This window comes from Anomaloglossus baeobatrachus, chromosome 5 (genome assembly GCF_048569485.1).
Source record: "Anomaloglossus baeobatrachus isolate aAnoBae1 chromosome 5, aAnoBae1.hap1, whole genome shotgun sequence".
Classification (NCBI taxonomy): Eukaryota; Metazoa; Chordata; class Amphibia; order Anura; family Aromobatidae; genus Anomaloglossus; species Anomaloglossus baeobatrachus.
Window position 1 is genome coordinate 144,793,270 of NC_134357.1, and position 576,716 is coordinate 145,369,985.

Genomic DNA, 576,716 nt, shown 5'->3' on the forward strand with positions numbered 1-576,716 from the left:
TCTTTTGGATGGAATGGGACAATTAGAGTATAGAGCGAGGAGAAGATGGAGAACAAAATTTTTCCATCTTCTCCATTCTGGGAGTGCGGAAATGACACTGCATTTGGATGTCATCTGAGCGCAGACCAATGATTTCCATGCCCCCATAGACTTGAATAGGTGAGTGGCATCCGACTTCAGAGTGATATCGCATTATGCTGTTATTTTTTTCTCTCTGACAGATTCAGTGAAAGAAATCAGACATCAGCACTGCCCAATTGAATAAAATTGTCCTACCCTATAAATGATCATATAGCACTCGTCTGATTTAAATGGTGGTGTGAACGAACTCTTAGTTTTCCACTTTGAATTTTGGGTGGATCCACAGTCAATCCTCCCCAGGAGATGTGGAGTGATCAGACCATGTCCCTGTACGGTCAGACACGGCCATTACACAGTACACAGCATGGACACATATATAAGACTAGAAGGTGGCCCGATTCTACGCATCGGGTATTCTAGAAATTACGTATTGTGTAGTTCATGTATGATTTTTGTTATATATATATATAGATGTTGTTGTGTGTAGTTACCAAGTGTTTGTGTAGGGCGCTGTACATGTTCTGGGTGTTGCCTGGGTGTGATGGGGGGTGAGAGCGGTGTTGTTTGTGTGTTGCGTTGTTTGTGGAGCGCTGTGTGTGTGTTGCGCGGTTTGTGTGTGTGTGGTGTGTTTTGGGGGGAGGTATGTTTTGTGCAATGTGTGTGTTGTGCGGTATGTGCGTATATTTGTGTGTGCAGCGTTGTCTGTGTGTGGGTGTCTGTGTAGGGCAGTTGTTTGTGGTTCCCAGTGTGTGTGTGTGGTGTGTTGTGCAGTGCGCGCGCGTGTGTGTGTGTTGGGGGGAGGTGTGCACTTCCCATCGTGTTCCATCCCCCATGCAGCGCACTCCCCATCGTGCTCCATCCCCCATGCATCGCACTCCCTATCGTGCTCCATCTCCTATGCTGCGCACCCCCCATTGTGCTCCATCTCCCATCCTGCGCACTCCCAAACGTGCTCCATCCGCCATGCTGCGCACTCCCAAACGTGCTCCATCCGCCATGCTGCGCACTCCCAAACGTGCTCCATCCGCCATGCTGCGCACTCCCCATCGTGCTCCATCCCCCATGCTGCGCACTCCCAAATGTGCTCCATCCGCCATGCTGCGCACTCCCCATCGTGCTCCATCTCCCATGCTGCGCACTCCCAAACGTGCTCCATCCGCCATGCTGCGCACTCCCAAACGTGCTCCATCCCCTATGCTGCGCACCCCCCATCGTGCTCCATCTCCCATCCTGCGCACTCCGAAACGTGCTCCATCCGCCATGCTGCGCACTCCCAAACGTGCTCCATCCGCCATGCTGCGCACTCCGAAACGTGCTCCATCCGCCATGCTGCGCACTCCCAAACGTGCTCCATCCACCATGCTGCGCACTCCCAAACGTGCTCCATCCGCCATACTCCGCACTCCCCATCGTGCTCCATCCCCCATGCAGCGCACTCCCCATCGTGCTCCATCCCCCATGCAGCGCACTCCCCATCGTGCTCCATCCCCTATGCTGCGCACTCCCCATCGTGCTCCATCTCCCATGCTGCGCACTCCCAAACGTGCTCCATCCGCCATGCTGCGCACTCCCAAACGTGCTCCATCCCCTATGCTGCGCACCCCCCATCGTGCTCCATCTCCCATCCTGCGCACTCCGAAACGTGCTCCATCCGCCATGCTGCGCACTCCCAAACGTGCTCCATTCGCCATGCTGCGCACTCCCAAACGTGCTCCATCCGCCATGCTGCGCACTCCCAAACGTGCTCTATCCGCCATGCTGCGCACTCCCAAACGTGCTCCATCCGCCATACTCCGCACTCCCCATCGTGCTCCATCCCTCATGCAGCGCACTCCCCATCGTGCTCCATCCCCTATGCTGCGCACTCCCCATCGTGCTCCATCTCCCATGCTGCGCACTCCCAAACGTGCTCCATCCGCCATGCTGCGCACTCCCAAACGTGGTCCATCCGCCATGCTGCGCACTCCCAAACGTGCTCCATCCGCCATACTCCGCACTCCCCATCGTGCTCCATCCCCCATGCAGTGCACTCCCCATCATGCTCCATCCCCTATGCTGCGCACTCCCCATCGTGCTCCATCTCCCATGCTGCGCACTCCCAAACGTGCTCCATCCGCCATGCTGCGCACTCCCAAACGTGCTCCATCCCCTATGCTGCGCACCCCCCATCGTGCTCCATCTCCCATCCTGCGCACTCCGAAACGTGCTCCATCCGCCATGCTGCGCACTCCCAAACGTGCTCCATCCGCCATGCTGCGCACTCCCAAACGTGCTCCATCCGCCATGCTGCGCACTCCCAAACGTGCTCCATCCGCCATGCTGCGCACTCCCAAACGTGCTCCATCCGCCATACTCCGCACTCCCCATCGTGCTCCATCCCCCATACAGCGCACTCCCCATCGTGCTCCATCCCCTATGCTGCGCACCCCCCATCGTGCTCCATCCGCCATGCTGCGCACTCCCAAACGTGGTCCATCCGCCATGCTGCGCACTCCCAAACGTGCTCCATCCGCCATACTCCGCACTCCCCATCGTGCTGCATCCCCCATGCTGCGCACTCCCAAACGTGCTCCATCCGCCATGCTGCGCACTCCCAAACGTGCTCCATCCGCTATGCTGCGCACTCCCAAACGTGCTCCATCCGCCATGCTGCGCACTCCCAAACGTGCTCCATCCGCCATGCTGCGCACTCCCAAATGTGCTCCATCCGCCATGCTGCGCACTCCCAAACGTGCTCCATCCACCATGCTGCGCACTCCCAAACGTGCTCCATCCGCCATGCTGCGCACTTCCAAACGTGCTCCATCCGCCATGCTGCGCACTCCCAAACGTGCTCCATCCGCCATGCTGCGCCAGCATCAGCCTCTCTACCCGCAGCATCAGCCTCTCTGCCCGCAGCATCAGCCTCTCTCCCCGCAGCATCAGTCTCTCTGTCCCCAGCATCAGCCTCTCTGTCCCCAGCATCAGCCTCTCTGTCCCCAGCATCAGCCTCTCTGTCCCCAGCATCAGCCTCTCTGTCCCCAGCATCAGCCTCTCTTATCCCAGCATCAGCCTCTCTTATCCCAGCATCAGCCTCTCTCATCCCAGCATCAGCCTCTCTGTCCTCAGCATCAGCCTCTCCATCCCAGCCTTCCCCAGGATCAGCCTCTCTCATCCCAGCATCAGCCTCTCTGTCCCCAGCATCAGCCTCTCTGTCCCCAGCATCAGCCTCTCTGTCCCCAGCATCAGCCTCTCTGTGCCCAGCATCAGCCTCTCTGTCCCCAGCATCAGCCTCTCTGTCCCCAGCATCAGCCTCTCTCATCCCAGCATCAGCCTCTCTGTCCCCAGCATCAGCCTCTCTGTCCCCAGCATCAGCCTCTCTGTCCCAAGCATCAGCCTCTCTGTCCCCAGCATCAGCCTCCCCATCCCAGCCTTCCCCAGGATCAGCCTCTCTCCTCCCAGCCTCCTCCAGCACGCCATGCTCCTCTGCCGACACTCACAGATCCGATCGCATACACTCACACACCGACACACACCCGATCGCATACACTCACACACACCCGATCGCATATACTCACGTACACACACATTGACGATATTGCACATAGCGCTCATACTCACAACATCCGGAGATACCACATGCTTCTGGCCATGTGATCCTCCGGCAGGTCCTGGAAGGTCACAACAGCACAGTATCGAGGCCGAGAAGCAAGCGATATCGCCGGATGCTGTGAGTGTGTGGATGCGATGTGATGTATGTGTGAGGTGTGTGTGAGAGTGAGTGTGAGCCGGTGTCCACTGGTAACTATGATACACATCGGGTAACCAAGGGACCTTAGTTACCCGATGTGTATAATGTTTACCAGCGTTCACGGCCTCCGTCAAGATCCCAGCATCGCAAGGTTATGTCTGGCGCTGCTGGGATCCTGACGGAGCCGGTGTAGAAGCAAGCGATATCCCTGGATGTTGTGAGTGTGTGGATGTGATGTGTGAGGTGTGTGTGAGAGTGAGTGTGATCTGATGTGTGTGTGTGTACTCACCTGGGAATCGGAGCTCCGTGTCAGTTGGGCCAGAGCGAGCGTGCATTGCGTGAGGGGGCCGGGGCCTGCAGAGAGCCGGGGCGAGAGGCCAATCCGTGTGGGGGGGGCGGGGCCATGGCGAGCCCAGCGGCCAATCAGCTTTGTGTCACCGTAAGGACACAATTTTCGAGCATGACAGACAGACAGACAGACAGACAGAATAAGGCAATTATATATATAGATTATCTCAGAACAGGAACATTTTTTTAAACACATCTAAATGTGGAAAGATTAAAATCAACTTTAAAATTAATTTTGTTGTAAAAACCCTTAAGAAATAACTGTGTTGGCCATGTGTTAGGGACATGATTTGTGACACTGTAGCTTTCCTTACAGATTGCACAGAACTCCAGTCCATAAACTGGCTGTTAGTGGAGGAGCATATGAGCAGACTTAGCCATCTGTTTAACCCCTTCACAGCCGGACGATCTTGCGCTTTTCGGGGTTTTTTTTGCCTTTTGAGAAACGTAACTTTTTATTTTTCAGTCAGTCTAGTCATGTGAGGGCTCGTTTTTTGCGGAACAAGCTGTACTTTTAAATCAAATCATGACTTTTACCATATAGTGTTCTGGAAAACGTCAAAAAATTCCAAAAAAAATGTGATTGCACTATTGTTTTTGAGATATTTTATTCACTGTGTTCACTATTTGATAAAACTGATGTGTCGGAGTGATGCCTCCAGTTAGTACCAGATGGTAGACACCAAAAATGAATAAGTTTACTTTTATCTAAGGGGTTAAAAAAAATCAGACGTTTATCCAAAAAAAGTGGAGTATGTTTTGCGCCATTTTCCGCGACCCGTAGCGTTCTCATTTTTCGGGATCTATGGCTCATTGATGGCTTATTTTTTGCGTCTCGGGCTGATGTTTTTAACTGTAGCATTTTTGCGCTGATGCTACGTTTTGATCACCTGTTAAGAAAAAACAAAAAGCAGCACCAAATGTGCACTACAGCACTAAACATTCCAAACTGTACTTATTTTAAAAATTTTTGAGATTTTTGGCAAAAAATTGCAATTTCTTGAGCTGCTTCGCCACGTCACGGCAAATCTCATTTGAAGCAGTCCTACACTAAAATATTTTTATAAAATGTGCCATACGGCCTCACATATGAATAGTAGAACTGCTCTAAGCAGCACTCACCTGGTCTATTTCAATCCCGTACCCATGACTGAGTCATGGCTGTGGGCGGGACAGGTCCAAGCAAATGCTGCATGAAGTAAATAGCCTGTGGACAAAGCCTGATGACTTAATGTGAACAGTCACCAACCGCCAAAATCTAGACAGATGGAATACATCCCAAATTGGGGTGCAAAGCAAGGTGGAGGTCAACCACCGACCAATTCAATGAAGAAAAAACAAAAAGCAGCACCAAATGTGCACTACAGCACTAAACATTTTGATCACCTGTTGTTGCATTTTGCGCAAAATTTGTGGCGACCAAAAAACGTAATTTTGGCGTTTGGAATTTTTTTGCCGCTACGCTGTTTACTGATCATATTGATTATATATTTGATAGATCAGGCATTTCTGAACGGGGCGATACCAAATGTGTGCATATTTTTCTTTTTTCTTTAATTTTCAATGGGTCGAAAGGGGGGTGATTTGAACTTTTAAGTTTTTAATTTTTCAAACCTTTTTTTTATTTTTATTTTACTAGTCCCCCTAGGGGGCTATAAGGATCAGCAGTCTGATCGCTCATTCTTTTCTACAGATCAAAGCAGCACCGCTCAGACTGGGAGAAATTATCATGTCTTGTAACCTGCAGTACTCAGCTGCTAGTTACAAGACCTGAGTCATGTGAGCTCCAGGAGTTATCAAATGAAACTGTGCTATCATGACAACCATCGGCTCCACGTGATCACGTCATGTGACTTCTGTTGGCGGCCTGTGAGTATGCGATTACCGCGATCACTGTTAAAATAATAATAATTATCTTGACAGCGCCATTTAAGGGGTTAACAGGTACAGATGGATAGCAATTCCACTCGTACCCGCGAGGCACACATGTCAGCTGTACAAATCAGCTGACATGTGCGTGGATCCCCGCCTGCAGCCCGCAGTAGCAGGAGGGGATTAACACTATGACCGCTAGGACGTACGATTACTGCCCGCAGTCGTTAAGGGGTGAATGGACAGATCTGCTCATATGCTCCTCCACTAACAGCCATTTTATGGACTGGAGATCTGTGCAATCTGTGGGGAAAGCTACAGGAACAAGTGCAGGAGGAGAATCTGTCATGCCAATAGAATAGTAAGTGCCAATAAATTACGTCCCCAACATATTTGCGAAAATAGAGGTAATATGGCCAACCCCATTAACTCATTCTGCAGCCAGCAATAGACAGTTGAATACAGAGGCTAGAGGAGGCAAAGGGTGCAAACGTTTTCATGAAAACCAATTACAAAAAAGATTTTTAGCATAAAATGCATGCATTTAAGAAAGAAAAAAATGGCCACAAACATGAACCCCTTTCCGACATTGAACATACCGCTACGTAATATATTGTAATGCATTCCCGAAAATGTATGTAGCAGTATGTCCTGGCAATCATGCGTACACAAAAGCTGTGCACATTAACAAACATACAAAAAAATCCTAAAATATCAATGTTTATTAGATATGCATTAAAACACTACTGTCCAGAAATGTGCAAAAAAACTCCCTTAAAATGATATCACACAATGGAAATAGGCCGGGAAATAAAGGCAGGTAAGCAGTTCTACAAAATGCAATCAAATTTTACCTGTGATGCCCTGCTGTTGCCCCTAATAAAGTGCCCTACCTGGCCGTGGAGGTTGGCACCATAAATGGCGCAAATGGCGCCCCCGCTCACTGTCGACTTTCCCTGAAGAATCACATTGTGGATACCAATACACCAAACAATCTACACAATAAAACAAACAAAACAAGCTTAATCATCTATAGATAGCCAATGTTAACAACCCGGTACCCAATTTGCAAAAAAACATGACTAAAGCAATGATATCAATACACCAATCCGCTGCTCACAATTATAAATAATGTTTCACACAAGGTTCCAGAAAATACTTATACACGGTATATCAGAGATGTTTAATCAAAGAAAAAATTACTTCCCTTGAGAAGTCAGATGCCATAACGTGGCCTTGACGCGTTCTCCTGCCTCAGAGGTTCAACAGGAGGCTGTAATGCTGCCACCAGGGGGAGCCAGAGCTCTGCAGCAGACAACACTACACAGAGCAATGAGATCCAGGAAGGAAATGCACAGCGTTCTCATGCACTGCCTAATCAGCACAGCTGAGAAGCAGAGCTGCAGAGCATGCAAGGAATAGTCACACAGGCTGGGTCAAACACCGTACGGGCAGAAGCAGGACCGGAGGGACGAGCAAAAGCGGAGTCAAAGTCAGGCCAAGGTCAGTACCGTAGGAAGCAACCGAGTGGGGAAATAGGAGAGGGGACAGAGGACAGGAGGGACGACCAGGGGATGGAACACAGACAAGGGCACGGGGGCACAGGAACAGACAGATCAGGATATCACTCACAGGACCAGCAATCACAGGCAAAGCAGAGCTAAGCTTATAGCCCCGCTGGTTCACTGGAAGTGTCAGCTTTTAAGGCATCCAGGGGCCGGAAGTGAGGCCTGAGAGAAGGCTCCACCCCCTAGCCATGGATAGGGAGGCGAATCATGACAGTACCCGCTCCTCAAGGGGGGGCCACCGGACCCCCAGGCTTCCCAGGATACTTCCGGTGGAAAGCCGCAATTAACCGATCGGCCCGCACAGAGCGAGCCGGCACCCAGGACCGGTCCTCCGGACCGTAACCCTTCCAATGAATCAGATACTGGAGAGAACTACGAACCCAACGAGAGTCGATAATACGCTGAACTTCGTACTCCTCCTCACCGTCCACCAGTATCGGAGTCGGAGGGGTCTGAGAATCCACCACCGAAGGGACAAATGGCTTAAGCAAGGAGGTATGAAATACATTGGGAATACGCAAGGTCTGGGGCAGTTGCAACCGAAAGGCCACCGGGTTGATCACTTCGATGATCTCATAGGGCCCTATAAACTTAGGACCCAACTTAGCAGACGGAACCCTGAGCCTGATATTCCGAGTGGGCAGCCACACTTTGTCCCCCACCTGAAAGGGGGGTCCCAGAGAACGGCGTTTATCCGCTTGGCGTTTCTGGGACTGTTGAGCCGTCACGATGCACCGCCGTACCTCCTTCCACACCTCCCCCAGATGCTGAACGATGGAGTCGGCCCCTGGACACCCCGAATCCACTCTAGAGAAGGTCCCGAAGTGAGGGTGAAACCCGTAATTACAGAAGAAGGGAGAAGTTCCCGTAGACTGATGGACTCTGCTATTGAATGCAAACTCCGCAAGGGGCAAAAACGTACACCAATCCTCCTGCTGAGCAGAAACCAAGCACCGCAGGATTTGCTCAAGGGTCTGATTCGTCCTTTCCGTCTGCCCATTGGACTCGGGATGATAGGCGGACGAGAAGGACAACTCAATTCCCAACTGCCTGCACAAGGCCCTCCAAAACCGAGAAATGAATTGTACCCCCCTGTCAGACACAATATTCATGGGCAACCCATGTAACCGAACCACCTGGTCAATAAAGTGGTTGGCAAGGGTCGCAGCAGAAGGTAGACCAGAGAGGGGAACAAAATGTGCCTGTTTACTAAAACGATCCACCACCACCCAGATCACAGTCATACCATTTGAGACAGGGAGGTCCGTAATGAAATCCATGGACAAGTGGGTCCATGGTCTTTCAGGAACAGGTAATGGAACCAATTCCCCGGCCGGCCGGTTACGACATACCTTAGCACGGGCACATGTAGCACAGTCAGACACAAACCGAGCAACATCTGAGTGAAGAGACGGCCACCAAAACAGTCGAGAAACAGCCCTGCGAGTGGCTGTAACTTCAGGATGGCCACTAAGTACGGACTCATGGAACTCTTGAAGTACTCATAACCGGAGGTGCAAAGGGAAAAACAGTTTAGTGTCTGGAGCGGAAGATGGCGCTGAGGACTGGGCCTCCCTGACCTCAGCCTCTAACTCGGACGACAAGGCAGCGACCACCACCCCTCGTGGAAGAATGGAGGAAGGAGGCTCTGGAGGTGACACCGGGTCCAAACTACGAGACAGTGCATCTGCCCTCACGTTTTTAGACCCCGGCCGAAAAGTAATACAAAAATGAAATCTAGAAAAGAAAAGAGCCCACCTCGCTTGTCGAGGCGTCAATCTCTTGGCGCACTCGATATACGCAAGGTTTTTATGATCAGTGATGACAGTAATACGGTGAACAGCACCCTCCAAAAAATGCCTCCATTCTTCGAATGCCAACTTTACCGCCAATAATTCACGGTTACCCACATCATAGTTCCTCTCAGCTGGAGTGAATTTCTTGGAGAAGAACGCACATGGTCGCAGATTAGTCAGAGTAGCAGGGCCCTGAGAGAGAACAGCTCCCACCCCCACCTCTGAGGCGTCCACCTCAACAACAAACGGCGCCTCGAGGTCAGGCTGTACCAGGACTGGGGCAGACATGAACCGGTCCTTTAGATCAAGAAAGGCCTGGACAGCCGTTTGCGACCAGTTCTGCAGATCTGCCCCTTTCCGTGTAAGGTCAGTCAATGGCTTGGCAATTTGAGAAAACCCCTTAATGAACCTTCGATAATAATTAGCGAAACCCAAAAAGCGTTGTAGCGCCTTGATATCCCTGGGTTGCACCCAATCCACGATAGCCTGCACCTTTCCTGGGTCCATTTTAAACCCATCACGAGAAAGGAGTAACCCAAGAAAGGCTATTTCCTGAACAGAGAAAACACATTTTTCAAGCTTGGCAAACAGATGGTTATCACGTAATCTCTGTAATACTGAGCGAACATGCATAATATGCGTATCTCTATCGGCAGAATAAATCAAAATGTCATCGAGATAGATGACCACAAAACGACCAAGAAAATCAGAGAAGATATCGTTGATGAAATTTTGAAACACCGCAGGGGCATTTGTTAGACCAAAAGGCATCACCAAATGCTCGAATAACCCCTCTGACGTCGGAAAGGCCGTTTTCCACTCATCCTCTTCTCTAATACGGATAAGATTATAGGCCCCCCTGAGATCTAGTTTGGTAAACCACCGGGCTTTAGAGAGTTGGTTGTAGAGATCAGGGATGAGTGGAAGCGGATACGTGTTTTTCACAGTAATTTTGTTTAATTTTCGGAAATCGAGACATGGCCTTAAACCTCCGTCCTTCTTCTTTACAAAAAAGAACCCAGCAGCCACAGGGGAAGAAGAAGGACGGATATGCCCTTTACGTATACTATCAGATATGTATGATTTCATAGCAGCCCTTTCTGGACCCGAGAGGTGATATAAACGGGCCTTGGGCAATTTGGTATTGGGAAGTAAATCAATGACACAGTCACATGGGCGATGAGGCGGCAAAACCTCGGCCTCTGTTTCCGAGAATACGTCTCCGAAGTCCCTCAGGTATTCCGGAAGACCCTCAGGACTTACGGAGAACACAGGTACAGATTGTAAACACCTTTTATGACAAGCAGGACTCCAATTGACTATGGTACGACACTCCCAATCAATAACGGGATTATGTAACCTTAACCATGGATACCCCAACACTAATCCAGCAGGGAGATTGGCCATTACAAAACAAGATATAGTTTCAGAATGCAGAGACCCGATCACAAGAGTAAATTTTTCTGTAGCAAACCGAATGAGGTTTTGAGGCAGCGGTGTTTTATCAATTACCAGGAGTTGAATGGGTCCTTCTAACCTCACTGTCCCTAACTCTAATCTTTGGACCAACTCAGAGTCAATGAAGTTCATAGCGGACCCACAGTCAACAAAGGCAGTAGCAGACCAGACCGACTCCTTGACCCGGAGGTCGACATTCAGAAGTATCTTATTGGAGGAGAGGAAAGGTACCTGATAGTCTGGGCAACCTCCTCGACCATTACCCAGACTTAGAAGTTTCCCGACGACTGTTTAGCAGAGGGGCAAGCCGGGCAGTCTTTCCTCCAGTGTCCATGGTGTCCACAATAGAAGCACAGCTTGAGATCCCGGCGTCTTCTCCTCTCCTTCTCATCTGGACTGATGGCTCCAACTTCCATCTGTTCCATAGCTGGCAAAGAAGGTGCCCTAGGTAGAGGGGGCAGAATCCCACGCATGGTTCCCCTTCTTTCCCGTAATCTGCGGTCCATACGAACTGCCTCCGTCATCGCATCATCCAAGGTGCTGGGAGGAGGGTGCAGAGCCAAAGCGTCTTTCAGGGAGTCCGAAAGACCTCTCCGGAATTGGCACCTGAGTGCAGAATCATTCCATCGTACCTCAGTGGACCACTGCCGAAACTCAGAACAATATAGCTCAGCAGTGTGGTTTCCCTGAGTGAGACACATGATCCTGTCCTCAGCCACCCGTACACGGTCTGGTTCATCATATATCACCCCGAGGGAGTCAAAGAAGAGGTCAACCGAATGCCGTTCCGGGGCCAAAGGGGGTAGGGAAAACGCCCAGGTCTGGGGACCCCCTCTAAGTAACGACATGATGATCCCCACCTGCTGGGTCTCATTCCCCGAAGACCGAGGCCGGAGAGTGAAGAGAAGCCTGCAACTCTCCCTAAATGTCCGAAATAGGTTTTTCTACCCCGAGAATTTATCGGGGAGCATCACCGTGGGTTCGGGGGGAGGTCAGTTGGACATCAGTGGGACTATGCTGTCCTACGGTTTGTGAGGTAACTGCCACCGAGGTGACCCTCGCAGAAGCAGAAACCTCACTCTGCAGAATGTTGTGTGAAGCTACCAGGGTGCGATGCTCTGCAGCCAAATCCTGCACCAGCTGCGTAAGGTTGGCTACTTGAGTACTGAGTGGATCCATTTCAGTCGGTTATCCTGCAAAGTTGGATCCCACTACCAAGAATTAAATGGCTTTTTTTTTTTTTTCCCCCCTATGGGAGATAAAGCCTATTGAGGCCGGCTATACTGTAATGCTGCCACCAGGGGGAGCCAGAGCTCTGCAACAGACAACACTACACAGAGCAATGAGATCCAGGAAGGAAATGCACAGCGTTCTCATGCACTGCCTAATCAGCACAGCTGAGAAGCAGAGCTGCAGAGCATGCAAGGAATAGTCACACAGGCTGGGTCAAACACCGTACGGGCATAAGCAGGACCGGAGGGACGAGCAAAAGCAGAGTCAAAGTCAGGCCAAGGTCAGTACCGTAAGAAGCAACCGAGTGGGGAAATAGGAGAGGGGACAGAGGACAGGAGGGACGACCAGGGGATGGAACACAGACAAGGGCACGGTGGCACAGGAACAGACAGATCAGGATATCACTCACAGGACCAGCAATCACAGGCAAAGCAGAGCTAAGCTTATAGCCGGCGCTGGTTCACTGGAAGTGTCAGCTTTTAAGGCATCCAGGGGCCGGAAGTGAGGCCTGAGAGAAGGCTCCGCCCCCTAGCCATGTGGATAGGGAGGCGAATCATGACAGAGGCCTTGAGTACAGGGGATAGATGTCTCAGGATGTGGTGGATGCTGCAATGAAATACAGCGGATCGATTTATATATTCTGGCCCAGAGAAAATTATAGGTGTAAAGACTCCCCATGATCTCAATGCTAGGAGTTCTCCTCCACTTACAAATGCGCATGTTCAATTAAACCATACCTGAATGTGCTCCTGCTGATGGTTTACTTTACACAAGCCAGGGTGCCACTGAAGGATGCTCCATGTGTCTGGGTTATATAAGACCATGCCCATATGAGTGCACATACTGAGTGAGATGTCCAACTCGCCAATCAGCAGGATCCCCCAATGGCAGGCCCCCACCATGTGGGTCACAGCGTGCTAAAGCAGCCGATCGGAGGAAAGGGACATGACTCGCCCCCAGCTGCTGATGCGCTTGCTGCAGGGGCACACACGATTGCTGCCGAGAGCTCGGCTTAAGTGGTAGCCCAGCTCAGGCTGTCATAGCCAGGACGGGTGCCCACAATGCCTATGGCTGTGTAACTCTCTATGCCACACATTCAATAGCTATTGCAGCATTTAGATGCTTGAGAGAGGGAGAGGGCTCCGTTTCTCACCCAATGAGGACCCCTGCAACAGGGCTCCACTTTTGCAATGGCAGTCAAATAATGGCCTCCTGATTTGTCAGCTACAGTGGCTTGTTAGACCATGCCAGGAACATGGTAACAGGTATTCTTTCAGTGTCACACTGATAAATGTACAATATTGCAATATGTGTACATTGCAAAGAATTACACCAGCGATCAGACTAATAAAAGTTAAAGTCCCATACAAGGAGTAAGTAAAAAAGTAAAGAAAAATGGTATATATAAAGAAAACAAGTTCATAATCATTTAGAAACAACAAAACTAATAATGTTTTAACTCAGGAAGAGTTCAGAAATCTTGGCATGCTTTCCACCAGTCTTTCACACTGCATATGGGTGACCTTTTGCCACTCCTGGCGAAAAAATGTAGGCAGTTCTTCTTTGTCTGATGGCTTGTGACTATCCATCTTCCTCTTGATTACATTCCAGAGGTTTTCAATGAGGTTCAGGTCTGGAGATTGGGCTGGCCATGACAGGGTTTTGATGTGGTGGTCCTTCATCCACACATTGATTGACCTAGCTGTGTGACATGGCGCATTGTCCTGCTGGAAAAAAAACAGTTCTCAGAGTTGGGGAACATTGCCTGAGCAGAAGGAAGCAACTGTTTTTCCAGGATAACCTTGTATGCAGCTTGATTCATACGTCCTTCGCAAAGATGTTTGTTGAATTTTCTTTACCTAATTTTCAGCTTTGCCCAACACCTGGTCGTCTAATGGTTAGACGGAGACCTGGAGAGGCGTACAAGTCACAGTGTATTGCACCCACTGTGAAATTTGGTGGAGGATCAGTGATGATCTGGGGATGCTTCAGCAAGGCTGGAATTGTGCAGATTAAGCTTTGAGAAGGACGTATGAATCAAGCCACATACAAGGTTATCCTGGAAAAACAGTTGCTTCCTTCTGCTCAGGCAATGTTCTCAAATCTGATTACTGTTTTTTTCCAGCAAGACAATGTGCTATGCCACACTGCCAGGTCGATCAATGTGTGGATGAAGGACCACCACATCAAAACCATGTCATTACCAGCCCAATATGCAGACCAAAACCTCATTGAAAACCTCTGGAATGTAATGAAAAGGAAGATGGATAATCACAAGCCATCAAACAAAGAAGAACTGCTTACATTTTTGCACCAGGAGTGGCATAAGGTTACCCATATGCAGTGTGAAAGACTGGTGGAAATTTGGAGACACGTTGTCAGCAGTTTATAGATTAAAAGAACAATTTACATTTTACTCAAAAATATACCTATAAAGAGAAAAATCAGAAATACTAAACATTTGGAAGTATATACATATACACATATATATATATTTGGATATATATATATATATATATATATATATATACAGTACAGACCAAAGGTTTGGAGACACTTTCTCCTTCAAAGAGTTTTCTTTATTCTCATGACTCTGAAAATTGTAGATTTACATTGAAGTCATCAGAACTATGAATTAACCCATGTGGAATGAAATACTTAACAAAAAATAGTGAAACTGAAAATATGTCTTATATTCTAGGTTCTTCAAAGTAGACACCTTTTGCTTTGATTACTGCTTTGCACACTCTTGGCATTCTCTTGATGAGCTTCAAGAGGTAGTCACCGGAAATGGTTTTCGCTATACAGGTGTGCCTTGTCAGGTTTAATAAGTGGGATTTCTTGCCTTACAAATGGGGTTGGGACCATCAGTTGTGTTGTCTGGTGGATACACACCTGATAGTCTTTCTGAATAGACTGTTAGAATTTGTATTATGGCATGAAAAAAGCAGCTAAGTAAAGAAAAACGAATGGCCATCATTACTTTAAGAAATGAAGGTCAGTCAGTCCAAAAAAATTGGGAAAACTTTGAAAGTGTCCCCAAGTGCAGTGGCAAAAACCATCAAACACTACAAAGAAACTGGCTCACATGAAGACTGCCCCAGGAACGGAAGACCAAGAGTCACCTCTGCTGCGGAGGATAAGTTTATCCGAGTCACCAGCTTCAGAAATTGCAGGTTAACAGCAGCTCAGATTAGAGACCAGGTCAATGCCACACAGAATTCTAGCAACAGACACATCTCTAGAACAACTGTTAAGAGGAGACTTTGTGCAGCAGGCCTTCATGGTAAAATAGCTGCTAGGAAACCACTGCTAAGGACAGGGAACAAGCAGAAAATACTTGTTTGGGCTAAAGAACACAAGGAATGGACATTAGACCAGTGGAAATCTGTGCTTTGGTCTGATGAGTCCAAATTTGAGATCTTTGGATCCAACCACCGTGTCTTTGTGCGACACAGAAAAGGTGAACGGATGGACTCTACATGCCTGGTTCCCACCGTGAAGCATTGAGGAGGAGGTGTGATGGTGTAGGGGTGCTTTTCTGGTGACACTGTTGGGGATTTATTCAAAATTGAAGGCATACTGAACCAGCATGGGTACCACAGCATCTTGCAGCGGCATGCTCTCTGGGAACTCCTTCAAGACTGTTGGAAGACCGTTTCCGGTGACTACCTCTTGGAGCTCATCAAGAGAATGCCAAGAGTGTGCAAAGCAGTAATGAAAGTAAAAGGTGGCTACTTTGAAGAACCTAGAATATAAGACATACTTTCAGTTGTTTCCCACTTTTTTTATTAAATATTTCATTCCACATGTGTTAATTGATAGTTTTTCAATGTGAATCTACAATTTTCAGAGTCATGAAAAAAAAGAAGACTCTTTGAATGAGAAGGTGTGTCCAAGGTTTTGGTCTGTACTGTATATATATATATATATATATATATATATATATTAGCTGTAGTTGCCCAGGATAGTAACTGTCTCTCTGTCTCTCTCCCAGTCTCTGTCTGTGTGTCTCTGTCTGTCTGTTTCTATCTCTCTCTCTGTATTAGTATTGTCTGTCTGTCTCTTTCCCCGTCTGTCTCTTTCCCCGTCTGTCTCTTTCCAGGTCTGTTTCTTTGCCCATCTGTCTCTTTGCCCGTTTGTGTCTTTCCAGGGCTTTCTCTTTCCAGGGCTGTCTCTTTGCCCGGCTGTCTCTTTGCCCGTTTGTGTCTTTCCAGGGCTATCTCTTTCCAGGGCTGTCTCTTTGCCCAGCTGTCTCTTTGCCCGGCTGTCTCTTTCCCCGTCTGTCTCTTTCCCCATCTGTCTCTTTCCAGGGCTGTCTCTTTCCAGGGCTCTATCTTTCCAGGTCTATCTCTTTCCCCATCCGTCTCTTTCCCCGTTTGTCTCTTTCTAGGTCTGTCTCTTTGCCCGTCTGTCTCTTTGCTCGTCTGTCTCTTTGCCAGTCTATCTCTTTCCAGGGCTGTCTCTTTGCCTGTCTGTCTCTTTGCCCATCTGTCTCTTTGCCCGTCTGTCTCTTTGCCAGTCTGTCTCTTTCCAGGGCTGTCTCTTTCCAGGGCTGTCTCTTGCCAGGGCTGTGTTTTACCAGGGCTATCTCTTTGCCCGTCTGTCTCTTTCCCCAGCTGTCTCTTTGCCCGACTGTCTCTTTGCCCGTCTGCCTCTTTCCAGGTCTGCTTCTTTCCAGGGCTGTCTCTTTCCAGGGCTGTCTCTTTTCAGGGCTGTCTGTTTCCAGGGCTGTCTCTTTGCCCATCTGTCTCTTTGCCCATCTGTCTCTTTGCCCGTCTGTCTCTTTGCCCGTCTGTCTGTTTCCCTGTCTGTTTCTGTCTGTCTCTTTCCATGTCTGTCTCTGTCTGTCTCTCTGTCTCTATCTCTCTTTCCTCATCTGTCTGTCTCTCTCTGTCTCTCTCTCTCTATTAGTCTCCCCACTGACATCTTATTACCTCACACATAAGCTGCTTATACTAACAGTTTATTTTGTTCCTATAGCAACCACTGACAGTTGCTAGTAATAGCCTGTAGCTCCCACCTCCATTCAGTTTAATGGAGGCAGGATTTTGGAGAGTAACTGTAAAGCGCGGGGTTAAATTTTCCTGTCAAAACATAGTCTACGACGTTCCCTGGGTCACATGAGGTATCTGTGCAAAATTTCGTGATTGTAAATGCGATGGTGCAGATTCCTTTAGCGGACATACATACATACATGCATACACAAATACATACACTCAGCTTTATATATTAGATATACTATATATATATATATATATATATATATATATATATATAACAAAATAAAGACCAAAAAGAAGAAATATTACAGAATAATCACAAATATTTATGCATTACCAAAAATGAGCAAAAGAATGCACATAATTAGTATCACCTTCTCCGGAAACACTCTTTATATAAATAAATTACACTAGTTATCCTCTTCAGTGACCACACCCAAAAATAGACAAAAAAAGTGCAACAATTCGGCTTTTTCATCAAACCGCCAGAAGAAAACAGGAATAAAATGCAATCAAAAAGTTATGGTATCCTAAAAAGGTCATATCACTTTGCAAAAAACTAATCACCATACAGCTCCGTCGGTGGAAAAATAAAAAAGCCCCTCAATTTTTAAATTGCTGTTTTTTGTTAATTTTGACCCCCAAAAATGGGAATGAAAAGTAATAAAAGAAATGGAATGTGCCCAAAAATGGTACCAATAAAAACTTGAACTGATCCCACAAAATACAAGTCCTCGCTTGACTGTTTTCAGAAAAATGAAAACACTATAGCTCTCAAAATATGATGATGCATAAATGTTTTTGGAATGCTGTTTTAGTGCGTGATAGTAGCCAAACATAGGCTAGAATGAGTCCAGAGGAACTATGCTATATATATATATATATATATATATATATATATATATATACAGTTAGGTCCAGAAATATTTGGACAGTGACACAATTTTCGCGAGTTGGGCTCTGCATGCCACCACATTGGATTTGAAATGAAACCTCTACAACAGAATTCAAGTGCAGATTGTAACGTTTAATTTGAAGGTTTGAACAAAAATATCTGATAGAAATTGTAGGAATTGTACACATTTCTTTACAAACACTCCACATTTTAGGAGGTCAAAAGTAATTGGACAAATAAACCAAACCCAAAAAAAATTTTTTTATTTTCAATATTTTGTTGCGAATCCTTTGGAGGCAATCACTGCCTTAAGTCTGGAACCCATGGACATCACCAAACGCTGGGTTTCCTCCTTCTTAATGCTTTGCCAGGCCTTTACAGCCGCAGCCTTCAGGTCTTGCTTGTTTGTGGGTCTTTCCGTCTTAAGTCTGGATTTGAGCAAGTGAAATGCATGCTCAATTGGGTTAATATCTGGTGATTGACTTGGCCATTGCAGAATGTTCCACTTTTTTGCACTCATGAACTCCTGGGTAGCTTTGGCTGTATGCTTGGGGTCATTGTCCATCTGTACTATGAAGCGCCGTCCGATCAACTTTGCGGCATTTGGCTGAATCTGGGCTGAAAGTATATCCCGGTACACTTCAGAATTCATCCGGCTACTCTTGTCTGCTGTTATGTCATCAATAAACACAAGTGACCCAGTGCCATTGAAAGCCATGCATGCCCATGCCATCACGTTGCCTCCACCATGTTTTACAGAGGATGTGGTGTGCCTTGGATCATGTGCCGTTCCCTTTCTTCTCCAAACTTTTTTCTTCCCATCATTCTGGTACAGGTTGATCTTGGTCTCTTCTGTCCATAGAATACTTTTCCAGAACTGAGCTGGCTTCATGAGGTGTTTTTCAGCAAATTTAACTCTGACCTGTCTATTTTTGGAATTGATGAATGGTTTGCATCTAGATGTGAACCCTTTGTATTTACTTTCATGGAGTCTTCTCTTTACTGTTGACTTAGAGACAGATACACCTACTTCACTGAGAGTGTTCTGGACTTCAGTTGATGTTGTGAACGGGTTCTTCTTCACCAAAGAAAGTATGCGGCGATCATCCACCACTGTTGTCATCCGTGGACGCCCAGGCCTTTTTGAGTTCCCAAGCTCACCAGTCAATTCCTTTTTTCTCAGAATGTACCCAACTGTTGATTTTGCTACTCCAAGCATGTCTGCTATCTCTCTGATGGATTTTTTCTTTTTTTTCAGCCTCAGGATGTTCTGCTTCACCTCAATTGAGAGTTCCTTAGACCGCATGTTGTCTGGTCACAGCAACAGCTTCCAAATGAAAAACCACACACCTGTAATCAACCCCAGACCTTTTAACTACTTCATTGATTACAGGTTAACGAGGGAGACGCCTTCAGAGTTAATTGCAGCCCTTAGAGTCCCTTGTCCAATTACTTTTGGTCCCTTGAAAAAGAGGAGGCTATGCATTACAGAGCTATGATTCCTAAACCCTTTCTCCGATTTGGATGTGAAAACTTTCATATTGCAGCTGGGAGTGTGCACTTTCAGTCCATATTATATATATAATTGTATTTCTGAACATGTTTTTGTAAACAGCTAAAATAACAAAACTTGTGTCACTGTCCAAATATTTCTGGACCTAACTGTATATATATATATATATATATAGTAAACTAGCTATTAAACCTATTCTACACCCGGTGTTATGCATTTTTGTTGGCACATTTTTATTTTATTGAAGGATTAGCTGAAAACAAAATGTATTTATTGTGCAAAAGCTTCTCTGTAAACCACATTTTTGGTGTAAACTCTGTGGTCTTTCTTTAAGTTGCCTTGTTGGTTCGGGACTTTGTGGGTTGGGTCTTCTTTATCTATTACTCCCTTGGCTGATTTCCTCCCCTTCATTTAAATTTTGTGCCGCAGCCACCACCATTATCCTTATGGCCGGCACGTGCACAGTGCTATGTTTATATTGTAGTTGAATCATTCAATAAAATGCCGCTGGAGTCAGTGCGTGCACATACGACGATCTCCAGCGCCATTTAATTGAAGACACTCTGCGAGTACCATCTGACACAAACTAGTGACTGGTGATATTCACAGAGACAGGGTCTTCAATATAATGGCGCCGGAGTTTATGGTATACGCATGATCTGACTCTGGTGCCATTTTAATGAAGAATTTAAGAATTTACCTATAACATGAACTTAGCACTGTGCATGCACTAGCCATCCCGACTTCGGACAGAAGGATGTGTTCAGCATTATTGGTTACGCTTGATAAGGGTCTAGTTGTTCATAACAACCAATCAGAGCTCATCTTCACTTTACCTCAGCAGCTTCAAAGTTGAAAGTTGCACTCTGGTTGCTATAGGCAACCAGAACAATCTTACTGGGAGACAATTCTCATAAATGAGGCCCCAGTTACTTTTGCAGTAGCTAAACTTTTCTTTTAACAAAAAATAAGCCCTTTGGCCAATCAAACAGTTTGATCCTGGCTTCAGACAGAAGGATGTGTTTAGTGTTATATAGTGAAAGGGTCTGTGAGGAAAATCCTGGGATATGAAGAGGAATTATGATGTACAGTCATAATCACTCTCATCACTCCCTGGGAGTGCCCCCTCCCTTCTTGTTCTCAATGTCCAACATCTGGGAAGGTGTCACATCCCAGCAACACATCCCATGGCCATCTCCTGTGATATGGAGATTAGATGATCTGGGAACAGTGGACACAGGATGACTCCCTGCCGTGACCCTGTAGTAGGGGCTGCTATCTACTTAGCAAGCTTGGAAGTACCCAGACAGAACGACTCCAGTAAAATATGGTTAATATCTCGTGAGCCATATTTCCGATAAATATGGCAACCATAAAAATGGTGTTTCCGCATGCGGACGATGCTGGCACACCCTTTTTACGGGAGTTCGACCTGGGGAAATACCCCAGGCGTGATATCAGCCAATGGGGAACTGGCAGACAGGTCATGAGTCCTCTCGTTTTGCAGCTAAATTCATAACTGTCACAATGAGAGCGTTGGCGTCTGCCTACGACGCTCCCAGGCAAAGTTATGGCCAATATCCCCTTTCTGGATAATTCTGACTCAAAGCGGGGGGAGTGGCAGTGCTTCCCTGTGAGGTCACTAAGGTAGGAGGGGACCTGGATTTGCCCAGGTTGATAACCCCACTTCGGCCATTTTCCAGTGTTCTTTTGCTCGGGGGTCTGGTCAGGGAAGACCTGTGAGGGAGATCCTGGAAACCTGGTCCACGGCACCCCCCTGTGGCCAGACGCACAAGGTAACTGCTGGAACTGTGTATGCCTGTTTGTAAACCATGCTTTGATTGTAATTGTACTCTGACCTATGTATATTCTGTAGATCTCATATTGTATATATTGTAGATTCTAGTGTGGCTTCGGCCGATTAAATTATATAATTAATCTTGGGTTGTTCTGTTATCTCGATCTTGAATCCCACGTCTGTGTGTTCGGCTAATAGTTACCGTGAAGCGGTTGGTGGCAGCGAGTTGTGCCAAGGAGTATTGTGGGGAGGCCAGTGAGATTCGGGGAGATTTTATATATTCCGCCCGCGGAGGTCGGGGGAATATCTACCCTACTCTCACCGGGGACCCTTCAATAATCGGCATAAGTAGTATAGCGGCCTCCTTGCTTATTGTCGGGCAATTCCATAATTGGCCTGACTATAAGAGGGGTGCTAGAGAGCGCGTCACGTGCTCTGTCTGTCGGTCGGGAGGTATAAAGGAGGGGTAGCCCCCACTTGTTACCCCCCGATCGTAACATTGGTGGCCAGCACGGGGGATTTCTGAGTGACCCTCCATGGTGGTTCGTGACAGGGTCCCTTGGAGGTTTCATCTGAATCATGTCATTCGAAGATTTAGATGTACACACCAAAGTAAGTAGTCATCATAGAGCACAGGATAAATGTGATCCAAAATGTGAAGTGAAATGTTCCCAATAAAAAGCTTCAACTCATTCTGCAAAAAAAAAAAAAAAAGCCTCTAATCATCTCCGTTATCTGTCAATGGAAATCTAGCTGGTATCCACATTACTGGTAGCCCACAGGCTCTGGAAAAGCACCATGTACCCCAAACAGAAATCCAGCAAAATCTACACTCACCCATCTAAATGCCCTCTCCCTTCTGAGCCCCAATCTAGTACCCATAGGTTTTACATTTCTGTAATTGAGAGAGCCCGCTTAACTTACGAGGTGCGTGTCTCCAGCTGGGCACAAGCTATGAGCACTACAATGGCAGAGTTTCAAAGTTCCCCCAGATACATTGAGAGGTGTAGTTTGTAAAATGAGGTAAGTTATGCGGGCGTTCCAGTAAACCCATTCCAGTAAAAACAGAATTATAATATGGCTCTCCTTCCTTCTCAGATGTGCACTGTGCCTGAAAAGTAGTTTCCGCTTACATGTAGGGTATTGGTGCACTCAGGAGAAATTGCACTGTGTGGTCTATTTTTTCCCATTAGGTATTAGAAAAAATAAAAACTTGGGGAAACATTTTCATGATAAAAATTTAATTATTCTTTTTGACACCCAATGCTATTAAATTCTGTGAGGCATGTGGTGTCAATGTGTCGCCCGGGAATAAGGGGTACTCAGATCCGGGCCACGGGGTCACTTCTGTGGGTATCACGGTGGTGTGACCCCGTCTGTGATCCCAGGCTCCACAGTAAGAAGGGGATTAGGTAAGGGAGATTGTCCGTGATGCCACCTGTGGTGTGCGGTGAAGTAACGGAGCACTGCCGCTGCCGGTTAATGGATCCCGGGGATGATGGTGGTGGGCAGCAAGGTGGTGATTTCCCTCCACGGGTAGGGTGTTGGTGTCCTGGGACCCCGGTGAGGTGGTGCAGGGAGGAGATGGAAACCATCTGAGAGCTGTGCGCCCGGTTGGACCGGGGAATGTTGTTACTCAGAGTTCGCTTTGCAAGGAAATTCACACAGAGTAAGGAATTAACCAGAAATTGCCGATGTCCGTAGCCTTCGGTACGGAGGGTGTGGAAGTCCCACACACGGTGCAGCAGACCCCTGTTCTTTCCCTGCAGCCAGGTGCCTCTTTCTCCACTCTTTCTCTTTCTTTCCTCCTCAGTCGGGAAAGGGGAGTCCACTCCCCTGCAGTGATCCGGGATCTCTTTCGATACCGGTGGGCCACTACCCTGCCCCAGTCACCTCAAGTCCCTTCCTCACTAACAGCCTGTCCTGGCCCTTTTGGAGCACGCTTCTGTAGCAGCCCGGGAGCTACAACTCCAGGCTCCTCTCTTCTCCCCCTCCCCTGCTGCTCTGTTTTGCTCTTACACTGGGGAAGTGGGGTGTGTCTCCTGCTGCACTGGTGTGGGATCAGGTTACCAAGGAGGAGAATGACCTGCTCTTTGCTGCATTTCTGCAGGTCTGTGACTCCCTGGTTTTGCCAGGGCGTCACACACCCCCTTGGTAAAACACAGCCCGTCCTCGGGCTGTCTGTGTACCAACATTTATTATAACAGGAAAAAGAAAAAAGTGTACACATTACAACTATACATCTTCCCACATCGGGAGGTATGTTTTCTTAAACTCTAATTATCCTGCCACCCCCCCACCTGCTGTGCAGATGGCCTCCTCCGGGAACTTGAGGACGCTCAACAGGGGTGACAGTCCATAAAACAGTCAACTTTAAACTTGCAGGTAGCCGTCCATGTTCCGCTACCGTCGCTGCTGCTGCCGCCACTCCCAGTACGGGGCACGGGTCCCGTGCTCTGCCTCCTGCTCAGGAGCCAGGCCCACTCGGATGCCCTCGGCGCTGGCTACAACCGGCCTCGCTAACTGCCGAGGGCCCCATCGCTCAGTGGCCTGCTCCTCCTCCCTGCAGGTCCACTCCGGCCGCTCCACAGCCGGAACAGGGTACCTGGGAGCGGCTGGCGCCACATCTGGGGCGGACTTCCGGTCGGGTGTCGCCTCTGCTGTGGCCGGGCGGACTGCCGGGGCCGGCGCCATCATCGTTGCAGCTGGGCGGACTGCCGGAGCCGGTGTCATCACCGTTGCGGCCGGGCGGACTGCTGGAGCCGACGTCATCACCGTTGCGGCCGGGCAGACTGCCGGAGCCGGCTGACGTCATCACCGTTGCGGCCGGGCGGACTGCCGGAGGCGGGTGAGATATCATCGGGGTTGCGGCTACTGCTTCCAGGAATCAGACGTGTAGCAGAGTCCTGGTGTCCCTGCTCTTTATGCCCTTGGCTACATTAGGCAGGCTCTCACCCGCCCCCCCTTGGTTCTTTCTAGCACTTCCTTTTTGGGGCGGGGCTTCGCTTTCACGCCTTCCCTGCTCGGGGAAGACGCTCGAGCGGGAAATCTTTGCGCCAAAGATGGCGGCGCTTCAAATTTTTCGGCCGGACGCCGCAGGCGGGGACTGCAAGGCGCACTTCTATCGGTAGATAGATGGGTTCGATCCTGTTCGTGACGCCAAAATGTGTCGCCCGCGGATAAGGGGTACTCAGATCCGGGCTACGGGGTCACTTCTGTGGGTATCACGGTGGCGTAACCCGGTCTGTGATCCCAGGCTCCACAGTAAGAAGGGGATTAGGTAAGGGAGATTGTCCGTGACGCCACCCGTGGTGTGCGGTGAAGTAACGGAGCACTGCCGCTGCCGGTTAATGGATCCCGGGGATGGTGGTGGGCAGCAAGGTGGTGATTTCCCTCCACGGGTAGGGTATTGGTGTCCCGGGACCCCGGTGAGGTGGTGCAGAGAGGAGATGGAGACCATCTGAGAGCTGTGCTCCCGGTTGGACCGGGAGATGTTGTTACTCACAGTTCGCTTTGCAAGGAAATTCACACAGAGTCAGGAATTAATCAGAAATTGCCGATGTCCATAGCCTTTGGTACGGAGGGTGTGGAAGTCCCACACACGGTGCAGCAGACCCCTGTTCTTTCCCTGCAGCCAGGTGCCTCTTTCTCCACTCTTTCTCTTTCTTTCCTCCTCAGCCGGGAATGGGGAGTCCACTCCCCTGCAGTGATCCGGGATCTCTTTCGATACCGGCGGGCCACTACCCTGCCCCGGTCACCTCAAGTCCCTTCCTCACTAACAGCCTGTCCCGGCCCTTTTGGAGCACGCTTCTGTAGCAGCCTGGGAGCTACAACTCCAGGCTCCTCTCTTCACCCCCTCTCCTGCTGCTCTGTTTTGCTCTTACACTGGGGAAGGGGGGTGTGTCTCCTGCTGCACTGGTGTGGGATCAGGTTACCAAGGAGGAGAATGACCTGCTCTTTGCTGGATTTCTGCAGGTCTGTGACTCCCTGGTTTTGCCAGGGCGTCATATCAACATGCTCACTGCATCTTTAGATTAATTTATTGAGGGGTGTAGTTTGTAAAATGGGGTCACTTATAGGGGGTTCTGCTTTTGCAGCACCTCAGGGGCTCTGCCAATGTGACATGGCATCTCAAACCATTCCAGCAAAATCAGCACTGCAATATGGCGTTCCTTCCCTTCTTCACTTTGCACTGTGCCTCAGAAGTAGTTTTCAACTGGATATGGGGTATTGGCAAACGCTTGGAGAAATTGCACAACAAATAGAACCATTCGTTTTCTCCTATTACCCTTTTGACTATTTTAAACTGTTGTCCAAAGCAACATTGTATTGGAAAAAATGGTAAATTTTAAGTTACTGAGCTTAATGTTATACAATTCTGTGAATCGCCTGAGGGTGAAAAATGCTCACTACACCCCTAGATAAATTCCATGTGAGGTCCAGTTTCCAAAATAGAGTCATTTGTGACCTGAAGTAAAGCGCTGAAGACAACAGTGGCGGCCCTCCTGCACCAGCTGCGATCACCGAGGGGTGCCTGCGGTCTACAAAAAGCATGTAAGATGTTCTGCCTTATGGCAGCCTGATAATAGTCATTCATTGCAATTCCTGTTACAACCCCTAGAGGTCACTGTTATTCTATGACTTAACCCCTTCACGACCTTTGACGGATCTAGCCGTCATGGTGCCCTGGTACTTAAAGACCCATGACGGCTAGATCCGTCATGGCGAAATCGCGGCCCCGGAGCACCAAGCACCGCGATCGGTTTTAAAAAACTGTAGATTCGGGAAGGAGAGGACTTGTACCTGACCTCAGGAGGGGTGGTGTCGCCTTCCCGGACCTATGGAGGCTGTGATTGGCTGAACGGCGTTCATCAGCCAATCACAGCCAGTGTTATGTTTCAGCCATTGAAAATGGCTGAAGCATTGAGATCCAGCTATGTCAGTGCAGCTGCAGCACTGGCCATTGGCTGGAGCTCAGTGAGCTTTACTGCACCCGCCCCCAGCTCTGATTGGAGAGATCGGCCTTGTGACCGATTTCTCCAAGCAGCACCGTGCCTCTGGAACCGGGTGAGCTCGCTGTAGGAGATCGCTCTCCTTAGCTTCTCCCACCGTGGAATCTGAGGAGAGCGATCCCTGCAGGCGCCCATCTGTGAGTCACAGCCCCCGATCCACCGCTGCCCTGCTCCATGTGCTTCGCCCCTGCTCTCCCACTGCGCCCCTGCATCTGACGCCGCTACTGTCTCCCTGCATGTGACGCCGCTACTCAGCAGTAAGAGCAAGCGGCGTCAGATGCAGGGGGTGGTGCAGCGGGAGGAGAGCGTCACGGCGGCCGCTGCACTCTCCCCATCAGCCGCTCCACCGCCCCAGCATCTGCCGCTCCCCTCTCCCCATCAGTCACTGCTCTCGCCCCATCTGCCGCTCCACCGCCCCAGCATCTGCCGCTCCCCTCTCCCCATCAGTCACTGCTCTCGCCCCATCTGCTGCTCCACCGCCCCAGCATCTGCCGCTCCCCTCTCCCCATCAGTCACTGCTCTCGCCCCATCTGCCGCTCCACCACCCCAGCATCTGCCGCTCCCCTCTCCCCATCAGTCACTGCTCTCGCCCCATCTGCCGCTCCACCGCCCCAGCATCTGCCGCTCCCCTCTCGCCATCAGTCACTGCTCTCGCCCCATCTGCCGCTCCACCACCCCAGCATCTGCCTCTCCCCTCTCCCCATCAGTCACTGCTCTCGCCCCATCTGCCGCTCCACCGCCCCAGCATCTGCCGCTCCACCGCCCCAGCATCTGCCGCTCCACCGCCCCAGCATCTGCCGCTCCCCTCTCCCCATCAGTCACTGCTCTCGCCCCATCTGCCGCTCCACCGCCCCAGCATCTGCCGCTTCACCGCCCCAGCATCTGCCGCTCCCCTCTCCTCATCAGTCACTGCTCTCTCCCCATCTGCCGCTCCACCGCCCCAGCATCTGCCGCTCCCCTCTCCCCATCAGTCACTGCTCTCTCCCCATCTGCCGCTCCACCGCCCCAGCATCTGCCGCTCCACTGCCCCAGCATCTGCCGCTCCCCTCTCCCCATCAGCCACTGCTCTCTCCCCATCTGCCGCTCCACCGCCCCAGCATCTGCCGCTCCACCCTCCCCTGCATCTGCTGCTCCACTCTCCCTTGCATCTGCCGCTGCACTCCCCAGCATCTGCCGCTGCACTCCCCAGCATCTGCCGCTGCACTCCCCTGCATCTGCCGCTGCACTCCCCAGCATCTGCCGCTGCGCACTCCCCAGCATCTGCCGCTGCGCACTCCCCAGCATCTGCCGCTCCACTCTCCCCAACATCTGCCGCTCCACTCTCCCCATCAGCCGCTCCACCGCCCCTGCATCAGCCGCCACACTCTCCCCATCAGCCGCTCCACCGCTCCTGCATCTGCCGCTCCACCGCCCCTGCATCTGCCGCTCCACCGCCCCTGCATCTGCCGCTCCACTCTCCCCTGCACCTGCCGCTCCACTCTCCCCTGCATCTGCCGCTCCACTCTCCCCTGCATCTGCCGCTCCACTCTCCCCTGCATCTGCCGCTGCACTCCCCAGCATCTGCCGCTGCACTCCCCAGCATCTGCCGCTGCACTCCCCAGCATCTGCCGCTGCACTCCCCAGCATCTGCCGCTGCGCACTCCCCAGCATCTGCCGCTCCACTCTCCCCATCAGCCGCTCCACCGCCCCTGCATCAGCCGCCACACTCTCCCCATCAGCCGCTCCACCGCCCCTGCATCAGCCGCCACACTCTCCCCATCAGCCGCTCCACCGCCCCTGCATAAGCCGCCACACTCTCCCCATCTGCCGCCGCACTCTCCCAATCAGCCACAGTTCTCTCCCCATCTGCCGCTGCGCCCCTGCATCAGCCACCTCACTCCCCCATCAGCCTCTGCGCCCCTGCATCTGCCCCCTCACTCCCCCATCAGCCTCTGCGCCCCTGCATCTGCCACCTCACTCCCCAATCAGCCTCTGCGCCCCTGCATCTGCCACCTCACTCCCCAATCAGCCTCTGCGCCCTTGCATCTGCCACCTCACTCCCCCATCAGCCTCTGCCCCCTCCCTGATCTGCTGCCTGCTCTCTCTCATCCCCTTAATCCTCTGCCCCTTCCCCCCCTCCCGGATCTGCTGTAATCCTGCTGCCTAGATCCATTCTGTAAGGTAGCTATCCCCAATCTCACCTCCCACTCCCCTTCCACCCTTCCCCTCGCCCCCCCTTCCTCCGCCACTCCTGCATCCGTTGTGCCCTCACCCATCCTCCACCGCTCCTCCATCCGCCGTGCCCCCTCACCCATCCTCCGCCGTGCCCCCTCACCCATCCTCCGCCGCTCCTGCATCCGTTGCGCCCTCTTCTATCCTCCATCCATCTTTTTTCCATCCCACCTAGTCCCCCCCCTTTTTGCAGTACATCTGTGCGTTCGTCCTAATTTTTTTTTCTGTAAACTAAGAAAGAAATACAAATAAACTTAGTTTAGGGCCAGTAAAATTATACTGTAGTAATCATCAACTACAGTATTTTTTACTGAATATTGTAAGGGTCAGCCCAGTGCCACACATGAGAGCGATGCTCGAGTCTCACTCCGCATCATCCGGCATGGTCGCTCTCTTCCAGACAGGAGTGTGCGGCTGTGTCGGGTGATGCGATGCGAGATTTGTGCATTGCTCTCACGTGTGGCACTTGCCTTAGTGTCAGTTGCAGGTGCATATATTTTTTTTTTTTTTACTGACGTCTGTATTTTTTATTATGCCAAACTAATATTTCTTTGTATTGGGGGGGGTCTAGTTTCCAACATGGGGTCACATGTGGGGGAGCTCCACTGTTTGGGCATATCAGGGGGATCTCCAAACACGACATGGTGCGGCTAACGATTCCAGCTAATTTTCCATTTAAAAAGTCAAATGATGCTCCTTCCCTCTGGAGCTCTGCCGTGCGCCCAAACAGTGTTTTTCTGCCACATATGAGGTATCAGCGTACTCAGAACAAATTGCCCAACAAATTTTGCGGTCCACTTTATCCTGTTACCCCTGTACAAATTAAAAAATGGAGCCTAAAATAACATTTTGTGGAAAAAAAAGTACTTTTTTGTTTTTATGCCTCAATGTATGAAGCACGTGAGGGTTCAAAGTGCTCATTACCCATGTAGATTTATGCCATGGGGGTTTAGTTTCCAAAATGAGGTCACTTGTGGGGGAGCTCCATTGTTTAGGCACCTCAGGGGGTCTCCAAACGCAACATGGCGTACGCTAATAATTCCAACCAATTTTGCTGTGAAATGGCGCTCCTTCTCTTCTGAGCCCCGCTGTGTGCCCAGACAATTACTTTCCACCACATATGAGGTATCTGTGTACTCAGGAGAAATTGCACAATACATTGTATGGTGCATTTTTTCCTGATACCCTTGTGGAAAAAAAAGCTACCTGGTTGAAATAACAATTTCATGGTAAAAAAAAATATATATATATTTTCACGGCTGAACGTTCTTAACTTTTGTGAAGCCTCCAGGGGTTCAAAGTGTTCAGTAAACATGTAGATAAATTCAATGAGGGGTCTAGTTTCCAAAATGGGGTCACTTGTGGGGGAGCTCCATTGTTTAGGCACCTCAGGGGGTCTCCAAACACAACATGGCATCCACTAACGATTCCAGACAATTTTGCGTTTGAAAAGTCAATTGTCGCACCTTGCCTTCCGAGCCCTGCTGTGCGCCCAAACATTTGATTTCCACCACATATGAGGTATCTGTGTACTCAGGAGAAAATGCACAATACATTTTATGTTGCAATTTTTCCTGATACCCTTGTGAAAAAAAAAGCTACCTGGTTGAAGTAACAATTTTGTGGTCATTTTTTTTTTTTTTATTTTCATTGCTCAAAGTTATTAACTTTTGTGAAGCCCCCAGAGGTTCAAAGTGCTCAATAAACATCTAGATAAATTCCATGAGGGGTCTAGTTTCCAAAATGGGGTCACTTGTGGGGGAGCTCCATTGTTTAGGAACCTCAGGGGGTCTCCAAACGCAACATCACATCTGCTAATTATTCCAGACAATTTTGCTTTCAAAAATTCAAATGATGCTCCTTCTCTTCCGAGCCTTGCCGTGCGCCAAAACAATTGATTTCCCCCACATATGAGATATCGGTGTACTCAGGAGAAATTGCACAATTAATTTTATGGTGCATTTTTCCTGATACCCTTGTGAAAATGCTAAATTTTATGGCTAAAGTAACATTTTTGTGTAAAAAAGTAAAATTTTCATTTTTTCCTTCCACATTGCTTTGGTTGCTGTAAAGCTCCTAAAGGGTTAATAAACTTCTTGGATGTAGTTTTGAGCAGTGTGAGGGGTGCAGATTTTAGAATGGGGTCACTTTTGGGTATTTTCTGTCACCTAGGCCTCTCAAAGTCACTCCAAATGTGATGTGGTACCTAAAAAATTTTTTTTGTAAATTTTCTTGGAAAAATGAAAAATTGCTGATGAACTTTGAACCCTTCTAACTTCCTAACGGAAAAAAATTTTGTTTCGAAAATTGCGCTGGTGTAAAGTAGACAAGTGGGAAATGTTACATAGTAACTATTTTGTGTGACATATCTCACAGATTTATGGGCATAAAATTTCAAATTTTGAAAATTGCGAAATTTTCAAAATGTTCGCCAAATTTCCAAACTTTTCACACATAAACGCAAAAAATATCGGCCTAAATTTACCATTGACATGAAGTACAATATGTCACGAAAAAACAATCTCAGAATCGCCAGGATCCGTTGAAGCGTTCCAGAGTTATAACCTGTCAAAGTGACACTGGTCAGAAATGTAAAAAATTGCCGGGTCTTTAAGGTGAAAACAGGCTGGGGGCTGAAGGGGTTAATGAGTTTCTCTTTAAGTTAAATGTATTCTGGGTAAGAAACGCCCCTCTGAGCACTCTGAAGAAGCCTGCAGCCATTTTCTCCTTGGATTTGTTAGGAAAGGACCTGCTGATTCACCTCTCTGTACATTCCCCCCTGCCTAGTGTAATCCGATGAGCAAAGCAAATTACATGTGTTAGGCTGGGGCCACACGGGGACTACTGCGATCCACTTGCATGACACTCGGCTCGTGCTGGCAGTACAGCAGAGCCGAGTGTCATGCGTGTGTCCTTGCAACTGAGGTCCGTTCGTGCGAGCAGACCTCAGCTGCCGGGGGCGGGCCGGCACTCAGGAGGAGAGGGAGGGATTTCTCTCCCTCTCTCCTGCGTAGCCAGCTATTGCCATTCTCGCACTGCACTAGCGGTACACCGGTGTACCGCTAGTGCAGTGCAATTTTTCTCTCGCCCCATTCACTTAAATGGGTGCGAGAGAAAGAGTCTCGGATTACAATCGCAGCATGCTGCGATTGTTTTCTCAGTCCGATTAGGACTGAGAAAATAATCGCTCATGTGCGCTGACACACAGGCTAGAATTGGTCCGAGGGGAATGCGATGTTTTATCGCACTCCACTCGCACTGTTTTTCTCGCCGTGTGGCTTAGGCCTTAGTGATAGAATCTTAGATGGTAGATTGTGTAGTAAATGCATTGAACCTTAGTGTCGTCCCTGCCTTGCTTATATAGATAAGATTGTCTATGTATTGCAGCTGCAGTGACCTTTCACCTACATTCTCATAACTGTATCTCATATACTGTTATGCTATGTTAAATCTGTATTAACACTGTGCTGACTGTAATCATTTTCTTGTTATAGTTTTTACCCGTATTCAACTGTATCTTGGATATACCGTATTCCATATTCATCTGTACCTGTACCTTGGATATTCCTATATTCACTGTATATTCCACATATACTGCAATCAAGTTCACGTTACCAGCCAATTGTCACGGCCAGGTGTACGGGCAAGCCCAGGAGGTGGATCCACTGGACCGAACTCCTAGATGGTAGGAAAGAGTCCGGCAGCTGGAACACTAGAAACAGCAGAACAGTCCTTGCACACGGGAATAGCGGAGAAGTCCCTGGGACCACGGAGTTATGGGTGGTGGTCCGGGTGACGCAGCTCAGGTTCGGAAGCCGAGATGATGTCAGGCGGGGTCCGGAACCTTGGGAGCAAGATGACGGGTCACCGCAGGGATCCGAGATGGTGCGGACTGTCAGGATGGCAGAAAGACAGCGTTCGGGGTTCAGGATGCGGCAGACTGGATGGCGAGGCAAGCACGGCTCTACAAAGAGAGATAGGTGAGTACATGCACTGAAACACCAGGAGACCTGACTCCTAGCTTAGGGAACACGAAGATCAGGCCCCGCCCCCTTGGACAATACACCCCTTTATACCCTGTACCTGATTAGCCTCATTACCTGTTAATGGACGCTGGCCCTTTAAGAAAGGGTCAGTGACCGCGCGCGCGCCCTAATGCGCATGCGCGCAGCCCGGGTGCCAGAAGCCAGGGAAGGAGGCTGAGAAGAGGACGCAGGGGAGCCGGCCAGGGCCTGGGAAGCCGTCGGGCGCCGCGATCGGGGACCAGGGGGCCTGGGAAGGACGGGGACCGGAGGCTGGAGAGCGGGGAGCGTGGCAGGTGAGCCGGGGAGCGGGGCTGAGGACCCGGGGAGCGGAGCAGAGGACCCGGGGAGGGAAGCCAAGGACCCGGGGAGCGTGACAGTACCCCCTCCCCCACGCCCCCCTCCCCGCAACCGGGACATGAAGGCACGGATCAGAGGAGTGCCCACGTTCTCCCTGGGCTCCCAGGACCTATCCTCAGGACCATACCCCTCCCAGTCCACCAGGAAGAACTGACGACCTCGAACGGTCTTCATGGCCACGATATCCCTTACCGCATAGATGTCGTCATCGGCAATAGGTGGAGGAGCCGGACAGGCAGCAGCGGAGAAGGGACCAAGGACGACCGGCTTGAGCAGGGAGACGTGGAAAGAGTTGGGAATCCTCATCGTGGCCGGGAGCTGTAGCTTGTAGGAGACCTCATTGATCTTGCTGAGGACCTTAAACGGCCCGATGTAGCGAGGACCCAGCTTGTAGGAAGGTATCTTCAATTGGATGTACTGGGAAGCAAGCCAGACCAGGTCACCAGGAGAGAAACACGGAGGGTCCAGACGCCTCTTGTCAGCGTGTTTCTTCATCCGCTGGGAAGCGCGTCCAAGGGACGCCTTGACAGAGTCCCAAATGGTAGCGAAGTCACGGGCTACAGTATCAGCCGCAGGGACATCCGAAGAAGGGGATATAGGCAATGGAACGGAGGGCTGAAGTCCGTAAACGACATGGAAGGGAGATTTGGAGGACGACTCACTGATATGGTGGTTATGTGAGAATTCAGCCCAAGGCAGAAGCGTGGACCAGTCGTCGTGATGGGCGTTGACATAGTGACGTAAGAAGGATGTCAAGATTTGATTGACCCTCTCCACTTGGCCATTAGACTGAGGATGGTAAGCAGAAGAAAAGTCCAGAGTCACTCCCAGATGCTTGCAGAGCGCCCTCCAGAAGCGGGAGGTGAACTGAGTTCCTCTGTCGGACACGATGTGGGATGGAAAGCCATGCAAGCGGAAGATGTGATGTATATAGGCTTCCGCGAGTTCCTGAGCAGAGGGCAGTCCGGCCATAGGGACGAAGTGAGCCATTTTGGAGAACCGGTCCACCACGACCCATATGACTGTGTGTCCGGAGGATAATGGCAAGTCCGTAATAAAATCCATCGCTATGTGTTGCCACGGAACTGAGGGTATAGGCAGAGGCAGAAGACGGCCATAGGGCAGGTGTTTGGGCGTCTTGTTCCTGGCACAAGAGGAGCAGGCAGAGACATAAGCAGCGACGTCCGTGCGAAGGGATGGCCACCAGTAATGGCGTACAATCGCACCCCATGTTCTCTTCTGGCCTGCATGACCGGCTGTTTTGGAGGCATGACCCCAGTGTAACACTTTTTGCCTGTCAGTCTCAGAGACATAGGTCTTCCCGGGCGGTATCTGGGCCAGAGTGACAGGGGCCACCGGAATAATCTTGCTAGGAGGGATGATAGGTTGGGTAGTCTCTCCCTCCTGCTCCATGGGCACGAAAGACCTAGACAAGGCATCAGCGCGTACATTCTTGTCCGCGGGTCTGAAATGGAGCTGGAAGTCAAACCTGGCAAAGAATAAGGACCACCTGGCTTGCCGTGGGTTCAGTCGCTGAGCGGACCGCAGGTATTCCAGGTTCTTGTGGTCCGTGTAGATAATCACGGGGTACACTGCTCCTTCCAGGAGGTAACGCCACTCCTCCAGAGCCAGTTTGACCGCCAATAGTTCTCGGTCACCGATGGTGTAATTACGTTCCGGCGCGGAGAAGCTCTTGGAGAAGAAACCGCAAGTCACCATCTTGCCGGAGGAGGATTTCTGCATGAGCACTGCTCCAGCCCCCGAGGAGGAGGCATCCACTTCCAAGGTGAACTGGCGGTTTAACTCCGGACGGTGGAGTACAGGAGCGGAGGCAAATGCTCGCTTCAGGGAGCAAAACGCGGCGTCGGCCGCAGGTGACCAGTCCTTTGGATTAGCCTCCTTTTTGGTCAAAGCGGAGAGAGGAGCAGTCAGGGCAGAGAAGTGAGGGATAAACTGGCGGTAGTAGTTGGCGAATCCCAGGAACCGTTGGATTGCCTTCAGTCCAGAAGGAGGAGGCCAGTTGAGTATGGAGGAGACCTTCTTTGGATCCATCTGCAGTCCAGTGCCCGAGATGATGTATCCCAGGAAAGGGAGAGAAGACTGCTCAAAGACGCACTTCTCATATTTGGCGTAAAGACGATTCTCCCTCAGTCTTTGCAGAACCAGCTGTACGTTCTCTCTATGGGTCTGGAGGTCCGGAGAGAAGATAAGGATGTCATCCAGATAAACTACGACACAGACGTAGAGGAGGTCCCGGAATATGTCGTTCACCAATTCTTGGAAGACTGCTGGTGCGTTACACAGGCCGAAGGGCATCACGCAGTATTCATAGTGCCCATCGCGAGTATTAAACGCGGTCTTCCATTCGTCCCCAGAGCGGATACGAACTAGGTTGTAGGCACCACGAAGATCCAGCTTGGTGAACACACGGGCTCCTCTGAGCCGGTCGAACAATTCGGGGATGAGCGGCAGAGGGTACTTGTTTTTGACGGTGATCTGATTTAGACCCCGGTAGTCGATGCATGGGCGTAGGTCACCCTCTTTCTTCTTCACGAAGAAGAAGCCTGCTCCCGCAGGAGAGGAGGATCTCCGGATGAATCCCTTTGCCAGGCTTTCCGTGATGTAGGTGGACATGGCCCTGGTTTCGGCCGGAGACAACGGATATATCCGTCCTCGAGGTGGTGTTGTTCCTGGGAGCAGGTCGATGGCACAATCGTAGGGACGGTGTGGCGGAAGTACCTCAGACTCCTTCTTGTCAAAAACGTCTGCGAAGGACCAATAGGCCGAGGGCAGTTCCGGTAGGTTCTCTGGAACCGGAGGTCGTCGGATAGGTTGTATGGACTTCAGACACTTCTCATGACAAGCAGAACCCCATCGGGTGATTTCGCCAGTACCCCAGCTAACTGATGGTTCGTGTGTCCGCAACCAGGGAAGTCCCAGCAGGATCTGGTGGGACATGTGTGGAAGGACGTAGAGAGTGATGTTCTCGGTGTGCAGGGCACCGATACGCAGTTCGACCGGTCTGGTGACCCAGGAGATGGTATCAGAGAGGGGTCTCCCATCCACAGAGGCAATCACTAGGGGCTTCTCGAGTAGAGTAACAGGCAGCTGGTACTTGTCCACCGTGGCCTGCTGGATGAAATTGCCTGCTGCTCCAGAGTCGAGGTATGCCTCAGCCGTGAAGCGCGTCTCTCCCGTTGACACTTGCACAGTCCACATAACCGGGTCTGAGAGAGTCCCAGCACCTAGGGTGGCCTCTCCTACCAACCCTAGGCTTTGGAGTTTCCCGGCCTTTCCGGACAGGAGCGTAGGAGGTGAGTGTCCTCTCCGCAGTAAAAGCAGAGGCCCTTGGCGAGCCGCTCTGCTCGACGTTGTTCAGATTGCCGTACTCGGTCGATCTGCATGGGCTCGTGGACGGGAATCCCAGCTGTTGATGACTGCGATACGGAGGGCTTCTGTGGAGGAGGGGAATGTCGTACCGGACGTCTCTCCCGAGACAGCTCTTTGGAGCGCTCCTGAAAACGAATGTCCACACGAGTTGCTAGGGCAATCAGGGCATCTAGGGTGGAGGGCACGTCACGACCCGCCAACTCATCTTTGATGCGACTCGAAAGTCCTTCCCAGAAGGCGGCTGTCAGGGCCTCATTATTCCACCCGAGTTCAGAAGCCAAAGTGCGGAAACGGATGGCGTATTGGCCCACCGTCAGTGTTCCTTGACGTAGGCGGAGAAGTGATGAAGCAGACGCAGAGGCGCGTCCCGGCTCGTCAAAGGTACTGCGAAAGGCCTGCAGGAACTCTTGAAGATCCTTGGTCATGGGGTCCTCCTTCTCCCACAAGGGGTTCATCCACGCCAGTGCCTCGCCCTCCAGGTGAGACATTATAAAGGCGACCTTGGCTTGGTCGGAGGCGAACAGATGTGGCAGCTGCGTGAAATGAAGGGAACATTGGTTTATGAAGCCCCTGCAGGTCTTGGGATCTCCAGCATAACGAGGTGGTGACGCCAAACGGAGTCGGGAGGCATCCGACGCGGCTGCCACTGGTGCGGGAGCCGTGGATTGCCTAGTGGGGGACCTGGTTGCCGCAGGCGTCATTGATGCTTGTAACGTGTACAGGCGGGTGTCCACGGAGGTCATAAATTGCAGCATGCGGGTCTGGACTTCACGCTGGCGTTGGAGTTCCTCTTGCAGGGCCAATAGTGCTGCAGCGGGATCCATGGCCTGATCTTACTGTCACGGCCAGGTGTACGGGCAAGCCCAGGAGGTGGATCCACTGGACCGAACTCCTAGATGGTAGGAAAGAGTCCGGCAGCTGGAACACTAGAAACAGCAGAACAGTCCTTGCACACGGGAATAGCGGAGAAGTCCCTGGGACCACGGAGTTATGGGTGGTGGTCCGGGTGACGCAGCTCAGGTTCGGAAGCCGAGATGATGTCAGGCGGGGTCCGGAACCTTGGGAGCAAGATGACGGGTCACCGCAGGGATCCGAGATGGTGCGGACTGTCAGGATGGCAGAAGGACAGCGTTCGGGGTTCAGGATGCGGCAGACTGGATGGCGAGGCAAGCACGGCTCTACAAAGAGAGATAGGTGAGTACATGCACTGAAACACCAGGAGACCTGACTCCTAGCTTAGGGAACACGAAGATCAGGCCCCGCCCCCTTGGACAATACACCCCTTTATACCCTGTACCTGATTAGCCTCATTACCTGTTAATGGACGCTGGCCCTTTAAGAAAGGGTCAGTGACCGCGCGCGCGCCCTAATGCGCATGCGCGCAGCCCGGGTGCCAGAAGCCAGGGAAGGAGGCTGAGAAGAGGACGCAGGGGAGCCGGCCAGGGCCTGGGAAGCCGTCGGGCGCCGCGATCGGGGACCAGGGGGCCTGGGAAGGACGGGGACCGGAGGCTGGAGAGCGGGGAGCGTGGCAGGTGAGCCGGGGAGCGGGGCTGAGGACCCGGGGAGCGGAGCAGAGGACCCGGGGAGGGAAGCCAAGGACCCGGGGAGCGTGACACCAATAAATGAAAGCTACTGAATTCCACAGTCTGTTTTTTTGAAATGTGAGCGAGGGTTTAGCTGTATGCTGGAGATTCACAGTGTTAAGTGAAAGAAGGCAGAACAGTAAAAACGGACACTGACCGCAGGCAGTAGTTGAATAGACTGCATGGGACCGCTATGACCCACACTGCACCGCATACGGGTACTACAGCAGCTGCCATACAGCTGCAGGGATCAAGAGTGCAGCCCTTCCCAGCAAGTAAAACACCTGTCCCGCCACGCGTGAACCTGTTCACGTATAGACTCAGCCTTCCGGCCCAAGTTCTCAGCAATCCACAGCCGAGTGCACAATGTCTGCGTCCCGAGCATGCTCAGTCAGGACAAGGTCCCGAGCAAGCTGCTCTAACAAGTCTTCAGTGAAAGAGTTCGCTGCTCTCACTCGTGCAGAAGCTGAGGCCGCAAAAGTAAAATCCATCTTCGCTGCACAAGAGATGCAACTAAAACTAAGACAAGCAGACCAAGATGCAGAAAGTGCACGCCTGCAAGCAGACAGTGCATGTCTGCAAGCAGAAAGAACACGCTTACTAGCTGCACAAGAAGCAGAAAGTGCACACCTGCAAGCAGACAGAACACGCTTGCTAGCTGAACAGAAGCTGAAAAAGCGCGCCTGCAGGCCTCTCTGGACACACTTATTGCAGAAAAGGAGGCAGCAGCGGCAATAGCCAAAGCAGAGTTCCTGGAGGCCGTGGAGTATTCTGAATCCGAGGAACGCAGCAACGTACTTGGACCAGACATAGAGCAACAGGATCCAACCCAACGCGTCTCAGAGTATATCCACCAGCATCCCGGAACGGACGACAAAACTGATCCACAACACCGATCAGCCCATATCGACTACCAGAGACTCCATCCTGAACTGCAGTACTGTAAGCAAGAAAGTATGCAGCAGGTCGACGTCGACTACAACTACAGTTCTATAGAACAGAAGGTATCACCTCCATCCCGAATTAGAGGGACACCCTTTCCTTCAGAACGGTATTATACAGACTACCCTGAGACTGAAGCCCCTAAAAGGTATGGTTATACACCACACAATAGACATAAGTATAACACACCGACCAAGCTACCATGGACTTTGCAAAGTTCTTTGCTCGCCGAGAACTGGTTACTAAGGGACTTGTAAAGTTCACTGACAAAGCTGAGAACTATAGGTCATGGCGAGCCTCGTTCCAGAACACCATTCAGGGTCTGGACCTTTCTTGTAACGAGGAGTTAGATCTCCTAGTAAAGTGGCTTGGGAATGAGTCGGCTAAGTGACTCGCCCACCCCAGGGCTATGGGACACCCGGTGCCGGACCGGACTAGTCCGGTGGTAGTCAGTGGTGGCTGGGCCCGGCTCCGTGGCCCTGGTGGGTGTCAGTTGATTATGTGGCTTGAATTAAAGTTTGTGTTCGTGACGCCACCTGTGGTATGCGGCTACTAAGCCGCCGCTGCTGTGTGAGGCCTCCGGGATGATGTTATGGCAGCAATGGTAGTACTGCTCCCCACAGGTGGAGCAATGCCCGGGGCACGGTTGGTGTTTGTGGAAGTCTATGGTGCTGCATGACTAACACGGTGCAGGGCCGACCAGCAATGAAAGAAACAGGCACAAACATTAGTCTCTTTACCTTTTCCTCTTTTACTCGGCAGAAACTTAGTCCAGGGAGACCGTCACAGATGGTAAAGATGATCCGGCCGGCCTGGAAGTGCCTGGGGTGATCTTTGGCCAGTTGAGTATGAGGCCTACTCCTTAATCTTTCTCTGCTGTGTTAGGACACTGCACTTTGGGTTTGCAATTGCCCTCTTGCTGCTGGGACTTGTTGTTCGTCCCCTTTTCTGTGGGGTAGACTGCGCAGGCCCTCTCTGGTGCTTCTCTGCTGGAGTCCACACCGGGCCCTTGGGATGCAGCTGTACCTTCAGATTGCTTCTGGGACAGGGGGCTTACAGCTCTCCTGCCCTCCGGATTCAGCTACCAGGGATGGATTTTATGCCCTGGCAACTACAGACTCCGATGTCCGAGTTCCTGCTGTGCCTCTCTGCTCCCCTTGCTTCACTGGGCCAAGCTATCCCAGCTCTAGGCCCCAGTTTACAAGGCAGCACTACTCTGCGTCTGCACTCTTTCACTCCTGTCTCCAGACTAACCACCACTTCCTCCTTCCAGCCAGACTTAAGGAATGCTCCCTGAAGTTCCAGGTTCAGAGCTCCCCCTGCTGGCCGGAGGGAGAACTGTGTTGAGTGTTAACTTACTGGCCAATAGATCTCCCAATTACCTCCAGGCTCAGCATTAACCCTTTTGGGAGGGCAATGCTGTTGTGGCGACCAGGTCCTGGGGCGCCACACTCCCCCTTAGTTAAATTCAGTACTCCCGGACTGTAGAAACAAACATGACATGTTAGAACATTTCATCCCATTATGGGAGGCGCAAATACTTTAACGTTACAACCTTAAACATTACTATAAGAGTCCAGTGTGGCTCCCTGCCGGGTGTCCATTACACTGCTCCATGGGGGACCCGCCGCGTTCAAACCCCCAACGTAGGCTCTGGGCGTGCGTCAGAGCATTGATGACCCCACTCTATGCACGCCGGACGGGTTTTTCTTCAGGGGTGTTGAGCACACTGGTGCTAACTATGAACAATTTAGGTGTTGGCCACCCATAGTCCAGTGGCCCAATTGTCCATTTTCGCAATCAAAGAAAAAGAAAACATTTTGTACACAACATGACAGACATTTTGCATAACTATTTACATTCTAATAAGTACTCTTTCCCTTATACAGTTGACTCCCTATACCTTAGAGGGGGTTGTCCCCGAGTGCTGCGCTGGGACCTACGTAGCTCTGGTGTTTGCCCCTGACTACGTGGTGCGTCTTCTATCTCAGCACTACAGGTGGGCCTAACCCCCATAGGTAAGCGTGATGGTTGCCTTTGTGATCTAAGAGTCGCCAAGGGTATGACAGGTTCACCACTGACAGGGGGTTGATCCTCCTGTTCCACTGCTGGCGTGTCATCTCGTGCTGGAGCGGACGATTCTTTAGGTGGATCCGGAACCTTTTCCGTTTCTGGCTCGACCAACTGCGGAAACGTCAAAACTGGTACCACTATGGCATTGTTTATTCGGGTCCAAGTTTTGGGGAACTTTCCAAGGATGGTTTGAATCATCTCCCCTTCTTTCTCTTGACTTTGGGGACTTCCTTGTACTCCTTCCATTTCTCTTTGGATTCTGCACCGTTCAGGGCACGCTTTCAGGCGGTCTCGGGAAATTGCTTGATAGGTCTTGCCTTCATCTTTGCTTATGAGGCATACCTTACTATTGTCAAAGTTGGAGGGGATAATGGTGTAGGGCTCGCTTTCCCACTGATCATCCAATTTATGCGCCTTCCGCTTCTTCTTGAGGACTTGTTCTCCAGGTGCTAAGGGAGTTGCTGGGGCTGTTTGATTGTAATGCTGTTCTTGTCTCGTTCTTGCTTGAGACAGGCTCCTCTCTACGCACTCCTGGACCTTACGGTACCGCTGCTGCCGTTCTGTATCCCAATCCTCTATTTCTTGAACCGCCTCAGGCGACACAGTCCCCATCTCAAAGTCTACAGGCAACTTGCCTGGTCTGGCTCGCATCAGGTAAGCGGGGCTGCAGTTGGTCGAATTCACTGGGATGTGGTTGTACAGGTCTACCAGATCTGGCAACTTTTCTGGCCATTGGTTCCTTTCCTCCAGCGGTAGGGTCTTCAGCATATCAATGACCACATGGTTCATTTTCTCGCACAGTCCATTGGTTTGGGGGTGGTACGGTGTGGTTCGGATTTTCTTACAACCGTACATGTTACAGAACTCTTGGAACACTTCAGCCTCGAATGCAGGACCCTGATCAGTCAGTACCCTTTCCGGATAGCCGTGAGGTCGGCAAAAGGATGCCTGGAACGCTCTAGCTGCTGTCCTGGCTGTCTGGTCCTTCACAGGCACTACTACCAGGAAACGAGAGTAATGGTCCACAATGGTGAGGGCGTACACATAGCCTGACCGGCTTGGTGTTAACTTCACGTGGTCCAGGGCCACCAACTCCAGGGGCTGCTTTGTGACAATTGGCTGCAAGGGAGACCTTTGGCTGGCATCGTCTTTCCGCCTCAGGTTACACGGGCCACAGTCTCGGCACCACTTCTCGATCATCTTTCTCATGTGCACCCAATAGAACCGATCACGGAGTAGGGCCTCCAACTTCTTCCACCCGAAGTGTCCTGCGTTATCATGATACGCTGCTAGGACCATTGGAGCATCTCTCTGCGGAACCACTATCTGCCAGACAAGTTCATTTGTTCGATAGTTGACATATCTCTTGCAGAGCTTGCCTTGGTAGGTGAACAGTCGTCCCCTCTCCTTCCACAGCTGCTGGGCTTCCTCTGGAGCGTCTGGGCCAAGATGGGTCTCAGCTTGCGCTAGCTTCTCTTTGACCAATCGCACGGCCGGGTCACCGTTCTGTGTTTCTTCCCAATTATGGTGGAGTAAGGGGTTGACCGAGACCCCGTGCTGGCTTGAGCGCTTCACTCCCACAGCATGCTCACACTGGGACACACCTTGGTGATGGAAAGCCGGTAACTCTATCTCTTCGAGTTCATCCATGTCTTCTCCAGACTCGGGCAAGTGAGGCATTCTGGACAGCGCATCAGCATTGTTATTCTTCTTGCCAGCCCGATACTTGATGGTAAAGTCAAAGTTAGACAGCCGGGCCATCCATCGCTGTTCCATCGCACCTAACTTGGCTGTTGCCAGGTGTGTCAACGGATTGTTGTCCGTGAAGATGGTGAACTTGGCCGATGCCAGATAGTGCTTGAAGCGTTCAGTCACTGCCCAAACAATAGCGAGGAACTCCAGCTTGAAGGAACTGTAGTTTTCTGGATTCCTTTCTGTGGGCCGAAGCTTCCTACTGGCGTACGCTATCACCCTCTCTCTGCCTCCCTGTACCTGGGACAGAACTGCTCCCAGTCCCACGTTGCTGGCGTCTGTATACAGTACAAACGGTTGGCTGTAGTCAGGGTAGGCCAGAATTTCTTCTCCCGTGAGAGCCCCTTTCAGCCGGACAAAGGATGTTTCCAGTTGGCTGCTCCATTCAAATGGAGGGCTCTGCTTCTTAGCCTGCTTTGGCTGGCCCACCAGGAGATCTTGAAGGGGCGCTGCTATCTTGGTGAAACCATCAATGAACCTTCGGTAGTAGCCCACCAGTCCAAGGAACTGCCGCACCTCCTTCACTGTGGTGGGTCTTGGCCAGTCCTTGATTACAGTGACTTTCTCCGGATCAGGTGCCACACCTTCTGCGCTGACCACATGACCCAGGTACTGTACCTTTGGCTTCAAGAGGTGACATTTGGACGGCTTGATCTTCAGGCCATATTTCGACAAGGATTCAAACACTTCTGCTAAGTGCTTCAGGTGGTCCTCATAAGTCTTGGAGTAGACTATTACGTCATCCAGGTACAACAGCACGGTTTCAAAGTTGTGGTGGCCCAAGCAGCACTCCATCAACCTTTGGAATGTCCCTGGGGCGTTGCAGAGCCCGAATGGCATACAATTGAACTCACAGAGGCCCATTGGTGTCGTGAATGCAGTCTTCTCCTTGTCCGCCTCTGCCACGGGAACCTGCCAATACCCACTGGTGAGATCCAAGGTGGAGAAATAGTTAGCTGACTTTAAGGCTGTTAGTGACTCCTCTATTCTGGGCAGTGGATAAGCATCTTTATGTGTAATGCGGTTAATTTGCCTGTAATCTACACACATTCTCATTGTACCATCTTTTTTCTTTACGAGCACTAGTGGAGCTGCCCAGGGGCTACAACTATCTCTGATAACCCCAGCCTCCTTCATTTCCCGTAACATTTCCTTGGCACACTGATACTGTGCGGGGGGTACAGGGCGGTATCTCTCTTTAATGGGATGATGATCACCCGTTGGGATTTGATGTTTAACCCCTTTCACCTGCCCAAAATCTAGGGGGTGTTTGCTGAAGACCCGCTCGTACTCCTGTACCACCCGGTAAACCCCATGCTTTTGGTGCGAGGGGGTGGAGTCGGTGCCTACATGTAATTTTTGGCACCAGTCTTCCGGCTGCCCCTTGGAGCCATTGTCTTCCGCCTGGTCGGACGGGATCAAGGGTTCCACTGCTTTAATGGTATTGTTACTGACAGTGTACAGTTTTGCTACAGTGGCGTACCGGGGCAATTTGGCCTCCTCCTCCCCACAATTCAGGACACGGACGGGCACTCTCCCCTTGCGGACGTCCGCTACCCCTCTGGCTATCAGGACTCCAGGCCTACTGTCTGAATACACTGGTTCTACCAAGGCATGGTAATCCTGACCCTTGAGGCCTATTGCTGCCCGACACCATATCAACATTTCACTTCTTGGGGGTATTACAATGGGGAGGGGGTCACTTACCCTCACACTGCCAATTTCTCCTCCGGCTAGCTCTACTTGCTGCCTCCTCATCAGGGCTCTGATCTCCCTCTGTAGGACACGCTGCTGCCCGGAGCTGGCAGTTTCAGACGCCTGTTGCAACAAAATTATCACTTCGGCAATACAATTTTCTATCACATTTGTACCAAGGGTTAGCAGTGGGTCAGATTCTTTGCGATCTATATCTACAATTATCATCCCCTGACATGGCAATTCCACCCGCCCCACTTTAATGGTTACTTCTTTGTACCCAATTTGAGGTAAGGGCTGACCATTACTGGCTACAATCGTTAAATCATCATCTGGGCCATGGTCAATGTCTGAATCAGCCCAATATCTTTTGTACAGTTTGTGGGGGATGGTTGTTACCTGGGACCCCGTATCCAGGAGGGCATTCAAAGGGATCCCATCCAGCACAATGGGAAGGACCGGGCGTCCTCCCACATACTTGCTGCGGCTGGGGTTTGAGCCGGGCTTCCTCACACCTGGGGGTTGGCTCCTGGCCCCAGGCTCGGCCCGTTTAAAGGACAGCGTCGTGCAATGTGGCCCGCCTGGTTGCAGTGGCGGCAGATCGGTTGTCCTGTTGAATCATACCGGTCTGTGTCTCTGCCTCGGGTCGGCGGAATCCTCCTCTGTCGCATCCATGGGACGTCTTCTGGGCTGGAGGCCAACTCGATTTTTGCAGGCGAGGGGGTCATTTGTAGAGACTGCACGGTCTTGGCAAGGGCAGCCACAGTCTTGGTCAGCTCCTGGAACTGCTGTCTGAGCTCTGCAGTGGGATCTTTATCCAGGGACTGCGCCTCAGCCCCTGCAGTGGCTCGTGTTGCAGGCACCACCCCGGGGTACGTGATAGCAAGAGGCCGGAGGGGTACTGGGTCATTCGGTGTAGATTCTCTCAGTACCCTGATGGCCTGGTCCTTAAACTTGGCAAAGTCCAGAGCAGGGTTCTGCAGGACCAGGATACGCAGCTGGGTCCTGTGGGCGTCTGACAGGAGCCCCTCTATGAACTGCTCAGTTAGGAGCTTGTCTTCTTCACGTACACTCTCTGGGTCCACCTGTTTAACTGCTTTCAGGGCCTCCTGCAAGTTTAAGGCATAGTCCCTTATGCTGTCCGTGGCCCGTTGCTTGCACCCAAAGAATCTCATCTTTATCTCTGCTGCGGTGCGGGTGTCAAAAGTACTCATTAGCTTGGCCAGTATCTGGGCTGCTGTCCCTTTATCTGTATCAGGCCAGGACTTCACTTCACGCCGGGCCGCGCCGGCTAGCTGTCCCATTACTATGCCCACCTTCTGGCTCTCAGTCAGAGGATACACCCGGAACAAGCCGTGCAGGCTTTCTCTGAAGTCACTCAAGGTATGGGACTCCCCGGAGTACTGCGGCAGCCATTCTGCTCCTGGTATGTACGGCATGGTGATCGGCATTACCGGCGCTACAGTGGGGGCTGGGGCGACGGCGACTGGGACTACTTCGGCCGGTGCTGCGGCGCCCTGGGCGATGGCAGCCACCTGCTCTCCCTCGGAGTCGGACATCTTCCTCCCCCTTAGTGAACCTTACCAGGCTCCGTTCACTTTTCAAATTTTCTTCCGGGTCGCGCGGGGTTAACAGCGCTCTGCTCTGATGGCGCGCTCCCTTCGCGCTCTTTGTCAGGCACGCCCCCTTTCTTCCTGCGCTCGGCGCGGCTAATGGCGGCGGCAATTTACAACCAGTACACAGTCTTTTACACAGTTCTTCAGGCGCACAGTACCCGGTGTGACCGGGCACGAAATCCTGTTCGTGACGCCAAAATTGACTCGCCCACCCCAGGGCTATGGGACACCCGGTGCCGGACCGGACTAGTCCGGTGGTAGTCAGTGGTGGCTGGGCCCGGCTCCGTGGCCCTGGTGGGTGTCAGTTGATTATGTGGCTTGAATTAAAGTTTGTGTTCGTGACGCCACCTGTGGTATGCGGCTACTAAGCCGCCGCTGCTGTGTGAGGCCTCCGGGATGATGTTATGGCAGCAATGGTAGTACTGCTCCCCACAGGTGGAGCAATGCCCGGGGCACGGTTGGTGTTGGTGGAAGTCTATGGTGCTGCATGACTAACACGGTGCAGGGCCGACCAGCAATGAAAGAAACAGGCACAAACATTAGTCTCTTTACCTTTTCCTCTTTTACTCGGCAGAAACTTAGTCCAGGGAGACCGTCACAGATGGTAAAGATGATCCGGCCGGCCTGGAAGTGCCTGGGGTGATCTTTGGCCAGTTGAGTATGAGGCCTACTCCTTAATCTTTCTCTGCTGTGTTAGGACACTGCACTTTGGGTTTGCAATTGCCCTCTTGCTGCTGGGACTTGTTGTTCGTCCCCTTTTCTGTGGGGTAGACTGCGCAGGCCCTCTCTGGTGCTTCTCTGCTGGAGTCCACACCGGGCCCTTGGGATGCAGCTGTACCTTCAGATTGCTTCTGGGACAGGGGGCTTACAGCTCTCCTGCCCTCCGGATTCAGCTACCAGGGATGGATTTTATGCCCTGGCAACTACAGACTCCGATGTCCGAGTTCCTGCTGTGCCTCTCTGCTCCCCTTGCTTCACTGGGCCAAGCTATCCCAGCTCTAGGCCCCAGTTTACAAGGCAGCACTACTCTGCGTCTGCACTCTTTCACTCCTGTCTCCAGACTAACCACCACTTCCTCCTTCCAGCCAGACTTAAGGAATGCTCCCTGAAGTTCCAGGTTCAGAGCTCCCCCTGCTGGCCGGAGGGAGAACTGTGTTGAGTGTTAACTTACTGGCCAATAGATCTCCCAATTACCTCCAGGCTCAGCATTAACCCTTTTGGGAGGGCAATGCTGTTGTGGCGACCAGGTCCTGGGGCGCCACATAAGCACGCCAAACGAGTAAGAGACATTAATATAAAGCATCCAGCCACAGGCCTACGTAAGGTTTGGGAAAGACTTGATGAATGCTATGGGTCCATAGAAGCCATTGAAAATGCTTTATATCAAAGAATTGATGGTTTTCCTAAGATAGGGCTTAAAGGTTATCAAAAACTTAAAGAACTGAGTGATTTGTTGATAGAGTTACAGGTTGCCCAGGAGGAAGGAAATTTGCCCGGATTGGCTTTCCTGGACACTGCCAGGGGAGTTAATCCGATCGTGCAGAAACTTCCTTACAACCTACAAGAAAAGTGGGTCACATGTGGTTCACGGTACAAGTAAATTCATAATGTGCCTTTTCCTCCTTTCACTGTATTTGTAAATTTTGTTGTTCAACAAGCTAAAGTTAGAAATGACCCCAGTTTTGACTTCACCCTGTCGTGTCCCACTACCCCCGGTGTCAAACTCAGTAGGACACCCGTGGCAGTCCATAAAACTAACATTGTTTCCACAGGACCTTCTCAACATGTTAGTAAGCCACCTCCAGAAGAGAACAGACCTCAAGATGTCAATAAGCAGTGTCCCCTACTCAAGAAACCACATCCTCTACTAAAATGCAGATCCTTCAGAGAGAAGTCTTTAGAGGATCGCAAAGGTTTCCTCAAGGAAAACAACATCTGCTTCAAATGCTGTGCTACAACATCACATCTCACCAGGAATTGTGAAGCTATCGTGAAATGTGCAGAATGCAGCAGCACGGATCACAATACAGCCTTACACCCTGGACCACCCCCACGAATGTTGTCACAAGCAGAGGAGCACAATGACAAGCAGAAGGATACTGACGTGGACTCCCCTGAGGTCACCTCTCAATGAACCGAGATCTGCGGAGGACTCGTAGGAGGAAGATCCTGTTCAAAAATCTGCCTTGTCCGAGTCTACCCAGCAGGCCATAGGGACAAAGCGATCAAGATATATGCAATCCTGGATGACCAGAATAACAGGTCTCTAGGCACGTCCATCTTCTTCAACAACTTCAGCATTGTAGGCCCCGGTTCTCCCTACTCCTTGAAGAAGTGTGCAGGTACTGTTGAGACGGCGGGAAGGAAAGCAACCGGATACAAAGTGGAGTCTGTAGATGGCCAGATCTGGCTATCATTACCGACTATACTGGAGTGCAATCAGATTCCCGACAACGGGTCTGAGATACTTTCACCGGAGGTAGCTACTCATCACCCCCATCTGAAGCGTATAGCTCACCTGATACCTGAGTTGGACCCAGAAGCCCCAATAGCTTTACTCTTGGGAAGAGATATACTACGAGTTCACAAGACTAGAGAATACATCAACGGCTTCCAAAACGCTCCATACGCAGAGAAGCTCGATCTTGGATGGGTCATTATAAAAGACATCTGTCTAGGAGGAGCACACAAGCCGACCTCAGTCAACTGTATGCTCACCAATACATTAGAAAATGGATGCCCGTCTCTCTTCCAGCCATGTCAGAATAGTCTGCTGGTAAAGGAGTTACCGTGCAGCACCCCTCTGCCTTGCCCTTTCTCAGTTCCTTCCAACGAAGACCACGCTTGTGAAGGGGAACAAATCCACATAGGGTGTGCAGTCTTCGACAAGACAAAGGAAGACAACAAGACAGTGATGTCCATAGAAGACAGGATGTTCTTGGACACCATGGATCGGGAAATAGTCAAAGACAAATCAAATAGTTGGGTCACACCACTACCATTTCGACCTCGGAGATGATGCCTACCAAACAACAGGGAAATGGTCTACAATCACTTCATCTCCCTCAAGCACAAACTTCAGAGGTCACATGAGACAAAAGAACACTTCTTTACCTTCATGGAGAAGATCTTACAGAACAACCACACGGAGGTTGCACCCGCACTTCAAGACTTCGAGGAGTGTTGGTACTTACCTATCTTCGGTGTGTACCATCCCAAAAAGCCAGGCCAGATAAGAGTGGTATTCGACTCGAGTGCCAAATGTGAAGACGTCTCGTTGAATGATGTCCTATTATCGGGCCCAGACCTCAAAACAGACTCCTAGAAGTACTAATCTGTTTCCGCAAGGATTCAGTGGCATTCATGGCTGACATACAACAGATGTTCCACTGTTTTCTCGTCATAGAGGAACACAGAAACTATTTGAGGTTCTTCTGGTATCGCGACAACGACCCCGATAAAGACACTGCAGAGTACAGGATGAGGGTACACATCTTCGGGAACAGTCCTTCCCCAGCAGTCGCTATCTACGGCCTCAGAAATTCCGCCAAAGAGGGTGAAGAAAAGTATGGGTCAGATGTCAGATCCTTCGTAGAAAAAGACTTCTATGTAGACGACTGCCTGAAGTCCACACCAACAACTGAGGCTGCAATCAGTCTCCTAAAAAGGGCTCAAGAAATGCTTGCTCTGTCTAATCTGAGGTTGCATAAAATTGCCTCCAACAGCCGAGAATTGATGGAAGGCTTTCCCTCTCAAGACTATTCCAACGATCTAAAGGACTTAGACCTAAGCATTGACTCCCTTCCCATGCAGCAGAGCCTAGGATTGCTTTGGGATTTGAAGACGGATGCCTTCACCTTTCAGATCAACAAAGACGAGAAACCCTTCAGGCGCAGTGGAGTTCTTTCTTTTGTGAATAGCTTGTACGACCCATTGGGGTTCGTGGCTCCAGTAACCATCCAAGGCAAGATGATGCTAAGGGACTTCACCCAAGAGACATCTGATTGGGATGACCCACTTCCAGCAGAAAAAGCAGATCTGTGGACTGAGTGGAGGAAGTCTCTTGAAGCCTTGACCGACCTTGGTGTAAAACCACCGTATGCTCCTGTGCCATCCACGGAAGTCAAAACAAAAAAACTTTGTGTCTTCTGTGACGCATCAGTCAAAGCGATCGCAGCAGTAGCATACCTCAAAACCACAGATGCGAATGAACAGAGCCACATCGGGTTCGTTATGAGCCGGACAAAACTGGCGCCACTCCGTGAACATACGATACCCAGACTTGAGCTCTGAGCTGCCGTTCTCGCGGTTAAATTGGCCGAACTTATCTCAGATGGGATGAGTCTGGAGATCAAAGACATCAAATTTTATACAGACAGCAAAGTGGTACTTGGGTATATCTGCAATGAATTGCGACGCTTCTATGTCTACGTCAGCAACCGGGTACTAAGGATAAGAAGATCCACTTGCTCTAGTCAATGGCACTACGTGTCTACCCATCACAATCCTGCAGACCACGCGACTAGATCCATTGCACCAAGTCATCTGAGAGACACTACATGGTTCACAGGTCTTGTCTTTTTGCACCGTTCGATGCCTGACATCAGAGAGTCTGATACATTCGAATTAGTGGACCCAGATGACGATGAAGAGCTTCGTCCTCAAGTGTCTGTTCTACATCTCAAGTAATCACCTCAAATCTCATCAATTCAGCAGGTTCTCGACTTGGAAGTCACTCGTTCAAGCCATCGCTTTTCTACTTCATGTACTTCAGTCCTATAAGATAACACTACCTACAAGTCAGAGACCTTGTAGAGGATGGCATCACTGCAAGCATGCATTCACCGCTTCTAATCTGGAAAGAGCTAAGATCGCAATACTGCACGTTATACAAAATGTAGCCAATGTCTTTTGGGACAGATGGAAAAGGCAGTACCTCTCCATTCTGCGAACCAGGACGAAGTGGCAGAAAGACCACTCAAACTTCAAAACTGGCGATGATGTACTTGTTAAAGACAGTAGAGCACATCGGAATGAGTGGCTACTCAGCCTAGTCACCAAACCTTTTCCCAGCAAGGATGGGAAAGTACGTAAGATAGAGGTCAGAGTGTGCTAGCTTGGGGAGAACAAACTGTTCCTCAGGCCTGCAACCGAACTTGTGTTACTGATTTCCCCAAAAGAACCAAATAGTGGCATCCGTTGATGCCAAGCGGGGAGTGTTCTGCCTTATGGCAGCCTGATAATAGTTATTCATTGCAATTCCTGTTACAACCCCTAGAGGTCGCTGTTATTGTATGAATTAATGAGTTTCTCTTTAACCCCTTCACGACCTTGGAGGGATCTATCCCTCATGGAGCGTGTCACGTTAAGCTGTTTTCAACAGCTGACATGTGTGCATGCATGTTGCGAGTGGAATCGCTTCCACTCGCAACATTTAACCCCTTAAATCTCGCTGCCAAAGTCTGGCAGCGAGATCTATATGCGCGCGGCCATGATTTTTACTTACCGCCGCCCCCACCGGAAGTCACGTGCATGATCACGTGACTTTCGGTGGTTGCCATGGTAGCACAGGGTCATGTGATGACGCCTGCAGCTATGACGTTTCACTTTCATTTTCACCCGGCCCGGAGCCGAATGAAACAGGAAGTGACCGTATCTGCTGTTTACAGCTGTGTAGCTGTGATCAGCAGATAGATCAGAGCGACCGGATTGCGGATCGCTATAGCCCCCTAGGGGGACTAGTAAAATAAAAAAAAAAGTAAAAAAAAAGTTTTAAAAAATAAAAAACAAAACAAAAAAACCTAAAAGTTCAAATCACCCCCCTTTCACCACATTGAAAATTAAAGGGTTAAAAGATAAATAAATATACACATATTTAGTATCGCCGCGTTCAGAAATGCCCGATCTATCAAAATATAAAATCAATTAATCTGATTGGTAAACGGCGTAGTGGCGAAAAAATTCCAAACGCCAAAATTACGTTTTTTGGTCGCCGCATGTTTTATGCAAAATGCAATAACAGGCGATCAAAACGTAGCATCTGTGCAAAAATGGTATCATTAAAAATGTCAGCTCAAGATGCAAAAAATAAGCTGTCACTGAGCCATAGATCCCGAAAAATGAGGACGCTACGTGTTTCGGAAAATGGCGCAAAACGTGCGCCACTTTTATTGGACAAATTTGTGAATTTTTTTTAACCCCTTAGATACAAGTAAACCTATACATGTTTGATGTCTACAAACTCGCACCGACCTGAGGCATCACATAGATACATAAGTTTTACCATATAGTGAACATGGTGAATAAAACATCCCAAAAACTATTGTGTGATCACACTTTTTTTGCAGTTTTTCCAAACTTGGAATTTTTTTGCTGTTTTCCAGTACACTATATGGTAAAACCTATGGTTTCATTTAAAAGTACAACTTGTCCCGCAAAAAACAAGCCCTCATATCGCAAGATTGACATAAAAATAAAAAAGTTACGGCTCTCGGAAGAAAAGGAGCAAAAAACAAAAACGGAAAGTGCTCGGGGGCTGAAGGGGTTAAGCTAAATGTATTCTGGGTAAGAAACGCCCCTCTGAGCACTCTGAAGATGCCTGCAGCCATTTTCTCCTTGGATTTGTTAGGAAAGGACCTGCTGATTCACCTCTCTATACATTCCCCCCTGCCTAGTGTAATCCGGTGAGCAAAGCAAATTACATTTGTTAGTGATAGAATCTTAGATGGTAGGTAGTGTAGTAAATGCATTGTACCTTAGTGTCGTCCCTGCCTTGCTTATATAGATAAGATTTTCTATGTATTGCAGCTGCAGTGACCTTTCACCTACATTCTCATAAGAACTGTATCTCATATACTGTTATGCTATGTTAAGTCTGTATTAACACTGTACTGACTGTAATCATTTTCTTGTTATAGTTTTTACCCGTATTCAACTGTATCTTGGATATACCGTATTCCATATTCATCTGTACCTGTACCTTGGATATTCCTATATTCACTGTATATTCCACGTATACTGCAATCAAGTTCACGTTACCAGCCAATAAATCAAGGCTACTGTATTCCACAGTCTGTTTATTTGAAATGTGAGCGAGGGTTTAGCTGTATGCCGGAGATTCACAGCGTTACGTGAAAGAAGGCTGAACATAAGAGGACACCGCGAGAATGGAGAACAGGTGAGAATAATTTTTTGTGGGACCCTCACTCAAGTATAAGCCAAGGGGGGCATTTATATCATTAAAAAATGGGCTGAAAAACTCGGCTTATACTCGAGTATATATGGTAATACAGTGGCACCTCGGTTTTCATTGATCTCAGTTATCGTTGGTTTCGGTTTTTGTTGATGTTTTTCACTAAAAATTTCCCTCGATTTTCGTTGATTGCCTCGGTTTTCGTCTTTTTTTTGTCTGCATGCTCATGTGACTACGCCGCTATTTTTGCAGCAACAAAGGATGATCCATGCATTTTCCTGCTCTGTGTGGCATTATGTGAGTGTCACCCTGCTTGTCAGTTGCAAAATGTATGTAAGAAATGTAAGATAAAATGTATTTATTCTTTACATTATTATTTTATATTCATTTCTTATTGTTTTTAGTATTAATCACTATCTTTATTCCCTATAAAATGTGTTTTTTGTATGTATCTTAGAGTGTCTAAGGCCTGAAACACACATCCGTGAAAATGTGTCTGTGTGGCTTCTGTGTGACCGGCGTATGCTAGCCGTGTGTGCGTTTGTAATGCCCGTGTGTGCGTGAGATTTGTAACTGATGTGTGAGTGTGTTTCCCGTGTGAAATGTCCATGTGTGTGATGTAAAATGTCGTTGATGCATACCCGCAGACAGCAGACAGAGTCGCGCGCTGAGAATGAACTCGGGTAAACTTCACCCGACTTCATTGTCATACCGCAGCTCTGTCTGTGTCGCGTACTGATTAGCGGTCACCCGTGCAGGACTCACCGGTGACCGCCAATCCCCTGAGTCACTGAAGTGAGCAGCGTGATTAGCGCTGCTGTCACTTAGGTTACCCGCGGCTAGCTGCATCCTCCACCCGAGTTCGCAACTCACCTGTGACTTCATCGCTGTCACTCGGGCGACTTGCAGTTGGAGGATCCAGCGGTGGCCGTGAGTAACCTGAGTGACGGTACAGCTGATAGCGCGGCTCACCTCAGTTGCTGCGTGGATCTGGCAGGAGCGGCGGTGTTTTTCTGCAGCTCCTGTCACCTTCATGTAGCAGAGCTGGAAGCGACGCGGGAACTCCGTGGATTACGCCGGACATGGATGGGTATTTGGGGCTTAATAAATTTGTGAACGAGGGTTTTTTTTAGTGTTTATTATTTCAAATAAAGGATTTTTCGTTGTGTGTGTTTATTTACTGTAACTTACAAATTAATCATGGAAGATGGATTATCAACAAAAACTGAGGTCTCACTATATATATTATACCAGCCCCATTGACATCCCTGTTATATTACGCCTTTGGCTGCTAATGTTTACTTCTATAGTTTTGTGATTTTCCTGAAGAAGACAACTGTGTTCTCCAAAACGCATTGAATAAATCATGATCAAGCCATCCCAGTTCCACTGTGTATGTCAACGGCAGTGCAGTCGTTTAACCCTTTCATCTCTTACCTGTTTCATGTTTACCTCTATGGAAAATAAGGTGTATGTGTACTGCATGTTCTGTAGAGTTAATGGAGTTGCGGCAGTCATTTTTGCCTCTACCACTATAGATATACTCGACAATACTATCACCCTGGAGAGTAGGGATGGAGACCCTCTCACTGGTTATCCTAGGCTAACAATTGGACTCCATTGATAAATGATCGGTGATGAATGGCATTGATGCTGACAAGTTTAGTATTGATAACGTGGCTGCAGTTTTTTAGGTCTACTCAGCCCTGCAAATATTAGAAACAGGTATGTAAACCACTCTCAAGGGGGAGATAGAATATGTAGTAAACATTAAAGCTTAATGGAGCTTGACTTAAAACAGAAGAGAAAAATTGTGGGATTTGAAGATGATATTTTGATTCCCCAATATGCAGCATAAAAATTACATATGGTTGAAAGCCCCCTTTTAATTATGGAAACAGGACGTTTTGTAAAACCTATGAGCAGAGACCATGATAATAAGGTCATTCATTTTATTAAAGATTTATGTTTCTTAGTTCCTGCAGGATATTTAAAGGTCTGCCAAGTTTATTTTCTGTAGCTTGACATTTACTCAGATATGACACGATGGCTGGCGTGAATATGTATTTAGATGGTGTGTGTTTCATTTGCATTGAAATCTGTGGCATTCATTTCTTTAGCCCAAGAGAAAAAGAGCAGATAGTAGTTACTAGTAAACATGAGACTACGGTTGTCTTCATGGGAAATTTTTGTAGTTTGCTAAAGACCTAGATTACTGTAAGGCTCATATTAGTTTAGTTTTCAGGGAATATCCTGCAGGAAATATGCTGAAAAGATTCAACCTTCAACAAGCATCAGTATGTGTGGCAGCAATAAGGTTGTGAAGGGCTCGAGGAAGCTCACTGGTTTTACCCATCATACTATGTTTCTTGTGTGGCACCTTGGTAATGAGACATCTATTCATAGGTACCACCAGTTGAACTAGCTGAAATTATTTTTCACTAAAAGTGGCAGGATTGCTTTCTAAATACTGATAGATTTCAATTGGTGTCATGACTTTCCATGCCTTTTTGCACTTCTCTTTCTTCATGTGTTCAAAACTTGTTGGTACAGATGGACAAGGTGGTTCTGGCAGTCAGGCTGGTACAAACTGGCTGACTGGCAATGTCAGTGGCAGGTACAGATACACTGTAGACGTACTGTAACACAGGTACAGGTTAGCAGGCACAGGATATGAGCACAGGATACGGGACCTGACAACTAGCTAACATGCATCTAACTGAAAAACATGTTGCTCTGGAACTTCCCCAAAGTGGGAGGGTGCGCTAAGCACTCAGTGTCTCACAACCATGGGCTGAGAGGTACTTCCAAGTCAGGGGTGGTGGCCCTTCAAGAGTCGGGAGTTCACTCTTAGTGTGCTGACAGGAGACCTGTGCAACGTGTGCAGGCCCTGGGAGCAGAGAGACATGGCGGGGACTAGAGCAGAAGCAGCTGAGCGATGAGGGCAATGAGTGTGTCTGTGCCCTTGCAACATGGATGGTTACAGTTACAGATGGTTATGAGTCGTAAAATCAGATATTATGGTCATGGTAATTAAAAAAAACATGTACACAGGATTGATCATGTAAGTTGTTTAGCAAATTGGTCTGCAGCTTTTTTTGAAAACTTTATAATAATACTTGGATACTTTGTCCGATTCTGGATTTTTTCTGACATAAACTTAAAGAGGACCTCTCTCCAAAGTTTTCATGTTGAGCTGGACAAACAATGTGATAGTGGAGCAGAGCTGCATAAAATGTTTTGTTTTTTTTCACCTCTCCTTTGAGAGGAAATTAGCATTTTAAAAATTACTTTTTATTGCATTTTTTTTGCAGTGTCGAAAAAATGCCTACTGATTGGGTTAATTATTTTTATATTTTGATAGATCTGACTATGACGGATGTGGAGATACCACAGATATCTTTATTTATTATAATAGTTGAAAAAAATGGAGATTTAATTTTTTTTTTTTAAACTTGATCTTGCCTTAGGCCAGTCTCTTGTACTATACACAGCAGTACCACAGTGTTGCTGTATATATTAAAAATCATGGTTGTCACAAACCACCGGGGGGGTCACTCAGAAATCCCCCGCGCTGGCTACCAGTACGTCACAATCGGGGGGTAACAAGTGGGGGTCACCCCTCCTTTATACCTCCCGACCGACAGAGCACGTGATGCGCTCTCTAGCGCCCCTCTTATAGTCAGGCCAATTATGGAATTGCCCGACAATAAGCAAGGAGGCCGCTATACTACTTATGCCGATTATTGAAGGGTCCCCGGTGAGAGTAGGGTATATATTCCCCCGACCTCCGCGGGCGGAATATATAAAATCTCCCCGAATCTCACTGGCCTCCCCACAATAATCCTTGGCACAAACTCGCTGCCACCAACCGATTTACGGTAACTATTAGCCGAACACACAGACGTGGGATTCAAGATCGAGATAACAGAACAGCCCAAGATTAATTATATAATTTAATCAGCCTAAAGCACACTAGAACTACAATATATACAATAGGGAATCTACAGAATATACATATGTCAGAGTACAGTTACAATCAAAGCATGGGTTACAAACAGGCATACACAGTTCCAGCAGTTACCTTGTTGCGTCTGGCCACAGGGGGGCGCTGTAGACCAGGTTTCCAGGAACTCCCTCACAGGTCTTTCCCAACCAGGCCCCCGAGCAGAAGAACACTGGAAAATGGCCGAAGTAGGGTTATCAACCTGGGCAATCCAGGTCCCCTCCTACCTTAGTGACCTCAGAGGGAGCACTGCTCCACCCCTGGCTGGAGTTATGGACAAAATCCACAACATGGAATATGGCCATAACTTGGCCTGGGAGCGTCGTAGGCGGACGCCAATGCTCTCATTGTGACAGTTATGAATTTAGCTACAGAACGAGGGGACTCATGACCTGTCTGCCAGTTCCCCATTGGCTGATATCACGCCTGGGGCATTTCCCAATGTCCTGCTCCCATAAAAAGGGGGTGCCGGCATCGTCCACATGCGGAGACACCATTTTTATGGTTGCCATATTTATCGGAAATATGGCTTGCGAGATATGAACCATTTTTTACTGGAGTCGTTCTGTCTGGCTATTTCCATAGCCTTGCTAACTAGCTAGCAGCTCCTACTACAGGGTGACGGCAGGGAGTCATCCTGTGTCCATTGTTCCCACACCACCTCATCTCCATATCACAGGACATGGCCATGGGATTTGTTGCTAAACCAGTTGTGTGAAGGAAAGGGGGGGGTGACACCAGGAGAGGGCTTCCTGACATACTTGAATATCATGATTTATCGTCATATCTCCGGATTTACCTCACAATGGTCTTCTATAAACACCAGCCACGGGCATGGCAATCCATCAGCACCTCACGATTGCATCACAAGGGTGGCTTATATGAGGATAGAACAGCGCCCCTCGCTCCACTCACAGCTTTTAGATACAGAGGAGCTCAGTAACTGACTGCAGTTTTAATGTGCTCTGTTTAAGAGGTTGTCCACTACTGGCTTACCCTTAGGATAGGTTATCACTGTCTGATCAGCTGGAGTCTGACACTACGCACCTTCTTTTATCAGCTATTCTCGACCGCTGCAGCAGGCAGCTGGAAATTCTCAGTTCCGGAGCTTTCCTGTCAACTGATAGTGGCCAAGTACTGCACATCCATCCCGTTTCCCACTCAAATCATTAGGGGGCGTATGTGCAGTACCAGGCTGGGGCCACTCTCAGAAGACGGGGCAGCTCCACAACCGAGCATTTCTGGCTGCTTGCTGCCGTGGTCGAGAACAACTGATCGGCAGAGGTGCCGGATGTTGGACCTCGGCCGATCTGACAATGATGAGTTATCGTAAGGATAAGCCATCAATGTTAAAGTAGTGGCCAACCTCTTTAATGTGATATCAGCACTGCAGCCAATACACATAGATGGGAGCAGCAGTAGGGAACCAGCACTGGATTTATTTTTAACTAGGATCTGATCATTTGAGAACCATTTTTCTAAAAGTGGAAAATCCCTTTAACAATAGATTTCTATTATTAAAGAGATCCACTACTTAACAATTCCTTATTAACTATCTAAGGCTACATTGCCACAATAAGTTTTGGTGAATTTTGATGTTGCAGAATTCCTGCACCTATTATGTAAATTAAGTTATTTCAATTTTTCATTGCCTTTTTGTGTGCGTTCTTCTACGTGCATTTTCATCATATTTTTGACGCTGATATTTGGCTTGGACAAAACTTTATTGATATACGTATGTCCAGATTACATGCGTTTTTGATGCTTTTCCACAGGGGAAACACAATAAAAACAACTGTGTTTTTTACGTGCATTTTCCCAGTATTTAACACAAGTCTATATGGAAAATCTGCACATAAAACTCAGCGCACTCGCAAGAAAAAGTGACATCTTGTGGATTTAAACCGCGCACTGATGGTAGTATATGGTGAGCAATAAAGAAGCACAGTGGGCAGGAGATTTCTATAAATCCCATCCACCTTGTTGGAGCTGTAACACACAGCGTTTTTGACATAATGAAAATGCACAGCGTCACAATCTCGCTAAATACTCATCATGAGCACACAGCCTAAGTTCCCCCATGACATAAAAAACATTTGCTTGTCTCCATTACCAGCACAAAGTAGGAAATGCAATTCCCAGTGGTCAAGTGACATTGTTAGGTCACCACAGCAGCTGCTGAGTGGCCGCTGATTGTCTGCAGCGCTCACAATTCAATCAACCAGAACAGTTCTGATACATGTGTGGTGTCGTGTGACTTAAGCGGGCTTTACACGCTACGGTATCATTGCCGATATCGCTAGCGTGCGTACCCGCCCCTATCTTTTGTGTGACACGGGCATATCGCTGCCCGTCGCGCACAAAATCGCGCACCCCCGTCACACAGACTTACCTACTCTGCGACGTCGCGTTGGCCGGCAAACCGCCTCCTTTCTAATGGGGCGGGTAGTGCGGCGTCACAGCGACGTCACACGGCAGGCGTCCAATAGAAGTGGAGGGGTGGAGATGAGCGGGACGTAAACATCCCGCCCACCTTCTTCCTTCCGCATAGCCGGTGGACGCAGGTAAGGAGATGTTCCTTGCTCCTGCGGTGTCACACACAGCGATATGTGCTGCCGCAGGAACGAGGAACAACATCGTGAATGAGCGTTAAACTATTTTTGGTTTTAGGGCGACCTCTCCACAGCAAACGATTTTGACCGCTTTTGCGATCGTTTTAGGTCGCACAAAAGTGTCACACACTGCGATATAGTTAATGACGCCGGATGTGCGTCACTAACGGCGTGACCCGACGATAAAACATTAACGATATCGTAATGTGTAAAGCCCCCTTTAGTAATGTTACTTGGCGCCCTGGAATTGCAGTGCTGACAGTACAGGTCCCTTTCTGGTAGGTAACTACGGTAATTCTTTTTTTTGTTTTGCAGGACACGTCTGGGGCAGTAGTTGAAAATCCCTTTAACTGTTAGCCCTTGTTGATTAATTGTCTTGTGTTGTCCTATTAATATGTATAGATATGTCCATTGAGACAAACTTTTTTGCAGAGGCTTGTAGTGTTGTTCTTAAAGGGGTTGATGCCTTATCCGTTGATGCCTTATCTGTATTATACATAATCAATATGAGAACGATGGAAGTCTGACAATTGGTATCCTCCCCGATCCGTTGGATTCCTCTTCGGTGTTTGCAGGACATAAGTAATGAGACAGAACACAGCAGCCCACTACATTGTTTAGTGACCACTGATGGGCCTTGTAGCTTATCTCTTATTTACTAGACAGTCTAGGGGGCTGCAGTATTCTGCTCACTCTGTACATTGTTTAAATCTACCAACCGCCCGGGCAAATTTGATATGATCAATGGGGGAGAGTGTTGGACTCCTCTTAACTCATATAAATGACTTATATCATATAGATGACATATATCATATTGATGCCCTATTTCTCATATTGATCACCAATCTCGTAGAATTTTAGTCCTAGACAACCACTTTAGGCTTCTGCCACACTCACGTGAAATTCACGCACGTGCTGAGAGACACGTATTTTCCCTGCGTGTTGCGTGCAGGTAAGTACGTGTCTCTGGTACGTGCAGGCCACATGTGTTCTACGTGTGTTATCCGCGATAGCACACGTAGAACCGGTAATTATCATACTCACCTGGTCCTTCCTGCTGTCCGCGCTGCTGTCCGTGGTGCTGATCCTCGGTCTCCAGCCCTCCCGTCTCCCCGCTGCTGCTGCTGCCAGGCAGTGAAGTGAATATTCAATGAGAATAATGAGCGGCGGTCGGCAGCAAGAGGCAGCAGCGGCAGAGACAGGAGGGCTGGAGAAGGTGAGTTAATGTTTTGTTTTTTTTTCAATGACATGTGTGTTTTCTCCGGCGCGTGTCACACGGGACCGCATCCACACTACACCCGTGTGGTGCGGGTGCGGGCCGTGTGACACCCGTGCTGCCGGTGAAAAAACGGACATGTCAGCGCTTTCAAAAACGCACACACGTACAAACGCACACGGACACACGTTCCGTGTGGTTTTACGTGTGTGTGCCTGCTACAATAGGGTAGCATTGCTGTACGTGTCTCCGTGCCGCCGGTACGTGTAAAAAATGACAAACACGTGCCGGCGGCACGGATGTGTGGCGCTAGCCTTAAAGGCAGTATGGCATAAACTGAAAGAATATACTTTTCTTTTATCTGTAATAAGTCAATAAAGCATACCTCATAATGACTATATTAGTAACACAACGATAACACGCTCAAGAATGAGAAATTATTTTAAAACGATATATTTTTTGACTTGCAAAACTTATTGCACCACTAGATGGCAGTAAAGGAACATGTAATCAACATTCTTGTTTTCTCTTTTCCTTTTTTATTAGACTGCAGAAGCAAATCAAGGCCTGTCTTATATTGGATGGTGCCATGTGCGAGGCTCAATATTACTGTACTCCTTACAGTGTTCAAATGTGCAATTTTTTTTTCACACCTTTGTAGCTTTTTTTTTATAGTGATTATTAATACTTTTGGAAAATTTGTTAACAAAAATTATGACAAAAACCACAAAGTTGACGTGAATAAACCACAACTTTAATGTAAATAATATATTGATAAGGTTTATACAAGCTAGCTTAAAAAACATTGATCTTACTCAGGCCCTAATTCATCAAAGGAATTATGCTAGAATTGTACTAGTGTATAACACTTTTGAAAAGTCACCAAATTTTTGCGTAACGTGGTGTTGTGCAAAAATGTTATGATTTTGGTATTTTTACACTAGTTTTGGCCAGCTCAGTAAAAATTGTGAAAACTGGGGCGGGACAGGGGTACAACAGGGTGTGGTGACACCTGGTGATGTAATTCATGATGAGCTGTGGTGTGCCTACTGGAGGAAGATTTTTAGTGAAGCGCACGGAAGCAGATACCACTTTTTAGATGTGCTCTATTCATTAAAACGCGTGCAGCTATTAAGGAATCGGGCAATACCTCCTCATCAATTTTGTGTGAATAACATCGGTCATGATGAATTGGGCCTTAATATTTGAAATTAAACTATACAGTCATGGAACCTTAGAAGCGCTAATTCTGGGGTGGCTGCGGGTTGATATTTTTTGGCTGGGAAGGGGCCAATATCCATGGACCTTCCCAGCCTGATATGAGCCCAAGGCTCTCTGCATTACCTTGGCTCTTTATCAGAAATAAGGGGGACCCCACTCAATTTTTTTCATTTATTTATTAACAAGTACAGTAAACTACACACGCAAGGCACTAGTTATATAGCTGATGGATAAATGTGCCTTGCATGTATAGTTTACTGTACTTGTTAATAAATAAATAAATGAAAAAAAATAAGGCAGGGTTTCCCCTATTTTTGATAACCAGCCAAGGTAAAGCAGACAGCTGTGAGCTTTTATTAGAGAAGGTATATGGTTATTTGGCGTTTCCCAGTCAAAAAATAGGACCCCACAGCTTCCCCCAGAATTGGCGCAACCATTAGATGAGACAATTCTGGCACTTTGCTTGGCTCTTCCTGACTACCATGCTGCAGTGCCAATAGGAGTAATATTTTTGAGGGTTGATGTCAGCTGTGTAATGTCAGCTGGCATCAAGCCCTGTGGTTAGTAATGGAGCGGTGTCTATCAGACACCCCCATTACTTGTTCATCAAGGTAAAAGAAAAAAAGCCCCACTAACTCTTGCCTTGGTTCACCAATCCGAAGTAGTTCACCCAATCCGACGTAGTCCACAAATGAGAAGGTGAAAGACATAAAAAGAGAGAAATAAAAACAACATACTTTCCCTCGTTCACCAATTTATTATTAAAAAAATCCCTGAACCTTCGACATCCTTCACGGCGTTACAATGACGTACACTGATTCTGTAGTACAACCTATGGAGCCTTATCCTAAGAACGACACTTCATAGGTCACTCCCGGTAAGGCTGTGATCTGTAATACCTGGTGACTGTGACTAGCGGTAATGATGTCAGTAATGTTACTGCTCATCACCACTTTCACAGAGGGCAGTGCGAGACCCAAAATGTGTCATGGGTGGTGACCTCACTAACTCAGTAACATCACCATTCGTTAGACATTCTGGTTCTCATGCTGCCCTCTGTGTGACGCGGTGAGAGTGGTAACATTACTGATGTCATCACCGCTCTTCACAATTGCTGGGTATTGCAGAGCACAGGTTGACTGTAAGTTACCTGTGAATTATTGTTCTCACAACAAAGCTCCATAGGTTGTACTCAGAATCGGGAAATGTCATGTAAATGCCATGGATTATGTTGAAGCTGTGGGTTTATTTGTTTTTTAATAATAAATTGGTGAATGATTTAGTCACTTGTTTTGATTTATTTACCTCGCTTTATGTCTTTCAAGTTTGCATTTATGGACTACGTCAGAATTGGTGGAATACTTTGGAACTGCATGGCCTTTTTTTTAATAAATTGGTGAACCAGGGCAAGAGTAGGGGAGTGCTTTTTAAAAAAAAATGTATTTTTATGTGTGTTTTATTATCTTTATAACTACTGGGTTAGTAATGTTTTTGATAGCTATTACTAACCCCTGGTCTTGATGCCAGCATACATTACACAACTGACATCAACTCCTAAAAATATTACCCTGGTTGACACCGCTCCAAGGCAATCGGGAAGACCTGAGGTGCCAATTCTGGGGCAGCTGTGGGCTGGTATTTTTAGGCTGGAGGGGGGGGAATAACTTTAGGCCTTCCGAGCCTTATAATACCAGCCCACAGCTATCTGCTTTAATCTTGGCTGGTTATCAAAAATAGGCTGGATCCTATGTCTTTTTTTAATTATTCATTTATTATGTTAAACAAGGCTAAAACACCCTTTAGTGCCAAATAAAAGACACAAAAGGTGCAAGTGTACAATATGTAGGGTTGTGGGACATTGCTTTGGTCAACTTCCTGTTTCTTCTGCTTGCTGTCTTTCCACCAACGTTTGGGCTCATTCACATGACCGTTCCGTTTGTCCTGGTCAGTTCCTGTTTTTTTGCGGACCCACGGACAGGACCATCTTTTCAATGTCTTTTGTGTAGGATCGGATGGTACACGGAAGAACTTCCATCCATCGGATGCCGTATGTCCGTTCCGTTATATAGAACATGTCCTATTCTGTTCCGAAATAACGGACCGTGACTCAATACAAGTCAATTGGTCCGCAAAATCCCCGGAAGCCACACGGAAGCACTTCCGTGTGACTTCTGTCGGGTGCCCGTGCAGTCTGTGTCCCGCTCCAGCCCCAGCCCCACGGCTGCCCGCACTGCAGTGTCAGCAGCTGCCCACACTGTAGTGTGTCCGCAGCTGCCCGCACAGCAGTGTCAGCAGCCGCGGGGATGACAAGCGCTGTTGTCAGGAGGTTAGTAAAGTTCATTACCTGCGGTGATGAAGTCTTGCACTCCTGACGTCAGCGCTCGTCACTTTCTTCCATGCCCACCGCTTGTCACATCACCTCTCGCTGTCGAGCCGAGACTGTGACTAGCGGTGACGTCACGGGCCGCTCGCGATACTTGGTTTTTGAAGGCGGTGGTCATTGAACTCAGTTACAGCGCTGCTGTCAGGAGTTCAGCGATTACCGCAGGTAATGTACCTCGCTAACCTCCTGACAGCAGCACTCGTCATCCCCTGCAGTGACCTGGGATGACCTATTGATGTTAGCTCAGGTCACTGCACGGCTCTTCCAGCCAATGGGGAACATTCTGTTCTTCATTCTTCATTGACTGGGACATTGACTATGGTATGGATCGTCGTGGGACCCCCTTGGATTAACCAGACCTGGATTTATTTTTCTTTCTAATAAATTAGTGAAAGAGGGAATGTGTTGGGGAGTGCTTTTTCAAATAAAAATGTGTTTGTTGTTTATATCTTTTTTATTACTGACTGAGTTAGGGATGTCGGGTATCTGATAGACGCCTGACATCACTAACCCCAGGGCTTGATGCCAGGTGACATTACACATCTGGCATCAACCCCATATATTACCCTGTTTGCCACCGCACCAGGGCAATGGGATGAGATGGGACGAAGCACCAGGATTGGCGCATCAAATGGATGTGCCACTTCTGGGGCGCTGTAGTCTGCTATTTTTAGGCTGGGGAGTGTCCAATAACAGTGGACCTCCCTAGTCTGAGAATACCAGACCACAGCTGTCCGCTTTACCTTGGCTGGTGATCCAATTTGGGGGCGGACCCTGTGTTTTTTGTTTTAAATTATTTATTTAATTTAAAATAGTGTGGAGTGCCCTCTGTTTTGGATTACCAGCCAAGATAAAGCTGCCAGCTGTGGTCTGCAGCTGTTTGCTTTACCCTAGCTGGCTACAAAAAATAGGGGGATCCCATGTCATTATTTTTTTATTTTTTGGCTAAATACAAGGCTAAGCACCCTTTAGTGCCACATGAACGTCACAAAAGGGTGCCAGCTTAGAATATGCAGGGAGGTGGGACATTACATATGTCTTTCTCATCTATCTATCTATCTATCTATCTATCTATCTATCCCTCTATTCATTCATTCATTCATCCCTCTATCTCTCTGTCTCTATATCTATCTATCCATCTCTATATCTGCTCATCTATTTATCTTTCATGCTGCTTCCGTTTTTTGCGGTCCGCAAAAAAAACGGAAGGCACACGGATGACACACGGACCGTATACGGAATGGAACGGATGTCACACGAGTTCCACATGGATGAATCCGTGAAAAAAACTGACCGTTTTTGTGGCCCGCAAAAACGGAACGGTCATGTGAATGTAGCCATAGACTATGTCCACACTTTGCACTTTTTATGCAGCCAAAACCTGCTCTCTTGGCAGTAACAAAGCTGCTTCTAAGGCCGGCTTCACACTTGCGATTAACTCGCACGAGTGCAATGCGAGAAAATCTCGCATTGCACTCGGACCCTTGTTAATCAATGAGGCAGCTCCTATCTGCTCTTTGTTTCTCAGTCCAAATCGGACTGAGAAAAAAATCACAGCATGCTGCGTTTTGGTGAATTTCTCGCATGAGTCTCTTCAATGCAAGTCTAATGGTGCGTGAAAATAAAAGGATGTCACACGGACTGCAAATGGACCATCAAAGTAACATCTGTTTTTCTCAATACATTTCACACATGTAGCAGAGAACACTGTAAATGCTCCTGTACATAACAGTACATGAATAGCAGCTGCTGAGGGTAAAAACTGATTGCACACTGACAGCACACTGACAGCACTCTGATGAAATGTGAGAAGAAATCATCCAACTTTCTAGCATGAGAATCGGACCGATTTTACACTCGCAAGTGTGATTCCAGCCTAAAAAGCAGGTTTTCCTGTGTTTTTGCTGCGTTTATTTGGCTGCATTGTGGTGTGTCATTTGGCTACAGTACATGTTTAAATAAAGTTAGTTGCGTTCACCACAAAAACAACAAGAAGCCAGCTGTTGCAGCGGTTTTGCACTTTCTCATTTGGGGGAAAAATGCTGCAAAAATGAGAGAATTAACATGCTGCTTATTTCAAGAACGCAGCAGTTTATCATTTCAGTAAGGGGAAAAAAGCAATTGTATGCATGAGATTTCTGGAATCTCACAGGCTTTGCTGGAACTGTAAAAAGCATAAAACTCATGAAAAAACACTGTAAAAAAATGCTGACATAGCCTTATTAAGCCATAAATGCATGGGTCAAAAACACAGCAAAAATTCACGTAGCAGAACCGCAGCAAAACTGCTTCAAAAACGCATGTGCGCAGAGATGCAAGATTCATGTGGAATTTTAACTGTGTGAAAGTCTGGACAAATACTAATTGTGTGCACATACCCTCTTTTTATGTCTTTCAGGTTCCTACTATATTTGTGGACTTTGTCAAATTTGGTGGACTACTTCAGAGCTGCATGGCTTTTTTTTTTTAAAGAAATTGGTGAATCAGGCCAAGAGTTAGATAGTATTTTCTAAAATAAAATATTTTTCTGTGTGTTTTATTATGTATATATTTACTGAGTTAGTAATGCGGGTTTCTGATAGACACCACTCCATTACTAACCCCTAGGCTTGATGCCAGCTAACGCTAAACAGCTGACATCGGCCTCATAAAACATTACCCCGCTTGCCATCGCACCAGGGCAATCAGTAAGAGCCGGGCAAAGCGCCAGAATGGGCGCATCTAATATGATGTGCCAATTCTGGGGAGGCTGGGGGCTGGTACTTTTAAGCTGCCAAATGTCAAAAAACCATGGACCTTTCCAGCCTGATAATAAAAGCCTGCAGTTGTCTTCTTTACCTTGGCTAGTTATCAAAAATAGGGCGGACGCTATATAATGTTTTAAAATTATTTATTAGGTTAAACGAGGCTAAAAATGCCCTTTAGTGCCACATGAAAAGCACTAAAGGGTGCAAGTGTAGAAACCTTACTCTTATCTAAGCTCTCCTTCCTACATCAACTCTCCTTGAACTGCTTTCATGGAGAGTGTGCCGAGCATCACACCCTGGGTTTCATAAAAGACCTGATGACACAATGCAGCCGGCCAATCCAAGTAATGCCAGTAGCTAACATGGCTCCGTCATTACCTTCTGTGGCTGAAAATCCCCTCCTATATATTGGCTGTTTAGCAGCCGCAAAACTTTTGGGGCAGGGACTCAAGCATGGTGCTCAAGTATCCGCGATACTCGGTCTAGTCACGAGAGTATCCGAGCACCTCTATGCTCGATTGAGTATTGGGCAGCATGGTCTGCTAACAAGTAATAGACATTTCACTTAGTGACATCAAAGTCTTAGCAACAAGAGATTTGGGCATTAAAGTATGAAAGAAGTAGGAAGTAGGAAACACTCGCAGACTGTCTGCCACAAAAGGGAATTCATAGTAGAGACAGCTAACATGAAATGTAGCAAAAGGGGCATTATCATTTTGCTCGTCTCTTTTTGTATGTGTAAACCCTGGTATTAAAAAGGTGTCAAGCAAAATTAATATTTGTAATCATTCATTATGTTCAGCAAACGTCTGAGAAAATGTACTGTACTATGATGTAACTAAAGCCTGCTTTACACTTTACAATTAATCGTGCGATCGCATTTGCGATCGCACCCGCCCCCATCGCTTGTGCGGCACGGGCAATTTGTTGCCCGTGTCGCACAATGCTGTAACCCCCCGTCACACGTACTTACCTTCCAAACGACGTTGCTGTGGGCGGCGAACATCCACTTCCTGAAGGGGGAAAGACGTTCGGCGTCACAGCGACGTCACACAGCGGCCGGCCAATAGAAGCGGAGGGGCGGAGATGAGCGGGACGTAAACATACCGCCCACCTCCTTCCTTCCGCATTGCCGGTGGGATGCAGGTAAGCTGCAGTTCATCGTTCCCGGGGTGTCACACGGAGCGATGTGTGCTGCCTCGGGTACGATGAACAACAGGACATACGATTTTTAGAAAATGAGCGATGTGTCAGCGATGAAGAGAAGGTGAGAATTTCTGCTCGTTCATAGCTGTCCCACGCTACGATATTACTAACGATGTCGGATGTGCGTCACTTACGTCGTGACCCCGCCGAAATATATCGTAGCGTGTAAAGCCCGCTTAAGAAAAATTCCCTTAGCTGAACATTGAGCAGTGAATATTTTGCGGTAGATAAATTTGGGTTTTTGACACTTGTTTTGAAAAGTGAAAAAGCTGGATCACCTTTTTTTTATTTGTTTTTTTATTCCCTGTATGTAGTCTTGTTAGTAGTGATGGGCAGACCCGGACTGTAAAAGTCCAGGTCCGCGCGGGTTCAAAAGAACCCGAGCACCAACCCTAGGCCTGCAGTTCTCAGGGAACTCTGAGTAATGATCCAGGTCTGGCCAACCAGGTAATCAAGAAAAAAAAAAAAATCCAAGAAAAAAGAAAGAAAATAAGAATAAACAAGCGCTTTATACTTACTGGTCTCTGCCGGCTGTACACTGCTTCCAGGTCGCTCACTCTACTTCTGTGGCCGCTCATTATCTACAGGCATATGCGTTGCTTCCCTCACCCACTGGCAGTCCCAGCATCTTTGATTGATTGCAGTCAGACAGCGCCCCCAGCCTGTGTGACAGTGTGTAACTGCAACCAATCAGAGACGCTGTCTTTGCATCTAGATTGGTGTAAAAATAAATAAATAAAAACATTTGTGTAGGATCCCCCCATATTATGATATCCTGCCATGATATAGCATATGGCCACAGGCTGCAGCCCCCAGCCGTGTGCTTATTATCCTGGCTGGGTATGAAAATAAGAAGAAGCATGCAGCTTTTTTTTTTTTTTTTTTACTGCGTGACAAGTACCTACCGTGTTTCACCAAAAATAAGACCTACCCCAAAAATAAGACCTACCCCAAAAATAAGCCGTATCATTATTTTACAAGCTTTTTAGAATATGCTTGAAATATAAGCCCTGCTCCAAAAATAAACCCTAGTTACAGTCAGGACTGGCTTTGGGGGGGGGGGGGAATTTATGAATTGCCTAGGGCCCCCACTCTCTTGAAGGTTCCACCATTTCCATTCTGAGTCTAAAACTGGTTACGAACCTTTGTTGACATCATGGTCATGTGACCATGATGTCACCAAAGGTCTTTTAACTGCAGGAGTCTAGAAGAACTGAAGAGTAGACAGACTGGTATGTACCACATGTGCAGTGTGTATATTTACATGTGTATGTGTGATGACATGCTTAGATTTGAATATATAAACCAGTTTTTATATGCTATTATTTGTTGGACAGAGTGTTATTGACCTCACATAGTTTCTGCTTTATATTAAATTTAAGGCACGTATGACATGGTACTACACTGACCGTAGTGTGTCAGGACTTAAAATATTTTACTCTTTCATATAAACTGGCAATCTATGTTATATATGTGTCCATATATATTTTGCAAAATAATTGCACTTACATCTCCAATTTCTTGTGTGTTTTCTGGGCTTGTCCTTGGTTTATCCTTGAAATACCTTGTCTCAATGTATTTTTATTACATAATGGGATTTCATGTTGTAATTGTATCAATGAAGGATTTTGTATTTTTAATATAAAAATACTGTACGCCAATTTGTGGTCACACACAGGCTTATTTACTGTATGAGTTTATTACCAGACTTTTTTTGCCCATAATTATCCTGTTTCCCTGAAAATAAGACCTACTCCGAAAATAAGCCCTAGCAGGATATTTCAGCCTCTTTGGAGTAGGCTAGAAATATAAGCCCCACTCTATAAATAAGCCCTGGTTGCATTACTCAAACTAACAATGTCCTTAAATACTGCTTGTGCAGCTTTATTTCAGGATATGTAACTTTTATCGTCCCCTTGTGTTGATCTAAGCCCCGGCTAATTAAATTAATGAATATTCACCCTCTTCCCGCCCACAACTCTGAACCTTGCATGTGCAATCACACTCTATACCTGATGTACTGTATCAGTATCCAAGGTACGCACCACAATCCTCGGTGTCTCTCCTGGGCTGACAGTGACAGCTGCATAGAAATACACGCTGTCCCTCTCAGATCAGGAGTGCCGCCGAGGAGTGCAGTGAGAATGCGCCGGCTAATTAAGTGAATGAATGAATGAATATTCAGCCTCATCCCCCCGTAATCCCGCCCACCGCTCTGAGTCCTGAACGGTGACCCGCTCTCTGCCTGCTGTATTACCGGTACTGCCAGCCCTAGGATCGCATCGCTATCCTCAGCTGAGTGTAACAGCGTGTATGTCTATGCAGCTGTTACACTCAGCTGAGGAGAGTCACCGAATAGTGAGATGCGATCCTCGGGCCTGCAGTACAAGTAATACAAAAAGAAAGGAATAATGCACTCCTCTAATTATGTGCACTGAAGAAAATGAATATATCCATTGAAAGATAATCTTCGACACAAATATGATGAGACAGAATAGTCCAAGCTAAATTTGGATTTTATTAACATTGAGAGGCAAAACAGAAAAAAACATCTCCACGTTTCGGCACGGAGGTCTTTATCAACGGTAATCTGCGTAAAGGATACATGTATAAATCAAATAAGTATAAAGGAGGTACTCTTCAAATGATACAAAATCAATTACAGCCACATCGATCACAATGGAAAATCAGAATTTTTAGTCGATTCATCATAAATTCTATACATATATTATATAATTAGAGAGGAAAATAAATGACGGATCAGGGTTTTGTTGGAAGACATTAATCCTCTGAGTGGCGCTGATATGACAGTCACAGACAGTCTTCTATGCCATCCATGATCATGCTGAACTCAATGTTCCTGCCCTCGTCAAATCGCAGATGTTGCACAGTTTGAGGCCTATCAAGTACCAGCATGGGAGACTGGCCGGAAATCCCCGATTTGGTAATATAATAGGCATAGATTGCCAGGTGCCCATGCAGGGCTCAGAGCAGTGGGTGTGATTATGGCGGGATGAGGTTGAATATTCATTCACTTAATTACAATCCGTATATCCAGAAGAAAAAATATGAAGGATGGCACTCACCATAGCATAAAAACTTGTCTTTAATATATTTAAAGCATTAAAACACAGCAGGTGGGGATCTGGATGCGGGCCACAGGAAGGAGTTTTTATGCTAGGGTGAGTGCCATCTTTCATATTTTTTCTTCTGGATCTATACGGATTGTCATAAATCTTGCAATCTGAGGCTGTGCATCACTATATAGCAATGAACACTCATGTTTTTCCTATACCTCCAATTTACCTCCTCATTATAGGTGGGCTAGATTCAGTGGTGCAGAACCTCTCTTCAATTCATTCACTTAACCCCTTCATGACTGGCCGATTTTGTGCTTTCCGTTTTTTTTTATCGCCATTCTTCTTCTAACGACGTAACTTTTTATTTTTCAGTCAATCTTGCCATATCAGGGCTTGTTGTTTGCGGAACGATCCTTAATTTTAAATGAAACCATGAATTTTACCATATAGTGTACTTGGAAATGGCAAAAAATTCTAAATGCACAAAAATTGCAAAAAAAAGTGCAATTGCACTATTTTGTTTTAGATATTTTATTCACAGTGTCCACTATATGGTAAAACTGATATGTTGCTCTGATGCCTCAGGTTGGTGCGAGTTCGTAGACACCAAACATGAATAGGTTTACTTTTATCTAAGGAATTAAAAAAATTAGATATTTGTCCGAAAAAAGTAGCGTACATTTTGTGCCATTTTCCGCAACCCATAGCGTTCTCATTTTTCGAGATCTATGGCTCAGTGACAGCTTATTTTTTGCATCTAGAGCTGAAGTTTGTCTGTTTGTTTTAATGTTTTGTTTATTGAAGCAAAAGAAGATAATAATTCACATACATCAGAAATCACAGTCTTAGCTAATACAATAACATTCGCATCAGCTGCTTCCCGTATTAACTCTATGACTCAAATTACTCATGTAAAAGACTGAACCATCGGGTACTGGGGAAGCCCGAATTAATTTAGTAGCCTGGTTTCTGTATTAAGCTGCAACATTTTTAACAACAAGTTCAAAGGAACAAGAAGTAGGGGGGGAGCTAGAATCTAGTTGAGCGAATTTTATCGCCTGAAATTCAGTTCCATAATTAGAGTTAGAGGGTTTAAGAGACAATAGGAAAGGGGGGAGAGAAGGAAAGGAAAGAAGAAAGGAGAGGATTTTGGTCCTAGATCCGATCAGTCCGTGATAAGAATTATTAGACAGCTGTCACTCATCTCAATGGAGGGGGGTGAGGGGTGGCTCGTAAACCCCTATGCTGCCTTCTGCGAAGTCACTACTGAAAATTAAATTGAAAAAGTTCAGTACTCTTAGTGCGTTATCCTTCCCCTCTCTTCCTCTGACAAAACCTGATTGTTCTGGGGAGATGAGATCCGGGAGAATATCTGCCACACGGTTGGCGATTAAACTAGCATATATCTTTAGGTCCACATTCAAAAGTGAGATGGGCCTATAGTTTCCACAGCACTCTGGGTCCTTCCCATCTTTATGTATTAATGATATATGTGCCTCTAGTGCTTGTTTGGGTATAGGGTCGCCAAGTAGAAGAGCGTTGCATGAAGCTAAGAGATGATCAAAATCAAATCAAAATCTTTTATTTTTATATAGCGCTAACATATTCCGCAGCGCTTTACATACATCAGGAACACTGTCCCCATTGGGGCTCACAATCTAAAGTCCCTATCTGTATGTCTTTCGAGCCCCCAAAATATCAAAGAATTTCTTGTAATAGATAATGGGAAGGCCATCTGGACCTGGAGCCTTTCCCACGGGGCTCTTGGACAGGATGGACTGAACCTCCGCCCGGGAGAACGGTTTTTCTAAGGACGCCTGTTGTGTTTTAGAGAGTTTCGAAAGATTTAATTTAGTTAAGTAGTTTTGTATATCACATTTCCCCTTATCTCTCTCTACTGCCGACTCTTCCGGTCGAATTTGGTATAAATTTTTATAAAAGCGAAGGAATTCTTCCGATATTTGAGAATAGTACCCCTGTCCCTCGCGCAGCGCCAGCATTGATCTGAGTTGAAGGAGCTCCAAGTACTAGACGAGGTGGGAACAATGTACCACCTCGTAATCACTTTAAATGAATTCTCTTGAACTCTCACACAACATGACGGACCGTGTGAGGCATTGTAAATTTGGTTTGTTTGTAAATCAGTAAATGTAGAACTCAGGTCCCTTTCCCATCTTAGTATATATGCTCTCTTTACCACCAGTTTTTTTGTAAGCAGGGTATGGTATAAGTTAGAAAGAATTTTCCTGGAAGCCCGGGTTCGCATGCAATAAGATTCGAATGCAGTTAAAGGTCTGTCGAGATGAGTATGAGGTAATAATGGCTGAATCACATGTTTTAACTTTGTATGATGAAGAAACGTGAGCTTAGAGAGGCCTGGGTTCATACCCATCTCCCGTTCAGATATCAGAGAGCCGTCCACCAGAAGATCAGCTAACGGAGCATTCACCTTGGTCAGAAATGGGGATTTCGTGGACGCGGCCTGGTTTACATCGGCATCTAAGATGTCGGAAACTTGGGTTAAAGGGGAGAGTGGCGGAGCCAATATCTCACTATTTTCCTTCCATTTGTGCAAGAGAGTTCTCGTAAGCTCATTTGTGAAGGATCTTTTATCCCTCTGATTAGCAGGGGAAAGTAGCATAGCTCGCAGAGATGTGGGGGCTAGGTATTCTTCTATAGAAATCCATAATTTAGTCGGTGGGCGTCTAATCCAGTCTATCGTTCTAGAGAGGACCGCGGCATGATAATAAAGTGTTATATTGGGTAATCCCATGCCCCCCCTGTCCCTTGGTAAACTCAGTGTTTGAAAGTTGATTCTCGGTTTATGTTTGTGCCAGACATAGTTGGATATTAAAGAGTTACACTTAGAAAGAAAAGATGTTGGAATTGGTATGGGTAGCATTTGAAAAAGGTAAATAAACTTAGGAAGTATAATGCTTTTAATTAAATTTTTCCGACCTATCCACGAGAGGAAGGGAGCCTTCCATGAGGCTATATGTGCAGAAAGTGTAGGAAGAAGGGGCTTGTAATTGAGATCAAATAGGGATTTGAAGGTTTTCCCCAACTTAATGCCTAAATATGTTATGTGACTATTTGGCCACCTAAAGGGGAACGAATTTTGGAGAGATTTAGTGACTTTGCTGGCGAGGTTAATACTTAATGCTTCTGATTTTGATAGGTTAATTTTGAAGTTAGACCATCGGCCATACTCCTCTAATATTCCCTGTAAATTGAACCCCTCAATGTCCCGGTCCTGTTGAATGGAGGCTAGCAAAGGCTCCATGACCAGGACAAAGAGTAAGGGGGACAAGGGGCAACCCTGCCTTGTACCATTTTTAATATCAAAAGGGTCGGTGAGGGTATTATTTATTTTAATCCTGGCCGTGGGTGATGTGTACATCTGAAGTATTGCGCTTATGGTATCTGGTGGGAAATGAAAGGCCTCCAACGTTCCCCGCAAGAATTTCCAGTACACCCTGTCAAACGCCTTCTCGGCATCCGTTCCCAGCAGCACTAGAGGCAGCTTATGGATCCTGGCGTATTGCATCAAGTTCAGTACTCTTAGTGCGTTATCCTTCCCCTCTCTTCCTCTGACAAAACCTGATTGTTCTGGGGAGATGAGATCCGGGAGAATATCTGCCACACGGTTGGCGATTAAACTAGCATATATCTTTAGGTCCACATTCAAAAGTGAGATGGGCCTATAGTTTCCACAGCACTCTGGGTCCTTCCCATCTTTATGTATTAATGATATATGTGCCTCTAGTGCTTGTTTGGGTATAGGGTCGCCAAGTAGAAGAGCGTTGCATGAAGCTAAGAGATGATCCCCCAAAATATCAAAGAATTTCTTGTAATAGATAATGGGAAGGCCATCTGGACCTGGAGCCTTTCCCACGGGGCTCTTGGACAGGATGGACTGAACCTCCGCCCGGGAGAACGGTTTTTCTAAGGACGCCTGTTGTGTTTTAGAGAGTTTCGAAAGATTTAATTTAGTTAAGTAGTTTTGTATATCACATTTCCCCTTATCTCTCTCTACTGCCGACTCTTCCGGTCGAATTTGGTATAAATTTTTATAAAAGCGAAGGAATTCTTCCGATATTTGAGAATAGTCTTGCGTACGGTGGCCCTGTGAGGTTTTAATTGCATGTATGAACGTGCGAGCCTGTCTTTTTTTTATCATGGACATCATAAGTTTAGAGGCCTTATCCCCATGTAGGAACATACGATTCCTCCAACTGAGATAGAACTTAGCCGACTGTTTATTGAGTATATCTCTCAGTTCAATCCGCTTCGCAGTCAATTGTTCTAATGTCTGTTGGGAAAGAGACTTCTTATGCTGAGCCTCCAACGTCGCTATCTCAGCATACAGAGTCTGCAAGAACAAATTCCTCTGCTTGTTGAGATGTGAGGAGATGGAGATCAGTTCTCCCCTAATGACCGTCTTATGTGCTTCCCACAACAACGGGGCCGCAATATCTGGTGCCTTGTTCTCTGCAAAGTAATTACGGAGACATTCAGATATGCGTTTCTTATTTTCTTCCGAGGAGAGAATTGACTCATTCAATCTCCACGTACGATGTAGCCAATACGGCCTCAGGAGTGAGAAACTAGCTGCAACATAAGCATGGTCAGAGTAGGGCGTTGATTGGATCTCTGAATCGTTTACATTGGGTAATAGGTGTCTAGGTAGAAAAATGTAGTCTAGTCTGTGGTATGATTTATGAGGATTCGAGAAGAATGTGAAATCTTTTACTGTGGGGTGTTGGTAGCGCCAGATGTCTATTAGAGAGAGGGATTGGAGAGAGCATTTAATCCGAGATAGGTCCTTTAAAGAGAGGTGACTTCTCCTTGCAGTGGAGTCTAATTTGGGCTCCATAGCCACATTAAAGTCACCGCACAATATTGGAGTACCTTCTGAGAAATTGCCGAATTTTTTGAGCGTGGACAACAACCATCGAATCTGTTTGACATTTGGGGCATATACATTCCCTAAGGTTACCATAGAGCCCGCCAACATACCCTTGACGAAAATATATCGACCCTCAGGGTCAGTAGCGATATCTTGAGCTAGAAAGGGTATATCCTTAGCGAGCGCTATGGAAACTCCTCTAGAGCCTTTGCTTGTGGAGGGGGCGTGAAACCAAGTGTTGTAGTGTGCTTTGGTAAAGCTTGGGATTTTGCTTTCACGAAAATGCGTTTCTTGGAAGAATATCATATCAGCATGCCTCTTTTTTAGGCTATGCAAGGTCTGTGACCTTTGTACAGGGGAGTTCAGGCCATGTGCATTAAGGCTTATTACCGTAAATACCTTATGATGTGACGCCATGTTGGTGTAAACGGAAGGACAATCTGTTCTTTTCACGTCGGGGTGATTGGACCGGACCTATGACCAATGAGAGAGTGAAGAAGACAGAGAGACTGGGGAGTAGAAAAAGGTTTAAAGAAGAACAAGGTATTAGTATCAACATTTTCAACTATTTGAAATTCAAACAAAAAAGAGTGTGCCTTAAGAGGGAGCAAAAAGTGCAAAACCCCTGTAATAACTTCATATTTTAGGCTAGCATAATCAGTTAGAGATATCAGAAGACCCAATCAGGAAACCCCTTCAAGGGGGCTCGCCTCCAGAGTTCATCTGCAGTTTCTTCGCCGCTTTGCGCCGTGATCTGTGGGTCTTCGGGGTAAGACTATGCCATGGGGCTGGATCAGGAAGCAATTGCAGTGTAGCCGCCGAACGATGAATTTCCAGCTCCGGATATTTATCCAAAGTGATCCCCAAATCTTCACAAATCCTTCTTATCTCCGCCGAGGTTTTGGCTTGGTAGTGTTTTCCATTGGCAGTTATGGCGATGCCGAACGGATATAACCAGCGGTACGGAAACTGGCGTTGGCGTAGCACCGTTGTGAAGGGTTGTAAGATCCTTCTTTTGGTCAGGGTGGTGGAAGCGAGGTCCTGAAAAATCATAATATTAGAGCCTTCATGACTTATAGAATCCGCTTCTCTGGCTTTTTTCAGAGTAAGTTCTTTAACTCGATAATCCAGGAAGCGGCATATAACATCCCTTGGTGGTTCTCCTTGTTTAGGTCTGGGTCTCAGCGATCTATGAGCTCTTATCAGTTCCAGTGTTGGAGCAGGGTCAGTATCTATCAAATCAGAAAAGATGCCCTGTAGGGTCGGGATCAAAGCCTCATTCGCTACCGATTCTGGAAGGCCCTTTACTCTGAGGTTGTTTCGCCTTTCTCTATTTTCATGGTCTTCCAGAATGGCATGTATTTGATTGATGTTATCCTCCTGGTGACGAAGACAGGAGATGACAGAATTGGAGGTGGAGGTTATAGTGGCTTGGGCCGCTTCGAGGGATTCCACCCTGTGTCCAATTTGGCCAATTTCTTTTTTGATATCTGAGAGCTCCTTTGCCACCGGCTCCAACGCATTTTTAAGGATCCGTTTTATAAAAGATCTTGAGATGGGGAGACTCTTGCTATTATCCGCACCTTCAGTGTCACTTTCATCATCTTCCATATCCTGTATGTCATTAGTAGACGTACTTTGAGGGCTGCCTGTTTTAGCGTCAGCTGGATGAAGGTGTTTTTTAAGAAATTTATCGACATCAGCCTGGGTAGTAGATTTGACTGGTCTGGGCAAAGAGCTGGCCCGTGCGTTGCCGATTTTGACCATGTTAAAGTCAGACATAAGTGGTTTTATGCTTGAGAGAATGTATAGTATGGGTTAGGCCACTCCGCTCCCTCCAAATGGCACCGGTTTTAGAACATTATATTCCCTCAAAGAGGTGGAAAGAGGCGAAAGGAGAGAGTCTTTATGTTGGCAGTATGACTGCGTAGCCTCTCTCTATGTCATCTTCCTCCAGGGGCCGCTCCTGTAACCTCAGTGCCCGTGCAGGTGTATGGGGCCGGTATTTGGGAGATTTCCCTATCTCCAGTTAACCCGTCACTCTACGGAAGTCCAGATCTGGGCTGGCAGGGTTCCCTGCTGTGTGTGGAGTGGGGGGAGGGTTGGGGAGCAAGGTAACCCCCAATGTCTCCTGGTGCCTACTTGCAGGTTAGAATGGATGTCCACTTCAGCCGGATCCCTTCCTCTATCTTCACCCTCCACTCAACTGACCCCCAGCACAGGGGAATGCTTCCCGGCGACTCGTCCTCAGAACTAGTCTCCGGACTCTGAGTTCCCTTGTCAGCAACCCTCAGCGGCGTGTCCTAGCACTGAGCCGCGAGGGCAATCTGTGTAGGTGGACGCAGGTGGGCGCAGAACGCCGGCTGCACGTGGCTGGGCCCTAACTGAACCACAGGCTCAGGGCTTCGGTGCGGGGGAGCAGCGGGCGCGCTGACAGACAGCGGGAGAGGACTCACTAACCTCCCGGTCTTCTTCCTGTGCCCTGCCGATACTCCCGAGACTCCACACCCGGCCGTCGCGAGATCTCCCGCTGCGTCTCCGTGACTCCACGCGGCCTCTCCAGGAACCCGGCAGCCCGCAGTGTCGTCAGCCTGATCTCGTCGTCCACCCGGCTGGTAAGTAACGAGTGTCAGGAGTCCGGAGCCCAGCTGATCTCCCGATGAGTCCCGAGAGCTTCGGGGCCGCGACGCCGCCTGCAGTCTTCAGGGCCGGACAGGAGCTCACTCAAGATGGCGGCCGCTCTCCACCCGCGGTCCTCCGGGACGTCAGGGAGGACGGATCTGTGCCGATGGGGAGGGTGAGAGACGCCGTATCTCCTCTTCTCAATCCTCGCCCCCTGAGCCCCCGATTATCTCCCGGCGTCTTCTATCGGGTGTCCGCAGCTCTCAGGGTTCACACCACTCAGGCCTCGCCACCCCCCGTTGTCCTCACTGGCCACCACGTTGGAGGATCCCCAGACTATGTCCCGTAGGGTGTAGCAGCCAAATGGGGGTCTCTCCTCTCTCGGGATGTCCCTAGGACCTGGAAGAGGGGGCTAGACGTAGATATTGTCCGCCAGGGAGCTGGATGTTTGTAGATTTTTAGGAGCTCCCACATCCACGTCAGCCTCTGACAGCGGCCATCTTGGACCGAGCTGAAGTTTGTCTGATCGCTCATTCATTTCTCTTGATCAGAGGAGCACCGCTCAGACCGTGAAATGATTATTACTTGTAATACCCAGTACTCAGCTGTTTTTTACAGGACCTGAGTCATGTAAGCTACAGGAGTTATCACATGAGCCTGTGCTATCATGACAACCACCGGATCCACGTGATCACGTCACGTGTCTTCTGGTGGAGGCCTGTGAGTAAAGATATAGCGCGATCGCTACTATAATGGCGCTGTCAAATATTGATTGTGCCATTTAAGGGGTTAAAAGGCACGGGCTGATAGCGTTTCCGCTCGTGCCTGGCAGGTACACATGTCAGCTGTATAAATCAGCTGAGATGTGCGCTGATCTTCCCCGGCTGCCAGTAGCAGCCGGGGGAGATTAACACTATGACCGCTATGACGTGATTTTACTGCCTGCATCGTTAAGGGGTTGATTAGCCGACGCAATCCTTGGTGGCAATCCTGATCTAAGAGTGACAGTGTATTTCTGTGCAGCTGTCACTGTCAGCTCAGGAGAGATACCGAGGATTGTGGTGCAATCCTTGGGCATTGATGCAGTACAGCAGACATAGAGTGTGGGTGCAGGACTCAGAGCGGTGGGCAGGATTACGGGGAAATGAGGCTGAATATTCATTCACTTAATTAGCCGGCGCGTTCACAATACAATCCTTGGTGGCACTCCTGATATGAGAGTGGCAGCGTGTATTTCTATGCAACTGTCAGCTCAGAAGAGACACCGAAAATTGTGGAGCAATCCTCGGGCATTAATTCAGCAGGCATTTGGTGCTCAAATATAAGACACCCCCTGAAAATAAGCCCTAGCACATTTTTCAAATTTTTCAGAAAAGATTATAAGCGTTTGTCTTATTTTCAGGTTAACATGATATTATGGGGGACCATGCAGCCATTTTAACTTAACAACATTCTCCCAAACAGATTATATTGTTTATATGTAGAGAATATTGTTATATTTGAATAAATGTTGATTTTTTTTAGTTCAAGAATAAATGTAGATTGTTGTTCATGGAAAACAATAAGACATTCCCTAAAATTAGGCCCTAGCCCATCCTTTGGCGAACAATAAGACCCTGTCTTATATTTGGAGAAACATGGCTTGCAGCCATAACTCCACATTCACACTTAAAAACATTCTGACACGTGGGGATTTCTATCGGATAGGAATTGGAGACTGACAATATATTTTACTTTAATTTTTTTATTCAAAGTTTAAATCAGCATATAAAACAATAGAAGATACAATATGGGATTCTCTTCTCTGCCTGTATGTTCTGAAGTAGCAACTAGTTGGTGCCTCGTATAGGCAGAAATTGATTCCATAAAACGTTATATCATGCGATGTCATGAAGAGATACTTTTTGTCAGTCACCTGTATATGCTTTATTTTGTGTATAACTAATAACCTGCTATCTATTCTAGTACCATTGTTAGTTGTATATCACTAATGTAAGGTATATGACAAGGTTTATTCTTTATAGCACTACAGACATATTACTACAAATTTACTGTTTCTATCTAACCATCTATGTTTCTAATGTACAAAGCCAAATTTAATCCAACAGATGCAGCAGAGCTCATTATTTCATTTAGCACAGTGTGGCCTGATATCACAGTGTCTTGGTATTTTGTTGTCTATGATTTTTTGAGAAATTAAATTTTCTTGAAAGGAATCTGTTGGCAGGATTTCAGCCCCAAACAATTTACTGTACATATATGTACTTGTAGGTCTTTCAAAGACAAGTCCAGCAATACCTTTACATGGCTGAAGAGCTATGGTAGATCTGAAGCCTTTGCCGCTCCAGCTCTATTCCCTGCCTAGCTACACACCTTTATTATTTATTTATTTATTTATTTATTTATTTATTTATTTATTTATTATCACTTCCTCCTGTTTGACAGTATAGAGGCTGTCAGTCAAGCAGGAGGAGCTATTGCTGTGCAGGGAACAGAGCTGGAGTGACAGAGGCTTTAGATCTGCAGCCTCATTTGCATATCAATTCAAATGTTGATTTCTCAGCAATGGAGGAACAGACTGGTCACGTAAAGATATTGCTGGACTTGTCTTTGGAAGAGCTTCATGTGGATATAAAAATAGTTTAGGCCTAGCTCCCCCTTTCTTATCTTACTCTCTCACGTATTATACCCCTATATTCTTCCTCATAATTCCCCCCCATCCCCTTCCACCTTCTTCTTAGATCCACTTTTCTTTATTCCTGAAACCACCTGACAGTGTTATAAGTTGTTAATATACTTAATGTTTTTTCTGAATCCACATTGTCATAACTTGTAAGAAAGTGTCATGATGGTTCCCTACCTATCTATGTTGTATTCTAAAATATTAAAGAATTATAAAAAAAAAAAAAAAATAGTTTGGGGGTGAATTTTTCCTGACAGATTCTCTTTACCTGAGATATCTGTATAGCATAAAACAAGAATGTAGTTTCCTGCATGAAATATAAGTACTGCAATAAAATGAAACTTTTAGCACTTTGTTACAGACAACAAAGGGTCCTCATCACACATTCATATGTGATCTTGTAGATCCACCAAGTAGCTTCAGTAAACTTATACAGCAACACTGTTCGGGATCTTGTCTGGAGACATATAATAATACGGCAGCTTTTTATTCTTATTGCGATCAAGGATGAGACTGGTGATCTCTTCAAGGTTTTTCCTGAATTTGGCCATGGCTTGTTTTATAGATTTTTCAACAAAATGTTCATCAGGATACATGCCTAGAAACAACTAGATGACAACATGATATAAGGTGAAAAAAAATTCTAAACCATCATTTACGTTTGTGTTTTACAGAATGGAGATATAGAGAGATAACAAAGACAATTATCATTGCCATTATGTGAAAGAATTAGTAATATAACATTGACTTGAATTAATACATTTTGGAATAAAATGATTTTTTTATGCTAAAAATACCTGCAGCTTTTAAAGGCAAATCTGTCAGTAAGATCAACACAACCAAACCATATATATTGCCATGCAGGATTTTGAAAGCTATATCCATCGACACCTTTTTATCGACTATCTGTTGCTGCCTTCCTTAGACATCAGACTTTAACTCATATGCAAATTAAGAATAGTAAGTGCCTTGACGTAATGTTTCACCAGCCTCTGCTTCCTGAAATCTCCCCGCCCAGCACAGCATCTTTATCTTAATTGAAAGACCACTTTCTGTGTGATGCCAGGAGCAAAGCAAGGAAATCAGAGCATGAGCTATCAATTTAAAGAGGATGGTGCTGGGTGGGCAAACGACTTCAGAAGACAAAGGCTCGGGAAGTGCTCTATCACACCTATAGCACTTAATTTGCATATGCAAGAAAAGTCCAATTTCTCACAACTGCAGCAGCATATAGAACATATAAAGGTGTTGATGGATTTAGAATTCAAAGACCGGCAGGCCCATATATGCGATTTGGGGGAGGGAGGTTGACCTTAATGACAGATTACCTTTAAACGCTGTCAAAGGTAGAAAACTTTAAATAAATCAAATAGATACATGCAGGACATATGGTTCATCTGGTTACTAACTTGCTTACCTCATTGTCTTGAAACTGACTCAAAGCCCATACAGCTCCAAGATGCCAGCATGATCGACCTCTGTCAGGCAAGCTTTCAATGATATATTGTATTGTTACTTCATCTTTCGTTGTTGGTGGAGGGCAGCGCATGGTTGGAGGAGCATTTGGGATCCATGAACACCAATCGTACTACAGGGCACAAAGTTTTAATAGATTAGGTATGCAAGGAGAAGACATTTCTTGTGCTTAATAGGTTGTATAAATGTATTACCGTATTTTTCAGACTATAAGACGCATCTTATAACACGCACCCTAGATTTAGACAGCAGACAATAGTAAAAACATTTTTCCTATTAATTAAAACTTCCCTTGTGGTGTAAAGTGGTAAGTGCTACCTTTCTTTTATCCTCTATCTACATCACCATTCAAAAGTTTGGGACACCTTTTCATGGAATGGATTTCCTTGTTCCTATTGCAATGTGCACATTGCAGACTCAGACTGAAGACGGTAAAACCCCAAAGGTGCATACAGAATATGGAAACAAGGAGTAAAGAAACCTGTGAAACAAACTAGAATATGTATTAAACTTTAGATTCCACAAAGTCCCCCTTTTATTTTGATAACAAATTTACGCCACCTTAACATTCCTTCAAGCAGCTTCATCAGGTGTGACTTGGAATGACTTCCAACAGTCTTGAACGAGTTCCTAGAAGTGCAGAGCGCTTTTTGGATACCTTACTTTAAATAATCCTAAGCCATCTCAATTGGGCTAAGGCTGGGTGATTGTGGACGACATATGATCTGAAGCAGTCTCCATACCTCTCCATGGCCACAGACCTTACACAGCCTTGGAGGTATAATTATCATAGTGCAACACAAATGATGGTCCCACTGAGTGCAAACCAGATGGGATGGAATGAAGTTGCAGAATGCTATGGTAAGTATGGCTTCAATTTAAAATAAATCTCCCACAGTGTCACCAGTAAAGCACCCACACACCATCACACCTTCCCATCAATATGTCGTAATGGGCACCACACATGTAGAAACAATCTGCTCACCATTTCTTTGTCTCAGGCCCCCTTCACACGTCCGTGAAAATTACGCACGTGTTTAACGGAGGTGTCAAAGGTGCGTTTTCCCCTCCATGTGCCGTGTTTATGGCACTACGTGTGTTCTCCGTGTGTTATCCGTGATAACACACGGAGAACAAGAACTTTCAACTCACCTGTCCCTGGCGTCGCTGTCCGTGGTGCTGAACTTCGGTCTCCAGCCCTGCCGACTCCCCGCTGCTGCCGCTTCCGCCGCAGTGAAGTGAATATTAAATGAGCATAATGAGTGGCGGTCGGCAGCAAGTGACAGCAACGGCAGAGACACGAGGGCTGGAGAAGGTGAGTAAAGATTTATTATTTTCTCTGACACGTGTGTTTCTCCGGCGCTTGTCACATGGGACCACATCCACACTACATCCGTGTGGTACGGGTGCGGGCCGCGTGACACCCGTGCTGCCGGAGAAAAACAGACATGCATCTGTGTGGAGCTCGCTACGGGCTCACGTCTGCTCCACACAGAGGCACGGGCCAATGGCTGCACATGTGCGTGCACAAACCCATTGATTTTAATGGGTTTACGTGTGCCCGTGTCTCCGGTACATGCGGGCACGGACCTAGCACGTACCGGAGACACGTGCGTGTGAAGGGGGCCTCACAAAGACATGACAAAACTTATATTTATCAGTCCACAATACAGATTTTCACTTCTCTAATATTCAGTCCTTGTGTTGCTTAACCCAAGCCATTCTTCTCCTTGTTTGCGGTATTCAGTAGCAGCCTCTTTGCAGAAATTTAACCAAAAAGGCCTGTTTCTTGCAGTCTCCAAGTTGATGTTGAGATGTGTCTGCTACTTATTGCCTGTGCATCATTTATGAGAACTGTTATCTGAGGTGCTCTCAATTTGTAGTTTCTGAGGCCTGGAACTGATGAACTTGTCATGTGCAGGTATTTCTTTCAGGAGGACAATGTTATCATGGCGTTTGATGGTTTTCATGACTGCACTTGAGCATTCCCTCAAGGTTCTTGCAATTTTCTGGATTGACTGACTTTCATATCTTAAAGTGATTGACTGTCGTTTCCTGATGAAGCTGCTTGAGATAATGCCAAAGTTGTGTAAAGCTGTTATCATAGTTAAAGCAGGGTACTTTGAGAAATCTAAGGTTTAACACATTTTCTGGCTTGTTTCATGTGTATTTTTTTACTTGCTGTTTCCATATATGTTTGTTCGTGATTTTGCTGCCTTCAGTCTGAAACTACAATGTGCACATTGCAATAAGAACAAGGAAAACCATTGCATGAACGGCATTATAATGAACAGGTGTGTTGAAACTTTGGCCTGACTGTACTGTCATGTATACTTGCTGAGTTATTTTTTTTACTACTTGCGAATAAAAATATATAACATAAAAATCCAGATATTATAGGCAACAACTCGAAGATACATATTAAACACAAAGCGCAAGAGTCTTTAAATTTACCAAAATATAGAAATACCCCATAGACACCGTGATACAAATGTATAAAACATTTTATTTTATAGTGCACAGGGTATTACAGTACATATAAATTAACAATCATGAAAAACCAGATTGAGTAGGTGAAGGAAGAGGGGAGACCCCCACGTGACCCAGGAATTATATCAAAGTTGTGTCGGACCTGCTGAACCAGATGATTACAACACTTAATGTGGCAACCTGATGACCATAAGGATAATCCTATGTAGGGACAAAACCATCCACTGGGCAGCTAGTACCAGAACCCATGGCCTGGGCCTATGGCCTTAAATTAGGTCATAACTCAAAGGGCCTATATGTGGAGCTGCACAATGGACGGAAAAACCTACTAAGGCACTGTTATCACTCAATACCAATTTACAAGGAAAAAAGGTAAAAAGTGCCTAAGCAGTATCATGTAAGTCAATCATTATTGACCGACGTCGGTCCCCACGTGCCCTCCAGGATTCTCGGACGCTTTAACTGTTTGTGGTAAGCCTGTATGCCTCATTAATGATTGACTTACATGATACTGCTTGGGCACTTTTTACCTTTTTTCCTTGTAAATTGGTATTGAGTGATAACAGTGCCTTAGTAGGTTTTTCCGTCCATTGTGCAGCTCCACATATAGGCCCTTTGAGTTATGACCTAATTTAAGGCCATAGGCCCAGGCCATGGGTTCTGGTACTAGCTGCCCAGTGGATGGTTTTGTCCCTACATAGGATTATCCTTATGGTCATCAGGTTGCCACATTAAGTGTTGTAATCATCTGGTTCAGCAGGTCCGACACAACTTTGATATAATTCCTGGGTCACGTGGGGGTCTCCCCTCTTCCTTCACCTACTCAATCTGGTTTTTCATGATTGTTAATTTATATGTACTGTAATACCCTGTGCACTATAAAATAAAATGTTTTATACATTTGTATCACGGTGTCTATGGGGTATTTCTATATTTTGGTAAATTTAAAGACTCTTGCGCTTTGTGTTTAATTGCGAATAAAAATAGTTTGAAAATTTTTAAGATGTTCATAAAATGTGGAACTGTTTTCTTTTCTTCATATTAACGTGAATTCCATCATTAACAAGTGCCATGTTTTTCCCAATAGAACCCTGTTCACCAATCCTACCATAAATACCACCTCCTGCCTGTTTGTTACCCTACTGACCACCCCACTGTACTTATTTTATCATATTTATTACCAACTGACCTGACCAAAGTTTACAGCGGCATGCTGTCCGGACGCCGTGAAGATGACAAGGGTGAGGTATTCCACTAATTTTTCTTTGGTTTTGAGAGTTTTGGGAAAACCTATAAAAACAATATGTTAAGAATCTGTTTATCTAGTCTACCTCTTCTACTTCATTTATACGTTTTAATATTTTTATCTATACCAATACACAGTGTCTTAATCAAGGTCATATTAGAGGAGGGTGAGGGACAGGAGGAAGAGGTGCAGTTGTCCAGGGTTCTCAACCTCTTATAGACATTTACTACTCAGATAAAAAAAATCTGTTAACTTTTGTGTGGCACAGTAAATTGGGAGTGGTCCCTTGTTCTTTGTCATGCTTAAAGAGGTGGTTCACTACTCAGCATTAGTTTCCACATCGATGTATAGCTCATAAAAAAGGCTGTTCTCAAATATCTTGTTTAGTTAATTCTGCCTCTGAGTGGCGCTATTGCGGTCCGCTCATCTCCATCACGTGACCCCGGGCTCCTTGATCTCTGAGATCTGGTGATGTGACATCACCTGAGTGACTGGGCTGTGGGTGAAGTTTTACCGCTCGTCACAGCCCAGCATCGCTCCTGCTTGTGGCGCTCTGCAGCAAAGGAGAGAGTGCGCGAGATGCTGGGCTGTGATGAGCAGTGAAACACCGCCTACAGCCCAGTTACACTGGAAGACTGGGGCCGGGCTCGGTGATGTCGGGTCAACTCGAAGTTGACGTGACATCACCGGACCTCAGAGATCATGGAACCTGGGGGTCACGTGATGGGGACGAGCAGACCACAATAACACCGCTCAGAGGCAGAATTGACTATACAAGGTATTTGAGAAAAGCTTTCTTTATGAGCTTTACATTGATGTGTGGCCACTATGCTGAGGAGTGAACCACTAGTTAAAGGGGTTGATCTAAAACCAAAGTTATAACATATCAACACCTATCTCATCATTGGGAATATGCTTTGCTGTTACATGATCACTGCTACATGATTTCTTTGTCAACTGAATGATATGAATACACATTACAAATAAGTCTGGTGTTTTCCCAAAACAGCACCACAGCCTGTTCACAAGTTGTGTGTGGTTCTGCAGCTTCGTGCTATTAAAATGAAAGATGCTGGACTACAATATGAGATAAAACCAGAGGACGGGTGTGAAGCTGTTTCTGGTAGACAATGGCCACTCTTATAATTATCCTGAACCCTTTTAAAAAAATAGTGGGTACAATAGGTAAAGGTATCAGGCTGTGTGCCCACAATGAGTTTTTAGATAAATCGCATAAGAAGGGGTCAAATGCCGTGCTGCCAAAGTAAGGAACAATCCAGAAGATTCTTTTCGGAGACTTTGTACGCGTTTCGGAGAAAACATTCTCCTTCTTCAGGAAAAAAAAATCACTTATAGATTTATCCGAAACACGTAGAAATAAAGTCACTGAAAAGAATCCTCTTTATTGATCCTTACTTCGGCAGCACAGCATTTGACCCCATCTTATACAATTTATTTGGTTCCATGTGGGGCTGCAGCAGCCGGTTTGACATGTGCATTTAGTGGTTGTGAGTCTCACAACCTCTCAGTGTTGTTCTTCCATAACACCCCTCGATAAGACCATATTTGCCTGTTTTGTCTTCCAGTTTATTTACACAATAGGTTTTTAGTGAGTTTTTGACACTATATTTTTACTGTGTCAAAAAAGAAAAGTGTTACAGTTCCAGAAAGATGGATAGGATATATAGAAATCTCATGCACACTGGACTTCTTTTTTAACTGACCTACAGTGCATGTTTCATATCAATTTCTGTTGTGGGTACGCTGAGTTTTATGTGCAGATTTTTCCCATAAAATTGAATTAGATGCAGAAAATTTGCAGGTAAAAACGCACACCCGTTTTCACTGAGGGAACACATCAAAAACGTATGTAGTCTGCACATAAGTATAGCAAGGTTTTGTCAAAGCATGTAATGCATGTAATAAACTGCAAGTAACCTAATTTACATAACAGGTGCAGAAATGCTGCAACATCAAAAAGTCACCAAAAATTCATGATGGGAACATAGCCTTAGGGGTACTTTGCACACTACGACATCGCAAGCCGATGGTGGCGATGCCGAACGCGATAGTCTCCGCCCACGTCGCAGCTGCGATATCTTGTGATAGCTGCCGTAGCGAAAATTATCGCTACGGCAGCTTCACATGCACTTACCTGCCCTGCGACGTCGATCTGGCCGGCGAACTGCCTCCTTCCTAAGGGGGCGGGTTGTGTGGCGTCACAGCGACGTCACATGGCAGGCGGCCAATAGAAGCAGGGGGGCGGAGATGAGCGGGACATAAACATTCCGCCCCCCCTCTTCCTTCCTCATTGCAGGCGGGACGCAGGTAGGAGATGTTCCTCGCTCCTGTGGCTTCATACACAGCGATGTGTGCTGCCGCAGGAACGAGGAACAACATCGTAACATCAGTCCTTCCGAAATTATGGAAATGACCGACGCTACACCGATCATACGATTTCGACGTTTTTGTGCTCGTTAAACGTAGTAAAAAGGATTCACATACTCCGATGTTGACAGGCGACGCCGGATGTGCGTCACTTTCGATTTGACCCCACCTCAAAGTACAAAGTGTTCAAAGTACCCCTTAGAGGGCAGAAAAAAAAACAACATGCTACAAGGCTGGTTACATGGGCTGGCTATAGCATGGCATTAATGACACCAAAGTTGTAAATTCAATCCCTGTATGGACCTCCATTCTTTCTGCAGAAGTTATGATGCAAATTAAGGGAAGTTTCTTGGTATTTTTAAGTTCTTATGGAGAAGTGTTTGCACGTAGAAATGCCAGCATGGGTAGTGATAAAAAGGTAAAAAAAAATGAGTTTTTGGTGAGTTTATGATGTTTCAGGATTTCTGTAGCATTTCTGCACCGATTAACTAAATTAGGTTATATGCGGGTTTTTTCATTGCATTTATTAACATATTATCTGCTGCGGATCTTATCTCTTGTTCATATATCTAGAATGATAAGTCTATAGTCACTCCTTATCACTCAATGTATCAGACTATGTAACTGGAGACTTATAAATCCTCCCAGTGCACACACTGTGTGCTGCGAGGATTGCCGGTTTCTGAGATGGGAACGTTGGTCACGTGGCCGCAATTGTGCAATATGCATATTACCGGCCAGAATCTGACTAGTTGGCATGGCCTAGCATAATACAAGCGTGTGTGGTCTCATTCAATGCAAGAATATGTAGAGGGTACGTCCAGCTAGTAGGTGGGACCATCTAGTGGACGCGACCTTGCTCAATACACTTGTATTGCACTAGACCATGCCCACTAGTCGGGTTCTGGCCAGGAACATGCATATCATGCAATTGCGGTCACATGACCACCGTTCCCGGCTTATAAACTGGCAAATCCTCTCAGCGCACACACTGTGCGCTGAGAGGAATCATAAGTCTCAGGCAGGGCCGGCTCCAGGTGTTTGTGGGCCCCGGGCGAAAAAGTCTCAGTGGGCCCCATCCACACGCACATACAGATACATACACATACAGGCATACGTACTGTGAGACTATGACCGGGGTTATCTATGACGGCCGGTATGTCTCGCCCAGGTTGTGCTCACTCCATGATAGAAAGTAAATCCACTCTAGGGTTAATGCTGTTTCCCTACAGGCTGAAGGAAGGGTTAAATAGAATCAGGAACAAGGGCAGGTGTGCCGGGTGTGGGGGAAGTGAACACAACTCCCTGAGCTCTCTGCTGGAGAGGCACATGTATATTGTTGTGGACTTTTGTTTGGACATTAAAACCCGTGTGCTGTGAACCTTAATGCCTGGATCCCGTGTCTTCTGCTGCGCAGCCGACCACGCTACCTCACATATGGTGGAGAATGCGGGCATGACAGCCGGTGAGGTGTAGCATCCATCCCTGGTGACCCAGCAGCACATGTCCTGGATTCGAGCGGCTATACTACAGCCCAAACCCGGCGACGCCATGGAGGACATACTAAGGCAGCAGCAACAGACTAATGCACAGCTACAAGAGGCTAATGCACAGCAGCAACAGGCTAATGCACAGCAGCAACAGACCAATGCACACCTGCTCCGGGCGTTGGAACGTCAGCAGCAATCCTTACAAGCGCAGGAAAAAAGGCACCAAGAACAGATGGTTCTCCTGGCCAAGTCGATCCGTGCCGGACCGGCAGCAACAACCCCGGGACCGGGTGACGACGGCAGCGTCCGGAAAGCGGTGAGACAAGCGTTGCAAAAGATGACCCCGGGGGATGATGTGGAAGCGTTCCTGGCGGTGTTTGAGCGGGTGGCCGAGCGGGAAAAGCTGCCGACCCCCCAGTGGGCTGAGGTATTGTCGCCCTATCTGACGGGGGAACCCCAAAAAGCGTACCTGGACCTCTGTACCGAGGACACCATTGACTATGTGACCCTGAAAGCCGAAATACTGGCTCGGTTGGGGGTGAATACCTATGTACGGGCTCAGCGGGTAAATCAGTGGTTCTATGAGGAAGCCAAACCAACCCGTACGCTCCCAGGCCTATGACTTGTTACATCTTGTAAAAAAGTGGTTGCAGCCTGACACTCTGAGCCCGGCGCAAATGGTGGAAAGGGTAGTAGTGGATCATTTTGTGCGCACTTTACCCGTCACCGTTCAACGGTGGGTAGGACAGGGTGACCCGAGTACCCTGGACCAATTAGTGTCCCTGGTAGAGCGGCATGTGGCTACGCAGGACTTGATACGGGACACTGAGACTTTGCGTACCGCCCGTCGGTCCGGCCCCTCCAAGCCTAGGGCCAAGGACCCACCGCTGACAACGGTGCAGGAGTCCCCTACTGTCCCGTCTGAGGCCGCGGCCGCCATTCCTGAGGTCCGGAAGGTTCTGTACCCTAAACGACAACCTGTAAAGGGGGTTTCCGTCCCCATTAGATGTTGGCGGTGCCAGCGGGTGGGACATATGGAAGCCCAGTGTCCACTCACCACGGAGCCCATGGATTGTGGGGTTACCCGGCGGGGTTCAATGTATGCTCAGGTGGTGTGTACCGCTGACCTGGTCTCCCCAGAGACGGAGCCCCACTTGTACCAAATACAGGTGAATGGATGTCCGGTTACAGGATTGTTGGATTCCGGAAGCTTAGTGACCCTTGTGCGTTCCACCTTGAGGGCTAAAGTAAAGGCCACAGGACGTACCGTGGGGGTGGTTTGCATACATGGGGACCGCCGAGACTATCCCACAGGGATTGTCACCATCACAGCACCTTGCGGTCAGGTGCAACATGAGGTGGGACTTCTTAACACTCTTCCCTATGACGTGATCCTAGGAAGGGATCTGCCCTATTTTTGGACTTTATGGAAGGGACCCCCTAAGTCTCCTCAGATATTGGTCAGTCCGGGACCTGAGCCCTACAATCCTGAATCCGGGACACCTGCCGTAGGGGTCCCCATGATAGGGACAGAATGTGAACCCGATAGGTCACCCCTAGAGGTATTGGCAGGAGAGGCTGAGACGGTCGAACCCATCCCGGAGTTGGAGGCGTCCCCGGATACGTTTGGGACTGCCCAACTCCAGGACCCTACATTAATACATGCCCGGAGTCGGGTGACAGTAATTGACGGGGTGGCACAGCTGCCCGGTGCCCAGGTAAGGTACCCCCATTTCGCTCTTAAGCAGGATTTACTCTACCGGGTAGATGAAATACGGGGCGTGGGGGTAGAGCAGTTGGTGGTGCCCCAGCCGCATCGCCGGCGGGTCCTCGACTTGGCTCATAAACACCTGATGAGTGGCCACCTAGGGGTCAAGAAAATGCAGGAGCGAATATTGCAAAGGTTCTATTGGCCCGGAGTCTTTGGGGAGGTAAAACGGTTCTGCGAAACCTGCCCGGAGTGTCAGCTTACCGCACCCCTGACCCATTTTCGCAGTCCGTTGGTACCGTTACCCATTATAGAAGTCCCTTTTGAACGGATAGGGATGGATCTGGTGGGGCCCCTCGTAAAGTCCGCTCGAGGGCACCAACACATCCTAGTGATCGTTGACTATGCCACCCGGTATCCCGAGGCGATACCTCTCAGACATACTGCAGCAAAGCTTATAGCTCGGGAGTTGTTTGCTGTGTTCTGCCGGGTAGGGTTGCCCAAGGAGATCCTTACGGATCAGGGGACCCCATTCATGTCTAAAGTGACCAAAGAGCTATGCCGGCTACTCCAGATCAAGCAGTTGCGTACGTCTGTGTATCATCCTCAAACGGACGGTTTAGTCGAGCGTTTCAATAAAACCCTGAAAACCATGCTAAAAAGGGTGATTTCAAAAGACGGGAAAGACTGGGATATGATGCTTCCCTATTTGATGTTTGCCATCCGTGAGGTGCCACAGGCATCCACGGGGTTTTCGCCTTTTGAATTGTTATACGGGCGACATCCCCGGGGATTGTTGGACCTGGCAAAGGAAACATGGGAGCAAGAACCCACCCCCCATAAAAGTGTGATTGAACACATTTTGGGTATGCAGAACCGCATAAGCGCGGTCATGCCAATTGTGAAGGAGCATTTAAAGGAAGCTCAGGCCGCGCAAAGCGGCCGCTACAATAGACAAGCCACCGTGCGGACCTTTAAACCCGGGGATCGGGTGTTGGTATTAATACCCACGGCGGAGAGTAAATTCCTGGCTCAGTGGCAAGGCCCCTACGAGATAAAGGAAAGAGTCGGGGTGGTTAACTATAAAGTATTGCAGCCCGGTAGGCGGAAACCTGAACAAATATACCATGTCAACCTATTAAAACCTTGGCAGGAACGGGAAAGCCTGATGGCTGTTTTTTCCCCATCTCCCTCCTCTTCGGGTCGTTCACATCCGGCTCCAGCGACCTCCGGAGAGGACGAACCGGAAGTAAGGATTGGAGAAGCCCTCACCAAGACTCAGAGGCGAGAAGCCAGACGGTTGGTTCAGCAGAACCCCGATGTCTTCTCCGAGCTGCCCGGTAGGACCAGTCTGATACGACATGATATTGTCACTGAGCCCCACCTGAAGGTACACCTGAAGTCATACCGGGTACCGGAGGCTCGACGACAAGCCATATCGGAGGAAGTAAAGACAATGTTACGCCTGGGGGTCATCGAAAAATCCCGGAGTGAATGGGCTAGTCCGATTGTCCTAATACCAAAACCCGATGGCTCCTTAAGGTTCTGCAATGACTTTAGGAGATTGAACGAAATATCCAAGTTCGATCTCTACCCCATGCCCCGGGTGGATGAGCTGATTGATAGGCTGGGACAAGCGCGATATTTTACCACGCTCGACCTGACCAAGGGGTACTGGCAGGTGCCACTGACGGAGTCCGCCAAGGAGAAAACCGCTTTTGTTACGCCGGAGGGTCTCTTCCACTATGTTGTCTTGCCTTTTGGGTTACATGGCGCTCCGGCCACGTTCCAGAGGTTGATGGACTTAGTGCTGGAACCCCACCAGGCGTATGCATCAGCGTACCTTGATGACATCATTATTTACAGCTCCGATTGGCAGACCCACTTGGAACAGGTACAGGCGGTGGTAGACGCGCTTCGAACAGCCGGATTGACAGCCAATCCCAAGAAATGTGCGTTGGGACTCACGGAAGCCCGCTACTTGGGCTACGTGATAGGCCAAGGAGTGATTAAGCCCCAAATTAACAAGGTTGAGGCGATCCGGAAGTGGCCTAGACCCCTGACCACGAAGCAGGTTAGGGCCTTCCTGGGTATCGTGGGATACTACAGGAGGTTTATAAAGGATTTTGCGGGACTATCAGCCCCCTTGACGGACCTTCTCCGCAGGCCGAGGACTCCTTCCGGGCCCTGAAGGGGGTCCTGTGCGGACAGCCCGTTCTTGTACACCCTGATTTCCGGAAGGAGTTCATAGTGCAGACTGACGCCTCAGAGGTCGGCCTGGGGGCAGTGCTGTCTCAGGTGGTTCAGGGGGAGGAACACCCCGTCACCTTCTTAAGTAGGAAGCTCACCCCTCCCGAGCGGAATTATAGCGTAGTGGAGAAGGAGTGCCTGGCGATCAAGTGGGCCTTGGAGTCCCTACGCTTTTACCTGCTGGGACGACAGTTTCGCTTGGTGACGGATCACTCTCCACTGGTCTGGATGAGGTCCGCCAAGGAACGGAATGCCCGGGTTACCCGGTGGTTCCTTTCTCTGCAGAACTTCCGGTTTACGGTTGAACACCGGGCCGGTAGGTTGCAGGGCAACGCCGATGCCTTGTCCCGCGGCCTGTGTTTGATGGCGGGAGTTCAACCCCGCACGCTTGAACTGAGGGGGGGGTATGTGAGACTATGACCGGGGTTATCTATGACGGCCGGTATGTCTCGCCCCGGTTGTGCTCACTCCATGATAAAAAGTAAATCCACTCTAGGGTTAATGCTGTTTCCCTACAGGCTGAAGGAAGGGTTAAATAGAATCAGGAACAAGGGCAGGTGTGCCGGGTGTGGGGGAAGTGAACACAACTCCCTGAGCTCTCTGCTGGAGAGGCACATGTATATTGTTGTGGACTTTTGTTTGGACATTAAAACCCGTGTGCTGTGAACCTTAATGCCTGGATCCCGTGTCTTCTGCTGCGCAGCCGACCACGCTATCTCACAGTACATATACGTATTTAAAGAGAAATTCAGAAAAACACATATAAACAGACATAAATCTCTGCACAGTTATATACACTGACTCACATAGACACACATCATACATGCACACACATTAGAGGTATTATTAATATGGGGAAGATGGCAGCAGCCTCACTCACATCTCCCGCTTGTCTACCGTCCAGCTACTCCAGGACATTTGGCTGTGCTGCACCGATTGGTGGCCGTCACTAACAGACATGGCCACACACAAACACTGCTGTATATACATCACAGGAGAGGCTGGGGACATACACATTACTGGGGGGCATACACATTACTGAGGAGGGGGGCAAACAGCAATGGGGGGGCATACAGCTCCAGAGGGAGTTATACAGCTCTGAGGGGTATACAGCACTGGGGTGGAAGGGACATAGAGCTCTGGGGGTATACAGCACTGGGGTGGAATGGACATAGAGCTCTGAGGGGTATACAGCACTGGAGTGGAAGGGTCTTAGACTTATGGGGGTATACAGCACTGGGGTGGAGGGGACATACAGCTCTGGGGGGTATAGAAGTATACAGCTCCCCCATTTCTCCAGAAAACATAATGCATTCATATTGCTCCACATAATTTAATGCAGCCTCATATTACTCCATATAATGCACCTGCATATCCCTCCATAGTATTATTCATCCCCCATAGGCCTCCATAATGCACCAAATATTCATCCATATAAAATAATGCACCAAATATTGATCCATATAAAATAATGCACCAAATATTCATCCATATAATATAATGCACCAAATATTCATCCATATAAAATAATGCACCAAATATTCATCCATATAATATAATGCACCCCAGATTGCTCCACATAATATAATGCAGCTCCCATGTAGCAGCACCATGCAGCAGCCCCCTTGTTGCAGCACCATGCAGCAGCCCCCATGCAGCAACACCATGCACCCCCCATGTAGCAGCACTATGCAGTCCCCATGTAGCAGCACTATGCAGCCCCCCATGTAGCAGCACTATGCAGCCCCCCATGTAGAAGCACTATGCTGCCCCTCATGTAGCAGCACTATGCAGCCCCTCATGTAGCAGCACTATGCAGACCCATGTAGCAGCACTATGCAGCAGCACTATGCAGCCCCACAGTCATCTGGCCACCGTGATCAATACATACTTCCTCCTCGTTCCCCCGCTGCTCCGGTCTCCTCAGCGCGTCCTCTGTTCTGCCGCTCTGACAGCTCAAGACACAGGCGTGCACAGTAATGACGTCATCACACTCCTATGTACTGAGCTCTCAGAGGAAGAGCGCAGACACAGATAGACGCTACAGGATAATGATGAGAGAGGAAGCGCGCCGCTCCCTCTTTAATCATTGCTTTCAATTGTATCAGCGATGCCGATACAATTCAAAGTGCGATCCTCAGCGGCGGAGGGAGGCCGCAGGAGGTGAGGGAGCCCTGTGCAGCGCTGGCATTGGGCCTCTCTTCTGACTCACGGGCTCCAAAGCAGATACGTGGCCTGCTGCCGCCATTGGCGGTACGCCACCCTGCAGTCTGCAAGAAGGCCCGTTTGGCGGTCCAGGGCCCAGGTGTACTGATGACGCCGGCCCTGGTCTTCGGTCACATAGACTGATACGTAGAGTGACTGCAGACTTATTTTTAGACCGGACAACCCCTTTAATCTGCTTAGTGTTGTGATTGAGGAAAGGACAGAGCAGTGATACCTGCATCCTAATGTCACTGCACAGTAATTCTATAGGGGTGAGTTATACTAAGTGAGCATAAAACTTTGTTTTGATAAAACAAAATCCCTTTTTCAGTGGTTACAATTCTCCAACACACTTTGTGGCAGATTCATTGAGGTGTTTGTCAATCAGTAATGTGGCATAAAACATCTTAATAAGTTGTAATATTTTTGCGCAACTCTGAATGCAACTATTGGCGTTATTAGTAGTGATGAGTGAACACACCATGCTCAGGTGCTCAGTACTCATAAGGAGCAGTTGAACGCTCGGATGGGCGTGACTCGAACACCCGAGTAAAATGGAAGTCAATGGGGAACTGGAGTATTTTTCCATTAAATCTTGCGGACAAATGCTTGAGTCCACCATTGACTACCATTATACTTAGGTTGCTTGAGTCGCACCCATCCGAGCGTCCAACTGCTCCTTATGAGTACTGAGCACCCGAGCATGGTAGTGCTCACTCATCACTATTAATAAGGTCATGTAGGTGCCCAGACGCAGTACTGAACGTGTTTGCACTAAGAAGAAAGTAACTTTATTTCTCATGGGATCTTACAGCTTTCGGTCATTCTGGCGTGCCCGGAGCAATTACAGTCACCGCTCACAGCACTGTAAACAGCGGCTGTACATCGCGGGACTGACTGACAGCTGGCTCTGAGACAGTCACTGGACCCAATGGTCTTGTGCCATCTTTCATTGGCATCATAGGGGTCATGTTCTGTAATGATGGCACTACAGTATTTTGTTAATTAAGACTGGCACAGTGGTGGAGAGGCATTGTGCATTTTCTTATTTTTTAACCCCGACAATCCTAGGAACTAAACTAAAAAAGTTAATCATGGAAAGCATGTAAAATAGAAAAGAATAACCATATTCAACTTTCTGTCTGTCACATTGATGAGATATCATAAGAGACTTAAGCGTGTTAAAATAGCAGCATAATGCTGGACGGATTGAGTCCTCTGCAGATTTTTTCTTATTCACGTGAAAGGGAGATAAACTGTAGTACTCATCTGAATAATATACGGCCCACACCGATCTCATATTGATGACTTATCCTATGGCTAAATCATCAATGCTTAAGTCCTGGAAACCCCCTTAAGCCTCTGTGAAAAGCCTTTCTACTATAAAAGCTGAATTATTAGGAAATCACCATATTTTTCGTTTTATAAGATGCACCGGATTATAATACGCACCGCAAATTCAGAAGAAAAAAAGGTGAAAAAAAATGGAGTCTGTCTTGTAATCCGGTGGTGTCTTACCGGAGGGGGCAGTAGTGGTGGTGGAGGAGTCACAGGAGGGAGGGGCAGTGGGTGTCCCAGAAACTGAAGGCTGTACTCGTGCAGAGACTGGGGCTGCGGTGAAGGCTCGGGCTGCCGTACTGGGGCAGCTGCTGCGGTGGCAGCAGGCGGTGAGGGCTTCAATGAAATGACGCCCAGAGTCCGCGCAGATTGAGGTCTAGGCTCAATACCCCACACAGCAGCCCGAGCCCCAGACACCGGAGACCCCGCTCAGACACCGTACAGCCGCCGGCGACCTTGTACAGCCGCTGTAGACACCACACAGCCGCCCCAGCAACAGCCACCGGAGACCCCGCACAGCGGCTGCAGGCACCGCACAACCGCCCCACCACCATCCGCGTAGACCCCGCACCAGCCGCCGCAGCCTCTGCACAGCCGCCGCATCATTCACCCGGCCTCTTACGACCATGCTCCACCACCCCGGTATGCTACATTCAGATTATAAGATGCACCCCTCACTTTCCTCCCAAATTTTTGGGAGGAAAAGTGCGTCTTATAATCCGAAAAATATGGTATGTATCACAATTTTGATGTTACATTTTAAAAGGTTTGTAAAGTTGTCATAATCATAATAATTAATGATCTTACCACAAAATTCATTGTCTCGAAGGCCAAAGACAAATACATCTTTTACAAAAGATTGGAGCTCACTGTCGTCACAAACTGTTTTGTCACTTTCATAATAAATGTCCACAATGTCTTCCACAAAGCTGTACAAGGACATAAAGTCATGTTTATTACATACAATATACATGTCCAAAGTCATTTATTACTTTAATTTTAAGCCAAATATTCATCAGTTTGAATTCATATAATGTGTCCACTTTTTCCTCCATTGATGGAATCAGGGCTCCTTTTTAAGAACTACTTGCATAAGTAATGACCCTTAAAGAGGCGCTGCCATCAAAATACGTATCCTCTTAACCCTAGAACGCATACCTGGGGCTTCGCAGGCCTGCTAGGTTACTTGTTTTCTATGGTAGATTTCTATGGTTGCGCGTTCTAGGGTTAATATATATTGCAGTCGTCATATTATATAGCACTGTGCACTTAAAATTGCTCATTTTGCCTTTGTACCCAGTTAATTCTTCTGGTTTCTCTTTTCTCAGCACTATGTGGAAACAGGAAGTCACTTTTCCTTGCATGAGTCATCTCCCTCTTCAACTCCTGACCCAGCTACACTGCTCCTCCCATCTGTCATTGAGTTTTTTTAGTGAAAACACCTGGAGGGTAAAGAGACTTTCTGTTACTACATAGACCTTAGAAGGATTCTGCTAATCTATTTTTAATCACATAATGTCAAAGATCTAATGGAAAAGAGAAGAATTAAGTGGGTAGAAGGGAAAAACAAGCAGTTGTATGTACACATTGTTATTTAATATGATGGCTGCAATATATTAAGAGGATAACATTTTTGATGGGAGTGCCATAACCTCCACTGTTGCTTTGCAGCGCTGGGATTTTGAGTTCAAATCCCAACAAGGACAACATCTGCAAGGGGTTTACATGTTCTATTCATATTTGTGTGGGCTTTCCTCACTTTGTATGTTCTCCCCATAATTGTGTTGGTTTCCTCTGGGTTCTCCAGTTTCCTCCCACACTCCAAAGTCATTCTGAAAGGAAATTTAGGTTGTAAATAAAAAGGGACCCTGTAATGTTGGAAGTGGTAACTGATTTACAGGAAGGATATAATAGAGCAGGAGGAGCTGATCAGATTGTTATACATTTTTGTGGGAAATTTGCATTTTATTCATTGAAATCCTCGGTGTTTGTATATTAGTTCAATGGACAGTCCTAGTCAGTGATTGATAGTGTTCCCTATGACTGTGCATGCAGAGGCAGATAGACCACTGGACTTATTCATACAAACATCGGGGATTTCAATTAATAAAATACAAGTTGTACTAAAGATTTTCCACCAAACTACGGCATATATCATTCTGCTCAGCTTCTCCTTCAGACTGCATGCACAATGTAAAGATTCCATTCATAGTCCCTTTAAAGCGTACTGTGATAACACGCTCCGGGATCGCCTTTGCTGGGTTCAAAGGGCACGTATTCACCTCAGGCAGACAGCCGAATTCAAGGTGTAACTGACGCTTGGTCAGGTTTATTGCAGTGAAGCATAAACAAAAAGAAAAAAAAACACCAACAAAATAAATCCTTGCCTGTCCGGCACTAACTATACAGGGTGTTATCCTAACTACCAACTGGAGGGCTTCTCCCTTCCAGCTAAACCATACAAACATCAGGCACTGCTCCTCACAAGTGTCTCCTACACAGACAGGCTTACTGTGTTCCCAGATGGAGACCCTCCCCCAACTTCCCAGATTCCTTTTACCTCCGTCCTTCACCTCCCATTAATCCATTAGTAGCCAGGTGATCCTGGCCAGGCTAAGTCACATAGGACCGATACCGGGGTGAGATATACCTGCCCTCATCCACTAATCCCACATGAGTCTCACATATCCCCCCCCTCTGCTCAGACCACTGCAGCTGAGCAACAGCACCCACAAAACAGTGCACACGAGACAGGGCATCAGCATTCCCCATCCGCACCCCCGGGCGGTGCTCCACTGTAAAACGGTAGGCCTGAAGTGCAAGGAACCACCGGGTCACTCGGCCATTCCGTTCCCTATTCAAGTGCATCCACTTGAGAGGGGCATGGTCAGTGATCAGCCGGAACTTCCTTCCAATCAAGTAATATTTAAGGGACTCTAGAGCCCACTTAATGGCTAAGCATTCTTTTTCCACTATGGCATAGTTGCGTTCATGCTTATTAAGTTTCCGACTAAGATAAAGGACCGGATGTGACGGGGTGTACATCAGAGCAAAGAGAGACAACAGGCCGAGGATGATCCAACAGGTTTACTAACAGGAATACAGGAACAGCACACGACAAGTCCAAATAAAACAGATTCGGGGGCACCTCCCGATAATCCAAAGTGCCAGATCACGACGTAATAGTCCTTTTCAGAGTCCCAGAAATCCCACACAATCCACTGGACGGCGAGGTCTGTCCGCAGATTCAGATCTCGCTCCCTTCCTCTTCAAAAACTCAACTCCCAACTGCATTTAGAAACAGGAGTGAATTGTTTGAGCTCGTGGGCCCGCCCCTCAAGGGTAGGGGTCTATGCAATGGTTGGGCCCACTAGAAGATTCTAGAAGGTTGGCTCCGAGAGGTCTACAGGTTTGTGTAGTTGGCGTTATCCACTGCTTACGAAACAATGAGAAGTTCCCCTGGCTGTGTGGACAGGAGATAATTGCATTATGGGCCCAGAGACACAGGAGATGGGGGGAAGGTATGGTTACTTACATCCCAAGACATTTCAAAGTGTTCAGTAAGTACAACCAAAGGAAAGTGACATCACATCCTGACATAGTATTACAGCAAATACAGTCAGAAGGTAAAATACATCATGACAATTCCTTCCCCTCCCAACTTGTGTACGTACTAGGGACCTCTACAGGTCGCTGGTTAAGTACACGCAGGCATGGCTGACAGGACTCAAGGCTCCTCTTGCCTGGACAGTCCATCTGCATTTTGGTGTTGGCTGCCCCTTCTATATTGTATGGTAAAGTTATAGGGCTGCAGAGCCAGGCTCCATCGCAGTAAGCGTCCATTGTCCCCAGAGACTCTGTTCAGCCAGGTGAGGGGATTGTGATCAGTAACCACAGTGAATTCCCGTCCATACAGATACGGCCGTAGTTTCTTAAGGGCCCACACTACAGCCAGACATTCCTTCTCAACAGTTGCATAGGCCACTTCTCGGTCCAGCAGTTTCCGGCTGAGATAGGCGATGGGGTGCTCGTCCCCAGCTGCATTCACCTGGCTGAGGACAGCTCCCAGTCCATAAGCAGAGGCATCCGTTTGCACAATGAATCTCCTCTTGTAGTCTGGAGCAGCCAGGACAGGATCGCAGATCAAAGCATCCTTCAGCCGGTTAAAAGCCTCATCACAGGCTGGAGTCCAGATCACCAGCCGGGGCATTGTTTTCTTGGTCAGGTCGGTAAGAGGCTTGGCCACAGTACTGAAATGAGAAACAAATTTTCGGTAATAACTGGCAGTGCCCAGAAAAGCCATAACTTGTTTCTTAGTTTGGGGTACAGGCCAGTCTCTAATAGCCTGGATTTTGGCAGGCTCAGGTCGGAGCTTCCCTCCTCCCACTCTATGTCCTAGGTACTGGACTTCCCCCATCCCCAATTGGCATTTATCGGGTCGAATAGTTAGGCCGGCTGCAAGAATCAGGTCCAAAATAATGGCTACTTGATTCAGATGTTCCTCCCATGTGTGGCTGAAGACGGCGATATCATCCAAGTAGGCACAAGCAAAGTCATCACATCCCCAGAGGATCTGATCCACCATTCTCTGGAAGGTGGCCGGGGCATTTTTCATTCCAAAAGGCATGCTTAGAAATTCATACAGACCAAAGGGGGTTATAAAAGCGGACCGTTCTCTCCCTTCATCCGTTAGAGGGATCTGCCAGTATCCCTTACTGAGATCCAAGGTAGTGACATATCGGGACCCAGCCAGTCGGTCTAGAAGTTCGTCAATACGAGGCATTGGGTAAGGATCGCTGACGGTATGGTCGTTTAGTCGCCGATAGTCCACACAAAATCGAGTACTCCCATCCTTCTTGGGTACTAACACCACAGGGGAGGCCCAAGGGCTATGGGAGGCCTGGATTACCCCAAGCTGTAACATCTCCTCCAGTTCGTGCTGCATGGTGTTTCGAACTGATTCAGGTACCCGGTAAGGAGCCAGTTGTATGGGACGGATGCCCTGAGTGTCCACATGATGTTGGGTGACGGTGGTTCGACCTGGTTGGGATGAGAAAGCAGCCCGTCTCTGTTGAAGCACTTCCAGCATCTGGATTTTCTGTAAGGAGTCCAGGTAATCTCCCAGGGGAACCTGTTCCACAGTGGATGGGGCTCTCGCTGCTTCCACGAGATCAGGTAGAGAGTCCTCATCCTCTTGACCATCTTCTGAAGCCAACCGACAGCTTGCTATCATTGGAATGTTCCGGTTATGGTACTCCTTAATCATATTCACATGGACAGTCTTTTGCCTTAGCCCCTGATCATCTAAAGCAAGAAGGTAATTGGTATCATTCAGTTTTCTGAGAACCCGGAAGGGACCCTCCCATGTGGTCTGCAGTTTATTCTGCCGATGGGGAACAATCATTAAGACTTGTTGTCCTTCTACAAACTCCCGATAGCGTGCGTTACGGTCATACCATGTCTTCTGTCTGGTTTGAGCCATACGCAAATGACTCTGTGCAAAACTAGCAAGTTGGGCCAAGGTTTCTCGCAGCTTTAGGACATAAGGGACAACAGGGGTTCCTGTATCTTCAACTTGCCCCTCCCAGTATTCCTTGAGCAGGGTTAAGGGTCCTCGGACCTTTCTTCCATAGAGTAGTTCAAAGGGGGAGAACCCAGTGGACTCCTGGGGAACTTCCCGATAGGCAAACAAGAGATGGGGTAGGTACTTCTCCCAGTCTGAATCTCGGTCCGTGAAGGCCCTCAGCATATTCTTCAGAGTGCCGTTGAATCGTTCACAAAGTCCATTTGTTTGGGGATGATACGGGGTCGTTCGGATCGCTCGTACTCCACAGGTGCGCCACAGACACTGGACCAACTCTGACATAAACTGGGAGCCTTGGTCCGACAAGATCTCACTGGGGAATCCTACTCTGGTAAAAATAATAACCAAGGCCTCGGCCACCTTGGCTGCAGAGATACTTGACAAGGCCACGGCTTCTGGATATCGGGTGGCGTAGTCCACAACAGTGAGAATGTACTGCTTTCCAGATTTACTTGGTTTAGCCAGAGGTCCAATGATATCAACAGCTACTCTTTGAAAGGGTTCTTCTATTATAGGGAGCGGTTGCAGGGGTGCCTTTGGGTGATCTCCGGGTCGCCCTCTACGCTGACATATGTCACAAGTTCGGCAGAAATGCGCCACTGCTTGGGAAATCCCCGGCCAATAAAAAGTTTGAGTCAATCGTCTCTCGGTGCGGGTTTTGCCTTGATGGCCAGCCGTAGGAATGTCATGAGCCAGGTGTAATAGGGGAATTCTGTACTTCTGAGGAACAATCAGCTGTTTGCTATAAGTCCAGGGCTTATCTAGGGAGTCGGCATTGGCAACCCGATACAGAAGTCCATTTTCTCTGATAATTCTTTCTCCGTTTTCCCCTAGCTGCCCTATTTCAGCCCGAGTTCTAAAACTAGCAAGGGTGGGGTCAGTCTCTACTTCTTGTCTAAACTGAACTTTATCCCAAGTAACATTCATATTATCCCCACAAGAAGAATCACTCACCGGCTGTAATGGCAGTTCTGGTGGCCTCAGTTCCATGGATGGGTCGTACACGTCCACATGGGCTGCTCTCTTGGCTTGACTTCTGGTTACCGCACCGACAAAGTGGCAATGAAGATTCCCCACATCATTTCCTAGAAGAACGTCTGCAGGGAGGCCGCTCATCACACCGACCACACATTGTTTTGCCCCAAAGCCATAATCCAGGGTCACACTCGCTCTTGGAATATATCTCTGGGTACCTCCTGCCAGTTCAATGGCAATTCCTGGTCCCTTTTGAATTGCTTGTGGTTGAATTACTCGGGGATCGGCTATGGTGAGGAAAGCCCCAGTGTCACGGAAGCCAACAACTTTTTGGCCATCCAGCACGACCTCCTGTAGATGTTTGTCCTGAAGATCAGAAGAACAGGTGGCTGGAGCTCGCACCCCATAGACTCCGGGTAGGGGAGCCAGGATATCTGAGTCACTTGGCAAGTCATCAGGCACAGAATCCAGCTCTTCTCCTGGTGAAGGTGTCTGTAGGTAATGAACAGGCAAAGGCGGTCTGTAGCTGTTCTGTCTACGAACACCTGGACATTGGAATTGCATGTGCCCAGGCTGCCCACATCCATAACATCTGCGCTCTGGGATTCTTCCTCCGCGTCGTATTCCCAAAGGTGGAGCATGAGTAATGCGAGGCACAGTCACACGAAGGTCCCCATGAGTTGACGGTTTAGGGTGATGGTGAACATTGGGGCCAGAAGGACCAGGGGCCGCCAGCGTTGGGGGGTTGGTGTTTTTTTTCTCACTGGGTAGTAGTTTTTTCCACTGAGGCTTGATGGTGAGAGCCTCATCAGCTAGAGCTGCAGCTTCCTCCACAGTGGCTGGTCTCCTTTCACGCACCCATTCCCGGATCTCAGCGGGGCACTTGAAGTAAAACTGCTCTTTTAGGAGGACCTGGAGGACGGTCTCCAAGGTTAAGGCCTCCTCTGCCTCCAACCAACGATGCCACAGATGTTTGAGTTTGTGGGCATACATCTTGAAGGACACTTCCTCATCACATGCTAGAGTACGGAACTGAGTCCTGTAAGTGTCTGGCGTTACAGCATAATGTTCTAGAATAGTCTGTTTAATATCCGCATACTCACAGTTCCACCGAGGGTCCATAGCTCTATAGGCTGCAGCAGCTCCACCCTCTAAGAGCCCAACCAGATGCCGGACGCGCTCCCTTTCTGGGACTTCCATTAATCGACACTGATGCTCAAAGTCCTGGAAGAAGCCCTCAATGTCACCAGCAGCCTCATTAAACTGCTTGAAGTCTTTGCGGGACACTCTGGGAAGTTCCCTCATGATGGGTGCTGGGGTTACAGTCTGTCTGGAACCTCTCGCGGCTTCCACAGCGAGCTGCTTATCCAGCAATGCCATCTCCTCCATCCTGCGCTCCTTCTCTTCAGCTCCACGCATGGCCTCCCTCTTATCTTCTATGGTGGCCTCATCTCCAAGCAGTGCCATCTTTTCCTTGTACCACACAACCCATTGACTTTTTTGGGTATTCACCTCCGGCTCCCGTCTTTGCTCCCCTTGCTGTGGAAATTGTTCCTCGGTGCCATCTTGCAGGCAAGCGTGTTCCAATGCCTCAATTAGTTGCTCCTTAGAGAGTCCTTTGTAGCCGACACCTAATTCACGGGCCTTTGTTTGTAGACTCGCCACAGTCCAGTTCCTGTATCCTGAGGTTCTGGTTTCAGACGTCGATTGGCTGTTGTCCTCCATTTCTTCTGCTCTGATCCCGCCGCTGCCACCAGTTTGTGACGGGGTGTACATCAGAGCAAAGAGAGACAACAGGCCGAGGATGATCCAACAGGTTTACTAACAGGAATACAGGAACAGCACACGACAAGTCCAAATAAAACAGATTCGGGGGCACCTCCCGATAATCCAAAGTGCCAGATCACGACGTAATAGTCCTTTTCAGAGTCCCAGAAATCCCACACAATCCACTGGACGGCGAGGTCTGTCCGCAGATTCAGATCTCGCTCCCTTCCTCTTCAAAAACTCAACTCCCAACTGCATTTAGAAACAGGAGTGAATTGTTTGAGCTCGTGGGCCCGCCCCTCAAGGGTAGGGGTCTATGCAATGGTTGGGCCCACTAGAAGATTCTAGAAGGTTGGCTCCGAGAGGTCTACAGGTTTGTGTAGTTGGCGTTATCCACTGCTCACGAAACAATGAGAAGTTCCCCTGGCTGTGTGGACAGGAGATAATTGCATTATGGGCCCAGAGACACAGGAGATGGGGGGAAGGTATGGTTACTTACATCCCAAGACATTTCAAAGTGTTCAGTAAGTACAACCAAAGGAAAGTGACATCACATCCTGACATAGTATTACAGCAAATACAGTGAGAAGGTAAAATACATCATGACACCGGATGTTCCTCTCCGTCCTTCAGTTGTGACAATACAGCCCCTATACCGGCATCAGAAGCGTCCGTTTGGACCACGAACTCGCTGCGGAAGTCAGGAGTCATTAGCACAGGTTGAGAGCAAAGAGCTAGTTTTAAGTTATGGAAGGCTTCTTCGGCTGCCGTGGTCCATTTGATCATGACAGAGTCTTTCCCTTTGGTAAGGTCCGTCAGGGGAACAGCGGTAGCCGCAAAATTGGGAATGAACCGTCGGTAGTAGCCGGCTATTCCCAAAAACGCTCTCACCTGCTTCTTGTTGACTGGTTGCGGCCATTTCTGAATGGCTTGTATCTTGTCAATCTGGGGTTTAACAATTCCCCTCCCAATTACGTATCCCAAATACCGGGCTTCTTCCAGCCCGATATGACATTTCTTGGGGTTTGCTGTTAGACCCGCCTCCCGCAGGTCCTCAATCACAGCCTCTAGTTTCTGGAGGTGCGTCTCCCAGTCCAGGCTGTAAATGACTATGTCATCCAAATACGCAGAAGCATACTGCCTATGGGGCCTCAGGACTCGGTCCATCAACCTTTGAAAGGTTGCCGGTGCCCCGTGTAGTCCAAACGGCATATACACATACTGGTATAAACCTTCCGGTGTAGAAAACGCGGTTTTCTCTTTAGCGGCCTCTGTTAGCGGGATCTGCCAATAGCCCTTCGTTAAGTCTAGGGTCGTGATATACCGGGCTTTTCCAAGCCGATCTATTAATTCATCGACCCGTGGCATAGGGTATGCATCAAATTTGGAGACCGCATTTAATCTCCTGAAGTCATTGCAGAATCTAATGGAGCCGTCTGGTTTCGGTATTAACACAATCGGACTCGACCAGGCGCTATGCGATTCCTCGATTACACCTAACTCCAACATGGTCTTCACTTCTCGGGAGACAGCTTCCCGCCGAGCCTCCGGTATTCGGTAGGGCTTTACCTGAACTGTTACCCCAGGCTCTTTTATGATGTCATGTTTAATGAGAGTGGTCTGCCCGGGCTTTTCCGAGAAAAACTCGCGATTGTTGATTACAAACTGCTTGACGTCGGTCTTTTGCCGCTCCGACAGAGTCTCCGCCGTCCCGACATCCGGTATGGTCTGCTTGCAGACCGGAAGGGCCAGACCTGCTGACAGAGCTGGACGGTCCTTCCAGGGTTTTATCAGATTCACGTGATAAATCTGTTCAGGCTTCCTTTTACCAGCCTGGTACACTTTGTAGTTTACCTCACCCACCCGTTCCTTAATTTCAAAGGGGCCTTGCCACTTTGCCAGAAATTTGCTTTCTGCCGTGGGGACCAGGATCAACACCCTATCTCCGGGTGCAAAAGTACGGATCTTGGCCCCCCTATCATAAATCCTTTTCTGTGCTCCTTGAGCCTGTATCATATGCTCTTTAACGATGGGCATCACCGCCGCAATACGGTCCTGCATTTGGGTTACATGGTCTATTACGCTTTTGAACGGGGTGATCTGTCCCTCCCAGGTTTCTTTAGCGACATCTAACAGTCCACGGGGACGTCGGGCGTACAGAAGCTCGAAAGGAGAGAACCCGGTGGAAGACTGGGGCACCTCCCGGATGGCAAAAAGCAAATACGGGAGTAAGTAGTCCCAGTTCTTCCCGTCCTTGTCTATCGCCTTACGGAGCATCTGTTTCAAAGTTTTGTTAAACCGTTCGACCAGTCCGTCCGTTTGAGGGTGATACACGGAGGTGCGTAACTGTGCTATTTGTAACAGCCTGCAGAGTTCTTTCATTACTTTAGACATAAAGGGGGTTCCTTGGTCTGTGAGTATTTGTTTTGGGACACCAACCCGACTAAACACATGGACCAGCTCCTTGGCAATGGTCTTGGTGGCCGTGTTACGCAAAGGGATGGCCTCGGGGTAACGAGTGGCATAATCCAAGATGACAAGGATGTGCTGGTGTCCTCGTGCAGACTTGGGGAGGGGTCCAACTAAATCCATCCCAATTCTCTCAAATGGGATCTCGATGATAGGCAGAGGTACTAAGGGGCTACAGAAACGGGGCCAAGGCGCAGAGATTTGGCAGTCAGGACAAGACTCGCAATAGGTGCGAATATCGTGATGCATGCCGGGCCAAACAAAACAGTGTAATATCCTTTCGGTAGTTTTCTGGACCCCCAGGTGTCCCCCCATCATGTGTCCGTGTGCCAGGTCCAGCACTCTCCGCCTGTAGGCTCTCGGCACAACCAATCGTTGTACTGTGTCATCCCCCTTCTTCTCTATCTGATAGAGAAAGTCATTCTCCAGTGCCATGTAGGGGTAAGACAGCCTAGTACCTGCATCCACCTGCACCCCGTTTATCATTTTAACATTTTTTATAGCCTGAGAAAGGGTAGGATCTCTCATTTGCTCACTTTGGAAGTCATCTTTCTGGACTTCCAAATTCAGCCAAGAGGAAGGGGGACAGCCACCCGTGTCCGCCTCTGCCCCGTGTTCATCGGAATCACCCGCCAGAACTGAAAAGGGGAACTGGGGGTTGTTTTCAGCGGATTCCTCCTCTGAACCCTCTTGTGGGGCATCCTCTAGTGGCTCCGGGCCCACACAAGGTGTGGGAGAAGGATCATCCGTGCGGCTACCCTGGGGTACTAATTGGTTCTCCCACAACTGCCAGAAGTGGGGAAAATCCCTGCCCAAAATGATATCATGCAATAGTGCTGGTACTAGTCCCACCTTATGATGCACAGACCCATAGGGCGTAGTAATGCAGGAGACCGTTGTGAGGTACGAGCAGGTGTCTCCATGCACACATGTCACAGAAAATTTATCTGACGGTCCCATCGGGACTGCCACCAGACTGGCCTTTACCAGAGTCACCACACTTCCCGAGTCTAATAGTGCAACAACAGTATTGCCATCAATGGACACTTCACACAGGTGTTTTTTCATATCGCCTTGACATGCAGCAACACACACTACCCGTGCAACCATAGCCCTGCGTTTTTCAAAGTCCGTGACATCACACTGCATCGGTTCTGCAGTTACTGGACAGTTTGCAGCAATGTGGCCCGCCTCCTGGCAGCGGAAACACCTCACGGGCCCCTTGCTAAGACCATAGTTTGGCACCTTAGCCCTCACAGGGCCAGCAGTCCTGTTTTCCTCCTCCACTGCCTTAGGATATTTTCCTCCTCCCCATGACCCTGGAACAGTCTTACCAGATCCTCGTCGAGAAGGGGAAGAGCGAGGATGTGTAGCATCGTCCATAAGTCCTTCTGCCAAGGAATAACGCTCCACTAGATCCACTAGCTGATCCGCTGTCGTGGGGTTTCCATGGCTTACCCACCTCTTCAGAGATGGCGGTAGAGCTCTTAGGTATTTATCAAGAACGATTCTTTGTACCATCTCTGGCGCCGTCAGAACCTCGGGCTGTAGCCATTTCTTGGTCAAGTGAATGAGGTCAAACATCTGTGACCGCGGTGGTTTATCGGGCTGATAAGTCCATTGATGAACTCTCTGTGCTCGCACGGCCGTCGTCACTCCCAGCCGGGCAAGGATCTCGGCTTTTAGTTTATCAAAGTCATGCGCTGCTTCAGGCTCAAGATCAAAGTAGGCTTTTTGTGCCTCACCTGCCAGAAACGGTGCAAGCAAGTCGGCCCATCGCTCCTTTGGCCACTTTTCCCGCTCCGCCGTCCGTTCAAACGTGGTCAGGTAAGCTTCCACATCGTCCTCTGTGGTTAATTTCTGCCAGCACCGACTCACATGAATCACCCTCTGGTCAGCCTCCGCATTACTCTCCGGTACGGTCGCCAGACGCTGCTCCACCTGCTGCAAAAGTTGGCGGTCTTTAACCGTCGATTCCACCAGTTCCTTCAACTGTGCCGACATCAAGCGATTAGCCTCTTGCTGCACAGCTGCGGATTGTACCAGCGCTTTCACCACGTCATCCATTATGATGCGCTGTAACGTGCTGCCTGCATTCTCCACCACAATGTGATAACACGCTCCGGGATCGCCTTTGCTGGGTTCAAAGGGCACGTATTCACCTCAGGCAGACAGCCGAATTCAAGGTGTAACTGACGCTTGGTCAGGTTTACTGCAGTGAAGCATAAACAAAAAGAAAAAAAAACACCAACAAAATAAATCCTTGCCTGTCCGGCACTAACTATACAGGGTGTTATCCTAACTACCAACTGGAGGGCTTCTCCCTTCCAGCTAAACCATACAAACATCAGGCACTGCTCCTCACAAGTGTCTCCTACACAGACAGGCTTACTTTGTTCCCAGATGGAGACCCTCCCCCAACTTCCCAGATTCCCTTTACCTCCGTCCTTCACCTCCCATTAATCCATTAGTAGCCAGGTGATCCTGGCCAGGCTAAGTCACATAGGACCGATACCGGGGTGAGATATACCTGCCCTCATCCACTAATCCCACATGAGTCTCACAGTACCAATTTATTTTGTTCACATTACACTAGTTCGATGAAATACCACTGCAATTTTTAGGTTAGTCTCAGAAGCTTTCTTCATTTCTACAAAGATCACAGAGAGCAAAAGAGAGAGGTGTTCAATTGCTGCGCCAAAAGATCACTTCAGTGGATGTTCAGATTAATGCCACTTTATTTGTCATATAGGTCGACGCGTTTCTGGAGCATCTGCCCCCTTCATCAGGACCATCAAGAACAAGAATAACATCAAATCTTGTTCTTGATGGTCCTGATGAAGGGGGCAGATGCTCCAGAAACGCGTCGACCTATATGACAAATAAAGTGGCATTAATCTGAACATCCACTGAAGTGATCTTTTGGCGCAGCAATTGAACACCTCTCTCTTTTGCTCTCTGTGATCTGCTGTCTACTGGTGGCTGCAGCCTTGGATCCACATCACATGCGTTCATAGTAGTTGTGACTCTCACAACTACATTTGGTGAGTATTCATACTCCCCCCTCCTTACCCCGTACATATTGGGGTAAAACCCTATTTGCGCTTGTTGTTTCCACAGTCCTTATCCACGTGGTTCATTTCTACAAACGAATGGCAATTATTTGGATAAACATCAGATGAGTCTGGGTTTGGCTCTCGACCCACCTGACGATCATCCCTGTCCATGTTAACGGGACTGTATCGTCTATTTTTTTTTTTTTTTTGTAGGCCAAATCTGCAAACAATATTATTAGAATTGTGTTACAACTGTTTTCTTAATGTAATTCAACTTTTAAATATGTAAAAAACATTTTTTTTATTAAAAATACTTATAATTGCCAGTAGGGGGAGCATCTTCCTGTGTACACATCCAAAAGCTATAGTAATCCTTAGTAGAATTACGATAGCTGCAAATTTGGGCAGTCACTAGATGACATGCCTATTCTCCTCCCCTTTTGGGTGTTACACTGCACCCAAAAGGGGAGGAGATGTATTTCATAGTAATGTGTCACCATTTTTTGGGTGACTGTATATGAATTGTACAGCTCCACCCGGAAGTAAAGTGGAAACACATTTTAGTCAGACAGGAGCAGCAGCATCGTACGGTGCCCTGGAGAAAGAGCAGCCTTACTGCAGCAGGTCCCTGAAGATCAGCGTACACAGGAACGTGGAGATGACTCAACCATTAGTAAGTATATACACACACGTACTATTCCACATATATACACTGACTGTTACACATATATACACTGACTGTTACACATACGCTATATACACTGACTGTTATCAGCCCACACATATATATCCACTGACTTTTCTCAGCCCACACACATATATATATATACACACACACACACACATATACACTGACTGTTTATTATATATAATATACACACTGCGGTAATGGAATCCTCCTGGTACCGCCACACTGCTCGTTCAATCTCCCGTGCGGTGGCAGGCCCGCTCCCGCGCGTGAGATGGAAGTAGCTGTGAAAACGAAAGTAAACAATAGAAAGAAAAAAAAACATACTCACGTGCCTGCAGACTCCCGGTGCCATGCCCGCTCCCAGCTCCTCATCCGGTAACGCTGCACTGGCTGTGTGCTCTCAGTCACGTAGGATGGCGGCAGGACCTGGAGGTGGATCACCTGATGTGGTCACCTGACCCATCAGCTGATCGCAAGTCTCTTTTTGCCGCCCGGCTATCATCTGATGCGTCCGGAGACTTCTTCAGCTGATCACCGGCAGCTCCTGCAGCGGTCGGACAGGAGTCAGCAGGGACGTGTGTAGGTTTTTTTTTTTTTTCTTCACAGATTCATCAGCTGATTGTATAAACGGCATTTATACAATCAGCTGATGTGTGATGTGATTCAGGCACTTCATCCTGACACATCATCTGATCACTTTGCCTTCCAGCAAACCGATCAGATGATATTGGATCCGGATTGGACGGCGCGGGACCCTTGACCCAGGATTACTGTGGAGGGGGGTTCTTAATTTCAATAAAGATGGAGTCACTAATTGTGTTGTGTTTTATTTCTAATAAAACAATTTTTCTGTGTTGTGTTTTTTTTTTTTTATGTTTACTAGAAATTCATGGTGGCCATGTCTAATATTGGCATGACACCATGAATTTCGGGCTTAGGGCCAGCTGATAATATAAAGCTAGCCCTAACCCCATTATTACCCAGTGAGCCAACCGTCACCAGGGCAGCTGGAAGAGTTGGATACAGCGCCAGAAGATGGCTCTTCTATGAAAGCGCCATTTTCTGACGTGGCTGCGGACTGCAATACGCAGCATGGGTGCCCAGAAACCTTGGGAACTCTGCACTGCATATTCCAATCCCCAGCTGCCTAGTTGTACCTGGCTGGCCTCAACAATTGGGCAAAGCCCAAGTTTTTTTTTTAATTTAATTATTTCATGAAAGTCATGAAATAATTAAAAAAAGGGCTTCGCTATATTTTTGGTTAACAACCGGGTACAAATAGGCAGCTGGGAGTTGGGGGCAGCCCGTACCTGCCTGCTGTACCTGGCTAGCATACAAAAATATGGCGAAGCCCACGTCATTTTTTTTGGGTTGATAAAAAATCCTGTATACAGTCCTGGATGGATCATGCTGAGCCTTGTAATTATGTAGCTGCTGTCTGCTCTCCTGCATACACTATTGGATGTAGGATGCTGAGCCTTGTAGTTCTGCAGCTGCTGTCTGCTCTCCTGCATACACTAGTGGATGTAGGATGCTGAGCCTTGTTGTTCTGCAGCTGCTGTCTGCTCTCCTGCATACACTATTAGATGTAATATGCAGAGCCTTGTAGTTGTGCTCCCCCTGCCTCTCCCTCCAGCATACAGTCCTGGATGGAGCATGCTGAGCCTTGTAGTTCTGCAGCTGTCTGCTCTCCTGCATACACTAGTGGAGAATGAAGAATATTGAAGAAGGAAATGACATCAGACCTTTTTTCTTTTTTTAATTTTTTAAACCATCTTCAATGACATTGTTCAATGATAAAACCGCATAAAAAACCAGTGAGACAAAAAATACTCTTGGTACAGTAGTTGGCACTTTAAGGTGGCTCAGTAGTTAGCACTGTACTGTGGCTCTGTAGATGGCACTGTATGGTGGCTCAGTAGTTGGCACTGTACGGTGGCTCTGTACTTGGTACAGTACGGTGGCTCAGTAGTTGGCACTTTACGGTGGCTCAGTAGTTAGCACTGTACTGTGGCTCTGTAGATGGCACTGTACGGTGGCTCAGTAGTTGGCACTGTACTGTGGCTCAGTAGTTGGCACTGTATGGTGGCTCAGTAGTTAGCACTGTACGGTGGCTCAGTAGTTGGCACTGTACAGTGGCTCAGTAGTTGGCACTGTACGGTGGCTCAGTAGTTGGCACTGTACGGTAGCTCAGTACTTGGCACAGAATGGTGGCTCAGTAGTTGGCACTGTACGGTGGCTCTGTACTTGGTACAGTACGGTGGCTCAGTAGTTGGCACTTTACGGTGGCTCAGTAGTTAGCACTGTACTGTGGCTCTGTAGATGGCACTGTACGGTGGCTCAGTAGTTGGCACTGTACTGTGGCTCAGTAGTTGGCACTGTATGGTGGCTCAGTAGTTAGCACTGTACGGTGGCTCAGTAGTTGGCACTGTACTGTGGCTCAGTAGTTGGCACTGTACGGTGGCTCAGTAGTTGGCACTGTACGGTGCCTCAGTACTTGGCACAGAATGGTGGCTCAGTAGTTGGCACTGTACGGTGGCTCTGTACTTGGTACAGTACGGTGGCTCAGTAGTTGGCACTTTACGGTGGCTCAGTAGTTAGCACTGTACTGTGGCTCTGTAGATGGCACTGTACGGTGGCTCTGTAGATGGCACTTTATGGTGGCTCAGTAGTTGGCACTGTACGGTGGCTCTGTACTTGGCACAGTATGGTGGCTCAGTAGTTGGCACTTTACGGTGGCTCAATAGTTAGCACTGTACTGTGGCTCTGTAGATGGCACTGTACGGTGGCTCAGTAGTTGGCACTGTACTGTGGCTCAGTAGTTGGCACTGTATGGTGGCTCAGTAGTTAGCACTGTACGGTGGCTCAGTAGTTGGCACTGTACTGTGGCTCAGTAGTTGGCACTGTACGGTGGCTCAGTAGTTGGCACTGTACGGTGGCTCAGTAGTTGGCACTGTACGGTGGCTCAGTACTTGGCACAGAATGGTGGCTCAGTAGTTGGCACTGTACGGTGGCTCTGTACTTGGTACAGTACGGTGGCTCAGTAGTTGGCACTTTACGGTGGCTCAGTAGTTAGCACTGTACTGTGGCTCTGTAGATGGCACTGTACGGTGGCTCTGTAGATGGCACTATACGGTGGCTCAGTAGTTGGCACTGTACGGTGGCTCAGTAGTTGGCACTGTACGGTGGCTCAGTACTTGGCACAGAATGGTGGCTCAGTAGTTGGCACTGTACGGTGGCTCTGTACTTGGCACAGTATGGTGGCTCAGTAGTTGGCACTTTACGGTGGCTCAGTAGTTAGCACTGTACTGTGGCTCTGTAGATGGCACTGTACGGTGGCTCTGTAGATGGCACTGTACGGTGGCTCAGTAGTTGGCACAGTATGGTGGCTCAGTAGTTGGCACTGTATGGTGGCTCAGTAGTTGGCACTGTACGGTGGCTCAGTAGTTGGCACTGTACGGTGACTCTGTACTTGGCACAGTACGGTGGCTCTGTAGATGGCACTGTACGGTGGCTCAGTAGTTGGCACTGTACGGTGGCTCTGTACTTGGCACAGTATGGTGGCTCAGTAGTTGGCACTTTACGGTGGCTCAGTAGTTAGCACTGTACGGTGGCTCTGTAGATGGCACTGTACGGTGGCTCTGTAGATGGCACTGTACGGTGGCTCAGTAGTTGGCACAGTATGGTGGCTCAGTAGTTGGCACTGTATGGTAGCTCAGTAGTTGGCACTGTACGGTGGCTCAGTAGTTGGCACTGTACGGTGACTCTGTACTTGGCACAGTACGGTGGCTCTGTAGATGGCACTGTACGGTGGCTCAGTAGTTGGCACTGTACGGTGGCTCAGTAGTTGGCACAGTATGGTGGCTCAGTAGTTGGCACTGTACGGTGGCTCAGTAGTTCGCACTGTACTGTGGCTCTGTAGATGGCACTGTACGGTGGCTCAGTAGTTGGCACAGAATGGTGGCTCAGTAGTTGGCACTGTACGGTGGCTCTGTACTTGGTACAGTACGGTGGCTCAGTAGTTAGCACTGTACTGTGGCTCTGTAGATGGCACTGTGCGGTGGCTCAGTAGTTGGCACTGTACTGTGGCTCTGTAGATGGCACTGTACGGTGGCTCAGTAGATGGCACTGTACGGTGGCTCAGTAGTTGGCACTGTACGGTGGCTCAGTAGTTGGCACTGTACTGTGGCTCAGTAGTTGGCACTATATGGTGGCTCAGTAGTTGGCACTATATGATGGATAAGGGTACGTTTAGATACACAGCTGTGCAGACAGTATCACACAGGAGAGAAATACACAACTCAGCACACAGTATCACACATGAGGATTAGATACACAGCTCAGCACACAGTATCACACAGGGGAGGATTAGATACACAGCTCAGCAGACAGTATCACACAGGGGAGGATTAGATACACAGCTCAGCACACAGTATCACACAGGGGAGGATTAGATACACAGCTCAGCAGACAGTATCACACAGGATAGTATTAGATACACAGCTCAGCACACAGTATCACACAGGAGAGGATTAGATACACAGCTCAGCACACAGTATCACACAGGGGAGGATTAGATACACAGCTCAGCAGACAGTATCACACAGGAGAGGATTAGATACACAGGTCAGCAGACAGTATCACACAGGGGAGGATTAGATACACAGCTCAGCACACAGTATCACACAGGAGAGGATAAGATACACAGCTCAGCACACAGTATCACACAGGAGAGGATTAGATACACGGCTCAGCAGACAGTATCACAGGAGAGGATTAGATGCACAGCTCAGCAGACAGTATCACACAGGAGAGGATTAGCTACACAGCTCAGCACACAGTATCACACAGGAGAGGATTAGATACACAGCTCAGCACACAGTATCACACAGGGGAGGATTAGATAAACAACCATGCAGACAGTATCACACAGGAGAGGATTAGATACACAGCTCAGCACACAGTATCACACAGAAGAGGATTGGATACACAGCTCAGCACACAGTATCACACAGGGGAGGATTAGATACACAGCTCAGCAGACAGTATCACACAGGAGAGGATTAGATACACAGCTCAGCACACAGTATCACACAGGGGAGGATTAGATACACAGCTCAGCACAGTATCACACAGGATAGTATTAGATACACAGCTCAGCACACAGTATCACACAGGGGAGGATTAGATACACAGCTCAGCACACAGTATCACACAGGATAGGATTAGATACACAGCTCAGCACACAGTATCACACAGGGGAGGATTAGATACACAGCTCAGCACACAGTATCACACAGGAGAGGATTAGATACACGGCTCAGCACACAGTATCACACAGGGGAGGATTAGATACACAGCTCAGCACACAGTATCACACAGGGGAGAATTAGATACACAGCTCAGCAGACAGTATCACACAGGAGAGTATTAGATACACAGCTCAGCACACAGTATCACACAGGATAGTATTAGATACACAGCTCAGCACACAGTATCACACATGAGGATTGGATACATGGCTCAGCAGACAGTATCACAGGAGAGGATTAGATGCACAGCTCAGCAGACAGTATCACACAGGAGAGGATTAGATACACAGCTCAGCACACAGTATCACACAGGAGAGGATTAGATACACAGCTCAGCACACAGTATCACACAGGAGAGGATTAGATACACGGCTTAGCAGACAGTATCACAGGAGAGGATTAGATGCACAGCTCAGCAGACAGTATCACACAGGGGAGGATTAGATACACAGCTCAGCAGACAGTATCACACAGGAGAGGATTACATACACAGCTCAGCACACAGTATCACACAGGATAGTATTAGATACACAGCTCTGCACACAGTATCACACATGAGGATTAGATACACAGCTCAGCAGACAGTATCACAGGAGATGATTAGATGCACAGCTCTGCAGACAGTATCACACAGGGGAGGATTAGATACACAGCTCAGCACACAGTATCACACAGGGGAGGATTAGATACACAGCTCAGCAGACAGTATCACACAGGATAGGATTAGATACACAGCTCAGCACACAGTATCACACAGGATAGTATTAGATATACAGCTCAGCACACAGTATCACACATGAGGATTAGATACACGGCTCAGCAGACAGTATCACAGGAGAGGATTAGATGCACAGCTCAGCAGACAGTATCACACAGGAGAGGATTAGATACACAGCTCAGCACACAGTATCACACAGGAGAGGATTAGAAACACAGCTCAGCACACAGTATCACACAGGAGAGGATTAGATACACAGCTCAGCAGACAGTATCACACAGGGGAGTATTAGATACACAGCTCAGCACACAGTATCACACAGGGGAGGATTAGATACACAGCTCAGCACACAGTATCACACAGGGGAGGATTAGATACACAGCTCAGCAGACAGTATCACACAGGATAGGATTAGATACACAGCTCAGCACACAGTATCACACAGGTAGTATTAGATACACAGCTCAGCACACAGTATCACACATGAGGATTAGATACACGGCTCAGCAGACAGTATCACAGGAGAGGATTAGATGCACAGCTCAGCAGACAGTATCACACAGGAGAGGATTAGATACACAGCTCAGCACACAGTATCACACAGGAGAGGATTAGAAACACAGCTCAGCACACAGTATCACACAGGGGAGGATTAGATACACAGCTCAGCAGACAGTATCACACAGGGGAGTATTAGATACACAGCTCAGCACACAGTATCACACAGGGGAGGATTAGATACACAGCTCAGCACACAGTATCACACAGGGGAGGATTAGATAAACAACCATGCAGACAGTATCACCAGTACACACAGGGTAGCAAGCGGAAGGGTTAACACACACACACACACACACACACACACGAATGTGGACGGGGCTAAGGACAGCTGGGGGAGGGAGGGGGTTTCATTACAGACGGTAACGGCAGGGGGCTGCTGAGAGCACAGGGAGGACACACACACCGGCGGCCGCCAGAACGGGGCTGGGGACAGCGGAGGGACGTGATTTCATAACATACGGTAACGGCAGGGGGTGGGGGCTGGTGAGAACGGAGGGAGGGAGGGTTGTGTGATCGGTAACGGGGGGAGGGGAGGCGTCCCGGACTTACATCCCGGCGGTTGACAGGTGTAAAGTGGCGCAAAGAGCATGGATTGAATCTCCACAAAAATGGCGCTGAAATCTGCCCTTTGCTGTGATATGGACAGCCCAGGGGGCACGTCCAGATCACAGCACACACCCACTGTAACGTTACACATAGGGTCGGATGGCGACCACTGTTCTCTATGTACAGGGGCTGCCATAAAGGAGTGTGTAACTGGTGTTAAACACACAGCTAATCCAACATGGCCCCCAATGCATACAGTAAAATTAGAATAACATAAAAACTAAATAAGCTACAAATTTCATTTTGAATTAGACATACTACATTTCAGAATCCCTTATTTTAATAAAAAATTAAAAAAACGCGATACAGTCCCTTTAATGTTTACCACCAGACACAGTGGCATAGCTTTACTAGTGGCTGTGCATGATGTTATAGCTCAGGTCAGTAAAATGTGAATGGGACTGAGCTGTGATACCAGACACAGCCACAGCCACAGCCAAAAGAATGGTGCTGTGCCAGGTAAGGAGGGTAAATGTTATCCTCCCCTTATGCAAAATATGTCTTTAAAAATATTGTTCATTAACATGTTGCTGCAATTCTTATATGTATATACCTTTGTCATGTTAATATCATCATAACTTAGGCCTGACTGGAGTTACACCTCTGGCAGGAGTACATGGCAGTTGAAAAATGCACCAAATTCATTAAAAGGAGTACACCTTTAATATAATGTGGTGCATCTTACCCCAGTGTACAGTTCGTCAAGACTGGCATCGAAAATGCTAGTTTTTCTTCATCAAACTCATAGTATATACACTCCTGCACTGCCCGCTTCTTTCCTGGCTACTAGCTTGCAGGAAGATTCTCCAGGATAAGTGTAGGCCGATGAAGAGCCTGATGGAGATGGAGGTCTGAGTGTTGCAGCTCTAGGACACTGTACTAATGAGGGACGTTCACAGTAGTTAGCTGTCAGTCAAAATATCGTCCAAATGTTCTTGCGTTCTCTACAAGAGAGACAGAATTATCTGGCAGCGGCTTATCTCCCAATACGAAAAGGATCAACCATTGAAATTCCAACCATTGGATCTTTTTCTTCCCCAACATCATTTGTTGGTGCTGAGTCAAGAGGTCTCCATCATGCATACTAGATGGGGTTTTTCCATTGTTTTTATTTAGTTGCACACTACATCCGATTACGCTGTTATTACCCCAGTGTGAGCCGATCAAACACTGCAAGTGGCTCGCACTGGACTGAGCACCGAACGTACCCGAGCACAGCAATGCTCGCTCTAGTGGTTTGCATACGTAAAGCACTCGAATTCTGAACCCAAACTCTGTTTTCTTGTAAAGTCTGTGCTCGGTATGAACACCAAACTTTAGGTTCGCTCATCTCTACCTATGAGACTATAAAGTTTGGGATAGAAAACCTGTAACCAGTCCTTGTATTGCAGTGCATACTCTGCAAAACACTAATGAATGATTTCAGCCCTAATTTGCAATTGACCATAAGCTGGTGGAAGCAGACTAGCTGCTATGACTTCTCTTATATACTGCAGAGCGCCCAGCAATAGATCTTTGTTCCTCTATTCTTAGTTAGCACACAGAAAGAAGTAGCAGTGTTATGGAGGAAATTATACAGCAGTACTGAGCAGTTTTCATGTGCAACAAGCTCTGATGTGAGGTAAAAGACTTGTTAGAAAGCTCTCACATAATCTTTCTGTATCTCCCTCTGCTTGTTTCTTTGGTAAGATGTATTAAGCTTTTTATATGCGTCTGTACCATTGAACGATGCAAAGTTTCTTGAAATACAGTTCTCATTTAAGCTGGTCTTGTTGGTGTGTCTTAAGGAAGGATATACACAGGATGCAACAAAAACAGGAAGAAATGCTATTGTGGTTAATTGACTTAGTAAAAATACAGGTACGTCAGCAATTCTCATTGTATATGTCTTCCAAAGAAGACTTTACTTGGCAAAAAAACCCAAAGTCAAACATTTTAACAGTTAAACTATTTTTTTTTATTACATTAGAAATGCAGTTGTGTTGCCCTGGGCAAGCCAGGGGACACGGGTCACAACACCACCACACCCCACACTCCAGGTAGGCACACCATGCTAACCAAAAATCCTTGTTGCCTTCCTCCAGGAGTCTGATGATGCACACCAGGGGGTGGGCCAGGCGGTTGGCTCCGTCCACCGAGGAGCTCACAACTCTGGAGGCAGGAAGTAACCAGGCAGATAGCTCAGGGAGGAGCAGGAGTGAGGAGCTAAGTGGAAAGTAAACAGCTAAGTGGAAGTAGTGAAAGTAGAGAAGTGTAAAGGAGAAAAGGAAGTAAAGTGGAAAAAGAAAAGAAAGCCTGGAAGGTCCAGCTCTGTGTAGGGCCAGAACAGCAAGGTCAGCGACGGCGGTGACTGTCTGGAGGGGGACCGTTTGGAAGTTCCTGGAAGGACCCCGTTGGCTGTGTGCCCGGTGGTCTGGAGCAGTGTTCCGAAGGACAGTCAGCACCAGGGCAGGGGCCTCTCGGACCCCGGCAAGGCTAGGAGTCGCCAAATTTGCCGAATCCGTCAGTGAAGGGGACGTAGATCCCCCAACAACCAAGTCCCGATTGACGGCAACAGCCCAACCATTACAGGGGAGACACCGCCACCGCCAGGGCACCAGTTTCCCCAGGGCCAGCGCCTGCGGGCAAAGTGTAGAGCTCCTCCGGCCCAGATTGCAGTCGGGGAGCGGGTAACCGGAGGGAATCCACCGCTACCATCAGACAACACAGGTGCAAGGAAGAGAGACGTCACCGTCACCTACCGGGAGTGCAGGTGCAGCCGTCTGTGGGACCGTCCTACCAGCCGTTGGTTTACCGTACAAACTGTGTCCGTGTCTCAGGCTGAGTGAGTACCACAGTGCCGCAAGGCACAGCGCTGCCCCCGCGTCCCTGCGCCCACCAGGCCCCGCACCTCCTTCTCCATCACCGGGCCCCGGGATCACCAACCCCTACCCACGGAGGGGCAACACAACACCTGGCTGCTCCGCATCACCATCCCCGGGATCCCCGAATTGAGCAGCGGTGATGAAATCACCACAACCGTGGGTGGCGTCACGAACTATAACAATCCCCCAACCACAAACAAACCCCCCCTTTCACTCACGGGCGAGGAGTGTCGCTCGAGACACCCCGGGATCCGGCCCCCAGCTCGAGCCACCAGGAGCAACTGCCGGACCCGAGCAGAAGGGGTGAGCGCGGTGTGCTGACACCCTCCTCCCCGCCCGCGACACTGTCATTATTGGATGTCAGACTACTTGCTAAAGGAATTTATATTTATATGGTAGGTTAAAAAGCAAAACCTTGGGAGTCCTAGGTAGTTTTAATAGTTTGCTGTTTGTCATCACCTTTTTTTGTTGGCCAGTAAAAAGTACCAGCTACTGAGGACTTCACATTCCTACCTTATTGGACAATGTACATTTTCAAGAACAATAAACCATCATAGAGGAACATCCAAATGAAGTTGCCATACTCAAACTTTACTTCCGCTATAGGAATTAGAATGCCTTGTTCATAAATAGAAAAACATTGTAACTGTAAAATGCAAAATAGCCCTACAGTAGAAAAAAAAACCCTATAATGACACCCATAGTTCACTACTCTGTTACAAAAATGCTGAAAAATACCAACATTTCTAAGTAAATCCCAATTTCCAACGTATTCTTAATCTATGGGTTTTTCTAAGAAATAGTATGACCAATTCTACATTTGTGGTTAAAGGGGTTGTCCAGAACAATTTTTTTTTTTACACTATGGGCCAAAAGACTAAAAGTCAACTACCTGCCTGTTCAACTACCTGCCGATTCAGGGCAGTCACTAACTGCTTCTGCTGGCTATTAAGCTGCTCCACACCAACAAAGCAACTCTTTCTCTTCCTGGCTGCTTTGTCATCGGGGAGTGACTGCCATCATCATGCTGATTTACAGCTGGTTCCTCACAGTTAGACATTAGCATGATATTAACAGTCACACCCCATCAACAGAGCAGAGGGGAATAGAAGCCGCTGCTCTGTCGATGCTACATCAGCGGGAGCTGCTGAATGGCTGGCAGGTGTGATCTGTGACCGCTCTGTGCCGACAGTTACCAACTACCTGCCTGTCAGTTCATAGGCCCATAGTAAAATAATTAGATAGCCCTGGATAACCCTTTTAGGATTTTATTTAATGCCCTTGCTTTCTTTTTGCTAAGTCCTCACATCAGAAATTTTGAGGAAAAATCTTGTATCTACTTATAAATAATATAAACTATAATCTAAACTTTTGTCTTATATCACATGGTGTCTGTTAAGACTTAGCGATTGCAGGACCTGGTAAGCGATGATCAGTAGAGGTGACCTGTCACCATTCAGATATTGATGCCATACACTATGGGTCCCCAACTCCAGTCCTCAAGGCCTCCAACAGTACATGTGTTGCGGGCTGAGGAGGGGACGCTGCGCTCTCCCACTGCTCGGGTCCGGCTGCTGCTCGGTGGTGGCTCGAGTGGTGGGCCGGATCCCGGGGACTCGAGCGGCGTTCCTCGCCCGTGTGTGAAAAGGGGGATTTGATTGTGGGGGTTTGGTATTGTCCGTGACGCCACCCACGGTTGTGGTGAGATTGGTGACACCACCACTGCTCTGGACGGGGGATCCCAGGAGCGATGACAGGGAGCAGCCTGGATGTTAGTTCTCCCCTCCGTGGGTAGGGGGTTGGTTGTCCCGGGGCCCGGTGATGGGGTAGGGATGGATGGCAGGCGGGTTACGGGGCCTGGCGAGGTGCAGGGTCGCGGGGGCAGCGCTGTGGCGTACGGCACGGTGGTACTCACTCAGCCAATGATGTACACAGAGTCTTCGGTAAAACAAACGGCTGGATGGATGGGTCCCACAGACGGCTGCGGTGTTTCTCCTCCCGGCAGGTTGATGGTGACTGCCTTTCCCTGCACCTGTGTAGTGTGTACGGTTCCGATGGGTTCCCACCAGTAACCCGCTCCCCAGCTTGGATGGGTGCTGAAGGAGCCCCTTTTGCCCGCAGGCTCTGGCCCTGGGAACTTTAGCCTTGGCGGTGACTGTGTTTCCCTCTCTCGGTTGGACTGTTGCCTTCTGTCGGGACTTGGCTGCTGGGAAACCCAGGAGGTTTCCTTCGCTAATGGATTTGGCAAATTCACAGCGACTCCTAGCCTTGCTAGGGTCCGTAAGCCCCTGCCGGATGGTGCTGGCTTCTCTTTGCGTACCGGTCCGGTACCGCCGGGCCACCGCCCGTCCACGGTCCTTACGGCAAGCTCCAATTGGCCACTCCTGCAGACGGTCACCATCGTCTGCCAACCTTGCTGATCCGTCCAGGCCACACACCTGGACCACTTTCTGTCTGCTCAACTGCTACTTCCCTCCTTCCACTTTCACTTCCAAAACTCAACTCCTCTACTTTTCCCGCCTCCAGGACTGTGCACTCCTCGGTAGGCGGGACCAACCACCTGGCCCACCCCCTGGTGTGAACATCAGCCCCTGGAGGGAGGCAACAAGGGTTTTTGTCTGACTTTGGTGTGCCTGACCGGGAGTGTGGGGTGTGTTAGTGTTGTTCTGTGACGACCTGGCTTGTCCAGGGCGCCACACATGTTTTCAGGATTTCCTTAGCATTGCATGGGTGTTGGAATCATCACCTGTGCAGGTGATTAAATTATCATCTGTGCAATACTAAGGAGACCCTGAAAACATGCACTGTTGGTGGCCCTTGAAGACTGGAGTTGGGGACCCCTGCCATACACTATGGATAGGTCATCAAAATGTAAGTCCTGGGCAGCCACTTCAAAGTCCTTGGAACCCAATATGTAGTAAGGTAGGTATCTGTCTCAAATCAAGCACCGTGCCTTGCTTCCATCTTGTATGGCAGGCCCTCTATTTGTTAGTACACACCAGGTTAATGAGGTAATTTGGGAAACATATCTGACATCATCACTAACGGCCTTTTAAGGCCACCTCAGGCAGCCATGTTCTTTCAGAGTATCGAGAAAGCATTGCACTCAGTTACCATGTGTTTGTCAGGAGTTACTTCACCTTCTACTTGACTCACCTTCAGCCAGGTGTCTAATTATCTTCACCTACTCTTGACTTCCAGTCAACTACCAGTGTTTTTTTTTCCAAGCTTACCAGCTTACCCATGTGCAGCCCACACCTATCATTCTACAATCAAGATTCCAGATTGCAAATTTCCTGTCACTTCGGTGTGAACAGCACCAAAAATTGTCTGCTATAAAGGTAATGCATCTCTTTTAGCAAGTTTTCAGTTTGAACAGCATCTCAGCAATCAAGTTCTACAATACTTCGATACTGTCCTGCAGTTATTTCCTTGTTTAAGCTCCTGTTTGCATATATCTCTACCATTAACAACATCTCTGCAAGCACTAGTTTGCCTATTCATTTATTACTCCTTATGCTTATAAATAATGTATTTTTAAATATGTTTTCTTACTATTTGTGTTACCAACATTTTAGTAACATTTTGGAAATTCTGTATAGTGAAATATGCTGTTCTTGTAGTCTATTGTGGTTGGGTTATCTTGTAAATGCTTCTATTGGTTATCAGTGTGTCCAAGCTATGGGAATATACCTAAACCCCATCAACATGCTTTGGCACAATGATGGAAAAACAAATGGACAGTTAGACTGTAAAATAATGAGTTTATGGAGATTTGATTCATAGACTGGATTACATGCATTCATATAATGTATGTATATTTCGCCCATCCCTTTAAGGAGAGTCTGTAAGTTGGAAAATGTTAACCAAGAGTTTGAGATGGTAAAACCAAAGTCATCTGCTAGTTGTTCATCAAAGCCATCTGACATTGTTTGTCAAAGTTGTCAGCATATTGCTATATTCTGTTTGGAATGTTGGGCTAAGAGCTGAAATAGCTATGAGAACCTTCTTACTGTTACTTTAAGGTCAAAGTTCAGCGAGCCTCAAAGGGTTTATTTATAAATTGAAGTAGGTTTTGTTACAAGACTCTAGTGCGCAAGTACACTTATTTCGCGGGTAAAACGTACCACGTGACATGATGTAATGCTCAACTAAATTAGGATAGTTAGTTTTTGTGTTACCATGAAAAGAGATAAGGACAATCAGGAGGAGGGGTTTGGGTTATAAAAGAAGCCCACACTTCAAAGGTTGAGGAGAAGGAGGGAGAAGGAGGGAGGAGAAAGACGGACTCATCCGACCAGACCATCTACAGATCATCCCGAGACGGCTTACACACTACAGCGATGTAAGATATATGAACTGTTATTTTTTCTATCTGTCTATCCATCTATTAACTCAAGCCAAGACAGTTATTTTTCTCTAATGACTGTAACCCTCCAATTCTTATCTGAATAAATCCATAATATGTTTTTGACCTATCTTCGCTCCAATCATTTATATACTGGCTGTGCAGTTGTCGCCCCTAAACCCATTATTTAACATTTGGCGAGCACCAGCCTGAATGATTGTGAAACACAGCTGTTTTCTGTGCGAGGTGATTTTTTTCACGCTGCCTATTCACAGCGATAAGGACTCTTTTTTCTCTCACGTCATTCCCTGCCCTTTGTCCAAGAAGGGGGGTCTGTGAGTTTGTGAGTAATTTCTGTCCAAGCTGCAGGCAAAAGACGATACACTGTGTCCACATCAGAACCTAAGAGAGGTTTAATGTGACAAAGCTGCACGGAGGTCGTATGTGTCAAGCCTTGACGGTTGGAGCCATCTCAGGACCATCCATCCAAAAGACGGTTGGAGCCATCTCAGGACCATCCATCCATAAGACGGTTGAAGCCATTCCAGGACCATCCATCCATAAGACGGTTGAAGCCATTCAAGGACAAGCATCACATATTGGTGAGAAATGGATTTTATTCATGATTATTTTAGTAACTGTCATGTAGAGTATTCATTTGATCATACACATATTGACGCACAGTTATGGTCAAATCTGTACCGGCAATGTGAACTTGAGAATACTAAGTTAGATAAGAAGTTTTTTACTGTAAATCGGTTACAGAAAAAGATACAGAATGTATTGGGTATGGTATACACTTACAACTCCATGGTGGGTGGGGCACAGCCATATGCACACACTATCTGCATGGTGACTGACACACCCATAACAACAGACACGCCCAATACAACAGACACACACGTCACAGATGTAGAGACAACAGATTGTCCAAATTGTTCGATATTAGCAGAACATATCGAACATCTGGAGGATCAGTTGGATACAAGAGCAGATTTAATATCAAAACTACGGAAAGATATTAAATATGTATCTGTTAATACGAGACAGAACAAGACAGATCCTTCCCAGTCACCTGCATCAGGTTTAGGTTCAGACGTACCGGACGGGCTGGATACGGCCGAGGACGGGACTCTGAATGAGGAGGAACTTCGGAAAAAGAAGTTACATGATAAGGCCGCCCGTCTTAACATTAAAATCCATGACCAATTAATGAAAATCATTAAAGACATACCCAAATATGATGATAAAATGGACGCCTTCCATAATGCGGACATTTTTGAGTCACATTCGGATAAATATAATCTAACAAATGAACAGAGAAACAAGATTTTCAGGGTATGGCTTCCCTCCCACATGGCAAAAAGGTTACAAGCAACACCTAGGACTGACGAACACAATGACCTGATCCATGACACAAAGGAAGATAGGCTGAGACAGTTGATTCTCTTTACCACAGGAGAGTCTACCCCAACAGTCGAATTGTTAGAAAACCTTAAGACACACATACAGGAGGATCCATTTGTCTTCTTAGTCAAATTCGAACAAAGGTGACTAGCGCAGGATGTTTCTTTGGAAATACCTGGTTTTTTGAAAACGAAAATGGATATTTGGTGTTGTCAGGATACTGAGAATATAATTGGCACTGATTTTATGGAAAAGCATGGCTGGATTATTGATTTGGGTAACAAAACAGTTTGGAAAGATTCTAACGGTTGTAAGGCGGTAGTTATTGATCCAGATGAATATAGTCATGTCGGGACCATTTGTTTGACCGATGTAGTGTCAGCAGATCATTTGTGGCCTGAAACTGGTGGTGATGAAGTATTGACTGAGTTAGTACAGCGGTTTCCTTCTTTATGGGCTCAGTACAGGAATGAGGTTGGAACAATGAAGGATGTTGTTGTCAAAATTGAAGGCCGAGACCCGCCTCCACAGCGTCAGTATAAGTTGCCTCCGGAGTCAGTTGCTCCGATGTCTAAGATTATACAGGAATTGTTGGCTCAAGGTGTGATACGTAAGGCAAATTCTGTTTGTAACAATCCATTGTGGTGTGTTCTGAAAAGCGATGGTAGCTATAGGATGTTGTTGGACTTGAGGATGTTCAATAAGTTTACTCCCAATGTAGCACCGATTGTAGCTGATACACATGACATGATGTCGAGATTGGATGCTAAGGCAAGGTATTTCTCAGTATTGGATATCAGTAATGGTTTTTTCAGTATACCGATTGAGCAAAGTTGTCAATATAAGCTTGCATTCAACCACCTCGATCAGCAATTTGTATGCTGTCGTCTTCCTCAGGGGGCAAGTATGTCGCCAAGCATTTTTCATCAGGCGCTAGCGAACGTTTTGTCGAAATTTTCTCGTCCGGAATGTTTATTGCAATATGTGGACGATATCTTGTTGAGTACGGAGGACAAGGAGATGCACGTGATCTTGCTTGCAGAATTGTTTGAGCTGCTGCATGATGCAGGTTTAAAACTGAATACCAAAAAGGTCAAGCTGATGCAGACTGAGGTCAGGTTTTTAGGAGTTCTGCTAAGTCCAGGTACACGGCGACCCCTACAGGACAGAATAGAGGCAATTGCATCTCTTCCAATTCCAACATCACACAAGGCACTAAGACATTTTTTAGGGCTTGTAAATTACTCAAGGGATTTCATTGAAAATTTTGCTGACAAAGCCAGACCTTTGTATGATCTTTTAAAAGGTGACAATGATGATTATTTTGGTCCCTGGAGTGTTGAACAGGAAAAAGCCTTCACACAATTGAAACATGATCTACAACACGCACCTGCGTTAAGTATGGTGGAAAAGAACGCACCTTTTGCGCTTCAAGCACACACTTCAGAGACAAGTATCTCTGTGGTTTTGCTGCAGCTGCAAGGGGGGGAATGGAGAATCTTGGGGTACTTCTCTAAGCTTCTCTCACCTGTTGAGAGGGGGTTTGAGGTGTGCGCAAGACACCTGGTGGGAGTGTATTTTGCGATAAAAATCACTCAACACATCATCGGGTTCCAAAAGGTTATTCTCCAAACGCCACATTCCACACTGAAACTTCTCTTTGAGAAAAACATCCCAGGTGTGTCACATCAGAGATTTGCCCATTGGTTGCTCTCATTGTCTCCAAATCAAATTGAGGTAGATTACAAGGCCAAGTATGTTCTTCCTCAATTGATGCAGTATGAAGGACAAACCCATGATTGCATAGAAACGTTCCATGAACCAAGTCCATCTCTCTTCAGACGACAGTCGGAAGACGCAGATGAACCTGTGTTTGTAGACGGTTCTAGATTTTTTCTGGAAGGACACTATCACACAGGATATGGAATTTTCTATTCCAAGCGAGGACAAGTGGTAAAACACAAGTTACCAAGTCATTTCTCAGCTCAAAGGGCAGAGATAGAAGCGGTAAGAATGGTCCTACAGCTGAATGAAGCTGATGATCAAACGCCAATGGTAATCTACAGTGATAGCTCCTATGTTGTCAGATCCCTAACCGATTACCTGCCTGTTTGGGAAAGGAGAGGCTACGTGGACTCATCCAACAAAGCCTTGTTGCACCGCGAAACGCTAGAATCAATTTTTGAGATGGCATCTAGGGCCCCAAATAGATTTGCTATAGTGAAAGTCGCTGCACATCAAAGATCTGATGATGAGTTATCTGTAGGAAATGCAACCGCAGATGCTCTAGCCAAAGAAGCTGCCCTGACAGGAGAGGAAGTGTTTGACTCTGAACCTTCTGAGATTTCAGCGGTTCAAAGAACAGACACGTACATACCTTCATTTGCAGAAGAACAGAGAAAAGATCCTTCTCTTGTTATTTTTCTGGATGATCCAAAGCCTCCTTTCATCTGTGAAAATGGGGTTTTGTGTCACAATTCAAATGAAGAATTGCGTCCAGTTGTACCAAAACATCTACAGGTAGAATTCACTCGATACAACCATGAGAGTTTAGGTCACTTGGGACAACAGAAATTGTTAGTCATTCTCAAGGAGAAATTTTATTGGGAAAAAATGGACGAAACAGTTCAAAGTGTTGTACTATCATGTCTCATTTGTGCCCAAATAAATCCAAGACCTAAAGGACAGAAGCCACCACTTCTACGGATCGCACCTGCAGATGGTCCATGGTCTACACTGCAGATAGACTATATTGGTCCTTTACCCTCAGGTAAACATGGTCTCAGGTATGCATTGATTGTGGTAGATGTGTTCTCAAAATGGGTAGAAATATTACCTGTTAGGAAAGATGATGCTTTGTCCACAGCAAGGGAATTGGTACAACATGTCTTTTGTACTTGGGGGATCCCAAGGATGATTACCTCCGATCGAGGTAGCCACTTCACAGGTAAAATCATGCAAACTGCTTGTGCTATTCTAGGGGCGCGACAGCAATTTCATGTCCCCTATCATCCACAATCTGCGGGAATTGTGGAAAGAATGAATAGGACAATCAAGTCCAGAATTGCAAAGATGCTTTTGGACAAAGGTAACACTTGGGTTGACAAGGTTCCTTTCATACTGATGAGTATAAGAGGTTCAATCTCTTCTACAACTCAATTCACTCCGTTTGAGTTGATGACGGGAAGAAAAATGCCATTGTGGTTCCCACATGAGCCATTTTTATCCACTCCACAAAAAGATGCTATCTCAAGGTCCCAATGGTTGAGATCGCTACAGGAGAACCTGAAAGCGATTCTGCCATATGCGGCATCGAGAATGCAGAAAATGGAGCCACCCTATGAGTCCAAATTCAAGAAAGGTGCTCTAGTGATGATCAAAACCTTTCGCAAGAGTGGTCCATGGGAGTGTAATTGGGAAGGTCCTTTTGAAGTCCTTGAGACTATGGGACAAGTCATGATTCTTGTGCACCGAGTGTCAAATGTGGTAAAAAAAGACCCGGAAAACACAAAAGTGTGGGTTCACGTTGACCAGTGCAAAATATTTGTGACAAAATAATGATACTGCATTTCTTTCCAGGAAGAAATGGATTCCTATACGAACTGGAATAAAGAACCTAAAGACTGTGAAGGAAAGATGACATCAAGCCTTCTGGAGAAAGAACATCTTCCCAAGCTCAAGACAAGCTTCTACGTGATGGGATCTACGTTCCTGCTGCTTTGCTTTATTTTCGTCATTGTTTACATGTTACATCAAGGAACAATCGCCAATGATGTGAATGAACAGACTAGAGAGATTCAACATTCTCGAAGACCAAGAGGATCAGATACACGGAACTTACTGACAGAGAACATCACGGACGATTCTGTGGAGAGAACAGGAAATATCTGCATGGGATATGGAACAAAATGTTGCATTGAATTACATTTCATACACGACACAGACATAATATTACATGCGATTGCAGGACCTAAAACTAGATTCACACAATTACAAGGAGAATATGTACACAATAATAAAACTGGTACATGGGAATGTTCTCCTACAGATGTACTATACTGGAACATAGAGATCAGAGGTGATGAACCTGCTGTATGGTCCGGTGATATTACAAATGACATGATTGCAAGGGGAAAGTTTGGAAGATCCAAAACAGAAATTTTGTTAAAAACTCAGGTTTTTGGGAAAATTCTGGATCCTTCTTTACTCTCCATCACAGAAGGAGATAAAGATTGGGTCAAAACATGGAATTTCCAGATAACACGGGAACCTGTGCAAGTTCAGGTATCTGTAGTGTTTACCGTTACTAACACTATAGTTCCAGAAATAAGGGTTTCACCACAGACAGTACATAATAAAGTAAATACATTACCCATAATGTTAAAATGTAACACAAGGTTGAAATTGCCTTCTGAGTCTTTGTTGACATGGACCAAAAATTCATCATTTTTGGGAAGTTTTTTAAACAGTCCAACTAATGTCATTCACAGAGGTCAGATTGGTAATATCAGGTGGATGGATGATACTTTCATTTTTTCCATAGAGAATCCATCTTCCAGGGACTCTGGAATTTACCAGTGTTGCGTTGAAACAAAGACACATTACAGACATTGTAAAGACGTTAGTGTGAATATTTGGTCAGCAGCGGATAGTGCATGCACAAACACGAGGTTCATGCCGTCTACTCCTTTCCAAATTAATCAATTTCAGTCCAAGTCCTTATTAAGGGATGGAGAATTTATGACAATGGTGTGGACTTTCAATATGTCTCATTGGAAGATCTCTACCAGGTTTCCTCAGTGTCAATCACATCTCATAAACATGGAGATGGGGATAGAACAATGGTTTGGGAAAAGAACTACTCAGACTAGGAGTAAGAGAGGAGTGTTAGAAGGAATTCTGGGAGGAATTGGGACAGTGGGAAGTCTGACTAATGCCATGAATATACAGACACTTAAGTCAGATTTGGATAATATTGGTTTTATTGGAGGAAAAGGTGTAAAGGTTCAGAAGAGTCTGAATCAACTTCTTGAAAAGATGGTAATGAATACAGCTGCTGTACTAGGCTCTTCCGTGTCACATCTACAGGATGCTACATTAGCTCTCGTGGAAAGCACACACGAAACACAAGTAGCTAAAGCGTGCCTGGAGATACAGGTAGAGTACTCTTCTAATTTAAAGTTGATTGCACAAGCTTTACAGAGTGGAATTACTCCACTGGGAATACTGCGAAATTTACCTGTAGAGTATGATTTTGCATTGAATCATACGGATTTGTGGGTAAATAAGTGGTTAGGATGTGAACGAAACATTTGTGTTGGCACATCACTAATCCCGGTGATTGGAAGAGAGGGGACTATTGTTCCTGTTACAGTTTTGGGTATACCTGTGAGCAACACACAACAAGTGTTCTATCAACTGCAGTACACAGATTTTGCATTTGATGGAGTGAACACTGAACAAGTAGACATTTCTTCATGTTTGCATTTTGTTTCTAAGGTGATGTGTTTACCTGGACAGGATAAGGTGATTTATCATTCATGTTTTCATAATCATTCTTCTTGTCATGCGAGAATAGAGACTGTACAGACACTACATGATCTGGTGACTCCAGTAAGTCCAACTAAGATATGTTTCCAGGTCATGTCTGAGACAGAGAAGGTCTCTGTTTTCTATTCTGCTTGTGTACATAAGGAAAACCTACCTATGGGTTTGTATTGTATAGAAGGAAATGTGAGATCTCTTTCAAAGAAGGAAGGAAGTTTCAATATCACTTCTATAGGAAAGAGAAACTTAACGGCATTTCCCATACAATTCAATTTATCACAGATAAATGATTTTCCTTGGGATATGTGGACAAGTGAAATAAAGAAAGACAAGGGTTTGTTAGATTTATTAACGAAACAGTTAAAGGAAGCAGAAATTATATTCAGGCATGAACAAGGTGAATTAAGTGATATTGAACACGAATGGAATGGAATGTCAGGTAGAACTTGGTGGAAGAGTTTTAGTAAATCTGTACATTCCTGGTCTCAGTCATCTTTTCAGTCAGCGGTTGGTAATGTTTTATTTAATCCCATCATAATCATATTTTTATTAGTTTTGATGTGTATTATATATCAAGTTTTTGTGATGTGTAGAATTCAGAAGATATATAGGAACATAAAAATAGAAATGAAAAAGGAAGATAACATTCTTAGAGGAATGTTAAATCGCAAGATGACTTTTTGACAGAAAGTTGCAGATTGGTTTATCAAGTCAAATATTGGTCTAGCATTTCCAACAAGAATGTATGTGATACGAATGATGACACGATTGAGTTAGGGTTTCCCGGGGTTCATCAAACTTCCATATAAGGGGGGACTGTAAAATAGTGAGTTTATGGAGATTTGATTCATAGACTGGATTACATGCATTCATATAATGTATGTATATTTCGCCCATCCCTTTAAGGAGAGTCTGTAAGTTGGAAAATGTTAACCAAGAGTTTGAGATGGTAAAACCAAAGTCATCTGCTAGTTGTTCATCAAAGCCATCTGACATTGTTTGTCAAAGTTGTCAGCATATTGCTATATTCTGTTTGGAATGTTGGGCTAAGAGCTGAAATAGCTATGAGAACCTTCTTACTGTTACTTTAAGGTCAAAGTTCAGCGAGCCTCAAAGGGTTTATTTATAAATTGAAGTAGGTTTTGTTACAAGACTCTAGTGCGCAAGTACACTTATTTCGCGGGTAAAACGTACCACGTGACATGATGTAATGCTCAACTAAATTAGGATAGTTAGTTTTTGTGTTACCATGTAAAGAGATAAGGACAATCAGGAGGAGGGGTTTGGGTTATAAAAGAAGCCCACACTTCAAAGGTTGAGGAGAAGGAGGGAGAAGGAGGGAGGAGAAAGACGGACTCATCCGACCAGACCATCTACAGATCATCCCGAGACGGCTTACACACTACAGCGATGTAAGATATATGAACTGTTATTTTTTCTATCTGTCTATCCATCTATTAACTCAAGCCAAGACAGTTATTTTTCTCTAATGACTGTAACCCTCCAATTCTTATCTGAATAAATCCATAATATGTTTTTGACCTATCTTCGCTCCAATCATTTATATACTGGCTGTGCAGTTGTCGCCCCTAAACCCATTATTTAACATAGACAAATGCAATTTTCTTACGCAAGTGTGGCTCCCCAGATTTTCATTCCATCATCTCTGTAGAAATAATAGGGAATTTCCTCTTTGTTATCCATGCCCCGCAACTTGATTGCTTCTGGAAAGCAAAGACTCTCGTATGTAAACTCCTTCATGGCTCTTAGCACCAGCTCCACGTGCCCTCCTCCTCCAGTGGCATTGGCCTACAACATAATGTACAATGCAATAAAATCAACCTCGCTCTTTACCATTGCTGGGTGTTAGGTTCCCAAGCAAATTATGATAACTTCTATTTGGCCTTTACAGCAGCATAAAGAAGATGACCACAATGGATCTCTAAAACTGCCGACACTAGGTAAGGAAAAAGCTGCTGTATTGGCACTTAGACCTGCGGATTTTATTGTTTCTTTGAGATACATGGCTGCATATGTAAATCTCAATTGCACCCATAAAATAAAATGCCCAAATTGGCACATCTTTTACTTAGAGGTATTCCCATCTCCAAGATGCTATCTCAATATGTAGTGGGTGTAATAATAGTAATATTAGAATATGCCACCAATTAAAAATGTAGTATAGTTCTGATTAACTATGCCTCTTACCTCATGTTCAGGGCACTGCAGGAGCTTAGGTATCCATGTTTATGACCATGAGCAACTAACTAATTGTGACTATATGCGTGGTCTTAACCATAGATAACAAAGGTCCCAAAATGCCCTGCACATGAGGTAAGTGTCATGCAGTGTGCGCACCAGATGTCATGGCGACTTCAGACCCTGTTCACACTGCAGAGTCTAACACGCCACCTAGTGCTTCTGTGTTGTTAGTCAGAGCCAGATGTCGACCAGTTTTGTGCTCGCTGAAGCTCAATCTGGTAGGAGTTAATTCCTGCTGGCCTGTGAGTTGCTGCTGGGGTCACAGGTTACTGATGACTTAGCAGAGCCGCCTCTTCCCTTTAAAAGATGATGGATTCTGTCCTCCATGCCGAATATAGTGTAAGCGACACCGATCTTGGTGCATGGTGATTCAGCTGCTGGAGCACTGCTGTATGCCTTTGTGGTGTGTTGTGGAGACACCCTTGTCATTGTGTAATTTCCTTCCATTTCTATATTTCCACCCTGTACATATATTGTCTTTACTTCTGTGAGTGACTGCTGTGAGATAGCGTTTTAGTTTCTTCCTGTCTGTCTATTTGTGTGGGGATTTATCCCTCCACAGTGGGGGTGAGGGGATATAAGACCACAGCTTCTCAAGAGTTAGGGTTACCCTGGGAGTCCAGACCTCGGCACCATCAGGCATACCTCTGCAATGAAGGACAGTTAAGAGTTCCCCTAGCCTGGGGTTAGTTTAGGAGTCCTAATTCCCAGTCACTTCATTTCTATCGTGACAGTAAGTGACATAGTGAATCAGGAGAACTATACATAATTTATAATTGGAGGTATCTGCTCATATTATTACAAATTACTACAAATTAAATAGGATCTTGAAGATTGGAATACCCCTTTAAATTAGAAATAATAGTTTTCTCATGGTGACAGTGATGTTTTATCTATGATCATCTATATTGTTGCATTATTGGGTTTATAAACTTATATATTGATTTTTTCTATATCACTATATCGTTAAAGAGGCTATTCATCATGTTTCTGTGGTTTTCCTAACAAAACATTTACATTATCAGCTCAAGTGGGGACAGAAACGGCTGTGTGATGACATCTCTGTACAGCATTGCAGAATGTTATAGCAGGGTTTAAAGAGGTTGGCCGCTACTTTTACATTGATGGCCTGTTCTTAGGATAGGTAATTAATGTCTGATCGGCTGGGTTGGACACCTCACCCCCCTGCCAATCAGCTGTTTTTGGTGCCGGTGTCGGCAGATATGCTCAGTTCCGGAGCTTCCCTCTCTTCTTCTGCAGCCAGGTACTGCACATCCACCTCCTATTGATTTGAATGGGAGATGAATGTGCAGTACCCAACTGCGGCCGCTATCAGTTGATGGGGCAGCTCTGGAACCGAGCATTTCCGTCTGCCTGCTGCTGCCGCCTGCACTGAACACAGTCTAAGGATAGGCCATCAATGTAAAACAAGTGGAGGACCCCTTTAACTTATTTAAGAAAAACATACTTAAAAACATATACCCCTAATAGTACAATAACCATAGTAGTACTAAATAATATTACTACATCATTTCCAAGTAAGAAAAGCTGCAGAATAAAATTCATATGAATCAAACCTTATCGAAGAGGCCACATTCACAAATTAGTTGCTCTCGTGCTTTCGTGTTGATTGCGATAGTAAATCTTACATGTGGTACCAGCAGCTGAAACATAAAATGAGGAGCACATCGAAGCATTTAAGGGGAGACTTATTAAAATAGATGAAAAGAGAAGGAAGATTTGCCAACAATAACCACATTCCAGCTCTGAGAAGCCCTTTTTAGAAATAAAAAAGTATCGGTAATCAATAGGCAATTGTTAAATATTTCTATTCCCCTACTTTTGATAAATCTTCCCTGTTAGGATGTTTGTCTATATACAGTACAAACCAAAAGTTTGGACACACCTCATTCAAAGAGTTTTCTGTATTTTCATGACTCTGAAAATTGTAGATTCACATTGAAGGCATCAAAACTATGAATTAACACATGTGGAATGAAATACTTAACAAAAAAGTGTGAAACAACTGAAAATATGTCTTATATTCTAGGTACTTCAAAGTAGCCACCTTTTGCTTTGATTGCTGCTTTGCACACTCTTGGCATTCTCTTGATGAGCTTCAAGAGGTAGTCACCGGAAATGGTCTTCTAAGGCCAGCATCACACGGTACGATCTATCGTGCGATCGCACGAGCGATTGTACCTGCCCACCCCCGTCGTTTGTGCGTCACGGACAATTAGTTGCCCGTGGCGCACAAAGTCGTTAAACCCCCGTCACACGCACTTACCTCCCTGACGACGTCGCTGTGGGCGGCGGACATCCTCTTCCTGAAGGGGGAGGGATGTTTGGCGTCACAGCGACGTCACACAGCGGCCGCCCAATGGAAGCGGAGGGGCGGAGATGAGCGGGACGTAACATCCCGCCCACCTCCTTCCTTCCGCATTGCCGGTGGGACACAGGTAAGCTGTGTTCGTCATTCCCGGGTTGTCACACGGAGCGATGTGTGCTGCCACAGGAACGACGAACAACCGGAGCACAGAAGGAGGACCGACATTTTGAAAATGAATGACGTGTCAACGAGCAACGATAAGGTGAGTGTTTTTACTCGTTCACAGTCGTTCGGAGGTGTCACACGGTACGACATCTCTAATGATGCCGGATGTGCGTCACGAATTCCGTGACCTCGCCGACATACCGCACAATATATCGTACCGTGTGACGCCGGCATAACAGTCTTGAAGGAGTTCCCAGAGATGCTGAGCACTTGTTGGCCCTTTTGCCTTAACTCTGCGGTCCAACTCACCCCAAAACATCTCAATTGGGTTCTGGTCTGGTGACTGTGGAGGCCAGGTCATCTGGCGTAGTACCCCATCACTCTCCTTCTTAGTCAAATAGCCCTTACACAACCTGGAGGTGTGTTTGGGGCCATTGTCCTGTTGAAAAATAAATGATGGTCCAACTAAACGCAAACTGGATAGAATAGCATGCCGCTGCAAGATGCTATGGTAGCCATGCTGGTTCAGTATGCCTTTAATTTTGAATAAATCCCCAACAGTGTCACCAGCAAAGCACCTCCACACCTCCTCCTCCATGCTTCACGATGGGTACCATTCATATAGAGTCCATCCGTTCACCTTTTCTGTGTTGCACAAAGACACGGTGGTTGGATCCAAAGATCTCAAATTTGGACTCATCAGACTAAAGCACAGATGTCCACTGGTCTAATGTCCATTCCTTGTGTTCTTTAGCCCAAACAAATCTCTTCTGCTTGTTGCCTGTCCTTAGCAGTTTTTTCCTAGCAGGTATTTTACCATGAAGGCCGGCTGCACAAAGTCTCCTCTTAACAGTTGTTCTAGAGATGTGTCTGCTGCTAGAACTCTGTGTTGCAATTACCTGGTCTCTAATCTGAGCTGCTGTTAACCTGCGATTTCTGAGGCTAGTGACTCGAATAAACTTATCCTCCGCAGCAGAGGTGACTCTTGGTCTTCCTTTCCTGGGGCGGTCCTCATGTGAGCCAGTTTCTGTGTAGCGTTTAATGGTTTTTGCCACTGCACTTGGGGAAACTTTCAAAGTTTTCCCAATTTTTCGGACTGATTGACCTTCATTTCTTAAAGTAATGATGGCCACTCATTTTTCTTTACTAGAATTTGTATTATGGCAAGAAAAAAAGCAGCTAACAGTCTATTCAGTAGGACTATCAGCTGTGTATCCACCAGACTTCGGCACAACAGAACTGATGGTCCCAAGGCATGAAATCCAACTTATTAAACCTGACAGGGCACACCTGTGAAGTGAGAACCATTTCCGGTGACTACCTCTTGAAGCTCATCAAGAGAATGCCAAGAGTGTGCAAAGCAGTAATCAAAGCAAAAGGTGGCTACTTTGAAGAACCTAGAATATAAGACATATTTTCAGTTGTTTCACACTTTTTTGTCAAGTATTTTATTCCACATGTTTTAATTCATAGTTTTGATGCCTTCAATGTGAATCTACAATTTTCAGTCATGAAAATAAAGAAAACTCTTTGAATGAGAAGGTGTGTTCAAACTTTTGGTCTGTACTGTATAATACGATTTATTGATTGATTGGTTATGTTTCAGCTGTTATTAATGCTTTTCATTCTTGTCTAGAGTGAAAAGAATGTAGCTGAATTGTTTTAATGTCACAATTTTATACTGACATGGATTAGTCAAAGTAAATACAAAAGTCTCATCAGATCTAAAAATAATCTATTTGAAGAGAATCTGTCATTGGGTTTTTGCTATGTAGTATGAGAGCAGCGTCATGTAGGTGATGAAAGCCTGATTACAATGATGTGTCACTTACTAAACTGTGTGTTGTTGTTTCAATAAAATCTGTGTTTTATCAGCAGGAGATTATCACTATAGTACTAGGTGTCCTCCTGCTCTGTGTAACCCTACTCCCACCACAGATCAGCAGTTTTTTTGCTTATGCAGTGTACACAAAAAGCTGCCAATCAGTGGTGTGGGTGGGGATAAATAGAGCTCAGCATTCTGTGCACTGCTACATCTGTATCAGAAAAATCAGTGATTGTTTTAAAATGAGATGTAAGGGTGCTTTACATGCTGCGACATCGCTAACGATATATCGACGGGGTCACGTGGTTAGTGACGCACATCCGGCGCCGTTAGCGACATCGCAGCGTGTGACACCAAGGAGCGACGATCAACGATCGCAAAAGCGTCAAAAATCGTTGATCGTTGACACGTCGCTCCTTTTCATAATATCGTTGGTGGTGCATGCCGCTGGTTGTTCGTCATTCCTGCTGCATCACACATCGCTATGTGTGACACCGCAGGAACGACGAACATCTCCTTACCTGCATCCACCGGCAATAAGGAAGGAAGGAGGTGGGCGGCATGTTCCGGCCGCTCATCTCCGCCCCTCCGCTTCTATTGGACGGCCGCTTAGTGACGACGCAGTGACGTCGCTATGATGCCAAACGCACCTCCCCCTTGAAGGAGGGATTGTTCGGCGGTCACAGCAATGTCGCTGAAAAGGTATGTGCGTGTGACGCTGCCGTAGCGATAATGTTCGCTACGGCAGCGATCACTAAATGTCGCACAAATGACGGGGGCGGGTGCTATCACTCGCGACATTGCTAGCAATCGCTAGCGATGTCGCAGCGTGTAAAGCACCCTTTAGACTAGAAAGTGACATACCACTGGGATCAATTTCTCTGTCCTGGCACCATGCTGCTCTCAGATTACATAGTAAAAACCTGGTGCCAAATTCACTTTCATAAAGTAAGCAGTTTGTTTTATAACATTTGGTAAAAGTCTGCATGCAATAGAACCATATACTCCACAAAACTTCATAGCACATGAAACAGTCCACCCATAGAGTATATATTGTAACAGAGTATGGTACACATATGGAATATGCAGTGGGTACGGAAAATATTCAGACCTCTTTAAATTTTTCACTTTTTGTTTCATTGCAGCCATTTTGTAAATTCAAAAAAGTTAATTTTTTTTCTCATTAATGTACACTCTGCACCCCATCTTGATAGAAAAAAAGAAATATAAAAATTATTGCAAATTTATTAAATAAAAAAAACTGAAATATCACATGGTCATAAGTATCCAGACCAGTGGATGGTCAGGAAGAATGATTGGCACTTTTGTACCGGGCTGCCAATAAATATTGGTCGACTAAAGGCCCCGTCACACGTAACGACGTATGTAACGATATATCGCCGGGGTCACGGATTCCGTGACGCACATCCGGCATCGTTAGCGACTCCGTTGCGTGTGACACCAACGAACGTCCGTTAACGATCAAAAATACTCACCTTATTGTAGATCTAGACATTCTAACAGCGGATAAAATCAACTACAAGGGGCGCTATAACAAATATGTTTCAGCACTATCCATACACATGAGCATGATTATGTTTGAAGAAATATTTAATTGTGGGACATATTACAAACAGCTGGAAGACAACCCCTGTGAAACATTCGCTATATATTTTGGTACTAAGGCTACTTTCACACATCAGGTTTTTTCCATCAGGCATAATCCGGAAAAAAACGGGTAAAACGGATCCGGTACCGCATCCATTTTATCCCCATAGATTTGCATTGTTACCGGATTGTGCCTGATGGCTTTGCGTTGCATCCGTTTTTTTCCGGATGCGGCAAAATTAATTAAAGCAGCGGCCGGAGGCAACGTATCTTGCAATGTTTTTTTGTCCGGCAAAAAAAACGCATCACGCCGGATCCGGCGTGTTTTACAATGGAGGCCTATTGACGCCGGATCCGGCGCAATGCGGCAAAAAACGGATCCGGTGGATACGGTTTTCACTATTTTTTACGGATCCGTTGGAGCCGGAAAAAAAAGGACTGTGCCTGAATACAGAAAACTGATGTGTGAAAGTAGCCTTAGCCTGCACGTGGACTTCTATATGCGTCATACAACATAGAGATCTTTGTTCTCCTAAAATGTGTAAAACTTCAGAATGAGAATGAGGTGGGTATGCAAATACTGATACTCAGTTCCAAGGTGCTAGTGGGAAGCGGAAAAGTGAAGTTTGCATTTTTCGTGATGCTGTGAGATACGGCCCTAACAGTACACTGTTTACTGAAGTATATTTTGTGTATTTATCTGAAGCGTGAAATTTACTTTACAGCTTGCAAAACACTACTGATTATATTTCTGACTTTGTACCCAAACATGCAAAAAAAAAAACCTGGCATCGAACAAACTGCTGGCCAATACATGTGAAAATGTATTCCAGAGGAAAAAAGGAAGAGTGTTACACAATAATATCCTCCCCTGATTTTTTCAGATATCTTTTAGTCTTTAATTGGGAGTGAACAAATTTTTACTCTATAAAAATCTTACAGTATCATTTTTTTGATGATTAGATTTTGTAAACTATTAAGTAAGGGCAGATTAACTTTTTTAAGTATTTGGGCAGAGTCTAATAGTGAGCCAGAGAAAAGTGGCCCAAATCCAGCATTTATTAAAGGGAACCTCTCATTTTTAAGATGGAGATTGTCACAGAATAGATTAATAAATATACATTGTTCAAAAATATGAAGTAACAACTGGATGTATTAATTTATGTTCATTTTGAGCTTAAAGGGAATCTGTCAGTAGGTGTGCATTCCAAAAGAACATGGGTCCTACTCAATGATTAGTCATTTCCTTGTATGAGAGTATTTAGAGACATGTGTCAGTCATTCAATAGGACCACCCACAAGACTCTTAGGGGTACTTTGCACACTACGAGATCGCGATGTCGGTGGGGTCAAATCGAAAGTGACGCACATCCGGCGTCGCTGTCGACATCGCAGTATGTGAATCCTTTTACATACGATTAACGAGCGCAAAAGCGTCGTTATCTTATGATTGATGTAGGGTCCGACATTTCCATAATTTCACATCAGCAACGGTACGATGTTGTTCCTCGTTCCAGCAGGCAGCACACATCGCTGTGTGTGAAGCCGTAGGAGCGAGGAACATCACCTTACCTGCATCCACCAGCTATGCGGAAGAAGGAGGTGGGCGGGATGTTTACGTCCCGCTCATCTCCGCCCCTCCGCTCCTATTGGCCGCCTGCCGTGTGACATCGCAGGGCAGGTAAGTGGATGTGAAGCTGCCATAGCGATAATGTTCGCTACGACAGCAATCATAAGATATCGCTGCTGCGACGGGGGCGGGGACTATCGCGCTCGGCATCGCAGCATCGGCTTGCGATGTCGTAGTGTGCAAAGTACCCCTTAGGCTATGTGTGCACTAAAAATGGACTTTTCTTAAGAAAAATCCGCACCCTCTGGCAGAATACCGTACCCGCGGCAAAATTCGCACCCTCGTTTTTGCCGCAGTTTGCCATGTTTTTGCACAGTTTTGCCGAGGTTTTTCCGCGGGTTGGTCCCTGAGTTTTCTATTACCATTATCTATGGCAAAAACCGCAGGGACCTGCAGAAAAGAAGTGACATGCACATTCTTTTTGCTGCAGAAATTCTGACAAAATAAAAACACAAAACGCAGTGTGCGCACCATTTTTTCTTTACCATAGGTTTTGCTGGGGAATGACTGCAGAAAGGTTATGAACATTTTCTGCAGCTAAGTAGCCATGCGCTACACAATGAAACCACCTATAGCGCCACCTGGTGTAAAACAACCAGTTAGCATTTTTATCTAAAAAACGGAACGAGATAGAGAAAAAAAGTGAATTAAAAAATTGTAGGGCATCATCAATTCAATACGAATCGACACCTTGCATACAGAAATGCTATGATAGGAAACCCATGACCCCCCAAAACATTGAATGCTGATCACGCATATGGCGCCCATTTAACTTTGATGCTCAAAGTGGCCACCGTCAGCTGCAATGCACATCTGGACTCTGGACAGCATACTGTATCTTGCTGCACGTTGTGCAATATGGTAGGTGACACGTTTGCACAAGCATCTGTGATACGTCGTCGTAGGTCCTGCAATGTTGATGGAGGGGTCGCATACACCTGCTGTTTTTGATGTGACCTCACAGAAAGAAGTCCAATGGGGTCAGGTCAGGTGAGCGTGGAGGCCACTCCACCAGCCACCATACCCAATGACTTGTAGGAAGGTCTCCATGAGGTATCGCTTCACGTCCGCAGCCTTGTGAGTTTTACCCGTACTAATCATAGCATTTCTGTATGTAAAGTTTTGATTTGTATTGAATTGATGATGCCCTACAACTTTGTAATTCACTTTTTTTCTCTATCTCGTTCCGTTTGAGATAAAAATGCTAACTCCGTTGTTTTCCACCAGTTGGCGCTATAGGTGGTTTCAATGCGTAGCGCATGGCTACTTTACTATACCTAGACACCGCTTCTAGGCCTATAGCTGCCACCGTTCTCAAGTTAATGGCAGAGGACAGGATATAATAATAATAATAATAATAATAATAATAATAATAATAATAATTAATAATAATAATAATAATAATAATAATAATTTTATTCATTTATACAGCGCTATTAATTCCACAGCGCTTTACATACATTTGCAACATACATTTGCAGGATATGGGAGGACACACTGTATAGAGTGCCTTGCGAAAATATTCGGCTCCCTTGAATTTTTCAACCTTTCCCCACATTTCAGGCTTCAAACATAAAGATAAAAAGTGAAATGTTATGGTGAAGAATCAAGAACAAGTGGGACACAATTGTGAAGTTGAACGAAATTTATTGCTTATTTTAAACTTTTGTAACTGAGAATAAACTGAAAATTGAGGCGTGCAATATTATTCGGCCCCTTTACTTTCAGTGCAGCAAACTCACTCCAGAAGTTCATTGAGTATCTCTGAATGATCCAATGTTGTCCTAAATGACTGATGATGATAAATATAAGCCACCTGTGTGTAATCTTGTCTCCTTATAAATGCACCTGCTCTGTGATGTGATAGTCTCAGTGTTCTGTTTAAAACACAGAGAGCATCATGAAGACCAAGGAACAAAACAGGCAGGTCCATGATACTGTTGTGGAGACGTTTAAAAACGGATTTGGTTACAAAAAGATTTCCAAAACTTTAAACATCCCAAGGAGCACTGTGCAAGTGATCATATTGAAATGGAAGGAGTATCATACCACTGCAAATCTGCCAAGACCCGGCCGTCCCTCAAAAATTTCATCTCAAACAAGGAGAAGACTGATCAGAGATGTAGCCAAGAGGCCCATGATCACTCTGGATGAACTGCAGAGATCTACAGCTGAGGTGGGAGAGTCTGTCCACAGGACAACAATCAGTCGTACACTGCACAAATCTGGCCTTTATGGAAGAGTGACAAGAAGAAAGCCATTTCTCCAAGATATCCATAAAAAGTGTTGTTTAAAGCTTGCCTGAGCCACCTGAGAGACACAACAAACATGTGGAAGAAGATGCTCTGGTCATATGAAACCAAAATCAAACTTTTTGGGCACAATGCCAAACGATGTTTGGAGTAAAAGCAACACAACTCATCACCCTAAACACAATATCCCCACTGTCAAACGCCCATGTCACTCTCAGTGTACAATCTCAATTGAGAGTCTGGTGCGGGCGGGACAGTTCTCTCAGCTCTGTTACATGGCTAAGGCTCCTTAAAGATTGCGTTTTTCCCTACGTTCACAGGTCCCGTCGGAGCATCTGTCCCTCCCCCACTCTGCAAAGCGTGTTTCGCATGCATGCGCCAGCAGGGCCATTCACTGTAATGGAGCACACTGCGTTAGCGTGTGCTCTGTTTTGTGCTATTTTTGCACATATACATTTTCTGCAGACGGACACCCGAACGTAGTCGATTACATTCGGGTGTCCGTCTGCAGAAAACGTATATGTTCAAAAATGGCACAAAACAGAGCACACGCTAATGCAGTGTGCTCCATTACAGTGAATGGCCCTGCCGGCGCATGCGTCCGGAACACGCTTTGCAGAGTGGGGGAGGGGCGGTTCGGACGGATGCTCCGCCAGGACCTGTGGACGTAGGGAAAAATGCAATCTGAAAGGAGCCTTATTCTAAAAATTCTGATTGTGTTAGAATTATTGTTGGATTCAGAATCTCTGTCTCTACATTATGCTGCTCTCAGATGAGGCAGCAAAAACCTGCTGACAGATTCCTTTTAAATCAGGGGTTGTTTTTCCATGTATTTTTTAAACATTTTTTTCAATTTTTTTTTCATATCACAATAATGACTCCTTTTTCTTGCGCTTTCAGGAAGTTTTCAGCAAGCACAGTGTAGTCAGAGACATGTTTACAGTAACAGGTAATACCCAAAATAACCCATGATCCACCAATCACAACAGATCATGTCACTGCTGACCCTGCTCCACCTCCATTAACAATGGCCTTTGCACATGCTCATTAGATGCTTGACTACACAAAGTATGAGTCAGTCTTTTCCTCTTTATGAACATGTGGATTTCTTAAAAGAACATGAAGTCTGAGTCTAAGATAGCCCCAGTGACCAGTGTTAAGATTTCTATTTTTTTTACTTTTAATACGGTTTGTGATATGGCAAAAGGAAATGAAGATTTAAAAAAAAAAAAAGCATTTGACACAAAAACCTAATTTAAGCAACAGGTCATTTTTTAGGAAACATGCCCTCTAATAACTAGATATGGTAATATTAATATGTCATACCTGAATCTTGTTCATATTTTAGCTTTTGTACAGTTAGGTCCAGAAATATTTGGACAGTGACACAAGTTTTGTTATTTTAGCTGTTTACAAAAACATGTTCAGAAATACAATTATATATATAATATGGGCTGAAAGTGCACACTCCCAGCTGCAATATGAGAGTTTTCACATCCAAATCGGAGAAAGGGTTTAGGAATCATAGCTCTGTAATGCATAACCTCCTCTTTTTCAAGGGACCAAAAGTAATTGGACAAGGGACTCTAAGGGCTGCAATTAACTCTGAAGGCGTCTCCCTCGTTAACCTGTAATCAATGAAGTAGTTAAAAGGTCTGGGGTTGATTACAGGTGTGTGGTTTTGCATTTGGAAGCTGTTGCTGTGACCAGACAACATGCGGTCTAAGGAACTCTCAATTGAGGTGAAGCAGAACATCCTGAGGCTGAAAAAAAGAAAAAATCCATCAGAGAGATAGCAGACATGCTTGGAGTAGCAAAATCAACAGTCGGGTACATTCTGAGAAAAAAGAAATTGACTGGTGAGCTTGGGAACTCAAAAAGGCCTGGGCGTCCACGGATGACAACAGTCGTGGATGATCGCCGCATACTTTCTTTGGTGAAGAAGAACCCGTTCAAAACATCAACTGAAGTCCAGAACACTCTCAGTGAAGTAGGTGTATCTGTCTCTAAGTCAACAGTAAAGAGAAGACTCCATGAAAGTAAATACAAAGGGTTCACATCTAGATGCAAACCATTCATCAATTCCAAAAATACACAGGCCAGAGTTAAATTTGCTGAAAAACACCTCATGAAGCCAGCACAGTTCTGGAAAAGTATTCTATGGACAGATGAGACAAAGATCAACCTGTACCAGAATGATGGGAAGAAAAAAGTTTGGAGAAGAAAGGGAACGGCACATGATCCAAGGCACACCACATCCTCTGTAAAACATGGTGGAGGCAACGTGATGGCATGGGCATGCATGGCTTTCAATGGCACTGGGTCACTTGTGTTTATTCATGACATAACAGCAGACAAGAGTAGCCGGATGAATTCTGAAGTGTACCGGGATATACTTTCAGCCCAGATTCAGCCAAATGCCGCAAAGTTGATCGGACGGCGCTTCATAGTACAGATGGACAATGACCCCAAGCATACAGCCAAAGCTACCCAGGAGTTCATGAGTGCAAAAAAGTGGAACATTCTGCAATGGCCAAGTCAATCACCAGATCTTAACCCAATTGAGCATGCATTTCACTTGCTCAAATCCAGACTTAAGACGGAAAGACCCACAAACAAGCAAGACCTGAAGGCTGCGGCTGTAAAGGCCTGGCAAAGCATTAAGAAGGAGGAAACCCAGCGTTTGGTGATATCCATGGGTTCCAGACTTAAGGCAGTGATTGCCTCCAAAGTATTCGCAACAAAATATTGAAAATAAAAATATTTTGTTTGGGTTTGGTTTATTTGTCCAATTACTTTTGACCCCCTAAAATGTGGAGTGTTTGTAAAAAAATGTGTACAATTCCTACAATTTCTATCAGATATTTTTGTTCAAACCTTCAAATTAAACGTTACAATCTGCACTTGAATTCTGTTGTAGAGGTTTCATTTCAAATCCAATGTGGTGGCATGCAGAGCCCAACTCGCGAAAATTGTGTCACTGTCCAAATATTTCTGGACCTACCTGTTTATGTAGTATAGTATTAGATATTTGAACAATGTCTAAAATGTGTTGCTATTTCTTAATTTTAATATTTCTGTGACAGAAAATGTGCAATTTACCACAAAATAGAATTACATCAGACTTAAAGAGGTGTCCTCAAGGTTTTACATTTCTTTAGACAGCATGAAAAAAATTGCATTTGCTTTTGACTTGCTTTTTCTACCTGCTGTTATTCTCCTGTGATGAAAGCTTTTGTTTTTTATAGTGCAGAGCTCATTTTCATGGAGCCCAGCCGAGTGTGTTTGGTAGCTTCATTTAAGGGAAGGGGTTAACATTTAAAGGGGTGGTCCAAAGACAAATAGCGGTTTCAGAATACCCGGCATGCAGCAGACTTGCGTTGCCTTGTAGGTGATGTTACTGGTCTCTGCTGGGTATTCTGAAACCGCTTTGTTACCGGCTCATTAATGTTTATCTAAGCTGACAATAGAGCATGCATTGTGCACATCACATACGGTAGTTCACAGCATGTAGGGACATTCCAGGGATGAACCCTTGAAATGAGCGTCACTGATGATGCTTCGTTTCAGGAAGGGGGCAGAGGATTCAGCAGTAACCACAGACTCTGCCCCCTTGATGACGCTTTGTTTGAACATCCCAGCATACATTGGAAATTTTCAAATATAGCTTTATCAGACTGGTAAAAATGTATTTTTTCAAATTTTCACAGCTTAAGGTTATAAAATTCTGTAAAGCTCTCGGGGTTCAAGGTGCTCACCACACCTCTAGATAAATTCCTTGAGGGGCGTTGTTTCCAAAACGGGATCGCTTTTGTGGGGAGCGCCGCAATTTAAGCACATCAGAAGCTCCCCAAATGTGACATGGTGTCCGGTAACAATTCCAGACAATTTTGTGTTCAAAAAGTCAAATGGCGCTCTTTCCCTTCCAAGCCTTGCCGTGTTTCCAAACAGTACTTTTCCGCCACATACATTACAGTTCAAACGTTTAGGGTCACTTATATATTTCCTTATTTTTGAAAGGAAAGCATATTTTTTTTCAACTAAGCTAACATTAACCCCTTCAGCCCCCGGGCACTTTCCGTTTTTGCGTTTTGCTCCCCTTCTTCCGAGTGGCGTAACTTTTTTATTTTTCCATCAATCTTGCCATATGAGGGCTTGTTTTTTGCGGGACGAGTTGTACGTTTAAATGAAACCATACGTTTTACCATATAGTGTACTGGAAAACGGCAAAAAAATTCCAAGTGCGGAAAAATTGCAAAAAAAGTGTGATCGTACAATAGTTTTTGGGATATTTTATTCACTGTGTTCACTATATGGTAAAACTGAGATATCTATGTGATGCCTCAGGTCAGTGCGAGTTTGTAGACACCAAACATGTATAGGTTGTTCTTGTATCTAAGGGGTTAAATAAAATTCACAAGCTTGTCCAAAAAACGTGGCGCACGTTTTGCGCCATTTTCCAAAACCCGTAGCGTTCTCATTTTTCAGGATCTGAGGCTCAGTGATGGCTTATTTTTTGCGTCTCGACCTGACGTTTTTAACGGTACCATTTTTGCGCAGATGCTACGTTTTGATCGCCTGTTATTGCATTTTGTGCAAAATTTGCGGCGACCAAAAAACGTAATTTTGGCGTTTGGAATTTTTTTGCCGCTATGCCGTTTACTGATCAGATTCATTAATTTTATATTTTGATAGATCGGGCATTTCTGAACGTGGCGATACTAAATATGTGTGTATTTTGTATTTTTTTAACCCTTTAATTTTCAATGGGGTGAAAGGGGGTGATTTGAACTTTTAGGTTTTTTTATTTTTTTTTATTTTTTAAAACTTTTTTTTTTACTTTTTTTTTTTATTTTACTAGTCCCCCTAGGGGGCTATAGCGATCAGCAATCCGATCGCTCTGCACTATCTGCAGATCTCAGCTACAGAGCTGAAAACTGCAGATTTGCTGCTTTACTTTCAATGCCGGCTGTATTCCGGCATTGAGAGGAAGTGAGTCATGTTAGCTACAGGCGTCATCACATGACCCTTTGCTACCATGGCAACCACCGAAAGACACGTGATCATGTCATGTGACTTCCGGTGGGGGCGGAGTAAGTGACTGTCTTGGCGGCGCCCATATACATATCGCTGCCAGATTTTGGCAGCGAAATGTAAGGGGTTAAAGGCCTTAATAACAGCTGATATGTGCGCGGATCGCGTCCGCCTGCCGGCGGCAGGGGGCGGGGATTACCGGCACACGATCCATGACGTACCTAGTACGTCATGGGTCGTAAGGGGTTAAATTAAACAGAAATACACTTTATACATTGTTAATGTGGTAAATGACTTCTAGCGGCAAACGTCTGGTTTTTAATTTAATATCTACATAGGTGTATAGAGGCCAATTTCCAACAACCATCACTTCAGTGTTCTAATAGTACATTGTGTTTGCCAACTGTGTTAGAAGGCTAATAGATGTTTAGAAATCCCTTGAAAACCCTTGTGGAAGTATGTTAACACATCTGAAAACAGTTTTGCTGATTAGAGAAGCTATAAAACTGACCTTCGTTTGAGCTAGTTGAGAATCTGGACCATTACATTTGATGGTTCAATTAAACTCTCAAAATGGCCACAAAAAGACAGTCTATTCTTGTTCTTAAGGTCCAGTCACACTAAACAACTTATCAGCGATCCCAACAACGATAGGGATCGCTGGTAAGTTGCTAGGAGGTTGCTGGTGAGATGTCACACTGCGACGCTCCAGCGATCCCACCAGCAACCTGACCTGGCAGGGATCGCTGGAGCGTCGCTACACGAGTTGCTGGTGAGCTCACCAGCAACCAGTGACCAACCCCCAGCGCCGCATGGAAGATGCTGCGCTTGGTAACTAAGGTAAATATCGGGTAACCAACCCGATATTTACCTTGGTTACCAGCGCACGCAGCTACACGTGCAGAGAGCAGGGAGTAGCGCACACCGCTTAGCGCTGGCTCCCTGCTCTCCTAGTTACAGCACACATCGGGTTAATTACCCGATGTGTGCTGCAGCTACATGTGCACAGAGCAGGGAGCAGCGCACAATGCTTAGCGCTGGCTCCCTGCTCTCCTAGTTACAGCACACATGGGGTTAATTACCCAATGTGTGCTGCAGCTACATGTGCAAGGAGCAGGAGCTGGCACTGGCAGCGAGGGCGGAGGCTGGTAACGAAGGTAAATATCGGGTAACCAAGGACAGGGCTTCTTGGTTACCCGATGTTTACTGTGGTTACCAGCCTCCGCAGAAGCCGGCTCCTGCTGCCTGTACATTTAGTTGTTTCTGTCTTGCTGTCACACACAGCGATCTGTGCTTCACAGCAGGACAGCAACAACTAAAAAATGGCCCAGGACATTCAGCAACAACCAACGACCTCACAGCAGGGGCCAGGTTGTTGCTGGATGTCACACACAGCAACATCGCTAGCAACATCGCTGTTACGTCACAAAAGTTGTTCGTTAGCAGCGATGTTGCTAGCGATGTTGCTTAGTGTGACGGGGCCTTTAGAAATGAAGGATATTCCATGCGAGAAATTGCCAAGAAACTGAAGATTTCCTACAACGGTGTGTACTACTCTCTTCAGAGGAGAGCACAAACAGGATCTAACCAGAGTAGAAAGAGAAGTGGGAGGCTGCGCTGCACAACTGAGCAACAAGATAAGTATATTACAGTCTCTAGTTTGAGAAATCGACGCCTCACAGGTCCTTAAGTGGCAGCTTCTTTAAATACTACCCGCAAACTGCCAGTGTCAACGTCTACAGTTAAGAGGCGACTCCGGGATGCTGGCCTTCAGGGCAGAGTGGCAAAGAAAAAGCCATATCTGAGACTGGCTAATAAAAGGAAAAGATTAATATGGGCAAAAGAACACAGACATTGGACAGAGGAAGATTGGAAAAAAAGTGTTATGGACAGATTAATCGAAATTTGAGGTGTTTGGATCATACAGAAGAACATTTGTGAAATGCAGAACTACTGAAAAGATGCTGGAAGAGTGCCAGACACCATTTGTCAAGCATGGTGGAGGTAATGTGATGGTCTGGGGTTGCTTTGGTGCTGGTAAAGTGCGAGATTTGTACAAAGTAAAAGGGATTTTAAATAAAGAAGGCTATGACTCCATTTGCAACGCCATGCCATACCCTGTGGATAGCGCTTGAGTGGAGCCAATTTCATCCTACAACAGGACAATGACCAAAAGCACACCTCCAAATTATGCATGAACTATTTAGGGAAGAAGCAGGCAGCTGGTATTCTATCTGTAATGGAGTGGCCAGCCCAGTAACCAGATTCAACTCTATTGAGCTGTTGTGGGAGCAGCTTGACCGTATGGTACACAACAAGTGCCCATCAAGACAATCCAACTTGTGGGAGGCGCTTCTGGAAGCATGGGGTGAAATATCTCCAGATTACCTCTGCAAATTAACAGCTAGAATTCCAAAGGTCTGCAAAGCTGGAATTACTGCAAAGGAGCATTCTGTGACGAAAGCAAAGTTGAAGGAGAAAATTATTATTTCTTAAAAATCATTATTTCTAACCTCGTCAATGTCTGGACGATATTTTCTATTCATTATGCAACTCACTTATAAATTTTATAAATAAAAGTAGGATTTTTCATGGAAAAGACAAAACTGTCTGGGTGTCCCCAAACTTTTGAACTGTTGTGTATGGGGTAACTGAACTCAGAAAAAATGGCCTTTATATTTTGTTGTGCAATTTATCCTGTTACCTTTGTGAAAATACAAAATTTGGGGCTAAAGTAACATTTGCGAAAAAGTTCATTTTTCATTGTTTTCCTTTAACATTGCTTTATTTCCTGTGAAGAGTTAATAGACTTCTTGGATGTGGGTTTGAGCTCTTTGAGGTTCAGTTTTTAGAATGGTGTCACTTTTGGGTATTTTCTGACACCTAGGCTTCTCAAAGTCACTTTAAATGTGATGTGGTTCCCCCCCAAAAATGATTTTGTAAGATTTGTTGGAAAAATTGGAAATTGATGATAAACCTTTAACCCTACTAACTTTGTTACAAAAAATATGTTTCAAAGCTGGTGCTGATGTGAAGTAGACATGTGGGAAATGTTTTTAATTAATTACTTTGTGTGACATAACACTGATTTAAGGGCATACAAATTTGAAAATGGCAAAATTTACCAAAGTTTTGCCAAATTTCTGATTTTATTCACAAAGAAACACAAAACAATATCGGCCTAAAACTACCATTAACATGAAGTACAATATGTCACAAAAAACATTCTCAGAATCACTGGGATCCCTTGAAGCGTTCCAGAGTTATTACCTCGTAAAGTGACACTGGTCAGAATTGAAAAAATTGTCCTGGTCATGAGGGTGAAAACAGGTTGGGGGGGAAGGGATTAACATGGATTTTCCCTTCCCTCTCTCTCTTGCAGACCAGCAGTGACTATTTCTCCAGCAGACTCGAGTTATCCATGTACCGTATTACACAGATGACCATTCACTTGAATAGGTGCCTAAACTACATTTCCCAGCAGCCAGCCACATCATAAACTGCTAAACTGAGGGTCTTTGAACAGCCGATTTAAAGAGGTGATTCTCTATTCAGCAATAGTGATCACATCTCTGTAAAACTGATAGGGAAGGCTTTTTCTAAATACCTTGTTCAGCCAATTCTGCCTGTGAGCGGCACTATTGCGGTCAGCTCATCCCCATCACGTAATCCCAGGGGCTTCGTGACCTCTGAAATTCGGTGATGTCACATCAACGTCCAATTGACTTGATATGACAGAGGCCGGCCCCAGTCTTACTGAGTGACTGGGCTGTGGTCAGCGTTCCACCTCTCATCACAGCCCAGCATCGCTCCAGCTTGCTGCGCTCTACAGTGAAAGAGAACGCGTGCCAGATGCTGCTCTGTGACGCTGGGCTGTGATGAGCGGTGAAACGCTGCCCACAGCCCAGTCAATCAGGGAGACCTGGGCTGGCCTTGGTGATGTCAGGTCAACTGGAAGTTGATGTGACATTACCGAATCTCAGAGGTCACGGAGCCTGTGGGTCACTTTATGGGGATAAGCAGACTGCAATAGCGCCACTCACAGGCAGAATTTGCTGAACAAGGTATTTGAAAAAAGCCTTCTCTATCAGTTTAACAGAGATGTGGCCACTATTGCAGAGTAGTGAACCACCCCTTTAAGGATACATAGTCTGTGAGACAACCTCTTGAATTTGCAATTTCAAAATAACTCATAGCATAATAGTAATCTTATTACCTTGAAAATAGGGTGAACAGCAGGTAATTGACGATACATTGCAATCGCAAAGACTTCCGTAAGGAGATGGGTCCTCAGAAGGTGGGTAACTGTCTGATGAATATGGAAATCAGACGATCTGGCCCATATCTTAGCTAATAGCCAATCATACTTCGCATCAGATGGAAGAAATATTGGATTTTCTGGTCCTGGAGTTTGGTTTAACTGTACAATATAAAGCAAAAGAATTGTGTTATGTACATACTAATTAATAATTCTATTCTTTGGATTTTACAGAATGCTCCAACATTCAGCAGAGATATTCAGGGAATGAAATTGTCCATACAAGTAACATCTATGGTTAACATAATCAGAGGGAAGTTCCTCATGTAAGTCTATGTGCACCTCCACAATGTGATTACAAGTTGTCAATGGGTAAAAATAACAAATGGGGGCCTTATAACAGCCCCCAGGTCAGCAATGGCAAGTACCTTTAAGACGATGCCTAAGACAAGGGAGATGCTTTTGCTGGAAAAGAAAAAAACAAATCCTATTTTTAACCAGTAACATCCCCTTTAACTTAAGTCTGTTTGGTATATGGCTATGTTGGGGCTATTATACTATTTTGAGAGCTATGGGTGGCCCATTATACTATTTGGAGTGCTATGTGGGGGCAATTCTACAGTTTGCAGGGCAATGGGGGGGCTAATATACTGTTTGGAGGGCTTTGCAAAGGCATTCATATGGTTTGGAAGACTATCTGGGTACATTATACTATTTGGAAGGCTGGATGGTGGCCATTTTACCATTTAGAGGGCTATGTGGTGCCAGTATACTGTTTCGAGGGCTATGTAGGGGGTCATTATACTCATTCTGGGCAATATGGGGCCCTTTATACTATGGCTACTATACTGTTCGGAGCACAGAGGGCTATGTTAGGGCCATTATACTGTTTGGACGGCAACGTAGGGTTATTATACTGTTTGGATGGATGTGGGGGCCAATTATATTATTTGGAGAGCTGAGTGGGGGCCATTATACTGTTTAGAGGGCTTTGAGAGGCCAGTATACTTTGTGGAGAGTGATATGCGGGTCATTATACTGTTTGGAGGGCTGTGTGTGGCCCAATTATACTGTTTGGAGGGTTGGGTGGGGGCCATTATACTGTTTGAAGGGTTATGTGGGGGGCCATTATACTGCTTAGAGGGCTATACCGTGGATATGTGGATAGATATGGGGGCTATTATACTTCATGATGGGCATTATACTGGATGGAGGGCCATTATACTGTACGGAGGGTGTCAGGGCCATCATATGGTGTTGGGGTCACACCATATGTTGTACTTTGTGGTGGAGGAGGGTCATCAAACTGTGTGTATAGGTGCTGTGGAGCAATTCACTGTTGGAGTATCTGTGTTTGGTGGGCACTCTTGATGACATCATACTTTATTGTGCTACAAACGTGGTATCTTAATGCGTGAGAACACTAAGTGATTTCAATAGAGGAAAATTGCTTTGTAAAGACTGCAAACGTTATTTGTGGGAATCCAATTACGACTTCTGCTATTGGACCTCGTAATTTCTATGTATTTCCCTGACTATAAGATTTACATGGAGGAATATGTGATGGAATTTAGTCACCAAAATGTTGCAAAGGAACCAAGAAATGGTGTAAAGACAGAAGCAGAACATTTCCATTGTCCAAATATAGAACAGGATTGGTATAAGATTAATCACTGTCTGGCTGTAAACTGTTGTTGGCCTCCTGCATTCCTACAACTCAATAACCATATATCATTTTGACATTATTTTGCAATTTTACAGCCAACTTCAAACAGTGATCTTCATAAATCACATGATTGCCCCAGATTTAAACCTACTGGTTGTTTGAAATAGACGTCACACTGACAGTACCTGAATGGCAATTGGTACAATTTTGTTTTCAAGATTTTTGTACAATAAGCAGATGGGTGCAGCAATGAACTGAATGGTGCATGGATCAGTTTTGTTTGCAGAGATGCCATCCAGAAGATGAAAATCAACAATGAAAATGTTATCTTGCTGTAAAAAAAGAGATAAAGCACAAATTCTGTTATACACACAAATTATTATTTATTATTATTATAGCACCATTTATTCCATGGCACTTTACATGTGATAAGGGGCATACATAGACAAAGTACAGTAACCATGAACAATACAAGAGGCATACAGGAATAGGAGGTGAGAGGGCTCACAGTCTACATTTGGTTACTATTTTCTCTTAGAGTCAAATTGATTTACTCTGGTGCTTTAAATCTAAGTTTTCAATGGGCCGCTGAACAATATACTGTAGGTCCCTAACATTATAGGAAATAAAAACTATTCTTGCATATAATTGGGATGTGCAGCACATATTGCTAAAGCAATGCCCATTAGTTATGATAATAGAAATTTTGGCATAAACTGTAGTCTGTCCGACTCATTTAGGCAATTTCTCCTGTATCGCTGAATACCATGCAGCATTAAAAAGTTCTAAGTACTTCTATTTTATTAAAGGGGTTGCCCACTACTTAACCTCTTCTTAATCGCTTCAGTGCTCTAATGCCCTTTGTCCTCGCGGGCCATGTAACATTGTTACATTGATAGACACCGATCAATTGCAGTCCTTCTGTATTCGGTCAGATTGGACATCTGCTCTGACAAACTAGTACAGGCTGCAGCCAATCAATAGCTACTGATTGGTAGCAACTATCATGTGAAATAATGTCACATGACCCGCCAAGGGAGATTGCACCAACATTGTAGCAATGGTGCTGCTCTGAAAGGTCAATATCTTTTCCCACAAAAAATGTTATCAATCTGATCAGCTGCTCCTGCTCCGTGACACCATGCCTGCAGATTAAATAACATCTTCAAGAAGTGGACAAACCCTTTCATTATGATATTTGCTTTTTACTTTAAGATGACAATTCATTTGTATTTACCTCCATTTCTTTCTCCAGTGTAATGTTCCTTTCAAGGCTGCATTCTACCATTTCTTGGGTTACTGGGAAATTCTCTGGTAATTTCTTGCATTTTTTGATTAGAACTGGATTGCAGCCATTGAGAAACTGATATCCAAACATAAAGTCTTCCTGCCAGTGCTGCATTACATACTCTACAAGATAAACGATGGAGGATTAAATACTTGAGTAAAATGATCATTTGACCCTTCTTCTCTGTTGTTTAAAGAGGTTGTCTACTACTTTAACATTGATGGCCTATCCTTAGCCGGGGTCTGACACCCTGCACTCCCGACAATCAGCTGTTCTCGGAGCCGATGGTGGCAGCAGGCGGTCGGAAATGCTCAGTTCCGGAGCTGCCATGTCAACTGTTAGCAGATTCAGCTGGAGACTCCATATGCACCTTTCACTCAAATCAATAGGAGGCAGATGTGCAATACTCGGCCGCAGCCGCTATCAGAAGATGGAGCAGCTCCACAACTGAGTATTTCCAGCTGCCTCTGCTGTCACCAAGAACAGCTGATCAGTGGGGGTGCAGGGTGTCAGACCCCGGGCAATCAGACATTGATAACCTATCCTAAGGATAGGCCATCAATGTAAATGTAATTGCTAACGTCTTTAAACCCTGACAATACAGTCTGCAATGCTGTACAGAGATGCCATCACACTGCTGTTTCTGTCCCCAATTGAGCTGATAATGTAAATGTTTGGTAGGAAAATCACAGAAACATGAAAAGATTTTGCAAATGTCCTGTTTGTGCGATCCTTGGCTAGATTTAAATGCAGGAACCTTGTTGAGTAAAGCATCAATACTGACTGCTGAGTCACCAATCTGCCAAACTACACTGTGCGCACAATTATTAGACAGATGAGAATGTTGACCCTATGATCAATTTTATGCAGATTTTTAGCTATATAATTCTAAGCTATATATGTGACTCCGATTAACTAGTCAGGTCGTCACAGGGTACTGCACGCTCTTTCTCTCTAGTGCAGCACTCAACCCCTCTTGGTTCTGGGTTCCCAACTTGCAGTACTGCCTCCATCAGCATCCAAAATCCCAATCACACCACGCACCACACCCTGTCAGGCACACCAGTGGGCTGCTAAGCTGGAATAGGGCCAGCCACCTAGGGGTCAGGCAGGGAAATGGGAGGTGACAAGTGAGTTGAGTGTTAGCCTTCGAGCTGTAAGGACTTCGGAGGAAGCTGGGAGTTGGAGTTCCCAGGGAATAAGAAGATTGGGTTGCAGACGGTGGTCTGGATCCGGAGGAGTCGGAGACCCGGTCGCGGGATATTGGGACTGGGTGCCGGGTTTAGTCCAGGAGGACAGTCGGCAGCTGCAGTCCAATAGCCGGTCTGGGGCCTTAAGCACATCGGGTTACTGGACCCTAGGTCGGGGAGAGGCTTCAAGCAACCCGGCAATTAAGCTGCGGAGTATAGGTCCTTTATAGACTGTTCCCACAAAGCTCAGAGATCGGGGGCACTAGTGCAACGAGGGGGATAGGGCTATCCAAACAAAGCAGCCCATTGAAATCCAAAGCGTGAGCTCCTGAGAGCAAGCTCCTTTACTACCCATAGTAGGGAGCGGGGCTCGGACAGCTTTAAGCTTACTAGCCACTTGGACACCTCTACAATTCTGTGCACAGAGGCAAGCTCCGGACCATCAGGCAGTGCTGCAGGAGACGGAACCCGGACGAGCTCCCCCAAGAGGGCAGCGGCACCCAGAGACTTGGTTTACCACATTGTCAGCATCTGCTTTCCTTCTGAGTGAGTACCTGATCAGCATCTGCTACCAGCGAGCCTGCACTCTCCCTGCAATCCATCCCACCATTCAGAGTCCCGGGGCCTTCCCCTACCCGTGGAGGGTAACGTCATCTGGCTGCCCCACTCCATCACCCAGGGTAATCCCAACGGCAGAGGCGGTAATCCCTATTACTGCACGCCACAGGTGGCGTCACAAACTATCTAATTCCCCTTTAAATAAGCCCCCATCACGTTTTAGAGTGACCCCGAGTCCCTGGGTCCGGAAACCCTCGCACCACGAGTAGCAACACCCGGATCCTAGCGGTTCGACCGCTGCTGGGGTGGAACACCTCTAAAACATATAAACTTGTACTCTTATTGGATGAAGCTGATCAGTTGATTTGTAATTGTGTAATGATGGTGGGTGACACCTAAGTATATCAGCACTCTTTATCAGGGTGTGCAGAATTATTAGGCAGCTTGTTTTTCCTCAGGTAAAATAGGCCAAAAATAGAAATTTAACAGACTCTGAAAAGTAAAAAATAGTGAAAAGTCTTACAGAAGGACGCAGCACTTCTGAAATTGATTAAATATTGGGATGTGATCACAGAACCATCAAAAGTTTTGTTGTAAATAGTCATCAGTTTTGCAAATAACGTGTTGAGACTAAAAGACACACATTATTGGCCAAAGATTTAATGTCTGGCTAGGATAAAAGTGAACAATAGGGCAATACTGGAAGAGAAATGAGACAGGGTGCAAGGGATGGTATTGCTCACTTGGAGTGTTTGTGGACACAACACCCATAAGAGCCTTAGAATCTACAGCTTCAGTCCCGTGGCTGGAGGAAAAGTTCTTCTGTATAACAATACACTTTAGTGGAGAGATCACAGTATTTGGGGCTGTGCTTGCATAAATGAAGAAACCTTGATAATGTGCCGCCCCGTGGAAGCAGCCGAGCTGCTCGGATCCGGGTTCACTGTGGCTCGAGGGTCTCCAGACCCGGGGTAGTGCGACAACTCAAAATGAAAGGGGAGTATGTACAGGGGAATGTAGATATAGTTTGTGATGCCACCCGTGGTGTACGATAATTGGGAGTACCACCGCTGCCATTGGGAGTACCCGGGGTGGGGCAGCAAGGTGTCGTAGCCCTCCACGGGTAGGTGGATGCCCCGGGATACCGTGGGATGCAGGGGTCACTCTCGTACTCACTCAGTCCATAAGCAGATGCTGACAACCGGGTAAACCAATTCTCTGGGTACCGCTGCCGCTGAGGGGAGCTCGTTCGAGTCCCGTCCCCTATAGTGTTGCCTGGTGATCCGTGACCTGCCTCCTGGCACTAAGTTTAACTTCAACGTGGTGGCCCGGTAGTCCGAAACTTACCGGGCCCCGCTCCCCACTGTGGCTAAGTGTAGGAACTTGCTCTCAGGGCTCACGCTTGGGATTTTTTGAACTGTTTTGGATTGGAAAGTCCTATCCCCCTCATTGCGCTAATGCCCTGATTCTGGAGTGGGTGGGAACAGATCATAAAGGCTCCGTTCTCAGGTGAATTGTCGGGTTGCCTAAAGCTACTCCCCGACTTAGGGTCCATGTACCCCGTCGTGCCTTCGATCCCGACAGGTGACAGTGCTAGGCTGCCAGCTGTCTTCCTCGACAGGTCCAGGCCCCTTGCCACAATCCCCTGCAACCGGTGGTCCGACTCCTCTAGATCCAGACAACCGTCTGCAACCTAGACAGCTTCTCTTGGGAGCCACCGCTCCCGACCTCCTCTCACCCTCTTCACTCTCTGACTGACTACTCTTCACTGACTACACTCCTCACCTCCCCTCCCTGACCCCCCCAGGTGGGCGACTCTATTCCACTCAAGCCTTCCACTGGTGTGCCTGGTGGGTGTGGTGCAGGGTGTATTTAGAATTTGATTTGCTTTTGGAGGCAACACTATTTAGATAGGGACCCAGAACCATGAGGGACTTGGAATACTGCACGGACGGGCAGTTTGTGCATGACCACTGAGGAAGGATTCTCCGGTCGTGATGGTTAGTATACCCAACTTAACCTAATAAATAACACACCGACTGCATGTGACTTGGTTAAACAAATTGGCCACAGCAGCCTTTATTACCTATTATTAACATTCTAACACAAGGGGGCGCCGTCCAACGGGCGACCCCAAACAAATAATAGGTAACACATAAATAATAACAGTACATGTAACCCCATGTAGGCCCGGTCCAGAAACCACTTCCTCCACCAATATCCCTGGCCGCAACACTCCGACCCAGAGATGAAGTATTAATCACCCCGTGGATTAATACCCCCCAAACCTTGCAGAACCCCGTACCTGCAATTTACCGGAACCCGGAGACACCATACCAAGACAGTGCCTCTCAGTCCAGCCACCAATCCCTTACAACCGCCTCTGGACCAGACCTACCCCCGCTGCTGCGACAGAACATACGACTCTTTTTAACCTGTATTCCCTTTTTTTTTTTTTTTTTTTTTAAAACTGCATCATTCCATTTTCTCATTTTGTTTTCACTTTTTTTTTTTTTAAAAAAACCCAAAACATAGCCAAAACGAACTCGCAAAACACAAGGGCGGGTGGGCGGGAATCCTTTGCTGTCCGGAGTCACAAGGAAGGTAAGACCCCTCCCCTATAGTTTATATACTAGCCCCCTCCCCACCCTACAGTGACCCTATTCCACCAATCCCCTATAAGGGCCCATAATGCCCTTTAATTCACTTTATTAACCCCTCACTCCCTCCCTTCCCACTGGTCATGTCGCCCCTCCCCCCTATGGGGTCCATGGCTTTCTTGACCACTGAGGAAGGATTCTCCGATCGTGATGGTTAGTATACCCAACTTAACCTAATAAATAACACACCGACTGCATGTGACTTGGTTAAACAAATTGGCCACAGCAGCCTTTATTACCTATTATTAACATTCTAACACAAGGGGGCGCCGTCCAACGGGCGACCCCAAACAAATAATAGGTAACACATAAATAATAACAGTACATGTAACCCCATGTAGGCCCGGTCCAGAAACCACTTCCTCCACCAATATCCCTGGCCGCAACACTCCGACCCAGAGATGAGGTATTAATCACCCCGTGGATTAATACCCCCCAAACCTTGCAGAACCCCGTGCCTGCAATTTACCGGAACCCGGAGACACCATACCAAGACAGTGCCTCTCAGTCCAGCCACCAATCCCTTACAACCGCCTCTGGACCAGACCTACCCCCGCCACAGGACAGGACACGTGACACCTTACGTGGCCTGGACCCGCCACACACCCAAGGCTTGCTCCACCATCACGCAAACCCAAGGCCCATAGATCAGAACCAATCACAGTAAGGTGAACCCCATCACCCCTTCGAAACTGCCACTTTGGCGACTCCAGATCCGCACGTTGCACTACAATACCGCCGTTTCTCCGCACGAAACGCGCAACCACCCTGTTCACATGAGCCCGGGCGCGATTCAGCTTCTCAACGGCCGTGCCCCCCTCCACACCAATGTGGCCACAGTCCGACCATACCACTATCAAACCCGGATACCTGGTCCATAAATGCAATAGATCCATCTTGATGTCCCGGATCAAATCACGTGATGCCTGCGCTCCCAAGTCATTTCCCCCCCCCACGTGCAAAAAACCAACACGTTCGGAGGTCTATCCACCCTGCAATAGCATTCAAACTCCGTCACGACCCTGCTCCATTCCATGCCCCGCACACCGCACCACTTGACCAACGCAAGCGATCTGTCCCCACCAAACTGCCGACCATTCAGGCGAGCGTCGGCCCGACGGGCCCCCCAGAACACGAAGGAGTGCCCCAGAATCCATATCAGGCAGATTCCTACAACCACAGAAACTTTAACAAACACACCCCACCAACACCAATTTGCAGCAAGGAACCCCGACAAAGCCACAACCAACTACTCCATAAAGCCCTCACTGGGACAACAACTGTGGGCGTACATAACCCCGAAAACGATAAGACTCCCACCAACCGATTCGTCTCACCATGTCATCACCCACAACGCGAAGCCTCCGCAGCCGCCCCGATCCTGAAGGAATGAGGCCCGTAATCTCCCGGGCATTCCCCCGCACAGCGCAAACAACTCCTCAGTACGGCCACAAACTGGTACCGAGACAACCAAGACCCATCCACGTGTCGTAACAGCGGGCCCAGAAGACCACCTTCCTCACCATCTGCACCGGGCACAACGCATCCATCACAACCAACCTGCCTCGACCCATCTGGTCCGTTTTTGGACCGCTTAAGCCGACACTCTACTCTCCGTCCCACCACTGCCACAACCTCGGACATCAGACCACCCCCCCCCGAACCTGGAAGGGCTCACCAACGCCCCAAAAAAGGCTAACACAAAAGCCGTTTCAAAAGCACCCTCTCATAAACTGAGACACAAATTTCCCGCAAACCATCCACCAATCGCCGTAACAAAACCAAAGAAACGGGCCGCCTAGTGTCCCGCTCCTTCGCCCCTTTACGAAAACCCTTCAAGGCCTGCCGCACCCAAAATTCCGCGGCACGCCCCACTCACCCCTGACCTTCAACCAAAAAAGGCCACAGCCGCCACCCTAAGTATCATTGCTGATGCTGACTTCCCAGCCCTGAAATCCTCGCTCACCAGTGCCAGTAGCGCCAACAAGTAATTTGCTCGCCCGTCACCAAACATAACTCCCAGCATCTCCTGCCACTCACCGAATTCCTAATTAAACCCGCAATCAATGCCTCACCAGGCTCCACAAGTCCTCTGGACACACTGCTCCGATCTCGTCTGCCCCCCGGCATTAACTCCCACAACCTGCGGACTGAAAATGAGATAAAGCGTCCGCCACCCCGTTATCACCCCCACCACATGTTTCGCAACTACATGAACGTTCCACAGTAAACACTTGAGCACCAAATGCCGCAGATAAGCCACTACCGGTCCGGACTCTGCTGACAAGCTGTTTATCGCATGCACCATCGCCCGATTATCGCAGTGATAGCACACTTTACGTCCTGAAAATTGCGACCCCCCCACAATTCCATCCTCACCACGATCGTAAATAACCAAAGCAAGGCCAGATTCCTTACCAGACCAACCTGCCGCCATTCCTCAGGCCACCTCCCAACGTACCAATGTCCCTGAAAAAGGGGTGACGAAACCCGCCGACCCGGCCGCGTCCCTGTACAGTTCGAGCACACCATTGGGCACCACCGTCTTCAACCACAAGGCTCGGCCGTTAAAACATTGCAAGAAAAACATCCCAAACCAGAAAATCCTCCTTGATCTCCCGCGTGACCCGCACAAAGTGCGCCGGGGGGCCGTACGCCTGCCATAGCTGCCGCCAAAATCCTGGCGAACACCCGCCCCATTGGCATAAGCCTGCACGTTAAGTTCAACTTCCCGAGCAAAGACTGCACCACCTTCAGCCGCCCTTTCCGTGCTGCCAGCAGCGCTGCTACCACTCACCACAAGTCCACCGTCTTCCCCTCCGGCAGCCTGCATTCCATAGCCAAAGAGGCAATCTCAATCCCCAAAAAACCGCATAACCATCGCCGGCCCCTCCGATTTATCCTGTGCCAAAAGGAATCCCAAAGCTATCCGCCACTCTCTGTAAGGTGAACAACGAGCCAGCGCAAACCATGGATCCCGCCGGACCGACACCAAGAAAATCATCTAGATAGTGGATAATGGAGGACAAGCCAGACACGGCCCGCACCACCCACTCAGCAAAGGAACTAAACGCCTCAAAATACCACAAGAAATTGAAACAGCCCATAGGCAAACAACGATCAACATAAACCCATCACCCCACCAGCAACCCAGAAGGTGCTGGCTCTCCGGATGCACCGGCAGCAAACGAAACGCCGATTCTACATCCACCTTTGCCATCAATGCACCGCGTCCCGCCGCCCGCACCAAGTCCAGCGCCTTGTCAAACGAGACGTAGTACACTGCCGACAATTCTGGCGCGATGCCATCATTCACTGACGACCCCCCCGGAAATGAAAGATGATGGATGAGCCAAAATTTATCCGGCTCCGTCTCTGGCACCACCCCCAACCGGGACACCACCAGATTACTGCACGGCGGGCTCTCAAATGGACCCCCCATCCTGCCCAACTCAACCTCTGTCCCCAACTTCCCACCCACAACCATAGGGTGGTCCCTCGCCGTCCGTAAAGTACGACAAAACCGGAGGCAATGCCTCCACCGCTGACGGAATCTGAAAACCGTATAAAACCAAACCGCAAAATTGACGCCGCTGCCCCGTCCGGATACCTATGTAAAAATGGCGCCATTGCCCCTATGTTCACTGGCGTCCTCCCTTTTACCAAACCCGTCCCCCCGCAGCCGGAGCACTCATGCTTGAACCTGCATGCTGCCCCAAATTTGCACCGGCCGTCGTGAACTTGCCAGCACACTCCCTTTTTCTGGGTACCCGAGGGCCCGGCTCCCGTTCCCCCCGGCGCCGCCATGAAAGGGCTGGCTCGGGGCCGCCATTAAACGCATCCATAAGGAAATGTCCTCATGGTCCCACCGCATGCCGGGCCGCAACGCCTTCCGCTGCCTAAACTGCTCATCATACCGCAGCCATGGCAAGCCCCTGTCCGTGCGATACGCCTCCCCCATTGCATCCAGATAACCAAACAGAGCCGAGCAGTGCTCCGGCTCCTTTTCCCCTATTACACTTGCCAAAATTGCGAACGCCTGCAGCCAATTGGAAAAGGAACGAGGAATGAGCCCATAACGGCGTTTTTCTTCCTCTTCCCTTTCCTTCTTGGAGTCGTTCGGCTTCACCTTGTCCAGATTAAATTTTTTTTTTTTTTTTCTTCAGGGGTAGCAGGGAAAATATCTTCACATACTCCCCCTTCCAAATCTTGTCCCTCACCTCCCTCTTGAGGTGAGCCCCTAACGGTCCCTCAAAGCACACGTAAACTTGGCCCCATCATCCAAACGCACCACCTCATCCCCATTTACCTTTTCTACCGCTGTTTACCCCGCGGGCTCCACTACTCCACCAACCGCACCCGTCCCTATTGGCGCCGCCTCGCTGCTGACCGACGCTGCGCCATCCACCGCCGACCCGTCCATGCCGCTGCTGCCGCCGGCGCGCGCGCGCTAAACCCCGCACCAAGCCCAGCAACTGACTAAACAATGCTGACCCCCCCCTCTGGCGCTGCCGTGCCCGCAGCCACCTCCCCAAAACTAGCAACCCGCGCCGCAAGCAATGTCGAATCCACGGCTAGCTCACCCGACCGTGGCGCAGAAATGGAAATTGGTACCGCGACGTCCTCCGCCATCCACTCGTCAGATTCGTCCCCCGACCTGAGGGCTCCCTCTTCTTCCTCGCTGTAGGCGTCCTCCACCATTCCAGCTCCAGAGGACGCAGCCGATGCGTCCCCTCCACCACGGCCGCCCTCCTGGGCCGCTGCGTGGGCACTGGTGGTCGACATCCGTCGCTTGCTGTGCGGCGACAGCCCACGAGACCGTCCTGTCCCCTGGGCCGCCGCTGACCGAGGCCTCTTCCTGGAGGAGCCGCTCCCCGGACTCAGGGGGCTCCCCACCGTCGTCCCTCGCCCTCCAGGGCCTCCGACCAGAACCTCCCGCTGGTCCTCCCCCGCCCGGGGGAGACCGCGGCCGCCGGGCGCAGTGCAGCTGCTATGAGGGACCTGGCAGTCACCGCCGGGCTCCCGCCGTCCCCCCTACTCTCCCCAGCCTTGCAGGTATCCGGGTGGCGCCTGCCCACACCAGTCCCCCTGCTGGCTGCCTGCGCTCGGCTCCCCCACGGTCCTTGGAGGGTACTGCCGGCCTCATTCCTCTGCCGGGCACGCTCCTGTGTGGTAGCTGCCGCCGGGACGTGCCCCACCGCCGGGGGCCTGGCGTCCAGAGCGGGCCCCAGGCTGGACACGCCCCCTCCCCGGGCCTCCGTCCCGCGCCGGGCACGCCCCCGATCCCGGGCTGCCGCCGGCCTGGAAAATTGAGCCCGAGGCCTAGGATTGGAAGTAGGCCCCAGGCCGGGCCCGCCCCCATCCAGGCCACCGCTGGCCTCACATCATCGCCGGGCTCGCTCCCGGCCGGGAGACGCCGCAGGGGTTCGGACTCCAGCCCGAGGCCGGAGACCGGAAGAAGGCCCCCGGACTGGCCACGCCCCCTTCTCGGCCACCGCGGCCTCGCCGGAGATTCCTCCCGGCGGCCGGGGCAGACGCAGGGAGCTGCCGCTGCCCGCCCCGCCGCGGAGGGTCCCGAGGGGGGCTCTCGCTGTGCCTCCTCGCCCCCCCTGCGCCTGGGGAATATCGGATGGGGGGGGGCCTGGAACGCCGCCCGCATCTATGGGGGGGTGCAAGGGGCAGGCGCCGACGGGGAAGCCCAGGCAGCCCTGACGTGGGACTGCACTGCCTGGGCCCCGTGCACCGCCATCGCCGCTCTGAGGAGCCTATCTAGCTCCTGGAGGTCCCTGGGTCTGAATCCTTTGCTGTCCGGAGTCACAAGGAAGGTAAGACCCCTCCCCTATAGTTTATATACTAGCCCCCTCCCCACCCTACAGTGACCCTATTCCACCAATCCCCTATAAGGGCCCATAATGCCCTTTAATTCACTTTATTAACCCCTCACTACCTCCCTTCCCACTGGTCATGTCGCCCCTCCCCCCTATGGGGTCCATGGCTTTCTGTACCCTGTGACGACCTGATAGTCCAGGGGTGTCACAATCATATAATATAACTTTTTTAAACTACTTTTAAATTTCGTTTTCAATATGCAAAAAAGTTTCAGACAACACGAGGGGGCTATGGTTCCCCAACAAGTCGTCTTTCTCATCATGTTATCACACCCCAGTTGGCATGATTTGCAAAAGCTTTTTTTGTACATGTCAGCAGGAGTGTGATAACAGGATGAAGACAACTTGTCTGGAGAACCATCGCCTCCTCATCTTGTCTGAAACTGATTTGCATATTGGATTAAGTTAGACGAAGGGCACCACCCATTGGGATCTTCCAGTATACATATAAGCACATGAAACAAAAAGAAAAAGAGTATACTCAACAGGGCTCACCAATGAGTCATTATATAGAAAAATACAAAAAACCTTTATTGTGATGACATATCAAGAACACACATTTCTCTGGCTCAGAGAGCAATCAAGTGTGTCTTAATTGCTCTCTGAGCCAGAGAAATGTGTGTTCTTGATATATCATCACAATAAAGTTTTTTTTGTATTTTTCTATATAATGACTCATTGGCGATCCCAGTTGAGTATACTCTTTTTCTTTTTGTTTCATGTGATTTGCATATTGAAAACGGAAATTTAAAAGTAGTTTTTTGACACACATGTTAATCTGTTATCCAGTATAAAGGTGCTTGTTAGGCAGGGTATTTATACATTAATGTTCACATGCTGGTGGTTTGGAGCAGTGTCCCCCAACTCCAGTCCTCAAGGGCCACTAATGGTGCATGTTTTTAGGACTTCCTTAGTATTGCACAAGTCATAATTTAATCACATGCACAACTGATTATTCCAACACTTGTGCAATACTAAGCAAACCCTGTAAACATGCACTGTTGGTGGGGCTCGAGGGCTGGAGTTGGGGAACACTGATTTGGAGGGCATGTGGGCCTGTCAGATTCCCTTTAAATACTAAAATTAATCATCAAAAAATATTGCTTGTAGTCAAGAAATGCCTACTTAAGAATTGGCTGATAAGACAGACACCGAGAAATACAGAAATAGTTGATACCCTAAAAACAATAATGATGTACGACAAACTGGATTCGGAGAAACATAAGGAGAAGTCCACTAAAAGATTCTTCAAAAAGTGGAGAACAAATTGAACAAATATGTTAGTTTGTTAAGTTAAAGTAAATTATTGTTAAGATAATTCTACGGAGATGAAATTGTTGTGACAATGAAAAAGAAAATGATGTAACAGAAGCATTGTACGATCCGGAGAAATTTTATGGAATGTAACAACATGTTCTCTTGTTGATGGTATGTGCTTGCTGACATCAAATAAAATATGTTTAAAAAAAAAAAAAATACAAATTGTCTAATAATTATGCACACAGTATATATCACAACAGAGCTAAAAAATTAAGAGATCTAGTCATGAGCGAGCATGCCCACCACTGCCCATTACTTGATCGAGCATCGGGGTGCTTGGGTGCGACTTGAGTGCTGAGTATAATGGAAGTCAATGGGAAAGCGTTTTTAAACTCGAGCATACCCGAGCACCCCAATGCTCGATTGAGTAACGAGCAGTGGCGAGCACGCTTGCTCATTACACATCACAGTATAACCACAAGTCAATTGAAGTTTGGGGATATTAATTTATACAGTTAAAAAGCATAAGTGATTTTGAATTGATTTAACTTGCTTTGATGAAAATGAGCGTGATAACCAATGCACTGGAGAGGCAACTGAAAGACAGACCGCAAAAAGGAATGGTTTTGCTGGTGGTGTCCACAGGTATTTACGCTCTTCTTATTCTTACTGACTGATTCTTGTCTATTTTTCCACAAGGTAGTGTTCTTGTGAGCATGAGGCAGCACCTGCAGTCCATTCAGGTTGCACAGTTAAAGGGGTGGTTCACCCACTTTTTTTATTTTCCCAATGAGTGTCACTTACCATTATATGCATTTTCTCCATTGGCTTGTATTTCCAGTTCTGGCACTGAGCGGCGCTATCCTGCACGCTCAGTGCCTGTCACATGACCCCCTGGAGCTGTGGCCGCCAGCATCCTCTGACGTCCCGGCATTTCCGGGCTCTCAAACTAGACGGGTACGTCAGAGGATGCCGGCGCCACTCACACTGATTGACTGGGCTGTGGGCGGTGACTACCGCACGTCACAGCCCAGCATCGAGGGGAGGATCAGGAGGACGTCAGTGTGGAGCGATGAAGGCAGAGCGCGCGCTTACCATCCGTCAGCTGTGGGAGGTACGGGCACCAGTGTGGAGTACAGGGGGGGTTTCCTCCACTGAAATCCCCCCTGTCACGAAAGTATGTGATCACACTGTCCACCCGCCCGCTGTGCTCAGCTGTCAGGAGAGCGGGCGGTGTCGGCAGTGTGATCATATAATCCTACCAGCAGCACAGGTGACCGGACGCTGCATGGGACCAATCTGCTCCACTCTGTCACCTGCACAACAAGTCCCAGAGTGGAGACAGTGACATGCTCTGCTCTGACACATAGTGTGCTATATGTCACTATCGGTCTCCACTCTGGGACCTGTTGCGCAGGTGACCGGATGATACATGTCAATAACTGCCCCACTCTGAGACTTGTTCAGGTGAGAGTGTATACAGTTGGAACAATGCAGCAGAAGTCACAGAGTGGAGCAAGTTAGTGACATGCATCATCCGGTCACCTGCACAACAAGTCCCAGAGTGGATACAGTGACATGCAGCACACTATGTGTCAGAGCAGAGCATGTCACCAACTTGCTCTGCTCTGTCACCTGCGGTGCTGCATGTCACCAACTAAGGGTAAGTTCACACAGTGCGTTTTTTGTGGCGTTTTTGCGCGTTTTTCGGGTGCGTTTTTGCTCAGAAAACTGCATGACTTTTCTTCCCCAGCAAAGTCTATGAGTTTTCATTTTTGCTGTCTGCACACAGCATTTTTTTCAGCTGCGTTTTTGTGGTGCCCACAAAAACGCAGCATGTCAATTATTTTTGTGTTTTTTCACTGCGTTTTACACCCATTGAGTTGAATGAGATGTTCAAAAACGCAATGAAAAACAGAATTTGCAAATATAGCTGCGTTTTAGTGCGTTTCTGTGACTAAAAACGCAGCTATAAACGCAAGGGGTGGGTAGTAAAGTGACGTGTACAGGAAGAGGATTCCTTCTGACATTAAACACAGAAGCGTGAATCCTCCCGGTACCGTCACCACCGCTTCCATCTCCCGTCCGGTGCCATGTCAGCTCCCGTGCGGCGCAATGTACGGGCGGGAGATGGAGGCATCTGCTAAATGAAAAGTGAACAATAGAAAAAAAAATGTCATACTCACCTGTCTGCAGACTCCCGGTACCAAGTCCGCTCCCAGCTCCTCTCCTAGGACCGCTGCTCCAGCTGTGTGCAGACTCTCCGGGCATGTCCGATGCCTGCAGGACCTGGCGCTGATCACCTGATGCGGTTACCTGACGCATCAGCTGATCGAAGTCTCGCGGTGACGCCATCTTTTTAGCGCCCGGCTGGCTATCAGCTGATGCCGTCAGGAGACTTCATCAGCTGATTACCGGCAGCGATCTGACGGGATCAGACTCCCGTCCGATCGCTCCAGGAGCTGACGGTAATCAGCACATAAGTGAGTATTTTTTTTTTTTCACTGATGCATCAGCTGATTGTATAACCGGCTTTTATACAATCAGCTGCTGTGTCGTGTGATTCATGTCCTTTAACCTGACATCATCTGATCGCTTTGCCTTCCAGCAAACCGATCAGATGATATTGGATCCGGATTGGACGGCGCGGGACCCTTGACCCAGGATTACTGCGGAGGGGGGTTCTTTATTTCAATAAAGATGGAGTCACTAATTGTGTTGTGTTTTATTTCTAATAAAAATATTTTTCTGTGTTTTTTTAATCTTTACTAGAAATTCATGGTGGCCATGTCTAATATTGGCGTGACCCCATGAATTTTGGGCTTAGGGCCAGCTTATAATTTACAGCTATCCCTAACCCCATTATTACCCAGCGAGCCACCAGTCACCAGGGCAGCTGGAAGAGTTGGATACAGCGCCAGAAGATGGCGCTTCTATGAAAGCGCCATTTTCTGGGGTGGCTGCGGACTGCAATTCGCAGAGGGGGTGCCCAGAAAGCTTGGGCACCCTGCACTGCGGATTCCAATCCCCAGCTGCCTAGTTGTACCTGGCTGGACTCAAAAATTCGGCGAAGCCCATGTCTTTTTTTTTTTTAACAGAGAGTGATAGAAGAAGGGTCTTAATTCCGCGCCAAGGACTCAATGGATCCAGGAAGAGATTAATGCTTCTTTAATAACATGCACAAGTCTACGCGTTTCTGGAGACACAGCTCCCTTCATCAGGACATTGGCAAGAGAACATCAAATCGAGATTTGATTCATGAAATTCATGAAATAAAAAAAAAAGGGCTTCTCTATATTTTTGGTTCCCAGCTGGGTACAATTAGGCAGCTGGGGGTTGGGGGCAGCCCGTAGCTGCCTGCTGTACCTGGCTCGCATACAAAAATATGGCGAAGCCCATGTCATTTTTTTAAAAAAGTTTTCAGGCAAAAACCTTTATAATAATAATAATAAAACAAAAAAAATGCTTCCCTGGATTTCTATTGCCAGTGAAAGTAACACCAAGCAGCGGGGGTTAGCAGCCAGTAGCTGCTTGGGTTAACCTTAGCAATAGAAAATGCAGCGGGAGCCCACAAACAATGTGATTTTTTTTTTTTTTATTTTTAATGAATTTTTAAAAAAAAATCGACATGAGCTTCGCCCATCGAGCACCAGAGCATTTTATTGCTCAATTCATCCCAAGTAATCAGATGACTCCAGTGTCGGCCGATTACTTGTTCTGTGTCCCCCTGCATCCATTGCAGCGTGTACGGGCTGTGAGGTCAGCGGAGTTCAGTCCAGCACTGGAGTCAGCTGATCTGAACTCAGCTGAACTCCAGCCTGCACATGCTGCGATAGATGCAGGGGGACATAGAACAAGTAAGGTCTAAGCCACACGGCGAGAAACACAGTGCGAGTGGAGTGCGATAAAACATCGCATTCCACTCGGGCCAATATTAGCCTGTGTGTCAGCGCACATGAGCGATTATTTTCTCCGCCCTAATTGGACCGAGAAAACAATCGCAGCATGCTACAACTGTAATGCAAGACTCTCTCTTTTTCCCATTCAAGTGTATGTGGTGAGAAAAAAATCGCACTGCACTTGCGGTACATTGGTGGACTACGAAGGAGAGAGGGAGAGAAATCCCTCCCACCCCTCCTCAGTGCTGGCCCACCCCTCGAGTGGCGGACCGCCCCCCACAGCTGAGGTCTGCTCGCACAGTCGGACCTCAGTCGCAGGGACACACGCATGACACTCAGCTCTGCTGTACTGAGCGTGGGCCGAGTGTAATGCGAGGGAATCGCAGTAATCCCCGTGTGGCCCCAGCCTGATCGGCCGACACTTGAGTCAGCTGATCTGAACTCAGCTGAACTCCTTTACACACAGCCCGCACACACAGCCCGCACACGGTCACATGTGATCGGCAGCAGGCAGCGACTGCTGTTAAGGCTACATTCACATGACCATTCCGTTTTTGCGGGCCACAAAAAACGGTCCTTTTTTTCACGGATGCATCCTAGTGGCATCCGTGTGACATCTGCGTGCCTTCCGGTTTTTTTTGCGGACCGCAAAAAACGGAAGCAGCAAGAAAGATAAATAGATGAGTAGATAAAGAGATGGATAGATAGATATAGAGACAGAGGGATAGAGGGATGAATGAATGAATGAATAGAGGGCTGGATAGATAGATAGATAGATAGATAGATAGATAGATAAGAAAGACATATATAATGTCCTACCCCCCTGCATATTCTAAGCTGGCACCCTTTTGTGACTGTCATGTGGCACTAAGGTGCTTAGTCTTGTATTTAGCCAAAAATTAATAAATAAAAAAAAATGACATGCGGTCCCCCTATCTTTTGTAGCCAGCTAGGGTAAAGCAAACGGCTGCAGCCTGCAAACCACAGCTGGCAGCTTCACCTTGGCTGGTAATCCAAAACAGAGGCCCCCCCACACTGTTATTTTAAATTAACTATATAATTTAAAACAAAAATCACGGGGTCCCCCGAAATTGGATCACCAGCCAAGGTAAAGCAGACAGCTGTGGCCTGGTATTCTCAGACTAGGGAGGTTCACCGTTATTGGACACTTCCCAGCCTAAAAATAGCAGGCTGCAGCCGCCCCAGAAGTAGCGCATCCATTAGATGTGCCAGTCCTGGTGCTTCGCGCCAGCTCATCCCGTTGCCCTGGTGCGGTGGCAAACGGGGTAATATATGGGGTTAATACCAGATGGTTAATGTCACCTGGCATCAAGCCCTGGAGTTAGTGATGTCAGGCGTGTATCAGATACCCGATATCACAACCCAGGCAGTAATAAAAAAAAAAAATAGACAACAAACACATTTTTATTTGAAAAAACACTCCCCAACACATTCCCGCTTTCACCAATTTATTAGAAAGAAAAACAAATCCAGGTCTGGTGTAATACAAGGGGGTCCCACGATGATCCATACCATAGTCAATGTTCCAGTCAATGAAGAACAGAATGTTCCCTATTTGCTGGGAGAGCCGTGCAGTGACCTGAGCTAACATCAATAGGTCAGCCCAGGTCACTGCAGGGCATGACGAGTGCTGCTATCAGGAGGCTAGCGAGGTATATTACCTGCGATGATCGCTGAACTCCTGACAGCAGCACTGTCACCGAGTTCAATGACCGCCTCCTTCACAAACAAAGTATCGCGAGCGGCCCGTGACGTTACCACTAGTCACAGTCTCGGGTCGACAGCGAGAGGTGATGTGACAAGCGGCGGGCATAGAAGGCAGTGACGACAGCTGACGTCAGGAGGGCAGGACTTCATCACCGTATGTAATGAACTTACTAACCTCCTGACGGTAGTGCTTGTCATCCCCGCGGCTGCTGACACTGCAGTGCGGGCCGCTGCTGACACTGGTGAGCGGGCAGCCGCGGGGCTGGGGCTGGAGCGGGACACTGACTGCACGGGCACCCAACGGAAGTCACATGGAAGTGCTTCCGTGTTGCTTCCGGGAAGTTTGCGGACCCATTGACTTGTATTGAGTCACGGTTCGTTATTACGGAACAGAATAGGACATGTTCCATAATAACGGAGCGGACATACGGCATCCGATGTGTTTTTTTTTTGTAGGATCGGATGCACATGGAAGTGCTACCGTGTACCATCCGATCCTACACAAAAGACATTGAACAGATGGTCCTGTCTGTGGGGCCTCAAAAAAACAGGAACTGACCAGGACAAATGGAACGGTCATGTGAATGAGCCCACCTGCAGCCATTGCAGCGTGTGCGGGCTGTGAGATCAGGAGTCAGCTGACTCCAGCGCCGGCCGATAAATTTTGTGTCCCGCTGCAGAAGCATCCGGTAAAATAACGGTTGCATGCACTGCACATTTAATCCACAGGATCCGGTCATATGCGGTTTGCGGATGATACGGACGACACACAGACTAGGCAAGAGGGAAAAAAGCATTCTCATCACCCCGTCACTTTTTTTCCCCCAATTATTTTTTTCACATGTTGCGCCGGCTAATAATCAGAATTTCTGTACACACACACACACACACACACTCACACACTCACACACAAACACTCACAAACACACACACACACACACTTTCTTCCCCTGGTTGTGTGCAGAGCTGGCAGCTTCGGATGTCTCTGTGTGATTTCTCTCAGTGCATCCACACAGGGGAAGAGGGGAGGCAGGGAGGAGGCTTTGGGTGGAGAGCTGAGGGGGGTGTGTTAGATAAGCTAGACACCGCCCTAGAGCCACAACATCAAATCCCCACGGGTGATCATCATCCCATTAAAGAGAGATACCGCCCTGTACCCCCCGCACAGTATCAGCGTGCCAAAGAGATGTGACGGGAAATGAATGAGGCTGGGGTTATCATGACCAGCTGAGGGAGGATTCTCCGGTCATGATGTCTGTGTAACCAAACCCCCTTATCCTCTAAAATTAAACACACGGACTGCATGCGACTTGGTTCAAATGGCCACAGCAGCCTTTTTATTGCCTATTGTTTTACAGACTAGTACCTTAGGGACGCCGTCCAACGGGCGACCCAAAACAACCACATAACGGTAACAATAGACAATAACATTTACAATACCCCCCGGGGTAGGCCCAGTCCACTACTACTACTCCCCCTGTCCCCGGCCGCAACACACCGACCCAGAGACGAGGTGCCAATCACCCACGGATTGACCCCCACACTTTGGCAGAACCCCGTGCCTGCCACATCCCGGAAACCGAGAGCCACCATACCAAGACAATGACTCCCGGTCCAGCCACCAATCACTTCCAAACCTCTGGACCAGACCTACCCCCACCGCTACTGTGACAAAAGGTATCCCAACTACCCAAAAACATCTCCCACATGACAACACAAAGGGAGGGTGGGCGGGGATCGTTCGGCGTCCGGAAACAGAAGAGGAGGTAACTCCTTCCTCTCCCAGCTAACCCTTTCCCTGCTCCTCCTCTTCCTCCCCGGCTAAAACCATCCCCCAAAGCCATATTAGGCATATACCACTGTCCCTATTAACCCATCACTCCCTACCTCCCCCTTGGTCATGTCGCCCCTCCCCCCAAGTGGGTCCGTGGCTTTCTTGACCAGCTGAGGGAGGATTCTCCGGTCATGATGTCTGTGTAACCAAACCCCCTTATCCTCTAAAATTAAACACACGGACTGCATGCGACTTGGTTCAAATGGCCACAGCAGCCTTTTTATTGCCTATTGTTTTACAGACTAGTACCTTAGGGACGCCGTCCAACGGGCGACCCAAAACAACCACATAACGGTAACAATAGACAATAACATTTACAATACCCCCCGGGGTAGGCCCAGTCCACTACTACTACTCCCCCTGTCCCCGGCCGCAACACACCGACCCAGAGACGAGGTGCCAATCACCCACGGATTGACCCCCACACTTTGGCAGAACCCCGTGCCTGCCACATCCCGGAAACCGAGAGCCACCATACCAAGACAATGACTCCCGGTCCAGCCACCAATCACTTCCAAACCTCTGGACCAGACCTACCCCCACCGCCACAGGACAGACCACGTGACACCTTACGTGGCCTGGACCCGCCACACACCAAAAGCACGCTCCACCATCCTGCAGACCCAACGCCCATAAATCCAGACCGACCTCGTTGAGGTGCACACCATCACCCCTCCGAAATCGCCAATCAGCCGGCTCCAAATCCCTGTGCCGTACCACAATCCCACCATTCCTGGTCACAAACCTAGCCACTACCCTATTCACCTGGGCCCTGGCCTTATTAACCTTCTCCACCGACCGAGCCCCTCTCCATGCCAACCTGGTCACTATGTCAGACCATACGACCAGCAAACCAGGATACCGCTTCCACAACTGCAGTAAATCAATCTTTATGTCTCGGATCAAATCCCGCGACGCCCTGGCACCAAGATCATTACCCCCCACATGCAATACCAGCACATCCGGGGGCCGCTCAACTTTACAATGGAAACGAAATTCCGGGACCACCCTGCCCCACTCCATGCCCCGAACTCCGATCCATCGAACAGTCGCCTGCGCACGATCCAAACCCAGCTGTCGACCATTCGGGCGGACCTCCGCCCGACGGGCACCCCAAAATACGAAGGAGTGCCCCAAGATCCAGATCAGGCACTTCCCTATAACAAATAAAACAAAACGAAAATATCAAAACCAATAACAGCACAACCACCAACACATCAAAAAACACCCCTTTCCTCAAACCTTCCGCACGTAACCAAAGTCCCATGATGCTACAACAACTGCGGTCTCACATACCGCCGAAAACAAGAAGATTCCCATCTACCAATACGCTTTACCACCTCATCTCCAAGCCCCCAACGGGCTGCCTCCGTTGCTGCACCAATTCGGAATGAATGCGACCCGAATTCCTCCGGTCGCTCCCCCGCGTTACGTAGACTTAGCCGCAGCACCGCCACAAACTGAAACCTCGACAAAAACGACCCATTCAAATGCCGCAACAACGGGCCAGGTAAGCCTCCCCTCACGGCCATAAATCTCTCGACTAAACGCACAGGGCACAATTCCTCTCCTGGAACCGCATATAACACCACCAATCTACCACGGCCCAGCTGATCCATTTTTGACCGGCGAATCCGGCACTCCACCTGACTACTGCTCACTTGCACGTCCTCAAACATCAAACCACCACCCGTCACCCTGGACGGGCTCACCAGCTCGCCTATCCGGAACGCCCCATAAAAAGCGAGACCGAAAGCCGTTGTAAATAGAACCGTCTCGTACACAGACTCACAAATGCCGCTCAGGCCACCCACCATCCGTCTCAACAAACCAAACGATACAGGGCGCCTCTTGTCCCTCTCCCGTACGCCACGGCGAAAGCCCCGCAAAGCCTGACGAACCCGAAAATCCTGTGAAACATCACGCTCCCCTCTCATTTTTAACCAAAATGCCACTGCCGACACCCGATGTGCCACAGCCGATGCCGATCGCCCGGCTGAAAAATCCGTACTCACCAATGACAACAAAGCCACCAAGTAATCCACGCTTTCCCCACCAAACATCAGACGCAACAACTCCTCCCATTCAGCCCACACCTTAGCATACCGGCACCAAGTCACCTCGGTCACCGAGTTCCGAATCAAGTCTGAGATCACCGCCTCACCAGATGCCACAAATCCTCGGGGCACTCCACTCCAACTTCGTCCGCCCACGGCAACAGCGCCCGAAACCTGCTGAACTGAAAACGAGACAAAGCATCAGCCACCTCGTTGTCAACACCCGGAACGTGCCTTGCCACTACCTGCACATTCAACTGCAGACATCTCAACACTAAATGCCGCAAATACACCACCACCGGCTCCGACTTAGCAGACAAGTTGTTAATCGCGTGCACCACCGCCTGGTTATCACAAGGAAAACACACTTTCCTTCCGGCAAAGTGCGACCCCCATAGCTCCACTGCCACTACAATGGGGAATAGCTCTAACAGAGCCAAATTCCTAACCAAGCCGCTCTCCCGCCACGCCTGTGGCCACTGCCCGACACACCAATGACCTCTGAAGACAGCCCCAAACCCGGCCGACCCCGCCGCATCCGTAAACAGCTGCAACGCCCCGTTAGACGCCACCCTCTCCATCACCAGCGTCCGGCCGTTGAAATGCTGCAAAAATTGATCCCATACTTCCAAATCGTCCCTGATCGCCTTTGTGATCCGCACAAAATGCGCCGGCAACCGTACCCCGGCCGTCGCCGTCGCCAAACGCCTCGCAAACACTCTCCCCATTGGCACAATTCTGCAAGCAAAATTCAATTTTCCAAGCAAAGACTGCACCGCCTTAAGCCGCACCTTCTTCGCCGCTTTTACCCCTGACACTGCGGACCTCAAATCACGGACCTTCTCCGCCGGCAACCTGCATTCCATAGCAATGGTGTCAATTTCAATTCCCAGAAAACACATCACCGGCGCCGGGCCTTCCGTCTTATCCGGCGCCAAAGGAATCCCGAAACTGGCCGCAACTTTTTGCAACGCAAATAGCAAACCCGCACAAACCATCGAACCCGCCGGCCCGACACACAGGAAATCATCCAAGTAATGAATGATGGACGTAAGCCCGGACACGTCCCGAACCACCCACTCAACAAACGAACTAAATGCCTCAAAGTACGAACACGAAATGGAACAGCCCATTGGCAAACAACGATCAACATAATAACTGCCATCCCACCAGCAACCCAACAAATGCTGACTATCTGGATGAACCGGTAACAACCGAAACGCTGCTTCCACATCCGCCTTTGCCATCAATGCACCCCGCCCCGCCGCCCTAACCAGGTCCAACGCCTTATCGAACGACACATAATATACCGCCGACAACTCCGGCGCAATGCCATCATTCACCGATAACCCTTCCGGGTAAGACAAATGATGAATCAGCCGAAATTTATTCCGCTCCTTCTTTGGTACCACCCCCAACGGTGACACCACCAAATTCCCGCACGGCGGGGCGACATAAGGGCCGCCCATCCTGCCCAAAGCCACCTCCCTTTCCAGCTTCTCATCCACCACTTCCGGGTGATCCCGAGCGGAACGCAAATTACGATACGGCGGAACCGATGCATTAACAACCGACGGAATATGAAAACCATCCGAAAAACCAGAACGTAACAACGCCGCCGCCTCCTTGTCCGGATACCTATTTAAAAACGGAACCATCACTTCTACCTTCACCGGCGTCGTCCCTCTTACCATCCCCATCACCAGCCTTTCCTTTTCCTTTTTTAAAACATTTGGACAAGCTATGTCCCCCCCCACATCCGGAGCATTCATGCTTAAAACGGCACGCCGCTCCAAACCTGCACTGCCCTTCATTGTACTGCCAACACAAACCTTTCTTGAAACTTGCCGGGGACCCGGCCCCCCCCGAACCCCCGGCGCCCCCCCGAAAGGGCTGAGCCGGTGCCGACATCAATCGCATCCATAAGGAAATATCCTTATGGTCCCAACGCATATCTGGCCGCAATGCCTTCCGCTGCCTAAATTGCTCGTCGTAGCGCAGCCACGCCAGTCCGCCATAAACTCGATAAGCCTCCCCTATCGCATCCATGTAGCCGAACAAAGCCGAACAATGCTCCGGCTCCTTCTCCCCGACCACGCTCGCCAAAATCGCAAATGCCTGTAGCCAGTTGGCAAAAGTCCGAGGAATAAGCCTATAACGGCGCTTTTCCTCCTCGTCCTTCTCCTTTTTGGAATCACTCGGCTTAACCCTATCCAAATTAAATTTCTCCAGGGGAAGCAGAGAAAATATCTCCACATATTCCCCTTTCCAAATTTTTTCCCGCACCTCCTTCTTTAAATGGGCCCCCAGCGGGCCCTCAAAACAAACATAAACTTCGCTTTTAGCCCTATCATCTAAGCGCACCACCTCATCCTCCTTCTCCTTTTCCTTCTCCTTTTCCTTCTCCTTTTCCTTCTCCTTTCCCCCCCCCGTCTCACTCCCCCCTTCGCCCCCCCCTCTACTCGCACCCGCTCCGTCACCCCCCGTCGCCGCCGAGGCCCCTAAACCGGCTGCACCCACCCACGCCGCCACCGGCGCCTGGGCCCCCTCCCCCCCCGCTCCCGAAGCCGCCGCCAGCCCCTGCAACAGCCCCAACAATTGACTCCACACCGCGAAACCAGCGGGCGCTGCCGTAGCCGCAGCCGCCCCCCCCCCCGAAGCCCCCCGCCAGCGCAGCCCCTGCCGCCTCCGCGGCCGTCTCACCCGACCGCCGCTCGGCGTCTCCCGAGACCGCCGCCTCGCTGTCCTCCGTCCGTCGTCCATCCGACTCCTCCGAACCGAAAGCCTCTTCCCCCTCCTCGCCGCTGGCCTCATCTTCCATCCGACATCCGGGGGGCGCCGCCGCAGCACCCCCCCCACCACGGCCGCCAGACAGGGCCGCCGCGTGGGCAGAGTCATCCCCGCTCCATCTCTTGCCCCGGGGTGACAACCCAGGAGACCGTCCTGTCCCCCGCGCCGGCACCCCGGGCCTCGACCTCTTGCGCCCGCCCCCCTGCCGACTGCAAGGGGCCTCTGGGCGCGGACGACCAGACGCCCGGCTCCGGATCTCAGCCGTCGTCGCCTCTGGCCCTCCTGGGCTATTGCAGGCCTCCATCCGCCGAGTCCTCCCGCTCCCACGGGAGACTGCCACATCCGGGGGCTGCACAGCGGTACTGAGTGACCCGGCGGTTGCCGCAGGGCTCCCGCCGTCACTCCTTCTCTCAGCCGCACCGGGGTCAGGCACCGCAGACCCCCCCCCGGCGCCGGACCTACCGCCACGTGCAGCCCCGCGGTCCCCCCGCCGACTGCAGGGGGATCTGCTGGCCTCTCTCCTGCGCCGAGCGCGCTCCCGGCCTGGAGCCGCTGCAGTCTCAGTAACTCCAGCCCGGAGGCCGGGACCGGAAGCAGGCCCCGTGCTGGCCACTCCCACCTCCCGACCGCCGCGGCTGGAACGAAGATTCCTCCCGCCGGCCTCTGCAGCAGCCAGACGCTGCTGCTGCGCTGCACTCTGCGGAGGGTCCCTGGAGGGGCTCTTACATCTCCTCCTCGCCCCCCCCGCGCCCGGGGAATACCTGCGGGGGGGCCGCGACTGGCGCCCGCCGCTGCTGGGGGGACGAGGGGGCAAGCGCCGACGGGTTAACCCCGGCAGCCCTGATGTGGGTCTGCACTGCCAGGGGCCCGTGCGCTGCGACCGCTGCCTGAATCAGACGCTGGAGCTCCTGAAGATCTGCCATGGAGGTGCACGTGCAGATCGTTCGGCGTCCGGAAACAGAAGAGGAGGTAACTCCTTCCTCTCCCAGCTAACCCTTTCCCTGCTCCTCCTCTTCCTCCCCGGCTAAAACCATCCCCCAAAGCCATATTAGGCATATACCACTGTCCCTATTAACCCATCACTCCCTACCTCCCCCTTGGTCATGTCGCCCCTCCCCCCAAGTGGGTCCGTGGCTTTCTGAGATAGTTGTAGCCCCTGGGCAGCTCCACTAGTGCTCGTAAAGAAAAAAGATGGTACAATGAGAATGTGCGTAGATTACAGGCAAATTAACCGCATTACACATAAAGATGCTTATCCACTACCCAGAATAGAGGAGTCACTAACAGCCTTAAAGTCAGCTAACTATTTCTCCACCTTGGATCTCACCAGTGGGTATTGGCAGGTTCCCGTGGCAGAGGCGGACAAGGAGAAGACTGCATTCACGACACCAATGGGCCTCTGCGAGTTCAACTCTATGCCATTCGGGCTCTGCAACGCCCCAGGGACATTCCAAAGGTTGATGGAGTGCTGCTTGGGCCACCACAACTTTGAAACCGTGCTGTTGTACCTGGATGACGTCATAGTCTACTCCAAGACTTATGAAGACCACCTGAGGCACTTAGCAGAAGTGTTTGAGTCCTTGTCGAAATATGGCCTGAAGATAAAGCCGTCCAAATGTCACCTCTTGAAGCCAAAGGTACAGTACCTGGGTCATGTGGTCAGCGCAGAAGGTGTGGCACCTGATCCGGAGAAAGTCACCGTAATCAAGGACTGGCCAAGACCCACCACGGTAAAGGAGGTGCGGCAGTTCCTTGGGCTGGTGGGCTACTACCGAAGGTTCATTGATGGTTTCACAAAGATAGCAGCGCCCCTTCAAGATCTCCTGGTGGGCCAGCCAAAGCAGGCTAAGAAGCAGAGCCCTCCGTTTGAATGGAGCAGCCAAATAGAAACATCCTTTGTCCGGCTGAAAGGGGCTCTCACGGGAGAAGAAATTCTGGCCTACCCTGACTACAGCCAGCCATTTGTACTGTATACAGATGCCAGCAACGTAGGACTGGGAGCAGTTCTGTCCCAGGTGCAGGGAAGCAGAGAGAAGGTGATAGCTTACGCCAGTAGGAAGCTTCGGCCCACAGAAAGGAATCCAGAAAACTACAGTTCCTTCAAGCTGGAGTTCCTCGCTATTGTTTGGGCAGTGACTGAACGCTTCAAGCACTATCTGGCATCGGCCAAGTTCACCATCTTCACGGACAACAATCCGTTAACACATCTGGCAACAGCCAAGTTAGGTGCGTTGGAACAGCGATGGATGGCCCGGCTGTCTAACTTTGACTTTACCATCAAGTACCGGGCTGGCAAGAAGAATAACAATGCTGATGCGCTGTCCAGAATGCCTCACTTACCCAAGTCTGGAGAAGACCTGGATGAACTCGAAGAGATAGAGTTACCGGCTTTCCATCATCAGGGTGTTTCCCAGTGTGAGCATGCTGTGGGAGTGAAGCGCTCGAGCCAGCACGAGGTCTCGGTCAACCCATTACTCCACCATAATTGGGAAGAGACACAGAACGGTGACCCGGCCGTGCGATTGGTCAAAGAAAAGCTAGCACAAGCTGAGACCCATCTTGGCCCAGATGCTCCAGAAGAAGCCCAGCAGCTGTGGAAGGAGAGGGGACGACTGTTCACCTACCAAGGCAAGCTCTGCAAGAGATATGTCAACTGGCGAACGAATGAACTCGTCTGGCAGATAGTGGTCCTGCAGAGGGATGCTCCAATGGTCCTAGCAGCTTATCATGATAACGCAGGACACTTCGGGTGGAAGAAGTTGGAGACCCTACTCCGTGATCGGTTCTACTGGGTGCACATGAGAAAGACAGTCGAGAAGTGGTGCCGAGACTGTGGTCCGTGTAACTTGAGGCGGAAGGATGATGCCGGCCAGAGGTCTTCCCTACAGCCAATTGTCACGAAGCAGCCCCTGGAGTTGGTGGCCCTGGACCATGTGAAGTTAACACCAAGCCGGTCAGGCTATGTGTACGCCCTCACCATTGTGGACCATTACTCTCGTTTCCTGGTAGTAGTGCCTGTGAAGGACCAGACAGCCAGAACAGCAGCTAGAGCATTTCAGGCATACTTTTGCCGACCTCACGGTTACCCTGAAAGGGTACTGACTGATCAGGGTCCTGCATTCGAGGCAGAAGTGTTCCAAGAGTTCTGTAACATGTACGGTTGTAAGAAAATCAGAACCACACCGTACCACCCTCAAACCAATGGATTGTGCGAGAAGATGAACCATGTGGTTATTGATATGCTCAAGACTCTACCTTTGGAAGAAAGGAACCAATGGCCAGAGAAGTTACCAGATCTGGTAGACTTGTACAACCATATCCCGGTAAATTCGACCAACTGCAGCCCTGCTTACCTGATGCGAGCCAGACCTGGCAAGTTACCTGTAGACTTTGAGATGGGGACTGTGTCACCTGAGGCGGTTCAGGAAATAGAGGATTGGGATACCGAACGGCAGCAGCAGTACCGTAAGATCCAGGAATGCGTAGAAAGGAGCCTGTCTCAAGCAGGAACGAGACAAGAGCAGCATTACAATCAAACAGCGCAAGCAACTCCCTTAGCACCTGGAGAACAAGTCCTCAAGAGGAAGCGGAGGGCGCATAAATTGGATGATCAGTGGGAGAAGGAACCCTACACCATTATCCCCTCCAACTTTGATAACAGTAAGGTATGCCTCATAAGCAAGGATGAAGACAAGACCTATCAAGCAGTTTCTCGCCTGAAAGCGTGCCCTGAACGGTGCAGGATCCAAAGGGAAGTGGAAGAAGTACAGGAAAGTCCCCAAAGTCAAGAAAAAGAGGAGGAGATGATCCAAACAATCCTTGGAAAATTCCCCAAAACTTGGACCCGAATAAACAATGCCATAGTGGTACCAGTTTTGACGTTCCCGCAGTTGGTCGAGCCAGAAACAGAAGAGGTTCCAGATCCACCTAAAGAACCGTCCGCTCCAACACAAGATGACACGCCAGCAGTGGAACCGGAGGTTCAACACCCTGCCAGTGGCGAACCTGCCGTACCCTTGGCGAATCTGAGATCCTGTAGGCAACCAACGTGCATCCCTGTCAGGGTTAGGCCTACCAATAACACGGGGGGGCAGACACTCCAAGCAGTCAGGGACAAACCCCAGAGCTACGCCGGTCCCAACGTAGCACTCGGGGACAGCCCCCTCCAAGGTATAGAACATAGAAAATAAAATACCTAACAGAATGTAAATAGTTATGTGAAATGTCTGTAATGTTGTGTATAAAAATGCTTTTTGTCTTAGGTGATTAAGTAAATGGACAACTGGGCCACTGGACTATGGGTGGCCAACACCTAAATTGTTCATAGTTAGCACCTGTGTGCTCAATACCCCTGAAGAAAAACCCGTCCGGCGTGCATAGAGTGGGGTCATCAATGCTCTGACGCACGCCCAGAGCCTACGTTGGGGGTTTGATCGCGGCGGGTCCCCCATGGAGCAGTGTAATGGACACCCGGCAGGGAGCCACACTGGACTCTTATAGTAGTGTTTAAGTTTGTAACGTTTAAGTAATGCGCCTCCCATAATGGGATGAAATGTTGTAACCTGTTTTGTTTTGTCTCTACAGTCCGGGAGTACTGAATTTAACTAAGGGGGAGTGTGGCGCCCCAGGACCTGGTCGCCACAACAGCATTGCCCTCCCAAAAGGGTTAATGCTGAGCCTGGAGGTAATTGGGAGGTCCATTGGCCAGCAAGTTTAACATCCAACGCAGTTCTCCCTCCGGCCAGCAGGGGGGCTCTGAACCTGGAATTCCAGGGAGCCTTCCTCAAGTCTGACCAGAGGGAGGAAGTAGTGGTCAGTCTGTAGAGAGAGGTGCTAGTGAGCAGACGCAGAGTGAGTTGTCCTGTGGATCTGGGGCCTAGAGCTAGAGTAGCTTGGCCCAGGGAAGCAGGAGCAGCAGAGAGGCACAGAAGAGACTCGGACATCGGAGTCTGTGGCCACCAGGGCTTAAAATACCCCTGGTAGCCGAATCCGAAGGGCAGGAGAGCTGCAAGCACCTGGCCCATATACATCCCGAACATACAGCTGCAGCATCAGGGCCCGGTGTGGACTCCAGCAGAGAAGCACCAGTGAGGGCCTGCGCAGCCTGCTACAGAGGGAGAGGGACGTACCATCGGTCCCAGCAGCAAAGAGGGCCATTGCTGGATTCAGAGAAGCAGGGTCCTATCATAACAAAGAAAAGCACAGGAGTAGGCCTCATACTCAGCTGGTCAGAAAGATCACCCCAAATACTTCCAGGCCGACCGGATCCCCATCACCACCTGTAACGGTCTCCCAGGACTGGACTGTTCCCAAAGTAAAAGAGGAAAAGGTAAAGAGACTATTGTTTGTGCCTGGTTCTTTCATTGCCTGTCGGCCCTGCACCGTGTTAGCCACCCAACACCATAGACTTTCACGAGCACTAACAGTGTCCCCGGGGCTCCGCTCCACCTGTGGGGAGCAGTACCACCATTGCTGCTATATCATCACCACGGAGGCCTCACACAGCAGCGGCGGCTTAATAGCCGCAGACCACAGGTGGCGTCACGAACACAAACTTTACTCATCAAGCCACATACTCTACTGACACCCACCAGGGCCACAGAGCCGGGCCCAGCCACCACTGACTACCACCGGACTAGTCCGGCCCGGCACCGGGTGTCGCATAGCCCTGGGGTGGGCGAGTCACATCCATACATGCCATTTGAAGAAGGTTTGTACTGTCTCGCAGCACAGTCTTAAGAGCATAGAGCAAATACCAGGCCACAGGCCACACGAGGATAGCCTCACAGAGCTGGAAATAGGCATCAACCCAGCAGGTGGTCCAGTATCTGCTTATACTGTATCTGTGCAAGGAGGAACAAGGGGAGCACTACTAGAATTCTACAACCTATTTGAAATAGACTCCACGAGGGTGGCATGAGAGCCTGACATCCTATAGTGGGACCTTTTTCTTACAGCCCAGCACCATGCAGCTACTTTAGCATTAACCAGAGAACACCAGAGTTGACCAGTCCACCATTGATGCCCCTTTATTACACATCTGTTTCACTGAGGAATTATGACAGATGTGAAAGAGTCTGGAGCTACTGTGGTGGATATTATGCAGCCTGCAGCATCTTCCAGATGATTTGACAGTGAATCAGTGATGGTTTAGAGAGGAATATCCATGGAGGGTCACACAAACCATCATGTGACAGCCACTGATTGCTGAATGAGACCAGGATGAAATTCTCAGAGCCATTGTCAGACCTTTCACAGTGCAGTAGGCCTTGCTTCCTACTAGTACAAGGTAAATCCTGGCCTCATATGACTAGATTGTGTAGGCAGTTTCTGTGAGACAAAGGCCATTATGTATCCATCATGATCCCATGAGCTGTATCCAACTGAGAACTTCTGGGACAGTAATATTATATCCAAGCTGCTCAGTAGTGCCACACACTTTTCAGTTGCTCATTGTTGCCCTCATCCAGGTCTGGGAACAGTTTCCTCAGAACACCACACGTCTTCTTATCAGGAGCACGCCCAGTCATATTACGAGCTGCCATGATGAAAATCCACTTGTGATTACATTTTTTTTCATTTGGATCTCAGGATGATTTGGAATTTAGTCTTCATTCGGTTGATGGTTATGGTTTCCGTTGACCATTCAAGTTTTCGCTGAATTACACAATTTATGCAAGATTTCCAACTTGAATCTTGTGTTCATGGACAAACAATGTGTGATTTTAGTTGTACTGTTAGTATTTTGGGTCAGTGTAGTTGTATACGGCTGTAATTGTGATGACATTTATTTAGAAAATATTTCAATTCTAACTCATCACATTTTTTTAATCTATAACATTGTATAACATGTTTTCTACGATCCTAGAGCAACAGCCGTACTAATCTGGCAATCTGTCCTTAGGAAATGAAGCTTTTGAAGTTATTTGAATCATCTGAGACTCACCTGAAATGGTATTACTAATCCTGACAAAAATACGTTCAAAGTCGGCAAAATCACTCCATGAGGACTGGAACATGTGCATAAAACTGTTCACAAAGAGGTTTTCCATCCTGTAAAATATGAAATCGAACATTATATTAATATACAGTACATTTTGACATTTACTAAATATTATTTGAATTTTTAGGTAATTTTCTTTTTTCTAAAAAACTAGCAGGATAACTTCTAAAAGTAGCTGTGGCACAGACGATGTCAGGGGAGAGAATGATTGGTGCGGTTTTCAAGGTTGATATTTCTGTTGGGACATCTGATTACTACAAAGCCGGTAGAATTTCAATTGTTGTTTTATGGTGTGGCGCCCTGGACTAGCCAGGTCGTCACAGGGACTACAACACAACACATCCCACCCCGAGATAGGCACATCAGCCAGACACAAATCCTTGTTGCCTCCCTCCAGGGGCTGATGTCCACACCAGGTGGGGTGGAGCCAGGCGGTTGGCCCCACCCACTGAGGAGTTCAAAGTCCTGGAGGCGGGAAAAGGAAGCAGTTGTTAGGGAAGTGGTAGTAGAGGAGCAAAACTGACCGTGTCCGGGTACGTGGCCCGGGCACCGAGAGCAAGGTTGGCAGACGGTGGTGGCCATCTGCAGGAGAGGCAGATCGACGCGGAACCGTAGGACCGGGGTCGGGCGGTGGCCCGCCAGTACCGAACCGGGGAGCGAAGTGAAGCCAGCACAAACCGGCAGGGCCTGTGGACCCCGACCAGGCTTGGAGTCGCCGTTAAACAGGTCAAATCCGTTAGTGACTGGAACCCCAGGGGTTTCCTAGCAGCCAAGACCCGATTGAAGGCAACCGTCCAAACAGCAAAAGGGAAATACAGCTACCGCCACAGCTAGAGTTCCCAGGGCCAGAGCCTGCGGGCAAAAGGGCTCCTCCGGCACATATCCACGCTGGTGAGCGGGTTACCGGTGGGAAGCCATCGGGACCGAACACACAAAAGGTGCAGGGAAAGGCAGCCACCACCAACCGTCCGGGAGAAGCCACAGCAGCCGGCAGCGAGACCCGTCCATCCAGCCGTTTGTTTTACCAGAGACTTTGCATCCATTTGTGGCTGAGTGAGTACTACCGTGCCGACCGGCACCGCGCTGCGCAGTCCAAGCGACCCTGCACCTTGCCGACCCTGCCTCCCCTTCACCTCACCGGGCCCCGGGACAACCACCCCTACCCACGGAGGGGAAAACAACATCCCAGCTGCTCCCTGCCATCGCTCCCGGGATCCCCGTCACCAGCAGCGGTGGTGCCCCAACATCACCACAAACCGTGGGTGGCGTCATGGACCAAATCCCCAAACCAAACTACCCCTTTCACTCACGGGCGAGGAGCGCGACTCGAGTCCCCGGATCCGGCCCACCGCTCGAGCCACCGAGCAGCAGCAGCAGCGCCGGACCCGAGCGTGGTGAGCGCAGCGCCCTCCCCGCCCGCGACAATGGCATATCCAGCCATGTTTGTAGGTTTATTAGAAAAATTGTCCTTACAGATATACTTTAAAAAGGTTTCCCTGTAATGCTGGTGTGGCGCCCCTGAGGCTTCCGTCGCCACAGGACATTGCACCCCATCCAGCGGTGTGATGCCCCATTCTGGGTGAGGAAAGGAGTGAATGCCGGTCCCCTGGTAAATCTACACAACACCCATTGTTAGGTACATACTGGGACCAGGGACAGTGGCAGTAACCCTCTCATGCTGCATGCTGGGAGGGGCCGTAAGACATATCCCTGCTCCTATAGGGTACAGCTTAGCAACTGGGGAGGTGGGAGGAGCCACCAGAGAGCAGACAGAGAAAGTAAGGTCAAGTTTGAGTAGTCTGAGAAAGAGTAGGGAAGGAGGAGGAGGTCTGCAGGAGGCAGACGAGAAGGAGAGAAGGAAAGACAGCTCTAGTCAGTCAGGAGCTAAGAAGAAGAAAGAGACGCTTCCTGGTGAAGATCCTGGAACTCAGAGGGTCCAGGTGACACCAAGCAGAGAGAAGAAGGGATTCGAGGGCCACGAATAGCTGTTGAGCTGTGGTGGCCTGCTCCACAGGAACATCGGTGGAGGGATCAAGCTGCAACAGGGGACGGTCCCTAGAAACCGGAGGAGTGCAAAATCATCTCCAAACAGTAAAAACCGAGGCCCAGGGAAAGTTGTACACTCCCCGGGCCGCAGCCCACAGCAGAACCTCTAGAAAGGGGAGAATCATCCGACAGGTGACCCCCCCCAGCCTGGAGGCTGTAGTGGAGGCCGAGCAGGTTCATCCTAAAAGAGCTAGGCTTAGGAAGACAGCTGAAGACAGAGACACCTTAGAGAGAAGGGTACCGGTTTTCATTCCTGGAACCACCCAGAAACGGCGGAGGTCCCTGACAGTGGGTTCCAGTCGTCTGAGGGCACCAGTGAGCTCCTACCAGGATGTGTGAGTAAAGAACTTGAAACTGCACCCTTGGTGTTGCCTCTGTTATTCCGTCTGCCTAGACTTTCACTACACCATAGACTCTCACGAGCACCAACTGTGCCCCGAGGTACCGCTCCACCTGTGGGGAGCAGTACCACCATTGCTGCCATATCATCACCCCGGAGGCCTCACACAGCAGCGGCGGCTTTATAGCCGCATACCACAGGTGGCGTCACGAACACAAACTTTATTTACTCCCAAGTCATCAGCCATATTTAAACTGACACCCACCAGGGCCACGGAGTCGGGCCCCGCCACCACTGACAACCCTCGGACTAGTCCGGCCCGGCACCGGGTGTCCCATAGCCCTGGGGTGGGCGAGTCAACTTTTGGCGTCACGAACAGGATTTCGTGCCCGGCGCCCACCGGGTACTGTGCGCCTTTGAAAAGACTGTGTGTTTCACTGTGAATACTGCCGCCATTAGCGCTGCTGAGAGCGGGAAGAAGGGGGGCGTGCCAGAAGAAAGGGCGCGAAAAGCAGCCCCGCCCCCTTGTCTAGAGAAAGAGCGCGAAGCAGTGCCCGCTATGGAGAGCGGAGGAAGAAGATATGGCGCGCTAAGAAACTGACTGGCAGTTAAAGCTGCTGTTTGGAGGAAGAGAGAAAATGGCTCCTGTAAGCGGAGGCCAGGGGGAGCTCACCTGGATCAGGCCTGTGACTGCCGCTGAGCTGAAGGCTGAGGTCGGGAGGATGGCTGACAGGATGAAGGAGCGGGAAGTTACCAGCCTGCTGCTGAGCAACATTAAAAGTCTGCTACAAGAAGAAGCGACGAGCCTGCTGCTGGGAGATCGTGCAGAAGGAGACGCAGAGAGAATGGCGTCCACACGCAGTGATCCAGAGCTAGACTCCACTGACTGGTGGGGCTGGGAGATGGACCAGTGGTGTGAAAGGCTGCAGGCGAAGGTGATGCAGCAGATCCGGCAAGCGACGCGCGGAACAGCGACCGCCAGAACACCGGAGATGCTACTGAGGGGTGAGTTATCTAATGCCCCCGCCGGTGCGAGAGCCCCAACCCCCGCTGCCATGCCCACGGTCCCTGGAAAGATGCCCGGCACGGCGACGCTGATCCAGGCCGCAGCCACGCCAGGTGCGGCCCGCCAAGATTTCGCCGCCGGAGCGACGCCCATCCAAACCGCAGCAGCGACGCCAAGCCCGGCCCGTGCAGCTCAGGCCCCAGCAGCGATACCCCGCTCGGCCAAGCAAGATCCCGCCGCAGCGGCAACGTTAATCCACGCCGCAGGTGCGGCCCGCCAAGCCCAGGCCGCAGCCACGCCAGGTGCGGCCCGTCAAGAACCGGTCACAGCAGCAACTCCAATCTGGGCCGCCGCTATGCCAGGCGCGGCCCGCCAAGACAGGGACGCAGCTCTGATACCGTCATCTCGCAGCAGCCCCACAACGGCTGGAGAACAGGACCAAGGGACTCAGACCAGTCTGAGCACGGCCTGCATGCTGTCCTGGGCCCTGCCGTAGCAGGACCACAGCCATTGAAGTAAAGAAAAGAAAAAGGAAGAACTGAACTGTAAATAGACCCTGTCTGCCCCTCATCCTTGGTGAAGATGTTCCCTTTTGTTTTGCCCTCATGTTCTTTTTGAACATGACACCCTTTCCTGCCTTACTGCCCCGTGTACTTTTTGAAGATGTCACCCCCCTTTGTTTATATGTACCGGGCCACGGAACTGGAATGTGGTCCCCGGTGAATGTATATGTGTCCTGTGTTACCAGGCCACTGGACTTAGTGGCTGGTTCGTTTTCTTTGCAACGTTAAAGTACCTGTGCCTCCCATAAAGGGATGAAAAGTTTTAAAAATGTTTTTGTTACTTGCATGTAAAAATTTTTTTTGCAGTTTCTTTCCACATTTTCTGTTGTTTTTCAGCCCAAAGACGTGCTGGGATTCGCTGTGGGGGAGTGTGGCGCCCCTGAGGCTTCCGTCGCCACAGGACATTGCACCCCATCCAGCGGTGTGATGCCCCATTCTGGGTGAGGAAAGGAGTGAATGCCGGTCCCCTGGTAAATCTACACAACACCCATTGTTAGGTACATACTGGGACCAGGGACAGTGGCAGTAACCCTCCCATGCTGCATGCTGGGAGGGGCCGTAAGACCCATCCCTGCTCCTATAGGGTACAGCTTAGCAACTGGGGAGGTGGGAGGAGCCACCAGAGAGCAGACAGAGAAAGGAAGGTCAAGTTTGAGTAGTCTGAGAGAGAGTGGGGAAGGAGGAGGAGGTCTGCAGGAGGCAGACGAGAAGGAGAGAAGGAAAGACAGCTCTAGTCAGTTAGGAGCTAAGAAGAAGAAAGAGACGCTTCCTGGTGAAGATCCTGGGACTCAGAGGGTCCAGGTGACACCAAGCAGAGAGAAGAAGGGATTCGAGGGCCACGGATAGCTGTTGTTCCTGTGGAGCAGGCCACCACAGCTCATCGGTGGAGGGATCAAGCTGCAACAGGGGACGGTCCCTAGAAACTGGAGGAGTGCAAAATCATCTCCAAACAGTAAAAACCGAGGCCCAGGGAAAGTTGTACACTCCCCGGGCCGCAGCCCACAGCAGAACCTCTAGAAAGGGGAGAATCATCCGACAGGTGACCCCCCCCAGCCTGGAGGCTGTAGTGGAGGCCGAGCAGGTTCATCCTAAAAGAGCTAGGCTTAGGAAGACAGCTGAAGACAGAGACACCTTAGAGAGAAGGGTACCGGTTTTCATTCCTGGAACCACCCAGAAACGGCGGAAGTCCCTGACAGTGGGTTCCAGTCGTCTGAGGGCACCAGTGAGCTCCTACCAGGATGTGTGAGTAAAGAACTTGAAACTGCACCCTTGGTGTTGCCTCTGTTATTCCGTCTGCCTAGACTTTCACTACACCATAGACTCTCACGAGCACCAACTGTGCCCTGGGGTACCGCTCCACCTGTGGGGAGCAGTACCACCATTGCTGCCATATCATCACCCCGGAGGCCTCACACAGCAGCGGCGGCTTTATAGCCACATACCACAGGTGGCGTCACGAACACAAACTTTATTTACTCCCAAGTCATCAGCCATATTTAAACTGACACCCACCAGGGCCACGGAGTCGGGCCCCGCCACCACTGACAACCCTCGGACTAGTCCGGCCCGGCACCGAGTGTCCCATAGCCCTGGGGTGGGTGAGTCACCGGGTTCACATATAGCGACAGCGACAACGACCTTGTAAGTCGGTGTTATGATCGCTGCTTAGCTGTCAAACACAGCAGAAGCAGCAGCGATCATAACGACATAACGACACGCTGTGCTATATGTGCAGAGAGCAGGGAGCCGCGCACACTGCTTAGCGCTGGCTCCGTGCACTCCTAGCTACAGTACACATCTGGTTAATTACCCGATGTGTACTGCAGCTACATGGGCAGAGAGCAGGGAGCCGGCACTGTTAGCGAGAGCGGCGGACGCTGGTAACGAAGGTAAATATCGGGTAACCAGGGAAAGGTCTTCCCTTGGTTACCCGATGTTTACCGTGGTTACAGCTTACCGCAGCTGCCAGATGCCGACTCCTGCTCCCTGCTCGCTTAATTTCGTCGCTCTCTCGCTGTCACACACGGCGATGTGTGCGTCACAGCGGGAGAGCGACGACCAAAAAATGAAGCTGGACATTCAGCAACGACCGGAGACCTCACAGCAGGGGCCAGGTCATTGCTGGATGTCACACACAGCGACAGCGATGGGACGTCGCTGCAACGTCACAGAAAATGGTGATGTAACAGCGACGTTGTTGTCGCTGTCGCTATGTGTGAACCCAGCATTAGTCATTGACATGTCACTGTTTCCTGATTTTAGCAATTAATTACTTGATTCTAAGGGGTACTTTGCACACTACGACATCGCAAGCTGATGCTGCGATGCCGAGCGCGATAGTCCCCGCCCCCGTCGCAGATGCGATATCATGTTGATAGCTGGCATAGCGAACATTATCGCTACGGTAGTTTAACATGCACTCACCTGTCCTGCGACGTCGCTCTGGCCGGCGATCCGCCTCCTTATTAAGGGGGCGGGTCGTGCGGCGTCATAGTGACGTCACACGACAGGCGGCCAATAGCAGCGGAGGGGCGGAGATGAGCGGGACGTAAACATCCTGCCCACCTCCTTCCTTCCGCATTGGTGGCCGGAACGTAGGTAGCAGATGTTCCTCGCTCCTGCGACTTCACACACAGCGATGTGTGCTGCCGCAGGAACGAGGAACAACTTTGGACCATCGCAGCAAGGTAATTATGGTTTACGCCGACGCTATACCGATGATACGATTACAACGCTTTTGCGCTCGCTAATCGTATCATCTAGGCTTTACACACTACGATGTCGAGAGCGACGCCGGAAGTGCGTCACTTTCAATTTGACCCCACCGACATCGCAGCTGCAATGTCGTAGTGTGCAAAGTACCCCTTAGGGTGGTGTCACACACAGCGATGACGACAACGACGTCGCTGCTACGTCACCATTTTCTGTGACGTTGCAGCGACGTCCCGTCGCTGTCGCTGTGTGTGACATCCAGCAACGACCTGGCCCCCGCTGTGAGGTCGCTGGTCGTTGCTGAATGTCCAGCTTCATTTTTTGGTCGTCGCTCTCCCGCTGTGACGCACACATCGCTGTGTGACAGCGAGAGAACGACGAAATGAAGCGAGCAGGGAGCAGGAGCCGGCATCTGGCAGCTGCGGTAAGCTGTAGCCACGGTAAACATCGGGTAACCAAGGGAAGACCTTTCCCTGGTTACCCGATATTTACCTTCGTTACCAGCGTCCGCCGCTCTCACTGCCAGTGCCGGCTCCTGCTCTGTGCACATGTAGCTGCAGTACTGTAGCTAGGAGTGCAGGGAGCCAGCGCTAAGCGCGGCTCTTTGCTCTCTGCACATGTAGCACAGAGACGCTTGTCGTTATGATCGCTGCTGCTTCTGCTGTGTTTGACAGCTAAGCAGCGATCATAACAGCGACTTACAAGGTCTCTGTTACGTCACAGAAAATGGTGACGTAACAGCGACGTCGTTGTCGCTGTCGCTATGTGTGAACCCAGCTTAACAATTAGGCCTCGCTCACACCACCGTATAAATCGGATCAGTGCTGCTAGCCAATATTTTTTTAGCAATGAATACCAATGAGGCAGTACTGATGATTGACTTTTTTTTACTGACAAAATCTGTCAGTGAAAAGAAAATCACAGCATGTTGCAATTTCACTTCAAAATCGGATGGGTGCGAGAATAAAATTAGGATGACAAACAGAGCCACAAAATAGAATTCAATTGTTATGGATGCATCACAATTCTCACAGAAAAAACGTAAATGATCCTGTAAATCATTAATAGCTGTTGTTTAAAAAACAGATGGCATACAGACAACACACAGATGACAAGTGAGAAAAAAAAGTCCTACTTTTCTGGATGAAAATCAAACTGATTTTTTATACGCTCGTATGACCCTAGAATAATTAGCACATTGTATGTATAACTAAGTTGACATGTCCTGTAATCATCCGTGTGAAATGGATCCAGCAAACAAAAAAAAATAAAAGACCCCAAAAATGTTGCAGTGCATGTTTTTAGCTGGACAGAACACTTGTGTCTGCACAACTTTTTTTTTTGTTCTGCTAAGATAACTAATTGCTGCTGGATCAGTTTGAAAGAGAAATAGATGATTACAGGACATATGGACTTAAGCGGGCTTTACACGCTACGAGATCGCTACAGCGATCTCGTTGGGGTCATGGATTTTGTGACGCACATCCGGCCGCTGTAGCGATGCCGTTGCGTCTGTCACCTATGAGCGATTTTGCATCGTCGCAAAAACGTGCAAAATCGCTCATCGGCGACATGGGGGTCCTTTCTCAAATATCGTTACTGCAGCAGTAACGAAGTTGTTCCTCGTTTCTGCGGCAGCACACATCGCTCCATGTGACACCGCAGGAACGAGGAAGCTCTCCTTACCTGCCTCCCGGCCACAATGCGGAAGGAAGGAGGTGGGCGGGATGTTCGTCCCGCTCATCTCCGCCCTATTGGGCGGCGGTTCAGTGACGCTGCAGTGACGTTGCTGTGACGCTGAACGAACCGCCCCCTTAGAAAGGAGGCGGTTCGCCGGTCACAGCGACGCTGCAGGGAAGCTAAGTACGTGTGACGGGTCCGGTTGATGTTGTGCGACACGGGCAGCGATTTGCCCGTGTCGCACAACAGATGGGGGCGGGTACGCACGATGGCGATATCGGTACCGATATCGCAGTGTCTAAAGCGGCCTTAAAATGTGAAACTAGGAGACAGATCCTTACAACAGTTCTTCAATTATTCTAAACTTCAATTAGCTATATCAGAACAGGATCCACCAGCAAATCACTTCCAAGTTACTGACTGCGGGGCTATAGAATCATACTACTAATATAAGAATTCTTCTGACCCTCCAATGTCATAGATTTGTTACAAATTCATTATTCTGCCCTTACACCTTAAAGGGAACCTGTCATGTCCCCAATGCCCTCCAACTCAACAGAATTCGTATATGTATTACTAAATTCCCTGCCTTAGAAGCCCTTTATAATGTTAGTTACTTAAATCCATGACTTAAAAAATGTATTTAGAAGCTTCTTTTCCTTATGCTTATTAGAGCTTTGACTAATTTGATGACCGGCATCATCGCCAGCTCCCTGTAAATCTCACGCATGCATGTTGTTCTATTTGGCAGTGTCATTACACCTCTGAAGCCGGGCGTAATTGTCGCGGGCGGAGGAGGGGACGCCGCGCTCTCCCACTGCTCGGGTCCGGCTGCCGCTGCTGCGGCGGCCTGCTGCTACTCGGTGGCTCGAGCGATGGGCCGGATCCCGGGGACTTGAGCGGCGCTCCTCGCCCGTGAGTGAAAAGGGATTGGTTTTTGGGATTGTTTATTGTCCGTGACGCCACCCACGGTTGTGGTGATTGTGTGGACACCACCGCTGCTCTGTATGGGGATCCCGGGAGCGGTGACAGGGAGCAGCTGAGTTGTTAGTTCTCCCCTCCGTGGGTAGGGGTTAGTTGTCCCGGGGCCCAGTGATGAGTTGGGGAATGAGGGATGGCGGGCCGGTGCAGGGCTTGGTGGGGTGCAGGGACGCGGGGGGCAGCGCTGTGCCTCACGGCACTGTGGTACTCACTCATCCTGAGACGGGGACACAGTTCTCGGTAAAACACACGGCTGGAAAGACGGTTCCCACGGACGGCTGCTGTTGCTTATCCCCAGTAGTTGACGGTGACGGTCCCTTTTCCTGCACCTAAGTCTATGTTGGTAGCGATGGGTTCCCACCAGTAACCCGCTCCCCAGCTTGGATATGGGCCGGAGGAGCCCCTCTTTGCCCGCAGGCGCTGGCCCTGAGAAACTGGTGCCTTGGCGGTGGCGGTGTCTCTCTCTAACGGTTGGACTGTTGCCTTCAATCGGGACTTGGTTGTTGGGAGACCCAGAGGTCCCCTTCACTGACGGATTTGGCAAATTCACGGCGACTCCTAGCTTTGCCGGGATCCGAAAGGCCCCTGCCAATGGTGCTGGCTTCTCTTCGTATACCGCTCCGGTACCGCCGGACCACCACCCATCCACGGTCCTTTCGGCAACCTCCAAGCAGCCTCTCCTGCAGACGGTCACCGCCGTCTGCTAACCTTGCTGTTCTCAGTCCGGGGCACACACCCGGACCAACTTCAGGCTTCCTCAACTGTCACTTTCTCTTCCACTTTTACTCCTCTCCTCTGCTCCATTACCACTTCCTTCTCCTTCACTAACTGTTCTCTATATCTCTGGTTTTCCCGCCTCCAGGGCTGTGAACTCCTCGGTGGGCGGAGCCAACCGCCTGGCCCACCCCCTGGTGTGGACATCAGTCCCTGGAGGAAGGCAACAAGGATTTTCTAGTGTAGCTTTGGTGTACCTATCTGGGGTGTAGGGTGTGGTGGTGTCATGACCTGTGACCCCTGGCTTGCCCAGGGCGTCACATTCCCCCTTAGCAAAATGCAGACCGTCCGCGGGCTGCCCGTCCAACACCGGTTTTATTTTTCTGAAAAGATATAAAAGGTAAACATAATACAAATAAAATAACTTCATCCCACATCGGGAGGTGCTTTGCTTAAATGTTGCAAACGGTTTTAAACGGTTGCGGCTGCCGCTCTCTCCCACCCAAGTAACCTGGCCCTGATGCTGCCCCTAAAACCCAGGCAGCACCCCTTGACCCCAGTCCTGCACCAAGTTACCCGAGCGGGATCTGTCCTTCCCCTCCAGAGGGTAGCCACCGGTTCCTGTGGTGGCTGAGCCGCAGCCTGCTCCACTGCGGGCCCTCCCTCCAACCTGCCTCTCCGGAGGCGGTAACGGTAGCTGCAACAAACATATTTTATTTACAAGCCACTAATGTTTGTGGTTGCCCTGCAAGTTCTCGGGCTTGTCCATAGAGAGTTCCCTATGCAACTTTTCAAAGGGTCCCCACGGGGACAACAATGCCGGCAATGGCCGGTTCCCAAATCACGGTGCAATCAGGTGACTGTTCGGTAATCATTTTTCCATTTTTCATCATTTCAAAAACTTTCAACACTTTTAAACACACACAGACTGGTGGTCCCAACGGGGACGGTGCAACGGTGCTCCGCTGCCCTACTCAGATTCTTCTGCATCTGTTGGGGGAGAGGGTGCGGCGAACACCCGGGCCTCCTGGCTGCCCCTCAGCTTTGCGTCCAGCGCAAACCACCCCCTCTCCCTGCAGTGTCGGGTGTACTGGACCAAATCGCCCGGCATCAGATTTCGACCGGGGTGCTCCTCTGGCAGGTGAGCATTTCCATCCCGCCGGGCTATAAACACTTCGGCCTCCAGGCCCGGTTCATATATGAATCCATAGCCCCGGCGGACATCAAACCGCCTCACCTGCCCTTCATACAACGGGCCCCGGACACGGAAAGTTGCCTGACGGAGGTTCTCTTTTTCCCGGATTGCACGGGCCACCAACTCCGCCTTCCTTCTTTCCCTCTCTTCAATCTCCAGGCCCAACGGTACCGGCTCCCTTTCCCAGTATGGCGCTGCTGCGAGCTCCGGCGCATGGGTCGGGCCCAACGAGACCTGTTGGACATTGCCCACTGCTGGGGATCTGGGCGGCAGGTCCCGCGGTGACTTGGCCTTAGACGCTGCCTTGCATCGGCAACCCGGCGCAACCTCAGCCGAGGTGTGGGGGATGGGCACAGGGACTTTCCGCTGCTGGGCCTTCGGCACGGAGCGGGCTATCGGCTCCGGCTCGGGGGACTTCTCGGGGGACGCCTCTGGTTCGGTTTTCGGGGCTTTCCATGGCAGCACCTCCGGTCGACTACGGGCTCCGGCTACAGGTCGGCCCGCCTGGGCGGGCATGCTGGGTATCGCTACCGGTTGCGGTGGTAGCGGGCCTAGTGGTGGGGTCACGGCTTCCGAGACGGGTGGCGAGGGAGGCAGCAGGGCGAGAGGGTTTAGACCGGGTCCCGCAGCCGCGATGACCGGCCCTTCAAGGGCATCGGGGCGTGGGTCACTCACCCTCCCTTCCTCAGCTTCCTCCTCGCGTCTCCACACGGCCGCTATAACCTCCGCCATGTCGGTCTCCCACTCCTCCATGAGGAGCTGCATTTTGACCTGCCGCCTCTGGTAGAGCTGCGCGGTCCGGATTTCCACCCACGCCGCGGTTCCAGGCGCGGGGGCTACGGTACTGCGGGACAGCATCCACATGTTGCTGGCGGCTTCTCCCAGGAACAAGATGGCTGCAGAGTCCTGGCGTCCCTGCCTTTATAGCCGCGGCTACATGCGACCAGTCGCCATTTCGTCCCTTTTAGCCTTTTTCCGGCCCCTCCTCTATCGGGGCGGGGTTTTGGCCTTCGCGCCTCTACTACTCGAGAAGACGCTCGAGCGGGAACTTTTCGCGCCAAAGATGGCGACTTCCGAAATTTTTCGGCCGGACACCTCCGGCGGTCACAAGGTGCACATCTACCCAACGGCAGAGCGGTAAGATTCTGTTCGTGACGCCAAGTTGTCGCGGGCGGAGGAGGGGACGCCGCGCTCTCCCACTGCTCGGGTCCGGCTGCCGCTGCTGCGGCGGCCTGCTGCTGCTCGGTGGCTTGAGCGATGGGCCGGATCCCGGGGACTCGAGCGGCGCTCCTCGCCCGTGAGTGAAAAGGGATTGGTTTTTGGGATTGTTTATTGTCCGTGACGCCACCCACGGTTGTGGTGATTGTGTGGACACCACCGCTGCTCTGTATGGGGATCCCGGGAGCGGTGACGGAGCAGCTGAGTTGTTAGTTCTCCCCTCCGTGGGTAGGGGTTAGTTGTCCCGGGGTCCAGTGATGAGTTGGGGAATGAGGGATGGCGGGCCGGTGCAGGGCTTGGTGGGGTGCAGGGATGCGGGGGGCAGCGCTGTGCCTCACGGCACTGTGGTACTCACTCATCCTGAGACGGGGACACAGTTCTCGGTAAAACACACGGCTGGAAAGACGGTTCCCACGGACGGCTGCTGTTGCTTTTCCCCAGTAGTTGACGGTGACGGTCCCTTTTCCTGCACCTAAGTCTATGTTGGTAGCGATGGGTTCCCACCGGTAACCCGCTCCCCGGCTTGGATATGGGCCGGAGGAGCCCCTCTTTGCCCGCAAGCGCTGGCCCTGAGAAACTGGTGCCTTGGCGGTGGCGGTGTCTCTCTCTAACGGTTGGACTGTTGCCTTCAATCGGGACTTGGTTGTTGGGAGACCCAGAGGTCCCCTTCACTGACGGATTTGGCAAATTCACGGCGACTCCTAGCCTTGCCGGGATCCGAAAGGCCCCTGCCAATGGTGCTGGCTTCTCTTCGTATACCGCTCCGGTACCGCCGGGCCACCACCCGTCCACGGTCCTTTCGGCAACCTCCAAGCAGCCTCTCCTGCAGACGGTCACCGCCGTCTGCTAACCTTGCTGCTCTCAGTCCGGGGCACACACCCGGACCAACTTCAGGCTTCCTCAACTGTCACTTTCTCTTCCACTTTTACTCCTCTCCTCTGCTCCTTTACCACTTCCTTCTCCTTCACTAACTGTTCTCTATATCTCTGGTTTTCCCGCCTCCAGGGCTGTGAACTCCTCGGTGGGCGGAGCCAACCGCCTTGCCCACCCCCTGGTGTGGACATCAGCCCCTGGAGGAAGGCAACAAGGATTTTCTAGTGTAGCTTTGGTGTACCTATCTGGGGTGTAGGGTGTGGTGGTGTCATGACCTGTGACCCCTGGCTTGCCCAGGGCTTCACATAATCTTCTCGGATTCAGAGGGGCACTGTACATGACAAGAAGTGCTGAAGATGGCTCATGTACACAATGGAGCCGAAGAACAGCCATCTTCTGCACTTCTGGTCATGCGAAATGATGCTGCCGACTACAGCTGCACGCATGTGTAAGACTTGCATGGAGCTGACGATGACGCCAAACCCTTGCAAATCATACTCACAAGGGTATGATATCATACAGAAAGGGCTGATTAGTCTGGGGAAACTAGCACCCCATTGACTAGTCAAAAGCTTAATTAGCATAAGAATAATGTGGCATGGTGGCCTCTAGTTCTTGGACTGCAGAGAAGCAGCTATTATCCAAGGGTTGGCTTTTATCAATGGCATTGAGCAGGTCCCCTGGTGTGTGATGTAATGTCCCAGGGAGGGTAGCCGAAAAGATCAGCTCCAGAGTTACACTGAATTACAGGTACAGGAACAGCACTGTGCATCTCATCTTTATAGTTTATGAGGGAGGGGACAGTAGAAGAATTTTTTATCTCTCTGCAGTACCCTTTAATTTAATGTCAATTTATTTGGCCAAATACAGCTGGATAATGTGACAATATAATATCTCCTCGTGACCTCTGGCAATAGATGCCGAAAGGAGCACATATGCTGAATCCTTTGGTTCTGTAAGTAGATAAACTGCTGGCAATGGCTTGTCCCCATCTTTGCAGGATCAATTTGTCTGTAATTTTTGTTCTATCTGGAGATAAACCGCTGCATTGAATGTTTAAAGCTATTGTCAACTACTTGGACAACCTATTGTCAATTGCTATAATTTCCTTTATGAAATAAAAACTGCCTATACTGTTCCAACGATGATGGCTCTGGGGCTCACTTGGCGTTATGTCCTGTGACTCTGCTGCCAATTACCGGCCACTTTACTCTCACTTCCTTCAAACTAAATTGGCACATGGAATAAGTGAGCTGCTGCTCTCTGACTTCCTCTACATGTCAGCTACACCCGAAGGAAGGGAGTGAAGCGGTCACTGATTCAATGCATGGTTCACGTTACAACGCCATGTGAGTCCTGGGAGACCCAGAGCAGTCATCGCTGGAGCAGTGCCAAAACCGGAGGAGAGTACAGGCTGTGTTTTTTTTATATGGGGAATATATAATCGAGAAGGGTTTGTCAGAGTAATAGGCAACCTCTATAAGAGTCTAGAACAAGTTTTTGAGTTTTTATGAATGGTGATATCGCCAAACTTCACGTGTCTGGTATGTAATGCAATGTACATGTTAACTTTTTTGCTTTTCTACTTACGCTTTTGTGTAGTTCAAGATGAAGTCAACTCCCTTTTCACTGTCAAACTGAATGTCATGGGGCAAATCACTATGGCAGTGAGCGTCAATACTCAATGGGAAGCCAGGATGCCACTCCTTCCATCTGTGGAACATAAGATTACTGTCAAAATTAGAACATACTGTATACCACTAACCTAGGTGGTTTTAGCAAGTGGTGAGTTAAAAACTTCACTAATAAAAGTCCAAATGTTATAAACCAAAACATAAAAGCTACACTGATATGTGCCAGAAACTTTTTAATAATATCATGTTACCAAATTATCTCCATACATGTTCTGGCTTTGTTGAGTCTAGCAGAGACCTAGCTGCTTGGTGGGACTCGAAGTGTCTGTCACCTTTTCAAGCTAAATAATGTGTTACTGAAAGCATTGTGCAAGCACTGGGGCACAACAAAGTTCATTAGTTCGGGACTATGGGTTCATCAAGAACCACAAACACAATAAACCTACATTTTTGTGCAATTGTAAAGTGAAAGTTTAAATATTCTATTTCATTTCTAAACAGCCATTATGAAAAAAAGACAAAATTTGTCACAAACTCGCTAGACCCTTCGTGCTCCGAAATAATTTGCCTCCACCCTGGCATCCATGTCACTGGTGGAGGGTGCACAGCTGACTTAATAAATGAAAGGTCTGTTCTGCTAGACAGCCTCATGAATGCTGGTGAGCTTAATTAAATATTTTTATTTATGTAAATCAGATCTTGTTGACCAGCCAAAATATCTAGGGACGATGTTTGGTGGTCAAAGGCAGAGCATGACGTCCAATTTACACCTCACCCTTGACATCCTCATCATGCCTTCTGACAGTTTTAAGCTGGTTATATTATATTAGATGTTCTATACACTGTGTGCAGAATTATTAGGCAAGTTGTATTTTAGAGGATTTTTTTTATTATTGGTCAACAACTATGTTCTCAATCAACCCAAACCTTAATATTTTTGGAAGTTAGAGTGGGTTTTTTTTTAGATTTGGCTATCTTACGAGGATATCTGTGCAGGAAGCTATTACTGTGCAGAATTATTAGGCAACTTAATAAAAAACAAATATATTCCCATCTCACTTGTTTATTTTCACCAGGTAAACCAATATAACTGCACAGAATTTAGAAATAAACATTTCTGCCATGCAAATACAAAACCCAAAAAAATGAGTGACCAATACAGCCACCTTTCTTTATGAAGACACTCAACAGCCTACCATCCATAGATCCTGTCAGTTGCTTGATCTGTTTACGATCCACATTGCGTGCAGAGCCACCACAGCCTCTCAGACACTGTTCCGAGAGGTGTACTGTTTTCCCTCCCTGTAGATCTTACATTTGAGGGACCACAAGTACTCTATGGGGTTCAGATCAGGTGAACAAGGGGGCCATGTCATTATTTTTTCATATTTTAGACCTTTACTGGCCAGCCACGCTGTGGAGTAGTTGAATGCATGTGATGGAGCATTGTCCTCCATGAAAATCATGTTTTTCTTGAACGATACCGACTTCTTTCTGTACCACTGCTTGAAGAAGTTGTCTTCCAGAAACTACCACTAGGTCCGGGAGTTGAGCTTCACTCCATCCTCAACCCGAAAAGGTCCCACAAGTTCATCTTTGATGATACCAGCCCATACCAGTACCCGACCTCCACCTTGCTAGCGTCTGAGTCGGAGTGGAGCTCTCTGCATTTTACTGATCCAGCCTCTGGCCCATCCATCTGGCCCATCAAGAGTCACTCTCATTTTATCAGTCCATAAAACCTTTGAAAAATCAGTCTTAAGATATTTCTTGGCCCAATCTTGACATTTTATCAAAGGTTTCTTGTTCAAAGGTGGTCGTTTTTCAGCCTTCCTTATCTTGGCCATATCCATGAGTATGGCACACCTTTTGCTTTTTGATACTCCAGTAACATTGCAGCTTTGAAATATGGCCAAACTGGTGGCAAATGGCATCTTGGCAACTTCACGCTTGATTTTCCTCAATTCATGGGCAGTTATTTTGCGCCTTTTATGCCCAACACGCTTCTTGCAAACGTTGTGGCTATTTGCCATGAAACACTTGATTGTTCGGTGATCACGCTTCAAAAGTTTGGCAATTTCAAGACTTCTGCATCGCTCTGCAAGACATCTCACAATTTTGGACTTTTCAGAGCCCGTCAAATCTCTTTTCTGACCCATTTTGCCAAAGGAAAGGAAGTTGCCTAATAATTAAGCCTTCTTATATAGGGTGTTGAAGTCATTACACCACACCCTTCCTCATTACAGAGATGCACATCACCTGATTTACTTAATTGGTAGTTGGCTCTCAAGCCTATACAGCTTGGAGTAGGACAACATATATAAATATTATCATGTGATCAAAATGCCTATTTGCCTAATAATTCTGCACACAGTGATATTCTGGTCCTGCTAGAATCTTGACTGTTTATTCTGTTTTTTGACCCAGCTCCTTAGCTATCACACTGCTACATCGCTTATATTGATGGACCTAACTGTGGACTGCCTTAACCCCTTGTTTGCATGTTTTTGTCTTTGATTACAGCATTCTGGCGTCACTCATGGTCTTGCTACTGATCTCATCTCTGCATCTGATTTGTCATCGGTACCCTTTCTCAGGTTTTCACTAGCTTATTGACCACCCTGCTGCCAAGGTGCTCCATGGGTCAGCAGCTCCTCGTTTGCAGAGGCGACCAGATCACTATACCGGGGTGAAAGGATGAACAGCTTTTCCTGGGACATGGAGTGAATACAAGGACTGTCCATAGAAGCCCTCTTAAGAGTTGCAAAATTCCACAAATAGTCCCTATCTACTTTATAAGTCAATAGTCCTTTATATGTCATTTATATGTCAATAGTCCCTATCTACTTTATATGTCAACAAAATTTGCATACAGCTCAATATCTGGAACATTGCAATCCAAATAATCACCATCAAACTTATGTATGCCCTCATACCAATGTTTGGCCAAGCTGTTGTCGCGGGCGGGGAGGAGGGTGTCAGCACACCGCGCTCACCCCTTCTGCTCGGGTCCGGCGGCTGCCGCTGCTCAGTGGTGGCTCAAGCTGTGGGCCGGATCCCGGGGGTTTCTCGAGCGGCGCTCCTCGCCCGTGAGTGAAAGGGGGGATTTGGGGTGTTGGGATAATGTCCGTGACGCCACCCACGGTTGTGGTGATTTGTAGCACCACCGCTGCTCAATATGGGGCTCCCGGGGATGGTGATGCGGAGCAGCCAGGTGTTGTGTTGCCCCTCCGTGGGTAGGGGTTGGTGATCCCGGGGCCCGGTGATGGAGCGCAGGGTGCAGGGCCTGGTGGGCGCTGTGCCTTGCGGCACTGTGGTACTCACTCAGCCTGAGACAGTGACACAGTTCTTGGTAAACAAACGGCCGGTTGGTCGCGATGGGTTCCCACCGGTAACCCGCTCCCCGGCTTCAAGCTGGGCCGGAGGAGCTCTACCCTTTGCCCGCAGGCGCTGGCCCTCAGAAACTGGTGCCCTGGCGGTGGCGGTGTCTCTGTTGTACAGGTTGGGCTGTTGCCTTCAATCGGGACTTGGTTGTTGGGGGATCTACGTCCCCTTCACTGACGGATTTGGCAAATTTGGCGACTCCTAGCCTTGCCGGGGTCCGAGAGGCCCCTGCCCTGGTGCTGACTGTCCTTTGGTACGCTGCTCCAGACCGCCGGGTCACTACCCGTCCGCGGCCCTTCCAGGAACTTCCAAACGGTCATCCCTTCAGACAATCACCACTGTTGCTGACCTTGCTGACTCCGTCCTGCACACAGCTGGACTCACTTTAAGCTTTCCTTCTGCTTCTCTTACTCCTCCTTTACTACCTCCACTTCACTTCACTACTTTCACTTCCTTAGCTCATCTTAGCTATTTACTCTTCTCCCTCCCTAGCTGGACTCCCTACTCAAGCTCTTCCCTGAGCTGAACTCCTGGTTTTTCCCGCCTCCAGAGCTGTGTCCTCCTCGGTGGGCGGAGCCAACCGCCTGGCCCACCCCCCCTGGTGTGAACCCCAGCCTCTGGAGGAAGGCAACAAGGATTTTGTTTAGCTTTGGTGTTCCTAACTGGGATGTAGGGTGTGATGGTGCATGACCTGTGACCCCTGGCTTGCCCAGGGCGTCACATTCGCCCTTAGCAAAATGCAGACCGTCCGCGGGCTGCCGTTCCAACACCGGTTTTATTTTTCTGTAAAAAGGGGTAACAAGGTTAATAAACATAAATACATTTTTAATAACTCTTCCCTTACGGGAGGCACATTTCTTAAACGTTGCAACGGTTTACGGTTACGGTTTCCGCTCTCTCCCACCCAAGTAACCTGGCCCTGATGCTGCCCCTAAAACCCAGGCAGCACCCCTTGACCCACAGTCCAGCACACGGTACCCGAGCGGGATCTGTCCTTCCCCTCCAGAGGGTAACCACCGGTTCCTTTGGTGGCTGGGCCCCAGCCAGCTCTGCTGCGGGCCCTCCCTCCAATCTGCCTCTCCGGAGGCGGCCTGCGGAAAACGGTAACGGTAAACAACATATTTACAAGCCACTAACGTCTGTGGTTGCCCTGCAAGTTCACGGGCTTGTCCATGATAGTTCCCATGCAAAAACAATTTGTAAACGGTCCCCACGGGGACAACGGTGCCGCCTCCGGCCGGTTGCAAATCACACAGACAATCAGGTGAAACTTCGGTAATCATTTTCTTCTTATCATTTTTCAACTTTCAAACACAAACTTAAACTCAGTCTTACTGACCCCTCTTACTCACAGGACGGTCTCCCTGTACCTAAGTGGGGGTCTACCTAGGTTGGGACGGGTGGACCTCCGGGGCCCGGTGTCAGTGGGGCTAGACAATGGGGTAGAGGGAACAATCGGTTCCTCCTCCCTGCTAGAGTGTGGAGCAGGCGGAGGTATAGGGGAGCTGGGTACAGGTTCATCCCTGGGCACTGGTTCTGGCTCACAGTTGACCGCTTCCACCACTTCTTCATCCACGGGTTGTGGGAACAGTATCACTGGAAGAATCACCGCGCCGTTCTGTGTAGGCCAGTCTGCTGGGAAGTCACCCATTACAGTGTGGATTACCTCTGCTGCCTTCTCTGCTGGTGGAGGAACCGGTACTTCAGCCATGGCCCTCAATGCTGGTGGGCACCTTTTTAGATGGTCCCGGGAAACTGTAGCTAGAGTGCCTCCATGGTCACGACTGATCTGGTAGGCTTTTCCATCTTCCCATTCTGTGGGTTGTATGACGTATGGGGTTTGTTCCCACTGATCATCCAGCTTGTGGGTCTTCCTCTTCCGCTTTAACACCACATCTCCTGGCTGGAAAGGACCCGCAGACGCCTTCTGGTTGAACCGGTGCTCCTGCTGTTCACGGCTTCGACTGAGGTTTTTCTCCACGTACTCCTGAATTTGCCGGTATTGTGCTCTCCTCCGACTTTCCCACTCAGCCGTCGAGGGGAGCGCTTCAGGGGCTTCCAACCCCATCTCCAGGTCCACCGGCAGACGGCCGGGCCGAGCCCTCATCAGATACGCCGGGGTGCACTTCGTCGAGCTAGACGGAATATTATTGTACATGTCGACCAAGTCGGGTAGCTTTTCCGGCCACAGGTTCCGTTCCTCCAGCGGTAGCGTCTTGAGGAGTCCCAGGACCAAATGGTTCATTTTCTCACACATGCCGTTGGTCTGGGCGTGGTAAGGAGTGGTCCGGATCTTCTTGCAGCCGTACAACTGGCAGAACTCGTGGAACACCTCTGCTTCAAAGGCCGGGCCTTGGTCAGTTAGCACCTTTTCTGGGTATCCATGGGGTCGGCAGAAATAAGCCTGGAACGCTCGAGCAGCAGTTCGACCAGTTAGGTCCTTAACGGGGACTACCACCATAAATCTTGAGTAGTGGTCTACAATGGTCAATGGGTAGGTGTACCCACTTCGGCTGGGGCTGAGCTTGACATGGTCTAGGGCGACCAGCTCCAGCGGTTGATGGGTGACTATTGGGTGCAGGGGCGCCCTCTGGCTGGTCTCGTCCTTTCTCCTCAGCGTACAGGGACCACACTCTCGGCACCAGGCTTCCACCGATTCACGCATCCCACTCCAGTAGAACCGCTCCCTCAACAGCATCTCAAGCTTTTTCCACCCGAAGTGTCCAGCACCGTCATGGTATGCCCGCAGGACAGTAGCCACATCAGCTTGAGGAACAATCAACTGGCAAATCTTCTCATGGGTCTTCGGGTTGATCAGCTCACGGTACAGCCTCCCTTGGTGTAGGTAAAGCCGTTTCCGTTCCTTCCACAAGCGCTGAGCTTCGGCTGGAGCGGCAGGGTCTATTCCCATAGCACCCTGTTCCACCAGAGTCTTGACGAGGCGAACAGCCGGCGCCCGGTCCTGAGCTTCCTGCCACTCTTGACTGGGCCGTGGGTCCAGATCCACCCGTTGCTGATGTACTTGTACCTTCTCAGTAGGTGGCTGGTGAAATGCAGGCAACTCGATCTCCTCGAGGTCGTCATCCTCGTACCCTTCTTCTGACAAATGGGGCATTCGGGAGAGTGCATCAGCATTTATGTTGACACGACCGGCTCGGTACTTTATGGTGAAATCATAGTTGGCTAGCCGGGCTACCCACCGCTGCTCCAACGCGCCCAACTTGGCCGTGTCCAGGTGAGTCAACGGATTGTTGTCCGTGAACGCGGTGAATTTTGCTGCAGCCAAGTAGTGGCGGAACCGCTCCGTGATAGCCCATACCAACGCCAGGAGCTCGAGCTTGAAGGAGCTATAGTTCTCCGGGTTCCTCTCCGTCGGCCGGAGCTTTCGGCTAGCGTAGGCAATCACCTTCTCCTTTCTATCCTGGACCTGAGACAGGACTGCTCCTAGTCCCACGTTACTGGCGTCGGTGTAGAGGATGAACGGGCGGCCATAATCAGGGTACGCCAGGACCTCTTCTCCGGTCAAAGCCGCCTTCAGCTGGCAGAAGGATTCTTCATGCTTTTCCTCCCACACCAGTGGAGCTCCAATGGGTCTACCACCTTTGGTCTGTCCCACGAGGAGATCTTGCATGGGGGCAGCCATCTTCGTGTATCCCTTGATAAAGCGCCGGTAGTACCCCACCAGGCCCAGGAACTGCCTTACTTCCCTCACCGTGGTTGGCCTCGGCCAGCTCTGGATGGCAGTAATCTTCTCACGGTCAGGGGCAACACCATCTGCACTCACCACGTGCCCCAGGTACTGCACTATGGGTTTCAGCAGGTGACACTTAGAGGGCTTCAATTTCATCCCATACTTGGCAAGGGACGCGAACACCTCGGCCAGGTGCTCCAGATGGGCTTCGTACGTCTGGGAATAAACAATCACATCATCCAAGTACAACAGGACGGTCTCGAAGTTTAGATGTCCCAGACAGCACTCCATCAGCCGTTGGAAGGTTCCTGGGGCGTTGCACAGCCCGAACGGCATACTATTGAATTCGCAGAGCCCCATCGGGGTGGTGAAGGCGGTTTTCTCCCGATCTTCTGGTGCCACAGCCACCTGCCAGTACCCGCTGGTGAGATCAAGGGTAGAGAAGTAGTTTGCAGTTCTTAGTGCGGTCAAAGACTCTTCGATACGAGGCAGTGGGTAGGCATCTTTATGGGTTATCTGATTGATCTTCCGGTAGTCCACACACATCCGCATGGTACCATCCTTCTTCTTAACCAGTACCAACGGAGCGGCCCAGGGACTACAGCTGTCCCGAATAACCCCTGCCTCCTTTATATTCCTCAACATATCTTTGGCACACTGGTAGTGTGCAGGGGGAATAGGTCTGTACCTCTCTTTGATAGGGGGGTGTTCACCGGTGGGGATGTGGTGTTGGACCCCTTTGATCTGCCCAAAGTCTAGTGGATGTTTACTGAAAACCTGTTCATACTCCTGCACCACCCTGTGTACCCCTGCCCGGTGATGCGTAGGGGTGTCATCAGTGCCTACATGTAGCTGTTGGTGCCACTCCTTGGCCTCCCCTTTGGGCGGGGGAGTGCTAGTGGTAGGTGGGAGTACTGAGGGACTGGCCTCATGGATAGTGTGAGGGTCTAGGGTGAGCAGCTTGGCAATGGTGGCATACCGGGGAAGCCTGACTTCCTCCTCTCCACAGTTCAACACCCTCACAGGCACTCTCCCTTTCTTCACATCCACCACCCCTCGGGCAGCCATTACAGTGGGCCAGTGCTCAGAGGGTATGGGCTCCATCATGGCCGGGTAATCACGTCCCTGAGGCCCTACAGCTGCCCTACACCAAATCATCATCTCACTCCTAGGGGGCACAGTCAAAGGAGCTACATCCATTACTCTCACTCCACCAATCTCCCCTCCTGTTGAGCTTACATGCTGGCGGTACATCAAGGCTCGGATCTCACGCTGCACAGCTCTCTGCCGGCTCCTTGCCGCAGTGGCGGCCAGCTGTTGCAATAGGGCCAACACATCAGTCATACAGTGCTCCATCACATTGGTTCCTAGCACTATCTTCGGGTTATGATCACTGGGTTCATTCATGCTCACAATCATACCCTGATGTTGTAGTTCTGCTTGCCCCACTGTCATGGCCACTTGTTTATACCCCACTTGGGTCAGTGGGAGTCCATTGGCAGCAATTAGTGTTATACTATTATCTGGGGGTGCCAGTTCGTCTGCTCCCCAATACCGCTGGTACAACGTGTAGGGTATGGTGGTTACCTGTGATCCAGTGTCCAGGAGAGCCATCACCGGTATGCCGTCCACAGCCACGGGGATGATGGGTCGGGCCCCGATATATCGGTCTCGCCAGTCTGGGGGGCCACGATGTTCTACTCCTGAGGATTGGCCCGGGGCCCCAGGGGTTGCTCGTTTAACGGGCACTGTCGGTAGTAGTGACCAGGCTTACGGCACTTGTAGCAGATTGGGGGTCTGCTCCGCGGGATATTAGGGCTTCTCCGTTGCATCCATGGGACGTCTTCGGGGCTGTCAGCAAGCTGAATTTGTGCGGGAGGCTGGGATCGGGTCAGAGGTTGAAGCGCAGCAAGGATCTTGGCGAGGTCCCCGTCCATGCGACGGACCCGAGCTGCCAGCTCCTCCACTGTGTTGCTTGGGGCTGCAGGTATTGAAGGGGTCGGTGGAGTGGGAGCCACCACAACGGGGGCCGTCTCGATGGGCCACGGGGCTGGCTCCAGGACTTCAGAAGCTGGGGGCTGTAATGCCTTAATAGCCCGTTCCTTTAACACAGCAAAGTCCACATCGGGGTGTTCTAGGGCCCACAGCCGGAGTTGTTTGCGATCCTCAGGGGACTTCATTCCCTGCACAAATTGCTCCACTAACATCTTATTGCTATCCGCCTCATTGATGGGGTTCACCCGCTTTAGCGTGCGGAGGGCGGTTTGCAGACGTAAAGCATAGTCCCGAATGCTATCCACAGTCCGTTGCCGGCACTGATAAAACTGCATCCTCAGCTCAGCTTCAGTCCGGGTCTCAAAGGCAGTCTGTAGCTTCTCAAAGATGGCGGCTACAGAGAGTCAGTCCCCCTCGGCCCAGGTCTCCGCCTCCTGCTCCGCCGCGCCGGTTAACTGGCCTAGCACTACCGCCGCACGTTGCTTATTGGTCAGGGGGTACAATTCTAGCAACGGGTTAAGCTTTTTCCGGAAGACCTGTAAAGCGTCAGGTTTCCCGTCATATTGCGGTAGCCAGGTAGCTCCGGGCGCATAGGGCAAGGAGAACGGCATCACCTGAGCGAGTGCGGGGGCCACGGCACCTCCTGCGAGCGCAACCGGGGCCTGGGCAGGCCCATTCCCATCCGCGGGTGCCGCTGCGGCTGCAACCGCCGCTCCTCCAGCGGCTCCGTCGGGCGCAGACATCTTGTTTCCGTCCCCCTTAGCTCTTTCCGGCCCCTCCTCACTCGGGGCGGGGTCTTGGCCTTCGCGCCTCTGCTACTCGAGAAGACGCTCGAGCGGGAACTTTTCGCGCCAAAGATGGCGGCTTTTGAAATTTTTCAGCCGGATACCTCCGGCGGTCACAAGGCGCACCTCTACCAGACGGCAGAGCGGTAGGATCCTGTTCGTGACGCCAAGTTGTCGCGGGCGGGGAGGAGGGTGTCAGCACACCGCGCTCACCCCTTCTGCTCGGGTCCGGCGGCTGCCGCTGCTCAGTGGTGGCTCGAGCTGTGGGCCGGATCCCGGGGGTTTCTCGAGCGGCGCTCCTCGCCCGTGAGTGAAAGGGGGGATTTGGGGTGTTGAGATAATGTCCGTGACGCCACCCACGGTTGTGGTGATTTGTAGCACCACCGCTGCTCAATATGGGGCTCCCGGGGATGGTGATGCTGAGCAGCCAGGTGTTGTGTTGCCCCTCCGTGGGTAGGGGTTGGTGATCCCGGGGCCCGGTGATGGAGCGCAGGGTGCAGGGCCTGGTGGGCGCAGGGACACGGGGGCAGCGCTGTGCCTTGCGGCACTGTGGTACTCACTCAGCCTGAGACAGTGACACAGTTCTTGGTAAACAAACGGCCGGTTGGTCGCGATGGGTTCCCACCGGTAACCCGCTCCCTGGCTTCAAGCTGGGCCGGAGGAGCTCTACCCTTTGCCCGCAGGCGCTGGCCCTCAGAAACTGGTGCCCTGGCGGTGGCGGTGTCTCTGTTGTACAGGTTGGGCTGTTGCCTTCAATCGGGACTTGGTTGTTGGGGGATCTACGTCCCCTTCACTGACGGATTTGGCAAATTTGGCGACTCCTAGCCTTGCCGGGGTCCGAGAGGCCCCTGCCCTGGTGCTGACTGTCCTTTGGTACGCTGCTCCAGACCGCCGGGTCACTACCCGTCCACGGCCCTTCCAGGAACTTCCAAACGGTCACCCCTTCAGACAATCACCACTGTTGCTGACCTTGCTGACTCCGTCCTGCACACAGCTGGACTCACTTTAAGCTTTCCTTCTGCTTCTCTTACTCCTCCTTTACCACCTCCACTTCACTTCACTACTTTCACTTCCTTAGCTCATCTTAGCTGTTTACTCTTCTCCCTCCCTAGCTGGACTCCCTACTCAAGCTCTTCCCTGAGCTGAACTCCTGGTTTTTCCCGCCTCCAGAGCTGTGTCCTACTCGGTGGGCGGAGCCAACCGCCTGGCCCACCCCCCCTGGTGTGAACCCCAGCCTCTGGAGGAAGGCAACAAGGATTTTGTTTAGCTTTGGTGTTCCTAACTGGGATGTAGGGTGTGATGGTGCATGACCTGTGACCCCTGGCTTGCCCAGGGCGTCACACTGTAATGGAGAAGCATAAGAAATAACTTCTCTCTCAGACAAATAATGAGCGCATTATGCTGAATTATTGGATGCAAAGGACCCACATGAATTTCCAGGATATGGGCCTTCTGTCTGTGTTCGCCCCTGCTGTCACTGCTTCGGAGCATTGCGATTAAGACATGCCCTGGACTTCATAGGCTTATTGGCCAAAACGAGGTATTAGGAGGAAATGTCACCTTTAGCTTACCTGTACTGTTTTTGTCTGTCTTCCAACTCTTTTCTTCTGTGTTGCTTGTGAATTTGTGTTACATCTTGTGTAACCAGTTTTGCTGTTTAATATAGGAAGATAAAATGTTCTTGTTAAGGATACTTATAGTACGTATAGTAGTAGGTGCTAGGGATAAAGATTGAGTTTGATCAAATTATACCCTGTAAACAACACACACAGCATTCAAAAAATGGGATTAATTTGCAGTAGTGACAAGTACAAAGAGAAGACAGCGTAAAGTAAATGACAGGTTCCCTTTAAAGGGAACCAATCACCAGGATTTTCGTATATAACCTAAAGCCAGTGCTATACTGGCACTATTAGGCAGATTCTCTACATACCATTAGTGGTCAGCTAGGATGTATAGGTTTTGAAATCCAAGAAAGTAAAGTTTATAAAATCGGCAGCTGCTTGAGTGACAGCAGCTGGGGATCAGATAATATCTGGGGGAAATAGTGATATTTATCCCCTCCCTGTTAGAATTAGCATAACTATTATACAATTGATTTAACTTTTCACTACCAGGACCTGTGTGAGGCCATTCCCATGAGGACTTACAATAGAAAAATGAGAACTCCAGGTAGAGTATAATATGACCAATTTACAATTAACCTCAACCCCTATTAAAAATATACGTTTTATTAATAATTGGTTAAAATTCCAAGGACACACAAACACAAAAATACCAGAAGCAGGTAACCCCTATATGGGAGTCGGTAAAGTATATATATATCTCGTGGAAGGGGGGGGACAAACCCTAGTAACCCTCAGGGGACTAGATGTCCCTACCTGTCAACTGAGGGTATGACACCTTGAGTTTCCGGGCGCCCCTGTTCCACGACGGCTTTCCCTCTTTCTCCTTACCCTAAAACCAGGGACAGTGCTCAAATGAAGGTAAATAGGGGGAAGTAAGATTGCCGCTCCCAAAATTTAAGTGGGGTTTGGTACACCAATATGTATTCAAGGCCTGATTACTGGCAATATGATATACAACCATAGGAAGTGATATTTAAGAAAACAAAAAACCTGCAAACATTAGCCCATGTAATAATGCCTTATACCAAAAACATTCCAAAAGGGAGCTATCATGGTCCCTCCACAATCAGACCAAGACCATATGTTTTGCAGAGTTTACAGTACCACACATGAATGGTGCCTTACTGGGATACAATCAGTCCCAAGTAAATATAAAAGACACTAAAGGGAATATAAGGATAGTTTTACTTCCCTGAAAAAAGCAGGTCCTCATCCCTGCCTTGCCTCTACGCGTTTCTCCTTTCCCATTAAAGGTTCCTCAGGAGGCTTGGGGAGACAGCGGCAGATCCTGTATGGTGGTAGTCCATGGCTATAGGATAGGGGTTGAGGTTAATTGTAAATTGGTCATACCCATGAGACCTGAAAGGGTGGGGCCTCAATCAACAAAGCTGGATACCAGGTCACATGGGTATGACGTCTCAGGTATAGGTAGTGAAAAGTTAAATCAATTGTATAATACTATGCTAATGGAGCCGACTAGCCATGGGAACTAACGCCCAGGGAACTAGTCCCCTCTCATATTAGCATACGATAGAAGATCTTTAGAAATACTTTTTCTAAAGATCTCTTTATCTGTGGTAGTGTATACAGGGACTGTTAGGCAGGGATTAGCAATATGCACCCAGAACTGCTCGTGGTTCTGGGTGCATATTGGACCTTACAGGTTCCCTTTAAAAGGCAGAAGCCTTTTAATTATTCAGGAGCATTTTACAAGTGGCATATACTTCACCACAAATCTTACTCTGGTCAGATGTAAGGCATACCTTCGCTCTTCATGAATGTCATGCCACGCCCCGTTGCGCTCCCGTCCCTTAGCTCCGCCCATATTGGTGGAACAACAAAATGTTGCGACTTTTCAAAGCATTTTCTGGCATAATCGAGTTGATGAAGCAGGCCAAAATTTGGATTTGCTAGCTTCACTGAGTTTTACTAGTAAATTATACTTTACATGAATCTAAACTACTTCAAAGTTTCTAATTGCCCTGAAGACATGTATGGTACTCTTAGGACTGTATCCAAACTCTTTTAAGCTCTTTAAAACAAACACAGCCCTGGCAATATAAATGTTATTTCAGCATATATGTAGGTAAATAGATGGTGCCCAGTGATAAAGAAACCACCCTGTTTAATAACGTACTGCGCTGTCAAACACTTTAAAAAGTTCCAAAGTAATCCTTTTTGGGTAAAGATGCCTGCTTTGCCAGTGTAACATATCATGGCTTTTAAACAACCAGTGTGCCAAAATGTATGCCTTTTTGGGAAGTAGTAACAGGATTGCTATTTGGAAAGTGAAGAAGCAATGGCTAGACTTCGTTAAGCTATCAAAAATAAACACTTTTGCAGAGTAGCAACAGGTTTGATTAACTAGACTAACTAGAATCTGATGGGCCACAATGCAAAATATGGACCTGGGCTCCTACCTGCATCTTAGTCAGATGTATGGGCCTTTGTTTCATTGTAAATCCTATAAAGACATGTGTTGCTCCCCTCATAATGTAATACTGTCCCCTATCCTGTACTAATGTCACTCATTCTGAGCTCCTTCCTGGTATCATGTTCCTCATTCTGGGCCCTTTCAGTAAAGCGGGCTTTACACGCTATGATATCGTTAATGAATTATCGTCGGGGTCACGGTGTTTGTGACGCACATCCGGCTTCATTAACGAGATCGCAGTGTGTGACAATTATGAGCGACCTTAAACGATCGCAAAAGCGGTCAAAATCATTTGCCGCGGAGAGGTCGTCCTGAAAAAAAAAATCATTTTCTGCTTAATAGCGATGTTCCTTGTTCCTGCAGCACCACACATCGTTGTGTGTGACACCGCAGGAGCGACGAACATCTCCTTACCTGTCTCCACCGGCAATGCGGAAGGAAGGAGGTAGGCGGGATGTTACGTCCCGCTCATCTCCGCCCCTCCGCTTCTATTGGACGTCTGCCGTGTGACGTCGCTGTGATGCTGCACGAACCGCGCCCTTAGAAAGGAGGCGGTTCGCCGGCCAGAGCGACGTCGCAGAGCTGGTATGTGTGTGTGACGCTGTTGCAGCGATAATGTTCGCTACGGCAGCGATCACCACATATTGGCCGTATGACGGGGCGGGTACTATCGCGCTCGACATCACCAGCAAATGCTAGCGATGTCGCAGCATGTAAAGCCCGCTTAATAATATCCAATATCATGTGCTTAATATCATGTGCTTGTTAACATAAGAATGAGACCCTTCCAGTAATGTCCTCCATCCTGTGCCACTGCATGGTAAAATGTCCCCCATTGTGGCCTCCTTACAGTAATAATGTCCCCATCATGGGCCCTTGCAGCAATAATAACCAACTTCTTGTGCTCCTTCCCGTAAAAATGTTCTCTATCCTGAGCCCCATCCAGCAATATTGTCCAATATCTTTGGCCCCTTCCTGGTATAATGCTCCCAATCTTGGGTCCCTTCCAATAATAATGTTCCCCATCCTGGTGAAATGTCCCCATCCGGGCCCCTTCCAGTAATTTATGTCCCACATTCTTGGCCCTTCCTGACATAGTGTCCCCCATCTTGGGCCTTTTCCAGTAATAATGTCCCAATTCCTGGTATAATGTCCACTATTCTGGTCCGTTCCTGGTATAAAGTCCCTCATCCTGGTCCCCTTCCAGTAATGTTCCCCATACTGGTATAATATCCCATCCTGGGCACTTCCATTAATAATGTCCAACATATTGGGCCCCTTCTTCGAATAATGTACCCTCATCCTGGCCCCTTCCAGTAATAATGTTACCCATTGTGGTGTAATGTCCCCATCCTGGCCCCTTCCAGTAATTAATGTCCCCCATCCTTAATCCTTCCTGGTATAATGTCCCTCATCCTGAGCCCCTATCAGTAATAATTTGCAACAACATCCTGGACCCTTCCAGTAATTAATGTCCCCCATCCTTAGTCTTTCCTGGTATAATGTCCCTCATCCTGGGTCCCTTCCTGTAATGTACCTCATTCTGGTATAATGTCCTATTCTGGTCCCTTCCAGTAATAATGTCTAACATTTTAGGCCCCTTCCTAGTATAATGTCCCCCATCCTGGGTCTCTTCCAGTAATAATGTTCCCCATTCTGTTATACAATCCTCCATTCTTGGCTCCTTCTAGGTATAATGTTCCCCCTCCTGTAATAATGTTCCCCGTTCTGCCGCTCTTCTTTAACACATTAAAAAAAACAATACAAAACGATTCTTCTCATCTTCCTCTGCTGCCACAACCGGTGTCATCCTCTTCTGTAGCTAGGGCAGAGGCTTGCAGCTGACTCTCATGCCTGCTGAGATCTACGCATGACATCACTGCTATACACAGTCTGCGACTGGCACACCAATGTCAGCTTCTGGCCTCTGATTAGCTGGCTATGTGTATTGCAGAGATGGAATAAAAAAAGGACAGTTTCACTCTGAAATGCTAAAGGATGCAAACATTGAATGTAAGAATATAGATATGCATTACTGCTTAAGGAAATCTAGATAAAATTGAGATATTTAGCATGAAGTGATGGTCCAGGGGCACCTCTGGCTGTGTAGTCGTGGCACTGGTGCTAAGGCAGACCCCTGGTTCCACCACTTCTTTAACTTCAGAGACTGACTTGAATGTGCAGTATGGGACGTCTCTTTCACCGGCCGATGCACAAAGAGTCTTCAGGCAAAAGTTGAAATGCATAAAAACTGACATTTATTCAAGCACAAAATAACACTCCGGTCAGCAGATTCCGGCAATATTAGTGGAGCTGGGGACAACCTGTCCAAACGCGCCCTCTGGTGGGGATATGCCCTAGATACTCCTCTTCTCTGGGCTCCCACTCTCCGGTCAAGCACACACTGGACCCACACCAGCGGAATAGACCCTGAGGTTGCGTCCACCTCCTTTACTCCGGTGTCCCTTGATGTTCCGCTCACACACTCACACTTGCCGCTGCAGATGTTCACTGCCTGCTGTCCCGGATCCTTCTCCCTGCACACACACAGCCCTTCCCTAGATATCCGGCCGACTCCTCCTCCCCGGTGGCAACAGCCGTCCCACCCGGCCACTAGGGGGTGCCCTAATACACAAAATCACATACAATAATAAAATTCAACATTTTTAATAATAACAATGCCGGGTAACTATGCTGAACTAGTAGGGGGTAGGCCCACCCACTACATGCCTCCCCTCTTAAAATCCGAGCCTCCCGGCAAGGCTCTTAACTATAAACACATTAATACATAAAAACCTTTTAGGTCAGTCCACACCAACAGCGGCACCAGTTCAGCGGCGCTCCCGGTCTTTAGGGGCGCTTAGTGACGCAGCAGCGCTCCCGGTCTCTTAGGTAGCGCCCGGAGGCTCAACAGCGCTCCCGGTCTTACGATGGCGCCCGGAGGCTCAACAGCGCTCCCGGTCTTAGATGGGCGCCCGGAGGCTCAACAGCGCTCCCGGTCTTAGTTGGCGGGCAACGGACCCGTAAAACTTCTAAAAGAACTTCTGCCGGTTAAACAGCACCGGACTTAAACAACAGATGAGCAGTAGGCACTTACTCTGGGGGCCAGGCCCGCTTCCATTCCTCCGCTTGAGCCTGGATGTAGGCCCCCAGAGATTGTCCCGGCTGGCGGCGGATTCTTCTGAAGGACACAGGGGCGAAAGGCGGCTCCACGGGCGCAGCTGCTGCAGCTCCTCGCGGGGGTGATGGCGTCTCTGCCCGAGATGGCGGTGGCGCGGGTGGCGTCGCGTCCAGCATGATGACCGGCTTGTTGGTAACGTTTTGTGTTACCGCTACCACAGATGGAATCTTCTCCGGGTCAATGGTCGGTTCAGACGCTGCTTCCGGAACAGCAGCCATGATACGCCGGTGGTGAGAGGGCTCGGACGGGACCGGTCTGGCATGGCTCCGGCGCCGCTCTTGTTGCTCCTCCCACTCGAGCTCCTCTTGCCACTGTTCCGCTTCCCGGTCGGTTGGCATGCGGTTAACGGCCACTGCAAACAGGCCGCGACTTCCCGCGTCCGGCAGAAACTGGACCTTCTCGCCCGGCCAAAGGGTGTGGAGGCGCCTGGGCAACCCCTCCACGTCCAGGTGGACTCTATTATAGAAATAGTCGTCCCCGGTGCTGATCTCGCGGATGAAGCCGTACCCCTCTTTCTGGTTGAATTTTACAACCACGCCGGTAGTAAACTGCAGGGCCAGCTCCTCTCCGCCCGGACCGGACAGCATCTTCCGGACAAGGTTTTCGGCCAGAAGACGTTCCTGAACAGGGTCGGGCTTCGGGGACGGAGCTCTGGGGTGCGGCTCAGCGGGCGGGACGACTACCGGGTCCCAGACGAAGCCACGGTGATCCTTCTCCAGACGCTCGGCAAAGTCTTCAGCCGACTCCGACAAGGGAGCATATGGTGGAGCGGCGGCGTCAAGCTGTGAGGTCTCCCACGGGAAGGCTGTAACTCCCGGACGGCTTCCTGATGGAGTAGCATAAGTCGCCCTCACTTCAGTGATAGTGTTCCCGGTCTGTGCGTCCCAGGTGGTCTTCCAAGACACCTTATCCGGGCGTGTAGAACCTCCCGGTCCGATGGGAAGATCCACCAAGGCCGCCTCACTAGCAGGAGCGAACCTGGGTCGGCCCCGGCCTAAGCTGATCAGAGCCATGGTGGTAGCTAATTCCTCTGGTTGTCCAAGTGCTGCCATCTCTAAACGCTGGGTTGTAGCAAGCGGCAGAGTCATAACGCAGACTGAGGAAAAAGGAGGCGGGCCTCTGTTTCCCGCTCTTAAACAGAATCCTCCCCCAGCCTCACGTTTTCTCTTGACTCCTCCGCGGCGGTACTTCTTTCTTTTCCGAACACCGCCCACTTTGTATGTTTTCCTCAATGCCCTGGAGCTGGCGCCTCCCCTCTTTGGGCGGAGTACTCTGTGCCTCTTCCTCGGCACCGGCCAGCCCCAGGCTCTTCTTTCGGCGGCAATTTTTCGCGCCTTTTCTTCATCTTGGGCCCGGTCCAACGCTACGGGCCCCGTGTTCTCTTCCCACCAGGGAACTGGGAATTTTCTTCCATCATCAGGATCCTGTGCTTCAGGCACTACCTGATCTTCAGCCTCTTGGGTCCCTGGCAGGGGACTCGCATCCTGCCGACTACGCCACATGAAGTGATGGTCCAGGGGCACCTCTGGCTGTGTAGTCGTGGCACTGGTGCTAAGGCAGACCCCTGGTTCCACCACTTCTTTAACTTCAGAGACTGACTTGAATGTGCAGTATGGGACGTCTCTTTCACCGGCCGATGCACAAAGAGTCTTCAGGCAAAAGTTGAAATGCATAAAAACTGACATTTATTCAAGCACAAAATAACACTCCGGTCAGCAGATTCCGGCAATATTAGTGGAGCTGGGGACAACCTGTCCAAACGCGCCCTCTGGTGGGGATATGCCCTAGATACTCCTCTTCTCTGGGCTCCCACTCTCCGGTCAAGCACACACTGGACCCACACCAGCGGAATAGACCCTGAGGTTGCGTCCACCTCCTTTACTCCGGTGTCCCTTGATGTTCCGCTCACACACTCACACTTGCCGCTGCAGATGTTCACTGCCTGCTGTCCCGGATCCTTCTCCCTGCACACACACAACCCTTCCCTAGATATCCGGCCGACTCCTCCTCCCCGGTGGCAACAGCCGTCCCACCCGGCCACTAGGGGGTGCCCTAATACACAAAATCACATACAATAATAAAATTCAACATTTTTAATAATAACAATGCCGGGTAACTATGCTGAACTAGTAGGGGGTAGGCCCACCCACTACAAGCATACAAAAATGGCCATTTCAATGTCTGCCCAGTAGCCACGCCAAGGCATATCTCATTACTGGGAACCTACACTAAACTGAAGCCTCTCTGTGGGTTACAAACCTCCATGTGTATGGGCATGTAGGAACCTGCTACTGAAGAATAAAATCACCTGTGGCTAATGGCGGAGGGGTGCCAGTCAGAGGGCATGACTCCATAATCTAGACAAAAAGACTGATGGCACTCCCAAAATTTTGGGAGTGCTGTCAGTTTTTTATCTGTTGCAGAGATGGGACCCAACAGGTCTCTGTGCCACAATAAATTTCAGATGAATTTACGTCCTCAGACGCACGTTCAGCAGAAATAGGCTGCATGTGCCCAATCGTGGTCACTCCATCTGCAACTGCAATCAATATGCCCCTGGGTTTGATGTTTATTTGAAAAGAGAATATGCAATTGGGGAAGGACTATAGCCCTTTCAAGATGACCAATGAAGAAGCAATGGGAAGCAACAGTCCAGGGCCAGACAATATGCTCTATGAAAAAGCAATGGTTTATTATTATTTCAGCCATGGCCCTTTGACAAAATATTTTTTTTTGGGCAGCAGTAAAAGCTTAGTTCAATTTTTCTTGACCACACCAAAAAGGAATATTTTGGGCATAGTGTGGGTTGCAAAGCAGTAATAGCTTATTTTAGCTGGCCTGTGCAAATTTATATATATATATATATATATATATACTAGAAGGTTGCCTGATTCTAACGTATCGGGTAGTCTAGAATGTGTATGTAGGGTAGCAGATTGAATAATAAAATAATCACCAAGTCTTGAATAATGATGGTTCATTTCTTGCTCATTGGTCTCCCGCTGTGCAGCACGCATCGGCGTATTTGACAGTGAGAGACCAACGATCTGAATGGGCAGGGAGCCGGCGTACACTGCTAACCATGTTACACAATTGAGTAACTATGCAAAGCGCTTTGCTTAGTTACCCGATGTGTACCATGGTTACCAGCGTACGCCGGCTCAAGCACACATATGCCGGGAGCCAGGGGTAAGGTGGTAACCATGGTACACATTGGGTAACTAACAAAAGTGCTTTCCATAGTTACAGGATTGTGTACCATTTGTTACCAGCCTATGTCGGTAAGCTGATAACCATGGTACACATTGGGTAACTATGCATAGCGACAGTGCTGGTTTATTTTTTGCTTGTTGGTCTCCTGCTGTGCAGCATGCATCGGCGTGTTTGACAGTGGGAGACCAATGATCTGAATGGGCAGGGAGCCGGGGTAAGCTAGTAACCATGGTACACATCGGGTAACTATGCAAAGTGGTTTTCATAGTTACCCAATGTGTACACTGGTTAACAGCGTACGCCGGCTCCGGCACACGTGTGCCGAGAGTCGGGGTAAGCTAGTAACCATGTTACACATTGGGTAACTAAGCAAAGCGGTTTCTATAGTTACCCGATATGTACCATGGTTACCAGCGTACGACGGCTCAGGCACACGTGTGCCGGGAGCCGGGGTAAGCTAGTGGTTTCACACATCCGGCTTTTCTTGACTTTGTCGGATGCTGCGCGCTCCTGTAGGCTGGTTTCAGACGTCTGTGTTTTAGGTACGTGTGACATGCGTTTTGTAACACGGATGTCACACGTACCCATGTTATTCTATGATGTGCTTCACATGTCCATGTTTGCACACGGACCGTGTGACTTTTCATGACCCCGCACGCACACACGCAGGTATCTTCGGCAGCATGGATCTCACACGGATGGCACACTGATGTGATCCGTGCGACATCAGTGTAAAACATACCAGAGAAAATATGGGTCTTTTTAATAAAAATATTCTCTATATTTACTTCTCTCCAGCGATGCTGTCTCCGGCTCTGCTGCCTCCCGCTCCTTATCGCCGCTCATTATACTCACTGAATATTCAGTGCCCTGAGGAGCTGGAAGCAGGAACAGCGCTGGGGACTTCACTGCCGGGGACCACATCGCTGGGTGAGTGTACAGCAGAGTATGTGTGTGTGTGTGTGTGTACATGCATGTGCGCTATGTATGTATGCGCACGGTGTATCCATGTGTCTGCTGTGTGTGTGTGTGTGTATACATGCATGTGCGCTATGTGTGTATGCGCTTGGTGTATCTATGTGTGTCTGCTATGTGTGTATATGTGCTCAGTGTGTGTGTGTGTGTATACATGCATGTGCGCTGTGTGTATGCGCTCGGTGTATCCATGTGTGTCTGCTGTGTGTGTATACATGCATGTGCGCTATGTGTGTATGCGCTCGGTGTATCTATGTGTGTCTGCTATGTGTGTATATGTGCTCAGTGTGTGTGTGTATACATGCAGGTGCGCTGTGTGTATGCGCTTGGTGTATCCATGTGTGTCTGCTGTGTGTGTGTGTGCATATACATGCATGTGCGCTGTGTGTATGCGCCCAGTGTATCCATGTGTGTCTGCTGTGTGTGTGTGTGTATATACATGCATGTGCGCTGTGTGTATGCGCCCAGTGTATCCATGTGTGTCTGCTATGTGTGTATATGTGCTCAGTGGGTGTGTGTATATACATGCATGTGCGCTGTGTGTATGTGCCCAGTGTATCCATGTGTGTCTGCTATGTGTGTATATGTGCTCAGTGTGTGTGTATACATGCATGTGTGCTATGTGTGTTTGCGTCGGTGTATCCATGTGTGTCTGCTATGTGTGTGTGGGTGTGTATATATATACATGCATGTGTGGTATGTGTGACACGGACGTCTGAAGGCAGCTGTACACTGTATAGGACAGTGCCTGCGCCGCAACTTCCTGGTCACATGACAACACGTGATCGGAGGTTGTCACGCGGCAACTGTAGTGTACACAGTGCACGGGAGCGCGCCGGATGCGACAAAGTGGAGAAAAGGTCAGCGACAGTGCTGACGTGTGCCGGGGTCGGGGTAAGCTAGTAACCATCTTACACATCGGTAACTAAGGAAAGCAGTTTCTATAGTTACCCGATGTGTACTATGGATACCAGCCTACGCCGGCTCCGGCACACGTGTGTCAGGAGGCGGGGTAAGCTAGTGGCTTTTCTCCACTTTGTCTTGCGGTGTGGGCTTCGGGTGCTGCAGCAGTCACCTGGGTGTCAGGCGTCTCCGTGTGGGTTCGGGGAATGCGTGCGGGGGGACGGGGCCAGGGCGAGCATCCAATGCGTGAGGGGGCGGGGCCTGGCCAAGCGTCCAATGCGTGCAGGGGGCCGGAGCGAGCGGCCAATCCATGGGAGGGCGGGCCCAGGGCGAGCCGAGCGGCCAATCCGTGTGGGGGGCGGGGCCATGCCGAGCCCAGCGGCCAATCCGCTGGTTGTCACCGTAAGGACACAATTTTGGAGCAAGACAGACAGACAGACAGAATAAGGCAATTATATATATACTAGAAGGTGGCCCGATTCTACGCATCGGGTATTCTAGAATTTACGTATTGTGTAGTTCATGTATGATTTTTGTTATATATATATATATATATATTGTGAGGTAGCGTGGTCGGCTGCGCAGCAGAAGACACGGGATCCAAGCATTAAGGTTCACAGCACACGGTTTAATGTCCAAACAAAAGTCCACAACAATATACATGTGCCTCTCCAGCAGAGAACTCAGGGAGTTCTGTTCACTCCCTCACACCCGGCACACCTGCCCTTGTTCCTGTCTCCATTTAACCCTTCCTTCAGCCTGTAGGGAAACAGAAAGTAAATCCACTCTAGGGTTAATGCTATCATGGAGTGAGCACAACCGGGGCGAGACATACCGGCCGTCATAGATAACCCCGGTCACAGTCTCACACACCCCCCCCTCAGTTCAAGCGAGCGGGGTTGAACTCCTGCCATCAAACACGGGCCGCGGGACAAGGCATCGGCGTTGCCCTGCAACCTACCGGCCCGGTGTTCAACCGTAAACCGGAAGTTCTGCAGAGAAAGGAACCACCGGGTAACCCGGGCATTCCGTTCCTTGGCGGACCTCATCCAGACCAGTGGAGAGTGATCCGTCACCAAGCGAAACTGCCGTCCCAGCAGGTAATAGCGTAGGGACTCCAAGGCCCACTTGATCGCCAGGCACTCCTTCTCCACTACGCTATAATTCCGCTCGGGAGGGGTGAGCTTCCTACTTAAGAAGGTGACGGGGTGTTCCTCCCCCTGAACCACCTGAGACAGCACTGCCCCCAGGCCGACCTCCGAGGCGTCAGTCTGTACTATGAACTCCTTCCGGAAATCAGGGTGTACAAGTACGGGCTGTCCGCACAGAACCCCCTTCAGGGCCCGGAAGGAGTCCTCGGCCTGCGGAGTCCAGCGCACCATGACGGACTTCTTGCCTTTGAGAAGGTCCGTCAAGGGGGCTGATAGTCCCACAAAATCTCTTACAAACCTCCTGTAGTACCCCACGATACCCAGGAAGGCCCTAACCTGCTTTGTGGTCAGGGGTCTAGGCCACTTCTGGATCGCCTCAACCTTGTTAATTTGGGGCTTTATCACTCCTTGGCCTATCACGTAGCCCAAGTAGCGGGCTTCCGTGAGTCCCAACGCACATTTCTTGGGATTGGCTGTCAATCCGGCTGTTCAAAGCGCGTCCACCACCGCTTGTACCTGTTCCAAGTGGGTCTGCCAATCGGAGCTGTAAATAATGATGTCATCAAGGTACGCTGATGCATACGCCTGGTGGGGTTCCAGCACTAAGTCCATCAACCTCTGGAACGTGGCCGGAGCGCCATGTAACCCAAAAGGCAAGACAACATAGTGGAAGAGACCCTCCGGCGTAACAAAAGCGGTTTTCTCCTTGGCGGACTCCGTCAGTGGCACCTGCCAGTACCCCTTGGTCAGGTCGAGCGTGGTAAAATATCGCGCCTGTCCCAGCCTATCAATCAGCTCATCCACCCGGGGCATGGGGTAGAGATCGAACTTGGATATTTCGTTCAATCTCCTAAAGTCATTGCAGAACCTTAAGGAGCCATCGGGTTTTGGTATTAGGACAATCGGACTAGCCCATTCACTCCGCGATTTTTCGATGACCCCCAGGCGTAACATTGTCTTTACTTCCTCCGATATGGCTTGTTGTCGAGCCTCCGGTACCCGGTATGACTTCAGGCGTACCTTCAGGTGGGGCTCGGTGACAATATCATGTCGTATCAGACTGGTCCTACCGGGCAGCTCGGAGAAGACATCGGGGTTCTGCTGAACCAACCGTCTGGCCTCTCTCCTCTGAGTCTTGGTGAGGGCTTCTCCAATCCTTACTTCCGGTTCGTCCTCTCCGGAGGTCGCTGGAGCCGGAGGTGAACGACCCGAAGAGGAGGGAGATGGGGAAAAAACAGCCATCAGGCTTTCCCGTTCCTGCCAAGGTTTTAATAGGTTGACATGGTATATTTGTTCAGGTTTCCGTCTACCGGGCTGCAATACTTTATAGTTAACCACCCCGACTCTTTCCTTTATCTCGTAGGGGCCTTGCCACTGAGCCAGGAATTTACTCTCCGCCGTGGGGATTAATACCAACACCCGATCCCCGGGTTTAAAGGTCCGCACGGTGGCTTGTCTATTGTAGCGACCGCTTTGCGCGGCCTGAGCCTCCTGTAAATGCTCCTTCACAATTGGCATGACCACGCTTATGCGGTTCTGCATACCCAAAATGTGTTCAATCACACTTTTATGGGGGGTGGGCTCTTGCTCCCATGTTTCCTTTGCCAGGTCCAACAATCCCCGGGGATGTCGCCCGTATAACAACTCAAAAGGCGAAAACCCCGTGGATGCCTGTGGCACCTCACGGATGGCAAACATCAAATAGGGAAGCATCATATCCCAGTCTTTCCCGTCTTTTGAAATCACCCTTTTGAGCATGGTTTTCAGGGTTTTATTGAAACGTTACACTAAACCGTCCGTTTGAGGATGATACACAGACGTACGCAACTGCTTGATCTGGAGTAGCCGGCATAGCTCTTTGGTCACTTTAGACATGAATGGGGTCCCCTGATCCGTAAGGATCTCCTTGGGCAACCCCACCCGGCAGAACACAGCAAACAACTCCCGAGCTATAAGCTTTGCTGCAGTATGTCTGAGAGGTATCGCCTCGGGATACCGGGTGGCATAGTCAACGATCACTAAGATGTGTTGGTGCCCTCGAGCGGACTTTACGAGGGGCCCCACCAGATCCATCCCTATCCGTTCAAAAGGGACTTCTATAATGGGTAACGGTACCAACGGACTGCGAAAATGGGTCAGGGGTGCGGTAAGCTGACACTCCGGGCAGGTTTCGCAGAACCGTTTTACCTCCCCAAAAACCCCGGGCCAATAGAACCTTTGCAATATTCGCTCCTGCGTTTTCTTGACCCCTAGGTGGCCACTCATCAGGTGTTTATGAGCCAAGTCGAGGACCCGCCGGCGATATGGCTGGGGCACCACCAACTGTTCTACCCCCACGCCCCGTATTTCATCTACCCGGTAGAGTAAATCTTGCTTAAGAGCGAAATGGGGGTACCTTACCTGGGCACCGGGCAGCTGTGCCACCCCGTCAACTACTGTCACCCGACTCCGGGCATGTATTAACGTAGGGTCCTGGAGTTGGGCTGTCCCAAACGTATCCGGGGACGCCTCCAACTCCGGGATGGGCTCGACCATTTCAGCCTCTCCTGCCAATACCTCTAGGGGTGACCTATCGGGTTCACACTCTGTCCCTATCATGGTGACCCCTACGGCAGGCGTCCCGGATTCAGGATTGTAGGGCTCAGGTCCCGGACTGACCAATATCTGAGGGGACTTAGGGGGTCCCCTCCATAAAGTCCAAAAATAGGGCAGATCCCTTCCTAGGATCACATCATAAGGAAGAGTGTTAAGACGTCCCACCTCATGTTGCACCTGACCGCAAGGTGCTGTGATGGTGACAATCCCCGTGGGATAGTCTCGGCGGTCCCCATGTATGCAAACCACCCCCACGGTACGTCCTGTGGCCTTTACTTTAGCCCTTAGGGTTGATCGTACAAGGGTCACTAAGCTCCCGGAATCCAACAATCCTGTAACCGGACATCCATTCACCTGTATTTGGCACAAGTGGGGCTCCGTCTTTGGGGAGACCAGGTCAGCGGTACACACCACCTGAGCATACATTGAACCCCGCCAGGTAACCCCACAATCCATGGGCTCCGTGGTGAGTGGACACTGGGCTTCCATATGTCCCACCCGCTGGCACCACCAACATCTAATGGGGACGGAAACCCCCTTGACGGGTTGTCGTTTGGGGTACAGAACCTTCCAGACCTCAGGAATGGCGGGTGTGGCCTCTGACAGGATGGTAGGGGACTCCTGCACCGTTGTCAGCGGTGGGTCCTTGGCCCTACGCTTGGAGGGGCCGGACCGACGGGCGGTACGCAAAGTCTCAGTGTCCCGTATCAAGTCCTGCGTAGCCACATGCCGCTCTACCAGGGACACTAATTGGTCCAGGGTACTCGGGTCACCCTGTCCTACCCACCGTTGAACGGTGACGGGTAAAGTGCGCACAAAACGATCCACTACTACCCTTTCCACCATTTGCGCCGGGCTCAGAGTGTCAGGCTGCAACCACTTTTTTACAAGATGCAATAAGTCATAGGCCTGGGAGCGTACGGGTTTGGCTTCCTCATAGAACCACTGATTAACCCGCTGAGCCCGTACATAGGTATTCACCCCCAACCGAGCCAGTATTTCGGCTTTCAGGGTCACATAGTCAATGGCGTCCTCGGTACCGAGGTCCAGGTACGCTTTTTGGGGTTCCCCCGTCAGATAGGGCGACAATACCTCAGCCCACTGGGGGGTCGGCAGCTTTTCCCGCTCGGACACCCGCTCAAACACCGCCAGGAACGCTTCCACATCATCCCCCGGGGTCATCTTTTGCAACGCTTGTCTCACCGCTTTCCGGACGCTGCCGTCGTCACCCGGTCCCGGGGTTGTTGCTGCCGGTCCGGCACGGATCGACTTGGCCAGGAGGACCATCTGTTCTTGGTGCCTCTGTTCCTGCAATTTCAAGGATTACAGGTGCTGTTGCTGCTGCTGATCCAACGTCCGGAGCAGGTGTGTATTCATCTGTTGTTGCTGTGCATTAGTCTGTTGTTGCTGTGCAGTAGCCTGAGCCAGCTGCTTTAGTATGTCCTCCATGGCGTTGCCGGGTTTGGGCTGTAGTATAGCCGCTTGAATCCAGGACATGTGCTACCGGGTCACCAGAAATGGAAGCTACACCTCACCGGGCTGGCATGCCCGCCGATTTTCCACCATATGTGAGGTAGCGTGGTCGGCTGCGCAGCAGAAGACACGGGATCCAGGCATTAAGATTCACAGCACACGGTTTAATGTCCAAACAAAAGTCCACAACAATATACATGTGCCTCTCCAGCAGAGAACTCAGGGAGTTCTGTTCACTCCCTCACACCCGGCACACCTGCCCTTGTTCCTGTTTCCATTTAACCCTTCCTTCAGCCTGTAGGGAAACAGCATTAACCCTAGAGTGGATTTACTTTCTATCATGGAGTGAGCACAACCGGGGCGAGACATACCGGCCGTCATAGATAACCCCTGTCACAGTCTCACAATATATATATATATATATATATATATATATATATATATATATATATGTTGTTGTGTGTAGTTACCAAGTGTTTGTGTAGGCGCTGTACATGTTCTGGGTGTTGTCTGGGTGTGACGGGGGTGAGAGCAGTGTTGTATGTGTGTTGCGTGTGTTGCGTTGTTTGTGGAGCGTTGTGTGTGTGTTGCGCGGTTTGTGTATGTGTGGTGTGTTTTGGGGGGAGGTATGTTTTGTGCAATGTGTGTGTTGTGCGGTATGTGCGTATATTTGTGTGTGCCGTGGTGTTTGTGTGTTGGGTGTTGTGTGTGTGCAGCGTTGTCTGTGTGTGTGGGTGTCTGTGTAGGGCAGTTGTTTGTGGTTCCCAGTGTGTGTGGTGTGTTGTGCAGTGCGCGCGCGTGTGTGTGTGTTGGGGGGAGGTGTGCACTTCCCATCGTGCTCTATCCCCCATGCAGCGCACTCCCCATCGTGCTCCATCCCCCATGCAGCGCACTCCCCATCGTGCTCCATCTGCCATGCTGCGCACTCCCAAACGTGCTCCATCCACCATGCTGCGCACTCCCAAACGTGCTCCATCCGCCATGCTGCGCACTCCCAAACGTGCTCCATCCCCCATGCTGCGCACTCCCAAACGTGCTCCATCCCCCATGCTGCGCACTCCCAAACGTGCTCCATCCCCCATGCTGCGCACTCCCAAACGTGCTCCATCCTCCATGCTGCGCACTCCCAAACGTGCTCCATCCGCCATACTCTGCACTCCCCATCGTGCTCCATCCCCCATGCAGCGCACTCCCCATCGTGCTCCATCCCCTATGCTGCGCAACCCCCATCGTGCGCCATCTCCTATGCTGCGCACTCCCAAACGTGCTCCATCCGCCATGCTGCGCACTCCCAAACGTGGTCCATCCGCCATGCTGCGCACTCCCAAACGTGCTCCATCCGCCATACTCCGCACTCCCCATCGTGCTGCATCCCCCATGCTGCACACTCCCAAACGTGCTCCATCCGCCATGCTGCTCTCTCCCAAACGTGCTCCATCCGCCATGCTGCGCACTCCCAAACGTGCTCCATCCGCCATGCTGCGCACTCCCAAACGTGCTCCATCCGCCATGCTGCGCACTCCCAAACATGCTCCATCCGCCATGCTGCGCACTCCCAAACGTGCTCCATCCCCCATGCAGCGCACTCCCCATCGTGCTCCATCCGCCATGCTGCGCACTCCCAAACGTGCTCCATCCACCATGCTGCGCACTCCCAAACGTGCTCCATCCGCCATGCTGCGCACTCCCAAACGTGCTCCATCCCCCATGCTGCGCACTCCCCATCGTGCTCCATCCCCCATGCAGCGCACTCCCCATCGTGCTCCATCCCCTATGCTGCGCAACCCCGATCGTGCGCCATCTCCTATGCTGCGCACTCCCAAACGTGCTCCATCCGCCATGCTGCGCACTCCCAAACGTGCTCCATCCGCCATGCTGCGCACTCCCAAACGTGGTCCATCCGCCATGCTGCGCAGTCCCAAACGTGCTCCATCCGCCATACTCCGCACTCCCCATCGTGCTGCATCCCCCATGCTGCGCACTCCCAAACGTGCTCCATCCGCCATGCTGCTCTCTCCCAAACGTGCTCCATCCGCCATGCTGCGCACTCCCAAACGTGCTCCATCCGCCATGCTGCGCACTCCCAAACGTGCTCCATCTGCCATGCTGCGCACTCCCAAACGTGCTCCATCCGCCATGCTGCGCACTCCCAAACGTGCTCCATCCGCCATGCTGCGCACTCCCAAACGTGCTCCATCCGCCATGCTGCGCACTCCCAAACGTGCTCCATCCGCCATGCTGCGCACTCCCAAACTTGCTCCATCCGCCATGCTGCGCACTCCCAAACGTGCTCCATCCGCCATGCTGCGCACTCCCAAACGTGCTCCATCCGCCATGCTTAGCACTCCCAAACGTGCTCCATCCGCCATGCTGCGCACTCCCAAACGTGCTCCATCCGCCATGCTGCGCACTCCCAAACGTGCTCCATCCCCCATGCTGCGCACCACTCATCGTGCTCCATCCCCCATGCTGCACCAGCATCAGCCTCTCTCCTCCCAGCATCAGCCTCTCTACCCGCAGCATCAGCCTCTCTCCTCCCAGCATCAGCCTCTCTGTCCCCAGCATCAGCCTCTCTCATCCCAGCATCAGCCTCTCTCCTCCCAGCATCAGCCTCTCTACCCGCAGCATCATCCTTTCTCCTCCCAGCATCAGCCTTTTCTGTCCCTTGCATCAGCCTCTCTCCTCCCAGCATCAGCCTCTCTCCTACCAGCATCAGCCTCTCTCCTCCCAGCATCAGCCTCTCTCCTCCCAGCCTACCCCAGCCTCAGCCTCCCCCAGCATCAGCCTCTCTCCTCCCAGCATCAGCCTCTCTCCTCCCAGCATCAGCCTCTCTCCTCCCAGCCTACCCCAGCCTCAGCCTCCCCCAGCATCAGCCTCCCCCAGCATCAGCCGCTCTCCTCCCAGCATCAGCCTCTCTCTTCCCAGCATCAGCCTCTCTCCTCCCAGCCTACCCCAGCCTCAGCCTCCCCTAGCATCAGCCTCCCCCAGCATCAGCCTCTCTCCTCCCAGCATCAGCCTCTCTCCTTGTTGTGTCCCATGAATGGGAACAACCTGTTGTATGTAATTCTTGCATTGCATACTTTTCCTCCTATCAGGAAATTCCTTTACTGTTACTAGGTAGATTAGACTGTATGAAGTTTGTCCCTATGTACCTCCCTTAGCTGGCTTCTGTATAGAAAGCTCCTCCCTTCTCCTTCAGTTTAGTCTAGAGAAACCATTGCTGAAGAGACATGTTTGCAACCCTGTGCAGATTATTCCTTTTCACCTGCCTTTACTTTGTACTTAATACAAGATTCTAGAAGAAAACTACAGCGTTTCTCCTTGTCTTCCTACAAGTCATCGTTGGGCTGAGTTGAACTATCTGTGGAAGCCGGTAGAGTGAGTAAATCATACAGTTATCTAAGGGACTGATAATTAGAGCGGTTGGATTCATTGCTACCAGGAAGAGACAGAATACTCCTCCCAGCCTACCCCAGCCTCAGCCTCCCCCAGCATCAGCCTCTCTCCTCCCAGCATCAGCCTCTCTCCTCCCAGCATCAGCCTTTTCGGTCCCCAGCATCAGCCTCTCTCCTCCCAGCCTACCCCAGCCTCAGCCTCCCCCAGCATCAGCCTCTCTTCTCTCAGCCTCCCCATCCCAGCCTTCCCCAGGATCAGCCTCTCTCCTCCCAGCCTCCTCCAGCACGCCGTGCTCCTCTGCCGACACTCACAGATCCGATCGCATACACTCACACAAACACACACACACCCGATCGCATACACTCACGCATACCCGATCGCATACACTCACGCACACCCGATCGCATACACTCACGCACACCCGATCGCATACACTCACGCACACCCGATCGCATACACTCACGCACACACACATTGACGATATTGCACATACGCGCTCACACTCACAACATCCGGAGATACCACATGCTTCTGGCCATGTGATCCTCCGGCAGGTCCTGGAAGCTCACAGCACAGTATCGCTGCCGAGAAGCAAGCGATATCCCAGGATGTTGTGAGTGTGTGGATGCGATGTGATGTGTGTGTGAGGTGTGTGTGAGAGTGAGTGTGATCTGATGTGTGTGTGTGTGTTGTTATGTGTGTGCGTGTGTATGTTCCGTCGCTGCAGGACCTTGATGCGCTGGTAACTATGCTACCATGGTTACCAGCGTATCTCGTCCCCCGCTCGCACGGGAGCCCACACCAGCATACGTCGGCCAGCCCCAGCAATGCGAGGGTAGGTGTCGGCTGGTTTGGCGGCGTACGCTGATGTGGGCTCCTGGGGGTACAGTACTCACCTGGGAGTCGTGGTTCCGTGACCGTGTCGGTTCGGGGAATGCGTGGGGGGGGGCGAGGCCAGAGCTAGCGTGCATTGCATGAGGGGGGCGGGGCGTGGCCGAGTTGCCAATGCCTGCAGGGTGCCGGGGCGAGAGGCCAATCTGTGGGGGGGCGGAGCCTGGGCGAACGGCTGGCCAATCTGTGTGGGGGCGCAGCCTGGGCGAGCAGCCAATCCGTGCGGGGGGCGGGGCCATGGCGAGCCCAGCGGCCAATCAGCTTTGTGTCACCGTAAGGACACAATTTTGGAGCAAGACAGACAGACAGACAGACAGACAGACAGACAGACAGAATAAGGCAATTATATATATAGATATAGATATATATGTATATATATAAATAAATAGAATACTCGTATATATTGAACACAAAAATAATTTTCTAAAATTTTGAAAAGACTGGGCTTCATAGAATATATTTTTTAACAAACAACTTAAAAGTAAGATTAATAATATAACTCATTACAAAATCTTCAGCTTTACACAAATAAGTTGATGCAAAAATTAATACACCCCATATCAAAAACTACCACATCTAGTATTTTGTTGACATCCAAGATTTTTAAGGACAGCATCATATTTTCTAGGCATGGACTAAAGAAGTTGGTTATAAATATTACACTCTCCAAGAACGTCCTCTTCTAGAGTCTGGATGCGGGATGGAGAGAGATGCTCAACTTGTCTCTTCAGAATTCCCCATTGGATTCTGTAGTCTCAACTTTAGCTTTGATCCTCAGGCTTACACTTGGGTGTATGCAAATTTGCAACATGATCTTGGATTAATTTGTAAGGAAAATTACTTTTTTGAGTATCCAAAAAAACAAATTTTGTTTGCAATCAATGGCCAACACATGTGGGAATATTTTCAAGTATGGCATCCTATAGTAAATGCTGATTCTGAAAGGAAACTAAAGGTTTTCTGACAAATCTATAGAGGTGTTCCCATATACACACACACACACACACACACAGACACACACACACACACACACACACACATACACACATACACACATACACACATACACACATTATATATACATACAGTATATGTATCAGAAATGAAAAAATTACTCCTCAAAACATTGCAAAACATGATTGCTAATAGTTGCCGTGGTAGGGCTGTTCCATAGCAAGGACAAACTCCATAAGCACTATAAATAAACTGGAGGACAGGAGTTAAATGTACGAATGTAGTATAAACTTTATTGAATACCAAAAATTAAACAAAAGTTGAAACCACCATAAAAAAAAGCATGAGCAGGGCACAAATATGTCTGATTGTGATTGTGTACCGCCCCCATGTCAGCAGCCGGGCTGCTCGGATCCGGATCCGCAGTGTGGCTCGAGAGGTTTCCGGACCCGGGAGTCTCGCGGACACTTCGAAATAAAAGGGGGGATAATGGTATGTGGGTATATTGTATACAGTCCGTGACGCCACCCACGGTGTGTGGTAAAATGGGGTACCACTGCTGCTATTAGGGAACACCCGGGGCATTGGGATGGCAGCTAGCTGTTAACCCTCCGTGGGTAGGGATGGATGCCCCGGGACCCAGTGTCTCTGTGCTGAGGATGCTGATTGCAGGGGCCGGCACGCCCGGACGGACCGAGGGATGTTGGTGTACTCACTATTAAAGAAATCACACAAGTCTGTGGTAAACCAAGGTGCCAGTGGCCGGAGCTCCGCGGCCGGGTGTATTCTGATCCCTCACCAGGGGTAATGGTCTGTGTCACTTTCCTCTGCACTATTTTAGTTCTCTTGTGGACTTCTCGGTATGGAACTCGGGAGTCTGATCCCAGAACTTCAGGTGGGAGCCTTGCCCGCAGACTCTGACCCGTGGGATCTAAAGGGGCCCTGGCGGATGCCCTATCCCTCTCGGTGGGCTGCTGGTCTGCTTGTGGGGCTTTGGGTGGGACAGGACCTGTAATCCTATCCTCAACTGGTTAATTAACAAAGTCGGTGGTTCCGTACTCTGCTTCAGGCTCCAGGTACCCCCTCTGTGCACTGTTTCAGAGTTGGTTCTCCGGTGTCGGTACCGTCGGGCTCTTACCCTGTCCCGGTCCACCTCAGATCTCCAGCAGCCGTCTTCCCGTCTCCTGTCAGACACTGACCACCGTCTGCCACCTAGCCAGAATGCCGGGGCTCCAACCCCAACGCCTTTGTTCTCTGACTTCACTCCACTCCAACTCCTCACTCCACTCAATTGCACTTCAACAGAGACTCCCCTTAAATTACTCTTTTTCCCGCCCCGGGTTCTCTAGACCCCTAGGTGGGCATTGTCCTTCTGCCTGGTCCCGCCCACTGGTGTGCCTGTCCTACCCTGGGGGGGGGTAACTAGGGTTTTGTTGGCTTTGGTGTAACGTGGCTTTGTGAGGGAACGTGTTATGCGGAGGCCTATTCTGTGTGTGACCACCTGGGGGTGCCAGGGCGTCACAATTGCAACAGATTATATGCTCAAATGACTAAAGTCTAAGGAAGCCTGTTAGAATCACACAGTGAGAATAACAATCATAATATCTCCCAAATGGACACTGTTCAGCCAAAACTGAAACTAACCTCAGATCCATATTGTGGATAACATACCTCAGACTGATAAAGTGCTGAATGCAAGTCAACCTACTGTCAGAGCCCCGAGTGGAGATGAGAGCTTCCCTGTACCAGATTTCCGACCCCCCAAAGCACGCCTCACCAGGAAGCGATCCGATCCTCATCAGGGAGGAGAAGCGAGGCGTGCGTTGGGGGACTGGAGGTCCGCTACAGGGGTCTCTCATCTCCACTTTATCATCCTGGAATGCTGTTTATAAGGGCTCACATGGTGGCCACAGCTTACAGTCACCAAATCTGATGACAAATTCCCTTTAATTGCAATGATCTTTTTATATAGGCCAAAGGGACTTTTTGGGCTTCCAGTGTGCCGTTTGCTGCTTGAAGTACAGAAGCAACTATCCTCCACCAAGCTCACCTGCAGCATCAACTACTTCCAAGCTAATGACAGAAAAAACAAATATGCTCATAGAAGATATTTTGACCTAAATGTGGCTCGACTCCTCCTTCTCTGATGATATCACCTTCTTGTCTCCCTGATTTGGTACCTAGATACTTTATACCACAAAGTCATCAACATCCCTTACCATTGTCTAAGGGGTACTTTACACGTTGCGACATCGCTAGCATCGGCTAGCGATGCCGAGCGCGATAGTACCTGCCCCCGTCGCATATGCGATATGTGGTGATTGCTGCCGTAGCGAACATTATCGCTACGGCAGCTTCACACGCACATACCTGCTCAGCGACGTCGCTGTGACTGCCGAAATATCCCTCCTTCAAGGGTGAGGTGCATTCGGCGTCACAGCGACGTAACCGCGACGTCACTAATCGGCCGGCCAATAGAAGCGGAGGGGCGGAGATGAGCGGGACATAACATCCCGCCCACCTTCTCCCTTCCGCATTACCGGCGGGATGCAGGTAAGGAGATGTTTGTCGTTCCTGTGGGTTTACACACAGCGATGTGTGGATCTGCAGGAATGACAAACAACATCGTACCTGCAGTCGACCCGACATTATGAAAATGACCGACGCTACACAGATCACCGATTTTCGATGCATTTGTGATCATTTATCGTCGCACAAAGGATTTACACGTTGCGATGACATTACCGGCGCCGGATGTGAGTCACTAACGACGTGACCCCGACGATATTTCGGATGCGATGTCGCAGCGTGTAAAGTACCCCTAAGTGTTGGAAATGTCCTAAGCTCGAGTGCCACTACCACCTTACTGTATTTACCACTACCAATGTCCCTGCTGCCACAACTGACAGTGCAACTACCTCCACTAGTACTGCTCGGGGTTTGAGTCATAACTTCCACCTCCTCCTTTTCCTTTTCATCCAAGTAAAAATACTGAGTATTCTCATTCAACACATCAACTCAAAGAAGTTGCGAAATATCTTTATCAGCAGCTGGGGTGCATTGTCTTAGGGGATAAAGGCTACGTTACACGCTGCGATATCAATCCCGATATCGCTAGCGTGGGTACCCGCCCCCATCTGTTGTGCGACACGGGCAAATCGCTGCCCGTGCCGCACAACATCGCGCAGACCCGTCACACATACTTACCTGCCCGGCGACGTCGCTGTGACCGGCGAACCGCCTCCTTTCTAAGGGGGCGGTCCGTGCGGCGTCACAGCAACGTCACTGAGCGGCCGCCCAATAGAAGTGGAGGGGCGGAGATGAGTGGCCGGAACATCCCGCCCACCTCCTTCTTTCTGGATAGCGGCCGGGAGGCAGGTAAGGAGAGGTTCCTCGTTCCTGCGGCGTCACACATAGCGATGTGTGCTGCCACAGGAGCGACAAACTACATCGTTACTGCTGCAGTAACGATAATCGAGAATGGACCCCCATGTCACCGATGAGCAATTTTGCAAGTTTTTGCAACGATGCAAAATCGCTCATCGGTGTCACACGCAACAACACCGCTAATGCGGCCGGATGTGCGTCACAAATTCCGTGACCCCAACGACTCCGCATTAGCGATGTCGCAGCGTGTAAAGCCCCCTTTAGGCACCTGACCAGTGGTGAAAAAAGACAGATGTCATTGATGGAATTGAAAGTCCACAATTGAAAAGATTAAGATAAGGTAACATAATCCTGTTGTGAGCAAAATCAGTGATCAGTGATATCAAATTCAGTGATATAATCAATAACGTCCTCTGATTATTCCCCAACTAATAGGCTTCCCGCAGGTTAATGAAGAGAATTGTGACCTGAGTTTGATAGTATTGCTGCCTGTGGCAATGCTGGTGCTGATGCTTTTAGTGGTGGCACACGTTTACATGCTATGGTGAGTTTTTTTTTCTTTTAAATTGCCTTGTCTTTTAAACCACTATTTAACTTTTCCTGAAAAGGAAGTGATCAACAATATTGGTGGCTTATGTAGTGCCCTGGAAAACCAGGTAGATACACATGTAAGCCTCCGCAGAACACCTATTCCACACAGGGTTAAAACAGCCGACCTGAAACCCTAGTCACCTTCCTCAGGGAAGGACAGACACACCAGTGGGCAGGACCAGGCAGTTGGGAACGCCCACCTAGGGGTCTGGAGAGCCCAGGGCGGGAAAACAGTCAGATTAGATGAGATAAGTGAAGTTGAAGGTGAAGTTGGGAGTGGAGGTCCTAAGCTGACAGGTGCAGCGTCGGAGCCCTGACACCCTGGCTAGGTGGCAGATGGTAGCCGGAGTCTGCAGGAGACGGGAAGACGGCTAGGTGGATCCGAGGTGGACCGGGACAGGGTTGGAGCCCGCCGGTACCGACACCAGAGAACCGACCCGGAAACCGTGTGCACAGAGGGGGTACTTGGACTCTGAAGCCAGGACCAGCACCGACGGCCTAGCTAACTAACCAATTGAGGGCAGGATTTTAGGTCCTGTCCCAACCTAAGTCCCGAAAAGTAGACAACCACCCACCGAGAGGGATAGGGCTACCGCCAGGGCCCATAGATCCCAAGGGTCAGCGTCAGACGGGCACGGCTCCCAACCAAAGGACCGGGAGCGGACTCCCATGTTTCAAACCGGGAAGTCCTACCTACAAAATACTGAGTGCAGAGGAGAGAGACTTTGACTACCAGCCCGGGTTTGGGATCATATACACCCGTCTGCGGCAGCCGGCCACCATCACCTTGGTTTACCACAAGACTTGTGTGCTTTATTTGACCGTGAGTAACATCCCCGGCCTGGCCGGGTGCAGCGGCCCCTGCAACCACCCTCCTCAGCATAGAGACACTGGGCCCCACGGAGGGGTTAACATCCATTTGCCAGACCATCATCCCGGGAGTTCCACAACTGCAGCGGTGGTGCTACATATCACCACACACCGTGGATGGCATCACAGACATTTTGCAAACAACCCCGTATATATATACGTCCCCCTTTATTCGGAGTGTCCACGCGACCCCCCAGGTCCGGAGAACCCCTCGAGCCGTACCGTAGATCCGGATCCGAGCAGCACTGGCTGCTGGCACGGGGGCGGCACACCCCGAAACTTGGCGTCACGAACAGGATTCTTCCCCATTCACTTTCCCGGTGAAAGTGAGCCTTGTTCTGGACTGTCAGCGGTGCTCCGCTGCAAACTTTTTTAAAAGCGCCATCTTTGCCGCCATTTTTGGGCATGAAAAACAACAGCCCAGCGTCTTCTTCCCCGAGAAAAAGGCGCAAAGCCGAAGCCCCGACCCCTGGGAAAAAGGCCGGAAGGTAAACCCTGAGGCCAAAAACGAAACTAGCAAGCCGCATAAAAGGTCTGCTCACGAAAAATCAGGGGGGAGGGCGGGAATAGCGGCATGTGATCCGAAGAAATAAGAGGCAGGGACACCAGGACTCTGCCATCTTCCGTTCCTGGACACCACGCGGAGAGGATGTCTGACCGGTCCGGCAACCCGAAGATGGAGGCGTTTGCCCCCGGGACTGCAGACTGGGTGGAAGCCCAGACAGAACGAATATGCCGAAAAATCCAGGCCCAGGCTAACATCTGAAGAAAAAACAAAAAAGCTAGCACTAAATGTGCACTACAGCACTAAAAATTCCAACTGTACTTATTATAAATTTGAGATTTTTGGCAAAAAATTGCAATTTCTTGAGCCACCCCGCCACTCCACGACAAATCTCATTTGGGGCAGTCCTAACACTAAAATATTTTTATAAAATGTGCCAAACGGCCTCACATATTAAATAGTAGAATTGCTCTTAGCAGCACTCACCTGGTCTATTTCAATCCCGTACCCATAACTGAATCATGGCTTGTGGGCGGGTCAGGTCCAAGCAAATGCTGCATGAAGTAAATAGCCTGTGGACAGGGCCTGATGACTGAATGTGAACAGTCACCAATCGCCAAAATCTAGACAGGTGGAATACATCCCAAATTGGGATGAATAGCAAGGGGTCAGCCACCGACCACTTCATGCAGCATTTGCTTGGACCTGTCCCGCCCACAGCCATGATTCATTCATGGGTACGGGATTGAAATAGACCAAGTAGGTGCTGCTAAGAGCAGTTCTACTATTCATATGTGAGGCCGTATGGCACATTTTATAAAAATATTTTAGTGTAGGACTGCCCCAATAGAGATTTGCCATGAAGTGGCAGGGTGGCTCAAGAAATTGCAATTTTTTGCCAAAAATCTCATATTTATAATAAGTACAGTTGGAATTTTTTGTGCTGTAGTGCACATTTAGTGCTAGCTTTTTTGTTTTTTCTTCCAGGCTAACATCTTGCTGAAGAGATGGACGGCCGAGATGCAGGAACTGGCCGCAGCCGTCCTGGCCCGTGAAGTGGAGGTGACCTCGGAGGAGCGGGTAAGTGACCCACGCCCCTATGTCCCACCGGGACTGGCCCAACAGGCTGAGGGGCCCGGTCTGCCCCCGTCTGCCACGCTGCCTCCCTCACTGCCCGTACCTATAGCTGGCGCCCCACTCGGTCCGCTGCCACCAGCAACGGCAGCGGCCTCTGTTCCGTCCGCCTGCGAGGACCCGGCAACGGAGTCCTCAGGCCATGAGCATACCACCGCTCTGGCACCCGTAGCAGCCCCGCGAAAGACCAAGGCCCGGAAGACGTCCCCTCCGGCCCTGAGCCCGGCTGCATCAGAGATGACATCACTCCCGACCCTGGAGAAGGCAGCGCACATGATGACGTCTGCCCCTGCAATCCGCCCGGCCGCAGCAGAGGCGACGCCCGACCGGCAGTCAGCAAAGACGCCGGCCGCCTCCTAGCACCTATTCCCGGCTGAGGCGCAGCCGGGATGCTCCTGCAGGGTGGCAGAGCAGGCCGCGGACCGATGTAGCCCTCTTCCACTTTGCGTGAGCCCGGTTGTAGCTGGCAGTGAGGGCGTACGGATGGTCCAAGAGCAGGAGGGAGCAGAGTGCGGAACCCATACTCCGTATTGGGAGCAGCAGCGGCAACAGCTGAAGATGGAGATCGCGGCCCGGGAGAAGCGGAAGGCCGAAGTCCTACACAGGACATATTGAAAGAAAGATAACCTCCGGCAGGCAACTTTCCGGGTGCGGGGCCCGATGTTCCAAGGACAGGTCCGGCACTTCAACCCCCAAAAGGGATGGGGCTTTATATATGAACCGGGCCTGGAGGCTAAGAATTTTGTGTCCCAGAGGGACGTGGCCTCTCATTTGCCTAAGGGCCACCCTGATTGTGACCTGGAGCCAGGAGAGCTGGTCTCCTACACCCAGCATTGCGGAGAGAGGGGGTGGTTTGCCCTCGACGTGAAGAAGTGGGGAAGGAGAGATGAAGAAGTGTGCCTACACCCCCCTCTGCCATCTGCAAGCAAGGAAGATTGTTAAGGTAGCAGTTCCCGGCTACCCCAGTTAACGTTGAGCCCCCGTTACAGTTATCGTTTGTAAACATGGACCACGGCATTGGACTAGAAAGCCAGCTTCAAAAACTTTTGGGCCTTGTAAATAACCTTAAGCTACCCAGGGCCGTATTTACCATTAGGCACCCGTGGTCCGGTGCCTAGGGCGGCAGATTGTGAGGGGCTGCACCTTCTGGCAGCAAAAAAAAAAAAAAAAAAATTTTTTTTTTTTTTTTTTTTTTTTTACATTTTTTTTTTTGTGGCTGCCGAGCACAGGGAGCTGATTGACCCCGGAACTGCCGGCGCCTGCACTTCTGGGGTCACAGGCACGCGCCAATCAGCTCCTTCCTCTGTGCTGCGTCCACTGCTGTGTGGACGTCACATGCAGAGCTCACAGCAGGATGCCGCGGATGACGCCGTGATGGAAGCTGGTGTCAGAGAAGAGGATACTCACGTGAGCCAGGAAGATGGCGGCGGGCACTGGAGCAGGTAAGTGGATTCATAAGGAGCGTGGGAGTGTCTCTAATGCAGACCGGAGATCTGCGCATGCGGGGGGGGGATGCGGCAAAGGCTGATACTGGAGGGAGGCAGAGGCTGAGACTGGGGGGAGGCTGGAGGGAGGCAGAGGCTGAGACTGGGGGGAGGCTGGAGGGAGGCAGAGGCTGAGACTGGGGGGAGGCTGGAGGGAGGCAGAGGCTGAGACTGGGGGGAGGCTGGAGGGAGGCAGAGGCTGAGACTGGGGTGAGGCTGGAGGGAGGCAGAGGCTGAGACTGGAGAGAGGCAGAGGCTGAGACTGGGGGAAGGCTGGAGGGAGGCAGAGGCTGAGACTGGGGGGAGGCTGGAGGGAGGCAGAGGCTGAGACTGGGGGGAGGCTGGAGGGAGGCAGAGGCTGAGACTGGGGGGAGACTGGAGAGAGGCAGAGGCTGAGACTGGGGGGAGGCTGGAGGGAGGCAGAGGCTGAGACTGGAGAGAGGCAGAGGCTGAGACTGGGGGGAGGCTGGAGGGAGGCAGAGGCTGAGACTGGGGGGAGGCTGGAGGGAGGCAGAGGCTGAGACTGGGGGGAGGCTGGAGGGAGGCAGAGGCTGAGACTGGAGGGAGGCAGAGGCTGAGACTGGGGGAAAGCTGGAGGGAGGCAGAGGCTGAGACTGGAGGGAGGCAGAGGCTGAGACTGGGGGGAGGCTGGAGGGAGGCAGAGGCTGAGACTGGAGAGAGGCAGAGGCTGAGACTGGGGGGAGGCTGGAGGGAGGCAGAGGCTGAGACTGGAGGGAGGCAGAGGCTGAGACTGTGGGGAGGCTGGAGGGAGGCAGAGGCTGAGACTGGGGGAGGCTGGAGGAAGGCAGAAGCAGAGACTGGGGGAAGGCTGGAGGGAGGCAGAGGCAGAGACTGGGGGGAGGCTGGAGGGAGGCAGAGGCAGAGACTGGGGGGAGGCTGGAGGGAGGCAGAGGCAGAGACTGGGGGGAGGCTGGAGGGAGGCAGAGGCTGAGACTGGGGGGAGGCTGGAGAGAGGCAGAGGCTGAGACTGGGGGGAGGCTGGAGGGAGGCAGAGGCAGAGACTGGGGGAAGGCTGGTGGGAGGCAGAGGCAGAGACTGGGGGGAGGCTGGAGGGAGGCAGAGGCAGAGACTGGGGGGAGGCTGGAGGGAGGCAGAGGCAGAGACTGGGGGGAGGCTGGAGGGAGGCAGAGGCAGAGACTGGGGGGAGGCTGGAGGGAGGCAGAGGCAGAGACTGGGGGGAGGCTGGAGGGAGGCAGAGGCAGAGACTGGGGGGAGGCTGGAGGGAGGCAGAGGCAGAGACTGGGGGGAGGCTGGAGGGAGGCAGAGGCAGAGACTGGGGGGAGGCTGGAGGGAGGCAGAGGCAGAGAATGGGGGGAGGATGGAGGGAGGCAGAGGCAGAGACTGGAGGGAGGCAGAGACTGGGGGGAGGCTGGAGGGAGGCAGAGGCTGAGACTGGAGAGAGGCAGAGGCTGAGACTGGGGGGAGGCTGGAGGAAGGCAGAGGCTGAGACTGGAGGGAGGCAGAGGCTGAGACTGGAGAGAGGCAGAGGCTGAGACTGGGGGAAGGCTGGAGGGAGGCAGAGGCTGAGACTGGGTGGAGGCTGGAGGGAGGCAGAGGCTGAGACTGGGGGGAGGCTGGAGGGAGGCAGAGGCTGAGACTGGGGGGAGACTGGAGAGAGGCAGAGGCTGAGACTGGGGGGAGGCTGGAGGGAGGCAGAGGCTGAGACTGGAGAGAGGCAGAGGCTGAGACTGGGGGGAGGCTGGAGGGAGGCAGAGGCTGAGACTGGGGGGAGGCTGGAGGGAGGCAGAGGCTGAGACTGGGGGGAGGCTGGAGGGAGGCAGAGGCTGAGACTGGAGGGAGGCAGAGGCTGAGACTGGGGGAAGGCTGGAGGGAGGCAGAGGCTGAGACTGGAGGGAGGCAGAGGCTGAGACTGGGGGGAGGCTGGAGGGAGGCAGAGGCTGAGACTGGAGAGAGGCAGAGGCTGAGACTGGGGGGAGGCTGGAGGGAGGCAGAGGCTGAGACTGGAGGGAGGCAGAGGCTGAGACTGTGGGGAGGCTGGAGGGAGGCAGAGGCTGAGACTGGGGGAGGCTGGAGGAAGGCAGAGGCAGAGACTGGGGGAAGGCTGGAGGGAGGCAGAGGCAGAGACTGGGGGGAGGCTGGAGGGAGGCAGAGGCAGAGACTGGGGGGAGGCTGGAGGGAGGCAGAGGCAGAGACTGGGGGGAGGCTGGAGGGAGGCAGAGGCTGAGACTGGGGGGAGGCTGGAGAGAGGCAGAGGCTGAGACTGGGGGGAGGCTGGAGGGAGGCAGAGGCAGAGACTGGGGGAAGGCTGGTGGGAGGCAGAGGCAGAGACTGGGGGGAGGCTGGAGGGAGGCAGAGGCAGAGACTGGGGGGAGGCTGGAGGGAGGCAGAGGCAGAGACTGGGGGGAGGCTGGAGGGAGGCAGAGGCAGAGACTGGGGGGAGGCTGGAGGGAGGCAGAGGCAGAGACTGGGGGGAGGCTGGAGGGAGGCAGAGGCAGAGACTGGGGGGAGGCTGGAGGGAGGCAGAGGCAGAGACTGGGGGGAGGCTGGAGGGAGGCAGAGGCAGAGACTGGGGGGAGGCTGGAGGGAGGCAGAGGCAGAGACTGGGGGGAGGATGGAGGGAGGCAGAGGCAGAGACTGGAGGGAGGCAGAGACTGGGGGGAGGCTGGAGGGAGGCAGAGGCTGAGACTGGAGAGAGGCAGAGGCTGAGACTGGGGGGAGGCTGGAGGGAGGCAGAGGCTGAGACTGGAGGGAGGCAGAGGCTGAGACTGTGGGGAGGCTGGAGGGAGGCAGAGGCTGAGACTGGGGGAGGCTGGAGGGAGGCAGAGGCAGAGACTGGGGGGAGGCTGGAGGGAGGCAGAGGCAGAGACTGGGGGGAGGCTGGAGGGAGGCTGAGACTGGGGTGAGGCTGGAGGGAGGCTGAGACTGGAGGGAGGCTGGAGGGAGGCTGAGACTGGGGGGAGGCTGGAGGGATGCTGAGACTCAGGGGAGGCTGGAGGGAGGCAGAAAATGAGACTGGAGGGAGGCTGAGACTGGGGGGAGGCTGGAGGGAGACTGAGGCCGAGACTGGGGGGGAGGCTGTAGGGAGGCTGAGGCTGAGACTGGAGGGAGGCTGAGGCTGAGACTTGAGGGAGGCTGAGGCTGAGACTGGAGGGAGGCTGGAGGGAGGCTGAGGCTGGGGGGAGGCAAAGGCTGAGACTGGGGTAGAGAGGCTGATGCTGAGGGAAGATAGAGGCTGATGCTGGGGGAGAGAGGCTGATGCTGGGGGAGTGGGAGAGAGGGGCTAATGCTAGAGACAGAGGACAAGGGATGAGGGATAGTGCAATGACAAAATCGATTGGGTCCCCCAGGACACAGAATAAGAGGGGGCAGCATTGGGAGCTCATTGTGAAGAAGGGGCAGCATGTGTGGGATCAGTATGGAGTGGAGCAATGTAGGGGAGTCAATATCAAGAGTGGGGTAGTGTGTGTGTGGGGGGGTCTCAGCATAAGCGTTAGTGTGGTGGTCTTAGCATGAGTGGGGCAACATGAAGGTCTCATTATGGAAAAGAGGAAGGCAGCATTAGGAGCTCATGGAGAGGGACAGCATGCATGGGACATTGTGAGAAGGGGGCAGCATGCATGGGACACTGAGGAGGGGGCAGCATGCATGGGACACTGTGAGGAGGGGGCAGCATGCATGGGACACTGTGAGGAGGGGGCAGCATGCATGGGACACTGTGAGGAGGGGGCAGCATGCATGGGACACTGTGAGGAGGGGGCAGCATGCATGGGACATTGTGAGGAGGGAGCAGCATGCATGGGACATTGTGAGGAGGGAGCAGCATGCATGGGACATTGTGAGGAGGGAGCAGCATGCATGGGACATTGTGAGGCGGGAACAGCATGCATGAGACATTGTGAGGAGGGAGCAGCATGCATGAGACATTGTGAGGAGGGAGCATCAAGCATGAGACATTGTGAGGAGGGAGCAGCATGCATGGGACATTGTGAGGAGGGAGCAGCATGCATGGGACATTGTGAGGAGGGAGCAGCATGCATGGGACATTGTGAGGAGGGGGCAGCATGCATGGGACATTGTGAGGAGGGAGCATCAAGCATGGGACATTGTGAGGAGGGAGCATCAAGCATGGCACATTGTGAGGAGGGAGCAGCATGCATGGGACATTGTGAGGAGGGAGCAGCATGCATGAGACATTGTGAGGAGGGAGCAGCATGCATGGGACATTGTGAGGAGGGAGCAGCATGCATGGGACATTGTGAGGAGGGGGCAGCATGCATGGGACATTGTGAGGAGGGAGCAGCATGCATGAGACACTGTGAGGAGGGAGCAGCATGCATGGGACATTGTGAGGAGGGGGCATCAAGCATGAGACATTGTGAGGAGGGAACAGCATGCATGGGACATTGTGAGGAGGGAGCAGCATGCATGGGACATTGTGAGGCGGGAGCAGCATGCATGAGACATTGTGAGGAGGGAGCAGCATGCATGAGACATTGTGAGGAGGGAGCAGCATGCATGGGACATTGTGAGGAGGGAGCAGCATGCATGGGACATTGTGAGGAGGGAGCATCAAGCATGAGACATTGTGAGAAGGGAGCAGCATGCATGGGACATTGTGAGGAGGGAGCAGCATGCATGGGACATTGTGAGGCGGGAGCAGCATGCATGAGACATTGTGAGGAGAGAGCAGCATGCATGAGACATTGTGAGGAGGGAGCAGCATGCATGGGACATTGTGAGGAGGGAGCAGCATGCATGGGACATTGTGAGGAGGGAGCATCAAGCATGAGACATTGTGAGGAGGGAGCAGCATGCATGGGACATTGTGAGGAGGGAGCAGCATGCATGGGACATTGTGAGGCGGGAGCAGCATGCATGGGACATTGTAAGGAGGGAGCAGCATACATGAGACATTGTGAGGAGGGAGCAGCATGCATGGGACATTGTGAGGAGGGGGCAGCATGCATGGGACATTGTGAGGAGGGGGCAGCATGCATGGGACATTGTGAGGAGGGGGCAGCATGCATGGGACATTGTGAGGAGGGAGCAGCATGCATGGGACATTGTGAAGAGGGGGCAGTATGCATGGGACATTGTGAGGAGAGAGCAGCATGCATAGGACATTGTGAGGAGGGGGCAGCATGCAAGGGACATTGTGAGGAGGGGGCAGCATGCATGGGACATTGTGAGGTGGGAGCAGCATGCATGAGACATTGTGAGGAGGGAGCAGCATGTATGGGACATTGTGAGGAGGGAGCAGCATGCATGGGACATTGTGAGGAGGGGGCAGCATGCATGGGACATTGTGAGGAGGGAGCAGCATGCATGGGACATTGTAAGGAGGGAGCAGCATACATGAGACATTGTGAGGAGGGAGCAGCATGCATGGGACATTGTGAGGAGGGGGCAGCATGCATGGGACATTGTGAGGAGGGGCAGCATGCATGGGACATTGTGAGGAGGGGGCAGCATGCATGGGACATTGTGAGGAGGGAGCAGCATGCATGGGACATTGTGAAGAGGGGGCAGCATGCATGGGACATTGTGAGGAGAGAGCAGCATGCATAGGACATTGTGAGGAGGGGGCAGCATGCAAGGGACATTGTGAGGAGGGGGCAGCATGCATGGGACATTGTGAGGTGGGAGCAGCATGCATGAGACATTGTGAGGAGGGAGCAGCATGCATGGGACATTGTGACGAGGGAGCAGCATGCATGGGACATTGTGAGGAGGGGGCAGCATGCATGGGACATTGTGAGGAGGGAGCAGCATGCATGGGACATTGTGAGGAGGGGGCAGCATGCATGGGACATTGTGAAGAGGGGGCAGCATGCATGGAACATTGTGAGGAGGGAGCAGCATGCATGGGACATTGTGAGGAGGGGGCAGCATGCATGGGACATTGTGAGGAAGGGGCAGCATGCATGGGACATTGTGAGGAGGGGGCAGCATGCATGGGACATTGTGAGGAGGGGGCAGCATGCATGGGACATTATGAGGAGGGGGCAGCATGCATGGGACATTGTCCTCACATCATGCTGCTCCCTCCTCACAATGTACAGATCATATTTCATAATCGAGGAAGGTGTGGTGGATATACAGTGGTTTATAAGGGAGGGCAGAGTGGTGTTTTAGTTTATTAGGGGCAGTGTCACAGTCACAGTATATAAGTGGGGACGGTGTGGTGGGAATATTTTATACTCATGCTATGTTTTGATGTGCCTGTGGTGATTCCCATTGGGGGGGGGGTTAGTTTCTTATTGATACTTTTTAAAGTGTTTTACAGAGTAGATCTGCCTTAAACAGATGTCGTGTGCGAAAACTCAGTTTTACGTTGTCACTAAGGGGCGCGACCACTTAAAGTGCCTAGGGCAGCACGAAGGCAAAATACAGCCCTGAAGCTACCCTTCTTGTCCCGCGGCAGCCACTGGAGAGGCTGATTGGAGGAAGGGCCTGTGGTAGAGTCGGCCGAGGCCCAGTCACTACCAAAACCGGTGACAAACCTCCAGGCCAGGGGTCCCCGGACTTGGGAACCCGTGACAAGGACTGCCGGGTAAGGAACTTTTTACCACCCGGACCCATTCCTGGACTTGGGAAAAGGGGTGTCACCCAGTTCTTAGGGGTGGCACCAGGGTCAGGTTTGTTTGGGTGGCAGCAACAAGAAGGTGGCCCGGTCCGTCCCGTTCCGTTTAAATGTGCAACGTTTAAGAAATGTGCCTCCCGTAAGGGAAGAAATTGTTCACTGTTATTATACTTGTATTTATGCCTTTTTATCTTTTTCCAGTTCCGGTTATAATAAACGGTGGTGTTCGGACAGCCCGCGGATGGTCTGTATTCAACCAAGGGGGAATGTAGCGCCCTGGAAAACCAGGAAGTTGTACATGTAGGCCCCCGCAGAACACCAATCCCACAAAGGGTTAAAACAGCCGACCTGAAACCCTAGTCACCCCCCTCAGGGAAGGACAGACACACCAGTGGGCGGGACCAGGTGGTTGGGAACGCCCACCTAGGGGTCTGGAGAGCCTGGGGCGGGAAAACCAGTCAGATAAAGATTAAGTTTGGAGTATAAAGCAGGAAGTCAGGCTGACAGGTGCCAGGGTCGGAACCCTAACACCTTGGCTAGGTGGCAGACGGTAGCCAGAGTCTGTAGGAGATGGGAAGACGGCTAGTTGGATCCGAGGTGGACCGGGACAGGGTTGGAGCCTGCCGATACCAACACCGGGGAACAGACCTGGAAACCGTGTGCACAGAGGGGGTACTTGGACCCTGAAGCCAGGACCGGCACCGACGGCCTAGCTAACTAACCGATTGAGGGCAGGATTTTAGGTCCTGTGCCAACCTAAGTCCCGAAAAGTAGACAACCACCCACCGAGAGGGATTGGGACATTTTACAAACAACCCCATATAAATACGCCCCCCTTTATTCGGAGTGTCCACGCAACCCCCCCCGGGTCCGGAGAACCCGTCGAGCCGTACCTTAGATCCGGATCCGAGCAGCACTGGCTGCTGGCACAGGGGCGGCACACTTACTTCTGCACAAATACTAAACTATGTGAATACATTGCTAAGCACACAAGCAGCAGCAGCTACCAGCTATGTGGCCCTTCCTGGCCCGGCCTTACGAACTTTATCTGCCCTCCTATCTCTCTCCCTATTGATTAAATCTGTATTATTTGCTTTTCCTGCACACTAAACTTCTTCACTGCTCAGCTGTCACACGCTAACTGTACAGTTTCTTCAGTATATTATGTTTTTCTCTCTCCATGGCTACGTTGTACGCTATGACATCCTCTCACTATCCAGATTCACCCCAAACTGGCTGCCGCATTTCCTACTTCTGCATTTATGCCAGCTATGCTAGTCCCTGCTGATTGACTGTACTATACCATGTGATGTGAAAGCTTTAAAAGATTATGGGGAAGATGGTCCGCCTGCTACCAAGGTCATAAAAGCTTTCTCTGACCGATGCAATGTTTTGCAATGTGTAAAATTGTAGCTGCCTATTTAGGAATTTCTGTTCCAATTTACCTGGTTTAGTGAACTCCTAAAAATTTTAGTCTTACAAAACTGATCATCATTCGTTATTATAGCTTGATTAGCTCTCATTATATCATTGATCTGCACTCATGTAAATCTATCATTACATTCGGTTCAAAAATGTGCTGTGACCTCCCAATTACTGTGACAATAAAGTGTCTCTCACCTTTCTCCTTCTGACTTTTTTTCTGTGGCCACATGACTGGTAATCAGAGAATCCCTAGTATTTAGCTTCACATACAGTTTTTTCAATAAAGAAAATGGCTAATACTATAACAACTGAACTAACCTGTTCCTTCACGAAGAATAGTTTCCTTATCATTAATAATCCATCTGTAGCAGGGAAACTCCAAATACTCTCCTGTGGGAGTCTTAAGTGTTATGTGCCGACAATACCAGTCATCGCTATACCAGTATTTATGTTTTTCAATTTTTATTAACTGAATCTCTCCAATGTCTTCGGATATTGTCATATCATAGGAGTCAATCTAAAGAAACAGAAATAAAAGACACAATCAATAACTTAAGTGATGTCTGGTGCCAGAATCATTACTTCGGAAGCCTTCAACAGTGTTTTGAGAGAATACAATACATTTTGTTCTTATAGAAACTTTCACGGGGTCCTTCTCCCATATCACACAATTAACAGAGCGAGAGACGGCGGTACAATCCAAAACACATTTATTCCAAGCAAATCAAATGGTCCATAACATAATCCACAAAACAGAGGGTAAAATTGTCCAGTAGTGGCATAAATGTCCCCATCTCTCTGAGAAGTCCCAGCTTCTCCCAGAGGATCAATCCTTCTTCCTTAAAGTTCTCAAATAGACTGCCCCATTCTCCAGGTAAGCAGAGAGTTTAGGTGGATCTCACGCCCCCTCCCACGACTTAGGAACAAAAGCCTGGCAGGGGAGGAATTAAACCTGCAAATGGGACAATGTACACACAAGGAACACAGAATGGACAGTGAACCACGCCCAAACATTAACCCACACAAAATGGTACACAATCCACAATATTCCACCATCACAGAAACCATCTTGTCTGATAACTGAATGTTGTCATAGAGCTCCGCTAACATTGATGGGCAGGGATGTTTCACATTTCTACACACCCCTGCCACTCTTATACGTGCATAGTCCTGAAAAGTTATTTCTTTGTTTGGGATACTATATAAACTGGTCACATGATGTAATAAAGCAAAAACTTTCAGTATACCACAAAGCATGTGTGCTGCAATGATTTCCCAAACGCTTGTAAAACAAATGTTGCTAATATGGAGTTCCAATGGCATAAAAGGAGTGTATTTCACTCACATGTGTATATAATGTGTTTTGACACACTTAATATTATTCCTTCCTTGCTGTGTTTCTACCAATCACCAGTTCTCTATGTACTCACAAACCACAAGGATGCTGAGGATGCACTTACACTGTGCAATACGCAGTGTGAGTCCATGTGCACACATCATTTTTTAGACAATGGTGGTCATTTTCTTGAAGCGGCTTTGCTGTTGTTCTTGTGGCGGCTATGCTGATGGCATCTTTGCAATATAGAGAGCGGATGGCTCCCAGCTGCTCTTATCTTCTTTGTCCAAACCCTGAAGTTGTTAAAGAAGTGATGAAAGACGGAACATATGCACAGAAATGTCTTCTTTTACACTTTTTATTGTTTTTACCAGTCCCCTTAGAGAATTTGAAGCTGAGTCCGAGCGCTTCTGCTGTACAGAGCAGTGCATCAGCATCGCTACGTACAGCAGAAGTGCTGATCTCCTGTGAGTGCCAGCCCTCAGCCGGCGTTAACAGGAAGTACATGATGATGCGGACAGGAGTTATCTGCTGTTATGACAACCCATTGGTATCTTGTGATCACGTCATGCACATGACGGGGGCAGGGAATGACGCACCGGCGCATGTTAAATCTTGCTATCAGAGATGGATAGTGGGGTTTAACTCCGATCCATCCTTGCCTGTTAGTTGCATGTTGGCTGATCTCATCACATTGCAGGGACAGACATGATCTATGACATACTGGTATGTCATAAGTCGTAAAGGGGTTAAATTCAACCGTTTGATTTTCTTTCTGTAGTGGCTGTTTCCTTTTATGTCTTTTTAATATGATTTTAATAATTTGTAACTAATAAAAATTATCTTTATTGTTTTGTCTTGATTACAGCAGTCTTTTTGTTGATAGGCTTATTTCACGGGTATTTAGACTCCAATTAAAGCATGACTATTTTGGCTTACCTGATTCACCTTCCTATGACCTCCATACCCATGTAGATGGCTTCAAAGAATGGATCCTACTGACAGATTCCCTCTAAATTTGTTGTCTAGGACTTAAATATTGATGACCTTTCCTTAGAAAAGGTCATTAATATTAAGAGTCTTAAACATGGCACCCCTAGATTCAGCTGCTTGCAGCTCTTGCGCCAGCCGGATATGTACAATATACACACCAAAAACAGTACAGCACTATACATTATGCAGTGGTTACTATATAGCAGAGGTCTCAAACACGCGGCCCGCGGGCCACATGCGGCCCCTCAGGCTGCTTCGTGCGGTCCCCAGGCCCTCTTCCCTGTTAAACATCGTGGCCGGTGCAGGGGCCGCAGCCACTATCTGCACATTGTTAGATGAATGTTTTGCCGGCACTGCGCACTCCGAGGTAAGGGCTCTGCGCGCGCAGCGCCGGCAAAACACTCATCTGACAGAAATCGCTGCCAGGGGCTGCAGCCCCTGCCGCGATAGTCATCGGAGGCACGGGCCTGCAGATAGCAATAACCAGATGTGAGGCAGCCGAGGGAACACGGGACAGGTGAGCAGAATGGTGTTTTTTTTTTTTGTGTGTGTATGTGAAGGATGGCACAATAACCCCTTAGCGACCTGTGGAAGCTGAGAGCGATCGGTAAGTTATAGCTCCACTGCCCACTTTCAGCCGCCGCCACATTACTATAGGATGGGGACAAGGTGGGCACATGACTATAGGATGGGGACAAGGTGGCCACATGACGATAGGATGGGGACAAGGTGACCACATGACTAAAGGATGGGGACAAGGTGGGCACATGACTATAGAAAAGGGACAAAGTGGGCACATGACTATAGGATAGGGACAAGGTGGGCACATGACTATAGGATAGGGACAAGGTGGGCACATGACTATAGGATAGGGACAAGGTGGGCACATGACTATAGGATAGGGACAAGGTGGGCACATGACTATAGGATGGGGACAAAGCTGGGGACATTAATAAAGGATGGGGACATTATAAGGATGGACATAATACTATTGGATGGGGACATTACTATAGAATAGGGACAAGGCTGGGGTCATCATTACTATAGGATGGGGACTAGGATGGGCACAGTACTACAGGATAGGGACATTACTACAAGGGGACAAGGATGAGAAACATTACTATAGGATATGGATAAGGCTGGGGACATTACTATAGGATAGGGACATTACTATAGGATGGGGACAAGGATGGACACATTACTATAGGATGGGCACATTATGATAAGATGGGGACAAGGATGTGGACATTACTATAGGATGGGGACAAGGTTGGCATATTACTATAGGATAGGGACATTACTGTAGGATGGATACATTACTATAGAATGGGACAACTATATGATGGGGACAGTACTACAGAATAGGGATATTGCTACAAGGGGACAAGGATGGGGAACATTACTATAAGATGGGGACAAGGCTGGACACATTACTACAGGATGGGCACATTACAATAAGATGGGGACAAGGCTGGGGACATTACTATAGGATGGGGACAAGGAACAAGGATGAGCACATTACTGTAGGACGGGGCACAATACTACAAGGTGACAAGGATGGGCACATTACAACAAGATGGGGAACATTACTAAAAGATGTTGGCCAAAATTTCTATATAGTGATAATTGTAACACTATTAGTTACAAGAAAGGGATAAAATGTAAAAAAACAAAACAAATAAAGCATGACTTTTTTTTTTACCATCAATTTTTTTTTATATATATTTAAACAAAGAATGTGCACATTTGTTATAATAAAGAAGTGAAAAATGTTCAAAATCAGTGATCCAAAGGTGTGTAAAAAAAATATATGGTACCAATAAAAATGCCACTTTGTCCTGCAAAGAATGCGGCCCCCCAAATTATTTTTTTCCTCTGTGCGGCCCATACACCTAGCCGAGTTTGAGACCCCTGCTATATAGTATATGGAGCTGTGGAGTTCCAGCTTTGTATACCATAGCTCGTATGCAACAAAGCAGAATTCTGTCATTCATTTTCGCCCACCAAAATGTACAGAGCAGCAGTGGGACAGGGGCTTGATGCCATAACTCTTCATTAATTAAAATTCCTTACGGGATAATTCTTACTCCAGTCTCTGACTAAAGTAAAATTTGTGGTGATGTGCATAGAAGTACACACCACTGATCAGACACTCTTGATTCAATAAAAGGCGTTAATGCATCAGAAATGTCTGACTCCAACATATCCCCTCATTATGACCGGTATGAAAATCATTGCTCTTAATGAGTCAACAAAATTATAAATGCAACACTTTTGATTTTGCTCTCACTTTTCATGAGCGTCTAAGATCTAAGACTTTTTCTATGTACAAAAGGCCTTTTTCTCTCAAATATTGTTTTCAAATGTATGTAAATCTCTGTTAGTGATCATGTACCGCCCCCATGCCAGCGGCCGAGCCACTTGGATCCGAAGCCGCGGTGGCTCGAGGGGTCTACGCGGACACTTAAATTTAAAAAGGGAGGAGGGGATATGTAAAGGGGGATTAGAAGTTCGTGACGCCACCCACGGTGCGTGGTAATGTGGGAGACCACCGCTGCTACGCTGCTGTTGGGGAGCCCGGTGGTGATGGTGAAGCAGCAGGATGTTTAACCCCTCCGGGGCCCGTTAGTAGTTGGTGCTTGGGGTGCCGTTGGGAATAGGAAGAGGGGCTTTTCAGTGTACTCACTCAGTCCAGGAATAACAACACCGACAGCTTGTAAACCAGAATTCTGAGCACTACTGCAGTTTGGAGGGAGCACGCTTGGGTCCGTGCCCTTGGTGTTGCTGTTAGTCTGTGGCCCTTTCCTTGGCACCTGTTTCTCTAGTTGGACCCTTAAGCATAAAACTCTTCGGGTCCCACTCACCCATATGGCTAACGGAGTGAGTTTGCTCTCAGGGTTCACGCGTAGGATTTCTTTGGACTGTATTGGGAAAGTCCTATCCCATCGGTGCGCTAGTACCCTGATTTTGGAGCGGGTTGGGGATGAATCTTGAAGTCTTCACCTCCGTTGGGTAAATTACCGTAACGCATGAAGCTACTTCCTGGCCTAGTGTCCACGTACCCCGTCGTGCCCTTGCCCCTGCCCGGAGATGGCTCAAGGCTGCCGGCTGCCCTCCTCGGCAGTCCGTGCCCCTTGACACGATCCCCTGCTACCGGGGTTCCAGCTCCTACCAGGCCGCGACCAACGTCTGCCACCTAGTAACTTCAGGAGCCCTGCTCCGGACCGGTGACCCCTCTCTCCCAGAGAGTCACTTTCACCTCCTCCTCCTTCCACTTCTTTCTCACTTCTCCTTACTACTCCTGTCACTTTCTCACTTTCTCCTACCAACCCCCCATGTGGGCGGCCCTATTCCCTTCAGGCCCCCCAATGGTGTGTCTGGTGGGTAGAGTGTAAAGTGTTCCTAGGATTTTGATTGGCTAAGCTGTTAGCAACACCAAAGGACCAGGACCCATAACCAAGGAGGGTGGATACTGTGCAGAAGGGCAGATTGCACAATACCCTGTGACGACCTGATAGACCAGGGCGTCACAATCACTTCTCCTTTGCTGAGATGATCCATCCACCCCAGGTGTGGCATATCAAGATGCTGATGAGAGCATAATTATTCTGCAGGTGTGCCTTAAACTATCTACTATAAAAGGCCACTCTAAAATGTGCAGTTTAACAGTATTAGTGAGGTCCGGGGGGGGGGGTCATAAAACCAGTCAGTATTTGGTATGACCACTATCTGCCTCATGCAGGACAACACATCTCCTTTGCATAGAGTTGATCATTTTGTTGATTGTGGCCTGTGGAATGATGATCCACTCCTCTTCAATGGCAGTATGAGGGTGCTGGATATTGGCAGGAACTTGAACATGCTGTTGTATACGCTGATCCAGAGCATCCCAAACACGTTCAATGGGTGACATGCCCGGTGAGTATGCTGCCAACCAAGAACTGGGATGTTTTCCACTTTCAGGAAGTGGGTATAGATACTTGCAATATGAGGCCATGCATTATTATGCTGCTGTCGCGGGCGGAGGAGGGGACGCCGCGCTCTCCCACTGCTGCTCGTGTCCTTCTGCCGCGGCTGCTGCGGCCTGCTGCCGCTCGGTGGCTCAAGCGCTGGGCCGGATCCCGGGGACTCCAGCGGCGCTCCTCGCCCGTGAGCGAAAGGGGGGTGTTTGGGTGTGGGGATTGAGTCTATTGTCCGTGACGCCACCCACGGTTGTGGTGATTTGTAGCACCACCGCTGCTCAATATGGGGATCACGGGAGTGCTGATGCGGAGCAGCCAGGTGCTGTGTTGCCCCTCCGTGGGTAGGGGTTGGTGATCCCGGGGCCCAGTGATGGAGTGGAAGGTGCAGGGCCTGGTGGGCGCAGGGACGCGGGGGCAGCGCTGTGCCTTGCGGCACTGTGGTACTCACTTAGCCTGAGACGTTGACACAGTTTTACGGTAAACCACACGGCTGGAAAGACGGTTCCCACGGACGGCTGCACTTGCTCTCCCAGTAGGTAACGGTGATGTCCCTTTGACCTGCACCTAGTGTTTCTGTGTTGGTAGCGATGGGTTCCCACCGGTAACCCGCTCCTCGACTTGGATATGGGCCGGAGGAGCCCTACTTTGCCCGCAGGCGCTGGCCCTGAGAAACTGGTGCCCTGGCGGTGGCGGTGTTTCTCCTCAATGGTTGGACTGTTGCCTTCAGTCAGGACTTGGTTGTTGGGGTATCAACGTCCCCTTCACTGACGGATTCGGCAAATTCTGGCGACTCCTAGCCTTGCCGGGGTCCGAGAGGCCCCTGCCCTGGTGCTGACTGTCCTTCGTATACTGCTCCAGACCGCCGGGCCACTACCCGTCCGCGGTCCTTCCAGCAACCTCCGAGCAGTCCCCCTCCAGACGATCACCGCTGTTGCTGACCCTACTGACACCGTCCTGCACTTAGCTGGACTAACTTCAGGTCTTTCTGCTCTCACTTTTACTCTCTTCTTCTTTGCCCCACTACTACTTCACTTTCACTTAGCTCCTCTACCACTTCCTCATTCTAGCTTTCCCCTGAGCTCACTCTCACTTCCCTCGCTGTACTACTGGTTCTTCCCGCCTCCAGGGCTGTGTACTCCTTGGTGGGCGGAGCCAACCGCCTGGCCCACCCCCTGGTGTGAACATCAGCCCCTGGAGGAAGGCAACAAGGATTTTAGTAGCCTTGGTGTTCCTGACTGGGATGTAGGGTGTGATGGTGTAATGACCTGTGACCCCTGGCTTGCCCAGGGCGTCACACTGCAACATGAGGAGATGGTCGTGGATGAATGGCACAACAATGGGCCTCAGGGTCTCATTACAGTATCGCTGTGCAAATCAAAATGGCATCAATAAAAAGCACTTGCTTCTGTTCTCCATAACATATGCCGGCCCATACTTTAACCCCATCGCCACTCATTTTACAATGTTGACATCAGCAAACTGCTCACCCACATGATGACATACATACAGTCAGTTTATATGTACCCCCAATCTGGTATATATGTCCCCATCCTGGGCCCATTCTAGTATATACAGGTGCATCTCAATAAATTAGAATATCATCAAAAAGTTAATTTATTTTAGTAATTCAATGCAAGAAGTGAAACACATATTATATAGACTCGTTACACACAGAGTGATCTATTTCAAGTGTTTATTTATGTTAATGTTGATGACTATGGCTTACAGCTAATGAAAATCCAAAAGTCATTTTCTCAGAAAATTAGAATTATTACGATTACACCAGCAAAGGCCTCCTAAGTGTTTAAAATGGTCCCTTAGTCTGGTTCAGTAGGCTACACAATCATGGGGAAAACTGATGACTTGACAGTTGTCCAGAAGGCAGTCATTGACACACTCCGCATGGAGGGTAAGCCACAAAAAGTCATTGCTAAAGAAGCTGGCTGTTCACAGAGTGCTGTATCCTAGCATATTAATAGAAAATTTAGTGGAAGGATAATATGTGTTAGAAAAAGGTGCACAAGCAACCGGGATAACCACAGCCTTGATAGGATTGTTAAGAAAAGGCCATTCAAAAATTGGTGGGAGATTCACAAGGAGTGGACTGCTGCTGGAGTCAGTGCTTCAAGACCAACCACACACAGACGTATCCAGGCCATACTGTCGTATTCCATGTGTCAAGCCACTCATGACCAATAGACAAGGCCAGATGTGCCTTAAGCGGGTTTACACGCTACGAGATTGCTACAGCGATCTTGTTGGGGTCACGGATTTTGTGACGCACATCCGGCCGCTGTAGCGATTTTGTTGTGTGTGACTCCTAGGAACGATTTTGGATCGTTGCAAAACGTCCAAAATCGCTCCTCGTTGACATGGGGGTCCTCGCCCAATTATCGCTGCTGTCGCGTGGGCGAAGTTGATCCTCGTCCTTGCGGCAGCACACATCGCTACGTGTGACGCCGCAGGAACGAGGAACCTCTCCTTACCTGCCACATGCCAGCAATGAGGAAGGAAGAAGGTGGGCAGGATGTTCGTCCCGCTCATCTCCGCCCCTCCGCTTTGATTGGTCGGCCGCTTAGTGACGTCGCTGTGACGCCGAGCGAACCGCCCCCCCCCTTAGAAAGGAAGCGGTTCGCTGGTCACAGCGACGTTGCCGAGCAGGTAAGTACGTGTGACGCTGCCGTAGCGATAATGTTCGCTACGGCAGCGATCTTCACATATCGGCATAACGATAGGGGCGGGTGCTATCACGCTCGCCATCGCTAGCATCGGCTAGCGATGTCGCAGCGTGTAAAGCCACCATTACCTGAGTCAAGGAGAAAAAGAACTCGACTGTTGCTCAGTGGTCCAAGGAGTTGTTTTCAGATGAAAGTATATTTTGCATTTCATTTAGAAATCAAGGTCCCAGAGTCTGGAGGAAGAGTGGAGAGGCCATAATTCAAGCTGCTTGAGGTCTAGTGTGATGTTTCCACAATCAGTGATGGTTTGGGGAGCCATGTCATCTGCTGGTGTAGGTCCACTGTGTTTTAGCAAGACAAAAGTCAGCGTGTTTCAAACGAGTCCCGCTCCAGAAGCGGTCGAACCGCTCGGATCGGGGTGTCACTACTTGTGGCTCGAGGGTCTCCGGACCCGGGGGCTCGGGGTCACTCTGAAACATGATGGGGGTTATTTACAGGAGAGGTAGATAGTTTGTGACGCCACCTGTGGTGTGTGGTGGTAATAGGGAGTACCACCACTGCCGTTGGGAGTACCCAGGGTGGTGGAATGGGGGCAGCTAGATGATGTTACCCTTCAAAGGTAGGGAAGGCCCCGGGACTCTGGATGGTGGGGTGCAGGGGAGCGCAGGCTTGCTGGAAGCAGGGGATTACCATGTACTCACTCAGGCCGGTTATTGTGGTGCTGGATGATGTTTTGTAAAGTCATTACACACACATGCTGCAGGTGAACCAAAAGTCCCAGTGCACTACTGCTGCTTAGGAAGGAGAGCACGTCCAGGTATCCACTCCCAATAGTATTGCTTTTGCTGTGTCCCAATTTAGTCCGACCTCTTGGGAGCTTCGACTCCTCGGCCCTTCACACTCTGAGGGCCACTACTTCACTTTTCCTGGGGTCTCCAACCCCCGGTCCCCTCTACCTTTAGAGAGTTTCTACATCACTTCCTCTACCTTTTCTCCCCTGGAGCTCACTGACTTGTCACCTCCCACCAGTCTGCTTAACCCTTCGGCCCTTTCCTCTCTAGACCTACCCACTGGTTTGTCTGTCCTATACTGGTGTGAGTGTGGATTGAGGGTTTGAATGCAGTTGTTAGCAATACCATAGGGTGGAACCTGGAACCAAGGATGGTGGGTTCTGCACTATAAGGACAGGAGCGCAGTTCCCTGTGACACCCTGACTAGTGCAGGCACGTCACAAGCGCAGCTGTCTACTAGGAAATTTTAGCGTACTTCATGCTTCCCTTTGCTGACAAGCTTTTTGGAGATGGAAATTTAATTTTCCAGCACGACTTGGCACCTGTCCACACTGCCAAAAGTACCAATACCTGGTTTCATAACCACAGTATCACTGTGCTTGATTGGCCAGCAAACTCGACTGACCCAAACCTCATAGAGAATCTATGGGGTACTGTCAAGAGGAAGATAAGAGACACCAGATCCAACAATGCAGACGAGCTGAACGCTGCTATCAAAGCAACCTGAGCTTACATAACACCTCAGCAGTGCCACAGTCTGATCGCCTCCATGTCACGCCGCATTGATGCAGTAATTCATGCAAAAAGAGCCCCAAGCAAATACTGAGTGCATTTGCTGTATATACTTTTCAGTAGGCCAACATTTATAAGTTTAAAATCATTTTTTTCAGTTGGTCTTATATAATATTCTAATTTCTGAGATAATGACTTTTGGGTTTTCATTGGCTGTAAGCCATAATCATCAACATTATCAGAAATAAACACTTGATATAGATCACTCTGTTTGTAATGACTCTAAATATTATATGCTTTTCCCTTTTTGTATTTACTGAAATAAATTAACTTTTTTGATGATATTCTAATTTATTGAGATGCACCTGTATATCTTCCATCCTGATATATATGTCCCGCATCCTGGTATTTATGGCTCCTATCCTGGAATATATTGCCCCATCCTGGGACCATTCCTGGTATATAAGACCGTCATTGTGGTATGTATGATCCCATCCTGGTAGACATGTCCCCCATCATGGTAGATATATCCCCCATCCTGTATTACATCTTCCACATCATGCTATATATATCTCCCATCCTGGGCCCCTTTCTGGTATATATGTCCTCATCTTAGTAATATATGTTCCTATCCTGCCTCTAACAAATCCCCCTTTCCTCCTCCTCCTCCAAAAAAAAGAAATTCTATCCACCTTCCCCTGCTCTCATGACGCATGGTGTCCTCTTTTGTAGATGGCACAGATGTTGGTAGTTAACAGCTGGGCGTTGAGGTCGCCCTGACTCAGTCATGGTTGCACCACCTACGACCGCTATCATTACGCATATAGCTTTTGTACCACAACTGTGCTCTGTGTAGCAAAATGTTACCAAAGAGCATGGATGTTGTTGTTTCAGTTAATGATCTCTTGGGCCATAGAGTTGTGCAAATACAGAATGTGTTTTTAACAAGTCTATTCTTATATTCAGAAGTGCGAACATTATAAAATGTGTAGATCTGCACGCAGAACACACTTCCTGTGATACAGTATGTAAAATGTGCAGGGAGGTAGAATATGGACTGTACGTAGTACTCTGGCCAAAATGTCTTTGGAGTAATTGGTTATGTAGCACCCATATAACTGTTAATACTTACATCAAGGGCACTTGAGAACGGAGCACAACATTACCTGTTCTCATAGTTTTAGTCACCAGTATACAGTGCTGTGTACAGTATGGCCAGCTAAAACACTGCAATGAGTGACTGATTATATTTCTGATGATCATTTTTATGGTTACAAACAAGCAAAGTTATGTCTTTTTGACCATTCATGTCAGACTGATATTTTGTCTTTATATGAGATGTCAATCTCATTTTCGGAACAGTCTTTGCAAATAAAAATAACTAATAGAAAAATGAATGCCTCTGGTTCTATTAGTTAGTTATTTTTTAAATATTTTGTATATAATTTGGCCATTTAAGAAACGTAAAAGACTGCAACATTTGATAGACCGGAAAGCCTGATCGTCCGGTACCCAGGCCAGGAAGACCAAGTAAATTGCATGGAGAGAGACCTAGGTAAACTAGGAGACCCATGTAAAGGGGGAATGATATGGAAAAGGACTTGTATCAGCGGATCCTAGTGAACAGTGGACTACAGTGACAGGTACCCAAATATGAATAGTGGAAATAAGCTATGGTTGCCATATTGGGACAGAAGTTCCCCCACAGGGAGCTGAGGGTGCATTCTAGCCAGGAGTCTGTGATTATCAAAGAATGGTCTTTGTTAGTAGCAGTGAGTGTAACGCACGCCAGTGATGCGGCAGCGAGCAGGAGTGGACCCGCTGAACTGGTCAGGAGGAACCCGGGTTTACCCCAACATGGGAGGGTCTTGACTAAGCGACTACCAGGTAGACGCTAGGTGCAGAATGGGGCTCTGGTATGGACAAGCAGAGTCTCTAATGCTGACAGATGCAGGTGGGACAGCTGGTACAGGTGAATTCACGGCAGATACTGGCAGATTTGGATGGCATGGTACATGCTGGCAGATATGGATGGCACGGCAGATACTGTCATGTATGGGATACAGGTACAGGTAGCAGGCAGTGGACAAACGGGACCTGAAATCTAAATAGCTAGATGGACATTAACTGACCATGTTGCTCAGGCACCTCCCCTAGTGCCTCTCAGCTATAGGTTAAGAGGCACTTTTAGAAATAGGAGCGCTGACCCTTTAAGAGAGTGAGCATGCGTGCGTGCACCCTAAGAGCGTTCCCAGGGGGACCTAAGCAGGAGGCAGGAGAGACACACATGGAGGACCGTGAGGCAGGTCGCAGTCTGACCGAGGTGTTAAGTGAGTCGGCATTGCTGCTGGGGACAGGCAGAGCAGTGCCTTCTTCACCAGGCCTGAAGGAAATTTATTTTCCAGAATGACTTCCTTGGAGTTGATGGGCAAAGAAATGGCCAGTGGAAGGGGTAGGCCAGATGGTTGTTTCTTGGGAGACGTTTTCCCGGCCCCTGAATGACCAATTTCCAGATCAGTCATCTCAGAGCATTCAGGGGCACATTGGAATTCCTCTCTCTTCTCTTTGAAGTCAACAGCAGCAATCCGACAGCCAGGAAGCAAAATTGCATGGCTAGGTGGTATCTTAGAAGACCTGGATGGATGAGCACTGACCAGGCACCTTTTGTGGCAATTCTGCCCCCAACGGAGCACCTTTTCAGATTTTTTAGTCCAGAACCGGCTCATGAGTACGGGGCCAAGGCAGAGGAAGCGTGCAAGACAGATTTGGAAGAACCAGGAAAGAGATCTTCTCTGAATGCAAAGTTCCCACTGGTTCAGAAATGCAGCGTTCGTGTTTGAACAAAAGTAGTCCATCGACAGACAACACCGACACGGGACTCTGGAGGTATCGGATGGAATCTGGTGCTAATCCACCACAGCTTGTTGAATAAAGTTCCCAGTAGATCTGGAATCAAGGTGGGTCATCTCAGAGAACTGAATTCCTCCATACAATATGGTAATATAGCAATCCAAATAGATAAAATTCAAAAACAGCATGTAAAATACCTACATGCAGTCTCTTGGTCCTGAGTAGTGGATACGTCCGCCATGTACTGGCCCTACCACCTAACAGATATAAAATAACAAAAGACTGCTGCCCCAAACTTCCGTCCTAACGCCAGGATGTCATCAGGGTCAGCATAGGGGTCCAGCTTGAGACCTAGTTGTGGTCCGTCCTTGTTAGGACGGAAGTTTGGGGCAGCAGTCTTTTGTTATTTTATATCTGTTAGGTGGTAGGGCCAGTACATGGCGGACGTATCCACTACTCAGGACCAAGAGAATGCATGTCCCTCCATCAAAAGGGATTGGGAGGACTTCCGGTTCCTGTCCTGGCTGAGGTGGAAGCTTAGAGGAGAATCTCCTGCCACCCCTCACAGAAACCGACTAAAAACAGACCCCCCCGGACGAGCCACCAAACAGAGAGCAGCACAGGAGGTTACCTAAAGCAGCCAGCTATGGAATGGTACCTCCTGAGAAGCTCTGGGAGCGGTGAGTCAGCCTGGAGAAGCTTTGATATGGACAGGGGAGAAGATAAGATAATGGCGCCGAGCCTGATGGGGGAGGAGCCTGAACGCATGGTGAGAGACACAGAAAAGCAAACACAGAGCTGGAAGGGGAGAGATAAGGGAGATATGAGCGAGGAGACAGGAGATAAGGAAGATATGAGCGATGAGTCACAGGAGGACACAGCAGGAGAGAGGTGGATGCAGGGGACTGATGACCATGGATCACAATGGGAGGATGAAGGAGATATGGAGGCAGAGGGGAGAGAAGATGCAGACAAAGCAGGGCAGCTCAGAGACACAGCGGTGTTGGAGGATGAAACTGACAAACAGCACAGGGAGATTAATCCCACTCAGACTCACAGGAAGTCAAATGCAAGAATTCATAGTACCCCTTCCAAAGGAAACAAAAAACAGCTTACTACACCAACATCACAAGCCTGCAAGCTATTGGGGGATGGAGGTGGTGGCCCAGTCCAGACAAAGAGAACTAAGAAAACAGCACCACCTGCAGGCCAAGTCAAGTACACACAAAAGCTTAATGTGGACTATAAAAAACTGGCTGAAGAAGTGACATCACACTTGTCAAAAGAGGTTAAAGTGGCTATTGAGGCAGCCATACAAACATCATTAGCTAATATGCAAAAACAGATAAATGCCCATGCCTCTAGACTGGCAGAATCAGAGCAGAGAATATCTGACTCCGAGGAGACATTACTGGCTATGCAAGCACAAATAGCAGCTCTAGCAAAATCTAATGAATACTTGAAGGATAAAGCAGACGATTTGGAAAACAGATCGAGACGAAACAACCTACGTATAGTCGGGTTGCCAGAGTCTGTGTCGATTGGACAGTTGGATAATATATGCGAGTTGGAGCTACCGCAGGCCCTGGGCATAAAGGCGAAATTCAGAGTTGAAAGAGCCCACAGAGTGGGTCCACTGAGACACCAGGAGGCGAATAAGGGAGAGGGCCAAAACTCAAACAAGAATACCCCGATAAGAGCCAGGCAGGTGATTGTCAAATACCTTGATTATAAGCATAAGGAGGAAATATTGAGGGCCTTTAGAGAACGAAAGCGTCCACTACAATATCAAGGCAACAGACTGCTAATTTTTGGGGATTATTCAGCGGAAGTATCCAGAAGGAGAAAAGAATTTACCAAAATTTGCTCATTTCTGTACAACAAAAAAGTAAAGTGCCAGCTATTATACCCTGCTACACTGAAAGTTAGAAACCCCAATGGCTCGTTTGTATACTACAAGGACTACAAAGAAGCAGAAAACATTCTCATGGCAGAGCTCAACAAGACTAGGTCAGAAAGGCAAGAAAAAGGAGCTAGTGGAGAAGGGAATAATAGAAGAGGATCCCCCACAAGCTCAGGAAGAGATGTGGGACGTCTTGGGGGACAAAAGCAAGTCGAGACCAGGGAGGAAAGGAGGCCAAGCCCGGGTCGACAGCATAATTCTCGCCTGGAACACAGGAACCAACCCTTGGAGAGAAACCATGATACCTGAACTGGAACTCGCTCATTGTTTTTCCTTTTTTTGCCTGTTTTTTTTTTTTTTTTTCTCTTCCCAAACAGGGAGAGGCGTTGAGGAGGATGCATTACGGAGAGAGGGTTGGGGAGGTGAGAGGAGGAGGGGGAAGGGAGAAAAGAGAGGAAAACATCCCAAAGTCTGGGTCCTCTTCCCCCCCCCTCTCTTTTTTTTTTTTGTTCTTCTTCTTTCTTTCTCCATCTTCTCTCCCCTTGGTCTTTTTTTTCTTTTTCTCCTTTGTCCAGGAACATCATCCAAATTCAAATGAAGTGGGCCTGTTCTGGGCGGACTGATGGCTACCTGGAGTCAGAGATAAGTAGGACTGGAGAATCTTGCTGAGGTTTTGACATACTGTGCTAATTTTTGCATAATTTTCAAAGGCTTATTCAAGTTAGTCCGGGGATAGAACATATATTTTTTGGGGGGTGATTAGGGAGCTACATATTTTGGCTAGGAATAGGGGAGCTCACCAACGTGGCGGGAAGCGCCGTGGATTTCTCGGAAGGGAAAATATGTTTTACAGTTACATGCTTTTTGTTGTATTTGTTATATTTGCAAGGTGGGGAAAGGGAGTGTCGATTTTGTGGTACCAACTGTGATTCTAGTGTCGAACATCTCGTCTTCCTTGATGCAGGGGCCCATAGGGGAGGGAGTAGTAAAAGCAGAATACACAGGTAAACATGATACAGATAACTACGTGGAATGTTAAAGGACTGAGATCACCTAACAAACGAGCAATGATATTGAGACATCTGAAAAGACTAAAGACAGACATTGCCTTATTACAGGAAACCCACTTGGGGGGGGAGGACTTTTTCCGCATGAAGAAACATTGGGTGGGCACCGTTTACGGGGCAGCGGCACAAGGTAGAAAAGCGGGCACTATGATTCTAATAAATAAACAATTCAGTCATGAGGTAGTGGCACATGAGGCAGACGACCATGGAAGGTGGCAGCACTTAACAATCGTTAGTCCAGCGGGTAAACTCAGTATTTATAATGTCTATGGCCCAAATTCACAACAAATCACATTTCATGATGACATAAAGGCCATCATATTAGCAGATGGGGAGGCTAACATTATAGTGGGAGGCGATTTTAACACCGTCCCAGACTCAGCTGAAGATAGGAGGAGGGGCGAGGAGGGGACAGCTAATGTGGGCAGGAGTTTAGACAATAGGGATGTAACATTAGAAGACGTAGGACTGAAAGACATCTGGAGACTAACTCACCCACATGACAGAGAGTATACACACTTCTCTCACCCTCATGATAGCTGGTCACGTATTGATCAGTTCTGGATCTCGCAAGACTTACTGAGTGGTACGCAAGATTGTGTGATAGAGAATATGGTGATCTCTGATCATAGTCCGGTGAGATTGGGCATTAGAGAGAAATTCAGGAGAGGTACAGATATCATATGGAGATTCCCATCGTTCCTTCTCAGGCAAGATAATTTCCATAAGGTGCTACAGGAGTGGTGGGGAGAATTCGCAGAGGACAATAAGGAACATAGAGAGTCCCCAGTGATATTTTGGGAAACGGCAAAAGCGGTCCTAAGGGGCCGTCTGGTGGGGTACGCAGCCATGATCAAACGGAAAACCAATGAGAATTATAATTTCCATAGTGAAGCAGTACAGGTAGCATATACAAATTATGTGACAAATAGATCTCCCATGACAAAAGGCAGATGGCTGGAGGCAAAAGAGGGATTTGACGAATGGGCCAAAAAAAAGGAACAACTATTCTGGTCGCACAAGGAGGTTGACTTACATAGGTTTGGCAACAAGGCGGGAAGGATGTTGGCCAATCTGGCAAGGGGCAGCAGAAAGATGACAGTGATCTCTAAACTGAAAACAAAGGGGGGAGAGGTGACTACGGATCCTAAGGACATTAATAAACTGTTGGGAGATTACTATAGAAAACTATATGGGTCAGGGAATAACGACATGACTGATGAGGCAGAGTGGCTAAGACAAGCCCAAATGCCTAGCTTGACGGAGGAAGATTTGAGTGCCTTAAACGCAGATATCACAGTAGAGGAGGTGACGAGAACAATTGGGGAGCTTAACACCAACAAGGCACCGGGACCTGACGGTTTCAATAGTGAATTCTATAAGGCTCTGAAGGATCTGATCTCGCCGGATCTAACCTCAGTCTTTAATGCTTTCCTGGGAGGGGCGGAAATAACCAAAAATTCCAACATAGCATATATTAAATTACTCCCCAAGGGAACCAAGGACCTGGATGATCCCTCTAGTTATAGACCTATATCGCTCATAAATCAGGATTTAAAAATTATGTCCAAGATCATGGCTAATAGACTGGCCGAGATCTTACCTAGGATCATTACGAATCACCAGGTGGGGTTTATTAAGGGGAGAAATGCCGTTACCAATATCCGAAAGACAATTCTAGTGGTAGACGCGGTTAGACTGGGTCTCACTGAGGGAGGGGCTAGACCTGCCCTAGTTACACTTGACGCAGAAAAAGCGTTTGATAATGTAAATTGGGGGTGGTTAGACAGGGTAATGGAGGCCATAGGGATTGTAGGCAAGATGAGACTTTACATTAGAAACCTTTATGCCAACTCGGGAGCTAGGGTACACACTCCGGGCTTTCTATCAGACGTGTTCCCTTTGATGAAGGGAACAAGACAGGGCTGCCCATTATCTCCTCTTTTATTCAACCTGGCAATCGAGCCGTTGTCAAGAATACTACAGGGACAAAATAGCTTTAAAGGAATCAAGATAAGGGGTTCAGAAGTAAAGACAGCGCTTTTTGCTGATGACATCATACTTTATATGGGGGACCCCGGTGCGGATTTGCCACAGACTCTTGCCTTGATTGAAAAATTTGGCTCATTCTCCGGTTTCAAACTGAACAAAAAAAAATGCGAGATCATGTTCCTAAAGGGGCATCATGGGACAATGGGGGGACAAATAAGGGATGGCTGTCTATGTGGAATTCCTATAGCACAATCTTCAATTAAATACCTGGGAGTGCATATAGGAAGATCGGTGGAAACAATCTATAACTTGAATTATGGACCGCTAATCAGGAAAATTATAGTTCAATTAAAGGGATGGAAAGGTCTGCCACTTCCATTACTGGCAAGATGCCACCTGATAAAAATGATGAGCTTTCCTAGGCTGCTGTATCCCTTCCAGACAATCCCGCTATTGCTAAAACTAAAGGATGTGAATAAGCTCAACTCCGCGTATACAGAATTTCTGTGGAGGGGAAGGAAACCCAGAATAAAGCTGCGTACGCTGATGAAGTCAGCAGAGGAGGGAGGTCTAAACTTTCCAGATGTCCAAGGGTATAATCTTGTATGTATCATGAGGCATGTAATTGATTGGGTGAGAGGAACGATTAGGCACTCAGAACATGCGATGGAAACTAAATATGCGTCACCGTGGGATCTGACGTCCATTCTGCACTCCCCACTATCCAGGGTTGAAGGGCACATAAGGAACTCAATTATATTCCGAGACACCATGCTAACATGGAAGTCGGTAAGGAAAAAACTGGGGCTCTCATGGAAAGTGTCCAAGTACTTGAACCCCTGGGCATTCCCAAATTTTCCCCTGGGACGAGAAAACAAGCTATTTACTAGATGGAAAGAGAGGGGAGTCAGGAGAATGATAGATGTTATGAATGTGGAGGACAGGAGGTGGATGACAGGTCGGGAAGTGTTGGATAAGTACAACCTTAATAGCTCACATGTCATCCAGTATGAACAATTGAAACATGGAATAATAGGAGACCTGGGTGTGGTTGGAAGAGAGCTGAACAGAAGTTCGATTGATGAGTTACTGGAATGTGATGTAACAAGTATAAATGTCTCTAAAATATATCGATCGCTAAGGGGGGTGCTTATCTCACGGGAGGATAGTCGGACTTTAAAAGCGTGGGGGAAACAATTGGGAAGGGAAGAAGTGGTGGATGATATACTGAGAGGATGGGTACAAGTGCGGAAACATATTACCAATGAGAGATGGAGAGACACTCAATTCAGAATTCTACATAGGGCCATTATAGGTTTCAACATACCAGGTAGGGATAGGTGGTGTCCTAAGTGTCAAAAAGAAAAAACGGATATGCTGCATGGGCTATGGGAATGTGAGACAATCGCTAGGTTCTGGAACCAAGTCAGACTATTTGCCCAGTCAACATGGGGAATTTTCAGCAAACTAGACTTAATGGTGTGGATTTTCCACTCCTTTGAGGGAGGAGTAGGAGGAGGACCGAGCACGCAGGAAAAGAGGAAATACGCAATAACGCATGACATAGCCATGATAGCTAAGCGTTGCATCTTAAAACACTGGATTCAAAGGGAGGGCCCATCCATAAAGGAGGTTGTGGGCGAATTACACAACCTTCTGAAGTGGGAAAAACTAGAAGCGGAGAGGGATAAAGATGGGTTGACAGCCAAGTTTTTTGTGAGATGGAGACATTTTATTGAAAGCCAATTCACACAGGGAGAAATAATTAACCTGATGGCACCTTTTGTTCACTCGGAGTGGTATATCCTGAGCGATATCCAGGACAGCCTGGGTAAACTGAGACTCACCTAGGAGGGGGCTCTGGCGGGAGGGGGAGACGAGACGGTTGGGAATACCAAGACACGCTAGCAAAATTGAAAAATCATCAGGGACGACACAGAGATTTAACGAATTGTATTGCATATGTTATATTATATTTCATTACCTCTGTTTTGGTTTAATGTTACTGTATACTATCTTAAATCGAACAGCAACATGGAACTCTAAATTGGGGTATCACCCACCTCTATGTCACATTTTGTCAGACGAATGTTCTTTTTTTGCAATGATACTTGTCATGTTTTTACAAATTTGAAAAATCAATAAAAAACGTTTTGGAAAAAAAAAAAAGGGATTGGGTGAGACCATTCCTTTTATAATGCCTAAAATCTTATTGCATTTCATGTATTTGTATGACTGACCATTGTCAGTCAATGGAGTGCACTGTACTTTGTTTTTTTAGGTATTATTTTGTTTGTTGTGTTTTTTCTGCCAATTGGACCACTGTCCTTTGCCTACAGCAACATCAAATTTCCTTTATGTTTGTTTAGTTTTTTTCATGTGTTTGTTATTCCTAGTGGCCATCACTATACGTGACCCCTCTGGGCGCGCACCTATTTGGGTTAACCTATGTGACCAGGGTGTTCTTCACCTCTATTAGTGATGGCTTTTAGTACCTGACTTGTGTGTTCTGGAGTAATAATTGTTGCTCCTGCAAAGTTTAGGAATAAAGGTGTATTTTACATGCTGTTTTTGAACTCCATACAATATGGACAAGGTCAACGAAGAAGAGAAACTATTTTTGCCGAGAGTGGCCCTCTTACCAGTCCAAGGTAAGAGAATCCCGGCTTTACAGAATAAGGATGGATAAATTGTTTTGCTCCTCCACAGTATAAACACAAACCCATGGCTCGGCAATATTCTTGTCCTTGCTTGCACATCATGATACAATGAACCTGCATAGGTTCAGGAGCCAGAGCGGGAACTGGAAACTGGGAAACTCGTGGCTTCTGGAAGGATGGAGCCCGGTGCATAGGTCTCCTTTCACGTGACTCATTAGAACATTCCTACAACCTGCGATCGACACGAGTAGCCAAGGATATCATATTATCCAACATAGTGCGAATATCACGGCTTACCAAGTCATCCTTAATCCTTGAGGATAGGCCTTTCCAAAAGGCGGCCACCAGCGCCTGATTGTTCCATCTCAGTTCTGAGGAGAGGGTGTGGAACTGAACCACATTCTGACCCACAATCTGAACTCCTTGATGCAACTGCACAAGAGAGAACAATGCAGATGTGACACTGTCTGGCTCATCAAAAACTTTCCTGAAGGCCTTCAGGAATTCCAGGACGTCCTTGGTAACTGGGTTACTTCTCTCCAACAAGGAATTTACCCAGGCAAGAGTTTCCCAACTGAGGTTCAACATCAGGAATCAGTCTGAAGAAAACTGGTGAGCAAATAGTTCAAAGTGCAGGGTGCACTGGTTGATGAACACTCAGATTTGCTTTGGGTCACTGTCGAAACGTAGTGGAGCAGACAGACAAGGTCCGGCTACAGATGGAGCTGGAGTATTCAAGTAGATATTCACAGACCGTAGGTGGTTCAGGATTTGACCTTTTTGGTCCCACATGAACGACATGTCATGTTATAGTTTGGACAGAGAAGGAGCATCGGTGTCAGTGGAGTCCATGTCCTGAGCAAACTAACACACGCTGGCTGTGAGTGGGAGAGGACCCACTGGTCCACAGGGGTAACCTGTTCTTTCTCTGACATGGGAGGGGCCTGACTAAGCGACTACTGAGAAGCACTCTCAGGGCAGTGTCCAAGACTGACCCCAAGGGCAGAAATAGGCTCAGGTATGGACAGGCAGAGTCTCTAGTGCTGACAGCTGGTACAGACAGGATGGCAGATTAAGAAAGATGCGGATGGCATGGCAGATACAGGCACAAATTGCATGTCAGATACTAACATGTATGGGACACGGGTATGGGTAGTGGGCAATGGACAAAAGGGACTTGACAACTAGCTAGAGGGAAATTAACTGACCATGTTACTCAGCCACCTACCCTAAAGGGAGGGTGCCTTAAGTACTTGGTGCTGCTCAGCCATAGGCTGAGAGGCAATTCTGGAAATAGGTATGCTGGCCCTTTAAGAGAGTGAGCGTGCATTCACGCATCCTAAGCATGCTCCCGGGGGTCCTGTGCGGCGCACACAGGCCCCAGGAGCATTAGGCAGGAGAGACACACATGACGGACCGCGGGGAAGCGAGGTAGGGCAAAGTCTGGCCATGGCGGCCAGTGAGTTCATGTCCCTGCTAGGGAGAGGCAGAGCAGTGTGGCGCAGGGACACCAGCGCTACAGTAAGGAGTCGTACTGATGCAACCTCTCTCTTAGAAGCTTGACTTTAGTTGGGCACTAAGAATAGCTGTGAGCGGCTATAGCGTTAAACCCCAATCTGTGCAGCCCACACAGGGGAAATCGAGGTCATCCATATTGTTGACTGGGCTGTTGAGGTACAAGTGTATGAAGTGCAAGGAAAACAACCTATCATTTGATGTAACTCAGAAGTGCTCGTGCATGCATACAGCAAGTGAATTGTACAAGAAGCACTGCTATCTGATGTACATAGTTTCTACCAAGTTCAGTAAAAGTTATATTTTTTTGATGGGTGCTGACACATAGTAGTGAGCCAGGGTGGGGGAGAAATTTGAGGACAGTTTGAGAAGCAAGGAAGCTGACGAGTGTGGACACAGTATGGGGAGTGAGGGGGGAGATGTATGTGAAACATTATGAACAGTGAGGGGGGTGTGTATATATGGACACAATATGAGGAACGTCAGGGATGGAATGGGTGTGAACACAGTATGATTTGAGGACAGTATGAGGAGTGGAGGGGATGTATGATGAAACAGTATAAGTGGGGGTGGGAGTACGGGGAGTGAGCAGAATGGAATAGGTAGTAACACAGTATGGAGTGCGGGGGGATGTGTGACGAGATTGTACGGGAAGCAAGGGGGAATAGAGAAATCTGATGACACAGTATGGGGAGCGAGGAGGATGGGATGGGTGCGGACACAGTATGGGAGCCGGGGGGATGTGTGAGAAGACAGTGTGGATAGTGAGGAGACAAATATGTGAGGAGACACTATGGGTAAGAAAAGTGAGAGGGGCCACAGAATAGAAACTGGGAAATGTGGGTGGAGGGCATGGTATACACAGAGAATAGAATAGGGGGACAGTTTTAGGGCACAGCAAGAAGAGAACAGTATGCCAAGGAGGGTGTATGTGATGAGGAGGCACGGTATAGATACTGGGCTATATAGGGGGGACACATTATGAGGGAACAGTGTAAAGAGGGGTCTCAGTTTGGAAAGGAGAGGGCAATGTTGAGGGCATGTACCATAAGGGGAACAGTGGATCATATTTTGTGCAGGGAACACTGTGAGGGGCAGTTATTGATTCAGGAGTTTAACAGGGCAGATAATTTTTTATTCAAGAACATTATAATCATTCTATTATTGTAAGGGCACAGTGTCGGGATATGCTGCAAAAGACTGGAGAAGATGGAAGTCTGCAAAGGCAAGCTGTGAATGTGAAAAGTGATCATGGCATCTGTACAAGATGAACAAAAGAAGGAATGACTTCTATCAGAGACAAAATCATCTATAAGTTAGCTGGTTGTAAATGATTTATGATACTGACTAGTTCACATAATTAAACTGTGGTTCCATATGGTCTGCTGTTCAATGATGAAAGATAATAACTCCCAGTATCTCCTTGCCATTGTTAAGGACATACTGAGAGTTGTAGGTTTATACACTACAAATGTAAATGGGTCTGACCTGACATTACAATTAATGTACTATGTACTGCTGGTGGTTTTTGTGATGTGTTTTTGTACTGCTGGTTCTTCTGGTGATGTGTTTCTGTTCTGATGGAGCTTCTAGTGATATATTCTTGGGCTGATATTAATTCTGATCCTGTACATATGAAACAATCTGTAACTTGTAAGATTACGTTATACATGGATATATTAATAAAGTATTGTGCCATCTGACAAGATAAGGGTTACTATGTATTTAATTATGTTAACAGAATTAAACGGGATGTCTAACTCTGCAGTCACTGTTTGTGCAGACTTTTCAAGTCTCACATTACATGCACTGCACACTGTCAGGTTTCTCTGGTGCCATTGATGAGAGTGAGAAATCTCACAAAACCAGACCTGTGCAATTTACATACATGCAGTTACATGCCAACTAGACATGACTGGCCTTGCACAATACATGTGAATTGAGTGAGGCTGCACACGTCTAGTCGAAGTGTGACCGAAAGTATGCAAATCTCATACTTGCGCCCACTCTTGCCGCTAGCATGGGAGAATCTGAAAAGTGAGCAGTGTGGGTACTGTGAGAATTCACAATTTTCCAGTTATATAGTTACATACTGCAGACTTTCATCACAAAACTGGTCAAGCCCTTTAATGATAAATTAAGCACTTTAGCGTGCCGAATTCTAACAGCATGTAATATGCTCACTTTAAGGATTCAGCTCTGCTTGCTGGTTCTAGAAGTTATCACATGAACACTCCACTCATATGTGAGTTTCTTAGTTATTGTGACATCTTGCTGTTCTTCCTGCTTCTCTCAATGAAGCAGGGGCTGTAATTTTCCGCTGAACACTGACAAAATTAGGAAGAGCAGGTCAACGGCACATGGCTTAAAGTGTGCAAATCACATATGAATGTGCGGTCACAAGAAGACTATTCAATGGGAAATGGAAACGCAAGCATTTTGGCAGGAAAAAGGTGCTTCTCAAAACGGACCAAAAAAGCACCCGAAACGCAGGTGGAAACGCAAAGTGGGGCCCTAGTTGTACATAAAGTAGGAAAAGAGACTTTGATTCTTGCTATGTGACACCTTCTGGACCTTCTATAGAGTTGTGCTCAAAAGTTTACATAGCCCGGCAGATTTTTTACTTTCTTGGCCTTTTTTCATTGAATATGAATGAAAACACAATTTTTTTTCCACTCATGGTTAGTGTTTGGGTGAAGCCATTTATTGTCAAACTACTGTGTTCTCTTTATTTAAATCATAATGACAGCCAAAAACATCCAAATCACCATGATCAAAAGTTCACATACCCTGATGATTGTGGCCTGATAACATGCACAGAAGTTGACACAAATGGGTTTGAGCGGCTAATAAAGGCAACATCCTCACTTGTGACCTGTTTGCTTGTAATCAGTGTGTGCATAAAAGCTGAGTGAGTTTCTGGGATCCAGACAGACTCTTGCATCTTTCATCCAGCAACTGATGTTTCTGGATTGAGTCATGGGGAAAGCAAAAGAATTGTCAACGGATCTAGGGGAAAAGATAGTTAAACTGTATTAAACAGTAAAGGCATACAAAAAGATATCTAGGGAATTGATAATGCAGTCAGCAGTGTTCAAACTGTGATTTACAATGGAAAATTAAGGTCTCTGTAAAAACCAAACCACGATCAGGTAAACCAACAAAAGTTTTGGCCACAACTGCAAGGAAAATTGTTTAGGATGCAAAGAAAAACCCACAAATAATATCAGCTAAAATACAGGACTCATTGAAAACTAGCGGTGTGGCTGTTTCAAGACTCACAATAAGGAGGCACTTGAAGAAAAATGGGCTGCATGGTCGAGTCGCCAGAAGAAAGCCATTACTGCGCAAATGCCACAACATATCTCACCTGCAATATGCAAAACAGCACAGAGACAAGCCTCCAAAAGTCTTGAACAAGGTGATTTGGAGTGATGAGATCAAAATCAAACTTGTTGGCCACAAACATAAACGTTACATTTGGAGAGGTGTCAACAAGGCCTATGATGAAAGGAACACCATTCCTACTGTAAAGCACGGAGGCGGATTGCGGATGATGTGGGGATGTGTGAGCTGCAGAAGCACAGGAATATTGGTCACAGTTGAAGGAAAGATGAATGCAGCATGTTATCAGCAAATACTGGAGGCAAATTTGCACTCATCAGCCCGGAAGCTGTGCATGGAACATACTTGGACGTTCCAACATGACAACGATCCAAAACACAAGGCCAAGTCGACCTGTCATTGGCTACAGCAGAACAAAGTGAAGGTTCTGAAGTGGCCATCTCAGTCTCTTGACCTCATGCTTTCTTTCATAAACTCAAGCACGCAGTTCATGCAAGAAAGCCAAGGAATTTACAGGAACTGGAGTCTTTTTGCCAAGAAGAATGGGCAGCTTTACCATCTGACAAAATAAAGAGCCTGATCCACAACTACCACAAAAGACTTCAACCAGTCATTGATGTTAGAGGGGGCAATAGACAGTATTAAGAACTGTGGTATGTGAACTTTTGATCAGGGTCATTTGGTTGTCATTATAATTTAAACAGAGAAACACAGTAGTTTGACAATAAATGGCTTGACCCAACCACTAACTATGAGTGGAAAAAATGTTTTTGTGTTATCATTCATATTCTCTGAAAAAAGGCCAAGAAAGCAAAAAAATCTGCCGGGATATGTAAACTTTTGAGCACAACTGTAGATTATTTGCTGCTACTCTACGAGTCATCGCAATGATTTATAATTCTTCATATTCATACTCTCTGGCCATCACTACCCTCCCCTACTGATTGGCAGGTTTCTGTCTGTGCACAGGGTAAGTGGATAGCTATTAATTAATGGCATGGGTAGAGTTATACAGAGCTTAATGAGAGAACTACCCTCTAAGGCCTCTTTCACACGTCAGTGATTCTGGTACATATGTGCTAGTTTTTATACGTACCATAATCACGGACATACGCAGACCCATTATAATCAATGGTCACATATCAGTGATTTTTTACTGACCGTGTCTCCGTGCGGTATGCACGTGTGTCCGTGTGCTCCGCATGAAAACATGTCCGTCTTTTTCTGGCATCACTGATGTCCCACAGACCACATTATGGTGTGATCCATAAAACATGTACCAGAAAAACACGGACATTGAAAATAAAAAGATTTTTAAACTCACCCGTCTCCAGCGACGCTGTGTTCGGCCTCTGCTCTCTGCAGCTTCCTGCCCGGCCAATTACTGACATGCATATTCATTTATGAGGGCACAGCCGACCCGGAAGTAGCTGCAGAGGTCTAAAAGCAGCAGCCAGATGCTGCATTGCGGGATCCTTCAGCACCACGGACAGCAGGAGCGGGGACAGGTGAGTTTATCTCCATGTGCAATCACGGAGCACGGATTGCACATGGAGCACTTGAGCTTCATTTGCATTTGATCTAAAACAGTGATTTTTCAGTTAGAAAGCAACATGACCATATAAACAGTTTGAAGTGCGTTGAGCTGCAAGAGTCTCTAACTGATTTAGTTTTCAACTGTTCCTTTAAAGGGGAGCCCTTTATGACCATCTTACAAGCATGCTTATACACTGGGTGCACAATTATAAGGCAAGTGAGTTTTTTGACCTTATAATTTTTACGCAGATTTTCCAACTTTAAGCTGTATAAACTTGAATGCTTATTGGATGAAGCAGATCAGGTGATATATAATGGAGTGGGCGGCCTAAAGATATCAACACCCTTTATCAAGGTGTGCAGAATTATTCAGCAGCTTGTATTCCTCAGGTAAAATGGGTCAAAAAGAAATTTAAGTGATACTAAAATGCCAATAAAAAGCATCACTAAGAAATCGGGCCGTGATCAAGGGACAAGGCAAAAGGATGGTAGAACAAAATCAATGGTCAGGCAGCAAAAGATTCAAGAGGCCTACTAGCACAACTGAACAGAAGACTAAAGGCGCCGTCACACACAGAGATAAATCTTTGGCAGATCTGTGGTTGCAGTGAAATCATGGACATATTGTTCCATTTGTACACAGCCACAAACCTGGCACTGATTGTCCACAATTTCACTGCAACCACAGATCTACCACAGATCTGCCACAGATTTATCTCTGTGTGTGACAGGGCCTTAAGACTGGCAGTGCTCTGGGATAAACTGCTCAGCTAAGTACCTGGGCAATTATCATGAACACGAGCAGAAACCCAGCACCTCCCAGTATTAGATTGGACAACTCAGAAGTCACTCAAAACACTGACAGCTCAGCACGCACTGATCACTGAGCAGAAGAATTGTAACAGACATTCAGCAAAAACACATGAAGGGTTAGTTTTTCTGCAGCTTTGCTGTATGTGATACTGCAAAATTTCTCAACTTTCAAATAACACCACAATCTACCGTGCGAGGACTTTATGCGGTTCTCCAGGATTAGAAAAACATGTATGCTTTTTTCATTGTCAGGGCCCCACTTGTTCACAAGAAGTATGCAGTATAACGGCTTTTCCTTTTCAAAGAAATAAATAATGTATAAGCCCCTTAAATAGAATATATGCAATTAAAAATAAGGTCCGCTAATAGGGCTGAGCGGGCCCGGGCTGTAAATGTCCGGATCCGCGCGGTTTCAGCACTATTCCCGGGCCCGATCCAGGCCCGGGATTCCGGCTGCACGATCCGGAACCGGCATTTAATAAAAAAAATGAAAAAAACCCCAGTAAATAAATAGCGTTTCATACTTACCAGACTCTGTCATGGCGGCACACTTGCTTCCGGGTCGCGCTTTCACTTCCTGTGCTGTCACACAGCTTTCCGTGTTTTCCCTGCTCACCGGCCATCCTCTCAGCTGTGATTGGTTCCTGGCTGACCCACCCCCCAGCCTGTGACAGTGTCTGCCGTGCAGTCATCGCTTATCGCGGTCAGTACTACGCTGCACTCAGAGCGGGCGGTCGTGCTCTATGGCTGCTCGCTCTAACATGTAGCAGAGCTGAAGCGGCGTGGGACTTCTCCTGTGGATTACGTCGGAACTGCAGGGTGTTTAAATAATTAATAAAGTGGTGAAGGAGAAGTGTTTTGTATTTTATTTCAAATAAAGGATTTTTCTGTATGTCTTGTTTATTTACTGTCACTTACAGGTTTGTGTGATGCAGGTAACTGATAGACGCCTGTGCCATCACACAAACCTAGGGTTTAGCAGCAGCTATGTGCCCCTGCTAACCCCTGCTATTACCCCGACTGGCACCGCATCACGCCAGCGGGAAGAGCTGGTATCGCACCGGTATGTCGCATCTAACAGATGCGACATACCGGACGGCTGCGGGCTGAGGATATACCAGCCCCCAGCCGGCGTTATCTTGGCTGGATGTGAAGATTAGGGGGACCACACGTTGGGTTTTTTTGGGTTTTTTTTTACTTTCACCGGAATCACAGGTGCGAAGGGCTCTGGCAGCACCCGGCAGCCTCGCACGTGTGACTCCGGGCACTGGATAAACAGCACAGATACTGCGCGACGGCTGGGGCTGCAGCTGAGCGCTATAACTGTGCTGCCAAGTGTGTTTACCACCGTGACTGACAGTGCACTGCTTTCCCCGCCCACTGGCCATCCTGGCGCCTGTCATTGGTTGCAGTTAGCTGAAACGCTGCCACTCAGGATGGGGGCGTGTCTAGCTGCAACCAAGACACGCCGGTGGGCGGGGAAAACCATGAATATTGAATTGTCGGCTCCGGAAGGTAACAGCGTGACCCGGAAGGAGTGTGTCGCCATGACAGCGCCTTGGTGAGTATGCCGCGCTCGTTCCCAGCCCCCTAGCCCCTCCACAAAGTTTTAACCCTCCGGATTCCGGTCCCCATTGACTTATATGGGCACCGGATTCCAGAGCGGATCAGACTTATTTTTAAGTCTGTTAACGACCCGCCGGCCCCGGATTATTGCCTTCCCGCTCAACTCTATCTGCTAATTCTCCATATATAGTAATTCTCTAGTCCATGGTCATTCTCTAGTTTTGCAGCTTAGCAGTCAGAGTACACATACAGTTTTGCCAGCACTACCTTTGTTGCCCACTCTTACACCAGTTATCAATTCATTCTAAAAGAAGGATGTGCTAAGTGGACAACATCCATAACTAAAGGCCGCTTTACATGCTGCGACATTGCTAGCGATTGCACCCATCCCCGTCGCTTGTGCGTCACGGGCAAATCGCTGCCCGGGGCGAACAATATCGGTAGTGCGCGTCACACGAACTTACCTTCCTAACTACGTCACACTGCGGGCCACCAATAGAAGCGGAGGGGCGGAGAGCAGCCGCATAAACGTCACTCCCACCTCGTTGCCTGAGGACGCAGGAACGCTGTTGTTCGTCGTTCCTGGGGTGTCACACGTAGCGATGTGTGCTGCTCAGGAATGATGAAGAACCTGCATCCAGAACAAGCAACGATATTTTGAAAATGAACGACGTGTCAACAATCAACGATTTGGTGAGTATTTGGGATCGTTAGCGGTCGCTCGTACGTGTCACACGAAATGACGTCGCTAATGAGGCCGGATGTGCGTCACGGATTCCGTGACCCCAGCGACATCTCGTTAGCGATGTTGTTGCGTGTAACGGGGCCTTAAGAATCATGTTTAATGTAGCTGTGGGTTTGAGACTGCAGTGGTCACATGCAATACAGACATGACGTCTCCGCTGCAGCCTACAAACAAAAATAGGAGCAGCAGCAGAGAGCCGGCACTGGAGCCTAGAAGGTGAGTAATGTTATATTATTTTTAATATGGTCATACTGATGGTGCGCAGTCAGGGTTAATTATGAAGACAGCCCCTTTAAAGATGTTCCTCTTTGTCCTTGTTCCATAACACATTGGATGTTCAAGGTTACAACTTGCCTTGTGTTGAATTCAGTGAGGAGTGTGAACATCAGCCCCAGTGGAGAGACTGTGCAGCGGTGGTTCTATATTCATAACCGCAACCCGCAAGTGGCGTCACAACATAGACTTGATTAAATATTCCCCTGTATATACCGTATTTTTCAGACTATAAGACGCACAGGACCATAAGATGCACCCTGGTTTTAGAGGAGGAAAATAAAATTTTAAGCAAAAAATGTGGTCATGACACACTATTATGGGGCGAGGATCTGCTGCTGACACTGTTATGGGGGCAATGTCCCAAAATTCTCTACTAAGGTACCCCATCCTGGTAATGATCCTCCTGCCTTGTATATACAGTATATGTCCTTCATCCTGGTATAGCCCCCATCCTGCTATATACCATCATCCTGGCATATGGCTGCATCCTGCTATATACTCCATCCTGGCATATGGCCCCATCCTGCTATATAACCCATCCTGGCATATGGCCCCATCCTGCTATATACCGCCATCCTGCTATAAACCCCCACCCTGCTATATACCCCCATCCTGCTCATATACCCCCATCCTGCTTATATACCCCCATCCTGCTCATATGCCCCCATCCTGCTCATAATATACCCCCATCTTACTATATGCCCTCATCCTGCTATACACCCCCATCCTGCTATATACCCCCCATCCTGCTATATACCCCCATCCTGGTATACGGCCCGCATCCTGTGGCACATAAAAAAAATAAATGTTCATACTCACCTTACCTCACTCCCTGCAGCATCGCTTCTACTCCCGTCTGTGCCAGCAGCAGCGCCGCAGAGTGGAGCCGGCCACGATCTTTGCAGCATCGCAATGTCCTCTTGTCTGTGCCGGCTGCGTGTGGACATGTGCGCACAGCGATGACGTCATCGCTGTGCGCACTGCTAGTCTCCACACAGCCGCCGCCAGCACAGACAGGAGGACATCGCGGTGCTGCAGGGATCGTGGCTGGTGAGTTATACTGATTCACTGCACCCCGTGCTGATAATGATGCACGGGGGCAGTGAATATAGCCGCACATGATCACTCCAGGCTGTAGTTGCCAGGGGTGATCATGCGGGCAGGCTGTTTAATATGCGTGCATTCCCCACCCATCACCCCGCCCACCTGTCAGCGCTGGCTTCAGCACTGAGAGATGATGGGCAGGATGATGGGCGTTCATATTAAATGAGCAGGTCCACATGGTCACGACAGGCTGCTACAGCCTCCTCGTGCCCCCGATGACCCGCTCCACCGCAGCACCATCATTCCCCGCAGCCCTACGTTCAGACTATAAGCAAAACCAAGGAGAAGGAATGTGCAAAAAAGTGGGATCACCAGATAAATAATGTACAAAAATATCTTTATTTATACATAGACACAAGTACCACATGTAAATAAAAACAATTAAAAAGCATACAGCTTAAGAGAACACACACTGAGGGTGCCAATGGTATAACACCCAAAGACAACCTCAAACCCTCAAAGAGCCAGAACCCCACTTAAGATGGAATAATGAAATAAGTATATAAGCAGTGTCCATGGACCAGGACAGTCAGCATAACAGATAAATGATAAACAAGAGTCAAGGTGACATGCCTCAGTCAAAACCAGGCTAGATTGGAAATGCACAATAGTAATAGCACATAACAATATCAGCAGTAATAAATATAGTGCTAAGCACAAATAGAGAGGCCAATACTACCTACAGATGGACACACAGGGGGGTAAAGGCATGGCATGGAGGGATGAGGTACCAGCCAAACGCGTATCGCTACAGACAAGGTGTAGCTTCCTCAGGGGAAATGTGTGGTGTTGAAAACAACGTGCCTTTTTATGCTACAGCATAATTACAAAATTGCCTACCAGCATGTGGAAATGAGGTCAAGAGAAAGTGCCATAGAGACGGAGGACGCCCGGTGGAGGCTGCCATATTGCCACGTGATCCCAGTCACATGAGTAAACAATGCCATGCAGGATCGCATGTGCGCATGCGTTAGGAAGATACCTGTAGTAACGATCGGTATGAAGAATCCCACTAGATGCGCAATTTTCGTAGTATGCACATGCGCAGTAGGCTAAAAGCGCTAGAAGCCATAGAAGACTGAATTAAGCAGCCATTACGCTTGCGCAGGAAGCTACAGCGCTATATATGAAATAGCACAGATAACGCACGCGCAGTGAGCTGCAATGTTAGATGAGACCAGGTGCAGTGGGTCCATATAGGCAGGTTTCAACATAGCAGTCAGTGATATACAGAAAGCTACACTAATATGACAACCTTATTTCAGCTATTAAAGGCACTGTGCCAGTCATACAAAAATACATAAGTACATGAAACAAACATGACATGTGTTACAAAATATCACATGTCAGCACGTTTTATTCTGTGCTGAAAAATCACATAAGATTACCCAAAAAAGGCCCATATAGACTGGGCCACGTGGCAATAAAGGGGAGAGGGAGGAAAGAAGGAGGGAAGGGAGCACAAGTCAGGGCTGAGAGTATCCCCAAAGTAAGACTAGGAAAACGTATGTCAAAATACCCCGGACAAACAATACGGACTTATAAGCTGACATAGTTGACAATTCATACATATGCAAAGGACGGGCATCTTTAATCCGTTATTCCCTTAAGGTATAATCACCACCAAACAGTTAGAAAGTTATCAGCACTAATATAAACAATCAGACAAAAAGGTATGATTGTAGAGGTCCTACATATGGGACAGTCAAACAATTATGCGTAGAGGTTCGGTCCATTTCTTCTTAAGATGCAAGTGTGCCCCCGAGTGGTTATACGGTCTTCTTCTCAAGTCTGTAGATGTTCAATCCTTGGACAATCCAACAATCTGCCATATTGGTTCAGACAAGTCTTCAAATATATTCATCTGAAAAATTTAGTGGATTAGTAAACATACAAAAAACAAAAAACCAACAATGGCAAGAGGAAAACCAAAGACAACGGGGGCAGGGCGATGTAGCCGACCAGAGAGGACGCATGGGAAGAGAGCTCCTATAATCCTGATCTTATCCTGGCCATTTACACCCGGTTACCTGATCCATTTACTCACTGACCTGCTGCTGTGACAGGAGACACCATCTGGAGGCTGCTGATTCCCACTGGAGCTATTCTCTGACTCCTGCACGGCGTTGCTGGATCTCCTGAGGCTGGAGAGTGTGGAGCAGCAGCCATCTTCCCTACAGCATGCATTTCCACAGTGAGCAGCAGAGCATGACTCCGGAGAGCAGTGAGGAGTGACAGATTTATGGCCAGAGGTGAAGACCCAGGAGGGTGAGCACAGGGAAGTTAATTCTCCCTTAGCTGTGTAACTGGCAGTCAGTGTGCAGCACATTAGGGGGGCCGGCTGCAGTGTGGAAGACTTTAACCCATAGAGTGCTGGAGGGTCTGGAGTGTGTGCCTTGAAAAACGGGCCCTGCAGATTTTTCCTGACACATGAAAACAAATAAGTGACACATATTGAAGTCCCCACGCTGCACAGGCCTGCATCATCCTGATAAATACACCCTGAGTGCTGTGCTGCCCTGGGACTCCCTTCATTCTTATTATCCACCATATAAGTGGCTGTTTTCCGGCTCTCTGGACGTGGTGAGGAAGTGGAGACAGACATATTACTAAATATACATTATAAAGGCACAGATTCAGACGCACGGGGGCACGATAAGAGAGGGGTGCAGAATCAGCAAATCCCCAGTGTATCAATATGAGTCCCCCTAAACAAAGTGGAGCTATTGACAAACTTAAGGAGTTCGCAAGGGGTGGTCAGGCAGATGCCCCTAAAGCCAAGAGAAATGCCACCCCAAAAGGTCAGGCACTATTGGATGACGGGTCAGAGGATAAAGATGATTTAACCCTGAGGCAGGTGTATGAATAGCTTCTACAAGCAATTTCTACAAGCAACAGCTCCCTCACAGGGAAAATTGAGCAGGTACATTCAGAGGTGGGCCTCCTGCGTCAGGACATGCAATCCTTGAGGGCCCGAACAGCGGAAGTCGAGACGCGAGTGTCTGAACTTGAGGATCAAACTGTAACACTCAAAACAAAAATGACCACAATGGCCGGATCGGCAAATGCATGGCGCCAGAAAGCAGACGATCTGGAGAACCGCATGCGTCGAAACAATATACGAATCATAGGACTGCCAGAGCGCTCAGAAGGTCAGCATCCGGAACAATTCCTGGAGGAGTGGCTGAAATGTAATCTCGGAGATGAGTTCTCCTCGACATTTGCGGTGGAGAGGGCGCACAGAGTTCCAACAAGGCCTCCTATTCCAGGCGCGCCACCACGTCCCTTTTTAGCAAAGATGCTCAACTACAGAGATAGAGACACAGCACTCCGTCTGGCCCAACAGAAGAGCCCACTCAAGTTCAATAATGCTGCCCTCTCGATCTTTCCGGACTTTTCGGTGGACCTCCAGAAACAGAGGGCCCACTTCATGGAGGTGAAGAAGAAATTAAGGGAGCGGAACATCATCTACTCTATGCTGTACCCTGCCCGGCTCCGCATAGTGCATGAAGGGTCGCCTCTGTTTTTTACTACACCTGCTGAGGCTGAGGACTGGCTACAGGTACACCCGAAACCTAAGGGGCAGAAGCAATGAGATTACTTTCCTAGGTGACATTTTCTGTGCCCCCTGGCGACCCTCTTCTTCCATGGTTGCTTGAAGCCCCCTTTGGAGACAGATGGGACTTCCCTGTGCCTCGAGTGATGGAGGAATTGGCCAGGAATTGGTTCTTGTGAAATGGGAGCCCTATCTTGTGCACCCTTATACCACCTATACCAGGACACTGTATTCAGTGGTGGTATCCCCATTGATGTTTGAAATGTTTTACAGGCCTTATCGGAAAGGTCCTGAAGTTCGATATTGGTTCTATATGTTTACAGCTGCAATTGCATTAACTTTATTTCTTTGCAGGGACAGGCTTATTACTGTTGGAGGGTTAACCACACTTAATTGCAGGGCAGAAAGCGTCTTATACCTGGGATCCTGGTTCTATAAAAAGATCTATGTGATATGGGGTCAGAGCTAATATTTATGACCTGGAATGTCAGAGGCCTTAAATCGCCCAAAAAACGTATTAAGGTATTCTCCCAAATTAAGCAAGTCAAGGCCCAACTGGTGGTACTGGTAGAGACTCACCTCACACGGGACACAGCCAGACTAGTAAACAAACCGTGGGTACAATGGTCGTCACATGCGTTCCACACCAGCTACTCCAGGGGTGTCTCTCTATTGGTCCATAGACATATCCGTTGGGAAGTGAAGGTGGTGAGGCGTGACCCGGAAGGGCGATTTGTGTTTATATATGCGTCTATAAACTCTAGAGATTATGTGCTGTTATGTATTTACAACCCCCCGCCAGCTCGCATCTCCATTCTTAAACAAGAAATGAGCTTTGCCCTCAATTATCCAGATGCGTATGTGTTATGTATGGGGGATTTTAATCTTGTGATGAATGAGGAGCAGGACAGGTTTCGGATGGATGGAGGGGGACAACATTCGGCCACACACTTGACTGATTTGCAGCAATGCGCGGAGGGAGGTGGGTGGATTGACCTTTGGCGACTCCGGCATCCTAACACCCGAGAATATACATGTCATTCTTCTACTAGACGCACGCTGTCCCGACTAGATTATATTTTTGGGTCCAGCAATATCGCAACCTGGGTGGATGACGTGGTACACGGGGTCAGGGGCATATCAGATCACAGCCCAATGATTCTTACTATGAAGACTAACCAAGGTGTTGGTAAACCCTTTTGGAGGTTAAACCCCTTTTGGCTGAAACTAATAGATCAAAGTGATAGAACTCTGTCCCAAATAGAGGATTTCCTGGAAGCACACCCTAAACCCTGGAATATTAACTTGGTGTGGGACACTCTTAAAGCCTACCTTAGAGGGTGTTTGTCTTCAACCATAACATATCTTAAAAGAGTGACTAAAACTGAGGATGATATAGTAGAGGGGAGACTTAGGGACTTAGAGGCAATATATATATCGGCCCCAACCGATGGAAATAGAGCGGCCTGGATGCAATCATATAGGTTATATATGCAGCACTCTGAGACCAAGTCCAAACGCAAATTGTTCTTTACCCGACAATCATATTTTGAACTTGGAAATCAATCCAGTAAATTATTGGCATATATGGTTAGGCAACACAACACTTCAAATACAATATTGGGTATACGGAGGATGAATGGCTCAATAGCTACATCCCCTGAGGATATTTTAGAGTGCTTTTGTGAATACTATAAAACCCTATACACATCTAGAAATCCTCATGGAGTTCAAAGTTGTGTGACATATTTGTCGGATTTGGAGTTTCCCACTTTGAGTGAATCACAATGGGAGTCTCTGGAGGCGGACATCACACTGGATGAAGTGATTACTTCCATCTCGGATATGGCTAGGGGGAAATCTCCAGGTCCAGATGGCCTTCCCATAGAATTCTATAGTAAATATTGTGACGTATTGGCCCCGATTCTTTTAGAGGTTTTCTCACAATTTTCAGCCGGCGACTCTCTACCTGCCTCCTTGTACGAAGCACATATAGTTGTGCTGAGGAAGGAGGGTAAAGACCCACTAGACTGCGGTTCATACCGTCCTATATCCCTAGTTAACGTGGATTACAAGATCTTTACCAAAATACTGGCGTCCAGGCTTAATTCAGTCATATTGAGTATAGTTCACCCAGATCAAACCGGATTTATGCCTGGGAAAAACACCTCTATAAATATAAGACGGGTCCAGTCCATAGTGCAATATAGCACACTGGTCCAAGAGAACGAGTGGACCTTGGCCTCGCTGGACGCGGCCAAGGCATTTGACTCGGTAGAATGGCCATTTTTATTTGCTTGCCTCCAGAGATTCGCTTTTGGGCCTAAATTCAGTAACTGGATTCATATGTTGTATAGGTCCCCGACAGCCAGGATACTAGTCAATGGTGCTATGTCTACACCCTTCGCATTGAATCGGGACACAAGACAAGGATGCCCTCTGTCTCCAGCATTGTTTGCACTAGTTATTGAAGCTTTGGCAATTAGAATCTGCTCTCATCCACAGATCACTGGAATCACTATAGCCGACCGAACAGATCAAATAGGATTGTATGCGGATGACATGGTTGTCTTCTTAGATCGAGTGCAAGAGACTCTACCGGTGGTTATAGATACTATAGATACATTTGGGAAGTTTTCAGGACTACGCATCAACTGGGATAAGTCGGCTTTCATGCCATTAATGCATGGGTCTGGAATTTCAATGGAGGGTAGGTCACCTTTGCAAGTGGTAACTAGCTTTAAATACCTGGGAATACACATACAGAAAGACCATACACTAGACCTGCAGACGAGTATAACACCACTTCTGGAGCACGTTAAACTTAAATATAACTTGTGGAGCAAGCTACCCCTGTCAGTGGTTGGCAGAATAAATTTAATCAAAATGTTATTACTTCCAAAGCTTAGTTATACACTACAACATAGTGCAGTATCAGTACCCAAATCCTTCTTCTCAATGTTGAACTCGCTTACTACCTCTTTCATATGGGGGAAATCCAGACCCAAACTTCGGTTATCCATTTTACAGAGATCCAAAAGACTGGGAGGGATGGCTTTACCGGAGTTCTTCCTCTACTACCTTGCGGGACAGCTTTAGGGCACTAGAGACTTGGATGCCTGGATGTCAGCTGCCAAACTCTGAGAGTCACTTGGCACACGCGGCTGGGACTGATTGTTTAGTGGGTTTTCTCGAATCAGAAGGACTGAGAACACCACGGCAATTACCCCTCCTCAGGTTGTTAAAACCCAACAAAGAACCCCATAAAATCCAATATTTTATTAATCAAAACCAAAACAAAGTGCAAATTAAAACCAATATCATTCGGATTGCATATTGAGGTCACAGGGATGATTCTGGGCAAATCCCTACTCTCTCCCTTCCTGACCGCGGGGGTTGGCACCCTATTATAATATACGCAATGGCGCCGCCGCTCGACGTGGACTGACCCTACAGGCCCTGACCTGGCAGTCTTATAAAGTGCTGCTGAACACTGTGGGCCTCAGTTTCTTATTTCAGTGAGAATCTCATACATCCATTCAGACACTCTCAAGAGCCCTAGGTTAGATAGATATTCCAGGTTTTACCCTTATCTATACTTGAATTCACTGTTATAAACAGCACATAATCAGATTTTTAGCCTAGAGACACAGTCCATGTCGCCTATGCATCAGAATTAATAGATGTCAATCAAAAATGATGTAGCCAGATGACCACTGCTTCGCTCCCATGCGTAGCTCACTGCCCGACGCGTTTCTCCTCTCGGACCATGGATCGACCGTAGGTTCATCAGGGGCTGTCCATAGCGTAATCGCATCGATGGCAAAAATTACTATTATGCTACAAAATTGATCCTCCAATGAGGTGCAGTACCCTCCTCAGGTTGGCAAGATTAGTCTGGCGACAAGCCAAGAGGGTGGTACACTTCGAAGGGGTGGTGGCGGAACTCCCATTATGGGGGAATAGCTACTTCCATACTCTGAGAGATCACCCCTCGGCGCAATTCTGGGCCACTCACAGCGTCAGTGCATTAGGTGATCTTTTTGTCCCGGGAACCACAACCTTCAAGTCCTTTGAACAAGTCCAGATTGAATATAATGTTCCAAGATCACAGTTTTTTAGATACCTGCAGATTCGCACAGCGATTCAATCCCACATACAGAAAATTGGAGTGAGGAAATTGATATCATCACTTCCTATGATAGGTATTCTAAAATCACAAGGACCTCAAGGCCTCATCTCAGCTATATATACTTACCTGTTGTCGGTGGGGGTGGAGTCGGACCCCTTGCCAGCCCAGGAGAGATAGAAATCTCTAATTCCCTCTCTACAGGGAGAGGAATGGGAAGAGATATTGGAATCTCCGACTGCGGTATCCCCTTCGGTTAATAATAAGTTGATTCAATGCTACATTGTCCACCAGGCATACCTTACTCCAACTCGATTATTTAGTATGGGCTGTTCTCGTACATCGGAGTGCCCTAGGTGTCATCTCTCAGGGGCAAATTTCATACATATGATCTGGAGCTGTCCCAATATATCTTCGTACTGGCGGGGAGTGACATCTCTGCTGACATTGATTGTGTCGATTCCTGTTTTGTGTGACCCTTTGATATGCCTGTTTGGGGTGGTGGAGGAAGAGTCCTGGGATCATTACATGACAATATTCCTCAGAGAGGCATTGTTTCTGGCTAGGAAATTAATAGCTCTGAGGTGGATGGGAGATTCGAATCCAACTGTGCGGTCCTGGGTTAAACTAGTCAATGCAACCCTAGTCTATGAGCGGGTGGTATATTATAATAGGGGGTGCCCGGGAAAATTTAACAAAATCTGGAGTTTGTAGAATTCTTCTCCAGACACACTTGCGGAGGTTTGAGGGAGATTATGCGGATAATGGTGGTTCCCGTTAGATGTTGGGATATGAAACACTATCCAATGGTATATTGAGGTATAATAATGCAATGTGGCTGTTGTTGTTCTTTCTTTCTTCCTTTTTCTATTCCTCTTTCTATCTTGTTTTCAAAATATGGTCATGCAGATAGTTAGAGCTGTTCTTATGCTCAATATAAAATTAGATATATATGCAAATGATAAGTAGTATGGATAATAACATTGTTCTATCTTAACTGCTAAAGATATTATGGACTTTATATGACTGTTTATTGTTATATTTAAATATTACTATCTATATACTGAGCTATCTTTATATGGCAAATGTCAGTTGTACCATGTTTGAAATTGTTAATAAAACGAAGTTAAAAAAAAACAAACCAAAGACAACACACAAAAGACGAACCATCCACCCCAAAAAGGGCGAGGGAAACCCATCCAATTGAAGAGTGTAAACCCCTCCGGGACTGAACACAAATGCCTAAACAGGGCAGCAGCATGGACAGAGGCCCAATAGTGGGATACAGGGCCGGATTATAGGCGGGGCAGGCGGGGCTGGAGCCCAGGGGCCCCCACCAAAAGAGCTTCTAAGGGGGCCCCCACCATACTTAGCACTAGGCACCTGTCAGCATTTTTTTTTTCACACCCTCTCCCCCTCCGTAAAGACAGTCTAATAAATCAGCTGTGTTTTCGGGGGGGGGGGGGTGGCACCGCTATTTATTTTCATCTGCGTCTTTAAGACGCAAAAACAAACTGCGGGCACAGGACGCTGATTGATCTTGGAAGTACCAGCGGCCGCTTGAACTTCCGGGGTCAGAGGTGTGCTAATGCTCCCTGCTATGTGCTGCGGCCGTACCTAGAAGCAGGGGCACGGTGTGGTGGGCCGCTGTCTGCTGTCCCCGCTGCGCTCCTTACATGCCAGGCACACTAGCAGGAGCAGGAGGCAGCGAGCTGTGCCGGCTCTGCTGTGTGCCGGCTCTGCTGTGTGCCGGCTCTGCTGTGTGCCGGCTCTGCTGTGTGCCGGCATGTACACTGCAGAGGAGCGCAGCAGAGCCGATGACCGCAGCTTCCTGTTTCCGTTCCTATTCAAATGTATTTGCATCTTTCAGACGTAAATACATTTGAACAGCGCGCCGGGACTGGGCCCCGCCCCCGACGTGCAGCAACGTGATGAGATCAGCACCTTGCTGACATCATCACAGTGCTGCCGGCGCCACACTGGGGACATGAGGAAGCGAGCGCTCCATGAAGGAGCTGAAGAGACAGGTGTAATTAATGGGGATGAGTGAGGAGGGGCAGAGGACACAACGGGGAACATTTGTGAAGGAACACAGCTCTGTGACAGGCAGAGGAGGAGCACTGTATTCCGAGGGAGGGGGGGAGGGAGGCAGGAGTGTGTAGGGATGGAGCAGTGTAATTTGTGTGTGTAGGGGGTGATGAGGGCTGTATTGTGTGTGGGGGAGGGGTAATGGAGGGTGCATTGTATTGTGTGTGTGTGTGTGTGTAGGGGGAGGGGTAATGGGGGGTCTATTGTGTGTGTGTGTGTGTGTGTGTGTGTAGGGGGAGGGGTAATGGGGGGTGTATTGTGTGTGTGTGTGTGTGGAGGGGTAATGGGGGGTGCATTGTATTGTGTGTGGGGAGGGGTAATGGGGGGTGCATTGTATTGTGTGTGTGGGGAGGGGTAATGGGGGGTGCATTGTATTGTGTGTGGGGAGGGGTAATGGGGGGTGCATTGTATTGTGTGTGGGGAGGGGTAATGGGGGGTGCATTGTATTGTGTGTGCGTGTGTGTGTAGGGGTAATGGGGGGTGCATTGTATTGTGTGTGGGGAGAGGGGTAATGGGGGGTGCATTGTATTGTGTGTGGGGAGAGGGGTAATGGGGGGTGCATTGTATTGTGTGTGAGGAGAGGGGTAATGGGGGGTGCATTGTATTGTGTGTGGGGGGAGGGGTAATGGGGGTGCATTGTATTATGTGTGTGTGTGTGGGGAGGGGTAATGGGGGGTGTATTGTGTGTGTGTGTGTGTGTGTGTGTGGGGAGGGGTAATGGGGGGTGTATTGTGTGTGTGTGTGGGGGGAGGGGTAATGGGGGGTGCATTGTATTGTGTGTGGGGAGGGGTAATGGGGGGTGCATTGTATTGTGTGTGTAGGGGTAATGGGGGGTGCATTGTATTGTGTGTGTGTGTGTGTGTGTAGGGGTAATGGGGGGTGCATTGTATTGTGTGTGTGTGTGTAGGGGTAATGGGGGGTGCATTGTATTTGTGTGTGTGTGTGTGTGTAGGGGTAATGGGGGGTGCATTGTATTGTGTGTGTGTGTGTGTGTGTGTGTGTAGGGGTAATGGGGGGTGCATTGTATTATGTGTGTCTGTGTAGGGGTAATGGGGGGTGCATTGTATTGTGTGTGTGTGTGTGCGCGTGTAGTGGTAATGGGGGGTGTATTGTGTGTGTGTGTGTGTAGGGGTAATGGGGGTTGTATTGTGTGTAGGGGTAATGGGGGGTGCATTGTATTGTGTGTGCGTGTGTGTGTAGGGGTAATGGGGGGTGCATTGTATTGTGTGTGTGTGTAGGGGTAATGGGGGGTGCATTGTATTGTGTGTGCGTATGTGTGTAGGGGTAATGGGGGGTGCATTGTATTGTGTGTGTGTGTGTGTGTGTGTGGGGTGATGGGGGGTGCATTGTAGTGTGTGTGTGTGTGTGTCAGAGATGTGTGTGTAAGAAGCAGTACTGTGTGTGTATATATGAATTAGAGCAGTCTGTGCGCCCCCCCCCCGAACTATATGGGTTCCCCAGAGCGCTATGTCACCCATCGCAGTGATGAGTACACCACCAGAGCTGTTTGCCAGTCCAGTAACGTCTATGCCCCCTGCCCCTCCTGTAATGTATATATCGTAGCCCCCAGCCCCTCCTGTGATGTATATACAGCAGTGCTGCCAGTGTGCAGTCATGTGTGTTAGTGACAGCCATCGTGAAACAGCCACATGTCCTGAAGGAGCTGGACGGAAACAAGCGGGAGAGGTGAGTGAGGCTGCTGGCGACTTCCCCATATTAATACCTGTAAAGGCTCATGCACACGTAACTGCTGAATATTCTGCAGCGATTTGACAGCACATGTGCGCGTCAAATCGCTGCAGAAACACTGCATAATGGATGTAGTTATTCTGTACAGAAAATCCGATTCCATGCGCTCTGGCTGCTGCCCCCACCATAGACAGAGCGGGAGCTGCATCCATAGCGCACGGAATAATTGACATGCTCATTTTATGAACGCACGGATTTGGGTCAACATTTTAGCACCCAAATCGCTGCGTTCATAAAAGCAATGGGTGCACGTATCATGCACAATATACATAGATTGTATAGGGGACGCAGGACGCATGCATTTACACTGCAGTGCTATACGCAGCGTAAATGCATGTAATTACGCAACGTGCGCACGAGCCCTAATGCGTCTGTCTGCATGTATGTCAGTGTATATGACTGTGCATATATTTGTCTGTTTATATGTATTTTTCTGAATTTGTCTTCAAATATGTATATACGCATTCCTGTATGTGTATGTGCGTGTCTGTGTGTGGATGGGGCCCACTGAGACTCACCCGGAGGCCACAAAACCCTGGAGCTGGCCCTGGCTGCCTTAACATTGGGATCAATAAAAAATATGTGACAAAAGCGGGCTTTACACGCTACAATATATCTAACGATGTCTCGGCGGGGTCACGTCGTAAGTGACGCACATCCGGCATCGTTAGTGATATTGTAGTGTGTGACAGCTACGTGCGACCCTGATTGTGCGTTAAAACGTTGATTGCATACACGTCGTTCATTTTCTAAAAATTGAACGTCTCTTTGTTCATCGTTCTTGAGGCAGCACACATCGCTCCATGTGACACCCCGGGAACGATGAACTGCAGCTTACCTGCGTCCCGCCGGCAATGCGGAAGGAAGGAGGTGGGCGGGATGTTTACGTCCCGCTCATCTCCGCCCCTCCGCTTCTATTGGCCGGCCGCTGTGTGACGTCCCTTTCACTTCAGGAAGTGGATGTTCGCCGCCCACAGCGAGGTCATTTGGAAGGTAAGTACGTGTGACGGGGGTTAATCGTTTGTGCGACACGGGCAACAAATTGCCTGTTCCGCACATACGATGGGGGCGTGTGCGATCGCATACGAGATCGAAATGTGTAAAGCAGCCCTAACTCTACTTTCTGTGTGTAAGTGGACAGCTGTGATTTATCCTGGACTGTATCTGTATTGTAGTACTGTAAATCTGAATGTGGCAGAACAGGATAAGATAAATGTTCATTGGATTTATATCTAAATGCTACGGTTCGTGCTCTACTGTTATGGCTAAAAATGTTAACGTTATGGGGCCCCCACCAGATTTTCTGCCCAGGGGCCCCCACCAACCTTAATCTGGCCCTGGTGGGATACAATATAAGGACCATCGTCAATAGTGCTGGCCGGAGAAGGTCAAGAAGATTCAGTGAGCATTTTTATTTCTTGTAGAAACCTGTAAACAGAAGTTCCTCGTTGAGTCCATTAGGAGAGAGGCTCCGTAGTTGGTAAATCCATCTTGCCTCTCTTCTTAGCAGTTCATTTGATAGTCTACCCCCACGAATGTTAAGTCTGCTTTACACGTTGCAATTAGTTGTACAATCGCATTTGCGATGTGACACGCCCAGGTTGCATACGGAATCTTATGAGATCACACGTAGGTCGTTCATTTGCTGTCACACGAGCGTTAGTAGTCTATGTTAAATTGATCAATTTTGCGTGCGATCCTTTAGATCATGTGTTCTGTGACGTATGCATTGGGCACCTTTTTTTTTTTTAATTATTGACTTGCCAAGCGTGTGTAATGTGTAGGGATGCGTTTTTACTATGTCATCTGCCATTCAGCTCTGCTACATGGCCGCTAACAGCAGACACAGACAGCCATGTAGCAGAGCTGAATGGCAGATGACAGCAGACACAGACAGCCATGCAGCAGAGCTGAATGGCAGATGACAGCAGACACAGACAGAGCCGCACTGTCAGAATGAACTCGGGTGAACTTCACCCGACTTCATTGTCATGCTGCGGCTCTGTCTGTGTCGCGTCCTGATTAGCGGTCACCTGTGAAGGGCTCACTGGTGACCGCTAATCTCCTAAGTGACTGAAGTTAGCAGCCCTCTCTCATATACTCACCGATCCCCGATCCCCGGCGCTGCACGGCATTCACACTGCTCCGGCGGCTTTTACTGTTTTGAAAAAGCCAGCCGCCCATTAAACAATCTCGTATTCCCTGCTTTCCCCGCCCACCGGCGCCTATGATTGGTTACAGTGAGACACGCCCCCACGCTGAGTGACAGCTGTCACACTGCACCCAATCACAGCAGCCGGTGGGCGTGTCTATACTGTGTAGTGAAATAAATAATTAAAAAAACCGGCGTGCGGTCCCCCCCAATTTTAAAACCAGCCAGATAAAGCCATACGGCTGAAGGCTGGTATTCTCAGGATGGGGAGCTCCACGTTATCGGGAGCCCCCCAGCCTAACAATATCAGCCAGCAGCCGCCCAGAATTGCCGCATACATTAGATGCGACAGTTCTGGGACTGTACCCGGCTCTTCCCGATTTGCCCTGGTGTGTTGGCAAATCGGGGTAATAAGGAGTTAATGGCAGCCCATAGCTGCCAATAAGTCCTAGATTAATTATTGTCAGGTGCTTATGAGACACCTTCCATGATTAATCTGTAAATTACAGTAAATAAACACACACACCCGAAAAAATCGTTTATTAGAAATTAAAAACACAAACATATACCCTGGTTAACCACTTTAATCAGCCCCAAAAAGCCCTCCATGTCCGGCGTACTCCAGGATGGTCCAGCGTCGCTTTCAGCGCTGCTGCATGGAGGTGACCGGAGCTGCAGAATACACCGCCGCTCCGGTCACCTCCACACAGCAACTGAAGAGTGCCGCGCGATCAGCTGAGCTGTCAGTGAGGTTACCCGCTGTCACTGGATCCAGCGGTGGATGCAGCGGTGGCCGCGGGTAACCTCAGTGACAGCTCAGCTGATCGCGCTACTCACCGCCGCTCCACTCACCTCCACGCAGCAACTGAGGTGAGTAGCGCGATCAGCTGAGCTGTCACTGAGGTTACCCGCGGCCACCGCTGCTTCCACCGCTGGATCCAGTGACAGCGGGTAACCTCACTGACAGCTCAGCTGATCGCACGGCTGTCTTCATTAGCTGCGTGGAGGTGACCGGAGCGGCTGTGTCTGCTGCAGCTCCGGTCACCTCCATGCAGCAGCGCTGGAAGCGACGCTGGACCATCCTGGATTACGCCGGACATGGAGGACTTTTTCGGGCTTATTAAAGTGGTGAACCAGGGTATATGTTTGTGTTTTTTATTTCTAATAAATGATTTTTTCGGGTGTGTGTGTGTTTATTTACTGTAATTTACAGATCAATCATGGAAGGTGTCTCATAGATGCCTGACATGATTAATCTAGGACTTATTGGCAGCTATGGGCTGCCATTAACTCCTTATTACCCCAATTTGCCAACGCACCAGGGCAAATCGGGAAGAGCCGGGTACAGTCCCAGAACTGTCGCATCTAATGTATGCGGCAATTCTGGGCGGCTGCTGGCTGATATTGTTAGGCTGGGGGGCTCCCCATAACGTGGAGCTCCCCATCCTGAGAATACCAGCCTTCAGCCGTATGGCTTTATCTGGCTGGTTTTAAAATTGGGGGGGACCGCACGCCTTTTTTTAAATTATTTAATTATTTATTTCACTACACAGTATAGACACGCCCACCGGCTGCTGTGATTGGGTGCAGTGTGACAGCTGTCACTCAGCGTGGGGGCGTGTCTCACTGTAACCAATCATAGGCGCCGGTGGGCGGGGAAAGCAGGGAATACGAGATTGTTTAATGGGCGGCCGGCTTTTTCAAAACAGTAAAAGCCGCCGGAGCAGTGTGAACGCCGTGCAGCGTCGGGGATCGGTGAGTATATGAGAGAGGGGGATAGACTGACATGGACAGAGAGTGAGGGACAGAGATAGTGACCGACTGACAGAGATTAGTGAATGACAGACATTGTGAGGCGCTTCAGAACGCAGCTTTTCAGCTGCGCTCTGAAGCGGACCTTTTTTAAGCTGCGCTGCAGAGCGCACACCTGCGCACATAGCATCAGACATCAAAATCGTATGAGGGATGTCATACGTTACAATTGACTAGGTTCGTGTAACAAAACGCTCAATTCTAGACAAAGATACGATGTGTTTGCGATCAACGGTTTTGCGTTCAATCCTGATCGCACGTAGCTGTCACACGCAGATACCTCACAAACGATGCCGGATGTGCGTCACTTACAACTTGACCCCAACGACGGATTGTGAGATATATTGAAGCGTGTAAAGTGGGCTTTAGAGGACACGGATTCCAACACCAAAATCTGGACACCCCGAAGAGAACTGTTATGCAGATCTAAAAAATGTTTGGCCACGGATGTGATGGGCTTACCTTGGGCTTGATCTTTCTTCACCCGTCCAATGTCCGAGAAGTGATGCTGTATCCGCCGTCGCAATTTCTGAGTGGTCTGTCCAACATATAATTTTGGACAGCCACATAGAAGGAGATAAACCACATTCTTCGTCCAACAATTGGAATAAAATTTAGTTGTTATAGTCCCTGGAAAGATAGAAATTTCAATACATCTCTTAGCAGCCATAAAGGGGCAGATGGTAAAGTCTCCACAAGGAAAGGAGCCGACCAATTTATGCCCTCGACCCAAAGAAGTAGTGGGTCTTTGAAAATGGCTAGAAGAAAGAATATCTTTTAAATTTCTAGCCCGTTTTGCAGTGAGCTTGGGGCGAGTACTAATGAATGGAACCAACCTGGGCTCACTGAGCAGAATGTCCCAATTTTTCTCCAATATTCGCCAAATCTTATCCCAATGGTTGTTATACGCAGTTATAAGATTGATGGTACATGGCTCACTACGTTGTTTGCCCCGAAAGGTGTCGGACCTTGGGATATTGGCAGAGTGCTGAAAAGCTTTAGAGGCCACCTTACGTGGATACCCTCTTGTAAGAAAGCGTGTGGTAAGATCCTGTGCTTCATTCCTGAAGGTGGTGAGATTGGTACAGTTATGGCGTACCCGAAAGAATTGGCCCTTGGGTATGCCATCACGCACATGCCTAGGGTGAAAAGATGTATAGTGTAATACACTATTGGTCGCAGTCTGTTTCCGGAAAAGAGAGCTAACAACTAGAGTTGAGCGCGGTTCGTGGTTCGTGGTTCTCCAGTTCTAGGCTCGAGTGATTTTGGGGCATGTTCTAGATCGAACTAGAACTCGAGCTTTTTGCAAAAGCTCGATAGTTCTAGAAACGTTCGAGAACGGTTCTAGCAGCCAAAAAACAGCTAAATCTTAGCTTGGTTTCTGCTGTAATAGTGTAAGTCACTCTGTGAATCAAACTATTATCACATTTCAGTGTATAGTGTGCGTGAACAGCGCCTTCAGATCACTGCTGTTTCTATAATGGCGATCGCCATTTTTTTTTTTTTTTTCTTGTCTTCCTTCCCTAAGCGCGCGCGTCTTGTGGGGCTGGCCAGCATGTCAGCCAATCACAGACACACACACACCTAAGTGGACTTTGAGGCAGAGAAGCAACGGCATGTGTGATAGGATCTGCATGTCACATGTCCCTGCATTATAAAACCGGACATTTTCTTCACGATCGCCATTATCTGCCTTCTGCGTCTTTGGTGTCAGACATCACTGTCGCAGTTCCGTCCTTTGTCCTATCGCCGATACAGCTGTATGCGCTGCATACACAGCGTTAGACAGCTTAGGGAGAGCACATTCTAGCAGTCCTTTTAAGGGCTCGTACCGGCAGGGTCAGAGAGCCATAAGTGACAGGTCCTGCAAACAGCAACAGCGTCTGTGTAGCCCAGGTCAGGGATTTCCTCCCTGCATTTCACCATTAGGAGGGAATAGAAAGGCAGGCTTCCATTCCTCTACCCAGAGCACCACAATCCTGCCACTGTACCCTCTTGTCCTCTGCACACTCCAACTCATTCTAACTAAGCCATTATACTAGCAAACACTCAGTGTACCTAGTGGCATCCTATCTGTGGCTATTGGACTTTGCTATAGTCCCACTAGTGCAAAGACATTAGCAGAGCACATCTGCCTGCATTGCACACTCCAAGTTTTTTAAACTCAGCCATTATACTAGCAAACACTCAGTGTACCTAGTGGCATCCTATACGTGGCTATTGGACTTTGCTATAGTCCCACTAGTGCAAAGACATTAGCAGAGCACATCTGCCTGCATTGCACACTCCAAGTTTTTTAAACTCAGCCATTATACTAGCAAACACACAGTGTACCTAGTGGCATCCTATACGTGGCTATTGGACTTTGCTATAGTCCCACTAGTGCCAAGACATTTGCAGAGCGCATCTGCCTGCGTTGCACACTCCAACTAATTATAACGAAGCCATTATACTAGCAAACACTCAGTGTACCTAGTGGCATCCTATACGTGGCTATTGGACTTTGCTATAGTCCCACTAGTGCCAAGACATTTGCAGAGCGCATCTGCCTGCGTTGCACACTCCAACTAATTCTAACGAAGCCATTATACTAGCACACACTCAGTGTACCTAGTGGCATCCTATACGTGGCTATTGGACTTTGCTATAGTCCCACTAGTGCAAAGACATTTGCAGAGCGCATCTGCCTGCGTTGCACACTACAACAAATTATAACGAAGCCATTATACTAGCAAACACTCAGTGTACCTAGTGGCATCCTATACGTGGCTATTGGACTTTGCTATAGTCCCACTAGTGCCAAGACATTTGCAGAGCGCATCTGCCTGCGTTGCACACTCCAACTAATTATAACGAAGCCATTATACTAGCAAACACTCAGTGTACCTAGTGGCATCCTATACGTGGCTATTGGACTTTGCTATAGTCCCACTAGTGCCAAGACATTTGCAGAGCGCATCTGCCTGCGTTGCACACTACAACAAATTATAACGAAGCCATTATACTAGCAAACACTCAGTGTACCTAGTGGCATCCTATACGTGGCTATTGGACTTTGCTATAGTCCCACTAGTGCCAAGACATTTGCAGAGCGCATCTGCCTGCGTTGCACACTCCAACTAATTATAACGAAGCCATTATACTAGCAAACACTCAGTGTACCTAGTGGCATCCTATACGTGGCTATTGGACTTTGCTATAGTCCCACTAGTGCCAAGACATTTGCAGAGCGCATCTGCCTGCGTTGCACACTCCAACTAATTATAACGAAGCCATTATACTAGCACACACTCAGTGTACCTAGTGGCATCCTATACGTGGCTATTGGACTTTGCTATAGTCCCACTAGTGCCAAGACATTTGCAGAGCGCATCTGCCTGCGTTGCACACTACAACAAATTATAATGAAACCATTATACTAGCAAACACTCAGTGTACCTAGTGGCGTCCTATACGTGGCTATTGGACTTTGCTATAGTCCCACTAGTGCCAAGACATTTGCAGAGCGCATCTGCCTGCGTTGCACACTCCAACTAATTATAACGAAGCCATTATACTAGCACACACTCAGTGTACCTAGTGGCATCCTATACGTGGCTATTGGACTTTGCTATAGTCCCACTAGGGCCAAGACATTTGCAGAGCACATCTGCCTGCATTGCACACTCCAAGTTTTTTAAACTAAGCAATTTTACTAGCAAACACTCAGTGTACCTAGTGGCATCCTATACGTGGCTATTGGACTTTGCTATAGTCCCACTAGTGCCAAGACATTTGCAGAGCGCATCTGCCTGCGTTGCACACTCCAACTAATTCTAACGAAGCCATTATACTAGCACACACTCAGTGTACCTAGTGGCATCCTATACGTGGCTATTGGACTTTGCTATAGTCCCACTAGTGCCAAGACATTTGCAGAGCGCATCTGCCTGCGTTGCACACTACAACAAATTATAACGAAGCCATTATACTAGCAAACACTCAGTGTACCTAGTGGCATCCTATACGTGGCTATTGGACTTTGCTATAGTCCCACTAGTGCCAAGACATTTGCAGAGCGCATCTGCCTGCGTTGCACACTCCAACTAATTATAACGAAGCCATTATACTAGCAAACACTCAGTGTACCTAGTGGCATCCTATACGTGGCTATTGGACTTTGCTATAGTCCCACTAGTGCCAAGACATTTGCAGAGCGCATCTGCCTGCGTTGCACACTCCAACTAATTATAACGAAGCCATTATACTAGCACACACTCAGTGTACCTAGTGGCATCCTATACGTGGCTATTGGACTTTGCTATAGTCCCACTAGTGCCAAGACATTTGCAGAGCGCATCTGCCTGCGTTGCACACTACAACAAATTATAACGAAGCCATTATACTAGCAAACACTCAGTGTACCTAGTGGCATCCTATACGTGGCTATTGGACTTTGCTATAGTCCCACTAGTGCCAAGACATTTGCAGAGCGCATCTGCCTGCGTTGCACACTCCAACTAATTATAACGAAGCCATTATACTAGCAAACACTCAGTGTACCTAGTGGCATCCTATACGTGGCTATTGGACTTTGCTATAGTCCCACTAGTGCCAAGACATTTGCAGAGCGCATCTGCCTGCGTTGCACACTCCAACTAATTATAACGAAGCCATTATACTAGCACACACTCAGTGTACCTAGTGGCATCCTATACGTGGCTATTGGACTTTGCTATAGTCCCACTAGGGCCAAGACATTTGCAGAGCACATCTGCCTGCATTGCACACTCCAAGTTTTTTAAACTAAGCAATTTTACTAGCAAACACTCAGTGTACCTAGTGGCATCCTATACGTGGCTATTGGACTTTGCTATAGTCCCACTAGTGCAAAGACATTAGCAGAGCACATCTGCCTGCATTGCACACTCCAAGTTTTTTAAACTCAGCCATTATACTAGCAAACACTCAGTGTACCTAGTGGCATCCTATACGTGGCTATTGGACTTTGCTATAGTCCCACTAGTGCAAAGACATTAGCAGAGCACATCTGCCTGCATTGCACACTCCAAGTTTTTTAAACTCAGCCATTATACTAGCAAACACTCAGTGTACCTAGTGGCATCCTATACGTGGCTATTGGACTTTGCTATAGTCCCACTAGTGCAAAGACATTAGCAGAGCACATCTGCCTGCATTGCACACTCCAAGTTTTTTAAACTAAGCAATTTTACTAGCAAACACTCAGTGTACCTAGTGGCATCCTATACGTGGCTATTGGACTTTGCTATAGTCCCACTAGTGCCAAGACATTTGCAGAGCGCATCTGCCTGCGTTGCACACTCCAACTAATTCTAACGAAGCCATTATACTAGCACACACTCAGTGTACCTAGTGGCATCCTATACGTGGCTATTGGACTTTGCTATAGTCCCACTAGTGCCAAGACATTTGCAGAGCGCATCTGCCTGCGTTGCACACTACAACAAATTATAACGAAGCCATTATACTAGCAAACACTCAGTGTACCTAGTGGCATCCTATACGTGGCTATTGGACTTTGCTATAGTCCCACTAGTGCCAAGACATTTGCAGAGCGCATCTGCCTGCGTTGCACACTCCAACTAATTATAACGAAGCCATTATACTAGCACACACTCAGTGTACCTAGTGGCATCCTATACGTGGCTATTGGACTTTGCTATAGTCCCACTAGTGCCAAGACATTTGCAGAGCGCATCTGCCTGCGTTGCACACTACAACAAATTATAACGAAGCCATTATACTAGCAAACACTCAGTGTACCTAGTGGCATCCTATACGTGGCTATTGGACTTTGCTATAGTCCCACTAGTGCCAAGACATTTGCAGAGCGCATCTGCCTGCGTTGCACACTCCAACTAATTATAACGAAGCCATTATACTCGCAAACACTCAGTGTACCTAGTGGCATCCTATACGTGGCTATTGGACTTTGCTATAGTCCCACTAGTGCCAAGACATTTGCAGAGCGCATCTGCCTGCGTTGCACACTACAACAAATTATAACGAAGCCATTATACTAGCAAACACTCAGTGTACCTAGTGGCATCCTATACGTGGCTATTGGACTTTGCTATAGTCCCACTAGTGCCAAGACATTTGCAGAGCGCATCTGCCTGCGTTGCACACTCCAACTAATTATAACGAAGCCATTATACTCGCAAACACTCAGTGTACCTAGTGGCATCCTATACGTGGCTATTGGACTTTGCTATAGTCCCACTAGTGCCAAGACATTTGCAGAGCGCATCTGCCTGCGTTGCACACTACAACAAATTATAACGAAGCCATTATACTAGCAAACACTCAGTGTACCTAGTGGCATCCTATACGTGGCTATTGGACTTTGCTATAGTCCCACTAGTGCCAAGACATTTGCAGAGCGCATCTGCCTGCGTTGCACACTCCAACTAATTATAACGAAGCCATTATACTAGCAAACACTCAGTGTACCTAGTGGCATCCTATACGTGGCTATTGGACTTTGCTATAGTCCCACTAGTGCCAAGACATTTGCAGAGCGCATCTGCCTGCGTTGCACACTCCAACTAATTATAACGAAGCCATTATACTAGCACACACTCAGTGTACCTAGTGGCATCCTATACGTGGCTATTGGACTTTGCTATAGTCCCACTAGTGCCAAGACATTTGCAGAGCGCATCTGCCTGCGTTGCACACTACAACAAATTATAATGAAACCATTATACTAGCAAACACTCAGTGTACCTAGTGGCGTCCTATACGTGGCTATTGGACTTTGCTATAGTCCCACTAGTGCCAAGACATTTGCAGAGCGCATCTGCCTGCGTTGCACACTCCAACTAATTATAACGAAGCCATTATACTAGCACACACTCAGTGTACCTAGTGGCATCCTATACGTGGCTATTGGACTTTGCTATAGTCCCACTAGGGCCAAGACATTTGCAGAGCACATCTGCCTGCATTGCACACTCCAAGTTTTTTAAACTAAGCAATTTTACTAGCAAACACTCAGTGTACCTAGTGGCATCCTATACGTGGCTATTGGACTTTGCTATAGTCCCACTAGTGCCAAGACATTTGCAGAGCGCATCTGCCTGCGTTGCACACTCCAACTAATTCTAACGAAGCCATTATACTAGCACACACTCAGTGTACCTAGTGGCATCCTATACGTGGCTATTGGACTTTGCTATAGTCCCACTAGTGCCAAGACATTTGCAGAGCGCATCTGCCTGCGTTGCACACTACAACAAATTATAACGAAGCCATTATACTAGCAAACACTCAGTGTACCTAGTGGCATCCTATACGTGGCTATTGGACTTTGCTATAGTCCCACTAGTGCCAAGACATTTGCAGAGCGCATCTGCCTGCGTTGCACACTCCAACTAATTATAACGAAGCCATTATACTAGCAAACACTCAGTGTACCTAGTGGCATCCTATACGTGGCTATTGGACTTTGCTATAGTCCCACTAGTGCCAAGACATTTGCAGAGCGCATCTGCCTGCGTTGCACACTCCAACTAATTATAACGAAGCCATTATACTAGCACACACTCAGTGTACCTAGTGGCATCCTATACGTGGCTATTGGACTTTGCTATAGTCCCACTAGTGCCAAGACATTTGCAGAGCGCATCTGCCTGCGTTGCACACTACAACAAATTATAACGAAGCCATTATACTAGCAAACACTCAGTGTACCTAGTGGCATCCTATACGTGGCTATTGGACTTTGCTATAGTCCCACTAGTGCCAAGACATTTGCAGAGCGCATCTGCCTGCGTTGCACACTCCAACTAATTATAACGAAGCCATTATACTAGCAAACACTCAGTGTACCTAGTGGCATCCTATACGTGGCTATTGGACTTTGCTATAGTCCCACTAGTGCCAAGACATTTGCAGAGCGCATCTGCCTGCGTTGCACACTCCAACTAATTATAACGAAGCCATTATACTAGCACACACTCAGTGTACCTAGTGGCATCCTATACGTGGCTATTGGACTTTGCTATAGTCCCACTAGGGCCAAGACATTTGCAGAGCACATCTGCCTGCATTGCACACTCCAAGTTTTTTAAACTAAGCAATTTTACTAGCAAACACTCAGTGTACCTAGTGGCATCCTATACGTGGCTATTGGACTTTGCTATAGTCCCACTAGTGCAAAGACATTAGCAGAGCACATCTGCCTGCATTGCACACTCCAAGTTTTTTAAACTCAGCCATTATACTAGCAAACACTCAGTGTACCTAGTGGCATCCTATACGTGGCTATTGGACTTTGCTATAGTCCCACTAGTGCAAAGACATTAGCAGAGCACATCTGCCTGCATTGCACACTCCAAGTTTTTTAAACTCAGCCATTATACTAGCAAACACTCAGTGTACCTAGTGGCATCCTATACGTGGCTATTGGACTTTGCTATAGTCCCACTAGTGCAAAGACATTAGCAGAGCACATCTGCCTGCATTGCACACTCCAAGTTTTTTAAACTAAGCAATTTTACTAGCAAACACTCAGTGTACCTAGTGGCATCCTATACGTGGCTATTGGACTTTGCTATAGTCCCACTAGTGCCAAGACATTTGCAGAGCGCATCTGCCTGCGTTGCACACTCCAACTAATTCTAACGAAGCCATTATACTAGCACACACTCAGTGTACCTAGTGGCATCCTATACGTGGCTATTGGACTTTGCTATAGTCCCACTAGTGCCAAGACATTTGCAGAGCGCATCTGCCTGCGTTGCACACTACAACAAATTATAACGAAGCCATTATACTAGCAAACACTCAGTGTACCTAGTGGCATCCTATACGTGGCTATTGGACTTTGCTATAGTCCCACTAGTGCCAAGACATTTGCAGAGCGCATCTGCCTGCGTTGCACACTCCAACTAATTATAACGAAGCCATTATACTAGCAAACACTCAGTGTACCTAGTGGCATCCTATACGTGGCTATTGGACTTTGCTATAGTCCCACTAGTGCCAAGACATTTGCAGAGCGCATCTGCCTGCGTTGCACACTCCAACTAATTATAACGAAGCCATTATACTAGCACACACTCAGTGTACCTAGTGGCATCCTATACGTGGCTATTGGACTTTGCTATAGTCCCACTAGTGCCAAGACATTTGCAGAGCGCATCTGCCTGCGTTGCACACTACAACAAATTATAACGAAGCCATTATACTAGCAAACACTCAGTGTACCTAGTGGCATCCTATACGTGGCTATTGGACTTTGCTATAGTCCCACTAGTGCCAAGACATTTGCAGAGCGCATCTGCCTGCGTTGCACACTCCAACTAATTATAACGAAGCCATTATACTCGCAAACACTCAGTGTACCTAGTGGCATCCTATACGTGGCTATTGGACTTTGCTATAGTCCCACTAGTGCCAAGACATTTGCAGAGCGCATCTGCCTGCGTTGCACACTACAACAAATTATAACGAAGCCATTATACTAGCAAACACTCAGTGTACCTAGTGGCATCCTATACGTGGCTATTGGACTTTGCTATAGTCCCACTAGTGCCAAGACATTTGCAGAGCGCATCTGCCTGCGTTGCACACTCCAACTAATTATAACGAAGCCATTATACTCGCAAACACTCAGTGTACCTAGTGGCATCCTATACGTGGCTATTGGACTTTGCTATAGTCCCACTAGTGCCAAGACATTTGCAGAGCGCATCTGCCTGCGTTGCACACTCCAACTAATTATAACGAAGCCATTATACTAGCACACACTCAGTGTACCTAGTGGCATCCTATACGTGGCTATTGGACTTTGCTATAGTCCCACTAGTGCCAAGACATTTGCAGCACGTCTGCCTGCGTTGCACACTCCAACGAATTATAACTAAGTTACATTGTCAGGGATATTTATTCTTTATTATTCTGCTGTTAATAAAGCTAGACCACCACTGCAATCTTCACCACCTCTCAATTTTTACTACCACATTTTCAGTCCACAATCTTGTCGCAATCAACATGAGTGGCAAAATGACAGATGCTGGTGGAAAGGGGAAGAGGCGTGGTGGAAAAGGCAAAAAATGTTTTGTCAGTGGGGAAGGTGGCAAAGCTCCATTATCATCTGCTGAAGATAGACCATCTACTAGCAAAAGTAAGATGTCTACTACTTATTGTGGACAATCCGATGTGCTCCCTTTTTTATGGACACGAACAAGAGGAACAAAGGTAGATGATGGGCAAAAAAGGAAAATGCTTGAATGGATCTCAAGTGGTCCAACAAGTGCCCTCTCAGCCACTTCAAGTACCGCATCCAAAAAACACCATTCCTCTGAGTTGTCATCCCAATCACACTTGATTTCTCCCAGCTCTGAAGTCTCCATCAGCCCTGCACAGTATGGTGGAACTGAGATGGCTGAGTCTGCAGAGCTGTTCAGTCACACTATAGCCTGGGAATCAGAGGTCTGCTCCCAAGCTACAGTGAGTACAGAACAGGAAATGGTCTGCAGTGATGCCGAGAACCTTTGTGACTCAGATTCAGGCCGTGAGGACCAAGTTTCTGAGCATAATGTTGACCCTTTGTCACAAACTGTAACACCTGTGGTTATAGACAATGAGGAACATACTGATGAAGATGAGACGCAGATACCCGATTGGGATGACAACTTAAATATTCGGTCAGGGCAAGAAGAGGCTCGGTCTGAGGGGGAGGGGAGTGCAAACACAACAATTGATGATGACGTTCTAGATCCCACCTACTGTCAACCCCCAGTCAGGCACTCGAGGAGGTCAACAGAGGCGGTGGAGGAGGATGCAACCGACGACGAAGTTACCTTGCGCCTTCCTGGACAGAGTCGGAGCACTGGTAGCACGTCTACAACTGCATCCTCAGCCACCACTCTGCCTATGAGCATTATTCGGGGTGGATCAACAGGTCGCATGGCCTCTAAGCCTTGCCTAGCCTGGGCCTTTTTTCACATCGAAAAAGATCGCCCAACTCATGTGATATGTAACATTTGTCATGATTCTGTTAGTAGAGGTCAAAACCTCTGCAGTTTGACAACTTCTTCCATGAATCGTCACATGAATAAATATCATAAGTCCCGGTGGGAAGCTCACCGTGCTGCAATGCCGGCTAGCGGAGCGAACCATCCACCGCCCGCCCCTTCCAGTGCATCCGCGCGCTCTTCATCTTCTAGGACTGTGGGGACAGCTGTCACACCTGTTTTTCCACGCAAAACTTCCACCACTGTAACCGCAACAGGCAGTTTGCTTGTAAGGTCGTCAGTTGGTTTGGAAGGGGAAACAAGTGAGTGTGTACAGCTCTCTCAGACATCGATAGCACCAACGTTGGATGAAGGCAACATCATGTCTCCGCCTGCACTTTCCTCACAAACCTGCATTTTTCCAGGGACACCCTACTCAACACCGTCTACACACAGCAGCCAGATCTCTGTCCCTCAGATGTGGTCAAATAAAAGGCCACTTCCTCCGACCCATGACAAAGCTAAGAGGTTGACTCTATCCCTCTGTAAGCTGTTGGCTACCGAAATGCTGCCTTTCCGCCTAGTGGACACACAGGATTTTAGAGACCTTATGTCTGTCGCTGTGCCCCAGTACCAGATGCTTAGTCGCCACTACTTCTCTAAGAAAGGTGTGCCCGCGCTACACCAGCATGTCGCACACAACATCACCGCTTCCTTGAGAAACTCTGTGTGTGAACGGGTGCATTTCACCACCGATACTTGGACCAGTAAGCATGGACAGGGACGTTACATGTCGCTGACTGGGCACTGGGTAACTATGGTGATAGATGGTGAAGGGTCTGCTGCACAAGTCTTGCCGTCCCCACGACTTGTGTGTCAATCCTCTGTCTGTCCAAGTTCCGCCACAGCTTCTGCATCCTCCACCTCATCTGGGTCCTCCACCTCCGCCCCAAGCCTGCCTGGTCAGGCCACCAGCGTTCTCACTGCGCAGAAGGAATCACGCACGCCTCATTACTATGCTGGCAGCCGAGCGCAACGGCATCAGGCGGTCTTTAGCTTGACATGTCTTGGTAATAAGAGTCACACAGCTGAGGAGTTGTGGTCAGCTCTGCGGTCCGAGTTTAATAAATGGTTGTCTCCACTCAACCTGCAGCCTGGTAAGGCCGTGTGCGACAATGCTGCAAACCTGGGTGCGGCCCTTCGCCTGGGCAAGGTGACACACGTACCTTGTATGGCTCACGTGTTGAACCTTGTCGTGCAGCAATTTTTAACACACTATCCCGGCCTAGATGGCCTTCTGAACAGGGCACGAAAACTGTCTGCTCACTTCCGGCGTTCAAGCGCCGCAGCTGAGCGACTTGCATCGCTCCAGAAGTCTTTCGGCCTGCCGGTTCATCGCCTGAAATGCGATGTGGCGACACGCTGGAATTCAACTCTACACATGTTACAGCGACTGTGGCAGCACCGCAGAGCCCTGGTGCAATACGTCATGACGTATAGCCTGGGCCAACGAGATGCAGAGGTGGGGCAGATCACCCTGATGGAGTGGTCTCAGATCAAGGACCTATGCACCCTTCTGCACAGTTTCGACATGGCGACGAATATGTTTAGCTCTGACAATGCCATTATCAGCATGACGATTCCAGTCATTTACATGCTGGAGCACACGCTAAACACTATTCGGAGTCAGGGGGTGGGACAACATGAAGGGGAGGAACTACAGGAGGATTCATATGTGCAAGGGACAACAACATCACCAAGATCCAGACGTTCATCATCACCAACGCAGCAGGCATGGGACCATGGGGAACAGGGATCGACAAGGGCGCATAGTAGCAGGCGAAATGTTGAGCAAGGTGCAGGAGAACATGAAGAAATGGAGGACGAACTGTCCATGGACATGGAAGACTCAGCGGATGAGGGAGACCTTGGTCAAATTTCAGTTGAAAGAGGTTGGGGGGAGATGTCAGAGGAAGAAAGAACGGTTAGCACCTCTATGCCACAAACACAGCGTGGACTTGGTCCGCATGGCTGCGCAAGACACATGAGTGCCTTCTTGTTGCACTACCTCCAACATGACAGTCGTATTGTCAAAATTAGAAGTGATGATGACTACTGGATTGCCACACTATTAGATCCCCGGTACAAGTCCAAATTTTGTGACATAATTCCAGCCATAGAAAGGGACGCACGTATGCAGGAGTATCAGCAGAAGCTGTTACTCGATCTTAGCTCGGCTTTTCCACCAAACAACCGTGCAGGTGCAGGGAGGGAATCTCCCAGTTGTAACTTGACAAACATGGGACGGTCTCGTCATCTTCACCAGTCTACCCGTACCAGTAGGACCGTATCTGGTGCCGGTAACAGCAATTTTATGGAATCTTTTCATAATTTTTTTAGACCCTCTTTTGCAAGGCCACCAGAGACAACAAGTCTGACACATACTCAACGGCTGGAGAGGATGATACAGGAGTATCTCCAAATGAACATCGATGCCATGACTGTGCAACTGGAGCCTTGCTCCTTTTGGGCTTCAAACATAGAAAAATGGCCAGAGCTCTCCAGTTACGCCTTGGAGATTTTGTCGTGTCCAGCTGCCAGCGTTGTCTCTGAACGTGTATTCAGTGCTGCTGGGTGTGTGCTGACAGATAAGCGCACGCGTCTGTCCAGTGACAATGTGGACAGACTGACGTTCATCAAAATGAACAAGTCATGGATCCAGAAGGAATTTACTACCCCTGTGTCATCCTGGGGAGAGTAAATGCTTGTGGATTTGGAATGTGCTTGATGCAAATCAAAACATCCTGTTTGCAACTAGGGCCCAAGTGCTGCCACTGATGGGGTGGGTGTCTGTGTGGCCCAATTTTTGGAAAAAAGGGAGACTCCGCTTGGAGTAACCCTTGCTTGCTGTGTTTTTAAAAGAAGCCAAGATGAACAGAGCTGGGATCAGGAAAGACTTTGCTACCTACCCCGGTGTCATCCTGGGGACGGATAAGAATGGCGTATTTTTGAATGTGCTTGATGCAAATCTAGCTGTGAAGTGTACAACTGGGGCACAAGTGCTGCCACTGAAGGGGTGGGTGTGTGTGGGCCCAATTTTTGGAAAAAAGGGAGACTCCGCTTGGAGTAACCCTTGCTTGCTGTGTTTTTAAAAGAAGCCAAGATGAACAGAGCTGGGATCAGGAAAGACTTTGCTACCTACCCCGGTGTCATCCTGGGGACGGATAAGAATGGCGTATTTTTGAATGTGATTGATGCAAATCAAAACATCCTGTTTGCAACTAGGGCCCAAGTGCTGCCACTGATGGGGTGGGTGTCTGTGTGGCCCAATTTTTGGAAAAAAAGGGATACTCCGCTTGGAGTAACCCTTGCTTACATTGTTTTTAAAAGAAGCCAAGATGAACAAGTCATGGATCAGCAAAGACTTTATCTACGTACCCCGGTGTCATCCTGGGGACGGATAAGAATGGCGTATTTTTGAATGTGCTTGATGCAAATCAAAACATCCTGTTTGCAACTAGGGCCCAAGTGCTGCCACTGATGGGGTGGGTGTCTGTGTGGCCCAATTTTTGGAAAAAAGGGAGACTCCGCTTGGAGTAACCCTTGCTTGCTGTGTTTTTAAAAGAAGCCAAGATGAACAGAGCTGGGATCAGGAAAGACTTTGCTACCTACCCCGGTGTCATCCTGGGGACGGATAAGAATGGCGTATTTTTGAATGTGCTTGATGCAAATCTAGCTGTGAAGTGTACAACTGGGGCACAACTGCTGCCACTGAAGGGGTGGGTGTGTGTGGGCCCAATTTTTGGAAAAAAGGGAGACTCCGCTTGGAGTAACCCTTGCTTGCTGTGTTTTTAAAAGAAGCCAAGATGAACAGAGCTGGGATCAGGAAAGACTTTGCTACCTACCCCGGTGTCATCCTGGGGACGGATAAGAATGGCGTATTTTTGAATGTGCTTGATGCAAATCAAAACATCCTGTTTGCAACTAGGGCCCAAGTGCTGCCACTGATGGGGTGGGTGTCTGTGTGGCCCAATTTTTGGAAAAAAAGGGAGACTCCGCTTGGAGTAACCCTTGCTTACATTGTTTTTAAAAGAAGCCAAGATGAACAAGTCATGGATCAGCAAAGACTTTATCTACGTACCCCGGTGTCATCCTGGGGACGGATAAGAATGGCGTATTTTTGAATGTGCTTGATGCAAATCAAAACATCCTGTTTGCAACTAGGGCCCAAGTGCTGCCACTGATGGGGTGGGTGTCTGTGTGGCCCAATTTTTGGAAAAAAGGGAGACTCCGCTTGGAGTAACCCTTGCTTGCTGTGTTTTTAAAAGAAGCCAAGATGAACAGAGCTGGGATCAGGAAAGACTTTGCTACCTACCCCGGTGTCATCCTGGGGACGGATAAGAATGGCGTATTTTTGAATGTGCTTGATGCAAATCTAGCTGTGAAGTGTACAACTGGGGCACAACTGCTGCCACTGAAGGGGTGGGTGTGTGTGGGCCCAATTTTTGGAAAAAAGGGAGACTCCGCTTGGAGTAACCCTTGCTTGCTGTGTTTTTAAAAGAAGCCAAGATGAACAGAGCTGGGATCAGGAAAGACTTTGCTACCTACCCCGGTGTCATCCTGGGGACGGATAAGAATGGCGTATTTTTGAATGTGCTTGATGCAAATCAAAACATCCTGTTTGCAACTAGGGCCCAAGTGCTGCCACTGATGGGGTGGGTGTCTGTGTGGCCCAATTTTTGGAAAAAAAGGGAGACTCCGCTTGGAGTAACCCTTGCTTACATTGTTTTTAAAAGAAGCCAAGATGAACAAGTCATGGATCAGCAAAGACTTTATCTACGTACCCCGGTGTCATCCTGGGGACGGATAAGAATGGCGTATTTTTGAATGTGCTTGATGCAAATCAAAACATCCTGTTTGCAACTAGGGCCCAAGTGCTGCCACTGATGGGGTGGGTGTCTGTGTGGCCCAATTTTTGGAAAAAAGGGAGACTCCGCTTGGAGTAACCCTTGCTTGCTGTGTTTTTAAAAGAAGCCAAGATGAACAGAGCTGGGATCAGGAAAGACTTTGCTACCTACCCCGGTGTCATCCTGGGGACGGATAAGAATGGCGTATTTTTGAATGTGCTTGATGCAAATCTAGCTGTGAAGTGTACAACTGGGGCACAACTGCTGCCACTGAAGGGGTGGGTGTGTGTGGGCCCAATTTTTGGAAAAAAGGGAGACTCCGCTTGGAGTAACCCTTGCTTGCTGTGTTTTTAAAAGAAGCCAAGATGAACAGAGCTGGGATCAGGAAAGACTTTGCTACCTACCCCGGTGTCATCCTGGGGACGGATAAGAATGGCGTATTTTTGAATGTGCTTGATGCAAATCAAAACATCCTGTTTGCAACTAGGGCCCAAGTGCTGCCACTGATGGGGTGGGTGTCTGTGTGGCCCAATTTTTGGAAAAAAAGGGAGACTCCGCTTGGAGTAACCCTTGCTTACATTGTTTTTAAAAGAAGCCAAGATGAACAAGTCATGGATCAGCAAAGACTTTATCTACGTACCCCGGTGTCATCCTGGGGACGGATAAGAATGGCGTATTTTTGAATGTGCTTGATGCAAATCAAAACATCCTGTTTGCAACTAGGGCCCAAGTGCTGCCACTGATGGGGTGGGTGTCTGTGTGGCCCAATTTTTGGAAAAAAGGGAGACTCCGCTTGGAGTAACCCTTGCTTGCTGTGTTTTTAAAAGAAGCCAAGATGAACAGAGCTGGGATCAGGAAAGACTTTGCTACCTACCCCGGTGTCATCCTGGGGACGGATAAGAATGGCGTATTTTTGAATGTGCTTGATGCAAATCAAAACATCCTGTTTGCAACTAGGGCCCAAGTGCTGCCACTGATGGGGTGGGTGTCTGTGTGGCCCAATTTTTGGAAAAAAAGGGAGACTCCGCTTGGAGTAACCCTTGCTTACATTGTTTTTAAAAGAAGCCAAGATGAACAAGTCATGGATCAGCAAAGACTTTATCTACGTACCCCGGTGTCATCCTGGGGACGGATAAGAATGGCGTATTTTTGAATGTGCTTGATGCAAATCAAAACATCCTGTTTGCAACTAGGGCCCAAGTGCTGCCACTGATGGGGTGGGTGTCTGTGTGGCCCAATTTTTGGAAAAAAGGGAGACTCCGCTTGGAGTAACCCTTGCTTGCTGTGTTTTTAAAAGAAGCCAAGATGAACAGAGCTGGGATCAGGAAAGACTTTGCTACCTACCCCGGTGTCATCCTGGGGACGGATAAGAATGGCGTATTTTTGAATGTGCTTGATGCAAATCTAGCTGTGAAGTGTACAACTGGGGCACAACTGCTGCCACTGAAGGGGTGGGTGTGTGTGGGCCCAATTTTTGGAAAAAAGGGAGACTCCGCTTGGAGTAACCCTTGCTTGCTGTGTTTTTAAAAGAAGCCAAGATGAACAGAGCTGGGATCAGGAAAGACTTTGCTACCTACCCCGGTGTCATCCTGGGGACGGATAAGAATGGCGTATTTTTGAATGTGCTTGATGCAAATCAAAACATCCTGTTTGCAACTAGGGCCCAAGTGCTGCCACTGATGGGGTGGGTGTCTGTGTGGCCCAATTTTTGGAAAAAAAGGGAGACTCCGCTTGGAGTAACCCTTGCTTACATTGTTTTTAAAAGAAGCCAAGATGAACAAGTCATGGATCAGCAAAGACTTTATCTACGTACCCCGGTGTCATCCTGGGGACGGATAAGAATGGCGTATTTTTGAATGTGCTTGATGCAAATCAAAACATCCTGTTTGCAACTAGGGCCCAAGTGCTGCCACTGATGGGGTGGGTGTCTGTGTGGCCCAATTTTTGGAAAAAAGGGAGACTCCGCTTGGAGTAACCCTTGCTTGCTGTGTTTTTAAAAGAAGCCAAGATGAACAGAGCTGGGATCAGGAAAGACTTTGCTACCTACCCCGGTGTCATCCTGGGGACGGATAAGAATGGCGTATTTTTGAATGTGCTTGATGCAAATCAAAACATCCTGTTTGCAACTAGGGCCCAAGTGCTGCCACTGATGGGGTGGGTGTCTGTGTGGCCCAATTTTTGGAAAAAAAGGGAGACTCCGCTTGGAGTAACCCTTGCTTACATTGTTTTTAAAAGAAGCCAAGATGAACAAGTCATGGATCAGCAAAGACTTTATCTACGTACCCCGGTGTCATCCTGGGGACGGATAAGAATGGCGTATTTTTGAATGTGCTTGATGCAAATCAAAACATCCTGTTTGCAACTAGGGCCCAAGTGCTGCCACTGATGGGGTGGGTGTCTGTGTGGCCCAATTTTTGGAAAAAAGGGAGACTCCGCTTGGAGTAACCCTTGCTTGCTGTGTTTTTAAAAGAAGCCAAGATGAACAGAGCTGGGATCAGGAAAGACTTTGCTACCTACCCCGGTGTCATCCTGGGGACGGATAAGAATGGCGTATTTTTGAATGTGCTTGATGCAAATCTAGCTGTGAAGTGTACAACTGGGGCACAACTGCTGCCACTGAAGGGGTGGGTGTGTGTGGGCCCAATTTTTGGAAAAAAGGGAGACTCCGCTTGGAGTAACCCTTGCTTGCTGTGTTTTTAAAAGAAGCCAAGATGAACAGAGCTGGGATCAGGAAAGACTTTGCTACCTACCCCGGTGTCATCCTGGGGACGGATAAGAATGGCGTATTTTTGAATGTGCTTGATGCAAATCAAAACATCCTGTTTGCAACTAGGGCCCAAGTGCTGCCACTGATGGGGTGGGTGTCTGTGTGGCCCAATTTTTGGAAAAAAAGGGAGACTCCGCTTGGAGTAACCCTTGCTTACATTGTTTTTAAAAGAAGCCAAGATGAACAAGTAATGGATCAGCAAAGACTTTATCTACGTACCCCGGTGTCATGCTGGGGACGGATAAGAATGGCGTATTTTTGAATGTGCTTGATGCAAATCAAAACATCCTGTTTGCAACTAGGGCCCAAGTGCTGCCACTGATGGGGTGGGTGTCTGTGTGGCCCAATTTTTGGAAAAAAGGGAGACTCCGCTTGGAGTAACCCTTGCTTGCTGTGTTTTTAAAAGAAGCCAAGATGAACAGAGCTGGGATCAGGAAAGACTTTGCTACCTACCCCGGTGTCATCCTGGGGACGGATAAGAATGGCGTATTTTTGAATGTGCTTGATGCAAATCTAGCTGTGAAGTGTACAACTGGGGCACAACTGCTGCCACTGAAGGGGTGGGTGTGTGTGGGCCCAATTTTTGGAAAAAAGGGAGACTCCGCTTGGAGTAACCCTTGCTTGCTGTGTTTTTAAAAGAAGCCAAGATGAACAGAGCTGGGATCAGGAAAGACTTTGCTACCTACCCCGGTGTCATCCTGGGGACGGATAAGAATGGCGTATTTTTGAATGTGCTTGATGCAAATCAAAACATCCTGTTTGCAACTAGGGCCCAAGTGCTGCCACTGATGGGGTGGGTGTCTGTGTGGCCCAATTTTTGGAAAAAAAGGGAGACTCCGCTTGGAGTAACCCTTGCTTACATTGTTTTTAAAAGAAGCCAAGATGAACAAGTCATGGATCAGCAAAGACTTTATCTACGTACCCCGGTGTCATCCTGGGGACGGATAAGAATGGCGTATTTTTGAATGTGCTTGATGCAAATCAAAACATCCTGTTTGCAACTAGGGCCCAAGTGCTGCCACTGATGGGGTGGGTGTCTGTGTGGCCCAATTTTTGGAAAAAAGGGAGACTCCGCTTGGAGTAACCCTTGCTTGCTGTGTTTTTAAAAGAAGCCAAGATGAACAGAGCTGGGATCAGGAAAGACTTTGCTACCTACCCCGGTGTCATCCTGGGGACGGATAAGAATGGCGTATTTTTGAATGTGCTTGATGCAAATCTAGCTGTGAAGTGTACAACTGGGGCACAACTGCTGCCACTGAAGGGGTGGGTGTGTGTGGGCCCAATTTTTGAAAAAAGGGAGACTCCGCTTGGAGTAACCCTTGCTTGCTGTGTTTTTAAAAGAAGCCAAGATGAACAGAGCTGGGATCAGGAAAGACTTTGCTACCTACCCCGGTGTCATCCTGGGGACGGATAAGAATGGCGTATTTTTGAATGTGCTTGATGCAAATCAAAACATCCTGTTTGCAACTAGGGCCCAAGTGCTGCCACTGATGGGGTGGGTGTCTGTGTGGCCCAATTTTTGGAAAAAAAGGGAGACTCCGCTTGGAGTAACCCTTGCTTGCTGTGTTTTTAAAAGAAGCCAAGATGAACAGAGCTGGGATCAGGAAAGACTTTGCTACCTACCCCGGTGTCATCCTGGGGACGGATAAGAATGGCGTATTTTTGAATGTGCTTGATGCAAATCAAAACATCCTGTTTGCAACTAGGGCCCAAGTGCTGCCACTGATGGGGTGGGTGTCTGTGTGGCCCAATTTTTGGAAAAAAAGGGAGACTCCGCTTGGAGTAACCCTTGCTTACATTGTTTTTAAAAGAAGCCAAGATGAACAAGTCATGGATCAGCAAAGACTTTATCTACGTACCCCGGTGTCATCCTGGGGACGGATAAGAATGGCGTATTTTTGAATGTGCTTGATGCAAATCAAAACATCCTGTTTGCAACTAGGGCCCAAGTGCTGCCACTGATGGGGTGGGTGTCTGTGTGGCCCAATTTTTGGAAAAAAGGGAGACTCCGCTTGGAGTAACCCTTGCTTGCTGTGTTTTTAAAAGAAGCCAAGATGAACACAGCTGGGATCAGGAAAGACTTTGCTACCTACCCCGGTGTCATCCTGGGGACGGATAAGAATGGCGTATTTTTGAATGTGCTTGATGCAAATCAAAACATCCTGTTTGCAACTAGGGCCCAAGTGCTGCCACTGATGGGGTGGGTGTCTGTGTGGCCCAATTTTTGGAAAAAAAGGGAGACTCCGCTTGGAGTAACCCTTGCTTACATTGTTTTTAAAAGAAGCCAAGATGAACAAGTCATGGATCAGCAAAGACTTTATCTACGTACCCCGGTGTCATCCTGGGGACGGATAAGAATGGCGTATTTTTGAATGTGCTTGATGCAAATCAAAACATCCTGTTTGCAACTAGGGCCCAAGTGCTGCCACTGATGGGGTGGGTGTCTGTGTGGCCCAATTTTTGGAAAAAAGGGAGACTCCGCTTGGAGTAACCCTTGCTTGCTGTGTTTTTAAAAGAAGCCAAGATGAACAGAGCTGGGATCAGGAAAGACTTTGCTACCTACCCCGGTGTCATCCTGGGGACGGATAAGAATGGCGTATTTTTGAATGTGCTTGATGCAAATCTAGCTGTGAAGTGTACAACTGGGGCACAACTGCTGCCACTGAAGGGGTGGGTGTGTGTGGGCCCAATTTTTGGAAAAAAGGGAGACTCCGCTTGGAGTAACCCTTGCTTGCTGTGTTTTTAAAAGAAGCCAAGATGAACAGAGCTGGGATCAGGAAAGACTTTGCTACCTACCCCGGTGTCATCCTGGGGACGGATAAGAATGGCGTATTTTTGAATGTGCTTGATGCAAATCAAAACATCCTGTTTGCAACTAGGGCCCAAGTGCTGCCACTGATGGGGTGGGTGTCTGTGTGGCCCAATTTTTGGAAAAAAAGGGAGACTCCGCTTGGAGTAACCCTTGCTTACATTGTTTTTAAAAGAAGCCAAGATGAACAAGTCATGGATCAGCAAAGACTTTATCTACGTACCCCGGTGTCATCCTGGGGACGGATAAGAATGGCGTATTTTTGAATGTGCTTGATGCAAATGTAGCTGTGAAGTGTACAACTAGGGCACAACTGCTGCCACTGAAGGGGTGGGTGTGTGTGGGGCCCAATTTTTGGAAAAAAGGGAGACTCCGCTTGGAGTAACCCTTGATTGCTGTGTTTTTTATAAATGATCCAAGCTGCACAGAGCTGGGATCAGGAAAGACTTAGCTACCTACCCCGGTGTCATCCTGGGGACGGTTAATTATGGCGTATTTTTGAATGTGCTTGATGCAAATCTAGCTGTGAAGTGTACAACTGGGGCACAAGTGCTGCCACTGAAGGGGTGGGTGTGTGTGTGGCCCAATTTTTGGAAAAAAGGGAGACTCCGCTTGGAGTCACCTTGCGGTGTTTTACATGATTTTAGAAGGGCGTGCCATGCCTATATCTGTGTGTCCTCCTCTTTTTCCTTGTCCAGCTGTTTTGTTTTCGCATGAGTATATGTCCTTGTCACTTTCCAATGTGTTTGAGTTGTTTGTCACCTTTAGGACACCTTTGAGGGTGTTTTCTAGGTGTTTTTCTGTGTTTGTGATTGCCTGCCATTGTTTCCTATGCAGTTCGAGTTCGGTTCGTCGAACGTTCGACGAACCGAACTCGAACGGGAGGTCCGTTCGGCGAACCAACCTCGAGCCGAACCGCGACCGGTTCGCTCATCTCTAGTAACAACACGATTTTCTTCCAAAGAGATCTTCAAATCAAGGAAGTCCACAGAGATAGTTGAGATATTTGATGAGAGCCTGATATGCCACGGATTGTCGTTGAGCTGAGCGATGAATTTTTCACAGGACGGACGTTCACCTGTCCAGAAAAACAAGACATCGTCGATGTATCTGTACCATTTTGCCACATTGCGCTGAAAAGGGGCGGTGAGTGCCATATGTGTCCCCTCCCACCAACCCAAAAATAGGTTGGCATAGGAGGGGGCACAACGGGCACCCATCGTGGTCCCAGAAACCTGCTTATAGAAAACACGATCAAATACAAAAAAGCTATTCTGTAGGACTAGTTGTAACAAATCCAAAAGAAAGGAATCATGCTTTCTATCACCTGTTGACCGTTGATGAAAGAAGTAGGTGACCGACTGGATGCCCAAATCATGTTCAATGCAGGTGTACAATGACTCAACGTCCATGGTGACAACAGAGTACCAGCATGCAGTTCCACTTGCTCCAATTGGGTAATAAGATGTGATGAGTCCTTGATGTAAGAGTCAAGGGCGAAAACATAAGGCTGCAGGTAAAAGTCCAGGTAAACACAAGCACGTTCATACAGGCCCCCTATGGCCGAGATTATTGGCCTACCAGGTGGGTCCACCAAGAACTTGTGGACCTTGGGGAGCATATAGAACGTGGGGGTGATAGGAAAACGTGTTGTGAGAAAATCTTTTTCACGCTTGGAGATGATACCCATATCAAAGGCTCGGCCCAAAAGTCTATTCAAACATTCTTTATAGGAATCGGTGGGATCCGAGGGAAGAATTGCGTAGAAAGTTGAATTCTTAAGCTGCCTATGCGCTTCCCTGGTATACAAGTCAACTTGCCACAACACCACGTTTCCTCCCTTGTCCGCTTCTCGAACAATAAAAGTATTGTTCTTTTTAAGACCGGACAAAGCTCTCTGTTCTGCAGCAGTGAGATTGTTCTGTTGAAAGGGAACAGACTTAAGTTTTTGTATGTCACGACATCAGGGGGGCTGCCGAATCAAACATAACGCAAACAATGGCTTCCAACGTCCAACAGAGTGACGAGGCACAACAACAAGAAGAAATGGTGACAGAACAGGGTGCAGTATGTGCTGATTCAGAAGTTGTCCCACAAGGTAACTTATAGATTATCAATCTGACTGATTATCCTCTTTCTGACGATGAAGTGAGCCTTTTGTCCAAAGGCCTCTCTTTTTCGCCTACTAAAATACTGGACAAATTTGAGCTCACTAAAGACGTATACCTTTTCTGCAGGCAATTGGTTTTTAAACTTTTGTACCATCAACCAGGGGTCATCGATGCTTTGCCTGCGGAGGATAGACAAGTGTTCCGAGACCTGTTGGATCTTTTGGAAGAAAGTGGGAATCCTGGAGGTAAGAAGATTCCGTTTACATCACGTATCTCGTCCCAAGCCACACCCTCATTCTCTCTGTTCCCGGCAGTGCAAATCTTCTATGAGACCATGTGTCGTGACATACAAAAACTTAAGTCTGTTCCCTTTCAACAGAACAATCTCACTGCTGCAGAACAGAGAGCTTTGTCCGGTCTTAAAAAGAACAATACTTTTATTGTTCGAGAAGCGGACAAGGGAGGAAATGTGGTGTTGTGGCCTGTTGACTTGTATACCAGGGAAGCGCATAGGCAGCTTAAGAATTCAACTTTCTACGCAATTCTTTCCTCAGATCCCACCGATTCCTATAAAGAATGTTTGGATAGACTTTTGGGCCGAGCCTTTGATTTGGGTATCATCTCCAAGCGGGAAAGAGATTTTCTCACAACACGTTTTCCTATCACCCCCACGTTCTATATGCTCCCCAAGGTCCACAAGTCCTTGGTGGATCCACCTGGTAGGCCAATAATCTCGGGCATAGGGGGCCTGTATGAAAGTGCTTGTGTTTACCTGGACTTTTACCTGCAGCTTTATGTTTTCGCCCTTGACTCTTACATCAGGGACTCATCACATCTTATTACCCAATTGGAGCAAGTGGAACTGCATGCTGGTACTCTGTTGGCCACCATGGATGTTGAATCATTGTACACCTGCATTGAACATGATTTGGGCATCCAGGCGGTCACCTACTTCTTTGATCAACGGTCAACAGGTGATAGAAAGCATGATTCCTTTCTTTTGGATCTGTTACAACTAGTCCTACAGAATAGCTTTTTTGTATTTGATCGTGTTTTCTATAACCAGGTTTCTGGGACCGCGATGGGTGCCCGTTGTGCCCCCTCCTATGCCAACCTATTTTTGGATTGTGGGAGGGGACACATGTGTCACTCACCGCCCCTTTTCAGCGCAATGTGGCAAAATGGTACAGATACATCGACGATGTCTTGTTTTTCTGGACAGGTGACCGTCCGTCCTGTGAAAAATTCATCGCTCAGCTCAACGACAATCCGTGTCATATCAGGCTCTCATCAAATATCTCAACTATCTCTGTGGACTTCCTTGATTTGAAGATCTCTTTGGAAGAAAATCGTGTTGTTAGCTCTCTTTTCCGGAAACAGACTGCGACCAATAGTGTATTACACTATACATCTTTTCACCCTAGGCATGTGCGTGATGGCATACCCAAGGGCCAATTCCTTCGGGTACGCCGTAACTGTACCAATCTTACCACCTTCAGGAATGAAGCACAGGATCTTACCACACGCTTTCTTACAAGAGGGTATCCACGTAAGGTGGCCTCTAAAGCTTTTCAGCACTCTGCCAATATCCCAAGGTCCGACACCTTTCGGGGCAAACAACGTAGTGAGCCATGTACCATCAATCTTATAACTGCGTATAACAACCATTGGGATAAGATTTGGCGAATATTTGAGAAAAATTGGGACATTCTGCTCAGTGAGCCCAGGTTGGTTCCATTCATTAGTACTCGCCCCAAGCTCACTGCAAAACGGGCTAGAAATTTAAAAGATATTCTTTCTTCTAGCCATTTTCAAAGACCCACTACTTCTTTGGGTCGAGTGCATAAATTGTTCGGTTCCTTTCCTTGTGGAGACTTTACCATCTGCCCCTTTATGGCTGCTAAGAGATGTATTGAAATTTCTATCTTTCCAGGGACTAAAACAACTAAATTATATTCCAATTGTCGGATGAAGAATGTGGTTTATCTCCTTCTATGTGGCTGTCCAAAATTATATGTTGGACAGACCACTCATGAATTGCGACGGCGGATACAGCATCACTTCTCGGACATTGGACGGGCGAAGAAAGATCAAGCCCAAGGTAAGCCCATCACATCCGTGGCCAAACATTTTTTAGATTTGCATAACAGTTCTCTTCGGGGTGTCCAGATTTTGGTGTTGGAATCCGTGTCCTCTAACATTCGTGGGGGTAGACTATCAGATGAACTACTAAGAAGAGAGGCAAGATGGATTTACCAACTACGGAGCCTCTCTCCTAATGGACTCAACGAGGAACTTCTGTTTACAGGTTTCTACAAGAAATGAAAATGCTCACTGAATCTTCTTGACCTTCTCCAGCCAGCACTATTGACGATGGTCCTTATATTTTATCCCACTATTGGGCCTCTGTCCATGCTGCTGCCCTGTTTAGGCATTTGTGTTCAGTCCCGGAGGGGTTTACACTCTTCAATTGGATGGGTTTCCCTCGCCCTTTTTGGGGTGGACGGTTCGTCTTTTGTGTGTTGTCTTTGGTTTTCCTCTTGCCGTTGTTGTTTTTTTTGTTTTTTGTATGTTTACTGATCCACTAAATTTTTCAGATGAATATATTTGAAGACTTGTCTGAACCAATATGGCAGATTGTTGGATTGTCCAAGGATTGAACATCTACAGACTTGAGAAGAAGACCGTATAACCACTTGGGGGCACACTTGCATCTTAAGAAGAAATGGACCGAACCTCTACGCATAATTGTTTGACTGTCCCATATGTAGGACCTCTACAATCATACCTTTTTGTCTGATTGTTTATATTAGTGCTGATAACTTTCTAACTGTTTGGTGGTGATTATACCTTAAGGGAATAACGGATTAAAGATGCCCGTCCTTTGCATATGTATGAATTGTCAACTATGTCAGCTTATAAGTCCGTATTGTTTGTCCGGGGTATTTTGACATACGTTTTCCTAGTCTTACTTTGGGGATACTCTCAGCCCTGACTTGTGCTCCCTTCCCTCCTTCTTTCCTCCCTCTTCCCCTTATTGCCACGTGGCCCAGTCTATATGGACCTTTTTTGGGTAATGAATGTCTGTGGTGGCTGCCTTCCTGGGACTATATGTGTATTTTTTTGGAGTGCAAGCCTGCTTGCAACTGCATGTAGGATGGTACATATTTGCATTTATGCATATGTGTGTATATATACATATATGTGTAGGTCTATGGGCGTGTGTCCATGTATATATATTTGTATGTATGCACCTTTTTCATCTGGTTCCATTAACATCTTATGTGATTTTTCAGCACAGAATAAAACGTGTTGACATGTGATATTTTGTAACACATGTCATGTTTGTTTCATGTACTTATGTATTTTTGTATGACTGGCACAGTGCCTTTAATAGCTGAAATAAGGTTGTCATATTAGTGTAGCTTTCTGTATATCACTGACTGCTATGTTGAAACCTACCTATATGGACCCACTGCACCTAGTCTCATATAACATTGCAGCTCACTGCGCGTGCGTTATCTGTGCTATTTCATATATAGCGCTGTAGCTTCCTGCGCAAGCGTAATGGCTCCTTATTTCAGTCTTCTATGGCTTCTAGCGCTTTTAGCCTACTGCGCATGCGCATACTACGTAAATTGCGCATCTAGTGGGATTCTTCATACCGATCGTTACTACAGGTATCTTCCTAACGCATGCGCACATGCGATCCTGCATGGCATTGTTTACTCATGTGACTGGGATCACGTGGCAATATGGCAGCCTCCACCGGGCGTCCTCCGTCTCCATGGCACTTTCTCTTGACCTCATTTCCACATGCTGGTAGGCAATTTTGTAATTACGCTGTAGCATAAAAAGGCGCGTTGTTTTCAACACCACACATTTCCCCTGAGGAAGCTACACCTTGTCTGTAGCGATACGCGTGGGGATGGTACCTCATCCCTCCATGCCATGCCTTTACCCCCCTGTGTGTCCATCTGTAGGTAGTATTGGCCTCTCTATTTGTGCTTAGCACTATATTTATTACTGCTGATATTGTTATGTGCTATTACTATTGTGCATTGCCAATCTAGCCTGGTTTTGACTGAGGCATGTCAGCTTGACACTTGTCTATCATTTATCTGTTATGCTGACTGTCCTGGTCCATGGACACTGCTTATATATTTATTTCATTATTCCATTTTAAGTGGGGTTCTGGCTCTTTGAGGGTTTGAGGTTGTCTTTGGGTGTCATACCATTGGCACCCTCAGTGTGTGTTCTCTTAAGCTGTATGCTTTTTAATTGTTTTTATTTACATGTGGTATTTGTGTCTATGTATAAATAAAGATATTTTTGTACATTATTTATCTGGTGATCCCACTTTTTTGCACATTCCTTCTCCTTGGTTTTGCTTCAGATCTCTCTAATGTGCTAAGTGGTTTAGATCCCCCTATAGTATCTATTTATTTATCATTTGGTGCCCTCCCTCTTTTGTCATTAAACATTCAGACTATAAGACGCACCCCCCACTTTCCCCCAACATTTAAGGGGAAAAAAAGTGCGTCTTATAGTCTGAAAAATACAGTAACCTTTTTTAAAGCGACCCCCAGGGTCACGGAACCGGGCAACGGCCACCCATTGAACTGTCCCCATACACATATGGCCCGGGACCGAGTACCCCATAGCCCTGGTGCGAGTCAGCTTTCTTGGCGTCACAAACAGGATTGGACTAGACCCGTTAATGCCGGGTGACGTGCGCCTTATGGATTGTTTTTGTGAGTTGTGCAACTGTCGCCATTGTGTGTGAAAAAGTGACTGCACCATCGCTGTGGAGAAAAGCGCATGAAAGGAAGCTCCGCCCCTTGGAGTCACCAAGCAATGTGAGAGTGAAACTGATGCAGGGTACTGGAGCCCTGCAGCAGAATGCTTCCGGAAAGGAGAGGAAAAGTGCACCAGGTCGATCTGAAAGGTGGACTGCTGAGGGGCTGGAAGAAGAGGTCCGGGGGCGGTGCTGTGTCATGCGGGCACAGCAGCTCTAGCAGATAGAGGAGTGAAAAACCGGTATGATGGAGGTGGTGGCGCGACCATGTGGGCCCATGAGAACTGGGCGCAGTTTGCCCAGGTCACACTGACCTGTTTACCGGAATCCACCCTCAACCAGGCTGTGCTGACACCTGACCTGGCCAGACGAGACCAGGCCGCATCACAGCCAGCACTTCCAGTTACCAAGAAAAATTAAAGTCATGCATGCTGCATAAGTGTTTTAGTTTTACAGCTTGCAATTGGACTTGATTACCAGAATGTTGAAATGTTGATATTTGCTCTCGAAAGAGAAATGTTTACAGTTATTGAGCATAATTTTCTGGTATGCACTGCGTTTTTGTATTTGCAGCCTTGGAGTGCTGCTTTTTGCTGCCGGAGAATGTAGCACCCTGAGGCTCTGGTCACTACAGGGTACTGCAACTGAGTTAAGGAGCAATATCTATCTGGGGTAAGTGAAAGGTGGTTTGCTGGTGCTCACACCAAACACATTACACATGCAGTTAGGTGCCTTCCCCACAGGGGGAAGTGGACTAGTGTGGACAGGGAAAGTTAGCCATCCAGTAGTATGGGACTTCCGGGTCACCAGGACAACCACTGGGGGGAGGGTGCCATATGGGGTATAAGAGGAGGTAGCCATGACACATAGCAAGCTTTCTGAAGGGACATCCCATGAGACCAGATTGGGTGCAGGAAAGCACCAGTGCTAGTGGGACTTCAGACATATGATCTTTCTGTTGCGGGACCTGGGGCTTGGAAGCAGGAGCTCAGCCCAGGTTCCTTCTGCTGATCGCTGCATTGCGAGGACAAACAGGACATTTAAACTCACACTGATAACCACTTGGAACTTGCACCGGATAACCACAGACTTACCAGCAGTGAACCAGCACACTCTTGGGCAATCTCCTAACCAGTGAGTAAAAGACCTTGAACCGGAGCTCTTGCCTCGTTCTCATTATTTACCGGCGACGCCATCCCACACTCTGGTGCCTACGGCTCACTAACTGCATCACCTACCCCCTGGGGCCCCGACCCAACTTGCGGAGGGCCCAACATCCAGGCTGCCATCAACATCAGTCCCAGCGGAGAGACTGTGCAGCAGCGGTTCTACATCCATAACCGCAACCCACAAGTGGCGTCACAACATAAACTTTATTAAATATTCCCCTGTATATAACCCCGTTTAAAGTGACCCCCAGTGAACTGTCCCGCATAGACATATGGCCCGGGACCGAGTACCCCATAGCCCTGGGGCGAGTCATATGCACTGATAGTATATTGTTATTTTATTCAAGCACATGACTAAAGTCTAGAATTCACAGAAAGGGTTGGCCATCATCACTGTTATCTCATGGTGACATATCAGCAAAACTTAAATCTGAACTGTAAGCTAATGTGATGGCCTTTGTACCAGTGCTGATGTGTAGGCCTACTGCAGCGTGCCACCCATAGGATGATGTGAACTGCCCCAGACCTTCGCTGTAATTGACACCACTGCTACTTTTCTTCCCTTGTCAAATTTTGTACCATTAAGAGTTTTGCACCCAGGGCAACCACCCTGTGCCCTCCACCATGCTGCACCATTGATTTATGGTATATAAGGCCCTGTGTTTACCTAACAAGTATCCATTAATTTCATCTTAACTGAAGCCAACACCTTCCTACAATTTTCTTTTTATCCTAACCCATTTTTCGTCATGTCCTTTGTTAAAGGTCTGTGTCACCAAGCCACATGGTTGATTGGATGGGATTATTGTGTCCGTGATAGTTCTGGTCTGTGGTTAATACACGCTTGAGACATTATGACTGAGCTCCAATTGTATTATCTGGTAACTGTATAAACTTATTTATCCAGTGCCATAATATTCTAAAACGTATGGGGTTAGTATATTGTAAGTACTTTATATGTACATTTCTTTATAATTGTCAATGTGGAATATAATTCCATGTTCTATGTGTTCGTGCGTGAAAATCTTTTTTCTATTAATGATACACATACTGCAGGCATCACTATTGCTATATAGCAAAACACAATGTATCACAACAGTTTCTTACTACAGTATCCGCTGTATTGTGGGATTTTCACATGGTTGTGATAAGTAAGAAAGCACAAATGTTACATGAGTTGTAGTTAATACCATTCTATCACATAATCATTTATGCTTCCTTCCTTTACCCAGAATAGTCAATATTTTTTGCAGAGCAATTTATTGGAAACTGCTAATGGCATGCTAATGAACTGTTCAGTAGGTTTCCCATCCTTGCTATATTTTCATGTTTTATTAATATAGTATGTGTAGGTGGAAAGTGCATATACAAAATAGTTCAATTCCCAATGCAAATTTTGTGCCATTTCCAATAAAATAATAAAAAAATAAAAATAAATAGCTCAACACTACTAATATCAAGTGGTTACTCTAAATTCTACAAATAAAATGTCCCTTTTAATGTCTACTGCAGGCTTTTATTTATTCATCTTCATAACAAGTGTACTTAGTAAAGCTCCTTTGGCTGTTATGATCTGCTGCAGACGTGATGCATAGTTAGATACCAGCTTACGGCAGCTGTCACCCGTATGTCACGGGTGACAGACAGTCATGTAGTTTCTGGCAATAGAAGGTCACAGTGTTTGGCTGCACAAAATGCTCCCTGACTTTCTATTATTCCTGCTGCTAGCATTCGTTGCACTAGGTAGCTTTCCTGCTTGGTTTTTATCTCTTCTGTTTTAGGACCCAGCAGAGCATTCCTTGTGTCCAGCTGCTGATTATCAGTATTCCCCTTGTGCTTAAATACTCTCTTCTTCCCTAGACTTGTGCTGGTGATATTATTCAGTTCATTCAAGCTCTGGTTGCAAGCAGGCAACTTGTACTCAGCTGTGCTGTTATTTTGCTGAACTTTTACCTGAGTCATCTAATGATAAGTAGCTCATGCATTTTCCCCCGTGTGTTTCTTTTTTAATGTTAGTGGGGTTGACGAAGAACTCATCCCATCCATTCCCTATTTAGGGCCCACTACTAGGGATACGTAGGTTAAGGTATCCGGCTTGGTGCATAGGTGCAGAACCTATCTACGGTTGTGAGGAACCCCAGGACCAGTGGTAGGTTTGGTCAAAGGTCACCATCTCCCCCTTCCCTAGACAAATGATTTTCCTTGCCTGTTGCTGTTTGCTTAGTACTTGCCCATAACTAACATTACAGTAGCATTTCCCCATGGGTAAGAACCTAAAATTCACAAATATTCTTGGGTTGTGAAAATTTGTCGGCAGCAGGCACTAAAGGGTACTTTACATGCTGCGACATCGCTAGCGATCTCGTTAGCGATGTGAAATTCTAGATCGCAAGTGAGATCTTTTGAGATCGCACATGCGTAAATGACCTATGTGCGATCTCGAAAGATCGCACTTGCGATCTAGAATTTCACATCGCTAACGAGATCGCTAGCGATGTTGCAGAATGTAAAGTACCTTTAAGGCTTGCACAGTAAAGCGGGCTTTACACGCTGCGACATCGCTAATGCAGAGTCGTTGGGGTCACGGAATTTGTGACGCACATCCGGCTGCATTAGCGATGCCGTTGCGTGTGACACCGATAAGCGATTTTGCATCGTTGCAAAAACATGCAAAATCGCTAATCGGCGACATGGGGGTCCATTCTTAAAAATCGTTACTGCAGCAGTAACGAAGTTGTTCCTCGTTCCTGCGGCAGCACACATCGCTGCGTGTGACGCCGCAGGAACGAGGAAGCTCCCCTTACCTGCCTCCCGGCCGCTATGTGGAAGGAAGGAGGTGGGCGGGATGTTACGTCCCGCTCATCTCCGCCCCTCCGCTGCTATTGGGCGGCGGTTCAGTGACGTTTCAGTGACGTCGCTGTGACGCCGCACGGACCGCCCCCTTAGAAAAGAGGCGGTTCACAGGTCACAGCGACGTCGCCAGACAGGTATGTATGTGTGACGGCTCTGGGCGATGTTGTGCGGCACGGGCAGCGATATGCCCGTGTCGCGCAACAGATGGGGGCGGGTACCCACACTAGCGATATCGGGACCGATATCGCAGTGTATAAAGTAGCCTTTAGACACTTGGTAAACACTGAATGTCTCCATGCCCTAACTCCAAGATGTACATTTCTACTGACCCAAATGCACAAGAAAAATCAGCTCCATTATGCTCAAAACCATATAAAAAAGTCACAGAAGGTTTCAGATTCTGTACTATTGAGAGATTAAACAAAATTTAAACTTGTTGTGTCTATAGCTCAGAGGTTTGTCTGGATTAAGAAGAGTCAAGCATATGCTGTAAAGAACAATCTGCTTCTAGTGAAGCATGGCGGTAGCTCCCTAACATTCTGTTGCTGTTTTGCTTCCTCTGGCATGGGAAACCTGCAGCAAGGGGAAGGGAAGGTGGATTCAATGAAGTAACAAAAAATCCTAGGAGAAAATGTTATATTGGACCTTCCAGCAGCACTGTGATCCTAAGCATACATCAAAGTCCACCAAAACTCACCTTCAGGAGAAGTTCTGGCTCACCTTCAGGAGAAGTTCTGGAAGACTCTGGAGTGGCCATCAGTTAATTAACTTCAACCCCTTAGAAAATCTTTGGAGGGATTTGAAGAATACACCATACAAACTCAAGAATATTAGTGCATTAGAGACCATTGCCCATGAGAAATGGGCTTTGAGTAGTGGTGAGTAGAGATGGGCGTGCACTAAAGTTCTCGGGTGCTTGGTACTCAAGTCGAGCAGGTTAGATACCCTGAAGTGCTCTACTTGAGTAACTAGTATAATGGAGGTCAATGATTGGAAGTTTGGCTCTCCAACCACATACAGCCAGCCATATACAGAGCATTTCCAAGGGCTGCGAGGGCGTTTTTATTTATCTTTTGACACACTACATCCGAAAAAGTTGTTTCAATCCCAGTGAGAGCCATTCAGAGACTGTGAATTTCTCTCACTGGGGTGACTACAAACATCATGCAGTGAAGCAAACCTGTGCTTTGTGGTCATTGTTTTACAGACGACACATTCAAGCACCAGTGATACTCGGCCGAGCTCCGTAAGTACATGAGCATCCTGATACTCGATTGAGTACCAAACAGCGGCGAGCACACTCACTCAACACTAGTGATGAGCGAGCACTACCATGCTTGGGTGCTTGGTACTCATAACGAGCACTTTGGCATTCAGACGGGTTTGAGTCATATACCGAGTATGATGGAAATTCAATGGGGAACTCGAGCATTTCTCCAGAAAATATTCCAGAAAAATGCTCAAATTAACTTCCATTATACTCCGTATATGACTCAAGCCTGCCTGAGCGTCAAAATACTTGTTATGAATACTGAGCACCCAAGCATGGTAATGACCACTCATCCCTAGCTATGAGTTCTCAGGAAGCTGATGTCTGGCTATGCATCAGGTTTTGCAGCAGCTCCCTAGTGTTAAAGACACAAGGATTTGAATAATTCTGATATTGGAATAATTATTAAGGCTATGCTCACAAACTGCATATTTTTTTCTGAGTGCATCTTGACTGCATCTTTTTCCTGTGGTCTCAGAAAATGCAGCTTGTGGCCCAAAAAACACATGATCTTTTGCCACGTTTTTGCCGCATTTTTGGTAATGCGTTTTTTAATGGAGAAATAAAATATGATAGAAAAATATAATTGATAGATAACTAGAATAGTAGAGGATAGATAGATAAAGAATAGATAGATAATAGATAGGTAGATAATAGATAGATTACAGATAATATATAGATAATAGAAAACATATAGAATAGATAATAAGAAAGAAAATATATAACAGATAGAAAGAAATAACAGAATAGCTTGATAGAGGGATAACTAGCTTGGCCAGCTATATATTTTTTTTTTAAATGACATGTGTCCCCCCATTTTTTATACCCAACACAGGAACAGCAGCAGTTGTGGGCTACCCTCAGCTGTGTGCTGTACCTTGGCTGGTTATGAAAAATAGAGGGGATCCCATGCTTTTTTTAATTATTTGATTTAAAAAAAAAAAAAAGTGGGGTCCCTCCATTTTTTTTAATAAAAAAAGCCAAAAGGTACAACAGACAACTGGGGGCTGATATTACTAGGGTGTAAAGGAACATTGTTATTTGGCCCTTTCCAGCATAACAATAGCAGCCCACAGCCATCCCAGAAGTGGCACATACACTGTGAGCTTCAGATATGTAGTAGTGCTGGAAGCGTCGTGGGACTTCGTGTGGATTACATTGGACCTGGAGAATTGTGTTAGGGTTAATAAAGTGATGAAAGAGGGTGTTTTTTTTGTCTTTTATTCCAAATAAAGCATTATTTTGGTATTTGTGTTTATTCAATTTCACTTACAGATTAGTGATGGGGGTGTCTCGGGTAGATGCCTGCCATTACTAATCTAGGACTTTGTAACAATTATAATGGATTACTCAGGAATCTGTTTGCGTGGAGCAATGACACAACTGAACCCAGTTTATAGGTGATAAAGTTTATATTGTAACACACGTGATAAACAAACAAGTAGCAGAGCAATTTGCAAGTGTCCAAAAAACAAGTAGCAGAGCAATTTGCAAGTGTCCAAAAAACAAGTAGTAGAGTAAGCCAGCTTACATGAAAAGAAGGCAGATCAGGCAAGAACCGCAGCAGGGGCTAGGCATTAGAAGCAGGAAGCAGCAGGAGGGCAGAAGTTGGTAGAACCTCTGATGAGCAGCAACAGGCGAGTCACACAGACTTTGCTAGGGTAGATGGAGAAACTTGAGACACCACAAGGAGGAAACCAGGCAGAATACTCAAACAGAGGACTGGAGGCTAGACTGGGGATTAAAAGGGCAGGAGGACTAAAAACACTTGGGGAGGAATGAAGAAGAGGATGCCATCTTAGAAGAGGGCAAAAGCGCCCAAAAGGTAATCAGAATAACCGGAGTCCTGACAGACTTAGTGGCAGCTACTGGGTGCCATTAACTTCTGATTACCCCGATTGCCACTGTATCAGGGCAATCGGGATGAGCCAGGTAAAGTCCCGGTACTGTCGCATCTAATGGATGCGGCAATTCTGGCCAGCTGCTGGCTGATATTTTTAGGCTTGGGGGCTCCCAATAACGTGGGTCTCCCCAGCCTGAGAATACCAGCCTTCAGATGTGAGGCTTTATCTTGGTTGGGTATCAAAAATGGGGGGGACCGCATGCCGATTTTTTAAAAATGTATTTATTTATTGTACTGTACGATATAGACCTGTCCTCCGGGTGCTGTGATTGGTTGTAGTCAGACAGCTGTTACTCAGCATGGGGGCACGTCTGACTGCAACAAATCACATCAACCAGTGGGCGGGGGAAGCAGTGCATATTCATTGATGTAATGAGCAGCTCGGGAAGTGAATGACCGGCCAGGGGAGCAGTGTGACAGCCGTGCCGGTGATTCGGTAAGTATGAAGTGCTTGCTCCTACCCCTTTGCACCAGATTCTGTTCCCCATTGACTTCATGGGAACCGGCATCTAGCCAGATACTGTCACGCTCCCCGGGTCCTCGGCTCCCCTCCCCGGGTCCTCAGCTCCGCTCCCCGGCTCACCTGCCACGCTCCCCTCGTCCCAGCCTCCGGTGCCCGTCCTCCATAGGTCCTCTGGTCGCCGATCCCGGCGTCCGACATCTTCCCAGGCCCTGGCCGGCTCTCCTGCGTCCTCCTCGCAGCCTCCTTCCCTGGCTTCTGGCACCCGGGCCGCGCGCATGCGCATTAGGGCACGCGCGCGGTCACTGACCCTTTCTTAAAGGGCCAGCGTCCAGTAACAGGAAATGAGGTTAGTCAGGTTCAGGGTATAAAGGGGGTTCTTGTCCAAGGGGGCGGGGCCTGATCTTCGTGTTCCCTGAGCTAGGAGTCAGGTCTCCTGGTGTTTATGTGCCTGTACTCACCTATCTCTCTTTGTAGAGCCGTACCTGCCTCGCCATCCAGTCTGCCGTATCCCGAACCCCGCACGCTGTCCGTCTGCCATCCGACAGCACCTGCCATCTCGGATCCCTGCGGTGACCCGTCATCTTGCTCCAGAGGTTCCGGACTCCGCCTGATATCATCTCGGCCTCCGAACCTGAGCTACGTCACCAAGACTACCTTCTGTGACTCCGTGGTCCCAGGGACTCCTCCGCTGTCTTCACTTGCACGGACTATCCTGCTGCCCTTCAGTGCTTCAGCTGCCGGACTCCCTACCTCCATCTTAGAGTTCGGTCCAGTGGATCCACCTCCTGGGTCTGCCCGACCGCCCGGCCGTGACAGATACCAGGGATCAATCCCACTCGGACCTTGAATCAGCCATAAAAAGATGCACTGTGCGGACAGCAAAATAGAAATCTCATACACTTTGCTGGGAGAAGGAAATGCATGCATTTAGGTGCATCTTTGTGACATCAAAAATCCACCAAAAACGCAGTAAAGGATGCATCGTGTGAACATAGCCTTACTTTAGGTTGTGATCAGCTATTTAAATTGTGCTTGTTTAATTGGTTTATTGCAAACTGCAGAAAAGTTTATTAGCGACATATACTAGCTATTTTCCATTGTGGGTTTAATTATTTTGATTGCAGATAGATATAGATACTTTTTTCAGCTTTTTATGTGGTTTTTTAATTATATGTCAGAGAACAAAATTAATTTGCAACTGTAAATACAATTCTACCCTATTGTAACACTAGTGGAAGGGAGCGGGAGTGGGCCCACTGGACCACAGGGGGAACCCAAGCTTACCCTGATGTGGGAGGGGCTTAAATAAGCACCTACTAGATGTTCACCAGAGCCTCTGATGGCGTTTGGGCAGCATGAATCAGGTAACCCATTCCCTTTAATTACAAGTGGACTATACAACCTCATTATATTCTGTATTTGATGATTTTCTTAGAAAGGGAGAAGTTCAAATAAATATATCTCGGGATTAAAACAACATGTGGTAGATATCTCAACTGCCAAAAATGTTTGCGATTACTGACAACATAAAAGGAGAATGGCACAGTCATGCACGGTTTCAGGAATTATATTGCTACTTTTGATAGGATATCATACTCCTAATTATTTTTCATGGACTATTCAGTATTTACAGAAATAATGCATTCTTCTAACCTCACTAAATAAATTCTTGAGCTAAATATAATTCTTGGCCAGTGTGACTTGGAGTGTACATATTGTGTAAGCTTCTCCACAAATTAACTGATTGTACGGACATCGTGAGGCACATACAGTTCCTATATTGGACTGGAGTCCTGTTCTGTGTGGCTGGTATGAGGTCTACATTACCTATGTCTTTGGTACTCCATAAGTTAACATTTTTTTTTAATATGTGCAGCTGGTTATATTTTGAGAAGTGAAAGTGGCCTTTTTGTTGCTTGCGGCACTCTCTTCTATAAAACCTATCCTGTTGCAAAATTTTCAAGCAGAAAAATGAATTAAAAAACTGTTCATTAGTAATGAATGGATGCAAGTAAATCATTTTTGCGATTTGTAGAGCGCAGATCATCTCTGTAGTAGAAAAACATATACAATTTTATAATATATTGCTGCTGAGTAGGAATGAAACCACATATTGTAATAAGGTTTATGGGGTATACATTGTCTGATAGCATTGCTACAATACCACCTATAGCAGCCGCTACAGGGTGCTCGTGCAAAAGTACTGTTCCTCTTTCCAAGGAAGACTGTGGTGACTTACTGCTGTCTAGCTTTTTTTAGTTTGTTCAGCATTTTGCAGAAATATGACATAACACTCAATTCTCTGATTGCCGCTGTACTAAAAATAGTGGCGGCAAATTCCTGACTTTCAATGGCGAGCTATGATTTATAGGTATTCCGCTCAGCTGCAGCACGGTGGCTGTGTGCTTGGCACTGTTGCCTTGAAGCATTGACACCGTTTGATTCAATCTGACCACAGGCTACATCTAGTTTGTATGGTCTCTTCATGCTTGCATAAGTTTTCTCCGACACACGGTATGTGCCCACGATCAGGACTCACTGAGTCCTGGACGCAGCAGGTTCCTGACCAGGGGGGCCGTGCGTCTCCTCCGCAGGAGACCGCAGCTGCTTGTATCCACGATCAGGGTTCATTGCGCTGTGGTCTCTCGCTTGTGTTCTTCCTATGGAGGACGCATGTGAATCCGAAGCAGACAATTGACGTCCTGTGGCTTGGGAAGCCGCACCTCAGGTCTGTGTTTGCTGCGGAAAAAACAAGCACAGTAGGTATGGGATTTCTAAAAATCTCATCCACTATGCTTGTACTGTACAACGCAGCGTTTTGGACGCAGCGAAAACACACCACATCCAAAATGCTGCAAACACTGATAGTGGGCACGCACCCTAAATCCTACTGACAGGCAACATTCCTAAGATTAAGGACACTGACGAATGAAAACTGCTGTACAGTGCTGAGGAATATCAATGTAAAGTGAGGGCATGGAGAGAGATTCCCTCCAGTAGGTGCCCCAGCCCCACTTCAAAGGAAATGTGTTGTGATCCTGGTTGAGTGTGTGGATAGGTGCGTTGCTATTCATATTGTCTTGGGCAGGCCAGGACCGGATCATGGAGGAAATGGAGACGGAGGCTGATAGTTCTTATTAAACAACAGTTCTTTACTATACAGTCTCTGGATGGCAACTTTACAAGAGAAGTAGCGGGCACACATCTTAATGGCTATTTCATTAGTATCAAGCACCAACAGACACATTTCCTCCAAGTTCATCTCAACTATTTTTATTGTGGATCTTCCCAGTCCTCCTGCCACAGCACAGCCTAGCACCACAGAGCCGTCCTTAAGGCTATGTGTGCACTAGAAAATGGACTTTTCTTAAGAAAAATCCGCACCCTCTGGCAGAATACCGCACCAGCAGCAAAAACAGCGGTAAAACTGCATCCGCATTTTTGCCGTGATTTGCCTCGTTTTTGACGCGGTTTTGCAGTGGTGCGCCGCACTTTTGCTGGGGAATGACTGCAGAAAGGTTATGAACATTTTCTACAGCAATTCATGCAGCAAAACCGCGGCAAAGACTGCAGCATGCGCACAGGGCCTAAGAGTGATTCTAATCCTGGTGCGGTTCCGCGTCCTTCCAGCAACAGAGAGTAGCAACGAATGACTCTGGGAACATAAACCCAGATTCAGATCTCATGCTCCTGGCTTTATTATGTCTCCTATGGAGCGCACACGCTAAGCGCGTCTCTCCTCCTGCCACTCTTCTCTGAAAAGATAGAAGAGGAATGCACAGAACGCATGCCCGAGTAGCTGAGGAGCAGTATGCAAGTGCGGAATTCAATAGGAGATTTCCGTGACATCAGGCCTGTAACAGCAATCAATCACAATGCAGAAGGCGTGCATCATCTTTTAGAAGACACTTTTATCAAGCAGCAGTACAGGAAAACTGTAGTAGCAGGAAAAAGTCTGCATCTTTTAAGAAAACCATGATTTTTATGCATCACAATGGTCCATTGCTTGTATTGAAGTCTCCACTGCTGGGCTGCCAGTAAAGGTCATAAAGATGAAGTTATAATAACATTGCCCTCTCCTCACCCAACCTTACCCCTACTTAGAATTTGTGCACTTTTCTTAACCCGTTAATGACTGCAGGCTGTACTGGTACATGCTAAACCATTAAGGGGTAATCACCTGGGGCTGCTGCAGGCAGCCGGTAGTGATCTCCACACGTATCTGCTGATTTGTACAGCAGATGTGTGCCTCGCAGGTGCAGGTGGATCCGCAATCCACCCACACCTGTTAACCCATTAAATCGTACTATCAAAATGTGTCAGTGTGGTTAGAATCCCTGCCACGGTATATGTTCACTCACCCACCGTTATTGGAAGTCACATGACTCACTTCCTGTAACACTCGGGAGAGCAGCCACTGTTACAGAAGATATGCATTTCTCCTGTTCTGAGATGTGCAGCCTGATCAAGAGAAATGAATGAGCAATCAGACTGCTGATCCTTATATTCCCCTAGAGCAGGGGTGGGGAACCTCCGGCCCGTGGGCAGCATGCGGCCTGCCATGACCTTTTCTGCGGCCCATGGGCAGATTCCGGGGGCGGCAGTGCTACAGCCGCTGCCGAGGTATTACCGGTTGCCGGCCCTTTAAATCTCCACATGCACTGCTTGCGCACACCAATGAGTGCTTTCGGTGGCAGGTGCCAGCGTGCTCAGGACTTACTTTGTGGGCGGGTTTATCGCTTTGCGATTCCGTCCCACATCACCTTCACCGCCTCCAGCATTGTGCCGCCCACTCTCCAGCGCCTGTGTGCCGTCCGCTGCATGGCGCTGTGGGCCGCCCGCTCCACGGCACAGTGTGCCGCCCACTCCCCGCCTCTTCTCCGGTGCAGCATGCCCCCTCCACTGCTGTGTGCAGCTCCAAGTGCTGTGTGCAGCCTCCCCAGTCTCCTTCTAGTGATGTCTGTGCCCCCCTTAGTGATGTCTGTGCCCCCCCTTAGTGATGTCTGTGTGCCCCCCCCTCAGTGATGTCTGTGTGCCCCCCCTCAGTGATGTCTATGTGCCCCCCCCATTAGTGATGTCTGTGCCCCCCATTAGTGATACCTGTGCCCCCCTAGTAATGATTGTGGCCCCCTAGTGATTCTTGTGGCCCCTTAGTGATGCCTGTGCCCTCCTAGTGATGTCCATGCCTCCCTAGTGCTCTCTGTGTCGCCTTAGTGATGTCTGTGCCCCCCCAGTGCCATCTGTGCCCCACAGCAATGCTTATGCATCCCAGTGAACTAGTAATGTCTGTTCTCCAGCCCCTCTTGTCATGAATATGCCCCCAGCATCTCTTGTCATATATATACTCCCAGACCCTCCTGTCATGGATATGCCTCAGCATCTCCCGTGATGTGTATGCCCCAACCCCTCCTGTGATATACACATTGGAGATGCTAGGAGCATATACACATCACAAGAGGGGATGGAGCATATACATCACAGGGGAGACGCTGGGGGCATATACATCACACTGAAAATGTTGGGGCCATACATATCACAGGAGAGGCTGGGGGCATATACATCACAGAAAGGGCTGAGGAATATACATCCCAGGAGGGGCTGGGCACATAGATCTCACAGGAGCGGCTGGGCGCATATAATTCACAGGAGGGGCTGGGCACATATACATAAAAGGAGAGGCTGAAAGCATATAGATCACAGGAAGGTGCTGGGGGCATATACATGTCCCCAGCCCCTCGTGTGATGTATGTGCCCCCAGTGTCTCCAGTGATGTAGGTGTCTCCTGTGATGTACAGTATATACAGCAGTCCTAGTGTCTCCTATGTGATGCATATACAGCAGTCCCAGCGTCTCCTATGGGATGTATATATAGCAGTCCCAGCGTCTCTTATGTGATGTATATGCCAACAGCCCCTTCAGTGACGTATGTGTCTCCTGTGATTTATATACTCCAGTCCCTGTGTCTGTTGTGTGATGTATATAGTCTACCAATCTTATTATCACAAAGAGTTGCCTGCGCTCCAGACCGTGACAAACCTGGAAAAGAGAGAAGCAACATAAGTATCATCGAACATCACAGCCGCACAAAAGAGAAGCCGCTCCGGCCACCACAATAGGGGTGAGTTAATTAACTGTTTGACCAAATATAGCCGGTTCATTTTCACACTGATAATTTTGTGCTGCCCCTGAAGGTTGGCAGAAATTTCCAAATGGCCCCCGGCAGTAAAAAGGTTCCCCACCTCTACCCTAGAGGCACTAGTAAAATAAAAAAAATAAAAATAAAAAAACCTTTAAAAATGAAAGAGTTAAAAAAATAAAAAATATACACACATTTGGTATCGCCGCGTTCAGAAACGGACGATCTATCAAAATATAGAATCAATTAATCTGATTGGTAAACGGTGTAGCTGTAAAACAATTCCAAACCCCAAAATTACGTTTATTGGTCGCCGCAAATTTTGCACAAAATGCAATCTAAACTTCGCATCTGCGCAAAAATTGTACCATTAAAAACATCATCTTGAGACGGAAGAAATAAGCCATCACTGAGCCATAGATCTGGAAAAATGAGAACGCTACGAGTTGCAGAAAATGGCGCAAAAAGTGCAGCACTTTTTTGGACAAACTTCTGAATTTTTTTCAACCCCTTAGATAAAAGTAAACCCATACATGTTTTGTGTCTACGAACTTGTACTGACCTGAGGCATCACACTGACACATCAGTTTTACCATATAGTGAACACTGTGAACAAAATATCCCCAAAACAATCATGCCCTTTTTTTGCACTTAGAATTTTTTTGCCGTTTTCCAGTACACTATATGGTAAACGTTATGGTTTCATTTAAAAGTACAACTTGTTCCGCAATAAACAAGCCCTCATATGGCAAGATTGACGGAAAGATAAAAAAGTTATGGCTTAGGAAGGAGGGGAGCAAAAAAAACAAACCCCAAAAAACAAACGATAAATGGAAAATCAGCTGGGGGTGAAGGGGTTAAAAGGGAAATTTAAAAACAAAGGAAACCAGTAGTGTTGAGCGAGTATGCTTGTCACTACTCGGTACTCGCACGAGTATCACTGTACTCGGGCTACTTGGCGGGGACCGAGTAATCTCGCGATACTCGTGCTGTACTCGTGGTCTTCATCCCTGCATGTTGGCGCTCTTTTGAGAGCCAGCTCTCATGCAGGGATTGGCTGGCAGACCACTGCAATGCCACAGCCCTGTTAGTTGTGGAATTGCAGTGATTGGCCGGCCCGCACAGCGTGACCGAGCCTTTATACCGGCGGGCGCGCTGTGCTCTGCTCACAGCCATCCAGAAAGTCAGTGCAGGGAGAGTGTTGCTGCTTCAGGGAAAGGTTTGCGGCCCTTTATAGTTATTTCCGTAGCAGGGCTGCAAACAGTGTGACCAGAAGTCCTTCTCAGGACTATTGTAGTTGTATACAGGCAGGCAGGGTATAGCCAGGTCGGAGTACAGGAGCAGAGTCCTTCTCAGGACTATTGTTGCTGTATACAGGCAGGGCAGGCAGGGTATAGCCAGGTCGGAATACAGGCTAGTGACCAGAAGAGTCCTTCTCAGGACTATTGTAGCTGTATACAGGCAGGCAGGCAGGGTATATAGCCATTCCTAGTGGTGACCGTATACCAGCCTTCATCATATCTGGGGCTGGTGTACACAGTCTAAAACAGTCCTGATAGTGTCAGACTTCTCAGTAATTGTCGCTCCTAAAAAGCTGTTAGGTTCTTAGTGCGTCCGTGCTTGCATTTAAAAAACGCACGTGTGTGCCTGTCGGTGGCAGCGTACAGGTGCATGTTTTGCACAAACTAGTATATAACGCACAAGACTTGTGCGTTATATACTACAACAAGTCATGGTTCAGCAAAGACTTTGCTACCTACCCCGGTGTCATCCTGGGGACAGTTAAGAATGGCGTATTTTTGAATGTGCTTGATGCAAATCTAGCTGTAAAGTGTACAACTAGGGCACAAGTGCTGCCACTGAATGGGTGGGTGTGTGTGGGGCCCAATTTTTGGAAAAAAGGGTGACTCCGCTTGGAGTCACCTTGCGGTGTTTTACATGATTTTAGAAGGGCGTGCTATGCCTATATCTGTGTCTCGTCCTCTTTTTCCTCGTTACACTCTTTTGTTTTCGCATGAGAATTTGTTCTTGTCACTTTCCCATGTGTTTGTGTTGTGTTGTGAGTTGTTTGTCACCTTTTGGACACCTTTGAGGGTGTTTTTTAGGTGTTTTTATCTGTTTGTGAATGCCTGCCATTGTTTCCTATGCGGTTCGAGTTCGGTTCCTCGAACGTTCGACGAACCGAACTCGAACGGGACCTCCGTTCGGCGAACCGAACTCGAGCCGAACCACGACCGGTTCGCTCATCTCTAGTTCTTAGGACACGGGAAGCCACAAATATAAGTAACGGGGAAGAGCAGAAGTCAGCCTTGGCTGCTGGAAGGCTAATACCCAGGGCAAGGGCTAGACAGCAAGGTATCACATAGAACAGCGTCAGCAGAATGGCAACGCAGAAGGAAAGTGTCCATGTCTGTCCAAATTGTCTCTTCAGGGAGGAAGGAGACGAACTCTAGTGCCACCTATTAGAAGTAGCAATCCTATTGCGGGCTTTACACGAGACGATCTATCGTGCGATGCATCGTCAGGGTCACGGTTTTCGTGACGCACATCCGGCATCGTTCACGACGTCGTCTCGTGTGACACCTCCGAGCGACGCAGTATCGCTCACAAATCGTGAATCTCGTGTACTCGTCGCTCAGTTTTAAAAAATTGTTTAATTAAAATGGTGCCAGTTGTTCATCGTACCCGGGGCAGCACACATTGCTCTGTGTGACACCCGGGGAACGATGAACACAGCTTACCTGCATCCCGCGGCTCCAGGTGGCTATGCGGAAGGAAGGAGGTGGGCGGGATGTTTACGTCCTGCTCATCTCCGCCCCTTTGCTTCTATTGGCTGTTTGACGTCGCTGTGACGCCGACCGCCCCTCCCCCTTAGGAAGAGGATGTTTGCCGCCCACAGCGAGGTTGCTCAGCAGGTAAGTACGTGTGACGGGGGTTTCACGACTTTGTGCGACACGGTCAGCGATTTGCCCGTGACGCACAAACGACGGGGGCGGGTACGATCGATCGTGAAATCGCATTATCGGTTGACTCGTGTAAAGCCTGCATTAGAGTCAAAGGTTCTCTTTAACAAACCTTTTCATATGACCAAGGAGTTATGCCAGATCAGAACTTTAGTGTCTGTCCAGGAATGTCTGTCCTGAAGGTGTCCCTCACGAAGGTTGTGAATTTAAATAAAGAGATTGTGTTTGAATTCCAAAGAGACTGCTTTTGTGATGTGAGATCCAACTACATATACGATGGTGACCGGCGACAGGGTGGTGGACGAGCTGCAGAAAACGCAAGTAAGGCGATTGCTAGCGATGTCCAGCGTGATTTCACCCACCCCCGTCGCACATGCGATATGTGGTGATTGCTGCCGTAGCGAACATTATCGCTACGGTAGCTTCACATGCACATACCTGCTCAGCGACGTCGCTGTGACCGCCGAACAATCCCTCCTTCAAGGGGGAGGTACGTTCGGCGTCACAGCGACGTCACCGCAACGTCATTAATCGGACGGCCAATAGAAGCGGAGGGGCGGAGATGAGCGGGACATAACATCCTGCCCACCTTCTCACTTCCGCATTGCCGTTTGGACGCAGGTAAGGTAGATGTTTGTCGCTCCTGCAGGTTTACACACAGCGATGTGTGGAGCTGCAGGAACGACAAACAACATCGTACCTGCGGTCGAACCGACATTATGGAAATGAACGACGTTACACAGATCAGAGATATTATACGCTTCTGTGCTCGTTCATCGTCGCACCTAGGATTTACATGTTGCGATGTCGCTAACGGTGCCGGATGTGCGTCACTAACGACGTGACCCCGACGATATATTGGTAGCGATGTCGCAACGTGTAAAGCCCCCCTAAGTGTCACCCCCCCAGCCAGGTGGAACATATAAACAACATCAGATGAAGGAAGGAGAGTGGAGCCCTGCCATCCATCACCTTGCTTCCCCAATCACCTGTACAATGGAATCCGTCGAAACCTTCTCAGGAAGGCCCACATTATACTTCTGGCTTATAGTACTATTTACTATGTGTACAATATTTGCATATTGGGATCATTTCCACATACACTACTCTCAAAAAAGGTTAGAGATATTTGGCTGTCAGATGAAATTTCAGGATGATCCTAAAATGCACTCTACCTTTTCAGGTGAACTTAATGTGACTTACTCTACACTACTCCACATGTCCAACTATTCAATGTTTCAGTACTTTTTGCACAACTTGCTGTGCTCTAACAAGGAGCTTAGTGGCAAAATTCACAACATATGCTTGATCCATGAAGCGTCCAATAAATTTTGGGGTTCAATTAGAATTGGTATTTAAACATTCCTCCTCATCATGTTGTTCACATTTTGACATCATGAAACCATGAGGTCACTTAACAACTGATAAACAGTACCTTGTCATTGTAAGGATTTAAGCAGGATGTTCTCAGACGGAAGTGACTACTGAGCTTAGCGTGTCATCAGCAGATTGCAAGAGAGATACAGAGAGAGTGAAAGAGTCACAGAAAGAACCAGATGATGAAAGCCACACAACTCCAGGCACATATAAGGAGGTGAAAAGCACCCAAGTGTCATGTTAGACTATTCTAAATCGTTTACATCAGCATGTTCTGTGTGCTAGACGACCTGCAAGGGTATCTGACCACACCACCAGGTACAGGCATCATTATATTGCTGGACAATCATTACTGTTCACTGATGAAAGTCTATTTACACTGAGCAGTAATGATAGCTACCAACGATGTTGGAGACATCAAGGAGAGTTCTATGCATCAGCCATTATTGTCACCAGACAAGCCTTTGGTATTACAGTGTGGGCAGGTGTGTCTAATGAATAGAGAACTGTCCTATACTTTGTGAATGGTACAGTGACAAGCCCCTACTACTTGAATAACCTCATTAATCCAGTCTTTGTGCCTCTGCATTAACAGCACAGGCCTAATTCCATCTTCATGGACAACTATGCTCCAACTCATTGAGGCGGCATCATTTGGGAATAGCTGCTGGACAGTGGGGTACTTCAAATGGAGCGGCCTGCACTTTCTCCAGACCTAAATCCCATAGAAAACCTATAGGAACAGCTGAGCCGCCGTGTAGAGGCTCATAACTTTGTACCCCAGAACCTTAATGACCTGAGGGCTACCCTTCAAGAAAGGTGGGATACCATGCCTCACCAGATAAGAACTCCACTTGTGCACAGCATGAGACATCGTTGCCAAGCTGTAATTGATGCTTAAGGCCAGATGAGACATTTACAGTATCTGTGTGGATATACCCACCACTGTTGTTGGCTTTTATTTCAATAAATTGTTTGAGATAAGAAAATCTCCATTGCATGCTTCTACTTAAATGCCCTACTTTCATGATAAAATATCACTGCAGCATGAACTTTTTATGTTTTCAATAAATTTACTCAAAAGCCAAATATCGCTAACCTTTTGTGAGTAGTATATTTGAACAAATTCTGAAATTAAATAAAAAATAGCATAGATACTAGATCATGTCAGTTCAGGGACTGTTCAGAAACATGTAAAGCACTGTAAAGAAGATAAAACACACTAGGAGCTATTATATGAAAATGGCAAGGTATAGTCAGTGCAACAACACAATTGAAGGGATAAATAAAACGGGAAGAAAAATGTTAACACTCATATTTTACACATTAGGTATCCAAATAGTAGCTCTGTAAAACATAAAAAAATCTGACAACTATATGACACTAATGTGTACATACTATGGTCCTATGGTAGCGCAGTAACATCATACAGTGCCCAAATGAACTTACAGCATAATACAATAAGGCAGGAAAAAGTTCCCTGAAGAAATACTTTTAGGCCCCTTTCACACGCACGTGTCTCCGGTACGTGTTAGGTCCGTTCCTGCATGTACCAGAGACACGGGCACACGTAGACCTATTAAAATCAATGGGTCTGCGCACAAGTGCGTGTTTTGCCATGGAACGTGTGTACGTGTGGAGCATACGCGTGTCCGTGTGTTCCACATGTAGACATGTCCTTTTTCTCCGGCATCACGGGTGTGACACGGCCTGCATACGGACCACACGGATGTAGTGTGGATGCGGTCCCGTGTGACACGCACCGGAGAAAACTCACGTCAGGGAAAAAAATAACAAATCTTTACTCACCTTCTCCAGCCCTCCTGTCTCTGCCGCTGCTGTCACTTGCTGCCGACCGCCGCTCATTATGCTCATTTAATATTCACTTCACTGCGGCCAGAAGCAGCAGCAGCGGGGAGTTGGCAGGGCTGGAGACCGAAGATCAGCACCACGGACAGCGACGCCAGGGACAGGTGAGCAGAAAGTTCCCGTTCTCCGTGTGTTATCACGGATAACACACGGAGAACACACGTAGTGCCATAAACACGGCTCACGGAGGGGAAAGCACACCTTTGACACGGCCGTGAAACACGTGCGTGATTTTCACGGACGTGTGAAGGGGGCCTTAAGCAGTACCTACAGTAAATTATACTAACTGAAGTGCTGAAATAACAGTGCCACAATGCAAAGGTGAGAACAAATTATTTTAAGCTTGTTCCTTCATTAACAAAAGACTGAATTGTTTTGACCCTGCAGAACAAATAGGATTCAATTCATTATTGTGTTTACACCTTTTTGTTTACATAGTTACATAGTTACATAGTTACTTAGGTTGAAAAAAAACCTAGGTCCATCTAGTTCAACCTTCCTCCACCAGTTCTACATTTAGTCACTAAAGGTCCAGTCACACTAAGCAACTTACCAGCGATCCCAACAACGATAGGGATCGCTGGTAAGTTGCTAGGAGGTTGCTGGTGAGATGTCACACTGCGACGCTCCAGCGATCCCACCAGCAACCTGACCTGGCATGGATCGCTGGAGCGTCGCTACACGAGTTGCTGGTGAGCTCACCAGCAACCAGTGACCAGCCCCCAGCGCCGCGTGGAAGATGCTGCGCTTGGTAACTAAGGTAAATATCGGGTAACCAACCCGATATTTACCTTGGTTACCAGCGCACGCAGCTACACGTGCAGAGAGCAGGGAGCAGCGCACACTGAGCGCTGGCTCCCTGCTCTCCTAGTTACAGCACACATCGGGTTAATTACCTGATGTGTGCTGCAGCTACATGTGCACAGAGCAGGGAGCAGCGCACACCGCTTAGCGCTGGCTCCTTGCTCTCCTAGTTACAGCACACATCGGGTTAATTACCCGATGTGTGCTGCAGCTAAATGTGCACAGAGCAGGGAGCAGCGCACAATGCTTAGCGCTGGCTCCCTACTCTCCTAGCTATAGCACACATCGGGTTAATTAACCCGATGTGTCCTGCAGCTACATGTGCACAGAGCAGGAGCCGGCACTGACAGTGAGAGCGGCGGAGGCTGGTAATAAAGGTAAATATCGGGTAACCAAGGACAGGGCTTCTTGGTTACCCGATGTTTACATTGGTTACCAGCTTCCGCAGAAGCCGGCTCCTGCTGCCTGCACATTTAGTTGTTGCTGTCTCGCTGTCACACACAGCGATCTGTGCTTCACAGCGGGACAGCAACAACTAAAAAATGGCCCAGGACATTCAGCAACAACCAACGACCTCACAGCAGGGGCCAGGTTGTTGCTGGATGTCACACACAGCAACATCGCTAGCAACGTCACAAAAGTTGTTCGTTAGCAGCGATGTTGCTAGCGATGTTGCTTAGTGTGACGGGGCCTTAAGTCATTTATAACCAACAATGTTTTGTGAACTGAGGAAATCATCCAGCCCTTGTTTAAAAGCGGTTATAGTATAGTATAGTTTAGTTTTCTGTGTTTTCACCTATTTTTCTTTTGATCTTTGTTCTTTCATTTTTGTCTTTTTTTGAAGTCTGCTCACTTGTTTTTTTTATGTTCATCATTGTGGACAAGGATTGGGGTTTCCAGATACCACAAGGCAAAAAAAAAGGTGATTTAAAAAAAATGCAAATGATGAATCGGGCCAATGGGTTTTAGCCAAGAAAAGAGAATCTCCTGCAACAGCATCCTGTGGCTCACTAAATTCTCATTTCTGTTTATCTGGATCCCTTGCAGCCCATATGGCATGTTTATATACTGTAGAATATTTAATATTATGTTCTATTGGCGTTATATCACTTCACTTATCTATAGTAACAATATTTTGTCATTAGTTTAGATAGGTTAAAATGTGATGGATAATATCAAGATGTGAATAAAATTCACATATTTAAAATATATATACACCCGGCTCCTTGAAATCCATGTCTAGGTGTACAGCATATGATACAAGGGTTATAGTGTAACAAGCTAATTATTTTATATAGATCAGTCATACTCACCGCCCCTCTTTCAAAGTCATTGTAGAAAGGTTTGTCCAGCAAAGTCTTTTCACTGCAGCCTTTTGATCCAACCAGTGTAAGATAGATATAATCATCTGTCCCAGCAAACCACTGGCTGCCTGTAGCCACTGTGACGGTAAAGGAGGGCATTTTGATAGTCTCAAGGAGATACCTGAAGATTGATGGTGAGCTCAGGACGAGCTGTCAGGTTTGAGCTAGAGACAAGTACACTTACTCCACATCTTGCTGTGCCTTCCCCTTTTGACTTCCCCTTTTGCTTCAGCGTCTATGTTGTATTCACATATGTATTTGGGATTCTAGGGTACTTTCACACTTGCGTTCAGCGGAGTCCGTTACTATGGAGAATAGCGCAGTCCGTTAACGCACTGCGCTATTCTCCTTAGCCTTGTATGGACGACGCACTGTAACGCAAGTGTCAGCTTTGCATCCGCTGGACGACGCAGCGTCGTTATTTTGACGCTGCATCGGGCGGAATGAACGCTGCATGTAACGTTTTTTTGAGCAGCGGAAACCTTTATTTTTCACTGCGCATGCTCTCTCTTTTTTTTTTAATCACAAACTTTATTTTATTTCTCGGTGGCCGAACGTTCAGCTGAGCGCTCGGCCACCGGCATGTCAGGGCACTCAGCTGAGCGCTCGGCCGCCGGCATGTCAGGGCACTCAGCTGAGCGCTCAGCCGCCGGCATGTCAGGGCACTCAGCTGTGCGCCCGGCCGCCGGCATGTGAGGGCGCTCAGCTGATCGCCCAGCCGCCGGTATGTCAGGGCACTCAGCTGAGCGCTCTGCCGCCGGCATGTCAGGGCACTCAGCTGAGCGCTCGGGCGCCGGCATGTCAGGGCACTCAGCTGCACGCTCGGCCGCCGGCATGTCAGGGCACTCAGCTAAGCGCTTGGCCGCCGGCATGTCAGGGCACTCAGCTGTGCACGCGGCCGCCGGCATGTGAGGGCGCTCAGCTGATCACCCAGCCGCCGGCAAGTTATAGCGCTCAGCTGAGTGCTCAGCCGCCGGCATGTGAGAACGCTCGGCCGCCGGCATGTTATAGCGCTCAGCTGAGCGCTCGGCCGCCGGCATGTGAGAGCGTTCGGCCGCCGGCTATTAAGAGCGATCAGCTGATCGTTCACAATAGTTGGCTGCCGGTAACTGGAAAGAAGAAAAAAAAAATAAATAAAATAAAGCTTTCCGTTATTTTGTACAATCCGTAGCATTGCGTTGTGCCACTATATGCAACGCTTCCGTTGCATCCGTCACACAACGCAATGCTACGGAAGCCGTCCAACGCAAGTGTGAAAGTATAGTGTTCACATCAGGGATTGTATCATCCTGTTATCAGTAGGAGTTGTATCATCCAGTTATCAGTAGGGATTGTATCATCCTGTTACTGTATCATTAGGGATTTAAGCCACCCATACAAAGTAGAAAGCTTTTGGCTGAACAATAGTTTGGCTGATCTTTTGGCTGACAGCTGTTTCTCCCGAGTCCCCCTTAGGCTAAGCTCACACACTGCGTTTTTTTCACGCTGCGTTTTTGTGGCAAAAAACGCACCCACGGCAAAAAAAACGCAGCAAAAAACGCATGCGGATTTGCCGCGTTTTGGTGCATTTTTCGCTGCATTTTTGCTCACTGCATTTTTATGCGTTTTTTTATCAGTGAACAATGCAATTAATTGTTGATTGTTAAAAAAAAAAAGGTCTGATGTCATTTCCTTCTTCAATATGTTCTTCATTCTCCACTAGTGTATGCAGGAGGGCAGTCAGCTGCAGAACTACAAGGCTTAGCATGCTCCATCCAGGACTATATGCTTGAGGGAGAGGCAGGGGGAGCAGAACTACAAGGCTCAACATACTCCATCCAATAGTGTATGCAGGAGAGCAGACAGCAGCTGCAGAACTACAAGGCTCAGCATGCTCCATCCACTAGTGTATGCAGGAGAGCAGACAGAAGCTGCAGAACTACAAGGCTCAGCATGCTCCATCCAGGACTGTATGCTGGAGGGAGAGGCAGGGGGAGCAGAACTACAAGACTCAGCATACTTCATCCACTAGTGTATGCAGGAGAGCAGACAGCAGCTACAGAACTACAAGGCTCAGCATACTCCATCCAGGACTGTATGCAGGAGTTTTATGCCCCCCCAAAAAATTACGTGGGCTTCGCCATATTTTTGTATGCTAGCCAGGTACAGCAGGCAGGTACGTGCTGCCCCCAACCCCCAGCTGCCTATTTGTACCCGGCTGGGAACCAAAAATATAGGGAAGCCCTTTTTTTTTTTTAATTAATCATGAATTTCATGAAATAATTAAAAAAAAAAAAATGACATGGGCTTCGCCCAATTTTTAAGTCCAGCCAGGTACGACTAGGCAGCTGGGGATTGGAATCCGCAGAACAGGGTGCCCAAGCTTTCTGGGCACCCCCGCTGCGAATTGCAGTCCGCAGCCACCCCAGAAAATGGTGCTTTCATAGAAGCGCCATCTTCTGGCGCTGTATCCAACTCTTCCAGCTGCCCTGATGCCGGGTGGCTCACTGGGTAATAATGGGGTTAGGACTAGCTGTATATTATCAGCTGGCCTTAAGCTCGAAATTCATGGAGTCACGCCAATATTAGACATGGCCACCATGAATTTCTAGTAAAGATAAAAAAAAAACACAACACACAGAAAAATATTTTTATTAGAAATAAAACACAATACAATTAGTAACTCCATCTTTATTGAAATAAAGACCCCCCCTCCGCAGTAATCCTGGGTCAAGGGTCCCACGCCATCCAATCTGGATCCAATATCATCTGATCGGTTTGCTGGAAGGCAAAGCGATCAGATGATGTCTCAGGTTCAAGGATGTGAATCACATCTCACATCAGCTGATTGTATAAACGGCGTTTATATAATCAGCTGATGCATCAGTGCAAAAAAAAAAACCTACACACGTCCGTGCTGACTCCGGTCCGATTGCATCAGGAGCTGCTGGTAATCAATGATGAAGTCTCCTGACGGCATCAGCTGATAGTTTAAGCCATCCGGGCGGTAAAAAGCCGGCGTCACCGCGAGACTTACGATCAGCTGATGCGTCAGGTGCCACATCAGGTGACCGCATCAGGTGATCCACCGCCAGGTCCTGCAGCCATCGGACGTGCCTGGGCGCCGGCACACAGCCGAAGCGGGGGTGGCGGTACCGGGAGAAGACCTGGGAGCGGACATGGCATCGGGAGTCTGCAGACAGGTGAGTATGACTTTTTTTTTCTACTGTTCACTTTTGATTTTGCTGCTGCTTCCACCTCCCGCCAGGCCATGGTGCCGCACGGGAGCAGACATGCACAGGACAGGCGATTGAAGCAGCGGTGACGGTACCGGGAGGATTCACGCTTCTGTGTTTACCAACAGAAGGAATCTTCTTTCTGTACATGTCACTTTACTACCCACCCCTTGCGTTTATAGCTGCGTTTTTAGTTATAGAAACACACTAAAACGCTGCTATATTTGCAATTTGCGTTTTTCATTGTGTTTTTGAACATCTCATTAAATTCAATGGGTGGAAAACGCAGTGAAAAACGCAAAAATAATTGACATGCTGCGTTTTTGTGGGCACCACAAAAACGCAACTAAAAAAAATGCTGTGTGCAGACAGCAAAAATGAAAATTCGTAGCCTTTGCTGGGGGAGCAAAGTCATGCAGTTTTCTGAGCAAAAACGCACCCGAAAAACACGCAAAAACGCTGCGAAAAACGCACTGTGTGAACTTACTCATATACTGGAGACTACAGCCAAGTGCGCCTGTGTTCGTGATGAGAAAGCTGCTACCAGGCTCCTCTGGTAGTGGTTTATCTCCCGCAGGACAAAAAGATCGACCACTGGAAATCCAACCTGCCAGAACCTTCTCTCCCTCATCTTCATCTCTTGGAAGAGAGTCAAAATGCCACCATACACATCAGAATATTGGCTGATCCTAACATTTCCACGTTAGCCTACCACAGTGTTTCCCAACTCCAGTCCTCAGGAACCACCAACAGATCATGTTTTTTGGATTTTCTTAGTATTAACCAGGTGATGGAATTATCATCTGTGCAATAGGAAATCTTGAATCAAGATCTTTTGGTGGCTCTTGAGGACTGGAATTGGGAAACACTGCAGTAGGCTAAATTGGAAAAATCAGGATCAGCCAAAACTCTGATGTGTATGTGTGAAGCCCCGCAGGTGTTGTGTCGGTGCATTACCTTCAGGGACTCCACTCGGCTGGATCTTGTCACCGGTAGGAGAATCTTCTATTTGTCGTGACGCCACTCTCAGTATTGCGGTCAGTGGGGACCGCCACTGCAGGTTGAGGGACGCCTGGGGCTGATGGTGAGTGCAGTTAGTTGGAATAGCCTCCTGAGAGTGAGGCAAGCCCCAGGGCCCTGTGTAGGTGCGTAGTACCACAAGGCGCAGAATAACTCCACACACGCAGAATGTCTTTCAGGGGTTTTACTCACTTCAGATGGCAGGGTGAGTAACCCGGGCGTAGCTGGGATGAACCAGGCTGGAACTAGGTATCCTTCAGGCTGACTTCTGATGGTGACTACCAACTCGCCTTCCTTAGCCCTTGGTGGTTTGGGGTAACCCCGACTTTTAGTCCCTATGGGGGTCACCCAGGGAAGTTGCAGAAGCCTCTCTCCCCTTCGATTGCCGTTTGCTTGTTGCCTGGGCCAGATCACTCCAGCTGCTTGCCTCCTGTGAACTATGGGCCCTAACTGTGGCTACGTGGCTGCGGCTTTTAGGTGTTGTGGTGTGGGCTTTGAGGGCCCCACACCGGCAGGTTTAGCAGGGAAAGGTGGATCTATCCCCGCTCCGGGATCTGCCGCCCGTTTGGGCCTGGTTCTCCCTAGCAGTCTCCTTACTTCCCACTCTGTGCTCTCTCTCTAGCTGGAGATGGGTTTCGGGTAGCACTCCTAGGTGACCGTTCTCCCCCGTCGGTAGCCACTGCGCGGACGCTGTCAGACTACAGCAGCCCACGGGGTCTGCTCCTCTCTGAGCTCCCTGGACTCTGCACTGAACCGGCTCACTGCTCCTCCTCTCCTGTTCTTGCCTACGCCACCTAGCAACCAGGCTCTCTTACCACACCCCTTGAGAGGAGATGGAGGCTTTTGGCCCCCTCCACTATTCCAGTGGAGGTCAAGGCTTTGCCCCCTCCTGGGATCCCCAGGGGTCCTCTCAAAGGTACATGTGTGAGACCTGATCACTATGCGCCTGTGTAGTCACACCTCGGTCAGCCTTCTGGATTACCTGTATTGTACTGTCCCCAGCATGGGTGCAGTACTCAGTGGTGCCTGACCAGGTCAGGGGCACCACATATGGTGGCATTTTGACTCTCTCCCAAGAGGTGAAGATGAGCAACCCCTAGTCTACAGTATATGAGAGTCTTTAGCTACATAACTCTATGGCTATGGTCATATGTTGCGTTTTTGCTTTTTTTTGCAGTGGTTTTTTTTCATGCATTTTATGCAAATTAAAAGCTGCTTTTTATAGTACTAGCAAAGCCTAAGAAATTTCAGAAATTTCTTGCACACGATTGCTTTTTTTCCTGACGGAAATGATAAACTACTGTATTTTTGAAGGAAGCAGCAAGTCAATTCTTTCAGCTTTTTTTGCAGCATTTTTCACCATTGAAAGCAATCAGAAGATGAAAAACAATGCAAAAAGACAACTGTTGCGTTTTTGCTGCTTTTCTTTTTTAGTGCAAAGGGAGGAGGTTTTGGTTGTAGAAAAAAAAATGTTGAAAAAGTGCAATGTGTGAACATACCCTAAAGGCCTATGCTCATGCTGTGGTTTCGTTACATTTTTGCTACTCAGTTTTGTCTCAAAACGTGAAGGGACTCGTAATGTTAGACAAAGCCAAAGAAAAAGGGCAAAACATATTTACCTGCCCAAGTCACAGAGACTAAGGCTATGTGCCCACGTATGCGCACTCTGCACAGCAGCGTAACGTCACTGCATGTGCGCTTCAGAGCGCAGCTGAAAAGCTTCGTTCTGAAGCTTCAGTGACTGCCGATTTCATGCGCTCTGGATGCATCCCCTTCTATAGACAGAGCAGGGGCTGCAGGCAAAGTGCATGAAAGAAGTGACATGTCACTTCTTAGAACGCAGCGCTTCGGCAGCAGCCAAAGCGCTGCGTTCTAATACGCCACATTTGCATGGATTAGGCACAATCTTCATAGATTGTGCTGGGGACGCAGGACGCATACAGTTACGCTGCGGTGCAGATTGCAGCATAACTGCATGAAAATACGTTACGTGGGCACATAGCCTTATGCACTCGCAGGATGCAGCAGTCCCCACTTGATAAACACAGAGGCAACCAAGGTACAAAATACTGATGAGACAACCACTCACAACCTACCAATGCACGCAGCGGGCGATTGCTTAGTATTAGAATTGCACACAGATAAGGATTGTATAGGGCGTTGGTCACACAGGTACGTGTAATGCACAGTGACTGGCTTACAACCTGTTAGTGATGCCCATATTATTAGATTAGACCGGCTGCTCAGCATTCCATATGTGCACCCCACCAGGGTAGAAACCCTAGATTACAAGGTCAACATAGATGGACTTTGCTGCATCTTGCATAAAAATAAGCATAAAGTGCAAAAAAAATAGAATAAATATAGGCAATGGTTGATATTTTGGCTAAAATACACAAGCTTGCAACCCACGTCAATGTTCCTCATTGTCTTGAATTCCCCCAAAAATGCAAATATTAAGTACAGCAAAAAAACAAAAAAAAACCCCAGTATTTACTTGCCCAGGACACAGAAACTAATCCAGGATGCAGCAGCCCCTTTGCTAAGACAACGCAGGTGGCAAATGCTGATGAGGCAACCACTCTCTACCTGCCAATGCATGGAGGGGGTGATTGCTTAGTATTAATGTGCAATCACGCTGGTGTATAGCCAGTGTACAACACGGCTGAGTGCTATTCAGTATTTTAGCGGATAGCATGCAGCAGTGCAATTCAGCAATTTTTTTTCCTCATGCTTATCTGGCATAAAAAAAATTACAACATGCTGTGATTGGCATCGTAAATCGGATCACACACACAGAGAAAAGTCTATGGATACATCAGACTGTAGTTGGATAATATCTGAGTGCAGTGCGATATACACAGAGACAGACAAAGGAGAAGATGGAGAAATTAATCTCTCCATCTTCTCTACATCTGTGATCTGATTCTCGCATGATTTGGAGAACAGTAGAATGACACTCGGCTCACGCTGGCAGCAGAGTTTGAACCGAATGTCATTAGCATTTTGCATCCGATGCTCTTGTTGTGCCCCTGAGGCTTCAGTCGCCACAGGGTACTTCATCTCCTTTAAGATGTAGTACTCATCCTGGGTAAGGAGAGGTTAATCGCTGGTGATTCTCACATTCACAAGCACACACAGTCAGGTGCCTTCCCACTGGGGGGATGGCCTGGGGTAGATAGTAGAGATGAGCGAACCGGACGCGGTTCGGCTCGCCGAACGGAGGTCTGGTTCGAGTTCGGTTCAGCGAACCGCTCGAACCCCATAGGAAACAATGGGAGGCAATCACAAACACATAAAAACACATTATAAATGTACACATACAGTTAATAAACATTGCCATAACACCTGTCCCCCGGGATGCGTCCTGCACTCTGTCTCCCGCAGCTTTTCCATCGGTAATCGCTGCATCCTCTGGGAACACCAGCAAAGATGCAGGACCTATCGTGACGTCAAAATAGCCATGTGACCAGTCACGTGTCTATTATCTCATTGGCTATAGACTGGTCACATGACTATGACGCGTCATACTAGGACCTGTCATTTCATCTCTCTGTTACACGGTGCATGTTTGTGTATCGCCGTGTACCGGCGACATGCTCTAGCACACGGTCGACTCCCCGCTCTGCTTCCCCGTTCCCTTAAGGTACCATCACACTAAGCAATGCTCCAGCGATCCCACCAGCAACCTGACCTGGCAGGGATCGCTGGAGCGTCGCTACACGGGTTGCTGGGAGCTGTCAGGCAGATCTCACCAGCAACCAGTGACCAGCCCCCAGCCAGCAGCGACGCGTGGAAGCGATGCTGCGCTTGGTAACTAAGGTAAATATCAGGTAACCAACCCGATATTTACCGTGGTTACCAGCGCACACCGCTTAGTGCTGGCTCCCTGCACTCCTAGCCAGAGTACACATCGGGTTAATTTTACCCGATGTGTAGTCTGGCTGCATGTGCAGGAGCAGGGAGCCGGCACTGACAGCATGAGAGCGGCGGATGCTGGTAACTACGGTAAACATCGGGTAACCAAGGAAAGGGCTTCTTGGTTCCCGATGTTTACCGTAGTTACCAGCGTCCGCAGAAGCCGGCTCCTGACCGGCTGACACAGCCGGTCAATAACGGAGGTCACCGTTGCCATAGCAACGTGCTTGGTAGCGGTGACGGTGACGTCCCGCTACCAGCACGCAGCGGCACCGGAATCACCTGATCAGAGCAGCGTTGCTATGGCAACCCGTACCACCGCTTACAGCCAGGAGCCTGTGGTCACTCTCACAGAGTGATTTCTGCACGGAGCACAGCGTCTTCCCCCATGCAGCTGTGCTGTCTGATGGAGCAGACAGAGCTGCATGTGTTGAAGGGGAAAGAAGACAGAAGAGCAGGATCGTGGAGGGGTGACAGGGGATAATAAAGATGGAGTCTCTAATGTGTCTGTGTATTTATTTCTATTAAAGTATTTTTTCTCTGTGTGGTGTTTTTTTTAACCCTTTATTGGGGATTCTTAATGGCCAGGTCAAACGTGCCTGACATTAAGAATCTCTGGCTTAATACTAGCTAGTAAAACAAAGCTAGTATTAACCCTTATTACCCAGCAAGCCACCCGGCTTCAGGGCTGTTGGAAGAGTTGGATACAGTGCCAGATGATGGCGCTTCTATGAGAGCGCCATTTTCTGGGGCGGCTGCGGACTGCAATTCGCAGCAGAGGGGCCCAGAAACCTCGGGCTAACCTGTGTTGCGGATCCAATCCCCAGCTGCCTGCTGTACCCGGCTGGACACAAAAATGGGGCAAAGCCCACGTCGTTTTTTTTTTTTTTTTTTTAATTATTTCATAAAATTCATGAATTAAGTAAAAAAAGCGCTTCCCTATATTTTTGGTTCCCAACCGGGTACAAATAGGCAGCTGGGGGTCGGGGGCAGCCGTACCTGCCTGCTGTACCTGGCTACCATACAAAAATATGGTGAAGTCCACGTCATTTTTTTTGTAGTTTTTTGGCAAAAAAAAAAAAAAAATGCTTCCCTGGATTTTCCATTGCCAGTGAAGGTAAGACCAAGCAGTGGGGGTTAGCAGCCAGTAGCTGCTTAGATTACCCTTAGCTAGCAATACAAAAAAATGCAGCGGGAGCCCATATATTTTTTTTTTTAATTATATCTTTAAATAACTAAAAACAAAAAAGGGCTTTCCTGTATTTTGATTGCTGGACATCACAGTGCTGTAAAAAGAAATCTTTAAAAACAAATGACGTAGCGCTCCGCGGTATTTTTGATTCTCAGCGCAGATAAAGCAGACGGCAACGGGTTGCCACCCCCATCGCCTGGCGTTACCTTGGCTGGCAATCAAAATACAGGGAAGCCCATTAATTTTTTTTATTTAAAACATAGTTAAAAAAAATGACGTTGGGTCCCCCCATTTTTGATAGCCAGCTAGGGTAAAGCAGACGGCTGTAGCCTGAAAACCACAGCTGGCAGCTTTACCGTGGTTGGGGATCCAATGTGGAGGTAACCCCAGGCTCTTTTTTTATAATTATTTTATAAATATTAATAATTACAAAAAAAAAGTAGGGTCCCCCCCAAATTGGATCACCAGCCAAGGTAAAGTGGACAGCTGTGGTCTGGTATTCTCAGGGTGGGAAGGTCCATAGTTATTGGGCCTTCTCAGCCTAAAAATAGCAGGCCGCAGGCACCCCAGAAGTGGCGCATCCACTAGATGCGCCAATTCTGGCGCTTCACCCCAGCTCATCCCGTGCCCTGGTGCAGTGGCAAACGGGGTAATAAATGGGGTTGATACTAGCTGTAAAGTCACCTGACATCAAGCCGAGCAGTTTGTGATGTCATGGCGTCTATCAGATACCCGACATCATAAACTATCAGTACTAACAAAAAAATCGACAAAAAAAATGTATTTGAAAAAACAATCCCCAAAACTTTTCCTCTTTCACCAATTTATTGTAAGAAAAAAAAAATAAGGGGTCCCACGACGACTCTGGACCATCTAGAATATGGGGGGGAGACACTCAGGGAACGTATCCCCCATTTTGTAGGAGTGCAGACCCTCCATGTGAGGAGTGTGGGTGCAATGAATCTGCACTCACTCTCCCCGGGTCCACAGCAGCAGAGTCCATGTCGTAACGGTTGCTACCAAAGCTGCAATGCCCTGCTCATGAGGTAATGGCATGCCTAATCAGGAGAACTATTCTACATTTCCAAATATTGGTATTTGCTGATATTATTGCTATTCCACCTACTATAAATTGGGGATAGGATCTTGGAGATGGAATACCCCTTTAAGTCCAGTTATCCAGCTGAATGAATACTAAACAACAGAGCTCGCTATTTAGATGTGTTTTCTTGTGGCGTATAACGGACTCTCATGTTTGGTAGTCGTTCAGCAGGGCAACTATAAAATCAAATACCTCCATTTGGAAATGTAGTATATAGCTCTCCTGATCAACTATGTTCCTTACCTCATGAGCAGGGCATTGCAATAATAATTTATATAGCGCTATTAATTCCATAGCGCTTTGCATATATTGGGAACACTGACCCCATTGGGGCTCACAATCTAAATTCCCTATCTGTATGTCTTTGGAGTGTGGGAGGAAACCCACGCAAACATGGGGAGAGCATACAAACTCCTTGCAGATGGTGTCCTTGGTGGGAATTGAACCCAGAATCTCAGCGCTGCAAGACTGCAGTGCTAACCACTGAGCCACCGTGCCACCCATTTAGCTTACAGATGCATAACACTCACTGTGTCTGAACACAGGAAGCTGAGCTGACAGCTGCTCTGTGCGTGCGGCAGCGTCTATTTTGAAGGAGAGTGCCGCGGGGGATCAACGCTGCACAGGTACCGTGGGACACCGGGGAACACCGGTGGGGTTATGGGGGTGACCTGGCAGGGCCTGGGGAGGAGTTTTCTGTTGCATGTGTCATGGCACATGTGACAGAAATCAGAGGAGTATGGTGAATGCGGCCGGCGCGCTGTTGTGCGCGCGGCCATCTTGGATTTCCGGGAGGGGTTCAGGGGGGGCACTTTGGCGACACCGGGGGACCGGAGGGGACCGGGGAGGAGATTTATCATGTTTGTTCATGCCAGATGGGAGATAAATAATTTTTTACCGACGCTGTTATTTACTGTAACGTGATCATCGGTATACGGTGTATACGGGTGATCACGTAAGCAGGGACTGGAAAAAACGGCCTAAATCACGATCTCCAGGGTCTCAGCTACCCCCTGAAACCTCGGAGATTTTCTGATGCTGGGGGGCGCTATTCACTTATTTCTGCCTGCTGTTTATAAACGGCAGATCAGAATAAGGCTACATTCACACGACCGATCCGTTTTTGCGGTCCGCAAAAAACAGTTCGTTTTTTTATGGGTGCATCCGTGTGGCATCCGTTTCTGTTCCATATACGGTCCGTATGTCATCCGTGTGCCTTCCGTTTGTTTGCGTACTGCAAAAAAACTGAAGGAGGGAAAGTACATAAATTTACCCAGGATCTGTGTTGCCCTGGACCCCCAGGGGTCACAGGTAACAACACACAACACCACACACACCCCCACCCCAGTGAGGCACCAGCAGCCAACAAGTCCTGACCGCCTCCCTCAGGTCTAGCAAGGCACACCAGGTGGGCGGAGCCAGGCGGATAGGCACGACCTTCGAGGAGTCTGCTGGCCTGAGGCAGGGAAAGGACAAGTGAGTCGAGTGGGGAGAGGAGTAGTGAGAGGAGTAAAAGTGGCGAGCTGAGAGTCAGGGGCCTAGGCAGAGCCTAGGACCCCTTGGAATGGTCAGGCAGGCAGACGGTGGTGGCCGTCTGCAGGAGTCCAGTCAGGGTCTGAACTGCGGAACCGTAGGGATCGAGAAGAGGGTGGTGACCCTTCGGACCCAAACCGGGGAGCTAACAAGTCAACCGGAGAACCAGGCATGGTACTCAGACCCCGTTCTAGCCCAGAAGCAACCGGGCTCAGACAAATCTACTGATTGCGGTCTGGACCTCAGGGGTTCATTCCCACCCAAAGTCCCGATAGACGGCAACAGCCCACCGATTCCGGATAAGAGCCACTGCCAAGGGCCAGAGATCCAAAGGGCCAGCGCCTGCGGGCAAAAGGGCTCCTCCGGTACCCAAAAGCGAGCGGGGAGCGGACTACAGTTGCTGAAGCATAGGAGTTACTATAGCAAATTTAAAGGTGCAGGAGAAAGGCGACATCACCAACCTCACTGGGGACACACGCAGCCGGCTGCGTGCACCGATCTACACCGAACTTGGTTTACCATTGACTCTGTGTGGTTTAATCGTGAGTACACCAGTGCCATCAGGCACCGCGCTGCAAGCAAGCCCCTGTGTCCTGCAACCTCCCGCTCCTGCCACCTGACCAACAAACCCCCTACCCATGGAGGGGTGAACACCTAGCTGCGACCCACCACCGATCCCGGACGAGCCCCCGCACCCTCACCGCAGCGGTGGTGCCTATCACCTCACCACGACCCGTGGGTGGCGTCACAAACTGTTATCGGTCACCGCGGCTCCGGCCGTGAAACCGGTCCACCCCAAACCAAACAACCAACCCCCCTTTCCAGAGCGACGTTGCCCCCGGTCCGGAGGCGCTCGAGCCACCAACAACCCAAGCCCGAGTCCGAGCGGCTCGGCGGAGAGCACCCGAGCCCCCAGGATGGTACAGATCCATAGCTTCAACCTACATGAGGCAGTCACATGTTCACTCCAGTGCCATTTTCTACTGCTTTTCACAGCGTAGAGCGCTCTGGTGATGTTCTTGTCCTTGTACACTTCATGTCAGTCTTTTCTGTCATTATAATGGCAGAAAGACACATAATGTCCCACTCTCCTGCATTTTGTAATTTTGCACCCTTTGGTGCCTTTCATGTGGCACTAAGGGGTGCTTAGCCTTGTATTTAGCCAAAAAAATGAAAAAAAATGACGTAGGGTCCCCCTATTTTTGTAGCCAGCTAGGGTAAAGCAGACGGCTGCAGCCTGCAGACCACAGCTGGCAGCTTCACCTTGGCTGGTAATCCAAAACTGAGGGCACCTCACGCTGTTATTTTAAATTAAATAAATAATTTTAAAAAAAACAAAACACGTGGGGGTCCCCCCAAAATTGGATCACCAGCCAAGGTAAAGCAGACAGCTGGGGTCTGATATTCTCAGACTAGGGAGGTCCATGGTTATTGGACTCTCCCCAGCCTAAAAATAGCAGGCCGCAGCCACCCCAGAAGTGGCGCATCCATTAGATGCGCCAATCCTGGTGCTTCGCCCCAGCTCATCCCGTGCCCTGGTGCGGTGGCAAACGGGGTAATATATGGGGTTAATACCAGATGTGTAATGTCACCTGGCATCAAGCCCTGGCGTTAGTGATGTCACGCGTCTATCAGATACCCGACATCACCAACCCAGTCAGTAATAAAAAAAATAGACGACAAACACATTTTTATTTGAAAAAACACTGCCCAACACATTGTCTCTTTCACCAATTTATTAGAAAGAAAAACAAATCCAGGTCTGCTGTAATCCAAGGGGTTCCCATGATGATCCACACTGTCCCAGTCAATGAAGAGCAGGATGTTCCCCATTGGCTGGGAGAGCAATGCAGTGACCTGAGCTAACATCAATGGGTCAGCCCAGGTCACTGCAGGGGATGACAAGTGCTGCTGTCAGCGAGGTACATTACCTGCGCTGATCTCCGGCACTGCTGACAGCACCTGTCACTGACTTCAATGACCTTCACAGCCAAGTATCGCGAGCGGCCCGTGACGTCACCGCTAGTCACAGTCTCGGGTCGGAAGCAAGAGAAGGTGATGTGACAAGAGGCGGCCATGGAGGACAGTGACAGCGCTGAGGTCGGGAGGGCGGGACTTCATCACCGCAGGTGAGCCGAGCGGGACCATGTGTGCCGAGTGCCAGGTGGGCGGAGCCTAGCGGGACTATGTGTGCAGAGTGTAAGGTGGGTGGAGCCTAGCGGGACCATGTGTGCAGAGTGCCAGGTGGGCGGAGCCTAGCGGGGTAATGTGTGCAGAGTGCCAAGTGGGTGGGGTAATGTGTGCAGAGTGTCAGGTGGGCGGAGCCTAGCGGGACTATGTGTGCAGAGTGTCAGGTGGGCGGAGCCTAGCGGGACCATGTGTGCAGAGTGCCAGGTGGGCGGAGCCTAGCGGGGTAATGTGTGCAGAGTGCCAGGTGGGCGGGGTAATGTGTGCAGAGTGCCAGGTGGGCGGAGCCTAGCGGGACTATGTGTGCAGAATGACAGGTGGGCGGGGCCATGTGTGCTGGCGACGTAGTTCGAAGTGGGTGGAGCCTAGCTGGGCCATGTGGCGCTGAGGACGTCAGTGTCGTGGACTGCATGGCTGGGGACAGGTGAGTGTGTGTGTGTGTGTGAGTGTGTGTGTGTGTGAGTGTGTGTGTGTGTGAGTGTGCGTGTGTGTGTACATGCGCGTGCAGGAGGGGGCGGAGCGAGCTGAGCGGGGAAGTGTCTGCTCCCTGCACACGTAACTAGGATAAATATCGGGTTACTAACCAAAGCGCTTTGCTTGGATACCCGATGTTTATCTTGGTTACCAGCGTCTGGCAGGCTGCCAGCGATGGCTCCCTGCACACTGTAGCTGTAAAAAGCCCTGCTTTTGCTGCTAGAACCGTTCTCGACCGTAACTCGAACTGTCGAGCTTTTAGCAAAAAGCTCGAGTTCTAGTTCGATCTAGAACACCCCCCAAAATCACTCGAACCGCGAACTGGAGAACCGCGAACCGCGCTCAACTCTAGTAGATAGGGAGGTGGCCATCACGAAGCATGGGACTTTCTCGGTCACTGGGACAACCACCTGGAGGCCGGGCACCACTTCGGAAAAAGGGAAGGAGCATCTTCACACATAGTCAGTTAGCCCCAGGCACAGCTTGAGGTGAGACGCAGCTAGGACCTCGGTCCAATCTTCTTCTACTCACACTTCTGGGAGCTCCATAGGACCCGTGGCTTGGAGCATTCAGCTCAGCCTAGGTTCTGTACAGCTACTCAGGATTCCAGGGTCTGCAGTGAGTGCAGGAAATACCCGTGACCTGTTCCATATTCCACATACACCAGGATTGGAGGGACCCTGACCAGAAAGGACTCACAGTGGGATCACCGTCACCGTCCCATCACAGCGGTGGCCAGTGCTTCGGAAGCGACAACCGGGTTACTTGAAGAACTGTGAGTAAAACACCTGGAACCCGCAGAGACTGTGTCTGCCTTCCATTCCCGGCGCCGCCGCCCTGCGCTTCGGTGCCTGCCATTACTACTCCCCTCATCATTCTCCCCGAGGCCCGCTCCACCTGTGGGGAGCAGAAACACCTCAGCTGCTACAACCATCCGTGCCGGAGGACAGCGACAGCAGCGGCGGCTATCCCCTGGCCGCATACCGCAGGTGGCGTTACGAAATCAACCTCCAGCATCATCCATTACCACCCCCTCCTTTACTGTACACCTCGGGGCCATGAAACCGGATGAAAGGGCCACCCTGTGACATCCCCAGACCCGACATCACCAGGCACAGCGACGAGAAATTTAACCCTTGCCCCGTGGGTGCTACACTCTTGCATCGGAAACTTTATGGTAGTATGACCCTGGCCTTAGAATTCAACGTGGATAAGGCTTGTACAGGGCTTGCATATTTTAGCCAATTGACCATTTCCTTATATACTGTATTTATTATATATTTTTGCACTTTATGTTGATTTTTTTTGTAGGATGCAGCCACTGTTGGACTGGAGGGCCTGAGGGTATGTGCGCACGTTGCTTTTTACCTGCTTTTAACCTGCTTTTTTGCTGCTTTTTCTTCTGCGCTGTTTAATGCCAAAATGGATGTGTTCTTCTATTCAAGCAAAGTCTATGGGAATTTGGGTTTCTTGTTCACACTATGTTGTTCAAAATGCTGCCTTTTTGTGGCAGAACTTTGGTCAAAAACTCAGCTTTGCAGTGCAAAACCCAAATGGCAAAAACAATTGACATGTTGCTTCTTTGAAAAGCTGAGTTTTTGACCAAAGTTCTGCCTCAAAAAGGCAGCATTTTGAACAACATAGTGTGAACAAGAAACCCAAATTCCCATAGACTTTGCTTGAATAGAAGAACACATCCATTTTGGCATTAAACAGCGCAGAAGAAAAAGCAGCAAAAAAGCAGGTAAAAAGCAGGTAAAAAGCAACGTGCGCACATACCCTAAGGCACACAGAAGACATTAATTCCACAGGGTCCACCCTTACTGCTACTCTACATAGACATTTTACCTTTTCATACTCTAGCCTTATGCAGATGTATGTGAGATACAATACAGTGTATAAAGCCTTATTCACATATTGGTATTTTTGATCAGTATTTTATCAGCATTATTACCTATTTTCATTCATACTGTATTAGTTATGAAATAAAAATTGAAACAACGGATACTCATTAAACACCTGGTCCCTTGTGCAATTTAAAAGAGAACTCAATGTATCATGTGCAATTTATAATACCATTTAATTTAATTTAATAAAAAGACCACTAGGCCCCTAAAAGAAGCAAAGTGTGGCCTGCATCCCCTACAGTTACCCTTCTGCCTGACTCTATCAGGTCCAGGCATTACATTTAGGGTTCACTCATATCTGCGTGCAAAATTTAGCTCCATTGTTGCTGAAGTGTTTTGGAATGAGATGCGAGTGTCATTCCGTATGTCATGCAAGTTCTATACGCGTGCGATTTTCCTCCTCGCCTAGTCTCCGTGTGATATCCTTGTGTCTTCTGTGTGACGTCCATATCATCTGTGTGACGTCTGTGTGACATGCGTAGATAGAAAGACCACGGTCGCGCAAACACTACTATGTGTGCCGCTGAGGTGACATGTGGGCAATCTCATGAGGTCATCTCAGATAACTGCAGTGGTTCTCACACAGCAGTGCGTGAGGCTGCAGTGACTGCTCTCCCAGCCGATAGGGAACGTTCTGTTCTTCATTGACTGGCAGTGAATATGGGATCATCGTGGGACCCTCTTATTGGATTACGCTGGATGTGGTATAAGGATTTGCCAGGGAAATAAATTGGTGAAAGAGGGTTTCTCTTGTCTTTATTTCTTTAATTTTCTAAATTTTCTCTTTTTATGTCTTTCAGGTTTACTTTTGGGGAACGTTGTGACACGTCGCAATGGATTATGTTGAACATTTTTCTAAAACAAATTTGTAATAAATTGGTAAACGAGGGTTGTAGTCGGGGGGTGTTTGTCCAATAATTTTTTTTTTCTTTTCTAAACTACTGGATTAGTAATGGGGTGTCTGATAGATGCCCACCCATTACTAAGAGCTTGATGCAAGCAGGCAATTCACAGCTGGCATCAACCCCATATAGTACCACATCTGCCACCACACCAGGACAAGGGGATGAGCGGATGCGAAGCGCCAGGGTTGGCGCACCTAATAGAAGCACCACATCTGGCTATGTTGCAGCCTGCTATTTTTAGGCTGGGGAGGGCCCAACAATCATGGACCTTCCCAGCCTGAGAATACCAGACTCCAGCTGTCTGCTTTACCTTGGCTGGTTAATTTAAAGCAACAGCATGGGGTGACCTCTGTTTTGGATTACCAGCCATGGTGAAGCTGCTAGATGTGGTCTGCAGCTGTCTGCTTCACCTTAGCTGGCTACCAAAAAAAGGGAAACCCCATGTATCTATCTATCTATCAATCTATTTTTCTAGCTTTTGACTGTATGTAAAACTCCATGTTAAAAACGCATGTCCGTGTACTAACTGGGTGCTGTTCATGCAATTTTATACTCAGATGTGACTGAACCCTTAAGCTGGTGTCACACATAACGACAACGACAACGACATCGCTGTTACGTCACCATTTTCTGTGACGTAACAGCGACCTTGTAAGTCGCTGTTATGATCGCTGCTTAGCTGTCAAACACAGCGACGCAGCAGCGATCATAACGTCGCTACATGTGCAGAGAGCAGGGAGCCGCGCACACTGCTTAGCGCTGGCTCCTTGCTCTCCTAGCTACAGTACACATCGGGTTAATTAACCCGATGTGTACTGCAGCTACATGTCACAGTGCAGAGAGCAGGGAGCTGCACACACTGCTTAGCGCTGGCTCCTTGCTCTCCTAGCTACAGTACACATCGGGTTAATTAACCCGATGTGTACTACAGCTACATGTCACAGTGCAGAGAGCAGGGAGCCGCGCACACTGCTTAGCGCTGGCTCCTTGCTCTCCTAGCTACAGTACACATCGGGTTAATTAACCCGATGTGTACTGCAGCTACATGTGCACAGAGCAGGAGCCGGCACTAGCAGCAAGAGCGGCGGAGGCTGGTAACGAAGGTAAATATCGGGTAACCAGGGAAAGGTCTTCCCTTGGTTACCCGATGTTTACAGTGGTTACAGCTTTCCGCAGCTGCCAGACGCCGGCTCCTGCTCCCTACTCGCTTCATTTCGTCGCTCTCTCGCTGTCACACACAGCGATGTGTGTGTCACAGCGGGAGAGCGACGACGAAAAAATGAAGCAGGACATTCAGCAACGAGCAATGACCTCACAGCAGGGGCCAGCTCGTTGCTGGATGTCACACACAGCGACAGCGACGGGACGTCGCTGGAACGTCACAGAAAATGGTGACGTAGCAGCAACGTCGTTGTCGTCGTCGCTGTGTGTGACACCACCTTTAGTCAGGGCCACTGACATGGGATGCAGCAATGTCTTTAAGTTGATTTGAGGATCTAAGCAGGTGGTCAATGATAATGTACAGTTACTTATTTGGTGGTTTGCTTACAATTCCCGCTACTGATACTATCATTTGCAGGTTTTGAGGTCTCATTGTTCAAAATGATCACTTCAGTTTTTGAGAGATGCTGAAAGTTTGGGCTACACTTCTCCTTCTCCTCTACTGTTGTGGGATGAACAAGGGCTGAAAATGTTGGTGCAAAGTCCATTCTGTTATTGTCGCTTGTCCATCCTCGGGTGGTGGTGGTCATGGTGGGGGGGACATGGTTCAGATTTCCAGTGTTACCCGTGAGACTACAGTGAGCGGCTATTTTACAAAACACTGCATTCTACAGTACTGTGTTAATATGCCATTTTCTCACCAAAGTCAGTAACTGAAAATTAGTGAAGAGCGATTCATTTACAGAGTATAATGGAAGTCAAAGGTGAATGAACATTTTTCCGAAAGATTTTCTGGAAAAATACTTAGAGTTAACCATTGACTTCCATTTTATTCGGTAAACGCATTGAGCCCGTTCGAGTGTCAAACTGCTCGTTATGAGTATCAAGCACTCGGGCATGGTAGTGCTCACTCTTCACTACTGAAAAGTCTTTTTTGAATTTTGTGGAGAAATCCCATATTACACCATGCCAGTTTGTAATAAGCTTCTGGAATATATTGAAGCTGAGATTCCTACAAAGGCATCGACTGGGGAAGAACATAACTATGATGAAAGTGTATGTAATAAGAATAATGAGGCTGAGATTACACAGATTTATGCGCTTGTTGAACAACATGTCATGTGACTTAAAAATAAGCTTCAACTTGCTTAATATCTTAAATGGGTTTTTCCCCTACTATTATTATATATAATATAACTATTGCTTAATCATTTCAGGAATCAATTAAAATACAAATGGTGTAAACTCACCTCCTTGAGCTGCATTGTTCTGGTGATGTGGGCACTGATGATCTTGGAGAGTGACATGACTTGTTGTGTGATGTGCCATCTGCACTCAATGAGCGGCCGCTCATCAGCTGCAGCTGATCAGTATTCTGTCAGGGCAGACATTCACTCTGCTGGGATTGTTAAAGATGCAGCTGACGAGTGGTTGCCACTCATTGGCTGCAGCTGATGAGCGTCTGCCACTCATTGGCTGCAGCTGACAAGCGGCTGTTACTCATTGGCTTCAGCTGACGAGCGGTTGACACTTATTGGCTGCAGCTGATGAACAACTGATACTCATTGGCAGCAGCTGACGAGTGACACAACAAGTTACATCTAATCTAAGAAGAGCGGCACCAAATTCAGTGGTATGGCGTTGCTGAACGCGGTGAATATACACCGTTTAAATTTTAATTGGGTCCTTAAAAATAATTAAACTGTGGTTGACCAGTAGTTGACAATCCCTTTAATAACTGTATAAAATGTCTCGTCATCCTACTAGTTCAATGTTTACAGCTTGTGGCTAATCAGAATAGCGCCACCAGGAGGCTACTCATTCATCACTTTACAACATAATAGAATCTACCATTTTCTAACTTTCTTTCTTTTAACGGCCTTCAGTTCAATCTCGAGCAATTTTCTAACTTACACCTTATATTAATGATGTCAAATGATGTATTAGTATTTGTGGGAATACATACATGATTGTGACTTCACAAAATGAAAGGCCCCTTGGCACCAGCTTATGTCAAAGAGCACCAAGGAGTATATGGAGCAGGCTCAGGAGCCGGTCTCACTCCATATGTAGCCGGAGTCAGCTGTAATATACTGTACAACCTTGCTTCTGCAGCAGTGGCCAAGATTAGAGAAAAAGTTGGTCCGTAGGTGCTCCAGTCAAGTTTCCAAATTCAATAAAATAAAGTTATTTTTTCCTATTTATTGCATAAAAAACAAGAAAACCAACAACCCTCACCCGCCCAAAAACCAACCAAACAAAATAAAATAGCAGCAATGCCAGACTCTTATTGAATAAAGCTTCTTTTTTTAAAAATGTAATGATACATATCAAAAACAATATACATTTGTCAAATAATAAATGACTATAATATATAAATAATGACATATAACCAAGACAAAAATTATACAATCACAAACCATTGCAGAATTGTTGCTTTTTTCACCCCTGAACAGCATTATAATAAGGTAAGAGTTTTTCTATAGCACATCTCCATGTAATACAACAACTTTGCATTAACTCTACTTGAGAACAATGACCATTGATAGAATCATTTCCCTTTTCTGCTTTGCTTCACTGGCATCGCTGCCCTGAATACATTTTCCTATCAAATAACTATTCACATGAGGTTTATGGGGTTTTAAATCCAGCTTTGTCTTTGGCTTCTCTCTACTTAGTAAAACGGAAATGATGGGGTTCAGTTATGAATATAAAAGGCTGAAATTATATAAATGATTGCCATATTAGAAAAACATGGTTGTGTCTAGTATTGCAGCTCAGTGCAAATGAACTATGATGGCACATACAACCTGTGTACAGACGTAGCACTGTTCCATTTCCTAATCCTAAAAAATCCTCTAAAAATTTTAAAAGCAATCTGTCACCAGGTTTTTGCTACCTCATCTGAGAGCAGGATAATGTAGTGAAAGAGACCCTGAATCCAACGATGTATCACTTAGTTTACTGGGTGCAGCAGTTCTGACACTGTGTTCTTAAATGTAGCAGCGCTCAGAAAGCTAACACCACCCTGTAGAAATCTGCTGAGTTTTGGGGTGCCAGTCAATTATAATTAACAAGAGCTACTGGATCTTTACAAGGGGATTTATTACAAATAGGTTATGTACAATGACATACATAAGGCAAACCTAACTAAGGGAAAAGGTAAAAGGAGAGGGTGGTGGCAGATGGGAAGTGAGGTAGAGTGATTAGCTTAGTATGGTACCTTTATATCAGTCACACAGTCAAACATGGTCCATACAGTGCCGATCCTAGTACCACCTCCACATGATAGTACCATCCAATCAGGTCACAGTTTTTTGAGTTGTCCAGGAATGTGCATATGGCTGCTGATATCGATGCTCTCCTGAAGGTGGCTCTCTTAAGGCCCAGTCACACTAAACAACTTACCAGCGATCCCAACAACGATCCAACCTGATAGGGATCGCTGGTAAGTTGCAAGGAGGTTGCTGGTGAGATGTCACACTGCGACGCTCCAGCGATCCCACCAGCAACCTGACCTGGCAGGGATCGCTGGAGCGTGGCTACACAAGTTGCTGGTGAGCTCACCAGCAACCAGTGACCAGCTCCCAGCCAGCAGCGCCGCGTGGAAGCGATACTGCGCTTGGTAACTAAGGTAAATACCTTGGTTACCAGCGCACACCACTTAGCGCTGGCTCCCTGCTCTCCTAGCTACAGTAAACATGGGGTTAATTACCCGATGTGTACTGCAGCTACATGTGCACAGAGCAGGAGCCGACGCTGGTAACGAAGGTAAATATCGGGTAACCAAGGTAAAGGCTTCTTGGTTACCCGATGTTTACTGTGGTTACCAGAGTCCGCAGAAGCCGGCTCCTGCTGCCTGCACATTTAGTTGTTGCTGTCTCGCTGTCACACACAGCGATGTGCGCTTCACAGCGGGAGAGCAACAACTAAAAAATGGCCCAGGACATTCAGCAACAACCAACGACCTCACAGCAGGGGCCAGGTTGTTGCTGGATGTCACACTAAGCAACATCACTAGCAACATCGCTGCTACGTCACAAAAGTTGTTCGTTAGCAGCGATGTTGCTAGCGATGTTGTTTAGTGTGACTGGGCCTTTAGGTTCAGAATGAGTTAAGCTGGTGTCACACACAGCGACAACGACAACGACGTCGCTGCTACGTCACCATTTTCTGTGACGTTGCAGCGACGTCCCGTCGCTGTCGCTGTGTGTGACATCCAGCAACGACCTGGCCCCTGCTGTGAGGTCGCCGGTCGTTGCTGAATGTCCAGCTTCATTTTTTGGTCGTCACTCTCCCGCTGTGACACACACATCGCTGTGTGTGACAGCAAGAGAGCGACGAAATGAAGCGAGCAGGGAGCAGGAGCCGGCGTCTGGCAGCTGCGGTAAGCTGTAACCAGCGTAAACATCGGGTAACCAAGGGAAGGCCTTTCCCTGGTTACCCGATATTTACCTTCGTTACCAGCCTCCGCCCTTGCTGCCAGTGCCGGCTCCTGCTCTCTGCACATGTGGCTGCAGTACACATCGGGTAATTAACCCGATGTATACTGTAGCAAGGAGAGCAAGGAGCCAATGTGGCGCCCCTGACCTGGTCAGGCACCACTGAGTACTGCACCCATGCTGGGGACAGTACAATACAGGTAATCCAGAAGGCTGACCGAGGTGTGACTACACAGGCGCATAGTGATCAGGTCTCACACATGTACCTATGAGAAGACCCCTGGGGATCCCAGGAGGGGGAAAAGCCTTCACCTTCACTGGAATAGTGGAGGGGGCCAAAAGCCTCCATCTCCTCTCAGGGGGTGTGGTAAGAGAGCCTGGTTGCTAGGTGGCGTAGGCAAGAACAGGAGAGGAGGAGCAGTGAGCCGGTTCAGTGCAGTGCAGAGTCCAGGGAGCTCCGAGAGGAGCTGACCCCTACCCCTGGGGCTGTTGCAGTCTGACAGCGCCCGCGCAGTGGCTACCGACGGGGGAGAACGGTCACCTAGGAGTGCTACCCGAAACCCATCTCCAGCTAGAGAGAGAGCACAGAGTGGGAAGTAAGGAGACTGCTAGGGAGTACCAGGCCCAAACGGGCGGCAGATCCCGGAGCGGGGATAGATCCACCTTTCCCTGCTAAACCTGCCGGTGTGGGGCCCTCAAAGCCCACACCACAACACCTAAAAGCCGCAGCCACGTAGCCACAGTTAGGGCCCATAGTTCACAGGAGGCAAGCAGCTGGAGTGATCTGGCCCAGGCAACAAGCAAACGGCAAACGAAGGGGAGAGAGGCTTCAGCAACTTCCCTGGGTGACCCCCATAGGGACTAAAAGTCGGGGTTACCCCAAACCACCAAGGGCTAAGGAAGGCGAGTTGGTAGTCACCATCAGAAGTCAGCCTGAAGGATACCTGGTTCCAGCCTGGTTCATCCCAGCTACGCCCGGGTTACTCACCCTGCCACCTGAAGTGAGTAAAATCCCTGAAAGACATCCTGCGTGTGCGGAGTTATTCTGCGCCTTGTGGTACTACGCACCTACACAGGGCCCTGGGGCTTGCCTCACTCTCAGGAGGCTATTCCAACTAACTGCACTCACCATCAGCCCCAGGCGTCCCTCAACCTGCAGTGGCGGTCCCCACTGACCGCAATACTGAGAGTGGCGTCACGACAAATAGAAGATTCCCTACCTGCGACGAGATCCAGCCGAGTGGAGTCCCTGAAGGTAATGCACCGACACTGCACTTTAGGGGCTTCACATCTGGCGTCACGAACAGGATAAGGACTAGACCTGTCCAGACAGGTGACCATGTGCCTGGGCGGTCCGCTTGAAAAATTGGAAGCGCCGCCATATTGCCACCATGAAAAGCGCGCTGAAAAACAACAGCAGCCCGCGCTGGGAGAAGTTACCGCCCACGAAGAGGTGTGGCTACCCAGAGATCCCCTGCAGAGTTCTGACCTCGCTTGTGAAGAGAGCGGAAGCGTCCAGAGACGGCGGAACGGAAAAGAAGCCAGCAGTTTGTTGCTAGAGAAAATGGCGTCTGAATGCAGAGACCCAGAGCCAGGCTCCGCTGCCTGGTGGTGTCGGGAGCTCGCCGAGTTCTGCGATCAACTGGAGGCCAGGGTCGGAAGGCTGATCAGAGAGGGACGGACGGAGTTTCTGTGGATGACCGCGGCGGTTCAGGCCTATGAGGGGAGAGCCGCGCGCCGAGTGCCAGACCGGGCGGTGACGACTCAGACCCCGATGCTGCCACCGATGGGTGAGTCCAGTGATGCCCCTGCCAGCGCGAGTGCCCCGACCCCTGCTGCCACGTCCGCGGCCCCTGAAGAGGCGTCCGGCGCGGCGACGCTGAAGCCGGCCGCAGCCACGCCAGGTGCAGCCCGCCAAGCTCAGGCCGCCGCAGCGATGCCCTGCTCGGCCCACCAAGACCCGGTCCCTGCAGCAACGCCCAGTCCGGTCCGCAAAGATCCGGCTGCCACCGCGACCCTCATCCATGCCGCGGGTGTGACGCTGACCCAGGCCGCCGCCATGCTAGGCCCGGCCCGCCGAGACCCCACCGCAGCCGCAACGCTCGTCCGCGCCGCAAGTGAGGTGCTGAACCAGGCCGCAGCCCCGTCAGGTGCGGCCCGCCAAGCTCCGATCGCTGCAGCGACGCCCAGCCCAGCCTGCACCGATCCCATCGCGACAGCGACGCCGATCCAGGCCGCCGCCATGCAGGGCGCGGCCCGCCAAGACCAGGCCGCCGCCATGCCGGGCGCGGCCCGCCAAGACCAGGCCGCCGCCATGCCGGGCGCGGCCCGCCAAGATAAGATTGCATCACCATTTTCCCCGGCCTGCAAGGCCAGAGCAGACACCGCTCCCCAGTCCAAGGAGGTCCCTGCTAGGAAGTCCCTGGTAGGTGAGGACCCCGCATACTGGCAGCTGAAGGCTGACATGGAGGCCAAGTTCCCACAGGAGATGGTGGATCAGTACATGCTCCCTCCGCACACCCCCAAGAGGATTCCGGCAACCCCTGCAGCAACTACGCCAAAGAGTCCCCCGCCTGGGCCTGCTGAAGAAAGTCCATCCCTAGCACTGTCACCAAAGGAGTGCTCAGAAGCACTAAGGGGGAGGGGAGGCCAGGAAGCTGAGGAGCTGACTCAGGAGCCACCAGCAGTGGATCCATACCCCGAGCCAGAAATGCTGCCGTATTCCCGCTGGGACGAGGAAGACCTAACACCGTCTGCTGAAGAAGATCTGCCCAAAAGCCTCACCTGGGAGCTTGTAAGCTGTACCTCACAGAATCCAGCCCGCAAGACACGGCGCCGCAGCAGAACCCAGTTTTTCCCTGCACCGCCATCCCCAGAGCAGAGAGAAGTCATGGCCCGAGACTTAGAAGAAAAACGGTTCCTAAGAAGAGCCAAAGCACAGGTCAGAGGACCCCTTTGTAGAGGAGTTGTGGAAGACTTTAACTTGAAGAGCGGATATGGCTTTATAGTGGCACCAGGTATGAAAGAGGGCATTTTTGTCAATAGACGAGACGTCAGAGCCCACTTGCCCAGAGGACATCCTGGAAGAAACCTGAGAATGGGAGACACAGTGCAGTTTACCATGCATCAAGGCGAAAGAGGCTGGTATGCGCTAGATGTAACGCCATGTCCTAAAGGAAAAGCCACAGACACAGAAGAAGAAAGGAAAGATAGAAACGGAACAGAGAAAGAACCTACTGATGAGACTACCACAGACGAAGAAAGAGGTCAAGGAAGCAACAGGTGCCGCAGCCCTACAGGCCCAAGCCCTGGTGAGGAGGAGTCTGCATAAAGTTCATGTAAAGTAAAGCAAGTTACCAGTTTTGAAGTTTTTTGCAACGTTAAAGTTTAAGTATGTGCCCACATAAACTAATGTGAGAAATGAACCTTAAGGCTATGAACTGGCTATAGCCACAAACTCTCGCAGTGTAAATAGTTACACCAGAGGGCACCACCACCACCAGAGTCAGCCTGTTTAGGGGCTTGGCTCGTCTGTGACCAGGGAGCACGTCCGTATATAGGGCCTTGGCTTACCTGCAACCAGAGAGCATGCCTGTTTATGGGGCCTGGCTCTCCACCACAAAGAGGGTACCTGGTCAGCACCAACTGTGAAGGCCGCCTCTGGATCCTGCCAGAAGTGGCTGAAGGCGCGGCTTCACCAGGCCAGGTATGCCCTGAAGACCACCAGCCCATGAAAGCCGCCTCTACATCCTGCCAGAAGTGGCTGAAGGCGCGGCCAACAGGAGAGGCAGATTGGAGGAAAGGTCTGGGGAAACGGATGGCCCAGACCTGGTTACCAAAAGGACCGGTGACCTGCCTCCTGAAAGGGTTTGGGTGGGTTAACGGACTTGTGGGTGGAGGGTGGTGATGTATGGTACCTGGTGCTTTTAAAAATGTTTTACATGTTTTACATGTTTTAATGTTTTATGCATTTTAAAATGTTGTCTTGCAGCCCGAGGACGTGCTGGTGATAACTAAGGGGGAATGTGGCGCCCCTGACCTGGTCAGGCACCACTGAGTACTGCACCCATGCTGGGGACAGTACAATACAGGTAATCCAGAAGGCTGACCGAGGTGTGACTACACAGGCGCATAGTGATCAGGTCTCACACATGTACCTATGAGAGGACCCCTGGGGATCCCAGGAGGGGGAAAAGCCTTCACCTTCACTGGAATAGTGGAGGGGGCCAAAAGCCTCCATCTCCTCTCAGGGGGTGTGGTAAGAGAGCCTGGTTGCTAGGTGGCGTAGGCAAGAACAGGAGAGGAGGAGCAGTGAGCCGGTTCAGTGCAGTGCAGAGTCCAGGGAGCTCCGAGAGGAGCTGACCCCTACCCCTGGGGCTGTTGCAGTCTGACAGCGCCCGCGCAGTGGCTACCGACGGGGGAGAACGGTCACCTAGGAGTGCTACCCGAAACCCATCTCCAGCTAGAGAGAGAGCACAGAGTGGGAAGTAAGGAGACTGCTAGGGAGTACCAGGCCCAAACGGGCGGCAGATCCCGGAGCGGGGATAGATCCACCTTTCCCTGCTAAACCTGCCGGTGTGGGGCCCTCAAAGCCCACACCACAACACCTAAAAGCCGCAGCCACGTAGCCACAGTTAGGGCCCATAGTTCACAGGAGGCAAGCAGCTGGAGTGATCTGGCCCAGGCAACAAGCAAACGGCAAACGAAGGGGAGAGAGGCTTCAGCAACGTCCCTGGGTGACCCCCATAGGGACTAAAAGTCGGGGTTACCCCAAACCACCAAGGGCTAAGGAAGGCGAGTTGGTAGTCACCATCAGAAGTCAGCCTGAAGGATACCTGGTTCCAGCCTGGTTCATCCCAGCTACGCCCGGGTTACTCACCCTGCCACCTGCAGTGAGTAAAATCCCTGAAAGACATCCTGCGTGTGCGGAGTTATTCTGCGCCTTGTGGTACTACGCACCTACACAGGGCCCTGGGGCTTGCCTTACTCTCAGGAGGCTATTCCAACTAACTGCACTCACCATCAGCCCCAGGCGTCCCTCAACCTGCAGTGGCGGTCCCCACTGACCGCAATACTGAGAGTGGCGTCACGACAAATAGAAGATTCCCTACCTGCGACGAGATCCAGCCGAGTGGAGTCCCTGAAGGTAATGCACCGACACTGCACTTTAGGGGCTTCACACCAGCGCTAAGCAGTGTGCGCGGCTCCCTGCTCTCTGCACTGTGACATGTAGCTGCAGTACACATCGGGTTAATTAACCCGATGTGTACTGTACCTAGGAGAGCAAGGAGCCAGCGCTAAGCGCGGCTCCCTGCTCTCTGCACATGTAGCACAGCGACGTTATGATCGCTGCTTCTGCTGTGTTTGACAGCTAAGCAGCGATCATAACAGCGACTTACAAGGTCGCTGTTACGTCACAGAAAATGGTGACGTAACAGTGAGGTCGTTGTCGCTGTCGCTTAAGGTCCAGTCACACTAAGCAACTTACCAGCGATCCCAACAACGATAGGGATCGCTGGTAAGTTGCTAGGAGGTTGCTGGTGAGCTGTCACACTGCGACGCTCCAGCGATCCCACCAGCAACCTGACCTGGCAGGGATCGCTGGAGCGTGGCTACACGAGTTGCTGGTGAGCTCACCAGCAACCAGTGTCCAGCCACATGTGCAGAGAGCAGGGAGCAGCGCACACTGAGCGCTGGCTCCTTGCTCTCCTAGTTACAGCACACATCGGGTTAATTACCTGATGTGTGCTGCAGCTGCATGTGCACAGAGCAGGGAGCAGCGCACACTGCTTAGCGCTGGCTCCTTGCTCTCCTAGCTACAGCACACATCGGGTTAATTAACCCGATGTGTCCTGCAGCTACATGTTTACAGAGCAGGAGCCGACACTGACAGTGAGAGCGGCGGAGGCTGGTATCAAAGGTAAATATCGGGTAACCAAGGACAGGGCTTCTTGGTTACCCGATGTTTACATTGGTTACCAGTCTCTGCAGAAGCCGGCTCCTGCTGCCTGCACATTTAGTTGTTGCTGTCTCGCTGTCACACACAGCGATCTGTGCTTCACAGCAGGACAGCAACAACTAAAAAATGGCCCAGGACATTCAGCAACAACCAACGACCTCACAGCAGGGTTCGGGTTGTTGCTGGATGTCACACACAGCAACATCGCTAGCAACGTCACAAAAGTTGTTCGTTAGCAGCGATGTTGCTAGCGATGTTGCTTAGTGTGACGGAGCCTTTAGTGTGAACCCAGCTTTAGATTGTCAAGAGTCGTAACAAACCTGTGGATCCTGAGGATAGCGTCCTGGTATATAGCAAAGGTCTTTCATATCACAAAGTCTGAGGACAAGTTTACACTCCATTTGGGTTGGAGACTTGATGTCCATCTCAAGAACAATGCCATATCCTCCAAATGCCACAGGGGTTATGTACAGATGTAGATTACATGAGGCTACAGACAAGTTATCCAATTCACATGTAGATGCCATCTTTGCTCTGTCAATAGAACCAAGGGAAATACACTACAGTACATACAATGGCCTTTCTGCCTCACAGGTTCAAAACATGGCATGGCTTTCTCTTTGAAGTAAACCTTTGAGCTCTGGTAGTATTTAGAGCTCATGGATCCAATTGTGAGTTCAGTGATTCATATTACACATTACACGTATTGTCCATGATGGCTTCCAAGGCTTCTAATATGCACACACTGCAGCTTTCTTTATGCATTGTATATTGACAGTGAGCAGCTTATCAGAGGGGAGACTAGGGCTTGTGTGCACTGTAGCCCTGGTAGTGATTATATCCTAGTGATAAAACAATAATTTTAAGTAAACAACAGCACACAGCCTAATAAGTGACACATCCCTGAATTCAGTTTTTTAAACCCCTACATCATGCTGACCTAAAGGCCCCGTCACACTAAGCAACATCGCTAGCAACATCGCTGGTAACGAACAACTTTTGTGACGTTGCTAGCGATGTTGCTGTGTGTGACATCCAGCAACAACCTGGCCCCTGCTGTGAGGTCGTTGGTTGTTGCTGAATGTCCTGGGCCATTTTTTAGTTGTTGCTGTCCTGCTGTGAAGCACAGATCGCTGTGTGTGACAGCGAGACAGCAACAACTAATGTGCAGTGAGCAGGGAGCCAGCTTCTGCTGAGGCTGCTAACTAATGTAAACATCGGGTAACCAAGAAGCCCTGTCCTTGGTTACCCGATATTTACCTTTGATACCAGTCTCCTGCTCTCACTGCCTGTGCTGCCGGCTCCTGCTCTGTGCACATTTAGCTGCAGCACACATCAGGTAATTAACCCGATGTGTGCTGTAACTAGGAGAGCAAGGAGCCAGCGCTAAGCATTGTGCGCTGCTCCCTGCTCTGTGCACATTTAGCTGCAGCACACATCAGGCAATTAACCCGATGTGTGCTGTAACTAGGAGAGCAAGGAGCCAGCACTAAGCAGTGTGCGCTGCTCCCTGCTCTGTGCACATTTAGCTGCAGCACACATCGGGTTAATTAACCTGATGTGTGCTGTAACTAGGAGACTGGGGGCTGGTCACTGGTTGCTGGTGAGCTCACCAGCAACTCGTGTAGCCACGCTCCAGCGATCCCTGCCAGGTCAGGTTGCTGGTGGGATCGCTGGAGCGTCGCAGTGTGACAGCTCACCAGCAACCTCCTAGCAACTTACCAGCGATCCCTATCGTTGTTGGGATCGCTGGTAAGTTGCTTAGTGTGACTGGACCTTTAGATTACATAGCAAAAACCTGCTGACTGATTCTCTTTAATGGCATTAATGTTTTGGACCCTGCTTACTTGGTGTTTTTTTTTTGGCTAGAGCTATTTTATTTCATGGGCGAACAGTATAATTTTTGTTGTGCTTTTTATCATAACAAGAACAATGTGTGTTTTTTTTTGCTTTTTACCTTTTAAAAGTATTTTTTTCTTTTTAGGTTTTCTTAGAAGTAACATGCACAAAAGATTTATAGTTCTTTATTATTTAAAATTTGCAAACATACACTAAAATAGGGAATACAATAGGTTACCTATTAGTTCTCGTCGTTTAAATATGTAATTTTTAGATTCTTAAATTATGGCGATGGTTTAGGCTGGTATCGTTCATATGGCTTTTTTTCTATTAGTTTTTATTTTACAAATGTTTCTTCATTTTACATAAATATTTTAGCAAATATAATATCCATCCCAAGATTCACTCTTAATAAACACTGATGAACAATTGAGTAACAATGTTTAGAACTTTTAGCTTTCAGGCTTCATATCTCACCATCTACTACAGCTTTGAGCATGAGACTACCTTCATTTTATAGACAATCATCTTGGCTATCTCATACATAAATTTGGCTTGCAACTTTTTAACATAAGGTTAGTAATGCAGATTCTTGTCATCTCACTGCATTGTTACTGTTTTGCTCCTAAATATCTGAATTTTAATTTTTAGTATTTTGTAAATCCACTTTTGGTTTTCAACACTGGCTGAATCTTTCTGAGGAAATTCTCTCTATTAGATTCAAGCATGTCTTGCCCTAAATCTGATCTCAGGTCTCTTCTACACGTTCCCAATGTTGGTGCATTCTGGTCAACTCACTTGGGTATACAGCTTTTTCTTCATCTCTACCCACAAGTGTTTGATCTGGGCACTGTGGGGGCCAATCCAGCACCTCTACTTCATTGTCATTGAACCATTTCTTCTCCAATCTCAACGTATACTGTACTTCTGGTCATTGTCCTGCTGGAACACTATGTCATCCTTTTCATACTGATAATACTCGAGTTTACAAAGTAACTCATCTTGTAGAATACTTACATATAGCTCAGTATTGAGACCACCATCGATCCTGGTCAAGTATCCAATGCATTCAGCTGGGAAACAACCCCATATGATTAGGTTTCACCTCGCACCCATCAGAGTCTAGTCTATTGGTTTTTGTCTCATTGCTCCAAATAACCCGTTTCCAGTCTTCTACTGTCTACTGTTTCTATGCTTCTTATGATGATATTGAAGTCGAAGCTTCTTCATCTTTTTTGGTGGTCACCATTCCAGACTTCTAGAATGTGTGTAGCACAGTGCTTGCATGGAAGTCTGTGATCTCACTATTAAGAAGCATATGAGTCACCTTCACTGTCATGTTTGTCATGCCAGAGCTGATAGACCTTGTGATGAGCCGACTTTTTGACGCCAATATTTTGCCTGAACGTCTACATCTTGGCTTTTAGGCTAGGTTCACATTTCTGTTGTTTTGCATCAGTCACATGCGTTGCTTGTGACTGATGCGTTGTATAACGGATGACAAGAATAAGAATTCATTGTCGGACTCCGTTGTAAAACGTGAGACAGAGAACGATCAGCTGATCGTTCACAATAGCTGGCCACCGGCTTTTGAGAGTGAACAGATGATCTTCCGGCGGCCGGCTAATGAGAGCGAGCAGCTGATCGCTCTCATTAGCCGGCCGCCGGGTGATCAGCTGATCGCTCATAGCAGCCGGCCGCCAGGTGATCAGCTGATCGCTCACAGAAGCCGGCCGCCGGGCGATCAGTTGATCGTTCGGCGGCCGAGAGAGAGCATGCGCAACGGAATCAAAAGCATTCCGCTGCTCAAAAAACGCGACATGCTGCGTTCCTGCCGCCCGACGGATTCCATTGTTTACCAGAGCCGTGGATTGTGACTGATACAAATTGATGGAAATGTGAACCTAGCCTTAAATGGATGGGTGGACTACATTTTATATTCTTCCAACTGTCATGGCACTCACATGATGCAGTTTGGCAATTTTCTTGGTTGAGAGACCGCTTTCGAAGAGCTGAATGATGCTGTTTCCCTTTTCTTGGGAAATCTTCTTCATGGTTGCTCCTTGATTTGAACCGGTGACCTTTCATCTGGGAATCAACCTAATAACACGCTGAGCTATTAGGGAATGTTAGAACAGATTGTAATTTGTAGCATACTTGGAAACAGTAACAATGCAACTTAGTTGTAAGTCAAATTTATGTATGAGATAGTCAAGATGATTATCTATAAAATGATGGCAGTCTCACGTTTGAAGCTGTAGTGGATTGAGAGATATAGCGTCTGAATGACAAAGGTTAAAAATATTGTTACTCTTTTGCTAGTCAGTGTAGCTCATTGGTTTTTTTCAGCTATCTATTGAAGCAACAGTTACAGAGGAAACAGCTGCCTGTCAGTCACTTGCAGATAATGGCATAAGTTGAAGATTGTGAGCCACATTGCAAAATCTCCTACAGGACTTCCAACTATCATGGTGTAATACTATTGTATGTTTTGAGGATTTCGATAGCGTTAGGGCAATGACAGCCAGAGACGAGTTTGTGGTACAAGATGTTTATGATATGTAACCACGGTAGATACACAACGGAAATACACAGTATAACAAACACATGAAAATACCTTTCCGAAACGGAGCGAAGGGGATTCCCGGGGCCACGCACCGGACTCCCCCAGGGAGACCACCAGAGCGAACCCCTATACAGGGACTGTCCGGCAATCAACCCCGGAAGGCCTAAATGCGCCGCAGCCGGGACACAAGGGGCAAGCGGTAAAGTCCAGAAGTGTCCGTACGGGATGAAAGTCCAGAATGGTTATGAACCGGAAGAAACCGGGCAGACGTGCTGACCAAAGACGGCAGACGGAGTCCGGGCACAGTTTGAAGAAACCGGGTATGGTCCAGAGTCGGTCGGTAGATTTTCAGGAGGATCCAAAGGTAATCAAGTAGCAGCAGCAGCAAAGCAGGAGCACACAGCAAGCAGTATACTCAGGCACTGGACTAGGCTTAGAGGCGGCCTTTTAAGCAGCTGGACAGGAAGTAGGGCAACAGAACATAAAACTCCATGTTAACCGAGGGCAAGCTCTTTCAAAAGAGGACTGGAAAACCCGGAAACCTGACATTACTCCCCCCCCCAGAAACGGCCTCAGGACGGGTCAGGGCCCGGCTTGTCCGGGTACCGTCGATGAAACTGAGCGATCTTCCGGGGTGCTCGAATGTTACCCACCGGTTCCCAGGAATCGTCCTCGGGGGCGTACCCCTGCCAACGTACCAGATACTGAAGCCGACGACGATGGAGCGGGGAGTCAATAATGTCCTCAACCACGAACTGCTCCTCGCCGTCGACCATCACAGGCGGAGGAGGAGGCACGACACGACCATGAAACGTATTGGGAGAGACGGATTTGAGGAGAGAAACATGAAAGACCGGGTGTACCTTTAGATGGTGCGGTAACCGCAGCCGACAGGCCACAGGGCTCACGATCCCGGTGATCTTGAACGGACCGATGAATTTTTGTCCCAGCTTCTGCGAAGGGACACCCAATCTCAGGTTCTTGGTGGACAACCATACAGAGTCCCCTACCTTATACATGGGTGCCGGTTTCCGGTGAGCGTCTGCCGACCTCTTGTAACGCTCCTGAGCTGTAGCCACAGTGTCCTTCAGAACCTCCAGATTTTGTCGTAGCTCTGTCAATCGGTCCTCCACCGCAGGCACTGAGACCGCAACCGGTGACCTAGGCAAAATAGTCGGATGGTAACCCAAGTTAGCAAAGAAGGGCGTTACCTTAGTGGAGCTGCTCTGAGTGTTGTTATACGAGAACTCCGCCAACGGAAGCATCTTCAACCAATCGTCCTGCAGATGGCTGACATAACAGCGAAGGTATTGTTCCAGGGTTTGATTGGTCCGTTCGGTTTGCCCATTTGTCTGAGGATGGTATGCAGAAGACAAACAGACATCAATCTGGAGTGCCGTACAAAACCCCTTCCAGAACCTAGACGTGAACTGCACGCCCCGGTCAGAGATGATCTCGTCTGGTACCCCATGCAATCGGAATACGTTCTGGATAACCAGATCCACTGTCTCTGCGGCTGAGGGAAGACCGGCACACGGAATAAAGTGAGCAGCTTTAGTCAACCGATCCACCACCACTAAAATGGTACTGTGACCGTCTGAGACGGGCAACTCCACAATAAAATCCATTGAGATAGACCCCCAAGGGCGAGATGGCACGGGTAACGGTTGGAGGAGTCCTGTAGGAGCCACACGAGGGACCTTGCACCGGGCACAAACCACACATGAGTGGACATAGTCCTTTACATCCTTTAAACAGGTAGGCCACCAGAAAAAACGGTTCAGAAATTCCTGCGTCTTCTGTACCCCCCTATGACCAGCCAACACGGAGTCATGGACCAACTTGAGAACCCGAAGTCTTACGGCCTCCGGGACATAAATGCGTCGCTCTCTCAACCACACACCATTCCGAAGAACAAGAGTTACATCATTCGGGGGGGCAGCAAGAAATACGTCACCATCATAGGCCAGCTTGATGTCCTTCCACAAGTCCTGGTCCTGGATTACTCCAACGAAATTGGCATCCGATAACACGGTCTGAGACGGGGTTCCAGGCACGGAGTCCACGGCGTGGATTCGGGACAAGGCATCGGCTTTCCCATTACGTGAACCTGGACGGTATGTAACGACAAAATTGAACTGGTTAAGGAATAGGCTCCAACGGGCTTGCCGTGGAGACAGGCACCTGGCAGACTTAAGAAATTCCAGATTACGATGATCTGTGAGTACTATCACTTGCTGCGCGGCTCCCTGTAAGTGGTGTCTCCATTCCTTGAAAGCGGAAATAATCGCTAACAATTCCTTGTCCGCAATGTCATAGTTCCTTTCTGCAGGGGACAACCGGCGGGAAAAGAAAGCACACGGATGTAAGAGACTCTTGTCCCCAGTCCTTTGAGAAAGGATGGCCCCTAATGCGTAGTCGGAAGCGTCGACTTCCACGATAAAGGGAAGTGCGGGATTCGGATGTACTAATATAGGCGCTGAGGTAAAACAAACCTTGAGACGATGGAATGCTTCCTGGGCCTGGGCGGACCACACAAACTTCTGTCCTTTCTTGGTTAACAGAGTGATGGGACGAACGATCTCTGAAAAATTACGGATAAAACGTCGGTAAAAGTTGGCAAAACCGACAAAGCGTTGTACCTCTTTGATGTTCCCCGGTTCCGGCCAGTCTAGAATTGCTTGTATCTTGCCAGACTCCATGTTCAGTCCCTGAGGAGAGATGACATAACCTAAGAATTGTATTTGTGAGCAATGGAATTCGCATTTCTCCAGTTTGATGTACAGGTGGTTTTCCCTCAGCCGGGTAAGTACGGTCTTGACGTGTTCCTGGTGTTCCTGTAGGGAATCAGAAAAGATTAGGATATCGTCCAGATAAATCACCATGAATTGGTCCATGATATCCCTAAAAATATCATTAACTAGATGTTGGAAAGTCGCGGGAGCGTTACAAAGTCCAAAAGGCATCACTAGGTACTCAAAATGTCCATACCGACATCGGAACGCGGTCTTCCACTCGTCTCCGGGACGTATACGGAGTAGATTGTATGCCCCACGGAGATCCAATTTGGTGAATATTTTTGCCTGTTGGACCCTCTCCAATAGCTCAGGAATCAACGGTAACGGATACCGGTTCCGGATAGTTATTTTATTCAGTTCCCGGTAGTCAATACAGGGTCTCAGAGTCCCCTCTTTCTTTTTCACGAAAAAGATGGGTGCCCCTGCTGGTGAGGTAGACGGATGAATAAATCCCTTAGCTAGACTTTCATCAATGTATTCTTTTAGTGCTTCTAGCTCAGGTGCCGCCAACGGGTAGACATGACCAAACGGGATCTCCGCCCCTGGGAGTAAGTCTATGGGGCAATCATACGGTCTATGCGGGGGAAGCCGATCGGCTTTTCTTTTGTCGCATATATCCGCAAAGTCGTTATACACCGGGGGTAGAACAGGTACCTGTACAGTGCCTTCCGCATTCGGTGTTACTGGAACCGGAACAGTTGGACTAATGGTCGGAATACTCTGCGGTGGGAAGGATATTTCCTTAGTTTCCCAATCGATGACCGGATTTGTAGACCGTAGCCACGGAATACCTAGAATAATCGGAAAATGAGGAGAAGAAATTAACATGAAAACAAGGGTCTCCTGCTGACCTGGCTTCATGACGCATTCTAGCGGTATGGTTTCCCGATCAACTGGTCCAGAGATTAACGGAGATCCGTCAACCGTCTCCATGGTAACCGGTGAGGATCTTTGCTGAGTCCGGATACCGTGTTTCCTGGCAAAAGAGGAGTCCATGAAATTTCCCCCTGCCCCAGAATCTATCATTGCAGAGGTAGGTATTAGCTGTCCCTCCCACCGGATCTGAATGGGGAGCGAGCAATGGGTATATTTCCCTTCCGAGTCCTTCGGTGAGGTTGACATTACAGTCAAGGGAAATACCGCATCCAAGTGTCCGCTTGCCTCAGAGATATCGGACTCTGCGTCCGTGTTGTCACACTCTGCCATGGCTGCCAATACCTTATTTGGGCGATTCGGACGTTTCGGGCAGTCGATCAAGAAATGGTCTGATTGACCGCAATAGAAACACAAACGCTCACGGAGCCGGTGTTCGCGACGTTCATTGGTCTCTCGCTTTTGCAGAGAGTCCACTTGCATAGGAACGTCCTCGGCCTCCCGTGGCGTCCTGAGAGCGGGTTCTCTGGAAGGAAATGCAAAGTTGTTCACACGGTTTACAGCTGCCCATTTTTCCTGTCTACGTTCCGTCAAGCGGGTATCAATACGCACACAGTGCTGGAGAAACAGTTCAAAATCCCCTGGAGATTCGGAACGGGCTAACTCGTCTTTGATGGTACCGGACAAACCCTTTCTGAAAACAGACAATAATGCATTGTTTCCCCAGTCGGTGTCTACCACTAACCTCTTAAATTCAGTGGCGTATTCAACGACAGAACGCTTTCCCTGACGTAAGGAAAGGAGAGCCGATTCAGCGGTAGCACGGCGATTCGGATCATCAAACATCTGCGCCATTGCGGTCAGAAAGTCCTCCAGGTGATTTAAACGGATGTCCCGGTTCTCTATCATAGGATTAGCCCAAGCCAGTGCTCGTGAGGTTAATAACATAATTATACATAACACCTTGGACCGGTCAGAACGGTAATAATCAGCATGTACATCAAAAAACAGTATACATTGGTTCACAAATCCACGAAACTGACTACGGTCACCATTGAAACGGAATGGGGGTAACCTAGGCATACCGGCAGCTGATACGGACGTAGTGGGGCCGGCTTCCTGAGCCTCCACTCTGACTTGCAAATCCTGTATAGCCGGACCCAGTACCTGGTGATCATGGCCCAGCTGTGTCTCCACATCTCTAAGTTTAGTCTGCACCACCTCCATCTCCTGCTGCGAGGAGGTAATCATAGAAAAGAGCTGATCTACTCGTGTCTCAGTCATTGCCCCAGCGAAATCCTCTTAGTGGCCTGAGTATAATGTAATACTATTGTATGTTTTGAGGATTTCGATAGCGTTAGGGCAATGACAGCCAGAGACGAGTTTGTGGTACAAGATGTTTATGATATGTAACCACGGTAGATACACAACGGAAATACACAGTATAACAAACACATGAAAATACCTTTCCGAAACGGAGCGAAGGGGATTCCCGGGGCCACGCACCGGACTCCCCCAGGGAGACCACCAGAGCGAACCCCTATACAGGGACTGTCCGGCAATCAACCCCGGAAGGCCTAAATGCGCCGCAGCCGGGACACAAGGGGCAAGCGGTAAAGTCCAGAAGTGTCCGTACGGGATGAAAGTCCAGAATGGTTATGAACCGGAAGAAACCGGGCAGACGTGCTGACCAAAGACGGCAGACGGAGTCCGGGCACAGTTTGAAGAAACCGGGTATGGTCCAGAGTCGGTCGGTAGATTTTCAGGAGGATCCAAAGGTAATCAAGTAGCAGCAGCAGCAAAGCAGGAGCACACAGCAAGCAGTATACTCAGGCACTGGACTAGGCTTAGAGGCGGCCTTTTAAGCAGCTGGACAGGAAGTAGGGCAACAGAACATAAAACTCCATGTTAACCGAGGGCAAGCTCTTTCAAAAGAGGACTGGAAAACCCGGAAACCTGACACATGGGTGTTTAATGTATTGAACTTCTTAACTGGGTATAAGAGACTTTAAGGGCAACTGCAATCCTTATACCCACTATAGTTACACCTCTGCTTACAGAGCACATCTGGGCTGCGCTGATGTCTCTAATTTCTACATTGCACTTACTTTTTTTTTAGGCTGGAAAAGAGAACATAGAAACAAGTATGTTCTTTAAAGGGTTTTTCCTATTTAGAAAACTTAGCTTCATATACCCTGTTAGGAAGTTAGGTAAAATGATTGCATTAATTTATTTCCATTGTTCTTTTTCTAATTTATTTTGTAACAAGTGACTTCAGTTACATCGTCAATATAACAGCAACTGAGATACCTCAAACGAGGGCTTGCCTCAAAGATGCCCACCAGAGTGCCTAAAACAGTCTCAGGAAACCCAGGGAGCCCATCATATATGAATTATGTGCCTTCACTTAGTTCAGATTGTACCTTGTATAATGTTATTATCATCATGTGGTGAGCTGCCTGGTACAGCAGCACCATGTACATTATGACTGAAGATGCCCAGGGTGTGGGGAAGGCTACATCTATAATAGTAGAAGGTGATAAACTTTGTATTTATATGAGGGTTGGCAGGGGAAGATACTTCTGTTCATTGCTATGCAGTATCTGTGTATCAATATTGCCATCTGCTGGAGGACCTTCAGGAACTGAACTGCAAGGAGCATGTTTCATCACTGGAAGCGTTTGAGGGAGACCCTGAATCAGGTGACAACAGTGGTGTAGCTTCAAAATATTAAAGGCTGGGCTGGCAGCGAGAAGGTGGAGTTAGGACCAAGGTTACCAGGGGAGCAGACGTGGGTGCAGCAGGTCATGCCCGTATCGCCTGCGCTGGAATTATCTGGAAGTGTCCTGAGCCTAAAGGCGGCGTTACACGCTACGATTTATCTGACAATATGTTGGCGGGGTCACAGTTTCCGTGACACACATCCAGCATCGTTAGCGTCGTCATTGCGTGTGACACCTACGTGCGGCTCCGAACGATCGCAAATAGGTTGAAAATCGTTGATCGTTGACACGTCGTTCATTTTCAAAATATTGTTCGTCGTTTGGATCACAGCAGACATATTGGTACGTTTGACACCCTGCAAACGATGAACAACAGCCACACGACCGCCTTGGTCAAACAATATATCGCTGAACGATTTGGCGTCGCTTGGGCGCACGTTAAGTGTGACCGCTAATAAATGACCTATGAGCGATCTCGGCAAATTGTAACTATGATCTGGGCGCGTCACATCGCTAATGAGATCGTCAGATAAATCGTAGCGTGTAAAGCGGCCTTAAGATTCCATACCTTTGCCAGGGGAACCAGAAGATCCAATTTCATCACCAGAGGAATTCAAAGACTAAACATTGTTACTAGATCAGTCCATCGAGAACCAGTGGATGAGAAATTAATATTTGTTCCAGAGTGGTGTACAAGTGAGCCGGGTCATTACTTCCCACCTTGACATACGTTACCGAGAAAGACAATAGATCATTACTAAGTTAACTGCCGGTGTAGTGTATTTCCACCTGACTATATCATATAAGTGACTCGCTAGTGTAAATAGATTGTGAAGGTATAACCTTCCTGTTTCACCCCTTAAAGACCAATGACAGCTGATCAGCATGGGAAGAGGTGCGGGGATACATTTCAAAGGTCACCACACTCAGATTGCTGTGATCGGCCAGCCAATCTGACTGACCAAACACAACATGATCATGTAGGAGGTACTGAAATATCAGCACCTCCCGCATGATCACTGCTAGAGCTCAGCAAAGCTGACTGCCGAGCCTCTGCAGTAACAGCCAGGGATGCTGCCCGCACCACCCCTGGCTGATTAACTCTCCAGATGCCATAATCGATATCTCCCTCTCTCATCTCCATCGGAACCCCCATGTCGAAATCAAGGGGAGCCGATGGTTATCATGTCAGCCGGAGGTCAAGCAATGATGTCCTTGTTTTCCCAGGTATGTGCCCTTTTAAATCCAGCCATAGGCAGGATCTAACAGGCATTCTGCCAGTGTAGGTCTCATGTATAGCAATACATGTCTATTATCCAATACAGCCCTCTTTCCTTACCGAGCTTTGTACTCTGCCTAAAAAAATAGCTCATGACCACATATGGGAGAGAAATTGTACAACAAATATGAGTTTTAATTTTCTCGTCTCGAGGTACTGAAGTAAAGTGTGCGGGGATTGAAGATAAGTGTGGCATAGTTTAAACACAATTTCATAGTGGTGATAACTGTAATTGTTTAATTTCATTAGGGAATTGTTTGTCTGTTTGTCTGTGATACTGTTAAAAAAGCAAAAAAAAAAAAAAGTTTGTTTTGGGATTTAATCAGTAGTATTAGCCACACCTGTTTCTAGAAGCTTCTAGCAGCTTCTGGTAGTCCTTGTAGAACTATATAAACCAACCAGAGCAAGCGAGGTGCTGAGCGTGCGAGGTACAGAAGTAAAGTGTGCAGGGATTGAAGATAAGTGTGGCATAGTTTAAACACAATTTCATAGTGGTGATAACTGTAATTGTTTAATTTCATTAGGGAACTCTTTGTCTGTTTGTCTGTGATACTGTTAAAAAAGCAAAAAAAAAAAAAAGTTTGTCTTGGGATTTAATCAGTAGTATTAGCCACACCTGTTTCTAGAAGCTTCTAGTAGCTTCTGGTAGTCCTTGTAGAACTATATAAACCAGCCAGAGCAAGCGAGGTGCTGAGCGTGCGATGTACTGAAGTAAAGTGTGCGGGGATTGAAGATAAGTGTGGCATAGTTTAAACACAATTTCATAGTTTGACACAAGAACATAGTTTGAATTTATCCTTATACGTTTCCCATTGTTTTTGTTTTGTTTTTTTTCTTGTTTTTCTACTTTAACGTTTATCCCCTTTTAATAGGTGCTCCATGGACAATGCTACCAAGTGGGTATCTTGTCGATGTATGCATGCCTTGAGCAGCCGTTCGAGGGTGAATATGTCTGCACTCGATGCAAGCATGTTGCGTATTTGGAAGCCAAGGTAACTGATCTAAATAAGCAGCTTGCAACACTCAGGGGCATTGCAAACCTGGAGAGGAGTTTAGAGCTCACTGAGCTTTCTCTGGCTGGGGCCAGTGATATAGAGGAGGGTGGAGTTGGGGAAGATCAGGACCCAGAGGTAGGTAGTTGGGTAACAGTTAGAAGAGGTAGGGGTAAAAGTGTCAGGGAGCCTAGTCCTGACCTGGCACAACCTAGTTAATATGCCTGTTTGGCTGATATTAGGAATGAAGGGCCAGGACTAGGGTCACTACAGCAGGATGTTGCTCCTAGCAACCAGGAAAACAACTGCTGTAGGAAGGAGGGAAATAGGAGTGCAGCAAAGTCCAGACAGATGTTGGTGGTAGGGGACTCTATAATTAGGCGGACAGACAGGGTCGCCGAGACCGTGAATGCCGAACAGTGTGTTGTCTGCCGGGTGCTCGGGTTCGGCATATTGCGGATCGGATAGACAGATTGCTGGGTGGGGCTGGGGAAAACCCAGCGGTCATGGTGCACATTGGTACTAATGACAAAGTTAGAGGCAGGTGGAAGGTCCTTAAAAATGAGTACAGGGAACTAGGAGAGAAGCTGAAGTCCAGGACCTCCAAGGTGGTGTTTTCAGAAATACTACCGGTGTCACTAGAAAGACAGCGGGAGCTTGGGGAGATAAATAATTGGCTTAGAAATTGGTGCAGGAAGGAAGGGTTCGGGTTCATGGAGAACTGGGCTGACTTCTCAGTCGGCTACAGGCTCTACGGTAGGGACGGGCTGCACCTCAATGGGGAAGGTGCAGCTGTGCTGGGGGAGAAAATGGTCAGATGGATGGAGGAGCTTTTAAACTAGGATCTGGGGGGTGGGAGGGTAGTGGAGCAAAAAAGGGGATAGATAGAGCAGATAGAGACAGTGAGACAGTAGGGGTCAATGAAGGATTAGGGGGGGATGGGACATGCAAGGAACGTAGGGAGGCTAGGAGTAATAAAGGTGTTAATAGGATTAAATGTCTACTGGCAAATGCAAGAAGTCTTGCAAACAAAATGAATGAATTGGAGACTCATATGTCAACCATGGATTATGATGTGGTGGGCATTACGGAAACCTGGCTGGATGTAAGCCATGACTGGGTGAGAAACATACAGGGTTATAGTACATTTAGGAGGGACAGGAAAGACAAAAAAGGTGGTGGGGTGTGTATATTTATCAAATCTAACCTAAAACCTGTGGTGAATGATGACATTGGTGGGAACTGCAACAATGTAGAGTCAGTATGGGTAAATGTACATGGGGAGGGGATTAATGGAAAAATGCTAATTGGAGTTTGCTATAAGCCTCCTAACATACCTGAACAAATAGAGGGTGAAATGCTGGAACAAATTGAAAAGGCAGCTAATAATAATAATCGGGTTCTTATTATGGGGGATTTCAACTATCCAGACATTCAGTGGGACATAGAATCTCCTGGTTGTGCTAAAAGCTGTAAATTCTTATCTACCATTCAAGACCATTTCCTCTCTCAGATGGTAGATGAACCGACAAGGGGAGATAATTTGCTAGATCTGGTCCTGTCAAATCGACTAGATACAATTTCAGATCTACAGGTCCGGGAGCACTTGGGCACCAGCGATCATAATATGGTAAGCTTTAACGTAATATTCAATAGAACATTTCAAAGGGGAAATGCTAAAACCTGGAATTTTAGGAAAGCTGATTTCAACCAATTAAGGGAAGAGCTTAAATGTGTAGATTAGGACAAAGTCATGGTAACTGGGGATACTGAACATAAATGGGGAAAGTTTAAGGATATACTACTAGAGTCCTGTAAAAACCGTATACCCTCTGGTAATAAAATATCCCAGAATAAAAAGAAACCACTATGGATAAATAAGACTGTACAAAGTATAATAAAACAAAAACAAAGGGCGTTTAAAATCTTGAAGGCTGAGAATACAGAAATAGCATTTCAGAAGTATAAAGATATCAATAGGAAATGCAAAAAAGAAATCAAAGAAGCAAAACTAGCTACTGAAACAAAAATCGCCAATGACATTAAAATAAATCCCAAAATCTGTTATAAATACATTAATGCCAAAAGGAAAACAAAGGATAGTATTGGCCCCTTAAAATATAATAACAAGTTAGTTATAGAGGACAAACAATAGACTGAGATATTAAATAGGCATTTCTCATCTGTGTTCACCAAGGAACTGACTGTACCAGGGATTATTCAACAAGTGAAAAATCAAAGTTCACCACCCAATATAATTAATTTAACACAAGAAGAAGTACGCCTACGTCTGAGTAAATTAAACATTGACAAATCCCCAGGGCCAGATGGCATTCATCCACGAATATTGATGGAATTGAGCTCCGTAATTGACAGACCGCTGTATCTCATCTTTTTAGATTCACTTGCAACAGGGTTGGTGCCTCAGGATTGGAGGATTGCCGATGTGGTACCGATATTTAAGAAAGGTAAGAGGATAGATCCAGGCAACTACCGTCCAGTAAACAAAACAAGGGATGGAGTAAATACGTGCGGTGAATAAGTAAGTTTATTAATACAAATATAGTTACAAAAATAGATATGTAGTATTGAGACGCATTAATCAGGGAAGTGATACATACAATGGTCCCCGTGGCTCCTCCCAGCCACTGGTATATATATATCTCCTGACGGGTAACTAAGTATATTAGAAAGTACGGCAAATAACTGTGGCTCAATACAATACAGGGCAGTTAAGTGATTATTAAGGGGCTATGTCGTAAAAGATCATAAAAAATAAATAGTCATAATAGCCACCTTATAATAACCATAGCAGAGTCATGCATGATTTTTGCCTAAGCAAAGGTATATAGCCACACTGGGCAATGGGTAGAAGGCAAAAGGGAATACAATTTTAACCCATATATTTGAGCCAAGCGGACAGAGCCAAAGGTAAAAGCTTACCAGCGAGAGGAGGATTCAGGGGGACACACAGAGGGGGCCTCCGACGGCCGTTTCTCAGTGAAGGATCGCTTCTTCCGGGAGGAGAACAGTGTATAGGTTTAACCATGAGGCTCTTTGTTTGGATACCATCCAGTAAGCCTGACATCAGTAGTATGCAAAGTTTTTGAGGGCATTTTAAGGGATGACATGCAAAAATATGTTGCAGAAAATAATATAATAACTGACAGACAGCATGGATTCTTGAAAGATAAGTCGTGTCTAACCAACCTGTTGGGGTTCTATGAGGGGGTAAGTGGAAACCTGGATATTGGTAATGCAGCTCATGTGATTTATTTGGACTTTGCAAAGGCATTTGATACTGTACCACATAATAGCCTTACACTAAAGCTCCAGAAGCAAGGACTAGGGGAAACTATATTCAACTGGGTAAGGAATTGGCTAAAAGATAGGAAACAAAGAGTAGTCATAAATGGTACATTCTCTAAATGGGCTATAGTCAGCAGTGGGGTGCCGCAGGGATCTGTGCTAGGACCAATTCTTTTTAATCTCTTTATTATTGACCTTGTGGATGGGATTGATAGTAAAGTGTCAGTCTTTGCTGATGACACCAAACTATGTTGGATATTAAAAACTGACCTTGATAGTACAATATTACAAAAAGATCTTGATAAGATGTCAGAATGGGCAGATACTTGGTAAATGAGATTTAATGTTGATAAATGTAAAGTAATGCACCTAGGACAGAGTAATCTTATAACTGCGTATACATTAAAGAAAGTAAACTCGGGACTACAGAACAGGAGAAGGACTTGGGTATTCTCATTACAAATAAGCTGAGCAGCAGCACTCAATGTCAAGCAGCAGCTGCTAAAGCAAACAAGATTCTAGGGTGTATAAAAAGAGAGATTAGATCCCGTGATCCCAACGTATTGTTACCCCTCTAAAAATCACTTGTAAGGCCACATCTGGAATATGGGATCCAGTTTTGGGCTCCACATTTTAAAAAGGACATTCAGAAGTTAGAGTCAGTTCAAAGGCAGGCAACTAGACTACTACAAGGAATGGAAGGCCTCCCATATGATGACAGGTTGAAAAAGTTAGATATGTTTAGCTTAGAAAAAAGACGTCTCAGAGGAGATCTCATTTATATATATAAATACATGTGTGGTCAATATAAAGGACTGGCACATGACTTATTTCTTCCAAAGACAATACTAAGGACCAGGGGGCACTCACTGCGAGTGGAAGAAAAGCGATTCCGACAGCTAAATAGGAAAAGGTTCTTTACAGTTAGAGCAGTCAGACTGTGGAATGCCCTACCACAAGAGTTAGAAATGGCACATACTATAACAGCTTTTAAAAAAGGGCTGGATAATTTCCTCAGTACACAAAACATTGTTGGTTATAAATGACTTAGTGACCAAATGTAGAACTTGTGGAGGAAGGTTGAACTAGATGGACCTAGGTCTTTTTTCAACATTAGTAACTATGTAACTATGTTTCAATGTTATAGAATTCTGTGAAACACATGTGGGCAAGGTGCTCACCAAACATCTAGATGAATTCCTTGAAGACTCTAGTTTCCAAAATGAAGTAATTTGTGTGGTGTTTCCACTGTTTAGGCACATCAGGGGCTCTCCAAACATGACATGGTGTGCGCTATGTATTCCAGGCACTTTTGCGTTCTATAAGTCAAAAGGTTGCTCCTTCCCTGCCAAGCCCTGCCGTATGCCAAAACAGTAGTTTTACACCACATTTGGGGTATCACTGTTCTCAAGAAAAATTGCACAACAAATGTTATGGTGCATTTTCTCCTGTTACCCTTGTGAAAATACAAAATTTGGGTCTAAAGTAACATTTTTGTGGGAAAAAATAAACTTTTCCTTTTTTTCCCACCTTGCTTTAGTTCCTGTTAAACACCTGAAGGGTTAATAGACTTCTTGGATGTGGTTTTGAGCAGTCTGAGGGGTGCAATTTTTAGAATGGTGTCACTTTTGGGTATTTTCTGTCATAAAAACCTCTCAAAGTCACTAAAAATTGGTTTTGTAAATTTTGTTGGACATATGAGAAACTGATAAACCCTTCTAACTTCCTAACAATAAAAATGACAAAAATGGGACTGATGTGAAGTAGACAGGTGTTAAATGTTATTTACTAACTATTTTGTGTGGTATAACTGTGTGGTTTAAGAATATTCAAATTCAAACTTTCAAAATAGAGAAATGTTCATTTTTTTTTTTTGCCAAATTTTCTTTAATTTTCATAACTAAAAGGAAATATCGACCAAAATGTATCACTATCATAAAATACGACGTCATGAAAAATGACATTCTCAGAATCACTGAGATCTTTTGAAACATTCAAGAGTTATTACTTCAAAAAATGACGCTGGTCAGAGTATAAAAAATGAAGCTCACTCATTAATGTACAAAGGGGTTCGGTCCTTAAGAAGTTAATAACATACGTGGTCAAAATTGTTGGTACCCCTCGTCTAATGAAAGAAAAACCCACAATGGTCACAGAAATAACTTGAATCTGACAAAAGTAATAATAAATAAAAAATCTATGAAAATGAGCAAATCAAAGTCAGACATTGCTTTTCAGCTTCCACAGAATTTTATAATAAATAAAACTCATGCAATAGGCTTGGACAGAAATGATGGTTCCTTCCTTAACTTAATATTTTGTAGAACAACCTTTTGAGGCAATCATTGCAATTAAATAATTCCTATAACTGTCAATGAGACTTCTGCACCTCTCAACAGGTATTTTGGCCCACTACTCAAGAGCAAACTGCTCCAGTTGTCTCGTGTTTGAAGGTTGGCTTTTCCAGACGGCATGTTTCAGCTCTTTCCAAAGATGCTCAATAGGATTTAGGTCAGGGCTCATAGAAGGCCACTTCAGAATAGTCCAATGTTTTCCTCTTAAGGCCCCGTTACACGCAGCGACATATCTAATGATATGTCGTCGGGGTCACGGAATTCGTGACTCACATCCGGCGTCGTTAGCGACGTCATTGAATGTAACAGCTCCGAGCGAGTGCTAACGATCAAAAATACTCACCTTATTGTTGATCGTTGACACGTCGTTCATTTTCAAAATCTCTTTGGTCGTTATGGACGTAGGTTGTTCGTCGTTCCTTAGGCAGCACACATCGCTACGTGTTACACCCCGGGAACGACGAACAACAGCTTACCTGCATCCTCCGGCAACGAGGAGGGTGTGTCGTTAATGTGGTTGTTCTCCGCCCCCCGCTTCTATTGGTTGGCCGCTGTGTGACGTCGCTGTGACGGTGCATGAACCTCCCCCTTAACAAAGAGGTTGTTCACCGTCCACAGCGACGTCGCTAGGAAGGTAAGTACGTGTGATGGGTGTTAGCGATATTGTGCGCCATGGGCAGCAATTCGCTGCGTGTAAAGCCCCTTTTATTCTTGGGTGTTTTTAGCTGTGTTTTTCGGGTCATTATCCTGTTGCATTGACCCATGACCTGCGACTGAGAGCAAGCTATCTTACACTGGGCAGCACATTTCTCTCTAGAATCCCTTGACAGTCTTGAGATTTCATTGTACCCTGCACAGATTCAAGACACCCTGAGCCAGATGCAGCAAAGCAGCTCCAGAGCATAACAGAGCCTCCACCATGTTTCACAGTAGGGACAGTGTTCTTTTCTTGATATGCTTCATTTTTCCATCTGTGTACATAGAGCTGATGTGCCTTGCCAAAAAAGTTAATTTTTTTTGTCTCATTTGTCCATAGGACATTCCCCCAGAAGCTTTGTGACTTGTCAACATGCAGTTTGGCAAATTCCAGTCTGGCTTTTTTATAATTTCTTTTCAACAATGGTGTCCTCCTTTGTTGTCTCCCATGAAGTCCACTTTGGCTCAAACAGGGACGGATGGTGCGATCTGACACTGATATTCTTTGAGCTTGAAGTTTACCTTTAATCTCTTAAATTATTCTGGGTTCTTTTGTTACCATTCGTATTATCTGTCTCTTTGATTTGTCATAAATTTTCCTTCTGCGGACAGTTCTAGGGAGGTTGGCTACAGTCCCATGGATCTTAACTTTCTGAATAATATGTGCAACTGTAGTCACAGGAGCATCAAGTTGCTTGTAGATGGTCTTATAACCTTTACCTTTAACATGCTTGTCTATAATTTTCTTTCTAATCTCTTTCCTCCGCTTCCTCTTGTCCATGTTGAGTGTGGTACACACCATGTCACCAAACAGCACAGTGAGTATCTGTAGCCCTATATACAGGCTCACTGACTGATTACAAGATTGTAGACACCTATGATGCTAATTAGTGGACACACCTTGATTTAACATGTCCCTTTTGTCACATTATTTTCAGTGGTACGATCATTTCTGTCCAGGCCTGTTTCATGAGTTTTATTTTTTAAAAATTCCGTGGAAGCAGAAAAGCAATGTCTGATTTTCATTTGCTCATTTTCATAGATTTTTTTTATCTATTAATACTTTTGTCAGATTCAAGTTATTTCTGTGACCATTGTGGGATTTTCTTTCATTAAATGAGAGGTACCAACAATTTTGACCACGTGTGTATTGTGATATAATCACTGGTACTATGCTGAGAGGGTTAAGGTGTGTTACCTGGGCCGGCTCTGTTGTGGACAGCTAATGAGATAGGTGGGACGGCTGTTCACCATATCTCCACCTCGGGGTGTGGTCCCAGGAATGAAAGTCAGGCCTCTGGACACACTCAAGGCCCTGCACTGAAGTTCCTGTGCTGGAGGAAGTAGCTGGGTGTATTGATGGGTGGAGGTAAGGAAACAGCATCTGAGAAGGCTCTGCAGGGACTTGTGGACTGAACATAACCTGAAGGGCTGAGGTTTGGGAATGTACCTGTTTTCCTGCCTGTACATGCCATGTGATGTCCGTACCAGCGCGGCGCTTTATGAAGTGGAATAAAGCAGGCTGTGATCTTAAGAAACTGTGCCTCCTGTGTCTACCTGAAGCCCTCCTGCTGAGCGAGTAATCCCCTATGTTGCAAGGTGCAACGTCACAGTATTGTGACTATAATTTATTATATAAAGCTGAGTGTATGTATGTGTGTATGTATGTATGTATGTATGTATGTGTATATGTCTGCTAAAGGAATCCGCACCGTCGCATTTACAATCACAAAATTTTGCACAGATGCCTCATGTGACCCAGGGAACGTCATAGACTATGTTTTGACAAGAAAATGTAACCCCGCGCTTTACAGTTACTCTCAAAAAAACATGCCTCCATTAAAGTGAATGGGGCTGCGAGCTACAGGCTATTAATATGAGCTATGATTGGTTGCTATAGGAACAAAGGACATTCATAGTATAATAAGCTTATGTGTGAGGTAATATGATGTCGATGGAGAGACAGACACAGACAGACACAGACTGAGACACATTAAGGAATAACGTTTGGAACTCCATTCTATGTCTGAACTGGGTGCAAAAAACCTAAAAAAGCCTGGGTCTCAGCGTCCCATACACGGTAAGTTTTTTAACTGCATGAGAGGACACACACAAGCTAGGGACCCCAACGTAGAGAAATACTTTGGCGTAGTGTTGGGGCTCTTCTGCATTGATCAATTCAGTAGCTAAATTTCTCTTTATTCATATATTCATGGCAGTAATGCAGGTTCCATTTTTCACATTTCATTCTTACAAATAGCTATTGAATTTTTCATGTCAGTATTCACACAGCAGTTTCTGCTATTCCATGTATTCCCCTTCCATAGTCACTGGTGTGCATACCTTATCTCCCCATAGTGATGTTTTTTAGGTTTTTTGCACCCAGTTCAGACATAGAATGGAGTTCCAAACGTTATTCCTTAATGTTAGTAGTTTTTCGTTTGTGAACCCTCCCCATACACACCTATTGCCAATCCACATTATACGCATATATAGCCTGGGTCTCAGCGTCCCATACACGGTAAGTTTTTTAACTGCATGAGAGGACACACACAAGCTAGGGACCCCAACGTAGAGAAATACTTTGGCGTAGTGTTGGGGCTCTTCTGCATTGATCAATTCAGTAGCTAAATTTCTCTTTATTCATATATTCATGGCAGTAATGCAGGTTCCATTTTTCACATTTCATTCTTACAAATAGCTATTGAATTTTTCATGTCAGTATTCACACAGCAGTTTCTGCTATTCCATGTATTCCCCTTCCATAGTCACTGGTGTGCATACCTTATCTCCCCATAGTGATGTTTTTTAGGTTTTTTGCACCCAGTTCAGACATAGAATGGAGTTCCAAACGTTATTCCTTAATGTTAGTAGTTTTTCGTTTGTGAACCCTCCCCATACACACCTATTGCCAATCCACATTATACGCATATATAGCCTGGGTCTCAGCGTCCCATACACGGTAAGTTTTTTAACTGCATGAGAGGACACACACAAGCTAGGGACCCCAACGTAGAGAAATACTTTGGCGTAGTGTTGGGGCTCTTCTGCATTGATCAATTCAGTAGCTAAATTTCTCTTTATTCATATATTCATGGCAGTAATGCAGGTTCCATTTTTCACATTTCATTCTTACAAATAGCTATTGAATTTTTCATGTCAGTATTCACACAGCAGTTTCTGCTATTCCATGTATTCCCCTTCCATAGTCACTGGTGTGCATACCTTATCTCCCCATACAGACTGAGACACAGACAGACAGGCACAGACAGAGAAAGAGGCACACAGATAGTAAAAAAAAGCCAGCCAGACAGACAGAAAGACACACTTGGAAAGAGACAGGCAGAGGTAGACAGGGAAAGAGATAGACAGACAAGAAAAGAGACAGAGAGACAGACAAAGACAAACGGGGAAAGAGACAGATGGGGAAAGAGACAGACGGGGAAAGAGAAAAAGACAGACAGTAAAGGATGGGGAAAGAGACAGATGGGGAAAGAGGCAGATGGGGAAAGAGGCAGACCTGGAAAGAGGCAGACCTGGAAAAAGGCAGACAGAGGAAAGAGACAGACAGGGAAAGAGATGGGGAAAGAGACAGACAGAGACAGACCGGGAAAGAGACAGACCGGGAAAGAGACAGACCGGGAAAGAGACAGATGGGGAAAGAGACAGATGGTGGAAAGAGACAGACGGGTAAAGAGACAGACGGGGAAAGAGAGACAGCAAAAGAGACAGACAGTAAAAGAGACAGACAGGGAGAGAGACAGATTGGGAGAGAGACAGATGGGGAGAGAGACAGACGGGGAGAGAGACAGACGGGGAGAGAGACAGACGGGAACAGAGACAGACGGGAACAGAGACAGACGGGAAGAGAGACAGACGGGAAGAGAGACAGACGGGGAAAGAGACAGACGGGGAAAGAGACAGACGGGGAAAGAGACAGATGGGGAAAGAGACAGATGGGGAAAGAGACAGATGGGGAAAGAGACAGATGGGGAAATCGACAGATGGGGAAATCGACAGATGGGGAAATCGACAGATGGGGAAATCGACAGATAGGGAAAGAGACACATGGGGAAAGAGACAGAAACAGATGGGGAAAAAGTCAGACGTGGAAAAAGTCAGACGTGGAAAGAGTCAGACGTGGAAAGAGTCAGACGTGGAAAGAGTCAGACGTGGAAAGAGTCAGACGTGGAAAGAGTCAGACGTGGAAAGAGTCAGACGTGGAAAGATGGAAAGAGTCAGACGTGGAAAGAGTCAGACGTGGAAAGAGTCAGACGTGGAAAGAGTCAGACGTGGAAAGAGTCTGACGTGGAAAGAGTCTGACGTGGAAAGAGTCTGACGTGGAAAGAGTCAGACGTGGAAAGAGTCAGACGTGGAAAGTGTCAGACGTGGAAAGTGTCAGACGTGGAAAGTGTCAGACGTGGAAAGAGTCAGACGTGGAAAGAGTCAGACGTGGAAAGAGTCAGACGTGGAAAGAGTCAGACGTGGAAAGAGTCAGACGTGGAAAGAGTCAGACGTGGAAAGAGTCAGACGTGGAAAGATGGAAAGAGTCAGACGTGGAAAGAGTCAGACGTGGAAAGAGTCTGACGTGGAAAGAGTCAGACGTGGAAAGAGTCAGACATGGAAAGAGTCAGACGTGGAAAGAGTCAGATGTGGAAAGTGTCAGACGTGGAAAGTGTCAGACGTGGAAAGAGTCAGACGTGGAAAGAGACAGATGGGGAGATACGGAGAGAGACAGACACATAGATAGAGAATGACACAGAGACACAGAGATAGAGAGACAGACACAGAGATAGAGACAGACAGACAGAGACACAGAGATAGAGAGATATTGATACAGAGACAGATAGAGAAATAGACAGACAGACAGAGACAGACAGGGAAAGAGACAGACAGACAGAGACTGGGAGAAAGACAGTGAGACAGTTACTATCCCGGACAACGCCCGGGTACTACAGCTAGTCAGGAGGGAGAGCAGGAGCACAGCGAGAACCCTCACCTTCATCAGGAGATATGTTTATGATTTTGTCCTGATAAAGATGAGGGTTTTCGCCAAAACACGTTGACCAATAAAAATCACTTGGATTCTGCTTTGCTGGTCTCATTACACAGCAGTGTGGCTCCTTCCCCATTCCACTCCAGCGTCCTCAGTATTATAAGAAGGGTGACATTGATGGTCCCTTGATGGAAGGATTGGGAACGAGTTTTTGTTAAGAGGTTTTGTTTATGATAGTCTTAAGTGATTGCGTGTGTTTCTGCTTACCCATACACCTTCCATTCTCTTTTCCCCACCTAATAAAAATCCGTTGTAGTTACCACTCGGTCGTCTTTACTGTGTGTTGCATTCGGAGCCTAAGTTTACATATTTAATAGAGTTTTAGCAAATTATATAATGTACCCTTTTGCAAACTGAAAAGCACTATACCGCTATCTGGTAACCTCTTTCTAGTACAAATTCAAATTTAATACAATAATGCAGTGTAGACACAATTCATTTTTTTTTAAATATATTTTTTTTTCAGGAGAAATTAAGCTACAATTTGTGCAATATGATCATGTTGCATAAAGAATAACTCCAAGCCGGATTTGCAATAATAGGAAGGAAACTGTGGTCATCGTTCTTAATGGCTTTGTGATTGCAAAGTACATGGTGAAGTGTTTCTCATTCTCACGTGATAAACTTTCAAAACATTTCAAGTGTCATTTAAAGGAAGTTGTGTGGTATATCTTCCCCTATAGAGCAAATGTGGCATTTTTGTTATGATTTGTTTGGTTCTCCAGGTTTTTGCTCTCATCCAAAGAGTTCAGAACAATGCTTTAGCTACCTACAGAATATCTATTCACTTACATAAGATGAGCCACGAAAACCAGAATATTTTCCTTGTGATCTTAGTACAGGACAATGAATAATGGAAATATAACATGCTTAGTAGTTTCTGCCAGTTGAAGATGTTCATGTACATGTTCCATTTTCATCATAGAACATTGTACTCACTATCCTTGTACTCATAGCTGCCCATTAAACGCTGACTTTTGGATCATCAGGTGGCTGTTGGTGCATTTTGTGTGAATGTTCTTTATGCCAGCACCTACTGTTTTGTGAATTAACTTACCAGTTAGGCTCCTTTTACACATCAGTTTTTTGCCATCAGTCATAATCCGTCGAATTTTGAAAAAAAACGGATCCAGCGACTGATGCCGCTGGATCTATTTTTTCTCATTGACCTGCATTAGCAACGGATCCGTCGTCATCCATCGTTTGGTAGAATGGAAGCCTATGGGCGCAGGATCCGTTGTCATCCGTCAAATGACGGAATCCGGCGATGGATTCCGTGTTTTGAATTGAGCATGCTCCAATTATTATTTAGCCCACAGCTAGTCGGATCTGTCAAAAAACGGATTAGTCGCATCAGTTTAGCCACAATCTGCGATGGATCCGTCGATCCGTTGAGAAAACGGATTGTGACTGATGGCAAAAAACTGATGTGTGAAAGGGGCCTTAGAGGGAACCATGCTTCTTTGGATATGATGTATTGGTTCAAATCCCATCTACCATTGCCCTTCTTTAGATCTTTCCATCTAACTCTCAGTCTGGCTTCAGGTGAAACAGTTTTAGCTAATCAGCATGTTTTGCTGTTGTGATTTCCTTGGTTTCTATTAATCTTCTCATAGATGTCTGCAACATTGAAGTTACATGGAGTTGTCTACTTTTCTTAACATTGCATCAGATTCTGTCTTACACCACTTCCACGCTAAACCATGTATTCTCGGTCTTGCTGGAATAAGAAGGTCCATAAATTTACCAGCAAAACAGTCAGGTCTTTCTTGGAATTAGCCTGTGTGTACATGTAAAGTGGTTTTATCTTTGCCAGCCTGAAAGCTCTAAATGGGGCTTCCATGGACAAACTTTGCGCTAAATACTGTAACTATAAGTTCCCAGGGGAGCCCCATGCTTCAATCTATAATCACTGTACAGTGATTTGGACTTACACAGGGACCCTATGTTGTGTCCTCGCAGTAGCCTCTGGAACAGACTGGAAAGAAATGTCAGGTTGCTGGTTCAGAACCACAAGTATAAACAAAGACTAAGTTGTCAGTCAGAAGAATTGTCAGTAAACGGGCCAAAGTCAGAAACAGAATAAACAAACAAATTATAAGAGCAGGGAACGGAGGTGGGGACCAGGTAAAGAAATACGTATAACTGGCACCCTACACACTGTCTACCATGGTTTGTATAGGGAGGTGAACAGGTGAACAGGAGAGGGACAACTAGTCCTAGTTTTATCTTAAAGTTAAACAGCCACATGCTGCAGTTATTAAACTTCATCCACAGTACTAGTGAGGGGCAGCCTTGCAATCTAGGCAGAGGTAGGAGCCGTATATTCCAACATGGATCATAGTACGTAGGCCTTCTCTATCCTTTATAGAATCAAATATGGCAATTTGGAAATACACACATCACTACTGATATTTGAAAAGATACCACCACACTGTCAAGGAGAAAAAGGGTGGGCCTCCTTCATTTCTTACACTAATCTAGTAAAATAAAAGTTGAGCTATGTTTGTTTGCTTTGGGCAAAAAAGAACGTTTTAGTTAATTTTGATTAATGAGGCCCGATAGGTTGATATATAAGAAATTCTGACTCTCCTTATGTTGCAGAAGATATGATTTTATTGTAATAATCCTTGTAATCTCAAAATGATGTTTCGGTAAAATACTTAGACCTTTTTCAGACAGATCGCATGAAAGACAACAAGACAAATCATCAGAACAGCTGTCACGCTAGGTACGAGGAAGTACCAAGCAAATGGCCAAAGGGAAGGAAAACCCTGTCTAGGGAAAGGAAAGATGGTGACCCCTGACTAAACCTACTGCTGGTCCCAGGGGTCCCTTGCCACCCTAGATAGGTTCAGCCGGATACCTCACCCTATGTATACCTAGTGCTCTTCATCAATCCCACTAAACACTATAAATGACACAAGGAGGACACACAGGGGGAAAACGCATGAACTGCTTATCTACAGATGACACAGGTAGAAATTCAGCAACATTTTCAGCAACGATACCACAGAGGAGTACAAGTCACCTGCTTGCAAGCAAGGCTTGAATGAACTAAAAAATATCACCAGCACCAGTCCAAGGAAGAAAGGTCAACTTAAGCACTAAGATGATGCTGATGATCAGCAGCTGAGTGGAAGTCGAGCAGTCTACTACGTCTGGGTGTTCGCCTGCAGAAAACGTAAATGCCCGAAAATGGTGCAACACAGAGCACATGCTGATTCCGTCTGCTCCATTATAGTTAACGGCCCCGTCGGCGTACGAGTCCGAAACCTGTTTTTTTGGGGGGGGGGGATTCAGACGGATGCCCCGACAGGGCCAGTAAACATAGGTAAAAACGCAAAGTGAAAGCGGCCTTACAGTGGTTGTGGCTCTTTATTGCACATCCACCTTCTTTTGATTTGAATAGAAGAGGGGGTAGCTCCAGAACTAAACATTTCTGTCTGCCTGCTACAGCCACCAGCACCGAGAACTGCTGATCAGTTGAGTGTCGAACCCCGGTGGATCAGACGTTGATGACTTAAGCGGGATTTACACGCTACGAAATTGCTACAGCTATCTCGTTTGGGTCACGGATTTTGTGACGCACATCCGGCCGCTGTAGCGATCTTGTTGTGTGTGACTCCTAGGAGTGATTTTGGATCGTTGCAAAAACGTCCAAAATCGCTCCTTGTTGACATGGGGGTCCTCTCCCAATTATCGCTGCTGTCACTTGGGCGAAGTTGATCCTCGTCCCTGCGGCAGCACACATTGCTACGTGTGACGCCGCAGGAACAAGGAACCTTTCCTTACCTGCCACACGCCAGCAATGAGGAATGAAGAAGGTGGGCGGGATGTTCGTCCTGCTCATCTCCGCCCCTCCGCTTTGATTGGGCGGCCGCTTAGTGACGTCGCTGTGACGCCGAGCGAACCGCCCCCTTACGTCGCCGAGCAGGTAAGTACGCGTGACGCTGCCGTAGCGATAATGTTCGCTACGGCAGCGATCTTCACATAACGGCATAACGATAGGGGCGGGTGCTATCACGCTCGCCATCGCTAGCATCGGCTAGCGATCTCGTAGTGTGTAAAGCCACCCTAAGGCAAAGGATAGGCCAACAATGTTTAAGTAATTGGACAACCTCTTTAATTTCCCACAATTAAATTTTGCAGAGAAAACTCAACATTTTATGGTTTCATCAAAGTAAATGGGATTTATAGAAATATCACGCCCACTGTGCTTTTTTTAACATGTAAACTGACTTGTGGTGTGTTTCAGATCTGCGACAAGTCAGTTTCTCTTGTGAGTACACTGAGTTTTATGTGTGGATTTCCCTTATAGAATTTAATTAGATGCAGAAAATATGCAGGTAAAAACACATTAAATCCACACAGGAGTGTATAAATATAGTTTTGGGGAAACCAAACACGAGGAAGTATCAAAAACAAAGCAGGTTTATTCAAAACACGATGAACCAAAAAGAGAAAAAAACCATAGTTTCAAAAAAGTGATAAAAGTGTATGTAAAAAAGACGCAAGTAATCTAATTTACATAATAGGGACAGAAATGCTTCAGAAAGTTTGTAACATCAAAAACTCACCAAATACCATCATGGGAACAAAGCCTAACAAATAATTACCACCAGACCTTAACAAATATTACCAGCTTATACAACAGTGATAATACCACCATACTGATCATTACCAAACCTCCCAACATTTACAGTACAGAATGAGGGATAAAACAGGAGGAGCGCTACGTGCGTCGCAGCTCATATTAACCACACACCTAACTACACAACAAGCTACACCCATTTACCATTTCTTTCCCAGTCCGGAATTGTCCTGCTGTGTCTGGGACAATTGGGTTGGTAATGAGAGAATACATTGACAGGATTTCAGTCCAGCGCACAGGTCAATGATACCTGACAGGTTGACAGGAGGCCTGAGAACTCCTACATGCCAGTGTCCCTGGCGCGGCTTTTGACTATCCATGCCTATGGATTCATTTTTCTTTCATTTATAGCCGTAGAGGCCAGAATTTTCTCATTTTTATTAAAGCTTCACTATTACATCTTGCTTTTTTGTGTCTGTAATGCTGTGTTCACATGTTGCATAAATACTATGTTTTTTGTGTCCAGCAGGTGTCTGCACCAAACTATGCAATAACAACCTTCTCTAGTTAATGCATTTTTGCTCCATTTTTTATGCCTTTCCCCCTTATTTGATACTTTTTAGTAGAGATGAGCGAACCAGTCGCGGTTCGGCTCGAGGTCGGTTCACCGAACGGAGGTCCCGTTCGAGTTCGGTTCGTCGAACGTTCGATGAACCGAACTCGAACTGCATAGGAAACAATGGCAGGCAATCACAAACATAAAAACACCTAGAAAACACCCTCAAAGGTGTCCAAAAGGTGACAAACAACTCACAACACAACACAAACACATGGGAAAGTGACAAGGACATATACTCATGCGAAAACAAAAGAGCTGGACAAGGAAAAAGAGGAGGACACACAGATATAGGCATGGCACGCCCTTCTAAAATCATGTAAAACACCGCAAGGTGACTCCAAGCGGAGTCTCCCTTTTTTCTAAAAATTGGGCCACACACACACCCACCCCTTCAGTGGCAGCACTTGTGCCCCAGTTGTACACTTCACAGCTAGATTTGCATCAAGCACATTCAAAAATACTCCATACTTAACCGTCCCCAGGATGACACCGGGGTAGGTAGCAAAGTCTTTCCTGATCCCAGCTGTATGCATCTTGGATCATTTTTTAAAACAATGTAAGCAAGGATTACTCCAAGCGGAGTGTCCATTTTTTCCAAAAATTGTGCCCCATACACACCCACCCATTCAGTGGCAGCACTTGTGCCCTAGTTGTACACTTCAAAGCTAGATTTGCATCAAGCACATTCAAAAATACGCCATACTTAATCGTCCCCAGGATGACACCGGGGTAGGTAGCAAAGTCTTTGCTGATTCCAGCTCTGTTCATCTTAGATCATTTTTAAAAACACTGTAAGTAAGGGTTACTCCAAGCGGAGTCTCCCTTTTTTCCAAAAATTGTGCCCCACACACACCCACCCATTCAGTGGCAGCACTTGTGCCCTAGTTGTACACTTCACAGCTAGATTTGCATCAAGCACATTAAAAAATACGCCATTCTTAACCGTCCCCAGGATGACACCGGGGTAGGTAGCAAAGTCTTTGCTGATCCCAGCTCTGTTCATCTTGGATCATTTTTAAAAACACTGTAACTGAGGGTTACTCCAAGCGGAGTCTCCCTTTTTTCCAAAAATTGTGCCCCACAGACACCCCATCAGTGGCAGCACTTGTGCCCTAGTTGCAAACAGGATGTTTTGATTTGCATCAAGCACATTCCAAATCCACAAGCATTTACTCTCCCCAGGATGACACAGGGGTAGTAAATTCCTTGTGGATCCATGACATTTTGATGAACGTTAGTCTGTCCACATTGTCACTGGACAGACGCGTGCGGTTATCTGTCAGCACACACCCAGCAGCACGGAAGACACATTCAGAGACAACGCTGGCAGCTGGACACGACAAAATCTCCAAAGCGTAACTGGAAAGCTCTGGCCATTTTTCAAGATTTAAAGCCCAAAATGAGCAAGGCTCCATTTGCAAAGTCATGGCATCGATGTTCATTTGGAGATACTCCTGTATCATCCTCTCCAGCCGTTGACTATGTGTCAGACTTGTTGTCTCTGGTGGCCTTGCAAAGGATGGTCTAAAAAAATTATGAAAAGATTCAATAAAATTGCTGTTACCAGCACCAGATACGGTGTTACTGGTACGGGTAGACTGTTGGAGATGACGAGACCGTCCCATGTTTGTCAAGTTACAACTGGGAGATTCACTCCCTGCACCTGCACGGTTGTTTGGTGGAAAAGCCGAGCTAAGATCGAGTAACAGCTTCTGCTGATACTCCTGCATACGTGCGTCCCTTTCTATGGCTGGAATTATGTCACAAAATTTGGACTTGTACCGGGGATCTAATAGTGTGGCAAACCAGTAGTCATCATCACTTCTAATTTTGACAATACGAGGGTCATGTTGGAGGTAGTGCAACAAGAAGGCACTCATGTGTCTTGCGCAGCCATGCGGACCAAGTCCACGCTGTGTTTGTGGCATAGAGGTGCTAACCGTTCTTTCTTCCTCTGACATCTCCCTCCAACCTCTTTCATCTGAAATTTGACCAAGGTCTCCCTCATCCGCTGAGTCTTCCATGTCCATGGACAGTTCATCCTCCATTTCTTTATGTTCTCCTGCACCTTCCTCAACATTTCGCCTGCTACCATGCGCCCTTGTTGATCCCTGTCCCCCATGGTCCCATGCCTGCCGCGTTGGTGATGATGAACATCTGGACCTTGGTGATGTTGTTGTCCCTTGTGCATATGAATCCTCCTGTAGTTCCTCCCCTTCCTGTTGTCCCACACCCTGACTCCGAATAGTGTTTAGCGTGTGCTCCAGCATGTAAATGACTGGAATTGTCATGCTGATAATGGCATTGTCAGCGCTAAACATATTCGTCGCCATGTCGAAACTGTGCAGAAGGGTGCATAGGTCCTTGATCTGAGACCACTCCATCAGGGTGATCTGCCCCACCTCTGCATCTCGTTGGCCCAGGCTATACGTCATGACGTATTGCACCAGGGCTCGGCGGTGTTGCCACAGTCGCTATAACATGTGGAGAGTCGAATTCCAGCGTGTCGCCACATCGAATTTCAGGCGATGAACCGGCAGGCCGAAAGACTTCTGGAGCGATGCAAGTCGCTCAGCTGCGGCGGTTGAATGGCGGAAGCTTGCAGACAGTTTTCGTGCCCTGGTCAGAAGGCCATCTAGGCCGGGATAGTGTGTTAAAAATTGCTGGACAACAAGGTTCAACATGTGAGCCATACAAGGCACGTGTGTCACCTTGCCCAGGTGAAGGGCCGCACCCAGGTTTGCAGCATTGTCGCACACGGCCTTACCAGGCTGCAGGTTGAGTGGAGACAACCATTTATTAAACTCGGAGCGCAGAGCTGACCACAACTCCTCAGCTGTGTGACTCTTATTCCCAAGACATGTCAAGCTAAAGACCGCCTGATGCCTTTGCGCTCTGCTGCCAGCATAGTAATGAGGGGTGCGTGATTCCTTCTGCGCAGTGAGAACACTGGTGGCCTGACCAGGCAAGCTTGGGGCGGCGGTGGAGGACACAGATGAGGTGGAGGAGGCAGAAGCAGTGGCGTAACTTGGACAGACAGAGGATTGACACACAAGTCGTGGGGACGGCAAGACTTGTGTAGCAGACCCTTCACCATCTATCACCATAGTTACCCAGTCAGCGACATGTAACGTCCCTGTCCATGCTTACTGGTCCAAGTATCGGTGGTGAAATGCACCCGTTCACACACAGAGTTTCTCAAGGAAGCGGTGATGTTGTGTGCGACATGCTGGTGTAGCGCGGGCACACCTTTCTTAGAGAAGTAGTGGCGACTGGGCATCTGGTACTGGGGCACAGCGACAGGCATAAGGTCTCTAAAATCCTGTGTGTCCACCAGGCGGAAAGGCAGCATTTCGGTAGCCAAGAGCTTACAGAGGGATAAAGTCAACCTCTTAGCTTTGTCATGGGTCGCAGGAAATGGCCTTTTATTTGTCCACATCTGAGGGACAGAGATCTGGCTGCTGTGTGTAGACGGTGTTGAGTAGGGTGTCCCTGGAAAAATGCAGGTTTGTGAGGAAAGTGCAGGCGGAGACATGATGTTGCCTTCATCCAACGTTGGTGCTATCGATGTCTGAGAGAGCTGTACACACGCACTTGTTTCCCCTTCCAAACCAACTGACGACCTACCAAGCAAACTGCCTGTTGCGGTTACAGTGGTGGAAGTTGTGCGTGGAAAACCAGGTGTGACAGCTGTCCCCACAGTCCTAGAAGATGAAGAGCGCGCGGATGCACTGGAAGGGGCAGGCCGTGGATGGTTCGCTCCGCTAGGCCGCATTGCAGCATGGTGAGCTTCCCACTGGGACCTATGATATTTATTCATGTGACGATTCATGGAAGAAGTTGTTAAACTGCTGAGGTTTTGACCTCTACTAACAGAATCACGACAAATTTTACACATCACATAATTTGGGCGATCTTTTTCTATGTCAAAAAAGGACCAGGCTAGGCAAGGCTTAGAGGGCATGCGACCTGCTGAGCCCCCCCGACTAGTGCTCAGAGGCAGAGTGGTGGCTGATGATGCAGTTGTAGATGTGCTACCAGTGCTCCGACTCTGTCCAGGAAGGCGCAAGGTAACTTCGTTGTCGGTTGCATCCTCCTCCACCGCCTCTGTTGACCTCCTCGAGTGCCTGACTGTGGGTTGACAGTAGGTGGGATCTAGAAGTTCTTCATCATCAATTGTTGTGTTTGCACTCCCCTCACCCTCAGACCGAGCCTCTTCTTGCCCTGACCGAATATTTAAGTTGTCATCCCAATCTGGTATCTGCGTCTCATCATCATCAGTATGTTCCTCATTGTCTATAACCACAGGTGTTAGAGTTTGTGACAAAGGGTCAACATTATGCTCAGAAACTTGGTCCCCACGGCCTGAATCAGAGTCACAAAGGTTCTGGGCATCACTGCAGACCATTTCCTGGTCTGTACTCACTGTAGCTTGGGAGCAGACCTCTGATTCCCAGGCTATAGTGTGACTGAACAGCTCTGCAGACTCAGCCACCTCAGTTCCACCATACTGTGCAGGGCTGATGGAGACTTCAGAGCTGGGAGAAAGCAAGTTTGATTGGGATGACAACTCAGAGGACTGGTGTTTTTTGGATGCGGTACTTGAGGTGGCTGAGAGGGCACTTGTTGGACCACTTGAGATCCATTCAAGCATTTTCCTTTTTTGGCCATCATCTACCTTTGTTCCTGTTGTTTGTGTCCGTAAAAAAGGGAGCACATCGGATTGTCCACGATAAGTAGTAGACATCTTTCTTTTGCTGGTAGATGGTCTATCCTCAGCAGATGTTAATGGAGCTTTGCCACCTTCCCCACGGACAAACCCTTTTTTTCCTTTTCCACCACGTCTCTTCCCCTTTCCACCAGCATCTGTCATTTTGCCACTCATGTTCATTGTGCACTGAAAATGTGGTAGTAAAAATTGAGAGGTGGTGTAGATTGCAGCAGTGGTCTAGCTTTATTAACAGCAGAATAATAAAGAATAAATATCCCTGACAATGCAACTACGGCCCTTAAACTGGCAGCATAAATTGCTAGTATAATGGCTTAGTAACAATGAGTTTGAGTGTGCAATGCAGGCAGACGTGCTGCAAATATCTTTGCCCTACTGGGACAATACAAAAGTCCAACAGCCACGTTTAGGATGCCACTAAGTTCACTCAGTGTTTGCTACTATAATGGCTTAGTAACAATGAGTTTGAGTGTGCAATGCAGGCAGACGTGCTGCAAATATCTTTGCACTAGTGGGACTATACAGAAGTCCAATAGCCACGTTTAGGATGCCACTAGGTTCACTCAGTGTTTGCTAGTATAATGGCTTAGTAATAATGAGTTTGAGTGTGCAATGCAGGCAGACATGCTGCAAATATCTTTGCACTAGTGGGACTATACAGAAGTCCAATAGCCACGTTTAGGATGCCACTAAGTTCACTCAGTGTTTGCTAGTATAATGGCTTAGTTATAATGAGTTTGAGTGTGCAATGCAGGCAGACGTGCTGCAAATATCTTTGCACTAGTGCGACTATACAGAAGTCCAATAGCCACGTTTAGGATGCCACTAGGTTCACTCAGTGTTTGCTAGTATAATGGTGTCACGCTCTCCGGGTCCCCTGCTCTGCTCCCCGGCTCACCTGCCACGCTCCCCGGCTTCCCTGCTTCGCTCCCCGGCTCCTCTGTCAGGCGTCCCCCGCTCCCCGGTCTCCAGCCTCCATCGCCTGCGGTCCCCAGGCGGCCCGGTCCCCGCTCCCGGCGCCCGTCGGCTACTCAGCCCCAGCCCGGCTCTCCTGCTTCCTGCTCACCGCTCTCTGCCCTGGCTTCTGGCACCCGGGCCTCGCGCATGCGCATTAGGGCGCGCGCGCGGTCATTGACCCTCTCTTAAAGGGCCAACGTCCACTGACAGGAAATTGAACACACAGGTACAGGATATAAAGGGGTTTAATGTCCAAGTGGGCGGGACCTGTTCTTCGTGTTTCCTAAGCTAGGAGTCAGGTCTCCTTGTCTCTGTGATATACTCACCTATCTCTCTTCTAGAGCCGCTCCTGCCTCGCCATCCGGTCCTGCCGATTCCCGAACCCCGAACGCTGACTATCTGCCATCCCGTCAGTCCGTACCATCTTTGATCCCTGTGGTGATCCATCCTCTCGCTCCATCGGTTCCGGACTCTGCCTGACAACATCTCGGCCTCCGAACCTGAGCTCTGTCACCCGGACTACCATCAGTGACTCCGTAGTCCTAGGGACTTCTGCATTCCACTCTTTTGCACGGACTGTCCTGCTACCTGTAGTGCTCCGGCTACCGGACCCCTTGCCTTCAGTAAGGTGTTCGGCCCAGTGGATCCACCTCCTGGGTCTACCCGTCCACCTGGCCCTAACAGTAAGAACAGGCCATGGATCCCGCCCAAGCACTAGCGGCCTTGCAGGAGGAACTCACACGCCAGCGTGAGACCCAGACCCGCATGCTGAACTTCATGTCTTCTGTGGACGCCCGCCTGAACACGCTGCAAGCGTCGGTCACATCTTCGGCATCTCGAGCTTCCACTGTACAATCCACGGCCACAGCTCCCGTGGCAGCCTCCTCGGATGCTTCCGGACTTCGTTTGGCCTCACCACCCCGGTACGCTGGAGATCCCAAGACCTGCAGGGGTTTCATCAATCAATGGTCTCTCCATTTCAAGCAGCTGCCGCACTTGTTTGCCTCCGACCAAGCCAAGGTCGCGTTCATGATGTCCCATCTAGAGGGTGAGGCACTGGCCTGGATGAACCCCTTGTGGGAGAAGGAAGATCCGGTGACCACCAACATCCAGGAGTTCCTGCAGGCATTTCGTGGCACCTTTGACGAGCCCGGACGCGCCTCCGCGTCTGCCTCATCTCTCCTCCGGCTACGTCAGGGGACTCTGACGGTGGGCCAATATGCCATCCGTTTTCGCACCTTGGCTTCGGAACTCGGGTGGAACAATGAGGCTCTAACTGCCGCTTTCTGGGAAGGCCTCTCGGGTCGTATCAAAGATGAGCTGGCTGGTCGTGACGTGCCGTCCACCCTGGATGCCCTGATTGCCCTAGCGACTCGAGTGGATCTTCGTTTTCAGGAACGATCCAAAGAGGTGTCCCGTGAGAGACGTCCGATACGGCATTCCTCTCCTCCGCAGAAGCCCGCCGTACTTCAGTCAACGTCATCTGGTGTCTCCGTCCACGAGCCCATGCAGATCGACCGTTTGCGGCAGTCTGAACAACGCCAAGCAGAACGGCTCGCCAAGGGCCTCTGCTTCTACTGCGGAGAGGGCACACACCTTCTACGCTCCTGTCCAGAGAGGCCGGGAAACTCCAAAGCCTAGGGTTGGTAGGAGAGGCCACCCTAGGTGCTGGGATTCTCTCAGACCCGGTTACGTGGACTGTTCAAGTGACAACGGGAGAGACGCGGTTCACGGCCGAGGCGTACCTCGATTCCGGGGCAGCAGGCAATTTCATCCAGCAGGCCACGGTGGACAAGTACCAGGTGCCTGTTACTCCACTCGACAAACCCCTCGTGATTGCCTCTGTGGATGGGAGACCCCTCTCTGACACCATCTCGTGGATCACTAAGCCGGTGGAACTGCGTATTGGTGCGCTACACACCGAGAACATCGCTCTCTATGTACTCCCACACATGTCTCATCAAATCTTGCTGGGACTCCCCTGGTTACGGACACACGAACCCTCAGTCAGCTGGGGTACTGGTGAAATCACCCGATGGGGCTCCTCTTGCCACGAGAACTGTCTGAAGACTATTCAACCCATCCGACGGCCTCCGGTTCCAGAGTCCCTACCGGGACTGCCCTCGGCCTATTGGTCCTTCGCGGATGTCTTTGATAAAAAGGAGTCAGAGGTACTGCCGCCACATCGTCCTTACGATTGTGCCATCGACCTGCTCCCGGGAACTACACCACCTCGAGGACGGATATATCCGCTGTCTCCTGCCGAAACAAGGGCCATGTCTACTTACATCACAGAGAACCTGGCAAGGGGATTCATTCGGAGATCCTCCTCTCTTGCTGGAGCAGGCTTCTTCTTCGTTAAGAAGAAAGAGGGCGACCTGCGCCCATGCATTGACTACCGGGGATTGAACCAAATCACCGTGAAAAATAAATACCCCCTGCCGCTCATCCCCGAATTGTTTGATCGGCTTAGAGGAGCTCGTGTGTTTACCAAGTTGGATCTTCGGGGTGCCTACAACCTGGTCCGCATCCGCTCTGGGGACGAATGGAAGACCGCGTTCAATACTCGCGATGGGCACTATGAATACTGTGTGATGCCCTTCGGCCTGTGTAACGCACCAGCAGTCTTTCAAGAATTGGTGAACGACGTGTTCCGGGACCTTCTCTACATCTGTGTGGTGGTGTATCTTGATGACATCCTGGTCTTTTCTCCGGACCTCCAGACCCACAGAGAGAACGTGCAGCTGGTACTACAAAGACTGAGGGAAAATCGTCTGTACGCCAAGTACGAGAAGTGTGTCTTCGAGCAGTCTTCTCTTCCCTTTCTGGGCTACGTAATCTCCGATACCGGCCTGCAGATGGATCCGGAGAAGGTCTCTTCTCAACTGGCCCCCTCCTTCTGGACTGAAGGCAATCCAACGCTTTCTGGGATTCGCAAACTATTACCGTCAGTTCATCCCTCACTTCTCTGCTCTGACTGCACCTCTCTCCGCCTTGACCAAGAAGGGGGCTAATCCAAAGGACTGGTCACCTGCGGCCGACGCCCCGTTTAGCTCTCTGAAGCGGGCATTTGCTTCCTCCCCTGTGCTCCACCGTCCGGAGTTAAACCGACAGTTCACCTTGGAGGTGGATGCCTCCTCCTCGGGAGCCGGAGCAGTGCTCATGCAGAAGTCCTCCTCCGGGAAGATGGTTACTTGCGGTTTCTTCTCCAAGAGCTTCTCAGCGCCTGAACGCAACTACACCATCGGTGACCGAGAGCTATTGGCAGTCAAACTGGCTCTGGAGGAATGGCGCTACCTTCTGGAGGGAGCAGTGTACCCCGTGATCATTTACACGGACCACAAGAACCTGGAATACCTGCGGTCCGCTCAGCGACTGAACCCACGACAAGCTAGGTGGTCCTTGTTCTTTGCCAGGTTCGATTTCCAGCTCCATTTCCGACCTGCGGACAAGAATGTCCGTGCAGATGCCTTGTCCAGGTCATTCATGCCCATGGAGCAGGAGGAGGAGACATCCCAGCCCATCATCTGCCCTAGTAAAATCATTCCGGTGGCCCCTGTCACCCTGGCCCAGATACCGCCGGGGAAGACCTATGTCTCTGAGACTGACAGGCAAAAAGTGTTGCACTGGGGCCATGCCTCGAAAACGGCCGGCCATGCTGGTCAGAAGAGAACATGGAGTACGATTGTACGTCATTACTGGTGGCCATCCCTTCGCAAGGACGTCGCTTCTTTTGTCTCAGCCTGCTCCTCTTGTGCCAGGAACAAGACGCCCAAACATCTGCCATATGGCCGTCTTCTGCCTCTGCCTATACCCTCAGTTCCATGGCAACACATTGCGATGGACTTTATTACGGACTTGCCACTGTCCTCCGGACACACAGTCATATGGGTCGTGGTGGATCGGTTCTCCAAAATGGCTCATTTCGTCCCTATGGCTGGACTGCCCTCTGCCCAGGAACTCGCTGACGTCTATATACAACACATCTTCCGCTTGCATGGCTTTCCATCACACATTGTGTCCGACAGAGGAACTCAGTTCACCTCCCGCTTCTGGAGGGCCCTCTGCAAACATCTGGGAGTGACTCTGGACTTTTCTTCAGCCTACCATCCTCAGTCGAATGGCCAAGTGGAACGAATCAATCAGATCTTGACCTCCTTCTTACGTCACTACGTCAACGCCCATCATGACGACTGGTCCACGCTTCTTCCTTGGGCTGAATTCTCCCATAACCACCACGTCAGTGAGTCCTCCTCCAGCTCTCCCTTCCATGTCGTTTACGGACTTCAGCCTTCCGTCCCATTACCTGTATCCTCTTCCTCGGATGTCCCTGCTGCTGATGCTGTAGCCCGTGACTTTGCAACAATTTGGGACTCTGTCAAGGCGTCCCTTGGACGTGCTTCCCTGTGGATGAAGAGACACACAGACAAGAGGCATCTGGATCCTCCGTGTTTCTCTCCAGGAGATCTCGTCTGGCTTGCTTCCAAGTACGTCCGATTGAAGCTACCATCATACAAGCTGGGTCCTCGCTACATCGGGCCGTTTAAAGTCCTCTGCAGAATAAATGAGGTCTCCTACAAGCTGCAGCTCCCGGCCACGATGAGGATACCCAACTCCTTCCACGTCTCCCTGCTCAAGCCGGTTGTCCTTGGTCCCTTCTCCGCTGCTGCCAGTTTGGCTCCTCCTCCTATTGCCGATGATGACATCTATGCGGTAAGGGATATCGTGGCCATGAAAACCGTACGGGGCCGACAGTTCTTCCTGGTGGACTGGGCAGGGTAAGGTCCTGAGGATAGGTCCTGGGAACCCCGGGAGAATGTGGGTACTCCCCTGATCCGTGCCTTCCTGTCCCGGTTGCGGGAGGGGGGCGTGGGGGGGGGGGTACTGTCACGCTCTCCGGGTCCCCTGCTCTGCTCCCCGGCTCACCTGCCACGCTCCCCGGCTTCCCTGCTTCGCTCCCCGGCTCCTCTGTCAGGCGTCCCCCGCTCCCTGGTCTCCAGCCTCCATCGCCTGTGGTCCCCAGGCGGCCCGCTCCCCGCTCCCGGCGCCCGTCGGCTACTCAGCCCCAGCCCGGCTCTCCTGCTTCCTGCTCACCGCTCCCTGCCCTGGCTTCTGGCGCTCGGGCCTCGCGCATGCGCATTAGGGCGCGCGCACGGTCATTGACCCTCTCTTAAAGGGCCAGCGTCCACTGACAGGAAATTGAACACACAGGTACAGGGTATAAAGGGGTTTAATGTCCAAGTGAGCGGGGCCTGTTCTTCGTGTTTCCTAAGCTAGGAGTCAGGTGAGTATATCACAGAGACAAGGAGACCTATCTCTCTTCTAGAGCCGCTCCTGCCTCGCCATCCGGTCCTGCCGATTCCCGAACCCCGAACGCTGACTATCTGCCATCCCGTCAGTCCGTACCATCTTTGATCCCTGTGGTGATCCATCCTCTCGCTCCATCGGTTCCGGACTCTGCCTGACAACATCTCGGCCTCCGAACCTGAGCTCCGTCACCCGGACTACCATCAGTGACTCCGTGGTCCCAGGGACTTCTGCATTCCACTCTTTTGCACGGACTGTCCTGCTACCTGTAGTGCTCCGGCTACCGGACCCCTTGCCTTCAGTAAGGTGTTCGGCCCAGTGGATCCACCTCCTGGGTCTACCCGTCCACCTGACCCTAACAAATGGCTTAGTAACAATGAGTTTGAGTGTGCAATGCAGGCAGACGTGCTGCAAATATCTTTTCACTAGTGGGACTATACAGAAGTCCAATAGCCACGTTTAGGATGCCACTAGGTTCACTCAGTGTTTGCTAGTATAATGGCTTAGTAACAATGAGTTTGAGTGTGCAATGCAGGCAGACGTCCTGCAAATATCTTTGCCCTAGTGGGACTATACAGAAGTCCAATAGCCACGTTTAGGATGCCACTAAGTTCACTCAGTGTTTGCTAGTATAATGACTTAGTTATAATGAGTTTGAGTGTGCAATGCAGGCAGACGTGCTGCAAATATCTTTGCACTAGTGGGACTATACAGGAGTCCAATAGCCACGTTTAGGATGCCACTAAGTTCACTCAGTGTTTGCTAGTATAATGGCTTAGTTATAATGAGTTTGAGTGTGCAATGCAGGCAGACGTGCTGCAAATATCTTTGCACTAGTGGGACTATACAGAAGTCCAATAGCCACGTAGGATGCCACTAGGTTAACTCAGTGTTTGCTAGTATAATGGCTTAGTAACAATGAGTTGGAGTGTGCAAAGGGCAGGAGGGTACAGTGCCAGGGTTGTGGGTCTCTGGGTAGAGGAAAGGAAGCCTGCCTTTCTATCCCTCCTAATGGGGAAATGCAGCGAGGAAATCCCTGACCTTAGCTACACAGACGCTGTCATCTTGTGTAGCTGTTAAACTCTGTTTTCAGGACCTGTCCCCTATGGCTCTGACCCTGCCGGTATGAGCCCTTAAAAGGACTGATAGAAAGTGCTATCCCTAAGCTGTCCAGCGCTGTGTATGGAGCGTATACAGCAGTATCGGCGATAGGAGCTGCGCCAGTGATGTCTGACACCAAGGACGCAGAAGGCAGATAATGGCGTGCTGGAGGAAAATGTCCGGTTTTATAATGCAGGGACATGTGACATGGACATCCTATCACACATGCCGTTGCTTCTCTGGCTAAAAGTCCACTTAGCTGTGTGTGTGTCTGGGATTGGCTGACATGCTGGCCCGCCCCACTACACGCGCGCGCGCTTAGGGAAGGAAGACAAGGAAAAAAAAAAAAATGGCGATCGCCATTATACATACAGCAGTGATCTGAATGCGCTGTTCCCGCACACTATACACTGAAATGTCATAATAGTGTGAGTCACAGAGTGACTTACACTATTACAGCGGAAAGCCAGCTAGGAATTAGCTGTTTTTTTTTGCTGCTAGAACCGTTCTCAAACGTATCTAGAACTATCGAGCTTTAGCAAAAAAGCTCGAGTTCTAGTTCGATCTAGAACAGCCCCCAAAATCACTCGAGCCGCGAACTTGAGAACCTTGAACCGCGAACCGCGCTCAACTCTACTTTTTAGTGCAGATTTGAAGCAGCATTTTAAAATTACATATATTACTTCTACAGTATTTACTTATTATGGTATATGCTCATTGTGTGTTTTTTTCTTAGGTTTTACATGTGAACATGGCCTAATTGTCCAAGGAAAGTGATTTGCATTATTTGAGGTCTGAAAGCAATGCATTGTTTTGACCATTTCTCATTTTCAGAATTTAAATACAAAATTTATTACTTGGAAATTAGAAGACATGTTTTCAGTAGTTTATAGAATAAAAGAACAATTTACATTTTACTCAAAAATATAAAGAGAAAAATTCAGGAAAACTGAAAATTTTGCAGTGGTCTCTTAATTTTTGCCATAGCTGTGTATATACTAATGCAGCAAAAATTTATGTCAGTTAAGATTTCTTTGATTTATGCCACTTTTGCAATTACATAAAATTTGCTTAAGACTTCTCCTTGCATGGAGTCCTGTGCAGAATCTTCTGTTGGTGCCTTGTCATAATGTGCTTCCATATAAAGTATAAAGTTGCCACAACACATCAGACTCTCGCCTACCTTGACAAGCTTCAAAAAGAACCTGAAGACCCACCTCTTCCGACAAGCCTTTAACCTGCTGTAACCCTCAGTCTGCGCCGCACAATCAGCTCTACCCTGACCTACTGTATCCTCACCCATCCCTTGTAGACTGTGAGCCCTCGCGGGCAGGGACCTCTCCTCCTGTACCTGCCTGTGTCTTGTATTGTTTATGATTATTGTACTTGTCCCTATTATGTATACCCCTTTCACATGTAAAGCGCCATGGAATTGATGGCGCTATAATAATAAATAATAATAATAATAAAAAAAGTATAGTCATATAGTGTGCAGTCATGTAGCGTAGACATATCTGTGATGCCCCTGGACTATTCAGGTTGTCACAGGGTACTGCACAAACTGCCATTCCCGTGCAGTATTCAAATCCCTCATGGTTCTGGGTCCTCATCTTGCAGTGCTGCCTCCAACAGCAAAACAAATCCTAGATACACCCTGCACTACACTCACCAGGCACACCAGTGGATGGCTTAAGCGGAATAGGGTCGCCTGCCTAGGGGTCAGGTAGGGGAGGTGAGGAGTGTAGAAGAGAAGTGAAAAAGGAGAAGTGCGGTAGCCCTCAAGCGGAGAGGAGCTCAAAGGAAGCTGGGAGTAGTGGCTCCCAGGGGAAGCTGACTAGGTGGCAGATGGTGGTCTGGACCTAGAGGAGTCGGACCCTCGGTCGCAGGGGATTGAGGCTAGGTGCCTGGGACCTGTCAAAGAGGACGGTCAACAGCCTGGTCCTATCACTGGTCCAGGTGATAGTGCCTTCCAAACAAGCAGCCCACTGAAATCTAAGCGTGAGCAGGCTCCCTCACTTAGCCACAGTGGCGAGCGGGACCTGGCAAGTTTCAAGCTACCGGACCACTACAGAGAATCTAAACTTTGTGCCAGGAGGCAGGTCACGGATCACCAGGCAGCACTTCAGGGGATGGGACCCGGACGAGCTCCCCTTTGAGAGGCAGCGGCACCCAGTTTACCCGGTTGTCAGCTTCTGCTTATTTGCTGAGTGACCTGATGAAGGCTTGGACAGCCGAAACGGCCGTCGGGTGACGCAGGTTACGGTGTGCTCCAAGGTTCTTTCCTCCCAGGTATGCTAGTATCTATTACATACGGATAGCTGTGGCTTAGTTGTATGCTCTTTACTTTGTATCCGTCATGGGTGTCTAATTGCTAACCGCTGTATACTTCGTTCAGGCTATCTTAACCTCCTGACACCTGATCTATATGCACTTTTTCCTGGTTGGTAAATTGTATCGCTCCATCTGCTCATTGAACCAGTGGGACGGTACTTGTGTATTCATATGTATACATGTTCAATCATTTAAGTTGATTGACAATAGTTACCATATTCATTACCTTGGACCTCCTGTTACCTGCAGTTTCACTTGTAATTGTGCCGCCATTCACCTTTCCTGGTTTCAATAAAGATATCACTTGCACTATTAGGCGTTGTGGTCGCGGTTTTCTTCCTCTTGTGCTTATTTGCTGAGTGAGTACCTGAGTGACCCCCTCCTTCACGGCACCCGGTAGCATCATCCAGAGTCCTGGGGCCTGCCCCTCCCCTTGGAGGGCAACAACACCTTGCTGCCTCACTTCATCACCCCGGGTACTCCCAACGGCAACAGCGGAACTCCCAGTTAATGCACACCATGGGTGGCATCACTATCTATAACTTCCCTGTAAATAGCCCCTTTCACTTTAGAGTATGCCCCTAAGCCCTCGGGTCCAGATACCCTCGAGCCACGAATGGACACCACCCCCGGATCCGAGCGGTTTGATCCACTGCTGGGGCGGCACATATCCATTTCAAATAGGTCCAGCCTTATATATGTTGAGATGGTAGCTGGTGCAGTACCTTCCACTTATGCCTTGTATTAGGCCCCCTTCACACATGCTCATAAAAAAATACATGTGTGTCCCTGTCCATTTTGAGCATTGTGTGTATGTGTGTGCTAGCCGTCCTACACGTACCTGAAACATTTTATTTTACATGCATTTGTGGCGCCCCTGACCTGGTCAGGCACCACTGAGTACTGCACCCATGCTGGGGACAGTACAATACAGGTAATCCAGAAGGCTGACCGAGGTGTGACTACACAGGCGCATAGTGATCAGGTCTCACACATGTACCTATGAGAGGACCCCTGGGGATCCCAGGAGGGGGAAAAGCCTTCACCTTCACTGGAATAGTGGAGGGGGCCAAAAGCCTCCATCTCCTCTCAAGGGGTGTGGTAAGAGAATCTGGTTGCTAGGTGGCGTAGGCAGGCACAAAAGGGAAAAGAGGAGGAGGGGTAAACAGTCTGCAGCAGAGTGTGGAGGAGTCAGGAGCAGAAAAGTGAAGCTCTGACAGGAGCAGCAGTGAAGGTCCCAGATGTGAGCCGGTTCAGAGCAGAGTCCAGGGAGCTCCGAGGAGAGCTGACCCCTTCCCCTGGGCTGCTGGAGTCTGACAGCGTCCGCGCAGTGGCTACGGACGGGGGAGAACGGTCACCTAGGAGTGCTACCCGAAACCCATCTCCAGCTAGAGAGAGAGCACAGAGTGGGAAGTAAGGAGACTGCTAGGGAGAACCAGGCCCAAACGGGCGGCAGATCCCGGAGCGGGGATAGATCCACCTTTCCCTGCTAAACCTGCCGGTGTGGGGCCCTCAAAGCCCACACCACAACACCACAAAAGCCGCAGCCACGTAGCCACAGTTAGGGCCCATAGCTCACAGGAGGCAAGCAGCTGGAGTGAGCTGGTCCAGGCCACAAGCAAACGGCAAACGAAGGGGAGTGAGGCTTCAGCAACTTCCCTGGGTGACCCCCATAGGGACTAAAAGTCGGGGTCACCCCAAACCACCAAGGGCTAAGGAAGGCGAGTTGGTAGTCACCATCAGAAGTCAGCCTGAAGGATACCTGGTTCCCGCCTGGTTCATCCCAGCTACGCCCGGGTTACTCACCCTGCCACCTGAAGTGAGTAAAAACCCTGAAAGACATTCTGCCTGTGTGGAGTTATTCTGCGCCTTGTGGTTCTACGCACCTACACAGGGCCCTGGGGCTTGCCTCACTCTCAGGAGGCTATTCCAACTAACTGCACTCACCATCAGCCCCAGGCGTCCCTCAACCTGCAGTGGCGGTCCCTACTGGCCGCAATACTGAGAGTGGCGTCACGACAAGAAGAAGATCTCCTACCTGTGACAAGACTGAGCCAGTGGAGTCCCTGAAGGTAATGCACCGACACTGCACTTGTGGGGCTTCACATCTGGCGTCACGAACAGGATAAGGACTAGACCTGTCCAGACAGGTGACCATGTGCCTGGGCGGTCCGCTTGAAAAATTGGAAGCGCCGCCATATTGCCACCATGAAAAGCGCGCTGAAAAACAACAGCAGCCCGCGCTGGGAGAAGTTACCGCCCACGAAGAGGTGTGGCTACCCAGAGATCCCCTGCAGAGTTCTGACCTCGCTTGTGAAGAGAGCGGAAGCGTCCAGAGACGTCGGGACAGAAAGGGAGCCAGAAGCCTGCTGCTGGGAGAGGAGCTGCTGAAAGAGGCAGAGCGGAAACTGAACAGCTTGCTACTAGAGGCAACGACGAGTCCACTGCTGGGAAATCGTGCAGAAGACGGCGCAGAAGAAATGGCGTCTGACCGCAGAAACCCAGAACCGGGCTCCGCTGCCTGGTGGTATCGGGAGCTGGCCCAGTTCTGCGACCGACTGGAGACCCGGGTCGTGGAGCAGATCAGAGAAGAACGCATGGAACTTCTGGAGATGGCTGCCGCGGTTCAGGCCTATGAAGGGAGAGCCGCGCGCCGAGCGCCAGACCGAGTGGCAACGACTCAGACCCCGATGCTGCCACCGATGGGTGAGTCCAGTATTACCCCTGCCGGCCCGGATGCCCCGACCCCTGCTGCCACGCCCGCGGTCCCTGAAGAGGCGCCCGGCGCGGCGACGCTGAGCCAGGCCGCAGCCACGCCAGGTGCGGCCCGCCAAGCCCAGGCCGCCGCAGCGATGCCCTGCTCGGCCCACCAAGACCCGGTCCCTGCAGCGATGCCCTGCCCGGCCCGCAAAGAACCGGCTGCCACCGCGACCCTCATCCACGCTGCAGGTGTGACGCTGACCCAGGCCGCCGCCATGCTAGGCCCGGCCCGCCGAGACCCCACCGCAGCCGCAACGCTCGTCCGCGCCGCAAGTGAGGTGCTGAACCAGGCCGCAGCCCCGCCAGGTGCGGCCCGCCAAGCTCCGATCGAGGCAGCGACGCCCAGCCCAGCCTGCAAAGACCCCATCGCAGCTGCGACGTCGATCCAAGCTGCGCCAGAAACGCCCATCCAGGCCGCCGCCATGCCAGGCGCGGCCCGCCAAGACCAGGCCGCCGCCATGTCAGGCGCGGCCCGCCAAGATAAGATGGCATCACCATTTACCCCGGCCTGCAAGGCCAGAGCAGACACCGCTCCCCAGTCCAAAGAGGTCCCTGCTGGAAAGCCCACGCTGGGGGAGGACCCCGCATACTGGCAGCTGAAGGCTGACATGGAGGCCAAGTTTCCACAATGGTTGGTGGACCAGTACATACTCCCTCCGCATACCCCCAAGACGACTCCTGCAGCAATCATGCCAAAAAGATCCCTGCCTGGGCCTGCTGAAGAAAGTCCATCCCCAGCACTGCCACCAAAGGAGTGCTCAGAAGAACTAAGGGGGAGGGGAGGCCAGGAAGCTGAGGAGCTGACTCAGGAGCCATCAGCAGTGGATCCATGCCCAGAGCCGGAGATGTTGCCATATTCTCGCTGGGATGAAGAGGAAGATTTATCCAGCAACCTCACCTGGGAGCCTGCCAGCAGTGAAGCAGCCACCCAGCAGAATCAAGCCCGCAAGACACGGCGCCGTAGCCGAAACCAGTTGTCACCTGCTCCGCCATCCCCAGAGCAAAGAGATGACATAACGGCCAGAGACCTAGAAGAAAAACGGTTCCTGAGAAGAGCCAAAGCACAGGTCAGAGGACCCCTTTGTAGAGGAATTGTGGAAGACTTTAGCCTGAAGTCAGGATACGGGTTCATCGTTGCACCTGGTATCAAAGAAGGCATTTTTGTCAATAGGAGAGACGTCAGAGCTAATTTGCCCAGAGGACATCCTGGAAGGAACCTGAGAATGGGAGACACAGTGCAGTTTACCATGCATCAAGGCGAAAGAGGCTGGTATGCGCTAGATGTAGCACCATGTCCTAAAGAAGAAGAAAGGAAAGACAGCGATAAAGAAAGAACAGACAAAGAACCCACTGATGAGACTACCACAGATGAAGAAAGAGGTCAAGGAAGCAACAGGTGCCGCAGCCCTACAGGCCCAAGCCCTGGTGAAGAGGAGTCTGCATAAGTTCAAGTAAAGCAAGTTACCAGTTTGAAAAGTTTGTTTTGCAACGTTTTACAAGTTTAAGAATGTGCCCACATAAACTGATGTGAGAAATGAACCTTAAGGCTATGAGCTGGCTATAGCCACAAACTCTAGCAGTGTAAATAGTTACACCAGAGGGCACCACCACCACCAGAGTCAGCCTGTTTAGGGGCTTGGCTCGTCTGCAACCAGGGGGCACGTCCGTATATAGGGCCTTGGCTTACCTGCAACCAGAGAGCATGCCTGTTTATGGGGCCTGGCTCTCCACCACAAAGAGGGTACCTGGTCAGCACCAACTGTGAAGGCCGCCTCTGGATCCTGCCAGAAGAGGCTGAAGGCGCGGATCCACCAGGCCAGGTATACCCTGAAGACCACCAGACCATGAAAGCCGCCTCTACATCCTGCCAGAAGTGGCTGAAGGCGCGGCCAACGTGAGAGGGTTTTGGGTGGGTTAACGGACTTGTGGGTGGAGGGTGGTGATGTATGGTACCTGGTGCTTTTAAAAATGTTTTACATGTTTTAATGTTTTATGCATTTTAAAATGTTGTCTTGCAGCCCGAGGACGTGCTGGTGATAACTAAGGGGGAATGTGGCGCCCCTGACCTGGTCAGGCACCACTGAGTACTGCACCCATGCTGGGGACAGTACAATACAGGTAATCCAGAAGGCTGACCGAGGTGTGACTACACAGGCGCATAGTGATCAGGTCTCACACATGTACCTATGAGAGGACCCCTGGGGATCCCAGGAGGGGGAAAAGCCTTCACCTTCACTGGAATAGTGGAGGGGGCCAAAAGCCTCCATCTCCTCTCAAGGGGTGTGGTAAGAGAATCTGGTTGCTAGGTGGCGTAGGCAGGCACAAAAGGGAAAAGAGGAGGAGGGGTAAACAGTCTGCAGCAGAGTGTGGAGGAGTCAGGAGCAGAAACGTGAAGCTCTGACAGGAGCAGCAGTGAAGGTCCCAGATGTGAGCCGGTTCAGAGCAGAGTCCAGGGAGCTCCGAGGAGAGCTGACCCCTTCCCCTGGGCTGCTGGAGTCTGACAGCGTCCGCGCAGTGGCTACGGACGGGGGAGAACGGTCACCTAGGAGTGCTACCCGAAACCCATCTCCAGCTAGAGAGAGAGCACAGAGTGGGAAGTAAGGAGACTGCTAGGGAGAACCAGGCCCAAACGGGCGGCAGATCCCGGAGCGGGGATAGATCCACCTTTCCCTGCTAAACCTGCCGGTGTGGGGCCCTCAAAGCCCACACCACAACACCACAAAAGCCGCAGCCACGTAGCCACAGTTAGGGCCCATAGCTCACAGGAGGCAAGCAGCTGGAGTGAGCTGGTCCAGGCCACAAGCAAACGGCAAACGAAGGGGAGTGAGGCTTCAGCAACTTCCCTGGGTGACCCCCATAGGGACTAAAAGTCGGGGTCACCCCAAACCACCAAGGGCTAAGGAAGGCGAGTTGGTAGTCACCATCAGAAGTCAGCCTGAAGGATACCTGGTTCCCGCCTGGTTCATCCCAGCTACGCCCGGGTTACTCACCCTGCCACCTGAAGTGAGTAAAAACCCTGAAAGACATTCTGCCTGTGTGGAGTTATTCTGCGCCTTGTGGCTCTACGCACCTACACAGGGCCCTGGGGCTTGCCTCACTCTCAGGAGGCTATTCCAACTAACTGCACTCACCATCAGCCCCAGGCGTCCCTCAACCTGCAGTGGCGGTCCCTACTGGCCGCAATACTGAGAGTGGCGTCACGACAAGAAGAAGATCTCCTACCTGTGACAAGACTGAGCCAGTGGAGTCCCTGAAGGTAATGCACCGACACTGCACTTGTGGGGCTTCACACATTTTTTTCAGGCTCCACAAGGAAGATAAAAAACACCAAAAGCGCACAGTACAATAGCATCTTTAGATGCACAATGGGCCCAGTTTTCATGAAATCATGACTTGAGCCCTGCCTCTAGGAACCTGTTACGAACTTTTCTTGCCATGCACTTAACCCCAGCTGCCATTTGCCATTCCTTTTGTAGGTCACTCATGGCCTGCCCAATCTCCAGACCTCAACCCCATTGAAAACCTCTGGAATGTAATCAACAGGAAGATGGATAGTCACAAGCCATCAAACAAAGAAGAACTGCTTACATTTTTGTGCCAGGAGTGGCATAAGGTAATTCAAAAACAGTGTGGAAGACTGGTGGAAAGCATGCCAAGACGGATGAAAGCAGTGATTAAAAATCATGGTTATTCCACAAAATATTAAAACATTAGTATTGTTGTTTCTAAATGATATAAGCTTGTTTTTTTTTTGCATTATTTGAGGTCTGAAAGCAATGTATTTTTTTGTTATTTTGACCATTTCTCATTTTCAGAAAATGAATGAAAATTTACTCCTAGGAAATTCGGAGACATGTTGCCAGTAGTTTATAGAATAAAAGAACAATTTACATTGTACTTAAAAATATACCTATAAAGAAAAAAATCTGAAAAACTGAAAATTTTACAGTGGACTCTTAATTCTTGCCAGAGCTGTATATATATATATATATATATATATATATATATATATATATACAGTACAGACTAAACGTTTGGACACACCTTCTCATTCAAAGAGTTTTCTTTATTGTCATGACTCTAAAAATTGTAGATTCACATTGAAGGCATCAAAACTATGAATTAAAGCATGTGGAATGAAATACTTAAAGTGTGAAACAACTGAAATCTGTCTTATATTGTAGGTTCTTCAAAGTAGCCACCTTTTGCTTTGATTACTGATTTGCACACTCTTGGCATTCTCTTGATGAGCTTCATGAAGTAGTCACCAGAAATGGTTTTCCAACAGTCATGAAGGAGTTCCCAGAGATGCTTAGCACTTGTTAGCCCTTTTGCCTTCCCTCTGCGATCCAGCTCACACCAAACCATCTCGATTGGGTTCAGGTCCGGTGACTGTGGAGGCCAGGTCATCTGGCGTAGCACCCCATCACTCTCCTTCTTAGTCAAATAGCCCTTACACAGCCTGGAGGTGTGTTTGGGGTCATTGTCCTGTTGAAAAATAAATGATGGTCCATCTAAAAGCAAACCGGATGGCATAGCACGCCGCTGCAAGATGCTGTGGTAGCCATGCTGGTTCTGTATGCCTTCAATTTTGAATAAATCCCCAACAGTGTCACCAGCACAGCACCCCCACACCATCACACCTCCTCCTCCATGCTTCACGGTGGGAACCAGGCATGTAGAGTCCATCCGTTCACCTTTTCTACCAAGACACGGTGGTTGGATACAAAGATCTCAAATTTGGACTCATCAGACCAAAACACAGATTTCCACTGGTCTAATGTCCATTCTTTGTGTTCTTTAGCCCAAACAAGTCTCTTCTGCTTGTTGCCTGTCCTTAGCAGTGGTTTCCTAGCAGCTATTTTACCATGAAGGCCTGCTGCACAAAGTCTCCTCTTAATAGTTGTTCTAGAGATGAGAAAGTGTGTCCAAACGTTTGGTCTGTGCTGTATATATATTAAAATAAATAAAAGAAATGTTTAGCACTGTTTACGCAACTGTTATTGTTGCATGTCTGCAATAAAAAAATGATGTTAATTGGAAAAAATAATGCAGCAACAACTGCAAATCAGCAGTAGGATTTATTGCCATAATAGAGTTGAATCCCTGTTGCGGGTAATTATTTGCGACAGAGCAAGTCATAAGCTAGCGTCTATAAGAAAAAAAAAATAGTGGGAGAGCACCGGAGCGCTTGCTTAATAAGATTTTTCTTTTTTACTCTTATCAGATAACCCCATTTTTAAGTGATAAAAAAAAGAGTATAAATAACGAGATCGCTAGCGAGATCGCTGCTGAGTCACGGTTTCTGTTATGTGTGACATCTACCAGCGATCAGGCCCGTGCTGTGAGATCACTAGTCATTGCAGAATGGTCCAGGCCATTTTTTTCAAAGGCGAGGTCCTGTTGGGCAGGACATATCGCTGTGTTTGACACTGTGTGATGTCGCGGGCGGAGGAGGACGCCACTGTGCTGCACTCACTAACGCTCGGGTCTGGTGCTGCTGCGGCTCGAGAGGTGGGCTGGATCCGGGGACTCGAGCGGCGCTCCTCGCCCGTGAGTAAAAAGGGTGGTTGGTTTGGGGGATTTAATCCGTGACGCCACCCACGGTTTGTGGTGAAGATAGTCACCACCGCTGCTGGTGACGGGGATCCCAAAAGGGATGGCAGGGAGCAGCTGGGATGTTGTTTCCCCCCTCCGTGGGTAGGGGTCGGTGGTCCCAGGGCCCGGTGGTGAGACGGGGAGGCAGGGTTGGTGAGGTGCAGGGTTGTAGGGACAGCGCGGCGCGGTGCCGGATGGCACGGGTGTACTCACTCAGCAAGAGATGCACAAAGTCCTCGGTAAACCAAACGGCTGGATGGTCTCTAGCCTTAGGCGGTAGCTGTATACCCTCACGGTGTGGGCGGTTGCCTTCAATCGGGTCTTTGGCTGTTAAGGAACCCCTGGGGTTCCTGTCACATTCGGATTTGACTGTTGTCGGCGGTTCCAAGCCTGGTCGGGGTCCGATGGCCCTGCCTGTGTGTGCTGGATTCACTTTGCTCCCCGGTCGGTACCGGTGGACCAACGCCTGACCCCGGTCCTACGGTTCCGCATCAATTTACCTCTCCTGCAGACAGCCACCACCGTCTGCCAACCTTGCTGTCAGTGCCTGGGCCACAAACCCAGACACCGAACTGTTTACTCCTCACACTTCAACCTCCTCCACTGTTCTGTCACTTTTTTCCGCCTCCAGGCCTGTGAACTCCTCGGTGGGTGGAGCCAACCGCTTGGCTCCGCCCCCACCTGGTGTGGACCTCAGACCCTGGAGGGAGGCAACAAGGGTTTTGTGTTTGGCTAATGTTACTGTCTAGTGGGGGTGGGGGTGTTTGTGTGTTACCTGTGACGACCTGGCTGGTCCAGGGCGCCACATGTGACAGAGTCACAGTGACTGTGGAGATCGTTATACAGGTCGCTACTGCGACCTGTATCTTTCCTGCATCGCTGGTAAGGTCTGACTGTGTGACATCTCACCAGCGACCTCCCAGTGACTTACCAGCGATCCCTATCAGGTCGCATCGTTTTCGGGATCGCTGGTAAGTCGTTGTGTGTGACTGGGCCTTTAGGATTTAAGGAAAGAGGATTCTAAAAAGAAATTATTTCTACCTTGTCACCAGGAACTGGTGTAGGAATTTGTGAATAATGAATTACAGGCTTTGGTGCGTCAGTTGTTTCAACAGAGGCAGGTTTTTTATCATTTTTTTCTCTTTACTTTCTGTTTAGTTCCCAGCATTTCTGTGAATACTTTTGTTAGTCACACGAAGCGTAATGTTTGTTAGTATTTCTAGCAGTAACTCGATTGTAAACATATATATGGCCACTAGAGGAAGAGCTAAGACTTTGTATTAGAAAGGACTCACTTTTTAAATATGTATTTTACATAGTTGAAATTGATATACAAGAAGGAATGTAATGCTGCTTTGTAAGATTCTGTTAACATAATAATAAGATCCAGAGATAAAAGTGTCCATGAATTTGTGTTCTCTAAAAATAAACAGGTTTACTATATTAAATTCATCCTGGTTAGATTTGCTCCTTGCTGGATGTCAATCTTATAAATAGGCTTCTGCTCATTCATGTCAGCAAATAGTCTTTTCTGTGATTGTTTTTTCTATTATGAAATGTTCAGCATTTCTACCTATGTTTAATTTCAAGAATATTGCACATATATGCAGGGCCACCATCAGGGCATTACAACCGTGACTCCTGTATGGGGCTTGGGGAGCAGAAAGCAGGAGGGGGGCCCGGGCGCTGACAGCCAGGGCCCCTCCCCTTTCATTCTTTTGCTCACCGGGCCCCAGGCGGCGGGGCTGCCATCAGGTTGATGAGCTCATAGAGAGCTGCCCTCTCACTTCCTGCTCTGCACTGATCTATGTGATTGGTGCAGAGCAGGACAAGAAACTTATCGGGCCAGAACAAAGGCTGTAGGAGCTGAGAAGGTGAGGGATCTTCCGGGTCATCTGACTAATCATGTGCCTGATGACATGACCAGAAAAGTGAATTGGAAGGTCCTGTAGCTGTTCAACTGCTGCAGGCTCCATACAGGTTCCAGTGGCTCCTCTCCTGCTCTGCACCTGAGGTAATGTATAGTGTGTGTAAATAAATGTGCCTGTTGATAGGTTGTGTGGGTATATGCGCATGTAGTCTGCATGTAGCAGAGCTGTTTGGCTACAGGTGCATGAGTAGAGCTGTGTATGTCTATAGGTGCATGTAGCAGAGCTGTGTGTGACTATTCAGCATGTAAAAGAGCTGTGTGTGTTTATAGGTGCATGTTGTGTGCATGTAGCAGAGCTGTGTGTGTCTATAAAGCATGCAGTAGAGCTGTGTGTCTATGGGTACATGTGTGCATGTAGTAGTGCTCTGTGTGTATTGCACCCCAGGGCTACGGCCTCACATATGAATAGTAGAACTGCTATTAGCAGCTCTCAACTGGTCTATTTCAATCCCGTACCCATGACTGAGTCATGGCTGTGGGCGGGACAGGTCCAAGCAAATGCTGCATGAAGTAAATAGCCTGTGCTATGCACCCCAATTTGGGATGTATTCCACCTGTCTAGATTTTGGCGGTTGGTGACTGTACACATTCAGTCATCAGGCCTTGTCCACAGGCTTTTTACTTCATGCAGCATTTGCTTGGACCTGTCCCGACCACAGCCATGACTCAGTCATGGGTACGGGATTGAAATAGACCAGGTGAGTGCTGCTAAGAGCAGTTCTACTATTCATATGTGAGGCCGTATGGAACATTTTATAAAAATATTTTAGTGTAGGACTGCCTCAAATGAGATTTGCCGTGACGTGGCGAGGTAGCTCAAGAAATTGCAATTTTTTGCCAAAAATCTCAAAATTTTATAATAAGTACAGTTTGGAATTTTTAGTGCTGGAGTGCACATTTGGTGCTGGCCTTTTGTTTTTTTCTATAGCCTGCATTATGTCTGTGTATACTATAGGTATATAGTGTGGATGTGTGTGTACTGTATAGTGCAGTGTACACACTATATGCAGCCCCCAGCCTCTATTTTATATATATATATATATATATATATATATATATATATATATATATATATATATATATATATATATATATATATGAGTCAGCAGCCTCTAAAATTTAATAATATAGCTAGTAGCCTGTATCCTGTGTAATATCTATATATACATACTGTATAATATGCATATGGCTGACGATTCTGTTTGGGGCTCATCATTTTGATAACTCGAAAAACAGTGCATGCAGCTTTTTCTAGGCTGTAAAAATGATGGCTAGTGGTTAATGTTTGATTGGTGAGGATTGTTTGCAGAATTGGAGATTTTCTAAGAGTGGTGGTGGGACTGGGGAAGGTTCTAGAGGTAGAGGCAGAGCTGGAGCGGAGGCGGAGTTTCAAGGGTTTGCAGTTTGGGGCCCTGAAATTCCTAGTGGCGGCCCTGCATATATGCCACATAGTTATTAAGCTTCTCATAGCCAGATCAGACACCCCATACTTTGCACTGACGAGGGGCAAGCACCCCGAAACACCGTGTCTGCAAATTGGGAATCTGATCTGGCATATATATCCTAAGTTATATTGAAAGGATTGTTAAAAATCCACATTTAACTTTTAGGATCGCTACTTCCAATAGGTGGTGCTGCGCTAGAGTTTGTCTCCTGTCCTGGAGAGAAAATTTACATATTAAAGATTCATTATATTATTAATAATATTATTAAGATATTCACAAGACAAAAAAGCAATACTTTGGCTGGGATAATCTTGCTAACATTTAGACATGATCACCCAAGTAATCATTCAAATCATATGAAGACATCACCTATAACCGATTAATCATATGTAAAAATGGAGTACTGGCTTCAAATAGTATACATAAAAATAGACAACTTTATTATAAATAGCACCATGAAAACTATACAAATAGAGGTACAGTTAGATCCATATATATTTGGACACTGACACAAATTTAGTTTGTTAACCTGGTGACTGAAACATATTCAAGTTATAGATATATAATGGATATGAACATATAGAATAATGCACACCCCATAATCCTCCATATAATATAATGCACCACATAATCCTCCATATAATATAATGCATTCCCCACTGTCCACCATATAATATAATGCACCCCCCAAAGTCCTCCATATAAAATAATGTGCCCCATAGTGCTCCATATAGTACAATGCACACCCCATAGTCCTCCATATATGTAGTATAATGCACAACCCATAGTCCTCTATAAACGAAGTAAAATGCACAACCCATAGTCCTCCACATAGTATAATGCACACTCCATAATCCTCCATATAGTATAATACTTCCCATAGTCCTCCATGTAGTGTAATGCACCTCATAAAGTCCTCCATATAAAATAATGAAACTCCCATACTCCACCATATAATATAATGCACCCCCATAGTCCACCATATTATAGAATGCATCCCCCATAGTCCTACATATAAAATAATGCACCCCTCATAGTGCTCCATATAGTATAATACTACACACCCCACAGTCCTTTATATATGTAGTATAATACACAACCCATAGTCCTCTATATACGTAGTATAATGCACAGCCCATAGTCCTCCACGCAGTATAATGCAGACTCCGTAGTCCTCCATATAGTATAATGCTTCCCATAGTCCTCCATATAGTGTACTGCACACCCTGAAGTACTCCATATAAAATAATGCACCCCCTATAGTCCTCCATATACACTGACAAGCTAAAGAGTCACAATGTTTTAAACTTTTTACTCTCAGGCTCCATATTTCACCATACACTACAGCTTTGAACTGAAGACATGTTCCCAATGTTGATGCATACTGGTTGACTCACTTGGGTATGTATACAGCTTATTCTTCATCTCTACCCACAAATGTTTATTGGGTTGAGGCCTGCAGACTGTGGGGGCCTATTCAGCACCTCTACCTCATTGTCCTTGAACCATTTCTTCTCCAATTTTGTCGTATGCTTCAGGTTGTTGTCTTGCTGAAACACTATGTTGTCCTTTTCATACTCATAGTACTCGAGTGTATGAAGTATCTCTTCTTGTAGGATACTCACATATAACTCAGCAATGAGACCACCATTGATCCTGGTCAAGCATGCAAGGCTTTGAAACAATCCCATATAATCAGGCTTCCTCCACCAAACTTGACAGTTCCTTCAATTTCTTGATCCGTTTGCCCTTTTTTCCCTTGTTTCATCCCACATCACAGCCTAGTCTATTGACTTTCATCTCATCGCTCCAAATCACTTATTTCCAATATACTACTTTTTGCAAACTTGAACCAACGCCTCTTATGACGATATTATGTTGAGGCTTCTTCACCGTTGTTTGAGCCACCAGTCCAGACTTGTATAACATGCATTGCATGGTGCTTCGATGTACATCTGTGATCACATTATTACAAAGAATACAAGCCAACACCACTGAATTGTTTATTGTGCCAGAACTGATAGACCTTGTGATGAGCCGACTTGTTAACGCTGATATTTTGCTTGGACATCCACCTCTTGAATGGATGTACTACATTTCATACTCATCCATCTGTCATGACACTCACATGATGCGGTTTGGCAATTTTCTAGGCTGAGAGACCGCTATGCATCAGTTCGATGATGCTGTTTGTCTTTTGTTGGGAAATCTTCATGGCTGCTCCTCGATTTGAACCAGTGACTTTTTGTTTGGGAATCATCCTAATAATACACTGAACTATTAGGGAATGTGAGAATAGGTTGTAATTTGTAGTATACAGGAAGAAAAAGATTTTTCCACCAAAAGGAGCAATACTGTAACAATGCAGTGGCATGACAAGAATCTGCATAACTAATCATATTGTAAATAGTTGGAAGTCAAATTTATGTATGAAATAGACAAAATGATTGAACAAAAAATGATGGTTGTCTCATGTTTAAAGCTGTAGGGGACATGGAGCCTAAAAGTAAAAAGTTAAAAACATTGTTATTGTTTTGCTCATCAGTGTAGTATAATGCACCATATAGTCTTCCATATAGAATAATGCACCCCCATAGTCCTCCATATAAAATAATTCTCTCCTCATAGACCTTCATATAATCTAATGCACCCTTATGGGTCTCAGTAGAGAATAATGCACCACATAGTCTGCCATATAGTATAATGCAGACCCCATAGTCCTCCAAATAGAGTAATTCACAATCCATAGTCATCCATAAAAAATAATGCAAACCTCATAGTCTTGCATATAAAATAATGCACACCCACAGTCATCCATATAGTATTATGACCACTAGTGTACTCCTTTATTAAAAAAAATAAATACTCACCTTCCACAGTTCCCCGCTGATCTAGTCTCCAAAGTGACAGGTTTGCAGCTCTGCTCATCTCAGCACAGCGGGCATACTGCAGTAATAACAAGGAAAAAAAAACAAATTGAAGGATTCAGCTCAACCATTATGAGTCCATATTCAGTGGTCAGTGCACAGGCAGATAGCAGGCCAGCTCCTGGGTGAAGATTCTTTAAGGTTCAAATTAGGTTTTTGTCCAGCACTGTCCAATATATATCTTCAATCCACGAAAAACGCTTTCATTTTAAAAATTATATTTTTATTGTGCATATTTAAATTTTTTTTTATCCTATAAAAACACATGTCCATCCATTCTTACGCGTTTCGAGCTCCTAGGAGCTCTTACTCATAGGCTATGAGTAAGAGCTCCTAGGAGCTCGAAACGCGTAAGAAAGAAAGGACATGTGTTTTTAAAGGATAACATTTTTTTTAAATATGCACAATAAAAATATAATTTTTAAAATGAAAAAGTTTTTAGTGGATTGAAGATATGTATTGGACGGTGCTGGACAAAAACCTACGGTAATTTGAACCTTAAATAATGCAGTAATGTCATCACGCTTGCTGCGCTGAGGTTGAATGGGTGGAGAGGGTCTATGGGGCCTCAACTTTCAACGCCATAGTGGCTCCGTGGTCTGTCACCTTTGGTTGCATGCGCAATGACTGAGAAGTCAGTCCTCAAAACCACTTATCAGTGAGAGACCATTGCCCGAGGCCTGCAGATAAAAACAGTTAGTTTGCGAAAACTGTCACAAAGACAGCCTTCACAGTGATCTTAATTTATCAATGACCTTTAAGTGGTGGACCAATACATGTCCTTTATAAATATATATTTTTTTATACCCTAAGCACTTTTATGTGCTATAAAATACCCTATACTTGTAATACTATTGTATAGGATTTCGATAGCGTTAGGGCAATGACAACCAGAGACGAGTTCTTGGTACAAAGATGTTTATAACATGTAACCACGATAGGTACACAAACGGAACAAACACAGTAGAACAATAACACACGAAATACCTTCCCGAATCGGAGCGAAGGGAATTCCCGGGGCCACGCACCGCACTCCCCCAGGGAGACCACCAAGAGCGAACCCCTATACAGGGACTGTCTGGCAATCACCCCGGAAGGCCTAAATGCGCAGCAGCCGGGACACAAGGGGCAAGAGGTAAAGTCCAGAAGTGTCCGTACGGGATGATAGTCCAGAGTGGTTACGAACCGGAAGGAACTGGGCAGAAGTGCTGACCAAAGACGGCAGACGGAGTCCGGGCACAGCTTGAAGAAACCGGGTACGGTCCAGAGTCGGTGTCGGTAGTCTTTCAGGAGGATCCAAATGGCAATCAGGAATTAGGAGCAGCAAAGCAGGAGCACACAGCAAGCAGTATACTCAGGCACTGGACTAGGCTTAGAGGCGGCCTTTTAAGCAGCTGGACAGGAAGTAGGGCAACAGAACAGTAAACTCCATCTTAACCGAGGGCAAGCTCTTTCAAAAGAGAACTGGAAATCCCGGAAACCTGACATTACTCCCCCCCCCAGAAACGGCCTCAGGACGGATCAGGGCCTGGCTTGTCCGGGTACCGCCGATGAAACTGAGCAATCTTCCGGGGTGCCCGAATGTTACCCACCGGTTCCCAGGAATCGTCCTCGGGGGCGTACCCCTGCCAACGTACCAGATACTGAAGCCGACGACGATGGAGCCGGGAGTCAATAATGTCCTCAACCATGAACTGCTCCTCGCCGTCAACCATCACAGGCGGAGGAGGAGGCACGACACGACCATGAAACGTATTAGGAGAAACGGGTTTGAGGAGAGAAACATGAAAGACCGGGTGTACCTTTAGATGGTGCGGTAACCGTAGCCGACAGGCCACAGGGCTCACGATCCCGGTGATCTTAAACGGACCGATGAATTTCTGTCCCAGCTTCTGCGAAGGAACACCCAATCTCAGGTTTTTGGTGGATAACCATACAGAGTCCCCTACCTTATACATGGGTGCCGGTTTCCGGTGAGTGTCTGCCGACCTCTTGTAACGCTCCTGAGCCGTAGCCACAGTGTCCTTTAGAACCTCCAGATTTTGTCGTAGCTCTGTCAATCTGTCCTCCACCGCTGGCACCGAAACCGCAACCGGTGACCTAGGCAAAACATTCGGATGGTAACCCAAGTTAGCGAAAAAGGGCGTTACCTTAGTGGAGCTGCTCTGAGTGTTGTTATACGAGAACTCCGCCAACGGAAGCATCTTCAACCAATCGTCCTGCAGATGGCTGACATAACATCGAAGGTATTGTTCCAGGGTTTGATTAGTCCGTTCGGTTTGCCCATTTGTCTGAGGATGGTATGCAGAAGACAAACAGACATCAATCTGGAGTGCCGAACAAAACCCCTTCCAGAACTTAGACGTGAACTGCACGCCCCGGTCAGAGATGATCTCATCTGGTACCCCATGCAATCGGAATACGTTCTGGATAACCAAATCCACTGTCTCTGCGGCTGAGGGAAGACCGGTACACGGAATAAAGTGAGCAGCTTTTTTCAACCGATCCACCACCACTAAAATGGTATTGTGACCGCCTGAGACTGGCAACTCCACAATAAAATCCATTGAGATAGATCCCCAAGGGCGAGATGGAACGGGTAACGGTTGGAGGAGTCCCGTAGGAGCCACACGAGGGACCTTGCACCGGGCACAAACCACACATGAGTGGACATAGTCCTTTACATCCTTTAAACAGGTAGGCCACCAGAAAAAACGGCTCAGAAATTCCTGCGTCTTCTGTACCCCCCTATGACCAGCCAACACGGAGTCATGGACCAACTTGAGAACCCGAAGTCTTACGGCCTCCGGGACATAAATGCGTCGCTCTCTCAACCACACACCATTCCGAAGAACAAGAGTTACATCATTCGGGGGGGCAGCAAGAAATACGTCACCATCATAGGCCAGCTTGATGTCCTTCCACAAGTCCTGGTCCTGGATTACTCCAACGAAATTGGCATCCGATAACACGGTCTGAGACGGGGTTCCAGGCACGGAGTCCACGGCGTGGATTCGGGACAAGGCATCGGCTTTCCCATTACGTAAACCTGGACGGTATGTAACGATAAAATTGAACTGGTTAAGGAATAGGCTCCAACGGGCTTGCCGTGGAGACAGGCACCTGGCAGACTTAAGAAATTCCAGGTTACGATGATCTGTGAGTACTATCACTTGCTGCGCAGCTCCCTGTAAGTGGTGTCTCCATTCCTTAAAAGCTGAAATAATCGCCAACAATTCCTTGTCCGCAATGTCATAGTTCCTTTCTGCAGGGGACAACCGGCGAGAAAAGAAAGCACACGGATGCAAGAGACTCTTGTCCCCAGTCCTTTGAGAAAGGATTGCCCCTAATGCATAGTCGGAAGCGTCGACTTCCACAATAAAGGGAAGTGCGGGATTCGGATGTACTAATATTGGCGCTGAGGTAAAACAAACCTTGAGACGATGGAAAGCTTCCTGGGCCTGGGCGGACCACACAAACTTCTGTCCTTTCTTGGTTAACAGAGTGATGGGACGGACGATCTCTGAAAAGTTACGGATAAAGCGTCGGTAAAAGTTGGCAAAACCGACAAAGCGTTGTACCTCTTTGATGTTTCCCGGTTCCGGCCAGTCTAGAATTGCTTGTATCTTGCCAGACTCCATGTTCAGTCCCTGAGGAGAGATGACATAACCTAAGAATTGTATTTGTGAGCAATGGAATTCGCATTTCTCCAGTTTAATGTACAGGTGGTTATCCCTCAGACGGGTAAGTACGGTCTTGACGTGCTCCTGGTGTTCCTGTAGGGAATCAGAAAAGATCAGGATATCATCCAGATAAATCACCATGAATTGGTCCATTATATCCCTAAAAATATCGTTAACTAGATGTTGGAAAGCCGCGGGAGCGTTACAAAGTCCAAAAGGCATCACTAGGTACTCATAATGTCCATACCGACATCGGAACGCGGTCTTCCACTCGTCTCCGGGACGTATGCGAAGTAGATTATATGCCCCACGGAGATCCAATTTAGTGAATATCTTTGCCTGTTGGACTCTCTCCAATAGCTCAGGAATCAACGGTAACGGATACCGGTTCCGGATGGTTATTTTATTCAGTTCCCGGTAGTCAATACAGGGTCTCAGAGTCCCCTCTTTCTTTTTCACGAAAAAGATGGGTGCCCCTGCTGGTGAGGTAGACGGACGAATAAATCCCTTGGCTAGACTTTCATCGATGTACTCTTTTAGTGCTTCTAGCTCAGGTGCCGCCAACGGGTAGACATGACCAAACGGGATCTCCGCCCCTGGGAGTAAGTCTATGGGGCAATCATACGGTCTATGCGGGGGAAGCCGATCGGCTTTTCTTTTGTCACATATATCAGCGAAGTCATGATAAACCGGGGGTAAAACAGGTACCTGTACAGTGCCCTCCGCATTCGGTGTTACTGGAACCGGTACAGTTGGACTAATGGTCGGACCACTCTGCGGTGGGAAGGATATTTCCTTAGTCTCCCAATCGATGATTGGATTTGTAGACCGTAGCCACGGAATTCCTAAAATAATCGGAAAATGAGGAGAAGAAATCAACATGAAAACAAGGGTCTCCTGCTGACCTGGCTTCATCACGCATTCTAGGGGTACTGTTTCCCGATCAACTGGTCCAGAAACTAACGGAGATCCGTCTACCGTCTCCATGGTAACCGGTGAGGATCTTTGTTGAGTCCGGATACCGTGTTTCCTGGCAAAAGAAGAGTCCATGAAATTACCCCCTGCCCCAGAGTCTATCATTGCAGATGTAGGTATTAACTGTCCCTCCCACCGGATCTGAATGGGAAGCGAGCAATGGGTATATTTCCCTTCTGAGTCCTTAGGTGATGTTGACATTACAGTCAAGGGAAATATTGCATCCAGGTGTCCACTTGCCTCAGAGATATCGGACTCTGCGTCCGTGTTGTCACACTCTGCCATGGCTGCCAATACCTTATTTGGGCGATTTGGACGTCTCGGGCAGTCGATCAAGAAATGGTCCGATTGACCGCAATAGAAACACAAACGCTCACGGAGCCGGTGTTCACGACGTTCGTTGGTCTTTCGCTTTTGCAGAGAGTCCACTTGCATAGGAACGTCCTCGGCCTCCCGTGGCGTCCTGAGAGCGGGTTCTCTGGAAGGAAACGCAAAGTTGGTTACCCGGTTTACAGCTGCCCATTTTTCCTGTCTACGTTCCGTCAAGCGGGTATCAATACGCACACAGTGTTGGAGAAACAGTTCAAAATCCCCTGGAGATTCGGAATGAGCTAACTCGTCCTTGATGGTACCGGACAAACCTTTTCTGAAAACTGACAATAACGCATTGTTTCCCCAGTCGGTGTCTACCACTAACCTTTTGAACTCAGTGGCGTATTCAACGACAGACCGCTTTCCCTGACGTAAGGAAAGGAGAGCCGATTCAGCGGTAGCACGGCGATTCGGATCATCAAACATTTGCGCCATTGCGGTCAGAAAGTCATCCAGGTGATTTAAACGGATATCCCGATTCTCTATCATAGGATTAGCCCAAGCCAGTGCTCGTGAGGTTAATAACATGATTATACATAACACTTTTGACCGGTCAGAACGGTAATAATCAGCATGTACATCAAAAAACAGTATACATTGGTTAACAAATCCACGAAACTGACTACGATCACCATTGAAACGGAATGGGGGTAACCTAGGCATACCGGCAGCTGATACGGACGTAGTGGGGACGGCTTCCTGAGCCTCCACTCTGACTTGCAAATCCTGAATAGCCGGACCCAGTACCTGGTGATCATGGCCCAGCTGTGCCTCCACATCTCTAAGTTTAGTTTGTACCGCCTCCATCTCCTGCTGCAAGGAGTTAATCATGGAAAAGAGCTGATCTACTCGTGTCTCAGTCATTGCCCCAGCGAAATCCTTTTATGGCCTGAGTATAATGTAATACTATTGTATGTTCTGAGGATTTTGATAGCGTTAGGGCAATGACAACCAGAGACGAGTTCTTGGTACAAAGATGTTTATAACATGTAACCACGATAGGTACACAAACGGAACAAACACAGTAGAACAATAACACACGAAATACCTTCCCGAATCGGAGCGAAGGGAATTCCCGGGGCCACGCACCGGACTCCCCCAGGGAGACCACCAAGAGCGAACCCCTATACAGGGACTGTCTGGCAATCACCCCGGAAGGCCTAAATGCGCAGCAGCCGGGACACAAGGGGCAAGAGGTAAAGTCCAGAAGTGTCCGTACGGGATGATAGTCCAGAGTGGTTACGAACCGGAAGGAACTGGGCAGAAGTGCTGACCAAAGACGGCAGACGGAGTCCGGGCACAGCTTGAAGAAACCGGGTACGGTCCAGAGTCGGTGTCGGTAGTCTTTCAGGAGGATCCAAATGGCAATCAGGAATTAGGAGCAGCAAAGCAGGAGCACACAGCAAGCAGTATACTCAGGCACTGGACTAGGCTTAGAGGCGGCCTTTTAAGCAGCTGGACAGGAAGTAGGGCAACAGAACAGTAAACTCCATCTTAACCGAGGGCAAGCTCTTTCAAAAGAGAACTGGAAATCCCGGAAACCTGACAATACTACTCCCTATCCAGCTAATTCCAAAATGTGTTTTTTTGCCAATCACTTTGTGTGACGTTCCATTTGAAAGGATTCTTAAACAAGGAGGCTTCCCAGCAGTGTCTGTCATCCTCCCTGGAGCAGGACATCATAAGAGGTTGGTTCTGTCGTTGTAGGAGGGCGTCAGATTGCACCACTCCTGCTAAGTGTATACTGTGAATTATTAAGCAAATGAGTATTTTGATCACATGATCATTTTTATACATGTTGTCCTACTCCAAGCTGTAAAGGCTTGAGAGCCAACTACCAATTAAGTAAATCAAGTGATGTGCATCTCTGTAATGAGGAGGGGTGTGGTGTAATGACATAAACACCCTATATAAGGCTGGTTTCACACTACGTTTATTTAACATCCGTCCATAACGTTTTTTTAGCGGAAAAACGGATCCAGTGCAAATGCGTTTTCACTTCAATGCATTTGCAATGGACTCGCGTTAACATGCGTTCACCTGCGTTTGCGTGCGTTATAGTGAGGATCCAGCGACTTGCAGTTTTTTAACATCTTTCAAAAACGCTACTTGTAGCGTTTTTGAGCTGCGTCCAAATACTGCATGTCACCGGATCCTGACTAAACAGCATGCAAACGCAGGTGAACGCTGGCGTGCTGATAGACAGGATCCTGCTTGCTCTACTGAGCATGCCCAGAACCAGTCTCGCGTGATCTGTCTCTCTCTCCTCCTCCCTCCCTCACCCTCTCTCTATCTCTGTCTTTCCCCCTTCCTCCCCTCCCTCTCTCTCCCACCTGAGAGCTGCGGACACTCATAACCAAGGTAAATATCGGATAACCACTTATCTTAGTTACCCGATGTTTGCGTTTTTTACGTGTGCAGGCAGCCCTGCTCCTAGCAGCTGCAGACACTCGTAACCAAGATAAATATCGGGTATCCAAGCCCGATGTTTACCTTGGTTACCAGCGTCTGCAGCTGTCAGAAGCCGGCTCCCAGTCTAGTTCCCCTCACTCCCGATCACATGACTCCAATGCCCGCCCCTAAACATCCAGTGACAGGATCCTGCAAAATAACAGATGCGTTTGCATGCGTTTTTTGCTGTAAAAGCAGGATCCGCTTTTGCAGCAAAAAAACGTTCCTGACGCATGTTAAATAAACGTAGTGTGAAACCAGCCTTAGGTGTGCTTAATTATTAGGCAACTTCCTTTCCTTTGGCAAAATGGGTCAGAAGAGAGATTTGACGGGCTATGAAAAGTCCAAAATTGTGAGATGTCTTGCAAAAGGATGCAGCAGTCTTGAAATTGCCAAACTTTTGAAGCGTTCTCACCGAACAATGAAGCGTTTCATGGCAAATAGCCAACAGGGTCACAAGAAGCGTGTTGGACAAAAAAGGCGCAAAATAACTGCCCATGAATTGAGGAAAATCAAGCGTGAAGCTGCCAAGATGCCATTTGTCACCAGTTTGGCTATATTTCAGAGCTGCAACGTTACTGGAGTATCAAAAAGCACAAGGTGTGCCAAAATCATAATTTCATATATGTCTTAAATATATGTATTTTTTATATGATATGCATTTGTACACCATCCCATTGATTTGAGATTTGTAAATTGTTGTCTATATAAACGTATGGTATGCGTTTGCATCCCATTCCACTGATGTTATATTCGTTAATTACTCTTTACGAAAACAATTGTTTATTGTTATGTAATTTTTTATGTTCTTTTCTTTTTATTTTAGACAGTCTTTTGAAAAAGACAGATTCTGTCGAAACGTTGATAATATCTATTAACACCATTATCACTTATGGACATAATTTTTTGAGCAATAATCAAAATAGGAATAAATATTAATACTCAGCAAAAGCATCTGGATTCTACTTTCTCTTGTTGTCCCGTTTTGAGTGCCGAAGTTATTTTTCTATTACTGGTGTTTTTTCTTTCTCCTGAGCACCGCTTTACAGTTGAGCCAGCCCTTCCCTGATTGTTATAATCAGGGACATGGCCAAGGTAAGGAAGGCTGAAAAATGACCACCTTTGAACAAGAAACATAAGATAAAATGTCAAGACTGGGTCAAAAAATATCTTAAGACTGATTTTTCAAAGGTTTTATGGACTGATGAAATGAGAGTGACTCTTGAAAGGCCAGATGGATGGGCCAGAGGCTGGATCAGTAAAGGGCAGAGAGCTCCACTCCGACTCAGACGCCAGCAAGGTAAAGGTGGGGTACTGGTATGGGCTGATATCATCACAGATGAACTTGTGGGATCTTTTCGGGTTGAGGATGGAGTGAAGCTCATCTCCCAGACCTACTGCCAGTTTCTGGAAGACTTCTTCAAGTAGTTGCACAGGAAGAAGTCGGTATCGTTAAAAAAACCCATGATTTTCATGCAGGACAATGCTCCATCAGATGCATCCAACTACTCCACAGCGTGTCTGACCAGTAAATGTCTAAAAGATGAAAAAATAATGACATGACCCCATTGTTCACCTGATCTGAACCACATAGAGAACCTGTGGTCCCTCATAAAATGTGAGATCTACAGGGAGGGAAAACAGTACACTTCTTGGAACAGTGTCATGGAGTCTGTGGTGGCTGCTGCATGCAATGTTGATCGTAAACAGATCAAGCAACTGACAGAATTTATGGATGGTAGGCTGTTGAGTGTCAGCATAAAGAAAGGTGGCTATATTGGTCACTAATTATGTTGGGTTTTGTTTTTGCATGTCAGAAATGTTTATTACTAAATTTTGTGCAGTTATATTGGTTTACCTGGTGAAAATAAACAAGTGAGATATCAATATATTTGGTTTTTATTAAGTTGCCTAATAATTCTGCACAGTAATAGTTACCTGCACAAACAGATATCCTCCTAAGATAGCCAAATCTAAAAAAACAAACCACTCCAACTTCCAAAAATATTAAGCTTTGATATTTATGAGTCTTTTGGGTTGATTGAGAACATAGTTGTAGATCAATAATAAAAAAAATCCTCTAAAATACAACTTGCCTAATAATTCTAAACACAGTGCATACAGACAGACAATGTGTTCATTGTACCAAAACTTTGTGATTTATTTAACCAAAATATCTGCTGTTGACTTATGTGATTCTTGGGAGTTTTGAATTGTGTGGGTTTATTGCCCCATTGTCTGATGTTTGGGTTGTATCTCTGATTCATCTAATCCCAAAGGCTGGCCACTGGAGGGCAAAGGTGAACTAGACCTACAGCACATTAACAAGGATTGCGTAATATTGTGCAAGCCACTATTTAAGATCAGAGAAATATGGCATTGACCAAAGCTTTTTGTGAACCTGTATCTGTGGCACGCCCAGTTCAGTGTTGGGATTTCCAGGAGTTCTCTGTCTTTGTCATGCTTCTCCGATCGATGTTGCAGACAGATGATGTTCAAAAGCTCCTTGGTGATGTAAGTACTTAACCATATGCAATATCATACTTTTCCTTAAATTTTGTATTTTATATTAACCAATATTATAAAATTACTTAATTGCCTTCTTTAAAGTCGTATCTGAACTCAGTGACGTCCCCGCACGTGAGAAATTCCAGGTGTGGCGCTGACCAGGAGTGATCTATGGAGCCTTATTTTCTGAAAAAGGCTCTATAGGTTGGAGTACCAATTTGAGGGTTGTTGTGGGACCAGTACATCATTGATTATGTTGGAGCTTCTTGTTTTGCTTTTTAATTAATTTGGTGAACAAGTGATAGTGTGGGGGAGTCATTCAAATAAACTATTTTTTCCTGTGTGTTTTTTTCACTTTACACTGGGCTTGATGCCAGTTGCCAATTCACAGCTGACATCAACCCCAAACAGTATAACCCCGATTGCCACTGCAGTAGGGGAATGGGAAAAAGTTGAGGTGAAGCACCAGAATAGGCCCATCTATTAGATGGGGCAGCTGCATGCTGGTATATTTAGGCTGGGAAGGGCAAAATACCCATGAACCTTTCCAGTCTCATAATAACAGCCAGCATCAATCTGCTTTACCTTGGCTGGTTATCAAAAAGAGGGGGGTCCCCATGTCATTTGTTAAATTTATTTATTTACAGTGGGTACGGAAAGTATTCAGACTCCTTAAATTTTTCACTCTTTGTTTCATTCCAGCCATTTGGTAAATTCAAAAAAAGTTTATTTTTTTTTTCATTAATGTACATTCTGCACCCCATCTTGACAGAACCCCCCCAGAAATCTAGAAACTTGTTGCATCATTCCCAAGAAGACTCATATATATAAGAAGAATCAATACTGAGCAAAGGGTCTTGTTTGTGGAGAAAAAATACAGCATCTCGTCCGGTTGAAGTATAAATAAAATCAACTTTATTCCATATTCTTTAAAAAAATCCAAAAAAGGGGGAAGTCATAAAACCATACAAGGTGCAATTTTGTAGAAGATGCTTAACGCGTTTCGGACTACATGTCCTTACTCATAGCTTACTTGTTCTCATGTGAGAACCCCTTTTAATACAGGCTATGAGGTGAAATGTGGTAACAGGAAATAGCAGTAACAAATTTGCATAGGTCTTATTTTATAAAAAAAACCCCTATTTTTTAAATGTAATTTTTGATAATATTTTGTAATTTTTTTTCATCATAATACTTAATCAAATATCATATACTACAGACTACTTTTTCAATAATTTCCATATATGCCAATAACATTCTACAATCATTTCATCATAGAAAGTCATTGTTGCACGTTATTTTTTGTGTTATTTGGAGAGACAAAAAAACCCCCCCAAACAAACAAACAACCTTTTACTCACTGATGGGAGAACAACTGCCTTAGTATAAATACATTACGTTCGTTTTTTTATTCCTGCCGATTGGCAATCTAGTGTTCAGTTTCATAATCCACATTGCTTCTCTTTTATGCAGTTATTTTAATCTGTCCCCTCCTCTTTTATTGGCGGTTACAATTTTAATAGCATTAACCCAAAAGTTTTTTAAATGTCCTCCATGAATGGTGGAAAAGTGCTGCGAGGCAGCAGATGGACTCCTGGTAGTGCGATTTTTGGTGTCATAACCATGAGGCCACTTTACACGCAGAGATCATGGACAAATTGTTCCATTTGTACATAGCCACAAACCTGGCACTGATTGTCCACAATTTCACTGCAACCACAGATCTGCCGCAGATTTATCTCTGTGTGTAAAGTGGCCTATGCTCCGATATTTTGTGACCAGTTCAAAGAAGTTGTTAAAAAGAACTTACCTATATTAAGGATAGATCCTGTACTAAAAAGTATCATAGATCAAGGATGCGGTTTTATACCCAGAAGAGGAAGTTTAAAAAACTTTAGGGTAAATGCTATAGAAACTGTAACCGCCAATAAAAGAGGAGGGGACAGATTAAAACAAGAGCATAAAAGAGAAGCAATGTGGATTATGAAACTGAACACTAGATGGCCAAGCAGTATGAATAAAAAAAATGGACGTAATGTATTTATACTAAGGCAGTTGTTCCCCCATCAGTGAGCAAAAGGTTGTTTTTTTTGTCTCTCCAAATAACAAAAAAAATTAATGTGTAACAATTACTTTCTATGATGAAATGATTATAGAATGTTATTGGCACATATGGAAATTATTGAAAAAGTAGTCTGTAGTATGTGATATTTGATTAAGTATTATGATGAAAAAAATTACAACATATAAAAAATTACATGTAAAAAAGTTTTGTATAAAATAAGACATATGCAAATTTGTTACTGCTACTTCCTGTTACCTCATTTCCCCTCATATCCAGTATTAAAAGGGTTCTCACATGAGAAAAAGTAAGCTATGAGTAAGGACATGTAGTCCGAAACGAATAAGCGTCTTCTACAAAAGTGAACCTTGTATGGTTTTATGACTATCCCCCTTTTTGGAATTTTTTTAAAGAATAAGGAATAAAGTTGATTTTATTTATACTTCAACCGGACGAGATGCTGGTTTTATTTCTCCACAAATAAGACCCTTTGCACCGTATTGAGTAGAAGCACCCTTTTGATGTAGTACAGCCATGAGTCTTCTTGGGAATGAATACTCAAGTTTTTCACACCTGGATTTGGGGATCTTTTGCCATTCTTCCTTGCAGATCCTCTCCAGTTCCGATAACTTGGATGGTGAATGTTGGTGGATAGCCATTTTCAGGTCTCTCCAGAGATGCTCAATTGGGTTTAGGTCAGGGCTCTGGCTGGGCCAGTCAACAATGATCACAGAGTTGTTCTGAAGCCACTCCTTTGTTATTTTAGCTGTGTGCTTAGGGTCATTGTCTTGTTGGAAGATGAATCTTTGGCCAAGTCTGAGGTCCAGAGCACTCTGGAAGAGGCTTTCTTCCAGGGTGTCTCTGTACTTGGCCACATTCATCTTTCCTTCAATTGCAACCAGTTGTCCTGTCCCTGCAACTGAAAAACACCCCTATAGCATGATGCTATCACAACCACATTTCACTGTTGGGATTGTATTGGGCAGGTGACGAGTAGTGCCTGATTTTCTCCACACATGCAGCTTAGAATTATCACCAAAAAGTTCTATCTTTGTCTCATCAGACCAGAGAATCTTATTTCTCATAGTCTGGGAGTCCTTCATGTGTTTTTTTGCAAACTCTATGCAGGCTTTCTTATGTCTTCCACTGAGGAGAAGCTTCCGTAGGGCCACTCTGCCATAAAGACCCGACTGGTGGAGGACTGCAGTGATAGCTGACTTTGTGGAACTTTCTCCCATCTCCGGAGCTCATCCACAGTGATCTTGGGGTCCTTCTTTACCTCTCTCACCAAGGCTCTTCTCCCCTGATAGCTCAGTTTGGCTGGAGGGCCAGGTCTAGGAAGAGTTCTGGTGGTCCCAAACTTCTTCCATTTAAGGATTATGGAGGCCACTGTGCTCTTAGGAACCTTGAGTACTGCAGAAATTTGGCCTTGCCACAATTATGTCTCTGAGCTCCTTGGGCAGTTCCTTTGACCTCATGTTTCTCATTTGGTCTGACATGAACTGTGAGCTGTGAGGTCCTATATAGACAGGTGTGTGCCTTTCCAAATCAAGCCCTATCAGTTTAATTAAACACAGCTGAACTCCAATGAAGGAGTAGAACCCCCAGATCCGGAACCCCTCAAGCCACGGACTGTCCAGATTTGAGCAGCTCGTCTGCCCCAGGGCGCGACACATCCAGGCACCTTCTCCATGCTGTTTCTATTCCATCTGAGTGCCATTTCCATCCATTTCAGCAATAATCCCACTTTTTTGCGACATCGCAACGTGTAAATCGTAGGTGCGACGATAAACGTTCGCAAAAGCATCGAAAATCGGTGATCTGTGTAGCGTCGTTCATTTCCATAATGTCGGGTCGAGCGCAGGTACGATGTTGTTTGTCGTTCCTGCAGCTCCACACATCACTGTGTGTAAACCCGCAGGAGCAACAAACATCTCCTTACCTGCGTCCCGACGGCAATGCGGAAGGGAGAAGGTGAGCGGGATGTTATGTCCCGCTCATCTCCGCCCCTCTGCTTCTATTGTCCGGCCGATTAGTGACGTCGCGGTGACTTCGCTGTGACGCCGAACGCACCTTCCCCTTGAAGGAGGGATAGTTCGGCAGTCAAAGCGACGTCGCCGAGCAGGTATGTGCGTGTGAAGCTGCCGCAGCCATAATGTTCGGTACGGCAGCAATCACCACATATCGCATGTGCGACGGGGGCGAGTACTATCGCGCTCGGCATCGCTAGCCGATGCTAGCGATGTCACAACGTGTAAAGCCCGCCTAAGTGTCAGAAGAGTAGAATCTACCCTCAAGTGTCCCCATTTGGAAATTACACCTGTCTGTGAAATTATCCACAGGTGTAGTGACTATTTTTACTCCATGAGTGTTTTCCAGAAACAAGCAGCAATGGTTGTTGCTGAATGAAAATTGCAAATCTGCCATTGTAGTGCCCAGTACATTGTAAAACCCATACATTGTGCCCGGCTCGTGCTTCTAGACACGACTGGCTCCAGCTTTTTGTAGGCCCTGGGCGAAAGTAAAAGTAGTAGTAATAGAAAGAAATAGCCACTCCATAAAGGCATATATTTTTAGGAATAAAAAGGAGAAAAAAAGGAGTCTTTGACTGATAATAAACTACAAAATAAATTTAATTTGAACACATATACATTTTAGATCATTAAAAATAGTCAAGTACATATATTACAAATAAATGCACAGGATAAATGGTGGCAACAGTATATACACATAACTGGGGGCATATATTACTGGGGGGAAATACAAGTTACAATCTTTGGGAGGCAGAGTAAAAATATCAACAGAAGGTCATGAAAAAAATTTTTTAACGCTTCATTTTCTAATAATTTTTTTTTCTATAGGTAATTCATAAACATTAATATGAACAAGAAGGAGGGGAAGGGGCCACATAACAAATAGAGGATGGGATGGAGCAAGGGAAACAGGTTCTCTAATAACAAAACTTAGGATGGCAAACCTGGGTTGTTGAGCCAAGGGCTCCATATTTTATAGTTACTATGTAAGTATGTAACATACACCTTATGCCAGAGATCTCAAACACGCGGCCCATGAAGCTGCTTGTTGCAGCGCGCAGACACCTAGACCCCATGACGATTGCGGCCCGGTACATACACGGGGTCGCCACCATCAGCACTTTCCTTCTTGTTAATATAATTTGTGGCACCGCGCAGAGATGCACATCTCTACACAGCTTTAGTAATGGCAGCTGCTGCCGGCCAATCAGAGGCTAGCAGCTAATGTGGGTGTATTCTGATTGGCCGACGCGGCTGCCATTAGTAAAGATGTGAGTGCAGCAAATCGCTCCCCAGTAGGAAAACGCTGATGGCGGCGGCCCTGTGTACCAGACAGCAATTGTCATGGCCCTAACGGGGTCTAGGCTCCTGAGGGCTGCAATACACTGAGGGAATGGAAGAAAGGTGAGAAAAATATATATGTATTTTTTTGTATGTGACAATGTCATAACGTGATATTACTACAGGATGGTACATTACTATAAAGGGAACAATATGGGCACATTACTACAAGGGAACAATAGGGGCACATTACTACAAGGGAACAATATGGGCACATTACTACAAGGGGACAATATGGGCACATTACTACAAGGGGACAATATGGGCACATTACTACAAGGGGATGATTTGGGCACATTACCACAGGGGACAATATGGGTACAATACTACAAGGGGACAATATGGTGACAATACTACAAGGGGACAATATGGTGACAATACTACAAGAGGACAATATGGGCACAATACTACAAGGGGACAATATGGGTACAATACTACAAGGGGACAATATGGGCACAATACTACAAGGGGATAATATGGGCACAATACTACAAGGAGACAATATATGGGCACAATACGAAAAGGGGACAATATATGGGCACAATACCACAGGGGGACATTATAGGGGCCCATTACTACAAGGGGACAATATAGGCACATAACCACAGGGGATTCCTCGACTGTTGAAGGGGGGCAGACAGCTTCCAATGCAGAGTTCCTTTTCTAACAAATTCTCTATTTTAATTTATATTAAATAGGTAGTCATCAGATTGCCTTACTGTGAATAGTAAATTCTATAATTATATTACATATGTTAAGTTCAAATATCGAGCGTGAAACACTGAATTTCCCCAATCAGCACCCACTGGCTCATTCACAAATGATTGCCAACAGATTCATCAAAACAGCCTTATATGTCTCTGATTTCTATGCAGCATATGAGCTTGTGAGTAGCTGCCTAGCAAAACTATTTCCAATGGATATAAACAGTTATTCTATGTACTCCATATTTTAGACCCAATGATACATATTAAATTTACATTTGACTTTTTCCTTTTTTAAAACCAAGAACGGGGAGGGACAAAGCACGGAGAGACAGAATAGTGGAGACATAGAGGGACAGAGTGGGGAAGAGACAGAGTGCGAAGGAGACACAGAGTTAGGCTAAGACCGCACTTTGCGTTTCCACCTGCGTTTCAGGTGCTTTTTAGGTCCGTTTTGAGAAGCACCTATTTCATGCCAAAAGGCATGCGTTTTGATTTTACAGCAAAGTCTATGGAAAATGGGGATTTCTAGACCCCACTTTGCGTTTCCAAACGCTGCGTTTAATTTGCATATTTTGTGGCAAAAACCATGCGTTCAAAGAAGCAGCATGTCAATTGTTTTTGCCATTTTGGCTGCGTTTTGCTAACATTGCAGTCAATGAGAAATGGCAAAAACCAAGAATCCTTCAAATTCCTGCATTTTACCTGCTTTTTATGTGCAGAAAACATGCGTTTTGGAGTATATAAACGCATGCTTTTTGGACATTAAAATAATGATTTCATATGTCCCTTTACACACACACATAGCCCGAAAATTAAATTTAAGAAAAATAATAATTTATTGCTATTTTTCCAAAAATAGTATATTACCGCTATAATTTTATTAAATATTTCTATTTCCTTAATTATTTCTAAAATTCTATATGTGTTCCTTTTTTTTCTTCTCTTTTTTTCATTTTGTTTGACTATTTAATCTTTATTTAGCAGTGTCTTGATGTTCAAAACGCATCTGACAAAACGCAGGTGAAAAAGCATGTAAAAAGCGCTGAAAACACATCTAAACCGCGGTAAATACGCATGCGTTTTCAGCGCTAAATTTCTGAAAAAGGCAACTGTGGTCAAATCAATTAAGCCCAAAACGTGCGTTTAGAACTGCAAGTAGGTGAATGCAAAGTGGGGTCTTAGCCTTAGAAGGAGACACAGAGGGTGTGGGAGACACTAATGGCGTGAGAGACACACAGGGCGTGGGAGACACACAAGGCGTGAGAGACACACAGGGCGTGGGAGACACACAGGGCGTGAAAGACACACAGGGCGTGGGAGACACACAGGGCGTGGGAGACACACAGGGCGTGGGAGACACACAGGGCGTGGGAGACACACAGGGCGTGAGAGACACACAGGGCGTGAGAGACACACAGGGCGTGAGAGACACACAGGGCGTGGGAGACACACAGGGCGTGGGAGACACACAGGGCGTGGAAGACACACAGGGCGTGGGAGACACACAGGGCGTGGGAGACACACAGGGCGTGGGAGACACAGAGGGCAGGGGAGACACAGAGGGCAGGGGAGACACAGAGAGCAGGGGCGACACAGAGAGCAGGGGCGACACAGAGGGCAGGGGAGACACATAGAGCAGGGGAAACACAGAGAGCAGGGGCGACACAGAGAGCAGGGGCGACACAGAGGGCAGGGGCGACACAGAGAGCAGGGGCGACACAGAGGGCAGGGGTGACACAGAGGACAGGGGCGACACAGAGGGCAGGGGTGACACAGAGGACAGGAGCGACACAGAGGGTGTGAGAGACACAGAGGGCAGGCGAGACACACATTGCTGAAATCTTTCAGAAATGTTACTGTCGCGGGCGGGGAGGAGGGTGTCAGCACACCGCGCTCACCCCTTCTGCTCGGGTCCGGCAGCTGCTCCTGGTGGCTCGAGCTGTGGGCCGGATCCCGGGGTTTCTCGAGCGACACTCCTCGCCCGTGAGTGAAAGGGGGGTGTTTGTGGTTGGGTGTGGGGATTGTTATAGTTCGTGACGCCACCCACGGTTGTGGTGATTGCACCACCGCTGCTCAGTATGGGGGTCCCGGGGATGGTGATGCGGAGCAGCCAGGTGTTGTGTTGCCCCTCCGTGGGTAGGGGTTGGTGATCCCGGGGCCCAGTGAAGAGATGTAAAGTGTAGGGCCTGGTGGGCGCAGGGACGCGGGGGCAGCGCTGTGCCTTGCGGCACTGTGGTAATCACTCAGCCTGAGACGTGGACACAGTTTGTACGGTAAACCAAACGGCTGGTAGGACGGTCCCACAGACGGCTGCACCTGCACTCCCGGTAGGTGACGGTGATGTCCCTCTTCCTTGCACCTTTGTTTGACTTGTGGTAACGGTGGATTCCCTCCGGTTACCCGCTCCCCGGCTGCAATCTGGGCCGGAGGAGCTCTACACTTTGCCCGCAGGCGCTGGCCCTGGGGAAACTGGTGCCCTGGCGGTGGCGGTGTCTCTCCGGTTCAGGTTGGGCTGTTGCCTTCAATCGGGACTTGGTTGTTGGGGGATCTGCGTCCCCGTCACTGACGGATTCGGCAAATTTGGCGACTCCTAGCCTTGCCGGGGTCCGAGAGGCCCCTGCCCTGGTGCTGACTGTCCTTCGGAACACTGCTCCAGACCACCGGGCACACAGCCAACGGGGTCCTTCCAGGAACTTCCAAACGGTCCCCCTCCAGACAGTCACCGCCGTTGCTGACCTTGCTGTTCTGGCCCTCACAAAGCTGGACCCTTCAGGCTGTCTTTCTCTTCTGTCACTTTACTTGCTTTCCTCCTTCACTACTTTCACTTTCACTTTCTTAGCTCCTCTGCTTAGCTCAACTTCACTCTTGCCCTGCCTGGGCTCAAATCTGCTGTTACTCCTTCCACTTCCTCCTCCTGGACTCAACTGCCTGGTTTCTTCCTGCCTCCAGAGCTGTGAGCTCCTTGGTGGGCGGAGCCAACCGCCTGGCCCACCCCCTGGTGTGCATCATCAGACTCCTGGAGGAAGGCAACAAGGATTTCTGGTTAGCTGTGATGTGCCTACCTGGAGTGTGGGGTGTGGTGGTGTGTGACCCGTGTCCCCTGGCTTGCCCAGGGCGACACATTCCCCCTTAGCAAAATGCAGACCGTCCGCGGGCTGCCGTCCTACACCGGTTTTATTTTTCTGTAAAAAGGGTAACAAGGTTAAGCAAACATAAATAACATTTTAATCATAACCCTTCCCAAGACGGGAGGCACATTTACTTAAACGTTGCAACGGTATACGGTCACGGTTTCCGCTCTCTCCCACCCAAGCAACCTGGCCCTGATGCTGCCCCTAAAACCCAGGCAGCACCCCTTGACCCACAGTCCAGCACAAGTTACCCGAGCGGGATCTGTCCTTCCCCTCCAGAGGGTGGCCACCGGTTCCTTTGGTGGCTGGGCCCTGGCCTGCTCTGCTCAGGGCCCTCCCTCCAACCTGCCTCTCCGGAGGCGGTATAGCGGAAACGGTAACGGTACCCAACATATTTACAAGCCACTTAACGTTTGTGGTGCCCTGCAAGTTCACGGGCTTGTCCATGGATAGTTCCCATGCAAAACTTAAACGGTCCCCACGGGGACAACGGTGCCAGCTCCTGCCGGTTCAATCACAGAAGCAAATCAACAAACGAATCAGGTGACTTCTTCGGTAATTTCACTTATCATTTCAAACTTTTAAACAAACTTTTTCAAACAAACAGCAACTTCAATGATGGTCCCAACGGGGACGGTGCAACGGGCATCCGCTGCCCTACTCCGGTCCCTTTGCTGCTTCATCCGAGGGAGGGGATGCAGAGCTCACCTTGCTCTCCGGGCTGCCCTTCAGCTTTACATCCAGGGCAAACCACCCCCTCTCTCCGCAGTGCCGGGTGTAACGCACCATGTCCCCCGGTATAAGATTGCGGCCAGGATGCTCCTCGGGCAGATGGGCATTCACATCCCGCCGGGCCACAAACACCTCGGCCTCCAGGCCCAGTTCGTATATGAATCCGTAGCCCCGGCGGACATCAAACCGCCTCACCTGCCCCTCGTAGAACGGGCCCCGGACACGGAAGGTCGCTTGCTGCAGGTTTTCCTTTTCCCGAATGGCTCGGGCCACCAGCTCGGCTTTCCTTCTCTCCCTCTCCGCGATCTCCAGGCCCAGCTTTGTCGGCTCACTGTCCCAGTATGGCGCTGCTGCCAGCTCCGGCGCACGGGTTGAGCCCCGCGGGACATCCAGCACGTTACCCACTGTCAGGAAGGTGGGTAGCGTATCCCGCGGTGTCATGGCCTTGGGCGCTGCCTTGCAGCAACAACCCGGCGCCACCTCAGCCGAGGTGTGGGGGATGGGCACAGGGGCTTTCCGCAGCCGGGCCTTCGGCTCGGAGCGGATCGTCGGCTCCGGCTCGGGAAACTGCTCGGGGACTGTCTCTAGCACAATCTTCGGGGCCTTCCAAGGTAATGCCTCCGGTTTGTTACGGGCTCCGGCTACAGGTCGGTCCGCTGGGGCGGACGGGCTGGGTATCGCTACCGGTTGCGGTGGTAGCGGGCCTAGTGGCGGGGTCACGGCCTCCGAGACGGGTGGCGAAGGAGGCAACGGGGGGAGAGGGCTTGGACCGGGCCCCACAGCCGTGATGACCGGCCCTGCAAGGGCATCGGGACGTGGGTCACTCACCCTCCCTTTCTCCGCCTCCTCCTCGCGTCTCCGCACGGTGGCTACAACGTCCGCCATGTCGGCCTCCCACTCCTCCATGAGGAGCTGCATCTTCACCTGCAGCCGTTGATAGAGCTGCGCGGTCCGGATCTCCACCCACGCCGCGGTTCCAGGCGCGGGGGGTACGGTGTCGCGGGACGGCATCCACATGGTGTCTTCACTGTTTGCTTCCAGGAACGGTATTCTCGCAAGGTCCTGGCGTCCCTGCTTTTATAGCCGCAGCTACATGCGTCCAGCCGCCATCGCGTCCCCCTTAGCTCTTTCCGGCCCCTCCTCTCTCGGGGCGGGGTTTTGGCCTTCGCGCCTCTACTGCTCGAGAAGACGCTCGAGCGGGAACTTTTCGCGCCAAAGATGGCGGCTTCTGAAATTTTTCTGCCGGATGCCTCCGGCGGTAACAAGGCGCACCTCTACCTGACGGCAGAGCGGTAAGATCCTGTTCGTGACGCCAAGTTGTCGCGGGCGGGGAGGAGGGTGTCAGCACACCGCGCTCACCCCTTCTGCTCGGGTGCGGCAGCTGCTCCTGGTGGCTCGAGCTGTGGGCCGGATCCCGGGGTTTCTCGAGCGACACTCCTCGCCCGTGAGTGAAAGGGGGGTGTTTGTGGTTGGGTGTGGGGATTGTTATAGTTCGTGACGCCACCCACGGTTGTGGTGATTGCACCACCGCTGCTCAGTATGGGGGTCCCGGGGATGGTGATGCGGAGCAGCCAGGTGTTGTGTTGCCCCTCCGTGGGTAGGGGTTGGTGATCCCGGGGCCCAGTGAAGAGATGTAAAGTGTAGGGCCTGGTGGGCGCAGGGACGCGGGGGCAGCGCTGTGCCTTGCGGCACTGTGGTACTCACTCAGCCTGAGACGTGGACACAGTTTGTACGGTAAACCAAACAGCTGGTAGGACGGTCCCACAGACGGCTGCACCTGCACTCCCGGTAGGTGACGGTGATGTCCCTCTTCCTTGCACCTTTGTTTGACTTGTGGTAGCGGTGGATTCCCTCCGGTTACCCGCTCCCCGGCTGCAATCTGGGCCGGAGGAGCTCTACACTTTGCCCGCAGGCGCTTGCCCTGGGGAAACTGGTGCCCTGGCGGTGGCGGTGTCTCTCCGGTTCAGGTTGGGCTGTTGCCTTCAATCGGGACTTGGTTGTTGGGGGATCTGCGTCCCCGTCACTGACGGATTCGGCAAATTTGGCGACTCCTAGCCTTGCCGGCGTCCGAGAGGCCCCTGCCCTGGTGCTGACTGTCCTTCGGAACACTGCTCCAGACCACCGGGCACACAGCCAACGGGGTCCTTCCAGGAACTTCCAAACGGTCCCCCTCCAGACAGTCACCGCCGTTGCTGACCTTGCTGTTCTGGCCCTCACAAAGCTGGACCCTTCAGGCTGTCCTTCTCTTCTGTCACTTTACTTGCTTTCCTCCTTCACTACTTTCACTTTCACTTTCTTAGCTCCTCTGCTTAGCTCAACTTCACTCTTGCCCTGCCTGGGCTCAAATCTGCTGTTACTCCTTCCACTTCCTCCTCCTGGACTCAACTGCCTGGTTTCTTCCTGCCTCCAGAGCTGTGAGCTCCTTGGTGGGCGGAGCCAACCGCCTGGCCCACCCCCTGGTGTGCATCATCAGACTCCTGGAGGAAGGCAACAAGGATTTCTGGTTAGCTGTGATGTGCCTACCTGGAGTGTGGGGTGTGGTGGTGTGTGACCCGTGTCCCCTGGCTTGCCCAGGGCGACACATTACCACAAATTAAGAAAATCACAAAAAAAGCAATAAACAAACAAAAAACTATTAAAAAGTGCTGCAAAGAACCTAGCACAATTGTGTTGTGTAAAGCATAGCCATTTTCGCTGCAATATAGTAAGGTGTATGATTTTACCGTGATTATGGTAAAAAACAAAACAAAACAACCATTCAGTATATTGTAAAAGCCCTTAAAAATGAGCAGGTACATCCCAAAAAGGGTATCAATGTCAGGAAAAAGGGGGGATTTTTTTAGGGCAGGCATAAAAGTACTGATTTTTTTTGTAAAGTCAGTGTTTGATATGAACGCAGAAGTTTAAAGTTCAGGTCCACTCAGCTCTACTCATACGTTACATGGCATCACTGCTGTCTGCACATCACAAGCAATGATTTAGCATAGGTATATTTAGTATAGGTATGATTTAGTATAGTACAGGTATGAAAGCCATTCTGCAATGCATCATTAGCTGCAGATGAGGTCAATTAAGAGATTATGCAGCAGCTCAGATGTGTATAATGAGGTTCTACAGCAGCTGAGGTGTGTATTATGAGGTTCTGCAGCAGCTGAGATGTATATTAAAAGGTTCTCCTGCACCTAAGATGTGTATTATGAGGTTAAGCAGCACCTGAGATGTGTATTCAAAAGTTCTAAAGCAGCTGAGATGTGTACTATGAGGTTCTTCAGCAGCTGAGGTATGTATTATGAGGTTCTGCAGCAGTCTAGGTGTGTATTATAAGGTTCTGCACCATGGCGAGTATGATGAGCTTCTGCAGCAGCTGAGGTGCGTATTATGAGGTTCTGCAGCAGTTAGGTTTGTATTATAAAGGTGTGAAGAAGCTGAGAAGTCTATCATGAGTTTCTGCAGCATCTGAGATACATATTAGAGGGTACTGCAGCAACTGAAGAGTATATAGTGAGGTTCTGCAGCAGCTGAGGTGTGCAATATAAGGCTCTGCAGCAGTTGAGGTGCATTAAAAGGCTCATCAGCATCTCATTTGTGTTTAAAGTTCTGCAGCAGTTGATGTCTCTATGATGAGGTTCTGCAGCATCTGAGGTGTGTATTAAAAGGTCATGCTGCAGCTAAGTAGTGTATGAAAAGGTTATGCTGCAGCTGAGATGTGTCTTATGAGGATCAACAGCAGCTGAAATGAGTAATATAAGGTGCTAAAGCAGCTGAGATGCATATAATGTTCTTCAGTAGCTGATGTGTGTATTATGAAGTTATGTAGCAGCTAAGGTGTGTATAAGGATGTTCTGTAGCAGCTGTGTTGCGTATGATAAGGTTCTACAGCAGATGAGGTGTGTATTTTGAGTTTCTGCAGGAGCTGAGGTGTGTACTATGAGGGTCTGCAGCAGCTGAGGTGTGTATTATGAGGTTCTGCAGTAGCTGAGTTGTGTATTATAAAATTCTGCAGCAGCCGAGATACATATTTAAGGTCATGAACCAGCTGGGTTGTGGAGGATGAGGTTCTGCAGCAGTTGAGCTATGTATTATAAGGGTGCTGTAGCAGCTGGGTTGAGTATTATGGGGTTCTGCAGCCTCTAAGGTGTTTATTATGAGGTTCTACAGCAGCTGAGATGTGTATTATGACTTTTTCAGCAGCTGAGGTGTGTCTTATGAGGTTTAGCAGCAGATTAGGTGTGAATTATGAGGTTCAGCAGCAGTTGAGGTGTGTATTATAACATTCTGCAGCAGCCGAGGTACATATTAAAGATCATTCACCAGCTGGGTTGTGTAGGATGACGTTCTGCAGCAGCTGAGCTGTGTATTATGCAGTGCTGCAGCAGCTGGGTTGAGTATTATGGAGTTCTGCAGCCTATGAGATGTGTATTATGGGGTTCTGCAGCAGTTGAGATGTGTATTATGATGGTTTTCAGCGGCTGAGGTGTGTCTTACGAGGTTCTGCAGCAGCTAAGGTGTGTTTGAGGAGTTCTGTAGCTGTGTATAATGAGGGACTACAGCAGCTGAGGTATGTATTTTGAGCTTCTGCAGCAGTTGATATGTGGGGAAAAAAAGGGAACCAGCACGATCTGAAATTGGCATGCATCAAATAAAAAGTGAAAATGCAGTTGATATGTGTATTATGAGGTTCGGCAGTAGCCGAGGTACATATTTAAGGTCATTCATCAGCTGGGTTGTGTAGGATGAGGTTCTGCAGCAGCTGAGCTGTCTATTATACAGTGCTGCAGTAGCTGGGTTGAGTATTATGAGGTTCAGAAGCATCTGAGGTGTGTATTATGAGGTTCAGAAGCATCTGAGGTGTGTATTATAAAATTCTGCAGCAGCCGAGGTACATATTAAAGATCATTCACCAGCTGGGTTGTGTAGGATGAGGTTCTGCAGCAGCTGATCTGTGTATTATGCAGTGCTGCAGCAGCTGGGCTGAGTATTATAGGGTTCTGCAGCCTCTGAGATGTGTATTATGAGGTTCTGCAGCAGCTGAGATGTGTACTATGTTTTTCAGCCGCTGAGGTGTCTCTTACGAGGTTCTGCAGAAGCTAAGGTGTGTTTGAAGATGTTCTGTAGCAGCTGTGTTGTGTATAGTGAGGGATTACAGCAGCTGAGGTATGTATTTTGAGCTTCTGCAGCAGCTGAGGTGTGTATGATGAGGTTCTGAAGCAGCTGAGGTGTGTATTATGAGGTTTTGCAGCAGCTGAGTTGTGTATGATGAAATTCTGCAGCAGCCGAGGTACATATTTTAAGTAATTCAGCTGGGTTGAGTATTATGGGGTTCTGCAGCCTCTGAGGTGTGTATTATGAGGTTCTGCAGCAGCTGAGATGTGTATTGAGTTTCTGCAGCAGCTGAGGTGTGTATTTTGAGGTTCTGCAGCAGATTTGGTGTGTATTATAAGGTTACGTAGCAGCTGAGGAGTGTATTATGAGGTTCTGCAGCAGCTGAGGTGCGGATTATAAAATTCTGCAGCAGCCGAGGTACATATTTAAGGTCATGTGTGTCGCCCTGGGCAAGCCAGGGGACACAGATAACAACACCATTACACCCCACACTCCAGGTAGGCACACCTGCTAACCAGAAATCCTTGTTGCCTCCCTCCAGGAGTCTGTGATGCACACCAGGGGGTGGGCCAGGCGGTTGGCTCCGCCCACCAAGGAGCTCACAACTCTGGAGGCAGGAAGTAAACCAGGCAGATAGCTCAGGGGAGAGCTGGAGAGAGGAGAAAGCTCAGGGACATGAAGGAGTGAACAGCAGATTAGCCCAGGCAGGGGCTAGAGTAAACAACAAGAAGTGAAAGTGAAGGAAAGGAAAGTGGAACAGGAGGAAAGCAAGAAGTGGTGACAGAGCCTGAGAGCCCAGCTGTGTGTAGGGCTAGAACAGCAAGGTCAGCGACGGCGGTGACTGTCCGGAGTGGGACAGTTCGGAAGTTCCTGGAAGGACCCTGTTGGCTGTGTGCCCGGTGGTCTGGAGCAGTGTTCCGAAGGACAGTCAGCACCAGGGCAGGGGCCTCTCGGACCCCGGCAAGGCTAGGAGTCGCCCAATTTGCCGAATCCGTCAGCAAAGGGGACGCAGATCCCCCAGCAACAAAGTCCCGATTGACGGCAACAGCCCGACCATTAACGGGGAGACACCGCCACCGCCAAGGCACCAGTTTCCCCAGGGCCAGCGCCTGCGGGCAAAGTGTAGAGCTCCTCCGGCCCAGATTGCAGTCGGGGAGCGGGTAACCGGAGGGAATCCACCGATACCACCAGACCACACAGGTGCAAGTGTGGCGCCCCTGACCTGGTCAGGCACCACAGAGTATTGCACCCATGCGGGAGCAATGCTTCCAGGTAATCTCCAAAGGCCAGGATGAGGTGCACACACAAACATATAGTGACCAGGCCTCCCACATTACCAGAGGGGACCCTTGGGTAGCCAGAAGGGGTTAACTTTCAATTCCCAGCTGGGGGTGTGTTCAGGGGCTGGTTGCTAGGAAGCAGGGCAGAGAGAGAGAGGAAGAGGGGAGTCGAGAGGAAGAAGTTGAAGTGTATGGAGGGGAGCAGAGAAGCTCTCGTGCAGACAGGTCCTGAGGAGTGCTGTAGCTGAAAGCGGAGGAGAACGGAGTACTGTGGGTCGGCCTGAAGAGCATCCAGAGAAAGAGGGGTGGCTGAGTACGGAGACCCCGGTATCCGAGCACCCAAGGGGAACTAGATCCCCAGTACAGGCAGCAAACCAGTCAGAGCTGCTCAATCTACAGGTGGGGATACTCCATGCCCTCACCACGACTACGCAGCGCTCGGGCCAAGCAGCAATCAGCAGGCCCATAAGGGGACAGGGCCAGAAGCCATCCCACCAAGGCCACGCTGCCGGCAGACGAGCCAGAGAGAGGGGAGCAGGGTGGTAACAGCTTCCCTGGAGGGGTCCTACCACGCTTCAAGCAAAGGACCCTCCCAAAACAGAAGGGGTGCAAGGAAGGCGAGTGGACAGCTACCCTCAGAACGGCCTCCTGGAATTCCTGGTTCCACCTGGTTATCACAGTGTCGCCCGGGCATCTCACCGTGACCTCCCAACAGTGAGTAAACACATTGAAAGACTTTTAGACTGTGTTTGAGTTATTCCGCGACTTGTGGTACTACAAACCCACACCGGGCCCTGGGGCTTGCCTCACTCTCAGGAGGCTACTACATCCGACTGCACCCACCATCAGCCCCAGGCGTCCCTTAACCTGCAGTGGCGGTCCCCACTGACCGCAATACTGAGAGTGGCGTCACGATCAAAACCGAAGATTCCCTACCTGTGACCAGCACCAGCTACGTGGAGTCCCTGAAGGTATGCACCGATACAACACCTGTGGGGCTTCACATCTGGCGTCACGAACAGGATAAGGACTAGACCTGTTCAGACAGGTGACCGTGTGCCTCAGAGGTCCGACCGCAAAAATTGAACCGCCGCCATATTGCCATCTTCGAAAGCGCGCGCTGCAGCCCGCGCGAGGGAGAAGAGCACCGCCCACGAAGAGGTGTGGCCGCCCCAGAATCCCCACAATTCAGAGAGCGTACTGACCCCGGAAGTGGAGAGGGAGCGCGCAGATTTCTGAAGAAAAATGGACGCTGCAGGAGGTAATGCCCCTGGTCAGGGCGACGCAGCCCAAGCGATGCCAGCCCCTGTCGCGCTGGACGCCGCAGCGCCTGGTGCCGGTGCCGCGGTCGCAGCTGCGCCGGCCGAAGTCGCCCCCATAATGCCAGTGTCCTTGTTGTATGCCCCAGGGGCGCAATGGCTGCCTCAATACGCCGGTAAAATAGACACGCTGACCGGGTTTAAGAAAAAGATCAACACCCTGCTAGACATGCACGCGATGACTGGTAAACAGAGGGCCGCTGTGGTGCTGGGACAATTGACTGGAGCAGCAGAATTGGAAGCTGAGTCCTGGGCCAATGATGACCGGAGCTCTGTTGAGACCATCTTTGCCAAACTAGCAGCTGCTTTTGAACACCGCACGGAGGGAGAGCTGAGAACGGACTTCTATCACTGCCGTCAGAAGCCCCAAGATAGTATAAGAGACTATGCCCTCAGGCTGCAGGCTGCACTACGGGCTCTCAAGCTGGTGGACCCTGTCAGTGACCAGGAAGGAAACCGGATGATGAAGGAACAATTCCTGCGGGGCCTGCGCTCTCCTGAGGATGGGAAGCAGATGAAGCTGTGGTCCCTAGAACACCCCGACGTGGACTTTGCCATTCTGAAAGACCGGGCAGTGAAAGCACTCCAACCCCCTGTGGACACAGACCCTGCCAGTTCCACGGCAGCAGGAGCGGAATCCTCCACGCAGGCCCTGATGACTGCAAAAGGACTCAACGCGCCAGCAGAGACCATAAGTACGCTATCCTCCCAAGTGCAGCAGCTCACTAAGGACGTCGCACAAATCCTGAAAGCAATGCAGTTGCCCTCAGAGACCAAAGTCCCTCATCAGATCCTGCTAGCCGACAACCCAGAGGACGTCCCTTGGATGCGGAGGAGAAGGGGTCCCCCAACTCGAGGCAGGAGCAGTGATCGCTATGACTCAGCTGGACAACCCATCTGTCGTCGTTGCCAGAAGGCAGGTCACTATGCAAGGGCCTGTCCTTTAAACGAGTCAAACCTGGGGCCGAGGGCCAGTCCTCAGGATTAAGAAGATCAGGCCCAAGTCGCTGCTGTGATCAGTACGTGGGTGGACGTCCTGTCCTGTCCATTGTCCTGGACGGGATCCCTACCCCGGCATTATTGGACACCGGCTCTCAGGTCACCACGATCCCGTATGTCCTTTATCGTAGGTTTTGGTCGGACGACGATCTCCGACCACCGGACCCCTCCCTCACCATCTATGCTGCCAACGGACAACCTATAGACCAGATCGGGGTCAAAGAGGTAACCATAAAGGTGGGAAGGCAGGAAATGAAGGGACAAGGACTGATTGTTGTGGACACTGATATTAGAGAAAGGAACCCGCAAATGATTTTAGGCACTAATGTCATAGAAAATTGCCTAGGGGAAGTGTTGTTGTTGCTTCACCAGATTGTTGAAGGTGCTGACGGCAGGTCGCAAAGAGCCTTGCAAAAGGAGATCCGAATCATTCTGAGGAAGCAACAGGTAAAACAGACTGGCGGTGAGATTGGTAGTGTACGGGTGATGGATGCTAACCCCATTGTGATACCCCCACGGAGTGAAATGTTGATGTGGTGTAGAGCAGCGGTAGGTCTCAGAGGACAAGATTACCAGGCTGTACTAGAGCCCACTCATTCAGACCACTGGCCCACGATTCTGGTAGCCAGGGGGGTAGTTGATGTACACAAGGGACGAGTGCCTGTACGAGTGTTGAACTGTGGGGAGGAGGAAGCCAGACTACCAAGGTACGCTACCATAGCCAAACTGTTTACATGCTCAGATGACGCCATAACACCTGTAGGTCCCCTGACACAAGCTGACTCAACAGAGGACGAGACCTCCCAAAAGCAGTTAGAGGATTGGTGTCAGAAACTACACGTGGGGACTGACTCTACACCCGACTACCAGAAACATGGGGTTTACAGGGTCGTGCAGGAATATGAGCAGGTCTTTAGTAAGAACCCACTAGACTTCGGTAGGATCAAGGGGGTGCAACATCACATACCCACAGGCAGTCACCCTCCCATTAAGGAAAGACATAGGCCTATTCCACCAGCCCATTACCAGCGTACAAAGGACATGCTGAAGGACATGAAGGAGGCAGGCGTCATAAGGGACAGTTGTAGCCCCTGGGCAGCTCCTCTGGTCCTGGTAAGAAAGAAGGATGGCACGATGAGGATGTGTGTGGATTACAGACGGATAAATCAGATAACACACAAGGATGCCTACCCTTTGCCAAGGATAGAGGAATCCCTCGCTGCCTTGAAAGCCTCTAACTACTTTTCTACCCTAGATCTTACTAGTGGCTACTGGCAAGTATCTGTAGCAGAAGAAGATCGGGAGAAGACGGCCTTCACCACCCCAATGGGCCTCTGTGAGTTCAACAGCATGCCATTTGGACTCTGCAATGCCCCCGGGACCTTCCAGAGGCTTATGGAATGCTGCCTAGGGCACCTCAACTTTGAAACCGTCCTGCTCTACCTGGATGATGTCATCGTGTACTCCAAGACCTATGAGGACCACCTGAAACACCTGGCTGAAGTCTTTGAAGCACTATCCCGATATGGAATGAAGCTGAAACCATCCAAGTGCCATCTACTGAAGCCAAAGGTCCAGTACCTAGGTCACGTGGTCAGTGCAGAAGGAGTAGCACCGGACCCAGAGAAGGTCACAGTCATCCAGGAATGGCCCACACCTACTACCGTCCGGGAGGTACGTCAGTTCCTTGGCTTGGTAGGCTACTACAGAAGGTTCATCAAGGGCTACACGAAAATGGCAGCGCCTTTGCAAGAGCTCCTGGTAGGCCACCCAAAGAAGAAAGGAAAGATCACCGGCCCGCCATTTCACTGGGGAGAAGCAGAAGAACACTCCTTCAGACAAATGAAAGGGGCCTTGACGGGTGAAGAGATCCTAGCCTATCCTGACTACGGTCTGCCATTCGTACTGTACACAGATGCCAGTAATGTGGGACTGGGAGCAGTGCTTTCACAGGTGCAGGGAGGCAAAGAGCGTGTGATTGCTTACGCCAGCAGGAAGCTCAGGCCTACCGAAAGAAACCCAGAGAATTATAGCTCATTCAAGCTAGAGTTCCTGGCCATGGTATGGGCTATCACAGAGCGGTTCAAGCACTACCTGGCAGCCACCAAATTCACCGTCTTCACGGACAACAACCCCCTGACCCACTTGGATACTGCTAAATTGGGTGCCATGGAGCAGCGTTGGGTAGCCCGACTGGCGAATTATGACTTTACTGTCAAGTATCGAGCTGGCCGCAAGAACGGCAACGCAGATGCTCTGTCCAGGATGCCTCACCTAGCAGACGAGGGGGAAGATGAAGATGATCTTGAAGAGATCGAGCTGCCAGCGTTCCATCGCCATGGAGCAAAACAGTGTCGGCAGTCGCGTGCCAACCGCCAAGAGGTGACCCTGAACCCACTACCTCACTACAACTGGAAGGAGACCCAGGAAAATGACCCAGCGGTAGGCTTGGTAAAGAAACTGATCAGCCAGCCTGGCGCCAGCCTTGACAAAGGAGCCCCACCTGAGGCACAGTACCTATGGAAGGAGAGGGGTCGATTATTCATCTATCAAGACAAACTTTACAGGAGCATCATTGACCCGAGGACGCATGAGAAGGTGTGGCAAGTGATTGTACCACAGAAGGATACGAGGATGGTGCTAGAAGCCTATCACAATGGTGCAGGCCACTTTGGTTGGAAGAAACTGGAGGCCCTACTTAAAGTAAGATTCTACTGGGTGGGCATGAGATCTGCCCTAGAGAAGTGGTGTCGAAACTGCGGGCCCTGCAATCTTAGAAGAAAAGACCAGCACAGCCAGAGAGCACCACTCCAGCCAATCCAAACTAAACGGCCCCTGGAGATCGTGGCCCTGGACCATGTAAAGTTGGCACCCAGCAGACAAGGCTACAACTACGCTCTCACTATGGTTGACCACTACTCCAGATTCCTGGTGGTAGTACCAGTCAAGGACTTGACAGGTCAAACTGCAGCCAAAGCTTTCCAGACACACTTCTGTCGACCACATGGCTATCCAGATCAAGTGCTCACTGACCAAGGACCAGCCTTTGAAGCTGAAGTGTTTAAGGAGTTTTGTAACCTATACGGCTGCCAGAAGATCCGTACTACGCCTTACCATCCTCAGACCAATGGCATGTGTGAGAAGATGAACCACATCATTCTCGACCTTCTGAAGACGCTCCCACTAGAAGAACGAAGTCAGTGGCCGGAAAAACTGCCCGATCTAGTGGACATGTATAACAACATCCCTGTGAGTTCCACGAACTGCACACCGGCATACCTGATGAGGGCCAGACCAGGGAGATTGCCAGTAGATCTGGAAATGGGAGTTGAGACCCCTGAAGACCACCTACAAGGTGCTGATTGGGATTCCAACCGCCAAGCCCAATACAAGAAAGTACAAGAGTGTGTGGAGCGAAGCCTGACTCAGCAGCGTGAGAAACAAGAAAAGGCCTATAATCGAAAAGCACCTGCTGTTCCTTTGATGCCAGGAGACATAGTTCTCAAAGGAAAGAGAAGGCGTCATAAACTTGACAATCATTGGGAAGAAGAACCCTACACCGTATTACCATCAACGCTTAGCAATGAAAAGACATGCCTTATCAGCAAAGATGGAGGAAAAACAACAGCTGTCGTTTCTAGAGATCGCTTAAAGAAATGTCCTGAACAACTAAGAATCCCTGAAGAAATTCCCAACCTTTTGCCAGTTCAAGGACCAAAAGAAAGGATGATCCATACTGCGCTTGGAGATTTTCCAGCAAGTTGGCCTCAATACAATGGAGCCGTTGTTATTCCAGTCATTACATTCACTCAATCTAGAGAAGTAAGAGACCCAGAAGAGCCTGTTCAGAACCTAGAAGTGCCAAATGTAGCTGAAGCAGAAAACCACGCATTGGTATCAATACCCAGTACACCCATTATTCACATTGAGACACATACATCGGGTGGGAGGACACAACCTCAGACAGATGACAGCATAGTATTGCGTAGATCAACCCGCAGCAACTTTGGTCAGCTCCCATTACGCTATAGACAAAGTACAGTTTAGTTGAAAGTGACGGTATGAAGTGTAATGTTTAACCTGTTACAGTTAAGTAACGTTTAAGTGAAATGTGCCCACAAGGACTATTGTGAGACCTCTTTAAAATGTTAGACCACTGGTTATGAACTGGCTTTAACCACAAACTTTGCATTGTAAAAAGTTACCTCCTTGGTATCAACCACAGAGTCTGCCTGTTGAGGGGCATGGCTCTGCACCAACAAGGGGGCACGCCTGTTTATGGGGTCTGCCCTCCAACACTCGGAAGCGGGTACGCCTGTTTATGGGGCCTACCTTACACCACTCTCCTCAGGAGAGGAAGATTGGAGGAAAGGTCTGGGGAATGTGATGGCCCAGACCTGGTTACCAAAAGGACCGGTGACCTACCTCCTGGAGGTTTTTGGGTGGGTTCGGACATGTGGGTGGTTGGTGGTGGAATGGTACCTGACATGTTTAAATGTAAATAATTGCCCCTGTGTGGGAAAAATTTGTATTTACCTTTTTTCTTTCTCTTGTCTTTGCAGCCCGAGGACGTGCTGATGATAACTAAGGGGGAATGTGGCGCCCCTGACCTGGTCAGGCACCACAGAGTATTGCACCCATGCGGGAGCAATGCTTCCAGGTAATCTCCAAAGGCCAGGATGAGGTGCACACACAAACATATAGTGACCAGGCCTCCCACATTACCAGAGGGGACCCTTGGGTAGCCAGAAGGGGTTAACTTTCAATTCCCAGCTGGGGGTGTGTTCAGGGGCTGGTTGCTAGGAAGCAGGGCAGAGAGAGAGAGGAAGAGGGGAGTCGAGAGGAAGAAGTTGAAGTGTATGGAGGGGAGCAGAGAAGCTCTCGTGCAGACAGGTCCTGAGGAGTGCTGTAGCTGAAAGCGGAGGAGAACGGAGTACTGTGGGTCGGCCTGAAGAGCATCCAGAGAAAGAGGGGTGGCTGAGTACGGAGACCCCGGTATCCGAGCACCCAAGGGGAACTAGATCCCCAGTACAGGCAGCAAACCAGTCAGAGCTGCTCAATCTACAGGTGGGGATACTCCATGCCCTCACCACGACTACGCAGCGCTCGGGCCAAGCAGCAATCAGCAGGCCCATAAGGGGACAGGGCCAGAAGCCATCCCACCAAGGCCACGCTGCCGGCAGACGAGCCAGAGAGAGGGGAGCAGGGTGGTAACAGCTTCCCTGGAGGGGTCCTACCACGCTTCAAGCAAAGGACCCTCCCAAAACAGAAGGGGTGCAAGGAAGGCGAGTGGACAGCTACCCTCAGAACGGCCTCCTGGAATTCCTGGTTCCACCTGGTTATCACAGTGTCGCCCGGGCATCTCACCGTGACCTCCCAACAGTGAGTAAACACATTGAAAGACTTTTAGACTGTGTTTGAGTTATTCCGCGACTTGTGGTACTACAAACCCACACCGGGCCCTGGGGCTTGCCTCACTCTCAGGAGGCTACTACATCCGACTGCACCCACCATCAGCCCCAGGCGTCCCTTAACCTGCAGTGGCGGTCCCCACTGACCGCAATACTGAGAGTGGCGTCACGATCAAAACCGAAGATTCCCTACCTGTGACCAGCACCAGCTACGTGGAGTCCCTGAAGGTATGCACCGATACAACACCTGTGGGGCTTCACACAAGGAAGAGAGAAGTCACCATCACCTACCGGGAGTGCAGGTGCAGCCGTCTGTGGGACCGTCCTACCAGCCGTTGGTTTACCGTACAAACTGTGTCCGTGTCAGGCTGAGTGAGTACCATAGTGCCGCAAGGCACAGCGCTGCCCCCGCGTCCCTGCGCCCTCCAGGCCCTACACCTTGCATCTCTTCACCGGGCCCCGGGATCACCAACCCCTACCCACGGAGGGGCAACACAACACCTGGCTGCTCCCATCACCATCCCCGGGACCCCCACACTGAGCAGCGGTGGTGCCATCACCACAACCGTGGGTGGCGTCACGAACTATAATCCCAACAAACACCCCCTTTTCACTCACGGGCGAGGAGTGTCGCTCGAGACACCCCGGGATCCGGCCCGCAGCTCGAGCCACCAGGAGCAACTGCCGGACCCGAGCAGAAGGGGTGAGCGCGGTGTGCTGACACCCTCCTCCCCGCCCGCGACACATGCACTGGCTGGGTTGTGTAGGATGAGGTTCTGCAGCAGCTGAGCTGTGTATTATACAGTGCTGCAGCAGCTGGGTTCAGTATTATGGGATTTTGCAGCCTCTGAGATGTGTATTATGAGGTTCTGCAGCAGCTGAGGTGTGCATTATGAGGTTCTGCAGTGGATTAGGTGTGTATTATGAGGTTCTGCAGTGGATTAGGTGTGTGTTATGAGGTCCTGGAGCAGCTGAGTTGTGTATTATAAAATTCTGCAGCAGCCGAGGTACATATTTAAGGTCATGCACTGGCTGGGTTGTCTAGGATGAGGTTCTGCATCAGCTGAGCTGTGTAGTATGTGTGTCGCCCTGGGCAAGCCAGGGGACACAGGTCACACACCACCACACCCTACATCCCAGTTAGGAACATCCAAGCTAACCACAAATCCTTGTTGCCTTCCTCCAGAGGCTGATGATTCACCCCAGGGGGTGGGCCAGGTGGTTGGCTCCGCCCACCGAGGAGGTCACAGCTCTGGAGGCGGGAAGAAACCAGGCAGTCAGCTCAGGGACGAGCTTGAGTAAAGAGAGTTTAGCCTAGGCAGGGCTTGAGTGAGGAGCTAAGTGGAGGAGTAAACAAGAAGTGAAAGTAGAAAAGTAGTAAAGGAGGAAAGCAAGTGAGGTGACAAGAAGGAAGGAAAGCCTGAAGGGTCCAGCTTTGTGTAGGGCCAGGTCAGCAAGGTCAGCAACGGCGGTGACTGTCTGGAGGGGGACCGTTTGGAAGTTCCTGGAAGGACCCCGTTGGCTGTGTGCCCGGCGGTCTGGAGCAGTGTTCCGAAGGACAGTCAGCACCAGGGCAGGGGCCTCTCGGACCCCGGCAAGGCTTGGAGTCGCCACAATTTGCCAAATCCGTCAGTGAAGGGGACGTAGATCCCCCAACAACCAAGTCCCGATTGAAGGCAACAGCCCAGCCAGTATAGAAGAGACACCGCCAAGGCACCCGTTTCTTAGGGCCAGCGCCTGAGGGCAAAGAGTAGAGCTCCCCCGGTCCAGCTTGAAGCCGGGGAGCGGGTTACCGGTGGGGACCCATCGCAACCAACAAGTACACCAAGGTGCAAGGAAAAGGGACATCACCGTCACCTACTGGGAGAGCAAGTGCAGCCGTCCGTGGGACCGTCTATCCAGCCGTTTGGTTTACCGTAAAAACTGTGTCACGTCTCAGGCTGAGTGAGTACCACAGTGCCGCAAGGCACAGCGCTGCCCCCGCGTCCCTGCGCCCACCAGGCCCTGCACCTCCATCTCCATCACCGGGCCCCGGGATCACCAACCCCTACCCACGGAGGGGCAACACAACACCTGGCTGCTCCGCATCACCATCCCCGGGAGCCCCGTATAAAGCAGCGGTGGTGAAATCACCACAACCGTGGGTGGCGTCACGGACAATAATCATCCCCACACCCAACAAACTCCCTTTCACTCACGGGCGAGGAGTGCCGCTCGAGAAGCCCCCGGGATCCGGCCCACCGCTCGAGCCACCACTGAGCAGCAGCCGCCGGACCCGAGTAGAAGGGGTGAGCGTAGTGAGCTGACACCCTCCTCCCCGCCCGCGACATATGCAATGCTGCAGCAGCTGGGTTGAGTATTATGGGGTTCTGCAGCCTCTGAGATGTGTATTATGAGGTTCTACAGCAGCTGAGATGTGTATTATGATGTTTTTCAGCCGCTGAGGTGTGTCTTACGAGGTTCTGCAGCAGCTAAGGTATGTTTGAGGATGTTCTGCAGCAGCTGTGTTGTGTATAATGAGGGACTACAGCAGCTGAGGTAAGTATTTTGAGCTTATGCAGCAGCTGAGATGTGTATTATGAGGTTCTGCAGCAGATTAGGTGTGTATTGAGGTTCTGCAGCAGATTAGGTGTGTAGTATGAGGTTTTGCAGCAGCTGAGTTGCGTATGCTAAAATTCTGCAGTAGCCGAGGTACATAGTTTAAGTCATTCACCAGCTGGGTTGTGTATGATGAGGTTCTGCAGCAACTGAGATGGGTATTATACAGTGCTTCAGAAGCTGAGTTGAGTATTATGGGGTTCTGCAGCCTCTGAGGTGTGTACTATGAGGTTCTGCAGCAGCTAAGGTGTGTATGAGGATGTTCTGTAGCAGCTGTGTTATGTATGATGAGGTTCTACAGCAGCTGAGGTGTGCATTTTGAGGTTCTGCAGCAGATTAGGTGTGTATTAGGAGGTTCTGCAGCACCTGAAGTGTGTACTATGAGGTTCTGCAGCAGCTGAGTTGTGTATTATAAATTCTGCAGCAGGCAAGGTACATATTTAATGTTATTCACCAGCTGGGTTGTGTAGGATGAGGTTCTGCAGCAGCTGAGCTGTGTATTATGAAGTTCTACAGCAGATTAGGTGTGTACTATGAGGTTCTACAGCAGCTGAGATGTGTATCATGTCGTTTTTCAGCCGCTGAGGTGTCTTATTAGGCTCTGCAGCAGATAAGGTGTGTATGAGGATGTTCTGTAGCAGCTGGGTTGTGTATTATAAGGTTCTGCAGCAGCCGAGGTACATATTTAACATTATTCACCAGCTGGGTTGTGTAGGATGAAGTTCTGCAGCAGCTCAACTGTGTATTATGGGCTTCTGCAGCTTCTGAGGTGTGTATTATGAGGTTCTGCAGCAGATTAGGTGTGTCTGAGGATGTTTTGTAGCAGCTGTATTGTGTATTAGGAGGTTCTGCAGCAGCTGAGTTGTGTATTAAAAAAATTCTGCAGCAGCTGAGGTACATATTTAAGGTTATGCAGCAGCTGGGTTGTGTAGGATGAGGTTCTGCAGCAGCTGAGACGTGTATTATACAGTGCTTAAGCAGCTGGGTTCAGTATTATGGGATTCTGTGTACTATGAGGTTCTGCAGCAGCTGAGGTGTGTCTTATGAGGTTTTCCAGCAGCTAAGGTGTGTATGAGGATGTTCTGTAGCAGCTGTGTTGTGTATTTTGAGTTTCTGCAGTGTGAAGCCCCACCGGTGTTGTGTCGGTGCATACCTTCAGGGACTCCACGTAGCTGGTGCTGGTCACAGGTAGGGAATCTTCGGTTTTGATCGTGACGCCACTCTCAGTATTGCGGCCAGTAGGGACCGCCACTGCAGGTTGAGGGTCGCCTGGGGATGATGGTGTGTGCAGTTAGTTGGAATAGCCTCCTGAGAGTGAGGCAAGCCCCAGGGCCCGGTGTAGATGCGTAGTACTACAAGTCGCAGAATGACCACACAGGCAGAGTGTCTTTCAGGGTTTTTTTACTCACATCAGGTGGCAGGGTGAGTAACCCGGGCGTAGCTGGGATGAACCAGATGGGAACCAGGTATCCTTCAGGCTGACTTTATGAGGGTGACTACTGACTCGCCTTCCTTAGCCCTTGGTGGTTTGGGGTAACCCCGACTTTGAGTCCCTATGGGGGTCACCCAGGGAAGATGCTCCAAGCCTCTCTCCCCTTCTTGTTTTGCCGTGTGCTTGTTCCCCGGACCAGGCCACTCCAGCCTCTTGCCTCCTATGACCTATGGGCCCTAACTTGTGGTTACGCGGCTGCGGCTTTTGTAGTGTTGTGGTGTGGGCTTTAAGAGCCCCACACCGGCAGGTTTAGCAGAAGAAAGTTGAATCTATCCCCGCTTCGGGATCTGCCGCCCGGTTGGGCCTGGTGCTCTCTAGCAGTCTCCTTACTTCCCACTCCGTTGCACTCCCTAGCTGAAGCTGGCTTTCAGGCAGCACTCCTAGTTGACCGTTCTCCCCCGTCAATAGCCACTGCGCGGACGCTGTCAGGTTGCACAGCTCCAGGGATCTGCTCCTCACTCGAGCTCCCTGAACTCTACACTGAACTGGCTCACTGCCCCTCCTCTCCTGTTCTTGCCTACGCCACCTAGCAACCAGACTCTCCACCACACCCCTTGAGAGGAGATGGAGGCTCTACCCCCTCCACTATTCCAGTGAAGGTGAAGGCTTGCCCCCTCCTGGGATCCCCAGGGGTCCTCTCAAAGGTACATGTGTGAGACCTGATCACTATGCGCCTGTGTTCCACACCCCTGTCAGCCATCTGGATTACCTGTATTGTACTGTCCCCAGCATGGGTGCAGTACTCAGTGGTGCCTGACCAGGTCAGCGGCGCCACATTCCCCCTTAGTTATCACCAGCACGTCCTCGGGCTGCAAGACAACATTTTAAAATGCATAAAACATTAAAACATGGTAAAACATTTTAAGATCACCAGTTATCATACATCACCACCCTCCACCCACAAGTCCGTTAACCCACCCAAAAACCCTCTCAGGAGGCAGGTCACCGGTCCTGTTGGTAACCAGGTCTGGGCCATCCACTTCCCCAGACCTTTCCTCCAATCTTCCTCTCCCGTTGGCCGCGGCTTCAGCCACTTCTGGCAGGATGTAGAGGCGGCTTTCATGGGCTGGTGGTTTCAGGGTATACCTGGCCTGGTGGATCCGCGCCTTCAGCCTCTTCTAGCAGGATGCAGAGGCGGCCTCCACAGTTGGTGCTGACCAGGTACCCTCTTTGTGGTGGTGAGCCAAGGCCCCATAAACAGGCGTGCTCTCTGGTCGCAGGTGAGCCAAGGCCCTTTTCTACGGACGGGCCCCCCTGGTTGCAGACGAGCCAAGCCCCTAAACAGGCTGGCCCTAGTGGTGGTGCCACTGGTGTAACTATTTACACTGCGAGAGTTTGTGGCTATAGCAAGTTCATAGCCTTAAGGTTTATGGTTTTCTCACAATAGTTTTTGTGGGCACATGCTTAAACTTGGGAACGTTGCAAACAAAACTTGTCAAAACTTCAACTGGTAACTTGCTGTATTTCTTTACTTCTCTCTACTCTACTCCTCCATTTCACCAGGGCGTGGGCATGTAGGGCACCGGCACCTGTGACTTTCTTGCTCTCCGTCGTCGTCCGTGGTTGTTTCATCTGTAGGATCTTTGTCTGTGGTTGTTTCATCTGTAGGTTCTTTATCTTTCCTTTCTTGGTCTTCGTCTGTTTCTACATCTGGTTCTTTATCTCTGTCTTTTCTTTCTTGTCTTTCTTGTCTTTCCTGTAGCATGGGATGGCTGTAAGGTTTGCTGGGACATAGCGCTACGTCCAGGGCATACAATCCCCTTTCGCCTTCATGCATGGTGAACTGTACTAGGTCTCCAATTTTCAAATTTCTGCCTGAATGTCCTCTGGGCAGGTGGGCTTGAACATCTCTCCGATTCACAAATATGCCCTCTTTTATTCCTCTTACTACAATAAAGCCGTATCCGCTTTTCAAGTTGAAGTCCTCTACTACTCCTCTGTAAAGGGGTCCTCTGGCCTGGGCTTCAGACCTTCTTAGGCACCTTTTCTCCTCCAGGTCTCTGGCTGTGACCTCTCTCTGCTCTGGAGACTGTGGTGCAGGGGACAGCGTTGTTCTGTTGCGACGCCTTGTCTTGCGGGCTGGGTTTTGCCGGGCTGTTACTTCAATGCCTGCAGGCCCCCAGGTGAGGTTTCTGGGCTGATCTTCGTCAGCAGACGGTGTCAAGTCCTCCTCATCCCAACGTGAATAGGGTAACATCTCCGGCTCTGAGTATAGATCCACTGCCGGTGGCTCCGGAGTCAGCTCCTCAGCTTCCTGGCCTCCTCTCCCCCTTAGTTCTTCGCTGCACTCTGGTTGTGGCAGCGCTGGGGATGAGTGGTCCTCAGCTGGTCCGGGCGGTGGACTCTCTGGCGCGGCTGCAGGGGTTGCCTGAATCTCCTTGGGGGTGCGCGGAGGGCGCAGGTATTGATCCACCAACCACTGCGGAAACTTGGCCTCCATATCGGCCTTCAGCTGCCAGTATGTGGAGTTCTCTCCCAGCATGGGCTTCTTATCAGGGACCCCCGTGGACTGGGGAGCAGTGTCTGCTCTGGCCTTGCAGGCCGGGGTAAATGATGAGGTAATCTCTTCTTGGCGGGCCGCGCCTGGCATGGCGGCGGCCTGGTCTTGGCGGGCCGGGCCTGGCATGGCGGCGGCCTGGTCTTGGCGGGCCGCGCCTGGCATGGCGGCGGCCTGGTCTTGGCGGGCCGCGCCTGGCATGGCGGCGGCCTGGTCTTGGCGGGCCGGGCCTGGCATGGCGGCGGCCTGGATCAGTGTCGCTGTTGCAGGGGGCTCTGTGCAGGCTGGGCTGGACGTCGCTGCAGCAGTCTGGGCTTGGCGGGCCGCGCCTGGCGTGGCGGCGGCCTGGTTCAGCACCTCACTTGCGGCGCGGACGAGCGTTGCTGCGGCGGTGGGGTCTCGGCGGGCCGGGCCTAGCAGGGCGGCGGCCTGGGTCAGCGTTACGCCTGCGACGCGGATGAGGGTCGCGGTGGCAGCCGGTTCTTTGCGGGCCGGACTGGGCGTTGCTGCAGGGACCGGGTCTTGGTGGGCCGAGCAGGGCATCGCTGCGGCCGCTGGGGCTTGGAAGGCCGCACCTGGCGTGGCTGCGGCCTGCTTCAGCGTCGCCGCACCGGACGCCTCTTCGGGGACCGCGGGCGTGGCAGCAGGGGTCGGGGCACTTGCGCTGGCCGGGGCATCACTTGACTCACCCACCGGTGGCAGCATCGGGGTCTGCGTCGTCGCCATCCTGTCTGGCACTCGGCGCGCGGCTCTCCTTTCATAGGCCCGAACCGCCGCGGTCATCTCCAGCATTTCCATCCGTTCTTCCCGGATCTGCTCCACAACCCGGGTCTCCAGTCGGTCGCAGAACTGGGCCAGCTCCCGATACCACCAGGCAGCGGAGCCCGGTTCTGGATTTCTGCGGTCAGACGCCATTTCTTCTGCGCCCTCTTCTGCACGCCTCTCCAGCTGTGGACTCGCCGTTGCCTCTGATAGCAAGCTGTTCAGTTTCTGCTCTGCCTCTTTCAGCAGCTCCTCTCCCAGCAGCAGGCTTGTGGCTCTCTTTCCTTCCCGCCGTCTCTGGACGCTTCCACTCTCATAGCTGGCAAGGTCAGAACTCTGCAGGGGATCTCTGGGTAGCCACACCTCTTCGTGGGCGGTAACTTCTTCCAGCGCGGGCTGCTGTTGTTTTTCAGCGCGCTTTTCATGGTGGCAATATGGCGGCGCTTCCAACTTTTCAAGCGGACCGCCCAGGCACATGGTCACCTGTCTGAACAGGTCTAGTCCTTATCCTGTTCGTGACGCCAAAATGTGAAGCCCCACCGGTGTTGTGTCGGTGCATACCTTCAGGGACTCCACGTAGCTGGTGCTGGTCACAGGTAGGGAATCTTCGGTTTTGATCGTGACGCCACTCTCAGTATTGCGGCCAGTAGGGACCGCCACTGCAGGTTGAGGGTCGCCTGGGGATGATGGTGTGTGCAGTTAGTTGGAATAGCCTCCTGAGAGTGAGGCAAGCCCCAGGGCCCGGTGTAGATGCGTAGTACTACAAGTCGCAGAATGACCACACAGGCAGAGTGTCTTTCAGGGTTTTTTTACTCACATCAGGTGGCAGGGTGAGTAACCCGGGCGTAGCTGGGATGAACCAGATGGGAACCAGGTATCCTTCAGGCTGACTTTATGAGGGTGACTACTGACTCGCCTTCCTTAGCCCTTGGTGGTTTGGGGTAACCCCGACTTTGAGTCCCTATGGGGGTCACCCAGGGAAGATGCTCCAAGCCTCTCTCCCCTTCTTGTTTTGCCGTGTGCTTGTTCCCCGGACCAGGCCACTCCAGCCTCTTGCCTCCTATGACCTATGGGCCCTAACTTGTGGTTACGCGGCTGCGGCTTTTGTAGTGTTGTGGTGTGGGCTTTAAGAGCCCCACACCGGCAGGTTTAGCAGAAGAAAGTTGAATCTATCCCCGCTTCGGGATCTGCCGCCCGGTTGGGCCTGGTGCTCTCTAGCAGTCTCCTTACTTCCCACTCCGTTGCACTCCCTAGCTGAAGCTGGCTTTCAGGCAGCACTCCTAGTTGACCGTTCTCCCCCGTCAATAGCCACTGCGCGGACGCTGTCAGGTTGCACAGCTCCAGGGATCTGCTCCTCACTCGAGCTCCCTGAACTCTACACTGAACTGGCTCACTGCCCCTCCTCTCCTGTTCTTGCCTACGCCACCTAGCAACCAGACTCTCCACCACACCCCTTGAGAGGAGATGGAGGCTCTACCCCCTCCACTATTCCAGTGAAGGTGAAGGCTTGCCCCCTCCTGGGATCCCCAGGGGTCCTCTCAAAGGTACATGTGTGAGACCTGATCACTATGCGCCTGTGTTCCACACCCCTGTCAGCCATCTGGATTACCTGTATTGTACTGTCCCCAGCATGGGTGCAGTACTCAGTGGTGCCTGACCAGGTCAGGGGCGCCACAGCAGCAGCTGAGGTTTGTATTATGAGGGTCTACAGCAGATTAGGTGCGTATTATGAGGTTGTGCAGCAGCTGAGGTGTGTACTAGGAGGTTCTCCATCAGCTGAGTTGTGTATTATAAAATTCTGCAGCAGTCAAGGTGCATATTTAACTTCATTCACCAGCTGGGTTGTGTATTATGAGGTTCTGCAGCTGCTGAGGTGTGTATTATAAAATTCTGCAGCAGCCGAGGTACATATTTAGGTCATGCACCAGCTGGCTTGTGTAATGAGGTTCTGCAGCAGCTGAGCTGTGTATTATGGGTTTCTGCAGCCTCTAAGGTGTGTATTATGAGGGTCTTCAGCAGATTAGGTGTGTATTATGAGGTTCTGCAGCAGCTGAGATATGTATTATACAGTGCAGCAGGAGCTGGGTTCAGTATTATGGGATTTTGCAGCCTCTGAGGTGTTTATTGTGAGGTTTTGCAGCAGCTGAGATGTGTATTTTGACTGTTTTAGCCGCTGAGGTGTGTCATATGAGGTTCTGCAGCAGCTAAAGGTGTGTATGAGGATGTTCTTTAGCAGCTGTGTTGTGTATAATGAGGTTCTACAGCAGCTGACGTTTGTATTATAAGGGTCTACAGCAGATTAGGTGTGTATTATGAGGTTCTGCAGTAGCTGAGGTGTGTATGAGGATGTTTTGTAGCAGCTGTGTTGTGTAAGATTATAAAATTCTGTAGCAGCCGAGGTACATATTAAAGGTCATGCACCAGATGGGTTGTGTAGGATAAGGTTCTGCAGCAGCTGAGCTGTGTATTATACAGTGCAGCAGGAGCTGGGTTCAGTATTATGGGATTCTGCAGCCGCTGAGGTGTGTATTATGAGGTTCTGCAGCAGCTGAGCTGTGTATTATGACTTTCAGCAGCTGAGGTGTGTCTTATGAGGTTTAGCAGCAGATTAGGTATGTATTATGAGGTTCTGCAGCAGCTGAGCTGTGTATTATGACTTTTTCAGCAGCTGAGGTGTGTCTTATGAGGTTTAGCAGCAGATTAGGTATGTATTATGAGGTTCTGCAGCAGCTGAGGTGTGTATTATAAAATTCTGCAGCAGCCGAGGTACATATTAAAGATCATTCACCAGCTGGGTTGTGTAGGATGAGGTTCTGCAGCAGCTGAGCTGTGTATTATGCAGTGCTGCAGCAGCTGGGTTGAGTATTATGGAGTTCTGCAGCCTCTGAGATGTGTATTATGAGGTTCTGCAGCAGTTGAGATGTGTATTATGATGTTTTTCAGCGGCTGAGGTGTGTCTTACGAGGTTCTGCAGCAGCTAAGGTGTGTTTGAGGATGTTCTGTAGCAGCTGTGCTGTGTATAATGAGGGACTACAGCAGCGGAGGTATGTATTTTGAGCTTCTGCAGCAGTTGAGATGTGTATTATGAGGTTCTGCAGTAGCCGAGGTACATATTTAAGGTCATTCATCAGCTGGGTGGTGTAGGATGAGGTTCTGCAGCAGCTGAGCTGTGTATTATACAGTGCTGCAGTAGCTGGGTTGAGTATTATGGGGTTCTGCAGCTTCTGAGGTGTGTATTATGAGGTTCTACAGCAGCTGAGGTGTGTATTGAGCTTCTGCAGCAGTTGAGTTGTGTATTATAAAATTCTGCAGCAGCCGAGGTACATATTAAAGATCATTCACCAGCTGGGTTGTGTAGGATGAGTTTCTGCAGCAGCTGAGCTGTGTATTACACCGTGCTGCAGCAGCTGGGCTGAGTATTATAGGGTTCTGCAGCCTCTGAGATGTGTATTATGAGGTTCTGCAGCAGCTGAGATGTGTAGTATGTTTTTCAGCCGCTGAGGTGTGTCTTACGAGGTTCTGCAGAAGCTAAGGTGTGTTTGAAGATGTTCAGAAGGGCAGTGAGCCCCATAGGGGTGAACAGGCCCATGACGATCGGGAGGGTGCAGGGTAGTAATGAGTTAAAGGTTTTGGTTGGGGATGGGGGAGGTAGATGGGGGGCATAGGATTGGTGGATGGTACTGGAGGGGGGATTGGTGGAGAGCAGGGAAGGGGTGGGGGTGTAGTTTGAGGTATAAAGAGAGTGTAAAAATGTGTTACCTCCCCTTTCGTCGCCTGAACTTTGTCCCCAGGACGTCCGTGCTGCATCCCACTGCGATGGCTGACCTGGCAGCTTTGATGGACTTAGTGCGTGGGTCATCGGAGGTCCTGGGTGCGGACGTGCTGCGGGAGCAGCTGGCGGCGGTCTGCGGTGCTGGAGCAGTGATGCCTGCTGCTCCTGCGCCCGGGCCTGTACTACGTGCTCGGCGGTCACGGCCACCGGTGCGCTACTCCCCCAGCGGAGGGGGGAGCAGGAGATCAAGGAGCCCCTTCGGGGACCCTCCGGCACGAGGGAGCCCCGCATCTGCTGCTGTGGAGCTGCCGGGAGGAATCCTCGCCGGAGATCCCGCGGGTCGGAGGTGGGCGGAGCTTCGGCGAGGCCTACTTCCGGTCCGCGGCCTGCAAGGCCCCGGATCGGAGTAGCGGCAGCCCCCGGTGATGTGCGGGCCGGGGGTGGAGCCCAGCGTCCCGGATTGGCGGCGGAGACTCCCTGCAGACGGCAGGGGAGCGACTCAGGACGGGCAGCGGATGTGGAGTGCGGCGGCAGGCAGAGACGAGCGGGGATGGAGTACGGTGGCCCGGCGTGCATGCTGCGGTCCCGGATTACGGTCCCCTCCGGCGATGATCGTGCTGGGGGGGGGTTCCCGGCGTTTGTCAGAGGCGGGACGGCGTTCCTGCAGTCAGCAGGGAGGGAGCCCACTGAGCGGGGAGGACACAGCAGCGGCGCAGCAAGTACACCGGAGGCCGTCAGGGATGGATGGCGGTACGGCGCCACGTCGTGCCAAAAGACTGAGGTCCAGCAGGAGACGCCCGGAGGAGCGGGGTGCGGTGACCGTGGGGGTCGACGGCCACCAGGTGTGGGCTGTCCCCTCGCTGGTCCCCCCTGTGGCCTGCAGCGGCAGTTCGGACTCCGGAGAGGAAGAAGGGTCGATGGCAGCGACAGGTCGGACGGAGCGGCAGCAGGAAGATCGTGGCACGGCTGTGCCGACGTCGGTGCAACGGCAGCCTGGTGAGCGGACGACAGAAATGTTTAATGCTGTGGGTAGTGCGGGCGGGGGTTCCTCTGCGGGAAGCATTACGCAGGGGGCGAGTGCGGTCGGTCAGTCGGGTTTACCGGGCCCGGAGTTTTGGGGGCAGCTTTTGGGGGTGTTGCAGGGGTTGTCGGCGGAACGGGTTAGTTGGATTGGGCCTGGGGCTCCGGTGGGGGCGTGGGTGGGCCCCTCGGAGGTGGTGCAGACAGAGGCGCCGGTGCGCGAGGTTGCGGCGCGGGACCCTACCTCGGCGGTAGGTGCGGGACAGGCGGCCGGTGGGGCGGCTGACGTGGGTGCGAGTAAGGAGGCAGAAAAGGAAAAAGAGGATGAGGTTGTGCGGTTGGATGATAGGGCGCGGAGTGAAATTTACGTGTGTTTTGAAAGTCAGTTAGGGGTTCATTTAAAAAAGGAGGTGAGGGACAAGATTTGGAAAGGGGAGTATGTGGAAATTTTTTTCCCTGCTTCCCTTGGAGAAGTTTAATTTGGATAAGGTGAAGCCCAGTGATTCAAAAAAGGAGAAAGAGGACGAAGAAAAACGGAGGTATAGGTTGATCCCGAGGACGTTTACTAACTGTCTACAGGACTGCTGAGACCCCAACAAACCCACAACCAATCGTCCCATGTAATGAAGAATCAGACTCAGGTATATAAAATCAGAACTCTTTATTATGGAGATTTAATAATCAAATCTCATCTTTTAGTGGATGGTGGTCGGTCACAGCCCAAAATATCAAACTAAAACCATTGAATTAAATCACAGTAAACCAGTACAAAGCGTTGTGCCGCAGCCGGACTCCCGGCGGGGGTAACTTTTGTACCAAAAAACCACCAACGTTGTTGAATTGACCGCCAAGGAGGAGCAAAGTGGCAAACTGTGCTCCGACCCCCACCCAGAAACTAAGGCATGCTAAATACCAACCTGCAAACCAAAGAAATATCAACCCTAAGTCATGTTAAACGTATACCAGTGAGAAACAGAAGCTCTGAATCGTACACCTCAAATAAAACGTGGCACTCCAGCATGAAGTGTACCCATCAATAGCCGCCCTGTCATACCACGCGATGAATGACCTTTGACTAAATCAATACAAAGATCACGAGGAATGACCTGATTAAACCAGTATTAGCTCCTAAATCAACCTGGAACTCATCATAGTGAGAATCTATGAGGAAGAGGCAGAGATCATCCCAAAAAGTAACATGTAAAAATGCGTCCAGTAAGATCATAACTCTATTGGCAGATCGTTACTGCCAAAACCGGTCTCTGATGCCTCTCCAATGAACGTCCACTTCCACCTGCATAGCTCTCCATTCTCCGGGCTGCTCATGGTGAGCAGCCAAAAAATCCATAGCACGGATCTGACACCATCTGAAAAAGAGAAAATTGTTACCAAAGCAATAAACTGGTCTAATATACCTGAGGAAACAATCAGTACATAAAGGCTCTGTGATTTGACCTTGGAATCTGAATTGAAAAGACCAACTGCAAAACCTACGGTATCATAACAAAGATCACCAGGACTTGTTCTGGGGAACAAAATTGTATTATTCCACTTCTCCTCCCATGATCGGGACACTGCAAATCTCCCAGTATGCAAAAGCAGCGTAAAGGCGCTTAACCACACCTACCAGAAGTAGCACCTACCTATTTTTAAGAGCTAATTATTATATTTTTTTTTTTTTTAGTTTGACCATTCCAATCATTTTTATTTCTTTTTCTCATGATGGCCTTATTTCCTAATTTTTGTTGAAATTGATGTATAGTCAGCACCCTGCGTCGTATCTGGTGTGCAAATGTGCAGGACTACCCAATACAGTATATCCTTCGCAATTAAATCACAGCCTTTAGTAATGCAAGAAAGTACTTTTTTTTTTTTTTTTGACATAAATGAAATTGTATAACTGAAATAGACAATACAGTAAGATCAGTCTAGAAGTCATTTCAAGGCACCTGTACATGATTGAGGATATCCTGTAGAGAGAACCTTTGGCAATGTCTGATTTCATCTTAATAATTCCATCACCTATACAATAAGGAAATACTGAAAAACACTATATATGTATATATGCGTAAAAAAAACAGCTGCCAACCATTACATGGACTGGCGAAAATAAATAAAACTATTGGAAACCTAGATTACGCTCATTTGGACTTTTTTTTTTTTTTATTATTAGTTCTTACTACTTTTGGAAGCAATCACTTAACAGTGAATGTATGGAGAAACATTGATTGCAAAAGAAAGGTCAGTAGAAACTAGGGACAGGGGAAAATTGGTCCAAGGATAGAAAACAAGGAACGCAAGAACCAATACCTAAAGGCTCGATGGTGTGAAAAAAGAAAAACACTTAATAGTAAACATATGAAGAAACGGTGATCGAAAACGAATATCACTCACATCATGTTTTACCGTAAGCTCACCATGTTGTGGAGCCACCAAGGACTTCACCAGCATCAATAAATCGAGCGCATCCTGATGGAAATGGATCCTCTCCACTCGGGCATTAGGGCAAAACTTTCAGAGTATAATGAAAGCAAGGAGGGGCTTAAGCAACGATACTTCACGGGTATGGGCATACCTCCCAACTTTTAAATTTTTAAGTCACGCCCCCTAACCACACCCATTTCACAGTCACGCCCATATCCACTCCCCATCCACACCCATTCAGCACAAACACGCAGGCAGCCGGCGGGCCTCCAGCACGGACACGCAGGCAGCCGGCGGGCCTCCAGCACGGACACGCAGGCAGCCGGCGGGCCTCCAGCACGGACACGCAGGCAGCCGGCGGGCCTCCAGCACGGACACGCAGGCAGCCGGCGGGCCTCCAGCACGGACACGCAGGCAGCCGGCGGGCCTCCAGCACGGACACGCAGGCAGCCGGCGGGCCTCCAGCACGGACACGCAGGCAGCCACAGTGAGGCGGCCGGTCGCCTTCACAGACAGGCGGCCGGCCGCCTTCACAGACAGGCGGCGGGCCGCCCGCACAGAGAGGCGGCCAGCCGCCCGCAGAGAGAGGCGGCCGGCCGCCCGCACAATGAGGCGGCGGGCCGCCCGCACAGACAGGCGGCGGGGGGCGCCCGCACAGACAGGCGGCCGGCCGCCTTCACAGACAGGCGGCGGGCCGCCCGCACAGAGAGGCGGCCAGCCGCCCGCAGAGAGAGGCGGCCGGCCGCCCGCACAATGAGGCGGCGGGCCGCCCGCACAGACAGGCGGCGGGCCGCCCGCACAGACAGGCGGCGGGGGGCGCCCGCACAGACAGGCGGCAGGGGGGCGCCCGCACAGACAGGCGGCAGGGGGGCGCCCGCACAGACAGGCGGCAGGGGGGCGCCCGCACAGACAGGCGGCAGGGGGGCGCCCGCACAGACAGGCGGCAGGGGGGCGCCCGCACAGACAGGCGGCAGGGGGGCGCCCGCACAGACAGGCGGCAGGGGGGCGCCCGCACAGACAGGCGGCAGGGGGGCGCCCGCACAGACAGGCGGCAGGGGGGCGCCCGCACAGACAGGCGGCAGGGGGGCGCCCGCACAGACAGGCGGCAGGGGGGCGCCCGCACAGACAGGCGGCAGGGGGGCGCCCGCACAGACAGGCGGCAGGGGGGCGCCCGCACAGACAGGCGGCAGGGGGGCGCCCGCACAGACAGGCGGCAGGGGGGCGCCCGCACAGACAGGCGGCAGGGGGGCGCCCGCACAGACAGGCGGCAGGGGGGCGCCCGCACAGACAGGCGGCGGGCCGACCGCACAGACAGGCGGCCGGCCGACCGCACAGACAGGCTCCGGCCGGGGGTGAGGGGGGAGGGAGGGAAATCAGCGCTGGGGAGATTAGTTTACTGTACCAGCAGCAGCACAGGCAGCGCTCCTCTCTATGCCACGTCTACTAGGATGGTAGGAGGGAAAAGCAGGGAGGCGGAGAGAGAGTGGGTGGGCGGAGCCCGGGAGCCGGCCGTCCCGCCCGTGGCAACGGGACAAACAACGTAAAGCGTGAAAGTCCCGCTGTATCCGGGACGGTTGGGAGGTATGCAGCATGTTAGAATGTGTACATAAGATCCCGCTGGTGGTGGCCGCAGCTTATAGGCCCCAAATCTGGTGACAGGTTCCCTTTAAAGTGAACCTGTCAGGTGCAATATGCACTCAGAGCCAGGAGCAGTTCTGGGTGTATATTGCTAATCCCTGCCTAACCGTCCCTGTATACACTAGCATAGATAAAGAGATCAAGAACAAATATTTTTAAAGATCTTATATCTTATGCTAATGAGCGCGGGGACTAGTCACAAGGGCGTTACTTCACTTGGCTAGTCGGCTCGCATAGCATGTTAGCATGTGATTACGCCCCTGTGTGAGTACTAACACGCTATATGAGCCGACTAGCCAAGTGAAGTAACGCCCTTGGGACTAGTCCCCGCGCTAATTAGCATAAGATATAAGCTCTTTAAAAATACTTTTTCTATAGATGCCTTTATCTATGCTAGTGTATACAGGGACAGTTAGGGAGGGATTAGCAATATACACCCAGAACTGCTCCTGGCTCTGAGTGCAGATTGCACCTGATAGGTTCCCTTTAAAGGGAAACTGTCACCAGAAATTTAGCAAAAAAAATAAAAGATTCCCCTCTGCAGCTCCTGGGATGAATTCTGGAAAGGTTCCTGTTGCTATTGTGCCCCCTTTGAGACCTAAAAAAATACTTTATGAAGTCTTACCTTTTTGTATGCAAATCTGTTTTTATGGTCACGGGGGCGGGCTGCCTGGCGTCCGTTATTCCCCCTCCTGCCGTTGTACGCCGTCCCCCATTGCTCATTTCCATACATGAGGACGCCTTCCTCATGTAACTGTCCTCCTGAAGTTTTGTGCATGCCCAGTGCCACTCTCGCGGGAGTAAGCACTGTGCAAAGTGTGAACGCTTTTGAGGTGATTGCGCAGGCGCGAGATTATGGGCGGCGCTGTGATTGTCATCAGCAGCGTTATCCAAGTACCCACCCATAATCTTGTACCCGCGCTTCTCACTCTGCCTCCACCGTTATGCGCAAGCACTGGCCATATGAACCACGTTACCTATTACCATGGGCGCGAGATTATGGGCGGCGCTGTGATTGTCATCAGCAAAGTCATCCAAGTACCCGCCCATAATCTCGTGCAAGCAGTAATAGGTAACATGGTTCATATGGCCAGCACTTGCGCATAACGGTGGAGTCAGAGGGAAAAGTGCGGGCACGAGATTATGGGCGGGTACTTGGATAACACTGCTGATGACAATCACAGCGCCGCCCATAATCTCGTGCCTGCGCAATCACCTGAAAAAGCGTTCACATGCGCAAAACTTCGGGAGGACAGTTACATGAGGAAGGCGTCCTTGTGTATGTAAATGAGCAATGGGGGACTGCGTAAAGCGGCAGGAGGGGGAATAACGGACGCCAGACAGCCCGCAACCGTGACCATAAAAACTAGTGATGAGCGAGTACTAAAAAGCTCGGGTGCTCGAAGCTCGGGCCGAGCCTCCCAAGATACTCGTGTACTCGGCCCGAGCAACGAGCCCAATGTTATCCTATGGGAGACCCGAGTATTTTTGTGAAATGACCTCCCGGCAGCATGGAGAAACCCTAAAAATGTCACAAAAGTCTCAGAAGAGTGCTCAAATGACATGGCAACAGCATGGGGAAGACCCCTTGAAGCATTTATCACTCAAAAGTCACAGCTGTGAACAATTTTGTCCGCGTTTTACGCCATTTTTACGGACTCACCAGAAAACCTTCCAAAATGACCCCAAAATGATTTTTCATGGCGGAAATGTTAAGGGCACATACCCAATAGTGAGATAGATCTGGTGTATGTTACTTTTTGAGATCAATACATGAAAGATTTTACGTGAAAACATTGTGTGGCACTCCGATGTCCCTGAGAAGAGACGTACATGAAGGCCTCTTGAGTCTAATGTGCCCATTTTGAGGAAGTGAGTCTTTGTAGTATTTTCCTTTGCCAGGGCAGTCCTAAATTGTGAGGTTCACCAATGCCCCTGCATACAGACGTGCATGAGGGCCTGTAAACCTGAAGTGCCCATTGGAAGGAAGTGGGTGTATTATAGTATAGCCCTTAGGCAGGGCAGCCAAAAATTGGGAGGCTCCACATTGTCCCTGGGTAGAGACGTGCATGATGGCCTTTAAACCTGAAGTGCCCATTGTAAGGAAGTGGGTCTATTTCAGTATAGCCCTTTGCCAGGGCAGCCAAAAATTGGGAGGCTCCACATTGTCCCTGGGTAGAGACGTGCATGAGGGCCTCAAAACATTAAGTGTCCATTGTCAGGAAGTGGGTGTATTATAGTATAGCCCTTAGGCAGGGCAGCCAAAAATTGGGAGGCTCCACATTGTCCCTGGGTAGAGACGTGCATGATGGCCTTTAAACCTGAAGTGCCCATTGTAAGGAAGTGGGTCTATTTCAGTATAGCCCTTTGCCAGGGCAGCCAAAAATTGGGAGGCTCCACATTGTCCCTGGGTAGAGACGTGCATGAGGGCCTCAAAACATTAAGTGTCCATTTTAAGGAAGTGGGTGTATTTCAGTATAGCCCTTTGCCAGGGCAGCCAAAAATTGGGAGGCTACACGTTGTCCCTGGGTAGAGACGTGCATGAGGGCCTCAAAACATTGTTCCCATTGCAAAGGAGCGGGTCTCCTGTCGTTGTAATGTCCATTCTGCAAAGAATGGGCGAAAAAATTTACCACTGGGGGTATACCTGAAACAAAGACCTAACTATTGTAACGGTCATCATGATGGCGCATGAGGAGAAGGAGGAGCAGTCCAGCGATTATCCAAAGTCGAGAAGTGTACCCATGGGTGAGTGGAGGTACATGGCAAACTTTAAATTCCGCTCTCATTTGCTGGTGGTGTGGTGAAGTCTGGCCCAATCCAACCCTTGTTCATCTTTATCAGAGTCAGCCTGTCAGCATTTTCAGTTGACAGGCGGGTGCGTTTATCTGTAATGATTCCACCTGCGGCACTAAAAACACGCTCTGACAAAACGCTAGCAGCAGGGCAGGCCAGGACTTCCAAGGCGTAGAGAGCCAATTCATGCCACGTGTCCAGCTTGGATACCCAATAATTGTAAGGCACAGAGGAATGTCGGAGTACAGTTGTTCGATCTGCAAGGTACTCCTTCAGCATCTGGGCAAACTTAGGATTTCTTGTGGCACTACCCCGCACCTCAGGGGCTGTGGTACGTGAGGGGCTGAGAAAACTGTCCCACATCTTAAAGACTGTTCCCCTACCTCTGGCGGATTGGACTTGTGCCTCTCTCGGCTGTACGCCTCGGTTGTCCACTGATTCCTGACCTATGCCGCTAGCGTTTTGTGAGGGGAATGCTTTGCCTACTTCCGTGAGTATGGCCTTCCGAAACTGCTGCATTTTGGTTGACCTCTCATCCACGGGAATAAGAGACAAAAAGTTCTCCTTGTAGCGTGGGTCTAACAGTGTTACCAACCAGTAATGATTGTCGGCCAAGATGTTCTTAACGCGAGGGTCACGAGACAGGCAGCTTACCATAAAGTCAGCCATGTGCGCCAGACTCTTAACAGCCAGGACTTCAGTAGCCTGACCAACAAGATGACTGAACATGCTGTCCTCCTCCTCCTCCTCCTCCTCCTCCTCCTCATCTACCCTGTCCTCTGGCCAGCCACGCTGAACCGAGGATATGACTGGTGTGCATGTCATATCCTCAATTTGGCCGGAGAGTTGCTCCATGTCTTCATCCTCCTCCTCGTCATAGTCCTCCACTGCACGTTGTGATGAGACGAGGCTGGGCTGTGTGTTATCACCCACACCCACTACTGTTTCTTGCTGCAACTCATCGCGCTCCGCCTGCAATGCATCATGTTTGTTTTTCAAAAGGGACCGTTTTAGAAGGCAGAGTAGCGGTATGGTGACGCTAATAATGGCGTCATCACCACTCACCATCTTGGTGGAGTCCTCAAAGTTTTGGAGGATGGTACATAGGTCTGACATCCATCTCCACTCCTCAGGTGTTATGTGTGGAGTTTGACCCATTTCCCGACGGCTTAGGTGATGCAGGTACTCAACAACTGCCCTCTTCTGCTCACATATCCTGACCAACATGTGCAGAGTTGAATTCCAACGCGTGGGGACATCACACACCAGTCTGTGAGCCGGAAGATGCAAACGGCGCTGAAAGCCGGCAAGGCCGGCTGAAGCAGTAGGTGACTTTCGAAAATGTGCAGACAGGCGGCGAACTTTTACCAGCAGATCAGACAGCTCTGGGTATGACTTTATAAACCGCTGAACCACGAGGTTGAGCACATGGGCCACGCATGGAACATGTGTCAGCTGGCCTCGCCTCAAAGCCGCCACCAGGTTCCGGCCATTGTCACAAACGACCTTTCCTGGCTTTAGGTTCAGAGGTGTGAGCCAGTGATCTGCCTGCTGTTTCAGAGCTGTCCACAGCTCTTCTGCATTGTGGGGTTTGTCACCTATGCAGATTAGCTTCAGCACAGCCTGTTGCCGCTTCGCCGAGGCAGTGCTGCAGTGCTTCCAGCTTGTGACTGGTGTGGAGGGCACAGTGGATGAGGATGCGCAGGAGGAGGAGGAGGCTGAAGAGCATGACATTCCGGAGCTGTAGAGTGTGGGTGAAACACTGACTGAGGTAGGGCCTGCAAACCTTGGTGTGGGAAGGACGTGTTCCGTCCCTCGCTCAGACTGGGTCCCAGCTTCCACAATATTAACCCAGTGTGCCGTCAACGAGATGTAGCGGCCTTGCCCACAAGCACTTGTCCACGTGTCTGTGGTTAGGTGGACTTTGGGTGAAACAGCGTTGTTCAGGGCACGTGTGATGTTTTGTGACACGTGGTTATGCAACGCGGGGACGGCACACCGGGAGAAATAGTGGCGGCTGGGGACCGAGTAACGTGGGACAGCTGCCGCCATCAGGTCACGGAATGCTTCTGTCTCCACCAGCCTAAAAGGCAACATTTCCAGCGCAAGCAGTCGCGAAATGTTAGCATTTAGAACTGTGGCATGTGGGGTGTTGGCAGTGTATTTGCGCCTGCGTTCAAAGGTTTGCTGAATGGATAACTGAACGCTGCGCTGGGACAAGGACGTGCTTGATGATGGTGTTCTTTCTGCGTAGGCAACTGCAGGTGCAGGAGTGGAGGAGGCTTGTTCGCAGGCAGCATGGACAGAGGATTGGCTCGCATGCACAACCAGCGAAGACGTAGCAGTGACATCAGCAAGCACTGCTCCTCGACTCTGTTGTACTTCCCACAAAGTCGGGTGCTTGGCTGACATGTGCCTGATCATGCTGGTGGTGGTCAGGCTGCTAGTTTTGGTACCCCTGCTGATGCTGGCACGGCAGGTGTTGCAAATGGCCTTTTTTGAATCATCTGGATCCAACTTAAAAAACTGCCAGACTCGTGAAGACCTAACATTTGTACAGGCACCTTGTGTCGTCGTGTTGTTACGGGGAACGGTTGCCTGACTTCTGCCTGGGACCACCACCCTGCTTCTTACTGCCTGTTGTGATGCTACGCCTCCCTCCCCCTGTGCACTGCTGTCCTCGCTCTGCATATCCTCCTGCCAGGTTGGGTCAGTTACTGGATCATCCACCACGTCGTCTTCCTCTTCCGCACCCTGCTCCTCCTCCTGACTTGCTGACAATTGTGTCTCATCATCGTCCACCACTTGTTGAGACACGTTGCCAACTTCGTGAGAACGTGGCTGCTCAAATATTTGGCTATCTGTACAGACGATCTCCTCATGACCCACTTCAATATGAGCTGGCGAGAGGCCAGAATGTGTGAATGGAAACGTGAACAGCTCTTCCGAGTGTCCAAGTGTGGGATCATTAATGTCCGAGGAGGACGTGTACTCAGCCTGGTGGTAGGAAGGAGGATCAGGTTCAGAAATGTGCGGTGCAGTATCACGGCTACTGACACTTGACCGTGTGGAAGACAGAGTGTTTGTGGTGGTGCCAATCTGACTGGAAGCATTATCCGCTATCCAACTAACAACCTGTTGACACTGGTCTTGGTTCAAGAGCGGTGTACTGCTGCGGTCCCCAAGAATTTGGGACAGGACGTGCGAGCGACTAGATGTGGCCCTTTGTTGTGGCGAAATTAGAGCTTGCCCACGACCTCGGCCTCTGCCTGCACCACCATCACGTCCACTTCCTTGTTCCTTGCCAATGCCCTTGCGCATTTTGCAATGCTGTGCACTGCTGACGTGTATATTCACTACTTGTGCGTTATATCAAAGTTTCTGGAAATTGCACACCAGTGCACCTGTACGCTGCCACCAACAGGCACACACGTGCGGTTTTAAAAACCAAGCACGGACGCAATAATAACCTAACACAGGTTTTAGGAGCAAAAATTAAGAACTCTGACACTATCAGCCACTGCTGACTGACGTGTATTATACACTACACTTGTGCGTTATATAATAGTTTGGTAAACGCACACCAGTGCACCTGTACGCTGCCACCAACAGGCACACACGTGCGGTTTTAAAAACCAAGCACGGACGCAATAATAACCTAACACAGGTTTTAGGAGCAAAAATTAAGAACTCTGACACTATCAGCCACTGCTGACTGACGTGTATTATACACTACACTTGTGCGTTATATAATAGTTTGGTAAACGCACACCAGTGCACCTGTACGCTGCCACCAACAGGCACACACGTGCGGTTTTAAAAACCAAGCACGGACGCAATAATAACCTAACACAGGTTTTAGGAGCAAAAATTAAGAACTCTGACACTATCAGCCACTGCTGACTGACGTGTATTATACACTACACTTGTGCGTTATATAATAGTTTGGTAAACGCACACCAGTGCACCTGTACGCTGCCACCAACAGGCACACACGTGCGGTTTTAAAAACCAAGCACGGACGCAATAATAACCTAACACAGGTTTTAGGAGCAAAAATTAAGAACTCTGACACTATCAGCCACTGCTGACTGACGTGTATTATACACTACACTTGTGCGTTATATAATAGTTTGGTAAACGCACACCAGTGCACCTGTACGCTGCCACCAACAGGCACACACGTGCGGTTTTAAAAACCAAGCACGGACGCAATAATAACCTAACACAGGTTTTAGGAGCAAAAATTAAGAACTCTGACACTATCAGCCACTGCTGACTGACGTGTATTATACACTACACTTGTGCGTTATATAATAGTTTGGTAAACGCACACCAGTGCACCTGTACGCTGCCACCAACAGGCACACACGTGCGGTTTTAAAAACCAAGCACGGACGCAATAATAACCTAACACAGGTTTTAGGAGCAAAAATTAAGAACTCTGACACTATCAGCCACTGCTGACTGACGTGTATTATACACTACACTTGTGCGTTATATAATAGTTTGGTAAACGCACACCAGTGCACCTGTACGCTGCCACCAACAGGCACACACGTGCGGTTTTAAAAACCAAGCACGGACGCAATAATAACCTAACACAGGTTTTAGGAGCAAAAATTAAGAACTCTGACACTATCAGCCACTGCTGACTGACGTGTATTATACACTACACTTGTGCGTTATATAATAGTTTGGTAAACGCACACCAGTGCACCTGTACGCTGCCACCAACAGGCACACACGTGCGGTTTTAAAAACCAAGCACGGACGCAATAATAACCTAACACAGGTTTTAGGAGCAAAAATTAAGAACTCTGACACTATCAGCCACTGCTGACTGACGTGTATATTCACTACTTGTGCGTTATATCAAAGTTTCTGGAAATTGCACACCAGTGCACCTGTACGCTGCCACCAACAGGCACACACGTGCGGTTTTAAAAACCAAGCACGGACGCAATAATAACCTAACACAGGTTTTAGGAGCAAAAATTAAGAACTCTGACACTATCAGCCACTGCTGACTGACGTGTATATTCACTACTTGTGCGTTATATCAAAGTTTCTGGAAATTGCACACCAGTGCACCTGTACGCTGCCACCAACAGGCACACACGTGCGGTTTTAAAAACCAAGCACGGACGCAATAATAACCTAACACAGGTTTTAGGAGCAAAAATTAAGAACTCTGACACTATCAGCCACTGCTGACTGACGTGTATTATACACTACACTTGTGCGTTATATAATAGTTTGGTAAACGCACACCAGTGCACCTGTACGCTGCCACCAACAGGCACACACGTGCGGTTTTAAAAACCAAGCACGGACGCAATAATAACCTAACACAGGTTTTAGGAGCAAAAATTAAGAACTCTGACACTATCAGCCACTGCTGACTGACGTGTATTATACACTACACTTGTGCGTTATATAATAGTTTGGTAAACGCACACCAGTGCACCTGTACGCTGCCACCAACAGGCACACACGTGCGGTTTTAAAAACCAAGCACGGACGCAATAATAACCTAACACAGGTTTTAGGAGCAAAAATTAAGAACTCTGACACTATCAGCCACTGCTGACTGACGTGTATTATACACTACACTTGTGCGTTATATAATAGTTTGGTAAACGCACACCAGTGCACCTGTACGCTGCCACCAACAGGCACACACGTGCGGTTTTAAAAACCAAGCACGGACGCAATAATAACCTAACACAGGTTTTAGGAGCAAAAATTAAGAACTCTGACACTATCAGCCACTGCTGACTGACGTGTATTATACACTACACTTGTGCGTTATATAATAGTTTGGTAAACGCACACCAGTGCACCTGTACGCTGCCACCAACAGGCACACACGTGCGGTTTTAAAAACCAAGCACGGACGCAATAATAACCTACTAACAGGTTTTTTTGGGGAGCGACAATTACAGTACAGACAAGTCAGACACTATCTGGACTGTTTTACACTGTGTACACCAGCCCCAGATATGAAGGCTGGTATACGGTCACCACTACCCTGCCTGCCTGCCTGCCTGTATACTGCTACAATAGTCCTGACAAGGACTCTTTTGGTCACTAGCCTGTATTCAGACCTGGCTATACCCTGCCTGTATATAGCAACAATAGTCCTGAGAAGGACTCTGCTACTGTACTCCGACCTGGCTATACCCTGCCTGCCTGTATACAACTAGAATAGTCCTGAGAAGGACTTTTGGTCACACTGTTTGCAGCCCTGCAACTGAAAAAGCTATAAAGGGCCGCAAAGCTTTCCCTGAATCAGCGACACTCTCCCTACACTCACTGTCAGAATAGCTGTGAGCAGAGCACAGCGCGCCGGCCGATATAAAGGCTCGGTGACGCTGTGCAGGCCGGCCAATCACTGCAATTCCACAACTAACAGGGCTGTGGCATTGCAGTGGTCTGCCAGCCAATCCCTGCATGAGGGCTGGCTCTCAAAAGAGCGCCAACATGCAGAAATGAAGACCACGAGTAAAGCACGAGTATCGCGAGATTACTCGGTCCCCGCCGAGCAGCCCGAGTACAGTGATACTCGTGCGAGTACCGAGTAGTGACAAGCATGCTCGCTCATCACTAATAAAAACACATTTGCATACAAAAAGGTAAGACTTCATAAAGTATTTTTGTAGGTCTCAAAGGGGGCACAATAACAGGAACCTTTCTAGAAGCAGCCCAGGAGCTGCAGAGGGGAATCTTTTATTTTTATTGTGAAATTTCTGCTGACATGTTCCCTTTAACTGGTAGGGGAGCCAGGATAAAGCAGAGCTGAAGCTGTTGGGAAGCTAGGACCCAGCAGCTCTGCTCCACAGGCAGGAGACCACTGATCGGTAATAGAAGCCTGCAGATGCCACTCTGCATAGGTTATTACTGGCCAGTGCTATCTGCAGGAGATAAGTGCTGATTGCACGGTCTTCTCCTCAGCTTCCTGACTCCCCGCGTGTCTGCAGCAGTGAGAAGCCGCACACGGGGAGTCAGAACAGCTGCAGACAAACGCAGGCTCCGGGACTGGGGGGGGTCGGCTCTGGTGCAGGGGGGGGGCTCTGCTGCAGGGGGGGGGGTCGCTCTGCTGCAGGGGGGTCGCTCTGCTGCAGGGGGTGATTCATACCTCAGCAGCAGTCACAGGAGTAGGTGCGCGCTCGGCTCTGTAATGAATAGTAGAAGGGAGAAACAGCGAGGCGGGGCTACAGTGGGTGGGTGGAGCCGGGACAAACAGCCTCACGGGCGGGAGTCGGGATCAAAGGCTCAGAAGAGGGACTGTCCCGCTGTATCCGGGACGGTTGGGAGGTATGGGTATGGGGAAACCAAACACTAAAGAACAATAACCTAACGGGCAATGTACCGGGGGAGGGTAAGGGGTTTAAGAATAGGAACGCTCATGTTTATCAACCAAAAGCGAAAAACAAGTCCGGGTGTGGTATCAAGTGTAGTATCAATGGGGAACAACACAGAAATTCTAGGTGAAGTATCCAAACCCTAGACCCCGAGACACCACAACGCACAGAACCGACAACATTGAAAAGATAAAATCCCAACCCAGGGACTGCAGTAAGGCAATTATAGGATAAAAGGATGTAGCATTATACAATATTTTTATAGGATACCACGATGGTGAAATGTAAAAATGTCCACAATGGGACTGAACACAGAGCTCTATCTGTAACCTGCACACTACCATTGAGCTATGTCGTAATCACGGCAAAAGGCCAAGTCTGAAAAGGAAAAAAAAAAAAAAAACCAGAGGGAAAATGCCACCCGCTGAGGGAATCACTACCCGAAATGAACAAATACCCATCACAAAGGGTGCGGCTCCAAATAAGGAACACTGGACCAAACAAAAAGGGACAAACGTGGTTAATAAAGTTGAGAAGCATTAAATCATCACGGTGGCGTATGATGGAAAGACCCCGTCACGTAATTAATGACCATAAAGAAAAGAAGTAAAATGACTGAATGTAATAACATGAATAAAACAACCCAAAGAAGGAACGTGTCATAAATTAAAGTCTGCAAAGTAACCAAAAATGCAGAAAAAACGGTGACAGTTTGGGACCCGATGTGTGATGATGCATGTTACTGATGTAAACCTGAGAGAGGAGATGGAATCTGATAGCTACAGTATAATATATATTTCTATATATACACATACAAAAACACACTTGTGTAAATGTCATTATCGGATATATCGGGGTTAACAATGAACCCTTGTAAGACATTATTAGAAACACCATGGTTAAGGCTGAACACATGGATGCAGATAGCCGCGACATCATCTACTAATGAATGGTTAATAATAATTAGGTAGGTGACCTGGCGATAGGGGGCAGCAGAGGGGTGTCCTAACACAAACTGACCCTGAGCGGGGATGGATCCAGAGACCCCAGTATGGGAGAACAAGTAAAGCATCATGGGCAAACCCCCAAAAGCAAATGGCAACCCGGTAAATTAGCGTCTCTCTGAGAAACGCGCAGGGATCAAATACTTGACGCCATGTTCTCATCCATTGCACTTTAATTGGTGGATGCCTACCTGCTATAACCCTCACACCAAACCGCTGTACGACAGGCTATATAACTAGTCATAGCGCAACCCTGAACTGGAAATGCCTTTTTTTTTTTTTTTTTTTTTTTTTTTCTCCTTCCTTTCTTCATCTGCGGGTTCTTTTAGGATACTGCGGTTACTAGCAGGCGTTAGTGTACACTTAATTCCTGGGGATCTAGTTAACTAAAGCTTTTTTTTTTTTTTTTACTGACATCATTATAGTTGTTATTATTACTATTATTATAAACTGGGATCATGGAAGACTAATGAACCCAAGGGTACTCACCGCTGTCAGGAGGAACCAGGAGAGTCCGGCTGGCCCAGACAGATGCTGGAGGGTCGGCGGGAGGACCTGTAACATGCCCTTCTGTGGGGCCTTGCCAATGATTAAGGGATTCTTCAGACAATGAAGGTGAACGCCGTGGCAAACGTCTTGAGCGATGACTCCTTCCTGAAGGCCTGTGGTAATGCAAACAACTGCTCCGGCTATTACAGGCCGGCCAGCAGTGACTGATACCGAGGAGCGTCACCGTGCGGAGCGGGTACCACAGCTGTAATGGCAGCAGGCCATGTCGGGGATCCAGCACCCGCATGCTCAAGGACCAAGGAGGGGGCAGAGGGGGGGGGGGTTAAAGAAAGAGCCATGCCAGCAGGAGGCAGCACATGCAGTTTAGGGGTTAATAATGGGGTGGGGGGCAGAAGCAGTAATGCAGCGGTTTTATAGCTGCGGAGAAGGGGAACATGCACATCACGTGTGTTTACTATGATGCAGAGCATGGACCCCACTGAATGAGGCGCTGCGCTCGCCCATTATAGAGGCAACTAACGCTGCAGGGTGGGTTTGATAGTGGGGCGGGATATAGGTGGGATAGATTCTACAATGTGTGGGCTCCATGCAACCCAATATTTCCAGGGGGATAAACTTTTTTTTTTTTTTTGTAAATCTTCTATTTATTTGTTACATATACACTATAATGGGGGTAGGAGGGTGGGAATTATTATAGTGGACACGAGGAAATATCCCATGTCCATCAACCAAACCAGCCACATCCACCACCTGAAAGGAGCACATACACTCCAGGACTAACCACCTTGGAAGAGCCCATACATTCCAGGCTTATCCACCAGGAAGGAGCTCATACACTCTAGGACTAACCACCTGGGAAGAGCCCATACACTCCAGGCTCATCCACAGGGAAGAAGCTCATACAAGGTGGGTGCAGGTACTTAAAAATAGTAGCAATGCACTCCCTGTATAGAGGGGGGCGTGGCAATCGCTCAGTGATGGTGGGCGGGGCCAGAATGGAGCGTCCACACAGTCCAACCACGGGTTCAGTGTACAGTTACTAGAGCATAGCACAAAGGGTGGGGGCGATGCTACTGCTCTCTGTTACTGACAGAGGAGCAGCCTGGGACAGACCATCAAGGCTGGGAGGGAGGAGGGGGGTGAGTGAGGAGGTGCACGCTGCCTCCACTGGGCCTTAGATGCAGGCAGGCACGCTGACCTCCTGCTGGCATGGCTGTGAGCAGGGACAGGAGGTTAGCCATCAGGAGGGACGGGACACTGGCCAGAGATCTGGGATGACAGCCATTCATCCCCATCCCTCCTGATAGTCCGGGATGGCAGCGGTTAGAGCGACTGCCTACTCACTCTCTCCAGGTGCACAGCGGGGACAGCTGCCTCCGGGTCCCACAGAGTGGGGAGAGGCCGTTAAAAGAAGGGATTGAGATTTATAAAGGGGGAAGCAGGAGGAGGAGGAGAGAAGAATTATTGGCTGCAACAAACTGGGAGGAGGCAGAAAATTACATGGGACGACCAGATTAACCCCTTATTACGGGGCACAGCAGTCAGGGGGCCCCAGTCAAATACTGGAATGCTCCACAGCCTTTGCGATCTTAGCCAGTGTGATCGGGGAAAAGGAGCCGGAGCATTGTTCCACCCTATTTGGTTATATGGACGCGATAGGGGAGGCGTATAGAGTATACGGCGGATTAGGGTGGTTAAGATATGACGAGCAGTTCCGGCAACGGAAGGCTCTGCGGCCTGGTGTTCAGTGGGGCCACAAAGATATTTCTTTGTGGATGCGGTTAATGACGGCTCCGGCTCAGCCCTTTCGAGAGGGTGCCGGGAGCCCGGGTGCGAGCAGCGGGTCCCCGGCTGGACAGAAAAAGGGGGCTTGTTGGCAATATAACGAGGGACAGTGTAAGTTCGGGGCCTCATGTCGATTCAAACATGAGTGTTCCGGATGTGGAGGTTCTCACTCCTTGGCCAGGTGCTTTTAGAAAGGAAAAGGAAAGGCGAGGGAGGGGTCTGGAAAAAGGGAGGACGCCAGTGAGGGTAGAGGCGATGCTTCCCTATTTAAATAGATACCCAGATGTTCGGGCGGCAGAGTTGTTGGTACGTGGTTTTACGGAGGGTTTTCGGATTCCGTTTGAATCTGAGGTGCCGGTTTTTCGCCCGGGGAATTTGAGGTCCGCGAAAGAGCATCCGGGGGTGGTGAAGGATAAGCTGCAAAAGGAGGTGGAGTTGGGGAGGATGGCGGGCCCATTCCAGGACCCGCCATTCTCCAACCTAAGGATTTCCCCCCTTGGGGTGGTACCTAAGAAGGAGCCGAACAAATTTCGGCTCATTCATCATTTATCTTATCCGGCGGGATTGTCGGTGAATGATGGGATATCACCAGAGTTGTCGGCGGTATGTTATGTATCGTTCGATAAGGCCTTGGAGTTGGTAAGGGTTGCGGGGCGGGGGGCCCTGATGGCAAAGGTGGATGTAGAAGCAGCTTTTCGTTTACTCCCGGTGCATCCAGAGAGCCTTCATCTCTTAGGGTGTATGTGGGATGGTGAATACTATGTGGATCGCTGCCTGACGATGGGCTGTTCCATTTCGTGTGCTTATTTTGAGGCATTCAGTACTTTTGTGGAATGGGTAGTCAAGGATGTGGCGGGAGTCCATTCAGTGATTCACTATTTGGATGACTTCTTTTGCGTGGGTCCGGCGGGCTCTTCGGTTTGCTCCTTGTTGTTATTTACGTTAGAACGGATCGCGCGGAGCCTAGGTATTCCACTGGCGAAGGAAAAAACAGAAGGGCCGGTGACGGCCCTATGTTTCTTAGGTATCGAAATTGATACGTTGGCAATGGAATGCCGGTTGCCGGAGGGGAAGCTTATGGATTTGAAGGCGTCGGTGCGGTTTTTGTCTCAGGCCAAGAAGGTGCGGTTGCGGGATTTGCAGTCAGTGCTCGGGAAATTGAATTTCGCTTGTCGCATTATGCCGATGGGGCGGATATTTAATAGGAGAATGGCGAGCGCAACCGCGGGGGTGAAAGCTCCAAATCACTTTGTCAGAGTGACCAAAGTGATGAAGGGGGATTTGTTGGTTTGGGAGGAGTTCTTGGACCGGTACAACGGTCGGACCCTTTGGATGAGTGAGGCATTGTCCAACAGCCAGCTGGAATTGTATACTGATGCGGCTGGAGCGACAGGTTTTGGAGCAATTTTTCAGACGCGATGGTGTGTGGGAAAGTGGCCACGGCTTTGGGTGGAAGCAGGTTTGGTAAGGAATTTGGCGCTGCTGGAATTGTTTCCCATTATTGTGGCGGTGGAGTTGTGGGGCCCCGTTTTTTCCGGAAGAAGGGTTTGCATGCATTGTGACAACATGGCGGTGGTGCATTCCATCAATGCACTGTCGGCAAAATCTCCGCCGGTGGTGGGGTATTTAAGACATCTGGTGTTGCGTTGCTTGGAGTTAAACATTTGCGTGGTGGCTCGGCATGTGCCAGGGGTTCGAAACGTGGTGGCTGACGCGCTATCACGATTTCAGTTTTGCAGGTTCAGGACGCTGGTGCCGGGAGCGGACGCGGATGGAGAGCCTTGCCCGGAATGGCTGTGGGGCCTGGCATCGGTGTAGCATTTGAGGGAATTAGAAAATCGGTGTCTGAGGCTACTTGGTGCCGATATCAGGCGGTGTGGAAGGAATGGGCAGAGTTGGAAAGTGGGGACTTCATGGAGTCGGGTTGCAAGGGCCGAGTGTTGGGGGTCCTGATGTTAATTAGTGGGGACTTTTCGGCAGGTCGGTCCATTTCGGTGATTGGTTGCAAGTTGGCGGCGTTGGCCTTCTTGTTTCAGATGCAAGGAGTGCGGGACGCGACTAAGGATTTTCTGGTGCGGCAGGCAATGAAGGGTTTTCGAAAAGGGGCCCAGTCGCGTGACATGAGGCGGCCGGTGTAATTGCCATTGTGGGGTGTTTAGGGGAGTTGTGTTCGTCTCCTTATGAGCGGGTGTTGTTTTCGGTAGCTTTTGTATTGGCATTTTTTGGGGCCTTTCGCATTGGGGAATTGGTCAGCCCGACTAAGCAAGCGATGGGTGGTTTGCTGATGGAGGATGTAATGCTGGGGGAGGATAGAGTGGAATGCCGGCTTCGTTTTTCGAAGACGGATCAGAGGGGCCGGGGGCGCTTAGTTGTGTTGTTTGCGTTACCGGGGCACCAGTTGTGCCCGGCCAGTTGTGCCCGGTGGTACAAGTTTCAGAGTTTTTAAGGGTGCGCGGTGGTTACCCCGGTGTTTTCCTTAGGCATGCGGACGGATTGGCTTTGTCGCGTTACCAATTCAATGCGGTGCTGAAGATGGCTTTAGCACGGGTGGGGGAGGAGCCAAGCGAGTACGGGTCTCACTCCTTCCGGATTGGGGCGGCAACGTAAGCCGCTAGGTGGGGTTTGAGTGAGGATTGTATCCGGCGGATTGGGAGGTGGGAGTCTTCCAGGTTTCGCTTGTACATTAGGCCTCACTTGGTCAGGTGATGGTTCAAGGGTGGGGGATTCCTTGTTTGCGTTTTGATTCTGGTATGTGATAATTTTATTGTTCTGTTGCTGTTTTTATTCGTGGTCTTTGTATTTTGTAGGTCCATGCCTTGTGTGGATCCTCGGGCACTCCTATGTGTATTGGGGAGCGTTGCGGGCGGATGTTCGTCATGACGGTCGGCAGCTTGGAGTGGCGGTGACGGAAGCCCGAGTAAAGTGGCTGGGAATTCGGGGCATGACCTGGGGTAGAGTGCGCCCCGAGGTGGCTTATTATAGCCGCATGGATCGAGACCTGGATGTGTTGATTTTACATGTGGGGGGGAATGATTTGGGAGTAAGGTCGGCGAGGGAATTAAAAAGGGACATAAAGCTGGACCTGTTGCATTTGTGGAGGGCGTTCCCGGGCATTGTTATTGTGTGGTCGGATATTATAGCTCGGTCGCAGTGGCGTTTTGGTAGGTCAGTGGACCGTATTAACAGGGCTCGGAGCAAATTGAACCGGGCAATTGGTAGGTTTGTGGCGCGGAATGGTGGTTTGGTGGTGCGGCACAGAGAATTGGAGGAGTCCACGGAACAGTACCTAAGGCGAGATGGGGTCCATCTCACGGACGTGGGTTTAGATTTGTGGATGTTGGGATTGAGGGATGGTCTGGAGCAAGCGCTGGGGGTGTGGAGGGCCCGGGACAAGTAAGGTGTCACGTGGCCGGTCTGTGGCGGGGTGATAGGTCCGTCTGAGAGGTTGGGAGTACCGACAGTCGGTTTGTTGGTACGAAGTCGCTCAACGGGAGTGGCTTCGGAGTGGATGGGAACTTGTAGGCGGAGGTCCTGTAGGTTCTCGGTGGGGGTAATTAACGATGGAACGTTATTACCCCTCACCTCGGGCCGGTTGGTCACGGCCGAGGTGGTCCTCTGGGCCGGTTGGAGGTTACGGCCGGGGGGTTAAGAATGATGGTTGTTTCCCTCTCGGATGGATCTATCGGGGGTTTTGGTTATAAGGGTATATATGTATAAGGTTATGTTTAACAATGGGTGGCATGTTGAGCCACGAGTTTGGTATACATATATACGGTTAAAATAAAAGCTGTGGCCATTCCTTGCAATAAAGTCGTAGTTATCGTCTTTATTTAAGTAAATATGGTATGGGGGGTGTGGAACCTGGTAACCTGCCTATCCATTATAGATGCGTCATGTAGCAGCTGTGTTGTGTATAATGAGGGATTACAGCAGCTGAGGTATGTATTTTGAGTTTCTGCAGCAGCTGAGGTGTGTATGATGAGGTTCTGAAGCAGATTAGGTGTGTATTATGAGAATCTGCAGCAGCTGAGGTGTGTATTATGAGGTTTTGCAGCAGCTGAGTTGTGTATGCTAAAATTCTGCAGTAGCCGAGGTACATAGTTTAAGTCATTCACCAGCTGGGTTGTGTAGGATGAGGTTCTGCAGCAACTGAGATGGGTATTATACAGTGCTTCAGAAGCTGAGTTGAGTATTATGGGGTTCTGCAGCCTCTGAGGTGTGTACTATGAGGTGCTGCAGAAGCTAAGGTGTGTTTGAGGATGTTCTGTAGCAGCTGTGTTTTGTATAATGAGGGATTACAGCTGCTGAGGTGTGTATTTTGAGCTTCTGCAGCAGCAGAGATGTGTATTATTAGGCTCTGCAGTAGATTAAGTGTGTATTAGGAGGTTCTGCAGCAGCTGAAGTGTGTACTATGAGGTTCTGCAGCAGCTGAGTTGTGTATTATAAAATTCTGCAGCAGCCAAGGTACATATTTAATGTTATTCACCAGCTGGGTTGTGTAGGATGAAGTTCTGCAGCAGCTCAACTGTGTATTATGGGGTTCTGCAGCTTCTGAGGTGTGTATTATGAGGTTCTGCAGCAGCTGAGGTACATATTTAAGGTCATGCACCAGCTGGGTTGTGTAGGATGAGGTTCTGCAGCAGCTGAGCCGTTTATTATACAGTGCTTAAGCAGCTGGGTTCAGTATTATGGGATTCTGCAGCCTCTGAGGTGTGTACTATGAGGTTCTGCAGCAGCTGAGGTGTGTATGAGGATGTTCTGTAGCAGCTGTGTTGTGTATGATGAGGTTCTGCATCAGCTGAGTTGTGTATTATAAAATTCTGCAGCAGCCGAGGTACATATTTAGGTCATGCACCAGCTGGGTTGTGTAATGAGGTTCTGCAGCCTCTGAGGTGTGTATTATGAGGGTCTTCAGCAGCTGAGGTGTGTATTATGAGGGTCTTCAGCAGCTGAGGTGTGTATTTTGAGTTTCTGCAGCAGCTGAGATGTGTCTTATGAGGTTCTGCAGCAGCTGAGGTGTGTATTATGAGGTTCTGCAGCAGCGGAGGTGCGGATTATGAAATTCTGCAGCAGCCAAGGTACATATTTAAGGTCATGCACCAGCTGGGTTGTGTAGGATGAGGTTCTACAGCAGCTGAGATATGTATTATACAGTGCAGCAGGAGCTGGGTTCAGTATTATGGGATTCTGCAGCCTCTGAGGTGTATATTATGAGGTTCTGCAGCAGCTGAGCTGTGTATTATACAGTGCTGCAGCAGCTAGGTTCAGTATTATGGGGTTCTGCAGCCTCTGAGGTGTGTCTTATGAGGTTGTGCAGTAGCTGAGGTGTGTATGAGGATGTTCTGTAGCAGCTGTGTTGTGTATGATGAGGTTCTGCAGCAGCTGAGGTGTGTATTTTGAGGTTCTGCGGAAGATTAGATGCGTACTAGGAGGTTCTACAGCAGCTGAGGTGCGGATTATAAAATTCTGTAGCAGCCGAGGTACATATTAAAGGTCATGCACCAGATGGGTTGTGTAGGATAAGGTTCTGCAGCAGCTGAGCTGTGTATTATACAGTGCTGCAGCGGCTGGGTTCAGTATTATGGGATTCTGCAGCCTCTGAGGTGTATATTATGAGGTTTTGCAGCAGATGAGATGGGTATTTTGACTGTTTTAGCTGCTGAGGTTTGTCATATGAGGTTCTGCAGCAGCTAAAGGTGTGTATGAGGATGTTCTTTAGCAGCTGACGTTTGTATTATGAGGGTCTACAGCAGATTAGGTGTGTATTATGAGGTTCTGCAGCAGCTGAGTTGTGTATTATAAAATTCTGCAGCAGCCAAGGTGCATATTTAACATTATTCACCAGCTGGGTTGTGTATTATGGGGTTCTGCAGCTTCTGAGGTGTGTATTATGAGGTTCTGAGGCAGATTAGGTGTGTATGAGGATGTTCTGTAGCAGCTGTATTGTGCATTAGGAGGTTCTGCAGCAGCTGAGTTGTGTATTAAAAAAATTCTGCAGCAGCTGAGGTACATATTTAAGGTTATGCACCAGCTGGGTTGTGTAGGATGAGGTTCTGCAGCAGCTGAGCCGTGTATTATACAGTGCTTAAGCAGCTGGGTTCAGTATTATGGGATTCTGCAGCCTCTGATGTGTGTACTATGAGGTTCTGCAGCAGCTGAGGTGTGACTTATGAGTTTTTCCAGCAGCTAAGGTGTGTATGAGGATGTTCTGTAGCAGCTGTGTTGTGTATGATGAGGTTCTACAGCAGCTGGGGTGTGCATTTTGAGTTACGGCAGCAGCTGAGGTGTGTATTTTGAGCTTCTGCAGCAGATTAGGTGTGTATTAGGAGGTTTTGCAGCAGCTGAGTTGCGTATGCTAAAATTCTGCAGTAGCCGAGGTACATATTTTAAAGTCATTCACCAGCTGGGTTGTGTATGATGAGGTTCTGCAGCAACTGAGATGGGTATTAGAGTGCTTCAGAAGCTGAGTTGAGTATTATGGGGTTCTGCAGCCTCTGAGGTGTGTCTTATGAGGTTCTGCAGCAGCTAAGGTGTGTATGAGGATGTTCTGTAGCAGCTGTGTTGTGTATGATGAGGTTCTACAGCAGCTGAGGTGTGCATTTTGAGGTTCTGCAGCAGATTAGGTGTGTATTAGGAGGTTCTGCAGCACCTGAAGTGTGTACTATGAGGTTCTGCAGCAGCTGAGTTGTGTATTATAAATTCTGCAGCAGGCAAGGTACATATTTAATGTTATTCACCAGCTGGGTTGTGTAGGATGAGGTTCTGCAGCAGCTGAGCTGTGTATTATGAAGTTCTACAGCAGATTAGGTGTGTACTATGAGGTTCTACAGCAGCTGAGATGTGTATCATGTCGTTTTTCAGCCGCTGAGGTGTCTTATTAGGCTCTGCAGCAGATAAGGTGTGTATGAGGATGTTCTGTAGCAGCTGGGTTGTGTATTATAAGGTTCTGCAGCAGCCGAGGTACATATTTAACATTATTCACCAGCTGGGTTGTGTAGGATGAAGTTCTGCAGCAGCTCAACTGTGTATTATGGGCTTCTGCAGCTTCTGAGGTGTGTATTATGAGGTTATGCAGCAGATTAGGTGTGTCTGAGGATGTTCTGTAGCAGCTGTATTGTGTATTAGGAGGTTCTGCAGCAGCTGAGTTGTGTATTAAAAAAATTCTGCAGCAGCTGAGGTACATATTTAAGGTTATGCAGCAGCTGGGTTGTGTAGGATGAGGTTCTGCAGCAGCTGAGACGTGTATTATACAGTGCTTAAGCAGCTGGGTTCAGTATTATGGGATTCTGTGTACTATGAGGTTCTGCAGCAGCTGAGGTGTGTCTTATGAGGTTTTCCAGCAGCTAAGGTGTGTATGAGGATGTTCTGTAGCAGTTGTATTGTGTATGATGGGGTTCTACAGCAGCTGAGGTGTGTATTTTGAGTTTCTGCAGCAGCTGAGGTTTGTATTATGAGGGTCTACAGCAGATTAGGTGCGTATTATGAGGTTGTGCAGCAGCTGAGGTGTGTACTAGGAGGTTCTCCATCAGCTGAGTTGTGTATTATAAAATTCTGCAGCAGTCAAGGTGCATATTTAACTTCATTCACCAGCTGGGTTGTGTATTATGGGTTTCTGCAGCCTCTAAGGTGTGTATTATGAGGGTCTTCAGCAGATTAGGTGTGTATTATGGGTTTCTGCAGCCTCTAAGGTGTGTATTATGAGGGTCTTCAGCAGATTAGGTGTGTATTATGAGGTTCTGCAGCAGCTGAGGTGTGTATTATGAGGTTCTGCAGCAGCTGAGGTACATATTTAAGGTCATGCACCAGCTGGGTTGTGTAGGATGAGGTTCTACAGCAGCTGAGATATGTATTATACAGTGCAGCAGGAGCTGGGTTCAGTATTATGGGATTCTGCAGCCTCTGAGGTGTTTATTGTGAGGTTTTGCAGCAGCTGAGATGTGTATTTTGACTGTTTTAGCCGCTGAGGTGTGTCATATGAGGTTCTGCAGCAGCTAAAGGTGTGTATGAGGATGTTCTTTAGCAGCTGTGTTGTGTATAATGAGGTTCTACAGCAGCTGACGTTTGTATTATAAGGGTCTACAGCAGATTAGGTGTGTATTATGAGGTTCTGCAGTAGCTGAGGTGTGTATGAGGATGTTTTGTAGCAGCTGTGTTGTGTAAGATTATAAAATTCTGTAGCAGCCGAGGTACATATTAAAGGTCATGCACCAGATGGGTTGTGTAGGATAAGGTTCTGCAGCAGCTGAGCTGTGTATTATACAGTGCAGCAGGAGCTGGGTTCAGTATTATGGGATTCTGCAGCCGCTGAGGTGTGTATTATGAGGTTCTGCAGCAGCTGAGCTGTGTATTATGACTTTTTCAGCAGCTGAGGTGTGTCTTATGAGGTTTAGCAGCAGATTAGGTATGTATTATGAGGTTCTGCAGCAGCTGAGGTGTGTATTATAAAATTCTGCAGCAGCCGAGGTACATATTAAAGATCATTCACCAGCTGGGTTGTGTAGGATGACGTTCTGCAGCAGCTGAGCTGTGTATTATGCAGTGCTGCAGCAGCTGGGTTGAGTATTATGGAGTTCTGCAGCCTCTGAGATGTGTATTATGAGGTTCTGCAGCAGTTGAGATGTGTATTATGATGTTTTTCAGCGGCTGAGGTGTGTCTTACGAGGTTCTGCAGCAGCTAAGGTGTGTTTGAGGATGTTCTGTAGCAGCTGTGCTGTGTATAATGAGGGACTACAGCAGCTGAGGTATGTATTTTGAGCTTCTGCAGCAGTTGAGATGTGTATTATGAGGTTCTGCAGTAGCCGAGGTACATATTTAAGGTCATTCATCAGCTGGGTTGTGTAGGATGAGGTTCTGCAGCAGCTGAGCTGTGTATTATACAGTGCTGCAGTAGCTGGGTTGAGTATTATGGGGTTCTGCAGCTTCTGAGGTGTGTATTATGAGGTTCTGCAGCAGATTAGGGGTGTGTGAGGATGTTCTGTAGCAGCTGTATCATGCATTAGGAGGTTCTGCAGCAGCTGAGCCGTGTATTATACAGTGCTTAAGCAGCTGGGTTCAGTATTATGGGATTCTGCAGCCTCTGAGGAGGTGTGTACTATGAGGTTCTGCAGCACCTGAGGTGTGTCTTATGAGGTTTTCCAGCAGCTAAGGTGTGTATGAGGATGTTCTGTAGCAGTTGTATTGTGTATGATGGGGTTCTATGTGAAGCCCCGCTAGTATGTATCGGTGCAGTACCTTCAGGGACTCCACGTGGATGGAACAGTCTGGTCACAGGTAGGGAACCTTCTTTTAGGATTGTCGTGACGCCACTCTCAGTATTGCGGTCAGCGGGGACCGCCACTGCAGATTAAGGGATGCCTGGGGCTGATGGTGGGTGCAGTCAGTATATTAGCCCCCTGAGAGTGAGGCAAGCCCCAGGCCCCGGTGTATGTGTGTGGGACCACAGGTCGCAGAATGACTCAAACACAGTCCAAGAAGTCTTTCAACGTGTTTACTTACTGTTTGGAGGTCACGGTGAGATGCCCGGGCGACACTGTGATAACCAGGTTGAACCAGGAATTCCAGGAGGCCGTTCTGAGGGTAGCTGTCCACTCGCCCTCCTTGCACTCTTTCTGTTTTAGGAGGATCCTTTGCTTGAAGCGTGGTAGGACCCCTCCAGGGAAGCTGTTACCACCCTGCTCCCCTCTCTCTGGCTCGTCTGCCGGCAGCGTGGCCTTGGTGGGATGGCTTCTGGCCCTGTCCCCTTATGGGCCTGGTGATTGCTGCTTGGCTCAAGCTCTGTGTAGTCGTGGTGAGGGCATGAAGTACCCCCCCCCACCTGTAGGTTAAGCAGCTCTGGATGATCTGCTGCCTGTACTGGGGACCTAGTTCCCCTTGTGTGCTCGGATACCGGGATCTCCGTACTCAGCCACCCTTCTCTCTGGATGATTTTCAGGCCGACCCACGGTACTCCTTTCTCCCCCGCTTTCAGCTACTGCACTCCTCAGGACCTGTCTGACACGAGAGCTCCTCTGCTCCCTTCCACACACTTCAACTTCTTCCTCCAGACTCTCCTCTTCCTCTCTCTCTCTGCCCTGCTTCCTAGCAACCAGCCCCTGAACACACCCCCAGCTGGGAATTGAAAGTTAACCCCTTCTGGCTACCCAAGGGTCCCTTCTAGTGGTGTGGGAGGCCTGGTCACTATATGTTTGTGTGTGCACCTCATCCTGGCCTTTGGAGATTACCTGGAAGCATTGCTCCCACATGGGTGCAATACTCTGTGGTGCCTGACCAGGTCAGGGGCGCCACATTCCCCCTTAGTTATCATCAGCACGTCCTCGGGCTGCAAAGACAAGAGAAAGAAAAAAGGTAATTACAAACGTTTCCCACACAGGGGCAATTATTTACATTTAAACATGCCAGGTACCATTCCACCACCAACCACCCACATGTCCGAACCCCACCCAAAAACCTCCAGGAGGTAGGTCGCCGGTCCTTTTGGTGACCAGGGCTGGGCCATCACTTTCCCCAGACCTTTCCTCCAATCTTCCTCTCCTGAGGAGAGTGGTGTAAGGTAGGCCCCATAAACAGGCGTACCCGCTTCCGAGTGTTGGAGGGCAGGCCCCATAAACAGGCGTGCCCCCTTGTTGGTGCAGAGCCATGCCCCTCAACAGGCAGACTCTGTGGTTGATACCAAGGAGGTAACTTTTTACAATGCAAAAGTTTGTGGTTAAATCCAGTTCATAACCAGTGGTCTAACATTTTAAGGAGGTCTCACAATAGTCCTTGTGGGCACATTTCGCTTAAACGTTACCTAACTGTAAACAGGTTAAACATTACCTTTCATACCGTCACTTTGAACTAAACTGTACTTTCTCTATAGCGTAATGGGAGCTGACCAAAGTTGCTGCGGGTTGACCTACGCAGTACTATACTGTCATCTGTCTGAGGTTGTGTCCTCCCACCCGATGTATGTGTCTCAATGTGAATAATGGGTGTACTAGGTATTGATACCAGTGCATGGTCTTCTGCTTCAGCTACATTTGGCTCTTCCAGGTTCTGAACAGGTTCTTCTGGGTCTCTTACTTCTCCAGATTGAGGGAATGTAATAACCGGAATAACTACTGCTCCATTGTATTGAGGCCAACTTGCTGGAAAATCTCCAAGTACAGTATGGATCATCTTTTCTTTTGGTTCTTGAACTGGTAAAGGGTTGGGACTTTCTTCAGGGGTTCTTAGTTGTTCAGGACATTTCTTTAGGCGATCTCTAGAAACGACAGCTGTTGTTTTTCCTCCATCTTTGCTGAGAAGGCATGTCTTTTCATTGCTAAGCGTCGATGGTAACACAGTATAGGGTTCTTCTTCCCAGTGATTGTCAAGTTTATGACGTCTTCTCTTCCTTTTGAGAACTATATCTCCTGGCATCAAGGGAACAGCAGGTGCTTTTCGATTGTAGGCCTTTTCTTGTTTCTCACGCTGCTGAGTCAGGCTTCGCTCCACACACTCTTGTACTTTCTTGTATTGGGCTTGGCGGTTGGAATCCCAATCAGCACCTTGTAGATGGTCTTCAGGGGTCTCAACTCCCATTTCCAGATCTACTGGCAATCTCCCTGGTCTGGCCCTCATCAGGTATGCCGGTGTGCAGTTCGTGGAACTCACAGGGATGTTGTTATACATGTCCACTAGATCGGGCAGTTTTTCCGGCCACTGACTTCGTTCTTCTAGTGGGAGCGTCTTCAGAAGGTCGAGAATGATGTGGTTCATCTTCTCACACATGCCATTGGTCTGAGGATGGTAAGGCGTAGTACGGATCTTCTGGCAGCCGTATAGGTTACAAAACTCCTTAAACACTTCAGCTTCAAAGGCTGGTCCTTGGTCAGTGAGCACTTGATATGGATAGCCATGTGGTCGACAGAAATGTGTCTGGAAAGCTTTGGCTGCAGTCTGACCTGTCAAGTCCTTGACTGGTACTACCACCAGGAATCTGGAGTAGTGGTCAACCATAGTGAGAGCGTAGTTGTAGCCTTGTCTGCTGGGTGCCAACTTTACATGGTCCAGGGCCACGATCTCCAGGGGCCGTTTAGTTTGGATTGGCTGGAGTGGTGCTCTCTGGCTGTGCTGGTCTTTTCTTCTAAGATTGCAGGGCCCGCAGTTTCGACACCACTTCTCTAGGGCAGATCTCATGCCCACCCAGTAGAATCTTACTTTAAGTAGGGCCTCCAGTTTCTTCCAACCAAAGTGGCCTGCACCATTGTGATAGGCTTCTAGCACCATCCTCGTATCCTTCTGTGGTACAATCACTTGCCACACCTTCTCATGCGTCCTCGGGTCAATGATGCTCCTGTAAAGTTTGTCTTGATAGATGAATAATCGACCCCTCTCCTTCCATAGGTACTGTGCCTCAGGTGGGGCTCCTTTGTCAAGGCTGGCGCCCGGCTGGCTGATCAGTTTCTTTACCAAGCCTACCGCTGGATCATTTTCCTGGGTCTCCTTCCAGTTGTAGTGAGTTAGTGGGTTCAGGGTCACCTCTTGGCGGTTGGCACGCGACTGCCGACACTGTTTTGCTCCATGGCGATGGAACGCTGGCAGCTCAATCTCTTCAAGATCATCTACATCTTCACCCTCATCTGCTAGGTGAGGCATCCTGGACAGAGCATCTGCGTTGCTGTTCTTGCGGCCAGCTCGATACTTGACAGTAAAGTCATAATTCGCCAGTCGGGCTACCCAACGCTGCTCCATGGCACCCAATTTAGCAGTATCCAAGTGGGTCAGGGGGTTGTTGTCCGTGAAGACAGTGAATTTGGTGGCTGCCAGGTAGTGCTTGAACCGCTCTGTGATAGCCCATACCATGGCCAGGAACTCTAGCTTGAATGAGCTATAATTCTCCGGGTTTCTTTCAGTAGGCCTGAGCTTCCTGCTGGCGTAAGCAATCACACGCTCTTTGCCTCCCTGCACCTGTGAAAGCACTGCTCCCAGTCCCACATTACTGGCATCTGTGTACAGTACGAATGGCAGACCGTAGTCAGGGTAGGCTAGGATCTCTTCACCCGTCAAGGCCCCTTTCATTTGTCTGAAGGAGTGTTCTTCTGCTTCTCCCCAGTGAAATGGCGGGCCGGAGATCTTTCCTCTCTTCTTTGGGTGGCCTACCAGGAGCTCTTGCAAAGGCGCTGCCATTTTCGTGTAGCCCTTGATGAACCTTCTGTAGTAGCCTACCAAGCCAAGGAACTGACGTACCTCCCGGACGGTAGTAGGTGTGGGCCATTCCTGGATGACTGTGACCTTCTCTGGGTCCGGTGCTACTCCTTCTGCACTGACCACGTGACCTAGGTACTGGACCTTTGGCTTCAGTAAATGGCACTTGGATGGTTTCAGCTTCATTCCATATCGGGATAGTGCTTCAAAGACTTCAGCCAGGTGTTTCAGGTGGTCCTCGTAGGTCTTGGAGTACACGATGACATCATCCAGGTAGAGCAGGACGGTTTCAAAGTTGAGGTGCCCTAGGCAGCATTCCATAAGCCTCTGGAAGGTCCCGGGGGCATTGCAGAGTCCAAATGGCATGCTGTTGAACTCACAGAGGCCCATTGGGGTGGTGAAGGCCGTCTTCTCCCGATCTTCTGCTACAGATACTTGCCAGTAGCCACTAGTAAGATCTAGGGTAGAAAAGTAGTTAGAGGTTTTCAAGGCAGCGAGGGATTCCTCTATCCTTGGCAAAGGGTAGGCATCCTTGTGTGTTATCTGATTTATCCGTCTGTAATCCACACACATCCTCATCGTGCCATCCTTCTTCCTCACCAGGACCAGGGGAGCCGCCCAGGGGCTACAACTGTCCCTTATGACGCCTGCCTCCTTCATGTCCTTCAGCATGTCCTTTGTGCGCTGGTAATGGGCTGGTGGAATAGGCCTATGTCTTTCCTTAATGGGAGGATGACTGCCTGTGGGTATGTGATGTTGCACCCCTTTGATCCTACCAAAGTCTAGTGGGTTCTTACTAAAGACCTGCTCGTATTCCTGCACGACCCTGTAAACCCCATGTTTCTGGTAGTCGGGTGTAGAGTCAGTCCCCACGTGTAGTTTCTGGCACCAATCCTCTAACTGCTTTTGGGAGGTCTCGCCCTCTTTTGAGTCAGCTTGTGTCAGGGGACCTACAGGTGTTATGGCGTCATCTGAGCATGTAAACAGTTTGGCTATGGTAGCGTACCTTGGTAGTCTGGCTTCCTCCTCCCCACAGTTCAACACTCGTACAGGCACTCGTCCCTTGTGTACATCAACTACCCCCCTGGCTGTCAGAATCGTGGGCCAGTGGTCTGAATGAGTGGGCTCTAGTACAGCCTGGTAATCTTGTCCTCTGAGACCTACCGCTGCTCTACACCACATCATCATTTCACTCCGTGGGGGTATCACAATGGGGTTTGCATCCATCACCCGTACACTACCAATCTCACCGCCAGTCTGTTTTACCTGTTGCTTCCTCAGAATGATTCGGATCTCCTTTTGCAAGGCTCTTTGCGACCTGCCCTCAGCACCTTCAACAATCTGGTGAAGCAACAACAACACTTCCCCTAGGCAATTTTCTATGACATTAGTGCCTAAAATCATTTGCGGGTTCCTTTCTCTAATATCAGTGTCCACAACAATCAGTCCTTGTCCCTTCATTTCCTGCCTTCCCACCTTTATGGTTACCTCTTTGACCCCGATCTGGTCTATAGGTTGTCCGTTGGCAGCATAGATGGTGAGGGAGGGGTCCGGTGGTCGGAGATCGTCGTCCGACCAAAACCTCCGATAAAGGACATACGGGATCGTGGTGACCTGAGAGCCGGTGTCCAATAACGCCGGGGTAGGGATCCCGTCCAGGACGATGGACAGGACAGGACGTCCACCCACGTACTGATCACAGCAGCGACTTGGGCCTGATCTTCTTAATCCTGAGGACTGGCCCCCGGCCCCAGGTTTGGCTCGTTTAAAGGACAGGCCCTTGCATAGTGTCCTGCCTCCTGGCAACGACGACAGATGGGTTGTCCAGATGAGTCATAGCGATCACTGCTCCTGCCTCGGGTTGGGGGACCTCTTCTCCTCCGCATCCAAGGGACGTCCTCTGGGTTGTCAGCTAGCAGGATCCGATGAGGGACTTTGGTCTCTGAGGGCAACTGCATTGCTTTCAGGATTTGTGCGACGTCCTTAGTGAGCTGTTGCACCTGGGAGGATAGTGTATTTATGGTCTCTGCTGGCGTGTTGAGTCCTTTTGCAGTTACCAGGGCCTGCGAGGAGGATTCCGCTCCTGCAGCCGTGGAACTGGCAGGCCATGCTGGTGCGACGGGGTCTGTGTCCACAGGAGGTTGGAGTGCTTTCACTGCCCTGTCTTTCAGAATGGCAAAGTCCACGTCAGGGTGTTCCAGGGACCACAGCTTCATCTGCTTCCCATCCTCAGGAGAGCGCAGGCCCCGCAAGAATTGTTCCTTCATCATCCGGTTTCCTTCCTGATCACTGACAGGGTCCACCAGCTTGAGAGCCCGTAGTGCAGCCTGCAGCCTGAGGGCATAGGCTCTTATGCTATCTTGGGGCTTCTGCCGGCAGTTATAGAAGTCCGTCCTCAGCTCTCCCTCGGTGCGGTGTTCAAAAGCAGCTGCTAGTTTGGCAAAGATGGTCTCAACAGAGCTCCGGTCATCATTGGTCCAGGACTCAGCTTCCAATTCTGCTGCCTCAGTCAATTGTCCCAGCACCACAGCGGCCCTCTGCTTACCAGTCATCGCGTGCATGTCTAGCAGGGTGCTGATCTTCTTCTTAAACCCGGTCAGCGTGTCTATTTTACCGGCGTATTGGGGCAGCCATTGCGCTCCTGGGACATACAGCAAGGAAACTGGCATTATGGGGGAGATTTCAGCCGGCGCGGCTGCGACCGCGGCACCGGCACCAGGCGCTGCTGCGTCCAGCGCGACGGGGGCTGGCATCGCTTGGGCTGCGTCGCCCTGACCAGGGGCATTACCTCCTGCAGCGTCCATTTTTCTTCAAAAATCTGCGCGCTCCCTTTTCACTTCCTGGGTCAGTACGCTCTCTGAATTGTGGGGATTCTGGGGCGGCCACACCTCTTCGTGGGCGGTGCTCTTCTCCCTCGCGCGGGCTGCAGCGCGCGCTTCTGAAGATGGCAATATGGCGGCGGTTCAATTTTTGCGGTCGGACCTCTGAGGCGCACGGTCACCTGTCTGAACAGGTCTAGTCCTTATCCTGTTCGTGACGCCAGAAGATGTGAAGCCCCGCTAGTATGTATCGGTGCAGTACCTTCAGGGACTCCACGTGGATGGAACAGTCTGGTCACAGGTAGGGAACCTTCTTTTAGGATTGTCGTGACGCCACTCTCAGTATTGCGGTCAGCGGGGACCGCCACTGCAGATTAAGGGATGCCTGGGGCTGATGGTGGGTGCAGTCAGTATATTAGCCCCCTGAGAGTGAGGCAAGCCCCAGGCCCCGGTGTATGTGTGTGGGACCACAGGTCGCAGAATGACTCAAACACAGTCCAAGAAGTCTTTCAACGTGTTTACTCACTGTTTGGAGGTCACGGTGAGATGCCCGGGCGACACTGTGATAACCAGGTTGAACCAGGAATTCCAGGAGGCCGTTCTGAGGGTAGCTGTCCACTCGCCCTCCTTGCACTCTTTCTGTTTTAGGAGGATCCTTTGCTTGAAGCGTGGTAGGACCCCTCCAGGGAAGCTGTTACCACCCTGCTCCCCTCTCTCTGGCTCGTCTGCCGGCAGCGTGGCCTTGGTGGGATGGCTTCTGGCCCTGTCCCCCTTATGGGCCTGGTGATTGCTGCTTGGCTCAAGCTCTGTGTAGTCGTGGTGAGGGCATGAAGTACCCCCCCCCCCCACCTGTAGGTTAAGCAGCTCTGGATGATCTGCTGCCTGTACTGGGGACCTAGTTCCCCTTGTGTGCTCGGATACCGGGATCTCCGTACTCAGCCACCCTTCTCTCTGGATGATTTTCAGGCCGACCCACGGTACTCCTTTCTCCCCCGCTTTCAGCTACTGCACTCCTCAGGACCTGTCTGACACGAGAGCTCCTCTGCTCCCTTCCACACACTTCAACTTCTTCCTCCAGACTCTGCTCTTCCTCTCTCTCTCTGCCCTGCTTCCTAGCAACCAGCCCCTGAACACACCCCCAGCTGGGAATTGAAAGTTAACCCCTTCTGGCTACCCAAGGGTCCCTTCTAGTGGTGTGGGAGGCCTGGTCACTATATGTTTGTGTGTGCACCTCATCCTGGCCTTTGGAGATTACCTGGAAGCATTGCTCCCGCATGGGTGCAATACTCTGTGGTGCCTGACCAGGTCAGGGGCGCCACATCTACAGCAGCTGAGGTGTGTATTTTGAGTTTCTGCAGCAGCTGAGGTTTGTATTATGAGGGTCTACAGCAGATTAGGTGTGTATTATGAGGTTGTGCAGCAGCTGAGGTGTGTACTAGGAGGTTCTGCATCAGCAGAGTTGTGTATTATAAAATTCTGCAGCAGTCAAGGTGCATATTTAACTTCATTCACCAGCTGGGTTGTGTATTATGAGTAGAGATGAGCGAACCGGTCCCGGTTCGGCTCGAGGTCGGTTCGCCGAATGGAGGTCCCGTTCGAGTTCGGCTCGTCGAACGTTCGACGAGCCGAACTCGAGCCAATAGGAAACAATGGCAGGCAATCACAAACACAGAAAAACACCTAGAAAACACCCTCAAAGGTGTCCAAAAGGTCACAAACAACTCACAACACATGGGAAAGTGACAAGGACATATACTCATGTGAAAACAAAAGAGCTGGACAAGGAAAAAGAGGAGGAGACACAGATATATGAGTATATGCAAGGAAACATCGATTCCATTATTGTGCAACTTGAGCACTGCTCATTTTAGGCTTCCAATCTTGATAAATTGCCTGAGCTCGCCACGTACGCCTTGGGGATCTTGTTGTGTCCTGCAGCCAGCGTTCTCTCGGAACCTGTCTTCAGTGCTGCTGGGGGTCTGCTGGCAGATAAGCACACATGTCTGTCCACTGACAATGTGGACATGGCTCTCAGAGGACTTTTCTTCCCCTGGGTCAGCCAGGGGACGGGAAAGGCACGCGTATTTTTGAGAGTGCTTCATGCAAAGCATCTTTTTCTTTTTCAAAAGGGGGCTCAACCGATGCCAGTCAAGTGGGGTGTGTGTGGCCCAGTTAGTGGCAACGAGGGAGACTGTGGTTGGAGTCCCCTCGCTGTGTTTCTAAAAGAACCAAGATGAACAAGTCATGGCTCTCAGAGGACTTTTCTTCCCCTGGGTCAGCCAGGGGACGGGAAAGGCACGCGTATTTTTGAGAGTGCTTCATGCAAAGCATCTTTTTCTTTTTCAAAAGGGGGCTCAACCGATGCCAGTCAAGTGGGGGTGTGTGTGGCCCAGTTAGTGGCAACGAGGGAGACTGTGGTTGGAGTCCCCTCACTGTGTGTCTAAAAGAACCAAGATGAACAAGTCATGGCTCTCAGAGGACTTTTCTTCCCCTGGGTCAGCCAGGGGACGGGAAAGGCACGCGTATTTTTGAGAGTGCTTCATGCAAAGCATCTTTTTCTTTTTCAAAAGGGGGCTCAACCGATGCCAGTCAAGTGGGGTGTGTGTGGCCCAGTTAGTGGAAACGAGGGAGACTGTGGTTGGAGTCCCCTCGCTGTGTTTTACATGCTTTTAGAAAGGCATGACATGGCTTGGAGGTTGACTGTCATCATCTGCAAACTGTTGGCTACCAAAATGCTGCCTTTCCAACAACTGTGGTTATAGACAATGAGGAACATACTGATGAAGATGAGACGCAGATACCCGATTGGGATGACAACTTAAATATTCGGTCAGGGCAAGAAGAGGCTCGGTCTGAGGGGGAGGGGAGTGCAAACACAACAATTGATGATGAAGTTCTAGATCCCACCTACTGTCAACCCACAGTCAGACACTCGAGGAGGTCAACAGAGGCGGTGGAGGAGGATGCAACCGACGTCGAAGTAACCTTGCGCCTTCCTGGACACAGTCGGACCACTGGTAGCACGTCTACAACTGCATCCCCAGCCACCACTCTGCCTCTGAGCATTATTCGGGGTGGATCAACAGGTCGCATGGCCTCTAAGCCTTGCCTAGCCTGGTCCTTTTTTGACATAAAAAAAGATCGCCCAAATTATGTGATCTGTAACATTTGGCATAGTTATCTTAGTAGAGGTCAAAACCTCAGCAGTTTGACAACTTCTTCCATGAATCGTCACATGAATAAATATCATATGGCCTGGTGGGAAGCTCACCGTGCTGCAATGCGGCCTAGCGGAGCCAACCATCCACCGCCTGCCCCTTCCAGTGCATCCGCGCGCTCGTCATCTTCTAGGACTGTGGGGACAGCTGTCACACCTGTTTTTCCACCCACAACTTCCACCACTGTAACCGCAACAGGCAGTTTGCTTGGTAGGTCGTCAGTTGGTTTGGAAGGGGAAACAAGTGATTGTGTACAGCTCTCTCAAACATTGATAGCACCAACGTTGGATGAAGGCAACATCATGTCTCCGCCTGCACTTTCCTCACAAACCTGCATTTTTCCAGGGACACCCTACTCAACACCGTCTACACACAGCAGCCAGATCTCTGTCCCTCAGATGTGGTCAAATAAAAGGCCACTTCCTGCGACCCATGACAAAGCTAAGAGGTTGACTCTATCCCTCTGTAAGCTGTTGGCTACCGAAATGCTGCCTTTCCGCCTAGTGGACACACAGGATTTTAGAGACCTTATGTCTGTCGCTGTGCCCCAGTACCAGATGCCTAGTCGCCACTACTTCTCTAAGAAAGGTGTGCCCGCGCTACACCAGCATGTCACACACAACATCACCGCTTCCTTGAGAAACTCTGTGTGTGAACGGGTGCATTTCACCACCGATACTTGGACCAGTAAGCATGGACAGGGACGTTACATGTCGCTGACTGGCCACTGGGTAACTATGGTGATAGATGGTGAAGGGTCTGCTGCACAAGTCTTGCCGTCCCCACGACTTGTGTGTCAATCCTCTGTCTGTCCAAGTTCCGCCACTGCTTCTGCATCCTCCACCTCCGCCCCAAGCCTGCCTGGTCAGGCCACCAGCGTTCTCACTGCGCAGAAGGAATCACGCACCCCTCGTTACTATGCTGGCAGCAGAGCGCAACGGCATCAGGCGGTCTTTAGCTTGACATGTCTTGGGAATAAGAGTCACACAGCTGAGGAGTTGTGGTCAGCTCTGCGGTCCGAGTTTAATAAATGGTTGTCTCCACTCAACCTGCAGCCTGGTAAGGCCGTGTGCGACAATGCTGCAAACCTGGGTGCGGCCCTTCGCCTGGGCAAGGTGACACACGTACCTTGTATGGCTCACGTGTTGAACCTTGTCGTCCAGCAATTTTTAACACACTATCCCGGCCTAGATGGCCTTCTGAACAGGGCACGAAAACTGTCTGCTCACTTCCGCCGTTCAAGCGCCGCAGCTGAGCGACTTGCATCGCTCCAGAAGTCTTTCGGCCTGCCGGTTCATCGCCTGAAATGCGATGTGGCGACACGCTGGAATTCAACTCTCCACATGTTACAGCGACTGTGGCAGCACCGCAGAGCCCTGGTGCAATATGTCATGACGTATAGCCTGGGCCAACGAGATGCAGAGGTGGGGCAGATCACCCTGATGGAGTGGTCTCAGATCAAGGACCTATGCACCCTTCTGCACAGTTTCGACATGGCGACGAATATGTTTAGCGCTGACAATGCCATTATCAGCATGACGATTCCAGTCATTTACATGCTGGAGCACACGCTAAACACTATTCGGAGTCAGGGGGTGGGACAACAGGAAGGGGAGGAACTACAGGAGGATTCATATGCGCAAGACACAACAACATCACCAAGGTCCAGACGTTCATCATCACCAACGCGGCAGGCATGGGACCATGGGGGACAGGGATCAACAAGGGCGCATGGTAGCAGGCGAGATGTTGAGGAAGGTGCAGGAGAACATGAAGAAATGGAGGACGAACTGTCCATGGACATGGAAGACTCAGCGGATGAGGGAGACCTTGGTCAAATTTCAGTTGAAAGAGGTTGGGGGGAGATGTCAGAGGAAGAAAGAACGGGTAGTACCTCTATGCCACAAACACAGCGTGGACTTGGTCCGCATGGCTGCGCAAGACACATGAGTGCCTTCTTGTTGCACTACCTCCAACATGACCCTCGTATTGTCAAAATTAGAAGTGATGATGACTACTGGCTTGCCACACTATTAGATCCCCGGTACAAGTCCAAATTTTGTGACATAATTCCAGCCATAGAAAGGGACGCACTTATGCAGGAGTATCAGCAGAAGCTGTTACTCGATCTTAGATCCGCTTTTCCACCAAACAACCGTGCATGTGCAGGGAGGGAATCTCCCAGTTGTAACTTGACAAACATGGGACGGTCTCGTCATCTTCAACAGTCTACACGTACCAGTAGGACCGTATCTGGTGCTGGTAACAGCAATTTTATGGAATCTTTTCATAATTTTTTTAGACCCTCCTTTGCAAGGCCACCAGAGACAACAAGCCTGACACATAGTCAACGGCTGGAGAGGATGATACAGGAGTATCTACAAATGAACATCGATGCCATGACTTTGCAAATAGAGCCTTGCTCATTTTGGGCTTCAAATCTAGAAAAATGGCCAGAGCTATCCAGTTACGGCTTGGAGATTTTGTCGTGTACAGCTGCCAGCGTTGTCTCTGAACGTGTCTTCAGTGCTGTGCTGGGTGTGTGCTGACAGATAAGCGCACGCGTCTGTCCAGTGACAATGTGGACAGACTGACGTTCATCAAAATGAACAAGTCATGGATCCAGAAGGAATTTGCAACCCCTGTGTCATCCTGGGGAGAGTAAATGCTTGTGGATTTGGAATGTGCTTGATGCAAATCTAGCTGTGAAGTGTACAACTATGGCACAACTGCTGCCACTGAATGGGTGGGTGTGTGTGGGGCACAATTTTTGGAAAAAAGGGAGGCTCCGCTTTGAGTAACCCTTGCTTACATTGTTTTTAAAAGGAGCCAAGATGACCAAGTCATGGTTCAGCAAAGACTTTATCTACCTACCCCGGTGTCATGCTGGGGACGGTTAGTTATGGCGTATTTTTGAATGTGCTTGATGCAAATCAAAACATCCTGTTTGCAACTAGGGCACAAGTGCTGCCACTGATGGGGTGTCTGTGTGCCCAATTTTTGGAAAAAAGGTAGACTCCGCTTGGAGTAACCCTTGCTTGCTGTGTTTTTTAAAAATGATACAAGATGAACAGATCTGAAGGCAAGATGAAGGCAACATCATGTCTCCGCCTGCACTTTCCTCACAAACCTGCATTTTTCCAGGGACACCCTACTCAACACCGTCTACAGACAGCAGCCAGATCTCTGTCCCTCAGATGTGGTCAAATAAAAGGCCACTTACTGCGACCCATGACAAAGCTAAGTGGTTGACTCTATCCCTCTGTAAGCTGTTGGCTACCGAAATGCTGCCTTTCCGCCTAGTGGACACACAGGATTTTAGAGACCTTATGTCTGTCGCTGTGCCCCAGTACCAGATGCCCAATCACCACTGCTTCTCCAAGAAAAGCATGCCCGCGCTACACCACCATGTCGCACACAACATCACCACTTCCTTGAGAAAATCTGTGTGCGACAGGGTGCATTTCAACACAGATACTTGGACCAGTAAGCATAGACAGGGTCATTACATGTCACTGACTGGGCACTGGCAAACTATGGTGAGAGATGGAGAAGGGTCTGCTGTACAAGTCTTGCCGTCCCCACGAGTTGTTTCAATCCTTCTTCTGTATGTAGAAGTTAATACACTGCTTCTGCCTCTTCAACCTCGTGTGGGTCCTCCACCTTGGCGCAAACCCTGTGTGGTCAGGCCACCCTTCCTTGCAACTGCGCACAAGGACTACCACACACCTCCTTACTATGCTGGCAGCAGAGCTCAATGCCATCAGGCGGTCAAAGTTTTACTTTGAAATGTATGGGAAATGTGAGTCACACCGCTATTACAGAGAACAGTAGTCAGGCAGGGTCAAAACATTAATTGAGGAACAGGAACAGAATGGGACGGCCAGGACTTAATCAGAAAACAAGCAGAGGTGAAATGCGTATCGGCCAACAAGGTACATAAACAGCAAGCAGGAAAAGTAGTCAGGTAACAAGCACACAAAATCATAAAACTGAACTGGGGGTAAAATTAACCAGAGGTTCATAGCTATGTCTGGCAGTGGTCTGCAGACAGGATGGGCATAAAAAAGGGTGTGGTGTCTTCCCATTGGTTGTAGCTGAATGATGGTATTTCATCTGTGAGATACCCACCAGCTACATTCAGCCAGAGATTCTGCATCTGTCAAGGTAATGCAGCCCAGTGGGTGAGCATAACCTGCGTCCACCTGCGCCGCTGGCATCGACTACTCTCCCATCATCAACGTGTTCCTTTCATGAATAGTGCTGTCACCTGGCGACCGGAGTACAAATTGACGGAGCGGACTCCGTTGGTGACTTAACAGCCGTGTGCGGCAATGATGCAAACCTGGCTGCGGGCCATCCTCAGGGCAATGTGACACACGTGCCTTTTAGGGCTCACGTGTTGAACCTAATTCTCCATCAATTTTTAAAACACCATCACGGCCTACATGGCCTTGTGCAGCGTGCGCACTCGCTATGTGCTCACTTCCATCGTGCGCACACAGCAGCTCAACAACTTTCATCACTCCAGAAGTCTTAGGGTCTGGCAGTTAAACGCCGGAAATGCAATGTTCCGACACGCAGGAATTGGAATCTGCACATGTTGCAGCGTGTGTGGCAGCACTGCAGAGCCCTGCTGAAATACGGTATGACATATATCCTGGGATAACTTGATCAAGAGGTGGTGCAGATCACGCTGCTGGAGTGGTGTCAGATCAAGGACCTATGCACCCTGCTACACAGTTCACAAATGTCGACGAAGATGTTTAGCACTGGCAATGTCATTCTCAGCGTGACAATTCTGGTCATCTACATGATGGAGCACACTGTAATTATTATTCGGAGTCAGGTGTTGGGACAAGAGGAAGGGGAGGAAGTACAGGAGGAGTCATATGCGGAAGGGATAACAAGATCTACGAGGTCCAGATGGTCAGCGGCACCTATGCGGCAGTCATGGTGAGGTAGAGGGATTAACAAGGGCGCATAGTATCAGCAAAAAGTGTTGATTAAAGTGCAGGAGCCCATGAAGAAATGGAGGACGAACTGGCGATGGGCATGGAAGACTCAGCAGATGAGTGAGAGCTTGCTCACATTTCGGTTGTGCGAGGTTGTGGGGAGAGGGCAGAGGAAGGAGGCACGATTCTCACCTCTCTGCCACCAACACACCAAGGACTTGGTCCTCCTGGATGCACAAGACACATGAGCGCCTTCTTGCTGCACTACCTACATGACCCTCGGATTGTATGAATTTGAAGTAATCCTGAATACTGGGTTGCCACACTGTTAGATCCCCGGTACAAGACAAAATTTAGCGAACTAATTCCTGCCATAGAAATGTACGCACGTATACAGGAGTATCTGCAGAATGTGGTACGCAATCTTAGATCTACTTTTCCACTAAACACCAGTGCTGCACAGAGTGAATCACAACGCTTTGTCATGGATAGGAGGAAATGGTCTTTTACTTGTCCACATCGGAGGGACCGAGGGATGGCTGCTGTGCTGAGATGGCGTTGAGTACGGTGTCCCTGCACAGTTGCACTTTTGGTCATATCCCAAAATGAGTTGAAAAAGGACAGATGCTGTTGGAAAGGGGAACAGGTGTGTTGGAAAGGGGAAAAAAGTTTTGGTCCGTGGATTTGGTGGGTAAGCAAAAGTAACATTTGCTGAAGAAACACCATCTGTTACAGTGGGACTGGCAGATTTGGATAAAGTGGTATATAATCTGTGACCGCTATATAACGAAAATTAATAAGAAAAGAAAGAGAAAGGTATATATCCCCATCAGCAGTCAGTGTCCACCGTGCTCCCAGTTGGAAAAGGAGAGGTTGGCAACTGGAAGGTTCGGTGGAGGATACAGAGCTGTGTGGCTATGAAACTAATAGTAGCCTGAACCGAGTTAGACGCCATTCGGATCTGGAGACTGTGAGCCCTGTTAGCGTCACAGGGTCCACATGCCCACCCAGCCCAGGAACTCACTGTTAACAACACAGGGGCCATTGAGTACGCTGACCGTGTGCGTAGGGGCCACACCTGTGGACAGCAGGCGCATCAGCAGCAGCAGGCCTGTTAATGCCACTGGGCTGCACAAGCAGGACTGGTAGGACAGGAGCTGGTCTTAACCGTTCTGCGTTACCAACTGTGGTGGTGGCCTGCATCCACCACCCTATCCCTGCCTACCTCTGGCCTAAAGCCGCAATGGGTTCAACACATGGAGGTGTGCTCTTTCGGAGCATAATAGAAGACTGCGCACCTCCTTGTTGGCTCCAGCCCCTTTTATAACCTGGGTCCGCCCCAAACCAGGGTGAACCACAATGCACCTCCTGGAGACAAAAGTAGAGTGACACGTCATGAGTGGCATAACTAGCGTCCTATTTGGAAACGCAACTTCAATGATGACCTCATGGCTGCCATGACCCAAACACCTCACCAGTCATCATCTGACCATCAATAATGCGGTGACAAGTCATAGGTGTGGGCCTCTGCAAGCCATTTGGGAGGACACCTGATGCCCTGTGGTCTATATGGGACCCCCACATCAGGGCCAGGGCCAAAGAGTTCATTACCGGACCTAGTCTCAGATGCAGGAAGTGCCTGAGCATGCTCAGTAGCATGAAATACAGTCTCTGAAAAAAGACTATCAGCTTTAGCATGGTGTCTAGGCACAAAACAGGACTTAGGGGCACTTTGCACACTGCGACATCGCAGGTGCGATGTCGGTGGGGTCAAATTGAAAATGACGCACTTCCGGCATCGCATGCGACATCGCAGTGTGTAAAGGCTGGATGATACGATTAACGAGCGCAAAAGCGTCGTAATCGTATCATCGGTGCAGCGTCGGCGTAATCCATGATTACGCTGACGCGACGGTCCGATGTTGTTCCTCGCTCCTGCGGCAGCACACATCGCTGTGTGTGAAGTCGCAGGAGCGAGGAACGTCTCCTACCGGCCTCACTGCGGCTTCCGTAGGATATGCGGAAGGAAGGAGGTGGGCAGGATGTTTACATCCTGCTCATCTCCGCCCCTCCGCTCTGATTGGCCGCCTGCCGTGTGACGTCGCAGTGACGCCGCACGACCCGCCCCCTTAACAAGGAGGCGGGTCGCCGGCCACAGGGACGTCGCACGGCAGGTGAGTGTGTGTGTGAAGCTGGCGTAGCGATAACTTTCGCTACGCCAGCTATCACCACATATCGCTGCTGCGACGGGGGCGGGCACTATCGCACTTGGCATCGCAGCATCGGGCTGCGATGTCGTAGTGTGCAAAGCCCGCCTTAGACCCGGCACGGAATGCAAGCACCTGTGCAAAGAGGCTTTTCACACTTAGTGTGGGAGCATGCGCTGTATCCCAAAAAGAAGACTTAGCATCAGGAATAACACAGTCAGGCTGAGCATACTCACTACGCGAAACACTGTAATTATGCTGCAGCTGGGGTACATCGGCACACGCATGCGCACTAGCTGCCTCTCCACACTTAGACGTGGAGGGGAAATTGCTCTTGGAGATGCTGTCTATGAACAGAAGGAAAAGCTAAAGGAAGCCTGACTTTCTATCCCTCCGAATTATGAAATGCAGCAATGAATTCCATGAGTTTGCTATAACATTAGCGTAGCAAAATGTGCATGAGGGTGTGATGTAGAGGTGCTAGAAATAGCTTGTCACCAGTGGGGCACTAATGGAATACAACAGCCAGTTCTATGATGCCACTAAATGGCAGTATTTTGTGCTATCATTATAGCTTATTAAAAACAGAGCAGGAGGTTGTCATGCAGAGGTGCTGCACATAGATTTGCAGTAGTGTGACTAGACAAAAGTCCAATAGCCACGTTTAGGATGCCACTAGGTACACTGAGTGTTTGCTAGTATAATGGCTTAGTTATAATGAGTTGGAGTGTGCAGAGGACAGGAGGGTACAGTGGCAGGATTGTGGTGCTCTGGGTAGAGGAATGGAAGCCTGCCTTTCTATTCCCTCCTAATGGGGAAATGCAGCGACGAAATCCCTGACCTTGGCTACACAGACGCTGTCTCTGTTTTCAGGACCTGTCACCTATGGCTCTCTGACCCTGCCGGTTTGAGCCCTTAAAAGGACTGCTATAAAGTGCTCTCCCTATGCTGTCTAACGCTGTGTATGCAGCGCATACAGCTGTATCGGCTATAGGACTCAGGAGGACGGAGCTGCGACAGTGATGTCTGACACCAAAGACGCAGAAGGCAGATAATGGCGTCCTGGAAGAAAATGTCCGTTTTTATAATGCAGGGACATGTGACATGGACATCCTATCACACATGCCGTTGCTTCTCTGGCTCAAAGTCCACTTAGCTGTGTGTGTGTCTGGGATTGGCTGACATGCTGGCCCGCCCCACAAGACGCGCGCGCTTAGGGAAGGAAGACAAGAAAAAAAAAAAAATGGCGATCGCCATTATAGAAACAGCAGTGATCTGAAGGCGCTGTTCACGCACACTATACACTGAAATGTCATAATAGTGTGATTCACAGAGTGACTTACACTATTACAGCAGAAACCAAGCTATGATTTAGCTGGTTTTTTGCTGCTAGAACCGTTCTCGAACGTTTCTAGAACTATCGAGCTTTTGCAAAAAGCTCGAGTTCTAGTTCGATCTAGAACAGGCCCCAAAATCACTCGAGCCTAGAACTGGAGAACCACGAACCACGAACCGCGCTCAACTCTAATTATGAGGTTCTGCAGCTGCTGAGGTGTGTATTATAAAATTCTGCAGAACCGAGGTACATATTTAGGTCATGCACCAGCTGGGTTGAGTAATGAGGTTCTGAAGCAGCTGAGCTGTGTATTATGGGGTTCTACCGCCTCTGAGGTGTGTATTATGAGGGTCTTCAGCAGATTAGGTGTGCATTGTGAGGTTCTGAAGCAGCTGAGGTGTGCATTATGAGGTTCTGCAGCAGCTGAGGTGTGTATTATGAGGTTCTGCAGTAGCTCAGGTGTGTATGAGGATGTTCTGTAGCAGCTGTGTTGTGTATGATGAGGTTCTGCAGCAGCTGAGATGTGTCTTATGAGGTTCTGCAGCAGCTGAGATGAGGTTCTGCAGCAGCTGAGATGTGTATTATGAGGTTCAGCAGCAGATTAGGTGTGTATTGTCCAGTCCTGCCGCAGCTGAGGTGTGCCTTATGAGGTTCTGCAGCAGCTGAGGTGTGTATTATGAAGGTCTGCAGCAGATTAGGTGTGTATTATGAGGTTCTGCAGCAGATAAGCTCTGTATCATGTTGTTTTTCAGCCACTGAGGTGTGTCTTATGAGGTTCTGCAGCAGCTAAGGTGTGGATGAGGATGTTCTGTAGCAGTTGAGTTGTGTATGATGAGGTTCTACAGCAGCTGAGGTGTGTATTATGAGGTTCTGCAGCAGCTGAGGTGCGGATTATAAAATTCTGCAGCAGCCGAGGTACATATTTAAGGTCATGCACTGGCTGGGTTGTCTAGGATGAGGTTCTGCAGCTGAGCTGTGTATTATGCAATGCTGCAGCAGCTGGGTCAAGTATTATGGGGTTCTGTAGCCTCTGAGATGTGTCTTACGAGGTTTTGCAGCAGCTAAGGTGTGTATGAGGATGTTCTGTAGTAGCTGTGTTGTGTATAATGAGGTTATGTAGCAGCTGAGCTGTGTATTACACCGTGCTGCAGCAGTTGGGCTGAGTATTTTGAGGTTCTGCAGCAGCTGAGATGTGTATTATGATGTTTTTCAGCCGCTGAGGTGTGCTTTGAGGTTCTGCAGCAGCTGTTTCGTGTATGATGAGTTTCTGCAGCAGCTGAGGTGTGTATTATGAGGTTCTGCAGCAGCCGAGGTACATATTTAAGGTCATGCACCAGCTGGGTTGTGTAGGATGAGGTTTTGCAGCAGTGGAGCAGCGTGCAAAGGACAGTCAGCACTAGGGCAGGGGCCTCTCGGACCCCGGCAAGGCTAGGAGTCGCCATAATTTGCCGAATCCGTCAGTGAAGGGGACGTCGATCCCCCAACAACCAAGTCCCGATTGAAGGCAACAGTCCGACCATTAAGGAGGAACACCGCCACCGCCAAGGCACCAGTTCCTCAGGGCCAGCGTCTGCGGGCAAAGTAGAGCTCCTCCGGTCCAGCTTGAAGCCGGGGAGCGGGTTACCGGTGGGAACCCATCGCTACCAACTTAGAAACATCAGGTGCAGGTCAGAGGGACATCACCGTCCCCTACTGGGAGAGCAAGTGCAGCCGTCCGTGGGAACAGTCTTTCCAGCCGTGTGGTTTACCGTAAAACTGTGTCACGGCTGAGTGAGTACCACAGTGCCGCAAGGCACAGCGCTGCCCCCGCGTCCCTGCGCCCACCAGGCCCTGCACATCCCTCACCATCACCGGGCCCCGGGATCACCAAACCGTACCAACGGAGGGGCAACGCAACATCTCGCTGCTACGCACCATCGTCCCCGGGCCTATAGAGCAGCGGTGGTGAAATCACCACAACCGTGGGTGGCGTCACGGACAATAAACAATTCCCACACCCAACAACCCCCTTTCACTCACGGGCGAGGAGTGTCGCTCGAGAACCCCCGGGATCCGGCCCACAGCTCGAGCCACCACTGAGCAGCAGCCGCCGGACTCGAGCAGAAGGGGTGAGCGTAGTGTGCTGACACCCTCCTCCCCGCCCGCGACATTTCTGCAGCAGCTGAGGTGCTTATTATAAAATTCTGCACCAGCTGGGTTGTGTAGGATGAGGTTATGTAGCAGCTGAGATGTGTATTGAGTTTCTGCAGCAGTTGAGCTGTTTATTATACAGTGCTGCAGTAGCTAGGTTGAGTATTATGGGGTTCTGCACCAGCTAAGGTATGTACTATGAGGTTCTGCTGCAGCTGAGGTGTGTATTATGAAGTTCTGCAGTAGCTGAGCTGCGTATTATACAGTGCTGAAGAAGCTGGGTTGAGTATTATGAGGTTCTGCAGCAGATTAAGTGTGTATTATAAGGTTCTTCTGCAGATTAGGTGTGTATTATGAGGTTCTGCAGCAGCTGAGGTGTGTATTATGAGGTTCTGCAGCAGCTGGGTTGTGTAGGATGAGGTTTTGCAGCAGCTGTGGGAAGATGCTATTAAGCACGTCTGGTTGCCGTGTGATACAGAAGCTTATTTGGAGCTAGTGATGCGCTTTTCTGGGATGCTGTGATATTAGTTTTATTAATGAGCGCAGTAGTGGTCTATTCATTCAGGTTTCATGCCATGATCTCTTGTGAGTTATTCCGGGCATGAAGCAGTCACTGTCAGTGCGCGGCTACTAGATCTTTCTGGATTCATCCTTCTGGGCATACTGCAATATTCTGATATCTTGGCACTTTGCTGATATCGGGCACGCTAGCAGAATGTATCATTACAATATTTACTATACTCATCTGGATGCAGGTAATGGACCGCCGTCATTTCCACACATGGAGGATTATTAGATTTGTCACGGTTACCACTAGTAACTAAACAAGTAAGTGAAGAAATGAGGGTTGACATCTGCATGACAGTGAGTACACTGCTGTTCTGTGCATGACAGGGGCAGGAGAATCATGTTACTGTGGCGCCCCTGACCTGGTCAGGCACCACTGAGTACTGCACCCAGGCTGGGGACAGTACAAAACAGGTAATCCAGAAGGCTGACCGGGGTGTGACTACACAGGCGCATAGTGATCAGGTCTCACACATTTACCTTTGAGAGGACCCCTGGGGATCCCAGGAGGGGGCGAAGCCTCCATCTCCACTCGAGGGGTGTGGTAGAGAGCCTGGTTGCTAGGTGACGTAGGCAAGAACAGGAGAGGAGGGAAGAGTGAGCCGAAGACAGTTGAGTGGTGAAGTTCAGGGAGGGCAGAAGCAGACCCTGTAGCTCTACACAATTCTGACAACGTACGCGCAGTGACTACCGACGGGGGAGAACGGTCACCTGGTAGTGCTGCCCGAAATCCACACACGGCTAAAGAGAGAGCAACGGAGTGGAAAGTAAGGAGACTGTCAGGGAGATACCAGGCCCAAACGGGTAACAGGTCCCAGTGCAGGGATAGATCCACCTTTCCTTTGCCAAACCTGCATGAGGGGGCACTTTACACCCCCAAGACAACACCACAGAGTCCGCAGCCACGTAGCCAAAGTGAGGGCCCATAGCTCACAGGAGGCAAGCAGCCGGAGTGACCTGGTCCAGGCTACAAGCAAACGGGCCAAAAAGAAGGGGAGAGAGGCACCATCAACTTCCCTGGGCGACCCCAGCAGGGCTTCAAGCAGGGGTTACCCCAAAACACAACGGGCTAAGGAAGGCGAGTTGGTAGCCACCCTCATAAGTCAGCCTGAAGGACACCTGGTTCCAGCCTGGTTCATCCCAGCTACGCCCGGGTTACTCACCCTGCCACCATCAGTGAGTAAAATCCCTGAAAGACATCCTGCTTGTGCGTGTGAGTCATTCTGCGACTTGTAGTTCCACACACCTACACGGGACCCTGGGGCATGCCTCACTCTCAGGAGGCTATTACAACTGACTGCACCTACTATCAGCCCCAGGCACCCCTAACCTGCAGTGGCGGTCTCCACTGACCGCAATTCTGAGAGTGGCGTCACGACAATCAAAATAGAGGATTTCCTACCTGTGACAAGATCCAGCCGCGTGGAGTCCCTGAAGGTAATGCACCGCTGCACCGACACCGAACCTCGGGGCCACACATTACCACTGTGTGATTAATCCTCTGTTCTGTATAATACATGTCCTTTACTAGGAGAACTAGATGGCAGAGAGGGCAAAACTCCCATCTGTGTGTACAGGACTTTACACCATCCACGAAAACACCAGTGCGTCATTCTCCCGATACATGGGGGCCCCATTGGAGAGATACGCATGAACCATGCATTATGTAATATCCATGGATACAGCAGAAATGGACGAGATCCAAAGACCCCTAAAAGAACGAGGTCAGACGTAGTGGAATTAATGTGGATTTGAGGTGCAGATTTTCCAGCACAAATTTGGAGGAGTTTATTTTACAATACATTTGAAGAAATCAAGTTTCTTAGGATATTAAGAAAATGGCCTCCTGTCCTCATTTGTGTCTTGAGAAACTGGGTAAAAAAAATAGTCGGGTGGGGGCACCAAAGGGCAGTTTTGCACAGGGCACCAATAAGCCTAAAGGCTGCTTTACACCAGACAATCTATCGTGCAATAGATCGTCGGGGTCACGGATTTTGTGACGCACATCCGGCATCGCTGGCGATGCCGGCCTGTGTGACACCTCCTAGCGACGCAGTATCGCTCACAAATCGTGAATCGTGTACTGCTCGCTAGGTTCCATAATATCGTTTAATTTAGTTGACCATCGTTTCCGTGGTAGCACACGTCGCTCCGTGTGACACCACGGGAACGATGAGCAGCTCACCTGCCTCCCGCGGCCGCCGCCGGCTCTATGTGGAAGGAAGGAGGTGGGCGGGATGTTTACGTCCCGCTCATCTCCGCCCCTCCGTTTCTATTGGCCGGCGGCCGTGTGACGTCGCTGTGACGCCGAACGTCCCTCCCACTCCAGGAAGTGGACGTTCGCCGCCCACAGCGAGGTCGCACGAGAGGTAAGTATGTGTGACGGGGGTTACTAACTTTGTGCGACACGGGCAGCGATTTGCCAGTGACGCAAAAAGGACGGGGGCGGGTACGATCGATTGTGAAATCGCACAATCGGTCGTACCGTGTAAAGCAGGCTTAAGGCTGGCCCTGCCTAGAGTATTGTATATCTCTTCCCATCTTTTCTGTCTAAAGTACTCGACTGTGCTAAATGTTCACAATGATGTGATAAAACATATGGTACTATGAACTGAACGCCTCGAGCTTTTGTTTTACCATGACCGTGAAATCATACACCTTCTTGTATTGCAGTGACAATGGCAATTGTGTTATGTTCTTTGCTGCATTTTATTTTAATTGTTTTCATTTGTGTATTGCTCCTTTTTCTTGTGATTTTCTGAATTTGAGGCAACAGTTTTCAAAAATTGCAGCTGTGTGTCCCCCTGCTGTCTGTGAGTTCCTTGCTGTCTGTTTGTCCCCCCCCCCCCGCTGTCTGTGTGTCCCCCCCCCTGCTGTCTGTGTGTCCCCCCCCTGCTGTCTGTGTGTCCCCCCCCCTGCTGCCTGTGTGTCCCCCCCCCTGCTGCCTGTGTGTCCCCCCCCCTGCTGCCTGTGTGTCCCCCCCCCCCCTGCTGCCTGTGTGTCCCCCCCCCTGCTGTCTGTGTGTCCCCCCCCTGCTGTCTGTGTGTCCCCCCCCCTGCTGCCTGTGTCCCCCCCCCCCCTCGCTGCCTGTGTGTCCCCCCCCCCTGCTGTCTGTTTGTCCCCCCTGCTGTCTGTTTGTCCCCCCCCCCCGCTGTATGTGTGTTCCCCCCCCCACTGTCTGTATGTCCATATATGTACCAAATGAGGTCATGGATGATGGATGACACGTGAGATAAAGGATTGCTAAATGTGTTAGCTCCTAATTGGTTGACAGTCCTTATACCTGCGCTGTCATTTACTTAAACAAATGTGGAAGCCAAACAATGGAGTCAAATAATCCATAGATTTTTATTTATCAAAATGTAGAGACAAACAATTAAAAGGAATTGTAAACACACTTCCTAAGTAACAAACAAGGTTAAAGAGGAAAAATAGAAGACCTCAAACATGTTGGGACCAGGGCCTTATAAATAATATATGACTGGGGTTTTGTGGATTCCTAAATCTAGTGAAAGTGATGAGGCCACATCAATCCCAGTCATGCTAATGTAATGAACCCCTCCTAAGTAAGAGACTGCATGGCGTGATAATAAAGGGGAATTCCCCTAATATCCAGGCACTAATAGTCCAGGATGAATCAATAGATCGTCTCAGAGTACATACCAGCAGTTCAATTAGGAGGGAAGGTCCGGGGTCCGCGCCCAACAGCCGTTTCGGTTAGCCTTTTTCAAGGGACACCGCACGTTATCCATGTCCCATCACACTCACCCTTAAATAGTTTGTATCAGAAATCATTATCACGTCCAGCCGCGCTTACGCCTGCCCCCACATACGCACCCCGGATGTGATGTGCACCACAACCGGCGGCAAGCGGTGACGTGCCGCGCATGCGTGGGGACATTTCCCCATGACGTCATTGACGCATGCGCGGCACCACCTATGATGCCGCCGGGTGAGCACACCCGGAAGTTGCGCTAAGAGGCGAGCGTGTGCGGTAATGGACGAGATGATGCTGTGTGACAGCCAAGCCGGTATGCTCCAAATATATCAAGCAGCCATGATGTGGGGAATTACACTTATGTTGCCGTGATCTGTATCTGACAGAATCACTGCTGATTATCATGTGTACCTGTCCAGAGTGACATAATAGTTGCTAACATGATCCGTTTCCAGCTATTAACATACATGTCAGCAATAAAGGAAAAAATCCTCCTAAACAAGCTGCAAAAACATACAAGAAGGAAAAAATAAGTAAATGAAATAAATATGATATAAGAGGAATAACCAGTGATATTTAATAATAATTCAAGTCACTAGTTATAACCTCAGCCAGAATTCTCATAACAGTTTCCACAGAACACACAGAATAGTCAGTTCACATTCCAGGCACCAGGATTTCTTCCATATTGTTTTCAAATGATGTCATCAATCAAAATTCATAAACTGGTGCTCAGTTCAAGGGTGGGGGAGAAGTCAAGGGATCGAACAAGTCCTCAGATGAAATTCTATAAAAAACATATATAGACAACATGCAATTAAAAAACAACATAATGACAGACGAATACTAAAATTCATAAGATTACTCCCACTGTTTGCAACAAGTGGGGAAAACAGGGAAACCCTATGGTCAAGAATAACCAGAATCAGGTATTCAGAAAGGGGGCAAAACTTAACTGTTCGTTAAGACCCCCAGGGGACAGAGTCCCAAGAGTAAAAATCCACCGGCTTTCTAATTTTGAGAGGGCAAGTTTCATGTTGCCACCGCGGATCCCACTGCTGACCAGGTCAATCCCCACCACCCTCAGTCCGGTGGGATCACAGTTGTGATGGACCTTGAAATGCCTGGGGAGAGTCCTGAGCAGCGTGAGGTCCGTCACCCATGGAGCCTTGAGGATATCACGGACATGCTCACGGATACGGACTCGCAATTGTCTAGTGGTCAGACCCACATAAACCAAATTACAGGGGCATGTCGCATGGTAGATCACATGCGTGCTACTGCATGATATATATCTTTTAATGCAGAAGCGTCGTTTACCATCAGTCGAGGAAAATTCCCTGCCCCTTATAATATTTCCAGACGTACAAGCCATACATTCCCCGCATGTATAACATCCCAATCTAGGGGGGCCGGTTCCAAAGGGGCCAGCTGGATTCCTCGCCACATAATGGCTATCCACCAGGAGGTCCCGTAGGCTCCTGCCCCTCCTAGAGATCACAAGAGGGGTCGTGGGTAAATCCCTGGCCAACACTGGATCCGTATGTAACACAGACCAGTGTTTGGACAGAGCCCCCCTGATCCGTCCCCATTGCCCATTAAATGTTGAAATAAATCTCGCTTGATTACCCCCTCCGGCCACAGTCCTAGAGTTGGCACCATACAAGAGTTGTTCCCGGGGGGTCTGTTTAGCTCTCTGGTATCCCAGCTTAATCCCCCGAACACCATACCCCCTATCCTTAAACCTCATTTTTAGATCCTCAGCCTGGCGTTCAAATTTCTGAGGGGTAGAGCAAATCCTCTTAGCCCTCAGAGCCATTCCTACTGGCCAATTTCTAATAGTAGATCTTTGATGGGCGGATGACGCATGTAGGAGTGCATTAACCGCAGTAGTTTTTCTGTACAGGTCAGTTTCTATTGAACCATCCTCCCCAACCTCCACCACAACGTCTAGGAAATCAATCCTCCTTTGATCCGCTTTATATGTTAGTTTGACATTATAGTCATTCTGATTTAGTTCTTCCATAAAAGTGTCCAGCAGAGAGCGAGCACCTTGCCACAGGAGCAGCACATCATCTATGTACCTATACCAGCAGATGATATTCTGGGCAATTGATGATCCATGCAGGGCTTCCTGCTCCCACTTGCCCAGAAATAACCCCGCATAAGATGGTGCGCATGCCGCCCCCATGGCGGTACCACGCCTCTGCAGGAAAAAGCGGTCCTTGAACGTAAATGCATTGTGGTGGAGGATGAACTCTAGGAGGTCCAAGACGAAACCACAAAGTGACCTGTCCCAGATACTACTAGATAGAAAATACCTACATGCTTCCAGGCCTTGTTCATGTGCAATATAGGTGTACAGGGACTCTACGTCCGCTGTCACCAACCACATGTCTGCCTCCATGTGGACACCGTCCAGTTTCTTTAGTAGATCATTAGTGTCCTTTAGGTAGGAGGGCAGGTTCTGCACCAAGGGTTTCAGATAAAAGTCCACAAAAGTACATATTGGTTCACAGAGGCCACCAATCCCTGAGACGATGGGACGTCCTGGGGGATTGGTGGCGTCCTTGTGGACCTTGGGCAGCAGGTAAAAGGTGGGCAATTTGGGGCTCTTAACTAAGAGGCCGTCCCTAATTTTGGGAGAAATAATCCCCTCCACCAGGGCCTCCTCTAGTAGAGAAGTCAATTCCAATCTAAATCCAATGGTAGGATTAGCAGTGAGTTTGGTGTATGTTTCTTTATTATTTAACTGTCTGAACGCTTCCCGTTCGTATTTACAGACAGGCCACACAACAACGTTTCCCCCTTTGTCAGCGTTCTTAATCACAACGTCAGTCAAATCCCTCAATTCTCGGATAGCACTGCGCTGCGATTTTGTCAGGTTGTCACCAGAGCTGAATCTGGGAATTTTTTCCAGCTCCTTGGTGACCAACCTGACAAAGATGTCAATCTGCGGACAAATGGACAAAGGGGGAAACGTCGTTGATTTCGGGAAAATTCCCTGTGGGAAAACAGTAGAAACACCGCCCTCACCCTCTCCCTCTAGTTCCTCTAGAGTAGCAATAGCTGCCTGTTCTCTCTCAGTTAGTGACTCCCCGGGGTGCGTATGTGGGGGCAGGCGTAAGCGCGGCTGGACGTGATAATGATTTCTGATACAAACTATTTAAGGGTGAGTGTGATGGGACATGGATAACGTGCGGTGTCCCTTGAAAAAGGCTAACCGAAACGGCTGTTGGGCGCGGACCCCGGACCTTCCCTCCTAATTGAACTGCTGGTATGTACTCTGAGACGATCTATTGATTCATCCTGGACTATTAGTGCCTGGATATTAGGGGAATTCCCCTTTATTATCACGCCATGCAGTCTCTTACTTAGGAGGGGTTCATTACATTAGCATGACTGGGATTGATGTGGCCTCATCACTTTCACTAGATTTAGGAATCCACAAAACCCCAGTCATATATTATTTATAAGGCCCTGGTCCCAACATGTTTGAGGTCTTCTATTTTTCCTCTTTAACCTTGTAAACACACTTCCTAAGTAACAAACAATTCCTTTTAATTGTTTGTCTCTACATTTTGATAAATAAAAATCTATGGATTATTTGACTCCATTGTTTGGCTTCCACATTTGTTTAAGCATTTATAGGAGCTTATCCTTGTATTGAGAATCCAATATTATGGGGATACCATGTGTTAAAATACCTTCATTAATATGATTGAATACACTTGTACATTCCCATCTTCCATGAAAATTATTGCTGTCATTTACTTGTAGGATTATAGGATTATGCATAGCTCCACCTCCTATTTCATTGTATTGACAAGTCATCTGGCAATTATTAGAACAAGAAATTCCCAAGGGGTGAACAAGCAGGATAACCAAAACATGGCACCTACATAGCACACTCAAAACATTATAAAAACCGGATGAAATGATCTGACGGTGATCGCAGTGCTTTTTTGGCGGTGGTACGCGCTGGCATGGCGTACCGGAAAATCTGAAGAGCGCTGAGGATAAGCACCTCTGGCCCTGTCCACATGGCTAATTTGTAAATTTGCTATATCATCAGCCATTGGCTGGAGCAGGGTGACCTGTGTCCCCCCCCCCCCACTCCGATTGGAGCTAGAATCCATGTGACGCTATACCTCCAATCAGATGTGGAGGGACGGTGAGTGCCCGCCCTCTTCAAGATGTTCATGGACGCTGAAGATCGATGTCACAGCCGGTCACCCCGATCTGCTGCCATCCGGTAAGGTATTTGCTCCCCTCTGCTGTCTTCCACTCCCCCCCCCCCGACCTCCGTTGCCCCCCGTCGTCCGATTCAAACCCCCCCCCCGCTACCACCGGCGCCATGTCCGCTCCCAGCTGCTAAGCGGGAACACTAGAAAAAAAAATCTCACACTTACCGGTCTGCAGCCTCCCGGGACACGTCTGATCGGCTTCAGGACCTGCCGGTAATCAGCTGATGCAGTCACGCTACGGCATCAGCTGACAGTTTAAGTCCAGCGGTGGGGCCGGCTTTTTACTGCCCAGCTGGTTTAAGCGATCAGGTGATACTCTGAGGTGACTGCAGCAGCTGATTACCGGCGGCTCCTTGAGCTATCAGTCTTGTCCCAGGATTTTGCAGACAGGTGAGTAGTTTTTTTTTTTTTTGCACTGATGCATCAGCTGATTGTATAAAAGCCGTTTATACAATCAGCTGCTGTGTCATGTGATTCATGTCCTTTAACCTGACATCATCTGATCGCTTTGCCTTCCAGCAAACCGATCAGATGATATTGGATACGGATTGGACGGTGTGGGATCCTTGACCCAGAATTACTGAGGAGGGGGGTTCTTTATTTTAATAAAGATGGAGTCACTAATTGTGTTGTGTTTTATTTCTAATAAAAATATTTTCTCTGTCTTGTGCTTTTTTTATCTTTACAAGGAATTCATGGTGGCCATGACGAATATTGGCGTGACACCATGAATTTCGGGCTTAGGGCCAGTTGATAATATACAGCTGGCCCTAACCCCTTATTACCCAGCGAGCCACCCGTCACCAGGGCCGCTGGAAGAGTTGGATACAGCACCAGAATATGGCGCTTCTATGAAAGCACCATTTTCTGGGGAGGCTGCGGACTGCAATTCGCAGCAGGGGTGCCCAGAAAGCTTGGGCACTCTGCGCTGCAGATTCCAATCCCCAATTTTTTTTTTTGATTTTTTTATTTTTTTTTAACATTTTAAGTTTTTGGGCAAAAAACTCCTGCATACAGTCTTGGCTGAAGGATGCTGAGCCTTGTAGTTCGGCAGCTGCTGTCTGCTCTCCTGCATACACTAGTGGATGGAATATGCTGAGCCTTGTAGTTCTGCTCCCCCTGCCTCTCTCTCCTGCATACACTAGTGGATGGAGTATGCTGAGCCCTGTAGTTCTGCTGGTTCTGTTGCTCTCTACCTGGTTGTGTAACTAATATGGGGGTATGCTTTACCATATGATTGGATCTGTCTGCTATAACTTGTGGTCCTCTCTGCTGCTTTAACCTTGTGTTACCATCACTCCTTGAAGGGATTATTGCTCCTTACATGTCTAACTAGGCATTTGTCAGCACCACCTTTTGGATAACTGTTATACCTCCAACATAATCATGTTTTTGTATATGTAGCGCTGTCCTGCCACTCTGAGTGATTATATTGGTCTGCACTACTTTCTTTGTAAACAATCTATTTGTAATATAATTATGTTTATGACTCTTGTATATGTAGTGCTTCTTTGCCACAATATATTATGATCTGCAGCTATCAGGACCCAGATTGTTAGCTTTACCGCTTTTTATATCATCAATTTGTATTTTTATACTTATCTACACACCCGGTGTAGTTTGCTGCCAATTTTATCAATGCCAGTTGCCCATTAATACATTTACTTGCACATTACTCCTTTTTGTCCTCCTGTTTGTGTCATCTGGCAACTAGTTGCTTCATTTTTTGTGTTTTTGGGTTTTTAACCCCTTCACCCCCGGCCACTAAAACACCCTAATGACCGGGCCATTTTTTGCAATTCTGACCAGTGTCACTTTGACAGGTTATAACTCTGGAACGCTTCAACGGATCCTGGCGATTCTGAGATTGTTTTTTCGTGACATATTGTGCTTCATGTCAGTGGTAAATTTAGGCCGATATTTTTTGCGTTTATTTGTGAAAATTTAGGAAATTTGGCGAAAATTTTGAAAATTTCGCAAATTTCAAACTTTGAAAATTTATGCCCATAAATCTGAGAGATATGTCACAAAAAATAGTTACTAAATAACATTTCCCACTTGTCTACTTTACATCAGCGCAATTTTCGAAACAAATTTTTTTTCCGTTAGGAAGTTAGAAGGGGTCAAAGGTCATCAGCAAATTCTCATTTTTCCAACAAAATTTACAAAATAATTTTTTTAGGGACCACATCACATTTGAAGTGACTTTGAGAGGCTGAGGTGACAGAAAATACCCAAAAGTGACCCCATTCTAAAAACTACACCCCTCACACTGCTCAAAACCACATCCAATAAGATTATTAACCCTTTAGGTGCTTCACAGGAACCAAAGCAATGTGGAAGGAAAAAATGAAAATTTTACTTTTTAACACAAAAATGTTACTTTAGCCATAAAATTTTCATTTTTACAAGGGAGAAAAGAGAAAGTGCACCCTACAATTTATTGTGCATGTTCTCCTGAGTACGCTGATACCCCATATGTGGTAAAAATCAATTGTTTGGGCGCACGGCAGAGCTCGGAAGGGAAGGAGCGCCATTTGAATTTTTGAACGCAAAATTAGCTGCACTCATTAGCGGACGCCATGTCGGGTTTGAAGACCCCCTGAGGTGCCTAAACAATGGAGCTCCCCCACAAGTGACCCCATTTTGGAAACTAGAGGCCTCAAATAATTTTTCTAGATGTTTGGTGAGCACTTTGAACCCCTGGGGGCTTCACAAACGTTTATAGCGTTGAGCCGTGAAAAGAAAAAAATTTTTTTTTACCACAAAACGGTTGCTTCAACTAGGTAGCTTTTTTTTTCACAAGGCTATCAGGAAAAAATGCACCATAAAATGTATTGTGCATTTTCTCCTGAGTACGCAGATACCTCATATGTGGTGGAAAGTAATTGTTTGAGCGCATGGCGGGGCTCAGAAGAGAAGGAGCGCCATTTGACTTTTCAAACGCACAGACGCAGTGCACTGATCGGCCGCTGCAGGACGCACGGTCGGATGCGATAAAAAAAAGCGTCGGGGATACGTAAAAAAAAAGTCACGACAAAAATTGACCATGGATGCCGATCCGTTATCTGCATCCCTGATCAGCGCTCGGCGGGACGCACGGACGGATGCGATACAAAAAGCGTCGTGAATACGGAAAAAAAAGTCACGCCAAAAATTGACCATGGATGCCGATCCGTTATCTGCATCCCTGATCAGCGCTTGGCGGGACGCACGGACGGATGCGATACAAAAAGCGTCGGGGATACGGAAAAAAAAGTCACGCCAAAAATTGACCATGGATGCCGATCCGTTATCTGCATCCCTGATCAGCGCTTGGCGGGACGCACGGACGGATGCGATACAAAAAGCGTCGGGGATACGGAAAAAAAAGTCACGCCAAAAATTGACCATGGATGCCGATCCGTTATCTGCATCCCTGATCAGCGCTTGGCGGGACGCACGGACGGATGAGGTGTAAAAATGGACAGGGGATACGGAAAAAAAAAAAAAAAAGTTATACTCACAGTACCCACAGGACTAGCAGGAGGATCACTGACCAGAAGAGCTGCAGAGGAACAGATGGCAGAGAGATGGACAGCTTTACAGGAGCAGCAGGCAGATCAGCAGAATGCCCAGGAAGGACCCAGCGATGGACGCAGATGTGATCAGGCCGGTGAAGACAGGTAAGAGGACGTCGGGGGAGAGCAGAGGGGGAGAGGGGAGGGCAGAGGGGGAGAGCAGAGGGGGAGGGGGGGAGAGCAGAGGGGGAGACCGGAGAGGGAGCTGCAGAAGCAGAATAGAAATAATGGGGGAGGCAGTCAGATCGCGGGGGGAGCGGATCGGGATGTCGGGGGAGGGGGGGGGTGGTTGGGGGGAGCAGATCGCGGGGGGGGCACGGCAGGGGCTATCACGGCAGCGTGCAGGGGCACCACGGGAGCGCGCACGGGCTGCAAAGTGAGCACAGTACTCACTTTGCAGCAGCAGCGGTGGTAGCAGATCGGGATGCCGGGGGGGGCAGATCGGGGCGTAGGGGGGCAGATCGGGGGGGGCAGGGGCCTTCACGGGAGCGCGCAGGGGCCTTCACGGGAGCGCGCAGGGGCCTTCACGGGAGCGCGCAGGGAGCGGAATACTTACCATTAGAGCTGCAGCGGCGGAGACATCAGAGGCGGCGGCGGCAGCAGCAGCGGTGGCGTGGTACCAAAAGTACCAGCCACTCCACGCTGCAGACATGTTGGGGGAGGGCTCACAGGCCAGCACAGGCCTGGGGAGGGCGGCCACCGGCAGATCAGACCGCCCCACTGCACACTGATTGCGCGTCATAGCACGATCGCTCCAATCGCTCCAATCAGTGCTGCAGGGGCTGGGGGCGGCATGTTTGAGGTCCACCTATGATATGCTGCTGCAGCTGCGGCATCTCATAGCTGGATCTCACAGGATCGCACTAATTCGGGCATTATTTTTGCCGAAATTAGTGCGATCGATGTGGTTGGCGGTTCAGATTTGAACAGCCAATCACATCGATCGTCGATAGGGGGTGGCGATGCCGCCCCCCTGGGGTCAAGCAAAGGTCCCCTGCTGTAAGAAACAGCAGGGGACATCATTTGAAAGCCGTTGCTATGGCCACGGCAATCAAATGAAGTTTAGGCCGTAAAATTACGTCCCTGGTCGTTAAGTCACGTTAAAATAGGACGTAATTTTACGGCCCGCGGTCGTGAAGGGGTTAAAACTGCCCAGTGTGGGTCATTCTGAGTCTTTTTCTTTTTCAGAAAGCTGAACAAATATCGAGGTTGCAATAAATGAAATACTCCTGACTTGTAAAGATTTGATTGTAAAAGTCTGGCATTCTTACACATATACTGTATTTTGAAAAGAATTAGGTGTGTTCAAAAGGCTTTTCTTGCCACACTCCTTAAAATGCTAATGACGCTGTGAGGGGACAGGTAAACGCAATACAACATGGTAATAAAAGGATTCAGCACTTTATGCCAACTTCTTGCTTTCTTAACACAATTTTTAAATGGCGGTGAGTAATAAGTAAATAGTGCCCCCCAGCAGGCCAAAATCCTGAAGGTGTCAGCTGTATATGACAACTACAACGTGCGGCATTGGCCCCGACCGATCAGATCTGATTAATCCCTCGAAAATATGACAGCAGGATCAAGTGGTTACCCCCTTTTTAAACATATTTTGACTCCAACAGCCTCCAGCAATCATAATGGTACTATGGTTGCTATGGCACCCCAGGGCACAGTGGCCTGTTAGAACCTGCTATAAGTAGCGTCTAAGAGGCTGTGTCAATGAACAACTGACAGGTCTCATGCACTGCAGTACACAAGTATTGCAATGCAAGAGACCAGCAATCAATGTAAAAAATATTTATGTCCCACAGTGCAACTAAGTCAAAAAGGAAAACAGTTTCATAAAATGTGTAAAAATAACACTCAAATCACAAAAACCCATCACCAATAAATTTCGCATGACCAGAAGTGCGGGACATTCAGCTCAGCGTTCACCATGGACACAGGTACGCGCATCACCACTGGTGACTGACGCTGCATTGAATAGCATGTTAGTACTAACATGCTAAGAGGTCAGCTATTCGGGGGGAAGTAGCGCCCTCATTAGCATATTTCAAAGAATCTTTAGAAATACTTTTTCTAAAGATCTCTTTATCTATGCTAGTATATACCAGGACGATTAGGCAGGGATTAGCAATATGCACCCAGAACTGCTCGTGTTTCTGATTGCATACTGTACCTGACAGGTTCCCTTTAACAGAAATAAACACTTGAAATAGATCACTCTTTTTATTGAATCACAATTTGTTGTCCATAATTAGAGGGACACTAATCCCATTGTATGACATCACCTGATGGAGACGGATCGTCCCTGAAACGCGATGTGATTGTGAATAAACCATTGTTCATTATTCCTTATGGAGTTCACTTCCTACAGCACCCAGAGACCGCTCAGCTTTTGATCCAGCTGATAGAGTTTACAAGATAATACATGGCTACCATAAATAGAGCAGGTGAAATAAGTATTGAACACGCAACTGATTTTGTAAATAAATATCGTTTTAAAGGTGATATTGACATAAATTTCTTGCCAGATGTCGGTAGCAACCCATCCAATCCACACAGGCAGAAGAAGAAATCAAAACATAGATGTCCATAAATTATGTAAAATAATGAGAAATGACACGAGAAAAAATATTGAACACACGTACTGAAATATAATACTTTGTGAAAAAGCCTTTGTTTGTGATGAAGCTTCAAGACACCTCCTGCCATATGCTGAAAAACAGCCCCATACCATGGTGTTCCCACCTCCAAACTTCACTGTTGGTATATGGTTTTTTTTTTGGATGATTTGCCTGTTGACCTCCAAAATGAACAATTTTAGGCCCGTTTCACACGTCAGTGAAAAACAGTGACGTTTTTCACTGGCGTGTAAAACACGCACATGTCCCTGCGTGTGCCGACAATCACGGCACATGTGGGTTGTCTAAGTGCAATCCGGGCTCCGTTCTCCGTGGCCCGTGATTGCACTTAGAGATTTACTCACCTGCGCCCGCTCCCGCTCTCCATGGTGCTGAATCCTCCCGTGACGCAGCATCCGGCCGGCGGTGACCCCTGCAGGAGCTGCTTCCGGGTCGGCTGTGTCGCGCATAATGAATATGCGCAACAGTAATCAGCCGGCTTAGAAGCAGCAGGGAGAACGGGCTGCAGAGGACATCGCTGGACGCCGGGTGAGTTAAAATGTTTTTTTATTTTAAAAGTACGTTTTTTTCTGGCACGTGTTTCACGGACCACACCACTGCGTGGTCCGTGGGACATCAGTGATGCCAGAAAAAAATGGACATGTCTCCGTGCAGCAATCACGCACACGCAGGTACGCTGCACGGAGACACGTGCAGTGACAAATCACTGATGTGTGAGCAGACCCATTCATTATAATGGGTCTGCGTATGTCAGTGATTCTGGTACGTTTAAAAAAAAAAAGCACAAACGTACCAGAAACACTGACGTGTGAAAGGGGCCTAAGTCTCATCTGACCCTGTATTTCAGACTTGTCTAAATATGGTTGAGAAAACTTTAAATGCGTTTGAACATGCTCTTTGGTCAGCAATTGAGTCTTCTGTGATGAGCGTGCATACAGGCCATGGAGGGGGAGTACATTACTTAGTGTTTTCTTTACAAAAATTGAACAATTGGACCTGTTGATTCCAGGTCTTTCTGTAGGTCTCCAGTTAGTTTTTTTCTTTTGGACACTTCTATAATTATTTTCACTGCTTTGTCTAAAATCTTGCAAGGAGCACCTCGTTGTGGCCGGTTTATGGTGAAATGTTAATTCTTTCCACTTTTGGATTATGGCCCCAAAAGTGCTCACTGGAATTTTGATTAGTTTAGAAATTATTCTGTAACCAATGCCATCAGTATGTTGTGCAACAATAAAGTTGGAAATGTTGTGAGACAGCTGATGGGTGAAACCCATCAGGTGATGTTTCTTGTGTGGCACCCTTGGTAATCAGTGCAAAATGTGAGTTGCGTCAAATAAAAAAGTGACTAAGTTGCAGGATTACTTTCTAATTGCTGATAAGATTTCAGGTGATATCATGAATTTCCATGGCGTTTTGCACCTTTCCTCATGTGTGCAATACATTTTTCCTATGTAATTTCTCATTACTACGCATCACATCATTTATGGACATCTTCTGTTTGATTTATTTTCTTGTGTGGATTGGATAAGTTGTTCCCAATATCTGATGAGAAATTCATGTTAAGATTACCTTAATAAATATATTTACTTAGAACATTGGTGACATGTGCAATATTTATTTCACCTGCTGTATATACTGTGACTACAAATATCACAACAGTCACATATTATCCTGTCGTCCTAAAATGGATTAAAATACTAAAACGGCTACTGGAAATGCAGCATACAATGTAAAGATATTGGAATGGCAGAGCTTACCACAATTTTGATGCCAATCTACTCTGCTGTTGATTTCTATGTAGATTTTCGATATTCTAAAATAAATACCAAAATTGATTATGATCTTCATTCACATTTCAGCAGAGGAGCAATCTCTAACTTCCAACATTGGAAGAAGCAGAACTTATTACACACTATACAGACAAAAGTATTAAGACGTCTAGACATTACACCCAGGGAAGTGTTATTGTGACGCCCTGGACTAGCCAGGTAGTCACAGGTAGACCCCCGCACTACACTTGTCCCCCAATAAGGTAACATCAGCCAACCATTAAAACCTAGTCACCTCCCTCAGTGTTTGATGGACACACCAGGGGGCGGAGCCAGGTGGTTGACCGCGCCCACCGAGGAGTCCAGAGGGCCTGAGGCAGGAAAACTGACTGAACTCAACTCCTGTCAGTCAAGGAGGACAGTAGTGAGAGGAGTCTGACAGGTGCCGGGATTGGAGCCCGGGCACCTTTGGCTAGGAGGCAGACGGTGGCCTTAGCCTGCAGGAGGCTCGGTGGAACCGTGGTGGACCGGGACAAGGTAGTGGCCTGCCGGTACCGACCACCGCTGCAGTTACGGGGCACCCGGGAGAGATGTTTAGGCAGCAAGTTGTTAACGCCTCCATGGTCAGGGATGGTGGCCTCGGGACCCGTTGGGGGTAGCTGGGCGGTGCAGGGAGGTGCACGCAGGCCGCGTAGTGATGAGGGCAATCTGCCCTGTTGTCCGGAGCTCCAGGGTCCGGGAGGCTCCAGGTCAGATCGCCCTCATCACATGCTGCATGCCGGGCAGGGAGCGATCCTGCAGCTCCGCACAGTGTAGCAGCGGAACGCAGGAATCTGTCCTCTGTTCCCTGCCCGGCACCTTTCTCTGTGACACACATGCACGCCTTGATGTCGTCAGTACGGCGCGCGTGTGTGTCATTTGAAAAGTTCCTGCCCGGCAGGATAAGAAGCTGCAGCAGCCGGGGCCCGTATGGAGAGAAGCAGTGGCGGGGGCCCGTACAAGAACAGCAGCGGCGCAGTCAGGGCCCGTACAAGAGAAGAAGCATCTTGGCGGGGGCCCGTACGGAGGTGCCTGAGGAGGAGACAATAAGAAGGGAGAGGTGAGTGGGCACTAGTAACCTGAGGGGACAACTGGGGGAGGGGGGTAACTGGTGACTAATATTTGGGGTGTAGTGATGTAGTATATGTAAATGTAGTTTTACAGGTGTAGTATTTAGGGGTGTAGTGATATACAGTTAGGTCCAGAAATATTTGGACAGTGACACAATTTTCGCGAGTTGGGCTCTGCATGCCACCACATTGGATTTGAAATGAAACCTCTACAACAGAATTCAAGTGCAGATTGTAAAGAAATGTGTACAATTCCTACAATTTCTATCAGATATTTTTGTTCAAACCTTCAAATTAAACGTTACAAACACTCCACATTTTAGGAGGTCAAAAGTAATTGGACAAATAAACCAAACCCAAACAAAATATTTTTATTTTCAATATTTTGTTGCGAATCCTTTGGAAGCAATCACTGCCTTAAGTCTGGAACCCATGGACATCACCAAACGCTGGGTTTCCTCCTTCTTAATGCTTTGCCAGGCCTTTACAGCCGCAGCCTTCAGGTCTTGCTTGTTTGTGGGTCTTTCCGTCTTAAGTCTGGATTTGAGCAAGTGAAATGCATGCTCAATTGGGTTATCTGGTGATCTGAGTGATCTTATTGGGGATCTGGTGATTGACTTGGCCATTGCAGAATGTTCCACTTTCTTCCACTCATGAACTCCTGGGTAGCTTTGGCTGTATGCTTGGGGTCATTGTCCATCTGTACTATGAAGCGCCGTCCGATCAACTTTGCGGCATTTGGCTGAATCTGGGCTGAAAGTATATCCCGGTACACTTCAGAATTCATCCGGCTACTCTTGTCTGCTGTTATGTCATCAATAAACACAAGTGACCCAGTGCCATTGAAAGCCATGCATGCCCATGCCATCACGTTGCCTCCACCATGTTTTACAGAGGAGGTGGTGTGCCTTGGATCATGTGCCGTTCCCTTTCTTCTCCAAACTTTTTTCTTCCCATCATTCTGGTACAGGTTGATCTTTGTCTCATCTGTCCATAGAATACTTTTCCAGAACTGAGCTGGCTTCATGAGGTGTTTTTCTGCAAATTTAACTCTGGCCTGTCTATTTTTGGAATTGATGAATGGTTTGCATCTAGATGTGAACCCTTTGTATTTACTTTCATGGAGTCTTCTCTTTACTGTTGACTTAGAGACAGATACACCTACTTCACTGAGAGTGTTCTGGACTTCAGTTGATGTTGTGAACGGGTTCTTCTTCACCAAAGAAAGTATGCGGCGATCATCCACCACTGTTGTCATCCGTGGACGCCCAGGCCTTTTTGAGTTCCCAAGCTCACCAGTCAATTCCTTTTTTCTCAAAATGTACCCGACTGTTGATTTTGCTACTCCAAGCATGTCTGCTATCTCTCTGATGGATTTTTTCTTTTTTTTTCAGCCTCAGGATGTTCTGCTTCACCTCAATTGAGAGTTCCTTAGACCGCATGTTGTCTGGTCACAGCAACAGCTTCCAAATGCAAAACCACACACCTGTAATCAACCGCAGACCTTTTAACTACTTCATTGATTACAGGTTAACGAGGGAGACGCCTTCAGAGTTAATTGCAGCCCTTAAGAGTCCCTTGTCCAATTACTTTTGGTCCCTTGAAAAAGAGGCTATGCATTACAGAGCTATGATTCCTAAACCCTTTCTCCGATTTGGATGTGAAAACTCTCATATTGCAGCTGGGAGTGTGCACTTTCAGCCCATATTACAATTATATATATATATATATATATATATATTTCTGAACATGTTTTTGTAAACAGCTAAAATAGCAAAACTTGTGTCACTGTCCAAATATATTTCTGGACCTAACTGTATATATGGGGGTGTAGTGATGTATATTACAGGTGTAGTATATAGGGGTGTAGTGATGTATATGGGGGTGTAGCGATGTATATTACAGGTGTAGTATATAGGGGTGTAGTGATATACATCGATACCCCCCCATATACATCACTACACCCCTATATATATTACAGGTGTAGTATATAGGGGTGTAGTGATGTATATGGGGGTGTAGCGATGTATATTACAGGTGTAGTATATAGGGGTGTAGTGATGTATATGGGGGTGTAGTGATGTATATTACAGGTGTAGTATATAGGGGTGTAGTGATATATATGGGGGTGTAGCGATGTATATTACAGGTGTAGTATTAGTATATAGGAGTGTAGAGGTGCAGTTTATTACAAGTGTAGTATATAGGAGTGTAGTGATGTATATTACAGATGTAGTATATAGGGGTGTAGTGATGTATATGGGGGTGTAGTGATGTATATTACAGGTGTAGTATATAGGAGTGTAGTGACATATATTGGGGTGTAGTGATGTATATGTCACTACACTCCTATATACTACACCTGTAATATACATCACTACACCCCCATATACATCACTACACCCCTATATACTACATCTGTAATATACATCACTACACTCCTATATACTACACTTGTAATAAACTGCACCTCTACACTCCTATATACTAATACTACACCTGTAATATACATCGCTACACCCCCATATATATCACTACACCCCTATATACTACACCTGTAATATACATCACTACACCCCCATATACATCACTACACCCCTATATACTAAACCTGTAATATACATCGCTACACCCCCATATACATCACTACACCCCTATATACTACACCTGTAATATACATCACTACACCCCAATATATTACAGGTGTAGTATATAGGGGTTAGTGATGTAGTATATGGGGATTGTTTGTGTATGTATGTATATAGTGTGTGTGTGTGTGTGTGTGTGTGTGTGTATATATATACAAACATAACTAGAGTTGGTCTGGTACCTAGAATCAGCGCAGAGAAATCCCGTAACTGCGAGTGGTACTGGAGTTACATCTGGTACCATGCGCACCCTCCCCTCCCCCTGCAGTGACATGCCGCCATTACAGGGCCTGATTGCGTTTCTCCGGTACCTGTTTGCATACGTGTGACAGGTACCGGAGAAAACACGAGTCTGAAATAAAAAGATTTTCCATATTTACCTGCTTTCTTTGGCTCTGCTGCCTCCCGCTCATGACCCCGCTCATTCATCGATTATTCACCGCACTCAGGACCTGGAAGCTGGAGCATCGCGGTGATAGCGCCGGGCACAGCACCGCCGAGGACATCACCTCGGGGACAGGTGAGCATTCTGCAAGCACAGTGACATCCAGGAGGTCATCAGAGTTTCCAATTAACTCTGATGACCCCCCTGCGATACTCGCGCTACAACTGAACTTTTGGTTCATCAACATTCATTGGGAACTGTGAGGAGTCCCCGATGCTGTCCCTGCGATGCTCCGGCTTCCAGGTTCTCACGACACACACCCACATCCACACTGAGCACATATACACACATATGTATACATGCAAAGCAGACACACATGGATACACTGAGCACATATACACATATAGTGCACATGCATGTATACACTGAACACACACACACTCTACTGTATACTCACCCAGCGATGTGGTCCACAGCGCTGTCCCCGCTTCCAGCTCCACAAGGCACTGAATATTCAGTGAGTATAATGAGCGGGAGTCAGGAGCAGGAGACAGCAGAGCCAGAGACAGCATCGCTGGAGAGAGGTAAATATAGAAAATCTTTTTATTAAAAAGACCTGTGTTTTCTCCGGTCCGTGTCACACTGATGTCACACCAATCACATCAGTGTGCGATCCGTCTGACACCCGTGCTACCGGTGAAAAAACAGACATGTCTGCGTGCGGGGCCATGAGGGGGTCATACAGTCCGTGTGAAAACACGGACGTGGGAGGAACAACAAATAACAACATGGGTACGTGTGGCATCCGTGTTAAAAACTGATATCACATGTACCTAAACACGTACATCTGAAACCGGCCTAGAGTTGACAATTTTCTAAAGTGAACAATCACAAGGTCATTAAAGTTCATCATCTCATTAAATAATGAAATTAGGTCCTCCATATTTTCATTGAATCTTTGTATTGTTTAACTTACTGTTTGTTTATGAAGGGACTGTATAAATACTATATACAGTATTGGGTAAAACTGGGTTAATTATATTAGTCCGGCCCTCTAAAACCATCCCAATTTCTCATGCGGTCCCATGGAAAAATTAATTGCCCACCCCTGCTCTACATCCACCAGAAGATGCCGGTTATTTTCTATCATTAGGAAGCTTGGCCAGGAGATTAAAAGAGCTGTTATTTACTATCTCAGTTGTTCTGTTGGCTGCAGCATTGGAGTTTGCTTCAGCATTCTCAGGTGTGTTTGTTCTGGTTTGGAAGTTCCTCAGTAGTCTTTTTATTCCCCCCTTTTATGTTGTCTACCCTCGTGCACTTATTGTGACTCTTTTGTGTGTGGTTGCCATGTGTACAAGTAGGTTTAGTTGTTGTTGTTACCCCTGTCTATCCATATTCATTGGTGGGGTGATGACTCCTGTTTGTGCCCTTTCCCCCCGGGTGCTGGGTCATAAAATCAGGGACAAGGACAGGAGATAGGACCTGTACCTCCCTACCATCAAGGGTACTTCCATGGTTAGGGTGAGCGCAGGGGCCCCAGCTTTGGGGCCAGAATAGGCTCCCCTGGGTTCCCCAGTCACTTTCGTGACATCAGGTCAGCCACTGATGTTGAACAAGGGGTCCTTGCTGGCAATCCCAACTTCAACCCTAACGTGTTTAATAGAATTAGGGTGCACTCACATTAGTGTTTAAAATGGGCAAGTGCAATGCTAGAAAATTTTACATTGCACTCAAACCAATGTTATTCAATGAGGCAGAGCAGATCTGCGATTTTCTTTTATGCCGATTTGGCATTATAAAACAATCGCAACATGCTGCAAGTGCCTCTGCAAATCGAATCACGCGCACCCACACAAGTCTCTGGGTGAGCGTGAATCATCAGACTGCACTGATGCCATCCGAGTCCAATATACGCAATGACAGGCAATGAAGAAGATGGAGATATTTGGAGATATTTATCTCTCCATCTTCTCTTCACCTGTTCTCCAATTCTGGCATGTGAGAGAATTGGAGAACAGTGAATGACACTCGGCGCGTGCTTGCAGCAGAGTTTGAGACGAGTGTCATTAGCATATGGCATCCAATTCTATCGCATGCTATATGCTTGAGTGACCCCGGCCTTAAGGTCAGGACTGTTTAAGGGCCAGTGAAGTTCTTCCACACCAAATTCACCCAATCAAGTATTTTTTGGACTTTCATGAACTGATTTGTTACAACAGCGACATACTCTTAAAACACAATGTTGAATTCAGTGATCTCTTAGAACAATCTATTTTTTAATAAGTGTATATAGAAACAGATTGCACATTTAGGAATTGAATTATATATATATATATTCCTGTGGCAATGAGATAGAAAGAAAACCTGAATTCAAGCATTAAGGAGTTCCCAAACTTGCCCCGCAGTGTGAGGCATCATTCACGTGTCTGTGTTGTATGTATGTGTTGTATCCGTTTTTTTTCCAAGAACAGAATATGTACACATTATAAACTATGGGGCTATTGTAAAAACATTAAAATTAATACATCTAGTTATCAAACATTTTATAGTAGGACATATATGTTCACAGTTCTGTTTATGTTGGAGGGCATAGTTTATTGATAAAGTTCTTATAAGGAATAAATATTAAAATATCCATATTGAATATACATAAGTGCTGACATGGAAGGATATATATATCTAGAAGCTTCTAGAGATTACACCATGTGACATGCGTCCAGCAGTAATTTCCCTATATGGTTTGAACAGTTGTCATATAACACACGATGGAGGGGGCTATTGCTGCTCTTGCACGTCGCCTACTGCCAGAAGCTTTCCAAGCTGCAAAATGAACACATGCTATCCAGCCTACGGTATATCACCCCTGCCTTGCCATTCAGAATCCAAGGAGAGATGGATGAAGATTTTCTATTGATCAGTATGGACTAATTGAACTCTTTTCCGTAAGCTAATGAAGTATATTATTTTTCCTTTCTGTAACTGAACCCTGGCAACCATTTTAAATAGATAAAATACATTTATTTTTTACATTTTTGAAGTTCTTTCTTTCATGCGCTTTTACGTATTTGAAGAAAAATATATTTAAGAGTATATTTTTAACATTTTGGCGAGCTCAGTTATTCGTGTTTTTTCATTTTTGTAATTCTTCCTTCACTTTGTCTGTCCCCCCTTATGCAAAGACATATGCCTCCTGCAAAGTGACAGGGAATCGACAATTTATAAAAATCACGCAGAACCTAGGAAATACGTATAAGTCAAGTTGCATGAATGTTTTTTTTAAATGAACTTTAAAGACTTTATAAAGCCACAGAAGTTAATTTTTGACGTATTTTTGAGCAAGAAAGATAAAGTCAGTCCATAAGAAGTATTGGACGTGCTGAACAAGGTGAATCAAGTCTTAGAGGATCATCCATCAGATCATCTGATCATTTCAGGTAAGAAAATGGATTTTATCTCTTCATATGTTAAGCAAAGTAAAATTCAGTTCACTTATTCAGATATTTCTAATGTGGAAGAGCTTTGGTTACACTTTTATGAGGAGTGTGAACTTGAGAATTCACGTATAGAATGTGCAAGGTCTTTTAATAGAGAGAAACAGAAAATCAGAAATGTGTGTCATTTAGTCTATGAATTTCACAAGTTAATCGTAGAAAAATGTAAAAATTGTCAGGAAAGTCAGTGATAGAGAAATCCAAAGACTGCTTAGAACCTGAAATGTCAGTCAGTGATATTGTGAATTCTCACTGTAATGTTGCAAATGAAAAGTCAGATTTAGACTGTAATTTTGCAAATCAGAATCTTGATAATGGCAGCAGACATGTGCTGTGTATTCAAGGTGACTTTCAGGATACTGGGAAAGAAGCAGGAAATGACGTAGAAAAGCCAGAAGGGGGAGGAGCCAGAGTGGGAGACGTGCAGAGAGAAAATGGCGACGATCTGTTTCTAAAAATAGAACAGACTAAGTTAGGAATTAAACTTAGAAAGAATCTATTGGACATATGCAAATTAATTCCCGCATATAATCCTAAAATACATGTTTGCAGAAATTCAGAGATATTTGAAAGCTCCGTTGAGAAATTAAATTTAACCAATAGTGAGAAGACTCAGGTATTTGATATGTGGATACCTCAGCATTTCTTTAGACAATTGGCATTAAAAAAGACTTCTGACAATGAGACATTTGATTGTTCAAATGATAACGATATCATAAGGCTGAAAAATCTCATTTTCTGTGCAAGGAATGAAGCGAATCCAGATTGAGATATTAAAGGAATTACAAATTGAACAGAATGAAAGTACGTTCTCATTTATGTCCGTTTTTGAACGTTTATATAGGGCGGTCATTCCAAATGTCAGATTAAAATCTTTAAATTTCCTTATGAATGTGGAAATTAATTTCCTTGATGATACAACCTGTACGGTGGCATTAAGTAAAAAGTCCCTATTTGAATGTACGACATTTATCGATTTTGTTAGAAATCACCAAAGTCAATCAAAACAGAAACTAATTAATTCTGAAAAACCAACACGAAAAAGGGAGAGATTCTGTGAAAAGCCAACAGTGTCTCCCAGATCCAGATATTTTTGTGACAGGATGTATGAAATTCGCAGGAAATTGCATACGTGTTACAAACCATACAATCCATCCCAATTATTGTCATCTAAAAATCTTTTTCCACAGGAAAAACCTTTTGTTTCCCTTGTCTTCAGTGAAGGGATTGGTCACAGGGTCAGATATTGATGATCCCAGACAAATGATGAGTAAAAGCTTTGAAAGACAGAAACAGGTGTCTTGTGCAGATTCTCTCCCCGGGTTAGAATTTGACAGCCAGCAACAGCTGGGTGGTCTTTCAGAGAGAGACATTCTTTCTCATTTAAGAGAAAAACTTGAGTTACAAAATAATTTCAGAGATTCCTACAAGTTGAAAATGAATCTAATAGATCGAATCTTTGAAGAAAAATTTAGGTTTGGTCTTCAGCTAAATAAAGTGGATTTCTGGGTAAATTAATTGTATTATTTGATAAATATGATTATTCATATACAGTGAATCTATGCATATATATATATATATACATATATATATATTAAAAGTAGTGATAGTAAATCAAGGTCATATTTTCATTTAGTTAAATGATAGTTTAATGTTATTATTCATATACAGAGATCAAATTATTAATTTATAATATTTAAAATGTAATAATAAGAGAAAGTAACTGATTCTAAGTGTTTCATTTTTTATTAATAAATATGATAATAATTTTATTCTTTTATTTCCCTCAGAATTTGTCAGTAAAGCAGATTAATGAAGTATTAACTTTTTATTTATACATTTGTTCTTGTCCTCAATCAGGTAACATATATCTTATTGTGTAAGGTTAATCGCGAAAGCATGATTAATAATAATTATTATTTTCTCAGGTACCAATTGCCAGAGAACCATTAGTGTAACGTTTCTTTTATGAATATATATATCTTCTTTAGAGTTATTAGAAATGTAATCTGAGTTCTGGAATGAAGTAAAACTGCTTGCTGTTTTGGAATGGTGTTCTTTGCACGTAACCAAAGCATGTTACACTTGAATTACTAAAGCTAATAATAATAAATGTCTGTCGTATGGTCAAATGTACAGTATGTGACTATCAAAGGTACCTATTTCTCATGAGTATATGTAATAAATTTATTCGTATACTTCAAGAAGTTTTGAGATGCGCATAGAGAAGTTGAAAATCAATAACAGGGATTTATGTCTGTCAATGTTTCTATGTGGATTTATGTTAAAGAACCATGACAGTCTTGTGTGTATAGATGTGTCTATGAATGATTGATTGTTTGAGCAGCTGCCGATGTCAAGTACTTGGATAAGAGGTCTTTGAAATTTCCAAAGAAAAAAAAAAAGGGGAATTTTTGTTTTAACTTCGAGGTTATAATATGTATGTATATTATTAGAATAAATAAGTTATAGTACATAAGTATAAATAATGAATTTATACCGAATATATCTTATTCTTAGACATATTTCTTTAATAAGGATCCTAGCATAGCTATACTAAAGGTTTATTCCGAAGAATTACATTCTAGAATAAGGTTTTAACGTTTTGATTTTTATACAGGTATGTGTTAGTTACTCTTTTTACTGATACACAGATTGGTAATCATTTTTCTTTTTAAATATGAAAGTGATATTTATAATATGGTCTTGAAGATATACAACATAAATTTTAATTTAATTTAATCTTGACATATTAATTTTTATAACATCATATTTGATGACATTAAAAGGAAAAGGTTTGGTCTCAATCACACATTTATATTTGATAAATATAAGTTTACAGGATACTTTAATAATTGATATTTCAAGTACAAAGGAAGAATTGGGAATAAAAAAAAATATATTTGAAGTATATCATAATGCATTTATATACTAAGAGGAGAGTATTATTTGCAAAGTTACATGACTTAATTATTTTTATAGGTTACTGACATGATAGGTATGGAAATCCTATAAGATACTGGTAATATTAAGGTTATGTATTATTAAAGACATAAGTGTTATATACATAGAAGGCCTTATTTTTATTTACATTTTTATTTTTATTCAGATTTTCATTTTTCCTTTTATTCCTATTTTTTTATATTAATTATTTTTATTTAATATTCAAATTTTTAATCAACATTTTAATTCTACAATTTTTATTTTTCCTTCAAATTTTTAAATATTGAAGTGTTTTCTCAATTGAGATATTTAGTTAAGTAATATCTAATATAAGAATATTACTTTATTAAATATGAATCATATTAAAAGGGAAAGTTCCACTTTTTGGAAGAAAAATAGGAATTACTACTTACCGGTAATGATGTTTCCAGGAGCCAACATGACAGCACGGTAGGAGTTGCTCCTTTGACCTTTACAGGGACAGGAAACGCAAGAGGTTAAAAGCCCCTCCCCATCCCCCTTTCCTCAGTGATTTTTAAAGTACCACACCAGGATGGGAGATAACACCATTTTATTAATGCAGAACGTACAACACACGGTACATAATCAGACGGGAGGGAAATAAGCGTGCTGTCATGTTGGCTCCTGGAAACATCATTACCGGTAAGTAGTAATTCCTATTTTCCAGGACGCCACATGACAGCACGGTAGGAGAATGCCAAAGTAATCCCTATGAGGGGGGGACCACAGCCTGCAAAGCCCTTCTACTGAACAACATGTGCTGATCGTTGAGAAGGCCCAGTTTATAATGCTTACAAAACGTGTGGGGACCCGACCACGTTGCCGTATGACAAATCAGATCCAAGGAAACCCCCGCCCTCTCCGCCCAAGAAGTGGACAGAGCCCTGGCGGATTGGGCCCCAATGCGAGTTGGGAGGTCCCGACCCGCGGACTGGTAAGTAGCTGAAACAGCGGACCTAACCCACCGAGACAGTTGTCGTAGACACACTCTTCCCTCGGCACTTTCCCGCAATTTGCACCAAGAGGGCAGAATCTATGCACCAGCTCTGGTAGCCTCTAATATGCCAGAACTGCTCGTCTGACGTCCAAGAGCGAAGGAGCTCAGTCTGTTGGGAGTGAGAATAAATGAGGTAGACAGCTTACACTACAGCGACCAGAGAAAGCGAGACATGCCCGAAAATGGGTTAATGAACATTCTGAACACCGCAACTATAGAATAGAAGTTAAAGTCCTTAACAGCCTATCAAGGAATGAATAAACCCCAGCCCGATAGAATGACCACCGGCTAGATCAAGAATAAACTCGTCCGAGCTTAATAAACCAGGTCAGTACGGACATCAGTTCTCCTAGGTTCAAACGATTACCCCTGGTCACAGACCAGCCCACCGTACCACCAGAGTTCATATCCTGGCTCCAGAAGCCCAAGATGACAAGGCATAAACTACTGGACCTCGAGTAATGAGAAGGACCATCATGAAACTAAAGACATGAAGAGGTGGAGTCCGGAAGGCACGTCGTCCGATATTAGCAAGCCAAGTACATCATCCAACCACTTGAAGGAAGCATTGTTCCCAAGATGCAGATGCCAAGGACAGCGGGGTATGGAATCTGGATGGGAGGAAAGCGTCCCAGAATGTAGGTGGCCAACCTCATAGATACACTGTATACAGTATACATATTGGAATTTAAAGAAGTGGTTTGCCATGTCCGTGGCAGCAAACACAGGAGACTAGCGTTGCCCTGAGCTGGTGGAAAGAAACCACTACCACCTGGGTAGACTACCCAACCAGAAATGCACTATACTCCATTAGCATGTAAGTACCACTATATCGGACACTAGCGTAAACATACCACACAGTCTTCCATAGTGACTAGGGAACATCCTCCAGAGGAGTGAGGGCCTCCAATAATCACAGAGTGATAGTTCATTTGACAGTGGTGAGACCCTGGAAGTTTTCTCGTGAGAACAGCGAGCCTATGAGGGAGACTATGGAGTTCCCTGCCACAAGAGGCTGGAAAACCTCACAGGTTATTTACGAGATTCTGGATGTTGAACAACGACCAAAAAACCAGTCCAATTGCCAACAAAGGACCCGTCACAGTAAAACGGGTTATTACCATGATCGGCTACATTCAGTTCTTACCACCATAGGATGAACTCGATAAACATTTCTCTTTAGTCATAAGTTATAAATGAAGACCAGAGCTAAGCAATTAAGCACCGCTGAATACTACTGATTAGAAAGGAAGGACCGTAGCTGAACTCAGATTCCAGGTCTGAGCCATAATAAGGAGAAAACTAGGCCAACTCAAACATGGCTGCCTATCACGGCTAAGCCAAGTGCCGTTCCAGAAGTGTGAGGCCCCTCTAACCAAAGCCGATGCTAGAGACCCGAGATGCGAAATATGCAACCCGAAGCGCAAGGGACGAGGCCACTGCAAGGCCAAAGGCGCAGAGGCGCAAGGCCCAAGGTGCAGAGGCACAGAAGCGCAAGGCGCAGAGGCGCAAGGCCCAATGCCAGACGCGCAAGGCCAGAACAGGAAGCGCAAGGCGTAAGTCCGGAAACGCAAGGCCAGAGGCGCAAGGCACAAGGCCAGAGGCCAGAGGCGCAAGGCAGAGGCACAAGGCATAATGCCAGAGGCACAAGGCGCAATGCCAGACACGCAAGGCCGGAACATGAAGCGCAAGGCGCAAGCCCCAAGGCGCAAGGCACAATGCCAGAGGCGCAAGGCACAATGCCAGTGGCGCAAGGCCAGTGGTGCAATGCCAGAGGCGCAAGGCCAGAGGCGCAAGGCCAGAGGCGCAAGGCGCAATGCCAGAGGTGCAAGGCCAGAGGCACAAGGCGCAATGCCATAGGCACAAGGCCAGAGGCACAAGGCACAATGCCAGACGCACAATGCCAGAAGCATGAAGCGTAATACGCAAGCCCGGAGGCACAAGACCGGAGGCACAAGGTACAATCCCAGAGGAACAAGGCACAAGCCCAGAGGCACAAGGCACAAGCCCAGAGGCACAAGGCACAAGCTCAGAGGCACAAGGCACAAGCCCAGAGGCACCAGGCACAAGCCCAGAGGCACAAGTCCAGAGGCACAAGGCACAAGCCCAGAGGCACAAGGCACAAGCCCAGAGGCACAAGCCTTGAGGCACAAGGCACAAGTCCAGAGGCACAAGCCCAGAGGCACAAGGCACAAGCCCAGAGGCACAAGGCACAAGCCCAGAGGCACCAGGCACAAGCCCAGAGGCACAAGTCCAGAGACACAAGGTACAAGCCCAGAGGCACACGCCTAGAGACACAAGGCACAAGCCCAGAGGCACAAGCCTAGAGACACAAGGCACAAGCCCAGAGGCACAAGCCTAGAGACACAAGGCACAAGCCCAGAGGCACAAGCCTAGAGACACAAGGCACAAGCCCAGAGGCACAAGCCTAGAGACACAAGGCACAAGCCCAGAGGCACAAGCCTAGAGACACAAGGCACAAGCCCAGAGGCACAAGCCTAGAGACACAAGGCAGAAGCCCAGAGGCACAAGCCTAGAGACACAAGGCACAAGCCCAGAGGCACAAGCCTAGAGGCACAAGGCACAAGCCCAGAGGCACAAGCCTAGAGGCACAAGGCACAAGCCCAGAGGCACAAGCCTAGAGACACAAGGCACAAGCTCAGAGGCACAAGCCCAGAGACACAAGGCACAAGCCTAGAGGCACAAGCCTAAAGGCACAAGCCTAGAGGCACAAGCCTAGAGGCACAAGGCAGAAGCCCAGAGGCACAAGCCTAGAGGTACAAGGCCCAAGCCCAGAGGCCCAAGGCACAAGCCCAGAGGCCCAAAAGCCAGTGAAGCCAAGCCATGAATGGCAAGGCTGAAAAACAGTAAGACCAGCCGTCAAGCAGTGAGGCCTTGACAGTCCCAAGGTGTCAAGCTAGCGTGTGGTCAGAGCTGTGTGGCGTGTGGGCCGAGGCCAAAGCCATGAGGCGCGATGTCGGAGCCCCAAGTTGTGAGGTATGAGCCAGGAGGCGCGAGGCCGGAGCCAGGAGGCGCGAGCCTGGAGCCAAGAGGCCGGAGCCAGGAGGCCGGAGCAGTGAGGCGTTAGCCAGAGTCATCACGAGGCCAGAACCCTGAGGCACGAGGCCAGAGTTGTGAGGCCCGATCAGAGCTACCCCTAAGAGTGTAATTCACCTGTGAACTTCAGGATACACCTACTGCATGAGTGGTATCCTAAATGCCAAATTAGTCACACCTGAACCAATTGCCTTCCAGCTGAACCTCAGGGTGAGTTAAGTTCCAAATGCGAGATAATGTGTTGTATCCACAATTTTCCCCCCTATAGAAGGAGTAAATCAGACAGAACCTGGTCTGGAGAGATAATAGTGGAATCAAATGTGTTATTAAACCATAACAGGAGGATCCACATAAGGTTCCATCAACAGGTAAATTCTGAACTTAACATGAGGTCTGCTGATCCCAGTAAAACATGAGGCAGCACCTCACCATGAAGCATAATCTACTTAGAAAGTTCCAAGGTTAAATTTCTAATTTTAGTGCAGGACTCTGACAGATGTGAATGACAGACTGCGCACTTTTTTATTCTGGCCGACTTCCTCTGAACTTTTTTAGGGATAGTGCCGGTGCCTGCCGTGGAAGAATCCTAAACGGAAGGGGAGACTGAATCAGGCTCTACCCACACCACTACAGGTCAGATTCCTGACGCACCTGCACTTACGTGACCCTGGGACTCGTCAGGGGGGCTAGCATCAGACCTGTCACCTTCATCCATTGTAATAAGCAGTGAGCAGGTCGTTATACAGAAACACACAGAATGCATATTTCCCCGTTCCCAAGGTTTGATACCTGTTTGGGCGACGACAGGGCCCGTTCCCGCCTCCAGTGTTCCGACCCGGATCACACGCCGCCTTCCTGGGCGCCGCCATATTCCGACCAGGAATGTGGAAGACTTTGCGCTGCACATGCATCAGCGTGCGTGTCAGGCTGGAACGCATGGCGTGCGCACACCCGGAAGTGCCACATGGCCGCGGCAGACAGCGGGATGCCGAGAGCCCTCACCTGAGGGAAGCGGCTTTTGCCGGGAACTCCTGTTCCACCGGCCGGCTGAGGGACCTCACCTTTAGAGGTGTCGGCCAGGGGCTGCTTGACAGGCCGGAAGGAGAGAGCAAGCCCCACCGATCCGCCTGGACCCCGTACATCCCGACGGTAAGACTTGCGTCCGTCCTGTACAGGGACAGGAAAAACACTGAGGAAAGGGGGATGGGGAGGGGCTTTTAACCTCTTGCGTTTCCTGTCCCTGTAAAGGTCAAAGGAGCAACTCCTACCGTGCTGTCATGTGGCGTCCTGGAAAGAATACTTTCTTCATCAATATATACAATTATTTACTTCCTAGTAATACATTATTTTTATATTACCAAAACAGAGGAAGGGGGTGACCCCGCTCACCTGTACCCGAGATCAAATCCAGACCGTGCACTGAAAGAAAGAGGTAGGCAGACCTCAGCATCAGCATGAATAGAGTAGAAATCCAGCAATCTGGTCCAAAATAGGTTAAAAATAGGTTCTTTCTTTATTTCATGTTCAAGTTAAAAAAATTTTCCATCATGAATTCATAGGAATAAACGTGAGAGGACGCGTTTCGAACAGAGTTTGTTCTTAGTCTGTCTCTAGTAAATGGACACTGACAGAGTGATTAAAAAGACATGAAACCGGACATAGAATCTGAAAAGACTGCACAGGTTCAAGGTGATTAATTGGAGTAGTTCGACTCCCATGGGAAATAAGTGGTCATATCAATACACATACAACATATCTTTCTTTAAATTCATACCCAGGGGAGTTCTAGTGTCCATTGTAAAAATCCACTTGATTTCCTTGCGACAAAGAATATCTTTAAGATTACCACCTCTTTTTGGTAGACACACTTTTTCAATTTCATTAACCTGCAGTGAATCCATGTTGCCCGCATGCACATTGAGAAAGTGCTGCGATGCTCCAGATAATCCTCTAGTAGTTGCATTATTTGTATCATATATATGTTCAGACAGCCTTTTTCTCAATGTGCGTGTCGTGCTGCCTATATACTGCAGATGACATTTAACACATGAAATCAAATAAATAACATTGCTAGTACCACAATTAATCATTGAATTTATAAAAAAAAAATTTTCCATTAGAAAATGATGTAAAATTATTGGTACTAACCATGTATTTACAAAGCCCACAGGTTTTGTGGCCACATTTATAAGATCCCACTGTTGACAGCCAATTGCCCGCAGTACATACATCTGTTTTTTTCGCAGATTTTTTATTTTTATTTTGGGACATTTTATTTTTATGGTCACTTGGTGAAATTAAAGCCCCCAGTGTTGTATTTCTTTTTGACACAAATTTAACCCCTACATCAAGGATTTTAAATAGAGTCTCATCTGCTGTCAAAATAGGAAGGTATTTTTTTATTATTCCTACTATTTGATGGTAATTTTTGCTATATCTGGTGGAAAACACTAGGGGCAAAAGGCTGTCAGACCCAGAATGGAGATTATTTGTGTCTTTGTTTTTATTTTTAAATTGGAGATAATCCGAACGTTCCCTCTGGTGAGTTTTGATCTTTGCTCTTTCTAGAGTGTTTTTTGAATAACCCCGTGCTAAAAATCTTTTGTCAACCAACTCAAATTCTTTTTCCAAGGTTTCCTGGTTACTGCAACACCTTTTGGCTCTGATATATTCGCCAGTGGGTATATTCTCTATTACATGCCTGGGGTGGCAACTGTTGGCATGCAATAGAGAATTGCCCGCAGACGGTTTGCGATATAATCTGCAATCAACAGACCCCCTATTGCTATTGCCTGTGAGGGTCATGTCCAGGAAATTAATTTCGCTTTTTTCATGTAAGTGGGTGAAGGATAAATTATAAGGATTATTGGCGATATACAAGAAGAAATCTGTGGCCATATCATCAGTGCCCCACCAGATCATGAGTATATCGTCAATAAATCTCAGATAGATAACAATATCTGAAAAAAATGGATTTGAAAAATTAAAAATAAACTCCTCCTCCCACCAAAACATGAAAATATTTGCGAGCGAGGGTGAAAACCTAGCGCCCATAGAGCATCCTTGTTGCTGCAGATAATAATCGCCCAGGAAAGAAAAATAGTTGTTGTTTAATAGGAAAGTGGTGACCTCAAGAATATAATTTTGTAAGTCAGGGGCATATTCAGAATATCTCTCCATTTGTTTTTGTTTTTTCAAAGCCAATATGGCCAAATAGTGGGGAATGGATGTATATAATGTTTGCACATCACAAGAAATCCAACTAAAATCACTCCGCTACTGTATATGGGAGAGAATATTCAGGACATGCTTACTGTCCTGGATATAGCTTGGGGACGCTTTGGCTAAAAACTGCAGGTGATCGTCAAGCCACTCAGAGAGGTGTTCGGTTATAGATCCAATACCTGAAATAATCGGTCTAAATTTAGGTGGAAATGAGTCTTTATGGGACTTAGGTAAGGCATGCAATAAGGATGTGAGTGGACATGTGGGATAGAAAAATTCATTCTGTTTGCTTGTAATTAACCCTAAATGGGCCCCCTCATCTAGCAATTTTTCTAAGGATTTTTTTACATCATTGATAGGATCAGATTTCAATTTTTTGTAGATATTACTATCATTAAGCATACATAACAATTCTTTTTCATAGAGTCCCACATCAAGGATCACCACTGATTTCCCCCCCCCCCCCCCTTGTCAGAATTTCTGACAACAATGTTCTCATTGTCCATTAACGATTTCAATGCGTTTTTTTCTTGTTTATTCAGATTTTGAGGGATAGGTTTATTGTTGTTATATAATTTAGTGAGATCCTTTTCAACCAAATTCTGAAAATCATCCATCTGAGTACATCTGGATTGGACCGGGTAAAATTTAGGATTTGGAATTTTTTTCACAATAGTGTCATATGGATTTGTAAGTTTGCAGGCTTCATCAGATAAATCTCTTAGATTTTGCAAAGTCATTTGTTCTTGAAAAGAGGACAAGATGGAAATGTCCTGAGTGACAGGTTGAGACAAATGTTGTTGTTCTTGGTGAAAAAAATGTTTTTTTCACTGTAAGCTTACGTATAAATTTATTCACATCCAAGATTGTGTCAAATAAATTAAACTTCGCGTTTGGAACAAAATTGAGCCCTTTTTCTAATAGCCTAATTTCTGGACTGGTAAGGATGCATGCAGACATATTAATGACTGAGGAAAAACCGCATTTCTCTAGATCTTCTTGCCCCTGGTATAATGACCGTGCTGATACTTGCTTGTTTTTGGCTTGTTTACGCCCTGCTCTCCTGGTTTTTTCGGGAGTTTTTTGGAACAGCAGTATAGTTTTTTGCACCTCCTGTTGAGAGGGGTTCAGAATCTATATCGGAAAAGTCCGTGTTACCATCTGTTGATTCAGGTTCTGTAGATGAAAAGTTTTACTTTGTTGGAGTTATGTTTTTTATTTTTCAAAATAGACTTTAGAAAATTCTATGAACATGGTCCAAAGTGGTGCCAATTGTACACCCTATTGCTTTCATAGTCCTTGGTATCACGTTTAAACTTTCCTTCTTTGAATACGGTAATAGAATCCTCCAACTTCATAAGATTGTCATTAATCTGCTCCTTAAGAGTTCTATATGAGTCCAAACTTGAATATTTTGCCAATGAAGCTTCCATATCTCTGACTTTTTTTTTTCCAGATCACTGAGTTTAATATCTTCCTGTTCAATGATAAGACGTATTAATTTAGCGGAACATTCAGACAAAATCAGATCCCATTGTATAATAAATTCTGGGTTGAAATCAGTGGTGGGTCTTTTCTTGAGGCGTAGACCCCGAGGTATCATTTGTTTATCCAGGTATGCTTGCAAAGTTTTTTTTTTTTGTCCCACCAAGTGCGAATACGCGCTGAAAGGATTTTTTCCAAGTCCCACATTAATTTATTCAATTCCACCTGGTCTTCAGTAAGGGTGGCAATGTTATTACATGAAAAAATCCTAGCTGCTTTGTCCAGTCGTCTCTGATCATTTACAATAAAAAATTCATCCATTGGTGATTTATCGTTAATGATCTCCATAATTGCGTTCAATATATAGGTATTCCACAAGTGTCAGGGTAAAAATAATTCACTTTACAGTATAAAGGTCCACACAATTTTGATACCCAAGGAGACACTGGGAATATATGCTAATTCCTTCGCATATTATATGGGCAGGGAGCTGGGGTACTAAGCCAGACTAATAAGTACCAAAACAGAGGAAGGGGGTGACCCCGCTCACCTGTACCCGAGATCAAATCCAGACCGTGCACGGAAAGAAAGAGGTAGGCAGACCTCAGCATCAGCATGAATAGAGTAGAAATCCAGCAATCTGGTCCAAAATAGGTTAAAAATAGGTTCTTTCTTTATTTCATGTTCAAGTTAAAAAAAATTTCCATCATGAATTCATAGGAATAAACGTGAGAGGACGCGTTTCGAACAGAGTTTGTTCTTAGTCTGTCTCTAGTAAATGGACACTGACAGAGTGATAAAAAGAATCCTGTGGGCTTTGTAAATACATGGTTAGTACCAATAATTTTACATCATTTTCTAATGGAATTTTTTTTTTTTATAAATTCAATGATTAATTGTGGTACTAGCAATGTTATTTATTTGATTTCATGCGTTAAATGTCATCTGCAGTATATAGGCAGCACGACACGCACATTGAGAAAAAGGCTGTCTGAACATATATATGATACAAATAATGCAACTACTAGAGGATTATCTGGAGCATCGCAGCACTTTCTCAATGTGCATGCGGGCAACATGGATTCGCTGCAGGTTAATGAAATTGAAAGTGTCTACCAAAAAGAGGTGGTAATCTTAAAGATATTCTTTGTCGCAAGGAAATCAAGTGGATTTTTACAATGGACACTAGAACTCGCCTGGGTATGAATTTAAAGAAAGATATGTTGTATGTGTATTGATATGACCACTTATTTCCCATGGGAGTCGAACTACTCCAATTAATCACCTTGAACCTGTGCAGTCTTTTCAGATTCTATGTCCGGTTTCATGTCTTTTTAATCACTCTGTCAGTGTCCATTTACTAGAGACAGACTAAGAACAAACTCTGTTCGAAACGCGTCCTCTCACGTTTATTCCTATGAATTCATGATGGAAACATTTTTTAACTTGAACATGAAATAAAGAAAGAACCTATTTTTAACCTATTTTGGACCAGATTGCTGGATTTCTACTCTATTATTTTTATATTAGTATGTTAACACAATAAGGACGAAATATTTCTTATAGTTACACATTTTCTTATATAGTAGGTTATTTAATAAATAATAGACAAATCAAATAAATTAAATTAGAGTAATAAAGATGGAAGATCGAGGTACATCTAGGTTTACCTTCCTATATTTACAAATAATGTTTTATATTATATTTTTAATCAATAATAATAATACCCATTATAAATTGTGTTTTGATGGAGTCATCCAGTCTTTCCTAAAAGGTTATTTGCTTTGGTTTATAATTTACACATGATCAAACTAAATAAGCTACATTGTTGCCTTTCATATTTATAATATGATACATGTTATAGGTACACATTATATTACTTCATATTTTATATTACATTTTGGTTACATTCAACACATTGCCACCTGTGGGTTTGGAAGGGTAATACACCAATGACAAAAAAGGTTATTACATGAGAATACTATTGTCTATACCATTATGCAGTATTTTATCATTCTAAGTATAAATTATATTAATACTTCTACGATAATAATAATGACATGGTATTATAGTATTAGAGTTATGATACGCTGTGACATTTATTAGTGATAGTTATTGCCATATTTGGTATCTAGATTAGGGAATGAATCAGTCTTCAATCAAGATTACAGAAGATAAAAAGACTTTATAATTTTTCTAAAGCTAAAAGGGATTCTGCAAAAAGGTCCAAAAGGTAACGTCTCAAATAAGACTGTGTTACATACAAAATACTTACCGCATTTGCACCTCAGAAACACAGTGATCCTATGGTTCCAGGATGGACAATGACACATGGTCTGTGCCTTAAGATCTCACTACAGTTACTAAGAAGAGCAATGGCATGTTAAAGTTAACCCCTATCGTGCTGACCAAGAACGTCTTAACATCTGTTCCAGGATTTGACAACAGGCAGCGCGGAGGATAAAGGTGACTAATGTAAATTACACTGCACAGACATCAAAGACTTATGCTATTCTTCTACACTCATGAACTGTGGTTTATCAATATTGGCTATGGACTTTGTAATAAAGAATAAAGTTTATGGACTTGATCTAACGATGATAAACGCAATACGGGACTGTATTAAATTGGTAACCATTAATCTGTTATCAAAGGATTTATTTCTAAAAGACTGTGTTTATGCCGGATTACATTGGAGATAAGAAGACATCAACCCAGAGGACATCATATGGTGACCGGATTTGTTTTGCATTTCTTTTTAGGTCTAGCGAAGTATAATTATATATTTTTATATGATTAATCAGTCACGGCCTACCATAACATGAATCCACATTATTATATTATTGAACTTACAACATGAATAATAATCAATTTGCATTATTCATCATTATTATTGATATTAATCCATTATCGCCAAATAAGGAAAGAATATTTGTTATTTTAATGATGTATTAATTAATTTTCGGGGTTAATTTACCCGCTTCAAGGGGGAATTGTAAAAACATTAAAATTAATACATCTAGTTATCAAACATTTTATAGTAGGACATATATGTTCACAGTTCTGTTTATGTTGGAGGGCATAGTTTATTGATAAAGTTCTTATAAGGAATAAATATTAAAATATCCATATTGAATATACATAAGTGCTGACATGGAAGGATATATATATATATCTAGAAGCTTCTAGAGATTACTGCTGGACGCATGTCACATGGTGTAATTTCCCTATATGGTTTGAACAGTTGTCATATAACACACGATGGAGGGGGCTATTGCTGCTCCTGCACGTCGCCTACTGCCAGAAGCTTTCCAAGCTGCAAAATGAACACATGCTGTCCAGCCTACGGTATATCACCCCTGCCTTGCCATTCAGAATCCAAGGAGAGATGGATGAAGATTTTCTATTGATCAGTATGGACTAATTGAACTCTTTTCCGTAAGCTAATGAAGTATATTATTTTTCCTTTCTGTAACTGAACCCTGGCAACCATTGTAAAAAATAAATGTATTTTATCTATTTAAATTTTTGAAGTTCTTTCTTTCATGCGCTTTTACGTATTTGAAGAAAAATATATTTAAGAGTATATTTTTAACAGCTATTAACATGTCATTTTGTCCATGCAAAACTCATGGAGACATGTCTGTTTCTCTGGAGTCACCAATGCAAAATGCCAATGTAAGTGTATGGGAAGGGGTTCCTGACATATAGGTATGTCATGGTGATCGCATGGGGATCAGGAGCTTTGCTTGAGCAATTGATCGCAGTGACCTCAGCTTACATGACAGCCAAGAGCTGTGCCTGCACCGTCCCAGGATGGTTAACCCCCTAAATGCTGCAATCAATAGCAATCCCATCATTTAGGGGCTGGGAGATGGACACCGCACCTTCTAGCAAGAGATCGGTACCCCACGGATGTGATCACAGGGACCGTATCATTGGCATGGAAACCCAGTCATTATGACGACCTCTGCCACCCAGCTACACAAAGCCTCTGAGATCATGCTAGGAGTTTTGTAAGTGCAGCACTGACAGGTGCATTGCAATAAATTATACCAGTGATCAGAGCAATAAACGTTTTTACTTTGTCCCTATATGGGACATTTAACTTTTAATATCTATATATACCAAAATACTATACCAAAAACAAAAATATACAAAAAAGTACCCACATTTAGAATCACGTCCATAGTAACCAGATCTATAAAATTGCTCACTAGCTTTCCACGTGTCCCTACTTTTTACCTGTTACCTAAAATACATAAAAAATTGCCGTCAACCCACCAGGGCATCTGATTGTGTCTGGCATAGAAGGCCACTGTGATCCAATTTGCAAATTTATTAATCACTATTTAAAACCCGTAGTTGAGTGCCTACCCTCCTATGTCAAAGACACAACAGACTTCCTAAATCGGGTTCAGGACATCTTTTTGGAAGAGGACATGTTAATGGCCAGTGCCGTCGTGAAGTCGCTCTATACCTGTATCAGACATGAAGACGGTCTGGAAGCTGTCCGTTTCTTCCTCAGATCCATCGGTCTGGATGGTGGTCTCAATGATCTCATTATCGAGCTGCTCAGCTTTGCCCTGACACACAACTTTTTCGTGTTTAAGGATGTTTTTTTATTTACAGCGATGCGGCACTGTGATGGGCGCGGCCTGCGCGCCCTCTTATGCCAAGCTTTTCCTAGGTTACTGGGAAAGGTTGATGCTTTCATTTTCTGGGAGGGCACAACTGAGCACCTCCCCACATTCATGGGACAATAGAACAATTCTTTAAATATCAAATAAATTTATACATGAAGCAAGGCTAATTTAGATTTCCAGGACATTAAAATTATGGTTGATGATGAATAATACATCAAGACTGATGTGTTTCGGAAAGACATATCAGTCAATTCCCCCTTATACGCATCATCAGGACATAATACATCAACTATACGTGCCATCCCAACCGGAAAGTTACTACGTATGAAACTGATCTGCTCTTCTACTACCACCTTTGAATCTCAGTCGTCTGATCTCCGGTGCAGGTTTAGAGCTTGGGGGTACAGTAACAAATGCATTAAGAAAGATTATCTTCCAGCCAAAAATACCCCTAGGAACCAATTGCTCAAATACGTACCACGTTGGACTGCCATGACACACAAGTACGTTTTATTGGTACTGTTATGGACAAGATTATGAGTATATAGGAGTATATATGGAGATATCCATAAAGAACAGGATTTAAGATGGTGTTTGAACTGTACCACACATATATCTCTTGGCATAAAACTCAGACAGACAGTCTGGGCTATTCATGTGACAAGTGAATCATGCTGACATTGCTTAATATAAATGAGGAAGCAAGCACCTTACAGTAAATTGTATATCACAGAATAAGCTGTTCTACTTTATCCAATAGGAGACGTGTTACGTATTCTTGGCACCTAGCCAATAAATCCGGTTAAATATTTGTACAACTTCCGGAATAAATCAGTCTTACTTTCTATTCATATCTGAGTACGTCTCTAGTGTGAGTGAAAGAAAGTGGTATGCATGCTACCACGAGTGACTCTTAAACTGTCTGCAGTCCAAATTATGAGGGATGCATGACTGAATGGCATCAACCTAAATTAAGGCTTTATCAGTACCTTCAATCAAGACTGGGACACCATGAGGGGCATCCTGGGCAAACATTGGCCCATAATTCAAACTGATCCTTTCCTGGCAGGGACTTTGCCTAGAGTGCCCCTAATGACGGCTAGGAACCTCGGAGATTTTCTTGTCAGAAGCCTCTACATTCCACCTCGGACCAATTTTTTATGTTCGAGATGTCCTAACCGGGGTTGCTTCACATATGAGCATTGACCAATTTGGCCTTTGCAAACATATTACGGAGCACGACCTTCTGCTCATATGACGGCAAGAAAACGTTCTCAATCCAACACTATATATGCTGCGGGACAACTCATGTGGTGTACTATGCCACCTGTCTGTGTAACATGATCTATGTGGGCCTCATCTCCCGTGAGCTCCGAGTGCCAAGGGAGCACGTCGTCCGGGACAAAGCAGCAGCTGAAACTGTAACACTGTTCAAGACCCTCCCACGCCACTTCAAGGCTTATTTCAACTGCTCCAACCCCAAATACCTCCAGATTAGACGGCTTGACCTAATATAAGGTGGCATTAGCAGGAGGAACTAAAGGCCCCGTCACACTAAGCAACATCGCTAGCAACATCGCTGCTAACGAACAACTTTTGTGACGTAGCAGCGATGTTGCTAGTGATGTCGCTGTGTGTGACATCCAGCAACAACCTGGCCCCTGCTGTGAGGTCATTGGTTGTTGCTGAATGTCCTGGGCCATTTTTTAGTTGTTGCTGTCCTGCTGTAAAGCACAGATCGCTTTGTGTGACAGCGAGACAGCAACAACTAAATGTGCAGGCAGCAGGAGCCGGCTTCTGCGGAGGCTGGTAACCACAGTAAACATCGGGTAACCAAGAAGCCCTGTCCTTGGTTACCCGATATTTACCTTTGTTACCAGCCTCCGCCGCTCTCCCTGTCAGTGCCGGCTCCTGCTCTGTGCACATGTAGCTGCAGGACACATCGGGTTAATTAACCCGATGTGTGCTGTAACTAGGAGAGCAAGGAGCCAGCGCTAAGCGGTGTGCGCTGCTCCCTGCTCTGTGCAGCTGCACCCTGTACTCTATACCCTATATATGTACCCTGTGCAGCTGCACCCGGTGTGCGCTGCTCCCTGCTCTGTGCACATTTAGCTGCAGCACACAACGGGTAATTAACCCGATGTGTGCTGTAACTAGGAGAGCAGGGAGCCAGCGCTCAGTGTGCACTGCTCCCTGCTCTCTGCACGTGTAGCTGCGTGCGCTGGTAACCAAGGTAAATATCGGGTTGGTTACCCGATATTTACCTTAGTTACCAAGCGCAGCATCTTCCACGCGGCGCTGGGGGCTGGTCACTGGTTGCTGGTGAGCTCACCAGCAACTCGTGTAGCCACGCTCCAGCGATCCCTGCCAGGTCAGGTTGCTGGTGGGATCGCTGGAGCGTCGCAGTGTGACATCTCACCAGCAACCTCCTAGCAACTTACCAGCGATCCCTATCGTTGTTGGGATCGCTGGTAAGTTGTTTAGTGTGACTGGACCTTTAAGGAAAACCCTCACCCAGCATGAAGCCAAATGAATAATATCTTTGAACACACTTGTCATGCATCTAAATGAAATAGTCAGCTTTGCTCCATTTTTATAGCCATTCATATTGCATTTCAGCCCCTCCCTCCCACATTTTTCCCCTCACCCAAATTGGATCTCTTCTCAACCTGACCATGTATTAATAATACTTTTTTGCAAGAATATGTTCATATGACATGAAATATTAAGGGATGGTTCTCCCATTGCTTCACTTTTTAATTGTTTTTACCTTTACTTCTCAGTTAACCACATGTGGTGATTTTTGTATTTCCCTTTTAATGTGCCTTTTCTTTCTTTTTTTTATCTATATCAGGTCTTTTTAACAATTGATTCACATTCTGACATTTTGATGGCTTTTCCCCTTCTATCTCCTCTGGAAGCATCCTCCTGATTGATTAACAGACAGACATCTTGATACCGTTAGGTGTCTCAGTGGTTGCCTATAAAGATTTCCCTATGTATTTATAACACTTAAATTAACAGATCTCCTCATAACCATGAGTACCATAATTGCAGATAAGTGCGGGTCTTGGGGGAATGGATGAGTCCGGATCACAATGATTCATGGCTTTCAGCTCTGTTGGTAATGTGGCGCCCTGAGGCTCCAGTCGCCACAGAGGTACTGCACCTCAGCCAGAGGTGTGGTATCCCATTCCCGGGTAAGGAGGAGGTCACAAGTCGTTGCACACATACACAGACAAACACTCTTAATTTAGGGACACTCCACTAGGCCGTGGTTAAGGCGAGTTGCACCTTTAGGGAAAGCACAGGCCCAAAAGCCAGTCTGGAGGTGGGGTTTAGTTAGTGGGAGCAGACTCTAGAACATGAGGCAGTCAGGAAGTGGACGTGGAGGAGAAAGGTCCTGGGGTTGGGAGCTGGAGCAGCTCATCCCATCTGAGCGCCAGAATACAGAAGGAAAGAAAGGAGTAGAAGAAGAAGGGGTCCTAGAGCCACAGGAAGTGAGAGATCCACCAGTGGGCTCGCATCCACAGCCGATGTACCGGTGTGGAGGGACTTGGCCACAAAGGGGACCGGCCTCTCAACTAGTGGTGAACTACAAGGCTCAGCTAGCAAACCGGAGGCTGAGGTTACTTCAAGTACTGAAGCCACATCCACACACATCCAGTGAAAAGGTGACCACATAGGACTAAGGGACAAGGCAGGAAAGCCACTGACAAAAGGGATCCATGGACACCGGTCCAGGGCTCTGTGTGTGAGGCGCAGGGCAGGCAGGAGAGGCCAGCGCAGGGAGATGACCAGGGAAGGAACACAGTCGGGTGTA

The 576,716-nt window shown here is 48.3% G+C and overlaps 1 protein-coding gene and 1 long non-coding RNA gene across 3 annotated transcripts; both read right to left on the reverse strand.

The window, feature by feature from the left end:
- Window positions 1–80,911: 80,911 nt before the first annotated feature.
- Window positions 80,912–438,768, reverse strand: ALOX5 (arachidonate 5-lipoxygenase). Of its 2 annotated transcripts, none has more exons than XM_075348962.1 (14): window positions 438,720–438,768; window positions 253,399–253,597; window positions 215,897–215,978; window positions 204,427–204,549; window positions 189,452–189,558; window positions 158,591–158,763; window positions 157,539–157,685; window positions 155,646–155,849; window positions 138,164–138,250; window positions 135,955–136,133; window positions 99,227–99,348; window positions 86,984–87,084; window positions 83,246–83,416; window positions 80,912–82,436 (listed from the first exon to the last, which is right to left on the reverse strand). In XM_075348962.1, the coding sequence occupies exons 2-14, from the start codon at window positions 253,580–253,582 to the stop codon at window positions 82,257–82,259; spliced, it is 1,860 nt and encodes a 619-aa protein (XP_075205077.1). In that variant the 5' UTR covers window positions 253,583–253,597; window positions 438,720–438,768; the 3' UTR covers window positions 80,912–82,256. The 2 variants fall into 2 exon arrangements, with proteins under 2 accessions (XP_075205077.1, XP_075205076.1); XM_075348961.1 differs by lacking the exon at window positions 438,720–438,768 and adding an exon at window positions 350,928–351,124.
- Window positions 438,769–485,782: 47,014 nt separating this feature from the next.
- Window positions 485,783–502,142, reverse strand: LOC142309799 (uncharacterized). Its single transcript, XR_012753995.1, has 3 exons — window positions 502,108–502,142; window positions 500,743–500,915; window positions 485,783–486,391 (listed from the first exon to the last, which is right to left on the reverse strand). It is a non-coding gene; the product is annotated as an uncharacterized LOC142309799 (long non-coding RNA).
- Window positions 502,143–576,716: the final 74,574 nt, after the last annotated feature.

Coding starts and splice junctions, on each gene's coding strand:
- ALOX5 (XM_075348961.1), bottom strand. CDS start 351,077: ATGCCCTCCTTTACCGTCACAGTGGCTACAGGCAGCCAGTGGTTTGCT. Junction 215,979..253,398: donor TATTCTTCGTGAAGGAACAG/GTTAGTTCAGTT, acceptor TATATTAAACAG/CAAAACTGGTTACACAAGAT. Junction 158,764..189,451: donor GATTAGTAATACCATTTCAG/GTGAGTCTCAGA, acceptor TTTATCTTGTAG/AGTATGTAATGCAGCACTGG.